At 42.3% G+C, this 540,825-nt stretch overlaps 3 protein-coding genes and 2 long non-coding RNA genes across 15 annotated transcripts; 1 reads left to right on the forward strand and 4 right to left on the reverse strand.

The window, feature by feature from the left end:
* Positions 1-71,354: 71,354 nt before the first annotated feature.
* Positions 71,355-78,071, reverse strand: LOC122462065. The gene is made up of 3 exons (XR_006284406.1): positions 78,012-78,071; positions 77,566-77,667; positions 71,355-72,635 (listed from the first exon to the last, which is right to left on the reverse strand). It is a non-coding gene; the product is annotated as an uncharacterized LOC122462065 (long non-coding RNA).
* Positions 78,072-117,366: 39,295 nt separating this feature from the next.
* Positions 117,367-172,509, reverse strand: LOC102941912 (protein FAM169B). Of its 9 annotated transcripts, none has more exons than XR_005227142.1 (10): positions 172,386-172,509; positions 154,715-154,848; positions 151,040-151,139; positions 144,190-144,275; positions 142,237-142,411; positions 129,842-130,024; positions 126,648-126,776; positions 122,299-122,402; positions 120,897-121,492; positions 117,367-117,450 (listed from the first exon to the last, which is right to left on the reverse strand). XR_005227142.1 is itself a non-coding variant. In XM_037911289.2 (10 exons), exons 4-10 carry the CDS (start codon positions 151,116-151,118, stop codon positions 121,268-121,270), a joined length of 981 nt encoding a protein of 326 aa, XP_037767217.1. In that variant the 5' UTR covers positions 151,119-151,139; positions 154,715-154,848; positions 168,256-168,330; positions 172,091-172,141; the 3' UTR covers positions 121,093-121,267. The 9 variants fall into 9 exon arrangements, 8 of the variants coding, with proteins under 8 accessions (XP_037767217.1, XP_037767214.1, XP_043380025.1 ...); XM_037911289.2 differs by lacking the exons at positions 117,367-117,450; positions 172,386-172,509 and adding exons at positions 168,256-168,330; positions 172,091-172,141 and having other exon boundaries at positions 121,093-121,492; XM_037911286.1 differs by lacking the exon at positions 117,367-117,450 and having other exon boundaries at positions 121,093-121,492; positions 142,237-142,300.
* A 4,543-nt stretch (positions 172,510-177,052) lies between these two features.
* Positions 177,053-205,123, forward strand: PGPEP1L (pyroglutamyl-peptidase I like). The gene is made up of 5 exons (XM_037911088.2): positions 177,053-177,702; positions 180,277-180,329; positions 192,671-192,787; positions 195,234-195,463; positions 203,963-205,123. The coding sequence occupies exons 1-5, from the start codon at positions 177,669-177,671 to the stop codon at positions 203,970-203,972; spliced, it is 444 nt and encodes a 147-aa protein (XP_037767016.2). The 5' UTR covers positions 177,053-177,668; the 3' UTR covers positions 203,973-205,123.
* On the reverse strand, positions 199,358-477,870 carry IGF1R (insulin like growth factor 1 receptor). 3 transcript variants are annotated; one of them, XM_007053524.4, is made up of 21 exons: positions 476,414-477,870; positions 440,568-441,113; positions 265,373-265,685; positions 261,844-261,989; positions 260,075-260,219; positions 250,300-250,514; positions 248,106-248,232; positions 245,304-245,542; positions 243,101-243,268; positions 242,681-242,885; positions 237,106-237,392; positions 235,294-235,430; positions 233,682-233,841; positions 232,430-232,535; positions 230,950-231,020; positions 225,887-226,116; positions 225,410-225,520; positions 222,196-222,355; positions 220,663-220,792; positions 214,879-215,013; positions 199,358-206,989 (listed from the first exon to the last, which is right to left on the reverse strand). In XM_007053524.4, exons 1-21 carry the CDS (start codon positions 476,505-476,507, stop codon positions 206,623-206,625), a joined length of 4,092 nt encoding a protein of 1,363 aa, XP_007053586.2. In that variant the 5' UTR covers positions 476,508-477,870; the 3' UTR covers positions 199,358-206,622. The 3 variants fall into 3 exon arrangements, with proteins under 3 accessions (XP_007053586.2, XP_037766685.1, XP_037766686.1); XM_037910757.1 differs by lacking the exon at positions 476,414-477,870 and adding an exon at positions 438,919-439,025 and having other exon boundaries at positions 440,568-440,693; XM_037910758.1 differs by lacking the exon at positions 476,414-477,870 and adding an exon at positions 438,919-439,028 and having other exon boundaries at positions 440,568-440,693.
* On the reverse strand, positions 421,052-432,236 carry LOC122462193. The gene is made up of 3 exons (XR_006284602.1): positions 432,226-432,236; positions 425,457-425,462; positions 421,052-421,697 (listed from the first exon to the last, which is right to left on the reverse strand). It is a non-coding gene; the product is annotated as an uncharacterized LOC122462193 (long non-coding RNA).
* Positions 477,871-540,825: the final 62,955 nt, after the last annotated feature.

A 540,825-nucleotide genomic window follows, 5' to 3' on the forward strand; every position in this document is an offset into this window, starting at 1 on the left:
TGCTGTCCAGAGTGGTCACAATGGAGCACTCTGGGATAGCTCCTGGAGGCCAATACCGTCGATTTGCGTCCGCACTACCCCAAATTCGACCCAGCAAGGTCGATTTTAGCGCTACTCCCCTCATCAGGGAGGAGTACAGAAGTCGATTTTAAGAGCCCTTTAGGTCGACAGAACGGGGTTGGTTGTGTGGACGCAGTCATTTTTAAATCGACCTAACATGGCTAAATTCGACCTAACCCCGTAGTGTAGACCACGGCAAAGAGTGTTAATAGGCACAGGAATGTAATCCCTAGTCACCAGATGTCCCTCCTAAGAGCAGTGAAGTTTATCTGAAGGTTCTCTTTTTATTAAATGACCACAAATGAACCTTGAAAGGTTTGGGTCTAGTCTGGCTGTTTCTGTCTGATTTAGCTTTGTTATGAGTATAATCAAACAATAATTTTTGAAGGGGAAAACAGCACAGCTTGATACTAATTGATAACATAGCTAATTTGAATTGGTTTATACTTATACCCATGTCCATCCACTGTGTGATTAGCTGGTTAATTGCATGGAGCAAGCATGAAAGAAGTGCCACATGTGATCTCATTGGTTAAATATTCTAAAGGGACTTTTTGAAGCTATGTAAATAAATTTATACAAAAAAATGTCATGATGGAAGAGAATTTTACATTGTCCTTTGTATTCAAAATTATTCCATTTTGGGAACCACTCACTCAAGGGCCTGCAGTATGTCATTTCCCAATGCTATCAATCTTTTATGCTTCAGGATGCAAGCGGATAACCAGCTGGAGTCAGGACAAAATGTCTATCGGGGTATAGAATTAGTTGCATTTGGGGAGGAAAATATGAGGGGAGTTGTGTCACTGTCTGAAGAAGCCAGCATTGGCCACTGTCAAAGAGAGGGTACCAGCAGTCTCTTTTCATACGGCAAGTCCTTGGTTTTTGCTCTTCCTAATAAATACAGAGGGCCAGTCTGCCAGACTACTGGAAAAACCCATGTAGGAGACAGGGCAGGTTACTCAAAAGTCCCACTCCACCCCATCCCCACCCACCTACACTCATATGAAGAACATTTCAAACTCATCCTTCTGTCAGTAGGGGATCAAGGATGAGATATTTTCCCTTATCCCCAAGACTTGGCCCCTTAAATCCACAACTCTCCACAACTCACACAGGCTTCAGGGACTTTTGGAGGTCAGGGCTATCAGAGCAATCACAAATGTTTCCTGTTTCCCCTGACCCAGCTTCCATGGTAGCATGATTCTTACAGGAAATAGGCTCCCCTGCTCACTACTGTGCCCCAAACACTGCCCAGGGAGTGGGAAGTGACTCACATCATGGAGCAGGAGAGGGATTAAAAGTGCTGCCAGGAGTAGCATAGTTTATGCCGTTTATTTCCCACTGGTGACTTGGAGGTGGGGCGGTGGTGTGGGGAAGAACACAAGGTCACAGAGAGCAGGCATCCCCGCAGCCTTGTTCTTTCCTCTTCACGGGGTCTGCTTCCTGACAGGAACTCATGGGGGACTCGGAGAACTCTGAGGATAATGTTGCAGTGATAGAAGGAAACAGTCTGGCCCAGAGTTATTGCCAAAGGATTGTGAAAATATAGGAAGAATTTAGCATGTGGTCTTCACTGGTGAATGGAGCTGGTCTGACACAGAGAGGGTAAGAATGTAGAAGAATGTAGGACTGAGACCTCCTATTTCTTCTATAGGCACTAGACCTGCCTTCGCAGTGGCTCTAGGAGTGGCTGTCAGAGGTTAGGCCCGCCTCACTCACTTGGACCGTGGATTAACGCAGCACTCTTGCCCTGATATTTTGCACAGCCCTACATGTAACTGTAAGTGTAACACTCTCAGGACTAACTTCCCATCTCTGTTACCTCACTGTAACTGCCAAGTAACATGCTTGACTTGAGCAGAATTACTCTGGATTTACAGTGGTATAGTTCACAGCAGAAGCTGCCCCTAAAAGAAGGAAGGGAGGTAGATACACACTGAAGAACATAACTCCTACCTAGCACTCTTCTTGAGAAAACACTTTATGTAACTGTCCTGTGGGAGAAAAACAGATTTTTCAGTATTTTGTCACTTCGGGTATTCCTCCCTTTGAATAGTTCAGTGCTAAAGAGCCTACAGGAACTTGGAGAAAGGATATTAATTTGTTTTCCACCTTTCCCTGGGAGAATTCTAAGCCTATAGAACTGATGAATTAGCGCTGTCTACCCAACTCCCATACTCATTCAGGCCAGCGACACATCTTTGTTTTTGGTTCCTCAGATGAGCAAAAGCTTGTAGAGTCTGAGGGAATTCCAGAACTGCTATGCCAGCCAGTAAGGTCTTCGGCAGACTGCTTTTCATTAGCCAGCTGGAAAAGAAAAGGCCCCTTTTAGCAGGTCCCCATAGGCTAACTCATATTGAAAATAGTTTGCTCTTACCATTTTTAGATACAGGGTTTCAAATGATGAATGAAGAAGAATATCCTTGAGGGTTTGGTTTTTATTATGATTTATTTATATATTTTAAGTCCTCACAGTGACTTTGAAATCTTTGAAACTCCAGGACTGGGATAACTGTTACTTCCCTGCACTTTCCCTAATGTTTCCCTTATGCATGGGACCCAATGCACATTGCAAAAGTAAAATACACACTAGTTTGTAGTAATGAAAGGGAAGATTTAGAACACTTGTGTTATTAAAGTAATTAGATAGCAAGCTTTTTGGGGCAGGGGCTGTCACTTGGTTCTGTGTTTGTACAACATCTAACACAATGGGGTCCTGGTCCATGACTGAGGTTCCTAGACACTATATTAATACAAACAATAAATATTAATAACATGAAAGATGCAAAGATTTTCCTATATTCAAGGAGTTTCCTTTGCGGGGGAGGGAGATCTTCTTTGTTTGTGTGTTTGAATTAGTAGAGCAGTAGTTTTCAACCTTTTTTTCATTTGCAAACCCATAAAACATTTTGAATGGAGGTGCAGATCCCTTTGGAAATCTTAGACAGCCTGCGGACCCCCCCCAGAGGTCCATGGACAACAGGCTGAAAACCACTGTTCTATGGTAATGACCACCTTTTGTGGACCCCTGAGACATAGTCCACGGACCACAGGTTGAAAAAACTGTAGTGGAGCATTCTTGAAATTCCTGTGAAATGTTTGGAGAAGGTTTGGTGCTGCTCAGAAAATGTTTATATAAGAATTCATCCAAAATTTGTGCTCTTTTGATGTAAATGTCAGTAAACTTTTGACCAGTTCTAGTTATTTCCCTGCCAGACTTGAATCAGGATGAGTAAAAAGTAGAGCTGGTTGAAATTTCCCACTTTTTGAGTTTTCGACTACTTTTTTTGTTGTTTTTAAAAATATGTTATTTTGAATTAAATTTTTTTAAAAAAATTGGGGGGTTGACCAGTTAGTCAAAATGGTTCAACGATAAAAAATATTGATGAAATGTTGATATTTTTCAAACTTTTGAAATTTTTCAGTACAATCTCTGAAAAATTCCCTCCCACATTTTGTTTACTGATTTTTCAACCAGCTCTAGTTAAAGGTAAAATCTCACTGCTAATAAATTAGAGGAAATGTTCCAGTTAAGGGGCAGATTTTGGCATCTTACATCACAAATACTGTACTTTGATTAGAAAATTCAATTTCCCCCATTAGATTTTGTATTTATTTTCAGTAGTACGAGTAACCATGTCTGGGTTTTGTTTACTGATTTTTAAAAGTATAACTGGGTTCTGAAAAGAATTAGAGAAGTTCATGGAAGAGAGGTCCATCAATGGGTATTAACCAAGATGCTCAGGGATGCAATCCCATGCTCTGGGTGTCCCTAAACCTCCAACTGCCAGGAGCTGGGACTGGATGACAGGGGATGGATCGCTTGAAATTGTCCTGTTCTGTTCATTCCCTCTGAAGCATCTGGCAGGAGCCACTGTCAGAAAACAGGATATTGGTTTAGATCAGGGATTGGCAACCTTTGGCCCATCAGGGAAAGCCGCTGGCAGGCTGGGACAGTTTGTTTACCTGCAGCGTCCACAGGTTTGGCTGATCGCAGCTCCCACTGGCCGCAGTTCGCCGTTCCAGGCCAATGGGGGCTGCAAGAAGCGGCAGCCAGCACATTCCTCAGTGTAATAGGTGTAGAGCCTACAGGATGTTTAGGCCATAGGATTTCTAAGGGTTAACAATGCACTCAAGACAGTCCTGGATTTTGGCCCTCATCTTCTTGCTTGGCACCTGGAAAGAGGAGGGATCCACCTCACCCAAGAACCAGAGGAGAGTGTCCCCACTGCCGCCCTTCTGATCTCAGAGGGACCAAAAGGAGACATCCTGCCTAATCAGCTATGGCCTGAACTGACAATAATTGTCATCTTCCACTCCTAACCATGAGAGAACTTCTTTCTTTTCATTTTTCCCTCTTCACATGTCTTTCTGGGTTTGTCTGGGGAAATTAATATGACAAAGCTAGCATCTCTGTGAGTGAGTTGAAAATGTCTTGTTAATATTTCCACTGTTTGAGAAGGCTTAAAAGGGAAAATAAGGTATTTCCCTAATAATTTAAGTTAATACTAGACCTACATCATGAGTGTGATCATTCAGGGGCTAAGCCTTCAAATATGGAACTTCTTCCACCCCAAGTTTAGCACTAGCTATGGATTAGACTAAGTAGCATCCAATTAATCCGTTATACCGATGCAAACATTTATCCCAACTCACTACTTTGGCTGCTGACTGTGCAGCAAACTCAAATATTAAGTTAAACACCAAAAGAACTCCCCCACTTTAAAAAAAAATCAAAAACAAAACTTTACATCCCTCAGAAAGCAACAGAGACATTTCCAGGGCTTGAAAAATATTCCTGACAATTTTTATTTCCTTGGCTAGGGCTGTGGTAATTGATCTGCTCTATTATTTTTCCCCTTTCATCCTCTCTTGTATTTAAATATGTCCTTCATATTTCTGGGGGGTTTTCCAACCTGTATCTCCAGTATTACATTATTTTTTATCATCTCTCTATTCCTCAAGTGTGAAAAGGGTGTTCTGTTCTCTAATATTAATTTCTCTTTTTTATTCTCCAAGTGCTTTCTTTCCCTTCTCTAACAGCCCCTAATATGCACCTCCATTCGATTTTACTTACCCAGCTTGAAACCCTCTCATTCTAATTACCTTTTCAGTTTTCTTCTATTTCTCCCTTGAGATGTCTCAATTAGTGTACTTTTTCTTACTGCCTGTCACCTCTGTGCTACAAGGTGGGTCTAACTCCAACTTAAACCATGCAGAAAATAAATGAGGAGCTGTTCCTGGCGGCCCTGCTGAAGGTGGTGTTACTTTACAAACTAGTGCACCTTTAATAGATGATAAATGGACAGAAAAGTGGCCTTGTTAATGCAGCAGCCCTTGATTTGGTTGACGTGCTGTGTTCTTTCATTACTCAAAGATACAGAAAAGCCAAGCTATGTTAAGTCCAGGGTGATGTACTTCCATACAAAGAGAGTGAGTAGAGGCTAATTAACATAGCTGTGGTCAAAGCCTGAAATTAAGTCCCATCTTTAACAACCAGAGCTAAAAATGTCATTTGTCTTGCCTGTAATTACATTTATAGGTAATTATGCTAGCAGAATAACAGCAAGCAAAATGAATCTAGAGGTGGGTTTTTCCTCCTCCACCCCCCTTTCTTTCCATAGCATAACTCTATGTTCTATTTCTGTCAAAGAGGCCTGAGTAAAAATACAGGGGACAGCCAGAGTACATTTATTTGATTAAAATATGCACAATCATATTGAAATTCATACAGAGCTTTCAGAACCTGAGGAGTAAATTCTCCCTCTACACAGTTGCACAAGGGAAAGAAGAATACCCACCGTCCCCTTAAGGCTTCACCAGGACATTTAAGGAACGGTACCTGTTCATCAGGATGAAGGACAGTCTTGTGATTAAAAGCCCTGGACTGGCACTCAAGAAGTCCAGGGTCAGTATTAGGTAGAGCTGAAACTCAACAGTTGCCAACTTTTGAGGTTTTGACCTAATTTTTCATTGAAATTTAGATTTTCAGTTTAAAAAAAACCACCCTGAAAATGTTCACACCATTTTTTAAATAAAAAAATGTCCAGATACATGAGTGGCCATCATTTTTGACAAACATGCTGATGAAATTTCAACATTTAAAAATATACATATTATTTTTAATCTCTGAAAATGTTGACCATCTGTAGTGTGGGGCTCTGTTTATCATAGGTACTGATCTGGGCCTCGTCACCATGGTACCTGAACACCTCAGAAACTTTAATAGATTTATCCTTACAAAACTCCTGTGAGGTCGGGAAGTACTATTACAGGAATTATTTGACGGAAGTCCTGTGCAGGTGGTCAGCGTAGATGATCACAGTGGTCCCTTCTGGTTTTAGAATCTATGAATTTATCCCCATTTTACAGATGGGGAACAGAGGTACAGGGATGTTAAGTGACCTACCCAACATCACACAGGAAGTTTGGGGTGTTGTGGGAAAATGAACCCCAATCTCCAAAGTCCTAGATTAGCACCTAAGCCACTGGACCAATCTTCCCTGTGGCTCTGCCATAGACTTCTTATGTGAGTTTGGGCAAGTCACATAATCTACCCTTTACCTTGGTTTCTCGTCTGTGAAATGGCCATAATAATACTTCTTTTCTCTCACCCTTTGTCTTGTCAATTTAGATTGCAAGCAGGGATTGCGTTTTACTATGTGTCTAGCAAAATAGAAACTCAGTTTCAATTGCATCTTTTAAATGTTCCCAAAATACAGATAAATAACACTGGTAAAAAAAAGTATTAACATTATCAAAAGCATTTTGGTAAAATTAAAGTTGAGGCACCAATTTATTAAAGCCAAGGAAATGCAACGTTAAAGCTGGTGTTCACTGTCCTTAACTCTTCCCTTTGTTCCTAGGTTTTGCAGTATGCACTAAACAATATTTATCATGCATTAACTGGAGATTCTGCCTAAGAATAAATGAGCCAGATTATGGGTGGAATATTGGCCAGTCTTAACTTTGAGTCACCTGAATTTTGTCAACCTGACACATAATGTTCTTGAGTGAAACTGATTGTATCTATGTTCATTTTCTTTTTTAATTTAACAATAAATGGAAGTGTTCTTCATGGGTCTGTACAAGTTGGCGGGATGACCTCTAAAGTCTGCCCTAGAGGAGTTCTATTTAATCTGCTGTGCAGGTGGACCTGAGCCATGAATTTTGGATCTAGATCCAAATTTTCCTAAAGTTTGGGAATATTTTGATCCAATACAGTAGAACCTCAGAGTTACAAACACCAGAGTTATGAACTGACCAGTCAACCACACACCTCATTTGGAACCGGAAGTACGCAATCAGGCAGCAGCAGAGATGGAGGGGGCAGGGAGGGGAAGCAAATACAGTACACTGTTAAACAAACAACTAAATAAATAAAGGAAAAGCAGCATTTTTCTTCTGCATAATAAAGTTTCGAAGCCGTATTAAGTCAATGTTCAGTTGTAAACTTTTGAAAGAACCACCATAATGTTTTGTTCAGAGTTAGGAACATTTCAGAGTTATGAACAACCTCCATTCCCAAGGGATTCGGAACTCGGAGGTTCTACTGTATTTAGTTTGACGCTTGGAGGCGGAGCTGAATCCAAACATTTCCCAAAGCATTTAAAGAGCGTTGGAATTGGGAATTTAGTTCAAGCCCATCTGTTGTGATATGATCGATTTAACAAGCAGAGAAAAAGTTATTATTTACCCAGTATCCATCACACTTTCATTTATGACTTTATCAAAATGCATAGGGTCCAGTTCTGCTCTTGCTCAAACCCGTGTAAATCCAGAGTAAGTCCACCCGCTTCACTGAAGTTACTGCAGGTTTACATTACTGTAACTGAGAGCAGAATTTGGCCCATACACAGATGGATGGATACTGATAATGTATGAAGTTGTTCTAGTGAGTCAATCAGTGAAACTCTTCCATCAGAAAAAAGAAAAGGAGGACTCGTGGCCCCTAGAGACTAACAAATGTATTTGAGCTTAAGCTTTCGTGAGCTACAGCTCACTTCATCGGATGCATACATTCATGTATGCATCCGATGAAGTGAGCTGTAGCTCACAAAAGCTTATGCTCAGATAAATTTTGTTAGTCTCTAAGGTGCCACAAGTCCTCCTTTTCTTTTTGCGGATACAGACTAACACGGCTGCTACTCTGAAATCTTCCATCAGAGTCACTACTGAGACAATATCCCAGAATGGTGCTTGGGCTCACTGTATTGCTGGAGTCTTATACATGAAATGTGAAACAAAAGCTTAGCTATTTGCATTCTAACACTTATGTATCTGTAATTAAATTATTATCCCACCAAGATATAAATCTGTTAGTGTATTGGAGCAAAATGGCTGCCATGGCTATATCACAGAGGTGGCTGCATTTCTCTGGAGAATGAAGCAATCCCTGTACAAGACATTCTGAAAAGCACTTTGAAGTCCTTCGACATAAAAGGTTCCATAGGGATTGTTATTAATAAAGAGCTCCAATTATTGTGCATGAAAAATTAAAGAAACATTTCCATAGGGACCAACATTTTGGACATATATTAGTTATATAGTTTATTTAGCTAGTACATTTCTCTAAATAATTTTGACACTTTAGTTTTCTACTACTTTGGAGCCATGGATTTCCAAGTGATGTATAGCATTCACATACTGTAGGCATCTGGAATGTTTCTAAACCATGAATTATTGGGGCTGCCCCCAATAAAGTCATAAGTCTATAGTGTAAATGCACATGAAAGCGCTTTCTTTTGATCAAATAGACTTCAATGCCTTCTTTGAAACTATTACTATTACAATTGATCATGTAAATCCTGCTTAATTTGTGAATTATTGACCCAAGAGCCCATAATAGCTCAGAAGAAGCCATTACAGTCTATTGCATGGCATGCCTCCCGTGCATGAACACGAAGGGGCATACTCTCCCTTCAAGCCACAACCTTACTGAAGGGCAACTATACTGTGCAACCCACAGTCTAACAGCTCTGCCATTAAAAACACCATTCCAAAATTCTAGTCCAGATTATGGAATGACAACTCATAGCAGTACTAACCCATAGATGAAATTCACCCTTTTTCTGAAGGGACCGCTCTGCTTGGAGTAACAAAGGAGCTCAGTCTCCATGGCTTCGAGAAAAATCAAAATTTTTCTTTCAAAAGATGTCAGCATCGTTGGAACTTAGTTTGTCCAGTTTTCTTCCAAAATTAAATATCGGCAAAACGCCAAGGGAGTTGACTGATGTGATTGCAGAGCTATTGGCCATTATCTTTGAAAACTCATGGCAATCAGGGGAGGTCCCAGACAATTGGAAAAAGGCAAATATAGTACCCATCTTTAAAAAAGGGAAGGATAATCCACAGAACTGCTGACCGGTCAGTCACACCTCAGTCCCCGGAAAAATTATGGAGCAGGTCCTCAAGGAATCCATTTTGAAGCACTTGGAGGAGAGGAAGGTGATCATTAACAGTCATCATGGATTTACCAAGGGAAAGTCATGCCTGACCAACCTGATTGCCTTCTATAATGAAATAACTGGCTCTGTGGATATGGGGAAAGTGGCGGACGTGATATACCTTGACTTTAGCAAAGCTTTTGATACGGTCTCCCACAGTATTCTTGCCAGCAAGTTAAAGATGTATGGATTGGATGAATGGACTATAAGATGGATAGAAAGCTGGCTAGATTGTCGGGCTCAATGGGTACTGATCAACGGCTTGATGTCTAGTTGGCAGCCAGTATCAAGCGGAGTGCCCCAGGGGTCAGTCCTGGGGCCAGTTTTGTTCAACATCTTCATTAATGATCTGGATGAGGGGATGGATTGCACCCTCAGCAAGTTCGCGGATGACTCTAAGACTGGGGGGAGAGGTAGATATGCTGGAGGGTCCAGAGTGACCTAGACAAATTGGAGGATTGGGCCAAAAGAAATCTGATGAGGTTCAACAAGGACAAGTGCAGAGTCCTGCACTTAGGACAGAAGAGTCCCATGCACTGCTACAGGCTGGAGACCAACTGGCTAAGTGGAAATTCTGCAGAAAAGGATCTGGGGATTACAGTAGATGAGAAGCTGGATATGAGTCAACAGTGTGCCCTTGTTGCCAAGAAGGCTAACAGCATATTGGGCTGCATTATTAGGAACGTTGCCAGCAGATCGAGGGAAGTGATTATTCCCCTCTATTTGGCACTGGAGAGGCCACATCTGGAGTATTGCATCCAGTTTTGGGCCCCCCACTACAGAAATTATATGGACAAATTGGAGAGAGTCCAGTGGAGGGCAACGAAAATGATTAGGGGGCTGGGGCACATGACTTATGAAGAGAGGCTGAGGAAACTGGGCTTATTTATGCAGAAGAGAAGAGTGAGGGGGGGATTTGATAGCAGCCTTCCACTACCTGAAGGGGGATTCCAAAGAGGATGGAGCTTGGCTGTTCTCAGTGGTGGCAGATGACAGAACAAAGAGCAATGGTCTCAATTTGCAGTGGGGGAGGTCTAGATTGGATATTAGGAAAAACTATTTCACTAGCAGGGTGGTGAAGCACTGGAATGGGTTACCTAGGGAGGTGGTGGAATCTCCATCCTTAGAGGTTTTTAAGGCCTGGCTTGACAAAGCCCTGGCTGGGATGATTTAGTTAGAGTTGGTCCTGCTTTTAGCAGGGGGTTGGACTAGATTACCTCCTGAGTTCTTTTCCAACCATAATCTTCTATGATTCTATGAAAATCTATCCTATTTCATTAGCATGTCCATTTAGACAAAAATGCATATTCCAGCAAAATATGATTCTGTTGAAATTTCTCCAAGCAGTTTTAGTGCCAATCGGGACTACTTATGGCCATGCTTTTGGTAATGTCCACTGGAAATTGATCGGAGACCCCCTAAACACATTTCACATAGGCCATTAGATTCTAGCAACTTTAATTCATTACCAGCCTCTGTGGAATTTGAGTTGATGACCTAGATGTGGGAAAATTTTAAAAACACCAGGCCAATGAGGTTATACAGGGGGTGAATTTAATTAATTAAACAATTGATGTCACAGGAGGGGGGAAAAAAACACGTGTAACTTTTGTAAATTTTGCATCCTGAGGGTCAAAGCCTTTCACTCTGCACAATCCCTAAATAAATGGACTTTGCCCTAGCGGTTCATTAGAGCTTGAAGAATAGAATCTTCCTGCAGGTTCTGGAGAACATATGCAGCACCTCAGATACCACCACTTCCTCCCATGGACTGCGGTGATAACAGCATAAGAACTGATATAGACCAGACTATCTACAGCCATTACATTCTCCCCACTCCACTAACCCAGTGGATCTGTGTATTTACAGACCCAAGAGACAGACACACCCCTAAAGTCACAAATGCGGATAGTAGCATAAATGTCTCCCTTGTAAAAGGCGGAAAATTTTCCAGCTTATCTCCACTGAAAAAAAGCAACAGCTGGTTTCACATGAAGGATATAACTGCAAACACCTGTCCACACGTATTATTAAGCCCAGTAGAATTATACAGTTCTTTATAACTTGGACTACAAAGGGTTCACATTAACTTAACCCAATGCAAAAATATTGCATTGACATCAGTTCTATCCAGTATATTTTCTGTATCCTTGTGGCTGAACATCTTCAGTAGCTATAAGCAGCAATAACGTTCCAAAGACATGGGTCCTGCAGCTTCTGGGGTCTCCTAGGTAACTCTCTCTGCACAGGAGTAGTAACAAGTTTCATTTCATATGGGCCAGAATACCCTTCTGTTGTTTTCAAGGGATATGTTGAACTCCCTCTAGAAGCCAATGGATGTGCCGCATGTGCAAGGCATGCAGAGCACACAACAGAAAGCCATGCTGGGGCTACGTGATCTGCAGCAAACAGACATTAACTCTGACACAGAGCCAGATTCTGCTTGCCCAGGGAGTTACGTGCTCAGCAGAAAACCTGGGGGACTAGTTGAAACCCAAGGTAGAAGTATTCCACCCCAATTTTGGCTCTCACCCCACCCCCAGCGACTCACCTACAAAGAGGCTTCTCTGCAGCCCCTCCAAGAGAGGAGCCCTGGAGGAGTTCCTGGCTGGGGTCCATGGACAGGGGCATTGTGTTCCTGGCTGTGCACAGTCACCCTATATGCCAGCAATAGCAACTATGTATCTGCCTCCTGAAAGATTATTCCTGGCAGGAATGGGAATAATTTGCAAGAGGGAGGCGTGTTTAAGGCTGCCACTAGCCAGAATGTGACAGAGTCATAGGGGAAATCCTTAAACTGCTCAGCTCCCTCAATTTCCATTGAAACCAAAGGGATGGAGGATGCGCCCAACAGGTGCTCAGCACCTCACAGGATCAAGCCCATTAACTTCTGCTTTGATTTCAGTGCTAAACTTGAGCGTGAAAGGAAAACAGGACTGGGCCATGAGAGCCATATTTGCCCCATTATGTCAGCCCATTCTGTCACTTTCACTCTGCTGCCAACAAGGGAGAAACAAGTTTTCAAACCGTCTGATCAGAAAATAAAAATGCTTTGCATTATTAAAAAGAAAAGGAGTACTTGTGGCACCTTAGAGACTAACCAATTTATTTGAGCATAAGCTTTCGTGAGCTACAGCTCACTTCCGATGAAGTGAGCTGTAGCTCACGAAAGCTTATGCTCAAATAAATTGGTTAGTCTCTAAGGTGCCACAAGTACTCCTTTTCTTTTTGCGAATACAGACTAACATGACTGTTACTCTGAAACCTTTGTATTATTAAACCATCATGGTTCCCGGCCCCTGTGGAGTGTGGCTAGCAACTGGCACTTATTCCTCAGTATCACAGTGATCGTCTTTGTCCCTGACATGTTTCAACAAACATTGCAGTGTAAAAATGTTGCCATCGCACTGAACGTTCATTAGTAACTTCTCTCAGTACACAAGGCAAATCTATTCTCTCACTGGTGCCTGCAGTCGTTATTAAGGATATTCTGTCCCTACATAATCAATTTCCTCCTGGGATCTCACATTGATCTGGATACACTGAACAACCAGCATTGCAATACCTCGTTACACCCAATATTGCAGAGGGGTAAGCTGAGTCAGAGACATTAAGCCCACAGTCACACAGCATGTGAGTGTCGGTGCTGAGAAGAGAATGTAGGAGACCGGATTCCCACCTTTCGGCACAGAATCACACTCCCTCACTGGACTGCCGTTAGCTTGCCTGAAAATTACCTGCATCGCTCCCCTGTCTATGGAAGGGACAGTACGCGCCATGGTGTTTAAGCAGACATGGCAATGGGATTCATAGGACCCAAGTGTGCAATCGTTTAGGGAGGACTTACAATGAAATCAGTGGGACGACATGAGTGAGGAAGGGTGAAGCAGCACCCGCCACACCTTAAAGATCAGAACTCAGGAGGTCAGGCTAGATCGGGGTGGGCAAACTTTTTGGCCAGAGGGCCACATCGAGGGTGCAAAATGGTATGGAGGGCCGGATAGGTAAGGCTGTGCCTCCCCAAACAGGCTGGCCCCCACCCCCTATCCACCCCCTGACTGCCCCCCTCAGAACCCCTGACCCCTCCAACCCCCCCGCCAGCTCCTTGTCCCCTGAGTGCCCTGATCCCTATCCACATCCCCACCCCCTGACAGGCCCCCAGGACCCCCGACCCATCCACCCCCCCACACTCCTTGTCCCCTGTCCACCCCTTCCCAGGACCCCCATCCCTAACTTCCCCCCCAGGTCCCCACCCCCTATCCAACCCCCCCTACTCCCTGTCTCCTGACCAGCTCCCCCGAACCTCCACCCCATCCAACTGCCCCCTGTCCCCTGACTGCCCCCTGGGACCTCCTGCCCCTTATCCAACCACCTCGTCCCCCCGCTCTCTTATGTTGCCCCTCAGAGCGGCAGGACAGACTTATTTGAAAGCCTGGGAGGTGGGTGGGTGCTGCCCACGCAGCAGTGTAACTGCAGGGGAGGGGGGACAGCGGGGGAGGGGCTGGGAGTGAGCCTCCCCGGCAGGGAGCTCAGGGGCCAGGCAGGACAGTCCCACAAGCCGGATGTGGCCCGCGGGCTGTAGTTTGCCCACCTCTGGGCTAGATAATCACAAGTGTCCTTTCTGACTTAAAAATCTACGAAAAATCAAGAAAGGTGACATTTTTCTGAATGCCCTCAACTCCCACTTGAAGTCAAAGGGTGGAGGATGCTCCCAGTGCGTGTCAGATTTAAGCCCATTAATGCTACTTTGGTTTCAGTGGCAACTTTGAGCGAAGGAGCTCTTCTCCTACATGGAAACATTCTTAATTCAGCCCCACAAAACTCCTTCAGTGGGAGCTAATGTATCTGAACTGCTTTGCTATTCTTGCTTCTTTTGGAGCGAATCTCAGTCTTTGCAAAGCTGCGCACACCAATGCAGCTGGCCCTGCAATGCCGTTTGTGGCAGCTCCAAATGCTTACAGTTTATGTAAAGCATGGAGCCAGCATGATAAGATCTAATTACCAAGTGAATCAGTAAAAAAATAAATAAATAAATAAATAAATAAACCAGCTGCAAGGTTTGCAGAAATGTCTTCGAGTGCAGAGTAAATGGCCACAATTGATAGCGTTATTGCACAGGCCTCCCGAGGGCACACACTGCATCAGCTGAGTCCTACCCAAAAATCACTAGCAACAGTTGTTGTTTCCTCCATTCCCTCAAATGAAAAGAGCAGGAAAATGACCCTGCAAACAGCCATTTAATATTCTCAGGCACAGGAACTGCAATTATCAGCAGCAGCGACAACAAACCCCGCTGTAATGTGCTCATGGTTAATCAGTTCAGTTGATCACTGTTTATTAAATAAAAACCTGCTTTCCAAACAGGTTTTCTTCCCTAAATGGCTGGTTGTTGGGCCTTTAAAAAAAAAAAAAAGATGCTTTTGGAAAAAATCAGGAGATTAATTAGAGCTTTTAATTTAAATCCAAATGAAGGGGAATGCTCGGAACATATAGTGCATTTAAGAAAGATTAGCTCAGGGGTAGCTTTGGAAAGATTAGCCCCTCCCTGGAAGGTCTGCATTGAATCTGATTGGTGCCTATTTTAAAGGCTTTCATCCCATGTTAGCAACAGCCAGTTTATTTATCTGAGTCAGAGGCAGTCGTGACCAGGTCAGCTCAGGATATCAGGAAGCGGGCCGTTGATCATGCAGATTATGGGGCATGCTTTATTCAAATCAGTGCTGTTCAATTGATCAGCCTCACTGTGCCCCTTTAGAGACTGGGCTGGAAATCAATGACTCCTAGGCTGCTGGAGATAACTGAGCATAGAGGATTTTTTTGTTATCTCCCTGCACAGAATAATGATCTTGCACAGGGCTGACTGCTTTCAATGTAAGCCGAATACATGCTGCACATTCAATAAAAGATTGATACCCGGCTAGGGCATGTGCAAACTCCCCAAGCCTACTCTTACCAATGTATTTCAACCCTGCTCCACTGTGCACTCACGCCATGCAAGAGCTAGCCTTGCCCCACAGCTGCTCCAAGGCCTGTGCTAGTATTTTTGATGCACTCTTGGGATTTAATTGAGACCACTGAACTCATGTCACTTGGAATTTATGATACATTTGAGCCCAGGCTTCTGGAGGGGAAAACCAGGCTATTTCCAGTAGATTAGCTGACTTCAATAGGAAGTTCAAATCTGATGTCCTGTGACCCTGCAACTGAATGAAAACTAACGATTCCCAGTTATTCCAATTATTTCTGTCTAGCTTCATGCAATGCTTGCACTACTCTGGCATCCAGCCTCAATGCAGGTGCCTGCCCTAACAGGAGGAGAAAGGTGAAGAGCTATCACTGCTGTGAAACCCATCTCACAGAATATTAGAACCCCCCAGCAAAACTGAGTCGCTAATGACATGATTCCATAGAGAATAAGTCTATAGCTGAGTGACGGGCATATTCCAACCCTCCCATAAGAAAATGTAAGGCTTCCACAGAGATCAATAAAAGGCTCATAAAATCCAAATGGAATTTACAGGGAATTTTAAAAATACAAAGTCTACAAATCCTTTGTGAAGTGCTAGAGCTGAGTAGTTTGATATATTACGGGAAAAGTTGCATGTGAACGTTGGGCTGGATGGCTGACCAATTCTGAAGCCAACAACATCAAAAAGGACTAAGCAGAAAGCAGCAGAAACAGCCCTAGTTTGATGTGTTTGAGAGAAAAGGGATGATTACAGAATGAAACCGACTCCTTTCCATGCAGGTTCCATAGTCAGTGAGTTTAGCACGCAGATGTCTAGTGGCTGTGTTAAATCCTTCTTTACCCCTGGGCTCGTCAAACAGCATCAACTCAATTAATTCCTGACCATTCTGATAGCATAACCGACAGGTGCTTTCAGGAGGGACAAAGAGAGATGCAGATGGGGCTGCGAAGGGGGATACTGTCTATAACTAAGCTCTGTCGATTTGCTAAGAGTTACAGGGTTTGCATCTGAAACATTTGGTTTGAGTCACGCACTTTATGAATCACATCATCTAATTTTTTGGGAAGAAATTGGCACTGTGAAGTTTTGATAAGAGCGATATTGCATCAAAGAAGTTAATAATTAGGTACAAATTTTGCATGTAGTTCAGCAATTTATACGGATTAGCAGCAGCTGACCTTCCCAACGCCCGTAAATGACAATCTCCCATCCCTGGTCACAGAGTGACCTCTAGTGTTAAAAAGAATGATACAATCCCTCTGTCGTCCTGGAGAACAGATTCAAGTGTCCTTAACCTTCATATTGAGTGCTTCAAAATCCTCTTTTGTTGCTTTTTTACTTGACAAGAAAAATCCTCCAGCCCGAAGATCATTATCAAATCTCTGAAGCTGGTGAAAGAGCCTAGCTGCAGAGACCGACTTCTTTCAGATTTGGAGTTTGCAAGAGTTCTCACTGGCAGAGAATATTTCCACTTCTGTTTATGCAGATGAATTCTAACAAGAAACTCTTTCATGCTACCCAGGACAAGAGAGTGCTCTAGTGGTCACAGCAGAGGCAGGTGAGTCAGGCCAGCTCATCAGCTGGAGTAAATTGGCACTGCTCTATTGATTTCAAGTGAGATCCTGTTTGTTTAGACCAGTTAAGGATCCGGCCCTTGGGTTCTAGCTCCAGCTCAGTCCATGATGTGCACTGTGATTGCTGAACAAAATGTAGATGGCACTTTTGAACAAATAGCCCTCACCCTCTCTCTGCCTCAATTTTCCCATCTGTAAAGTGAGACTAACAACTGTTATTAACCTGCCTCGCAGGTTGTTGGAAGAGCTAATGAATGAATATTTGTAGAGATCTTTGAGAATCTTTGATGAAAGCTACCTTGGAAGTGCAAAGGAAGACGAGCTGAACCAACCCCGGTTGAGAATTGACTCTGTGGTTCTAGAGACTCTAGGTGTTTCTAAGAAGATACATAGACATTGTGGTTGATCATTTTAACCCATTCAGTGCCATTCTCTAAAGCCTGTTTCTTTGAGCTTTCCGGCCCATTTCTGCAGACCCCAAAAAACCCAGGATGTTCAATTTAGTTTTGGATCAGCACAAGTTGTTCCAATCAAACCAACCCCCCGCCACGCAAATCTGTTGTGGTAAATGCATCGCTACTCTCTGCTGTAGGGGAGTGCATGCTGAAGGTGAACATCAATCATCAGACAACTCTGACAATCATATCTGAGGCCAGAGATACTTTCTTCCTGCCGCCTGCTTGTCCTTGGGATTCCGAGCAGCAGTGCAGCTGAGGAGAGTGGGAGGGAGAGTTCAAAGTCCAATACAATGTGTATTCCTGGCATCACCTCTGGTGACGATCGCTCTTTAGTGATGTCAATGGCCATCCAGAAAGGACACCCACAGGGAAGGAGACGGATTCTATAATACAAGTGGTTCTGCTGGCCAGCCCTGCAGCTCCACAGCCCTGAGTTTCAGGTTACAGACATGTGAAAAGGAGCACAGGGATCTCATCTCTGCAGATCACATATGCCCAGCTATACTTTTTTTAAAAAATTTTCACATGAAATGCACTAAAATGAACCAAACCTAACTGATCAGAAACCCCTGTCAACCCAAATGGGGTCATGCTCCCAAGGTCATTTTAATAAGGTCCATGTAAGTGAGGTTCCACCAGGTCTTACTGAGCTGACCAGCAATCAGTGACAAAGACCCAGATTTTAAAAGATATTTGGCGCTGCTGCACTCTGCATTGCAACACTTAGCGAGTTAAGAAGATAAATCTCATTTGCAAAAGAGACTGAGGCATTTAGGAGCCAAAATTACACTGACAGCCGATGCAGTGCTGTTGTAGCCATGTTGATCCCAGGATATTAGAGAAACGAGGTGGGTGAGGTAATATGTTTCATTGGACCAACTTCTTTGGTGAGAGAGACAAGGTTTAGAACTTACACAGAGCTGTTCTTCAGGTCTGGGGGGGTGGGGGGGGGGGGAAGACGTCTTGTCTCTCACACCAACAGAAATTGGCCCAATAAAAGATATTACCTCATCCATCTCGTCTCTCTAGTTGACAGCCAATGGCTGTCTAACTGCCTAAATCTCTTATGAAAATGAGGTATAGGTTCCGAAATCAGTTAGGCATTGATACACTGAGGATAGCAATGCTTAAATAGCTTTAAACAGCTGTGCTGAAGTCCTTAAGTACCTACAGACTTCATATCTACCCAAAAGCGAAGGTATCAGAACTGCATGATTGGAGTCTGTGGCTCAGGGGCCAGCCTGCAGAGCTTGCAGCCTGATTATCCAATGTTTGTAGGTGCACTATAAGACCTTCACATACTATTCTGTGCTATTTAGTTACCACAGCTAAACCACCTTGTGTTGGAATGAACGGTAGTCTGTTGTCACAAGAGGAACAGGACTGGAGTAGCAAGGGTGCAAGTCATGAGTGAGGTGCATTGGCACAGTTGTGTAGGATGAGCTTGTGAAGGACCTGGCTGAACAATGCCTGCCTCAACTCAGTGCTACTAGGTCCCACAGTTCCATGAGAATTAAAATATAGTCATAATGATTTAAAAAAATAAAGGGTAGGAACAAATTTATGGAAGGGGGGGGATCAGGAAGGTCATGCAAGGGGGAGGGGAGAGGAGGCTAAAGGACAGCAAGAGTAGGAAAGGAGAGGAAAAGTAAAAGGGGAAGTGCAGAGGAAAAGAAAGAGAGGAAGTTCGCATGGAATAGGAAAGGAGCAAGGAGGGGATGGGAACATCAACAGGACATTTGTAGATTTAAAAACATTGTATGATGAATTGTGATAATCCATGTGTTTCTAAAACACAAATCTCCAGAGCATCTTGGGCAGCACATTTAACTCTTTGCAATGATCTGATTCCTTAATTAGACCATCTCTCCCACTCTACTCTCAGAGCTTCTCCTAACCACCCATCCACACCCACTCCCAACCTTGTTTTCAAATCTCCCTTCCTTCTCTGTTCCAGGATTCATTCATAGCTCCCCTGCTACCTCACAACTGCACCTCTGCCATGCCAATTCTTCCCACACGCCCATGCCATTTACAAAGCTTCTTATCACACTCCTCTGCTGCTGTACGTAACACACTCCTCCTAACACCAAGGTAGCCCATCTTCCAATGTTTTTCTCTCTCTACCACCAACCATCACGAACCAGTTGGCTGACTGAGGATTTGAGAGACTGCTCACTCAACCATGTCCTCACCAGGTAACCTTAGATGGGCAGTAAGATGATGTGAAGTTGGTCTTCAAAGCTTTCTGATTCATAAAAAAATTGATCTGCTAAGTTAAAAATTGCTTAGGCTTGATTCCTTCCGCCCAGGGTCAAATAGGCACGTACTCCTTGGTTCCTCTCCCCACAAGCAAATCTAATGAAAATGTTAACTATATAATACATATACAAAGTGGAGAATCCAATTGAGCATCTCAAAGCACTTTACGAACATAAAGGATGTTGGCCTCACCACACTCTGAAAAGCAGTGTGTCCTAGTGGATAAGTCATTGGACTGGTACTTACAATTGGTTGGAAATTCCTTGACAGAAGGTTTTTCCATCGGAGAATGCCAATGTCTTGAAATTGAAATGTTTCATGGAGACAGGCACAATGATATTGCGAGTTCCCAGGCTTGCACCTGGTCAGCAGCCCAGGCTTCCAGGATCTGCAGCTTCAGGCCCACACAATAGGCAGATAGCTCGGAGCCATGACTCCATACGTTTTCCTGAAGAATTTTGAATTTTGGGGGGTTTGTTCCAAATCGAAACAAAATCAAATTTCAGAGTATCAGAATCTTCCACTAAGCAGAATTACCTTTCTCTGCACAGCTTTAGTACTATTCCCAGCCCTGCAACTAGCCTGTTTGGTGACCTTCAACAAGTCTCTTCACCTTCTCTGCCTCAGTTTCCCCATCTGTAAAATGAGGATTATGATACTGATCTCTGTTGTAAAGCACTTTGAGATCTACTGATGAAAAAGTCTATATGAGAGCTAGGTATTAATTATGGTGATGATGATCAGCCCCTGTTTACAGCTGGGGAATGAGAAGCCCAGAAAAGATATCTGTTGGAATGTTTTTCTCTTCTCTCCAAGACATAGGATGAAGTTAATCCCGGAAAAAGTCTTAACATTCCAGCTGCAACAAACATGACAGCTAACTGCTCTTCATTTAGGTTCTTTTACTAATTCTTCATCTTACACAAGCCAAGGGTTAGCTGAAAATAAATCCCTTTTAAATGTTCTCTGAAATTTCTAATTAATTTTCCATATCAATAAAATATAACCATTCCATTGATATTGGAGGATGGACTGTATCTTATTGCTGGAGCTATTGCTATAGCCATTGCTGCTCTTATTGCTGGAGATATTACGATAGCCATTAGCTGCAACTTCATTTCAATTAATATCATTCATAAGGAGGACACTGTTCATAGGACCGGAACACCTCATTAGTCATGAGTTACATATTTGGAACTGTTCCCTCCTTTAGCTTAGAGTTGAAGTTGTCTTTGACTTTGTCTAAAGTTCAAGGTAGGCCTATTAACATTGTCCCTAATTCAGAAAGGTACTTATCTACATGGTTAACTTTAAGCACAGACTCTAGGACGATTTCCAGGCTTAAAGTTAGGCCAGGGCTTAAATACCTTGCTGAATTGGGACCAGTATGATGATTGTGTTGTTCCACACCTGATTTTTTTTTTTAATCTTCGTCAAACTTAAGACAAAAGCTTTGGGCCAAATTTGTATGGGAGGGAGGGTAGCCTGGGAGGAATTTGTCCTGTTACCCGATTCAGGGCTAATGCAGCATTTCACTACTCCGTTGGGTTAAGCACATCACAGGATGCTGCTTCTTTCTTTAGCATTTCTAGAGCCTTCAATTTTGGCTACTTTCTCTTCTCTCTTGCTCACCCTTATTGTAAACAGAGTTAAGAAACATCATAAATTCTGAGTGGCACTATACTTTAATCAACTGTTAGGCTTTTGCTTTCCCCAAAGCAATTTTAGGCCATGTTATGTATTTCTGCGTGTGAGCTAAGGGGATTTTGCATAAGTTCGGATGATAAATTAAATTTAAAAAAAAATTAAAATGATAATTTCCCCACTGAAGAATTGAAGAGACAGGTGCCTATTTTCAGCAAGGAAAGCTTGGAAATCCACCAGTACCTGACATAATGGTTTTTCCAGCCAAAATGAAGACATGAGCTGGTATGGCATGAGCTATAGTGTTGGCAATCTTGTAGGCCATGTTTATTACTTATCAAGTTACCAATGCACAGAGCCAGCCAAGTGGAGCAGCGCATCACACTGATACACATGGCTCCCTAGGTCAATGGGAAGTTTTGGAACTCTTGTTCTCCAGCCAGGATGGACAGAATGCCATTGGTTGGAGAAAGAAGACTAACCTCTGCTGTGCAAAACCCACCTACTTCCTCGTCTCTGAATTGCAAATGCCTTGAAAGGAACCCCTGTTCACCGGCTAAAGACATGATGCTCCTTTAATAGACCTTAATGTGGAATGCGGGTTCCAATATAAGAAGAGTTAAGGAAATGGTTATTCAGGATACAATGCATTTTTGTATGGCACAATGATTTTAGAGCTTGATCCAATGCCCATGGAAATAATTAACAGTGTTTCCATCTCATAGACTCAGACTCATAGACTTTAAGGTCAGAAGGGACCATTATAATCATCTAGTCTGACCTCCTGCACAACGCAGGCCACAGAATCTCACCCACCCAATCCTGTAACAAACCCCTGACCTATGTCTGAGCTATTGAAGTCTTCAACTCGTGGTTTAAAGACTTCAAGGTGCAGAGAATCCTCCAGCAAGTGACCCGTGCCCCACACTGCAGAGGAAGGCGAAAAACCCCTAGGGCCTCTACCAATCTGCCCTGGAGGAAAATTCCTTCCCGACCCCAAATATGGCGATCAGCTAAACCCTGAGCATGTGGGCAAGACTCACCAGCCAGACACGCAGTAAAGAATTCTCTGTAGTAACTCAGATCCCACCCTATATAGGGTCCCATCACAGGCCATTGGGCATATTTACTGCTAATAGTCAAAGATGAATTAATTGCCAAAATTAAGCTATCCCATCATACCATCCCCTCCATAAACGTATCAAGCTTAGTCTTGAAGCCAGATATGTCTTTTGCCTTCACTGCTCCGCTTGGAAGGCTATTCCAGAACTTCACTCCTCTGATGGTTATAAACCATCTAGTTCAGTGGGTATTGGATTGGGCATTTAATACACAGTGAGCCAGATACACTGGGGATGAATCTGTCTCCAGTGGAGTTACACTAGGAATGAATCTGGCTTACAATCATCCAACTTTTTAGAAAGAGTCAACTGGACATTACAAAGGGAAAGCAAAGTTGATAGCAGTTGAAATTCAGTGCTGAAAAGTGAAAGCTAATGCGCACTGGGAAGAATAACAAACCTCTCGTACGTGCTGGGTCCTACATGAGGTGCAACAAGGCCAGGAAAGAGACGGAGGTGTCATTGTGGAAAGCTTCTATGGTAGAAAATGTGAAGGTTCAAGGTAAGCCCACAAGGAAAACTCAGACACCAACTAACTAGATAGATGTTAATGGCCCCTGCAACAGCTAGAAGTTCAGTCAACTAAGAGAGTTACAGAACTCCAGTCACAAGAAGCTAACCCAGCTGGTGGTTTTGTGAAAAATACATTCTACAGATTGCAAGGCACTTCACTTATTTATGATTACATGAGACAGAAGAGGCTGGTATAGTTAAAAAAAACAACACACAGTTTGGGCCATATTCATCAGTCACCTAAGCAGGTGAATATCACTACTGAAGTCCCTTATGTTAGGGGTTAATTTGGCTCATTGTCTCCTTTGATTTTTGCCATGGGAAGCCCCATAGAAAATACTAGAACTGGTTCAAAAACAGAAAATATTTTTGGAGATATTTTAAATTATTATTTCCCCTCTTTTTTGCTGAAATTTCATTTTCTGAACTTTTCTGAACTTCCTGGTGTGGATAAAATGGGACCAAGAACTGCGATTTTCCAGACAAAATATTTTTTTCAGTCAAAAAATGTAGATTCAGGTTGACTGAAACATTCTGTGAATTCACATCAAAACCACCATAAAAAACTCTCTCAAAATGTTTTGTTTTGATATTTCTAAGCAAAACGGTTCAATTTTTCAATTCAAAAAAACATTTTCATTCCAAAGTTTAGTTCAATTTTATCTTTAAAAAATTAAATGTTTAATTTGGGGTCAAATAAAATATTCCCTTCAATCCCAGACTTTTTTATTATTTTTGTACACTTTTTCACTTTTAAAAATGCTTGGAATTATTTGGGCTTCAGGTTGACATTAAACAAATTTTTTTATTTTATTTTATTTTTCAGTTAAACCACCAAATAAAAAAAAAAATCAGTTATTTATGCAGCTCTCCTCAGAACTGCACCACACCAGGCTTGGCCTTCCATTTTAGATACAATTTGAGGCTTTGCAACATTAAAACCTCTAGTATTGACCATGCTGTTTCTAATTCTTAAAGCAACATGGGGAAGTGAGTAAAGAGGTGCTGGGAAAAGTCCACATCAGTGTAGTATCAGGGGGTAGCCGTGTTAGTCTGGCAGTATATTTATTAATATATATTTATTAATATATAATAATATAATAATAATAAGGTAATAAATATACTGCTAGTGTGATTTGAATACCCACTTCGTCAGATGCATGTCATGACATGCATACGAAAGCTTATACTCCAATAAGTCTGTTAGTCTATAAGGTGCCACAGGACTCTTTGCCACACATCAGTGAAGACATTTTTAAAATGTTCATATTAGTAATAGGAACGGGCTGGTCCAATACTCAAGATTCTACATCTTCTAATACATTGATTGGAGAAAAGGAGTTCAGAGCTATTCAGAATCAAAACCCAGAATCAGATCCAGATTTGGAGAGTAGCCCCTTATCTTGAACCAGAACCCCAGATCAAAGCAGCCCCAAACTTTGAGGAGTTTGAAATTTGAATCTGACTTCTGCAGCTTGAGACACTTTCTAATGATCAACCTAGTCTTGTATCTGAAATATTTCTGATTTTTTTCTTGAATATGCAAAATTCTGAATAGATTAGGATACTTCCTACATTTGTCCTGGATGTTGGTCTGGAATATTTTGTAACATTGGTTTATACCATATCAAAGTACCCGTGTGTGACTTTGTTGAGAGACAGAAGGACTGGAGAAATTGAAAAGTGGTTACTGGCCACAGTTTACGCTAAGAAAAATTTAAAATAAGAACAAGAAACTCGTTCTACTGCAATTAGATAAAGCAGTATATATCGCATTGCTCAAATATCACATATGCTAGCAGGGCAGCAGTGCAGAAGGGTCTGGAACACCTCCCCTCTTTGTCTTCATTAACTTATACTTTGGGCTGCGTGATCCCGCCGGTGTGCTGTGAAGAGGAATGTGCAAGCTTGAAAGGGCTCAGCTGGAACTGCAACCCAGTTCTGCCATACAATGGCTCAATTCGCTTTAAATAAAATAAACCCTTCCTTGCCGCAAGGACTGAGTAACTTGCAGTTTTCCCCTGCCTCCAGATTAATATAGCAAGGTTGGCACAATGATAGAACACTTAGCAGGATATGAAGACGTGTTGAATTCAAGTAGGTCTTCATACCTCTTGCAGTAGCCGGCCTTTTGGTTAGTAGAAGAGGGGCCTAGAATATAGCCAGGGAAGACAGCAAAACTATAGAAACCTCACCACAAAGCCCTTTACACAGAAATCTTAGAGAAAGTAGAGGGCCTCCAAACCCAGAAATGTCTATTGATTAGAGAGGGCCACAAACTTCAGATCAGGATCCCGATTTCAAAGATCCTCGACATTTGGAAGGGTTCAGTTCCAGAGTCAGTTCATTACAGAAATAGGTGCCAGCGGCAAAACACTGATCCAGATGTTGGTTCAGATTCCGAAGCTACCTAAAGTTCAAGGTTGCTGAGATCGGGTCTGTTTCTAGTAAGAATTTCTATGATGCAAAACATACAGATGCAAGAAGATTTCAGAGGTACAAACAAGCTCAACACGTCAAGCAGCTCCCTTGTTATACTTAATTAGTAACACTGGGTTAGTAAATCCTAGAGAATAATTTATTTGATGAATTTCACCTCTTTTTTCCGGTGTGAATTGTCTATGAACAGCTCATGATTTTCTTAATTTTTTATTTTAAAATTTTGCTGAATAATTTCTATAAATGATTCTTGCATATGAGCCGTTACTTGTGATTATTTGACGTTCAGAATCTGAGCTGTGGTGGATGGTTTTGATTGGGCTCATGGGTCACCTCTTTGATTGGATGAAATGTAGCTCTTACAATCAGATTCCTGGCACAGATACTTATGACGATGACTTCAGAATTCACTTCCTGTGAACATTCTCCAATATTTGTTTTTTTCCCCAAACTCTCCAGCCAATAAACTTGTTCGTTAGAACATTCACAGCAATTTAACCTACAGGAGCATGTACACCACTACAGCAAATTTGTTTTACATTTCAACGTAATGTTTGCAGAAACATTTTTGAAGTGTCATATTCATCCAGCCCTAGTCATTAGTTTAATACTTTGCAAAAAGAGTATACATGCACTGGCTCACATTCTACATCTCATGATTCTGGGCTGCTCCAGAGGCTGAAATGCCCTCCTGTATAACTCAGGGAGCCCCCAGGGCTGCTCTAATTTATGGCATTCTCCCCAGTGCTGCATATGACTACACCTGCCCCCTCTCACATACCTCCCTTATGCTATAGCTTTCCCAATGCATTTCCTGTGCCAGGGGAAATTCTTCCCCAGCCCTTGCAAGTTGTTTACAGCCTCTATACTGGGGGAGCTCTACACTGGGGGAGCAGGCAACCATTCGCCTTTTACTATTTAAAATCCCTTCCTGGGGTATGCTTTCTTGGTAAATGTAAACGATAAATAATACCACAACAAACTTAATCTTAAATGTTCTCCCTAAGTGTGGCTGCTCCTAAAGTTTCCCTGCAGGATCTCTCTGTCCCAGACTTTTGTTCTTAACCTTCTTATATTCTCGCTGGACCTAATTGGCCCCACCTGCTAATAAGACTCAGCAGTAATTGCTCTGCAGGTGGACTTCAAGCACCTGCTAACAAGATAATCTAGCCAGAGAAGTCTGCATCCCTAGGCAAGATCCTTGAGTCTGCAACCCTGTAATGTATGCACAAGGAAATAACAGCAAGGAAGGGAAGGTCTTCCTTCCAATGTTTGCCATTTCAGTCTGGATGTGATGAGTCTTTGATATCAAGTGCTTCAGCATCTTGTAGTAATGCCATGACCAGAACAAAGGATTCTGGGGCACTTTGGGGAATTAAATGTCCAGTATCTGAGCAGAAACAGGGGCATCCCTTTGAAAGGAAAAATGAGACAAATAGGGCACAGGATGGAAGCTAGATGAGCTTCTTCAGTTCTGATCCGTTGAAAATGAAAAATAATGGGAAGCTCAGACGTCTCTGAGCTTCAAAAATGGCTCAGTAAAAGTTCTGTGCAATATTTTGGGTTGGTCTTTTTTAAAAAAAAAAAAAATTGAAACTTTGCTCACTCATCCCTCCTGGCAAGCCTCTCCCCACCCCTGCCATCTTTCCAGTTTCTTTTAAAGGCCTCAGCTATAAAGGGGATGTGTGAGGCGATCATAGTTAACACATTTGCTATTTTGAGAGAGGGGAGAAAAAGATATCATCAGAGGGCCAGATTCACTCTTAATGGTGCCGGGAGGGGTAAGCCACACCTCCCTGCACCAACCTGCCCACCGTGCTTCCCACCATAACCACCACCTGCATTTAGAGGGTATTCACCCCATGAGGGAGCTGGCATCACCTGGCCCTTTCTTGGGGTTCCAGCCTTGGTGTCCTAGCCATACTGTTCCCTGTCTAGCATTGGACATTCTGGAGGCTGTACTGGCCTCTTTAGGATCCTCTGCCAAGGGGAGGTTGCAGCTGCTTTGCTGGCTGATAGTCCACTCTGGGGCATTGTACCTGAGTATTACTCTAGCACTGAGCTGAATCTAGCCCATAGTTTGGTGGTTTGAGCATAGGACCGAGAACACTGAACTAAAGAATTGCAATCAGGCCTCCTTCCTGTTCTATGGTCTTGGCGACGACACTTAAGCTCCCCGTGCCTCATTTTCCCCCGCCTGTACAATAGGAATAATTTTATTTACCTACCTCTCTGCGGGAGGGAAGAGGGACGCTGAGATTATTTAATATTTACGTGATAATTTAAAAATTAAAAGCAACAGTATTAGGAACGAATACTTTAGCAACAGAAAAAGAGTAGCTGTTGGATCTAAACACAGCCGCTTTTTATTGCTCGCCAGTTTCCGTTCTGTCTGTTTATCCATATAAGGGGTTTTTTAGTATAAGAGCATACAACTGGCAGGGTAATTCAGAGAACAAATTATACCAGATCCCCATAGAGACAGAAGACATCCCTAGGAGGCATTTGGGTTACATAATCAATTCATAGAGTGTACACACACACAAAATAATGTTGCCGTGGAACCCTACAGCCATTATTAATATGAAGGCAAGCATTCCGTATGCATTATTTCTGAAATTTCTCAAGTCCTCCCGCACTAGAATGTTGAATTATTTAACACCACCACTAAGAAGTAGGGCTGTGGTATAAAGGGGAAAAAAAGAAACATTACCTGTATCTGAGCAAATCAGATTTTGTTTCATAGTCAATTGCTCACAAAGAAAGTTTATAGCCCTGCTTTGACCTTACCCAGAGCTGCAATTTTCCATCTCACAGGGTGACAAAACTAAGTTGAAACATACATCTGAATACACTGACAGCAGTTTGACCCTGGCTTTAGTTAAACTGATTTTTATATCTAAAGACAACAATCATTTTTAATGTCGTCAGCGGTAATACAGGGGGACAACTGTGAGAGAAATGTCACAACATGGGGTGCTATGGACTGGAAAGAGCAGCTCCTTGATGGGGTCCTCTGGTCTCTGCTGTGCCCCTGGTAAAATGATCTAAGTGATTCTGGCCCACTGCCACAAGTCGCCTTCGCTGCTATAATGCGCAGGGAAATGTGTTCCAGCATTATGATCATGTCACTGGCATTAGTAACAGTACAGAGCTAAAAACTCACCCATCTTAAACGCAGTGGGTAAGAGAGTGCATAATTCCTTTAATTATTAAGCATAAGTGAGCCATCCTTGGCTTCCCAAAGCCAGTTTAAACTGGACTGTGCCCTTCCCATTCTCACTTGCCATTTGACGCTGTGTACTTTTTTGGTCTTTCCTTTCTCTCTTTCCCGTTCTTTCTCTTATTTTTTTTTCCTGGATTTCCAAGCTGTCCGATTATGGTGATGGTAAACAGCTGGAGTGCAATCTGACTGGCACTGACAGCTATCCTCCCTAACTGTTTACTTTTCAGTCAACACTGAGCCCTGGCTCCAATAATGCCAAGTCATCCTCCTGTACTCAAGCACCCACAAGAGATCAGTTTGTTAAGCCTTTTGCACCTTAGATCAGAGCTGAAAGCCTGCAACGCTCAATACAAGATAGGAAGAACAAGCAGACTGTGGGGAACTGCATGCAGGAGGTGGACAAGAAACAGCATCTAGGAATGTATTAAGTCATTCAGGAAATAAATACTGGGGATCAGTGGAAGAACAATTACTCCAGTAACACAGCAAACAGATGCACAGGGGATATTTGCTTCTACAGCACATGCATTAAGCATGGAATGATACAGGGAAGATTGTCCAGGGAAAGGAAAAGACCAGATTTACATTTTTAGACTATAGCTGAAAGATCTCTTTAAAAATCTGATCAGGTATTATGATGAAAGAACAGAAATTTCATAGAGGAGAGCCAGATTTGCAAGGTACAGGAAGCTGAAATTAGAATAGAGGTGGGCCTAAATCTTGACATTCAGACAGAGAATTAGACTCACATCTGAATCTACCCTCAGTTCAGGAATATTCAGCGGGTTGGGCCTGGGTCTAGAATTAAGCCTGAAATAGAGTTCGGCAAAATATTTTCACTGAAACTCTTTCCAGTGAAAAATACAGATTCAGGGAATGCCAAAACATTGCATGAATTCATGCTGACTTTTTTGGATCAAAATGACTTTTCATTTCAAATTGTCCTTTAATTCTATTTAAAAAACAAAATTAAAAAAAAGTTTTTAAAAAATTCTTGAAATCAAAAATGGACTGTTTAGTTGTGGGTCACACAATATATTTCATTCAGCCAAAAGGACGGTGTTTTCAATTTGCTGAAAATTTCAAAAAACTTAATTTTCAGTTCAACCCAAAACACTTTATTTTATTTTTCAGAGTTGCCAACATACATGGTGGGTCAAAATATTGCTGGGGGGGGGGGGGGGGAGAGGGAGGACCATGCGTGGAGATCACTAGGCAGAGGGGAGGCTCGGGCGTGGGGAGGGAATGTGGATGTGGAGAGGGAGCCCATCCTGCCCTTACCCAACAATGGCAGAGTTCCTGTTCCCACTGGCTCCAGCCTGCCACATCATCACATGATGTGCTCATCCCCATGCAGAGGGGCCCTCCCCTGCAACTGCCTACCCCACTGTCTTCCTTGCCCTGACCACCATGGCATCACGATATGATGCATGCGTCTGTGCTCAGACAGGGCCCTCCACCCTGCCCCCTTCCTGGCCCTGGTGTCGCCAGGTGTGAGGCTTCTCCTGCCGCCAAACTGGGCACAACCTTGGAGTGGCTCAGCCAAAACTGGTCAGCTGGTAGATAGATTGGGGGGATCTAGAACTCCTTCAGCCCTATATATCTAGCCTATGATTGCCAGCAAACCAAAAATTCCATTATTTGGCCAGCTCTAGACTGAAACACTGAGCTACATAAATTATTATTATTATTTGTCTTTGTGTTATCGTAGCCCCTAGGAATCCCAGTCGTGGACCTGGATGCCCTGGAAAGGAATGGACACTGAATTGATAACCAATATTTACATCTTTGGACCACTCCAAAGGGGACACGTTCCACAGGGAAAGTGGGTATTTTACTGCATATCTTCATTGGCACTGACTGGAACGGTAGGAATAAAAATACTTATTATAAGCTAGTACTTATGTTCAGAATCCAGTCACATTTCAGTTAAAAGTACCCAAATAATAGCAACACTGCTTCCTTTTTCTGGGCAAATACAAATGATTGGTAAATGTCAGATCAGCTGTTCAAATCCGTCTCCTCACCCACAAATTTCCAGCCCTTTGCCAAGCACTGGCCTGTGGATTTGGCTGTAAATGGAGACATGACAGGAATAGGTTCCATCCCCCTCAATTGTCCCTCATGCTCAGGGCCATGGCCATCGCTCATTGTCGCCCCAGAGTTCCCCATGTTTCCACACCAGTTCGGTGCCTCTCCCCTCACTTTTTTTGTTGACAATTATTTCACAGGCGGTTCACAATTTTCTGTGGTGATTCCAAAGACACGGTGGCAGCACGGCATATTCTCACCCAGCCTGTAGCAGACACCAGGCCCCACAAGACACATGAGCAAGGAAACTTTACACTGGCAAGCTCTCTGCCAATTATACCTTTCCTCGCCCAACTCCCAGATCACTCCTCCTGCCTGTCTTTCTCAGTCCCATCTTCCCTCATTGTTCTATCCCAATCTTTTTAACCCCTTTTGCTGTGTGTCCATCCTACCGCAAACCTACACCACTGGCCATTTCCTCCAGGTAAAGGGTCATCTTTCGGCACTTTTGAACCACCAGGTGGCACCACAGCAACAGTCATTAGCTCCCACTCGTTCTGTTTGGTGTAGCCTGCACCATCGCCCATGTAAGACCTGTAGCTACCCGTGCACTGCGTTCTTCACAGGCTTCTTGTACCCACACCTGCCCTTTAGAAGCCCATGCCAAGGGGTCAGACCTAGCATCTTTTACCACCTCTATTTCAGCCCTTTCACCACGGCCTGACAAGTATCAGGACCTAGCCGGAAGAGGCTCAGGGTGTGCTGCTGGAGAATCCTGAAAACATGAAGGCGAGAGCTTCTGACACACATAACACAGAAGGCCCAGTTTAGAATAGAAATAAGCAGAGGATTCATCTGTTACCATCACTCAGCTGGATGTTGTCCTGGGCAGTAGGGGGTTGTAGGGGCACCAGCAGTGCTGTGGGTTGGTTTTTGCTATTCAGATCTCTTCAGTTCAGCCACTAGGTTAGCTCAGCTGCCACTGAAAACAATTGCTTGTAATATACACATCCCATTTCTTGGAGAGCCCCGTAGCTGGCAGGGTATAAACTCTCCTCTGCCAGCTGCCAGTTGGGGTAGACCGTTTCTATTTGCCATCCAAATACACATCCGGGTGTTGGAAACCAGCTTGCTAGTTGCTGGCATATTCCATAGTTTCCGTTAGGGGTAAAGGCCTGATCTTGAATGCCTGGTGTATGCTTTTATGGCACGTTCACTAAATTAGACCAATGGAGAGAAGATTAACATGACCCTGCACAAGATTCCCATTGACATGAATAGTAAATAGGAGCACTTAGCACCTAGCAGGATCTGCCCCTTTGACCACAACTTTGCAGAGTTCTCTTCTTAGGTAGATCCTTGGCTGCAGCTTAGCACAAAGGAGAGGAGAAGGGCTGGGGCAAAGGTGACACCATTTTTATGTTCCTGGGGCCAGACGGATCTCTGGCACAATTCAGAGCAGAGGAAGGCTGCTGTAAATTATGCCCTGCTCTGTTCACAGGTAAAGAGATGATTTTCCTAACTGGCAGCATAGGTAGAAGTTGTAATGTGACTAGAGCTCTGGGCTTAGGTATTTTTATTGTGATGCAGTGTTGTGAGATGATAAAAAAGCAGAGTGCTGTCTACAATACAGTTTACACTTGGAAGGTGCATTGGTGGACACCAACAGTGAATGTCAAGTGCCATTTTTCCAGTGTAGATGCACAGTGAAAGTAAAGCAAAAGCAAAGTGTCCTTTGTTTCCCCTACTTCATCACTACTAATAAAGCGTTTGCAAGGCAAATTATGCCCTATTTAAACCTACAAGCTCCCATTGTCTACTAATCATGCTTGCAGTTATACCTATGCAGCTCAATTGTCTTCTGATTATATCCTGTGATACATCTGCTCAACCTTCCTGAATGAAAGTGGGGTTGCCCCGGCACATGTGTGGAAAGCATCACACACATTATGGATGCTACTGTAAAACAAATAGTAAATAATAATAGCAGTGATAACTGAGGGCCTGAATCAGCTTGCAGAATTTCAACCAGTGCATGAAAAAGAAGGAACCCAGATAACTTTCAGATCATACAAAGGCTTGCAAGATTGTCAATTATCTTTTTACTCAATTTAACACAGAGTTATTCAGAGACAAGAATCAGGGGGCTCAACAATTTTTACAGCCCTCTTTGAGATCAGAACTGCACTTCAAGATATTCCTTTGTATTTTTGATTCCAGGCACACCTTCCTTTTATTGATCTACTGCATGGATGGAATGAAGCTGGCATACCCGCAGTGCAATCCCACAAGTATAGCATGATGCTCCATCAGACATTGGCCACCTACCCATTGTCATGTACCCTGTATTTGTCACTCACCAAATCAATCCCATGCTGTTCAGCACATTTAGGAACCCAGGCTAATAAATCATTTAAGTGCCTATCACTTCCCAGATGGTAAGTGCAGTTCAATGCAGGTAATTATAAAAAAAATTACTTTTGGAGCAAAAAAGTCAAAACATGGGAATATCCATCTAATAGAAAAGCCCTGCAAAGAGATTTGGGAGTTCTAATAATTCTGAGGAGCAGGTTAAAGGTCTGAGTGCCTGACAGTGGATTTTCCTTCTGACTGACTAAATCGATCCTCTCCTCGCGTAACAGCTCTGGGCCCCTGTATCTAGTGATTTCAGGACTCGAATGCTGCACCATGGGGAAGCAGCGCACTGAGCATACTTTTCTAGCTGTAATGTGTTGCAGAAAAACAACAATGTCAGTTACCAAGAGCATCAGGAGAGGGAAATGTGCAGGGGTAAAAGCCAGGTTTGGTAAAAGTCAAAGTGAGAGTTGAGCTCTAACAAAAATGGCTGGTTCAAAGTGTATGCATAAAGTTCCCCAGCCCCCCAGTCCCTTCACACACATTTTCTTTTTACCTCTTAGATTTTAACAGTGTTTTGTTAATTCCACAAAAGAAATATCATTAAAATGGCCTGAATGAGTGATTCAACTCAAGAAAGATGAATTCACATCGAAACAGGTGCAGAAAAGAGGCACTAGGATGATGCTAGGACAGCTTAACTTGTTTAGTTTGGCCAAATGAAAGCTGAGAGGGGATCTGATTGTGTTCCATGAATATATAGGGGGGTAAACATCGGGGAGGGAGACAGACAATGGTGGCAGAAGAACAAACAGGTATAAACTGACCATGAATATGCGTTGAGGCTGGAAATTAGAAGAAGGTTTCTAACCATCAGGGGAGGGAGGTTCTGGAACAGCCTCCCAGTACAAGTAATGGGGGCAAACAACCTCACCAGTTTTATGATGGCCATTGTTATGTTTCTGAACAGGGTTATATGACAGGGTTGCCTGTGATAGCAGGGGACTGGACTCAGTGACCCAGGAGGTCCCTTCCACTCCTATGTCCCTCTCCATCAACTTGTAATTTACATCAATCTTCCCAAATCTCTCACTGCCCACATGCCAGTACCTAACTCATTAGTTATTGGATTTTATGCTACAACAAAAAGGGTGCATCTCCCAGCCAACGTCAACGGAAGATGCACTTACACAGGGCCAAACTTTCTGCCCTCTCAGGTGTAGGAGGCTCTAAACACTGTGAAACCTCCACAGTCCTACAGCACAAGGGGCTAGAGGAAGCTGAGAGCAGGACGCACCATCCCTGCACACTGTGGAATTCTGATCCATGGGCTAGCAAGCCAAATGTAGTAGGAAGTGCACAGGGACCACAGCTGCTACTGCATCCCATGGGCATAATAGAGGCAGAAAAACAAGAGTTCCCAGCCTCTCTGCACTAAGCCACCAGCCCCTCATATATAAAGTGTACAAGCTCCAGGCTAAGGGGAAGAAGCAGTCTTTGCATGGGGAAGGGGCATCCTTTACCAAATACAGAGGAAAAGGGACATACTCCTTTCCCCTCCCCAACGAAGACGTACTCTAGTACTTATTCATGCAGGTAACAATATAAACACCACCCACTTAACCACACGTACTAGATAGTATTTAGAAATCATGTATAAGGAAGTTTCCCAAATAGCATTTTTAGCCATGGTTTTCAAACCATCCTCTTTGCCTCTTTCATAGGTCATTCAGACAATGCCGCAGAGCTAGCTATTGATTGTTACCAAAAATTAGTTCTCTTTCAATTATCCAAAGACTACTGAAATATAGCACTAAATCCCCAGATACTTACTTTTTACTCAACATACTAATATTATATGAATGATTCATATAAAGTAAGAACTGACTCGAGAATTCATCCAGAGCTTAAACAAAATGCAGGTCAAAGATCTGAAGAAGTTTGATTACCATTTTTCTTCATTAGCCAGACAAGAAGCGGAAGCCGGTGCAACTTACTGAGTAGATACCAAATGTTAGTTTCCAAAGCCCGCCTGTTTCCATGCTGAGGCACTCCGCAGTTAGTTTCATGTAAGGCTTGCATAAGCATTCAGAATTTTTGGTGCTTATCTCAACCAGATCTCTGACCCTTCAGAAGTTTCTCATCATTATCCTGACCCCGTGACATCATTTTAACTATCAGAGTGGTATTGATTTGTTTGTGCAAGCTGTTAGGTAAATACAAGGGCCTAGGTCTCATCATAAAAGCTTTGAGAGTAAAGATAACATTGTTGAATGGAAGTATAAGTCAAACAAACATGAGTGCATTCCTAGGTACCCTTAGGTTGTAATGTAAGGCACAGATACAAAGACCTAGTGAGAAATCCACAGCTTGGAAAATCTTAGGAAACTAAATATATGGACAAAATAAAGAGGTAGTTGAACTAGCACAACCATTGGCTGTTAGCGTTTCAGTAGGATCTCATTGATGGCCAATCAGAAAAGCTTCCTTATAGTGAAGAGTTCTCATGTCAGCCTAGCCATATTGCATGCTCTGTAAAACAGAAAAAGAGAAGAGTTGTACTTGTGAAATTTCTGACCCAACTAGAAGCCTGAAATACTGACAGGTTTCAGAGTAACAGCCGTGTTAGTCTGTATTCGCAAAAAGAAAAGGAGTACTTGTGGCACCTTAGAGTGAGTTTGTGTGTGTGTGTGTGTGTGTTTGGGGGGGGGGTGAGAACCTGTATTTGTGCTGGAAACGGCACACCTTGATTTTCATGCACGTTGTAAGGAGAGTGGTCACTTTGGATAGGCTATTACCAGCAGGAGAGTGAGTTTGTGTGTGTGGTTTTTGGAGGGGGGTGAGGAGGTGAGGGAACCTGGATTTCTGCAGGAAATGGCCCACCTTGATTATCATACACATTGTGAAGAGAGTGGTCACTTTGGATGGGCTATTACCAGCAAGAGAGTGAAATACTGACTATCCCACAAAGGACCTTGTAATGACAAGTTTTCTGCACACTTTTGTAGATTCAAGAGATTTTTGCCTAAGGTCATTCCAGTTTTTGAGTAGGCATCCAAACCAAATCACTGAGCCCTTGGAGAGGCATTCACCATGGTTTAGCATAAAGTTCTGTGATTTCATAAGTGCCTAAAGGTCTCCCGTTTAGTTTCACTAACGTCATCAAATAAACCAGTATGTCAGCTAGCTAACCCTGAACTCTCACTCCCTCTCCTTCTTTGACAGCAACTTCAATTTAATTAGCCCCTTATCATGCTGAGACATCTCAAGGCACTTTATGAAAGATGTACAGTCATACCGTCTGCAGTGCCAAGGTAACAAATGAAATCAGGCAAGGTAAAACAAGAAAAGCCTCAATTTAGATTTATAGAGCAAAAGAGCGACAAAGGACAAAATGGACCAGACCCTCCGCTGGTGCAAATCAAGGGCTGTCTTCAGTGAAGCTCTCTGATTTCCACCAGATGAGGATCTGTCCCCATAGCTTTAAAGAGATTGTAGGCTTCGCTATCACAGGTGACATTATTAATTCATATTTTCACTAGTTAGACACTTAAATACATAGCTAAGGAAGGGAATCTGAAAACAGAGTTTTTATATCATTGTTTTGTAAGTCTTGGCTTCCTGCCCTCATTTAAACTCAGATCAGGGGACAATCAGTAAGGGAATACTGTATGTGTGCAGTAAAAATAATTAAAAAGCCCTTTAATTACTCTTATTGAATGTCTCGCCTGTAGGTCAAAAAGTAGCACAGTTCAAGCCCCACAGCAGGAGATGGGATTCTACCCAGTGCTGCATCATATTAGTGGGGTTGTCATCAGACGGACCTTCCTTCAGATGAGTATTAAACAGGGGTCCGATCTACACCTCTCACGACTGTCCAGGTGGATGTTAAAGATCCCATGACACTTTTCACAGAGTGCCAGGGATAACCCCAGCGTATTGGCCAACATTCCCCTACTCAGTAAAGCCATGTCCCAGGCTGTGAACAATTACCAAGCACAAAACAGTTGCTGAGTTTCTCTAAAGCATCATTATTAAGCTCCACTCTGGGAAAAATCCTGAAGTCCTTACTCAGCTTTTACCCCAGCAAAACTCTCACGGAAGTCAAAGGGAAAGGCCTTTCTTTACCAGAATCTGATGATAAAAGCCCCATTTCAGGAACAAATCCCTGTTCAAGACAGCATTAAGAACATGCTTTACTTTACACATTGATACCCATGGAAAGTAAATTTAATTAATATAATGGAACTTAAGCATAGATATTTAAAGTTATGAATGTGCAAAAGTGCTTTTCTAAATTGGAGCTTTGAGATACCTTTGATAGACAGACTGACCGCCAGATATACATTCTATTTTATTTTCTAAACCCCACTGCAAAAAAGAAATCAAGAACCCAGATATCTTCCCGATGCACAACAATGAATCAAATACATTATTTTTGCAGTGTTGTTGCATTCATGTTGGTCCCAGGATATTAGAGACATAAGGTAGGCGAGATAATATCTTTTATTGAACCTACTTCTATTTGTGGAAGGTAAAATCTTTCAAGCTACACAGGGCAGGTCTGAGGAAGGAAATGTCAGGCACTCTGATTTCCTTCCCTAGAAGAACTCTGTGTGTTCAAAAGCTTGTACTGTCCTCCAACAGAAGTTGGTCCAATAAAAGATATTATCTCACCTACTTTGTTGTTCTCAAATAAATTATACGTTTGAAAAACCTTACAAGAAAGAAAGGCTGTACATCTTAGAAAAGAGATGACCAAGCAGAGATATGACAGAGGTCTATAAAATCATTAGTATGCAGAAAATAAATAAGGAAGTATTATTTTCCACTTCACATAACACAAAAACTAGGTATCACCCGATAAAATGAATAGGCAGCAGGTTTAAAACAAACAAAAGGAAGCACTTCTTTGATCAGTGCACAGTTAACCTGTGGAAGTTGTTGCCATGGGATGTTGTGAAGGACAAAAATATAACTGGGTTCAAAAAGAGACTTAGATAAGTTCATGGAGGATAGGTCCATCAATGGCTATTAGCCAAGATGCTCAAGGATGCAACCCCATGCTCTGCGTGCCCCTAAACCTCCAACTGCCATAAGCTGGGACTGGACAATAGGGGATGGATCACTCAAAATTCCCCTGTTCAGTTCATTCCCTCTGAAACATCTGGCACAGGACACTGTCAAAAGACAGGATATTGAGCTACATTGAACCATTGGTCTGACCCAATATGGCCGTTCTTATGAAGAAAGAAAGAAAGAAAGAAAGAAAGAAAGAAAGAAAGAAAGAAAGAAAGAATAAATCTAGCTTAATCTGGTTTCTTCTGAGCAGCGAAGGGGCAGAGATCACAGAGTATTGGATAAGCTTTGAGGCCAACAGGCAAATAGCAGATAAAAAGATGTAAACAAGAATATATATATGTTATAAATAAAACTGAAATGTACTACTGGTCCAAAACAAGTTGTATTTTTGACTGACGTTCATTGGTCAGGTTCACAGGTCTGCTCTGAAAACCGGATTTCTCACTCTGAAATGCATTCACAGCTTCTGATGAGATCCAAAACCTCTTGGTATGGTGATGTACAGAAATATATGGACACAATTTCACATTATTTCTTTATCTCCATGTTGGCTTTTGTTCCCATGATGCACTATATCCCTAAACCTAAAGTGTATTTTAGATCAGAAAGATTTGCTGACCTGTCAATTTTCAAAATATTAATCAAGTCTTTTTTTGTAAGACGGTGGGGTGAAGGTGGGGGGGAACCAAATTTGAAGGACTTGTCAAAACTCATGATAAATCATGAAGTGAACAGAAAGTGCCTTGACAATAAGACAGATATTTCATGCCATGTGTCATCAAATAAATACTATAAACCAAGTGGAAACTTCAAAATTTCCTCACAGCGTTGTATCCAGGGATCCTTGGCAATTCACCACACCCCTCTGCACCATATTTGCCTCATCTGTAAAATGGAATTACTGATGTTTACCCACCCCGCTTTGTGATCTGTACATGGAACAGTCTGAACAAGTGCTAATTATCACCATTATCTTTATCCACTCTGGACGATACATTATGACAACCATTACAATTATGCTTGTATTATCTGCATTAATGCAGCACATAAAGGTACCAACCATGATTGGGCCACATTGTGCTTGGCATTATACAGACACATAATAAGAGACATGAGCCTTGCAGACCTATCAAGTGACTACAATCAAAATGGACAACAGCTGCATTATTATTCCCATTTTATATATAAGGAACTGAAGGCACTGGAAGAGCCAGGAATTGAACTCTGACAACCTGCGTCACACTCCAATGCCTTAACCATAACCCCATCAGACCAAGATTAAAATAGCACCCCCACCATAGTAACATGAAGGGGCAGGTTGAACTGACACACAGAAATTGGCAAAAAGATTAGGCTGGTTGAAATTTCTCTGCTGAATCTGTTTTTTGATAGAAAATTGGGTTTTCAACTAACTAGCGGTTTTCACTAAAACTGTCTTCTTTCAGCTGAACATTTCAGTAGTTCATTGAAACAAAGCATTTCATTTTTTGACCAAAATATTTCAAGTTTTGATCACTCAAAGAAAAGTGAGAATGCAAAATTTCAAAGCAAAAGGGGAAAATTTGTTTTTGTCAAATTATTCCACAGAAACAAAACCCAATTTCTGACCAGCTCTATAAAATATCTAATGGGAAATCTAATCCATTCCTGGAGGGTCAGTACAAGATTTTCTTAACAGTTCATTGCCCACAGCTTCATCCAATCAAGTCTTAAATGAACCAAGTGGTAGATCTTCCACTACTGTCCGGCAAGAGATTACACCACATCCTAAAAATCTCTGTTCAAAAAATGCCGTCTGCTTAATTTTATCGCATTACTCCTAGTTATGGTCCACCACTACATTTCCTGATCTTGTTAAATCTTTCCCATGTCAGTGGCGGCTTGATGGGTCTTTTAATGTTATGTTTGTCATCTTTGTAACAAGAGTCTGATCTGAAGATCCTGCATTCTGGTGACAACTGGTTCAGCATTTTGGTTGATAAGTGACTATCCTGGCCCCAACTCAGCCTATAGTATTATGTGGTCAAAGACCTAGGAGAAAGCAGTCAACGGGTGGAACAGATCATTGAAGGAAACAAAGCAGTAAGAATAGGAGCACCTCCCAATGTATTTAAGTTGCAGATTTCCTTGCAATTCAGTAATTAAAGATCAAACCTCCTGCCTTGTAGTGGGGGGAGGGGACTCTGGGAACTTGTTTGGCTGACTGGCTGAAGGTACAAATGCTTGAGGTCCATAAGGATGCGAGCCAGCCAATCAGGCTATATCTGAGGGGTAAATATAATCATACTCGTTCACAATATTTATCTAATTTTTAAATATTTATTAATTATTATTATTTATATTGCAGTCGAATCTAAGAGACCCCAACTGAGACTGGGTACCCATTGTCTCTACCCACTGTAGAGACATAATCAGAGGCGGTCCCTATGCTGAAGATCTTACAGTCTAAATAGAGAGACAGGCAAAAGGGGAGGTGGAGGGAAAGAGAGGTGCAGTAACTTGCCTGAGTTCATATAGCAATGACAGAACCCAGATTTCACAAATCCCTATCCAGTGCCCTGTCCATTTCTTGTGTGAGCTGCTTACACCTTAGCTCCATGATAATGGCTACACAGGATACGGGATGACCATTCCCAAGGAACCGAGGGCTCAACAAGTCAGACAAGAAACGGGGTGAGTGCAGGAAACAGCGATGCGGACGGTCTGGCCTAGCAGTTGGAGCAGTGGCAGTCAGGCCTGCAGGTTGGTGCGGAAGTTAGAGCTGGAGTCAGGAGTCAAGCTGGAGTCAGAACAAAGCGAGAGTAGACCTGGGAGCCAGGCTGGAGCAAGACTAGGAACAAGGCTGGAGCAAACTAAGGCCTGTGGAGTCTGTGAGCACTGTCAGGCAGGGGAGAGTTCCATGTCATGAAGTGACACTGGGCAGACAGAGCTGTTTCTCCTGTGAGGCTTGTATACCTGCTCTGGGAGTCACTAAACCAGCTTCTGGCTTGTGGATTGGCTACCTTTTGTCTCATCCTACAACAATAGGACTCTCCCGTCAGCATAATTACCACACCTCCACAAGAGGCAGAAGCTATGTCGGCGGGAGAGCGTCTTACATTAGATCAATGTAAGCAGTAGCGTAGACCTGCCCTGATTCATCCCCTCTCTCATTCAGCAAGTTAAGTTTATTACTGTATTGACTCCTTAACATATTTGGTCCCTAATGCCAGCCTTGATCAGTTACGCTAGTCAGAGAAATGCCCAGATAAATGTGTTCTTGTTCAGTACATCACCGCTGAGTCTAACTTTCATCTCCTACTAGTAAAACAAACTGATCTGATTACCTATAAAAACTTTGGGGCTTTTGGATCAGTTTTAATTTATTAACACTACCCAGGGCTGCTCCATTGTTGGCACAGTTTTCAAAATTCAACACTCGTTTTTTCTTTTAAATGTTCCAAGGTTCAACATTTAAACAGACGTCGTATCGTTTTTGGATAGTTTCTTGTGTTTGTCAGCCCAAGGTCAGAGTTTGGATGAATGCCTTATTAGCTTAAGGGTTTCTAACAAGTAGCATTGGGGCTGGGGATTCCATTAGCAGCAGGCAAGCTGGAGAGTCCTTTAATGGTTAGGACATTACTAGGGATCAAATTGTATTTGCTTGCCATGGAATGAACACTCCCACAGGAAAATTAAACTAGGGCACGTCATCCACATTCTGGGGATGCACTGGCAGCAAAAAAATAACATTGTGCCAGTCACAGGCTTTTCACTTTTACAACATTTTGCATGCAAAGGGCTGGAACTGAGAGAAATGTTTGAATTTTTTTTTTTTAATGTTACACCTGGACTTCAAAAGCTGAATAAGGTTAACCCAGCACCTAGTACACCTAGGCTGCAGATGTTTCGTTATCAGGGTCAAGGCTGTCAGTGCATCCAATTCAAACAACTGTTCTCAGTACTAGAGAAACAAGGTGCGGAAGGTCATATCTTTTAGTGGACCAACTTCTGTTGGTGAGAGAGAGAAATAAAAGATACTACCTCACCCACCTTGCCTCTCCAATATCCTGGGACCAACTCAGCTACAACACTGTTCTCAGTACTGTCAGCCCAAGCTCCGCTCCAGGACTTCTGCTGATGCTGTAATTGCAGCTTTTCCCTGCCTCTTCCCACTGCCTCTATGTGATTTATGGAGGAAAATCCAATGGGGCGGGGGAGGGGGTCACATTTACATCACTGACACAGCACACTCTTGAAAAGAAGCGTGCTTTTTCGGTGCAGTGATTGATTGGGAGCCTGGAGCTATTAGGATGTCCTTATGGCTAAAGCCCAGGTCCAGAAGGTCCTATTCCCACCTTTGCCATAGGTTTCCTGTGCAACCTTGGGCAGTTCTTTTAACATACCTTTGACTTCATTTCCCCACCTGTTAAACAAGAGAAACATTAATTACCAATCTCTCAAGAGTATTCTATCTACCTACCTTAGGGATCAAGGCACTGTTGTGTGAGGATGAACTCATTAATGTCCGTGAAATCCTTTGGGATCTCTGGAGGATGGAAGGTGCTAGGTAATAATAATGAAAACTATTATTATTCTTTCTACATTCCCTTTGTTGTGTTCGGCATCCTAAAAGACCTGACATGGGCGGGTACAGATTAATGTGGAGGGATAGGATCGTTTAATCATAAAAATAAAATAAAACAAAAAGATCCCTAGACTTTAAGGCCAAAAGGGACCATTAAGATCATCTAGTCTGACCCCCTGCATAACACCATCCACAGAATTTCAGCCAGTAATTCCTGTCTAAAGCTCTAAACTAAGATAGCAATAGGGTATTTCTGTAGAGTGAGGATTTTTGGCATAACCCACGGATGTTTTTATTTACTCAATGCACTTGACAGCTGCATAACTTCATCCAGTGCTTTGATGAAGCATGGTAGTGGATGGCCAAGTGCCTCACTTTTTGGCTCAGATATAATAGTGGTTGACTGTTACTGAGCGCCTCCTATTCTTTCAGGTAGGAACCACCATTTAGAAAGGGACAGATTCATCAACCGTGCTCACCGCACCTGCTGCCTCACTCCCTGCTTGCTCCCTTTGATTTAACTAGCACTCTCTGAGGACTAAGGTACTGCTCATGGTAAATATAGGAATCTGAATTTGCCCCTTAATGAATACATTGCTTTGTTTCAAATAAAAGGACAGGTTAAGTGCCATTTTTAAGGGCATCGTTAAGGCACTGTTAGTTTGTTTCAGCTAATACTATTCTTTCCCAGTCCAGATTCATTAGACTAACAAGTAGTGATGAGCACAGGTGCTGTGCTTAGTTTACAGTCACCTCTGTGAATATCAACTTTCTCCCCGGCCAAAGACTCTTTCATTAGAGAGCCTGGGGATTTTCCCTTCAGAGCACATCAATGGCATTTGTGAGTCACCGGACTCCGAGCTGAACTGTGCAAGGCACTCTCTCCTCCAGAGACCCTGCTTCAGGTGTTACACGTTCCTCCACGGCCCTCCAGCTGGGAGGAATTTGAAAGGTTCAGAGGTCTGCTGCACCTAATTGCCAAACACTCGGATCTTAGCTGACCAGATACAATCTTTATCACTTGTCCTGTCATGTCAGAGATTTCCACTGAATAACTTGAGTTCCTGTAGAAACAGTACTTTTTTCCTCCAAACAAGGAGGACATTTAAAGGACCAGGATGCTAGGAACTTTTTGAGATCTCCCCTAGAGTTATCACCTGTAACTATTTGCCCTGGCCATTGCTCTGCCATGATGTGACAATGCTCTATGGACCCTGAAAATAATTTTGAGACTAAGGTCTTGCAAGCTAATGGGACTGCCCAATGCATATTGGGATGCTCTATTAAAAAACTGAATGAGAAAAACCTACTCTTCTTTATTATTCCTCTCCTCCTCTATTCCATCTGAATTTACCTACCTCTTCCCCTGACCCTTAACTCCTGCCAATGTACTGCCCTCAACAGTTCCCTATTCCAAATAGATTTCCTGACTCCCCTGTCCCAAGAGGTCACTTAGTCTACCCAGGACCCAAAACCCCCTTATTATTTAATTATATTTCATCAGGACTTCTCAGAGTCCAGAGTCACCAACTAGAAGGATCATACCAACTGACTTTCTCCTCTCCCACCTTCTAACCCAGAGGTGGGCAAACTACGGCCTGCGGGCTACAGCCGGCCCACGGGACCGTCCTGCCTGGCCCCTGAGCTCCCGGCCGGGGAGGCTAGCCCCCAGCCCCTCCCGTGCAGCGACGTCGCCATGCCGCCAGCGCTCTGACCCACCGCTCCTGCCAGGCAGCACGGGTGGCGTGGCTGGCTCCAGCGGGGCTGCGAGCTCCTGCTGCTCTGAGCAGCATGGTAAGGGGGCAGAGAGCGGGGGGTTGAATAAGGGGCAGGGGATCCCCAGGGGCAGTCAGGGGACAGGGAGCAGGGGGCGGTTGGATGGGGCAGAGGTTCTGGGGGGGGGGCAGTCAGGGGATGGGGAGCAGGGGGGGTTGGATGGGAGTGGGGTCCTGGGGGGTCTCTCAGGGGTCAGGGGTGTGGATAGGGATCGGTGGGGGGCATTCAGGGGACAGGGAGCAGGGGGGGTTGGATGGGGGTGGGGTTCCCTGGGGGGTGGTTAGGGGCAGGGGGTCCCAGGAGGGGACAGTCAGGGAACAAGGAGCAGAGGGTTTGGATGGGTCGGGGGTTCTAAGGGGGGCAGTCAGGGGGCGGGAAGTGGGACGGGGTGGATAGGGGGCAGGGGCCAGGCTGTTTGGGGAGACACAGCCTTCCCTACCCAGCCCTCCATACAGTTTCACAACCCTGATGTGGACCTCAGGCCAAAAAGTTTGCCCACCCCTGTTCTAACCACAATGAAGCCAAGGCACTTGTACTATTTGACAAGATCACACACCATAGCAGAAATCACAAGAGCCCAAAATGGATTTCAGTAAACAAAGGCAGGCTGTTGGGTGTTCGGGAGAGAGAAGGGAGACTAATCCAAACCGGACTCCTAGTAGGAGAAGAGTCCACTCACTGTGGGTTGACTGGAAGCTATTACAAGCCCCCACAGAAACGCTATTAGATGAGATGAGTGAAGGGCACTCATCAGACAATTAAAATGCATAGGTAGAGAAGAAAGGAATGTATGAGTCCCATTAGTTCCCACTCCATCCTCCTCCTCCCAAACCTTCTCATTCACATTCAGGAAGATAATTCAATTAAAGTAATTAGTAGGTGAAATTTTCTGTAGAAATTGGCCATTTTCTCCCCATCCGTACAGAAGACTGCAACTGCAGGTCAGACTTATCTGTGGTTCCATCACTGACTTTCTCTCTCAGACACACACAGTATTTTCATGTAACAAAGTAGAGGGTTCGTGATTAAAATAGCAGGACACAGCGTAGTACTGTACATCGCTAGTAAAGTCAAGTCAGGTTATCCAAGACTTTGTATGCTTAGTTAAATAGCAGGGACCGTACTGAGCCTGGAGCTAAACAGTCTTGAAGTCGTGGGAGGATAACTTGTAGCCTCTATCACAATAGTTTAATGAACTTCAAAAAAAAAACAAAAACCCACATTAGCTCCAGAGATGTGCTAAATTATTGGTTCCTGAACACGCCAAAGATTTGAAGATTCCAAATATATATGTTCTAGGCCCTTTGAGGTACATTTTCATTGTGGGATGTGGGGATTGAGGTTATTATTCACATAACTCCCATTAATGACCACAGCAAGAAGATGCGTGCACTCAATTATGAGTGTAGTCTTCTGTGAATGGGTGCCTTTGAGCTGAGAGCTGCATACTCCATTTCGTAGTAAGTCAGTGATATACAGTATAGGTGGGAAAGCTATGGCAGCAACACAGGGCACTAGTCAGAATGGCTTTGTGGGCCAGAACAAAGGATTTTTCCCTACTGGTACCAAACTTTCGGTCCACAAAGTCTGCCTCCAGTTTCAGAACACGCGTCACCTTCAGAAATTCTGCTTTCATTTAAAAAAAGAATTCTGTCTCCAGCCTTCATGGTTATGAACATAATGATTAAAAAACATGACACGCTGCAGTATTTTCTGCTTGAGTCTAAAGAAAGTTTGATCTACCCCATTCTTCATAACTCGTTAACTCTGACACCCATTACTCTGAAGAGGCCTCCACTGATGCTGCCCTACCGTGGAAGACTCACTGGTATCACCCTGCCATGACTCTGATAGAGTGGTGTGAGCAGGGGCCTACACACATATTGGGTCCTCAGGTTGGTGGGGGCGCCTTCTCCTGGGTAGACCCCAAACCGCTAAAGGCAGAGAGTGGTATCTAGGAAGGGGGAAGACACAGGAGGTCATATTAGACCATCATAATGGACCCTTTTTGCCTGAAAATCTATGAATTTTAGGCTGCCCAAAGTGGCTTCTGTGCGATGACTCCTGCAGGTATGGGGTAGGACTTCAGCACAGGGTGACCACCTTTTCAGATGCAAAAACAGAAGACATATAGAAGCCCTGCCCCCTCTGTGGCCCCACCCCCTGCTCCTCCTCTTCCCCCTGAGGCCCTGCCCCGGGGCCAGGTCCGAATTCCAAGCCAGGCCAGGTAAGAGCTGCCTAGGGAACCCAAGCCACTGTGGGGAGCCCCAAATGCTCCACCTGCCCTGGGCAGGGGGCCAGGTTGCCCAAAATCAGCCCCCAGCCCATGTCCCTGCCCCCTGGGCGTTCCACCCAGGACAGGTAGAGGGTCCAGGGCTCTGCACAGCTGCCCAGGCTCCCTGGGCAGCTCTTACTACTGCCCGGATCAAACTTCCATCCTGGCCAGGGGGTAAGGTCTCGGGGGGAAGAGGAGAAGCATGGGCTGGGACCTCGTGGCAAGGGAGGGCAAAGGCCCACGTTAGCCCCGCCTGCCTCGCCCCCCACCAGAGAGAAGCTGGCTCCGGCCCTGAGCCTTGGGTAAGCACAGAGCAGTACCACAGGGAATCTGGGACAAATGCTACCCCGGAGCCATTCAGGCCAGGACCAGGACTTGAAATGTACATTTCAGGACTGTCCCACCCAATTAGGGATGCGTGGTCACCCTACCTCAGCACCGGGCCAAGGCTATAGGGGGACCTAAATGGGAGTGTGCCTGGAGCCCTGAATTGCCTTATTCTGGCTCTGATTTGAGGTGTGTGGACCCCAGTGCTTGGTACAGGCCCACTTCCACTCATCTCAAGCCTGATATTGGGTACCCCTGATCCTTGCATGAATCACTAACAATACATATTATTAGCGACCATTAAATGATTCAGACTTTGATGTTCAAATCCAGCCAAAGCATTTGACTCTGAGACAGTGAGATCCATAGGCTGACTGAGCTTTTTAAATGGGACAGTGTAATTAATAAATAAACAAAGGACAGGCTGATGGGTTTCCAGAGATATGTAACTTGACATAACACACAGTAATGTGAAAAGCTGGGAAGTCTGAAGGAGAAGCGGTTTCCATTCGGGCTAGGTACTAAAGCCAAATTAAGGCAATCTTGGGCCCTTGGTACACACCCCATGGATTCCCAATGGCCACTCCTCCATGCTGTGGTCCAGACCCATGTGGCCCCACCCATCACTTCACCTCCCTATTACGCCCCCCCTCCTTAGAATGGGGGTAGATTTCAGCGTTAAGGTGCATTAAGCAGTTGACATTTCTCAGACGCACCTTTAGCTCAAAGCCAGAGGTCTGTGCATTGTGCTGAAGGTCCCAAATTCTAATCCTGAGGTAGGGAAGTTACAGCAACACAAGGTTTATACCTGCTTTCCCACCTGTGACATTCTCCTGGCTAGACCATATCAATGGATAGGGAAAGTTAACTAGTCAGGTACAATGATTACAAAAGCTGGGTCTGGGAACGGTGGCTTTCCTGAGCTCGTACTATCCAGCACAGGCACATGTAGCTTTGTGATCCTCCAGAACACCTCCTCACATGGAGTACGTACCATTCCTGTTAAATGGGAACCACCGACTTGGGCTGATGTTTTATTCTTCTTGAAGCTAAATCGGGAGTTTAGCAGCCTTTGGGGAATAGGTAAAGTGTTCTCAGATCACATAGGCCATCCCTACCATATTTTCAATAATATCATTGGCAATTATTTACAGCCAAGACTCAGCATGGTTTGTGATTGCACGTACACAGCTGGCACCATTATCTTATACGAAGAGTGGCTCCAGGGATCAGAGCCTTGGGTACAAGGCACACTGCATATTTGGTGTCACAGCAGGAGTCTGATACTAAGAAGTCTGAGGCTCCTCACTGTGACACCCCTGGAGTGCAGTTTTCTTTTCAAAAGGTTCTCCCCATAGCAAGGTGAGCCCATCAGCTTTTGCATCGAAATCTGGAGGGGATGAAGGAGTCCTGCAGCTGGTAATATAGTCCCTAATAGCTGTTATACCATTTTGATTTATTTTAATGGTGATTTTAAGGAGTACAGAAAAGGAACTTCCTGAGGAACAAAGAACCAAGGAGCTCTAGGGTAGTCTTTGTGCCCTATTAATAGAAACCAGAAAGGACTATAAGTGGGAGGATACATGGACTCATGGGTGGGAAAAAAGGCATAAAAAAAGAGTTGCAGGAGGGTTGCCACCCACTAGGATTTGCATCCTGCCAATAAAATGTGCAAGCATTGCATTCTGTGTCCGGGTGAAACCAACATTTTGGATGTTTTTAGCCGAGGGCAATGCTGGGAGGAGGAAGGGGAGTAGAAAGCAAACTTTTGAAAACACACAAAAGCTTGATTGCTTAGTCTCATTTTATCTATACATGTTCAACAAATCCTGAAAGGTGCTCAGAGGCCATGGTGATGAGCATGGTATAAAAACTTTAGGAGAGAGAGACAGAGAGAGAGATAATCCTACTGCTAGTGCAGAGGATGGATTAGGTTGGCATTTTTGAAAGTCACAACCCCTTTCAGGAAAATTAAACCAATCACAAATAAACCTGCTTGGACCCTGTCATGTTAGCAAGGCAGCATGGGAGAAATTTGCACGGCCCCATTCTGCATCCCTTTTCCCCCAGTGGTCTTGCACTTCCCTACCCCCACCATGAGTACAACCCATATTTTGCAAAACACTGTATTAGGTGAACCCTAATTGCCTTCCATTCCAATTGTTTCTGGTCCTGGAATTAACACAGACATATTTCCATTTAATAATTAGCAATTAAAAGAGCAATAACAACTGGTTTGTAACACAAGTTTTAACAATGAAGCAAAAACCAATAAACCCAACCAACTCCACGCTCTTGTTTATCACATCCATATGAAAATCTGACCCGAATTTCACATCATTCATGCTGTAACTGGAGATTAGTTCGCAAAGTTTATAAAGAAGAGATGAGCACAAGGTGTCACATTTGCCCTGCAGGTGCCCAGCTGAGCTAGAATCTGTTCCTGTCCATCTGCCCAGTGCTTTTGCTATATATGACAGACAAGGCTGAAAGATTAAGGATCAGCTTACCCTTTTTATGGTAGGTAATTCTGGTTGAGATCATCTGGAGTGAACAGTATCAAGGTTTTAGAAACCTATACCATACACACAAACCTATAGGCATGGCACCCCCCACGAGGCTTCCGAAGGAGAATAGCAAGATGGCAAAACAATTCTGCAATTGGCTGGGCTTTGTCATTCATGACTCAGAATGAGTCTTGGTTTCTGAGGTTAATTCTGCTTTAAGTTTCAAAGCAGCATTAGAATTAGTGATAGGTTAAGCCTAAAGGTTCAGAGCCGTGCTTCAGTTCAGACAGGTATCAAAATGGTGGACCGTTTAGCTAACTTTTGGAGCTCTTCTCTGCCGCTCCCCAATTCTCTCTTTCCCCCTGGTACCACTCCCCTAAACAGATCCCAGTTCTCCCCTACCTTTAATGATCTGCAGGTGGTGGGTTTGTCAGGAGACCCATAACTCTGTCTGCTCCATCCAGCAACTCCTCTTTGTGGGGAGGCTGTGTAGCTACATCCTGCATGTGGTGAAACTCCTGTTGAGAGGAAGTTGTGGGCCCCATTGTCTCATCTCAAGGCAGTTTGTCTACTGGAGACAAAGATCACTAGAAGGACCAGCTGGGCCTGGTGACAGGATCCAGCAGACCCTTTCCTGAGCCCACTTCTGCTGCTCCATTTAAGTCTCACACTGCTCCGATGCTTTTCTTTTGAATGCATCTCTTCATGCTGCGTGTGCCTCAGAAGCAAGGTCAATCTCTCAAGGCCAGAGCTCTCCCCCCAGATCAGAGTGACCTCCCAAGTCCTGCCATGATCAGAACATATTGCAGAATCTGCCTCTTTGTTCAGATTTTCCCTCCATAAAAGCCTACCTATGGTCCTTATCTGGTCCCCATTACCATAGTACAGTGGTTCTCAAACTTTTGTACTGGTGACCCCTTTCAAACAGCAAGCCTATGAGTGCAGCGCCCCCTTATAAATTAAAACACTTTTTAAAATATCTAACACCATTATAAATGCTGGATGAAAAGCAGGGTTTGGGGTGGAGGCTGACAGCTCGCGACCCCCCATGTAATAACCTTGCAAACCCCTGAGGGGTCCCAGCCCCCAGTTTGAGAACCCCTGCCATAGTATCTGAGCAGCTGACAATTTTTAATCCACACAACACCCTGGGGAGGTAGTGAAATATTATCATCACCATTTTAAATATGAGGAGCCGAGGTATAGCAAGGCTAAGTGACTTGCTAAAGGTCCCACAGGGAGTCTGCGACAGCAGGGAATTGAACTCAGGTCTCCCAAATTGCAGGCCCTTAACCTCTGGAATATCCTTCCTCTCTCCTGGCCGTATTCTCCTGGACAACAGGATCCAAGGCCTGTGTGGACGTAAGTCATTATGAACCTTAGTTTTGGCAACTATGTTTTGTGTTCCGTGACCAGAAGTCTCACCTCGGTAATTCTTGCTTCTTTCCCTCTGTAGTTGAGGGCCATTAGACCCTATTAAATCACTGCCCAAGCGTAACATATGCAAGAGAAACTTCAATTTGAGAAAAACCCAGCCCCTTCCAGTTGGATCACAAGGAGACCACCTTGCGGGTCACTTGGTATAGCTGCTATGGGCTATGAGAGACCTTATTTTAGCTCTATTGACGTGACGGTCTCTCTCTCTCCCATGCATAGGGAAAGAGAAGCCATTAGATGGGAACTCCTCTAAGTTAACTAGCATGCGCTCTGAGTACCTGGCCACTTGTTGGCAGCCACAATACTGAAAGCACCACTAGCTTAATCGATAGTCAGCCATGTTTTATCAGAGTACTGTCTGGAGAATGTGGTTGCTTGCTCTATATAGTTCAAGAGAACATAAATGGATCATTTAATGAATTAAGGGCCAAATTTTCAAAGCAGCTTCTAAATTTGCACAAACAAAACTGCAAGTCCAAATATCTGTCAAGCAATTTTGCATGACCAAATCATTTAAAAAAAACTACCATAAACTTGAACAGAGGCCATAATGTAGTCACTAATGCAGCAATATTGACGATCAGCAGCCAAACAAACTATAACATCTCTCTCTACAGCTCTCTTTAGCTTATGATTAAATAAAAAGACTGTGTTGTACATTTTGATAATGATCATCCCACACAGTCACAACAGCACAGCCCGGTTTTCTATAAACACTTGTGTGTGTGAAGGTGCCAGACTCAGAATTTAAAGGTAGGAACCACATACTGGGATTGGTTAAGCAAGACAAACCTTCAAATTATATTTAGTAAAAATTTACAAGAGGAAACAGCCACAGTAAAACTAGGATTCTAGTCCCACGTGCTGTCCACATACATAATCTCTGGCTTTTTTACTTACTGCTTGAAGAGACAGTACACGCCAAGTTTACCTTAATCTGGTTATAGTCATCCCTCTTTGCACAATAGTTATCCTAAAACCTCCACTTTAGAATACACCAACTTCGAAGATTTTATTTCTCACTGCTTTAGATGTGATTTCTTTTTAAAACTTTACCCGATCCTTCTTTTTAGTACTACAAAGACCCCTGCTCAAGGGACAGGGATTGTGGGAGAGGGGGTTACTACTGACAAGCTTGTCAACATTTGGAGGCTAAACAGAGCAATAGACAGAATAACAGCAATAAACCAGAGACGCAAAGCTGTGCCCTGCTCCCCAAACTAATAGGCCAAATAATGTATATTAAAGAGCAGTGGGGGAATCATTGTCTGAGCTAACACATCCACCGTTGCCATTATTTATCTAACTAGCTCCGTCCCTAGACATACCAAATGGAATGCAATGCCAATTGTAAGTATTATGTAGCCCTTCAGTGATGTGAAACACATAAGCTCTAAGGCATACAGTTTGGCTGAAGATTCCAGCTGGCAATGGTAGTTTTATTGTACTGTGAAAAGCATTAAAGTCCTCACATGCCCTGCTGATTATGGAATCTGAGAAACTTTCCTGTACCATTTGACAAGCACAAGTTGGAAATTAACACATGGCCTTTCCACCCCTGCCTCCCCAAAGCCTAATGAGAAAAATATTGGGGTTCTTCTGTCAAACTGCTAAAAAATCTGATGCCAAGTACCTCAACTTTCACTTGAGCACATGTAGAGCCCATTAATGGCAATGTTTGTCTTCCTAACTTTGCACATTTTCTGTCCCTTTATGACATGTTTATTGGTCTTGAAGGGGGAGGAGGGATAACATAGGAAACTGAGCTCCTCCATTTAGAGCTCACTCACCTATTGTGCATTGAGGCCACATTTAAGGCCATGCTGCACTCTGCATGGTGGCTGAATGGTATGAACAACTGAAACTATTAATTCCCACTCACATCTGATTCTCTGTAAGATCTGGACCAGTGGATCCAGGGTAGCTAAACATACAGCTTGGGCAATTAAACAGGTTACAGATTAATGTTATTTGGTCTGGATAAAAAAAAAGCCTGCATGGGGTTTGGGAGACTGGTACCTGGAGGATTGCAGCTTATTTGTGGAGCTCTAGCAGGAAACTGCTAATTATGACACCTGCACAACTCTCCTTGAATTGGACCCTTGGGATTTGCTGCCTTCTCTGTAGTCAGAAGTTAGCCAAAGCCTGTTGTTCTTAATCCACAACCATGGTTGTAAATGACAACAGAACAACCAACTGCGAGGCAGTTGAAAACTTGCTTAAAAATAGTACTGTATAATTTAAATACAGAGGTTTAGCTCCAAGTTTAAAACAATCTCAATGTAGAGGACAGCCCTTTAAAGGAGCCTTTATGCTTCAAGTTCAAACTGCTGTGAAGTCATCATTCATGAGCTGACCCATTCAAATGGCTTCCATTCCAGGTGGATATGTATGCAGCATCCATTAAATAATAAGGAAATTAGATGCAGGTCTCTCAATGTTATATAAATCAATTCAAGAAGTCTCACCTTCCACTTTGCATACTCGGTGAAATTCACTATGCATCCTTTAAGTCTAATTTTGAGGGTTATGGTGGGTGTTAAGTGGTGCATCAGGTTTGTATTGCTCTTCTGCAAGGGTACATTTCAACCTATATGCCGTAAGGACATTTTTAGAAGTGGTTTCCAGTACCTACATTGTTACGTGTTCCATGTTCTTCAGCACACAGCTTTCTCTCCAGCTTTTTGCCATGCAAAAGTTAGGATTTTGCCCAAGCAAACTGCATTTGAGTGTGCATCTCAGGAAAGATGTTTATTCAACATGCACTCTCAAAAGCAGAGGTTTGAAAAAATGGATGCACAAGTACGTGTGTACAAAACTGCACCCACAGAGTGAGAGGTCAGAGTGAGGCTCCTGTGACAATTAGCCCCTGAGCGCCATCTTGTAAGTGGTATGGGTGGACCAGCCGCAAAGCTGGGAAGCTCTCTTACCTGTACCACTTGTGAAACACGACTCACAATACAAAAGCTATCCTGAAGAACCACACGAGTCAATTAACTATTTTATAAAGAAAAATGCATATGCAAATTGAGGGCCCGAAGAAAGTGGCCAACACCACTGATACTAGCCTCAGGAGTTAAGCTCTTGTTCTGTTGGCAGCAGCACATCCAAAGTCCCACTCCCGGCTTCCAAGTTCAAGACTTTTCAGAAATTCTGAGGGATAGGACGTGAATAATTAAGATAATCCCAAACTCTTATGATACTTTTCATCCGCATATCTCAAAGTGCTTTGGAAATGAGGTCAGTATCATTAACCCCAGTTTAAAGATGGGGAAACTGAGGCACAAGTGAACTGTTCACCCAGCAGCAGAGCCAAGAAGAGAACCCCAATCTTCTGAGTCCCTGGCCAGTGTCCTTATCCACTAGACATGACCAAACTTCCCCCTATAATCCCATAATGCATTTTACCTGCAACCCCCTGCCTTGGTCTTCCTGAAAGAGTGATACCCAATAAACAAACAGTGTATACACTTCTTGTCATTATAGGACAGGGTTGACAGGAAGGGGGGGGTTAGCAAGCAGTTATACAGCTCAGTTGTAAAGTAGGGCAGGGATATTTCAAGACTGGGTGTTTTGAAGAACAACACGTTCCTTGTGAATGGATTTGTGATTCCCAGATGCTACAGATGGACAAAGCATTTTTTCAAGTTTGAAAAAATTGCAAAGATATCATATTTTGTTGTCACAACGAAGGTTTCCATGTCCCACACAAGAGATACCTAGAAACATTTGTTTGTAGAGCCAGGAACACTTTGTTTATTCCTAAAACTTAATTTTTCCCTCATTATTATTTGTATTGCTGTAGCTCCTAGGGGCATTGTGCTAGGTGCAGTACAAACACAAAACTAAAAGATGGGCCCAGCCCCACAGAGTTTACAATATAAGCTCTCCACCATTCTCACCCTCAGTTTCTTTACTAGGATGACCACACGTCCCAAAAAATATCAGGACCATCCCTATATTAGGGGCTTTGTCTTATATACACAACTATTACACACACCCCGGCCACCGCTGGAAAAAAAGTGTCCCTGTTTTTCACACTAGCGATCTGTTCACCTTATTCTCTACACACTTCAGCTCCCTTTCCCCTCAATACACACACAAAAAGGAACATTAACCCCATACCTCAGTCAATCCCATTACTCCCTCTCTCTCCTCTTGCTCAAGTGAGATTGAAATGGGCTTCTGCTACACAGTGTTGGAATAGGTGCATGGAAAGGAGGAGGGGGAAGTGGGGGGAGGCACACACCAAATCCCACATTAGCCTCACAAAGTAGCAATGGTAAGGGAGAGAATGGTGCACACAGTAATACAAAAAGTAGTTTTTGTGCCAGGCTCATCAGTGTGGCAGGGTAATAAGGTCAATGTGAAAACAACTGGAAGGCACATTCCCCAGTAAACATGTGCTGAGTGAAAACGGCCCGACCTTATGTTGTAGAATCCAAACCCATTGAGTCAATTGCCAGAAAACATGACATGACCTTTCAGATTCAGTGAGCATCAGTTCCAAGAGCAGGCTGCCGTGCTCTTTTCCATTTCACTGCTGCCCCCTGAGGGCCTCAAGTCACCGGAAATAATAGCTCACGCTCAAAATCTGCACTCCTTTAATGAAAAAAAAAAATACACATGGCATCCAGTTTGACCCTGGTGGCAGATTTTTTATATGCTTAGCTCAATTTCGTTAAACTTAACAACCTTGCTTTTTACACTGTTTATTTTATTTTTTACTTTTTTTTTTAAAAAAAAAAAAATCTTCCTAGAGATCAGATTTTTCCCACTGAAAACATTGTTTTGGTCAAGCGATGGCAAAAACAGAAGCATCTTGTACTTGTGAATGAGGGGAAAAAAAATTAATAACGGATGAGACTCTTAAACGAACCCAGCAAAGCTACACTGATCAGTATTTCTACGTATTTACTAGCCTGAGAAACACCGTTGAGAATATTTTAGGCCCTGATCTTGCAAACTCTCAAGACTTACTCACGTGATTATCCCCGTAGTGCTCAATGTGGCAATTGCTATGTGCTCAAGTCTTTGCGGGATCAGCCCTTAGATGTTACCTGTAATTCACAGTTTATTTTCTCTCCCATTGAACTTCCCTTCCCCCTTTAAATCCTCAGTTAAAAATTCTCTCTCTTTTATTACCTCTGTAACATATTTACGGCGCTGATTTGTAGTCAGTGTAGTCTGGATAGCATCATGCGAGCAAAACGTTTATGTTGGGGCTTGATCCTGAGGTTGACTTTTTTTACACTGTACAGGATTTCCCCCTCCCCGGTCAAAAACCAAAAGGAAGAAGCAAGGAGCTGAGCAGTCTGGAAATTGTATTTATTTTGACTAGAGCTGTGCCAACCTGCAGCATACAAATACTCAGTCAAAACTGTCTGCCATCTGTGTTTACTGTGGAAGAACAGCAACATCCAATGGCCAGTTAAATGCAGGTTAATTGCATGCGTGTATTGAATTCCCTAGAGAGCCAAGTACACAGTTAGTTCCCCTAGGGGAACCTGGTTCTGTTACATGGAGGAAATCAGAAAGAAAAAGAACAACAATACCAACTCACAGAAGAGTTGGATGCCTCTAAGCATGGAGGGAGTATTTTTAGGGAACAATAAGAATCTTTCACTGGCACTGGAGAAGTAAAGTGAACATACATTAATCAGGTACAAAAGATGGGTCAAGTTCAGCTCATCTCTGGTGCAAGTCTATTGAAATCTATGGAGTTGCAGGAGGGATACATTTGACCCAACAATCTTTAAATGTTTGCAAGCAACTTGTTGAAAAATTGTGCTTTCTTTAAAAAGAGAGACACTACCCAGGAAATGCCATTCTTTTACTAATCCTGGACAGACATTTTCTCATCATATTGATGTTTAGCATTTTATTTCTTCAAATTTATAAAAATATCGGGGCAAGATTTTCAAAAGTAACTAGAGATTTTGACAGGTTTCAGAGTAGCAGCCGTATTAGTCTGCATTCGCAAAAAGAAAAGGAGTACTTGTGGCACCTTAGAGACTAAAATTTATTTGAGCATAAGCTTTCGTGAGCTTTTTTTTTTTTTAATAAGAGATTTTGAGTGTCTCAATGTTCAGTGCCCAACTGGAGACACTTTAAAAAGAGCTGATTGACAGAGGGCAGGTGGCCAGCACTCTCAAAACCCTGAGGTGTCTCAGGTTAGGCAACCTGAAAGCGAGGCTCCCAAAATCTTTGGTCACTTTAGATAAATCTTGTTTTCTTTCCATACCTGCCCATCCTATCCCATCAATTAAAGCGCACAAAATAGCAGACTGCCCATAAATATCCACTCAACCCTTCCCCATCCCCTCAACCAAAACCTGAGAGGCTTTGTATTGTACTTGGGAAACGAGCAAATCTGGGCTCTGGCAGACCACGCTGAGCAGGGGAGCAAGTTCCAAAGTAGACACTCCTCAAGGAGACTGCCTGTCTGGCATTCCTATTGAGAGGGCTCGCCAGTGGCATGGACTGGGAAGAGAGGCCATCTCTCAGGGAACCAAATCCAAACCGCTTAGAGCTTTAAAACTAACAGCTTGCTGAAATACAGACATGCAGCCCTTACTAACTGAGGGCTAGGCTGAGCCTTTAGGCACAGCCCCCACTAAAGGCCAAAGGATAGGCTGCAGTGCCCCAGGTCTACTCCATGGTAGAAGGGTGACTCAGGTAGCCATGATGCCTCCCTAGGAAACCATTTTGCACTGGGAGAAGTAACTTACTACTGCCCTGACAAAGATGCAGCTTACTCCTTCCCCAACCTATCCAGCTAGCTCCACTGATTGGTCCATAGCAGAGGTGGAAACATGGCTCCATCCACTTTCTACCACTTGTTCAGGGGGAGCAGCAACTGTGAAGCCCCGGTGCTCTGCACCAGGCCCAAACGTAAAATCTAGGTACCCAGTGTAGACACAAGCAGGGCAAGGTCAATCCTTATCCCATCCCTGCTCCTTTCTATAGATGTATTAGGACAATTGGGATGTTCAGGAATCCCTCCAGGCCCAAGGTGCTTGAAAAATGATACAGTTCCCAACTGCCTTCTTCAGGGGCTTCTTCAGTGCCCACCCCCAGACTTCCTGTCTGGGATGCTAAGCCACGTAAAGGTTCTCTCCCCAATGTCACATCATCTTTTCCTGGCCAAAAATGTACAGCAACACAAACGACATTTATATAACACACACTTATATGTACAAATACCTAACACCAATCTACTAGCAAAACTTACTGACAACGTTCGACCAACCTGTGAAGTGCTTTGCACGATCACTCAGATTTGCAGGTCTCCCTTGAAATATCAGTGCTGTTGTCATCAGGAGGCAGTAAGTCCTGGCAGTGTAATACCAGGAGGACTCAGTTATCTAGACCTGTTGTGGCTGTTGCCTAACTCAGACCTTCTCAGGCAAAACAGCAAACTCAGCACCCCTTATCCACCTCCCTTCTGGAAGTTGGAAAAGGTGCCACCAATCCTCTCTCGTCCATCTGGGCTGATGACCTCACAAGTTAGATTGTGGATAATGGGGACTAGCAGTTATAGATCGAAAGCCAAACTTCACTGCAAATTTCTTAAACGCACGCTCACTAAACTGCAGCCCACTATCAGACATGACGATGTCAGATACATGTCAAGCAAAAATAGATTTGATGTGCACAAACCCGTTTCGCTGTAGCACCTTCTAGTAAAGCAATCCCATGGAGGTGAAAATAATAGTCTAGAATGAATACATAACTTTTTCCAGTCAATGTAAATAAATATATACCTACTTTGCTCTAGGGACCCAATTTTTCCTATGCCACCAACATGGGTTCCTTCGCTTGACTTGGCCCGTATTTTTGGCATATGCAACAAGCCTCAACAACGTTTTCAATGTCTCTGTTCACTTGAGAGTATAAAACATCTCCCAGCCTTTGCTTAGATTTTTCAGTCCCTAAATGAGCCTCATGTATTTTTTTAGGGCTGTCAAGTGATTAAAAAATTAATCTCGATTAATTGCACTGTTAATAATAGAATACTATTTATTTAAATATTTTTGGATGTTTTCTACATTTTCAAATATATTGATTTCAACTACAACACAGAATACAAAGTGTACAAAGCTCACTTTATATTTATTTTTATTACAAATATTTGCACTGTAAAAACAGAAATGGTATTTTTCAATTCATCTCATACAAGTACTGTAGTGCAATCTCTTTATTGTGAAAGTTGAACTTACAAATGTAGAATTATGTACAAAAAAAAATTCAAAAATAAAACAATGTAAAATGTTAGAGCCTGCAAGTCCACTCAGTCCTACTTCTTGGTCAGCCAATCGCTCAAACAAGTTTGTTTACATTTGCAGGAGATAATGCTGCCCACTTCTTGTTTACAATGTCACCTGAAAGTGAGAACAGGTGTTCTCATGGCACTATTGTAGCCAGTGTCGCAAGATATTTACGTGCCAGATGCACTAAAGATTCATAAGTCCCTTCATGCTTCAACCACCATTCCAGGGGACATGCGTCCATGCTGTTGACAGGGTCTGCTCGATAACAATCCAAAGCAGTTGGGATGGACGCATGTTCATTTTCATTATCTGAGTCAGATGCCACCAGCAGAAGGTTTGGTGGTTCGGGTTCTGTAGTTCCACAATGGAGTGTTGCTCTTTTAAGACTTCTGAAAGCATACTCCACACTTTGTGCCTCAGATTTTGGAAGGCACTTCAGATTTTTAAGCCTTGGGTCCAGTGTTGTAGCTATCTTTAGAAATCTCACATTGGTACCTTCTTTGTGTTTTGTGAAATCTGCAGTGAAAGTGTTCTTAAAATGAACATGTGCTGGATCATCTGAGACTGCTATAACATGAAATATATGGCAGAATACGGGTAAAACAGAGCAGGGGACATATAGTTCTCCCCCAAGGAGTTCAGTCACAAATTTAATTAACACATTTTTTAAAGAGCATCATCAGCATGGAAGCATGTCCTCTGGAATGGTGGCCGAAGCATGAAGGGGCATATGAATGTTTAGTATATCTGGCATGTAAATACCTTGCAATGCCAGCTACAAAAGTGCCATGCAAATGCCTGTTTTCACTTTTTGATAACATAGTAAACAAGAAGAGGGCAGAATTATCTCCTGTAACATAAACAAACATGTTTGTCTTAGTGATTGGCTGAACAAGAAGTAGGACTGAGTGGACTTGAAGGCTCTGAAGTTTTACATTGTTTTGTTTTTGAGTGCAGTTATGTAGCAAAAAATAAAATCTACATTTGTAACTTGCACTTTCACAACAAAGACTGCACTACCGTACTTGTATGAGGTGAGTTGAAAAATACTATTTCTTTTGTTTATCATTTTTACAGTGCAAATATTTGTAACAAAAAATAAAACACTCTGATTTCAATTACAACACAGAATACAATATATATGAAAATGTAGAAAAATATCCAAAATATGTAATAAATTTCAATTGGCATTCTATTGTTTAACAGTGCAATTAAAACTGTGATTAATTGAGATTAATTTTTTTAATCTTGATTAATTTTTGAGTAAATCACGTGAGTTAACTGTGATTAATCAGCAGCCCTAGGTTTTTTTAAAAATACATATTTTTCTGTAAAACCGTAGGGATCACCATCCTGGTGCCTTTAAACAACATCCCATTTAAGACTCAGAGCTCCCACCTGATTTGGTGATAGGAGCTGGGACATTGCTCTCCTGCCCTCCCTGGGCTAATAGCATTAATCGCTTTCTGCAAATTCATATCTGGAGCTGTTGCTCTGTCAATCACAGTCCAAATTTCTTCTGAGATCAGACAAGTTTGTTTTAATCAGATTGGTGTGTACAAAATCTAGCTCTGGACTTTGTTCCTCTGCACTTTTGTCAAATGCTGTAGAAAGTGTGTCTCCAACCACCAAATCTCTCCCCGGTTTGTGTTCAATTTGGAAATCACACATTTGTAACTGAAAAAATAATCTCAGTATTGTTGGGGAATGTTTGCCAGCCCCCTTTTGGCAATGGCAATAAGTGGTTTACCATCAGTTTCAGCAACCACAGGCTTCCCATAAATAAAGACTTTTTATACCCCTGGACTAAGGCCAAAGCCACCTTCTCCATTTGAGCATAGTGACACAGATTTTATTAACATCTGTGATGTATAAACCACTGGTCTCCAGTTTTGACCATACTGTGTAAGAAGACTGCACCAGTGCCCTCCTTGGAGGTGTCCATGGACAACCTCGTTTTGTACTTACTGTCATAGTACCTCAGGTTTGGGGTCTCTAATTAAGCCTTCAGTTTCTCAGATTCTTTATTACGATTTGATGCATGTTCATTGGACTTCTTTGCACAGTAGGACTGGCTCAGGTTGCTGATTTGGGTAGCCAGATTACACACAAATTTCCGTACATAATTCACCATTTGAGGAAATATTTGTCCACCCTCCTTGTCTGTAGTGGCAGGCATGTTGGTGATGGCCTCCACCTTACCATGAGCTACCTGTACCCATTGCTATATTTACTTGTCTCCCACGTATGTTATTTCCATTACACGGAATATATGTTTGTTGGTTTAGCTTTAGCCTAGCAGCTCTGGAGTTTTGTGTAGAAGTCCCTAGTCTCTTTTGCCAGGGACTCTGTTAGGTCCTGAAATTGTAAGACTGGCTTTTCAGCCTTAGCTCAGTCACAGACTCTTATACAGTTTCGCTTTATTTTTTACCCTCAGGTTAAAAGGATCTCTCTCCTATGCTTTATTTTTACATGGAGTGCAGTATGGGGAACTGTACATTTAAGTGCTTTAGATTTCCAAAAAGCAAGTCTGGAGAAGGGACACCGCAGAAGGCCATGTTCAGTTTTGCAGAGGCAGCTGGGAACTTGCAGATACAGAGTGAAGTGCTGTTTAAATCTCTTTGAGGTATTTTCCATATTTCCAGAGAGTTTCAGCTCTTGTTGAACATTTAGCTGCTCCATTCTTCCACTCGGGTTATTTTCTTTAAGTTCTATTTACTTCTGGTACAGGGAGATGATCAATAATCACTCAGGGCTCACGGTGCTTGAAAGAGCTTTATTCAGCGAGAGAGTTGCATAACAGAACATGGACTTCCACAGCATCTCTCCCCCCACTTCCTGTCTGGGATGCAAAACTGCTGCAAGATACAGTCCCCTATACCACAACAGTGAGGCCCTTTGAACTTGTAGCTTCATTTAACAAATTTTCTTCTTCCCTTCTTTATCACCATCGGCAACTCCACTATTCTCCCTGCTGCACAACTACACCAAAACTGTCACTAAAATCTGTCCATCCCCATACTAATGCCCGACAGACAAGCCCTGATCACCTCACACCTCTGGTACTGCAGCATCCTCCTCCCCCATCTCCTGCCCTAGCCTCCTTCAGTCCATTCATCCAAAGGGTTCCTTCAGAAATCATCTACCTTGCTTGCCACTGTGACCATATCAGACCCTTATTCATATCCTTTCCTTTGCTGGCTTCCTTTCCCCTTCCTTTACACAACAAATTCAAGCCCAATCTCTTCACAATCAGTGCCCTGCATAACTTAGCACGTGCCCGTCTCTCTCCACGCTCATCCTTGCTCTCTTCAGTTCTCTCATTAGCCAGCCCTTGTGTCTTTCTTCCACCCTCATATCTGGTTTTTGTTCTATGTATTCTCCTCCCTATGCCTGAAGCCTCCTCCTGACTCAGCCTGCTGTGGTCCATCATCTCCTCAAGTCCACTCTGAAAACAGTGGGTCTACCCTAGTCCCCCATCACTATGAAGCACTAAATATTAGCAATCACCATCCTCCATGGAACTAACATGACTCATACTGCACTTCTTCATTCCATCACCTGGTTTACTTACATCCCATCCCCCACAGGCTCCCATTCTGTTCAGATGACAAGCTCTTCCAATGTGGTATCATGTCTCCTTTTTGACTGGTAAGCACCCAGCACAGATTTGGTGCTGGATGGAATATAAATAATAACAGCAGTGACTTCATCTCCCTCTTCTTATACTTTGCTCCTCTGCCCTCCAACTCTCTTCATTTACAAATCACATCCTAAAACGTCTCTCTTTACTACAGCCTTTACAATGGCATATTTGCTCTTTCGGAGACAGTTCCTTAGCTGATATAAAACCAGAGTAGCTTTGTAGATATCAATGGCGCACAATTGGCTATATGAACTTCTATAGCGCTACATCAATTTATACTGAGAGAGAAACTGGCCCTAGAATTTAATAAATTCCTTTAGGTTTTCATCGCTATCTATTTTTTTTAAGTGGTAACAAGTTGATTATACAGAGTTTCATGTAAAAGACCCACCTCGCTCTTGGGGTTTCCAGTGACAGAATCTACTGCAGAAACACAAGTTTAAAAATAAGGTTTTCTTCGGAACAAAGGATTGGCAGAAGGTGTATGTTACACTGCTGCTTAAACTGCTATGTCAATGAGCTGAGTATTTCACCCCGAGACTGACACCAATTGGCCTGGTGCATGGTAGCCTGGTTAACCTGATGAATTAACATAGAGCTTGTCATCAACATATTTCCCATCACACTCTTCATATAGTCTCCCACACAAGACTGCAGAAACTCATTAATGGAGGCTACCCTCAGCAGCAAGAGCTACCTCACAGAGCAAGGTGCTGAAAGTCTGAGCTCCCACAGCTGATGACATTACAATATGCAAGGGACATTTAAGCAAGCTTACCCCCAGAGGAATGAGAAAAGCTAGCAGGCATGCTCAGCATGTGCAAAGTAAAAAAGCAACCTTCAGCAGGTGCAGGTCAGGCATATTTTGATAACAGTCCCCTTCAGCCATCACCAACCAGAAGTCAGCAAAAACTTATTTTAGAACTGCAAAAAAGACACCGAGCTAAAGCCTTTGGCTGAACAGTGTGTCGCTTAGGGAGAAGCTCATTAAAAATGCACAACTATTTTCTGAACGCAAAATGCAGACATGCACTTCCCCCTGTACAGCAAGAGCTTACTGAATTATAAGAACTGAGTGTAACGGGGATTTCAAGCTTGGTTATGCCAAATGGCTGGAACTCTCCAAGAGCAGGTAACAACTGGGGTGAGAAGGAAACGCTCTGACAGACCAAGAGACCACCGACTCTAGTGGAGTCACTCCTGGTTGTGACTGACCAGATAGATCGGAATCAGGCCATGGGAATCAAAGGGAACTATAGAAACGTACAGAGTTTTCTCAAAAAAAATACAACCAAAAAAACCCATTCTGCTATTAAACAGAGGACGGTCGTAGCTACGAAGTCCCTTCTTGTAGGCAAGGAATTACTGGCCCATATGCCTGATGGGTTTGGCACACTGTCCCCCTCATGCCCTCCCCTCCACACAAAAATTCAGATGCCTCCCCCACAGCCCAAAATACCAGTTCAAAAAAACTCTGTTATACCTCATCCCCCACAAGAAGAAAGAGAGAGAGAGAGAGTGTGAGCGCACTCACACACACGTGCATGTGGTGAATGAGAGAATACGTGAGCACACGTGTGTGTTGAAGGGTCCGTGGGCAGGTTAAGGAAAGACAGTTTACATTTTTTTAAAATTATTAAACATGAACGGGCCTGATTTCCCACTGCCCTGTACCTTACATGGTCATTCACAGCTGTACCAAAGCAAGTCCCAGGCCACTAACACAGCAGAATGGGGTAGCACTGTCCACCCACTTGGCACAGGGGTAAATGCTCACATGAGATACAGGGAACTGGGAAAATCAGGTCCTAAAGGCTTTGGCCTCCCCTTAGCTCTGCTCCATGTGTGGTAGGTTTGCTTGTAGCTAGTTTGAAAGGGAGATGTGGAAAAAGCCCCCCCTTTTGAGCCCCCACCCCAAACTTCCTGCACCGTTCAGCTAAAACAGAACCCTGATCCAGCTTCTGGTCTTGCAAAACAAAAACAAAAAAAGGAAACAGAAGAAACTCTAGACACATGCTCTAGACGCTAGATAAAAGTTCCTTTCCATAATTTGCTGATCAGATTCTTGGATATGCAATACTAACCTGTGACTAATAAGTAAGGCTATGTTTTAGTCACAGATATTTTTAGTAAGTCACGGACAGGTCACGGGCAGTAAACAAAAATTCACGGCCCGTGACCTATCCTTGACTATTACCATATACACCTGACTAAAATGGGGGGGGAGGGGCCCGGGGTGTGGCCTGGGGGCACCGCGGGTGCTCGGGGGGGGGGGGGGGGGGGGGGGGGGAGGGAGAGTTGGCAGAGCTGGGGCTGGCTCCCTACCCAGCTTATGAGCTCCACGTGCTGCCTCTGCTCTGCCCCAAGCCCCAATTCTGCAGCTCCCATTGTCCAGGAACCGCGGCCAATGGGAGCTGTGGTGGCGGTGCCTGTAGGCAGAGGCAGCCCGTGGAGCTAGGAGCTGAGGGAGGGGAGTTCCTGTCGCCCTTCCGGGAACCCCCGCACCAGGTAAGCACCGCCCCATACCCCAGCCCTGCCCTACACACACACACACACACACACACACACTCCTGCTGCTGTGGGGGGGGGGGGGGCGGGGGGGAGCAGAGACTGCCTCAAGCAGCTAGTGCAACTGACCGAGCTGCCTGAGCTGCTCAGGTGGCCCCCGGGCCAGACACATCAGCCGCTGCACAAGTCAGAGGTCACAGGAAGTCATGGAATCCATGACTTTGTGACCTCTGTGACAAACATGGAGCTTTACTAATAAGCCTTGATCCCATCAATGTGGTACTATGCTGTAGATTCAGCCACAGAAACTATCTAGAAGCCATTCAGCACAGTTCATGTAGGAATTAATTCACCTACTGTATTATTTACTAAAATGAAACTACATTATCCTTATCTGAACTCTAAGATTCAGAGTGGAGATATTTTAAAAAGAAAGACAGAACCAGAAACAAGTTCTACCCCCAAGTAGCAATGAACAAGCACAGTAAAGCACATGCAGAACTGAAGCTACCTACTAGATTTATCGTGGCCAAAAAAATCATTGTCTATCCTGACAAGAACTGCAAGAAGCAGCTATTTAGAAAGAAAGAAATTGAAGCTCTTTCACATACAGGCACACTGAAAAGTTGAGACACGGAGAACACCGTGTGAGATGACAGGGATGCACAGAAGGCTACCCCAATAGTGGAAATCAGTTCTAGAGGCTCTATCCATCTGAAAAGACAAGCAGATTCCCACACTGCAATAATAATTATTAGGTGCCTATCCATCAAGTGATGCCTTGGGTCCTTCATGCAGTTGGAATATAAAACAAATCAGGTTGCCATGCTCAGATTAAAACTCCTTTTTTATTGATTTTTGAAAGCAGCTATTGCAACACTAAGGTCAGTCTAAGGCAGTGGTTCTTAACCTGGGGTGCACGCACCCCTGGGGGCGTGAGATGACCTTTCTGAGGGTGCGAGAGAGGCCAGATTTTTTTAGAAGGTAAATCATCGAAAACACAAATTAAGCACAGGCACGTAAGTACAACTACTTTGTACCATCAAACCTATGTATTTATTAACATTACACATTTTTTAATGATTACTGTAATATACAAACAGGTTTACAGAACTGACCTACTTCAACGATTTTTGATAAGGGGTGCGAGAACATATTTTGAGAACCAAAGGGGTGCAGGCTTCAGTAAAGGTTAAGAATCACTGGTCTAAGGCCAGGAGCAAATGGGAGCAAAAGTCCATAGATCTGAAGCCACAGAGGCAAAGATATAGATAGTACCCTATTTGACTCCAAATACTCCTGGCTTTAAGAGTTAAGCCTGCAGATCACAGAGGGCAAGATGGTACGTAAGGAGTTAGAAGATCAGGAAGATATCTCGAACGCAGTCCATTAAATGCTTTAGATGTCAAGACCAACATTTTAAACTACTTTTATCAGCATCAAGTCTGCTATAGAGTGGTGTTTATTCTATTATCTTGTCAGCTGGTGGCTAAATATTCCTTGGAGTGGGCTGAGCTGTCCATTACGTTGTATTTTGTACTTTGATGATGAAAGATAATTTCTGTAAAAGCATAGCATTTCTGGATGGTTTTTAACACATCAAAAGTTTGTGTATCTGGCTTTTGCATCTAGCTTAATCATTCTCCAAGAGTTCTGAACTGGAGGGCTGGGGGATTGTTTTGGTTTTCTTTTTTCCCCTCCTCATATCTATCACTTTCTTTTACCCTCCCCAATCCCCCCCCCCTTTTTTTTTTTAAACACAGTGAGGAAAAAAGAGAGAGGAAGAAATGTGAAAGAAATTGGTGGTGGAGGGGAGGACAAAAGGACTTTTATTTTGCCCCCACACTTCCCCCCCCCCCCAATTATTTCCTGTGGGGAAACGTAATCAAAAGTGGGAATTTTCCTACTACTGTATTTTGAAATGAAAATTTATTTGAAATTTCAAAGAATTTACTGTTTTTAAAAACTTTATTAAAAACCAATTACTACAGTATTAAAAGTGTACCCAAAAAATGACATTTTTTCAGAAATAGATTCATTTTTGATTAAACATATTATAAAAAATAGTCATGGAAAATTAGGTACTGGGTCACTTGTAAATTTAAAATGTCGCAATCTCTTAAAATGTCATGATAGTTTTCAAATAACATTACAATCATATAAATGTTGGACATTTTACTTATTTTTGGGAAGACTTACTTGTTTGCAGAGAGTTTCTTATGCACCACGCACTACCTGCGCACACATCATCACCGTTTTGAATGTAATCACCTAACGAGACTGCTTTCCACACACTGTCAGTTTTGTTAATGCTGTGGAGACTCGAGTTGCGAGGGTTAAGCAACAAACCTTCATCCTGAAAAATGGATCATTTTGTAATAAGAAAAAAGTTCAGAAATACAGTCATCAAATCCATCTGAAAATGAAAATATGAGTGTAAGTACGTCATCTTGCAACAGAAAGTGCTAAACAGACAGACTTCTGCCTTGTCGACCTCATCTGAATCACCCACTAAAAAGTAAACCAAATCGTGGACAAGGCAGTATAGTGATGATTTTTTCGAAATACAGTTTCATCAATTGTGCTAACACAAACCAAGATCCAAAGTCCCATTGTGGTTTTTGCAGCGCGGTGCTTGCAACAAGCTTTTAAAACTGTCAAAGTTAAAAAGACATTTAGAAACCAAACATGGGGAACTCGTTGATAAGCCTCTTGAATATTTTCAAAGGAAGCAACGGGAATTAAAGTTATCAGTGCAAGTTGTTAGTCAGCCAACTACTTTGAATGATAAGGCACAAATTGCATCATATTTGGTTGCATAAGAGAAAATGACCCATACAGTTGCCAAAAAGCTTATTCTTCCAGCACCTCTGGATATGGTGCACACAAATTTTTGACGAAAAGTTTTCTGAAAAATTGAGAAGTATTCCTCTCAGTGATAACAACATCTCGTGATATTACAGAGCATTTGGAAGCCCAGCTTATTACTCAGTTACAGTCAGCCAGGGATTTTGCTATCCAACTTGATGAGAGTACTGATATTTCAAATTGTGCAATGTTGTTAGTTTATGTGAGGTATGTATGGCAAGATGACTTTAGGGAAGATTTGCTGTGTTGTCTGACTTTACCAACAAATACAACAGGAGCACAGATATTCAAAGCACTGCATGACTATGTAGTTGGAAAATACAAATTGGACTGGGCTAACTGAAAAGACGTTTACAAGACATGTTGCAGCAAATATGACAGGTAGAAATAACAGAGTTGGGGGCGGGGGGGGGAACGATGTTGTTTGGAATCACTGTTTAATTCACTGCAAAGCTTTGGTGTCCAAGGGTATTTCCCCAGATCTTATAGCAGTAATTGAAGGAAGTAGTGAAAATTGTTAATTTCATTAAAGGAAGCTCACTGAGCAGCAGGCTTTTTGAAGTGTTAGGCTCAGGAATGGGAGCAGAGCATATTCATTTACCATTTCACACTGGAGTCACAGGGCAGGGTGCTTACATGGTTGTACGAACTCAGGAATTAGAGTCACATATTTTTGGGGAGAGAAACAGTCTAACTTGACAAATTTGTTTGACGATGACAGTTGGTTAATAAAGTTGTCATATCTAGCTGACATTTTCTCAAATGTAAATGAACTGAATTTGAAGTTACAAGGAAGAGGCAATGATTTATTTCGACACTCTGAACAGATACAAGCATTCCAAAAGTCATTAGCACTGTGGCAAGCAGAACTGAAAAGTAATTGTCCGAGCTACAACATGTTCCCAACACTGTTACGACACACAGAGAACAGCATCAGTGAGGAAAAAGGGAATGAAATGAAGAGTGTCATACAGTTACATCTCGTTGCTCTGACAATTTTAGTCACTACTTCCCTGCAAAGGGGATTGAAAAGGAAAAGCATTGGGTGAAAGATCCTTCTGCTTTCGAAAAATCCTGAATCAATGATGCAGCTAAACTTGATGCCTGAGCAAGAAAAAGAGCTGCCGTAACTCACCTGTGACAGTGTAACCCACACACCTTCTGGGTGTGGTGTTCTGTCCCATTTAGTGGCACAGAGACCACTTAGAGAGAGACATAAAATGAGTCTGCTCTACAGCCTTAGCTAACAGACATAGGGCTTTAGCTCATGTGGTAGAGGCTGATGTACTAAGATCCAGAGGCCCCAGGTTCAATACCAACTACCGGGGTCTGTCAGCGTTACAACAGCACACTCAAAACATGCCACCACAAGTCATTCAATTTGTCATAGTTTTGGATAAGTGTTTTCAAAGAATATCCACTGTTAAGTAAGATTAGTATTCTGTTGTTACTACAGGTCACAGCTTACACGTGCGAAGTAGGATTTTCAACTTTGACAAGGCTAACAACAAGAGAAAGAAACCAACTCAACAGTTCATTTGATATGAGGGTAGCACTTTCAGCTTGTGATCCAGATTGGAACGAGATCATGAAAAACAAGCAGGCCCACCTGTTGCATTAACTAAATGAAACTCAACCTGATCGTCTTTTTTACTGTATTTAAAAATGTTTCACAAGTAACGATGTCTAATTTTAGTTATTACTTGAAGTGAAGTGGTTAAAGCTAGAATGTATTGCCCTTTATTGTGATTTTATGAAAACTCCAGTCAAAAGATATTGTTTTGGGTCATGGGGATAAGCATTTTTCTTCCACTGGGTCATGAGACAAAAAGTTTGAAAACCACTGCTTTATATACCCTTTAGGAGAGGCGTTGATCTCCACTTAAGGTGTGGAATGAAAGAGTAGGGCCTAAGAATTCTGCTAGGCGAAGGTACGGCATTCTGCAAAAACTTTAAAGTAATCAAGAAGTATCACATAAAGGCTAATACAATTCTGAAGGCAAATGCAGTCCTGTCCATATATGCACAAACTTCTTGTCAGTGGTTACAGGGCTAGCTGAACCTCTGACCTCTTTCTGGCCTCTCTGAGAGCACCCCATCAGGTGTTAGGCCTTTACCAGTCCTGGGGTGCAATTTCACAGCTCTTACAGAGAGGGGCTGTAGCCCAGGGCCTGATCAATCAACCGTTCTGACCCCGCATATCTGCCTGAGGTTGAGCACCTGTGGTTCCTCCCTTTGGGAGACCATGACTCAGGGTATAAAATGACCACACAGCCTTCTTAAAACCAAAGAAGGTTTATTTAGCAACGGGAATATCGCATTAGAGAAAAAAGGATTCTAAACAAACCAGTCTGCACTCAAGTCTCTCTCTCCTAAATTCTTAGACAGGTGCAGCTTCGTCAGACATCCCCCAGTAGGGTGCTGTGTCTCAGGTCTGGTCTACACTAGGGGGGAATCAATCTAAGATACACAACTTCAGCTATGAGATAAGCGTAGCTGAAGTCGACGTATGTTAGATCGACTTAGAATCACTTACATCATATCCTTGCAGCGCGGGATCAACGGCCGCCGCTCCCCCATCGACTCGGCTTCCACCTCTTGCCATGGTGGAGTTCCAGAGTCGACAGCAGAGCAATCTACACTAGACGCGATAAATCGATCCCTGATAGATCGATCACTACCCGCCGATCCGGCGGGTAGTGTAGACGTGGCCTCAGTTTGCTTCCCCTGCAACAACAGCCTCTCTTAAGAGTATGTTCCTTTTCATCCTGCCAGAGTTCCTCTGTTCTTATATGTCCATAGGCTTTTTTTCTGTCCTGGACAAAACCAACTAGCTCGCTAGATTAGCTGGAGACTGAGGCAACACATCAAAGCTAATGGTTTTGGCATCATCCCTTAACAGCTCTCAAGGGTTTACTGAAAGATGGCTACCTTGAGCCATTCTTTTCCTTCCTGCCTGTCTTCCAGTCATACAGTAAACATCCCAATAGCCAGACCCGCATACCACATTTGTAAATTATCACAGGGCCGCTCCAAAGCCATCACGGTTGAGTTAAGAAATAGTAACAAATGTTGGAACCACTTAGGTGATGTTATGGATCACAAACAGGTTACAAAATTTTGGTCAAAACTGGCCAAGTAATCAAAAACAAAATGTGCTGGGAATCTCCTGTTTGTGTTTTTCTTGATTTTTTTTAGGAATTTATTGAAGGACTCCCTAAAGTATGCTCAAAATCTCTGGCAGCCTAGTAATTGCTAAAAGGATTAGTCCGTAGAACCAGAAGGAGATTCATCTATAAATGTATTTTTGACAGATCTTGCAACAGCAGCCTCATACTAAACGGGCACATTTGTGATCGAAGATAACCTAGAATGACTTTAATGCAATATGGACCTTTTCTGAATTTCATCAGGAAAACATCTACAAACTCTGGAGAAAACTAATCGCGTCTCGTACTGCTGAGCATGGATTTAAAACCAACAGAGACCATCAATACAGTATTAAATATATCAGCGTATATGCTCGCAGAGGCTGGTATTTCTACTCCTAAACTTATACAACTGGTTCCCCATATTGAACCAAATTATGCCTTCTCCAACACAGAGCGAACAAAGTGGGGCATAAAAAGGAGAGGCGCACACCCCACAGCACACCCGCTTGGAGGGAGAATCTGCCACCCAGTGCTGGAGAGAGAACAGTCTGCTACTGCTTCCACCAGAAGTAACTCTTCAGAGGGGCATGCCTGAGTAGCCCCAGGGCGACACTTGGAGAAGTGCTGCTTATGTCTGCTACATAGATGTAAGCAAGGGGTACTTCCCTGTGCGCTCCCCTAGCGTTCAGGGACACTACTGCAGCTAGCCATGACTAGATTGCCCTAACTCAGTCATTATGGAGCTACACCTTGAAATTATCGTGCAGCTGAGTGCAGCACCCCCATTTATCAAGCGACATTGCAAAGGGCACTGTATGGTGGTGCTGACTATAATCTGCCAAGGGGAATTTAAGATGTAAAATGTGTAGGACCAGGTTACCCAAGAGGCTTCTTCTGTCCTTCAGGCAACATCAGCACCAGAGATACTTTATCTAGCAGCTCCCTGGTTTAAAAGTCCTATGGCTTTTCAGTCTGTTTCCATTGGGTACTTTGGAATTCACTTCCTGCCCTCGGTCTGCCGGAGCTAGACATGCTGCAAATCATTTGCGGTCAGGCACTTGGGGAGGGCTGGGCTAAGGTGGATAAATGTTCAGCTTTCGGCTTATGATGATAGGCCTGTAAGAACAGATTTAAAAATTTTATTAAAGCTCATGTTTAAAATCAAATTTACATAAGTTAAGAAGGAAGGGACTGTACATCTGGGGTCAGGCTTGAGTTATCAGAGGTTACAGGTATCGGTTACAAGGTTCACAAGATACATAGATAGCACATAACCAGCACAGACCCAGGTTGGGGTGCAGGAGTTTTTAAAGCGTCAGTGAATAAGTGATCTCGGGTATGCCACCCATAGAATGTATTTAGAGTCCAAGTCAGTGTTGGTGTAGCGAACAGGTACATGAGGGGGTGCATCCCTTGGTTCGGCAGGGAAGGAAGTGGGTTATTTCTCTGACCAGCAGTCTTGTTCACTCGTTCTAGTACTGACGGTGTCCCATGTTGTTCTCTGTGTCTCTGGACCACCTGATGGTGTCAGAGACCATGAGCGGTCTCATGAGCCGGGCATAGCGCCAACCGACTCCGCACAGACACTTCAGTTTTTTATTTCTTAGTATTGAGCATGTTAATTATGCTAAAGGGCCTAGAGGCTAGGATAGGTGCTTAAAAGTGAAGGGGAATAAAACAATGATATAAAATAAATCAACAGCTGGAGTATGATCAATATACAAACATTAGTTGGAAGGAAGATCACCTTCTGAGCCCTGTGAACTCCTGCCCCTCAGTAGAAGTTCCATACAAAAAACAAAACAAAAAAAAGGGTCAACAAGCAGCAATTTACCAAGAGATGCAATGTGGTCCAGTAGATAGGGTACTGGTGTCAGGGACTGAGCTGTCTGGCCTAGTGGTTAGAGCTGGGAACAGGAACCAGTAGACAAGCCAAGGGACAGAGCTGGAGTCAGATGCCAGACAAGGGAGCAGGCTGGAGCAGGAGAGGAACAAGGCAGAAGCAGGTCTGGAGGAAGACTGGGAACAAGGCCAGCACAGAAGAGATGACAAGTTATAGGCATAAGTACTAAGCAGCCAGCTACCAGCCACTGCTGCTGAGTTAAATGCAGACCTCTTGGCTCTTTGCAGCCAGGTAGGCTGGCCAATCAGGCAATTCTGCCACAGCCCAGCTGGGCTCATTAACTATTCTGAGGCAGCTAGCTCCAGGCTCAGTGGAGGGAACTCAAGCCCATAGATCCTGGCAAGTGGCCTGGGCCTCCAGAGGCATGGGTTCTATTCCTAGCTCTGCCGTGAACCTGTTCTATCACCTTACGCAAGTGCTTTGCCCCTCTGTTTTTCCTCCCACCCCTTTGTCTTTCTTGTCTATTTAGACTATGAGCTCTTCAGAGGAGGGCCTTGCCCTTGTAACGAGTTTGTACTGGGTGTTGCACACAACAGGCCCCCAAATAATAAATAAGAGAATTTCAAAAGCAGGAGGTCCCAACCCCATTCATTCACAGATTTCAAGACACATGCAAGCTTGATCGAACAGCTGCTGACCTGACACCGTTATTGGACTCTGTTGGCTTTTCTGCCGGTACTTAGGACAGCTAGGCAGGCAGTGAGCAGGCAGATGCAAGGGAAGCACCAGAAGGAATGATGGTTTTCGTACACGTCTAGTACAAATTAGTAGTAGTAGTAAATATTTATATCATGGTAGAACACATAGGGCTCACTCTGCATCAGGGCCCATTGTACAGACACAGAACAGAGACAATACCCGCTGAATGGCTTTCAGCCTAAAGACACAAATAAGGGTAGGGGACTTGGACCCAATATGTGGGCAAACGATAGGGTAGAGCACTGGCACAGATTTGTAACATGTATTGTAGTTCTTGGTTGGTGTAGTTTTTTAAATAACTGGGGTTACAGATAAGGAGGAAAGGAATAGGAAAAGGGAAAGAAAGTACTAAGTAACTTACAGCATTAGCAAAACTAATGCGACTCCCAAAGCTTTATGAGGAAGCAGAACAAGTGGGAAAGTACAATGCCTTGTCAAGCTGCTGTAACATCCACTGAGTGGAAATGCTCACTTCCAGGCACCCTTTTTTTTTTTTTTGGGCAAATAAAATGCTGCTGCTGAGTGAGGCCATCCCTCACCCACTTTTTCATCTCACGAAAATCATCCTCTATTTTAATCCTACATTTCTGCAGATCCCTAGATAAAATTGCTCTCAAGAGGCTATATTAAAGATGCACATTGTGGGTAATCCGAGGGGAAGGCCAGAAGCAGTAGCTCTGGAAGAAAAGTCTTCTCCCTCTCGCCTATTAAATCTAAGGGAACCTGTCACCAGGTAGATTTGGATAATAGAGAGTCTTGACATCTGCAGAGAACAAGGCAACATAATCCACAGGGAGTTAATTCACCGCTGTAAGTGTGGAAGCTTAAGCCAGAGGAAATGCAAATTGTTAGTCCCTGACTTGTAATGCCCACTGTTCTGTATTTCTGCTAGATGCATAACCAATTCTGGAGGCATGTTCTTGCTGACCAAAGAGTGAAACAGACCAACTAACTCACTTGCCTAAAAGAATGAACCTCAAAAACTTCCCTGATTAAAGTAACCAGAGTACCTAGACAGGCTTTTAAAAGGAGAGACACAAGGAGTTTTAATTCCACCAGAAGAAAGGGGGATCCGAGTTCCTTGACAATGAGTAGTTGCGTGAGTGCGTGTCTGTTATTTGGGACTCCTGAAAAGCACCAAGCAGGGATCGACAGAGCGGCGTTCAGTGGCTCTCTTCTTTTCCCTCTGTTGGTGTCCACAAGTCTGTTCATTTGCCCCAGCAGTACTTGCTTGTGCAGGGAGCCACCACCTGATCTTCTGTTGTACCTTATCTGCATTGTATTTCAGAATGCTGAGAGAGATAGTGAGTTGGTTCGGATCCCCTCCATCTGCTGCCAACACCTGGTATGTCTCTTGTGCATCAGATACCAATAAGGAAAACCCTTTGCTTCCCCAACATCTAGTTGGGAATCAGAGCGGATAAGCCAGAGGAAGTGTTGGTTGGTTAGGGGTGCATCTGGAATGGGTAGCAGAGTTGCTATGTGCCCAGCTGACCTCCACTGTGGAGAGAGGTTGCTGATTTATCACACTCTCTAATAGTCTTCAGACTAACAAGGGCCCAGATTGCAAGAACTAAAAAGCGTTTGTATCATGCTGTGCTTTTCTGTTCCCACTATTGATTGAGTGGTGACTGCATTTATCACCCGCTTTTCGGAGCCGAGGAGACCTGCAGCTCCCACTGTCTTGAAGTCATCGGTGCTTTCAAGCCGTAATCTAAGAACAGCTTTGAGACTAGCACTTAGAAGAGCATTGTGGGTGTGTCTGGCTTCCCACTTGGTTTCACCTCCTGTTCCGAGGATGCTGTCTGTACATGACAGAGTTACTTTCCTACGTTGTTGGCGAAGATACATGTACTGCGTATAATTGAAACACTGGATCTTCATGAACCTTTTCTACTATATACCCAGGAGTCAGTTATTTTCAAATCAAGGCTTAATAAACCATGTCTATTATTGCTTGTCCCCTGCCATTAGCATGCCGATCTTCTGTGTACAGCAGCACTTATTTACAACTGAGTCATGAATCAAACAACTTAAAAGCTGTTTTCCAGCTTATCCTTCAGTTCCCTACTGACAACCTTGGCAAAAAGAGAATTTAGTCATTGCCACGGTTGTTGTTCCCAGCCATGGTTCAGCAGCTACACTGAATGCTGGACTAAGGGATGAGGGTCAGGAGCAATAAAATATTTCCTCCTGGTTTGAGACAGGATAGTAGTGGCCAGGAGCTGTCTGGCTCATGGGACAGTCAGAAGAGAATTATTAGGCTGTATGACCAACTCTCTCACCCAGATGTCTGAAGTACCTTTGACCTTAATTTCACAAAAGACCCCTTTGTCCATGGCTTTCATTTTCCCAGCTATCACAGGAGTGTCACATGGCTGTTTAAGTGGAAGAGAGCATGAGTATTTCTAGAGATAAAACAAAAAGGGAAAACTGCATTTCTCAACACTGGAAGCACTGAATCAACCTTTAGTTCTGGCTAAACCTGGCGATGGAGGATCTAGATTTGCAGCCTATTGTGCAAACTCATTTTTACAAACCTCACTCTGTGAGGCTTTCTGTGGTTCGAGGCCTGCCTCTCACCTTATGCAACATCACAGCAGCTATTCCCACTGAGGCACTTCTGCTTCCAGTCCCTAGATTCAGTAGTCTAGGCTGCAGATACGAGCCTTTGCCCCGGAATTTACTTCACCTCGGCAGTCTATTGAAGTCCAATCTGTTGACCTTCAGACTATGGTTCAAGAACTTCTGTTTTCAAAGACTTTTGCCTAAGTGAGCAAGGGTATTTCAGCTCAGATCTGGGGGTCCCATCTTGGCCCTCGATATGGCCCCTTCTCATCACTCCATTGAAACAAAGGGCCTATAAAACTGCCCTAAATTGGCAACTGATTATTTCCTCAGCCTGGGGGAATCCCCAAGTAGATTAAAGCTGGGGGAGCCAGCCTTACATCCGCTTTTCTTGAGCCCCTCTATAGGTGGTGTATCAGGAGTATGCCTTGCAGAGAGACTTTGAGCAGCTTTGAGGCTGTTCTAACTTCCGCTGGGAGCCAAACTGACTCCAGCTGCCCCAGAAATCAGGGAAGAACAGAGATGGCATGCAGTTACATTTGCTCCCCTTCCTCAGGTTCTGCACTGAGCAGAGTTACACCAAAAAGCTGGGCGGCCCTGGATATGGAGCACGGGGGGGAAGTCTTCTTTGTTAGCATTGTTTTTCATTAACATGCTTTCTATTGTGATTTGGAATTCCTGTACCTGTGCTCAGAGAGGCTTCCAAATATCTCAGAACAAATAAATGAGACTTATTTATTTGGTTTCTTAGTGCATAATCAAAGCATGCATTTCCTCATGCAGTTACTATAGGTCCAAAATGTAAGAATAAGGTACATCTGGCTTGCTATAAAATGTGCTAATTTGTTTTACTACATGTAATGGGGTCATACTCACCTCTCACGACTGCCCCCTGGCCAAGTGCGTGTGCCTGCACTCTCTCTCTCTGTTTGTGGTGGCTCTTCAGTGACTCAGCCCTCCGGCCAGGCCATACAGAGTCTGACCGTGAGATAAAAGCAACGTAAACCCCTTTTGGGATACAAGTCCAACAGGGGCCTCTCACAGTGCCCCCTGTAATGTCCCATCCTCTCAGGGCCTTTCTGGCCCCAGCTCTTCAGCTGGGCCACTACAGTTCAGTTCCCCTTCTGGGGTGCCTCAAAGTCCAGGCCACTTTCCCAGTGACTGGGGGTCAGGGGAGGACCCAGGCCCGCCCTCTACTCTGGGTCCCAGCCCAGGGACCCTGTAGATAGCAGCCAACCGCAATATCCCTTTAAATAAACTGTGTTGTTGCTATAATTCCCTGGGCCACTTCCCCATGGCTCCCACACATTCTTCACCTTAACCTCAGGGCCTTGCCCTTGTGGAGTCCCAGCAACCAGCCTGGAGCATCATCCACTCTCCTCTATCTCTAGCAAGGAACTGAACTCACCTCACCATGGCCCTGCAGCTCCTCTTATAGTGACCTGCTGGGCCCTGATTGGCTGATTCCCACACAGCCTCTCTAGGCAGCTTGGAGAACCTCTCTACTGCCCTTTTGTGGGGCAGGATGTAGCAGGACCACAAGGCCTCCAGCAGGGGGGCTCAGGGCGTAATCTACCCATCACACTACAGTAAATCCTACAGTTTTCTGCTAACAAAGACAAAGAACAGATTACAGTTTTGATATGACAAGTTTCTACAAGTGATGTTTCTTGTATTGCATGTCCAAGACGGGTCTGCTGCACTGCTCATTACCCCTCTCTCCTCTGAATAATACTAGTGTCATAAGAATCATAAATGCCCTCTGTCATTCTGCAGAATGGAGCAAGAGCAGCACACAGTAAGATGGACCTAGCCTGGCCAATGGTCGTTCACCACCTAGGTTTATATCAGCATACAAGAAGGCTGCAAGGCATTCCTAGCAGTGTTTAATATTCTGAGTAGCTCTTTGGTGGCAGACAGGAAAGAAGCAAAAAGGGGGACTAAAACAAAAGAAAGGAGCTAAGCGGATAATTGAACGGATACGGAGGCCGAAGACTTTCCTACCTTACTCCCAGAAATTTTCATGGAAGCCTCAAGAATAGGATTTTAATGCTCGCAAAGGAGTCACACATTTTCCTCACTAGTTGTTCTCTCCTGACAAAGTGATTGAAGTGCTAGCCTCATGCAACTGGAAGAGAAATGAAGCACACACACACATATATATATATATACACATATACATATATATAATTTTAATAATCTTCTACAATGATGCCCGACTGCACCTTGTATACCGGCACATTAGTTAGTTACTTCCAGAAAACTGAGATGTAAGGTTTGCTGTGTGGGTGTAAGTGAAGTAGACGGGAGTAGCAAGTTTAAAAGAGACAGGGGGGAAAAAATCCAAGAACTCAACCAAGAAGCTGTCTGGAAAAGTCAGAGTGAAGCTCTAAATACAGTAGGTGGATGATTCACTAATGAATGGAAGGCGCATTTTGACAGCTTGGGCTGCCATCCAAGCTCATTTGTTTCCAAGCCTTCAGTTTGCCAACTGAAGAGGCTGAGAAATAATAGGCCCCAAACAAATATTTCTAAGGAAGCACAATGCCCATTATCACTGAAGGAGAAAGTATCTGCACATTTCAAAGAGGAAAAAAAATTTTGAGAGCTGCCAACTTTGGCCAGTTCCAAACGACACAGGAAGGAGCTGTTAAAATTCAGTAAAAGAAAGAAGCAGAGTACTGTTAAAGAAATTCAAACTAGATGCCATCATAAATAAATAAATAAAATAGAAGTAATAAGTGAAGGATGTTTATTTCGCAGAGAGATGATTTGATGGTCGACTCTGCTACAGACTCAGCCTCTGAGCTGAAAAGCAGTTTGCGTGGTGGTAGAACATGAAAAGCAAGTGGGATAATGAGAAGCAGTGCATAATAAAGCAAACAACAATAAATAAAACGATGCACAGCTAATCTCTCATTGACCTCCTCATATTGACAAACCTATCAGCTAAACTGGTCCTGGGTTCAATTTTCCATCTTTACTATAGACTTCCTGTCTGACCTTGAGTAAGTCACTTAGACCCAGATCCTCAAAGGTATTTAGAAGTTAAGTGCCTAACTACCTTTGCAGTTCTAATCGGGCCTTAGTCTGTCTGTGCATCTGTTCCCCACCTTCTGTCTGTATGTCGTATTTCTCTCTCCTAAACTTGTCTAGTTCAGTTGTAAGTTCTTTAGGGCAGTAACTGCCTCTTACTATCTATATCAGCTGAGTGCCTAACACAACAGTACCTTGCTGCTGGGTTGGGGGCTCCAGGTGCTACTGTAAAACAAAGTAATAAGGAATAAAGGGTGCTTGCCCAGCTGTAATGCAGGGTAGAGTTTTTGCCCTCCAGTTCTGAAAGATATTTTGGGTCATGGTTTTAATTTATGGGAATACACAAACAAAAAGGCAACTGTCATTTATAGGGAGGCTTCCTTGTTATAAATCCTTTCCCCCAGCAAATAGCACTAGGAGTTGTTTCAAAAGTAAATCCCAGCTCGCTTTTGCCAATATCTTGTCTTGCTTGGAGTCCTATTCAGCAAAATATTGGTGTTACATGGCTATGGTCACACTGGGTGTCACTATAATTCAGGAGCTGGATTGTCCTCCTTCCCCATACCCACTGCAAGCCAGCCCTGAGCACAAAAGCACGACGTCTCCTCAGTTCCCTACCGTGACCACATAATGAATACTACTATGCTGGAAGCAATCTGCAGTGCTATCGTAGTATGCAGCACAGGGTGCCACCGGGTGTCAGTCCCAGAGCTAAAGGGCGAACATGCACTAGCAGCAAGAAGTGTGTTTCCAGCTCTGTTGCTGCACAAGAGCAAACTGCCCACCCCCAAAAGATGCCAAGACAGGATTTGGGGAGGATGCAGGAAATGGGCCATCTGGCCACCTCCAAAGAGCTGGGATGGGGAATCAGAGCAGCTAGCCTCCCACTAAAGAAGCTGGAGGGGAGATTATAGGAAGCTACCTAGAAGAGAAATAAAAGGGAATCTGGACTCTTTGAAGGAAGGGGGTCCTGTCAGAGGGCAGGAGGGTCTCATACTGATCCTGGTCATCTTTGAGGTTCTCAAACTTTGTCAAGGTTTAAATTCTCATTCACTTATCAATATTGGATGCATTTATCAATGAATAATGACAACTGAAATGTAGCTGCAGTGCTCGGCATGCAGCATGATTTGGGGAGCTGCTGATAAACTGACCTGATATGCTTTGCAATCATGGGTGCAGTTTGAGGGGCAGGAGGGGCATTGCCCCCCACAACTGCAAGCCTTGGGCAGGCTTTTCCCCTACATGTGCTGCCCTGTTGGCCTGACTGGAGCTCCCCCTGCCCCCCAGTATTGAAGTCAGACTACACCTATGTTTACAATGTTCATTTCAATTCCTTCCTCATACACTTAAGGGATTACAGTATGAAGTAAGATGCATTTAAATATTATTTACTTTGCAGTACTTCAATAGCACCTTCCATCCAAGGATCTCAAAGTGCTTTACAAACATTAATTAATTAAGCTTCCTTAGGAGATAAGTTGGTGCCATCATCTCATTTTAAAGACAGGGAACCTGAAGCGCAGAGTATGATTGTTCAGCCCAACTCACACTGGTGAATATTCACATGAGTAATCTTGCTGACACCACTACGACTAGTTGTGTGAGAAAGGGTTGGATCTTAGTGCACTGAGCCTCTGCTGGCTGAACTAAAACACCCAGCTCTCTTAACCAAAACTGTAGCAGGTTCAATCTCTAAATGGCCTAGCCATGACCAGAGGAAGACAGAGCCACACCATGTGGGTATGGCTTACAATTAAGTGACTTGCCCAAGTCAGTAGCAGAGATATCACAGAGAAATAGAATCCAGGACTCCTCACTTCCAAGGTTATGGCTCAGCCATCTTTCCTCCACGAGCTATAACTTTTCAAGGTAAATTCATTAGGGCAAGGAGAGAGAAAGAACAGAATGTGACTTGCATATCCCACTGGGAAATCATCTTTTAACTTGAGCACATGCATCTCAGCTGGAATCTCTGAGGAAGAATAAATAGGGAACCGACCCAATGGCTTTTCTGCAGTCACTTTTCTCATTCCAATGGGGCTATAAGAATTTAGATGGGCTCAGAGTAAAAAGCAAGCTTAAAAAACAAAGTGGCTGTCTTATACCAATAAAATAAAAACCAGCAGGCTCTTATTAAAGGGGATAAGGCAAAATGCCACATTTATTGTGAATGCAGAAAGAATCATAGTAAGCAGTTAGTTATAGCTATAACATTCCATTCAATTTCATACTTATTCACACATTCATTCATACACACACACAGAGGTTCTGCAAGGTTGTTATTACAGTTACCAGTCCTGAATGTAGCTTGAGTTTGTGGCTTGGGTTCGTAGCTTGTGGCGGCTAACTGGCCAGGAAAGCCGGGCACAAGGAAGAGCTGGGTCTCTGCTGGGCATGCACCAATGCCCTTCCATGTTGGCATCAGAATGTTACCCTCCAAAGTCTTCCATCTCACCCATCCTTTTTGTAGGCTTTAGTTTGAATCCAGAGTCTATAGGTCTTGCTGTGTCACGCTGCCTCTGGGTTCGGTGTGATTGATCACCTGTCAATTGCAGACATGATTTTCAGCCTTGGACCTGGCTTTGATGTTTCTTCAATTGTACTTTTGTTCTTTTCTTTTGAGGGTGGACTCCTCTTACTTTGTCAGGGCCGTTGTCTGCATCTTCAGCCGTTGGGTGTTTACACTTTATTTCATCAGGACAGGCTGGGGCTGGAGGTTGATTCCATCATCCATACATACCTCATTCACACATCTAAACTAAACTAATAAGATTACAGCAGGGTTTTGCAAAAATGAAGGTTGCAGCAAGCTTTTACAAAATGGAGTGAGCATTTTAAAACGGAGTTGGAGAAGTTACAATATAGACAAGTATAATGAATGACAACCAGTGAGCAGAAGTTGAAACAGTGTAAGTTTCAGCAATTTAAGCAGCAATTGGATTGAAAGTGAAACTCAATTAGCCAGTTATTGGGGTACCTGGTTTTATGAATGAATGCAGTTTCATTCATAAAACTTTACTTATGAAGTTATATTAATAAAGTGAAAAATTAAAAACAATTCCATTGATCAGTTCTACAGCTGAAGATGGTCAAACTGAGCTGCCAGCAGACATCATTGCTGGAAAGCTGAGATGCCATTTAAATAACATGGCTGGGCTGTGATCTTACAATGAACTAGATTTCTTTTTGGTGTGGGGAAGTTGGAACCGAGCCAGACTGCAAGTGAGTCCACACGAGCGACAACATGAGGAGAAAGAAAGGGGTTGGAAGTCTATGAAGACGACACACTACCTCCTACTCTCTCCAACAAATGGCAGATATTGCCATATCTTTAATACGCCTACTAGAAATGCTACTTGAAATAGGTAAAAGCATTAGGACAGTAGCTACGGCAGCAATAAGCATTTTCCTTAGAAGACTTGCCAGTTTCCCAGGAAGTGCTGGTTTTGTAAAGTTGGCTGAATTTAGGAAGGGTTACTCCCCGATAGAAAAGGTTGTTTCTTAGTCTCTTTAGTGCAACTCCTGCTTTATTACCTCTTTTTTCTGTCATTTTATACTTGACCTGCAATTTTTAAGTGACATAAACAAGAACAACCTTATCTTCAAATTACAAGCACCTTGCAACAAGACCCATTTTTAAATCTGAAGTAGTTTTAGGTGTTTGTATCAAATTAAATCAAGAACCTTATATTAATGGATTTATATTGATTCCTGCTGCCTAAATTTCCAGTGACTAGAAAGTTGAACAACAAAGATTATATTTTCTATGTCTAATAATTTTATACACACACAAACTTTTTATATGTATGTAAAAATGGACATTGCCTCAAAGCGAGTGCATTCCAGTGGAGAATTCAGTCCCTTTAGTAAGTAGTCTTAGAGATGTATCTTTGATGGTATTCTGATCCCCTATGCATGTTTTGATATCACTTTTTATCTTGGATTTTAAACTCTTCAACGCAGGAGCTGTGTGTTTGTACAGCGCAAACACAATTTTGCCCCAACCAGGATGCTACTGAAATAGAATTATTAATGTTTCTGGGAACAGGGCTGTTCTTATGAATTTCACAGGCTGCATCGTTCATGATGTTCCATTACTTAAAAAACAAAAAGTATTTTAAGAAATTGACATGTCTGAAAAATACTGATAAGGCAGGAGGTTGAGCTGATAGATGAGCATTAACCTGACTCACTTAACCAGCTTAATATTTGTAAATTTTGACATAATTACTGATTTCCTCAACAGATTTAAAGTTTAAGTTTATCATCACATTAATCCAATTTCATGCCTAGAACAGAGCAAGCACAACAGAATGTCTTTTGTAACCTTCTGATATCATTAATTATTGCTACATTGGGAGTTACCGCATGGAACAAACAGGTTTTTAAATAGAAATCATTTGTCTCTCAGCAGGGAGACTCAACAGTTTTATTTCCTTCAACTCAAAGCCATATTCGAATAATCTAGTTTCATGGTGATCCTCCCTTGATGACCCCCAAGTCAATGGTGAAATCCCATCTATTTTGTCCCTGGATTGGTCCAATTTGCCACCTGTAGTGGGAGGTGTCTATTTCCTCTCCTAATTGTGCAGGAAGGGTTTTCAACATGTTAAGGTCATTCTTTCCTCAAGATCTGGGCATTTGGTCAGGCTTCCTGGTGATTTTCTGCAAAAGGAAATCCCCTAACTCATTTAAAAAAATAGATTAATTGACCAGTTCAGAAACAAGCTGCCCCAGGACCCAATAAACTTTACAAAGAATACATTCCAATTACGACTGGGCTCAGCATGATCCCGATAAGTAAGCCAGCATTCCCAGGCATTAAGATGCTTTTTTCCTACTTTTACGCCATTACCTTAACTCTTTCCCATCAGTTATGGATTGACTAGCAGTTGGCGTTTTCCATTCAACTCCCCTTACCATGATCCAGTGGGTTAAATGAAGCTGACCGATGGTCTACTGATCTTTTCCTACCTCTGGCTTGGCTCTGGCATAGGGGTCAGCCACACTTTCCCTTCTACAACACCCAGTCCGCAGTCAGAAAAAAGAAGCCAGATCTCAGGCTGGGAGATGGAAGAGGGAAAGTGATCTTCTCACAGCAGAAACATCTGTTGGAGCAGTTTGCTGCCAGAGTGTAGCTGCAGGTCCCTTCACTATGTGAGAGGGTTGGAGGGATGCGGGAGTCCTTGGGTAACAAGCATAATTGCAAAAGCAGGAGAAGAAAATAAGAGGCAAGTATCAACCAAGGGGGACAAAGAGAGAGGCTTTTGGCTACTACCAAGACTATTATTATTATTTGCATTGCTCCAGGGCCCCATTGTGGTACGCACTGTACAAATATCTAACAAAGACACAGTCGCTGCTCTAAAGCCCCACGGTGCGTAGCACTATACTATAGACCATTGTCTTGAAAAGATTCTTATTGAATGTCAGAATGTGTTTCATAAATTAGGGTTTGCTTTTATTCTACCCAAACTGCCAGGGCCTGACCCCACAAAGCCTTATGCATGCAAAGTCTTTGCTCAGGCAAGCTTGTTCATCTGAAAATGTTAAATGCATGAATAAATATTTACACTAAGTACAAGAAAGATTTCTCGTTTGCAATCATAGCACTGGAACAGTTTAGTCATCAGACTGGTCATTCACATGCATTTTCACACCCACCGTGTAACTGCTGCAACTGTAAGCGCACATGCCTTTGTAAGGAGAATATTCTTGACAATGTACACCTAGATCTACTTCTGCCAAGATCTAGAATATTGTTTTGATACATTTATTACACCCAGCCTACACTACATTTCTTAGAGGGACAGGGGACAGGAATAGCTGTAATTATTGTTGTCAATCAAAGCTTCTCTCAAGTCTTCGGCTTTACTGTTCCAATAACTCATTTTTACCGGTGGCAAATGTCTCCAACAAACACCAGAGCCTAATTTGTAGTTTGGTTCCCTTGTCATTTTCTGAGTCATCTTGGTGGAACGCTGTGAGGCAAAAGATTAGTTGGCGGGGGGTGGGAGTTTATCTTCACTTTGTTTGCATCTAAGGGCTGTTAAGAAGTTTGGTATGACATTTAGTTTCAATAATAAAAGATATTACCTCCCCCACCTTGTCTCTCAATTAGTTTCAATAGCACAGATATATCCAAGGCACATTGCAGGTACCTGAGGTGCAACGAAATACAAGATTTTTAATACAAAGAGAATGTACAATATATTGTTCCAAATTCAGCCCAGCGCAAGCAGGTGCAACTATTATTGGGGTCATCGGAATTTCAGTTGCTTACCCCAGTGCTGAATTTACCCCTAGAAGAGTAAATTCTTCATCAGCAACAGGGGGCTTAGATTCTGATTACACATACACTGGTGTAAATCAGAAGCAATTCCACAGACAACGTTGCAAAACCGAAGATAAGAATCAGCCCTCTGACAGTGAAGTCACCCCGCCCTAAAGACAAACATGATGCAATGTTGATAAATTATGCAGATTTATAGGTAATTGACAGTTTCTTCATCAGACTCTTAATCGGGTGTCACGAAAAGGTGCTAATGTAATTAGGGATGAGATATGGATTAAGAGGAAAATATCACAACCTGACTCTTATTATAAGACAGTCCTTACTCTATAGTCGCCAGCAAACTGCTCCACGCTTCTGGTAGCATGACATTTGCTAAAGCAGAAGTCTCTTCATAACTCTCTGTAGTACGATACAGCACACTGCCATAGCTGCTCTTCAAAAGGCCATATTTATCCCCTGGGAAATATAGCTGTATTAATATGACATTTTGTCACAAATTAATCTTAAATGGGGGTAATATTTCTGACACAGCACTGAAACTGGCACTAAAGGCAGTCCAGGTGGTTAAACTGGCAATATCCTGTAGCACACTAGACTCCCCCTGGATAATACTGTGCTATGGGAGAATTACCAGTGTACCAGGGCTCCATGTATGGGAAGCACCACACAAAAATATTTAAACTACAGACATACAGGTTTCCTTGCTCTCCCAGTCATATCTTATTATTTGTATTATGATAGTGCCTAGGACCCCAACTGAGATCAGGCTTCCATCATGCGAGATGCTGTACAAACAAAGAATAAAAGGACAGTCCTACTTTGAAAAGTTTATAAATTAAATGGACAAGACAGACAATTGATACCTCAGGTGCTATGATGATGGGCTTCAGGACAGGAACCTAGATAGATCATTTTTAATCTGTTGAAAAACTAATTTTTCATACAGCACTATGAAAAAAGCTATATATTTTTATATACCATTGGACCAGTGTATTTTAAGTACTATTGGACAAATCCAAGGACGACTAAAGCAATTCCTACTCCTTCCCCTTCTGCTGTGGAAGACAACTAACACTGGCTTTGCACACTCATGATTGCCACACCAAATAAGATAACACTACCTTCCCTTTTATAACCATTTCCCAACCCATTTGCACCCACCATGTAACCTACACTGTCATAAAACTCTGGTGAATTTACACCAGGGGTGAATTTAGCCTACTCTATCCATTTCATCCCTGCAGATTTCACAGATCAGATACTCTCCTGACGTAACTGGCAGTAGTGCCCAAGTAATGTGTTATTGGCACCTCCACACAAGCCTTAACTCTTCCTCACCATTTGCATATGTCCTCATTGTTTTGCTCTCCCATCTTACTTGGTTCAGTCACTACTACAAATTCCTAATCTCTATCTGCTGACAATCCTAAATTCCCTTCTGAATGCAGAAGATAGGCTGCAACACCAACCATCAGCCATAAGGTGACATATGTATGCAAGAATGAAATCTGCACTCTTCTGATCCGATTAATATCCATCTTCCGGATGTGCCATAATACCGTGGTCCAGCCACTCATGGTCGTTAAAGATCTCATGGCACTTTTTTGCAAGAGTAGTGGGTATTATTAATTCCAGGATCCTGGCCAAATTCCAGTTTGGGTAATTACATTCTGCCTCACTAAAATTCCCCCTGCAGTTTGAATTGGAGAACTTATATCCTTCACTTCCTCTTCTAACAACTGCGGCGTAGTGTCGCTGGTGCTGAATTGCCAACACATTACATCCCAGAGGTGGCTGTATTTCAGGGGTGGGTGAGCTGAGCCTGTACGTATACATTCCGTAAAATGCCTTGGGACCCATTAGACAGAAGTGCACAACATGTGACCTGCACAGCCATAAAACATGGCCCCAATCTCAATGTAAAAACTGCAGACCCAGAGCAACGCTGATCAGCTGCAGGATTTTATTTCTGGTGAATGCAGCCAAGATGAAATTTCTATTAATCTCTCAAGGAAGAATTAAATATTGCCACTGCACCCAACCCCCACACACTGGACAAATGGGTTTTGTGGGTGAAAATGTTATCCCCTGCTCAAGCAGGTGTTAGAATCCATCACCTGTGAGCATGAAAGTATTAATGGGAAACTACATCAGTACATGTATGTGAATGTCTGTGTGTAGACACCAAGTAATATGCTCAAATTAAGCTGGATCTGAAAATCAGGCCTTTATATTTCTTTATATATCAGATTGGTTCTTCCATTGGACACTGACTTTTGCTCACTTTGTGTGTCAGGAAGGATCTCCTGGAAATGGATGGCTTTATACAAGTGCCTCTAACTAAGACCCAACAAAAGAAGAATAATTAATTGTAAACACTGGAAAATATTGAGTGTTTTGGTTTTAGCTGAGCGTGGTTTTTTTGACTACATAATCAATTAAATGTTTATTTACTCTGCTGAAATGGCTACTCCTGCTACCTACTGAGGATTTTGTCAAGGCTAAGAAAGGAGCTAGGAATGAAATGCATCTGTTGACAAATCACAAGAAAATTATACAATAATGGCTGTCAGCCTGGAGTTTGATCCAATCCTTTGCATTCACAGGCATTATGCTATTTGGATACTAGGCTAGATGTTATTTTAGCCTGCTGGCCGGGGAAGAAGCGTAGACACACAACATGGGGTGAGAGATGGCTGAAGAACTTGGTCCAGGTGAGAAAACAGCTTCCCCATATTATGTCTCTCCTCTGGTTTAAAGGCAGCTCTGACTGATTTTTGTAACAGGAAAGATATTAGAAAAAGCTGAGTCTTGAATTCTAAATTATGATAGATGGAGAGACTACCCATCATGCTACTATACAGTTTTACTTTTGAAGACCGCTCCCACCACCTTCTTAGGCCATGATCTGAGAGTTACTGAACTAAATAGCCCAAAACTCCCTGTCTGAATTTCCTCCCTGGTTTAGTGTAATAAGAAAGCAGATATACTGTAAGTTCTATTACTCCAGGCAATTACAGAGGATCCTATTTAATCTCCGTTGATTAGAGCTGCTGTTCTTTGATTCAGTAATGTTTGGTTCAAATCCCATTATGGGAACATTCCTCACAATCACTGGGCATAACTTTTAAGCAGCCCTGTTTGGAAAAGCCTGATGCTTGTGTTTTAGGAGTTAAAATAAACGAATGCAAAACTAGGGACCTGTTGCTTTGCTGCCACTTTATTATTCTCTTCTCTTTGCGCCAACCATCACATCAACTGGAAAGTTGGACACAAGATATCAGTATCTTCTGTTTGTGTATCACTTCCCATATCAAAGGCTCCCGCTGCATTTTATGACCATAGATGCCTCCAGCCATCACCTGACCAACCATAGAAACACAGCCAAATCACCACAGCAGTGTCGGACAGGAAGTGAAAAAGATCCCTGTATCCAACTGAGGCTGCCATGGGGCATTTAGACAGACAGAACTCATGGACCTGGATCAAGACTCTGAGGCTAACACCTCTATTGTTTTGCAAAAGGTGCTATAAGGGCACGGAGCCTGGTAGCCTACGAGTTTAGGCTATATCATACCAGATAAATCTAGTGGCCTATTTAGCCTTGTATCCAGTTAACAGCGCAAAAAAAAAAAAATGGAGTCAGCCATCTGGCAGAGCAAAAGAGCCACCTAGAATAGGAACATCAGGTTTCCAGGCATGGGAGAGAAGTCTGAAGTTCTCATTTCAGCAAAACCCCTGAACTGGGTCTACCAGTAGAAAAGCAGAAGAAGCTGTGCAAAACCAATATATTCCTGAATGAATCAGTGCAGCTAGTCACCCAGATGCTTTTCTAGAAAAAGCCAATGGCATTTTTAAGGCCTCTCTCATTAATATCAATATATGCTTTAAAATATATCTTAATATTGGTTTAAGATAATTTTTTAAAAAGAAATCTGACTTCCCTTGTGCCCTGCTTTTGTAGCTTAAAGCATGGGGGAGGTCAAAAAAAATATAGGTCAATGAAAATAATATTGCAACAAGAAATTAATTGCAAAGAATGTTTAATATGACAGGGGACTACATAAAACCCTATTATATTTCTTCACTACTCTACTCAGTAGTCAGTACTATTGCTATATTCAAAGGCCAGGGCAATCTCCCAGGGTAAATTGCTACATTAGTTTGACATTTCTGGCTCCAATTAACCTTACATTTGAGATATTTTAGGAGGGTTTTTTTTACTGTTTTTAATTGCAATAAGGTTACGTTTTTCTATTAGAGTTTCAATTGCTTATATATACTGGCACAATATAGATGCAGATCCCTATTTAAACACATCCCAGGTAAGAGAATTTGGTCCGGCAGCTTACCTAGCTGTAACCAAAAGGTGCACAGAGGACTCTGACCAGTTCTTAAAAGGATTTACACCAGGTTAGAAGATACTGAGCCAGACTGCGCTGTCAGCAGAGGCCCAGATCTTCAGCTGGTGTAAACTGGCACTGCTCTGCTGAAGCCAACACAGCCCAATTGAGGATATGGCCCAATTATAGGAATGTGTATCGGAATAGGGTCTTTTGAGCCTAAACACATCAGCCCTGCAGTGATGGAGGCCATATCCAGTGAGTGGATAGGTGAATGAGAGAAAGGTGAGCAGGATTTGGCTCTCTCAGGCTGGTAGTCACACTATGTCATTTTGGGGGTTCACCCAGACAAACAAGGGGTTGTGTCCCTTCCTGTCCTGTAACCGTAGGTGCCTTCAGGCTGTGCAGCTTAGTCTCAGAGCCGTGACACCAGCAGTCTGCCCACAACACAAAGGTCTCTCACCCTGAGCTTCCACCAGCCCAGTTATTCCTTCTAGGGTGACCCCAACAACCTGTCTAGTCCCAAGTCTCCCCAAAGCCGTTTCCCTATTGGGGTTCTCTTATCTTACCAAGTTTGCTGCCTTCCAAAAGTCAGTGCACACAACAGTTTAGCTCAGCTGGGGTATATATAGGATTGCCAACCCTCCTGGATTGTCCTGGCGTCTCCAGAAATTAGAAATTAATCTTTAATTAAAGATTATGTCATGCGATGAAACCTCCAGGAATATGTCCAACCAAGATCAGCAACCCTAAGTAAATACTCCACCTTGATACACAGCTCTGAGGTGGTTTGTTGTAAAACTAAAATCGAGTTTATTAATGAAGAACCTAGACGTAAGTGATTTCAAGCAGCAATGAAAGAACTACAAAAGGGTTACAAATAACACAAACACAACATGCTTTCTAGCATCTAAAACTTAATGCTAGCAAAATATAGCTTCACCTGACATCATTTCTTACTCACACCAAGTTGGCAGCATTCTCCAGCCAGTTTAGCAGGAGGACCCATCTTTCATAGGTACATCTTTGTCAGATGATGGCTCCCGCAAAGTCTTTCAGCCGTTCCATGTATCCCCAAGTTTACCTTGTCTTCGAAGTCAGGAAGCCTTCCTTGGGGCTCAGCTTTCTGGGTCCCCCAGGGAGCCAACGCCATGTTCATTTTTCAGGCTCCTGTGATTTATAATGCAAGTGATCTTCCTGCAATCTCTGATGCAAATAAATAGTCCATTAGCCCCAGCCCTGGCCACCCTTGGCTCAATTTGCAATTGAGCCAAAGAGGTGTTTGCCTTTCTCCTTTGTCTAAAAAAAAAAAAAAAAAAGTTTTGCCTCCTTTGCGTGTTGACAGACTCCAAGACATAATATTGGAGAATAGCTATAATTTCTCCTACAACATTGTTACATGCATTTTACAGTGAGAGTACTGGCTAGCGTGTCATTAGTTTTCAGATTATATCTTATAAAACATCTTTTAAATAGATATCATGACAACAGTGTGCAAGATGCACTCAGCTGGTCAGATCAGCTGAGATTTACTGTTACATACCAGGGAGCCCCTTGCCATCTCACACTGGAGTGCTTTTAGGGTCACACATGCTAACCACAAGGTGAGGAGGCTATATCTCCTACTAGACATGACATCAAACAATGCCCACAGTCCTCCTAACTAGGAGAGCACAGGACCAGGTTCTCCCTGAGGATAGCAAACAGGGAGTATGCTCATGCTAACACCAGACAAACATGAACAGGTGGTATCCCTGAGTCACAGACATCCAAAATGGAAGAAGTCTACAAGTGGTGTGAGTTCCAGTTAACCATGTCCACAGCTGCTCAGCTCACCAGGTCAGTGTCAACCCAAAGCCGTGAGGAAGTCTTAATGACTTCATTCAGGAAATTCTTCTCCGTGTCTGCTAAGCTGTATAAACTTGTAGTGAACAGTGTTATCAATGAAATGTATCTTTTTCCTGTTTGTAAGTTGTCTGCTTCCCCAAACATTCCTGCCCTCAAGTCTTTTCAGTACAATATTCGCAGAAAGCAAATACAGATGTATCTTCAATTTATTTATTTAGTAATTTTAAAATACAAATATTTGCAGTATTCACCCAGCTCTAATATTAAGGGAATAAAATTACCACCGCATAAAGCAATACAAAATACTGTGTAAACACAAGGGGCCAAGACAGGGTTGGCAAGAAAATCAAAATTTAGGATCTCCTGGACTTTTCTACATGTAAAAGCTCCACTATACCATAGGGAAAGGTTGTACTCTCCTCTAACTGAAGTCAGTGATCATTCCAGTAATTTCAATGCGAGCTGAATCAGGCAAATACTTAAGAACAACAATAAAAAACAATTAGCCCAAGAGCTTCTTTGACATAATAAAAATTCCCTGATGCATCCAATTTAAATCAATGGCAAAATGCCCAGTGGGACCTGGGAGTGGCAATTGATCCTTTTGATGGCAATTGTACTTTTTATTAGTATATAAGGGAGAGATGAAATACACCTGGTCGGCAACTTATCCCACTATTTGAATGAAATGGTTTTGGACATCTACAGTACGAGAAGAGAACTTTCTAGCCACGATTTTCAAAAATGGGTCTTTAAAGCTCATTTAACAAGTGGCCTGGTTTTCAAAAGTGATGACCACCATGCAGTAGCCACTGAAATAAATGGCAGCTGTTGGGTGCTCAGCATTTTTGAAAATCAGGATACTTCTCTAGGTCGTCAATTTAAAAAAAAATCTTTGACATTACAATGTTACTTACATTCTACATGTGAGTCTTTCATTCCTATGCTGAGATCCTGGCTGGCACCCGATTGCAGAAGTAAGTAACGTAAAGAGATTACTGAACCAGAGAAAAAGCTTGACCAAGCCCTGGCTGGGATGATTTGATTGGGGATTGGTCCTGCTTTGAGCAGGGGGTTGGACTAGATGACCTCCTGAGGTCCGTTCCAACCCTGATATTCTATGATTCTATGAAAAAGCTGATGTTTGAAACTTGGTGTCTGCGCAAGTCTGACAAAGTGTCTTTGAAGATGTATGCAGACTTACAGCAGGATTAAAGGAATTTCGGCTCAAGTTACTTACAACAATTGACTCTTGCTCGCTTCCTCAATCTCAATACCACAGGATCAAAGAATTTTCAACTTCAGAATCGGTGAGCTGTTTTGGAAAAGCCTTCCCAGAATTTAATTACAAAGCTGATTGTATCTGGTGCTTTTGGCCCCACCAAGCCAACCAAGTATATTATAGTGAGGATACTCCTAGTTCCAAACCTAAAGGAGACAGAGGTTGGACTGAGATCCTTTACTGTGCATAACCTGATGTGCACTCTAACTAACCTCTTATCACCCACCATCCTACCTGCCAAGATATGGATGGGTTTTGAGGGTTGTTAAACTAAGGATTAGCTCCAACACACTGTATATACCTGTTCACCACGAACTGAGACCAACAGAGCGCTGACTGTTATGTAATCTTGTGCCAATTTGCATTGTATGAGCGTCTTTCCATCCACCTGGAGGTTACCAGCGTATCATTTATTTATCGAGCTGCCTAAAAATTACCTTTAGAAATATAAACGCTAATTTGACTGTAAAAAAGTTGCATCAATGCAGAGATTTAGATCTGGGGTTTTCTACGTTAATTAATGCAAAATAAACTGTTCTATTTTTCAGTAGCGAAGGATCAAGGATCACCTTTTCCACAATTAAAACTCTGAATTTTTAATATTATCTTCCCTGCACAAGATTCAGACATCAGGAAACACCTCTCTGAGCATTAATTGCCCACAATAATATAGCTGTCTGTCTGTATGATCTATGAAACCTTTGATGTTTAAATTGATCCCAGTATACTGGAGAGAGCTTCTGCAAAACTGATTTCCTTGCCTTTACTTTAGCTCGGTTCATTCAAAGGGCAAAGTATCTAAGCGTTCAGCTTTTGACCCTACTAGCAAATATTTAATGTATGAATTAAACTGGACAGGGCTTTGCCAGAAGCTCTCTTCATGTTTTATTTCTGAAGCTATTTTTATCAACATTTAATCGTTTAAATGCAAGGAAATAAAGACATCTCTGACAAACTGTGTTTATTGAGCTAAATACCATCAAGGAAAGCCCTTTTATTTTTTTATAATGGGTTCAGCGCACTTTGCATCTCTGGCTTTATTCTGAAAAGCAACATTATAATCTGAGGGGATGATACAATTGCTAATATTATCACTAAACAAATACACAAGTGAATGGACACAGGAGGCAAAGCGACAAAGATGGATGGATAAGCTGAAAACGGCCTTTAGTAGCCTCACAGGAAATAATACAGTGGTGAGCATCTGCATTTGGTCTCCTGCCCTTTCTCTATATATTTACAAGGGACGAGCCTGTGAAAACCAGTGCCAGGTGAACAACAGCTAAGCACCTGCTTAAAGGTCAAACAAGCAGCAACAAAGCAAAAATTAAAAGGGAAGCACCTATTTTCATTCCCTCACCTGCCCACCCAGAGGAGATATTAGTGAGGAGTCCATAGGGAGTCAGCTGCCTTAAACATCGTGCAAGGTAATGAGGACCTGTGGGCAGGACAGTAGGAGAGGGGTAAGAGCAAACAGTCAAGAGATGGAGGGCACAGCAACAGAAGGGAGAATAAGAAGAGCAGGCCATGGGCAGCGGGAAAAGGGCATTAGGAAGTGGTGCAACCATGTAATTACCCAGTGGAAAGGAAAGCCAAAGGTCAGTATCATGCTGGTGGGAGGGCAGCAGGAATGTATTAGTAGCCCAACCCCTTGTCGACACAATGTACCCACGCTGCTTGGGATGAATTCTGCAGAGCAAGCTGCTGGATCCTGCAGAACCTTTACCTCCACTCTGCAAATTGCAGTATCCTCTTTCACAATGGACCACAACGCTTTGTTATAGGTTCCATGATGTTCACTTCCTTTTGAAGGAGAAAGTAGAGCTTCCTAAGTCATATGACAGCAGCTGGAAGGAAAGGCACCCTTCAAATTGCTAAATAGCGCTAACCCGACATATGAACAATGGGCAGAATGCCCACCCTGACATGTGCGCTAAAGGCAGCTAGGCGTTTCCAGCCTATTTGCAAATATTTCATCTAAACACAGACCCCTAATTGATCATACTGGACCCAAAGCTTCTGCCGTCACGCTGATTATACCCATGGAGGAAGGTATGACACAACATGAATAATATAAGTCGAGCAGACTCAAAGAAGTTTTTTAGTAGTAGTAAGCAGTTACCTAGAGGTGAAACACTTTGTAGAACAGTGCCTCCCTCCCCCTCCCCCCCCCATGGTTTAATAGACTGGTTGAGACCTCACATGATTGTCCTTCAAGATTATCCAAAGGGATTTAAGCATCTCAAAGGGAAGAGAAAAAATGCTGAAAGTCAACAAGGCTACACTGGTGACCCAGAGTGGCTGGGACTGGACAAAAATTGATCCGTGAGGTACTGATGGTCAAATTCACATATGGGTCCAACTCCATTGACTGTGTCCAGCCTAGTACATTAGCCTCAGTGAACTGGTCATGTTCCTTCCAACCTTATAGCTTATTAAAGACCTTGCACCCAATTATTAATTTATTATTAATTATTATTATTATAACAGCAATTGAAAGTGTGCCAGGAGCTTCTCAAAGCAGATAAAAGGCAAGATCCCTTCCTCAGGGAGTTTCCAAACCAATTTCAGACATGGACAGTCAATAAGATTACGAAGGTCACTCAATGCAGCCAGTACACAGCATGATGGAGATCAGTGGACAGAATGAAGTCTTACTGATGAGACGATCTGGCCCCTGCCTAGTTAAAGACTACGCAACCAACTATCTAACGGACAGACTCTGTCCACCATCTACTCTTTGCCTATAGTGACAACAGCTCTATTACCCAATCCAAGTTCTTGTCAGAAGTCTATTGCCAGGATCTAGTTGTAAGAGCTGTAGGCAGGAAGCTGAAAAGAAGGACATCCAGGTGTGTCTAATCACTGAGTAAGATTTGTACTTGCAATTTGAAATGGAAATGGCTCTGCAGTGGAGTTACTATAAAACCACACTTTATTTTGAAGGAGGAGATTGATATGCCAAATCTACACCACATTTGAGAGGCAGCACGATCTAACGGATAAAGCACACGTTTTGGCATCAGGACCGTTGGGTTTTAATCTTGGCACTGCCACTGGATAAGCTTGGGCAAATCTCTGAATCTCTCTCTGTGCCTCAATTGCCTTGGTCTATAAAGTGGGGCTAGAAATACTTCTCTCTGTCTCAGGGGATTTGTGAGGTTTGACTAACATTTGCAAAGCAGATTGGGATCATGGGATGGAGGACTCTATAGAAGTGTTAAGTATTATTGCAGGATGGGAAAAGTGGCAAAAATTGTACCAACAGTTGGGGGCCTTCAGCCTCTTTATTTGGGCTTCCTGATATGGCAGTATCTGAACATCTGGGACCCATTTAATTTAACTCCGTTCCATAATATACTGCCAAAACCTCATCTGACCTTCAGACATCCCCTGGAGCAGCCGGGTCTGACCATACTCTATAAGCACCTCTTTTCATATACATTGAAAAGGTGAGCAATATTTATTGGTTCAATCAGGGCCAACGGCTAGCATTATGCAAATTTCAAGGGTTATTGGAAGTTAATTTAGTTTAAGCATGTAATGGCTTTATAATTAGTCACAGTGTTCCCACTCTTGTACTGATAAAAATCACACTTAGAATGAAAAAAAAAATGAAGGGAATTTACCGGCCAATTGATATGAAACAGGAACAAACTACATGAGTGGCTGTGGTGGGGGGAGGAGGGGCAGGAGGAGTAGGTTGTATGCTGGCTAAATGCACTCACTGTTTTAGCGCACTGAACTTCTGCCTTCAAGTGGAGTGACCTAGAGTCCCAGCTGGGGACTTGCTCGAAGAGTAAGGACAGCAGTAAGTTTCTGAATGTTAGTCATGCTGACTTGGTGGTATTTCTCACAGGCAATGAGATGGATGGTCACCCCCTGGGGAAAGGAAACTTCAGAGTTTTTCCATATCAGTGAAGCCAGGTGCACTTAGCTGATTCAAAAGTGAGCAAAGGCCAACGAATATATATATCCCGACATACAGCACTTTGCTAATGCCAGAGACTACTGTAGCCATGGGTTTTACCAGGGAAGGCAACTCCTGGTAGCTAAAGGACAGCAGGGCAGGTGCTTGGAACTTGATTCTGATACCTAGTTAAAAAAAAAAAAAAGTCTCCAATGAAATAAATGGGACCCAGACAGAGAAAGCCAGGCAGATTCAGACCAGGTAGATGGAACTCCTTTGACTTCAATGAAGTTACACCAGTGATGCCTCTGGCCCACTGAGTCTTCCACTTCTGAGTTCAGTGCACTGACAAATAACCACCAGGATCGCACATAGGGTGACCAGATGTCCTGATTTTATAGGGACAGTCCCGATTTTGGGGGCTTTTTCTTATATAGGCACCTATTACCCCCAGCCCCCGTCCTGATTTTTTACACATGCTATCTGGTCTCCCTAATCACACAGCACCTCAGAGGGTGAAAATGCATTTGTGGCAATGGGGCAATGAGGGGTCAGATGAACTCATACATTATATATACAATTGCCTGGATGAGATTATGTATCATTGTCTTCTACTTCCTGTTGCCCTAGGACAGTGGTATACAGAGGTCTTCCAGGGGTATGTCAACTCACCTAGATATTTGCCTTGTTTTACAACAGGCTACATAAAAAGCACTAGTGAAGGAATACAAACTAAAATTTCACACAGTGATTTGTTTGTACTCCTCTATCTACTATACACTGAAATGTAAGTACAATATTTATATTCCAATTGATTTTATAATTATATGGTAAAAATGAGAACATCAGCAATTTTGCAGTAATAGTGAGCTGTGATGCTTTTGTATTTTTATGTCTGATTTTGTAATCAAGTAGATGTTAAGTGAGGGAAACTTGAGGTACTCAAGACAAATCAGCCTCCAGAAAGGGGTACAGTAGTCTGCAAAGATTGAGAGCCACTGGTCTAGCACATCCTTAGAATGGAGATGTATCATGGATACATGATAATGGATAATGTAGGTGAAATAAATGCAATATGTAGTGGAATCAGTTTGCAGCGTGCTTAGATATAGGGGAATTCTCTTTATAGTGAAGTAGAATGAAAGTCAGTCCCACGTTTTTTCATTGCATTGTAATGTGTCTGTCAGCAAATCTCAGGGAAAAATCCTGGTCCCAGCCCACAGCCAGAGTATCCACAGAAAGGGGGAAGAGAGAGACGGAATGGACACCCTTCCTCCAAAACTGGGAATCTATGCAGTTGCAGACCGCAAGGCCTGTCTCTCCTTCAGCCTGCCTCCAGAAGCCCCTGTCTACTGGTGTAGAAAGATCTCCCATCATAGAGCAGCACTCTATAGTATGCAGTGGATGCAAACATGGTCACATGTTCCTAGAATCTTGCCCGCCAGTCCCACAGCAATTCCACTGCATCCAGGACATTCCATCTTCCAGGGTTTTCCCCAAAGTGAAGTTGATCTAGGTAGGTGGGTGGGTGAGGAGAGAATTACCCTCATTTTAAGTCCCATTGTGAAGCTGTTTAGCATTTATACCTAAATGGCCACTGAAGACAAAACATTATCAAAGGGTCATGTGAAGGGATGGTAACACCTCTTAGCCTTGTATGATCAGTGTCCTCACAGGCCCTGTATACGCAGGGTATTGTATTGTATTGTGCAAAGGAGTTGTCCAAGGCCACTCAGCAAGTCAATGCAGAGCCAAGATCAGAACTCAGGATTTCCTTCCTGACTCCCCTCCTGCCCTAGGTCCTCCTCAACCCATGCTTCCTCCCCGCAATCCCATGACATGGGTGAGGGGACTGCTGGGAAGTCAGAATGTTTTAATGGCTCCACTTTGTCCCTCATCAATTATTTCAGGGGGATTTTGTTCCTTTTACTTTTGGAACTTAGTCAAAACCCAATTCCCTCAGTTCTGAACATGCCTCAGACCTCTGGGGAAGTTCAGATCCTGACCTTTACAGCTGCCTGAATATCTGCACTTGGCCAAAAGAAACTTCGGATCCAATCGGCCCTGAACTTTGGCCCTGGATCTCTCCTATGTGGGCTTGAGCCCATCCTTAGAAATGAGCAGTACGGAGCAAAGAATCTGGAGGCAGTTGGGGTTGCCAATGTTTGAAGGTGAACACTCCTTTGTGCAGATAACACTACACCTAGACACTCAGAGGAGTGGGCAGCTTTTGCTTTCCTAAAGCACCTTTCTGCAATATATATATATATATATATATATATAAAATAATGGTCATGGCCGTAAAATGGGCACAGATGAAAGACCAAAAACTACAGAGAACTATCCAGAGCAGAAGCTGAGGGGAGTTGGGGTGCCCCTCAGCTCTGGTGACTGAAAATTACCCCTCACATATTGTGATGACTGGGGTATCCATTGCCTTCCTCCTTCCTGCTCATTGTTAGTAGAGACACAAAGATGTTTTCAGCCCAGACTAGGACTAACATCCAACCCTCTATGCTTTTTTTAAACTCTATGAGAGAGCACACGTCCCCCTCTGTTATGCCTCCTTGAACCATGCCACACTCTGCCGACCCAATTGAGAACTGCTGGGGCACCTCTGCCCAGAACCCCTCAACCTAGTGTGCAGCAGACATGAGGTTATCAGTGGAGAGCCCTCACTTCTGGAATTCTCTCCCCCAACTGGTCTGATAGAGCCCGGAGTCCATTGACCTTTGATTACATATCTACTTAGATCTTTGCTTGAGGGCTGTGAATCAGAGGTAGCTTAGCAGCTTAGGCTTCAATCCCACAAAGACGTACACATGCTTAACTTTAAGCACATCCATAGCCTTATTGAAACCAATGGGATTATTGACATGTGTATAAGTCTTTGGAAGAATCGAGGCTTTAATCAGTGGAGCAGGAGCCCATGTGTGTTCACGCTGGCCAGTGACTTGAAGTCTGACAACCCTGTGGCCACTTGTCACTGTGCTGCATACTGCATTATATATATATAATTATATATATAAAATATATATAATGGCTACAGTGTGCATTATATATATAATGCCTTGCTGGCTTATGCTCTCAATATTCCTAAAGGTGTTATCTCACTGAGCCTTCCCAAAATTAAGGGCCTGGACTTGTGAAAGTCACTCTTAAATGATGAGTCCACTAATGTAGGCAACCATTGGATTTTTTCATTGTTAATCACAGTGGTATCTATAGTATTCTTGCCCTATCCCGACAGCCATAAATAATACCAGCTCAATACTTAATGACGACTTATTTATTATTTATTTGATGATTTATGTAGAGCCTATGGCCTTCACAACCATAATGATAACGATTCTAAAAGCAGACACAACATGAAAAGGAGGTGCATAAATAATTAAAAGCATCTCTCCCTTCCTGAAAGAGAGCCGTGGAGCAGTGTGTTTTTCTTTCTTTAGTTCTCCTGCAAGTAAAAGGGCAAAGTGACACTGGTTAAATCTAGCCTTAGCAAGGGGATGAGAATAAATAATAATAATAATAATAATCAGAGCTATAGTAGCTCCTATCTAGGATTTTAATGGATGCATCGCAAAGAACAGGAAAGATCACAATTCCTATTTTACAGATGGGGACACTAAGGCACAAAGAGGGAGAGTGGCGGCCAAGCCAGGAATAGAACCAAGTCTCCTGAATCCCAGTCCAGTGATCTATCCACTAGGCCACATATGGTTCCATGCCTCCCTTTGTTGCAAATGTGCAATACCCAGAGGATACATAGCTGTACTATAAGTTCCCTCACGGCAGCAGTTGGAGACCCAGGATGATTTGTTTTTTCTTGTTGGTTGCTGATGGGGCAAAACCACCAGCAGCTCCGTAGCACCAGCTGGGGATAGGATCAAGCACCCAGTAGGCAGGAAGGGACAGTATACATCTACAATTAGTCCTCCCCAAAATTCTCAGCAGGCAGGCAAAGGAGTGTGCTTCCATGATCCCCCCTTGGAGACAGACAGGCAATGTGCCCCAAAGAGCTGGCTGTCAGAGCTGTGTTCATTAACCGTGTGTGATGCACCAGGGAGAGGTGCAGGAATGAGATTTTTGCTGGCCATGCAGACAGGCCCATCACACGTCAATGGGCCTGTGTTCGCCAGATAGTAGGTTTGCCCAGCTTGCATCCCTGAGCACCACGTGTCATATCAAAGTAGGCCCCTCCTGAAATCTGACCCTCTTTCTCCAGTCCTATTCCTCATACTGCAAGCTAAGGGAGCTGCTGAGGATGAGCATCCCACCAAAAAAACACACAGCCAGTTGGGTGCCGAAGGAGAGCAGATTCAGAGCCTGTAGGAGCTTCCCATTTGAGCCCTGATCTGCCAGCTCCTTCCCATTGGGTAGGGCTGAATCCGTCACTAGGTGGGCCAGAGAGGTCAGTAGGATTTGGGCCTGTGTGAGCAGGGCACAGGGCCTGCCTACGAGTGATGTACTATCGTTCCCTATTTCAGCAAAAAGGAGGTTGGAGTCAAACTTAATCAGGGTCAGATTCCAGGAGTAATTTACCCCTTCCTGTTCATATGCTGGTAACATATGTAACAGGGTCTCTGTTACTGGACAGAAGCAAACCTGAATTAAATTATATAGCTCCAGACACTGATTTCCCAGGACTCAGTCAGTTTTCTCTCTCTTCTTTCCTTTTGCTCTTCCCGGCCTGTACTTTTTACCTAAACCTGAGTGCACCTTTCAGTCACTTTCAGCAACTGACTTTTTCTCTCCTCTTCATCTCATGCCCTTTCCCTTCCCCCTCTTCTCCTTCAGATTTTCCCTTTCAAGATTTCCTCTCTTCTTTTCCCCTCACCATCAATCCCTTTATTCCCTTCTCCTGTCCAGTCCCCTCACAGCTGCTCTCAACTCCTACTCCTTCCTTGGTCCTGGCCCCTCATAGTTCCAAATTCCTGTCTCCAGTCCCCAGCTGGCCCCTCCAGGTTTTCCCACCTCACCCAATTAATTAGCAATTTTCCAAACCAATTCTGGCCTCTGCAACTAGACAAATACTTGGCAGTTGAAGTTACTCACAGTACCAGTGGGTAATTGAGCATAGTTGTAACTGGGTTATTGCTAAACTAACTGATGTCTATGCAATACCAAAAATCTCATGACAAGAAGAACAGTGTGTCCCAGGGTGCCTTACGATTCAAACACAATAAAGACAGTGGGAAACATTTTCAGATTTTGATTTTAAAAATTGAAACAGATACAAACTTTCTAAATGTAAAGCAGAAGCAGATTCCCCAGTGACGGCACATAAACACATACTAAAATCTCAGTCTCCAAATGTTTCCAGAGGCATATTAAGGGGAAAACAAATACATCAACAGCCCTAGATTAGTCTAAATAGAATAGTTGGGGCAGCAAAAAATAAAACAAAACCCTAAAGATGATCTGGACTGTTACTAAGAACCATAAAAGCAAACAGAAGTGCTTCAGAATCAACACTGGTAAGCAACGAAGGAAATACGAAACTGGATTGACATGATAGAGACAGCTACAGCCAGTGAGCACGACAGCCGCATTTCTGAATGCTCCGCTTACGAACACATACTGCAGAGCTTTCACAGAAAGGCAATACAGAATGCATGATCTTGGGTGGGAATATCTAAAGTATTCATAGGAATTGCCATACTGGCAACACCCATCTAGTCAAGTATCCTATCACTGGCAGCACTCAGTGTTGTTCTAACTCTTCTCCCACTGAGAATTTTTCCTTTGACTTCAATGGAAGCAAAGATAGGCCAGTGTTAGCACATTTGAAAACCCCACCCTATGTATTCAAGGCACTGGACAGATTCAGGAGATCTAGGTTCAAATTACAACTCTACCACAGACTCCCTGTGGACTTGGGCAAGTCATTTAGCCTCTATGAGCTCAGTTTCCCATCTGCAGAAATGGGGATATAATCGTGTCCCCCTGCTCTCACCCTTTGTCTATTTTCTCTTTTTAGGTTGTAAGATCTTCAGGGCAGGGACTGCCGCTCAATATGGGTTTGTACGGTGGCTAGCACAATGGACCCCTGAAGAAGATGAAGACAACAAAGACAAAGAAGAAACAGCCAGATTCCAAATTGCTAAGTTCAACCAATCAGGAAGGCTAAACATACCATGTGGTCTATGCATCCAATCAAAACAGCTTGAATTTAAAATATCAAATTCTCAAAGAACTGCTCACGACAAAATCTGCAAACCAAGAATTATTGGCAGAAATTATTTGGGGAATGATTCCAAAAAGGTGATCCATGTGAGAAAGCCTGTTTGAAGACATACTGAGAATGCAAAAAGATATGACATTTGCCTGAAATAATTCCTGACAAACTGACAAGCCCTCCTCTTTACTCACACAAATACGGAATAAATGGCATGCCTTGTGGCTGAGAATTACTCCACATATGAGCAGGTGTGTGTGTGTGGGGGGGGGGGTAGGGGTTGGAGCGCTAGATACAGAGAAAGAAGTGCAGCCTTCCTGGCTGAAGAGGGTCAGTTGCAATGACTTCCAGTGGTAAACCAAAATCTGGCACCTGATTAAATATGAATAAGCTGTCAGGGTCAAAAATCTTTGCCTCTTCCAGACTCAATCACTATTCAGCTCCACTTTTTAAGAGCTATTCAACTGGAACTACTGTTTCCTGTCTCTTTCCTCTTCCCCCCCACCCCACGCACCTTGTGAATGTTGATCAAATGATTAAATATTGTAAATGGCACCCTCCCCCCAGTGATGGGTAGCCAAATGATATTTTTCTCTCCTCCAGGGTAACTTGTATACATATTGCTATTTTTAGTGATCAACATGACTTGCATGGAAGAAAAAGAATGACTGGGAAAGTGTGGTGGGTTAGCAAATCTCAGCCATGTTTTCTGTAGGTTAGTATTATTGATTACTGACACCTAAGGGCCTGACACATAATCAATAGACCTGATGACCCACATATGTGACATGGCCTGTAGGGGCTTCAGAAACAAGAACGAAACATGGCAGCTCCAACTGAAGCTTTTCGTACAACTTTTTTTTTTTTTTTTGTAAGCAAAGCCATTTCTACTCAAATTACTGTCAGGGCGCAAACTGGTATCAGAGGGGTTTGTTCGTTCCCCCCCCGCAACTGGAAGACCGGAGCATCAATAATTGTCAGTGAAAAGCTTTGGGGGGAAAAAATCTAGCTATGCACTACTGTTCAAGGAACCGTGAAACCCAGGGGCCAGCTACTCAAAAGGAGACTTTAGCCAGCCAAAAGAAAAAGAATTTTGGCATATGATTCTAATTAGAGAAGGCCGAGAGGTATCTCACTTACATACAATTAATTGTCTGAGGCCATCTGTATGTTACTGGCCTGTCCCCTTAGCCCAGGAAGGTGGGAAACTGATTCATGCTCTTTACTCAGGGCTTCAACTTTATTTCTTTCACATAAAATTAGTACAACACATCCATCATCTTTTCTCTCAAACTTGGGGTCTTCTGCAGGGGCTGTCTATTCTACAGGACATTTGCCTGAGAGTCACCCTGTTCCAGGAGTCAGACTGCTTCCTGTACCTCTCCACTTTGGCCCAGCAACTTCCTGCTCCTGGCAGCTCTCCATCCCAAGTGAGCCACTTACTGGCTTTTATGATCACCTGATCAGCCTCAGCTGGGAGGTAGCTGATCCATCACAGGTGAGGCTGGGCCCAGCTCTCCTTAGAAGGCCAGGCAGCGTGTAGCAACTCATCTTTCTGTGGTATGACAGCACAGAAGGTATCACTCCCTGAAAGCAGAAGTTTGGCCTCAGCAAGGTGCAGTAGCCTCTGCCCTGCTATCTGGTTATCTACTGTACTGCACTTTCTCATGTGTCTGAGGAGGTCTCTCATTGGTATCCGTGCATGCTACAACGTCACTTTATTTGCTGAGAAAGGCCTCACAGTTAACTTCTCGGACACGGAATTCCTTCCACTCCACAGTGTGGGGGTTACCAAGGTCTCAGGCTTCTCCATAGAAAAAGCCTTCGGAACTCATTGCTTCAGCATTGTCTAGCTCCTATATGTGTTGATTACTGGGTAAGATTAATAGGTCTCAAGAGCAATTTTCGAGTGTGTTGAGTTCCTGGACATCAGCATCCTTTCTCACTGCCACCTTACCGCCTGGAACCTTTCCTCCTCCTTGCAGTTCACCATCTTGTCTTCTCCTCAGGTATATTTTTTTCCTCAGCTCTGTTAGCTTCTAGATTTGTGGAATCTCAGCCTTTCATGGTTAGGACTTCGACATTTTGGACTTCAGTTCAAGATCAAACTCCAAGGTTCTCTCTCGATTTTCACATGCTGCTTCATTTCCACTCACATTTTTTCCAGTTTACCCTGAAGGATGTAGCCAATTGCCAATTACCTCTTCAGTGCACTAACAGGGTACTTACTGGGATACAGTCACTTTCTGTAAACCCTAGACACTGCATTTTTTTAAAGGAATTTCTCAATTTTAAGGCAGGCCATTACAGGAAGTATCTTCAGCTCTCTCGCTAACACACAGAGTCTGGTATGTACACATGTCGTGTGATAGTCTCAGCACAGAGATCAAATGAGCACAGGCCTTGGGCTAGCCTTGCATTGCTAGATTTGCTTTGCTGGACCAGGGCCAGAGTCTTCAGCACCTTGGGAGACAGACCCCCTCAGGCAGGCAAAAGCAAACTCCGTGCCCAACGGTAGTAAGTTAATGTTCTAGCAGGGTAGCAAATGCTGGCCAGAGCAGCACTGACCTCTGTGGGTGTCAAGAACACACTTTGTACAGCAGCAGCTGTTGTTGCCACCTTCCTGCTAGCCACACGCCCTGATTTCAAAGCTCCAAGACCACGCTGTTCATATGGTGGGGCTTTCTGAGGCTCTGGGGGAACATGCTTCCCAGCTGCCTTTCCTCTCCATTTGCACTTTTTTAGAGCTTTTCCATACGTGAGCTTCCCCCACCATGCTGGGCAGGAGAGGTTCTGGCCCCAAACCGTACAGGCTTTTGTTGCTCATTCCAAATCACAAAGAGCAAACCATGCATTTAATGCGGAACCAAAGAACTGCCAGAGATAGCAGATACCCAATGTATAAACTATCTACAGACACCACGACTTTGCAGAAATTAATTGTTAAACTAAATGCCCTGTGATAGCACCTAATCTTGAGACAGCAGCCAGTGCAAGACAATTGAAAGGCTGTTGACAAGTCCCTCCATGGCCCAGGTCTCAATGCCAGCTTTTGTGTAATGCTGGAAATATTTCAGTTCTAATAAAATCTTTACCAACATGAGGGAAGTTGTTATTAGGTCAGTCAAGCATGTGTTCTCTAGTACATGTAAAGCACTGCAGTGTGTATTGTAATGGGTGAATGCAGTTGACGATGGGGCTGGAAATTATGTCTTGACTCTGAAAAACCTGACCTGGTGACCCTGGAGCTGTACCGTATGTGCCCACCATAACTTCTGCATTGGTGGTTGAAGCACTTGTGGCATTTTTCAGAAGAGGAGGGATGCTAAACTCCTGTGTGCTGGCCAAAGATGGGTAATTTCACTCTGTCCATCTACAGTTTTCTCTGAACTTTTAACTGGATACAATATTTTACTGCACTGTCTAAAATTATTGTATGTTACTGTTATGAGCTGTTCCACAGCTGCTCTGTTTCACCCCAAAGGGGGCTACATTTGAATGACTGAGACAAGTCTATTATTTTTGGTCTGTAAAGCCCTTGGAATCCGTCAGGATGCAATATACCACACCCCGTATATATATCTGTCAAAGGGCAACCTCGCTTGGAGTGCCCTCTTGTGGCAGACCATGGCATGACATGCCCGCTCAGGTCACCCAATAATTTCACTTCAGACTTTCTTGTCTCAATACCAGTCCTCCTGGGGGCTGGTTAATTAGAACAACACAGTCCAAACAGTCCATAACAAAAGTCCCAAACATTAGTCCGTTTCTCACCCCAAGCAAGCAGACATTAAAATTAAAGACAACTCACCCCTTGGTGCCCCACATACCACACACTGGGAGCTTTGACCATGCTGGGACACTCTGTCAGCCCTCCCCTCAAGCCAGCTCCTCCAGCTCTGGAGCAGTCAGCAGATAAGCTCTTTTAGAGCTCCGCTGCCTTCAGCTCCTTCCAACTTTTGGCTCTGGCTCTCCAGCATAGAGCCAACAGGCACCTCCCTCTGCTGCTCCTTCTGCCTTCAGCACTCTCCAGCTCTGGGTCACTGGCTTAGGAACACCAGCCAGCAAACCGTTCTTGCTGCTCCCCGACCTTCAGCCCTCTCACACGAATCACCTTCTGCTTCCTTTCTTCCCTGGTAGCTCCACGGACCCAACGGCAGGAGGAGAAGTAGGCCTCCCATTAGCTCCTGACAACGTCAGAAGGCCGCCCAGGCCAAATTTAAGTGAGTGGCGTTGTGACTCCATGTGCCAGAACACAACACCAATTGCCCAGAGTTCGCCTGGATGGCCCCCTGTCATGACAGACGCCCACCAATGCCCAATTTGAGTGGCACTGTGACCTGGCACACATGGTCGCAATGCCCCTCAAATTGGGGTGGCCAGGCAGGGAACCTGGGCACCCTCCTTAGCAAAATTCTGGTTGCGTCCCTGGGCAGCTCTGAACTGCTCTTCCTGACTGAACGGTCTGCTCTGACTCACTGGGGCTCCCTCTTACCGGGTCATTCCCTGAGCCTTCCTGGCCCCCAGGTGCTGCCCTGCCCTCTTAATTGGCCAAATTGAAGCATCTGCTCTGGCACATGGGAGCTGGACGGACCTACTCCATTTACTGGGGCCAGCCGGCCTCTGACAGTATTATATATAGGTATATTTATTATACACACATGCCTTCACTCATGCATACGTCCCTCTCCTCCCCTTCCCTCCCCTCCCCCCCAACATCTGCCGCCTTTTCTGTCTGCCCTTAGACTGCAAGTTCCTTGGGAAAGACCATCCATTCCTAAATGGCTAGAAAATACGTAGCACGTTGCGGGTACTACTGTAAACAAATTTTAAAAAAATAATGCTTTAGGACATTGCTATACATCTTACGAAGATTTCTTCTTTCAGAGGTATCCAGCATTGCAAGCCTTCTGCACCAGATCTGGCCCGCTGCTGTCATTTCAGTGGTGGAACATCTGTTCTCCACTCCAGCTGGAGAAAATTCTGCATTATTTTAGTTTTCTGCTTCACCAAGTTATGCCACTTGGGGCAGCACAGGCTGGATGAAGTGATGGGGGATGGAATAATCTTCCTGCTATCTATTTAATGCCCCCAGGAATTTTCCTTCAGCCACTAAAGCTATTAAAAATCACCATGGCCCTTTCTATGAACAATCATAGGGTCTGAATAGAGAGTAGCTATTTATAGATAAGTCATTCGGCGTTTGTGGTCTAACACCACTCTATGCTGCTTTCCAGAACTCACTGTATAAACTATTTCACTGTATAGGGTGGATTTCTGGGACACTACTCTTAGTGCCAGAGAAAAATTTGGAGATATATAGCATATACCCACAAAAGCAGCTACATGCCATCCATTTTGTTTGGATGACACAGTCAGCTGCCACAGCATATTGAATTTTCATACATTGCTGACCCTAGATGTCATTTTCATTCTGAAATCCTTGTCCACCTGCTCAGCTTTATAGCGCATCACACCACAGCACATTTAGCCCGCTAAGACCTGGTAACCACATAATTAATCTTAGCTATTTGTAAAGCACTCCTTGCCATGCTGTCTAGGCACACCGACCGGGATCTGTCTGAATGCAAAAGTGTGAAAGAAGAGGACACGCTAACTGTGAACTCTATGGAAAGCAATGGTCGGAACTTTTTCCATCATGTTAGGAACCAAACTGATGGACAGAGCTGGTCAGAAAAGAGATTTTCCATCCTGTGAAAAATTTTCAAGACTTCAAAGGGGAAAAAAAGCATCCCAAATTAGGACAAAAAAACAAAATTTCAAAAATGAAATTTCAGGTCAGCCAAAACATTTCATTTTGATTTCAGTCTTTTTTTTTTTTTTTAAACTATAAACTAAAGTAAAATTTAAAAACAAAAAATCAAAATTTTTCATTCAGAAAATATTAAAATGGGATGTTTGGACATTTCTTTTTCTTCTGAATATATATGTTTTCACCCATTGCTGACACAATCAAAGGGAGAAAACACTAAGAGAGATCATAATTGAATCCAAACTGGTGATCTTGCTTCCAGGACTCATGTGGTACCTTACTCGATGCTACAGAAGTTACACTGGATCCAGTCTATAACTCCGGATGCTACAATATTACCAAACAGTCAAATGCTCATTTTATAGGCCGGGGTGCAGGATTAGGCCATGCAGTTTGGGTGCTCAGGTTTTCAAATTTAGCTCCTCATACCATCATCAAAGCAGCTTTGGATTCAAAATGTAATTTCATATTATTTCACTTCTGGAATTTTTAATACACCGTGTAAAGTGAAAAATACTTCTGGAAGCTGAGGGGAAAAGTTCATGGCCCCTTTTTCTAAGGTGAAGATTCATTAGCAGAGGGAACACTAGAGCAAAGTGCAATATTGCCATCTATTGCTCATCCAGGAAAACGCTGGCTCTTCACATTTAACTGCAGATGAGATCAATGTTTCAGGACAAGGAATCTTTTAATCATAATGAAAATGTGATCTTGACTGATCTGAGGTCACATTACATTAATACAGTCTTCAAAGCTTTTTTAATAATACAATTAATTATTGTTGCCATACCATTAAGAGAATTAAAGACCGAAAAGCTTAAGGGGTATTGACCTATTCAGTTTCAGTTTTAAAAATAACCTCAAAGCAACATTGACTTTTTCCCCCCAGTTCTTAAACTCCCAGATACATAATTCTTTGATGTGTTGTTCTGCCTGTGTGCTTGGATATTACAGTTTTAGTAAAGATTTGGGATAAGCCAGCTGAGGGGATCTCCTTTCTGATTAGCTTCCCCTTTTTCTCTTGTGAACTGGGAGGTTAGGCTAGGACAGCTTCTACTTCAATGAGGAGAACACAACATTAATTAGGAAGGTCCAATCACAGTTTGTTGCAGAGACACTTACTTTCATTCTTGTGCTTCACAGAAGCACAGTGGCCTACTAATCCACCGCCCTGGATTCCCCAAATCCCAGGGTCTCATTCTTTTCCTTAACCTACTAGCTATTTAAAGCTTTGCAGCCTCTTTGCAAACAACTGGAAATCTTAAAGGACTTTAATAAAGTCTGGGATATTTCCAGACTTACTCTTGTCTTCAGAGATCTTGTTCTTTCTGCACAAGTGACCCAGCAGCCATTGATCCTAAATGGCATTCCTTAACTGGGAGGGGGGGTAGGCGGTGCAAATTGGTCCTAAGTGTTACTGCACTAGCCTTTCAACCCTGCAAACCTGGGTTCAAGCCAGTTCTTCATCCCAAGTGTGAGGAGTGTGGTGGTTGCTCCCTTGACATCCCCCCAACCATCTCCACACAGTGTGGCACAGTTCACAACCATCAGTAGTTTGAGGTCAAAAGCTGGAATTTCAGGCCTGATGTGCATTGGCAAGGCTGGGGGGTGTAGCATGGCATGGCATCTGCCTGCAGTGTAGCCAGTTTTAGCCAGTGTAAGCTCCAACATTCATTAAAATCTTTTATGTTTAGAAGGACTGGCATTTTTCCATCAACAGAGCTGCATTGAGGCTTTTGATGCATTACATGTACAGACTGGCAGCCCTGTAAATAAGGATAAGTGAATACATGGTAAGGAATTTTGAATCGATGGCAGATATTGGCAGGGCTTCATATGGAAAAGTAGAGATAGTTCAGGCTCACAGCTGCTCCTGGATCCGACTCTTACTCCTGGGAGAGTTCTGCGCCAAAAACTTAAAAATTCCGCAAAATTCTGCATTTTTTATTTGTCAAAATAACACAATATAATCACAGTGGTTTCAGTTATTTAGGTCATTTATTTAACTACAATACAATGGATGGATAATGGGAGTGGGGAGCATTGGAGGAAATCCCCTACCCTCCTTGCCTAATCGTAATGTAGCTAGGTTTGACCCTTTATTTCTAGTTATTAGTCAACAAATATATGCATCCATATGCTCAGTTTTACATCAGAGCCAACTGAAGAGCAAGTGAGGGCTGGGGAATCAAACTCACAACTTATAGTGGCTACTGACCATCTCCAGAGAGGTCAGTAGCAAACAGTTCATGGAGTACATTTTGATAAGAAATTTTTTCAGTCCAAAAGTTTAGACCAGTTCTAATCACTAAAGCACCCTAAGTATTTATAAGGCCATACTGTCAACTCTGGCCATGTAAAGGAGCCTTAAAACTTTTACACCTGTTTTATGCTCCTGGGTGAATTCACAAAGACAATGGGAAGAATTCATTAAGCAGGCAGGCTGCTACATTCTGCTCTGCCTGAGGGGACAACCTGCGCCACACCTATCTCCTTAGACACACCCTGAAGCCCTGTCCCTCTATGCTGAGCATGCCCCAATAGTGAGCGAGAGGAACAGAGTCTGTGTGTGTGACTCTCTCTCATGCACAACTGCCCACTACTTCACATGCCCCCAGTGGTGATTTACGTCTCTATTGGCTGCTCCAGGCACCCAAACCAGCCTGTGCTGCCAGGGAGGGGCACATGACTGCTCTTGCAGCTTCCCTTTGCTCCCCCGTCAGAAGTCATTTTTCTGCAGGAAAGCAAAGAAATCTGAAGGGGACATGAATTCTGCGCACGCATAGTGATGCAGAATTCCCCCAGGAGTAGACTCTGAACGCAGTACAAAGTGATGGAAGCAGAAGCAGGTGTGAGAAAGGCAGATGAAACCAAGGGACCATGAAAAATCTATAACAATAAAACAAGTCTCAGCTCATGTCCTCACTAAATCACCTTATTGTCCAGGGTTTGGATTCATCTTTGGGATTTGGCAAAGTCACTTGTTTCTGATCTGAGTCACACAGATCCACTGTTCTGTGTACATACTCTAGTATCAAACCTACAGAACAAGGGGTGGTGTTACACTGGAGGCCTTGAGCGACAGCACTGGCTTCCTCCATGCATTTCCAGGAACGATGCCTTTTTCCCCTGACCAGTGTTGGAATTACAGGTTCCCTCAGTTGTCCAATGGGGCAGTATTGACTTTTTTGAATTCTGTATTTGTACAGTGCCTAGCACAATGGGATCCTAGAATATAACTAGGGCTACTAGGTGCTTTAATAAAACACAAAACAAACAACAATTATGTCCCCTTCAGACCCGACTGCTGAGAGAGAAGAGGAAAAATTACCTCCCTCACTCTCATCTCAGAGCGAGAGAGATATTGGCCCAGCTTCTGAGTGACTAAGTCAGCACAAGCCTGTGGAGAGGCAAAATCATGGAGGCCCAAGAGACCATTGCATTGCTTGTGCCTAATTCTAGCTCTGTCTTTGGTACAACTCCATTTTCCCATACATCAACATTCTCTTCCAAGGCGGCAATATTACCCCATGGGCCCCAGCTTGTAAATAGAGAGCCTCACTTGGAAAAGGCAGCGGCATCCGTCTACTGGAGGCCAAAAGTTCTTGGCCTTCCTCCTGTCTCCAGCATGGCAGCAGTGTACAATGCAATCCATTCGACTTCCTCCAAGAATATTTCCTACCTGTAGGTACTAGTGTCTTTGATGACTTAACTGCTCAGGCAGGACATGCTAAATATCATCGCTTACAGATGCTTCTGATGTCTACGGGGAGCAGGATCCCTTCCTGACCTTTTCTCTTGCTATTTTGATAGTTTTGTTCGGTATTTCTCAGAGCTACTCCTCACCATTCCATACACACAAAGGAGGTCAAACAAGCAGAAGTGGCTTGTGCCAAAGGCTTCAGCCTCCTCCAAGCAAAGCATGAAAATGAAAATATTTGTGCTTGTGACATGCAGCAAAGAAAGACAATACAAGCCTTTCACTCCAATTGATTTACCCACCAGCCATCTACACAAACTAGGATAAAAGCAGCATTTCAGCCTATATTACAGCAGCTGGGCTCTGCAGGCAGCACAAGAGCTTTAAAAGCAATTGAACCGGCCCCAGAATCTTGTGGGGTGGGGTGGAATTGGGAGGCTATTTCATATTGTGCAGTTTGGAGACTGAATTTGCTTTAGATGCTTCTGGGTTAAGATGCTCGGCTCTTTTGGTTACCAAGATAAAGAATTAAATGAAATAACTTGGAAAATTAGCCAGTCTAGATCATTGTTAGGAAGATGTATTTCTCCCCTCATTCCCCCATCGTTCCCTGCAGTGAGCTTTATGGACTTGTCGGGCATCCGTATTCTCCAAAGGCAACAAATTCCGTTAAGTGGAGGTCAGTCCAGCTGACCAGAGGCATGCTCATTCCCTCCAGGTCACCAAACGTGAACATAGCGTGATACAAAGGGATTGAGCTATTAATTTTCAAATCAAATCACACTGGCAGTATATTTATTTACCTTAAAATATATTTACAGCATCAGATGTTATGATCCCGTCAAATGCAACATTTCTCAGCCAGGGTGATCCACTCAGGCAGAAAAAAAAGTTCAACTTTGTCTATGCACCAAAAGGATGGGAGAAAAGAATCTTTCTCAATGAAGATTATTGATCTTCTAAAAATGATACCTTCACATTAAATTAAAACCAGAAGAGATGGTTTGAAATAAGCTCACAACAGAAAAGTCAATAGAACAATGACAAAGGCTAAGGCAAACAAGTAATTAAACTGGGACTTTAGCATTAAATTGCAAAACAAGTGAAAACTAACAGAGAGACTTGGAATGGAATTGTAGTTTTGTCTTTAGTGCATTAAATTATGTTGCATGGTCTGTAACAGCAAAAGTATAAGGGACAAAATAAGTCAATAGCAAACAATTAATTTTAGCCGGCAGCATTCTTATTTACACAGCTCAGTGTTGCGTTTGCTGAAAAGGATTTTCTACTTGGAAATATTCATTCCTTCTCTATTCGCAGCATCGTCAATATGTAAATCTTGGCAGCAATCCTGTTAGGCAGACAAAGCTTGAAACTCTCTTTTCCTTCTTCATCCATAGCAAAGGACACCAAAAGATGTGATTTCATGGCTTTATATTTAAACCATACCAATTTGGTTATTGAGCTAACTGATCTGGTTTTCTTTTGGAACACACCTTACCTAGGAAAATGGGTCAGCACAAATCAATCACAATTAAAGAAGACACTCCATTCTAAGTACAATATTGTACCTTTTATTTAGGAAGTAGCACAAGTTGAAGGTGCAATGTTAGTCTCTGGTCCAGGTTCACCACTGACTCGACATGGGACACCTTGGGGGTGTCAACTCTCTGAGTCAACTGACCCATATGAAAAATGGGTAAAGTATTTGCTGAACTCACGGGAGCTCAGTTCATGCTTCTAAATCTCTAAGATCCTTCTATAACAAGGGCAACAAGAGCACAAAGAATTATTCATTTTGGAATGTCCGCCTTAAATATTTGAAGATAGTTGGGGAGGGGGATGTAATAATCAACAGTCAATACATCCACCAGAACACTGAAGTTTCACTATTCATCCATTTAATTATATCATTCTGGTTACATAATATGTTTTTTCTTCCTGATAGGATGGATACAAAAGAGGTTTAGTTGCAAAGGAAAAAATGTCATCAAAAGACCCATGTGTGCAAAGATGCTTTCTCAAACAGAATTCGGATTCATAGCATGTGAGGGTAGTAACTATATTAAAGCAAATCGAACAACATTATTTTTATGACTTCTGAAGCGAAGGTTGAGGTGAGCAGAGAAGGATCAGAAACAGATATAATACTAAGGTCACTTGTCAACCATATTAGACTACCAAACAGGTGAGAACTTTAGAGAGAGTAGACATGAGGCTCCAAAATATATTTTGTATCTCTCAATATCATCCACTGGTAGGCCTGAAAAAACTGTGAAGGGAACGGTTATGAAAAACTTCAAACCAGGCTTCCTTCTGTAGGGCATAGTCCAATTATATTTTGTATTCAATCTGCCTCCGTTACTTTACCTTAGGTTCATAGACATTGAAAGGATAAGTCTGTTCATGGTCAAAAGACAAACTCAATAGCTATAACAATCAAATTAGTAAATATGGAGACAGCCTCTTTTGTACCCTATTCATTCCTTCCCTGTTCCAGTAATGCTGCTAAAAAGTTAGGTAAAACAGTCATGTTTGCATTCTTGGCACTGTCATGTACAGGTCATGATAGGCACTGTTGAATTTTTAAGCTGTACAATGCTGCCATCTTGTGGTAATACTAAATAAAACACTGGCACAGAGCCAGATTTAATGTATACTAACTGTGACAACCCTGGCCATAGAAGTAATGCACGGGAAATGGTTTATAGCTCCAAATTTCTTGGCATCCTGTTCAAACTCTACAGTGCATGCTCATCATTAAGACAACTGGGGATCTGTGTTATAAAGATACTGTGGGTATCACATCTTAGCTCACACTACCCCAATAGGATACAGTCCTCTATCCTGGAAAGCCGTGATACTGAAAAGGATGTAGTGGTCCTGGGGAATAACCAGCTGATCGTGAGCTTCCAGTGCAATACCATAGCTAAGAGGAATAAAGTAATTCTTGGATGTATAAACAAGGGAATATCAAGAAGGAGTGGGATTGCCTCAGTCTATGGCATTAGTGAGAGCATTTCTGGAATAGTGTGTCCATTTCTAGTGCCCACACTTTGAAAAGGATATTGAAAACTGGAAAGGGTTCAGAAAAGAGCTACAAGTGATTTGACGTCTGGAAAACCTGCCTTCCAGTGACAGACCCAAGATGCTCCATTTATTTCGCTTATCAAAGAGAAAGGAAAGAGGTGACTTGATGACAGGTTGTAGTGGTTTGAGCATTGGCCTGCTAAACCCAGGGTTGTGAGTTCAATCCTTGAGGGGGCCATCTGGGGCAAAAATTGGGGATTGGTCCTGCTTTGAGCAGGGGGTTGGACTAGATGACCTCCTGAGGTCCCTTCCAACCCTGATATTCTAGGATTCTAGGATTCTGAGTACCTACAGGGAGAGACAAAATCCGATAGTATAGGGTTCTAATCTAGCCAAAAAGGCATAACATGATCCATCACTGGAAGCGGAGCCCAGATAAATTCAAACTGGAAATAAGGTGCACATTTTTAAAAGTGAAGGCAATTAACCATTAGAGCAACTTACCTTGGAAGGTGGTGCATTCTCCATCACTTTAAGGCCTTAAATCAAGACTGGATGTCTTTCTAAAAGACATGCTCTATTTCAACCAGAAGTTATGGGCTCTATGCAGAAATCACCGGGTGGAAGTCTCTGTCCTGTGTTATGCAGGAGGTCAGACTAGATGATCATAGTGGTCTTCTCTGGCTTTAGAATCTATGATCTACATTTCAGACTCTTGATTTTGTTGGCATCCACCATGGGTATCTACCTAGATGACTCTGCTAATGCATATTTCAGAGGTTAGCTCTTTTATTTCTGGGTGAATTTTTAGCCCCAATGTTCTTAAGGACTAGCAGGAGGCAAATCCAGGGCAAATTTCACCTCAAATCTGCCAACGGTCCTGCCCTCACACACACGGCCCTTTCTTTCCTCTCTCCCCTAACCAGAAGCACTAATTGTGTTGTGATTATGAAGATGTGGACACCATTAGCGGTAGTCTAGTGGCCAAGATGAACCTCAAAAGGTTTGAATGATTAAACCAACTTCCAACCACTACCAAAGTGTTCTCTCTCTAAACCATTCAGCTGTCCCTCATACAAAATGTTTTATTCCTGAGTGAAAGGTAAGGTTTGTGCTGGATGTTCTGTTATGAGAGGAAAGGGTTTTTTTCCCCTTAAAGGCACTGAGATGGGACGCAGGAGATGCGGATTCTGTTTCTGCCACAGAAAGCATGTGTGACTTCACGTAAACGCTCTATGCCACAATTCAATAGCTGTAAAATAGAAATACTATTCCCCTACCTTTTTGAAATGTTGTGAAGATAAATCCATTACTGCATATGATGTGCTCAGACACTAGAGTAATGAGTACCGTACAAAACCTATAATTAAACAAAAATTAGTTCAGTCCCATCGCTAGTTGAGATTATCAAACTCTTTGCATGTGTGATTGACAACAGAGCTCAACAAAGGGGTCCAAAAATGAAAGACTGGCACATTAACCTAATGCAGCACGTAAGGCTTTTATACAAAAACAGTTAAGGCTAGCCAAGAATCAATTGCAGGTCTGAACTTCTAATAAATGCATCAGATACCTTAATGCACACAAAGGAGGTTTGTACTCAAACTGGGACATCCTTTAAGTCAGCTGTCCTAAAAAGACTCCTTTTATAGTCGGTTCCACATCTCCTGTATTATTATTTATTGAGAGAGAGACAGAGCACGCACATGATGTGGAGGGGGAAGCCTACTTCCTTTTGTAGCATTTGTCATTGAGACAAATGCAGCCTGCAGCATGGCACCTTTGATTCTGCTAACTTAGAACACCCAGCTGTGATGCTCTATTGGGTGTAAATAATGGGCTAGTTTCCAGCTTCCTTTGTTTTCAATGTTTGTGTTTGGCCTCCTCCATTTGATGGGAAGGGCAGATGAGCCAAAAATGGGACCTCCTTAAATCACACAATCAGGAGGGGAATTGTTACTCATGGTTAGCTGGCATTTTGTCTGTGGGTAGAGAAACTGCAGTGAGTTTACTAGTTTTGGGGCAGTTGCTGGTCTGTCAACATGCAGAGAACTCTGTCCCATCACAGTTTAACCTTGGCTCACCTTTAGGATATGCCCATTATCTCATTATGCATTTCTCCTGAACGGTGTATTATTTGGAAAATAAAGGGCTCAATCAGCAGAAGCAGAGGAAGAAAATCCTTTCACATTTGAAAAAACCCATCAAGGTACAACAGCTAGGAAACCAGCATGTGGATCATTGGGCACCAAAGAGGGAGAACAGAAATTCAACCTGGATATACTGACAACTTGATAGGTTTCAGAGTAGCAGCCGTGTTAGTCTGTATCCGCAAAAAGAAAAGGAGTACTTGCGGCACTTTAGAGACTAACAAATGTATTTGAGCATAAGCTTTCATGAGCTACAGCTCACTTCATCGGATGCATGCAGTGGAAAATACAGTGGGGAGATTTTATATACACCGAGAAGATGAAACAATGGGTGTTACCATACACACTGTAATTAGAGTGATCAGGTAAGGTGAGCTGTTACCAACAGGAGAGAAAAAAAACCTTTTGTAGTGATAATCAAGGTGGGGCATTTCCAGCAGTTGACAAGAACAGTAGGAGGGGAAGTAAACAAGGGGAAATAATTTTACTTTGTGTAATGACACATCAACTCCCAGTCTTTATTCAAGCCTAATTTAATGGTGTCCCGTTTGCAAATTAATTCCAATTCAGCAGTCTCTCGTTGGAGTCTGTTTTTGAAGTTTTTTTGTTAAAGAATTGCCACTTTTAGGTCTGTAATTGAGTGACCAGAGAGATTGAAGCGTTCTCCGACTGGTTTTTGAATGTTATAATTCTTGACGTCTGATTTGTGTCCATTTATTCTTTTACATAGAGACTGTCCGGTTTGGCCAATGTACATGGCAGAGGGGCATTGCTGGCACATGATGGCATATATCACGTTGGTAGATATGCAGGTGAACGAGCCTCTGATAGTGTGGCTGATGTGATTAGGCCCTATGATGGTGTCCCCTGAATAGATATGTGGACACAGTTGGCAACGGGCTTTGTTGCAAGGATAGGTTCCTGGGTTAGTGGTCTTGTTGTGTGGTGTGTGGTTGCAGGTGAGTATTTGCTTCAGGTTGGCGGGCTGTCTGTAAGCAAGGTCTGGCCTATCTCCCAAGATCTGAGAGAGTCCTGGGTCATCCTTCAGGACAGGTTGTAGATCCTTGATGATGCGCTGGAGAGGTTTTAGTTGGGGGCTGAAGGTGATGGCTCGTGGCGTTCATATCTATGACAGCAAACTCAGCTGTCATAGTGGACTAAACTGAAACATGGGATCAGCGGTCATGAAGATTACAGCTGCCTTTATTTTCTATTATGCCTTGGGCCAGCTATCATCCAACAGTTGATACAATGTTTTATAAAAGATGCCAGATGTACCCTACTTAGATAGAGAGAAACTAAGATGCCATGGATAAGGGCACTGTTTCCCAAGCGAATCCCCATTTCATACACTCATTGCACTGGGCCAGCCTATCCTCTACAGATCAGCCACATATGGATGGGCCAATCTTACTCTCTGAGACAGGCTAGCTTTGTCAGAGGTTGCTAATCATGTCTGCATCAGAATTATGGCTGGTTCAGTGATCAATGTTTCACCTCTCATGGCAAAATTAACATAATTTCCGATTACAGCACCAGTAGATAACTCCCTCTTTTGTAGAAGATGCCCAGAAAAGGTTGATTTCAATGGCACTGAAGTGCATTCTTGAACATGGATCGATGTAAATACATGCTTAAGTGATAAGTTAAATCAGAGTCTATGGGTGAAATCCACCCTTTCCTACACAAAACCAGTGACAGGGCTTCATGTGGGGACCTATGGAGGGTGTGAAAGGGAAAGAATTCTCCTCTGCAATCTGTGGACATGGTACAGTGCAGCCCCTCTATGAATCCTGCATCAGTCCATAGACTGGAATAGATTCCTCTGCCCCCTCCATGACCCCTATGAGGGGACTGTAGGCCACAGGATCTGTGTATATGTGGCCCCAGACCCTACCCCAGGCTCACCACTGCTCCCCTTGCCTCTTGAGGATAGTTCAGAGCTCCCTCCATGGCACCCAGGGATCACAGAAGCACAGAGAGCCGTGAGCAGGCTTCTTTGCACTGGGGTAAATTTTACCCTCAGAGAAGATTAGATCCATGACAATTGTTGAAAACCTTTAAGTGTCCAACCTTTAATGCAACATCCACTGTGGTGACATGGAACCTGGTGCATCCATTTGGTGCTGCAGTGGAGGCTGGTTGTAAGGGTAGAATGAAGCACTGCCTTGCATTGATTTGTGTATTATAAATAAAGCGTTCCCGATACATCAGTAAGTCAAGCTAGAACAGCACCACACTGACTTTACCCTGTGAGGGAGAGACTGAAAGGTGAGGGGTTTTTTTTTAACCACACTGTAACTTTTGCAAGCTGGCGAGACACATTATCAATATATTTTCTTTTATTGTAAAGCATTAGGAACTGGTCCACATGAAATACAATACGTGAGATAAGCAATCCACACAAAGTTCCTGCAACTGTGCCTTAAATTATATACACAATGGGATCTCAGTGTCTCGACTTAAAGGCAATTTACGGCCTGTCTGTACCAAACTTCTGCATTAATGTAGACCATGGGGTTTTTTTGTCCCCCATCCCCCGTCCACTTCGTAGCTTAAGGAAGATCTTTCAGCTGAGCTTTTCCAGCAGAAAGAATTTCCAGCTCAACTGTTCTTTTTGAAAGGAAGGTTACAGAGCCATCATTCTGATACCAACCTGTGTTGCGGTATCTCCCTTGCATAATACAGGAAGTTGTTTCCATAGAAATATCTTCTTACATCAGTATCTACAAGTCACCTAATTCCTCCTTTCTAGACATCTTACACGATCCATTAAAATCTTTCCAAAGCAGGGAAATAACTAGGCTCGACTACTATTTAATTTCTTGGAAGGAAACAAAAGAAAAGAACAATTAAAAGAACAATAGTTTATTTTTATTTTTTTTAAAAGATTCTGAATATTTGCCTTGCAAAACCCTTGTAACTAATCTGGAGAAATCTCAGTGTGGTTAGAGATTATGACTATTTTAGTCTATTATTTTAGCCTTTTATGACGGCACAGTGGATCTTGCTCCTTGAGTGAGGGAATTAAGGCATCATTCGGAGATGCTTAGCAGTCTTGTCTTCCAGCAGGCCCATAGTCCTTGCTCTTTTCCTAGATCCCTTACATTGCCGCGTATCAGCTGTACCTTGACTAAAGTCCTCCTCCTTGGGAATTTGCAGGTGTAATGTCCTTGCTTCTCCTGCTGTGTTACCTTTGTCATCTCTGGCTTCTTGTGCCACTTTCCTAATATCAGGAATGCATTCGCCTCCCTGAAATTAGAACCAAGACACAAGGATCATCCTGGTGTTATGAAAGGTACATATATACTGTGTAAAAACTATGATGTGACCCTAATCCGAGATGCCCTTAGAAACAAAAGGGACCCCAAAACATAGCCATTTTGTTTGTATATAATAGATTCCTGATGCTCTGCACAAGTACTCAGAACTGTCTGTATTAAGAAAACAACAAACTGATTTAGTTCAAGTAATCGTTGGGTGGCAACCTAAAGGGGAGGAGTAAACACAATAACCATGGTTCTTAATTTTACTCTGTTTTGTTTCTGCCCCTCTCCTTATTTATTATTTGATGAGCTTCATTATTTTGATTTGTTTCCTTGAGCATATTTTATTGTGCTTATGGAGAACTGGTGCATTCAAATTGCCAAGATCATTTTAGGCCACGATCCTGCAATGAAGTGTGTGGGGGCAGACGCCCAATGTAAGCAATTAAAAAGAGGGCGTTCTAATTGCAAAGTACTATGCAACCACTCTACCTACTATGTATGCAGGTCAGTTGAGAAAGCCAGTACAGACCTGCTGTTGTAGCATTCCAGCTTTGTTATAGTTCCTATACCTCAGTGAGGAGCAAAGTAAAAACTTTCACATATGATGGTCATTTCATCACCTAGCCCCCAGAGCAATTACAGATTAGCCATATAAATCAATGGCCCAGTGATAGAAGATCATCCATGGTTATTTGTGTCACACTCTCCTATTTAGGCTCCCTAACTCACTAAGTAGGGGGAAAATGTTTATGAAAAAGAGGATCATAAAATGATAAACTAATCACGTACCTCATTCATCGGGCCTGCATCTAAGCATATGGGTTCATCATCCTGAGCTCCCTCTACATGACAGCCTCCTTCCTCCTCTGAAGCAGTCTGACTAACTGTGTTTTCTGAGGGCAAGATCACAATGAAAGAATGTTGGCACAACTTCCATAGCAACAGTTTTATCAAAAAAATACCTACCAGATGCTGTCCTCGTACAATTTCAGTCCCGCTCCTCCAATTCTGACAATTAACCACGCAGCCCAGTAACAAAAAAAAAAACCTTGTGCAATAGGTGGCAATGCCACAAAAGACAAATGCATAGGTTTGGTCAGAAGAACCCCATTTTCTGATAGCCACTTGCACCTGAAATATTTGCAGGTCCATCTATCTGAATGTGCAGAAAACCCACACCTGGCATTTTCACACACAAAATTTTCTGCTTGTAAATATCACATCATCTACCTGCAAACAGATGCATCTGTTCGTGCTATAGATGCAATTTGAACAGTTAGCCCTCAGTTTTCACACCTGCACTTCTTGCCAGGTATAAATTACATCTGAAAAAGTTTTTAATTATACTTGCCATTTCTGAGCCTCCACTATCTTGACATAAAGGGTCCTCATGTGCAACAACAGCATGTCAGGCTAATTTTGGGGTGACTGTAAACTTCCATCCTTTCTGATTATTTCAGAAGAATTGTAATGGTTGAGACTGAAGCACGGCGTCTAATATTTCCAGTGCCCAACAAATTAGCTCTGACTGACTCTGATTTTCTGACTATTAATTGGGGTAAAATGAGTGCAGAGAGACCAGAAAAATAAATTATTAACACTGCCCTTAAGCTGTCCCTATCCTATTCCCAGATAGCGTTAAAAATCTCAGGACGTTCCTCCATCGGCACGTGAATGTCTGCACTAAAATGTCATTGAAAACCTTTCTAGCCTTAGGTTGAAAGTTTGTTCCGCTAAATGGAATCCATTTCTCAGACAGTTCACTGGTCTGTAAGTTGCCTGTTAGACAATAAATGTCTAACTTTGTCTAAATGTCTAAATTTCATGATTCCCATAAAGCCTGGAAAGCAGTTATTTCCCACGGAATCTGCTTTTCTTTTCACTTGCAGTCAGGGCTGGTGCAAGGATGTTTTGCGCCTTAGGCGAAACTTCCACCTTGCGCCCCCCCCCCCCAGCCCTGCGGCAGCTCCGCGCCCCCCCCACCCTGAGGCGCCCCCCCGCGGCAGCTCCGCGCCCCCCCCCACCCTGAGGCGCCCCCCCCCGCGGCAGCTCCCCGCCCCCCCCACCCTGAGGCGCCCCCCCCCCGCGGCAGCTCCCCGCCACCCCCTCTCTCGCACCCTCCCCTCGGCCCGGGGAGCCGTGCGGCAACTCCCCACTGCCCCCTCCCTTGGCCTGGGGAGCCGTGCAGCAGCTCCCACTACCCCCTCCCTCGGCCCGGGGAGCCGCATGCTGCAGCTCCCCGCCCCAGCTCACCTCTGCTCTGCCTCCTCCCCGAGCACACCGCCGCTTCTCCCGCCTCCCAGGCTTGCGGCGCCAATCAGCTGTTTGGCGCGCAAGCCTGGGAGGGAGAGAAGCAGAGTGGGGCAGCGTGCTCAGGGGAGGAGGCGCAGCAGAGGTGAGCTGGGGCGGGGTGCAGTTCTCCTGTACACCGCTCCCCCCCCCCCCCCGTTACTTGCTGCAGGCGACCCTCCCTGCGCCCCCCGCCCCAGCTCACCTCCGCTCCACCGCCTCCCCAGAGCTTGCTTTTGGCCGCCCCCAACCACTTGGCGCCCTAGGCGACCGCCTAGTTCGCTTAGTGGTTGCACCGGCCCTGCTTGCAGTGCCGCTGTAGCCATATTGGTCCCAGGATATTAGAGAGACAAGATGGGGGAGGTTCTATCTTTTATTGGAATCACTTCTGTTGGTGACAGAGACAAGCTTTGGAGCTTATCCAGAGCTCCTCTTTAGGACCTGGACCAATAAAAGACAGTACCTCCCCCACCTTATCTTTTCACATTCACTTTATTTTTGTAGACCTTACATACTTTCACTCAGTTACTCTAGAACTGCTCATTTCAGTGCCTGATTGGTTCAGCAAGTAGAAGCCTCGCTGCATATTCATCTTAAATTATTTTCACATTTCAGCCAGCCTCTGCAGGCAAATGCTGCTGCTTCTCTGTTACTGGAACTATTTGATATAAATTAACCTTGGCTGATTTTTCAACAACAATTAAGTGAAAATTTCCAGTTCCATGTATGATGCACCAAGGAACTTTCTTTTTATCGCTATACACTGATAAAAATTCAACAAACATGTTGAAAAGAACATATCCATCTAGGTTTCCCTTCTAACACATATCTACAAATGTGTGCATACCCAAATCTACGAACCATTTCTGGTTCATCCGTGCTGCCACTAGATGCCGCTCTATATCCTTGCAAAATTAAAATTCTGATCTCAGGTTTGTTTGAACCTTTCTGGAACACATATTTCTGTAAAAGCCCTACAACATTATATGACAAGAATTTATTCCTGACTCTGAAAAACTACATAGTATGCAGCAGAAGAGCTGCACAGTTACAGCTATTAAATAGCTTTCTTCTACAGTGCCTAGTACTGTGGAACGGGGGCAGAAGGGTTGTTCAAGATGCCCAGAACAGGATGGGGAGCTCACTAATCTTGGTGGCTGTTGTCATATGTACCAACATTATTTGGTGATGCTGAACTACACTGCCTCGTGCTGGCGGGATGCAGCAAGGGGGAAGAGGACACAGAAGAATTAGATCCGAAAGACATTCATGTCCTCAAATAAGCCTACAGAGATCCAAGCAAACATCTGGGTGCAGAGTTGCGTAAAGGCACACCTCAAGAGCTCCATTCTATGACGTATCATTCGCCTCCCTTTTCTCCTGCAAAAGCATGGTGCTAGTAACTTAGACTCCAATTCCAGTCTCCCTTAGCAGGGACGGAGTCTGGGGAACCATGGGGTGGGGGTAGGGGGAGAGATCTTCCTGTAGAGGAGATGGATGAGGTGCACCTGAGCTGGGAGGAGCTGCTGCTTATTCTACTACTAGCAGAAAGCATGATGCCCCATAAAATTCTTTTGCTGCTACCTCACCAGTCAAGAGGTGGAGTGCTGTGGGATCAGCACTTCTTCCAAGCTCAGTGAAAGTTGGGGAAGTTGTCCCTCTCTTTGTAGTAGGTACTATCTGTCCCATGCTCCCCTTTACATTAACTCCTGTACATGTAATCTACCATGCACTGGGAGATACACACATATGCTATACACACACACACACACTCTCTCTCATAGATTTTATATATAATATAAATATATACGTATATCTAATACATATATTACAAACACCTTGTTGTTTTAAACATTCCATTTCTATGGTAGTTGGAAGTTCCACTGAAGATGGTAAAGTTAAAGCCAACTCAGCACATTCACCCTCTAGGAAAGAGATCGCTGACGAGCTATAAGCTATAAGCTGAGAATCTTTTTAAAAAGCATATTTTACTATTTGTTGCCAAGCTAACTTATTTCTGTCATTTTCCACTATGGAGATATAGCACATTACAGCTCAGAGGTTATAGAAGAGGGACACATATATGTTTTATACTCTTTCTCTACAGCCTCCACAAATACAAGTATCTCCCCTAAATCCTTTTCTTATTATACAAACAAATAAACCCATCTCTATGGACCATATATGGTGCTAACCTCACTGGGCTAACTGTTGCCCTGGTATAATGCACTGCAATAGGAGTTCCATCCTCTTACACCGAGGGCTACTGACAAAATGCAGCCCTGGAGTCTCTGTAAGTTGATTTCATTACTTCAGAATCTCTAATCCTGGCCCTGTTTACTAGATATTTTGGCCCTCTCTTGAGGATTACCAAGTACTGTGCTGTACAATAAGGAACACAGATTTTTTCCCCTTCAATTGAACACAAAGGAAGGAGGAACCTTCAAGTTTATGTCATAGAATGGCACGAAAATTGCCTCTGAACAGTGAATTCAGTAACTCTCATCCCCACTGCTCTAGAAATTTTTCTAGTTGCCTTTCAATGCACCTGTGCTTTTTTTTTTTTTTTTTTTTTTTTTTTTTTTAACATACTAGAGCTGAGATACCTGCTTTGGGGTCTAACCATAGACTTTTTGCACACATACCACCCACCCCGATAGCTGAGAGGTACCTGTCACTTCTGAGTCAGATAAAAAGACAACGTGCTGAACGGCATGCTTAGCACTTTCCCCATGTGCTGCCAATGAGAGGAAGCAGCATTTTGTCATCATTAAGGAAGCGTAGCTTTTAACTGTGAAGTTTAAATAACTGAACATGACAAGGAGAAGTCCGTACAGTTTGTAACTCACTTTCTGAAAGGGCAGTTTCCAGCTGAATCTTTAACCAGATACTAACACGCTGGCTCCAGTCCCCTGGTGCTTCCACCTCCCACAGTCGATCCTGCTCCTCTGGATGGGTCTGCAAGAATTTCTGGCAAACTGAACAGGAAAACCAAGTGCGGGGCGTGGAGGGGGGAGAGAGAGACGGGGAAGCATTAGTGAGTTAAGAGTCAGCTGGTGGCACCAAGCGTGAGCCCTCAGGATGTTCTCTCAGAGACCTATTTTTTACTTAGAGGTGTGGTTTTTGGGTGTTTTCTCTCTCTTTCCACCCTTCATTCTCTCTCTCTCTCTGCTAAGCCTCTCGCACAGCCATGGCATGGAGTCTGAGTACTTATACCTGGCTGGAGGAACCCTGTATGTTGAACATCTGTTCAAGGCTACTGAAGTTTCTTAACCAACAACGGGATAATATTCAGAATCTGCCCTGAGCTAACAAAAAAAATAGATGCAGGCTGAATTAAGTCTCCCACTCTGCTCCTTTCTTACCCTATAGTGCATAGATATGGCAGGAGCCTATTTAAAACATTGGCTAAGTGGTCACTGCCTGGGGGTTTATAATGGAAATCCATGTTATCACATTCATAATCTTCTCACTGAGGATAAATAAAGAGTTTTGCTCATTTCTGCCTTACAGAAAGAGAGTACTTTAAGAGGCAGACGACAGGTGTTTATTAACAGGCACGCAATATCTCCCTTTTCTCCTTTAAAGTCCCTTTTTGAAATGCACTGCTTCACAGAGCCTTAATAAATCTTATCCCTCTCTGCAGTGAATTGTTATCAAATGAGACCATTGAAAACAATAACTCATGCAACCAAAATTAGTGCTTGAACCTCACTGGTCATATGTTGCATATTGGGCTCAAGACCACAGGCTCTTTTGAGCAGGGACCATATCGCTAAAGTATTCAGCACAGAACTGGAGGTATACAAACAATAAACAAAGTATGTATACCAAGTGTGGCTTGCAGAATCATAGTGAGCATCAATTAGCAGGACTGTCTTGGGAAGAAATTAATGATAGCCCTGTCCCTCTCTCTAACGTGAGACTACTTTTTGGTGAGCATTCAGGGGCTTTTACTTATTGGGGTGAGTGAGGAAAGCCTGAAACAGGAGGAGCTGACAGAGACAACAGATGTAGCTAAGGTAAAGGTATAACTTTCATGAGAAACCTTGGTCCTATTAGTATTCCAGACGTATTCTGTAGACAAAGAACATTCACATAATTTGGATAAGCATTCAAATTTAGGGCTGTTTATTCATATCAAACCCAAACCTGTCTCCTTTGGAGGTTTTCCTCATTGCTAGTTGCAGAGCCAAAGTGACGAAACTGCCAACAGGATTTATGCTATTAGTGTATCCCTTTAGGAGTGATGAAGTGTTGCATTTCTGAACTGTTCTGTAAATTAAACAGGGATTTTTAAACCTCTGTCAACCACCTTTCCATGAGGTCCTGCTCATGTCTCCTGACTCAAGTTTTAAGATGATAATCCCTGATCACTCCATGATACATTCTGTCCCTGCATCCTAAGTAGTTCATCATACCATGGAGAGAGTTTGGAAAGCTCACTTATCTTTAATGTTTAACTGGATTTGGTAGTTTTCATTTTTTTTTATTCTTGTAAGTAAACATCTGCCTCATAATGAGTAGATCATTGTCATTAATTTTACTTCAGGATAAAAGCTAAATCGATTTCTTCAGCAAGAAACTCTGGGAGTGATAAGTACAGTGACAGCAAAATATTCAGTTCATGGCTTTATTGCTCCTTTTTAGACTTGTACAGCAGAGAGTGGTAATATTATATAAGAAATGCTAGTGAGAACTGCCCACATTTAGTGGAAGGATATTTAGAGGGCACTGGGTTGCAGTCCTCAGTCTAATGCAGAAGAATTTATACTTACTTCAATAAGGCCAGTATTTCACCCTTGGCATTTAATATTTATGTTTACAGTGAGATCCAGAGATCCCAGTCAGGATCAGGGATCGATTGTGGTAGGCACTCTACAAACACAAGCAAAGACAGAGTCCTGGCCCTGAACCTGAGCCCCAAACCTACCAGAGATGAAAAGCTAACTCTTAGGATGTACCACTAGTGTTTATAAACAAATCTCAAAATGCAGCATGTATAAACCATACAACACATGCCATCAGGGAAACTGTTTTTGTTCGATGGAGAAAAATAATTTCATCTGTATTACTTCTTCCTGTATTAAGAGGACACAGTATCTTCGATAGAGTTGTGGGAAAAGGGAGAGATGTGAATGTATAATATACATGACTATCTATGCATTAGCTGTGCATGGTGTATACATTTCAGATAAACAGAACAGTGTATGGCTATGTGTGTTGAGGGACAGAGAGAGACGAGGGGGAATAAAGGTTTTATTGGTATTAATTAGGGATGACTGTAAAGCCATGAGTGGCTAACACAGATATCCCAAACAAGTTGCAGTAAGACCCCCATGTTACACCACATCATCAGGTATTTGATTTAAGCCACATATTTAACAAAGAAGTATTTTATACATGTTTTAGAGATTTTAAAAATCATTTTATTGTAAGGACTATTTTATTTAAGCTTCCACCTGAAACTCCAGGCTTGCTTGCGTTACCACGAATCCAACTGTACAGCCACGGAGTGAAAATTATAACTAATTTTAAAAATATATTGTGACTGTTCAAAAGCCGCTCAGAGATTTGGAATGAAAGAAGTAGTTCTGACAAGTTGGATTAGGGGGCACGGGTCAGGTGTGGTGCCTGACAAATGCAATTTATCACAAAAGTATAAGGATCACAGATGTGGCATGTGTATGGTGTGTGCATATGGACATCCACACAATTTCTTCTTTTTCTTTCCTGTCAAACAGCAAGTTGATCATTCATTCTTTGATTCCAAAGCCATTACTCCATTTCTTGGAGATAATTATATAAGAGTGTAAATACCAAACTACCATTCTATCACTCAATATCTTATAAGAACACAGGATTTCCTCCCCACAGGAAGCTACATGTGTCTCTAGAAAGATTGCATGCCAAGGACATTATTTTTGTGTTCACTCCAATGCATTGAACTCTCCTGCAGCCAAGAAGCCGCTTCCAATATTTTTGTGAAATGCATAAATTATACATGACCTTTTACCTAATGTTTCCACATCAAGTGTTTTACCTTGGTACATGTCAGCAGAAATAGGGAAGCTGATCCCCAAGGCATCTTCGGTCCCAAAAGATTGACAGAAATCATGCAGAATTTTCATCCCTAGGCCGCACCTTCTGTATTTTCTCCGGACAAATACAGTATCCAGAACTGGGAGCAGGTAGCATTGACAGGAGTTAACATCACACAGGCTTCCTGGGAGTACACAGTAAAATAGCTCACTCTTATAACCAATAAATGAAAAGATAAACCACTCTCCAAGCCAATAAACAGTAATAATTGTGGCAGGAGGGGCATTAACTTTATTTTACATAGAAGGGAAGTGGGTGTGGCATTCTACAGAGAAAAAAGTTTGAACTCAGATCGAGGAGGTGTCGGATAGAACCCCGGGAATGCCAAGTTCAGGGAGAAATTTTAGACTCAGGTTTATGTTTCCTTGCCAACAAAGCCAAACCCCAGTACAAAGATGGAGACAGATACTAACTAAGGGCCTGTGTGCTGCTGAGGCTAAAACAGTGACTCAAGCCTAGCGTCCTGCCTACTGGACCAAACCACTTCTCACTAAAACGGTCAGAAAGTATTAGAGCTTGCCCCAGCACTTCAAACCTTTACTCTGCAGTCATCACCCAGGCTAAACGCCCTCTGCCGTCAAGAGGAGTTATGGTTGAGTACAGACATGCAGAGTCCAAAATTACAATGTTCATATCAATTAACTAAGGGCCTCATTCTGCAAGAATTACATGAGTAGTTCTTTGTATATTATGCACAGAAGTTCAAAATGCCATAAGAAGTCGAACCCAAAAGAATAGGAAAACATAAGCATTCAATCATGAAATAACTTATGTTGAGATCAATCTGTTATCTAGCGACTTTGTAGAATAAAAGCACTACAAATGTTTCCTCCTGATTGATTTGTATTTAATCATTTATGAAATGCCCACTGCTGTAGTGCCTGGACTCATACAGATTAAATACAACTGAAAATCCATAGAATCATACAAATTAGAGGCCTTTTAGTAGGTCTGCTTGACAATTTTCCATCAAACCTTTCTCCTCTGCCCTGCCCCGCCCCCAACATTTTCATGACAGCATCTTCTTTTCTATTTTTTTTCTTTTTTTGTCAGAAAACTGAAAAGTTTTTAGTTTTTGATGAAAAGTCAAAATATTTTGTTGAAAATTTCGATGAAAACAAAACATTTTCATTTAAATTTTGCACGAGAGGGGAAAAACATTTTCTTGCCAGCTTTCCCGGTTAATCTAGTGCTCTCATAGTTAGTTTGTGCCCTACTACACATTTACCAGTGTAACATCCAACTTCGTTTTAAACGGCTCAAGTCATGAATCTTCTACCACTTCTCTTGGGAGTCTCTTTCACAGCATAATAGAACTAATTGTCAGGAGGCTTTTCCTGATATTCAAATTAAGCTTCCTTTCTTTCAGTGTGACCATTTTCTTCTAGCCACCTCCTGCTTGTTATCTTAAATAAGGGCCTGCTTCTGCTCCTGTTGATTTCAACTGGAGTTTTGCTACTAACGCCAACAGAAGTCAGGTCTGACTTTAATTCCTCTCCTAACTTGGACTCCAAATTCAGCACGACACATATGCATGTGCTTAAATCACAATAAAATCAATGAGACTTGAGAAAGTGCTTGACTTCCCAAGTGCTTTATTGAATACAGACAGGTTTCAGAGTAACAGCCGTGTTAGTCTGTATTCGCAGAAAGAAAAGGAGTACTTGTGGCACCTTAGAGACTAACCAATTTATTTGAGCATAAGCTTTCGTGAGCTACAGCTCACTTCATCGGATGCATACTGTGGAAAGTGTAGAAGATCTTTTTATATACACACAAAGCATGAAAAAAACACCTCCTCCCACCCCACTCTCCTGCTGGTAATAGCTTATCTAAAGTGATCACTCTCCTTACAATGTGTATGATAATCAAGTTGGGCCATTTCCAGCACAAATCCAGGTTTTCTCACCCCCCCTCACACACACACAAACCCACTCTCCTGCACGGGCTGAAATTGTGGAAAAGCAGCATCACTTGCCCCGTAACCTCAGCAGTGCGGAACACAATGCCATCCACAGCCTCAGAAACAACTCTGACATCATAATCAAAAAGGCTGACAAAGGAGGTGCTGTTGTCATCATGAATAGGTCGGAATATGAACAAGAGGCTGTTCGGCAGCTCTCCAACACCACTTTCTACAAGCCATTACCCTCTGATTCCACTGAGAGTTACCAAAAGAAACTACAGCATTTGCTCAAGAAACTCCCTGAAAAAGCACAAGATCAAATCCGCACAGACACACCCCTGGAACCCCGACCTGGGATATTCTATCTACTACCCAAGATCCATAAACCTGGAAACCTTGGGCGCCCCATCATCTCAGGCATTGGCACCCTGACAGCAGGATTGTCTAGCTATGTAGACTCCCTCCTCAGGCCCTACACTACCAGCCCTCCCAGCTACCTTCGAGACACCACTGACTTCCTGAGGAAACTACAATCCATCGGTGATCTTCCTGATAACACCATCCTGGCCACTATGGATGTAGAAGCCCTCTACACCAACATTCCACACAAAGATGGACTACAAGCCGTCAAGAACACTATCCCCGATAATGTCACAGCTAACCTGGTGGCTGAACTTTGTGACTTTGTCCTTACCCATAACTATTTTACATTTGGGGACAATGTATACCTTCAGATCAGCGGCACTGCTATGGGTACCCGCATGGCCCCACAGTATGCCAACATTTTTATGGCTGACTTAGAACAACGCTTCCTCAGCTCTCGTCCTCTAACGCCCCTACTCTACTTGCGCTATATTGATGACATCTTCATCATCTGGACCCATGGAAAAGAAGCCCTTGAGGAATTCCACCATGATTTCAACAATTTCCAACCCACCATCAACCTCAGCCTGGTCCAGTCCACACAAGAGATCCACTTCCTGGACACTACAGTGCTCATAAACGATGGTCACATAAACATCACCCTATACCGGAAACCTACTGACTGCTATTCCTACCTACATGCCTCCAGCTTTCACCCTGACCACACCACCCGATCCATCGTCTACAGCCAAGCTCTTCGATACAACCGCATTTGCTCCAACCCCTCAGACAGAGACAAACACCTACAAGATCTCTATCAAGCATTCTTACAACTACAATACCCACCTGCGGAAGTGAAGAAACAGATTGATAGAGCCAGAAGAGTTCCCAGAAGTCACCTACTACAGGACAGGCCTAACAAAGAAAATAACAGAACGCCACTAGCCGTCACCTTCAGCCCCCAACTAAAACCCCTCCAACGCATTATTAAGGATCTACAACCTATCCTGAAGGATGACCCAACACTCTCACAAACCTTGGGAGACAGGCCAGTCCTTGCCTACAGACAACCCCCCAACCTGAAGCAAATACTCACCAGCAACCACATACCACACAACAGAACCACTAACCCAGGAACCTATCCTTGCAACAAAACCCCTTGCCAACTGTGTCCACATATCTATTCAGGGGACACCATCATAGGGCCTAATAACATCAGCCACACTATCAGAGGCTCGTTCACCTGCACATCCACCAATGTGATATATGCCATCATGTGCCAGCAATGCCCCTCCGCCATGTACATTGGTCAAACTGGACAGTCTCTACGTAAAAGAATAAATGGACACAAATCAGATGTCAAGAATTATAACATTCATAAACCAGTCGGAGAACACTTCAATCTCTCTGGTCACGCAATTACAGACATGAAGGTCGCTATCTTACAACAAAAAAACTTCAAATCCAGACTCCAGCGAGAAACTGTTGAATTGGAATTCATTTGCAAATTGGATACAATTAACTTAGGCTTGAATAGAGACTGGGAGTGGCTAAGTCATTATGCAAGGTAACCTATTTCCCCTTGTTTTTTCCTACCCCCCCCCCCAGACATTCTTGTTAAACCCTGGATTTGTGCTGGAAATGGCCCACCTTGATTATCATACACATTGTAAGGAGAGTGGTCACTTTAGATAAGCTATTACCAGCAGGAGAGTGGGTTTGTGTGTGTGGGTGGGGGAGGAGGGGTTGAGAAAACCTGGATTTGTGCTGGAAATGGCCCAACTTGATTATCAGACACATTGTAAGGAGAGTGATCGCTTTAGATAAGCTATTACCAGCAGGAGAGTGGGGTGGGAGGAGGTATTTTTTCATGCTTTGTGTGTATATAAAAAGATCTTCTACACTTTCCACAGTATGCATCCGATGAAGTGAGCTGTAGCTCACGAAAGCTTATGCTCAGATAAATTGGTTAGTCTCTAAGGTGCCACAAGTACTCCTTTTCTTTTTGTGAATACAGACAGTTTGTTTTGGTGTTTACAAATATTTGTAACACTTCCCTGGTAGTTATCCTTTCTTCCTAGGCCAATCCCTCCATCTCCCTAATCATTTTTGTTGCTGTTCTCTGAAATTCATTCAGTTTGTTCCATTAAGTTAATCAAAATTTTCCTGGGAATAAAGTGCCCAGATATTAATGCAGTTATTCACATGCAGTTGTACATTAAATCAAAATGACCACAATAGGTTGTATAAACAACCCTCCTCCCTGTACCACCACAACCAGCCATAAATAATCCAGCCATGGTCTATAATCAAGTCAAGCCCAAAAATATACATCTCAGATCGGACTCTGAACACTGGCAGTTTCAGCAGGACAAAGTGACTTTAATGCTTCCATAGCTGAGACTTTTGTTTTTAATGGTGAGCATACCCAATGTAATGTACATGCATCTATTGGCCAGAATGTCAGACTTACTCAAGTATATATGATTATGTCAGCTCTGCCCTGCAAAATATATATATATTACTAACTGCCAGCCAGTAGAAGCAGCAGCAGCAGAGAGGGGGTAAAATGGGGTCCCACTGGGGCCACCCCCTCACCAGCAGCCCCCTGGAGCCAGAACTTGCAGGGGAGACACACAAACACACCGGGGGGAAATGAGGACTCGGATGGTGACTATCCCCAACATGTGGTGTAGGGAGAAGCTGCAGAGGAGCTACCCAGACACTCCAGCCAGCAGGTGCTGCTGCAGAAGCAGCCAAAGCAGGGGCCTTCCAACATTCAGAGAACTTTCTATAGTTTTGACTTGACTTTCTCTGTCCTGTGATGATCACCTGTTTGGTCCAACCTTTCCCCTCCCTCCCAGTCTTTTCCTCTCCGCTTCACTCCAAATCTGCCCCTCAATAAGCTCTTCTCCTCTGCCCAGACCCCCTCAGCCCTCTTCCTCTTCCCTTCACCCTCTCCTTTCACTTTTCTTTTAAGAGCTCATCCCCTCTTAAATCCACTCCCAAAAAATCGTGGCACTAATATGACATTTGCTACTTGTGTGTTCTGCCTCTTCCCCCAGCTTGTCTCTGTCCTGTCTCTAGATCGTAAACCCTTCAGGGCAGAGACTGTCTAATATTCTGTGTCTGTACAGTGCCTAGCACTGTGGGGCCCACTCTTGATTGGTCCTTAAGCACTACCATAATAATAACTGCAAAGAAAACCCCTCCTTTAGCTGGGAGACATCTGTGATTTTGGAACAGAAAGTCCTAAGTTCTTGGCCTAATACTGCACATGCGTGGTTTAACTGGCAATCACGAAGTCCCTACATGTGCATCGATGTATTGCAGCATGTATTTTTTCTCCTCCATTACAAGGGCAGTCCAAGCATTCAAACATTCTAGAATCCTGGTCTCTGAAGCACTACAATGGCAGCAGTTTTAGGTGGTTGCAGTTCCCCTTTCCTACTCAAAAGAATAGAGCAGATGGGCAGAATTAAGAAAAGTATGATGCACCTATGTGAGCCAAGAACCTGAGCACACCCTCGCCTTATTGTGGGCTGGCAGCACACCAAAGGCGTTAGACTCGGACAGTGTTCGTTCTGAGGAGCTGACGAACTTTTCATCACAAAATCTACAGCTTCTTTGAGTATTGTAGGATTAGTTTCAGGCCCTTCAACCCTAATATTGTCCCTCGGAGAGACTTTTGGCATCTCACGTTATTTGTCTCTTACAAATCCCTGAAATCAGATTGAGAGATTGATGTGTAGCCGTCCTAATGGACAGGAGCTGGCTGATCAATTTCTGCGCTCTTAATTTTGTGCTTAAGGAAGACAGACATTTGTAAAGTGTAAGGTTATCATAAACAGACTAATCATGAAGACACTCTCTCCTTTTACCCTGAGCAAACACATGAGAAGAAGCCACCGCCCACAGACTTTGGGGTGAAGTGAATTTTGCCTCCAGGGTCCTTTCTAATAGTGGAGCAGGGTCCTAATAAGCTATTGGTGGGCTTGAGTTGAGGTTCCTGTGCACTGTTGGCTTGGACCCTTTTTTCATTGCTCAGCCATATAAAAAGACTGAGTTTTGGGGTGAGGGAAGAGACAAAGGAAATTAGGGCATTGGCAGGGGAGATGGAAGTATTTATGCAGTCTGCCCTTTCAAAGCCTTTGATCTGTTTGGTTAGGTCATGAGTGCCAAATGACCAACTTATGAGCCAGCACAATGGTAAACAGCAATTACCAAGGCAGGAAAGCAGACAGCCATTAGCATTCCCAAACATCCACAAACCAGGAAAAACCCAACCCTGTCCCCACATCTAAGGGGCCCAAAGAAAACAAGGTTGTGCATACTGACTGCATCCCTGCTGAACAAGTTGGCTTTGCACACACAAGTTCACACAGGCCTTCTGCAGGATCAATGCTTATGTAAAGGGTGGGGACTATTTCTGCTGAACAGAACCCAATGTCAACCCGTTGTGTGATGTGAAAAGGGGAGCAAAGGTTCTGGCTTCAATAAAATTAAATGAACACATGTCTTGGCTGGTATGTGTTCATTTTATTTTTTTTTTATTTTATTAAAGCTAGAACCTTCAAACTGGTTCAAATATGCACATTAAAAATATTATTGCTAGAAAAGAGTGGGGAAGGGGAACAATTATCCAAAACCAAATTTTTTGCTAGGTGTTAGGCAGGTTAACTTTTTGTTCTGATCTCACTTTATGGACAGAAAATGTATGTGATCAATGGAAAACACATACATAGTATCCCCATATCTAATTCAAGGGGGAAATATCTAAAAGACCAAGTCTACAGAGGTTCGTGTGAAAAAGGCTGAAATGGACTTCATCCCACCATGTGGGCAAACACTTCTGGTGTCTGATTTATATTAAATAAAGCCTAGCATCCCTTTTGAAGCACTTCAGTAAAATTACTACTAAGCGCTTTTACCATTTTTACAAATATTTACTAATCAGTCCTCATAACAGCCCATTAAGTTGCCATTAGGTCAATTTAGCTAATGAGAAAACAAGGGCTGAGACAGTACCTACATCTCCAATTTTATCAATCGTCAGTGGTTCCCAAAATGTGATTCACAGAGTTCTTGCTGGAGTTCTGTGGGGAGTCAGCGGGAAATACTGCTGATTCAACTCCGTGTCTCACAGCTCTTTCTCTCTCAGCCCCAGTATGTTTTTTTACTATTGGTTTGATGGCTGAATTGCTAAAGCTGCCCTCCTCAAGTCTCATACCATGGAGGTCCCAGAGGAAGAGAAAGATACTTAAGACTAAGAAAAGTATGATGCACCTATGTGAGCCAAGAACCTGAGCACACCCTCGCCTTATTGTGGGCTGGCAGCACACCAGAGGCATTAGACTCTGGCAATGTTCGTTCTGGGGAGCTGACGAACTTTTCATCACAAAATCTACAGCTTCTTCGAGTATTGTGGGATCAGTTTCAGGCCCTTCAACCCTGATATTGTCCCTCGGAGAGATTACCACAATACAAATATTAAACAACAAAAGCTAAAGGAACTTCTCTACTTGTAGTTAACCCAAAGACTAAGACACTTTTGTTTAATAGCATATTGTGGCTTTCTGCATCAACTGTTCTTTGCATTATATAATAATAAAATATTATATAGCTCTTTCATTAGTAGATGGGAAAACACTTTACAAATGAAGTCAGTAGCATTATTCCCATTTTACATGTGGGGAAACTGAGGCACAGAGCAGTGACGTGACTTGCCCAGTCACAGAGCATGCCAGCGGCAGAGCCAGGAATAGAACCCAGGTCTCCTGATTCCTAGTCTAGTGTTCTGTCCACTAGGACATACTGCCTCCTCATGAATCTTTAACACTCTCCCAATTATTTTGCACTCAAGTGAAGGCAGTAAGATCCAGCTTCAAATATTACCAAATCTAAGCAAACTGAAAACATTTCATGGAATTATATGCGTCTAGTATTATAGTCATTGATCCATAAAAAAACAGGTTTTTAACAAATGTAGAGCATACCATGAAAATCCTGAAAGAAAAATGACAAAGAAACAAGCCACTTTGGTTCTCCACACCAAAGTGGCTCCATGGGAAGATCTTTGTTTCGTCTCCTGCAAAATATTCTAACTGTTATGGTTGCCATCTGCAAAATAGGGTGTGCAGACTAAAGCAAGGCAGTTTCAGAATTTAGAGGACAGGAAGCAATGTTCTTTTCTATTTTAAGTAGGGTTTGAACTCCTTAACTGCCAGTATGGAGAGCAGAGTTTGGAAGTCACGGACATAGATCAAATTGAAGGCGTTTGTCCTGGTGTAACGCTGATAGACCCTGGTCGTCGGCAGGCAGGATTGAACCGTGGACCTCTGGAGCTTAGTGCATGAACCTCTACCGCAAGAGCTAAAAGCCAACTCCCTGTTAACTAAGGCTGTACAGCAGACTCATTTAACTCTCTCTAAGTGGTCTCAGTGCCACTAGATGGGACACAACACCACACCAAGAAGGTGTGTGGGTTACATTGGCACGCAACGAAGTGTCTCATCAACATGTTAGTGCCTTATGTCATGTCCCGTCAATCGCCAGAGTACCCAGTGATAAATGCCACGTGCCTCCCACTAAACAGAAATAGGCACATACCGCAGAGGTTAGGTTGGTGAGCTGTGCAGTTGTGAATATAACAAGTCTAAGGCTCATAAAAGATGACAGGTTCAAGGTCTTGGAAAATGAAGTCTTGTGTTTATCCATTCAACAGATGCAGCATGGTCAGTATCAGTAGACATTTCCTCACATTGCCTTGCCAATATGTCTCAAATCTGACCTGAAGGAACTGTCTCTAGGAGCAACATAGGTGTTCAGTCCCCCTTCCCTTTCTCCTGAGACTATCAAAAGAGATCCCAATAAGTGCAAGCTATGATGTGCATGTATATCTATTAAGAACAGGACTATCACCAAACTCAGGCCACCTAGGAGTTGGTGGATGGGAACGACTTTCAGATATCGCCAGCCTGAGCTAAACTTGAGTCAGTGACTTCCATGTGAAAATCTGACTTGGTCAAAGATATGCTGTAAGTCTGCAGCAAAGACAGGAAGAGACTCCTCCCATCCATATATCCAGCCACCAGACATGTGCTTTTAACTGTCCATTCCCTACAAATGTAGTTCTGCCTTATTTAGCTCCGCTGAACCATGGTTTCTGACCTTGTCATAGTCTAGCTAATGGAAGGTTCACAGATGAGACACACAGAGAGATGAGAACAGAATGAGCAGGAGAGTCTAAATTACTTAGTGGAGGGCAAAGAGCAGTGGATAAGGGCCAAGTTGTTGTAGAGAGAGGAAATGCAGTTGGGATCACCTGGCAGGGCCGTGAAACAAATTGCCAATTTTTCATGGGGCCAGGAGCTATGGAAGGAGATCTGGCAATATGGAATTTCCTACACAGAGAATACTTGATATATAACGTATAATACTCAGGGCAGCAACAGAAGAAACTAGCACCATGTAAATAGTATTAAAAAGGAATTCAAATTTTTTGAGGAATACCACTTCCAAAGAAGCGTGAAGAACTAGCTGGGCTTGTTTGGGCCTAATAAATCCGGAATCCCTTTGTAGGTGGTTTATCGTAAGAGACAGAGTATCAGATCAATACGAGCATGTTTAGTATGATACAATTACAGAACCCCAGAGAGTGAGATTTCACAATGCACACAGCAAGTGAGCTTTACATGATAAGCAAAGAGGGAAGTGAACAATCACAGTTTCAAGCTTCCCCAAAAGACCTTGGAAAATGACTGTAGTAATTATGACACGGACCAAAAACAAACAAATGCTGCTGCCCAAAGAGGAAAATACTGGCAACAAGATCCAGATGGACTTTAAGCATTTGTATTTAATGTGAACCAAAATGTGACTCCCAGTTACCCAGAAACAGATTCAGGTTGTCTGATATTCCACCCACAGCAGACTACTGTGAAAACTTATTTTACTAAGCATGAATCATTACAAACCAAATGTCTCCCTCCAAAAGCTTTGCTCCAAAATATTTATGGACTTAAAAGGGAAACGTACAGTTGTAACTGAAGTGTTTGCAAATTATAAAACAGCTCAACACAGTGTATTTATAGACATATCCAGGATTCCTTAATCATTGCCTGAGATGTGATTCACCACTGATAGCATACAGAAGAGCCAACTACACCTCAGAGTGTGGGGAGGAGTTCACCACTGCAGAAGGCAGAACTTCTCCTAGTGCTTCATCCCTTAGAAGGGCTACCAGGGGACGGCAACTTTAATCTATTGTCTGGAATCCACAGCAAGCCTGATTCCGCCACCTCCACAGCCTTCACCTCCTGCTTTTGGGACCGTGCTGATTGATGGCCTTGAAGCAACCGAATTCACGTCCAGAAAGAGGTTCCGTCACCAATTTCTCTGTACCTATTTTGCAACTTCATTTGAGCACCAAAACCCAAAAATCTCCTGAAATAGTCTTTAGGAATTTTAGTGTTGGTGCACTTTAACTTGGGGCCAGTAACTGACCCAGAGACACATTCTACTGTAAATGTGGAGTCATTCCAGTGAGACATTCTCCACACTGTTCTTTTCTGGCACCAATTTAGTCACTGTTGTGGCTTATCCTGGTACAAATATCCACAGTGTAGCTATCTTGAAATCAATGCAATGGCTCTGGACTTATACCAGACTTATCAATTCATAGATTTTTTTCAGCCCACAAAGGACTGTCTGATCTAGTCTGACATCCTGTCTACCAGAGACAATTGAATTTCACCCAGTAACTGAGCCTAATAACATGTGTTTGACTAAAGACTATCCTCCAGAGAGGCACCCAGTCTTGATCTGAAGACATTCAGAAATATAGAATCCACCACTTCCTTGGTACTTTGTTCCAGTGGTTTAAAATCTGTACCTAATATTAATTTGTTTAGCTTTAACTTCCAGCCACTGGTTTTTGTTATCTCTCTCTCTCCTAGATTAAAGAGCCCTTTAACCATTAGTACCCAGATATTTTCTCCTTATGAAAGTACTTCTACCCTGTGATCAAGTCCCATCTTGATCTTCTTTTTGTTAAACTAAACAGATGGAGATTTTAAGTTTCTCACTGCATGGCATTTTTTGCTGACCTTGAATCATTTTTGTGGTTCTTTTCCTCATCCACCACAAGGGAGCAAGGGAGATTTAGGTTAAATATTGGGGAAAATGTTCTATCAGCGTAGTTAAGCTCTGAAATAGACTTCCAAGAGAGGTTGTGGAATCCCCATCATTGCAGGTTAAGAACAGGTTAGACAAACACCTGTCAGGCACAGTCTAGGTTTACTTGGCCCTGCCTCAGAGCTTGGGGCTGGACTTGATGACTTCTTGAAGTCCCTTCCAGCCTTACATTTCTCTGATTCTGTTTTCCACTTCCTTTTTAGAATATGAACACCAGAACTGGCTACCGTATTCTGACCTCCCTACTTCGGGTCTCCATCTCCTCAGGGAGGCTCTGACATGCAGCAGCCTATCTCAGTACTGTAGCAGGGTGAAGCCCCTTAAGGACTTGGAGGGCCTCGGGTTAGCCAACCCTGATTATTAAATAGGCACACCTGGATTGGATCCAGTAATTCCCCATAAAAGGCAGAAGGTGGCTTTAGTGAAAGGGGAAGCTCGGGAGATTACAGGAACTACGAAAGGCTGCTGCTGCAGAGATGACCTTGATACAAAGGGGTTTGGCAGCCAAAGCTAGAAACCGGAGGTTCTCACCAGATAGGGTTTGGGTGTGGTCTGCCAAAGCAGGAAAGCCAGGAAGGAGGATGAATTGGACACTGCTGGAATTTGAATAGGTGCAGCTTTCCAAACAGTCCAGATCACACAGTGTAACCTAGAATAGAATTTGGACCCATTGTGTTTTAATGGAAGTAATATGAATGGCTTCCAAATTCTATGAGGGTTAGTTTCTCCGATTCATTCTCTGCAATGGTATGCAGGTGACTTCTATCTAAAAATTTAAATGGGAGCATAGGATTATTTACGTTAAGGGGCGGGGGAAACTACATTTTTGGCAATATGGAACTGATGGGAATATTTCTCTGACATAAGCTTACCTTTCATTTTGACTGTGTAAAAGGCAACAGCATCTCCTTTCCTCCAGAATATTTTGGCAGACTCCTGGGCGGAATGAGATACAAAGAATGTATCATTAGCTGAACTCCTTTCTAACATTCCAAAAATAATGTAGTTGAGAACAAAGAGGACAATCCTTTCTCCAAATGTTTGGACCTTTGAGAAAAAATAAACAGAGAAAAGAAAAATGAGGAGACTTCAGGGATTTTGCCTTCCAAAGAAAGTTTTATTTTTTAAGAGGGTGGTGTATGTGTCCCACTCGCTTGGGGCAAAAATGCCTCATAAACCAGTTCACATCATAGAATGGTAGGGCTTGAAGGGACATCAAGAAGTCATCAAGTCCAGCCCCCCGCTGAGGCAGGACCAAGTAAACCAGTCCAACCAGTTCTTAAAAACCTTCAATGATGGGGATTCCACAACCTCCCTTGGAAACTCATTCCATAGCTTAACTACCCTTATAGTAGAGATTTTCCTAATAGCTAACCTAACACTCCCCTGCTTCAGATTAAGTCCATTACTTCTTGTTCCCACTTCAGTGGCCACGGAGAATAACTGATCACTACCCTCTTCACAACAGCCCTTAAAGTATCTGTTATTAGGTTCCCCCCTTCAGTCTTCTTTTCTCAAGACTAAACATGGTATAAGAAGAAGTAATAATAATTGCCCTGAGATATCACCCTCCATTTAAAAAGCTTGCCAATGCCCCTGCAGAGTACACTTTCACAGATGAGAAAACTGAGGCACAAGGAGGTGAAGTGATTTGCCCATGGTCACAGTGAACCAGTGGCTTAGCTGGAGATAGAACTGGGGTGTCCTGGACTATCCACAATCGAAAGTGTACTAAAAGGAGAATACCTATGCCACCCTGTCCCTATTGACCGAAATGTGTCAATATTGCATGTCACAGTAAACAACATATACCTGAGACAAAATTACCCAAAACATGTTAAAAGGGATCGAGGAGCCAAAATACGTTTTTCATCCTCCATTGCTAAAGAAGAAGCTTGAGAAACAGCTGTGTAGAGCCAGTTCTACTGTCCAAAAGCCTACCTGCAGACTCCTGGGTGGAATGAGATACAAAGAATGTATCTTTGTATGGGTTTACTCCCCAAACCTCCCCCGTTAGTTCCCTATGCAAAAGCTATTAAATCAGGCTGCCTATGGGGAGGGATGAATTAAACCCTGCATGATTAAAAATGTCACAGAATCAGGGAAAGAATGGCACAAGAAAGGAGGTAGGAAGCACCCAACTGGGAGACAGAGGGGTGGGTGGGAAATGGGAATAAAGAAAGACAAACTTGTTTGCCACATGGCAATGCAAATCCTACATACACTAAGCAACTGACTTCTTAGCAGCTGTGAACAGATTAAATTAAAAGTCGGTAACATCTCTCCATCTATTCTCCCAAAACAGTATTGTTGCATCAGACCAAAGGTATTTAGTTGAAGAAAGAACAAAATAAAAAATCCACCATTAAATGAGAACAGTTCAATAAAATAAATACAATCTAAAAAACATAAGGCAGAAAGCTTTGTAAATGGCTAGATAAGACACTGTGCCATAGGGTAAGAAGACTGATCTTCACAACAGATGGTCAATCAAGCAGCACTAATGTGTAGGGTTATTGTTAATGCAATAATTCAGTTTATCGGATTGCTTTTTTACCTGCTAAAGGGGGCAACCTTGAAAAAAATGGAGAGAGAGAGAGAGAGAGAGAGAATAACCAACAGATGAACCATGAATAGGACATGGAAAATTAATATTTATTCAGGAAGTTGGGGTGGCACTGGACAGTAGGGAGACCAGGCCCACAAAGAGTATACAATATAAAGCACAAAAGATATATAATAAGATGAAAGACAAATCCAAACACACAGAGCACTGTACGGTCATCACAGCTGGAATGCTTCACAACAAAGGCATTTGTCTGTACCTGTATAAGCCCTTCTCTAGAGGAATCAGCAGTCTTCACTATATCTTCAATGGGCCACCAGGACTGGTTAAGGTAAATTGCCAAAACTAAAAGAAGAAACGGGGACACATTAACTCAAAATAGTTGCTGCAAAGACCACTGTCCGGCAAATTCACTGGTGAGAGTAAAAGGAAGATAAACATTTGGAAAGCTGGTTGCCTGAAGTTAGATACCTACATAAAAGTTGCCTGATTTTTCAGTAGGAAACTGAATGTAGGTTTCAAATCTAGGCTAGCGCCCTAACCACTGGATCATCAGTAAGGCTGCAAGTTTGTCACAGAAATCACGGATTCTGACCTCCATGACTTCTGTAGCGGCCAGCACGCCTGGCTCAGGGCAGTGCACCAGTTGCACTGACAACTGCTGGGGCAATCTCGGGCCCCTGTGCCCTCCCTCCACCCTCAGCAGCAAAGTTTGGGTGTGGGAGGGGGCAGAGGATTGGGGCACCGGATGGGGTGATGCAGGCTCTGGGCGGTACTTACCTGGGGGACCCCCCAGAAGCGGCAACATCTCCCTCGCTCAGCTGCTAGGCGGAGGTGTGGCCAGGCAGCTCTGCGTGTTGTCTCTGCCCAGGACACCGCCCCCGCAGCTCCCATAGTCCAGGAACGGCGGCCAAAGGGAGCTGCACAGGCGGTGCCTGCAGGCGGAGGCAGCGTGCAGAGCTGCCGGGTCACACCTCCGCCTAGGATGGAACTGAGCAAGGGGAGATGTCGCCAGTTCCGGGAAGCCCCCCAGGTAAGTGCTGCCCAGAGCCTGCCTCACCCCGTCCCTTGCCCCAACTCCCCGCCCCCTCCCTACATCCAAACTGAGTTGTCTGCTGCTGTTGCTGCTGGGGGAGAGGAGGGCCGCGCGGAGCCAGGTAGGGAACCTGCAGGTCCTGCCAACCCTGCCCTGCCAGCACCAGCGGGGGTCCCGGGCCCTAAGCTGCACTGGTTTCCACCCCCCCGGACCCGCCCTCCCACAGCACCTCCAGGGCCCTGGTGAAGCCCCCTCCCCCAAATTTTAGTCATGGGTAATTTTACTACAAGTCATGGACAGGTCATGGGCCGTGAATTTTTGTTTACTGCCCGTGACCTGAAAATTACCTGTGACTAAAACGTAGCCTTAATCATCATGTCCCAAATCATCCTACCAGGGACAAGCACCAGGGAGTGAAGAACCATCCACACAATCAAGGACAAATTTACAGTGAAAAGGCTTTAATGTGAGTGTTATCATTTACCTGTTTTAGCCCCGGGTTATACAAATGTTTCTAATGTGCATAGGTTAGTTTCTTTTTTTTGCTTCAAGCTTTACTAGCTCCCAGTGGGCTTTGAGTCCAGGGTTATTGCTTAGTTAACCTATATTTTGAATAAATTATTAAGGTACATGCCAAAACGTGTTACACTTTGTGCCTTGAGTTTAACAAGAAAGGAGCAACTGCAGATGCCTGTTTATAACACCAGCTCCAATTAATTAAATATTAATTGCACTTACTGGCATAGAGGTTTCATACACTTTCTATGATGGATTCAATCTGTTCCCTCAATCCCTTCACCCCACTTTCCAGTGCAAGCAGCACTGCTCCATTACATATCCATGAAACATGCAACTACCAAAGAAAGCAGAGTCAGACAAAGGGATATAATGGGCCAAACATTGACTTCATCGGCAGCTGCATGAGGTTAACCCCAAAAGGGATTTGGCATGAAACCTATACCCCCACCCTCACCCCTCACACTAAACACACAGTGTGATGATCAGAAAAGCGTGAAAAAACTTTGATGAAATTAGGGAGGTGCATAAACACATTGCGAGGAACTACTTGACTTTTATGGAACATTTACTGTGCTATTCAATAATTTAAGGGGCTGCGGGGTGGAATACACTAGTTGACATAGCAACTGTCACATCATATTACTTGGGCTAGTTTGTATACACAGATGCCTTCCTTAAAGAAAAACACTTCCCCAAATTCTATGCGAATGTATGTACTTTCTTCTAAAATTATCATTTTTAAAGTAGGTTTCAGAGTAGTAGCCGTGTTAGTCTGTATTCGCAAAAAGAAAAGGAGTACTAGTGGCACCTTAGAGACCAACCAATTTATTTGAGCATAAGCTTTCGTGAGCTACAGCTCACTTCATTCATGCATCCGATGAAGTGAGCTGTAGCTCACGAAAGCTTATGCTCAAATAAATTGGCTAGTCTCTAAGGTGCCACTAGTACTCCTTTTCATTTTTAAAGTAAACATCCAGTTCACAGTTTAACCTATGGATGTTTCCACACACTCTCAATCTCATCTTGCAAACAATTTTGTGGAAACCATTTTGAATACAGGTAAGTTTCAGAAGATCAAGTTCTCCTTGATCTCATCCTTTCCCTGTTTTATAGCTCTTCCCAAAACTGACATTTGATGAGTAGAGGACAAAAGGGATGATCAGACATTCCACTACCGGATCTATGGTTCATGGAAAGTGGAGAGTATGTGAAATATCAGACCCACCAGCATTTTTTTCTTTTGTTGCTGTTGCAGATATTGGGCAGGATTCTGCTTAACAACGTTCAGCTGAACAAGGCCTAAAAAAGCAGTGACCGTGATTGTGTAACCTCTTCTATTGATTAGCAAGGAGAAGAAGAATTTTTCCCCACACACAGGCCTGCATTTAATTTTCACCTCCTACTGTACTCTGGCCAAATGTTGCTACATTCTTCTACAAGTCTTTCCATTTTATCTCTTTGAATCAGATGCCCAATCAGCACCCAAATACAGAGAAAAGCAAGAAAATTCAAGCAACATCCAGCATGGGGTTTCTTTTTCCCCACTCCTCCCCTGAATCAGAACTCAAACATACATTTCTGAGACCCCAGGGAAGCAGGGACTCCAATCTAATTTGAAGCCAACACTACTGTTTTTTTTAAAAGAGGCATCTTTGCACTGTTTATTACAATATCTGAGCTAGACATTCCACAGCTCTTGCCATTATTGTTCTATTTATTCCTGGAAATATTTTGGTGTTTTATGGTGTGCACAGGACTTCAAGATACCTGCCATTCATTTTTGTCATACTGCCACTTTGAACAAGAAAGGTGACTCAGTGGCTTAGGGTGCTCGGTTGGGATTTGGGAGAGCAGGGTTCTGTTCCGCACACTTCCTGTGTGACCTGTGGCAAGTCTTTTAGTCTCTCTCTGCCTCCATTCTCAGTAAGCTAAGTCTAACAGTACTTCTCTACCTCACAAGGGTGCTCTCACGGTTAATATATTAAAGATAGTGAGGTGCTGAGATACTAGTAATGGGGACCAGATAAATACCAGGAATAGATTCCCTGCAACCAGATTATGTTTTCCCACTACAATTAATTTTTTTCTCAGTGATATGTTGTGACTATCCTATGATAAATGTTCTGTGGCATCTACAATTACTAGAAATCATGCTCACTGAAAAATATTTCCAGCAGGGACAGCACATTGAGTATTTAGAAATATACACAATAGTGTGTTTGTTAATTTAGGGTTGTAAAGATATTAAATCACCCATACGATGCTCTAGTAGCCCTTGCAACACAATTTACATTCTCAGAAAAATGTTCATGGTAACACACAGCCCATCATAAACAAACAAACATCTCCAACCCAAATAAAGACCGAGAGTGACGTTCTGTGGAACAGCAACCCAAATATTTCTCTCCACCGCATACCATCCACTTCAGATCTTGTTTAGACATAGAGATTGGAATCTAAATCCCTGCACCCTGTCACATATCATTACCATACTGTAATAATATTAAAGACTAAGGGAAACTTCAGAGTGATGTCAAATGTATGGCATTTAGCAAAGCTGACTATGAAGTACACTGAAAGGCTAACTATTTAGGCTGAATGTTACGAAACGGTCATGGCTCATTCAAATCAAACCACTCAAATGATCATATGAATATAAAACACAATAATGAAATAAGCACTAAACTTTGCATTTATTAAAACACCAATTTACAAAAAATGGACATGTGGGGTTATGGCAGTTAAAACATGGGGTTTTAAACATGTGGGGTTATGGCAGGTTTTATATCCGGAGAAATCAAAAGCTGACAAAAATAATCTGCTACCTGGAAAAGCATTTGGAAAATAACAGTTAAAATGCTTCTGTATACAAGAAAGGATCTACAGGGTGACTTCACAGAGCTTATGGATATGTATTATAGTGCATCCTTTATAAAGAAAAAAATAAAGTTTGGTATAAATAGGAAACATTTTTAAAATATATCGAGGTTTGCCATGTGTTTTCAGTATGTAAACCACAGAGAGAGAACGTCAAGTAAAGTCCTATTAAATTCATATTTAAAGGGTACTATTAAAAACCAGATTATGTAGCCCTTACTTAAATGAGCAGTCTTGTTGATCCCAGTGGAACTACAGGATCAGACCCAAGGTTTGCAAGAATCTTATAGAATCAACTCCCACACATGAGATTTAAAGTCCTCCTGCTGCTTACTAAACAGAGAAGTCCCTATTCTGCTAAGTTTAAGCATTTATTGTAAATAACTATTTGGAAGTTTAGTCTCCAGAACTCATGTGTTTGACGTGGTGATAGACCTTGTTTCTTTGTGTACACAGATCTCATTAATTCATAGTGTTTCTATTACTACTTGACTATGTTGCTAAATATTCATGCTGTATGCACTCTATTTCTTCCACCTGTATATAGTCAATGATTCTTCATGATCCCTTTTTAGATGTTGTTATGCATTATTATACCTATGCATCCCCCTTCCTGAACAAATCAATCTGCCTCATCACTGTTCTCAGTTACTCCCATTTGAAGTCAAGTTGATAGAGATGCACAACTGCAATTACACTCAGAATTTGGCCTGCAGTAGGTAGAGGGTTCCCGCCCCCCCCGTAAATGGTATCAGTGTTGATATTCCATTAATGCAAATGTTAATACTGATGTGTAAACCACTGTCAGGAAATGATCTGTAGCTTTAAAGGAACCATAAAGTTCTTTGGCTGTGTCTGTGTGCCAGGAAGTTTCTCTCCTTCTTCTGACTGAATTACAGCCAGTTAGTGAATTATCAGTCCAGCATGGGAGAGCACATGGAATGGGAGGCTGTTCTGAAGTACAATGTAAAACCAGCCGCAGGTGAGTTTAATCTATTTTTTGTTCATGTGAAAAGACTTCCAGGTTCCAGTTGTTTAGCTGCGATGGGGTCTGAGTCAGCCAACTGAACCAGTGTGTGATAACAGAGCACAGTATAAAGTTCACGTTTTAACATAGCATAGGACAGTTATCTGACACATTACGGACTGGACCCAGAACTCCAGCTTGTCTTTCTTTGTAATATTTCTTATAACAATAATATTGGCTGCAAATCTCTTCTACTGAAAATGTATAGCTTATACCTTCAGAAATAAAAGGCACTTTGAATTGCAGTGGTGTTTTTAGTTTATTGCTGTATTGTGGGAGAAGAGGGACTAAGAGATAGAGTCCAAAGCACAGATCGTAGAATGGTGTGAGTTCCAAACAGAGTTTGGAGTGAGCAAAAGACACCTTATTTTAACATTTTCTGACTTCCTGATACATATTATACCCTTATACATATATATTAAAGAAGGGTTAAATAAAAGTTTGCCTCCCCAGATAGGACTTGAACCCTTGTGGATCTTAGACAGTTGGGAGAAGCTTATCCACTGGGGGCAGTATTTAATACATTGGCCTGGAGTACATGACAGTTTCTTTCTAGTAGCTTCTCCCAAGACTATATAACCTCCTGTTTTCCAGCAGCTCAAAGAGCTCTTTTAGTTCAAGCAGTAGAAGCTTGTGCTTTTGGTGCTAAATGACTTGGATTCAATCCCTGCTGAAGACTATGGCATCATAGCTTGCAATTTATTTTCAGTGTTGTAAATCCCAGACAGGGTTCTGGCCACACAGTCTATTGACTGATGGAGTTAAACAGAAAGAAACCAGGATATGTGTAGGAACACACACACTGTGTAGAGCAGTGATCCTTGATGGGTGGACAAAAAAACTAAGATGCAATCATAACCCAAATCTCTAGGACCTGGTGATAACCCAGCCAATGACTTGTGGAATAGAAATGCCAGTAAGCACACATTTCTACGAATAATAACTGCAATGATGTCCATTTAAGGTCACCATATGGCTGTAATAAGAAAAACTCCAGCATTACTAGTAGTAAGTAGTGCATAGACTGGCACAGAGTATAAAGCAGACTGCTGGAGATCTGCCAATAAAATGAGTTTAATTCAGTTCCTGACTGCACGTCTGGATTTACCTCTCACAAGGCAGCCCTGAAAAATGGGCCAATTAAACCTAGAACTGAGGAGGTGGCTACCACAAAGGAAAAATACAAAATACAGGAATGTTAGTAAGCTACAATCTATCATAACATATCAGAATTTTTTGCACTTCTATATGTCCTATCTTTCAAAAATATCAAAGCTCAAGCCAAACATTAATTAATTAAGTTTCACAACATCCCTGTGAGACAGAAATGTATGATTATCCCCACTGTACAAACGCAGAGAGAGAGGAAGAGAGATTTACCCAAGGCTAGTCTTCTAATCAGCAGCTGAACTGGGAACAGAACCCAGAGACCTGACTGCCAATCTCCAGCTCTAGCTACTAGACTGCCTGCACAGATGGCCTTTTAAAACATTTGCTTTACATATTAGCTAAATCTACTTCATGTTCAAAACATGGCATGGAGTTAAAGTACTGTTGTTCTAGAAATCTGCTTACATCCATTGGGCATTGTTTAAGACAGACAAAAAGTATAATCATTCCATTTTCAAAATATATTGACACGAATCTCACCTCTTTCTTTATCCTGTGGATCTGTTAACACCAAAATTTTATATTTTGGGTCTTCTCGGTACACAGGAAGGAAACACATACAGGAATCTTCAAGTTTAACCTAAAAACAGGCATTTAGCTGTTTTAAGCTGTAGAGCTGGCAAAAAAGCATTTCAATTATCAGAAGCACATACAGAAGCACTAAACGTAAGCAAGGTGGACTATTCAAAGTAACAACTTGCACCTGGAAACAGCGTTCACCATTTCATCAATGTCAGAACACTAGGGTCAGGTATATTTGTTCCTCCACTGAGCTACTGAGGAAATGTAACGCTGCATACAGCATATGACCTTCCTGAGAAATCTTAGTATCTTCTCTTGATTAGATCTCTTTCTTTGCATGCTGCAAATACATCATCACTGACATCACAGTGGCACCTGTGAGCACCTCCTCAAGTAAAAGTCAGGTGCTGTTTTTATGACAAATCCTACTGTTTTGATTTGCGAGTTAATTTAGCACTCATGAAAGTGAGAGATAAGCAGCACAAGCACGAATCTGGCATAGCTGGACCAGCTTTCCCTGCACAGAACTCTGCCAATGCACTTCCACCCTGACCTGCAATAATCCTCTTGAGCAAAAACTGCCAACCATGACACGCTGTACAGTGGTCTGAGTAAAGGGGATGACAACAATCTAATATGCATTAAAGAACTAGATGGCCCATTAGCCCCATCACCTGAGACAGGTTTTAACTTAGGTCTACAGAAGCAAAAGGCTCAGGGACTAGTCAGACTAAATAGGGATTAGTCCATCACAGCAATCTTCATCCCTAAATTTTTAGGTGTACGTTTTCCCAGAGTAGGGGTAATAGAGGTTGTTAGCTCAGATATCTGCGGTCTTCTTGGAGGGAGATAAATTCTTATCTTTTGATTTATTTTTGATGTATAAAATATCAGAATTCATTGAAGTATTTATTACAGTTTATAGGAAACAGCTAGAAAATTCTTGTTACTTATGCCCTTTGGTAATTGTATTGTTCTGCATGTGCAGATTAGACAAAAACAAAATTAAATACAAAATTAAGTCTGAAGTTATATGTAAGGTCTCACTACAAGCCATAAAATCAAGATACTTCAGACTTGAAGACAAAACTCCATTCTTTAGCTCTAGCTATTGTGGATACGCAGCATTGCTTAGTGTTCTAAGCCCCCCGCCCCCCAACTGAACACCAGATGGGCTGGTAACATGGCATCCCTGCATGACAGGTTAAGCTAAGGACAGTGTAACAGCCCTTTTGTATTTATCCTTACAGACGGTTATGATCTTGGTCCACTAGAGGGCATTAAAAGAATACTATAAGACGAGTCACCCCTACTTCTCAGACAATATGAAAGTTACCCCACCCACATGAACTGACTTTTTCTAGAAATGACTATAAAATATTTTCCAAAACTGTTTAGAAGCCACCATATTCCACACAAACCGTTATTTCAACTGAGTGGCATTGCTTCAGCACTGTGTAATGATATAAACACAGCTGGTCCAACAGAAACTTTCATTGCATAGAAAAGGGCCCACGTACTGAAAGGTTTCATACAACGACTGAAGTTAGAAATGAAAAAGACCTATCTAGTCATATCCTGCCCATCTCTCGGCCAATGCAGGATTGGTCCCTGCAGCTCTATCACTGAAGAGTTTTTATTCAGTCTGTAAACCATTTCTGATCAGAGCTGGTGTGAAAGAGCACATATTAGAAAATTTCATTGTGTTTATTGCTGACTCACAATAGAAAGAGTCAGCGGCACTGCTATGGGTACCCGCATGGCCCCACAGTATGCCAACATTTTTATGGCTGACTTAGAACAACGCTTCCTCAGCTCTCGTCCCTTAACGCCCCTACTCTACTTATTGATGAAATCTTCATCATCTGGACCCATGGAAAAGAAGCCCTTGAGGAATTCCACCATGATTTCAACAATTTCCAACCCACCATCAACCTCAGCCTGGACCAGTCCACACAAGAGATCCACTTCCTGGACACTATGGTGCTAATAAGCAATGGTCACATAAACACTACCCTATACCGGAAACCTACTGACCGCTATGCTTACCTACATGCCTCCAGCTTTCATCCAGACCACACCACACGATCCATTGTCTACAGCCAAGCTCTACGATACAACCGCATTTGCTCCAACCCTTCAGACACAGACAAACACCTACAAGATCTCTATCAAGCATTCTTACAACTACAATACCCACCTGCTGAAATGAAGAAACAGATTGACAGAGCCAGAAGAGTACCCAGAAGTCACCTACTACAAAGAAAATAACAAAACGCCACTAACCATCACCTTCAGCCCCCAACTAAAACCTCTCCAAGGCATCATGAAAGATCTACAACCTATCCTGAAGGACGACCCATCACTCTCACAGATCTTGGAGACAGGCCAGTCCTTGCTTACAGACAGCCCCCCAACCTGAAGCAAATACTCACCAGCAACCACACACCACACAACAAAACCACTAACCCAGGAACCTATCCTTGCAACAAAGCCCCTTGCCAACTGTGTCCTCATATCTATTCAGGGGACATCATCATAGGGCCTAATCACATTAGCCACACTATCAGAGGCTCATTCACCTGCACATCTACCAATGTGACATATGCCATCATGTGCCAGCAATGCCCCTCTGCCATGTACATTGGTCAAACTGGACAGTCTCTACGTAAAAGAATAAATGGACACAAATCAGACGTCAAGAATTATAACATTCAAAAACCAGTCGGAGAACACTTCAATCTCTCTGGTCACTTGATTACAGACCTAAAAGTGGCAATTCTTCAACAAAAAAACTTCAAACACAGACTCCAACGAGAGACTGCTGAATTGGAATTAATTTGCAAACTGGATACAATTAACTTAGGCTTGAATAAAGACTGGGAGTGGATGGGTCATTACACAAAGTAAAACTATTTCCCCATGTTTATTCCCCCCCCCCCCCCAACACACTGTTCCTCAGACGTTCTTGTCAACTGCTGGAAATGCCCCACCTTGATTATTACTACAAAAGGTTCCCCCCCACACCCCTCCTGCTGGTAATAGCTCACCTTACCTGATCACTCTTGTTACAGTGTGTATGGTAACACCCATTGTTTCATGTTCTCTGTGTATATAAAATCTCCCCACTGTATTTTCCATTGCATGCATCCAATGAAGTGAGCTGTAGCTCACGAAAGCTTATGTTCAAATAAATTTGTTAGTCTCTAAGGTGCCACAAGTACCCCTGTTCTTTTTAATAGAAAGAACAAATCTCTACAACAGTAAGGAAATTCACTGCATCATTTAAACTAGCCTGAACAGCACAAGACGGGCCAAGAGCTGAAGATTTTGGATCCAGTCCTAGACATCCTCCAAATTCAATCCCAATATGGAGGTAAGGTCCAGACACAAAATTCAGAATTGGACTTCAAATTTTGGTGGTTTTCAGATCTAGTCTTTTGATTTGAGTTTATCTCTAGTCTATGAGGGTAAAATATTTACAAACTGATTGATTGAATCTGAAACTTTAAGTGATTTTTATCCTTGCCACACTAACCTAGATATATTCAAACAGATTCTGGCCACTGCACCTGAAATTGCCTTTCATCGATATCTAAATACACTTTCTACTTGGGAATGTAATTATATTACCTTCTCTTCACCAGGAATGGAAAAAAACTCAGGAGATGATGAAGCTTGCTGCAAAAGTTTTTCATAGTAGGCCTCAGCTGCTTCTTGGATAACCTCAGGATTACTTGCTAAAATATCTACTGGATAAAGGTGTCCTATGGATAAAATAATACACAAGGTCATTTCTTTTGTAATGAAAGTAGCTACATACATTGTAAAACCCTGAACCTGCAAAAGGATCTGCGTGGATGGACCCTTATGCACCCCAATAGCCTTTTGTAGAATCACGGCCTAAAATGGTAAGAGAATAAAATTGCATCTATCTTCTGATGTTATTTAAGCTCATTTTTGCAGAACAGAACCATGGCAGTATCAGCCCACATTTGCTGCCTTTCAGCTCAACAGGGACTTTGTTAAATGTCTGCAGATAATTCAGCCTCCTGCTCAACTTAGAGCGGGAGAGCACAGATCAAAGTGATTTTCTTAAAAATGCAGCCCCTGATTGTTAATGCTTATCTAAAAATAAAACAGGGGGAAATACCTCCTTGGTGCTTTTGCCATTTTTGGAAGGCCTTTTACAAGTCAGTCTGTGGTCTACTGTGTACAATTACAGCACCACTCTCTCTTTCTGTAGAGTCATTTCTATTGGTCATATTCATAATGATGAATATAATCCAGAGAAAAAGTAAAATATTTACTCTCAGAGGCATTCCCATAATAATTACTATCTTTTTATGCAATATATTTTAACTCATGGGCCTCACTGCTGCAAGATATTACTTAAAAACATAGGTTAGTAGTATACAACCAATATATATGAATAAGAATATTAATTTTCACACCATCTTAGATGCCAATTATTACAAGGGATATAAAATTCCACACATCAAGGTGTTAACCCACTGCCTGCAGGGGATCAGGAAACAATTGCTCCCCTTTATAATATAGTATAATTAACTAGATCCATTGGGCAATTCTTGGAGACTGAATATCCTGTGAGATGGATCAGCAGTTTTATGAAGTCTCCCACCACGACAGGGCAATATTCCCAGGTTAAGGGGCTCACCATTGACTAACTCCATCTGCAACTGCTGCAACCCAAAATGAATATAAAAAACAGTTCCACCACGAAGCTACGTTTAGGGGAAGTGGGTCTTAGCCTTGAATCCCCCTTCTTTTTGACAATGATATGCTCCCATATGGCAGTTCCCATTTAGGAGGATAAAGTGAAATAACAATTACATAGTTAGTAAGAAAGCATACACTAAGGAATGTGTGGAAGGATGGTCTAGTAGTTAGAACACTGGCCTGAGATTTGGGCAACCTGGGTTCAATTCCCTGCTCTGGCAAAGACTTGCTGAGTGACCTTGGACAAGGCACTGAGGTCTTGTCTACCACCCTGGAGCAAACATTCACCTGTGGTTTTTTAGTAAAATGCCTCGCAACCAATTCATATGTCAAACTAACTGGTCATTTGTTGTAAATTGGCTCACCCACTTTGAAAGTAGGTTAGTTCACTTCAGGATGAGTTAGTGCAGAAAAAGGTGTGTGTGGACACATCTGTCTTTCAGCGTAACTTCTGCCTCTGGCAGTCCTCCCACTGCTATCCCACACTACATTGCTTCACACCTGGATCTACTTGTGTCTTTGTGTGCCTGCTACTACTCTGGGATCATGTTGATCAGATGTCACCTTCCTATTTAAATACTGACGTGTAGCTAGAAGTGACCCATTTGCAATTGTACATGCCTGGCGTCTTGTACCCTTCTCAGCATTACAGCAGCCATGCCTCATGCATCCGCATGGATTCCCTTGAGATCTGGAGAGATATGTTGGTCCAGTACCTCCTGAAGAGTAGCCACCAGAGTGCCAAGCTACACAACATATAGCAAAGCAAATGATGGGAGGGATCACTCCCAAGATAAGTTTCAATGCCGCAACAAAGAAAAGGAGCTTTAGAAGAGTTCTTTAAAAGAACTTTAAAAACTTTAAAAAAAAACAACAACCCTGTGTGGATGCACTGATTCAGAGGGAAGCAGATTGTGTCCACCCACCTGGCTTTAATTATTTTGGATAAATTAATCCACAAAAGCGTACGTGCAAAAACACAGTCCGCAAAAAAACCCCGGTGTAGACAAGCATAAGAACGACGATACTAGGTCAAACCAAACATCCATCTTGCCCAGTATCCTGTCTTCCAACAGTGGCCAATGCCAGGTGCCACAAAGGAAATGAACAGAACAGGCAACCACCACGTGATCCATCCCCTGCTGTCCACTCCCAGCTTCCGGCAAACAGAGGCAAGGGACACCATTCCTGCCCATTCTTGGCTAATAGCCATTGATGGACCTATCCTCCATGAACTTATCTAGTTCTTTTTTGAACCCTGTTCTAGTCCTGGCCTACACATCATCCCCTGGCAAGAAGTTCCACAGGTTGACTGTGCATTGTGTGGCCTCAGGTCCTCCTCTTCAAACATGAGGATAAATATATTACCAATTGTTAGGCCAGGGCCACCTCTAGGTTTTTTGCCGCCCCAAGCTCCGAGAGCGCAACTGCCCAAGCAAAAAAAAAAAAAGGGGGGGGGGGAGAGTAGGGGGGGTGGCTGGAATGCCGCCCAAGCAAAAAAATAAAAGGCAGGAACGCCGCCCCTTGAATTGTGCCGCCCCAAGCATGTGCTTGCTTTGCTGGTGCCTAGAGCCATTCCTGTGTTAGGAAATCAAATACTACCCTAATGGGGACTATATAAGTATGATAGACAGAAATAATGTTTTCCCTATAAAAATAAGAACATAGGATCTGATGTCTCAGATCAAACTATTAGTCCATCAAGTCCAGTATCCTGACTCTGGCAGTGGTCAATAATCAATTTCTTAAAAATAATGTAAGAAACAAAAACCCATAATTCATTGATGTTCATTGCTATACAAGGGTGGTTAAAAACTCACTCCTGGCCTTTGCAAGCGATCAGCTTACATCCTGAAGTTTGATAGCAGTGCTATGTAGTCAGAATGCTGAACAGTAAATCTCTAAAGGCTGATGTGTAAATGTATTTTGTCACGTTTGTACCTAAGAAACAAAGGAAGATGCTCTCCAACATTGTGAAGTCAATTCACATTATAAAAATCCTAACCAGCAATTTGCAGAAAGAAGGCTTGCTGTAGTGGGCTCCCACATATGTACTTTGCAATAACAATCCATATAAGGAAAACAGGACATGTAGTATGTTAAAAACAAAATGAAGGATTATTATTAAATGCTCTGGTAAGTTATTTTTAAATACAGGAATGTCCTGTATGATTGTTTTCAATTACTTTTAAAAAAAATCTGTACATAAGGATTTAATTTTACCGGATGTGTGCTGACGACACATAAAGCAAGATATTGGGCCTTCCAAAATATGCAGCTGATAAACACAGCACTCACAATGCTATATCCTGCTACTTAATAAATAAACATGATTTTGCCTTCTTCCTCACAGAGAAAACACCTAGTATCTTTAAGTTACACTACCTTTTCCAGTACCTAGTAGGTCTGTATTGTAAGTTAAAAGTGATCATTTGGAGAGTTACGTAATCAAATAATGACACAAGCCAAAAATGGAAGCATTAAGTACCAATGCTGGTCAACATCTTATCATTACAGCCCTCTAGATGAGTCCCTTTTTTCCCCCTCAAATAAATAATTTGTTCAGTTAGTCTGTTCAACTCCCTCTTCGCTTTAGGTTGCAATTTTCAAAAGCACCAGCGGGAATCAGTACATGTTCCTCTGAAAGTCAACGGGACTTGTGCCCTTAACTCACTTAGGCACTTCCGAAAATCCCATCTTAAAAGTTTGGAAGTCTAGTTGCCACATGCAGGTAGAGGAGAAGCCATCGGGTTAGTTTGGGTTTTCACTTTAACCTCTGCGAGCCTCAATCTTCCCAGGGGTGTAATGGTGGGGGAAATCACACTTACCCTCCTTTATAAAGTACTTTCAAATGCACAAATGTAAAAGAGCTGCATAGTCCTAAGTCTTATTATTATTAATAATAATTATTATTATGCATTTTATTCACAGCAAATAATTACTGCTGGCTAAAGTAAGAGGAAGCAATCAAGATTTTAAAAATCTAATCGCCAGTTTCAGAAGAGTCTAACTTTGCTGCTTTCCTTTTAAAGCAATGTTTTCCTGTGGATGCCTTGGGCTTGAGGCCCCTTTCGGCAGCTCAGGAGACTGAGATCTTTAAGTTCCAAGGACAGCTTTATAAAACAAATTTAAATTACAGGATTTCATGACAGAATTTGATCCTATGCAGCAGCAGCAACAACAAAAGAGTACACTGTGCTAACCAAAGCTGAATGTTTTTTAAACAGGCAATGCACACAAAGGGTTACCAGCCAAAGGGGAAAAAAAGAGTCATAAAAAGGGGGCCTCCCGGCTGCAGCCACAGAGGAGGTACCATATAACCATAAGGAGAGTAAATTTAGAACGGGAGGCCTACTGCATTAGAGGGATTCCAGACATTCCAGCCTTAGCAATTCTGCAGAGCTGAAAGGGGCTGCCATCTTAAATAGCCAAAGCTGGTAAACAAGGTCATGACATCACATAGATTCTACAACAACAGTATCAACAAGAGCTTACAGGTAGGTATCAGCCTTGACCTTTTACATGGCAACTGCGCTTTTTTGCTTCCTTTAAAAAAAAGGGGGGAAATAAAAAAATATAGATAATCTTTTGATTACAAAGATATAAAGCTATATTGGCATTCAGATTTTTGTTTTGAGCATACATGGCTACTTTGGAAACAAATAGACAAAGCCACATTTTAAACTAAAAACAAAAAAGTGGTAATTTCATTTTGTTGCACTTTTTTGTTCTCATAAAAAAGTCTGAGCCGGCTTCCCAGCTGGTGTAAATCACTGTGTCTCCGCTCCCGTCAGTGAAGCGCCACTGATTCACACCAGCTGAGGATTTGATCCTTAAAATGAAAAGTAATAGTTAGACATGAATATAAAGCAAGCAGGCACTGCATAAGCTTCTCACATACTGCTCTGGCAATGCTCCTTAAAACCTGACATGCAGCACTCCTTGTTACTGCTGCCTGGAATCCCATATAGCTCTGCCAAATAACCTAAACTATCCTGGTTTCAGAGTAGCAGCCGTGTTAGTCTGTATTCGCAAAAAGAAAAGGAGTACTTGTGGCACCTTAGAGACTAACAAATTTATTTGAGCATAAGCTTTCGTGAGCTACAGCAGCCGATGAAGTGAGCTGTAGCTCACGAAAGCTTATGCTCAAATAAATTTGTTAGTCTCTAAGGTGCCACAAGTCCTCCTTTTCTTTTTGCTAAACTATCCTGTTTCAGTCTTGAACCCCAAATTCACCTCAGTTCTTTCCTGCAGCACCCCTCCTCCCAATACATACCCCTGCTATTCCCGCTTTGGTTTTTTCCAGAACAGAAATAGTTAACTGTGCTGAATTATGTGGTAGTTTTGTGAAGTGAACAAATACCTCTCTCTTGGAGGGAAAACTGCAGCTAAACTCACTTCACCTGGGATCTAAAACAGATCATAACATAGGTTTCTAGATGGGAAATAACAACATGCGTAAGGTCTATTTTTAAAGCCATAGCTCTAGTCACTTATAGGATGGGAGATTATTTTTCATCTTGAACTAAAATTGTGATGTTTTGTACATTAAACACAGACCTCATCACTATTGAACCAAAAAGAATTTCACTGCATGGGTTGAAGTAAGCAGGAAATAGTTTTCCGTAGCCAAAATAATTTATTCTTCTCAGCACAACAGAAAACACATGGTGCACCCTCATGTATGTGAAATTCCACAAATGAAACTATAAGTAGTTATTATACTGAAGGTAAACCAAATCCCCCCAATCAATACAACGGTTATAAGGATTCAGTCTAACTTGCACAATCAGAGAAAAGTGATGGCAACATTATGCAACTTAATCCTGATTCCTAGCACAGATAATTTAAATAGTAATTTTATATTATTTATAACCCCATCATATGAAGATAATGTTGCAGCAGTATTAAACCACCCTTTTCAAGAGCTCTTTAATTACTCTAGTTTATTCAGTTTACGGGATCTCATGTTTTTATACACTAATTTTGTTAATTCATCACTGCATAGTTACTAATTACTCTGCCGATTAGCTGGATCTTTCTGTTACAAAAACTGATGCTAGTTTAATCTAAAAGTTAGTACATATTGTCAATATCACCTTTTTCTGCATGAGCATTAATCCAATATATCTTTTAACTATCACATAAAAAACACCTGCCTTATCTTCAGTTAGAGCAATCTATTACTGTATCCACAACCTGGTTTCCTTAACAAGTTGGTAATAGAATTGTTTCAGCTTCAGACATATCAAAGAGCTAATTAAGATACCTTAAATACTAATCGTACTCCTAAGAAAGCTTTATTTGTTGAATGGCGCACTTCAAGCATTATACCTGTTTGATGCAGTAGTATTTCAGAAGACTGTTTGTTGCAGTATAATTGAAAAGCAAAAAAACACCAGCCTTAATGTAGATAAAGAATTAAAAATCAGTGTACTGTACTAAGTTTCAGAGTAACAGCCATGTTAGTCTGTATTCGCAAAAAGAAAAGGAGTACTTGTGGCACCTTAGAGACTAACCAATTTATTTGAGCATGAAAATATGGAACGCTTCACGAATTTGGATGACACGCAAATTCGTGAAGTGTTCCATATTTTCATGCTCAAATAAATTGGTTAGTCCCTACGGTGCCACAAGTACTTCTTGTACTGTACTAAGTAATTAATCATGTCCCCTGTGATTGCTGTTACTCCTTCCGCAAACAGGTTGTAGAGAACTATACTATATGCATTTATTAAGAACTGCACAATTAAAAAGTGCCCTTAGTAATCAAGGAACGTTTACATTACTGAGAGTAAAAACTATCAATATGTGAACGTACGCACACACACTCCAATATCATTCATTTTCTCTCACACATACACATGAAAGAGAAAAGCTTGAACATGTGAGTCTTAACAGCTCAGAAACGAAAAGCAAATAAAAAGAACCCAACATTTATTATTTTTTAAAACTTACAATTTTTAAGACAGTATCATTCGGGGGGGGGGGGGGCGGGGGGGGCTAACTCATTTTTGAACACTTGGGGATGGCAATACAGTAGAACCTCAGAGTTACGAACACCAGAAGTTGCGAACTGACCAGTCAATCACACACCTCATTTGGAACCAGAAGTACACAATCAGCAGCAGAGACAAATAAAAAAAGCAAATACAGTACAGTACTGTGTTAAATGTAAACTACTAAAAAAAGGGAAAGTTTAAAAAAAAGATTTGACAAGGTAAGGAAACTGTTTCTGTGCTTGTTTTATTTAAATTAAGATGGTTAAAAGCAGCATTTTTCTTCTGAACAGTAAAGTTTCAAAGCTGTATGAAGTCAATGTTCAGTTGTAAACTTTTGAAAGAAGAACCATAACATTTTGTTCAGAGTTACAATCTCTATTCCTGAGGTGTTCGTAACTCTGAGGTTCTACTGTGTTGCTTTCAAAAAAAGGGGGTGGAGTCTTATTTTTATGCTAATGTGACCAGCAATAAACAATCAGGGTGAGATATATGCAGAAATCCACAATATACAGGAGATTTATTTTAAGTTTCCCTGTCAGTATCAGGAGTCCTTATATCCTTGGGCATAAAAGTATTTTAAACTTATTGTTCTTAACACAAACCACTTTCCAGCTTCATTCTCTTTTCTTGTGAACTAATCATTTGTCCAGGTATCTGTGATGGTCAAATATGCACATAAATTTAGGTGAACTGACACAGAAAAGATTATGTACATCACATTAATATTTAAGAGGGAATAGTCCTGTGATTAGAACAGGGGACTGGGAATCAGGACATCAGGGTTCTATTCCTGACACTGGCTGGATGTGTGACCTCAGCCAATCGTTTAAATGCCTATTGCCTATAGTTTAAATGCATGTAATACCTACCTCATTACAGGCTAATCTATTAATGTCTGTAGAACACTTGCAGATCTTTGGATTAAAAGTGCTATATACAAAGGCATAGGAGTACAGTAATATTAATATATACTATAAAGAGCCCTCTTCCCTCCCCTCTATAGACTGTCATATCTATACTATATGCAGTGTTATTGTAGCCACCCACTTGTCTCTCTCTAATATCCATACTGTGGCTGCAATAATGGGACCATTCCTAGGTTCTAGAGAGAGTGACTTTTTTGCTCTTCTAAACGATGCACATATGAATACTGTGCCTTGCCGTTAACCTCTCACAGGAGCAGAAGCACTGTGTTTAAACAGCAGCACTCGGTACCAAGTACCAAGTCTTATTCATTGCTTTAATTGAGCTTGAACAGTTCTAAGCATGTGGTTATCATTAGGCTACCATATTTGTTTAACCTTTCAAAGGAAGGAAGAGGTCCTTGGCATGTTACCGGGAGTACATGCAGAACCTGACTCTCATATCCTGAATTTAATTGAGCAAGTACATGTCAAAAAACTAAGTTCTAGTGTAAATGAAACCTCCAGTAACACCGTAACAATGAGCAATAGAGCTGGTGGATAAATACTGTGGTGTGATATCTGTCCAACATGGCATGGCAGCCCTTAACCACATGCTGTACATCATTAACAGGAACAGTGTTCTTTCACACTGCGTTACTTTTCACCCATTTGTCACAGGATAACCTGGGAACTTACAGAAAAAATGTTTATTGGTTTTAATGGATTTTTATGTAATACCATCCCTGTACTATTTTCCATTAGCATTTTGACAATGAAGAGTACTCCAGGAGGGCAAACAAAATATGAGTTTCTGTCTAAAAGGCATTGCTCTGTGAAAATCAGTAAGTGAAAGTGCTCTGGCAGTAAATAATTATAATCCAATTTCTGATTAAGTAGCTGGACGGTTTAAATAGATGAGTTCTATTTAAGCAACTGCCCCCATTGTACCAGTTCAACAAATGGACTACAGATAAGGGTTATGCATCCCAAACACAGGAGGCTATGGTATCAGGGAGCCCATTCATGTTCAAAGGATTTTGCTACTGCCTAGAAAGATTATGCCTAGCAGAGGTGCAAATGGACATAGGCAAAGGATAGATGGACCTGATCCGTGAGGTGCTACGCACCTTCAATTCTCATTGATTTCAGTGGAATCTGAGTGCACTCAGCACCTCACAGAATCGGGCCCTGTATATCAAGCATTTTATTTCCTAGAATTTAGAAGAGTGATCAGAAGCTTGTGAAATAGAATTAATATTTAATCAATTTTAATTCAAACTAACTATTTTTTCCTCCTTTGTAAGAAAAACTGCATCTACAACAACATATTTACTCCTGAGTTTCATAGTATTTTAAATTTAAATATTAAACTCTAGGAATCTGGGTATAAAATGATAGGACTAAGACAGGAGCTTATTCGATCTTAAAGTTAACTTGCACTGTCCCAGCCCCCTGTAGGTTTTACCATGAAGATTCCAGCTGCATCTATTTTTCTTCAAACCATTCTTTGCAGCAGTGCTACATTTAAAAAAGAAAAACACAAAAACCACACCCAACTCACAGCACAAATCGAAATCCATTTGTGTAAGCATGCTACCTCCTGTCATATCACATAAAACCCAACATCTGACCTGACAAGCTTTGTACAAAGTTCCACTCTGAAGTAATTGAAAAAGGCTGAAGTATTATGCCTCGGAAAACAGGATTTATAAATAAAAATGTTGACACACCCTTAAACTATGAAAGTGTTACCACATACAGCTATAGTGTAGCAGCAAAGAGTGACTGAACATTTCACTCTCTTTGCAAAGAGTTTAGAGACGTAAGATGGAGAGCGGGGGCAGGCCTGAAAAGAAGTAGCATCCAAGGTAGTAACTAACAAGCATTTTTTCTCCCTCACACCAGACTTACAGCAGTGAAACTCCATTGACTTCTGTGGGACTAGCCCCTGTGACGCTGGCAAACCAGCTCTTGCCAAGGCTTTAGGCCTCAGCTGAGCACTGACAAATTCACTTCTGGAAAGCAGTCCGTTTCACCTGGGTGTTAGTATGGTTAAGATGGGTATTGGACTTATAACCATATGTTTAGACTCTATGAAATGCTTGTAAATTGCTGCATGCATTAATCTCACTTATAATATCTATATCACATGCTATAATATTTAAGTTTTTGCTTTATAACTGTAAAAAATGTTTCCCCTGAAACTGTCAACCTGTCAGAAAGGATTATCTCCTGCTCGTTAAGAAGGCTATCAAAACTAAATGGGTCATTGTGAGACATCATAAAATAAAGTCTTTGTTAATTGCCCTTTCACACCCATGAAGAAGCTATGTGCAAAAGAGATTGTCCCGTCAGCTTGAATTCTGGAAGAAGAAAATAAAGATAGTGAACAGGAAAATTTGTCATCTCTTTTGCTGTTTGGACTCTCACAGAGCCAGAGCCACTAAACAGAAGCAGAGATCCCCAGGGTCAACCTGGGTTAGCCCTAAACAGAGCCTGCACTAGGCAGAAGCAGACTAAGCAATTGCTTAGGGCCCCAAGCAGCTCAAGGGGGCTCCCATTCACTTTTTATTATTATTAAGGCTAGGAGTCAGTCACAGATTCAGTGATTTTACGTGACCTCCACGACTTCAGCCCCGGGTGGCAGGGCTCTGGCTGTCAGTGTTGGGGGAGAGGGGAAAAAATATTCCTGTTTAGGGCCCCCAATGGGCTAGCAACAACTCTGGTCCTAAAAGACATTCAGTGCTGACAGATTGCTACAACTCTGTCACCTTTTGCAACCATCAACTGTAACTCATTTGTGTATATATGTTTGCCGGCTTTAACATGTAAATAACTCTCTCGTTTCTTTTTCCTCATTAATAAATCCATAGTTATGTTACTATAGGATTGGCTACCTGCATTGTCTTTGGTATGAGATCTGAGATACAAATTGGCCGGGGGCAGGACCAGCTCTAGGTTTTTTGCTGCCCCAAGTAAAAAATTTGCCATCCCAAGCTCCGAGAGCGCAACTGCCCAAGCAAAAAAAAAGGTGGCCGGAATGCCGCCCCTTGAAATGTGCCGTCCCAAGCACATGCTTGGTTTGCTGGTGCCTAGAGCCAGCCCTGACTGGGAGTAAGTGACTGGTTTCTTGGGACTGAAAACAACCTGAATCTTTTGTGATCTTTGGTGGATAACAACCAACTATCACTAAGTCCCACTTGCCTGGGTGGCAACATAGCTTAGAATGCCCAAGGTGATTGTCTGTAACTCCATCATAAGACTGTTATAGCTCTTCAAATTTGTTACTGAGTTGGTCAAATCTTATTGTGGAACATACAACCATTTAGGGGTGTCTGCCCTGCTTTTTGACACTCTGACCTGAGGTTGGTATTCACATTCGTGAACTGCTCCAGACAGGGTGACACCCTCAATATACCCCTATATAAGCACAGTGAGAATTGGGTCCTTAATATCTACTGCCTCCCACAGAGCCCAGGAATGTGTGGAAAATTCTCAGGGCCATACTCTTATCTCAGTTACACTCCTGAAGTAAAGGGTGGTACTCCAAATGTACAATGGTGTTCGTGGTGTCTGGCTCTCAGAGTATAAACTAAAAAAGGGATGGGTGGGGTGAGTTGGGAAACAATGGAATGTATAGCTGAAAGATTTTCTGGACAGAGAGGATGAGAGAGGCTCAGTCCTTTATCGTCACAGACAGAGAAGACAGATGGAAGAAAGAAAGGAGGCTGAAGGACAAAACCTACACCTGAAGAGACAAGAAAAAGACAAATCCTCCCATAGTGATGAAAAGGAAAAAGCTGGGAGACAGGAATTGACATCTGAGTTTGGAAAGCAGTCCAGTTTGGAGATGCTTTTGTCCATAGGGGAGATGCTAGAAAGATCCCCACTCAAAAATATTTGAAAAAAACAAAAACAAAAAATACCAATCCATATTTTAAAGCCACGTAGCATTTAAAATTACTGCAGGGCCACCCTTCCCTGCTTGCTAGCTGAGATTGGGGCTAGCAGTTGACATTACATTCAATGCAGTTCCTCATTACTATCATTATTCATACAGTGCCATGGAGCAATACAGATACGAAAGAGGCAATAAGCCGGATTTTCAGTGGTACCAAGCAATCTCAACTCCCCAGTCATTTCAGCTGAGTGGTGGATGCTCAGACCCTTTGAAAAATCAGGCTTAACACATCCCTGGTTCAAAGAATTTATAATCGAATGCCTCGATCATGGAAGTTACCAAATACCTCATAGGTGGTGTTGAACACCCTCCACTCCAAATTACTCGCAAGAATCAATCTTTAAACTAGATTCCTTTCAAAATTAAAATGCATTTAATTTGAGCAGGAGAGAGAAGGAAAAGAAACATTCTTCCCCAATGTTTTTCCATGCCTTACAGTCATCTGGACATTTTGATGCTGTCAATTTTTATTATATGAAAGTGAATACCTGTGCTACCTATATCATAGCTCTCTGAGCCTGTCCTGAATTTCTTGCTTCAATGAACAGCTGCACGTAGTAGAATGAAATGTGTAAATATCTCTATTGTTTTCCTGTGCTTTTGTGTCAGCTGTTCGACGTCTTTGAAACTGCGCCAAAACCACCACAGTATTTTTTTTTTTTTTAAAGGGGCTGGTGGGAATGGTTTCGCTCTGTGCTGTCTGTGCACTTGACATCAAATATGAGGTTCTTTAAATTTGGTTTCCACAGACTCATCTAAAAGGACCACTTCTGGTGGTTAAAAATGCAAAAGGTTTTGATTGTAGTGCCTTGACAAACAGCCAAAGATCTGATGTGGGGAAAAAACACAGCAAGATAGTTATGACCAGAATGGAAAAAACAAGGAAAAACACATGGCTTGATTTCAGAGCAGAAAATTGACTTAGGCTTTGCATAAACGACAGCATACCTCCAAGCTTGCTGATCTCCAGTCTGCCTTGAAAAAGAGAACATACAGTCTAAAAGCAGAGCCTATTAAAGGCATAATGTTTCTAAACAGCATCTGTTACGTACTAATAAGCATTACTTAAAGGACACAGGCCTTAAATTGCTACCAAACGTGCACTTATCTGAAACTGCTGCAAGGCAATCTTTACAAAAACATCACATGACACCAAGGGAATCTGAATGATACAAAATGGAATTTTTATTTAATTTGACTTGATGTTGTAACACAGCAAAAAACATGGAGGCATTCTCTGAGATTTTGTGAAGCTGTTTGTAGAACTTCACAGGAATGAATTACAAGTAAGAATTATGTCTGTGGAGCTGTTTGCCATCTGTTGTCAGTAATACTGCAAAGACCAGTCACCAGACTTCAGTTTCAAAGGTTAAAAATGCAACATTTTTAAGCATCCGTTGACCTCTTGGTAACTGAGCGGGAGACTGTGTACTTTGGATATGTGTGACCCAAGGGGCTGCCAGTCACTTTGCAAAGGCAACACAAAGCACTGTGTGTTGCCACAGAAAAAGCTCAGGAACCTCTTAGTTTTGCCACTGTTAGCGGATGTGGAAAATTCATACTGACCTGGTTTCTAACACATCTGATGTTGCAAATACAGATCTGGAGCTTTAAAATTCCACCTGTCCTGCAGCAAATCTCCTGCACAGGAAGGTAAACTCTATTGATTAACATGGATTTCATGAAAAAAAAATCTTTCTGCAGGACAGGTGTAATTTTAAGGCTCCTTTACTGTAACTGTTAAACTAGTTACACAGATTAGTCATTTAGTAACTATCACTAAGGCCCCAGAATTATATGCTGTATTACCCACAAAAATGTCCTTCCCAGAGCCTATGGTACGTGCAAACCTCAGGGCTCCTTGAAGAAAAAAAGAAAAGAAAAAAAACTACATTAGAGCAGACTGTATTTAAAATAATTAGCTGAAGTTCCAGGTGAGCAGCTGGCTCATTTCTCAATGTTAGGGTTGGCACAGGATCTACACAAAGGGCAAATAGGTTTAATTTTAGATGGACAGGCCTGCAAGCCTTATTATTCACACAAACAACCTTTATTGTCACTTGAAGTCAATGGGATTATTTTGGGAGTAAGAGTTGCAAGATCAGACAGCAAGAACACTTAAAGTTGTAGCATCTCAGTCATAGAGCAATGTAAGATCAAAAAACACAGCATGAGAAAGCAAAGCTAAAGGCTGGCTCCAATACATTCAGAGACTTCATTTTTATTGCACCACTTGCCAATTGCTGCTGAATTTTTTTTTAAGCTCAAGGATGTGCAGTCAAAGAAATAAGACAGAACTGTAACAATAGCTAGAAACACTAAAATCTTTTCTTGAAGAGAGAGGGGATTGGGGTGGGGTGAGGAAAGAACCATGCAAAACACATGACTTGGAGCAATACAAAATGAAGCGGGGGAAATGTTTACAAAACCTAAAGTGCTTGGCAGCACAAGATTTGTCTGGACAAGGAACACCAAGTTGCATTCATCTGGAGATATTTCATTTAAAAGCATCAGCAGAGTAGCGAGTCTTCCAAAAAAGCCAATATCATCATTACAAATGTTTGACTTTCATAAGTGGCTGATAGGAGAAAAAAATAGGGTAATCTGATTTCAGCACATTTAGACACGAGCATTAGAACTAATGAACATCATCATAATTATTTTACTGAAGGGGATGAAGTAGGTGCTTTAGACAAATGGCAGCAACTTAAAATGTGTTTCAGAAGATAAATTCCCTTTCTCTCCATTTACCTGTTAGCTTGACAAATTAAGAAAGCACAGTGCAGAGACAGAGCATGAGAGAAAGCAGTGCAAAAGTTAACCGAGGTGATGCAATCGGCCCTTATCCAAGGGAGTGCATGAACAGAGCTTCTTGGAAATGCTCCTAGTCAAATATAAACCAAGAACACTATTCACTCAAGACTCTCTTGGAGATCCACTACTGAGCATGCACAAAGGCCCACCTATCTCAAAATCATATCCATTACCAAGCATCAAATGCTAGATTGATTATTGTTTCGCTTACAGCTATAGATCTAAATTAGTGTCTATTTTAGGGCAAAAGAAACTTGCCACACATATCAGCATTATTTTTTTTTCCATTCTCTCTGTCAGCCTCTGCTGGGGAGAGAGACTCTTTTGGCTGCTACTAGAAATATTTGTAATTAATTTTTGCTTATTTTTTTTCAAATTTCCAAACATTACTTTACAACAAATATTTCTACTTCTTCCGTTATTTGTCATTCCATTCACCAGCGATTAACAAAGGATAAACTCTGCAACAATATGCAGGAAAGGCTCCATATATCTCCATTCCATATCATACTAATCGAATTAGCTACTGTCTTGTGGCCAAGAGACAACGTAGTTACTACTCTGTTCTCCATTATTCTTGATTCCTTTACTTCCTCTTAAAGCAAAAGTGAAGTTTTGATTGGAGGATTATAGCACTGTCTTTAGCTTGAGACTCAAACCTTGGAATTATGATTTGAAGATTTTTTTATATATATTGTGTTCCCTCTGTTCCTCTTTACTGTCTCTCCTGTGTTCATTTACTAAACCACAGTACCACTATATTCATTCATAGGGCTATAAACACACTAAAGGACCAGGTGTGTGAAGGAAGTGGTGCTATTTTGACAGTGCTATTTTTCTGACTGTAACTGCTTTCTAATCCAAAACCCCATTGCAGTAAAGGGAAGTCTTCCCATTTACTTCCATGGATTTTGAATCAGGCTGTAAGACCAGAAAAAATTACCACCTTTGGACCCAGAAAAAGTCTCATGGGAACTTTGCAATAAAAACCAAGGACACCTAGAGTCAAACTGTGACTGCACAGGAACTGAGCGAAATTTCCTAGGCACGCACAAACTTGTTGCTGTGTGTTTTGGTAATTTATAGAAAACCTGAAGTCAGATCTTTAAATCTAGCTAGATGCTGCCAATCAAGTGGTCAACCCGGTAATACCGTACAAAATACACACACTATTGAAAAACAGCATCCTTAATAAACAGCATGTCTGGCGTGATAACTTATGTAGGGACCAGCAGACTTCTGTGGAAGTGGCTGGTTAACATGATGCTGGAAGTTAATCTTGGTCCTCTTCCAGCCAGCTCAGCTCAGAGCAGATTGTGAGAGGCAGTCACTCACAAAGCCCCACCAGAGGGATTTGTTGTGGCTGGGTAGTGCCCAGAAGTTCAATATTGTTTCAGGTCCAGCCTGGTAGCATCATTAAAGCTCAGTCTAGGAGCCTGCCTGGGAACGGGGGGGAAGGGACAGCAATGCCAGGGAGCAAGGTGAGGGCAGAGGTGGGGCACCGAAAGAAGCAGGGATAAGACCAGGAGAATATAAGTGGGCATTGGAAAAAGGAGTAGGAAAGAAGGAGGTATAAGGCAGAAAAGGACACAGGAGAGCAAAGGGCCTTTGTACCCACAGGAGAGGCAGTGCCAGGGCTGGAGGAAGGGAGTGCAGTGCTGTGCGGGTAGGCAATGCCAGGGCTGGAGAAAAGGAGGCAGTGCCATGCAGGATGGATGGGCAGTGCCAGGACTGGGGAAGAGGGGCAGGGCCATGCGGGGGGCAGGGCCAGGCTGAAGGAAAGGGGACAGTGCTCTGCAGGGGGACAGTGCAAGGACTGAAGGAAGGGGGGCAGTGCCATGCCAGGGGGGCAGTGCCAGGGCAGGAGGAAAGGAGGCAGTGCCACACTGAAGGAAAGGGGGCAGTGCCAGGGCAGGAGGAAGGGGGAAGAGCCGTGCGGGGGGGCACCGTCAGGGGTAAGGGAGCAGTGGGGGAGGGAGGGCAGAGCCATGCGGAGAGCAGGGGCGGTCACTGTCAGGAGCAGGGGAGCAGTGGGGGAGGGGGACAGTGCCGAGGGGGGGCAGGGGCAGGGGAGCAATGGGGGAAGGGGGAGCAGTGCCACACGGGGGGTGGGCACTGTCGGGGGCAGGGGAGCAGTGCCGGAGGAGGAGCAGTGCCGTGCGGGGCGGTGGGCAGGGGGTGGGCACTGTCAGGAGCGGGGGGCAGTACCGTGCGGGGGGTGGGGGCACTGTCGGGGGCAGGGGAGCAGTGGGGGAGGGGAGGCAGTGCCGTGCGGGGTGGGGGGCGGGTGGTCACTGTCGGGGGCAGGGGAGCAGTGCCGTGGGGGGAGCGGGGGGGTCACTGTCGGGGGGAGGGGAGCAGTGGGGGAGAAGGGGCAGTGCCGTGCGGGGGTCACTGTCGGGGGCAGGGGAGCAGTGGGGGAGGGGGGGGGCAGTGCCTTGCGGGGGTCACTGTCGGGGGCAGGGGAGCAGTGGGGGAGGGAGGGGCAATGCTGTGCAGGGTGGGGGGGCAGGACGGGAGCGGGGGGGCGGTGCCGTGCGGGGGCAGAGAAGCTGTGAGGGGCGGGCGGGCGCGGGCTCCCTCTTACCGGCCGCGGCTCTTCCTGTTTCCTCAGCTTCCATCACTTCCTCCGAGCCGGCCTCCTCCGCTCCAGCCGGGCCCTCCCGGAACAGCCCTGGGGCCCGCTGCCCACGCGCGGCTCCGGCCCCTGCCCGCCCCCCCTGCGGCCCAGCACAGAGCGGCCCTCCGACCTCCTCTCCCCACCCTCCCGGCCCGGCTCTGGCCCCCGCCTCCTCCTCCCCAACCCCACCGCGAACAGCTTCCCCAGTAGAGACTGAGAGACCCACCCCAGCATAGCCAAGGAGCCGGGGGTAGACACGCACCTTGGATACCGGGTGTCAGGCGACCACCACTGAGCCATGAACAGCACCTAAATTCCCATGTGACTCGACCCCCTGAAAGGGGCAGGTTTAATTTTGAATTTTTCTTCATTTGCCCCAGTTGAAATTTTCCAAAATCAACATGGATTTGTTAAAGGGGCCAAGCTAATCCAATTCTGTGTTTTTAAACAAAAAAAGTTCTGTTCCAAATTTTGTCCAGCTCTACATTTTAGATAAACGGAAAGGTTTAATTAATTCCAATTTATTAACCGTTTTAAAAGTTAGACGTAGCACCTGCCAACATCAAGCAATAAAAAAAAAAGTTGAGCGATACTCGAGAAGTAAAAAGTGAACATATATTTCCTAATGATGGACCTAGTTCACTTCCTGTTACCTTCAACAGAAAAAAGACTCAGGTCCTGGAAGTTCTTCTATGCAGTCAGAATGGTATTACAGAGAATATGCTCTTTTTCCATGCGACAGTTCAAGATTTTCTTTTACACTTCTCAAACAAACGCATAGTCAAATCTTCAAGGCAAAAACCAGCCAAAGCTTTCATAGCTGAGCTGCTTTTTACCTCAAGATGAATGCCAGCTCAATTGTATTTGTGTAGAGCAATAGAAGAAAGAGTCAGTGGTTAACTGAGTCAGCCATGTGTGTGATTTGGGTATGTATTGCTACAGATGCGTATACATACATGGAAGTGTAAATCTCAAGGCTATGATGAGACGTCCATTAGGTGTTAGGGAGTAACCTTAGCTTCAGCTGACAAAGTTTTAAGGGGAGAAAGGTTCCAATGCTGAAAAATCATCTACAAAAATGGCCTAATTAGATTTATGAAATCACCAAATCTTCCATTTCTGTGTATGATGCCTATACTGTATTTGTATGTATATTATAGTTAAATACTGCAACACTCCTATAAATGTATATACAGGCATATACCACCAGATGGTATGAGCAGTTAATGAAGTTAATAAAAACTGAAATTTTAATAAACCGTTATAGGACTGCCAATTTAATGAAACCTTAACGTTCTTTTAACATGCACAAATACATGAAATCACGAGCCTCAACAATTTTATTAATTCATTCTCAGAAATCAGCAGCCTCTTATCAGAGTCATCAAAAGAGACTAATTTGTGAAACTGGTGAAGACAAGTCTGAGCTGAAGTGTCCTGGGTTTTAGTGCATGTATCCAGTGTACCTTCCATGAAAGATTACAAAACAGTGAAAATACACATAGATGACCTGTTCTCTGCTATATGTACTGTAGATATCCGTTACCTATATCATGAACATTGTAAAGAATAGCATGTAGATCTTGAGCATGCCCAGTCAATTGTTATTTCAGCATGCATAGAGGTTATACTGAACAAGTTGAACAACACTTAGAACATCTGTAAGAATAAACATTAGCATTTCATGGCTTCAAAGCACAGTACAACTAGTCCTCAGTGCACACCTACAAGGTAGATATTATCCCAGATGTAGAGTAGTTATGTGATTTACCATAGAGCAAGTTAAATAGACTATATTGCCCGGTAGAACATTTATGCTGGAATTTCAAGAGAGGTTTCAGAGATCATCTTTATTAAGCTTAGAGAACTGATGAAAAACTTTTTAAAACTTGCATAACTTTGTATGATCCTGACTAGAAGACCGGTATGTTGTATTTACGTGCAGAATATCATAGGGAAAAGTTTTACTAACTGGTTATACTGAGAAATTATACCAGTAAAGAATTACACCAGTAAAGTAGATGGTCCACATACCTAAAAGATGACATACATAACATCAGGGTCAGTTCACTGAAGTCAATGGGAAATTTTGGCTCATTTAGGACTGCAAGGACCCCACTCCACATCAGCTATATATTATTCTTCAGACCTGTAAGTTTCTGGGTGAATATTGTGCAACATGTTGCACATTCAGGAATATCACTAAATAAATGTTTAGCTTTAGCACATAGATTAATTGATATATTCCAAGGCCAGAAGGAACTATTGTGATCATCTAACCTGCCCTCCTGTATAACACAGGCCAGGGAACTTCCCCAGAATTATTCCTAAAGCAGATCTTTTAGAAAAACTTTCAATTTTGATTTTAAAATTGTTGGTGCTGAAGAATCCACCACAACCCTTGGTAAATTGTTCCAATGGTTAATTACTCTAATTGTTAAAAATGTACATCTTATTTTCAGTCTGAATTTGTCTAGTTTCAACTTTCAGCCACTGGATCATGTTATATCTTTTTCTGCTAGATTGAAGAGCCCATTATTAAATATTTGACCCCCCATGTAGGTAAGTCACCCCTTAAGAAAGAGAAGGTTAAGCTAAATAGATTGAGCTTCTTGAGTCTATAACTATATGGCATGTTTTCTAATCTTTTAATCATCCCCTTGGCTGTTCTCTGAACCCTTGCCAGTTTATCAACACCTTCTTGAATACTGGACACAGTACTCCAGCAGTAGTCACACCGGTGCCAAATACAGAGGTAAAATAACTCCCTACTCCTATTCCAAGATTCCCCTTGTAGTGCAGTGGCGGTTGTTCCTCCCGCTGTGGGTCGGAAGGAGGCCCACACCTTCTCACTACATCACCGGGATTACTGTCAAATATCAGGGGGAATTAGAAAACTAGTTGCTCTCAGGGGCACCAAACAATCTGTGGGCACTAGCCCTCAGGTGGGGACAGAGCTAATGAGCAGTCTGCAACAAGAGTCTGCGTGCTCAGGCACTGAGGCAGGGCGGAGCTGACAAGCTGTCTATAGTCTCAGGCCCCGAGTCAGGGCAGAGCAATTAAGCAGACGGTGGGCTCTGACCTTCAAGCAGGGCAAAACTCCCAAGAAGACTATGGGCTCTGGCCCTCAGGCAGGGGCAGAGCAATCAAGCAACCTGTTGTTCTAGCACTGGCAGATGGCAGACAATGCAGGCCCTTTGACCTGTGGTGGGGAGGTGGCATAGGGGTACCTGGACCCATCTGATTCACCAGGTCCCAGCCCAGGGCCCTACGAGTGGTGAAGTGTTCGGCCACTGGGTCAGCGAGGATTCCAGCCACAACACACTGACCTGGATACTGGCAGCAATGCAGCCTGACTGTAGTCAGCTGTCCCTGGGCTTCTTCCTTCCCTTGGCGTGTACCGGGATCCCAGGGTTGTCCTCCATCTCACCAGGATATATGGCAGAGTGGTAGTCCCAGCAGCGCCTCGATGTCTGCAGTGGTTGGTGGCTCTGCAAGACTGGGTGAGTCGTCGGGGCAGCAGAGGCCCTCCTCGGTGTCCCACTCCAGTAGGGTGACCAGCTGTCTGGTTTTCAAACACCCAGTCAAAAAGGGACCCTGGCAGCTCCGGTCAGCACCGCCGACTGGGCCGTTAAAAGCCTGGTCAGCAGTGCTAAGGCAGGCTGTTCTGTACCTGTCTTGGGGCACCGCGCTGCGCCCCGGAAGCGGCCAGGAGGTCCAGCTCCTAGGTGGGGGTCCCATGGGGCTCCGCACACTACCCAACTAGCACCGGCTCCTCACTCCCATTGGCCAGGAACTGGTCAATGGGAACTGCGGTGGGGCGGTGCCTGCGAGCAAGAGCAGCGCGTGCCATGGACTTTCCTGTCCCTGCTTCCTGCTTTTCTGTCCTGCTTCCGGAGCGCAGCACAGAGGCAGGACAGGCAGGCAACCTGCCTTAGCCCCGCTGCGCTGCAGACCGAGAGCCGCCCACGGTAAGCCTGTGCCTCAGTCCTGACCCCCCGCCCCAGTCCTGAGCCCCTTCCTGCACTCCAAACCCCTCATCCCCAGCCCCAGCCCCCACCCCAGAGCCTGCATCCCCAGCCCAGAGCCCATACCCCCTCCTCCACCTCAAACCTTAGCTCCCCCAAAACCGGAGCCCCCTCCTGCACCCCAGAGCCCACACCCCCCGAACCGCAACCCCCTGCCCCAGCCCAGTGAAAGTGAGGGTGGGTGGGGGAGAGCAAGCCATTGAGGGGGAATGCAGTGAGTGGGGGAAGGGCCTCAGGGAAGGCGCGGAGCTAGGGTGTTTGGTTTTGTGCGATTAGAAAGTTGGCAACCGTATGCTCCAACACTGGCGGTCCAGGGAGAAGCGTCTGTCTCCCTCAGCAGCTCCCCTGCAGGCTCGATCTCCTCCTGGGTCAGGGCGCTGCCTGGCTCAGCAGCAGCGACAGAGGCCTGCAGCGAGCCAGGCACATCTGTCTCTTTCCCTGGCTGGGCTCTAACTGAGCTGGAGGTTCCACCTCTTGTACTTCCTGTCCCACTTCTCAACTTCTGGTGGGAGGGGCGAGTCCGGCCTGACTCCATCTACCTGGGCACAGAGAGTGCTTTGGAGGGAGACCACACCTCCTCACTACACCCCCGTTTATGCTTCCAAGAATTGCATTAACACTTTTGGCCACTGTGTCACACAACTCATGTTCAGCTGATGATGCATCATGACCCCAAAATCTTTTTCAATCACTGCTTCTCAGAATACATGTCCCCATACTGTAAGTATGGCCTACATTTCTTTGTTGCTAGATGTACGCATTTACCCATATAGTTTGCTTGCATCCAGATTACCACACACAGAATTCATCTATTCAATATTTATTTTAAAATATGTAAGGAACTCAGAATCAAGTTAGATTAGCTAGATAGTCAAATAATTATTCTGATGCTATAGTGAGGAGTAGGTATCTATAAATTTATGTGGGTTTTTGCAAACAAAACATTTAAGTCAATGAGAAAGAAAATTTAAGTCGGGTGGAAATGGATAGATATGTATTTGTAGATAGTCATTCTGCTTAATTAAGGGGAGAAAAACCCAGTGGATTACAACTGTGCTATAAATAACTTGTAACAAGTATACAGGCAACAACTTAGTCCAATTAGTTTGTATGTGAGCATTTTTCTGATCTAAAATGTAGCTGAACATTTTATGAAAATGTTTTTCAGCCTCTTCTTTGTTTCTTAAACACAGTTAAGACTTCTAAAAAAAAGAAAAAGAGAGAAAAGATAAAGCAAACTTCAGGCAGTACTGGTCAGACCTCCGTCTAAACAGAGACATAATAATTTATACTTTGAAAGGAGTTATGTGATTCCCAAATCATCTCCGTCACATGAATCCAAACTTGTCTCAGTCTGATGAAGTCTCTTTCACTGTCCAATAGGAACCTGCATGTTTCAGAATGGATTGGGGGAAAAGGGTGTTCCAAATCAGGCAGATTAGTACAGATGTATGAATTACAATACTGTTGTTTAGAACTGAAAGACTACCAGAGTTCACGTTCTGGGGCTATGTTTCATGGATTCAAATTCCAACACTGTGGTTGTGACTGGTAAGTTTTTTATTTTATTATTATTTTTTTTTAATTTGCTTCCTCTTTTAGCCAGACATGGAATGAACACATGCCTGATCTTTGTCATAAACAGTTCCCTGGAGGGAAATACAGTAGCAACTGGTCACAGTAACAATTCCAAATGGAAAATAACTCACTGCTGTGCCTTCCTAAGAAAATCAGATGTATATCTGCCTCTTTATTGCCATCCAGTTTCGTTAGTTGTTCCCTTTCTCTCTCTTTTTAAAAAGAAATCTTTGACATCTTCTCCTGTCAGTTGGGTAGCTGTCGGCAGTGTAAACTGTCGGCACTATAAACTAATGTTAGATGAACCTGACCCAAAAGGAGTTCTGAAGCAGTAAAACTAGGTTGCATCACGCCGGCACATAATCAGGGTCTAGAATTAGAACAACACGTGGCAAATTTCAGGGTCTCAGTTTCACGGCAAGGTAAGAGAAAAATCACAAAAGGAACAGCAGCCTCATCACTGCTAAACTAGACCATTAAAATTAAATATACCAAATAAGCACACCTGAGCATGCAGGTCAAGGCATCAGATTTGAAAGTTTTCTTGCTAGCTATAGGTAATCCTGAATCACAACTGCAGACCCACCAACTAGAGAGGTTTTTGAGCTTTAAAAGGTTAAAACTCTTAAGAAATGCTGCTACCCACTGTAGCTTGACATGTGAGTTGCTGGATAATTTTCCACTATAGGGCATCTGAGGACGTAGGGATGAGGCTGAAGCTACATCAACATATTTGCCCATGATGAGCTCCTAGTTAGCTTTTCCCCTTACATGGTCTTTTAGGCAGAGACTCCTCCACTTGTTGAAATAGCTTTAGAACGACGTGTCTGTTAGACGCACAGGTGCCACTTAGAGGTAATAATAGAGAATTATCATAGCATGCCTCAATCCCATTTTTCACCTGCTTGTAATATAAACTTGCAGGCACTGCTCACAGCTTTATTATCAACTACCTAATAATATTTCATCCAATTTGATTTTTATGTTGGCTTAACTATTTCAGTACAGTAAGGCCTTCTTACAGTGATTTCTTTTCATAAAACAGCTTTACCCGAAGCAATAGTTCTTTCTGACCAGAGCTGTAATTTACATATTGCATTGTGAGTGAGTTCAGAACTTACATTTTACTATAAACAGAGTTTCACTCTGACTTGGTCCCACTATATTCTTCACTGGAAGTGAAGTGGAACAAGCATGGAATGATCTATATTTCCTTTTTGGGAAGAAAGGGGGTCCTTTATTCCCCCCTCCCCACACACACACGACAGTGAAGCCTGTGAACCTCATTGCCACAAGTTATCGTTGAGATCAAAAGTTTAGTATGATTTTTAAAAAAGTATTAGATATTTGTAGGAAGAAAAGGAAAAAAGGAAGAAAAATAAAAAAGAAAGGGAAAAGGAAAAGACAAATATTATAAGCAATTTAAGGTAGGTGTACCAAGTAGGTGGCCTAAAAAAATCTGTGTTTTTTTAAACAGGGTCACTGCAGCCTTTATACTATAGCTAAGGCTGTATAGTTTCCATAGAAGTAACATACTTTTTTTAGGGACGAAAACAGCAAATTTTATGCACTTCTGTGATATTTTATTACATTTTTGATACTCTTTCTTTCATTGGGGTTTGTTTATTTAAAAAACAATGCACTTTAAAAAATGGGGATTAAAATAGCTTTACAGGCTTATCTGTATTAGTTGTTGCACTGACCAGGATCTAAGACATTGCCTACAATCCACAAGTGCATACTATCTGATTGATTTGGGATGAGGATGCAGAGAATGGGATGAGTAGAGCTAGTGGGGAATTTTCCAAATAACTGTTTTTCCTGACAAAATGCCTTTTCAACCAAAATGAAAAGTGGTCATTTTTTCATTTTTGATGAAAAAATTTTAAACAAAAATCAATTTCTCTTTTTTCAAAATACTGTCCATTCATCTCAATGGGCAACCCCTTTCACCTTCTCACTTTTTTCCCCACCTTTTCCACATGGAAAAAAGATAAGTGAGAGAAAGTGGGGGAGGTTTTACCTACCAAAACAACGCAATTTTTGCAAACCATTTAAAAGAAAATTGATTAAAACATGATCGTGAAACATACTTTACCTTTTTTAATGAGCTCTAGCGATGAGGATTCTGTAGTGATAGTAAATGGAACAGAACACAATTTGATTTCAACACCTTTTCCTCTAAAACTATTTCAAATCACTTGACACTGATGTAGTAGGTAATGATGGGGCTGAATCTCCTATTGTGTGAGTAGCTCTATTGGCTCCAACATATCCACTGACTTCAATTACACTAGCCACCTAAGAAGGAATTACTTAGTAAACATTGCAAGATCAGGTCCTAAGTGGATGCATGTGTTCTCTGTAAAACAATAGAATTCCCGAAAGTATTATAAAGGCTGTGTCCATCCGGTCGACTCAGTCCACAACCAAGAATATCAAGGTCAAAAAGAACAAGTATATGAGTGCATATAGGTTGGGCATATAATTCAACTCATGGTAATTAGAGTTCAAGCATAGTTTAATAGCACTTCTCTTTGGTTTCAGGCTTTGGTTCCTTTCGACAACACCTTGTTAACTCTAGCTGGGAAGCAGTGAAGGTAAGAACTGAAGAGGTTTTTCATGCAGGTCCACTTAGGAAACAAGAAAGGGGGATGCTTTGACTGTAACTTTGTTCCTTCCATTGTTTGTCCGTAGCCCAAAGCTGGTTCTATTGTAATACGCTCTCAAAAAAAAAAAAGGGGGGGGGGGAGCAGAGGAAAAAGCAGAAACTGCTGAATGAGTAAAAGATGAAAATGTAGGTATTATTCATAATGCTTAATTTTGCTTTGAGGTTTTTAAATCTGCCTTTTAAGTAATAGCCTGGCCTTGAAGAATTTAAAAACTGGACATATTTTTGCTATGGTGCCAGAACACCACCTTCCAGCATCAAAGAAAATGCAAAGGCAATACATTCGTTATATTAAATGAACTGAACTAAAATTGTATATTTACACACATGCTGCATATATACACACAACCACCTTAATTATAGAAATTGGAAAATAATCACTTTACTACAACAATCCCTGATAATCTGTGGAGGATCCTCATTACCCACCGTCGTGTCAGATAGCTATGAGCAAAGATCATGCAGTGTCCCTTGGCTCCAACTGTGCCTTTTTGTTCAACTTTGCCTTCCCACTTTCAGTTGTTACCAGCTTCCACTGCTAATACTGAAAAACAAGATTATTCAGATATGGGTTTTCCCATTGCTGGACTCTATCTGTAACAAAAACATCCCTGAATTCCACCTTGCTACAGCCAAGGAAGATGAGCTTTGGAAACTCCTTTTTGCTCCCCAACCACATGGGAGATCTGAACACATGTCTCGGAGACCCAGATTTGATCATTTCATCAATCTACTGCAGGTGTTAAAAAAAAAAAAAAAAGGTGGTTTTCAATTAATATTTGGAGGAGTCCACATTTCCTGGCAAGCACCATTTCCCCAAATCAGGTAAATTTCTAATTACATTTCAGAAGAATAACTTAAAAGGCTCATCTGGTGTTAAACCAAGCCAAATCCAGGCGGGAGTTTACCTCACTTCCTCAAATCTGATTTAAGGTTGTTGCACTCAGACATAAGGGGAGGCTGAACTTGACATATTTCAGAAGCGGGCACTTGGCTAACTGTAAAACAACAGCCCATTCCATAATATTTGAAAACTGCAGTATTGCAGCAGCAGGTTTTATATGATTTATTAGTTGGGTATTTTAGTACCATAGCACTCTCAAAAAGGTTAAAGGCTGCCATAAGTATTTCTGAGCAGCAGGAGCAGCTACAGATTTCTGCTGAGTGTGTGTACGCGTCATCTCTGTTCAGGACCATTTCCAGCAATTTGTAACACACAAAATGGCTGCTGCAGCTTTCAACACACAACCCCACCCCAATTCCACTTTCTCTCCTTGGGCATTTATTTGTACAATTAATCTAAGAGAAAGTCTTTCACACAAGCTGTATCAACGTACTTTGCTGAGTCACATGGACAGACAGGACTGCAAAGTAGAAAAAAGATTATGAAAATGAGATTTGAAGTGAGATGGAGAATGGATGAGGTGGAGGGATTGAGGGGGGAAAAACAGGTTCCAGATGATAGTAGAAAAGCAGAAGATGCAGAGAATAATGGTGAGAGTACACAGCAGGGCTGAGAGGAGCCCAGGGAAAGATGAACAGAGGTGGTGGTCATGGTCTGCTAGGATGGCTGAAACATGTCCATAAAGAAAACAAGAAAAAGAGAAAGATAGGTGCAAAATTCATCTGGACCATTGAATACACAAGGAGCCAATACAGGAACAGCAGAAGACAGACGTTAGTGCACCATAATAACCGTACTTGGTGATGATGCAGTGTCCACTGCTACAAGATTACATCCTTTATGCAAGCTGTAATGATAGCTATTGAAGATTTGACTTTAATTAAATTGAAGTGCAGTAAAGCCAAGATTACTGAGATACTCCCGGTTGGCAAATTTTCCCCAGGATCAAACCAGAAACCAACTCCTCTAGGAATACAGTTGACTTCAATGAATGTATACAGGAGAGAGTAGGGGATGGGGACACAGATCAACACTGGAGGGGGATCTTAGCGTTTGGAAGAAGAAATCCATTAGGTATTCAGTGAAGTGATGAGAAGGTAGGTAATCCAATCCGTGTAGGCTACTAAAAGCAGAACAAACACTTCTATTGTACCTTTCAGTACCCCAAGCATATCAGGAGGCCTATAAGTTATCCCAACCCGAGCTTGACATACACCCCAAACCACAAATATTTATCACTTGACAATACGCTTGGTCATCACCAACTGATTTCCATTGGTCCTAATTTTAGACACAGTATCATCTTATGCTGGTTGAAAATAAAACACGTTCTTTATCTGCAAGCAGAACAGCCTAATGCCAGAACACGCTGATGAAACAAGTTTTTGTAACATGTCATGTGCCTTCTGTGCCAGGAAATTATGTAACGATAGCTAAAACATTCTATAATTAAAAATACGTACGTCACAGTGCACAGGGATCAAATCCCCTTCTCTCGGCTCCAACACCCAGTATGTGGGATTAGTTTCTGCTTGTGTTGGAGATACTGCCTTGGTTTCTGATTCCATTGTGGTGCAAGGAAGCAAAATCCAGATGATGGAGAGAACAGAAAAACAGGAAGAGCCTGGAACTTTGGTAGACCAGTGGGTTGTTCTGGCTGGCCTGCACTTAAATAGCAATATGGGGCCAAATCCCACTTGCCTTGGTCAGACGAGTAGTCCTGGGGTCTTCAGGAGGCCTACACACACAAGCTAAAGTCAGCAGAATTTGGCATGTACATTTGGTTGGTCTGAGCTCCTGCTACTCCTTACACAATCCTCCACATTCCTCTTCTAGACCCACCGCCACCAAGGACTGACATTACAGGCACCCTCCTTCTAGTCAAGGAGAACTGGGCCAAATCCTGCTCTCCTTATTTACACTGAAAACCTGTTGAAGACCATGGGAATTTGACAGGAATTTGACTGGAATAAGGCAGGATTTGGCCCTCCATGTGGAGCTTTTCAGCCGCGATTCTAAGTTGACTGCGGGTCTGTGTGTGGATCTCTAAGTGATGCAAGGCAATCCTACCACCCCAGAGGACCAACCATTAACACACCCAGGTTCAATATAAAAAGGACTGTATAGTAGTAGTAGCTTTACTGACCACATCCATTCAGGCTGGCTGTCTATCTAGAACTAGTTGGCACTCCCCTAAACACTCTCACCATGAGAGCTTGTGTAAAAAGTCCGAATAACGTGGCAGTCCCAGCAGGGCAGCCACTTGCCACCGATCTGTAGGTCAGAGTTCAGCTTGCTCCCCAGTTCCTGCAGGAGCACGGCAGCAATCACAGAACCAAAAAGCATCGATGCAGTTTCACCCTCAGTACTCTTCAGCATGGAGGATTATAGGCAGATTCCTCTCATCCTGGGAACAAAGACTTCTCTCCCTTGAGCCAGACCTTTCCTCTTAAAATCCTGCTTCCAGCTGCCAGGCATTCCCTCTCAGGTTGGCAGCTTCAAACCTCTCTCCTCAGGGAGTGGCAGGTACTTTGCTCTTCCACATACGATTACTGAACCCTTCTTGCTAGCTGTAGGATATACTCCCCCATCCCAACCTCATGGATCCATTGAGAGCAGTCTTTCCTTCTGTTATTTCAAAGCATTAGTCAGGCACACAAATGTGGGGAGGGTCATCATTTGGAGGACAGTGCCTCTGTTTTCAGTGACTAGGCTGAATTCCCCTTTTTTGCCATCCTGAGAAGCCAGAACACAAGAATGAACGAGCCAGTCTAGGTCCATGACTGCTACCAGGCTCTGAACTCATTCATACTGTCCTGGAAAGAGACACCCCACACCCCACCCAGGAAAGGAGCAGTGAAGGTAAGTCCTCCAGGCCTGCCTAGAAAGGCTGCAAGGAAGCAGCCAATCAGAGCACAGCAGGCACAGTTAAAAGGCGTGCAGGGCTTGAGCTAGTCAGTTCCGGGCTGGGACCAGAGGAGTAAGAAAGGGTGCTTCTTGCTTGATGCTGGAGCTCCAGGGAAAACCAGAAGTTGGGTTCTGGTGGCATTGGCATTTGGTGAGGGAGAAGAGGAGTTCGGAATGTCAGCCCTGAGATAAGGGTGAAGAGGAAGGGGCTACATGGGAAGCAGCCCAGGGAATGCCGCAGCAGCAACTATTAAAGAAAGCAGCAGGTGGTTGCTATTTGTAGGGTCCCTGGAGTTGGGACCTGGTGTCCCCTCTCCCGGCTGCTGGGGAAGCAGCTTAAGCCCAAGGGATAAGACTCAGTATTAAAGGCCTGAGAAAGGGGGTAGAATTTATACAGAACACCAGAGAACTGCTGAGGACAAAGTCATCAGGGAGAAAGTCCTGGGGGCAATGCTCTGTACCAGTACAGGCATGGACTTAAAGCAAGCCCAGAAGGTACTGAGGTCTGAGCCCAGAGACAAGGCTAAAGACATTAACAAGGGCACAGGGACAGGACTTTTTACCCTGGAAGTGGTTCCTTCCTAGGTTGAGCCACTGAAGACCCGCCTGACAAGGGCAACAGCCAACAGAGGGGGCCGGGAGCAGAGAGAAGGGGCAGGTTTGCACTCAGCTGTCAGGAGGCGCTCACGAGACATCTAAAAGGATTTTGCTTTCCTAGTTGGTAAAACACTGCATTTGATTGCCTATTTTGTGATATAAATAAAATACACATAGCATGTGACGAATACCTGCCATGTTTGCATTAGCATGAGTTCACATCTCAGCCCAAGAAGATACACACGCAAGGCATCCATCAACATTACTGGGAGTTGCAACCCTAGATGTCCCAGTCTTCAGAAAATACACCGCTTTAGTACTTAGGGGAAAGGACAAATCAAAAGGAAGTGAAGATATAAGTGGTTCTATCAATTCAGGGTCACTGAGAAATGCTTTAAAGTTTTTACTAAACACAGGGCCTGGCACGGTTGACTAGTGCTGGAAAGACTGAGCTTTCCTTTTAAAAACCTGTCTTTGTAAAGTCTTCCATGGCTCTTATAACTCCAGTCACCTGAAATACCCTCTTAAAATATGCATGAAAGTGCAGCAGCAACTTTTAGCTCTTGAAACGTGGAGCATAATTCTCACTTTATGGGAAAGCAACACACACAATATATTTACCTCAGATCAGCTGGCAAATTACAGTCAGTGATTGCAGAGAGATACGGTGGGTGAGGTACTATCTTTGATTGGACCAGACCTGAAGAAGAGCTCTGTGAAAGCTCAGAAAGCTTGTTTCTTTCACCAACTGAAGTTGGTCCAATCAAAGATAGGACCTCACTCAACTTGTCTCTCTAATATCTTGGGACCAGCATGACTACAAAAACACTGCAGTCAGTGATTGACAGGTTGGCTGCTCAGTGTCATTCACAGTTCCCTCAGAATCACAAATGACTTGAATTATTTACTTCATACTATAGACCCACCTAGTCCCCTCCACCTGACCCTGTTTCAAACTCTCCTTCAAACAAGGTCAGGTGTCTGCCACGTGACAACAGCCAATAACCAAATCAGGGGAATGCACAATCAAGATCAGTGTCCCAACTAGATAACAGGACTCAAGCCTAAACAGAGTGGCAAAACTCAGCATAATTAGTCTCTTATGATTGCATGAAAAGGGAAATTGTCAACTATTTCTAAAAGCCAGTTTTTCTAGCGGTGGCTGAGACACAGACCTCAAGCCCTGTTCTTTACTCGGCTATTGAATCTGTGATTTTAGGAAATTTGTCATTTAACCTCTCTGACTCACTTTAACCAGCAGTGAAGAGACTGTTATTTTATCTACCTCAGAAGGTTTTTGTGGCGCTTAATTAATGTTTTTAAAGTGCTTTGAAATCCTTCAGTGAATGGGTACAGAGAATTTAAAGCTATTTTTAAAGGGTTTTTAATTTAAATTTTTCAGGTTTCCTTTATTTATAAAACATTCTGAGGAGCTGAAAGTATATCTGCAGCCCTTTAAAAAGCTCTTTTTACATTTATTTACATGTTTGGTAAACATATATTTTAATTCCCTTATTCTACCCCAGCACAATACACCGCATGTGCAAAAGCGCCAGCATGATTCTGTGCCTAATCTGCGTGAACAATTACTTTAAAATGTGTGTGAAATCATGGTAACTGACTGCATGAAAATGCAGTTGCGTATCTGTCTAGGTACTGTTACCCCCTTTTGACCTGAGCAGTTAGCCAATATTTGGAGTTTTGTGGGTTGTTTCCATTAGAAGTTGATGATGGAGTCCTGTTTCCTTAAACACAATAGGACTCAAACAGGAGGGAAATTTTTTTGTTCATGGTTCCAAGCCTCTTTCCAGCCAGTCCTCTGCCCCAAAATTTCCCTTCTCTTCAGGCTATGTTTCCAGGGTGTCTCTTGGTGTCTGCTTGGCCTCTCTCTGCCTGTTCTCTGGCTGCTACTTAGAGACACACACCATCAAACAATACCCAGCAAAACCTTTCATCCACAGAGCTCACTCTTTGGCCAGCCTTGCATGTGGCTTGTGTATTGTTTCAACTAACTTACTCCAAAAAAGGACCTTAACAGCTTCTTCCATTTATTTTGAATGAAGGGATATTACACCCACCAGCTTCACCACGTCACACCCAACCTCCATCATAACAGTATGTATTTGGTCCTCATCACTATAATATTAATGTGACCCATAATATTTAATTGATTGTCTTCATAGTAACCCTGTAGAGTAAGGAAGTATCATTCCCATTTTACAGGCAGGGAACTGAGGCAGAGGACAGGTTAAGTGACTTGTCCACTGTTACATAGGTAGCCTGTGGCAGAATCAAGAATTGAACCTAGTAACTTAACCTCTAGACTGTCCTGTCTCCCTCTTTGACTATTTGTATGCTTACATTGTTGCCAGTTTTGTGCACAGAAATGCATGCACGTCGTTGAGAAAAATCTAGTCCATGTCACCAGGAATTGGCCCAATTCTGGGAACCATATTGTACACGGCTTACAATATTGCTTTTGGCCTTGTCTGAACATAAATTTGTACTGGTTTAAACGAACTGTTTTTGTTAAACTGGTGCAAACATTTGTGTAGGTACTTGTATTCCAGATTAAAAGTGGCTTATTTTGGTTCATTTTAAGCCTGTTTCTAGTTGATTTACAGTAAACTATGCCTGGTTTAAACCAAAATAAGAGTGTCCACATTGCCCTTTCACTAAGTCCGTTAAAAAGTCACAACTTCAGTTAAAGTACTGCAACTTGTCATATAGACAAGCCCTTAGTAAACAGGTAGCCCTACAAATTGGTACCTTGTTTGCTCAATGACTAGTGTCCTCCTAAAAAAAAAGTCAGTATCTGGAGGATAACACCTCAGCACGTCCTTCTCTATTTGAAAACAGATTGAATTTGAGGAATAAACTGCTAGGAGAGCACCCTGTGAATATTTAATTATGTAAGAACTTCTGGGTATTCCAAATTATGGTCCATGACAGTATCAGGTGGTTTCTAAAGCTCAAGGTACCTGCTAACCCAGAAGCTGACCCATTTTATAATTGCTACACCTGAGCTCACATGTTCTTCCTAGATTACTATTGTCTCCATTCTTATAGCGTGGTGTTTCATAGGACAGTCAGCACTCTGGCAAGTTTGGGCCATGCTCCCCGGGATCATTAATCACACAGCACCCTACCAAACACTGCTCCTCACTCTTTGGAGGAGCTCCCCATGAACATCCACAAACTTCATTATCCTCCTCCTAAGCCCTCCTTAAAACGCTCCTTTGTGGTAATGCCTACAAAAACTTGAAAACAGTTAAGCCGTTGGTGTGCAGCTACCACAGCTTATCATGCTGACCAGTAGCGTCTCGTTGTTTCCTTGTACTCCCTGTCAGTATCCATTTGTGGTTTCTTGTCTTATACTGAGATGTAAGCTCTTTGAGGCAGGGGCAGTCTTTTTATTCTGTGTTTGGACAATGCCTAGCATAACGGAGGCCATGGTCCACGATTAGGGCTATAAGGAACTATAGTAATACAGAAATAGGCCACGTCTATACTACAAACTTTGGTCAACACAAGTTACATTGGCGTACAGCCACCAAAGTTGGAATGCTTGTGTCAGTGCAAAGTGCAGTGCACCCTGGGTAGTATCAGAGTGTCACATGCTGCCATCTGGCACAATGCTTTTGGGGAAATTTTCCCAATGTGTTGTGGGATAGAAACGACCCAGGGATCTCTGGGAGCTAGGGGTCAAGTTCCCAGCATGCAACTTCTCCATCCCCTAATACCATCCATATCCCATAATATCTGCATTTAAAAAAAAAATACCACAAACCATGGGACAAATTTCAGTGTCCACCATCTCTGACAGAAGCACGGAGTCCTCAGAGCTCTGCACTATTCTCATAAACATTGGAAGTACAGGACACGATTCTCCCGTATTTGCAGACTTACAGGAAGTACCACATCAACGGGGGACATGGCAATTTATTCGATGAGAATTTGCTGACACAGTGAAAAACAATTCAAGGTTGTTGGTGGTGTTCATGGACGCCGGTGGTACTTCTGGGCCTGTGAAATGGGCACCGACTGGTGGGATTGCATTGTAATGCAGGTATGGGGTGACTAGCAGTGGCTGCAGAACCTCTGGATGCCTAGCCCAGCCCTCCAGGGACACGAGAAAGAAAAGTTGCACTGACAGCAGAAAAGCGAGTGCCAATCACACTGTGGAAGCCTGCAGTGCCAGATTGCTACTGGTCAGTGGGAAACAATTTTGGAACTTTGGGGCCATTGCCATGCAAGTGAGTAGGGCCATTGATTGTCTCCCGCTGTGCATGACTGTGACTCTCTGCAATGTGCAAGATGTTGCGGATGATTTCCACCTATGGAGACCCCAACCGTGGTGTGGTGACTGACGGCACGCATACCCCTATTTTGACACCTGCCTGCCTTGCCATAGAATACATCAACCGAAAGGGCTATTTTTGTACAGATATGCAAGTGTTGGTGGATTACTGGGGATGCTTCACTGCTATCAGAATGAGCTTGTCAGAGAAGGTGAATGATATGTGCACCTTTAACAGCAGAGGACTTTTCAGAAATCTGCAAGCAGAGACATTCTTTCCTGAGTGGTGGATTACCTTTGGCAATATTGAAATGCCAATAGTGATTCCGGGACCCAGCCTATCCCTTGCGCCCCTGGCTCATGAAGCCATTCACTGGCCACCTCAACAACACAAGGAAAGATTCCACTCACGGCTCAGCAGGCGCAGAATGACTCTTGAATGTGCTTTTGCTAGATTTAACCATTGTAAGGAAAAACGCATGCAGACGCTTACCTGAGGTCCCTTCCCCTTCACTGGGCTCATCCGTGCTCACCTGGAGGGACTGGCTAGACTGGGGCAGTCTCAAACAGGTCCTGGCTCGTGATATGGCTGGAGCCTCCTGCCGTGTCTCTTCCTCCACCTCACTGTTCACAGCAGGAGTCTCTGTCTGGGGCTCCTCAGAGGTATCCACGGTGCTGTGCTGAGGGTGTCTCCACCAAGTAGGACGTGCAGTTTGTTGTAATAGTGGCTGGTCTCTGGCTCAGCACGAGATCGATCGGTCTCCCTGGCCTGGTGGTACGCCTAGCCAAGTTCCTTTGCTTTCACGCAGCACTGTTGCTGATCCCTGTCATGCCCCTTTGCCTGCCTCCCCCACGCAATCTGCTCATAGATGTCCTCGTTACTATGGCTGGTCCATAGCTGCACCTGCACAGCTTCCTCTCACCACAGGCCCAGGAGATCCAATACCTCCTATCTACTCCTGGGGCAGGATTGCATGGAGCCAGCATGGTTGGCTGAACGGTTACACAGAAAAAGGAAGAGGGGCTAGGTGTGCTTGCCACTCTGGGCAATCAGGAAAAGGCATTTTAAAAACAAGCAGGAGGTTTGAAAGGAGGCGTGGGGACAGCTTCCAGTCTCCATGACTCCAGGGCAGTGGAGTTTACAACTGAGACCAGTGCGGTTAATGTTGCAGGGAATGTGGCATTCTGGGACAGCTGCTGGAGGACTGTTGGGGTCGACACAGGTCATACAACGCCTACACTAGCACTGCACTAACCTCATTAGGTTGACCATGGCTCCGCACCGTTTGAGGAGGTGGTTTTATTGCATTGCCATGACAGGATGTGTACGTCATCCAGAGAAATTTGAGCGTAGAATCATGCACAGATAGGTTGACGAAAAGCGGCTTACGTCAACCTAAATCTGTAATGTAGATCAGCCCAAATAAAAATAATAATATTAAATTATTTAGGATCTAACAGAGATTGTATCTTCCTTTCTGTCCCTGATGCAGCCTTCAGCACTTTGCGGCTAATCAGAATTCCTCCTGTATAAACTACGGGCCAAATTCACCCCTGCGTGTGTCGCCATTGATAGAGATGGGCAATACCAGGAATGAATTTGGCCTAGTCAGTTACAATTCAAACTCAGAGTTCAAGAGGTGAATGACAGCAGCAGCTTTAACGTTTATTTTTGGTCCCTATGTCCTACAGAGAAGTTACAATCAGTCACATTACCAAGGCCTTGCAGTTAAAAGAGGAAAAAATCTCATTAAATATTCAAACTAAATATGCTTTAAAATATAAAATGCTAATCGTAAATTGGCTCGGGTTTTATGTTTTTGGAAGCAGAGACACAGCACTGCATTCTTAAGCAAAGATGATGCAACGGCCTCTCAAAGACTGTCAGTGCCCAGAGGAAAAAAGGCTGGCAGTGTTCTCCAAATGTGTTTACTTCCCCACAGGCATTGTTTCCTTGCTCGTGTCACATAGTTTATTGAGCACAGCTAATCAATGTTTCCGCTGACAAGAAAATTGGAACAGTTTATTTAGGAAGCCAGTGTTCAAGGGCAAATTTCCCAGTCCACAGAGTTTAGACCTGGGCTCCTTCCATGCAAGCGTCCCTAGTGAGAAACAGGTCCGCTTTCCCTTAAAGGCACCCGGGATGTGCTCCTTCCCCAGTACACACCTACTTTCCCACCAGACCCTTCCCTAACACACACCAGATTCCTTCTGCAGATGCCTGCTTCCCACAGCAGATCTACCTCATGGCTTACCAACCACTCCCCTGCTCCCTTGCCCTTAAGCCCTACTGTCCTGACCAGAATCCCCCCATGATTCATCCGTTAACCATTGGAACAACTTACCAAGGATCATGGTGGACTCTCCAGCAGTGGCAATTTTTAAATCAAGATTGATGTTTTGCTAAAATACATGCTTCTGCTTCCAACAGGAATTAATTCAGGGAAGTCCTATGGCCTGCGTAGTACAGGAAGTCAGACTGGATAATCATAAAGGTCCCTTCCGCCCTTATAACCTATGAATCCTTATGAATCTTCTGGATGCCCCTTTCAGTGATGATTCCCTCATTTTGTCTTCTGAGGGTGGTTGGCTCGTCCCTCCTCCAATCTGGCTTTTTAGATGGTGGCATTATTTATCCCACCCCAAACCCAGAGCAAGAAACCAAATTCTTCAGGGAAAGCATGGGGGTTCATGTCTTTTATAGGCAAAGCAAGAGGAGAATCCCATCCCAGTAAGTAGCATTTCCCTGTATTGAGGAACCCCCTAGGGCAGCTAGGCAGATGTTCCACAGTACAGGGAAAACTTGTCCATTACAGCTGGGGTTCCTTGCACTGATGAAATCACCAAGCCTGAAATAAGTAATCAAACAATAAATATGGCCACCTCTCACAGCCTATTTGATTACAACTCCCTGCTGTTAATAAAATGAAGCTGCATATAAACCAGGGATATTTCCCACTGTCAACCCTTTTCCTTGTCAAGAGTGTGGAAATTCCTCTTTGTCCAAAGCACCTAAAACTAGAATGAGCCCTAGAAAACAGCATAAGGGTGCATGCTGCCTTGGCAGAAATTGAACTAGGTATCCTCATGGAAATTTTCTATGATGCATGTCTCAGCAGAAGTGTAAGTTTGGCTCTTGAGTCCTTTGACAGGACAGTGTTAGTTATATCAAGGTTTATAAAACATTTTTCATAAGGTGGACATCTTGAGAGAGACACTGTCTCACGGACAACTTTCCTAGCATTGATTGTGTGAACCATCTCCCTTCCCCCTGATAATCAAACATCTCTTTGGCAAAAAAGCAATGGCTTACCTGAAAAAGTGATGACAGGAAAATATTTGACATATTTTAGCTTCTTTTAAAGTGATTTAGCCACTGGAAACAAGGAGAAAAACTAACAACATGTGACCAGCCATCTCTATGGACTATTTGGAAACTGCTAGGGTAGCTATGTTGCATTGCAATGTACTCTCTGAATTGGACTGAAGTCTGATTTTTCACATCACCCTTTGAGACAATCTAATGCTTTTACAAGCCTGTGTTGCTTCTTTCTACATACAGGAGATGTCCAAGTTAGGCCTTGGTGAAAACATAGACCTACACATCATGCAACTGCCAGTGGCTTACCGAAAAGCAAAGGAGCTTGTCTGCAAGATATGGGGGACTCTTCAACCACTAGTGAGTGATCATTATATAGTTGAATTCTTTCGGTTAAATTAAAATTGAACCAAATAATACAGTCTCTGTTCAGAAGGTGGATATAGCTTGTGCACTAGATATAGTCAGAAAATAATCAGGATAGAAAAGGAGGATAGAACTCCTGAGTGTGTGCCGAGAAGTAGGGTAGATGGACCAGAGAAACCTATTCGAACGTTAAAAATCTCTCCCTCTTTTCAGCACACAAAACAAAGGGTAATATCTTTCAACCACCTTAAGTGATAGTGAGCAATGGAATGTAAGTTTGTCCCTCTCAGAGGGACAAAATGGACAATCAGGTCTTTGAAGGACAATGCTGTGGAGTGTTTTCATAGTACAGCCACCAAGAATGTTAGTGCCAATGATTCTCTATATTTTTCATTCTGTGAACCACTTCATCAGAGACAGAGCCCTTACATGATCTCACTTTCTTCTCCCAACCTCCTACTGAGTGAAACAATATGAGAATCATTCTGTGGACCATCACCAAAGACTTCATGAGCCACTGGTGATCTACACCACTGGAAATAGTGATGCTTATAACCTTCATGAGGAGGGCCTTTCCCAAAAGAAGTCATTCAGTTGCTAGAATGGCTCCTGGCAGCTCTTAACAAGGATCTGATGGAGAGGGAAAGGGCAATTAGACAATCACCCAAAAGTTAGCCAGACCATGGATGGACTCAATGCCTGTTTATGAGGAGTGTGAACTGTAACAGAGGTAGCTGAATGTGTGAACAAAGCCAATGTAGCTCTGGGCAAAGAGCAAAAGGGGTGAAATGCTGGACTCTGTGACAGTAACTAAATTAAGCTCAGAAAAACAAACATGGAAAAATACATGGGGAGATTTTGGATGCACATCTGAGAAAGCATGGGTGTTGGAGGAATATTTCTCTCCTGTATCTAGTGTAGATGGGGTGGTGCAGAGATACAGAACTCCTTTGGTTCCTTCACAGCAATCAGATGACAGCTGAAGGAGCCCTTTACGTGCCAAACAAACATCTATAGTACCCAGTCATCTATCTAGGTTCTTAGATGACGCTCATCATCAGGGCACAAGTGTGTAGCCTTCTAAGATAGGATGACTGCTAACCATTTACTCACTACATATCAGTGTAAGAAATCTACCACATGAATGTTTAAGAAGTTTAAAAGGAACAGCTATTATTCAAGAGGTGAATGTACGCTCCTTAGATACATTTTGGGCAACTGTTCAATATGGTTTTTACTGAATCCCCATAAAAAAAAATCTTCCTCTTATAAAAGGAAACGAGATCAACACAGAATGTCAGGCTTTTTAACAATGTTTTTGTGGAATAAATTTGAATCAGTTGTATACATATCACCGCTAGGAAAAAATATTTACACTTTTTAAAAAAAAATTTAGAAAACAAAAAATAGTTCATTATTGAATCTTGGGGTATTACATGGACTGGTAAAGTTGTAATTTTTTTTATAGTTATGAAATGTCTATTTTACCACACTAAGGCACGTTCCTTTCAGTAGGCAAATTTTTAAACCAGGAGCACTTAATGAGAATTAGGAACATAAATAACTTCTGCCTAATAGAGATGCATTTATCTGGTATCAAGTGATTAAATGGAACTTAGATATAATGATGAGCATGGTATAAAATATATATGGTGCTTAACTATAAAATAAATAGTCCTGACCTACAACCCATTGATAAACACAGATTTGGGGCTAAATCTTGCAATCCTTGTACATCCAAAACTTTTTATTTAATGAAGTTTTGGGTGTGCAAGAAACTCAGGATTTAAGCTCTAAAAGAAGAAATATAGCTGAAGTACAGGAAGTATCTCTTATTGCAGCATTTTCATCCAATAGAGTATTTGTCATTTTAAAATGAGGCTTTTAAAAAAATTCTTCTTTGCTTAACTGGGAAAACTACTTATTTGGAATAAGAAGCTGCTGACTTTGATAGCTTGATTAAGAGGATTCTTTGTCCTGAGGGCAACATCATCTAGAGTGGGTCTTTAAAATCTCCCCAAAAGTGTTACACAATGTGTATGTCAGACAGGATTGGGGAGGTGCAGTTTAAAGTATCAACTAAAGCTTTATGATGAAAATTGGTGCAACTTAATGCACATACTAATGAGGGAATAGTTTAGCTTTTAACAATGGCGCTATATCCAGAACAGTGGAAAGAACCGCTGTAAGTTACAAAAGAATGCTGCATGTATCCTTGTGCTGGATTCCTGATCTGGCTAGATAAAACAAACAAAAGTCCAATTTTGTTCTACATTACAAAGGGTTATCTAAGTTTTCTGTAAAGAGGAGCTATAAGCAAGACACTCCACCTTGGAGCTGGTATTTCATAAACTGCTTGGCGCTATTGCACTGGATGTTTTTAAAAACAGGTCTGTCATTTTCATTTCCTGTTATTCACTCTGGTGGGGGCAAAAAACAGCTTACTGTTCACATTGGACTCGCTTCATCCTCCAAAGCGATCATCATCCTTGAACAGTGTGGGAAGAACAAAGGCTACAAAGAGATGGATGTTTGTGGTTTTTGCCCAGAAGATGGCTGTTGTCTGTTAGATGGCCCAGAAAGGATTGAGTCTACAATTAATATGAAAACTCTCTGGAAAAACATTTCGGTGGAAGGGATTGATGTCATCTTTTCCAGAGATGCAGGAAGGTAAACACATTATTAGTGGGAGAGGAAATTAAAGCAGCTCATTTCACCTTCAAGAATCATTACAAGGACTTGCTCCCCCACCAATACATATATCTACTTAAAGTTAACAGTCACAGGCGTGAAAAGGACACGAGGGACTGAAAATTTAGACTGAAGATTTGCACAAAAAGTAAGGCCAATAGAAATGTTTCCTTAAATTTGTAAATTCCAGTAGAAACGATTTTTAAAACAAAATATGACAGTGACTCAAATTTTTCAGCACTGTGCAAGATAATGAGAAAGTGATTCTGACTAGCCACTGACTTCAATCCACTTTCATTGTCCAAACGGAGCGAGAGAAGCACAAAAGGTGAACGAGCAGCCTTCAGAGTAAACAAATTCATTTTGAAACTTTTTTTCTTTAAAAAAAAGGTGTCTATGGCAACTAACAATTTTTTTAATGTGATTCTTTAACCAATCTTTAAAACAACAAAAACCAGGATTCTTGAAGGTCAAAATTAGTTTGTTTTTATTTTCAGACTGTTTGGGTCTCGGAGTGATGTGATATAAGAAAAGGGAAGAATTTATCCAGCAAGTATCTTACACATACAACATTTTTTGAAATTGTGCTACTTTTATGTAGGGGGGCGGGAAGTGGGGCTATAGAGAGAGAGAGAGAGAGAGAGAGAGAGAGAGAGAGAGAGAGAGAGAGAGTGTGTGTGTGTGTGTGTGTGTGTGTGTGTGTGTACACACACACACACAGTTGGGTAATTTTCCAATCTAATTTAGTTTATGAGATCTCACAAAACAACGCATGTATAAGGATTTTTATTTTGCAGTAGCTATTGAGTGGATGTCCATCAAATCAAGCCAACACTCAAGGGATGTTTGTTTCTCAACTGTTTTGGGGTTTTTTTAAATTTCCATTTTTTCTAATACAAAGCACATAAACCAAATCTGGCTTAACTGCTTAAACTGTGTTTAATTAAATAGAAGTTTAGCTTTCCTTAATTCTGCTTTTTTTTTTTAAATGTCATAGGTACATCTGTGATTATACCTATTATACCTCTCTGTATTATGGTAATGGAAGAGCAGCTTTTATACATGTGCCGCCATTATCCAAATTGGTAACAGCAGACTTTCTAGGAAGAGCACTACAAATAATTATCTTAGAGATGTTAAAGCAGTGTGGGGAAAAGAATGAATAAAAAGGATGGTTTACAGAAAACAAGGCAAGTTTCTCAGAATACAGTAAAATTATTTTACCTTCCTCTGAGGCAACCCTTAAGATTTAAAAAAAAAAAAAACCCAAAAATTACATAGCATGGGAGGGGGGAATTAAAATATGTTCTAAAATCCTACAATAACTTTACTTTAGCCATTTTTTCATTACATAAAAAACTTGAAAGTAAAACAAATTACAAACAAAGGAAGAAATGTAAACAATCTTTTAGGGGAACACCAGTGATTGGTGATTTATCTTGCTAATGGTAACAAATTTACTTCTGATTTAGGATACAAGGAAAAGTCTCAAGAAAATGGTATTTAAAAGGCTACCTTGCCCAAACCCCAAAGACTTGGGAAATGAAATGTCAAGATACAAAGTGCTTTAAAAAGCACGTTGAAAGTTTGTTCCTGGTGTCAGATATGCAGATAGACTTCGTACAGCTTACATAAAAAAACTGAGGTGATGTGCATGATTACAACCATACAAAATTACAACTTCATATACACACAAGGGAGAATTTTTCCCCTGAAGCCCAGAAGAATAGATCAGCCATACAAAAGCTCTCATTTGTGGATGAAAATCACACGCAATGCTCCCATCTTGTGGACCTTTAAAATCACCGCCTCCCCCCCCCACCACACACACACGCACAGCAGTTTACCTTTATGTGCCAAACTACTGTCCCCTCCTCAAAAACTCACAAAGCTTTTCAGCAGTGACCCTTGCATTTGCTTTCAGGATGCATTAGCAGGAACCACCTTTGAAAGGCTTAGTCAGTGTGTTTTTAGGGAGAGAGCTGTCTTTTGGCACAAAGGAGATGGTATCACTTCCTGCTGGTATTGTGTGCCTGCGCATCAAAGCAGACTCTAAACTTCTTCTGATGAATTAGGGATTACAACCGAAAATGGATTTTTCCAATTTGGCAACAACAACCACCACCGTTATTAAACTGGATTTCAATCACAAGAAAAGAACACTTACCCTATGCTCTAGGTGTCCCTGCTGTAAATGAAAAAGGCAATCCTTATACACAGTATAGCATGGGGGAAGAGATTTTGAGGTCAGATGGTCCCAGGCCATTCAGGGCTTTATAGATCAAAACCCAACAGCTTACATTCCCACAGGAAGGGCAACTCATGGAGCACCAGGGCTGCATGCGTTGTCATGGCAGACAATCCCATTTAAAAAGCAAGCTGCTGCATTCCACTCTAGTTTCAGCTTCTGGATGGATTTAAAGGGGTCATTTCTCAAGACAAGCATTGCTGGAATCCAGTTTCACACCAGATCATGGTAAGACGATCTGCACGCAAGAGGAAAGAATGACCTCTTAGCCACATGGATGGAAAGAGGAGTCTTGGTCATTGCTGCCGTTAGATCATCAAAAGCAGCTGGAAATCAAAGCAGATCCCTTGGTAACCAACAGTGACATGCTTTCAGCCAAATCCTTTCACTGCTCTCATCCATGTCTCACTCACAGCCAAACACGTTAAAATACACTTCCATACCACACTCTCTGGACTGGACGGGACAGAGGCATGAAGTAGGGTGTCACTGTTGCACTCAAAGCAGCTCAGCCCATATTCTCCTTGGTAACCTCACGAATGGCTTCACATACATGCTGAATAAGAGGGGAGACCAACCAGCCATGACATACCCTTCAAGAAACAGCCATTGGGGCAGGAGAGGAATCACCCAACTGGACCCTCTGGGATTTCTCCAAAGAAAAGATATAGAAACAACCTAAAAGCAGGCCAGCCCTCTCAGCCGGTACCATATCAACACCTCCTCAGTGACAAAGACAGCAGATAGATGTATCAGCACAGAGAGCTGATGTTTATCCAACTCCAAGCTATGATTATCATGCCATTAAATGCAGTGTCTGTGTTGTAAACCCTGAATTACAAGGGTCAAATGAGTCAAAAGCATGAAGATACCAACAGCTGTCTTGCCATAACCTTTTTCATAGTCTTAGTAGAAAATGCACTTAGGTACTGGTTGATAATTAGACTGCCAGTGTCTAGAGATGGCTTTGAGCAGTGGCTGAACATATGCTTCCTTCAAAGAAATCAGCATCTTGCCTCCTTCAAAGGAGCCTACAACCTCCACAAATAAAGGACTCAAAGTCTTTTGGGGCTTCAACAATCAAGCTCAGTGACGCTGTCTGGAACTCGAACAGGGAAGGCCTAGCACTTAGACGCTAAACCAGGGATCGGCAACTTTTGGCATGAGGCCTGGGACGGTTTGTTTAGCAGCAGCGACCGCAGGTTCAGCCAATCGCAGATCCCACTGCCGCGGTTCACTGTTCCAGGCCAACGGGGGTTGTGCGAAGCGGCGCAGGCCGAGGGATGCATTGGCCGCCCTTCCCACAGACCCCATTGGCCTGGAATGGTGAACTGCGGCAAGGGAGCCGCAATCGGCCGAACCTGCAGGTAAACAAACCGTCCCGGCCCACCAGTGGATTTCCCTGGCGGGCTGCATGCCAAAGGTTGCCGATGCCTGCACTAAACAGATGTGATACCTTAAATAAAAATAAAATAAAATAAAATATAATAAAATAAACCCCACCAGAAAAACTGTAGGGGGCAGGCTATCAAATGTAGGAGAGGTGGAATTTTTAGTTTTCTGGGACTATACTTTCTTTGCTTAAGTTTGGGCTAGCAAATAACAAAAATCAGAAGACAGACAAATGCATACAGAATTCTTTTATTTAACTTAAATCATGTAGTACTGTAACTACTAGAAAAAAGCAGAGTAAGAGAAACTAAAGGAGCCTTAGCTTCAGCCATTCAAAATAGACAAAGTTTCCTTTTTTTCATAATGTAAAGAATCCGGAGTATATCGCAATAACAGGAATAAATTCTTACAACAGAATATACAAAAACATTTTGAAATTTTTTATCATCTACTGATTCATTTTAATATAAACACAGGAATTTCTTTAGGAATAATTTATACACAGCAAGTCTTTTTTAATGTAATAAATTGGCCATGTTATTACTGTTTTAATTTTTTTTTTTAAAAAAGCTTTTTTAAACAAGAAAACTTGATAAATGTTGTATTTGCAAATGCATCAGTTCCATAGCGCTTTCTAGTTTTGTTTTTGTCCCAGAGGTAGACAAACTCTGGCCAATCCTTTCAACTCAAACCTCACTGGTTTAGAAAACAGAAAGATAATTCTCAAAGGCATCTAAACCATCCATAACCTTCAAAAGGTAGGGGAGGGGAAATGTTCAGTCTAATTTGGGGGGAGAAGGGGAAAGAAAGATCTTCGGTATTCTTACTTAAATAAAAATAAATAGGGACCCTTCCTTGTTCATCTCAACAAAGTTCTAATGATGCTAGATATCTACATAACTTGTATAGGCTGCACAAAACCATCGGATTTGAAGTGATAAGAAATCTGTAAACATAGTTTTCTTTTATTCAATGATAACTTTGAAAACTGCCTTTCATCATGCTGTCTATTACGCAGTCACATCCTTCAACCCTGGCAACAATAAGAAAAACCGGTACTGAATAACACAACTAAGACTGCTTAGCAGCAATACCTATTCTGTTTCCGTAACCAATGAGGTTCTTTCAATCCATTAACTGCACTATACAGTAAAGTGAAATGACCAGTTAAGATGATCCCACCCAAACCAGAGGGTTCTGGAAGACCAGGATACTGAAGATACAGAACATTTTCCCAAACTCTTTATTTAATTTATTTACTGCACACTGGGACACAAAGCTTGGGGGGAAAGGGATGAACCATGAGTTGGACAAGTTAATGATCCTTTTTGGCATATTGTAAAGCTAGCTAGTAAACTGGTACCATCAAAAAAAAACCCTGATCATATACAAACATACACACACACACACACGGACACAGGAAAGTGCCTTTAAATTATTTTATAGGCATTTATAAACTACAAACATTTTATAAAATTATTCTATGTATTATTCTTCCATGTACTTACAAAATGCAATGAAACATTTAATTAGTTCTTGTAAACCAGATCTTCGTCAACTGACTACCCGTAATCTACTGGACTTAAAAGCCCTATTGAAAATGCTAATGGATTACTAATTAACATAATGCATACAAAAAAGATGACCATTCGCACATGCACACGTACTATCGATAGTCATATGGTACTTGCAAAACACACTGACTGAGAGTTGATGCACAGCAATTCATATTGACCAATGACCTCTGTAAACCTCCTGGTAATGAATTTACCTCCACAGCTGGGAAATTAAGAGGTTTATTTACAAGTACCAAATGATTAGAATGATGATGCCTGAGCCTTGATGCTGTCCCACATACCAAGCTCTGGAACGATCGCAAACTTCTGCCAAGCCCCGTGCCTGTGTGAATATGTATTTCCATCCTTTGTTCTCATCTCTCCTCACGACCATTCTCAATTCCAGCTGACCCGGTTGAGTTTCTTAAAAGCACAAACAAGTAATTTAAATGCCTTTACTCAGAACCACTGGTCTTCTGGACCGAGGGACTCGCTGAGCCCCTGACTACCCACAGTTCTGTATCTTCAGCACCTCTGGCAATTAATGTTTAATCTACATCATCCTTTATTTGTAATTACTGTTTGCATCAACTACATAGAGTAGACCTGCAATATCTGGCTTTCACTGGTTAATAAGGAGTGGATCTCTTGCACTTTCCCCCATTGTTGCTTAGCCCAGTGATTAAATACATTGTTGACAAACAAAATAAAAAGAGTAACAGAAGAAAGTGTTACTTCTACTACTGGAATGAAAAGGGTTTTTAAAATATACATATATGTATACCAACAACAGGAGCGTCATTCATTTAGGCTTGGGTTGTACTTAACACCCCTCAGCAGTTCCCAGAGGATCTAATAGCAGTTCCATCTGGTGACCAGTCATCCTGGGCAAACTGGGCTTTTTATTGACACCAACAGGAGCATCAGTGCAAACACATCTAGAGTCATACATCACTTAGAACCAGCTTTAAAGAACGGAGGCATCACACCGAGAAAGAGGCTTGGTGGAACATGTGCTGGCCTCAAGTTTTGCATCATACTCGGCTTCTGTGTCTAGTCTATTACCCCAACAAAAAGAATATCATATTTAGTATCAAGCATGTGATACTTCTGTATTTATACAATAGTCACCTTCCTCTGCAACCAAACCACCTTCTGTACCACTGAAAGATTTAATGATGACAAAGTCAGATGAGAAGAATGGCCCACATACTTAAACTTTCTTGCTCCCTTAGTGATGCCAGTTTGTTACTGATATCTTGGTACCGTTTGTCAGAACGCTTGTTTTGTGGATTGGGTGGGTTTTTGTTTTTTTAATCAATCATGCTCAGAAATGGGATTACTACAGTTTTAGTCAAACACAGCAGAAGTTCTAAATTCTCCATATCAGCAAGCCAGTGGTCTCTCAGGAAAAGGAAGCATAATTCGCCATTTTATGCCAATATCAAGCCGTTAATTCTCCATTGTTCACATACACAATGTTATTTACTGTTAAAGGGAGATCTGCATGAAAAACCCAGGCAGATAAAGCTATTCAGAATGCACAAAAAACAACAACAAAATGCTGTAGAAACCAACATGGAATTAGGCTAGAATTGTGAGCAGAGAATAGAATGGTACTTGCGAAGGTGGTTTGGTCCAAGAGAACTGACTTTGTCATCACATGTGCATACTTCGTTTAGTCACATGACTGCCTCTCATTTAAGTGCTTTTGAAATGTTTATCACGATGGGGTACTATATTGTTAGTGTTTTTTCCTAATATATTTTTTAAACCACCTATATAACAATTAAAAAAAAAACCCAAAAACATTAACTTGGACAGTTTTAACAAAACCCTCATAGCCAGCTGAAAGATCTGAGGATCTCCAGTTGTGGAAATCAGTATGTGCAAGAGAGAGGAGCAGTCACTACACCAAAAGGTCACTGTCAAATTAGGGAAATTAAAAAACAAAAAGGAAACCCAGTCAATCTGAAATGTTGTTGGCTTTTTCTGGTGTTAGGGAGAAACGCTCCCTCCAAAGACAAACTCTGTCGTACTTAACCGCACCACTGTATAGTCAAGAGGCCATGTACATCTCAAAGTATCCAAGCGCCACATTATTCAGATACCACAGCTAACACCTGCATGAACAGCTGCCAGAATCAGAAAAAAAGAGAAACCTTATACATTGTGTTAATGGCGGGCTTGTGTTATGTTAGTACTGTATGCTTGTAAACCAGGTAAGCACTGTCAGAGGGAAGTCAGAATTTGACGGCTGGTCCATCAGAATCCAGAGTGATGAAGTATGTGTAGGGAGGGGGTTGGGAGGGACTGGATTTCTCCTGGCACATTCAAATTTCCCATTTAACATGTAGTTTTGAGCAATCAGGGCTCTTGCCAAACAGAAGTAGCAAATGTAAAGACCCCACGTTGTCAACGCAGTCTAGTGTTATCAGGTAGCCTGTGATATTTTTGCCCTGTTTGACTTGGTCAAGACAGCAATGCTACTGCTGTATGCTCCAAGTTCCTTTTAGGTGCTGATTCAGTCAAATGTCCTTTTGGTGCTTGTGGCATCTGAGAAAAACTGGCAAGAATGACTTAGCCCCACTCTTAAGGATTAACCAAAAGGCCGTTTATTTCATTTTAACAACCCTGGACTTTCAAATATGGTAAACAATTGGCTTCCATAATGAATTTGATCAAATACCATCATTCAATCCCCCTACAGCTGTCAGCTCTCTCCCAGCTCAGCAGAACATACAGCGATTTGCTGAACTGTGACTGGCAACGTCAGGGCATTTCACAGCTTCCGAGACTCCTTGAAGAATGGTGGTCTTAGGTCAAACGATTCTCAGGTGTGTCTCCTCCCCTCCCCACAACATAAATCTTAAAAATGCTACCAAAAAAGGGCAAACTGCTATAAAATAACATGAGAACCCTCTGAAGTGACCCTTTGGGAAAAGTAGCGACCGCTTCTCTCCAAAACCTAGAGTATGTGGTTTGTAGAGTGAGTGAGAAGTTACCAGTATCAACGGCATTTCTATCGGCTGCTGAGAAATGTGAGATGTATTTTTTTTATATATACACATATAAAAAAATAAGAGTGAGGTAGATAAATGTTTGAAAAAAATCAAAAACTGTCCCCCTGTCATACTTGAAAACCCTTATCTCAGTATTTAAATTTATTATGGGGCATCTCTACAGTGATTTAAACTGATATCACAAAAATAAATAAAAAAATCCTACATAGAATACCTTCTTAATTAACTTGTTTTTTTTTTTTTTGTCTTTTCTTTAAAGGGAAAAATAACTATGGGACAGAGGCAAGAGAAGATAGTGGGACCTAAAACTACACAAGCAAAAAGCACTACAAACATTTTTTTTTTTAATCTCCAGTCACAACGAGCAATCAGTATATTTTAATTCTTTGTTCTTACTCAAAAAAAGTTAACATTTCCATCCCAGAACAACCTCTTTACTGCCATCATTTGGTTGGATCAGTGCTAAACAAGGGGTTAGATGCTATAACTAACTTTAGATGAGCAACTGTTATGGCTCCTTTATTTTAGACTTACATCATGGCCCCCACCACACCCTCCTTAAACCCTGCCTCCTTGCCCACCACATTCAGAAAGCTTCCTCTGCCAAACAAGCAAGCTACTATTCTCTTTTGTGCTGAAGTTTGGTCTATGGTCTGAGCAACAAGCTTGTATTTGTACACGTTTCCACAGCTGCTGCATTTAACTGTTTGCTAGCAAACCTGGTGGCCCCCACCCACTTGAGGGCACACTCATCCTCCCTGCATGATCTCCACAGCATGCTATCATCGAGGTTGCTGGCAAATCGGGGGAGGAGGGGGATGGGATCTTGAACAAGGTGCAGCCCAGAAATGTGGCCTTTCAACATCTTCTAATGAGAAGACCTAGTAGCTGAGGTCTGCTAGATCAGAGCGTTGAATGGCCATCTACATAAAAACGCCTGGCACGGACAGCTCAACTGATGTAGACTAGACACAGCTGTTGTTCATGGGATGGAAGGGTTAAAATATTCATTTTAAAAAATAGAGACCCAAAAGCCTGGTGTCCGCTGTTGTACCCAACAATTAAAAAAATATATATATATGCGTGTGTCACAACCAAAATAAGAGGCAAAGGAAGGAGTGGGGTCCGACTCTTGTACAATGATGAATAGGAACACTGAACAAGAATGTACTCAATAGGTAACCTTTTTTTTTCTGACCTGAGTTTGTATCGTGCCTTGCACTGTAACAGACTCGCGTGCTGCATGGGCAGAGGTTAGCGGAGGGAGGGAGGGTGTGGTTAAAACCACCACTACCACAGCACCACTGGAGTGCTACTGGTTAATTACCCCTTCTCCCCCAGTCCCTTCAACAGCTCTGTATCCCACACAGCCAAGATGTTGTAAAACAACTAATGGGGAAAAAAAAAAAAAAGGAGGAAATGTATTTATAAAAAGCCATTACACAGTTCATGGCAAATCATGTTACAGGGATCAATTACTAGGAAGAAGGAAGTAAAAGTTACACACTATAGTACAAAGCATAAGAAATTTGTTGGAGTGGGGGGAAGGGAAGGAGGGCAGACCTGAAGGTTTTCATAGATTAAATCCACAAAGATAAAGAACAAAAAAAATAGCAGCTTTTTTCTGTACAGACATATAGATGAGTATCTGAACCGTAAAAAAGTTATAAAAGTGACACAAAAGACAATGTGTATGCAAATGATCCATGGTCTAACATAGAACTGCAAGACCCTTCAAGAAGTCTTAACCCTTCGAGAAGTCTAATAACAGAGAGAAAAGGTCAACAAAGCGTCGTATACTTGAATCCGTTACCGCTTTTTTGTCTTCTCCAATTTTTGTTTCGACACGTGTTTTCCTGCTAGCCTGAGAAGGAGGGCAGGCTGCAATGATGGAGATCCCTTCCGGTTCATTTCAGGCTGGTTTGCTGTTTTTGGCGTGCGGTCGACTTTTTGCACGAAGTATATATAGAGTGTACGAGAGAGAGAGACAGAGTGTGTGTATGTGTGTGTGATATTTGGCTCACCACTGCCAGTTTTGTCCAGAATTCTTGGTGGGGGAGGGTGGGTGGGGGGAGGGCTGTTTCTAAACCCTGCCCCCCTTTCCTCTCCATCATGAGAAAACAAATCACGTTTTGTCCAGTTGAAAAAAAGATCTAGACAATCTGATTTTTTTAAAATACCAGTGTATGATTGAATGGAGTGTATTGGTCAGTATCTCTTTTAAATGGAGCAGTTGATTACTGTGCTCCTTCCAAGCCTACAAAAACAAACACCCCCCCCCACCCCACGAAACAAAACCACCACCACCCCAAAAAAGTTCAGTTTTTTGGCAAAATTTGGCAGCGTTGAAAATGGTAACAACCTTGGATGAATGATGGCCCTTTTTTAATTCTTTTATGTGTTCCTAAAAAGGTTAGAGTAACATTAAAAATCCAGTCTTTTTTTCTTTTCTTCTTTCTGTCTTTATAAAGACCTACAGTGTTAAGCAGGTGCTTGCAAGGGCTAACAGGGAGCCACCTGGCCTGCAATTTCTTTGATCTGATAAAAGTGCTGTATGGTTGAACTTGCACGCAGATATGTTTCCCATTATGAAGCAGAAAGAAAGAGAGAGAGAGAGAGAGAGAAAGAGAAGAGACACATCAGATCTCAAGTTTTCTGTTGCTATTAAGTGTTAACATTAGAGTTTTAAAAGGCTGACTGTGTGCCCCACTGAACGGAGTCCTTTACTGAAATAAACATCTGCTTGCATATTGAACAAAGAAAAACTAACGTGTTTACTGAAAAGAGGATTCTCCCATGTGCAGCTATGGCAGTTCTGAAGATCCACTGAGGTACAGTAGGCTTTTGAATATATTTTCTTTTCTTTCTTTCTTCCCCCAATGTGTGTGTGTGTGTTTGTGAGATTCTGGGTTTTAAGGATCAGCAGGCCGAAGACTGGGGCAAAGGTAAGGCCCGTTCGTTCTTGCGTCCCCCGTTCATGTGTGCGTACGGCTGTCTCTCCTCAAAGCTGGCCCGCAGCACCACCACGCCTGGGCCGTTCTCAGCTTTATGTCCTGAGTGCTTGTCAGTGGGTTGGAGGGTGGAGGAGGGATCTAAAGGAATGCTCTCCATGTTTTCAGTCTCCAGATCGAGTTCCTCGGTGTCTGGAGGCTTGTTCTCTTCACTGTAGAAGAAGGAGACCTCTTTGAATCCTGGATCCAGCTCATCCTTAATGCTGCTGATTATTTCCAGGAAGGAGGGCCTCATCTTGGGGTTGTACTGCCAGCACATCCGCATCAACTCAAACCTGGAATGAAAAAAGGAAAAAAAAACCCACCATAAAAACAAAAAAATCCTAGCAAAATAATACGCATATGCAATTTGATATATTTACATAAGTCCTTTCTGAACCCTGAAATACACTCCATTCTGACTTTTCACACTGCAGCCACACAATGCTTCTACATCCTGCCATTACACAGGTTCCATTGCTTAATTGCACTGAACAAAAGTATTCATAATATGAAATACAACACCAAGAGTACAAGTCTCCTAAAACCAGAAATACCCTCGGTGGAGTTACAACCTGGCTCCCCCCCGCCCCAGTTTCGAATTGACAAGTTTGAATATGCTATAGGATACAGGAGCGATTCAGGCAGATTATTTGCACCAAAGTTATGAAGAACATAGTTTACTAAATTGTAAAGGCCAGAAAGGACCACTGTAATTGTCTAGTCTGCCCTCCTGAACACCACAGGCCACTGACATGTCAGCCAGTAATTCCTGCATAGAGTCCAATAAATGATGATTGAATTAGAGCATATATTTAGAGAAACATTCAATCCTGATTAAAGGAAGAATGAGGAAGAAATCACCTAAAATGGACAGAGAAGCTAAACAGACTGACGTCTTTTTGCAGGACGTCTTTACGTCTTTCACTGCACAGTGTTTTCCCAAATATGCACTCCTTTTTGCAGTGCTTATCTGAATCGTCTCCAATTTTTCAATACTTTTTGTACGTTATGGACACCAGTAGCACTCTCATCAATACCATATATCACCTCTCCACCTCTACTCAACGTTCTCCTGTTTCATTCAAAGACGGCTGGTCCTCTTTGCCACAACATCACACAGAGATCACATTCAGTCAATTAACTACTTCGACTAGTTGGTACTTTTCAGAGTCAACGCTTTCTCACATATAATCCCCTGTCTCGTAAGTCTGGCCTTCAATAAAAAAAAAAAAGAAAAAAGAAAAAGAAAAACCATACCATGTCAAACTCCTGGAAAGCAAAAAGGTGACACCATGTTTTCTGAGAGAGAGAACCATCACCTTGAATGCCTTGTAAATTTGAATGTTGCAACCCAGTTTGCTTTAAACTCTCAATTGATTTTTACTTTTAGCCAGCGATGCAGTAATATTTTACAGCTCACCTGTTTTAATACATCTGTGACAGCATCCCACACTGGCAAAACAAAACCACAGGATGCAACAGCAACACACGTATAATGAAAATAGCATTTTTTTATGACATTGCAAGACTGGATATTCCTCTCAGATCAGTCTGCACTTTGAATGCAACACAACTCAGTATTTCGCCCTCACAGATCACCCATCTCCTTGCAACACTCAAACATGCACTCATGCAAAATTAAGGTCTACCCTAATGGATTACAGAATTTATAGATAGCCCCCAATGGTTTGGGGGTGACTACTCATACTAATACCAACATAGATTTCAACTATGCTCATTAAACAGCCTAAGCCTCTTAAAACAAGACTATCCTCAGAGATCTGACTTATTTAAATAAAACTTTAGACTTGTAACATGGATTTTCCCAGATCATATAGTCAGCATTCTATTCCCCAAATTATGTTGTCTATAGGCTTTGATCAATATGTAAAACATCCCCAAGTTAATGAAGGATTAAAGAGAAATAAATCAGATGTCCAAGAAGGCATTTAACCCTCTGCAAGCTTGGTTCACACCTACTCCTGACAAAAGCAAGTAAAATCAAATTGAAATGCCTGTAAAAGTGTTCCCTGTTATATAGGTTCAATATCAGAGTCATCTGGGCTAAGGAGAATCCACTTTTGAAATACATTACCAAAGTAACTATTTCCGAGGAAATACATTTTGATTTTTAAAGAGACAAACACTGTTGAGTTAAAAAAGCCTCACCACTGACTCTGGCTCCTTCATGCCAGAGCAGCATAAACAGGCTCTTAAACCCCCACATCTGGGCAGGGACTACTTCCCAGCATGGACACTACGGAAGACAGTCAGAGGGTGCGTCCCGAGGAACCCCTCACAAGCAGCATGCTGGAGGTGGGAGGGTATATTGAGATGTGACCACAGCAAACAGTACTGTGGAGATTCCAGACAGTGCTGCGGCCCATAGGACAGCCCAGGGAGGCTCCATAATTTAGAAGGGCCCCAACGTTTGTCTAACTTATGCTAGGATGTTCTCCGGTCTCCAGAGCAGCCCAGGATTGGGACAGTACAAAGGTGACTTAAAGCCACTGTAATCCTCAATACCCCAGTAACTCTAATTAACCCCAATGGAAGAATTTCCAGCATCCAGTTTACTTTTCACAATTTACTGTTTATTTTTTGCAGTATATTCTGCATGCAAGGAAAACAGACTAGCTAGTTTCACTTTCTAGTTCTCATGCACTCACTCATGTCTTCACCCAGGATTTTCTGCACTATTACCTTCAAAGTCATGGGTACATACTTCCAAAAAGAAACAAAATCAACACTCAGTAAATCTGCTTCTTGTCAGCAAGGAAGAGAGACAGAATTATTGTTATTTTTACTTGTGGGAGGCACTGATACTACGGAGAAAAGAAACAGATAAGCGAGATAGCATGCTGCCATGTTTGGGGGGAATGTTTAAATCCAAACAAAAATGATCTTCACTGAAATGTTTCTTTCAGCTACAAACACATTTCTGTTGGGTACAATTTGATATTATCAAGAACAAAAATCAACTACCTGATTATGACCGTTTAACATGTAAAGACTAAAAGTAATCTAGAAAAACAATCTGTAGCACGAAAAATCAAATAAACTGCTAGCCGCTGCATCACAACGTACATGTATACGTACAAAAACGTTTTTTTTTATTTTTAAAACCTTTATATTTAGATTGAAGTCAACCTATAAAAATGTGTCTTCCCCTCCCTACAAAAGAAGAGAAAGTCTGTGACACACACACTATCTATATCTAGACACACACACACACAAATATATAAAATCCATTTCTGATACTTCATTGCTGTTTTCTCTCCGGCTGACTGCTATGTTCCTGAATAGAAGCATCAGCTGGGGCCAAGAACACTGGATATTCACTGGCTCAGAGCCCTGCGGCCTAGGGGCAATGCTAAGGAGATGCCACAAGCAGTGAAGTAATCCATGTGACATCAGCACAAACAAGAACATGTGATGTTTCTTTTAAGCCATTCCAGAATCAAAAACCTTAAGAGTACTTCCCATAAAAGGAAGGGTTTTTTTTTCTTTTCTTCTTTTTTACTCTGTGGGATTGGAGGCCTTGTTTACACCATCTCAATAAGAAAACTTTCCAGTAGACAATTGGAAGAATTTACGGACGGATAAAACTCTCTTTTTATTTTAAAATACCTGAGGGATGGCAAGCCAGACCTGGGAAATTACAGCAATCACCAAGCAGCAGAATATTGAGTGTCCTTGAAATGAATTTTCCACTTTCTACTTACACAGAAATGCAGCAAAAGTCATTGTACTTTCTGCACTGGGGCATTAAATAGATAAATTGCTAGAAAAGCCATATTCCTTTTTAATATTTTGAGCGACTACGAGAGACCATAATTAACTCAATATATATTTGTAATATGCATCAGAGTTGATTCCTTACAACTGGGTCTCATGACAGCTAGGAACTTAGAAGGAAGAGTAAGGGCTGTTACTATCTTGCTGCCCACTACATCCGCTAAAAAGCAGGAATGACCTCTGTATTTGTCTTAAGCGGTGCACGCGGTAGCTCCTGGCTTTAAAATGAGCCGTAACCACAGACAAAGCAAAAATCAGAACTGTTTAAACTGGCTGGTAATCTAAGCTACAGATGAGGGAAGCCAGTGTTCAAAGCATTCTTGCTTCAAACACAGAATTCTCCCTCCTGCCTCAACTAAACTAACTTTTAAAATCCCAGCGGGAACACACTAGGAGCTTTAACAGTAACAAAATTCCTTGATGTACACAGTTGCAGTGTGACGCGCAGCGCACTGCTATTACAACTGCAGTATATAAGATGCTACTTACGTGGCAAAAGGAGGAAAAGCAGCAACACATCTCCTAGGTTATTACTGATGTCCAGCTCCCGTGTCCTATTGTATGGTCAAATGTGTGACATTATGGAAAATATACCTTCACCCTCATACCCAAACAAGTACAACCACCTAAAAATGTCATTTCTTTGGCACTTAGTTCCTTTTCAAATACTTTCCACTTCTCTGAACGCTAATGCAACTGCCTAATGCCACCCAACAAGGTCTGTCTTTGAATGGGCACAAGGGAAAACCCCACTGCAAAATAAAATTTGTCACATTCTTCAAGTGTCCTTTCTTTCTGATCCATCTAGAAGTTAATGACTCTCTACTGATAGAAGGTAGCAAAGCACAGCAACATACAAGCATAACATCCACACAAGATGGAACCTCAGAACCTTTGACACTGCAGTGTGTGTGGCGGGGGTGGGGGGGTCTAAGAGAAATAGCCCTGAGCATTGCTCACATGTACTGCTGTGTTTCCGTAATCTGGATAGTTAATGTAGTAGATTATTAACCAGCGAGGGTCGTGGTGGTTTTTCCTGTGTAGCATTTTACCCTCTCCATCCTTTGGGGGGAGCTTTTGTACTACACTGTGCTCCAATTTACCCCAAAGGGTAAACATGTAGGTTGCCTCCTCAGACATCAGCCACCCACCATTTTATTTTAGCTGCTTTCAAAACAGACACATTTGGAGAAGGAGGCCCCACGGCTACAAAGGTGTGTCTTGCGGTACATTTATACTGCCTCATTCCTAGCTCCCCTTCCGGGCTTGCCATGTACACTATGCTAAGCGCAAGAAGTGTACTGACTTTCCTGCAGCAAACTGACTTAGCTTCCTGGACACCTTGAACTGAATATTAAAATACCTTCCATCGACAGGCAGACCGAATTACGGTTGATGCATCTCTGTGGTGGCTGCACTCTAACAATTCCCAGTGGGGCTGACGTGCCAGGGGAACACAATGCTTTGCAAGAAAAACCTTCCAGTCTTAAGGGTCAAAACCAGAGAGAAAAACATCATCACACTTATCCCCCTCCACCAAAAAAAGGAACTTCCCACATTTGATATAGGTCTTCATAGAATGTTTGCCAACAATTGCCTTGCATAAACGGAGGATGTGCAATGAGAGTAGCACCGAATTCCAGGGCCATCTGTGCCTTAGAACAATGCCCAGAAATGTACTTTCCAAGGATTTTCTTCTTCCTGACATACCCATTGATGACCAGAAACAGGCTATACAGCAGTGGTTCTCAAACTTTTGTATTGGTGACCCCTTTCACACAGTAAGCCTTTGAGTGCACCTCTCCTTATAAATGAAAACACTTTTTTATATTTAACACTATTATAAATACTGTAGGCGAAGCAGGGTTTGGGGGTGGAGGCTGACAGCTCGCAACCCCCCACCTAATAACCTCACAACCCCCTGAGGGTCATGACCCCCAGTTTGAGAACCCCTGATATACAGGGAGGAATAAAGGTGGGGGAAGAGAGATCTCTGCATACTGACCACTGCTGTGTGTGTACCCATAGAGATATAAAAGGAAGAGCTCACTAATTGGAGTGGTTGTGGTCAGGCTTGTGGAGAGAAATTTGGGGCTCCAGTACATCATATTCACTGGGACCCTACCCTCTCCCATTTCGCTTTATTTACACAGATGTTAAAAGACATTTTGGGAGCCCCTCCGACCACAGGGCTGATGTACCACTGTCCTCTCTTTCCTCCCCACTCATCAGCCCTGGCTGTGATCCCCAGACGTTGTTTGGTGATACAGTTTTACAACATCTCACGTTGATGGGCTGCCGTGTAGGCAAGAGAGGGGATGTGAAGAACTGGCTCAGCAAGGAGTTAGCAACTCTGAATAGGCTCACTGACAGCCAAGCAAATGTCTGCGTGTAGAGCTGAGTTAGGGCACATCTCTGGTGCTTTCACGTGGATTTGACCAGAATGGGGAGTCTGTTGAACAGGGCAGGCTGCGAGGGAGGGTGGGGCAAGTCACTGAAGCTTCAAGAGTTAAAAGCACTTTTAATTTTCTGCCTCTTAGAAGATGCAGAGGCACTTTATGCACAATCCAATCTATGAAGCATCACTCACCCATCCGTCCCTGCCAGGGGACGGAAGGGGAGAACTGGCAGGATAGATTCTATTTTCCCTCTCCCCCTGGAGAAGAGGAGGTGTCAGTTGGAGGGATGGGGGGAGAGATTTTCCCACCACAGTATATTTAAGCCCGCCTCATTGCGCTGGGGGGGATAGAATAGATAACCTATTATGGTCCCTTCCAGCCCTATGCTTCTATAATTTCTATTCATATGCCAGGTTAATGAGGAATTTCTAAAGCTAAATCCCTTGCCAAGTTCATTCCCATTGTACAACTTGCTTTCCTAGGGCTGCCTGAAACAAGATCACCTTACCTAGGTCCCTCCACATGCCCAGCCCCTGCTGTATAATTCCCATAATGTCAAGCATAATTTCAAAGCCATCTGACTGCCAGAAATTCTCCACAGAATCATGGAAGGGAAAGAATGTGAGATGGGGGCGTCATATGGCAGTCAGACCTCCTCCTTCCACTGCCCACGGCCCATCCTCCTTCAACAACAAAACACTGACTGTCATCTGAAACCAAAGCAAGTCCTCCAGCCAGAGGCTCTTTTCCTAAGAATCCCAAGCAGCTGATGCCCTTAAGTGATTGCATCCCTTCCGTGGGCCTCCAACAAATTTCAATAACTGCAAGACGCAGCATTTCCTGCCAGAAAGCTAGTTTGGGAAGCATATCAAAGTAGTAAAAGACTGAACAACTGAAACTACTGTACACAAAACCCAGCAGAAGTATTTTAACAATGTAAAGCGAAAGGCTGAAGCCTGTTGTAGCTGTAGACACTCTGGAGCAATGAGACTTGATTAAACACTGATAATAGGACTGGATAAAGCTATTTGGACATTTCTTTCTCTTTATGCTTACAGGAAAGGCAATTGTGAAGGGAGGAGAAAATGTTGACCTCAATGCAATGAGTGCTATCAACTGTGGTAATAGGTCCAGAGCTGCTCTGGGAAGAAGAATTATTGCATTATTTTATCTGCATGCTGAATTAGGAAGCTTGGATTCCAAAGGGTTAATTCACAATTTATTTCAGCCGCCCCAAACTCCTGCTTTTCTCTTTTTATATCCAACCACATTATTTTAAATCAAACAGAAAAGTTTAAGAAAGACGACTCGGATAATCTCCCCAAACAGAAACATTTATTTTACACAATTTATATTTCCTGGGATATAGAAAACAAGCGTTTTTTAGCAGCTTATTTGAGAACCTAAGTTTAGCTAATGTGGGATTCTTACTACTAGCAAAGTTACTTTAAGGCACATGTTCAGTTTACAGGGACAGTTCAAATAGAAACTAGCACTGCTAGAGCATTTTAACAATCCTTCATTCTGCCTTTATAGTTGCTTATTTGGATTTAGATGGGAGAAAAGAGAGGAGAAAGGAGGTTACATAGAAGGGACATGTTAAATATACTTGGCTCAAAACAGATGTAGCACTGCAGCTCTTGGAGGAGGAGGTCAGAACGAGGCTGATCCCATGAGTAAGACAGAGCCCATGCTGTAAGAGAGACTGTTGATGCTTCCAACAGTTATACCACAACATCAATGAATTAAAAACAGTCCGGTCAGCTCACAAGAGTATGAACGTGCTCTCTCAACTGCCACCAGACTCAAGCCCATAATTATTTTATCTAACGCTCTCATTAGAACATTATCTATATGTCAGTGTTCCACTATAGTAATAGTTGGATTTACCTTCGTAACTCAGCATCACAGTTTAAAGAGGACATCAGAGGAGTGCACCGCAATCAAGCCCAAAGTGAAAAATAAAGATGACAGGAGATACTTACAGCATATCAGGACAGTTGTCTGGTTTCTCCAATAAGCCTCCCTCCATCACGAAGCGAAGAACTTGCTCGTTGGACATGCCTTGGTATGGTTGCTCTGCTAATGTTGCAATTTCCCAAAGGACAACACCAAAGGACCTAGAAAACAATTACAACTTAAAAAGCGTTAAGCAAACAAGCAAGATTTTGGTTTAGACTATGGCGGGCTGTCTTCTTCAAAAACCCTCACCAACTTGACTGCTCAGGATACTGGTAACACGATAAGAAAACTTTCATTGCTAAGCCACCATTATAACTCTGAGTTGGTGGTGACCAAGAGCTGTTGACATCGGTTAGCTACGTGGCAGCCCAATGTTAATGAGTTGGGGGTCTCCGTCTAGGCTCTCTGTCAACAAAAACCAGCACTGTTCTTGACTCTAACTGGCAGCCTAGCTGCTTTGTCCATTCTTCTCTCCACAGGTGCACCTTCCAAATTCAGGTATGAGGGGCATTTGTGGGAGTGGGTGGAGTGGAGAGAGCAGTGAAGAGAGCTGCTCACGTCCAGTTTCTGTGTTTAGTTTTAGTCCAGCAGACAGCCCTTCACTAAACTCATTATAAAAAAAACCCTTAAAATCATGTAACTCTTTAAGCCTAAGAATTACACTTGAATATAAAATGCTGCGGTGACAGATGAGGCTGAGCCTGAAAGGCCCCTGAAATGATGAGTGTAACCCTGACAGGTTTAAAAAAAAAAAAAAAAAAACAAACAAACAAACAAAAAACGGAAAACTACTCATGTGACATTAATTCTCTCACATATTCAGGTACTTTTAGCAAATGGGGATAGAAAGGGAGCTCAGGAAGACAAGCATGCAGGAGCATAGCCCTCATCTGAGGGCAGCTGCTTTTTTCCCTTCATTTTGTCTGAGTTTTTCCCAGTTCAGCCATGACATGGCTACCTATTAAAATGTAAGCCTGCAAATGCCATATGGTTTGTTCTCCATATAAATATCTGCTTGTGGCACAGGAATACTTTTCGGTGAATACTGGTTTCTCGATTTGTCACTCTGCTTTAGGTTCTCCCACATGCCAACTTACAGACGCAATGCAAACATCAAGACATATCTGAGACATGACAGCATCTAATGCAACTCGCTTGCTTTTAATCATATAGGAGGCAAAAATTTACATCTTTCCGGGCCTCTTGCACCAAGAGCCAACGCTGTGCTACTAAGATCGGTTTCGAACATTTAAACCCTCTTGGGAAGCTCAACTGTCATTTTGCAAGACACAGGGTACCTATGTACATATCTGCAAAAGAACAGTAGGAGAAAGGTGCTGATCTAGTAGCCTGAGCTGTTCATTAGGTAATAGAGACAAGTATAATTATGATTTAAAAGCACTTGTGAAAAATGTCCTGTTTCTTTTCCATGACAAGCTTACATAGAACTAAGCAGCTCCTTCATGTAATTAAAGATAAAACTTAACATTTTAAATGGCCTGATGCACCTACAGAAATTTTCTTAAAACATCTGTTTTGTAAACTAACATTAGATCAAGATGTACAATAATATCAACAATCTCTGCAGGAATGAAGAGTCATCTCATTTACACACTGTTGAGCAGCAAAGAAGAACAATTCTATGCTTTCAAAATCAGATCCTTGTTTTCACCACTACTGCACCCAGCCCAACTTACTGGGCTGTGTGCTAGTAGTTAGGTTTGTGTTGTGAAAACAAGAGTTCAATATTATTAGCCAGTTATGGTAGAGTGCTTTTACATCTCAGGTTATCCACTATATCTAAAATGGGTTCCTGTTTAAACCAGAAATGACAAAAGGGTTTTGCAACTATGTAGTTACACATGGAACAAAATAAAATAAAAATCTCTGCTCCACTTTTTGGTGCCTGACTGCTATTCTGATAGCCACAGGAAAGGGGCTACTGAGTTTATTTCCTGAGTGCTATTTACACCCTAGAGATTACATTGCAAGGAACAAATCTGCATTGCTTCTTTAAAATAGTTTAGCAGATCTAACAGAAATTGTAAATGGCAAAGATCTATCATACAGAAAGACTTTGTGGCTCTGGTTCCCAAAAGATATTGCATTAATTTTAAGATCTTAGCCCCCTCCTTGCCGCCCAACAAAAAGTCTTCCCTAGTTACCTCATTCCTCAGTCTTTAAGAACAATAAAAAAGTGAATTACCAAACTAAACCCTCGCCCTTCAAACCCTCCAGACACACTTTTACAGTTTGCCATTTCACCTGACAGCTTATAAATCCTGATGTCTGGACATCTGCAGTTTTCTCATTTTGACATTTGGCTTCTAAAAATGGCATCCAAGAATGTGGAACCTGATGTCACAATCGTCTCAGTATTTCTATTTTGTGAAGCAAGGAAAATAACCACAAAAAAGAGCCAAACACTATTGTTTGCATGAAGCAACTTCAAAGCCTGAACACTGAAAAGGAGAGTCAGGTGATTTTCCTGATATCAGGAGGTCTTTAATGTATAGCGTCTGGTCTGTTCTATATGCTATTTAAAACAGACTGGAATGGCGGTTTTACTCACAAGCAGATCAAATAACAAGACACTGAGTATTTCATGACAGTGATAAGTTGGGCTTCAGTGCTTTTGAGATGTTCAAAAGTTTAAATCTTTTGAATTTAAGGATTTTGGGTATGTGTGGTTGAATGTGAGGGTATGAAATATACTCTGATTATTGATACACATGTACACAGACACACACTATATTCCCCATATTTAACCTTTACTTCATACCTTGACAATTACACCTGCAAAGGAGGATTTAGAAAAATGTTTTAGTTGTTTCTAGCATTAGACATTAAATAATCCTAAAGGAAATATTTTAGAAGGGTAATAAGTATTCACAGAATCATAGGACAGGAAGGGACCTCAAGAGGTCATCTAGTCCAGTCCCTTGCAATCATGGCAGGACTAAGTATTTATCTATACATCCCTGATGGTGTTTGTCTAACCTGCTCTTAAAAAATCTTCAATGATGGAAATTCCACAACCTCCATAGGTGATTTATTCTGGTGCTTAACCACCCTGACAGTTAGGAAGTTTTTCCTAATGTCCTACCTAAACCGTCCTTGCTGCAATTTAAGCCCATTGCTTCTTATCCTGTCTTCAAAGGTTAAGGAGAACAATTTTTCTCCCTCCTCCTTGTAACAACCTTTTATATACTTGAAAACTGTTATGTCCCCTCTCAGTCTTCTCTTCTCCAGACTAAACAAACCAATTTTTTTCAGCATGCCCTCATAGGTCATGTTTTCTAGACCTTTAATCATTTTTGTTGCTCTTCTCTGGACTTTCTCCAGTTCGTCCAGATCTTTCCTAAAATGTGGTGCCCAAAGGTGATGAACTATTCCCCAAAGGTCATTTTTTTCTCTGGGTGAGTGTTATAATTTTTACACTGAATACGGAGTTACAGAAAAGTATATGTAGTCAGCTCCCAAAAATTCTTTCCAAGGAAACAAAGATCTATTTCTCAATGCTTCTGGAATTGGAAGCTATGCATTCTGAAATATGCTCATTCACATAAACATCATGCCTGAATATTTCTAAGCTCTAAAGTTCCTCTTGTAAGAGCCGTAGTATAGTAGCATACAACTGACAATTTCTATTTTTACAAGCAGAAGTCTGTTATGCCAAAGAAATAATCTTTTTTAAGGTTAGTCTTTTCCAGCCTTGTCTTTGGTGATTTGCTTTCCCGCTCCGCCCCTTCTTTTGCAGCTGCTGCTAAGATACCTATGTTTTGGGATTACATGGTTGTGCCACTGTTGAAGTGAAGTAGTGTTAGTTTAACCTTGCTTTGGATTGAGTAATGGATTATATAGCTCTATATAGAGTATTCTCCCTCTGCTCCTCACAACACTGCCGTGGTAAAGAATCACACACTTGTTTCATGCCACTGATGTTTAAATGGCAGAAGTGGCTGCATTTTAACCACTCAAAACTTTCTGAAGTGGTATTTCTAAGGACATGGATATGTGGCAGAGTTAGATACACATACAAAAGCACACCTCGGCCAAAGTTTACATGTACTGGATCACTAATTTACTTCTGATGATTAAATTCATGCCTTGTCTAGAATTTTTGTCTGTCATTTGGGTTTTGTTCAAGCACTATGCAGTTTAAGTGGTAGTTTTAAAGAGAAAAGCTAAGCAAGTGGAATGAGCTGGATCATTTACCATGGTGTAAGAACTGACGAACTACAGTCAGTCCTTGATGTAAGTGACAGCTGAGGACCACTGGCAGATTACAAATTATTGGTTGGCAATAAGAATGGGTCAAAATCATGTTGCTCTGCTCTTCAATCTGGACCATCTCAATTCCAGATGGTTCAGTGTATTTAGGTTTTTTGGATGATATATTAACTGAAGTTCTGTCTTCTCTGTGAGGACTTCACTGGTCCCAAAATACTTTTTTTTTTTTTTTTTGGTAATAAAGGGGGGGGGGGAAGATTGCTAGCAATCCACTCCTTTGTCATGTTAGCTGGTTGTCACCCAGAGGAGGCTGTTTTCAGTGGTGCTATTTATGTACCTAAGTTGTAACGAAAGGTGCTATAGGAATCCAACTATTGCTGCATGTACAATAACACCACGTGGCTAAAATGGGAAATTTAACTTCTACAGTGATTGCTTTTCCCTAGAGTAGTTAGAGGGTTTGGCTGGATTCAGTCTGTGTCATTTCTAAGCAACACACATTTTCATAGGTTGAAGGGTTAGCAGCTTTATAAAGAAGTTCTGAACTATGCCAAAAACACCCTCTTGCTTTCCTTTGTCATAACTTCAATTACAAAACTTTCACTCAAAGTTGATGCTGTGTAGAACTACAATCCACTGACTGCAAAACATCCAAGCTGTTTAAAAATCATATAGTTTACTACTTAAATAATTTTTCTACTGACTTCCAGGCATTTGGAGGCAATCAGCTGCCAATTCTGCAACACACCAGCAGTAAAACCTCTTGCTAGGAAGGCAGAGCAACCAAGACAGACTTAGAAATGTAGGTTTGCCAGTACATATTAATCTCTTGCCAATCCCTCCATTTACTTTCAGAAGCTGGGCACCTATCCTCAAACCTTTGAGAAGGAAAAAAAAGTAGTTCCCAGAGTATTTTTTTCTAAAAGGCATATTTTGATATTTCCTGTACAGCTCTATTATTAACTTCATGGCATGGCTATTATGCAATAATTTTTTCTTTAAAGGATCTTGTAGTATTGGAGTGAAACAGTGTGCAAAGAATAAGTCAGTGCATTCTAGCTTCTGTACCTCCTAGGTAAGAAAACTGTCTTACGTACACAGAAGAATTTGATAAGAATCAGGTCAAAGAATCTGAGTGTACATTTGACACCTTTTGATGCTTTTCTCAGAGGAGGAGGACTGGAAATGACAAGTTGCTTTTCTGGGTAAGTGTAGTCAACAAGCCATAGATTTTTGCTATGATGGTTGATTCCCTATCCCTGAAGGAAGCACGTATCCTCTCCAAACTCTGACTATACCTTCAGTCTCAGTCAGACACCTTCAGCTCCCGAGGATTTTAATGGGAGCCATGCATGCATCTGAGAATAGAATATGGCATAAAGGATTTCGGAAGGACACTTTGCAGTGGGGACAGCGTAAAGCAGAGTGACTCATGGTCAGTAAAATTGGGGGGGGGGGAAATGGGGGAGCAGGGCCTTTGAAGACTTAGTAAACTGTAGGTGTTGGTTTTATCCATAAAAAACAGGCCAAAAGAAGAGTAGATAAACTGTTTTTAAAAGGCCCTGTTTTGTTACCAGACATCTGAATGTGTTGTGAAGACTCCATCCTTCAGTGACTCTGGGGACATCCAACGCACGGGAAGCAAACCTTTCCCTCCTTTCCGATAGTAATCTGTCTCGTAGATATCTCTGGTCATGCCAAAATCTGGAACGTAGGGAATAAAACGCATGTGTCTACAGGCCAGGATAATTAACATGTCCCAAAGAACCTGCCCAACCGAGAATCACTGCTTCAGCGCAAAGTATTTGTGATTTGTCAGCATAATGGTTTACTTCATCAGAGATATACTGCATATATATGTACCTGGTCTCCCAGGGTTTGGTCTCACTTTCACTGAAATCAAAAGGAATCTTCCCACTGACTTCTCTGGGAAGAGAACTGGATCACGAGTAGGTTTGAATGATTGCATTTATGGGCGTTCTAGAACTGGTCTAGCAGCAGTACTGTCGGGTCAGCGCTGGCATTGCCTAGTTCAATGAAGACAAGAACAGTTCCTGCCTACTCTAGGGACAGCTCTGGCCAGTGCCTTCAGGTTATCACGTTCAGCACAAATTCACACCCAAGATAAAATAAGCAAAATTATTTTTTCAATATATCTACACAATGACACACTAGGCTCTTTGTACACTGAACTTGGATTCTTTTCCTCTAAAAATCTCAGAAGAAACGTGCACTTTTTACCATAGCACTTTGCGCTGGTACCTTTTATCTCATGATTGCAAATGGTTTTTATTTTTAGAGATAAGCCCACCCGCTCCCAAAGCTAATTCAATTTCCTTTCATAGCTTCTATTTCAGATCTCATGGAAGACTATGCTGTTTCTTCCCAGAAAGCTCAAATAGGTAAGCGTTGAACTCGGACCAAATCCCTGACAGTGAAAACTCAGATGGACTTAACTATAAGCACATTTAAGTGTTTGCACAACTCGGGCCTAACACTGTCCATCTGCCTTGTGCTTAACTCTGCCAAACTAAATTCCAGAAAATATTTTGTTTTTATTTTGTTATTAATCACCACATCCAAAATGTTTGGCTCTGGATAAGCAGGTTTAACCCAATAATTTTTATTTGGTTTGTGGGTTAATCCAAACTAAAGTGATTTGATGATAATTGAGCTATTATCGTTAAACAACAGCCCTTGCTGTTGAAATTGCAAGGCGAAGGTGCAATTCACTTCACCAACAAGCTCAAAACACGTGGGCTTTATCAGAGTGAAGTGCAGACAGGGGAGGGGAGAATTTCTCAACACTGGGCCATACTCTTGGCTGTTACAGCAGTGTCGGGCTGGGAAGAGTGGCTGCTGCTCCTTCTTGCTCTTTGCACAGTCTGTCACAATGGGCACAAACGAGGTTGTTTCAATTCAGTGCTGAGAGCTCCCTGGCCTGGAACTGTAGTGAGTCCTCAGATGGAACATATTCATCCCCCAGAATCAAATATTTGACTTAGTAACAATTTAAGGAAATTAAGGTGCTTTTTTCAATGCTGACTGTAGGATTATACTTCCGTTTCATCTGAGTTTAAGGAAGAAAAAAGGAAAGAAAAAAGCACCTCCAATTTTTACAGTGAAGTCTTCAGCCACCATGCAATTCCTTGCAGCGAGATCCCTGTGCACAAATTTGTTAGCGTTGAGGTATGCCATGCCGTCAGCAATCTCTCCTGCCATCTGAATCATCTTCTTCAGAGTTGGAGGAGACTGGCCTGGGTTATTCTGAGCAAGAATAAGTAGGTAGAAGTGAGAGGCAGAAATTGTTTCTCCTTCAAAAACTGCAACATGCATTTCTTAATCAGATTATCAGAAGTCAGTCTGAAATGACACCAGGACCAGTCTGAACAAAAACTTATGATTATGAAGACCATACCATCTGCTTAGTGGGAAACTCATGTCTTTTTTCTCCACCCACATAAAGCTTGGTTACAATTAGCTCCTGTATAGTAACACATTCTATTTTGGGGAATACAAACAAGTTTTGCTTTAAACTGGTCATTTTTGCTATTAAAGTTCTCCTAAAAGTTTTAAGAAATAACCTTCTCACATTACTTCAGAATTGTATACTGAGTGTGCTACTATCAGCACAAACAAAACAGAAAATGTTACAAGATACTGTAAAATTATTTCTCCTGACATCGAGTGACGTGACGCCTCTTGAATTACTTATATACTCCTGCAAAAGGGGGAAAAAAAGCCCTTTAGATAATTTTCGTAAAATAGATTTACTCATGATCATCAATTAAAGGTATATGCAGCTTTTACTACCACTGCTATTAGCTGTATTACGCTGGAGGGCAACATCTGAGATGGCTGCACATACCTCAGCACATCACACTGTGGCTTAACATCTGCCAGTGCAAATTTGACTAAGACTTATACCTCCGGCTACAGGATAAGCAGTGTTGGATAGTGGGTTGAGCAGGAAAGTAGAAGGCAGAACTCCTGAGCAGATCAAATCACTAAACTTTCACTGTGTGTGTGTGTTTGGAGGCAAGGGGGGCGGGGGGGGGGGGGGGGGATGCAGAGAGGGAAGGAGTTAATGATACTTATCTATAGTTGATGGTGTTTCAGGTTTATGATCATTGTTCAGCACTTTCAAAATATGTGTTAAATGTTTATTATTTTGAGTCTCTCCACTCCTTCTCTGGGAACCCTTCCAAGTTCCCCAATTCCTAAATGCAACGGATCTCACAGCAAAGGACCCACAGGGATGGATCTAAGGAAACCTGGAAAAATTCATCCATCTGAAGGTATGCAATTATTATACTTTACTGACAGCAAGGACCAATGTAAGCTGGGACCCTCTGTGGAAGGGCCATGACTGTGTGGTGAAATCAGTGGCTCAAGAACCTATGGTAGTCAGTCAGGAAGGAGCCAATCCACTGCATGTATCCAGAACAAAGAGTTAAGTATGAGAAGCACTGTAAGATACAGTAACTCCTCGCTTATCAACATCCTGGTTAACGTTGTTTCGTTGCTGATCTATTAGAAAACATACTCATTTAAAGTTGCACGATGGTTGCTTATAATGTTGTTTGGCCATGGGGGCTAGGAACCAGGGTCGGCTGACAGCCCCCCATCAGCTCCCCTACACCGCCTCCCGCCCACCAGAAGCCCTGTGAATCAGCAACTTCCCCTCTCTGTCCCAGCGCCTCCTGCTCGCAGCAATCACTTTTCAAGGAGGGAGGGGAGGGGGGGGACAATAAGTCAGCATGCAGGAGAGAAAAACAGACTAAACAGTACTCCTTTTGAGTAATTCTCTTGTTTATAATATCACTGCTCCCTGTCTCCAAAGTCTATTGAATTTCATTACCTTTGCTCTTGATAAGCTCCTCACTATGACCCAGGACCTGCACCTTTACAAAACAGCCTTGGCCTCACTGCTGAGAAACTAGCCCAATCCTTATGTAATCCATATTCCCGTTAAATGACGGGGTACAGAAAAGTGATTTTCAGCAACCTGCCTTTTGTTTCATAAAATGCCCTTCATTTTACACCTAAGTTTCATTCACACGAACCAGGTGTTCGCTCTCTGTTGCTGTAAATTATTTACATCACAGAAAAGTGCTGAGCCCATTTTATACATGGCCAACATTAATTTGAGCAGGAAGTGGCCTATAACATTATTTCCTAACCTTTTGGGCCCTGTAATGTACGTGAGTGATTTTATCTATTAAACTGACAGGGCTGAATATTAAACATCCTGTGCATGACTAAATATTTGTGTTTATTGCAAAGTGCTCATTCATAATTTATGTCAAAACCAAAGGGGCACCATGTAGGGCTTCATCCAAGAGCAATTACCCCCTTCTCATGCAGCTTTTCAATGATTGTCCTGTTTTGCAGCTTTTTCAAGAGTCAGATTAGGCAAAAAAAAGATGCAATTCAAACCTGAAAAACAGGCATTCAGTGACAGAGGTGGGACATAAGCGTACTATGGCACACATTATTCTACCGTCCCTGTGAAAAATGCTCTTTTGGCATAAGGAGCAGCAGATCACAGAACCGCTGGAGTTTCATAAACAGAGCTCAAAGAGAAAAAAAGATAATTGCGAGACAGAAGATAAATGTCATTCTGTATATAAGTATTTAACTCCTTAAATGCACGGGTCGGACACAGGGAAGTGAGCAAAGAGGGACAAGAACTCAGAGAAGGTTCTGAAGAGCCCGGGGCATGAACACCCCGGAAAAGACAGCAGTGAAATGATGAAGCTGATTGCTCAGTTACTGGGCTCCTATTATAGCTAGTAGTGAAGGTTAGCTGCCAGCAGGGCAAGTAAACTATGCACGACACTTAGTTCACAGATTAAAAAGAAAAAAGAACAAGGAAAATTACGGGACACAATGAAGATACCAGTTGGCTTTAACACGAGGAGTGAACTAGAGCTAGTCCTGCATTTCTGCAATGGTCTCCTTTTAGATAATATGTAATTTAACAAAGACAGGGCCACAACCTTTAAAATAAAGGGGGTGGAGGAAATAAGATATGATTAAAGTGAGACACACAAAAAGGTCTGCAGAAACCTGCTAACCTATGCATCAGAAACCTTGGGTATTGCGTACTAAAGCACAGACCAGTGAGGCTCTGCAGCTGTGCAAAGCTAGTGCAGATAACTGGGCCAATGTGCATGAGGAAGGTTTACATCAGAAACCACTAACAAGGACAGCTGCTCCAAACAAGACAGGAGACTGACAGCATGGGCAAGTTTGGGGTGTTGAACTCATTACCTTTTCTTGCAAGTGGAGGAAAAATACCCCAACCCATACACGCACCTCTGTGTCCGGCCGCAGAGATCTCAGATAACTCTTGAGATCCCCGCGTGTCATGAGCTCCATGATAACCAGTGTTGGTTGGCCTTGCGAGACAACTCCAAGCAGCCGCACCTGAAAGAGAAAAGTTAAGATTATCCAGCAAATATGGCTGATTATTACTGGGGAAATTATTAACCAATTAAAAGCCTGGTTATTATCTAGGAGTGGCCCCAGTCTGGAACTAACACTCACAAATCTTGGGAAGAGTTTGGAAAAGATTTTGATCCAAACTCTGTGGCAGCCGCCATCCCTATGAACGCATTATCACGACGCACATTGTGAGAGCCGTGTGACAAGGATGCACTTTCCTTTAGCATGCTGCTTTAGGTGGTCTTGAATCTTGGTATCATGGAGTCAATCAAGCCTGGCACTCGATACCATCATACCAGTAACTATGGTTACGTTAAGGGAAGCTGTGCTCAATTTCAAGCAACTTACCACATGATGACAATTGAACTCCTTCATGACTGAGGCCTCGTTTAAGAACTCTATCCGTTCACGCATGCTTGCAGACTCATTGACAGTTTTGATGGCCACTCTAGTTTCTGGCTCGTCCTTCACCACTCCCTTAGCTATTCCCTCGTAAACCATTCCAAAGGAGCCCTGCCCAAGCTCCCGGCACATGGTGATCTTCTCACGGGGCACTTCCCATTCATCCGGAACATACACTAGAGTTAAAGAGAAAAGCCAATGACATTCCACTCACAGTTGTGCCAATAGGGAGAAGACTTGTGGCTTCAAGATAAAAAAACCCAACCCCTCCCCCCGCCCCCCCCAAAAAAACAAAAAACCAAAAATGAATTGTGAGTAGCAAAAAGCACACAGCATGAGGACATAAGCATCAAGCTACACACACAACTGTTTCCATGGTCTTTCCAGACAGTCTACCTACCTTAGGTTTTTACATAGCACCTAGAGACTCAGGATTTTTTTCTCCCCTCTCTGCAGAAACCCCAGCCATAGCAGTCAAAGGAACAAACTACAATCCCAAACGTCAGTGCTTTATGTTGCCATCATGACTACCAAGATAGCTCTCTTGAGATGACCTTTAGCAGAGGCCGTCAACTTCATGGCAATTTCAGTTCTATCTAGGATTGTGATTATTGGATTGTTCCCAGCCTAAGGCATATACAAATCTTAAAGGATGGTGACTGTGGTGGAGAAAAGGAAGCATAACTATGGCTCTAGCATAACGGAAAATGATGAGGGAACAACTATGTGCAAACTCAGTATACAAAACATGAGTTGCAAAGCCAACCACGGTGCGTAGAAGCATGGTGCAGCAGGCTTTTTCTGGCAACTTTTCCTTTTCGATTCCTCCATGCAGCACCAAACAACATGCATACTTTCAACTCCGCGTCTGGAGATGCATCCTCTATCGGGGATTGATTTTATAACCACAGGGGAATGGACTAACAGGCTGTTTATACCACTTCTGATCACTCACACCCAAAGCCTATTGCTCCCACAAAGACAGGACTTGTGCAGTAGTGACCCTTTGATAGGAGGCACACAGGAGACCTCACTGCTGGGAGGGATTATTGCTACAGGCAAGAAAACATCTGAGCTAGGATTGGTCCTGCTGCAGCCGCCTGTCAATCACCGAGGGAGGATGCAGAACAGCCACCAGCTCTGGACTGGTGCAATTAATGAATGCTAACAGACCTTTAAAATGGTGCTACTGTAACAAGCAGCAGAGAAGAAGAAGGGAGACAGCTGCCTCCCTTGCAGAAATTGTTAGCTTTCGGGAACTTTCAGCTCTTGTAGACAGATTAAAGCACACTGTCTGGCTTGACCCTAAAGAGGGGAGTTAATGTCTCAAGCTGGCACTTTTGAAGTCCTGTTCTCCTCCTTCACTACTAACAAGAACTTCGCAAATATTTAATCTATACAGCATGCACACACACATTGCTTTGATTGTAGAAAAATCTAATTCTAGATATTTTTAACAGATTAATTCTGGGTCACTGGATAATCATTAAAGGCTCTCCAGTATGTGCAACACCCAAGCAGGTGCTAAAAGAGTCATGGTCTAGCCCCACTCACCTGAGGACTTATTGAAAGTTAAATTCTGAGTTGAGATTTGCTATAAGTGTATGGTGTAATGTGCAGTAAAAATCTGGCTCTAAGGCCACTCAAACTCATTTCATATGCCACCCCCAAAGCCCTTTCCTTTTCTATTCTTTGCTTCTTGAGGATTCTGAAATTCAGAAGTGATTGTGCACTAGTTACCCTAAATTAAAACTCCACTTAGCTACAAGCTTTAATCACTGAACAGTCAGCTTTAATTCTCACTACTCCTTTGACTGAATGCAACTTCATCGGCATTTCCCTGCTCGGGATTTTCAGGATATTCCAAGTACGGTGAAGCACCAGGAAGTTTTCACAATCACTGAACAAGCTCATCATTCCTCCTTAAATGTGAAATCCAACAGTCAGCAGTAAATCGAGTTCTTGCAGGAGGGTGTGTCCAAAATATACTTCAAACTTAACAGCCTAGAGCTACAGAAATCTTTTTTCTTTTTTTTAACTGGCTCACTCAAGTTCTATGAAAATCTTGGTGGGGTTTCTTGGGGGTGGTTGCACTACTTACAGCTGCAAATATTTCACTTGAAACAAATGTAACTTAAATCCGAAGCAGGACTTCTCCATTTATTTATTTGTTTTGAAGTCAGGAAGGGCAGTCACTAGGATGCCCCTTCTTCTAGCCTCTCCCTATATTTAAAAGATGAGGTCCTCAGCCCCCTAACTGCAGGCCATATACATAACATAAAGGGGACAGAGGGAGCCCTAAAAGCCCAACACAGTATCTGACTTTGGGGCAAGGACTGTATCTCACGGTGTGATGGCACAGTGCTTAGCACAATGGGGTCCTGATCTCAGCTGGGGTTTTTAGGTGCTACCAGAATACAACTATCTATCTATATTTCGAGATGAGAATTTAAGAACAGTTACAAGTATATAAAATCAAGTTGAAATTAGCATTAAAGAATTGTTTCATCAGCTAGAGAACAACCCTCCTTTATATTACAGGATATGAACACAAAGGGATATAGATTATGTTAAACATGTGTACTTCTTTCCACATACAATTTCCACCCGTGAAGTGTCTGATGGCCCACAGCACTGTTTACCTGCATCTTCAAATGTGCAAATTCTTTTGACTGTCTTACTCTTCTACAAATTAGGAGGGCCAGTAGCTTAATAAGGAGTAATCGCAACTAGTTTTAGTATTTAGATTTGTTTTAAAATGTCAGAAGCTTATACAGCAGTATCACTTGCCCCATAACCTCAGCCGCGCAAAACACAATGCCATCCACAGCCTCAGAAACAACTCTGATATCATAATCAAAAAGGCTGACAAAGGAGGTGCTGTCGTCATCATGAATAGGTCGGAATATGAACAAGAGGCTGCTAGGCAGCTCTCCAACACAACTTTCTACAAGCCATTACCCTCTGATCCCACTGAGGGTTACCAAAAGAAACTACACCATTTGCTCAAGAAAGGCCCTGAAAAAGCACAAGAACAAATCCGCACAGACACACCCCTAGAACCCCAACCAGGGGTATTCTGTCTGCTACCCAAGATCCATAAACCTGGAAATCCTGGAAGCCCCATCATCTCAGGCATTGGTACACTGACAGCATGATTGTCTGGCTATGTAGACTTCCTCCTCAGGCCCTACGCTATCAGCACTCCCAGCTATCTTAGAGACACCGCTGATTTCCTGAGAAAACTACAATCCATCTGTGATCTTCCTGAAAACACCATCCGAGCCACTATGGATGTAGAAACCCTCTACACCAACATTCCACACAAAGATGGACTACAAGCCGTCAGGAACAGTATCCCCAATAATGTCACGGCAAACCTGGTGGCTGAACTTTGTGACTTCGTCCTCACCCATAACTATTTCACATTTGGGGACAATGTATACCTTCAAATCAGTGGCACTGATATGGGTACCTGCATGGCCCCACAGTATGTCAACATTTTTATGGCTGACTTAGAACAACGCTTCCTCAGCTCTCGGCCCCTAATGCCCCTACTCTACTTGCACTACATTGATGACATCATCTTCATCTGGAGCTATGGAAAAGAAGCCCTTGAGGAATTCCACCATGATTTCAACAATTTCCATCCCACCATCAACCTCAGCCTGGACCAGTCCACACAAGAGGTTCACTTCCTGGACACTACGGTGCTAATAAGCGATGGTCACATAAACACCACCCTATACCATACCCCACGCTATGCTTACCTACATGCCTCCAGCTTTCATCCAGACCAGACCACACGATCCATTGTCTACAGCCAAGCTCTACGATACAACCGCATTTGCTCCAACCCCTCAGACAGAGACAAACACCTACAAGATCTCTATCAAGCATTCTTACAACTACAATACCCACCTGCTGAAATGAAGAAACAGATTGACAGAGCCAGAAGAGTACCCAGAAGTTACCTACTACAGGACGGGTCCAACAAAGAAAATAACAGAACGCCACTAGCCATCACCTTCAGCCCCCAACTAAAACCTCTCCAACGCATCATCAAGGATCTACAACCTATCCTGAAGGATGACCCATCACTCTCACAGATCTTGGGAGATGGGCAGAGAACACTTCAATCTCTTTGGTCACTCGATTACAGACCTAAAAGTAGCAATTCTTCAACAAAATAATTCAAAAACAGACTCCAATGAGAGACTGCTGAATTGGAATTAATTTGCAAACTGGACACCATTAACTTAGGCTTGAATAAAGACTGGGAGTGGATATGTCATTACACAAAGTAAAACTATTTCCCCACCCCACACTGTTCCTCACATGTTCTTGTCAAGTGCTGGAAATGGCCCACCTTGATTATTACTACAAAAGGTTTTTTCCAGCCCTGATCTCCTGCTGGTAATAGCTCACCTTACCTGATCACTCTCGTTACAGTGTATATGGTAACACCCATTGTTTCATGTTCTCTGTGTATATAAATCTCCCCACTGTATTTTCCACTGCATGCATCCAATGAAGTGAGCTGTAGCTCACGAAAGCTTATGCTCAAATAAATGTGTTAGTCTCTAAGGTGCCGCAAGTCCCCCTTTTCTTTTTGCGGATACAGACTAACACGGCTGCTACTCTGAAACCTATCAAAGACAGGTTTTCATGAACTAATTTTTCATTTCAGTTAAAATAACTAAACAGTAACACTAGACAAGTGGATGAGAATCCAAACGTGAAACTGTTCTGTCTAGTTTGGCTGACTGAGCAAATTGCAAGAAGACACACAACTTTTAAAAACTACTGTTTCAGTTGATTAACTGTGGTTGCATTATACATTCCCACTGACAGACTCTCGATATGTGAGTAATACAGGTAAAGCAAGCAGAGTTTTAGGTTGATTGTGTCCTATTATATCTCTGCATCTTTCAAAATGGGGCTTGACCTGATCTCACACAACAGAATATATTAAAGTAAAAGCATCAGAAGCTCCAGGCCACACTTACCATCAGAAGCACTGAAGTACTCAGGGTTCACAGAAGCATAAAGCACTCCATTGCCTAGTCGGTCACTATTCCTGTCAAAACACAAGTTGTATTTTTTTTCATCCTTAAAAACACAACTAACATTTCCAATCCTCCTTTTCCTTGGCTTTTCCCCTATTTGCTCCACCACGTGTCCTGTTGCTTCTTAAATGTGGCACGTGGAGGGGTTTTCAGATGAGATGAGAGAGGAACTGACTTCATTGATCTAACAGAGTTCTTGTTCTACCTGCTGCATATGCCAACACACGCCACACCAACTAAGAAAATGGCCTGAACAGTCTTCCTGGGAGACTCCCCCAGTTCCGTTCCAGTCCTCTTTATACCATATCTGCACCACAGAAGAATGAATATGAAACATTTTAATGTGCTAGGTTGTCAGCAACCTATTTTATGGTCCAGTACTGGCAGATTTATAAACTATCATCAAGGCTATGCAAAGGTGACCAAACATTTCATTCCCTGGGCTGGAGCAGGCTTGGGATGAGCTGGCAAGGTTTGTACGAGATAAAGGTCGGGTGAGAGAGGGGTGTCAATCAGCAAACCTATAAGGCCAGAATAAACAGTGCCAGTAAAAACTATCTATCTGGTACAGATAGAGATTTGGCAGATGCTATGTGTAAAGTCACTGTAAACAGTAGTTATTGGGAGTTTTTTCAGTAAGTACAGGCAGTCCTTGACTTTACAACATTTGATTTATGACGAATGGCACTTACAACGTTTCTGAATTGACACCCTGATTCGATGTACCTGATTCGATGGACAATTGGTTTAGACTTTATGACGTTCGGTCCCGCAATAGAGTGGATTGCGGTTCCGAGTTACGACTTTTTGACTTAAGACACAATTGTAAGGAATCAATTGTGTTGAAAGTCCGAGGACTACCTCTATATCTGAGGTGGGAGAAGGGATTAACGTAAATCTCTACATGCAAAAACAGCCAAAGCTTATTTAAACGTTGGTGCAAATTCTAAATTTTCCTTTTCTTCATTAAAAAAAGTTCAGCAATTGTGAAGAGGCTACCAAGATGCGAAATACCAAGTATGTTCACTTGGATTGACTACAATCTGTCCAGCAAATAAGGTTTTGTGGTTTCCAAAGTGATTCAAATTGTTGGCTAAACCTCTGGTCTATAAGGTTCTATGTTTGCTATCATTGTCCCAATGGAGATACGTTCCCAAAAGACCATCCCTCCCCATTTCCCTCCCCTCAAGCTCAGCATGGTAATGAAAAGCCTCTCCACAACTCCCTCAGCAGACAGATGCTCATTAGTAACTCAAAACATCATCTCCCGATAAGAGAAAAATCTGCTTTAGTTTATACTGTGTGGGCCTCCAAACACCACTTTGGTTTCAAATTCAAATTTTCCCTGTGGGCATTGAGTTCAAAATGAACATTTCCTCCCACAGTTTAGTCTCCCTCATGAGTGTATGCAAGATCTCACCTCTTTTTGTTAAAGACATACAGCATTATTAGCAACCCTCCAATGATCAGCAGCACTGCAATGGGGAGCACAATTATCAAGTGCAGGAAATTCCCATAGTCTGCCGCTGAAATAGACAAGAAAACAAAATTCTTACGTTGCTATAGAATTTCTACCACCATGAGAGTTTTCCGCCTACACAATACATTGCCATACTGCAAAATCAGAAAATTCCGTTTTTTTGTCTGAAGTGTAGAAATTTCTTCAAGAAGACTCCCTAACAATAAATGACTAGAGAACCCGAAACCTGAGAAAGAGGACAGCATTAATATTGTAAAAGAGCAGCATTCTGTTTAATTGAGTTTTGGTTTGACTACGTATGTTTATGGTCTGATGTTGTTCTTTAAATGATTAATGCACACGTATCCTTTTAAATCTATATATACACATCTATATGTAAAGACAGCATGCACACAAATATTTTGTTGCTCTAATTTCACCTCAAAATTCTATCAAAATTTGTTTTATTACAAATGGGAGAAGAGGACACATGGGTATTTTTCCTGGATATATTGAGGGTAATAAATGTATCGGCTTTGCAAATAAGCAGAAACAAAAATAAGATGTGCAGATGTAGGAGAACAAGATGAGATGTCTATGGTAGCCTTAAAGCACTGGGTGGAATCTGTGTATGGAGTTCATTGTTTACTGATTTGTTTCTGTGTAAAACAATTCCATCATTTCCAGTGTCACTACCCCGTCTTGCGTCAACATGTTGATCTTTTGTCAAAATGCCACTTGAGTTCCACAGTAGGAAAAAAACAGCTAAAAATGAAATTGTAACGACGCTCCATGCAAATAAACTTAGCTTCTTGTATCACATTAATGCATACCATAGATATTCCATATTGACACGAGTTCCAGATTCCAATTCATAATACTGCTGTATGGTTATTCCTAGCAGTACATTTTCACCCAAGATTAGTATACCACAGGGACAACATTTACTATTATTAAATGTGTTTCTACAGATACACTAACCTATACATATATATACACGCGCAAAACAGAACAGGACCTAGCCTCAAAAGGTACTTTTCATTCATAAGCACTTTCCAATGAAGAGAATGCAGAACAGCTCCAAAGAAACATGCACAACTGAGGATGTTCAAAGTCCCAGTCATGCATGCAAACAACTGGAATATGTGAGATAATTGAGGAAGTAAGCTAGAAACCACAGATAATTTGACGCAACCTATAAAATTCCTCTTACGTTTGGGTTGTACATAGAAAGACACTGGTTCAGTCCATGATCCATTTCCAGCTAGAGAGGTGGCCTGAACTCTGGCAGAATAGTTCCCAGGGTTTAGATGAGTTAGTTTGGCTCCTCCAAACTTCCTGTATTCCTGTCTAGAAACACATTCCCGTTTCTCCTGAAAGAAGAAGAAAGGCTTGTACTACATGTAAATATTTTTATACTTGTAACTGTCAGGAACTCAATAAGGTCACAGATTTTGCTGGGCTTTGCATTGCACATTCATGATTTAAGCTTGTTTCTTCAACTAAAATCAGAACAGTTCTCCCTTTGTGCCATTTAAGCATATTTGGAATCCAACAATGGTAAAAGTAAGTTAAACAAGGGAGGGATTGTAACATATTGGCTAGAAATAGAGACTGAGAGTCGGGATTCCTTGTTTCTATTTCAAGTACCGCCACAGTTGCTGGACAAATCACTTAAATCTTCACCCATCTGTAAATTGGGCATAATACTTAGAAATTGTCTCAGAGGTACGTTGCAAGACTCAATATCTACAAATCCTTGGATGAAAGCTGCTGCTAACAGCACTATTAAAATAAAGGGAAAACTTGTTGCTATACGACTGCCCTTACAAATTTGCTTATTTTGCTTTAGCAAATAGCTAATAGTTACATTAGTATTTGCAGTTCTCTATTTTTCCACCAATACTGACCACTGTGCTGTATTCATACTACACCTCTACCCTGATATAATGCTGTCCTCGGGGGCCAAAAAAATCTTACTGCGTTGTAGGTGAAATCGCGTTATTTTGAACTTGCTTTGATCCACCGGAGCACACAGCCCCCCCCCCCCACCCCCCGAACACTGCTTTACCCACCTTATATCCGAATTCGCGTTATATCAGAATTCGCGTTATATCGGGGTAGAGGTGTATATAGTATTAAAATCTGTTCATAACTGTATCAAAGTCTACCTTAAACAGCAAAGCACCTTTATTTCTTTAAAAAAATATTCAGCTTAACAGGAGAACTAAAAAGGGGGAAATTTGGGAGGAATACAAAATTTAGTTGTATTTTAAATATTAAATCCTAAAGGTCCTTTTTATTTTCTTTAAAAAGCGTGATCTCATTAATAAAGCATTTCCTGGGCACATGGATCCCTAAGCACTCTAAAAACTTTACACAAACAAAAATCACCCTCCCACCTAGAAAATGTGGGCTCACCCAGAATGAAATCAAGTAATTTTTTTTAACAATGCACACCAAGGCTTAATAACGTAGGAGATGAATTTAGCATGGGCACTGGAGGGTAATGGCTCTGAGTCTTGTGAAAAGTAGCACATGAGCTTCAATAACCACACGTGCCCAGGACCTCAACTTTAAGTCACTTATACCGTATTAAGCCATTCAATAAATACTGATTCAAAAAACAAAACAAAACAAAAGACTACTGTATTCACACCAGGGTTATCTCAATGGGACTTCCATCCAAATATTTGACTCAATCTGTCCCTCTACAGCTTGTCAGAGTTGACCAGACCACAGGTAGGAAGGACCAACTACATGTGAGATTAGTTCCAACAGAACCCCTCGCCCCTCAAACAAACATGTCTTTGGTCAATCCTCACCTCTCCATGCTGCCCATATTTGATTTCATACATCAGTATTAATCCATTCGGGCTTACAGGTTCTGACCACTTCAGATAGATGGCATTATCTTCTTTGCCTTCCCACATTACTGTTCCTGGAATGTTATCTGCTCCTTCTACAAAATAATTACAGGAGTTGATGTAGCACAAACAGCATTGCAGCCTGTCTGAATTTGAGACAATTGCTGGGACAAGACAGGTGAAGATATTAAAAAACAAAATTCCTAACTACTCCATAGGAGCCAGAACAGCACAATAAATATTGTTCAAACCCCCAGAGAGCAAGGAGTAAGCACTTGAAGGCTTGTTGGAGAGATTAGTATTGCCTGAACAATATTGTTACAGCTGATGCAGTGCGCAGGCCTAAAAACATCAGGATACAATAAGTAAGTGATCTAATACAAAGTACAGGCTGAAGAATTTAGTATATTAGTGACGGTTCTTTCTTCAGACCTCCACAGTACTCCCCAGGCTAGTGAGTGAAAGTCATGCTGATCTAATGGCTGTAGAAGGCCCGACGTAGCAGCAGTAGGTGTTGCATCTCTGCAGAGCTACTTGCAGAATAGCGTCCACGTCACAGGATGCACAGACAGAGGCTTGCCAGAAAAACAGACACAGGTTGGCATCTGCACGCAGGTCAAAACTGGCTCCATTATCACAGCATGTGGGTGGTCAGTGTAGGGACAGTATCTGCAGCATGTGCAGACACAACTTATGATGGAGAGACATCAGTGCTCTTTGCCTTATCCCCAGCGCATTTGGTTGTGGAAATTATTCAGCAGGCTGCCTGGGGACTATCAATACTGGTCCAGTCAAACAATATACGTACTAGGTTCAAAAGCCCACATGATCACAAAGGCCCTCAATTCTGCGAATTCACAGGCTAAGAATTTGGGAATGTTTGTTTCCTTTCCCCGATCTCATGGATTTCCCTACTTACTTGAAATAAACAATACCTCTGCATTGTACAGACAATGGCTGGCTCTGGATCATGATAGCATATCCTTCCAGAAAGCAAAACCACTACCATTTTGCATCAAAAAGAAACCAGACATCTGCTGGAGTTAGGACTGAATATGGGTTTATACTGAAATCAGGTCTTTTCTTCTCAGTAGATGAGCAATCTGTATAAGCTCAAGACTTACTACAGTGATTGCAAACAGTTGTGAGAGTACCCAGTACTCCACATTTGAGATAGGCTAGTTGTTTGTGATTGTCCATGAAAAGTGACACAATACTTTTTCCATTCCCAGATTGGAGGAGTGCACTAGCATTCCATGGCAGAGGAAACATTTTGTTTTCACAGCAACCACGCACACAAGTAAAACTCAAACATTTGTGACCAGGCCAAAGTGAATTGATTAGAAACTGCGAACAAATATCCATGGACTACAGCATGTCAGGAAAGGCACACTCAACCCTCCTGCATCAGGGTGTCTGAGGAGTTCAGGAAACCATTCCCACTCCCTCCCTGCACGTGTGGACAGATTTGCAGAGTTATCTGGGCAGACAATGGGGATTATTTACCCTCCTCTGCAGCAGCGAACAGTGCCATAGGCTGGAAGGCTGGACCCTGGAGTTTAAGGACTAATAGAAGGTGTTGATCCAGTAAGATAACATTTTACATAACTCTCACATTTAAAAAATATGTTTATTTTTTGCATTAAAAAATCCTTTAAAAAAACCTATTATTTTATATTTGGTTTTCAAAGCTTTGTCTCCCTGTGTGTATCTAAGACACGTTACCACCCAGAAAATGAAATATAAAGTTTGAAACTCTGGAGATCGTACCTGCAGGCATGGTTCTTGCAAAAACAAAGTTGGAAGCACTGCAGCCAAGTGTCTCTGCTTCATGATTGCAGCTGTGAATATCAATACGGTAAAGAGTAAAAGGCTGGAGGTGGGAGATGAGCGTCCTTTCCCGGCCCTCTACTTTGCTCTCATAGAATGGATATTCCATCTCACTCTCCTCCACATCAGACACATTGGCAAAATGATCTGGCACCGTTGTGTTCTTGTTCCTACTGGCAAGAGTGGTGTTTGCGATTCGGAACACATCCCTGCGCTTCCGGTCCGGTCTACAGAGAACAAAGGGCAATATATGGAAACAAGTCGTTTTAATGTATTAAGCTTCTCAATTGACCGTCAGGGAAGGCAAGTGAAAACTGTGAGTCAGAAAATACGTATGTAATCATTTTACAGATAGACAGAGCCTCTAACTTCCACTGTGCAAGCCTCACTGAGGCCAATGTCTTGAATGGCAAAAATGTGCCCAAGGTTGTTACATAAGCGAACTGGATCCATATTTAATGATGGTGATGCTGAAGCCTGCTTTAGAGGCTCAAAATAAAATCAGATGGTACAGGTTTAAACGTCAACTAAAAACTGTGAAAGACAACAGCTGTTCCCGTACGGACATCATTTCCCTGCCATTTCTCAAACCTATCTGTCATGAGGCCTCTAACTGACCAACCTTATGATCAGAGAAAAATCAGCACCATCTAGTGCAGGTGTGTACTGAAATGAGGCCACTAAGTAGCTTGGCAAATCAGCAGCCCAACAAGCATCTCAGTACAGAATGAGAGCCAACATTAACCAGTGTATACTAGTGGCTTGATTTTCTTGCATTGTTCTGTGTTTTACTAGCAACAGTCAGTCACCGGACATGTTTGGCTTTTGAGAGAAGTCTGTTAACAGCGTCTTCATTTTGTAAGGGAAGTGGTGGGCAAAGGAGCACGAGCATTTTATTAGCACAGTAGAGGACATATAAAATGATCTAGAAAATAGTATGTACATGCCTCAGAAAAGGGAGCTTTTTAATTTGGTCTGTAAAGTTGCATGTGCACCTATGGAACTATGGAAATAAAACAAACATTTGTAGTAATCTAGGTATTGAATTAAAAAACAAGTCATCTACAGCAATGATCCTGCAGGTTGTTGTTTCACGTTTTAGAACTGACAGTGCAGACAGGCCTTTTTGTCAGTACAGTTGCTAACATGGAATCAAGGTGTACACGATAGAATGAATCTAGCTACCACACATCACTGTTACACATCAGAGGTGTCACGTGTTCTTAAGTTTGGGATTTGGGTGTTTGTTCTACACAGGAACGCAGACCACATAAACAGGATGACCGCTTCCAGATCCTCCAATCCTAATCAATCAAGTGTTCTTGAGTTAGAGCTGAATTAACCGAACACTGAAGGAGTAAGGTGGCAGGGAGAGAAATCAGGGAAGAATCTACACCAGAAATATTTCCTTCATTGTACCTCATCTCACATTATACCACTTACACAATGATCGTCTATTACTAGGCCAGTGCTGGGTCTATTAAATTACTACAGTGAGGCAATGATTTCAACACATTCCCGATCAAGGAGTGGACATTAAAGTGGAAAAAGTGCCCTGTCAACTAGGAAACAGATTGGAGAAGTAGCTCACTATGAAATAAATAGTCTTAGAACATTCAGCCATATCAAAGAGTTCATCGGAGCTGCGAGCCAGACAACTAACTGTGGGCACACTGGGTTTTGAAACATATTGGTAGAGGTTGGATGAAATTTTTAAGGAGTTCACTAAGGCCAAGCTTACAAGCTGACAGCAGCCCCTGTAAGAGCACTCGTGTAGCCGCATAACAGCTCTTGCGTCAACATAATAAAACCAGCTCAACGAGCACTTATGCCGGCAAAACTTATTTCGCTCGGCAAGTGTTCTTTTCACACCCCTGAGCAACAAAATTTTGCCGACACAAGTGCTACTGTAGACATGCCTTAGATTCTCCCAAATCCTAACGAATCTCAGGTTGCATAAATGTGACTCACACAAGGCAGGCAAACCACAGCAGAAGTATCAACTAATAAATATGAAGACGAAGAAAGGACTACCTGTGTTATCAAGCAACATGCCCCATGCGATTAACTCAACTCAGGGCTTGTCTATACGACCAAAGGCACACTGGGGTGCAAATCTACCTCGCACTAGCCTGCCACGTGCTAAATTGATGCATGGACACTGCTGCCGTGCTCTAGAAATTCCCTAGTATGCTCTGACCTACTCCCATTTCAAAACTGAGTAGATCACAGCACACCAGGAAACTCTTAGCGCGAAGTGGCAGCTGGCGCCACATGGTGACGTAATGCATGGCAGGCTGGTGCACGGTAGATTTACATCCCAGCTTGCTGTGAACGAAGGGTTGGTAGAGACAAGTTCTGAGTAAGTTTACAGCAGGAAATGGGAGAATTTCATAGCAAACAGCAGCACACACACCTTCTCTTTTACAACAAGTATCACTGGAGAAGTCACTAGGCCTGTTTGCTGTGCTTTAGTAGAGTCATCATTCATCCCCTTACTCCACTGTAGAGAATAAACCTTTGGACCAGCATAAAAGAACAAGGATGCCCACTTCTGAATTAGAGGACATTTGCGCTTGTGACAAAAAGCAGTGAGATTCACAGGAGCCAACTTTTGTCAGTGCCAGTGGGTGCTCGCGCCTCCCCCCAGCCCCTGTCCCAACTCCGCCCTCCCTGCCCCTATTGGATCCCTCTCCAAATCTCCGCCCTGGCCCCGCCTCCTCCCCCAAGCACGCAGCATTCCCCCTCCCTCCCAGGCTTGCCGCTCAAAACAACTGTTTTGCAGCGCAAGCGCTGGGAGGGAGGGGGGAAAAGCAGGACCCAGCGGCGGACTCAGGGGAGAAGGCGGAGCGGAGGCAGAGGTGAGCTGGGGGGGGAAGTGGCAAGGGGGGAGCTGCTGGTAGGTGCAGAGCACACACCAATTTTTCCCCATGGATGCTCCAGCCCCGGAGCACCCATGGAGTCAGAGCCTATGGTGAGACTGGAAAGAAAAATCAACTGCAAAGTCATGTGTTGATGCAAGAGCACATCCTGGCAACCAAACAACCAGAAGGAGTGACCTTACCTACCACCACGTTTACAGGATGTGTTAAGATTCGCTCTTTGAAAGTCTCTGAAAAATTTAAAGCAGAGTCCTACATTTACTTTGAAAAAGATAGAATAAAAATACAGAACGCGTGGGTGAAAAAATACAGTCACGTTAGGGAAAGACAGAGATCCACATATTAACCACAAGACAAACATAACTAAAATACTGAGGGATTTGACATCAATGACTTTCTGTCACACAGCTGCTGACTTTGCTGGAAAACCCAAATGAGGAAAAAATTAGTACCCAAGAAATTAGACAGCCAAAAATAAAGGAAAGTCTTGGGGGAAAAGGCAAGTAAATCCATCTATTTTATGACATAGGGAGAAGGGGATAAACAATGAGAAAATAAAATCACTGTAAAGAAAAAGTAGATCTTTAAAAGAAATGGATGTGTCAGTGCAAAATCTAATTACCTTCTTAGGGCGTGTCTACACTACTGTCATTACAGCAGAACAATGTTACAGCTGTGCCACTGTAGTGCCATAGCATAGGCGCTTCCTAAATCGATGGAAGGGGTTTTTCCATCGATGTAGGTCATCCACTTCTCCAAGAAGCGGTAGGTAGCTAGGTCAATGGAAGAATCCTTCTGTCAACATAGCCATATCTACCCTGGGATTATGTTGACCTGCCTACGGTGCTAAACATCGTAGCTATGTTAATTTAATTTTTAAGTGGAGACCAGGTCTCTGACTATGTGCTAATTGTAGAGTTACAGTTTCTCAGATAGTGAGTGTTACTCGGTTACCACAAGAGAGCAAAAGGAAAGCTGCAGACTAAAGATTCTTGCAGTGCTGTAAACGCAGCCCCAACAGCAATAAAAATTATCTTGTCTCGGCCCAACCCTTCCTGCTGCAATGCTGTACACTTGGGATGTTTAGAAATCACAAACAGGTCAGGGCAGGAGGATGTAACGACACAGATGTATTGGTTTTTAAGCAGCCTGAAAACCGCATGGTCAGATCCTTTGATTTACATGCTGTGTTTCTTTCATAACATCCCAAAGACAAGCAAGACCCTGGTAAAAAGCTAGAAACATAATACACTTCTAATGAGGCTTGTGTTGACACATGAATTAACTTCCCCCCTCAGGGAAAGAAAAGAAAAAAAAAATAGACATCCGCAAGTAAGAAGTTGCTCAGATTTGTCCTATGGAAAAATCTCACCAGGTCATAATCTCACATTTCCCTGACATTCAGACTTCTTAAAAGTCACTTAACTAACTCAGCTATTTACAAGTCTTGTATCTTATCTGATCCTGCTGTTAAATCACTGAAAAGAAAAATATACCCATTATGAAAGCAAGCTGGGGGGGGGGGGGGGGGGAGAGGGGGAAGACTGTAAAACATTCAAAGCATTCTTTATGAACTGCTCCCATTTAAGTCTTAAAACAGTGTAATGTTGATCGTTAATTTGGCTCCTGACCCACTCAGGTCTGAGTGTCACTGCCTTACACAGTCTAAGAATGTCTTAAACAAGAGTTTTACAAGTTAAGTTTGAGAACAGAAAAATTTTCTTTATCATTCAGTCTTATTTTTTCACGAAGACCATACCTGAACACTTTCTCAAGCCCCATTTAATGCCAACTCCACCTACTCCTCACTAGCCAGGAGAGACAATGAGACTACATGCCCGATCAAAGCTGAAAGCTGATTGCTTACATAATAGTGTTACAGCCACACACAGTATGCTGGCCTTGTGATCCAATTATCTTAAGTAAAAACAGCTTACAAAAGAGGTAAATTAGAAACTCAAGCATCACAACCATGGATGAATTCAATAATACCTGCTCCATGATGCCATATAAAATGGATCTTAATGGATATGTTTCTACTTAACATGGAAACAGCACCCTTTATCATGAAACAATGTGTACATTTAATTCTTGGTTACAGTCAAAGCCCAGGAAACCAAAACACACTCCTTAATTAGTGCAGAGACATGAATTAGAAAGCACAACCATTTCAAATTTTGCAAGGCCTCAATATTCCTTTAATTTCCAAACCAGATACATCTTCAAGATGAGTTACCTATGCATTTAAAAGGCCATTTAGAGAAAAAAAAAAAACTTGTTTGAAGCCAGTTCTCTGCCGTGGGTTGATCATCCTTGAAACCATTACAGGTGAAGAACTCTTACATGACCTTTGATTCCACAAAGGAGCAAACACAACAAAGGTCCTTGAACAATGTAGGTAAGGACTATTATGATTAGTTAAAACAGGGAGAGCACGGGCTAAAAATCAGTGAAGAAAAGAAGCTGTGAAATAGAAAGACTGCAGATCACCTCTCCCCGTACATGAGGCAGTGTTTATGTGCTTACGGTTCCATTAAAAAAATGCTTTCATGTTTATATACCAAGGGCCCCAGGAAATATCAATCACTGCTAGTCCCTACCTGTAAAGACAGCAAAGATCCAACTTCTATTACCTGGGCACAAAGATGGAGTTATGAAGGAAGTTCTCAAAGACTTTCCGGTACTCTGCCTCCTCCTTCTCCGCTTGCTTCTCTGCCTCCGTCTTAGGGCAAGCACAACAAGGTCCTTTCTCTCCCCCACTCCCCTCTGGCTTGGTGGGTTCGGTAGCTTCTTCTGTATCAATGGTCCCATCAGCATATCTCCGAATTGGGACTTTATCTTTAAAAGAAAAGAACAGACGTTGAGGTTTTTTCCCTTACTGCCAGTGGACGCATTAACAATCCATGTTCACCCTTCCCCCTGTACTGGCTGTTATTCACAGAAACGTCAGAGAATAGGTAGCTGCAGCTGCATTTGCTGGTCATGTGAATAATGAGGACGGACAGGTATGAATCTCAGGCATTTTAACACATAACTGCTGTCAGCTCCCTTACCTTTGGAGCAGTAGTTATGTCGGTAAAGATAACTGTCCTGAGGCTGCTGCTGCCACCGTACAATATAGTATGACAGGTTGCCATTGGGGAGAGAGGGTGGATTCCATTTCACTATTAGCTGAGAGGAGGCATTAGATGCTGAAATAACATCCAGTGGGATAGATGGCACTGGGGGGGGAAAAGGAACAGGGGAAAAAAAATAGGCATTTTTACACACAACTCATATTGAAATATAAAAAGCTGAGCAACAATGCTTTAATTAACTGCTTTGTACATCACTCTGAAAAACAGCTCGTCCCACCTCAAGGGAACCAAGAATGCTTCTGACACCCCTTGGCTAACAGATGTGAACGTTTTAAAAGCCACCACCCTACAGCAGTGATCTGATGTACACAACAACTTTCCTTAATGTCGAAGGGCCAAGTTTTGCAATCCTTAAAATAACAACGCTCCCATTACTTTCCAAAGGGAATATTGCTTGAATAATGACCACAGAACTTGGCCTGAAGTCTGTAACCATGCCCTGGTATCCTATTTAAAGACATTCTGATTTCCTTACTCCATGTAATCCAGAAAGGTTCAATTTATGTACTAGCACTGTCCCATATTTTTTAGTTGCTGCTTTCTGAATAAAAGCAATTGTTTACGCGAAGAACATTAAGAATGCCATAATCTGAGGTTTCATATGGAAAATTATGACTGGCATTATGCGGAGAGAGAAATTTAGGGGGGTGGAGTAAACAAACCACAGCAACAAACCCTGCAGCAAACCTGTGTGATGAATTTCCATACGAAATAACATCCAAAAACATACAAGGACATTTACTGAGAGGTCTGATGAGAATGATGTTCTAACTGGACTTCCCACCTCTAAATACACTGGATATTTTACAGAGTTTACACAGTCTTGGACAGGCAAATCCCACTGAGCACAATTTTGAATTATTTGACTTAATTCTCTCCTTGTTTGATTGACACCCTGAAAATAAACACATCTTGTATTTTTGCTATTATGCTATATGAACAATGGTGGCTGGTCTCAGCTAGCATCTGTCTAGAATGCATTGGAAAAAAACTCAAAATATATAGGGTGGGTTTCCTCCTGAATTTGAGCAAACAAAAAGTTGAGTTGTCTCACTCAGCATTGCCAGAGACTTGTTGAATTCAAGGTTGAAAAACATGTCACTCTCTCAAACTTCTCTCTCTCACCGTCACACATTTCAATGGAAAAATGGTGAAAGAGGCTTTTTATAGGTAGTGCAAGAGCCCTTTTCACCAATGCAGCAGCAGCATCTTGGGGATCTCTACAGCTTAAGGTCTCCAATGCTTGCTCCAAGGCAAAATTATATTGCATGCACTAGAAAACCAAGACCTTTAAAATAAGAGCAAAATCCCAACTGCTTTAGAAGATATAGGGCAAAAAAGACACTTCAAATCCTGTAACAGTGCACGTAGGGTACACACACTTAAAATAGAACAATCTGGAACACAGCTGAGACGAACAGGTAAACATGACCTGATGTTCAGTGCCTTCCAAAAGCCAAACATTTAAAAACAACGTGCTTGTAGATCTCAAAATTATGGTCTATTGAAAAGGCAGCCGACACTTAAAAGTAAAAGCCAGTTTTTATCTATATCTATGTAGGTTATTACACTATGCACCTCACTGTAGTACCAGGGTACCTGAGCTTCTCCCATCTCTTGTTTCAGAAATTACCTTATCAAGCAGTTTGGTTTTTTTAATAATTTATCTTTGATGCCAGGCTATTTAAATGCCCCACTCATTTTGGAAGCTATTGTGGTCAAAAGATGGAGCTGAATCCAACATGTTCACCTGGTGTTGTGTTGTAATGATCAGTACTATGACTTCAAGGCAAGTACACAACTGTGAAAAACAGACACCCTGTGTTCCTCTCTGTATAGCTGACAAACAGACCCTTGTCTGCCCTCTCATTGCAATGTTTTCTGGGAGGATTATTACAAATGACCTTAACTGAGACTGCAATATATTTAAACTGCACTGGGCCCCTCTAATGGATTTCCTGAGTATCAAGCATTTAAAAGTTGTTCATGTTTTCCAATGCACTTAGTTTTTTCCACAGTCCAGGGCTAATAAATTACACATGCAGCTTTAAAGACCCATCTGAGTGGGTGAAAGCCCAGCCTGTGATACCTTTGCAGTTCCATGCATCACAGGCCTTACCTGCAGCATTGGTGCGTATGTAGACTATTTCACTCTTTGCTCCATGGATGTGGTGATTTTCCATCATTGTGAGAGTAACAGCCTTGACATAAATGGCATATTGAGTCCAAGGTTTCAGTCCTTGCAGTAAAATCCCAGGGTTGTTCTCTTTGTTTGGGGGCAGATCAACATCCACCATGTTCCAGCTATTAGAACCACAAGCATCTTGCCCATCATACTCTGTCACATTCTTGAATGGTCTGAAATATTAAAAGGAAATGACACAGATTGTACTTTTACTTCCTCTTAAAAACACTCGAACTTTTATGGGAGAATCTCACATCAGCCTTTGTCCAATGAAACTAATAAAAAAAGTTTATTTGCTTTTTATTGAAGAATAAAAGAGAATTCCAAAGCCTAGATTTGTCTTTTATTTCCAACTGCTATAAAACTAGGAGTTCGGATTTAGCTGCAGGATTTAGCCTCTGTAGTTACTGAGATGTCAGGAATCCAGGGAAATAGGTACTCATGGCTTACTTTCCCTTCCCACAAAAGGAAAGCTGTTGGATAATTTATCAGTGTGAACAATCATCTTCAATTCAACTACTTCCTGCCAAAGGAGAGATAATGTTTAACTGTTGTCAGCAAGTGAAACAGAAACAGACTTTCAGGGATAGGTCAATAAGCATTGGAGAGAAGAAGCCTGCTGGGATATTAATTTATTATTTATAGAGCTCTATAAGGGTCCCTAGCATTATACAACGGGTAGACTGTGCCAAACAAATAACCCCTTCCCCATATAATGGAATAATAAAAGGTCCTTATTTCTCCTTATATAAACACAATGAACCATAAAACAATAAAAAAATGCTAGTTTGTTATTATCTTGTGGTAGTGGTAATAAACCAAAAGAACCAATCACATTCACATGTAGAAAGAAAAGGAGTACTTGTGGCACCTTAGAGACTAACCAATTTATTTGAACATGAGCTTTCGTGAGCTACAGCTCACTTCATCGGATGCATACTGCTGCATCCGAAAGCTCATGCTCAAATAAATTGGTTAGTCTCTAAGGTGCCACAAGTACTCCTTTTCTTTTTGCGAATACAGACTAACACGGCTATTACTCTGAAACCTGTCATTCACATGTAGGTGCAGAAGGAAACTCCTTGTACTCAATATAAATGCGTTTGGTTACATAGCTGTAGATTAATGTGTCAATTAAAATGTAAACAAGACTTGTTCTAAGGACACTGACTCTCAGTTGCCCTATCTTACTTTCAAAAGCAGACAGTGAAATGTTTCTGACTTTATATTCACAGGTAATCTGGGCACAAATTCAACAGATGTGACTCAGAATAATTACAGACAATGGTTGAACGTTAGCCGCAAGAACCCAGATTTCGCTACACTTTGACTAGTAGCTCAGTAGCATACTGGCTGCTTTAGTTCTTGACATTATAGGCAAACAACCACATTTGGACCTGTAATTTGTACATTTGATTGATTTTAAATTCTATTATTGGTACAACTATATACCAAGGTATTACTTTTCCTTAATGGCTATTTAGCATGGACATGTCAATAGTGAAGGCATACCATGTTACAGACTCATATTGTGGTATTAATAGAATTCCTGCTTCATTTGCTCACAACTCAGCTCCAGGATGTTGAAGCAATCAGCCTGCTCACCGTGCTGTGTGTGTGCCTGTTACATCTCTCTCTTCTCAAATCAAAATCTCAATGCAGCTGACTGATTTAATATGTTTCCGGTTGGAAGTGTTTCTTGCTCACTCTAACTATTACTTCCACAGAGATGTAGAACAGCTCTGGACAGCAGAGAGAAAACCTGGTCTGAGATTAGAGATAGAATGGAGTAGGGAAAGGACTACAAAAAGGTAGGGTTAGACCCTTGAAGGGTGGTGGTTGTACCAAGAATTGCTAGTCAGTGTGGACACTGGCAATAGGTCCTCTTTAGAAAAGCTGCTTAGTGACAGATGAAATGGGAACACGGGTCAGAAAAATACTTGAATATGAAGGAGAAAGAGAAATGAGCCCAAGTCACCGTTTGGATCCAAACACTTCGCAAAACACTGGAGCACAGGGGGATGGAGAGCATGTGTTCGTTCGGATTTCAGTTCTGGTTCAGGCCCATCTCCAATACAAAGGGGTTTGGTATGTGTGCATGTGGGGGGAGTGAGAAAGGATCTAACAAAGTCAGATCTAACAGATCCTAACAAAGTCAGTTCTCTGCTGCATCCTACCGCATTCCACCATCAGCAAACGCTGCAGCACTCTGTCCAGCCTAGAGAACCTAAATTACCCAGAGCCCAATTAGTTACAATACTGAAGCTCCAAACCAGACCTTCAAACTCTCTCTCCAATCCATGCTGCTGCCTAGCCAATGTCATGGCTGGGAGGAGAAAGAGCTAACTGGCATACAAGCACACATATTATTTGGAGATTCCAATAAACACAGAAATGCACCCAGAAAATAGGCGAGCATTTTATATCACTTGGGATTTTTTTAATTTGAAATTTTGGAGGGATGTGGGGGTGGAAGAGACAGAAAACAGGTCCTAAACACCTCTACGTTAACAGGCACTTTGGTCTAGTACATAGTATCAAAACAGAACCTTGCAAGAAAGGAGCACTCGAGAACAAAGTGAGTACACTGCTCAGAATAAGTATTGCCCAAGGGACTTTGCTGACTCACTTTATTCTTTATTCAGCCAATAAACACAACGGTCAAGAGAGAAACCCTACCCACTGTGCCTGTTATTTCCTGAATGACATAATTAGTCTCAGAACACGTATACTCACGCCTCTTTGTAGTAAACAGTGAAGCTAATAAGATCTCTGTAATCTGGAGGGCGATACCGCTCCCAGGTGAGCTTAATCCGGTTCTTCAGGGTGGTGTTGGAGACAAAATTCAGAATGTGGCTTTCGCCTAAAGCATAAACAAATGACAGTCAGTAACCATGGCAAAATTAGTTCAATTCACAACTTTGTTACTGGGTTTTGTTGTGTTTCTTAAAACTGTGTGCCTCTGTATTATCTAGTTTAGAGGTCTCGATAGCACTCATCACCACTGTACAGCAGGAACCTACTAGTTGCTACATATGTTCTATTTATTCCAAAGCACTTAGTGAGCGTTCAGTAACTTTAGGATACATGGAAACACGTAAATTTACTTCTTAAAAATAAAACATTTTAAAGTGTGTGGTTAGAACGCTGGGAAAAGGTGCTCAGGATTCTCTCTGTGAATGGAAGTCCTGCTCATCTACAGGACCAGTACAGTTAGCACTACAAGTTTCCACCTTCTATTTTGCTTATAAATTTAAGCACTGAGTTTAAGTGAGCACTCTCTAGGGTAAAAGGAAAGATCAGCTTTTATGGCCCATGCAGTCCCTGGCAACTGCAGTAGTGTTTTTTGCATTCCTATTCATTAGGCGCTGGACTGAGAACTATTAAACTCATTTCATATACAGCACAGCCATTTGATGGCAGCACTTTCCAGTCACTATACTACACTGGGCTGGATTTGAACCAGCAACTTAGAGATGAATAGCCATCCAGTCCTGAAACAAAACTGTTTTAAAAACGTAATTCTTGGACTGAGAACTTGTGTGTTAAGTGTCAACTGTGAGTGAGTTTTAACATCTTAGTAGAACTCTCTGAAAAATAAAGAGGTTTTCACCCTCATGTACGCTGGCACTAATGGTGCTAATATCTTTTCAAAGGCAATTTAGCTTTTGTTAATTCTCTCCTTTTTTCCCTTTTGAGAGTCAGAAAGCTTTTTGTAATAGTTTTAAGGAACAGGCAGTGGCTGGCACTGGCCTCATGGTAGTAGGGACTGGCTGTGCATCTGTAACTCCTCCAGAACTGTGAGCACTCAGTCTATTGAATGTAAGCACACTCCTTCCTTTGCACAACAAGGATCTGCACCATCTGCATTTATGCATCATGCCTAAAGAGACACTCAGCAGTGTATGTGTCCTAGTTTTGTAAACACTGTCCAGCACAAGGGGGTTTTACTTATAAACATGATATGCTTTAATTTACTCATTTCCAAGAACACCACGAACAACCTAACAGACAAAACATGTCATCAGCTGTAGGGGTCTTGGGGCAAAGCCAGGCCTGTAAGCCCTCTTTTCTTTGCAATCCTTAAAGGACAGATGGGATTTTAAACTTGTAAATCTTGAATAGGTTTTGAAGATCGTGCCCTTTGTGAATATGCTTCTGCACGGCCCAAAAACACAAACGCATTGTAACTCTGAAATATTGTAGAACTAACCGGAAATATTTCTCTCAAGTTATTCTCTGTTTGACACGGAAACAAATCACAGCAGATTTATTCTAATGAATATTTCTAGCAACTGACAAGCAGCAATCCACACCAGCAGAGGCCAGCCAGAAGTATGAAAATAAAACAACCTGTTTTGCACTAAAATAAACAGGCACTGAAACAAAATTGCGCAGTCTCCTCAATACCAGGAAACTAAACAGACATTCCCCTCTCCCCCCTAATATTTATGATGTCATCGATCTGTCTTGCAAAGGACGTGGTGGAAGCTCCATCCCTGAAGATTTTAAAAACCAGATTATACCACAAATAAGGAAAAAAGATTACTTTGTGAAATATTGCGGTGTGGCAAAGCAATGGAATTGGGCATTCTCAAATTCTTTTGTAATGTGGACATTTTAAATTGTGTTCCCGTAGCGACAGCAATCATTGTCAAAATCGGTATTATGAAAACAATGCATTTTCTTCATCAGTGTAATTTAGCCAGCTGGGAATAGTCATCCATATGTGACCAGCCAGCTCTGCAGACCACCAGTAGACCATGGACCGCAGTTTGGGAACCCCTGAATTAAAATGGACAATGTGTCTTTTAATCGCTAACTTCTCCATTCTGTGTTCTTCAATAGGATCGTGGGGTGATTGTCCTTATTTTTAGAGCTTGTATACGGCCTCACTCCTATTTAATTCCACTTCTGAACTTTGACTTACAAGAGGCTCTCTCCCCATTGTTTCTTGGATTTATATCTCCTTTACTCTGCCGTCCCTTGGTTCCTGACACATCCTCCATGCGGTAAATCTCAGACACACACAGTTTGGGATTAAACGCAAAGTACATTTTCCCCTCTTTGATCGTCAGGTTGTGGTGGTTCCAGTCCCACAGCTGTTGCAGATTCTGGTTGTCCAGCACATAGAAAGAATAATTCCTACAAAGAGATTTTAAAAGGCAAAGTTAGTTTTACCAGCAGCTCGTGGGTAGTTCCTGGCCAAACTAGCTGAACACAAGGGCAATTCCTATTGACATGAACTGATTACACCTGCCCAGTCGCTCTGCCTCCAAAGAGGAGAGCAAATGCTTCTTCCCCCTAGGAAGTGAGTTTCCCTTGAATTTTTCCACAGGGAAGAGGGGAAACGGCTGCAACATGGACTTCCAGATTGCCACTGGTTGTAGGCTTCCCTTACTCCAACTCCAGTGTGGGTTTGACAATGAAGTTTGTATGGAAGATGCTATACAAAATACAATGGTACAGTATTTTATTCCTGTCCCACTCCTTGACACACAACATTCAATACATGTCTCTTTGAAAGAGATCTCTATAATGTATTTTCCACCTTAACTGCTAATGAGATTTGACAGCCTTGCATATTGTATAGCAGAAAACGTGTGCCGTACTTTAAGTCATCAAGGTAAGATGGAAAGGTAGAGAATGTGGCATCCTTTCTTGTGTTACTAAATTGTGTTACATGAGCTGAATGAGTTTTCTTTGCCTGGAAGACAGTGTGTTGTAATTTATCTGTTGGTCCAATAAAAGTTATCACATATGCTCTACCAAGTACTCTGCCTCTCGTACACTACTGTCTGGGAATAAATGGTCACACTCATGTCACTCTTGCTCTGAGCACAGCACAAACCTTCACTGCTTTAAAGCTCTGAACCATCACAATCTGACCACCTGCTGCAGCCACTTTCTAACAGACAATGGGGGTCTATTCTCTCAGTGCACGAGTGGAGTTACATGCACACCTTAACTTTGATGAATACCGATGCAAGTTACTTGTGTGAATTCCACGCCAGGCTGAAATGGCAAGGTGGGAACTTCAAGTGTCCATGGCAGAACCATTTTCATTTTGAGGTTGGGAAAGCTTTTGACACGGTCTCCCACAGTATTCTTGCCAGCAAGTTAAAGAAGTATGGGCTGGATGAATGGACTATAAGGTGGATAGAAAGTTGGCTAGATTGTCGGGCTCAACGGGTAGTGATCAATGGCTCCATGTCTAGTTGGCAGCCGGTATGAAGTGGAGTGCCCCAAGGGTCAGTCCTCGGGCCGGTTTTGTTCAATATCTTCATAAATGATCTGGAGGCTGGTGTGGATTGCACCCTCAGCAAGTTTGCAGATGACACTAAACTGGGAGGAGAAGTACATACGCTGGAGGGTAGGGATAGGATACAGAGGGACCTAGACAAATTAGAGGATTGGGCCAAAAGAAATCTGATGAGGTTCAACAAGGACAAGTGCAGAGTGCACCGCTACAGTCTAGGGACCGAACGGCTCGGCAGAAGTTCTGCAGAAAAGGACCTAGGGGTTACAGTGGACGAGAAGCTGGATATGAGTCAACAGTGTGCCCTTTTTGCCAAGAAGGCCAATGGCATTTTGGGATGTATATGTAGGGGCATTGCCAGCAGATCGGGGGAAGTGATCATTCCCCTCCATTCGACATTGGTGAGGCCTCATCTGGAGTACTGTGTCCAGTTTTGGGCCCCACACTACAAGAAGGATGTGGAAAAATTGGAAAGAGTCCAGCAGAGAGCAACAAAAATGATTAGGGGACTGGAACACATGACTTATGAGGAGAGGCTGAGGGAACTGGGATTGTTTAGTCTGCGGAAGAGAAGAATGAGGGGGGATTTGATAACTGCTTTCAACTACCTGAAAGGGGGTTCCAAAGAGGATGGATCGAGACTGTTCTCAGTGGTAGCAGGTGACAGAACAAGGAGTAATGGTCTCAAGTTGCAGTGGGGGAGCTTTAGGTTGGATATTAGGAAAAACTTTTTCACTAGGAGGGCGGTGAAACACTGGAATGCGTTACCTAGGGAGGTGGTGGAATCTCCTTCCTTAGATATTTTTAAGGTCAGGCTTGACCAAGCCCTGGCTGGGATGATTTAGTTGGGGATTGGTCCTGCTTTAAGCAGGGGGTTGGACTAGATGACCTCCTGAGGTCCCTTCCAACCCAGATATTCTATTCTATGATTCTATGAAAGGAAAGGACTGGAGAGGGAATTAAGGGCATATCTAAATGATTATTGTAATATTAGGGAAATTTGCACCCATGTTAACTACACTGATGTAAACCCCGAATATAAAGACACTACACCCTTGTGTTTTGTGCAGGCCCTCTTTGTTTTGCACTGGTGTGTCCCTATCAATGGAGTCAAAATTTATTTTTTCTCAACACATTATGCAACATCAATTACGAGTTTCTGCAGGATAGTAACAGACTAACCATGGGTTTGATAGCAAATCAACACCATCATTTATAGTTTTCCTTCAGTATTGTTTCCTCCCATGTTACACAACAATGACACCTCAGAATACCCAATGAATCATCCACGACAATGGAATCGTTTGTTAATGGGGCTGCAAGCTCTTTGGGACAGGATTGCAGTTCTCTCTTGTGTTTTCTTCTTAGTGCCAAGTGCTGAGTGCTCTTACAGTGCTATATAAAAACAAGAACAGCCTGCTCCTCCTACTTCCAAGTGTCCCCAAATACCTAGTACTTTATTTCGAACAAACCAAATACACCTGACACTGCTTTGGGTTGAGCAAAGTGAGTACAACTGCTTTCTGTTGACTAATACAGTTTAACTCACCCATATGCTCCATCTTCAAGTCATACTAAATATATTTTGCCAAGAGAACATCTTTTCCAAGCATTACGCAAAACTGCACTTGGAGTTCACCATACGTACTGAGAGCCTGTGGATGGTTCAGACACTATTCTCTTTGCAGTCAGTGAGCAAAAACTATGCTTGCAACTTCCTGAACCTCTTTAATGAGATGAAACATGCATTATCAATAGTCATGTGAATAAATGATGGCAGATGAGGTTGTTTTTTTAAGACAGACCTAAAGCAGGACTCAAATTAGATGCAGCTAGTACAATAAAGCACCTTCAAGGTTATTACAACAGGTTTTAACACAAGAGGTTTAATTGAAAATCTCCTATCACTTTGGGTTTAAAATACCAGAGACTTGACTAAATTTTCAAGACAATCAAGTGACTGGACAAAGTCAAGCATTCTTGTTCGTACTTTAGATTACTGCAAAGAGGTCAAGAAACAGTTGGGACTAGCTGTTAAAACAAGTATGTTAAAACCATTTGCACAAGTCTGAGTAGCAGTTTAAGGCAAACGAGTTCTACGGGTTTATATATACACTGCAAGTATAAATTAGTAGAAGCTATTCTGGCACCATCTGAGGCAGCAGGGAAACCACATTTGGAATATTGTGTACAAGTCCAGTCACAGGACAGGTAAACCATTGCAGAAATGGAAAAGATGCTGAAGAGGGCAAAAAGCACACTCAGGGTTCTGGAGATACAAGTTATAAGTAACGATTATATCAGACTTTGGCCTTTACAGCTGTGGAGGAGGGGCGGTGGAGGGGGGAAAGAAAACGTCAGGATGCCAAGGAAGATAGCACGGAAAGAATAAAAGAATCTCAACAGGAAAACAAACTTCTGCCAATCAGCTATTGAGATAGAAACTAACCGAAAGAGAAGAGGTTGGGGCCTGAAGGAGGGCAGTCTAAACCAATGAGCAGAAGCCGCCTGTGGACCTTCAAGGCCCAGTTTTTGTGGCAGGACTGAAAGAACGTGAACAGATGTTCATATCCCCTGCAGCACCCACATGGTAGTGTCATCACACAGCTGATGTGCAACCTTAAATCACAGGACACACTGATAACTGGGCAACTACTGGCTGAGTTTTTAAAAAACATCACGTTTTACATATTTATGTAGCTCCTGGGACTTTCACAGTGCTACATACATCTGCACTGAAATTTATAATGGTCCCTGTAACAAAAACGTAGCAGTAATTCTGCTGATCATTACTGGGCATCCCCCGCCTTCCTTTTTAGGATGATCTGAAAGGAAAGGATCGAGCCACAGTTCATTCTGGGAGAGGCAAAAACCCAGGTCAGCCTATTGCTAAGAGAGGGCAATGTGCAATTCAGAATGACCAGGAAAGGGAAGTGACCTCTACGGGATAGGAACAGGGACTAGCAGACAAAGGGCCAGTGCAGTGAGTGTGAGCAGCAGGCTCAAGCCAGCAGTCTGGGAGTTGACTGCAGAGGGAAGACAAGGCAACAGAATCTGACCAGCAGAGGCCAGAAGAGAAGCCCCCTGGGAAGGCCCAGAGAAGAAGGTACTCCAACTACCAGGGCTAGGATGGGCAAAAAGCTCTTTAGCCCACTAATCACAGCCAATGAGGGAGAGAAGGGAACAAGGGATGGGAGGAGGTTCACACTGTATCTCGTCAGCGTCACAACTGCCCCCACAGAGCGGGCCAATCACTTTATCCCTTGAGGGAAAAGTTGCTTATAACCATTACCAGGAGAGCAGAATAATCCTTAGAAAATTTTTGGTTTGCTTTTTAAAAAAAGACTGGGGAGCATTTTGAGGTGAGGACTGTCTTTTAATGTGACACGAGAGAGCGAGCACGTGCGAGCTTGGAGGGCGTGTGTCTCTGCGTCCATATAGTGCCTGCCCACTTGGGCCCAGATCCCTGACCAGGGGTTTTAGGCACCATCGCAATAGAAATATTGCAAAACAAATAAGCAAACAAATTAGGGAATGGCGTATAAAAGGCACCATCAGAAGACAGACATTTTTAAACTGGTTTACAAGCCATTCAAATTTAAATCAAACTCTCCCATTATTTTAGAATATTTCCCCCAACAAGCCACGGCATAACAAAACTTTTGAAATCAGCAAATAACCAATATAACAACAATTCTGGTACCTTCTCCTTTATTTCTACAGTATCTGCCTGATGGGACTTTCAAACAGAAAAATGGGGTTTATAATCAAATCACCAACAGGCCCTTCATTATGCAGCACGGCTATAAATCCGTACACTGTAGATGGGCTAGAAGCAGCTCTACCAAGAACTGAGTCTCTGTTGGGAAATTCATACGGGAAGAAACTAGAGATATTGCTTTATTGTGTTTAATTTAAAGTGTGGGTTTGGATGTAATGTGCCATGACACGACTTTACCCATGGCCGTCTTTGGGGTGTTTTGCTCTCCCCTAACTAGCAGGGGAATCAGTGGGGCACTTGAGCCCATATGTAAATTCAGCCTGTCATGCCCCATTCTCTACCTCCCTTTTGAAGGGTCACTTATTGGTAGAAGTCTCTGAGAAGGCATCAGTTTCTTCATAACGTCTCTTTAAACTAAAACAAAGAGGAGAAACAACCCCTATAGGAGCCTTTTTTTTTTTTTTCTGTGCCACAGCTTTACCACTGACCTGTAAATAGTAGTAACTTCTAGAAATACCCCTTCTTCCATGGCATGAATGTATTTTGATGCAGTGCAATGGGCCAGGCGGTTTCATTTTGAAGTTTAATATAACGTTAAGTGGTAAATGCAACTTTCACCTCTAGATGACTGTTGCCAGTTCAGCTAACCTGGCACTGATTGAAAGTTACCTAATGGCTGTTCAGCAGTCTAAGAAAAATGAACTGGGAGGGTCTTAGTGTCCATTTCTAAGCTGACAGGAGTCTACAAGCCACCATTGCAACTGGCACCCTTGATTGCAGCTTTAGGAGAAAAAAGGCCAGAGTCAAAAAAAGGAGATTGCGCTGCTCACCCCCTCATCCCCACAGGAGAAAGATAAACGACACTGGAAGTGCACCAGGCTGGGCTCCCAACAAAAACCCCAGGGACCAGGTTCCCCCTGAACTCAGCACAGGGCTCTCCGCTGAGATAACCTGTGCCAATTTATGTAGTTAGTCCTGTAGCTCAAGCTGAAGGTTCAGGGTTCAAACTCTACTAATGAGGCAGGATGGGGGAGCTGTTACAGTTGCCCATAGAATTTATTTTTACCTTTGAAATGACGTACAAAAAACTATGATCAAATAATCTTACTTAAGTTGGAAAGCCAAACTCTGAAAAGTAAGGAAATAATTTCAGTTGCCTGTGTAACCTTAATTCAGTCCCTTGGACATAAATAGTATGACACAGTCTTTAATGACATGGTCACATACAATTTTGTCCACAGGACCCTGTCTCATTCAGTGCACAGGATCGACAGTGCTAAGGGAATGAATCAGGGCAGTGTCGCATACGAAACCATTTGTAGGACTTTTTCTTCATTTGTGGCAGAAGCTGGAAGGTGTGTACCTACTGTAGTGCCAGGAGACAGCAGGTGTAAGCCCACCCATAGCTAACAGCCTTCCCCTTCACCAAGAGGGAGTGGCTATTGAACCCAGGCCACAAGTAATTGTGGGGGACAACAAATGAAAAAACAGGGGCAGGTGTGAAAGTCAGAAGGTGAAAATCAGGTGATCAGATGGGGACACTGAACAGAGAACCCCCAACAGCACCCACTGTTCCTCAAAGGCATCTAAAGAGTCAGTGGACTCAGAAGAACTCTGCTAGGAGGTGTGACTGGACAAGGAATAGAAATAAGTCCCTGCTTTTGCAGAGTACCCTCCCCGCAATCCAACTTCCTCCTTCTGGTTTGATGGAGGGCCATCTTGGCCAGCTCCAGAAGGAGGTTGAAGGGGAGGTCCTGCAACTTTGTGCAGCCATGGGAAGGGGGTACCAATACCAGGAAGTGCAGAGAAAACTGCAGCCAGAATCTCAGTAAGAGGTTCTGGAAGAGGGATTGTAACCTGACGCACCCTACCTAGATGTGTACCAGGGTCTCCCTCTAGCTGCAAAGACGACAAATGTTGGGGCAGTTTGTGAACTGTGCCAGGTACATGCCTGTGCTCCTCGCTCCATGAAGGAACTGCCAACTAATATACCCAAAAGGTCGGGGGACCAGAGTGGATTATAGACTGTCCTACCAGCATTCCTTGCCCTCCTGAGGTGGCAACAGGTCCAGCTACCTGGTGTCGGGGCAGGTCACAAGGATGAGGAAGTGGATGGTGTGAAGCATGAGCGCATACAGATGTTTCCTGGGCATGGTTCAGAGGTGGACCAGCTGGATGGCATTCAGATGAGTTAGTCTGCATGACTGGGGCAGTCAAGGAGGTGCATGGGGCAGGAGCCCGATAACAAGTCCAGAGGGCTTGGGAGTGAGAGGGAGGCAGGGAGCACCGTCCTACAGGACCTGCTCTGGAAGGTGTGCAGTGAAAGTGGCAGAGGACAAAAGGATGATCTGTTGGTTAAGGCACATGAATGCCATAATGGAGAACTTGGTTCTAACCCTGTCTCAGTCAGAGGCTTCCTATTTGATTGACACCATAAATTTTGACAGGTGGCCACTAACTGTGCATTCCTCATCTTCTAACTTCGGAGATCGAATCCTGGCTCTGCTACAGATTCACTATGTTCTCTCAGGCAAGTCTGTTTCAGTTTCCCCATTTGTTATAGGTGAATAATAAAGCTCATATCGTGCAGCAAGAGGGAAATTCACTGTTTATGAGGCCCTCAGATACTAGGGTGACAGGCACCCTTAGAGAAAAAACTATGAGGAAATGAATAATTGCAAGCTCTGAATGATGATGAGGGGAAAAGTCAGGATTTACAAATTGAATGACAAGGATCAAAATTTGAACAGCTGCCCTTTTTTCCTCAGCACCACGCACAGAATGAGGGAGGGGGGGAAAAAAAGAGTCTGTGGTCACATAATTAAAGAATGTATCATAATGCATCTTACCTCAGCACAAGGGGGCCAAATTAAGGCTGCACAGGCAACCATGAAAGCGAGGAAACAATAAAAGGGCTTCACTTTGCAACCTTAATGTTCTTTCAATATAATTTTTTGTATGTATTATATGCAGTGCTGGCAGCGACTGCTATAGTCAGGGCAGTCTAACAATTCCCATTTTAAAACCCTATTTTCAGTTTCTTTTAACGTTGCCCAAATAGCTGTTTGGGCTGAAATTTTCATGCAGGGTTGTCTGCCGTAAGCTGAATATTTCTGAACAATTATCTTTCAGATTGCGACAGGGCCCCAAATGTGTAAGTACTTTCTAAACAGAGGAAGACCGTTCCTGACCCAAGCAGCATGTAATTGCACTAATTCCTTAGCGTGGATCAGTTTTGCTTCCCACATGCACCCCTATTTTCCTCTCCTCTAAGTTGCACTGTTTGTTTTTCCATTGTGGAATCAGGCAGAGAGAATTAATAAAACCTGAATCATAGCACTGATGCTTCTTTCCTATCAGTTATGCTTGCTGACATACGAGATTCCATAAACACAATTACTCCTGAACTTGCTTACTAAAAGAAAGCAAAAACAAATTTATAATTGGAGTATCTGCTTGAGTATGCCACATCATAAGTATCTGAAAGAGCCTTGTTCTAGGCAAAGTGACAAGCCTCTTGGATTTGCAATTAGAAACATGTTTTTCCAAAGAGCCAAATGTTCTTACTGAAAAAGACAGCGTGCTTTTCAAGTGTAGAATGAAGAGCTGCCCTTTAACTTGCTCTGTCAGATGGTGGAATTTTAAGAATTTAAGACTGACCAAAAAGTAGCCTGAGAAAGAGAGGGAGGTTGTGAAGAATCCCTTATGCTGTAACTTTATCCTGTCAGGGCAGATAAATCAGAGACACACCACCTTTCCCATGACCTTCCCACTACCTTCTCCTAAATGATTTTCCAAAATCCTTATTTTACTGGATCTCTCATTAGCGAGGAAGGCTCAATTTCTTCTCCAGAGTGTTGTTCTGAACTTGGGAAGTTACTTAATTTGGGGAGAGAAAGGGAGTGCAGCAATTTCCCAGAGGAACATCATCCCACCTAAGCATCTCAAACTAAAGTTTTGCAGGAGCTAAACCTATCTCTGCTCTTTCAGCACCTACCTTCGGGGTGAGGATGGGAGGTGGTGTTTCAGATAGTAATTGCAGGATGTGCTATTAAAAGCATATTACACAGAATATTACAGAATTAATATTAACAGAATTAGGAAAAATCCACAATGTTTATCAGCAAACATTTCAGTGGCTCATGATTACTTTATAGGCTCATATTTTGTTTCTCTGGCTCTAGATAAGGAGAATTAGTTTCATGTGAGTATTTTGAGGCTAGCTCACTTATGAGCAGTTTCCTGCTACACAAGCTAGTTTCAGCCGCACTCCCTTATCTTGCAGTTAGTGACCTGTTATCTTCTTCCAACTGACATTCCATAGACCTCTCTTAAGGATACAACACTAAAACTGCAATGCCAAAAGAGCAATGACTTCTGAAGATGTTCATTTCTGAATGCACTTGAGCATCAAAAAACAGAACATGTCTAATATAACAGAAAATGATGCTTACTAACGTACATCTCCCTAAAAAAATCTCTCTACAAGAGAAAGCAGATAGCATAAATATATCTTTAAAATCTTCATCCCACTACTTGCTTGCAAGAGGATCAAATGAATGATTGTACAATGGTTGCTCAGTAGGAGACAAATACTGCATATTAGTGGAGGTGAAGACTAAATAAATGGTAACAAAATATTCATGGTAAGACTTATTTTCCATGGCTTTCTGCTAAAGCAAAGCTGCCTCTACAAATATTAGTTCATTGTATTTGAACACTTACCCGTCCAACTGTTCCTCTCCCAAAATATATCGCAGATTCTTCAAGAAAGAGAGGGAGACTAGTGCATGGGAATGGCGGATCTTCACATACCCAGTTACTGTTTCTATCAGACCCATAAAATTCTCCAGCTCAGAAGCAATATTGTCTACATTAAAGAAAAGGAAATTATAGTTCATACATGTTTATCTCAGCATTTTGTTCAATGCATGGTTAGCATATCAGAATAAATATTTATTACATTCACTGCTTTTGCAAACAAAATCAAGATTCATCTTGCTGGAGACCAGCACGTATCATTATTTACCTATACAGGCAGACAGGTGGAGCACAAAACAAGGCACTATCAGAACTCCATTTATAACTTTCTTACTGATATGCTTTCCTTTGCATGAATATTCCACACGAGTGCCAATACCAAATTCAGAGCTTTCAACAGCCAACCTTTTGGCAAGACTGAAAAGACTCATGTGCAGTTGTAAATTTAGGCATCTGTGAAACTGCAACTGCTGTTACTCTCTGTGACAGAGGTAAAGCTCATTCATTAGATCAGGCTGAAATGATCAACTGAAGAGCATGGCATCAGACTGGAGGTTAAGAGAAGCCCCACAGAGATATAGTATTATTCTCAACTAACAGCAAGGACACTAATCTCCAAAGCACAGGACTGTCACTGGCAATTTAAAAAACAGAGTAGATATAACTACATCATTTAAGCAGCCATTGCTCCTGGAATGCTGAAGGAATGAAGGTAAAGCCATAACATCCTCATGGAATTAGGCTGACTCAGAGTCAGGTTTTCTACAGCTTGTATAATAGTTACAAGGGTCGTTGTGTAGGAGGCACTCTCCAAAATGGGCAAGGACCGTGGAAGCCGGGTGTTTGCTCCTTGTGCAGGACACTAACGTTTAATTAAGCTCTGTGTGCACAGCTGTACAGCCTGGATATCATGTGGCCAGTTAATCACCTGAAATAACTTGGGAGGGTGTAGATTAGGAATACTCTTCAATTCTTTGAGATAATATCTAAGCATTAAACTAGACACAACTTGCGTCACTGCGTCACAGGAATAAAATCAATTACTTTAGAGAGTGGGTGAGCTGAATGGGTTAACTTAAACAAAAGTTCTTCAGACCATCTCCCTGCAAAAGTTAAGATTCTACTTAAACATGTGAAACACATAATTAAAACAATTCACATACAACTGTTTCCAACCCCCTTGGTTATTAGGAGCAACCCTGGTATTCATAGGCAATTCAATCTATCTAGCACAGGCACAAAAATTCAAGGCACTCCACCCCACACACTCCTTTGAATGCATAGGGAGGTATATTTCAAACCACCAAGTTTACAATGGTTTTTAAAGCCCAGCATCCGTTGGAATTTTCCCAGCTGATGAATCACTGCTTTGACAAATCGTATCCAGAGTTCATTTACGTTAGGACATGTACCAGATATGACCAACACAGTAATAACGAGTGTTGGGCAGAGCAGTGTTAGAACTTAAACAGGGGTTTTCATTATCTCATGCACGAGGAGGAGAGCTTTGCCACTGGCTGAATACCTGGTCTACAGACATGCCAGAGAATGCCGCCATGTTGAGGATTCCAGCAGAAATCCTTAACGCAGCAGGAGCGCCATTAAAAAGCAAACAATCCTCTTGAAGACCCTGCTTAAGGTTTTTTTTTGTGTGTGTATTGATACACTTGAAGAGCAAATCGAAAGTTAAAGGACCCTCACAGAAGACTCCACTCAGGAGGAACGTTACTTACTCCCACGGCGGATGTTAATAAGCAGATTCCCCTTGAGGACGGTGCATCCCTGCAACATCTGTGCTGATGTGACAGAATCAATGGTCTTTGTTTTCTCTTCCTCACAGATTTTTGGACAAGGCCCTTCGCAGGGGCTGCAGAACATACTGTTGAGAAGGAAGGGAGACCAGAAATAAACAAAAACACATGGTTCTCAATCCACAACAGACTGCTGCTGCTGCATTGTTTGGAAAGCAAGAACTTCTCTATCTGCAACCTAACAAAACACAAATCTCTCAAACTGGGAGGAAAGCTGCCATTTTTCAGAAGAGACCCAGCAGAGAAGCAAATATTTCATGCACCCAGGACTCCATGGGTTCTATGAGCAGACATGACCCTCATATATAAGGGCCCTAGGGAAAATGGTTATTAGAGAAATCTCCTAATGAGGTTATTGTCCTAATAAAATGGTGTCACAATTTGTATTTTAAAGGTGGTATCAAAGGACTGGAAAAATTGCTGTAAGGTGCAACTGAGCACAAAACAGAAACCTCAATCTCACCACTCTATCAGTTGCATAGAATATGCTATTCCTAGTCACTTCCCGTCCTAAACTGTTGTGTAGTGTTAATTCTACAAGCCCCATGGCTAGCTGTTAAATTGCTGCCATATTTCACCATCCTGGTAGCTGCAATAGAGCGGTGAGCAACAGGACTCCCCACACACAGTCTGTAAATCAGGTTATGAAATGCTGTGGGACCCCTCTGGATGAAGGGCATTCTAAGTGCAAGTCATTATTGCTGCATTCCTACACTTAGTACAGCGTAACTGAAGGACAAATGTTCAAGAATACAGATAAAGTCATTGCCCTCTCTCAGACACTGGTGGCTCTCTAAGAAATTCTCTAGCGATCATCTCTGCTAACGAAATTAGGCTGGAGTTTTCACAGGAGCCTAAGGTGGTAAGCCTCCGGTACCTGACTCTCTTAGGCACCTTTGGAAAACTCAAACCTCAGCTGCATATGTAAGAGCTAAAAAGAGAGAGAGAATTCCACAGTGACCACCTACTCCAGCCCAGACCTGCTGAAATAGCTCAGTAGTAAAACTGGGGCGAGGGCGGGAATGTGAGCACTTACATGAATTCTCCTCCACCCCTTCTCACCAAAGTTTCAAGTTCAGGTCTAGCAAACAGGAACCAAAAAAAGGAGAGCTCTATCATAGGCGCTATCCCTCTACTAACCTCAATATGTACGAATGAGCTGCCACCACTGTGACACTATGGGATTGTTCTTCCTTCCAGATAAAATATAACCATCATTCCTTTGTTTTATTTCACCACTTTTCCATCTTGCATTTGTACTGGTGGTTTTTAACTTATATTCACATTATACCTTTTTTTTTTTTTTGGGGGGGGGGGGGGGGGGGGAAGGGGAGAACAGACGACAAGCAAAGGGAAAAAGAAAAGGATACTTGTGGCACCTTAGAGACTAACAAATTTATTACAGCATAAGCTTTCATGATCTACAGCTCAACCCCAGCTCTGAAAAGGAAGGCCATTGACAGCACACTGGTAAACATGGATTTGTTATTTGTTAACTAAAGGGTAACTGAACCCACTTTCTTCTTCAGCTTGGAGAAACATGTGCACTGATGTAATGGAAGAAAGGAGCTTTCATTTCTTAGTCATGAGCTCCTATTTCAAATGCTACAGAATAATGTGCTTAAGAGCTGAAGACATGCAAGAGGCATTCAACTAAGGGTACAAAGAATGCTAGAAACACCTCATTTGCAACTGTTGGTTAATACCAGCTCTGGGAAACTGGGGGACAAAACATTCACTGGCCTTGAGTTATGCCTTTCCGCCTTTGCAGCTGAACACAAAACTATGATAAGATAAGCTGTGTCTATACTGTTTTATGAGAGTGTTTTTAAACAGCCGCTACTAGAAGCTCAGGCCAGACAACAGGGAAACAGTTTCTCAGGTAAACATCTGGCTTCAAGCTAGCAAAGAGTAATGCTGTTTGCATCTAAATGGGAACTGGAAATTTTCCTAGGAAGATGTTTGTTTGGACGATACTCTCTCGTTCTCTAGCTTTATAAAGCAAATAGTGGAGATTTCCACCCCTTGAACAAAACTAACCTGCACAAATAAAGGTAAAACTATGATACAGACCATTTATATGGAGACATTTTTCAACACAGTACTAAGAATTCCTCTATATTAGCAATTGCTAGGAAATAACTGTTCTTAGTGCCATTGGGTGGGCAACTAAGATTGTTGCCTTGCTCACTGGCAAAGTGAGCATACCAACAACATATCTACCACTCCAAGTTCTTTAAATTCCAGGAATATGACTAACAAAAATCAGAGTAATATTCCTGTAAAAAAACAGTTCCCCACAACAGTCAGTCAGTCAAAAATACCAAATTCACGGCCATGAAAAACATGTCAAGGACTGTGAAATCAGACCTCCCCTATGAAATCTAGCTAGTGGAGGGGAGAAGACAGGGTAGGGCTGGGTGCGCCCCAGCTAGGGTCTCTACCATGCACTGAGATCCAGCTGCTAGTCCTGGCCGTGCTGGAGAGGGACGGGATTTCCTCTTCCCCGCATGGTCGCTCTTGGGGCGAGCTCAGAGGTTCCCGGAGCTGGGGATGTGTCTCATCTCCCCCGTGCTGCTGGGAGTGCCCCAGCCAGGGGCTCCTAGCTGCTCGTCCCGGCTGAGCTGGGGAGGGACAGGACCTTCCTCCTCCCCTGCACAGCTGCTTTGGGAAGAGGGGGCGGGGGGGCAATCAGATCCACCTTTGGCTATCTCCCCCAGCTGCAGGAAGCTCAGCTCTGGAGGCAGCAGAAAAGTGAGTGTGGCGATGCTGCAACCCCCAATAACAGCTTTGCAACCCCAACGATCCCCTTTTGGGTTGGGACCCCCACGGTTACATCATCATGAAACTGCAAATGTAAACATCTGAAAATGTGAAACTGACTAATTTAAAATTCTGGGGCCATAAAATTGACCAAAATGGACCGTGAATTTGGTAGGGCCCTAGTCATAAAATAGCATGGCAGCTACTATATTACTTCTCTGAACTGAGGTAGTGTTGGCATTTTCCAGGAAAAACATGGTGAACCAGAAAATGCAGAGACCTAAAGGCTGCAATGAACGTGACTGTACATAAGAGACGTGCACAGAAAAGTCAGAATGTCAGTGAACAACCAGTTAACATGAGAAACAAAACTACTTTTACAATCTGCTCTGTGTGGCAATGCTCTCCAAGAGCAGAATCTCCTTTCCGTTGATAAATGGCATCTCTTCAACATCTCCATCCCGCCCACCTTATTGCCATTTTCACTGGGCTATTGTCTAGTTTAAAGGCCTCATCCTCATGGTGTTGACCATAGTATCTCCACTGATACCAGCGGGAGACCAAGATTCTCAGCACCACCTGGGATCAGGCCCTTAGACAGTTAATGCCACGGAACTGGGGGATTATCTTTCTAAAACCACGCAGGGAATTATATGAATAATAATGCAAGCTTGTGTATTCCCTTTACCTTTGGCTCCCGTTGCGTATGAATCCAGAAGGACATTCTGCCATGCACTCGTCATTGTGGATCACAAACTTCTCATAGTCACTTATCTCTGTAGCAGGGACTTTGGAACAGAAGTCTCTAGTTACGCAGCGCCAGCCTTCAAACTTGTAGGTGTTCGGTGGGCAGGTGGGCACGCAGATTCCTTCGTAGTAATAATTGCGGCAGGCCACACAAGCCGTGTTGTTGTCGGGCGCAGTGCAGCTCCCCAAGCACTCGGGATGGCAACATTCATTTTGGTCTGTGCAAGCCCGTTTGCCACAAGCGCTGGGGCACACTGCAAAGAAAGAGTAAGGGAAGACTGAACAACTGGCCTTTTAAAAATATAGAGAGATTAAAAGCAGCAATGTAAACACTCTGTGAGCTCATATCCCCTTGGGTCTAGAGCAACCCTTGAAAACTTTGACACTTGGGAGGCTGGCAAAGTAAATTTCATTTTCTCAGAGTTTTCAAGTCGCCTGGAGATATCTTTCTCCCAGATTTACATTAAAATATGAGCCAGTGAAGTAATGAGCAAAACTGTTGAAAGCAATGTCAACATAAGGATAACAGAAACAACTGAGGACTGGAACCCATTTGATAGCCCTGGTATTATGGTTACATTTTTGAGTGCTGACTTATTGTTTTTGAGAGGGTTTTTTGTCTTTCCAATTTGTATTTCAAACTGGTCTTTTATTGGCAACAAAAAAGCTCCCTTTAAACAACTTAATTACATTCGTACAATAATGCACTGCGATACTGCAGCACTCATGGCTAGGTTGACCCCACTGTAGCATCCCTATGTTGCTTATGTATGCAGAATTGGATTTAATAAAGTACAGATGCTACACATCATATATGGTGGACTCACAGACTTCTTATTTTTCCCCTGAAGAGAGTACACTTCCACCCTATTAACAAATATCGGACTAGTAGGACATAAATTCGCGAAAAGCATATTTATTTAAAAACTCATTAATCTGCAGGTGTGGGCACTGGGTTTGGAAAAAATGAACGAAGAGCAGGATCTTCAAGAGACAGCCTTACTATTGTTACATCAAAAGAAGCAGCAGCATTTATATTTATGTAACAACAACACTTTGATTACAATGTTTTATGGCCTTTAAGCCAGGCTAGCTACATGCCAGAGGCTCTGTAAACAAACACAAGATAGGAAATCTGGTTTTCATTAGGTAACTGTTTTCCATGTTCTAACTTAGCTAAAAAACAGTATCAGGAACAGCAGCATAAAACAAAAGTTTCAGTAGTAGGACTGCAGTGGAGCCCAAGCAAATCAACACAAGAAAGTTTAACCAAACTACATGACTAGAAAGAGTACAACCAGACACGCAGAGAACACTGTACGTGACAAGGATGCAGCATCCACTCAACAATAGATACGGAGAAATTCCCAAGATGATGTACCAGATTCTACTCCATCCTGTATATTTCTCTTTTCCCCTCCCTCAAATCTGCTGCACATTCTGCTCGGGTGTAAATTAAACTACAGTTTATTTAGGAAGAGAAAACTACATTCAACCCGTGCAGGATAGTTCAGAATTTATTTTTTCCTAGAGCTTTGCACACAACATGATCTGTGAAACTTTATCTGCAAATTTTCAGCTTACAAATAAAGATGTTTTACCATATTGAAAAATGTCTGAACCCAAGAGGTGATCTCACTCTTCGATCGTATGTACTTTGGGATAAGAGGCCATGTTTTCCAACGTGTTTGTACAGAACCCACCACAATAGAGCCCAATCACAACTGGAGCCACTGGGCACAACTATAATATAAATAACAAACAACAATACAAAATAAAAATTTGTTGCACAACCCCTCACTTATTTCTTCAGGATTTAGACACTGTATGCCAAGCCTTGGCTATGACGGAATATGTACTGTCAGCTTTAATGTACGGTTCTACTCTGAAAAGTTTATCTGTAATAATGGCATTGTGGAATCCCATGTTTATACTCTCAATGGTCTCTGCATGAACTATGCTCGAGTTTACAGATTCCCCCCCCCAATTGCCAGATCTAAACATTTAGCCTGGGATCCAAGGGCCAAGCTGGGTTCTTTCTAGTTCATGAATTAGCAGCAGGAATACTGATTCTTCAGGGAAAATTCTGTCCTCACTTATTACCAGTGCAACCTCGGGGCCTGTCCACACTGGCACTTTACAGCGCTGCAACTTTCTCGCTCAGGGGTGTGAAAAAACACCTCCCCTGAGTGCAGCAAGTTTCAGCCCTGTAAAGTGCCCGTACAGACAATGCACCATCACTGGGAGCTGCCCCCTCCCCACGCCCTGGAGGTGGGGTTTTTTAAGAGCACTGGGAGAGCTCTCTCCCAGCGCTCTGCCGCAACCACACAAGCCACATTAAAGCACTGCCGCGGCAGCGCTTCAGTGTTGCCAGTGTAGACTAGCCCCCTCGTCTTCAAGTTATGCCCTCTGTGATACCCATTGCTTTCAATGGGTTTCCAAAGGAGAAACGAATGGGAACTTAGTAAACTTGCTGTTGACGCTCAGCACCAGACAGAGCTCTCGCCTGCACAATGGCTCTGCAGTGCTAACAGGAATAAAACACAGTAAGAATGTATTTTAGTCGCTACGCAGGCAGGTAGGACTCAAGACATAAAGAGAGAGGTGTCATTTTTACAGTCACTTTTCAAAGTTAAAAAAAAAAAAAAGACTTCAGTACAAACATCATTGGTATTTATAATGAAAATGCTGATGGGGTCTTCACTGCAGGGGAGCTTGTGGACACCACCACCATTAGCATAAGAAAGCTGACTATGAATGTCTCAATGGAAGGTACTCCTTAAAATGGCATTTCAATTCTGCCTAAATTACACTGTAAAAGGGAACTTCGATTCTGTATATGCAATATTTCTGACTCCAGACCAAAATGTATCCCACAATAGATTCCTCTTAAAAGAAAGGACAGCGATGAAGAGACCATTATTGATAAATGATGCAAAACCTTTTAATACACCCAAATATGTATTTTCTGCAGGAAAGACAAATAAAATAATTGCCTTACACTAAAAGGTAAAAACAAGAAATAAAAAAAATTACTACTTGTGTACACTGACTGTAGATGAATGATATATAGTAGAACTCAGGGTTACGAACCCCTTGGGAATGGAGGTTGTTCAGAACTCTGAAATGTTCGTAACTCTGAACAAAATGTTATGGTTGTTCTTTCAAAAGTTTACAACTGAACAGTGACTTAACACAGCTTTGAAACTTTACTATGTAGAAGAAACATGCTACTTTCCTTTTTTTTTTCTTTTTTTCTTTTTTTTTTAGTAGCTTATGTTTAACACAGCACTATACTGTATTTGCTTCCCCCCACCCAATCGCTGCTGCTGCCTGATTGCGTACTTTTAGTTCCAAAGGAGGTGTGTGGTTGACTGGTCAGTTCATAACTCTGAGGTACTACTGTAACTTGAACAAGGATAAAAGCCTGTGGTTTCTGGAGTGGTGTAAATGCAACACCGATGCCAGCCTTGTTTGAGACTGCTGTAAACTGTGCCTCATTTTAATGTATAAAAATATTAAGAATATTCAGGATTATTGAGGGAGTTCTTGAAAAACCCCAGGCCATATGGCTCATCAGCAGATGGAATGCTGTTCAGCGTGGGTGCCAAAACTTAGATTTAGTGTGTTAACTAGATTTCCAGTTCACAATCCTGCTAAGAAAAAACGCCTCCATGACCAAGGTTCATGATTAGATTTATCAAAGCAGAGCCACGTGATTTTTGTTCTTAATTGGACAGAGACATTTACCAAAAACAAAGGCTGTTGCATAAACAGTGCAGATAAATATAGTATAAAGAGGTCTAAATTATTTCACTCCAGGGGAAGGACCTTCTCATTTCCTCAATTCTTTTGTCATTCATGGATAAACTGGCACATGAACAGGATTCCCCTCACATCTCATAGCTGATCCACCAAACCTTATCAATGAAGGCGATAGTTGAAGCATGCAAAACCACACAAATGTACAAGACAAAGATGTAAACAGTAACACGGGTATACAAAGCTGTGTTATACTATTTTTTATTCTGACAGTGTTTGTTAAAAAGTTGGTTTTGTTTAAAAAGCAAGTTTTTCAAACTTAACATGACTGGGAAGAAAAATATAGTAAAACGTTAACTAAAATTACAAGTTTTTTAAGACCAATTTGTCAGATGGCCAGAAAGCTACGATTCCATAACCAAGAGGGCAACTTTGGCTAAAAGCCCATCCTAATTCAGTGGTTAAAAGAATGCAGCAATTAGAAACAAAAAAATACAATTGGGGGAAAAGAAGGAAAGGGATAGCATTAAATATTAATTGATGAGAGAATCTAAAGACATCAGGGAAAAATCCATGGCTGGCAGGATGAAGGACAATAAAAAAAGAGGGTTTGTTTGTTTGTTTTTTTAAAGTATATTGGGAACAAAAGCTGTAGCAATGTAGGGTGACCAGATGTCCCGATTTTATAGGGACAGTCCTGATATTTGCGGCTTTTTCTTATATAGGTGCCTATTACCCCCTCCCCAATCCCGATTTTTCACCCTTGCTATCTGGTCACCCTATAGCAGTGTTTCCCAAACTTGGGACGCCGCTTGTTCAGTCCCTCGGCCCACACTGCTTCCCGCAGCCCGCATTGGCCGGGCACAGCGAACCGCGGCCAGTGGGAGCCGCGATCAGCCGAACCTGCGGACACAGCAGGTAAACAAACCGGCCTGGCCCGCCAGGGGCTTATGCTGACTGGCTGCGTGCCAAAAATTGCTGATCCCTGGTATAGTCCCACCAGTAGCTGGAGATGGCAAAATTGTTGTTAATGATACATAAAAGGAAGAGATGTTCCATAAATATTTGTGTTTTGTATTTGGAAAAAGGGAGGAGGAAATACTTGGATCACATGAGGATGAAGTGCTTTCCAGTCCATTAGTAACTAAGGAGAACATAAACAACATCTGCTAAATATAAGCACTGTTAAATCAGCAGTCCTGGACACTTGCACACAAGATTACTAAAAGAGTTGGCTAAGGAGAATTCTGGCCAGCTGATATTAATTTATAATAAATATTGGAATACCAGGGAAATTAAAGATGATGGGAAAAGGGCTAATGTTGTGCCAATATTTAAAAAGACCACCAGGAGGCTGGTTGAAATAAATAGCCTGAAATCAACAATGGGCAAAATAATGGAAAAGCTGATCCAGGATTCAATTGATAAGGAATTAAAGAACACAAGTATAATGTCAGTCAAAATGATTTTATGGAAAACAGGCCTTGGCAAACAAACCTGATTTAATTCTTTGATGAGATTACAAGTTTAGTTGATAAATGTAACTGTGTATATGTCATATACTCAAAAATTTAGGGGTCACAGTAGACAAACAAATGAACATGAGCTCCTAGTGTGGTGCTGTGGCAAAACAAACTAGTGGGATCCTTGAATGTAGAAACAAGGGTAGTGAGGAAAAGTAAGGAGGTGATTTTACCTTTGTATACAGCACTGGAGAGACCAATACTGTTTACAGTTCTGGTGTCCATATTTTAAAAGGGGATGTGGAAAAATTCAAGAGGATACAGAACAGAGTCACAAAAATTATCTGAGGTCTGGAGAAAATGACTCAATGAGAGAGAAAGAGCTCAATCTCTGCTGAGCTTATCCAGAAAACGACGGCGAGATTATTTGATTAGAGTGAATAACTGCCTTCATGGGAAGGAAAATACTGGGCACTAAACAGCTCTTTAATCTAGCAGAGAAAGGCATAACATGAACCACTGGGCTGGAAGTGAGAGCCAGACAATATCACATTAGGAATAAGGCACTAATTTTAACACTGATTAACTACTGGAACAAACTACCAAGGGAAGTGGTGGATTCACTGTCTCTTGATGTCTTCAGATCAAAACTGGATGACTTTCTGGAAGACATGCTGGAACCAAATACAAGTTACTAGGCTCAATGCAGTGGTAACTGGGTGAAATTTAATGGTCTGTGATATGCAGGAGATCAGACTAGATGTTCTAATGTTCCCTTCAGGCCTCTGAGAAGTACTTGAGTGATGCATTAATTTATTGTCAGCCACTTAATTGGGGTCCCTAGTGTCCAACCTCCTGTAATAGGTTTTGTTTTAAATCATGACACCTGTTAACAGCCAGCCACCCTCCTCCTCCTCAACTCTGAAAAGAATTCTGCAACCAATATACCTGCTGTGTGAACTGCTAAGCAGCCAGCACACTTCCCAAAATTGGAAAGCTTTGGAAGAGAAAGCCAATCTACTCCCAAAAAATGTCATTCAATACAGAACTTTGGTATAGAACAAAAGAGAAAGAATCACAGTAAATGTTTACTTCTCCTAGCCTTTCCCTTTCACTCAAAGAAATTTGAGAGAAAAGGCATTTCCAAGTCAACAAAATACATGAGTTTTTCTAAAATACTGTCTCGTCAGTCTGATCACTATGCATACAACATGGAATTGACACCACTCAATTTAAAGTTACTTGTTCTGTGAACAACTTCTATTTACACATATTGGGGAATTACTTTACAGAAAGCCAAGATAAGTTATAAAACATTCTGATTTGAGGATTCACCACTCCCAACCAACCCCCCCCCCCCCCCAAAAAAAAAAAAAAACACAAATGAAAAAAACCAGACAGATGCAAGGCTGGAAAAATCCTCAAGACACACAGCTTAGCACACTACTCTTATTTAAAAAAAAAAAAAATTAACGCAGCTCCTTTTTGGATTGTTTAGCTTTTTAAAAGTAGCAGTAAGTTCTCCGACATCCAATATCTCAAGCTTTTTGAAGTGTACACTAAGCTAAAGCTCTCAGAGATCACTTTCTGAGAGTTCTGACATCATGGCTGTTTTACAGTTTGGACAGACTAAGTGTTCTTATCATTTCCAAGACGCCATGACTTCAGCACTGCTGAAATAGAGTAATCGGGTGAATAAACAGCCAGTCACAGGGAGTGAAAATGCAGCAAGTGGAGGAAGACTGCTTGGCAAATGCAGGCCCTAGCCTCTGCCAAGGCTGGCGTCATGCCAGCTGCACGCAGGACAGCAGAAGGTTGCCAAGTGTAGGATAAGTATTTTTTTTAAAGATTCTTTCTCTCCTTGTAAAATGATATTCAATCCTTCCTTTCTTTTCTCTCTCCCTTTTTTTTTTTTTTAAATCCATCCAAGTAAGAACAAGAATGTAGTTTTGAACAGGGACTGAGGAGGAAAGAACATTTTATCCCAGGCAACCGTTGTAAAGATTAGCTGTCAAAATCTATCAATCAAGACAGAAAGGCAGGTAGTTTTTGAATGTTAATTTCTATAAATGACAGGGTTTAAAAAAAAAAAAAACACCCCAGCATTAACTTTAGAGAGCGTTTCAAAGAAAAACTGGCTTTTAAATGTAGCAAAGAGAGCACTCGGGAGACATTCATGCCTTTTACCTGGTGTGGTGATAGCTAACCAGAGATGACAGGGACGTTACCCAGAAAACCCACTTCCAGCGATTCACAACCAGGGCCGAATCTCAAATCTAGCATGTAAATAAGTCGATATACTCATTATATACAAGCAATAACGTGTTCCAGCACAAAACCATGGGTACAGCATCTCCAGAAGAGGGAACATTTTTGCTTTAAATAGCTATGCAAGAGCATGATCTGGTTACAGCAACACACTTTTTGCCTTGTTAATTTTTTTTCCCTTCACCAAAGTGACTAAACCAGACACTTGTCTCAGGAAAAATCCACAGACAGGGAAGTGTCACAACACCAGGCACCCATATGCTGAACAGATTCCTTTCCTTTCTGGTAAGTAAGGCACAATTCAACACTGTCTGAAATTACCTGCCAAGGTCTATTTAAAGGTTTCTCTCAAAACCATGCTGTTGCAATGAATTATGAGTGATTACCTCCTCCCTCTTCAAATCCCCAGTTTGCATACAACCGTCTCCACTTGCAAAATATTTGGAACGGTCCATACAAACTCTAGGCCAAGTAGTAAGATGAGGGCATTCAGTCTACAGCCTGTGAGTTATATTTGACTCAACTTCATTCCACTGAGAACCATATGTTTCCGTGTTTATGTTCTAGTTGTTACCAGCCTGATTTTATCCTACAAACCTTTTTAAGGATTTTCAGACTATTCTGAAGTTGTCCCAGGCAGCACCTTCCTCCTCCTGCACCAGTTCCATTTCAGTACAATTACATCCAGTCGCCTTCTGTGCAAGGTAGTTTTGTCAGAGTTATAATGTGCCCTATGACCTGAATAAAGCGTGTATATGCATGGAAACATCCCAAATCCCCACAAATTATCAACTTGTGAGCAGAAGCAGTCTGAAATAAGCACGCATTTACATTCCCTTTAAAAGCAGTATTTTTTTAAAAAATCAAATATTCAACAACAGTAAGCATGCTGGAAAGTTGAACACCCTTTATGGCCAACAGCAAAACCATATTAAAAATTATTTGGATTGCCCCATAGCCTAATGGAAGTGCTCAGATCCAATTATAGATTCCAGTTTCTCTTTCCCTATATAATAGAAGTGGAAGAGGAACTGGATATAGGGTTTAAAAAAGTCTAGCATCACTCAACAATAAGATTTTTTCTTTAAAAGAGCTCTAAGTTCTCCCTTTGACTACAAGTACAATATGGCAGCCATGAATCGAGGCCAATGGTGTGGAGAGGAAATGTGCATTACCTGGAATTCCATTCATTAGCATAAACATCTTGCCAGAACTGCTGCAAAGATACGTGCACCACCCTGCACAATGTCACCAATGTCACTCATAGTTCTCCTACATGATATTATCTTCCCTTCCCCTCTCAGAGTAGCTTTTAGTAATAAGATAACTTCAAAGGGGTGTAGTCATCAGATAATCATGCCTTTGAGTAATCGGAGGCTGTTTGCTATGGCTCATAATCCCACAAAAGTACAAATGCCTCACAAAAACAATATCCTTCATCTTGCCTAAAAATAAAGGACAGTTAGCTCTGGGGGAAAAAAAAAAAAAAGATTCTTTCAATTAAACATAGATTTCCACTAGCGGAATGACTGTGATGACTCTGTTAGCTTGCTTTTCTAGCAGACTCTCTAGTTCCTCACCACAAACCCACATCAAACCTGCTACATGGGAAAGACATCAGGCTTCCAAGCTACAGTAAGAAACGACACGTGCCTGTTAATCCCATTTTATTTTGTCTGAGTGACCAGAATATTCAGGCACACTAGCTGGCATAATAAACCTACCAATCCCTGGGGAATCCCGCAAGTGAGGCGTTCGGAGTTGTTACGAAGTTCCAGGAGCAGTATGGCAACTCAGCTCATATTTACAAATTGAAACGAACTGAAATCTAAGTGATGAAAATAGCTATTACACGACAGTCAGAAGAAACCAGTATGTAGCACAGTTGCTCAATTTCCCCCAATTATGTTGTATCCAGTGACCACCTTGGTACAAACAAGACTTAACAATGAAAACAGGCAGCATGAGTTGCATTCTCTTTCAAAATAGTTTATGTTGCCCAATAAGTAGGGTGACCAGACAGCAAGTGTGAAAAATCAGGACGGTGGGGGGGTAATAGGCTTCTGTATAAGAAAAAGCCTCAAATATCGGGACTGTCCGTATAAAATCGGGACATCTGGTCACCCTACCAATAAGGCTCACAATGGCATGCATATGAGAGAGAGAGGAAAAAAAACTAGTCACCTCCCATGCCAGAACAAATCAGTACCCACACAAACTGAACCAAGGCACATATGCAAGCATATACTGGGTTTCCTGGCCAATTCTACTCTATCTACAATACAGGGAAACAAGTTATTTGGGAATGTTTTATGTTGACTGCTACACTGCTCTATACACATTTCCTCCACAAGGAAGAGTGAAATTTCCTACTGAAAAGGTGAGCCAGAACACTAATCAAGACATCAGCATGGATGAAAACAGGACTTTGCACAAAGAGAAATCAACACTTATCCTCAGGGAAAGCTGCTCACAATTCGATTTAAAATCTACTAACACCCCTAAATAAACACCTGAAATTCCAGAAATGACTCAGGAACTGTGGACTCGGAATGGGTGGCTAACTCCCAGATACACCACAGACATGCCCAAACAGTGCAAGGGAAAAAAATGACTACAGCAAAACATCTCTAAACTGAACTAAACAAGCTGAAGGGTTCATGAGGAAAAAAGGATATCATTTATTGGGATCCAAGCTGCAAGCAATATATATTTGTGGGGTTCTACTTTTTTGAAGTAAAGATTTGTCTGACTTTCTTTCAAATGCTGCAGGTGGCAAGAGACACACTATTTCATGAATATATAGCAAGCGAACAGAATATAAATCAGTCACCAGCTGGCAAAATCCCAGCTGGAGAGAGGATACCACTCTCATTCCAGATTTATTTTAAAGGAGGAAGAGGGCTTTGATAACATTATCAAACTGACCTAAATTATGTAGTTCTTTTGATGCTAGAAAGAAAAAAAAAGAAATGTTATATTGTAGAGAAAAGGTCACCAACTCTGAGACATTCTCTACTGCTTTCATTTCAGAGCATTCACTACATGCATGAACAGGAGTAAGATACGCTAATGGACTTAATCTTTATGGAACTAAGTGACATAAATGAAGTTTGATACAATTTAGAAAGTGACAGATTTCCTCTGGGGGGAAAAACCAGGAATAATGCCAACTACTGTATAAGAGAGAGAACTTTCAATAAAACTACAAGTGTATATACACCATGAGGGTGTATATGTTACAAAGATTTTATTGTCATGCAGCTGAGAGAGCCACATTGATAACAGCACTCCTGTTCATTTGGTGGGTGACGAGGAATAAGGACAATAGAGAGTAGCAGAAAATAATAGCAGTCAAAGTTGTTTTAGGTCCCACCGACAGAGCAATTTTTTTTTTAAACCTGGCCACTCGTTTGACTAGTGGAACAGCAGGGTTAAAAGCTGGCTTGATATCTCAGAGTTACCAAATAAGTTGTCTTCAAAATGAGATGCAAGATGTGAAAGACCCAGAGAGAATATCAAGGAGAGAGAGAGAGTTTGTTTTCCTAAATTTAATTATAAATTGCTACTGGTTTGTAAGGAGAGAAGTACATTTTCAGCTATAAATCATCCAAGTGATGCAGACGTAACTGATATACAAACTCATGTGAGCTTTTACAACACTTAAGGAGAAAAGAATGTACCAAATAACATGGACATGTATAGAAAATATTTCCCCTTAATTGCAAGAAATGGGAAGAACGGTGACCGTATCTTATGAGAAATAGAAGGCTGAATTCTTGATAATCATGAAGAACGACGTAAGAGTGGCCATACTGGGTCAGACCAATGGTCCATCTAGCCCACTATCCTACTTTCTGACAGCAGTCAGTGACAAATGCTTCAGAGGGAATGAACAGAACCGAGTAATTATCAAATGATCTATCCCCTGTTGTCCAGTTCCAGCTTCTGGCAGGCACAGAAAGATAGAGCTATTTCTTGAATGAGTTGGGGAATAATTTTCTGTTCTCAATCTTGCTTCCATTATAAATATAGACAAAGAAGAAAATCACCCTGTGTTCACAAGACCTTCAAGCAATCTGAATACAACATGCTGATAGTTTCTTCATTCTTTTTTAATATAAATTCACTGGCATAGTTGACAGAAAGAAGAGGAGGGAGAAAACTGTTGAAATTCTATCATCAGAATGAGTATATTCTCACACACTAAATTGATGTGGATTGAACTGGTCCAGAAGGAGAAAGGACAAGGCTGAATTTCCTCCTCAGACTTAATGCCAATCTTCTAACTTTATGGTCCTTAACTGTGGCTGTTTGAGTTGTTTAAGCAGGGTCTGTTTTTTCATCCTACAAAACTAAAAAAAAAACTGTCTGGAGTGGCTCAGTACCATGAGTGCCTGCTTGCCTAAGGGCAGATACCCCAAACTGGTGGTATGTTCTATAATTAGATTTCACCAACCCAGTATCAAATGTGAACTCCTGAATCACTATATCAGTTTTACCACACAGTTACAAACAGTCCGCTGAGACTCTCCAGTCTATCCTACCACCCAGGCAAGACAGACTTAGTAATAATTGTCACTTCCACCAAAAATCTCAAAATATTCAGGTTGCTTCCAGTCCCAGGAGACCAGTCACTTACCCCAGGTCAATCAGTCTTACATCAAAGACAACACCTATAGTCAGTTCCGTAATAAACTAGAACAAAGAACTAAAAGTTATTTGCAGGTTAAAGCAAGCAAACATATACACACCAATGAGTTGCCATCTAAATGCTAAGAGTGACAGAGTTGCAGTGATCTGTCAATTTGAAATGTCTTTCAGGGCAAACCCAGGGTTGACTCTGGGGGATCTCTTGCTTCAATTTAGACTCTCTGGCCCTGTGAGAGTTCAAATAGATGAAAAATTTTCTTGTAAAAGATAAAACAGGTCACATTTAGTCTTCAAGTCCATGAGATGAGCTCCTTTGCACATAGCATTTCCAAGGCTTGACAGGGCCATTCACCAATTCTTTGCGTTGCAATGTTCTTTAACAGCCCCTTTAATCTAGGTATGCCTCCTCTGGGGAGTGGAGAAGGGGGTGGTAGAAGGGATGACAATTCCCGTTCCTGGGTTCACCAGTACAGAGCAAACATTTTCAAAGTTTAACGCAAAAATTACATATTTTCCTATAGCATGGAATACAGACATTGCAAGTGAGATTAATGCATGCAGCAACTTACAAGACTTTCATAGAGTCTAAACACTAAATACATTTTTATAAGACTAATTCCTATTTTGAACAAAACTAACAGGTCAGGTGGTTTGGTTTCCAGCTACGAATTTATCAGTTCTTAGTTAACACCTATGGCCTTGGCCAGAGCTGGCACTTGATTTACCAGCATCACAGCATCAAAAGAACAAGATGGCCGGAATGCCTATCATTTGGAGCAGGGAGCCTATTTGCACATCCTGAACAGAGCTTTCATCCCTGATAAAAAACATTGGACTAAGAAAGCAAGTGTTTCAATTTGCATGCATCCTTGAGAGACTTCTCTGATAGATTCTCACCCACTCCGAATAACTCCCACTGAAAAGAGCATTAATGATTATAAAGATGTGTGTTTGTTCACATCTTTGATTTCTCTCCAGCGTTCTCTGATATACATGCCCTTTAGGCCCCAGAGAAGGTAGTTATGGCTAGGATTATTCAGTATATTATCATTTGCAGCCAATCTGGCTAATAAATGAAAGCAGCTCAAATTGTATTGTGAATTTTAATTTGCTTAGACAATCAAGATTCTAGATTTAAGGAATTGGCTTGGATTCTGGTATCCCGTCTTGAATGTTTCCCACAAAAGATTTCTGATTCTGGTTCTGAGTGGCATGTGAAATCTGCAAGCAATACATACTTATCCCACTCCAACAGCACAAAATACTTCAAGGGAAAAATAAGAAGTCATTTGGGATCCCTCTGATCTCCACCATTCCAAAAAGGTATTAGACTAGAGCTGGTAGAAAAATTTCTGCCAAAACTGTTTTGACGAAAAATTGGGTTATAGACAAAATTAAGTTTTTCACAAAAGAGGCGGCTTTCCAAGGAAAATTTCAATATTTTCTCAAAATACTGAAGTATTGTTATTCAAAATACTGTCTCACTGCCTCAAGGGAGTTATAATGTGGGTGCCTTATGCACCTATTCTCCTTTTTTGGGATGGGAACTCCAGGTGGACTACATCTCCCATAATGCACCATGGTCAGTGATCGTATGGCATGCCTCCCTCCCTTCACCTGAAGGGGAGAAATTGATGTATCATGAGAGATTTAGCCTGGCCAGAGAGGAGAATGGGCATATAAAGCCCCTGAACTACAACTTCCATGAAGCACCGTGGTGTTGTTATTTATGAAAATATTTCAGTTTATGATATTTCACCAAAATATAAACATTTCTCTGTGGATTTTTTTTCTTTGACAAAAATGAAAAAAGTTGGTCAAAATTTTTCACAGTAAAAATCTTACTTTCCAACTAGCTCTAAATACCACCTCAAAACTGGAGCTGCCTTTGCTGGGTGTGGGGGAGCACTTCATCTTTTTGCTGCTGACCCCGTCTATCATATTGAAGGAATGGTCTCTACTGAAAGAGAGGTCAAAATCATGGAAGACTAGAAAAGCTAGGCAGGAGATGTGGTGGAAATACAAGATAGGCCTCAACTTGTCCCCTGATCTAACCACTAGATAACACTGCCTCATTCAGGGGCTATATTTAGACAGCTGCATCTGTAGAAATTTCTTATCTATACAGGATAAAAGCACTGCAGATCTTCTGCACTGCTGATTACACAATTAAATATAATGAAGAAGGATGCCACCCTTTTCTATTGCCACCACCCAGAAGATGCAAGTGTGGATAATATAGTCACACTTAATATATAATACACAAACTACGTATGCACGCACACACCCCCGTTAGGTATATATTGCATCTTACTACGTACATCCACATACATATGCTTTTGAGGAAACGAAGAGGGGGAAAAAACATTTCTACTGTGATTTTAAAATCATAGCATTGTTTCTGGCTTCCTAAATCCCTTCCTGTATTGAAGATTCACCACCAGATTAGGGAGAGCCAGACAGAATTTTTGATGGCAAACGAAGAACAGTTAAGCTGTATCTGACAGGAAATCTACTCTGCAGCACAGCTAATGCAGCAATGCTCAGTGGCTGCTGTGAGGCCAGCAAAGACATCAGATGGTGTTTACAAAAGAAAAGAAAAAGGAATTTGTATTTTGAAAGTTGATACTTACGTTAAAAAAAAAAAGCCGTTTTCCTCTGTTTTCAAGCAAGAGCTTCATGCTTGTCATTTTCCCTCCAGTACCTTTTTTGTTAGATCGAGTCGCACTGACATAAACATATAAAAATAAAGTTCCTTATACCATCCATGGCAGATACTTACATGGATGGTCTCAAAAAAGAATATTCTTTTCACATACTAAAAAAATTATACAGAGTTATTTTAAATTCAGATCTGTTTGTATATTCCTTATAAGTTTATAAAACTCTCACTGTCCTTCCATGACTAACGAAAGTGGAATTGAGAGAGTATTCTATATTTATAACTCGTCTGGTTGCTCATGCTTATGGCCCTATTTCCACTCACTGTTACTGTACACAGAGCTATGTGAGGTATTGTGGGTTCCCAAACTTCACTGATTTCCTAACAAGGCAGGCCTGTGTCCCGGAGGAACAAACTGGGGGCTGTTTCGTCCAAGTGGAGTTCAAATTCAGAGGGAGAGGCCCTGAGTTTTGTGGGTTTGGCAGCTCCTCTTAAAACTGGTATTAGAGACCATTTCTGGGCAATTACATGCCTAACTGGTGTTGGACTATGTATCAATGCTACTGATACATCATCTACAGTACAGACACATTTACAACCCAACACTGTACAGCTGTTGCTACACACTTCACCTTTTCATATTTATTTTAGCAGAGCAGCTTCAATGCTTCATCAAGCAGATTTCTCAGTGAGTGAAATTTCACAAACACCAAAGCACTGGATACAACCAAAAGTGGCTTTAAAAGAGTATGAAAGATTCACAGGCCTTTCAAAACACAACACAGAACTTACATGGCCCTCATCACCATAGCATCTGGGCTCCTCACAGTTTATGAATTTTTAACCCTCAACGTACCCCTGTAAAATAGGGAAGTATTATCCTCATTTTACACATGAGAAACTAAGGCAAGGTAGATTGCCCAAAGTCACACAGGAAGTCGTCTGTGGCTGAGCTGGGAACTAAATTCACATCTTGAGTCCCAGCACACTGTTCTATACATTAGACCAGTGGTTGAAAACCTTTTTTCATTTGTGGACCTCTAGAAAATATAAAATGAAGGTTCGGACCCCCTTGGAAATCTATTGTCTGTATATATAGCTGAATTCTGTTTGGTCAGTTTTCAGTCCAAGTCTTCTGCGAACCCCTTACACATAGTTCACGAACCACAGGGTGAGAACCTCTGCATTAGACCATCTTTCCTAGTAGTTGAAAGCTAAGGGGATTGTGTAGTTATCAATATTGTAATAATCCCTTCCTCCTTTTATTACTCTCGAGGAAATTCTGTAATTCTGCACTTGCGCAGTGGCAATGTCCCCTGCAGAATAATTGATTCTGATGGGGAGGTGAAGGGAAGCTGCAATTACATCTTTGGCTCACCAGGAGCTGATGTGGCGCTGGCAGAGGGGGCACCTTCTCACCAGCTGGAGAAGTCAGAAATGGAGAGGGAGGGGACAGAGGCTGCCTTCCTCACAGCTCCCAATCCCCAGGGCCAGGTGAGGAGGGACAGAATAGGGGGGGAAGGGTGGATAGATCGGGGCACACGAGGCTGCTGGGGGTGGGGTCACACAGACTGGGGTTCAGAAGGGCTAGTGGGGGGGACAGACGGCAGTGGGGGAACAGGAGCTACTGGGGTGATAACATTGAGCCATGGGCTGAATGGGAGTGGGGGTCCATGTTCCCTGTAAACTGCGTGGTTGGGCAGCCGCCCAGAAGAGATTCAAGTGCCATGCAGTTGATTGGCAGAGCACATTGCCCGGCTCCATGCAGTTGATTGGCAGAGCCGGGCACATTGCTCCTGCAGCTGCTCCCGGGACCCTCCTGCTGGCTGTGTAGAGCGCGGGTGGGTGGGTGGGTGGGGGGGATAAAGAGGGGAAAGGAGAGTGCTGATATCATGGTGTCGCCCTCCCCCAGCCCCTGTACCCCAACTCCACAGAGCAGGGTAGAGGGGACAGAACTTGCAGCTGCTCTGAGGTCTGAACATGCCTTCGGGTGAAGGAGTGCCTTAAAGAGACAGTGTACGGTCTCTCAGAGACTTCCCCGGCAGCTAGCACACAATCTCTCTCTCACACACACACTGGTTACTTCTTCACATATATTGCAATGCACATATATTCTCTGTAATTTTATTCTTTCAAAGTGTGTTATTTTAGTTTTTTGACTGGTCTATACATTTCATAATTTTCATTTCTCTCTTACACTTAAATTTAATTCTTTGAACACTGAGTTCTAAAATGCTTAATTGTCCTGGCTGGAGCAATTATCCCTATGGTAACTTTTTAAATTATATATATCATATGTAGGTTTTTTGTTTCTACTGGTGGCGCACAGCCGCACATTACCTTGGTACACATAACAAAATTTATTCCGCACATGGGTGGAAAAAATTAGAGGGAACATTGATGGGGGTGCAGGGACACATGCAGACAGAGGCAGATGTTCCTGACTGAATGGGAGAGGGTTAGGGTTAGCCAATCCCTCCTCCTTTCCCCCCCAAAACCTGTTCCATACTTCTCCCACCCACACCCAACAACCCCCCAGGTTCCCTCCCAAGCTCCTTCCCAGAAATTACTTCCCTCTCCCTCAACTCCTCCATTACCCAACTCCCCCAAGCCTTTGCACTGCTTCTGAGGGGTGCGGGAAATACATTTCTTCATTGTAGTTTAAACAAATTATTAAAGTTCTATATCAATCAATATGCCTAGTAATGATTTGTCTAGAAACATTTCCTGAATCTTTTTTGTTGTCTGTATTGTTACAGACACACTTGCTGAGAGGTATTTTGAAATAAATTACCAAAATAATTGAAACTGGAGTGATATTATGTTATTTTGACAAATAAAATATGCAGAATTTTAAAATATTATGTGCAGAATTTTTAATTTTTTGGCACAGAATTCCCCCAGGAGTGTTTTATGCTGGTGCATTTTAAGACGCCGGTATACAAAGGGATTCCACTACTGCCTCCTCATAACTCCTTAAAATGGTCTAATCTTACAGGAGGATCCTACTATGGACACCATAATGAGATAAAATATCATCACTTACACCAAGGACTAGCATTCCCATTCTGCTGCAGTAAGTAACAAAACTAGAACAACTATTTTTACCAGGTTTCCAAGGCCAATATAAAGTCACCCTGAAACAGCGTGACAACTAGGTTGTGCTGTCATATTGGAATGAAATGGCAGTTCAGTGGAGAACACCACTGCAACACAAAATGGAAAACAAGGAGAGGAAGCTTGGCAAACATTTTTCTTTTTCTAAACCAGAGTCTGGCGCTCTAGCCTGGGCATGAGAACTAAGGCAATTTCCACAAAAAGTCCACAATGTAAAGCAGTCCGTTTGCACTCCAGTTCAAACTATTTTATTTAGGAGTCAACAAGTTTAACATATCATGAGAATTGTAAGTTTTGGATGCTTAGGACAGAGTCTAAATGCTCCTACCCAGTAACAGAAATTATGATCAGTAAAGTAACAAAGACGTTAAAACAAGAAATGCATTGTCTACACAAATCATGGACTAAGTTTCCATTTAGTAAACATAAAATCTTCCTTCAGATGCCTTATCCCGAAGTCACAAAACATATATATTGAATGTTTTAGAACTCCTTTCTAAAAAGGAAAAAAAAATTAAAAAGATGTAGAGCAACATAGGTGGATTTGGATACTAAGCCGAAGCAGCTGCTATCTTCAAAGTTCAACAGAGCATCCTAAAGCATTGCCTTTAAAACACAAGCTGTTAGAAGAGGTGTTGCTGTGAATTGGCATAAACCATCCCACTTGGTTTGTTTGTGTTTTACATGCACTCAGAACAAGTACTAGCAAGCGACAGAAAACCAGAACATGTTTTGCAAACAATTATAACATCCTGAAATAAAAGGCAAGGACTGAAGTCATCATTTGTTAATTGCCACCATGGTCATACTTGTTCTATACTGCTTGTAAATTCAATTCTCATCATGAAGATGCAAAAGGGAAACACCCAGCTCATCTTCCCTTTCATCCTAGGATCAGGGTCATTGCTCCAAGTATACAGTCATACAGCAGATTTTCTATGTACACAGAAGCAGGATGTTTTACCATTTTTTTTTCCAGTGTGAGGGTGTAGGTGTTTTGTTTTTATTTTATTTTATTTTTTTAAATTGTGTTTTACTTAACAACAAAGCTGCCAAGGTAACAAGCATCTCTCATGCGTCACGTGCTCGTAAGAAAAATTAGTCCTTTCCACCATTTACACAATAAAGTTACTGGCTTAATTCTGCTTTCTATCGCTTTGCACATGTCTGTATACAAGACAAACTTTTTAAAAGCTATTAAAGAAGTCACCTCCCATTCAGCAAGAAGAAAACCTAAAATTATCCCAGGGGGCTCGAGTGCTATTCACTTTGAGAGAACTGATAAAACATATTTGGAAGTATTTTCCCTTCTATCCAAATAAGGGAGGAAGGAAATGTTAAAAAGTCTCTTTGATGAGTTGAGCATAGCAAGGTGTCGCATATCTTTTTAAAATTGTGAAGTAATAGACTCCGGGGGGGGGGGGGGGGGGGGGGAGGGGGGGGGGGAGGAGGAGAGGGACTCACGCACACTGTATAATATTTTTGAACTGTGCTGTAAAACTCCAAGCTTTGGGACTGTTTTCCAGACAAGCTTTCCAATTTAACCTACATACTTCCAGGTTTTTGGTTTTTTTAAAGTAACATTTTGGTGAACATATTTCACGTTTAGCAGAGGTAAGGGGTATCGAGAATGAGGGAAGAGGTGATATCCACCTTTCATCTAAACTATACAGAAAGATAATCACCAAATTATGTAACCAGTAGTTACAGTTAGCACAGGCTGCATGCAGGGTTTGTACATGGCTTTGTTTGCCCTAGAAATTACTAAACTTACAGGTTTCAGAGTAACAGCCGCGTTAGTCTGTATTCGCAAAAAGAAAAGGAGTACTTGCGGCACCTTAGAGACTAACCAATTTATTTGAGCATAAGCTTTCGTGAGCTACAGCTCACTTCACCTACAAACACCTGCACACCTGAAACACTGCCAAGAAATGCAAATCTCAGGCATTATCGTTTTAGTTCCCAACCATATTGCAGTAAACATTGTGACAATTCAAATCCCTCCCAATCATGGTTCACATTCAGCCAACAGATTGCAGATGCCCTTGGTTACAGAGGTCAAGTTATTAAAGGCATACTTCTCAATCTATGCAGTGTTCTTCCTACTAAAATATTCAGCCTCTTCCATCCTCTGTCAATATATTCAGAGAATACATCAAGTATGCAAACTGTGATAATAAATATTTTCTACACTGTAAGAAATAAAGCTGATCCAAATTAAGTTAATGCAGTCCAAGCACTGTATCAGGGGTGGCCAATCTGCACCTGAGAAAGAGCCAGAATTTACCAGTGTGCATTGCCAGAGAGCCACAGTAACACAGCAGCAGCCCCCCATCAGCTCTATCCCCCATCCCACCCGCAGTGTCTCCCCTTCACCAGCAGCACCGCCAATCAGCACCTAACCCTCCATCCCTGTGCCTCCCACCCGCCACGATCAGCTGTTTTGTGGTGTGCAGGAGGCTTGGAGGGGGAAGGGAGGAGGAGCAGCAAGGGCGTGGCAGACTCAGGGGAAAGGGCAGGGGCCTTGGGGGAAGGAGTGAAGTGGGGCTGGGGCAGAGCCAGGGGTTGAGCAGTGAGCACCCCGTAGCACATTGGAAACTTGGCGCCTGTAGATCCAGCCCCAGAGTTGGTGCCTATGCAAGGAGCTGCATATTAACCTCTGAAGAGCCACAGGTCGGCCACCCCTGCACTACATATTCTTGGCTATTAAGGGTCTAGTGGTATTGTCCCACAGGAAGACATACAGATGAGAGAGTATCTGTCACCTTGGCCCGTAAGTCCATCTGTCTGGAAAAACAGCTAAGTGACTTGTTTTTGGAAGCAAGTAGGTCTCGTCCAGGGGTGGGCAAACTTTTTGGCCCGAGGGCCACACTGGGGTGCGAAACTCTATGGAGGGCCGGGTAGGGAAGGCTGTGCGTTCCCAAACTGCCTGGCCCCTGCCCCCTATCCACCCCCTCCCACTTCCCGCCCCCCTGACTGCTCCCCTCAGAACGCCCGACCCATCCAACCCCCCCCCCCCCCGCTCCTTGTCCCCTGACCGTCCCCTCCCAGGACCCGCACCCCAACCGCTCCCCCGGGACCCCACCCCCAATCCAAGCCCCCTGCTGCCTGTCCCCTGACTGCCCCCATCCCTATCCACACCCCTGCCCCCTGACAGGCCCCCGGGACTCCCATGCCAATCCAACCCCCCTGTTCCCTGTCCCCTGACCGCCCCCCACCCCCAGAACCTCTGCCCCATCCAACCATCCCCTGTCCTGACTGCTCTCCAGGACCCCCTGCCCCTTATCCAACCCTCCCACTCCCCACCCCCTTACCATGCCGCCGTGCTGCCTGGCAGGAGCAGCGGGCCAGAGTGCTGGTGGCACAGCGAGGTGAGGCTGCAGGGGAGTGGGGACAGCAGGGGAGTGGCCGGGAGCTCAAGGGCTGGGCAGCACAGTCCCGTGGGCCGGATGTGGCCCATGGGCCATAGTTTGCCCACCTCTGGTCTAGTCTATATAGGCCTAGCTATGTCATGAGATCATGTAATACCAACACACAGCACAGGAAGCCTGTGGACATTTTCACTATTAAAATCCCTTTTTTCCCTTCCAAGGCTCGTAGCAGGTAAGATGCTGCTTAGTGTAAAAAACTGAACCGTGAATTCCTGGATTGATAGAGGCCTTGTGTCCATATACCACACAGGTCACTCGATTAAGTAGAATCGGTTTAAAAACTATTAGTTAAAGCAGTACAAATACCTGGCCGGACAAATCGGTTTAAAAATCACACCTCTGCCTAAGTACAAGTGTGTGTGTAAACCAGGGCTGAACTTTGGTAGAAGAGTAATGAAAGGAAAGGGGTTGAATTCTTTGCATACCCTCTTTGCTAGTAGGGCCTCAAAAAACAAAAAAGCCAGAAAAAAAGGAAATATTCCAAGATCATCCCCTCTTTGGAACGACAACACACACCCAAAGCTATAAGCATTAAATTGGATAGGAATAAGATAGCTGATTTTGCCTGTAGTCAAATATAGCAAAGTATCATTTAAATTGCAAATTACATAGCAACAGATTTCTGCACAAAGTTCAAGGGCTTTCTTTTTAAGCAGTTTGTTTTTATAAATTAGAGACGACATTTCAGGGGAGATGGAGAAGAGCTGCTATTGTCAATACATATTCAGCTCAAATACCTCCCAGATTAGTTTGATGCATTTTGTCTACACATCAGAGAAAAAAACGGGTTGTTAAATGATGACCAAAAAACCCAAAAAGATGAAAAAAAACCACCCGACTCTTATGAGAAGGTCCCCAAAGAAGTAGGTTCATTGGTGTCACGTTAGTGCAGGAGGATTAACTGTTCCAAAAGGATCTCAGAACTGGGAATTGTCTCACCTTTCTGCTTTCCACCCACCACCCACCCCCATCTTCCCTCCTGCACAAGGGGAACTTTTAATCCATTGACAGTGTTACTGTGAAGCTTCTAAAAAAAATCTTTTAAACCGATGTTTCCTCCTTCAAAACTTCTGTTCCTTTCTTTTCATTTTTAAGAACACGCTCTTGCTAGTATCAGCCTCTTGGCCCTGACTCCTCCAAATTAAACTTCATTGAAAGCTTAAAGATGGGAAAATATATACTTTGCATTTATACAGTGCCTTTTAATCAGCAGTTCTCAAAATGCTTTCTGAAGCATAAAATCTAAAGTGGGAATTTTTATGCCAATTTTGAAACAGGGGAAATTAAGGCAACAAGAGGATCAGTTATCCAAGGTTACTCTGAATCAGCGACAGAGCTGGGAATAGAAGAGCTCGATTGTCTTGATACCCAGTCCCCTGTTATCATTACCTGAGACTCCTGCTTCCCCCAAAATACATTTGATATAAACTGAATGTTTTCGTGCTCCTCCTTCTTAAGAGCCAAATTACAGACCATTGTATAGTATTACCGAATACTACTCAGGGGACCCGCGGGTCTGAACACTTACCCAGCTGGCAGTACATACGTGACAAAAAGAGGGCAAAGCAAAAGCCAGATTTTTTTTAAATGAGTTTTAAAAACTAGGCTGGTTTGGGTTGGGGATGTACGTTTGAGTGTCAGTGGTTCTTACCAGCAACTGCAGATGAACAGACTCATTAAGACTTCAAGAATGTATAAAATCAATCCCCTGAAACCTAAAATCAACCAGATCCAATCTCAGGAAGGCAGCTGTGATAAAAAACACATTCCGTTCAAACCCAATTGTGATGAAGATTATTCCAATTTTAAATGATCAAAACAGTTACTGTCTTTGACGCAGAACAAATACATCTTCACGACTGAAGGAAGTGATGAGGCTCACCTGACCAGATATAGCAGGCCCTGAACCAGTGACCTTACTGTGAAAAATCATGATGAATGTATGCGAGTCAGAGCTGGATTAATTTAATGTAAGAGTTAGCTTGGAAGGAGGACTATGAAATGCATCAGTGAAAAGGAAACACTACTTAGTTCTATACACTGGAGAACTTTAGGCTTTTCGTGATAAGGAAGTGCATATCTAATAGATTTATCTTTCAACAAAGTCCTCAATAATGTATTTTGAAGAGCCAGAGACCCCTAGAATCAAACAATCTCTCTCTCTCGCTCTCTCTTTTTTTTTTTTTTTTTTTTTTTTTAAGTAATTTGGCACATGAACCTTTGGCTACTGTCTAAACACTGTACCGAAATTTGAAACACAATTTTGTTTCTTACCCTTTACTACAGATCCACACAGACTATTGACCAAGCAAATGTCAACGCTTTAAAATTCTGTTGAATATTTAGAACTCAGTCACAGGTCGGTAATTATTTGTAAACAAAGAATAATGCCATTAATATGCTTCTTTATTAATGTTGAGAGAAACCTGTTCATCCGCCTTTTTGCTTCTTATATACTCACCAGCATGAGCAAATGGTTTGTGATTGTTTCTTTTTTGGGGTGGGGAGGATTTAGTCAGTTTGGGACACACAGGATTTCCATTCTGTCTTGCTGGCCTTCACCCCCCAGCCCTCATCCATCCTCCAAAGTACATATTGCTCCCACTAGACAGTCATACTGTTTATTCATTTGCAGGCTTTTCTTTGGCAATCATCACAGTACCTGAGTCGCTCTCAAACGTTGGTGAATTAATCTTTGGCATTCCCAAGAGGTGGGGATGTAGTATCAACATTTCCCCGATGAGGTAACAGACACACAGATGTAAAGTGACTTGCCCACGGCCACATAGCAGAGCTTTGGCAGAACTGGGAACAGAACCCAGATATCTGGAGACTCAGTGGAAGGTCTTCTTCTCAAGACCATCCCTTTCTCCCAGGGGCCAGCAAAAAAAGGACAACATGGTTTAGAAAAAAGAAAAGGAGTACTTGTGGCACCTTAGAGACTAACAAATTTATTTGGTGCTTAGAGAACAAGCAGGTCACTGTGTTGTTCAGCAGTAAAATACTTCTGAGGCAGAGAAAATATTTTAAAAAGCACTAGATGCTCTTGGTGCAATAGATAACAAAACATTCAAAAGGCTCAACACAAGAAAAACCTGGCAGTGACCACTCAAGACTGAATTTCTTTTAAATGTAGCAATTCAAAATAGGATCTTCTGCCACCTAGCATGCTAAGGTTCAGAAATCGCCTCCTCCATCACTCCCCATTCTCCAGACCCTGCACTGGCTCCTCATTCCTCCCATCATATCAAATTCAAACTCACCCTCCTTTCCAGGTTTCAGAGTAGCAGCCGTGTTAGTCTGTATTCACAAAAAGAAAAGAAGTACTTGTGGCACCTTAGAGACTAACAAATTTAATTGAGCATAAGCTTTCGTGAACTACAGCTCACTTCATCGGATGCATTTCCAGGATTCTCCTTTTCATACACTACACTCTGCCAGTTCTACCACCTCCCACATCCCTTAATTCTTGCGTCCCACAAGCACCCCCAGTCTTTTCCCACAGTCCCCTCCTGGCCTGGATTATCTTCTTCTGCAACTTCAAACCCTTCCTTGCCACAAGCCCTCAGAACAAAGATCTGCTAAATTATTCCCTATAAACTGGTGGGGGGGGGGGGGAGAGGGGGAAGGGGAGAGATTAAAGGAATTAACATGAGCATTACATCTTTGCGAGGAGTCCTATAATCTCTCAGGATCCCACAGTCAGGAGCTGGGCTGGGAGCAGAGTTGCAGCTCGAGTTGGGAACCAGGGCCACAGTCAGGGGCTGGAGCTGAGCTGGGACCGTGTTTGGGGCTGGAGCCGGGGCTGCAGCAGATCTGGGGGCAGAGCGCGGCTGGGTGGTGCTTCTGCCCTCCCCCCCCCGCCCCCAGGGGCTGGCCTGGGCCCCACAGCGTATCCCCGAATGTTCCTGAGTGTGCCCTCCTGGGGGGTGGGGGCACAGAGGGGCTCAGTTTGGGGACCATTGCTTTGGCTGTACAATATAGTAGTGTCCATTGACATAGCAAGCTACTGGGGACAGGGGGTGGTTTTATTCTGTTTCGGTGAAGTGCCCAAAACAGTTTGGGTGATTCATTCACACGACTATATTTTTATATCTATCTATACACACACACACACACACACATATAATAAATAAGAACAGAGCATCATTAAATTATTATTAATAGTAGCAGTCTGGATAAACAGCATAAATGCAGAATTCAGACAAGCTCTCATCTGGCTTCTGTACTTTTAGGTTGTGGTTAATTCGATAAAATAGCACTACTGACGTTCAGCAACAGCTTCCAAAAAAACTACAAAACAGATTCCAATGGCTGAAGCTGCATTAAAGACAAAGGCTACAAATGAAATTTATTTAGGAGAAAAGTATGATCTCATGACCCATGGTATGTCCTCACCGAGGAAGTACAGAATATGGGCTCTCAAAGATGGTAATGCATTCGAATTTTCAATGTCCGCATAAGTAAATCAACAGGCTCAACACAAGAGAAATCTAGTAGTGATTAAACTTCAAACAAAATGCTTTTGAAATATAACAAAAGGTAAACAGAATGTTCCAGTGAACAACCTACCATCCAGTGTGCTAGACTTTCACTGATTATAGTGAGAAAAACCAAGCAGCGAACACTTTTTCTATCAAAAGTCAGTTCTCTTAAAATGTCTATATTTGTTAAGTATGAAAAATTTACAGAACGACTCCTTTGAAATCCAGAGTATGTACACCATTCTATGTGCATCAAAAAATTCTCTAATATCACACTCAGGACTAACACTATTGACATGCTTCGTAGTTTATTTAATCCCAAACTGAAAATCAGATGCATTTTAGTCAGCTCTGTCTGCTTACACAAACTTCGGGATAGAGTCAACAACCCTTGTCTATTCCAGGCCAAATAACTTACTGGAGCACACACCCCAACCCTCCCCTTTTTCATAGTATGAACAAGACACAGGATGTATTTAAGTCTAGACCAAACGGAAAAGTTTCAATATGGAAATATAAAAAGTGATGCATTGTTCCAGTCACTGTTCACTCCTAAAATGCTAACATCAACATCAACTGATGGCAACTGACAGAGGAGTTCCAAAGGGATAGTGTTGCTGCTTTTGTATTCCTGCGCACTGAGCATTGAAGGTCTGAGAGACCACATGACAGTTGTTTATGAGTCTGGAGTGAAGTCACATGACGTGTCCTCCTCCTCCTCCCTCCACACACACACAGACTCACTGCCTCACCAACACAAACAGCACTGACCTGCTTACCACACCAGGCAGAAGGAGACACACTGTCTTGGCACATCTTTCAGGGTGCCTTGAGAGGATTTTGAGGCACCGAACTACCACACGGTATCAGAACTTAATAGAAATCTCTTCTTTAAAACTCTGCACACACATTACATTCTATTAAACATGTATAATAATAATTTTAAAAGGAAGATCAGTATTGGCAATTTTAAAACATGACTATCAATTTGAGATTTAATTTGTTTACATCTAGAAAAATCAGAGTAAAATGCTTTTGCCTACACAAAGTCACTCGCTTAAGATAAAGCAGAGATGTAGCAGATATGTAAATTTTAAAAACATATACATGCAGTTTAACAAATTTGAAAAAGACTCCTAACATATCTCCAGCACTACTCCTTACGTATAGATTTCCCTTTATAAAAATCCATAAAGGGTGATTTCAAGCTATTTAATTGCATCACACGTCAATACCTCTCCTTACATATGGAACCTCTTCTCTGAACTGTAAAGCTGCTATTATTTATTGTAGCCTCACCCTTGTTGCTATGTTGCTTATATTAGATTGCGAGCTTTTGGGGACAGGAATGTGACTTTCTATGGACTTGCACAAATCCCAGCATGTGGTGGCACTACTTGGACACAACAACAAGAAGTACAGGTAAAGTGATTTTATTTCTTAACACACTGGTTCTTTATGCTAACATTTCAGAGAAACAGACACAAATTGTATAAAGGGTAGGGGTATGTCTACACTACAGAGACTATACCGACATCTCGCCGTTGCTGTGCTTGCATAAATCAGGAGTGTAGATACAGTCTAAACTGACAGAAGGGGTCTTTACATCAGTGTAGGAATACAACCTCCTTAAATGAAGATAGCTATGTTGACAGAAGCATTCCTCCACCGAGGTAGCTGTGTCTACATGCGGGTCAGGTTGGCATAGCTAACTAAGTCAGGGGTGTAATTTTTTTCACATCTTTGACCCATGAAGATAAGCCAACATAATTTTCAAGTGTAGCCCAAACCTTAATAGGGTCAGTTTTAACCCACTGTTTTCACTTCGCTGTCATTGAACTCTTACACCTACCTACTCGTAATATCATTGCTTTGTGTTTTTCTCTGAAAGCTATCAAGTTAGTGCCAGTGAAGGTTGTGTACTATGCCATTTTTATCATAATAAAAGCTTTCAGCACAGAGCGCATGTGCTACAACAAAGAATAAAAATGTCTGTTTCTGTTACGGAAAAAGGAAAACATGCTGAATTAAACAAAGACAGATGTACAATTGTACATCATACACACTGAGGCAAGGGATTTTACCACAAGGGGTACACACTTGATCTCATCCTTCCATTTTGTGTATTTAAGAAAGAAGGTGGTGTAATGGGTTTCCATTCAGAGTGTTCTCAGTGATAATCTGAGACACACTTATTAAAAACTGTTCTGATCTGTAAAAATAATTAAATACCACACGGTATTGCTGTTTCTGGGGTCTGTTTTAATCAATATTCTACAAAACTAAACAAACTCCTAAAGTATTCCATGCAAAGATAAATATTTTCCATAAATTAAATGCTTTTAGACTTTCACCTTCATAATCCACTCAACACGTACTCTGTTCCAATTCCAAAAGTTTACACTCTAACAACATTTTTGTCTCATATTCATAAAATTCTTGATAAGGGCATAGCAGGAAGCCCCATAAGCAACCTTGAACTGTCTCAAACACAGGACTCAACCGTAACAAAAGAATTCAGTGGTATCCTCTATATTTTAAACAATGCTATTGTTACAGGCATTTATCACAGTGCTTTCTTAATTCATCTGATTTTCTTGCTTTATTTATTGTCAACACTGATCTTAGAAGTCTAGACAGAACAAAAAGATCCATTAGTTTGCCTCTGACATCCACCACAGCACATTCCTGCTATATGTTTGGTAGAAGCAAGCCTTGGGGAGGAGACAAGGAGAAAACAGAAAAAAAGTGCAGATCTGCAGTCATCTAGATAAATGCTGCACTGGGCATAAGACTGGGTTCAGAAAAATAGCTGCTGGTTATTTGCGCTAACTTTGCCTGTATTTTAACACAGCTGCTTAAGTTTAATGACATCTGAGAATTTTTGTAGTTAGCAATGTGCTGTATATCATTAGTAAGTGTTCTAAACCATATAGTAGCACACGTATTCAGGGGTTGTGAATGGATTTTGGGTGTGGATATTTTTTTTTTTAAATGTATTTGTGTGCACATGCGTGCATTCAGAATTTGAACAACAGAAAACTAATCTAAATCTCCTACTTTTATTGGCAGCAAGATCTCCATTTCCAGCAGCTCAACTAATGGGCCTAGCTTCAGTAGTAGCTGGTGGAAGGAAGAAATTAAAAATTCACACAAAGGCATTTTCAAATGATAAAAATCACATAAAAATCAGAGCTGCAATAGAGATTCTAGTATAGATGTAAAAAATCTTCAGTCCTCACAAGTCATGACCAGATTTTACCTTTGCTTTATTCCCTGCACTGAATGCTACCTTTCAATCAGACACCATCAAACCACCCTGTTCCTGGCCCTGTCATTTGTTATGAAGGACTCTGACCTACAAAGGTCTATTGTCCTGAGCTATGATTTTTTTTTCTTGTTACAGTCAGTCGATATCAAATAAATTCAGAGGGACATTATAACAAGTTGAGATCTGATCCTCTTTACAATTAATAGCTGTAAACATACCTATCTCCAAAACAAAGACTCATATTGACTGAAAAATCTGTCATTAATGATCTGAACAGCACATCACATCCAGGAATCTGGGCATGCTAGCTAGACTAAGGAATGCAGATGCACAAGACACATTGCCCCACTGCTCCCCCTGCCTCCTTTGTGCTAGAAAGCCAGAAGGGGACTGAGATGGAAGAGAATTCAGTGCCTGAGAAGCCGGAATTTGTTTTCTTTAGGTTGGCTCAGCTCACCTACTGGGATTTGATGTCTAGTCTGGGCAGTTGGTAGTTCTTCCTTAATGACTGTGGTGATCACATGTAAAAAAACTTAAGGATGCAGGTGACATTTTGGACCCTCCTTAAGAATGTCTCCATAGAAGAAGGGAATATTTACATTTCTCAAACGAAAGCAGCTGTTTAATCTAACCTATTCTCTTAATTCCAGTTTCCAAAATCCCAATCTGTTCCCTACTAGATGGGAATCCTATTTGAAAGCAATGCCAAAAGATGCTATGCAGCACCACAGAAAAAGGAGCATGTTTCCAGAGTACAATGCCTTCGGCGGTCTGTAGGAAATGGCTGAAGAGAAAATCCAGGCACTACATAATAGAGTACGAAATTTGGCAGGGGAAAAATGATTAGGTATATTGTCATACCAGTGTTGAAAGAATGTACTACAGAACACTCAACTTCGTTGAGGTGCAGAATTTCAGGTTAAAGAAAAGAGCAAGTTATAAAATATATTTCTGTTTATTGGAAACCTTCATTTTTTTAATGTAAACATCTCCATGGTATTTTGTGAATACAAACAGAACCATGCAAGCACATGAGAAGCAGGAGGTGAAACTCATTATAAAAGGCAAGTCAGTCTGTTTTATTTGTCCAAGCTAAGTAAAATGCTGAAAAAAAAAAGTGAAAAAACAAGCATGACTAATGAAAAATAAATTAAATAATAATACATTATTAAACTAGTAAAAATTTGTATTACAAGCAAGGATTACAAATATGTATTTTCAGTAGCGCCCATTTAATGTCTTTCAAAAGCAAAATTAAAGCCTGGATTTGGAACCAGGATATTTATCAGTTGTTTCATTCTCTTCTATATACTCTGCCCCTTTCCATGAACAGTATATCTTCTTCCACAATCAATATAAAGCTATCGCAAACTTACAAAAGCACCATCAGTATATGCACTGAACAACACATGACCACACTTATGGGCTCTTAAAAAAAATAAATAAGGATAGTCTCAAAAAACAGAAGGAATGTCTGTTTCTCTCATTTAGTTCACAAAGCTTTGCAAAGACGACAAAAAATGTTGACCCTTATGGAAAGTTAGCACTGTGTGCAAAATTAAGAAGTAAATAAAAATACTAATTTCTACCCTATTGATTCTGCAACAACGTTCAGCTCTTATCTTGGCTACACATTTTACCGCGTGACTTCAACTGTGGGTTTTTTTTAACATATTGTTAAAAATCGCTTTAAGAGGGGAGGTTAATCATTGTTGAGTCACCTTGTATACAATTTTCCACGCGTTTTTAAAAGAGCTTTTCAAAATATACTACTAGAAGATAATCATTCCAAGGTGTAAACCATAACATATCTCTTTGGCCTGTTCTTTCTAGAGCATAGCCTGTTTTGCTTCTTGTTACTTCACATATTCAGAAACTTTTTATTGCCCTGGCTCAGAATCAAGCCAGTACAATTCATTTCTGACAGAAAAAGCATTTCAGAGTCACTAGTAAACTGGCAGCCTGCATTATTCAAGGTATCATTTTGCACTTTAATTCAGAAAATTAGCTAAGTACATCTGGTCCCAGAAATAAGTGTGTTTGTGACAAGGTAAGATTTTTTTCCTCACACTCTTTCCAACCAGAACATTTTTTTCTTGACGTGCGATTTTGCTGCATATCATTTAGATGAGATGTTATTCCAAAAGAAACAGGAGGCACAATAAAGGAGCCACAGTGGACAAATGAGTTTGGGGAAAGCTAATACGGGGGTATGGACAATAAGTGACATTTGGGAGTATTCCCTCTTGCCCATCAAAAGACCAATCACACATTCATGGCTGGAATTTAGAAAGATCCCTATGTGAGTAGCTAGATCTTATCAGCCATCACTTTTTCTGCCTTTCCACACTGGAACAGGATAGAATTATTTATACAAGGGATTTCAAATAACTCTGGCTTTCACTGCTTTTTTCCTTTAGCCAAAAATGTATCCTATCGTTTTGGAACAATGAAGTATTCTAAAAATCTAACAAAACAGCAACAAAGCTTTACTGAATTTGTTTAAGGAACATTTAAATAAAATGGGGGTAAACGAAGTCCAATTACTGGACAAGTAGGTGACCTGAAACATCGCAAAAAGGATTAGCAATGCCAATTATTATTTCTGTCTCAAATAATTTTAAATGACTAATAGCTAGGGTCAACAAAATGAATAAGTTTCACAACTAACTCAATTTTGTTCCTTTCCTAGGGGGTTTTAGTTCCGAAAGCCCTTGGTACATTATATGCACTTGCTTTTATCACAATACCCCCACTGGACTTTCAGTTTATTATCTAAACGTTTTGTCTTATTCCTGCTTCTTAGCTACCTGAATTTATCAGGGACACATTTGAAGAGCTATAGCCATCTACCTTTGCCAGTGGCCTGCTCAGGAGCTGCTAAGGGATCCACACTGATTGCTCCTAAATCGCTGCGCCATCAAGTCAACTCTGCAAATCTGCCAGGTACACCAGTCTCTGCCAGTCATTAAATCAAAGTTAGATACATACAATGGCCAGAGAGGCCATTAGAAAAATACTGGCAGATTACATAGCCATGCCCTACAGCATTAATTACCAAACATTCAAATCATTGGCTTTTAATTAGGAAACTGACCTACTGATCAGTGACTCTTCACCCTGTCATAAAAGGAAGATATTTGTAAATTAACCAATCTGGCATGCAAGATAAATATATCCAAGTACAGAAGTAGGGACCAACCACAGCACAGAAAGCGCCACCTAAAAAAAAAATCCTATCTGTGCAATGCACCATGTTATGTCAGCTTTGCTTCCTACTTTGAGTCTCGCAGCAAACACAGAAGCCTCCAATACTGCAGGGATTCCATTCCATGTAAAACTCCACTCCACGTATTCCAGGCAGCCTTGTCACAAATAATTCATGTCCACTACTCCTCTATCACGCTGAATACGAGCACATTGTGCTACTGGAAATGGGAAACCTGATTCGGGTCACAGCAAAAGGTAGAAAAACACTTTTTAACACAAAGCTGCCCTATTTTCTCCCAATGCTCCCCAATCTCAAACTTACAACTTTAGTGGAGACAAACAAAAGGCTTTGCCTCTACAGAGAAGAAGAACAGAACATAATACTTCCCCCACCCACAAAACAAAAAAAGCGTTATGCACATTTCAGCAGCCATGCCTGTCCTACCTCCTTTATTAATATAAAATTAGTACCATCCTATTCAAGTACTCCCCTTGTTAGTATAATTTGAGATGAACAGATGATAGCACATACAAATTGTGTACATTAGCTCCGAGAACTAGCAGAGCCACACAAAGGGCAACAACAACAAAAAACCCTCCTCGCCCTCCACCCAGGTCTTCGCCTTTAAGGAAAGCCACAATCACCCTGGTGCGCTTTCTTAAAGGGCAACTAAGACAGCTCCTGTATTAATGAGGGTAAATCAGCTTTAGAAAACCTGTAACAAAAATATGATTAAAACCAAAAAGGTCTTGAAAGGGTTTCAACTGTTTAGTCCTCTTAAAATTAAATGCTGGCACAGAACTCTTGGTTCAGTGGAGGGTGCATTTCTCTATTCCCCCGTCACCTTTATAAATCTATTTATTTATTTAACAGGATATACCATCCTGTTGTTTACAGGAAAGGATAACCTCTCCGCAGCCTGGTTAACAACTGTGTTCCTAATACTACTACTGCATCTTGCTGGGATGCCCATTTGACTGACAAGCCCATAAGCCAGTCATGTAGCAAAGCTAAGCATAAAGGTGGAATTTCAAAAGGAACCAATTGGGTGGCATGAAGGGAGGTTCCAGATGATTGGCATGTTATTCAGAGTAGAAAGTAGTAAACAACCTCTGTGTTGGCTGAAGAAAGAGGTATATCCGAAGAGGGCATGTCCCTTTACCTTGCTCAGGCTGGAGTTTTACAAGACAAAATCAATGAGAACCTTTCACAGTGGAGTAAAAACAAAAACAAAAAACGCAAACACAAATGAGCCTATATTTCAAAAATGCTGCTTACATAGCAAAGGTTTAAAAATATCAAAGTCATATGTTCCTCCAGAAGGCTTTTATAAGTCACTTTAAATATAAAGCATTTTTGTAGCTGCTCTGAATTTTCTAGACTGAAAATGTTTCATCTGTACTTTCTGCATTTAGGTTTATATGAAACCAGGATTCCCCCCTTTTCAACAGAGATTTTTGTTTTTTTCAATATCAATTTTAAAAGAGAGGGACATAACTGTGATGATTAGGGAAGAATTTAAGTGTTGAAACTGGCATTATTTCCTCATATATAGAAACCATCCAGCAAAAAGTGGAAGTTTTGGTATTTAGCTTAATAACATATGGCCAAAGACAACGGGGAGGAAAATTAGCAGTTCAGCTGTCAATATCAGAGGATTAAAATGATGTTTCTGATCACATTATGTTTCTAATTGTGTGATGCCACATGAGCAGAGACACAGAAAATGTAGGGCTTAGACTAAGATCTAAGGCAATCCTAACCAGGATGGGAGCATTAGTTTGGCTGCTTTCTGGAGGATAAATTATTGCTGAAGATGTTTACACAATGTAGCTTCAAGAGTCTGAAAGGTTGCTTTCAAGAGGCCCTGCCCCAGATTTAAGGGCATGCAAGCAAAGACTGTGTGGGGAGACAGCTAGGCAGGATATACTGAAACAGCAGCTCAGTTTCATCTTCTTCTGTGTTTCAAATTCAGGTTTCTATTTTTGGCAAGTCCAGAGCTGTGTTTTTGCTGTAACTAGCTAGCTTTGAAACCATTCAGACTTTTCTAGGTACGATGGACTCCAGATCATGTTTAAAAGTGATTTATATTATATGATAATGTAAAAATAAAAAAAGGGCAGCTGCCCAGTATCCATAGGAGAAATTCCGAAAAGCAAACCCATGGGTTAAGAATCCCACTGGCCCTTTGCTATTGCTACCTTTTGAACCCTGGCATCAGGCAGCAAAAGTTTTCCACAAATACACAAAGGCACAAACCCTGGCTACTTTGAAGTCAATTGCTTTGGTTAACACAGAACTCCAACAGGACCAGGATTCAGCCCTCAAATTAATATTTCAAGTACCTCTCTTTTCAGTGGACAATAGCACTTCTTAATTTTTATCACATTTATAATAACTTGGCTTTCACCGTTGTCACTAAGCATCATACATTTAAAAAAAATCTGAAATTAACAAATTTTAAGAACAAAAACCAAATCTAAACCAAATGTGCCCCCAATATCCTCTATATGCACCCTCTCAAACAAAAACCTAAGTAAACAGGTAGGCTCTATATCAGAGATCGGCAACCTTTGGCCTGTGGCCCGCCAGGGTAAGCCCCCCTGGCGGGCCGGGCCAGGCCAGTTTACCTGCTGCGTCCAGAGCTTCAGCCGATCACAGCTCCCGGCCAATGGGGGCTGCAGGAAGCAGGATGGGCCGAGGGACATGCTGGCCGCCGCTTCCCACAGCCCCCATTGGCCTTGAGCGGCGAACCACAGCCAGTGGAAGCCACGATCGGCCGAACCTGCGGACGCGGTAGGTAAACTGGCCCGACCCGCCAAGGGGCTTACCCTGGCTGGCCACATGCCAAAGGCTGCCGATCCCTGCTCTATACCATGCCTGGAGGGTCTGACAGACACATGAGGAAAATAAACTCCAGTTGATTCCCCACCCCATACCTCCATGAGGGGCAGGAGAGATGGAGACAGACACACATAAAGGTCTCAGGATGCAAAGATACAAACTATTAGGATAAATATATAAAATAGAACAGTGATCTTTGATAAAACCGAAATGCATCCATAAGCAAGCAGGAAGTCAGCCTGGTCTTTGGAGAACTGGCATACTGTGCTCTCCACCAAAGCCCGAATCCAAAGTACCTGCCTAACTTTAAGCACACAAAGAGTCCCACCTACTTCAATGGACAGACTCATGTGCTTCATTCAGCTAGGTACTGAAGCACCTGCCTACCCCGGAGGCCTGGCCAAGTGAGTTATTGTATTTCTTTACTAGCTGCTGCTTCAAAGCAGACTTTAATGGCAGCCCTACGTGGAGTACACGGCAACAATCCTATATGGAGAAAGAAACTTCCGGGTCAGGATACGACCTTTTTTTTTTTTTTTTTTTTTTTTAAAAACAAAACAAAACAAAACAAAAAAGGTTCCCTGCACCCCCCGCAAAAAAAAAAAATCCTAAAAGGCGGTAGGCAAAAAACAAAAGAGCTTCCTGAAGACAGTATGGTATTTCAGCTGTCAAATCCTTCCAAACACAATTCCAGCCCTCGCCTGGCTCCTAAGACATTGACCTTGGCTTTCTGAAATATAACCTTCCCTTCCATAAAGCTAAAGGCAGTTAGTTGTCTCAACAGAATCTGTGAGAGGAGCGCAATAGCTTTTTGAGGCCAGGAAGAGGTCACATGATGCAGAATCCTTCACAAAGTCAATCATTTGTGGGGACTGACACTGTCTTGTGTAGTGAAATGCTATCTGTACAGAGTCACAGAACAGTAATATCACATAGAATAGCATAGTGTGCATGCCAAGAGCACTTTTTTAGAGCTACCCCACACATACCTTATACTAAACACTGTGCTTTTCCCCTGCCTCTCACTGGCCCAGAGAATGACTCACTTTTTTCCAGCTAGCCAAATGGGAGGCCATTTCTCCTTGATGTAGCAAGGACTAAGACAGTCATGGAGGGACTGTCATGGAGAGACTACATCAGGGGTGGCCAACCTGTGGTTCTGGAGCCACATGCGGCCCTTCAGAAGTTAATATGTGGTTCCTTGTATAGGCACCGACTTCGGGGCTGGAGCTACAGGCTCCAACTTTCCAATGTGCCAGGGGGCGCTCACTGCCTCTGGCTCTGCCACAGGCCCTGCCACCCCTTCCCGCCCCCTCCCCTGCGTCTGCAGTGCCCTCGCTCCTCCCCCTCCCCTCCCCCAGAGCCTCCTGCACAATCAGGAAACAGCTGATCAGGAGATGCAGGGAAGGAGGAGGCGGCGCTGATTGGCAGGGCTGCCAGTGGGTAGGAGGCTCTGAGAGCTGATGGGGGGGCTGCTGACGTATTACTGTGGCTCTTTGGCAATGTACATTGGTAAATTCTGGCTCCTTCTCAGGCTCAGGATGGCCACCCCTGGACTACATTCAATCCAAAAGAAAGGAGTGCCTCCTGGTGCACAATAGCTTAGCTACCTATGAAAGGTAACTTGCACCGTTAGCGAAAGTGAAGGGGGAGCGGTTTGGTTTCTTTCTTATGCTTCTTTATAATGTCAAATGAAGGTCTGAAGCTTTTCAAAAGGTTTTCTGGCTTGTTTTTTTTCTTAACCACATCATCAGGTCTTTCCTGGTTTTACTGGAGGCCTAGCTGGGGGTCCATGAGTTGAGCATTGGGATTAATTAAAACAAGGGAGATACTGACTCTCCTCCCACATATTTCAGTCGCAGGAGAGCACTGCTGGGTTGGGGAGTGGGAGCAGGCTGATCCCTAAAGATCACACAGAGAGCCCAATCGAAACAATGAGTGGAGTGGAGCACCCGAAATGGAGTTTTTACCCTGCATTTCTGCTTCTCCACCATTGCAGTGGCCACATAGCTCGGGAGGGGCCACATCCAGGGCCTCTGGCCAGCTAAGAGCTGAGAAGTGCAGGGAAGAAAAAACATCTCCTCCCAGACTGGCACTCCGCACAAAGGATTGCCCTAAGAGAGAGATTAGAAGGTGGGGTTTGTTTGTTTTAAATGCAGCCACTCTGAGCAGGAGGCCTGTTGCAGCTGCCTGCAGCAGCTACAAGCAGAAGAGAACTGACATAACCCAAGAAGGTGGCTACTCCCATCTTACCCTGATTGACAGGTCTGGTTCTGCTGCTCAGCAAGCTGCAACAAGAGAAGATCCACTATAGGGGATCTATGCACCCTTCCCTTGAACAGAAGAAAATCACCTTCTAAGGTATTTAAAAAAAAAAAGAAAGCCATGAAACCACCCCCTCAAAAGAAGACTCAAAATTTAGACTCAAAAGAGTTGAGATTTTTTTTTTTTTTTTTTGTCTGCTTGGTAACCTTGAGCAAGTCACGTCCATCCTCTGTGCCTCAGTTTCCCCATCTGCAATATGGGGACAATAATACTGAACTCCTTTGTAAAGTGCTTTGCGATCTACAGATGAAAAGGGCTAGGTCAGAGCCACTCCCTCTAAGATACATTGCTGAGGGTCTACAAAACGAATCACTTCCTGTGTCACACAGGCTGAAAGGTAGTGGCCACAGTAGTGAATGGTACACACAAAATATGTTGGGTACTTCCATTTACCTCTCTCGTCATTACAAAAACAAGTGGACAGTAAAGGAAATGGAAATAAATTAAGAAGTGATAAAAAGAAAAATATTTCCAATTCCAATGCAGAGACAGCTCATGGAACTCAGTGCCACAAGATATCATAAAAGCAAGGAGATTAGGAGGACTCGATGAGAACATACAGGATTTACATTAAGAATTTTAAAAAGTTTTTAAGTCATGCTGCAAAATTCTAGAGTCCAATCTCTGACTAAAAACTGGTGTTGTAAGGCACTCTACCAGATAGGTTTCAGAGTAGCAGCCGTGTTAGTCTGTATCCACAAAAAGAAAAGGAGTACTTGTGGCACCTTAGAGACCAACCAATTTATTTGAGCATAAGCTTTCATGAGCTACTGCTCACTTCATCGGAGGCATGCATCCGATGAAGTGAGCTGTAGCTCACGAAAGCTTATGCTCAAATAAATTTGTTAGTCTCTAAGGTGCCACAAGTACTCCTTTTCTTTCTACCAGATAGGACACTAGACTACAAGAGCCTCTGGTCTGAATTACTACACAATTCCTATCTCCTACAATGCCAGGCTTCACAGGTGAAACTGGAGAAAAGGGAGATCTCAGGAATCCGCTATGGATATGGATCACCACAGCAAGCATACACCTCTTCTTTTTTGCTTCAAGGAAGAGGAAAATTCAAATACTGCTATTTTGGCTACTATAATGTGATCTGTATTTTGAAAATCCAATTTACTACCAAATCTCACTGGAAGCAATTATTGTACATTGAGTCAAATTCCAGTCCTTATACCCACAAACCTTTAATGGAAGTACCTGTAGAACGTGGCCCAATAGCTATAAAGATTCTGTAGTTGAATTTAACTGTCTTCCCACTTCCTCAGTAGCAAAGGCAAGCAAAATGACAATTAAACTGAAAAGCCTAATGTGGGAAAAATCCTCCAATGCAATAATAAATAATGACTGCAAAATGGATGATATAGTAACTGCACTCATTTAAACAGAGTCACAGGGCCTGAAATCACCAAGATGCCTACATGTGTTATTCCTGCCACATCTATAACCAATGCAACAACAAAGAGGCTGCCCTGTACACAAACAGATGGCCTCATAAAACTCATTCACCAAAAGTGAGGACTTTATATGCAGTGCTATAGGATATGGACACTTCTGTAAACAGTTCCAAAGAAATCCGACACCTTTGCTGAAAGGATGGAATACACACCACACACAGAGAGGGAAGTTTATCAGATGTGTACAGACAGGTACGCTGTTAGGTAACAGAGGTACACAGGCTTATCTCTAGGATTTGGGTGGGGAATGGGAGAAAGCGTGCCAACCTGTACCACATTGTTGACATTATGCTGCTTTCACTGCTGATCCTACTTTAAACAAAAAGTCACACACACAGTTTGTTTGTATTCTGAAGAAACGGTGTTTACAGCATCTTCTTGTAAAGGACATCCTGTTCTGTATCCCTGCGAGAAAAAGATGGTGGGATGGATTGTTTTTGTTTTGTTTAAGAGCAACTATGTTCGATGCAACTTTAAGTCTGAAATTTAAATCCCTAAAGAACCTAAGTAATTTCAAGTATGGTGCCCATGAAGTTTATTGATCCTCTTGCATCCCAAAGTCTTTTGCATTAAGCAGGGTACTATAGCTCTACACCTACATATCCATAAGCGTTAAAGTTAACACTATCTAGTAATAAAAAAATCTACAGGCACAAGATGGTAAAGTGACTGAGAATCAGTTTTGAATTTTACAACTTTAATGCAATGTTTTAACCTTAATTTTGCATTAAAGGGCTGTACTTTTTGCATTCAAATTAAATAACAAAAACAAGTAATGTGCTAGTGTGTTCCTTTGAATGTGTGTCTTCAGGAATTGCAGTGATGCCATTATGGCTCCAAATGAAACAAAAAACCAAACATTTAAACATCTTGCCATTGAAATAACTGTGCATTTTCACTCAATCGATATGCAGATGTGTGTACATCTAACATACACATATCAAAGGAAACCGCACTCAAATCACAATTAAAATAAAACGTAAATGGGCAACATTTCACATCTCCGGATACTTTTTCTGCATGCTTTGTACCCAATAAATATGACATTCATTCCTTACAGAAAGCTACATATAAAAAAGTACGGAAAACGTAACAAATCTTACGGTTGCACATTATTTTTTCTCTGTTTTCAATTGACAGGGCATCATAAATTTAGAAGTCATTTCTTGGAAAATTGTTTATTTACTATACTTAAAAGCAACATTAAGGATTAATGCATCAAAGTGAGAAAAAATACAAGGAAAATTCTTTTTCGTCAGTGTTTATTTTGCGAAGAATAAGTTTCACAGTTTCCCTGATATAATCAGGTTTGCCTATTTGTGAGTATTTTAAAGAGCAAAGGGAAGAGAAACTGATGTATGAAACATCAGGAAAATAAATGTGATTGTAAAAATCACAATTGACAGATACTGAGGTAGGTAAAGTACCCAAAACTACTCTTTTTAAGCATGACTAATTTCAAGTAGATTTTGCCTCTATTTAACTCAAAAAGGGATAAAAGAGTGGTTTCTTCAAACTTAGCAAAAAAACCAATTATCTTCTAGACTGAAAAACAAGCACAAGAAATTCAGACCAAAATGAGTTATAAAAGTGACTAAAAACAGCCCATAGAACACAAAAGTGCCTTTTCTACCATGAGCCATATCCTCAGGTAGTATAAACTGGTGTAACTCCACTCAAGTCAATGAATGAGGATCTGGCCAAACAAATACAGTATAGCTCCCCGAAACACAGAAGAAAGTTAACCCTTAAGAATCTTTGAAGTTTCACTGAGAAATGAAATTGATATTCATTCTTATAGTAACTGAAATACCTATAAAATATCCATATTTGTTACTAAATAAACACTTAAATGCCACTGTAGTTACTTGAATTTAAAGATGATGTTCTCGCATTACTCACGCAATGCTACAGTAAACAAATTTGTATATAAGTTGAGGTCTGTGCTTAAGTAGGACATGCAGAATTTGGCGTTAAATGTAATGGAGACAATGTCTCCCCTGAAAAAAGGTGGATTTTACTACAGGAGGTTAACTAACATGCACTACCTATCCCTCTCTAAAAATCTTAGTGGAGAGAAGGCACCTGTAGCTTTTATGAAAAGATGGACCATGGACAGGTCATAACACAGTGCTGATGTCGCCTAGCTGCCTTCTGGTAAAAACTACAGGTGCCTTCTCTCCACTAAGTTCTAGAGAAGGACAATTAATACACATTAGCTATCCTGCAGCAAAAACACACCTTCTTTGGAGACTGGCTTGAGCCCAATGGCATAAGCATCTGCTTTGAAAGCTAGAGGTCCCAGTTCGTGTTACAGTCAAGACTTCTCTCCATAGTTAATTTCCAAGATGCATACATTCAGTTAGTTTGAAACGAATCCTATACACAGATTTCACCCCACTCTACAGTCAATTTCAAATCAGTGCTCTTAATCAATCTTCACAAAGAGTTTAGTTAAACCAAAGAATGATCTATAGTCTTTTCACCTAAGAATTAATTGAATTGTCTCATTAGACTGACCTCCTACTTGGTAAGGCAACTTCTATCCTTTCATGTGCTGTGTATTTATACCTGCTACTGTATTTTCCACTCCATGCATCTGATGAAGTGGGTTCTAGCTTATGCCCAAATAAGCTTATGCCCAAATAAATCTGTTAGTCTCTAAGTGCCACAAGGATTCCTCGTTGTTTATATAGACTACTGAAGATCTAATTTCTACACTGCTAGAAGGATCTTCTCTTGTTACTAAATTACTTGTGTAGCTATACAGTGGTCATAAAGGCGAGAGATTATCGACTTTAGTCACAGATTACTCCAAATGAGAGAACAGATGAGTATTGGCTGTTGCATTCAAGTGAGTGCTCATTTCTAGCTTAGCAGGACTCATTAAAGGTGCTGGAATAGTTAGAATACCAAGGCAAAATCCTGCCACTCACAAGAGTTAAATATTTTACATAATGGAAAAGGGTTTCATTTATCTTGTTGTTTTAGAGCCTCCGAGACTCAAACTATGTTTGGGTTTCTTAACACTTAAAGTTTAAAATAAAAATTGCCTTGACAATGTTCTTATATCCCTTTAATGTCTGAAATTTATCAAATATAAAGAATGACCGATATGGCAACGTGGGCACTTCATTCTTCACCTTCCCTTTACAAAAATATATATTTATATGAAAGGGGGAGGGGGAAGGGAAGGGCACAAGTCAGGACCAATTTTTGGCTAGTTTGTCTTCAAACTGGCTAACTTTTAAAAATATATATATATAATACTTAACAATAAAGACACCATTTCTGTATCTCTTGTTTCCTGATGTCATCTGAGGCAAAGCTCTAGATTACTGGGGGGAAATGACTTCTGAACAAAATATACTGAAATAAAGCAACCATCTTAACTCCGTACCAACCCACTAAGCCAGTGTATCTACTCTGAACCTCAAATTCAGGAAATTTATTTCTAATTTAACACAACTTTGTTATTTTGCATTGTACTGAATAAACCAAAGGTGACATCATTGAAGATAACCTTCTTTAAAAATTGCTAGCTACCTAAAAGAGCTACAAGGAAGAGGCAATCTCACACACCAGGCGCAATTAGAAACCTTGTGAAACTTACCAGCTCAACAGCCTGATGACTGACATGTTTCTGATCAAGACAAACCCTTCTGAAACTCCTTACCACTACAAAAATTGCACACAGAAGATTCTTTGATGTCGAAGGTTCTCACTAATTAATATGTCCTGTCACCCCCACCCCATTCCAGCTGTAAACATAACCAAAACTTTAAAAACAATCGTGTCTCCAGTGATTGCTTCAGATCAACATTTTGAAATTGCCTCCCACGCACCAACTCCCAAAAAACAACACAGTAGCAGGTAATCCAAGATTTTTTTTTAAAGAAGAGTTGCTAATATAATAGCTGGACAGTATGAAAAATAAACAGGACACTATCTGATGAACGTAGAATTTTGGTAATACTTTTATGATTCCTATGCATGCCTCAGTTTCCCTCTGGGCTGTGTATTGCTATGCACTGAATATAATGGGAAGGGATGAGGTGTTGGACTCCCGTAGCTGTCTGGTTGGAGACCAGTGACATTAACAAATTGATTGAAGTCTACACTTGTGAATGGAAGATCCAGAAGAAAGAATGGACATCCCAATTTTCAGGATATTTATACCTAGTGATCAACAGTGAAGAGGAAGGAGATTTTTCCCCACCTCTCTGCAAAGAAGTAGAACAAAGCCCCCGAGCTGGAGGACAAAGGGAAAAGGTGCGTAGCTGTGTTATGAGTGGATCCCACCAAGAGACAGGTCCTCAGCCTCTGACCTGGGACAAAGGAACAGGGGTAGACAGAAGAAGCACAGATGGTTCCTACACCAGCATGGCTCAAGGGAGCCCTGGGGTTGGGCCAGTCTCAGCTATGTCTTGACTTCTGTTTCTCTCTGATAATTTAAAGACTTTCAGATTCTGTATGCCGGGTGACCAACAAATTATTTCCTTTTCTTGAAAAGGCTACCTAGGTCACTGCAGATACTGAGAGCACTGCACCCTGAAGGTGTTGGAAAAAGTCTCCTTCAGGAGTCTGGCTTGGCAGGATTCACTACAGGGAGACACAGAGATAGACAGGGATGGCTGGCACCTGAAAGCCCAGTTTTGGAGTCATGGAGGCTATGGGCCTGCCCCTATGGAACTGTGTGGATCCTTGTGGGTCCGGCATGCTAAAGGGATCACTCCCAAGAAACTGGTTACAGGCTGTAACTGAGCAAGAACATTTCTTCCTGCAGTAATGCCTCAGGGTGTGCCATCAATGTAGAATTAGCCTCAGCTCCTACTTGGGTGTTGCTCCTAATACCCCTCCTGTTCCCACAGAAGACGTTCTCACTCGAGTTCAGTGATGCTTTCAACCTAGGCTAGTTGGCTCGGTTGGTGTATGGCTTGGAGCTCAGGTGCCAGTTTCACTTTGGCTGGTAACGCACCAACTTTGTAGTGAGGACAAGTGCTAGTAGTCCTCCAATACCTTCCTACAACTCACTAAGTAAGAATCAGAGCAGCTCAGCTTGCTTCAGCATGAAAGAACGATGGGATATGCCAACCGAAGTCCAAGCAACACACACAGAGGAGTGCACCATCAGTGAGTATGCCTTTGCAGTGTGGCTGTTTTCAACCCAGGCACTGATCACACTGGCTAACTGCAGTGAAGACTTATCCTCCTGCCCGTAGCCCATTCGAATCAGAATCTACTATGATGGTAGGGTTCCCCATCATTTTAGTACAATGACACTACCTTGCTCCCAAGCATCTCCTAGCACCACTAAAACACAGTTGGAGCAAGCAACTGATGTGAAAAATTTTACACTTGAGATTCAAGTGTTCCATTGTAGCCCCTATAGTTACCTCTTCCCGGGGTTCTTAGTGCTAGGCATTAAACTTTAAAGTTTAAAGTGATCAAGCTGAAATTGCTTCAGCTCTGACTTTTTCAAAACAGCAGGCTAGATAAATTAATAGCTAAGCCCAATCTAAGAGAACCCAAAAATCCAGGTCCCAGGAGCAAATGGCTAGAATATACATTTGCTGGAAAGCTCAGTCATCATCAGTTATGCAGCCCTCCATGCTCTGCGACTCCTAATGAAATTACTCTAGCAACTTCTACATCTGGCAGTAAAAATATAAAACTGGCTGCTTTGCAATGCTTACACTTTTTAATCTTACTGCTCTGTACTCTAACCTCAAGCAGTAAGAGATCCCCTTTGTTGCAGTTACACATCCAAAGCAGTACTTCTATAACAAGGACTTCTACCTGGAGTGGTTTGGTAAACCAGTCAAAAAGTGGAAAATATCAGCATGAAGGTTATGACGGCATCTCCTCAGTTATCTCCGAACTAACATCTGTACTGAAAAACGAACTTGTTTGTTAGAGCAGTCAGGCTAGATGATAGCGTCCCTGAGCTGAATCACAGTATTCAGTGCCCAATACGCTGTGGGCTGTCCTAATTTTCCATAATCTTCAAGGTTACACATTCTCTCTATTCAGGAAGCCCCTCCCTACTCATAAAATAGGATGATTTATACTACAGAAAGATTTCATGGAATCATATTTTTGTGATCTTTCAGAGATTAGAGTTTTAATTCTTCTGGAATTCCTTCCCTGCACAGTTAAACTATTTTACCACATTCCTATGCATCAAGAACGCATCACATTATACAATCTGTAATTTTAATAATCATAGCTCCAAATACTGGTTTTGTCTATTTTTAAACTCAACTCCAGCCAATATTGCTGTTTGGTCACATTTGATAAATGTTTTTATTTACCATGGATAAAGAGAATTATCTAACGACACTTACAAAGAGCCATAAATTGATTTCTGACTAATGTTTAATCAAAAACAAACAGACCCATCTGTGGAAAAAAAGGGGAGGGAACAGAAAGCCCTATTCATGGGAATTTCTTCAGTGTTAGCTTTGCCTAGTTTAGATAATGATAATGGGTCTTTCCTTTCCTGCTATTATGACAATGCAGTACTGTTGACAGAGCACTTAACTATAGCCAGAGTTAATTTCCTCTGGGAACCACTATTTTAAAACATGATTATTTACTTTAAAATAATAAAGATTCCACTGTGGAAGAAGAGGAGTAAGCATTTTAAATCTCAACTGCCCACAAAAATTAGAAGCATCAATAAAAAAGTCTTTCCTTTCCCCATTTAAGACAAGTGCCCCTATAATATCAGTGTGACTGGGAGGAAAATATCTTTTACATATTGCTGATTCCCATTCATTGACATCACTCTTCTGGTAAGTTACAACATGAAAAACTAGGTTGCATGTGGATGCTAAAGTTAAAAAAAAAAAAGAGCACTGCTCAAATTCATATTGATAAGAGATGTCACATTTTCTACCTTGATATATAAGTTGGGGAGAGTCGGAATAGGGGCAAATCAAAGACACCCAAAGCAAACAGTCAATGTTAGAGATTAACACAGCACAACAAGAAATCAAAACCATGGAAAAACAGAATTCTTCTACTTCTCTTAACAATAATTAATATACATGTCCCTGTTTACCTGTAGCTCTGAGTAAAATCTCAATTACTCTTTTGCTGGGCAGACATTTTGTGCATCAGCAACTACCATCCTGGTGGGCTAGAAACTGGTCAGCACATGCACAGCAAGTGCAAAGGAGAAAAAATATTAAGGATATTTTGAGGAATCTAGAATTACTAGATATGCTAAGATGTGTTTAACAAGTTAATGGGCAAAGCATGACTGCTTTACTACCTTAAAGGCTGTGAGCTCTGTATAACACTCAATGTGAGACACAAATGATGGAGGGATGGAAGGGCACTTTAACCTTTTCTAAATTTCTCCTTTCTCATTTTAATTTGTGTAACTCCACAACAGCAGAACTGAGCTTCTTCAAAATTTTACACACACACACACACACACACACACACACCTACCTCTCTGCCAAGTGTAAATATGGAGTAATTTTTATGACAATTAAAACCCCCTGTGACAAAGCTCTGTCTTTGCCTCTGTGGGTCCTGCATTTCCTGGCGGATTTCGCTAGCCTCAGAGGCTCACTGTGACGCTCCACGTAACCCTTCTCTCTCTAGAAACAAGGGTCACAGTCTACTGAGCCATTTTCATCATAAGCCAGTGAGGGACGTGAGGAGAAGTTATCCTTCCTTGCACAGTCTCTGTCCCTTTAGAAACATGACATGTACAATTCCCTGGCCTACTTCCCCAACAGCAGCCCTCACTTCCTCAAGCTCCACTTCACCCTTACCTCAGGGCCTCCTTCCTTGTGCCTGACATGGTGTGTACTACTCAGTCTCTCCAACAGCGCAACTTCCTCCCACAGCTCCTGACATACACACCCACCTGACTAACTGGGAAGCTTTTAACTAGTTTCAGCCAGCCCCTGATTGGCTTCAGGTGTCCCAATCAACCTAGCATTCTCCCTGCCTTCTGAAAAGTTTTTAATTGGCCCCAGGTGTCTTAATTGACCTGGAGCAGCTTCCACTTCACTTATCCTGGTACCAGGGATTTGTTTAGCCTGGAGCTAATATATCTATCACCCACTAGTTTTCTATAGCCATCTGGCCTTGCCCCGTCACACACCTCAATAAGAAATGTATATGAAGGAAGGAGCAAAACAATTTTAACTATAGCTCTATTAACATGCTGCTGTAATGAATACTTCTTTTAAAAAAATCAGTGTATTTGAAATTATTATTATTGTTCTGGAACGCACACAAAAACTGGCCTGAAGAACAAGGATCTTTGTCTCTTGCTGCCAGAAGAAACAGCACTGCCTGAAGCCTGTTTCTGCCTTCAACTGACAGTTTTGATTCTGGCTTTAGAAAAATAACTCCATGTTCTATAAACTGGGGGGGGGGGGGGGGGGGGCGAGCACCCCACAAACAAATACTGTTAACACATAAATGACATCATCCTTTTATAATTGTAACACTACAGCTCATTGTCCTTCAGGAAAAACAAGCACCTCCAACTGCCCAAGTTCAGGTAAACAAAGGAAGATTGTTACACCATCGGGTAGTTTGTTTTTGTACATATTCCTCTTGCTCCTCCTCCAAGTCCCACAACTGGAATTTCAGCCAATCCATGGCTCATTTGCTGCCCAAGGTCTTGACTCTCCATTAAACAGATTCTTCTCCTTTCCCTTCCCTCCAGCCACAGTAAAATTATTAATGGAAAAAGTTTCCTCTGATTACAGTGCGAAGAAAAAAAATGTAAAGATGGAAGGCAGAAAGACTGTGTGTACATCATGGAATTCTGAGCCTCCTTTGTACACATGAATTTTCGTTTGGTTTCCCAGACTACTTTGCACCCCACTGCCCCTTTTATGCAAGAGAAGTGATCAGCAGGAAGGTATGTGCTGCAGCATGTATGGCATTTCCTAAGAAGGTCATTTTAGGCACTACACTGGGGCACTTCCTATTTAAGGAGTCTGACCTACTCCTCTGAATATTCAAGGGGGGGAAGGACCATGGCCCTCTTATTCAGGCACTAAAATGGCCTAAAAGTGAGAGCATCCACCTTGTGAAAGAGGGCATGTCCAGACACACTCTTCTGAGCACACAGTCAGCTCAAGTTAATAAAGCAAACATGTGGAGGTAAGCGTGCGTATGTGTTTACGTGTGGGGGAAAGTATGTTTTATTTCCATTTCCAAGGTGGGAGAACAATTTTACTATTATTTACATGCTCTGTGTCACTGGCACCAGGTGCCAAAGAAAAGAAGCAGCTCATCTTTCCCCTTTGAGAAAAAAAACTACTATAGCAATGACCACAAAGTACTAGTCCAATATTAGAAGCGGGACATTTGGCCTCTACACCATTCCAGTCATTTGTTTGCTTCTGTATGTTAAAGAGCCCAGCCCACCAACCATTTGCTAAACAAAATGAAAACGCTGCTTTAGAAAAAAAAAAAATGGTAAGTATTTCAAGAATTTTCTCATGAGCTGCCAAGTCTCAATCTGTCCCTCGCATGGCTCTACCATTGCAAGCAGGGCAACATCTGTTGGCTGTGGGATGAACAAGAATAGGAAATGCATGATATTTTGTTTCTTTGAAACAACTGCAAACACAGCTCAACATAAAATTCACATTTGTACTAACCTCAGCATATGTCTGGTTTATAACTTTCCAGTACAGGGTCGGGAATTACTATTTCTGATAAGCCTGTGGCGACTAGATAGAAACTCCTTGCTCTTTCACAGTAAAATCAGAAATCCATGCTTGATAATCAAGTCTTACAGCATACGTTCCCCTTTGCCATAAAAGTTGGTACTTCCCAAATCACTGTTTTCATTAATATTGTTATAGTGCATATAAGGATCATAACAGTCATACTGGGTCAGACCAATGGTCCATCTAGCCCAGTATCCTGTCTTCTCACAGTGGCTGCTGCCAGATGCTTCAGAGGGAGAGACTAGAACAGGGCAATTTATGGAGTGATCCATCCCGATGTCCAGTCCCAGCTTCTGGCACTCAGAGGTTCAGGGACACCCAGAGCGTGGAGTTGCATCCCTGACCATCTGGGCTAATAGCCATTGATAGACCTTTCCTCCAGGAACTTATCTAATATTCTTTTTTGAACCCAGTTATACTTTTGGCTTTCACAACATCTGGCAATGAATTCCACAGGTTGAATTGTGTTGTGTTCCACAGGTTGAATTGTGTTGAATATGTTGTGTGAAGTACTTCCTTAAGTTTGTTTTAAACCTGCTGCCTATTAATTTCATTGGGTGTCCCCTGGTTTTTGGATTACGTAAAGGGGTAAATAACACTTCCTTATTCACTTTCTCCACACCAGTCATGATTTTATAGACCTTTATCATACCTCCTCTCAGTCATCTCTTTACCAAGCTGAGGAGTCCCAGTCTTGTTAATCTCTCCTCACATGGGAGCTGTTTCATACCCTTAATCATTTTTGTTGCGCTCCTGTGTACCTTTTACAATTCTAAAGTATCTTTTTTGAGGTAGGGCAACCAGGACTGCACGCAGTATTCAAGGTGTGGGCATACCACGGATTTATATAGTGGCATTATGATATTTTCTATCCCTTTCCTTAAGGTTCCTAATATTTAGCTTTTCTGACTGCTGCTACACACTGAGCAGATGTTTTCAGAGAAACTATCCAGGATGATTCCAAGATCTCTTTCTTGAGTGGTAACAGCTTATTTAGATCACATCATTTTGTATGTATGGCTAGGATTATGTTTTCCAATGTAAATTACTTTGCATTTATCAACAGTGAATTTCATCTGCCATTTTCTTGCCCAGTCACGTAGTTTTGTGAGATCCCATTGTAACTCTTCACAGTCTGCTTTGAATTTTATATTATCTGCAAACTGTCACCTCACTGTTTATCCCTTTTTCTAGATCATTTATGAATATGTTGAACAGCAGCGGTTCCCAGTACAGATCCCTGGGAGACCCTGCAATTTACCTTTCTCCACTGTGAAAACTGACCATTTATTCCTACCCTTTGTTTTCTTTTAACCAGTTACTGACCCATGAGAGGACTCTCCCTTTTATCCAGGACTCCTTACTTTGCTTAAGAGCCTTTGCTGAGGGACTCTGTCCAAGGCCTTCAGAAAGTGCAAGAACACTATATGCACTGGATCACCCTTGTACATGTTCGCTGTCCTCCCTCAAAGAAATCTAATAGATTGGTGGGGCATGATTTCCCTTTACAAAAGCCATGTTGACTCTTCCCCAACATATCATGATCATCTATGTCTGATCATTCTTTTCTTTACTATAGTTTCAACCAATTTTCCTGGTATAGAAGTTAGGCTTACTGGCCAGCAATTGCCAGGATCATCTCTGGAATCTTTTTTTTTTTTTTTTTTTTTGCAATCAGTGTTACATGAGCTATCCACCAGTCATCTGGTACAGAGGCTGATTTAAGCAATAGATTACATACCACAGTTAGTATTTCTGCAATTTCATATCTGAGTTCCTTCAGAACTCTTGGGTAAACCCCCATCTGTTCCTGATAACTTAATCAGTTTTCTCCAAAATCTCCTCTACTGACATCTCAACCTGGGACAGCTCCATCACCTAAAAAGAATGGCCTCAGGTGTGGGAATCTGACCCATCTTCTGCAGTGAAGACCAATGCAAAGAATTCATTTAGCTTCTCTGCAATACTTGTGTCTTCCTTGGATGCTTTTTTAGCACCTCAATCATCCACTTTAAATTTTATTTAAAGAAAAGGTAAAAGAATCACCTCTGTAAAATCAAGATGGTAAATACTTTACAGGGTAATCAGATTCAAAACAGAGAATCCCTCTAGGCAAAACCTTAAGTTACAAAAAGACACAAACAGGAATATACATTCCCTCCTGCACCACTTATTTTACAAGCCATTAAACAAAAGAAAATCCAATGCATTTTCTAGCTAGATTACTTACTAACTTTACAGGAGTTGTAAGGCTTGCATTCCTGATCTGTTCCCGGCAAAAGCATCACACAGACAGACAGAACCCTTTGTTTCCGCCACCCTCCCTCCAGCTTTGAAACAATCTTGTCCCCTCATTGGCCATTTGGGTGAGGTGCCAGTGGGGTTACCTTAGCTTCTTAACCCCTTACAGGTAAAAGATTTTGCCTCTGGCCAGGAGGGAATTTATAGCACTGTATACAGAAAGGTGGGTACCCTTCCCTTTATATTTATGACAGTGTGCTTACCATATCTACCCCTTGCAAAAGTGCCATACAGTCTTCAGTAGCCACAATTTGTCCAGGCCTTGGTTATACGTCTCACCTGAGGATACCACAAAAGCCCCTGAGCACCAAACTTGGACACTGGAGTTATCCTGTTCTCAGACAAAACTATTCAAGTAATCCAGAGCCACCCTGTGCAGCACATGAGATTCTAGATTCTTATCCACACAGCAGACAGCTCTCAGTTTAGGATATCCAGTAAGAACCAGAACTTAAATTATTATGAGAGAAAGGTAATTTCTTTCTGGATAACAAACGCAATTGATCTCGATAGGCAGATGTAAAATTTCAGATTCAAAAAAATCAACCATCTTTTGTTGTCTAATAGCTTTCAGGACATTAACACTACTTCATTCATCTGGGTATTGAATATGTACAAAAACGGCTTTCCTGGTACTAAACAACAACTTTTAATACTTCACTGCTTATAGCAGAGACCCCGAATCTTTGAGGAACTAAGCTCTCAAGACAAGATGCCCTCTCTACGAGCACTCAAGGCAAGGCAACCTTTTCCCCCACCCTCAGTAATGCCAGGAAATTCAATAAGGAAACAAACCTTTTAGAAAGAAGCATGATGCTCCATTTCCCCTGCCAAGACACAGTGAGTAGAAGAAGGCAATTCCAGTCAGAGATAAAGAGGTGACTGGAAGGAAGGAGGAAGTCACTTGGCCACTGACTGATCTCTGCTGCCTGTCACTCCAAGTAAGAGGCACCATCAGTCCAAAATGGTGGGCTTTGAAGATACCGCTAGCATTACCAGCCAAACAGTCTCACACACCCACTGGTGTTTCTCAGGGGAAACAGCAAACAGCTCTTCCTGCCACCTCCGGTTCTCTCTCTCAATCTGCTCTATCTAGGCAATATTTTCTCCAGCAGTGCTTAGACACTGAAACTAGAAGTTCTTGACTACTGAACTCGGAGAAAGTGGTTCCAGCTAAAAAAAACACAACAGCAATGCAACAAGCATGAACATGCAGCAGGTTTAACCCAAGTGCATTCCAAATGTAGGGATTAGTTTTTTAAAATGAAGAAAAAAAGACAGTTGTGTTTGAAAGAACACCAATGTTGTTTAATTCTCACTTTAAAGAGGACTGCTAATATTTCCGCTCACTCCCTCTGGACTTCATGTTTAAAGACAAATATTTTGTTTATAGTTAACAATGCACAGCCAACTTATCTGTCTCACAATGCTTCCTGGGAGTTCACTGAAGCAATCTTTAGGCTTCCACAGGTTGCTCCATGCTAAAGTTAGATAACCAGGGTACATCCATGGGAGCCTTAGTATTACAAAATAAAAGAGCCAACAATACCTCTTTCCTACGATAAGGCATTTATGATGCGGAGTTACCATTAGGCTATGTCTACACTGCGCACCTTACAACAGCGCAGCTGCGCTGGTTCACAGAACTCTCCTGATGACAAAATAAAACCACCCCCAATGAGGGCAGTAGCTTCGGCGGCAGAAGAGCGTCTCCTGCCAATGAAGCGCTTTTTCGTTGTTAACAGTTCTGTCGTCCGGGGGATGTTTTTTTCACACCCCAAGAGACAAAAGTGTTAACGATGGAAGTGCAGCGTAGACATGTCTTACTTCTTCACCACGTTAAAAAAGGTCTTGTTGAGGCTGGTAGACCTAAAATTAGCCTCACAAACTTTGTTTTCTTTTGCGGATGTGAACAACCCTCAGCTCCACCCACCCCTTTGTGCACATGGGTATTGAAATGTATAAGAAAGCTGCTTTCCTGGTACCTCCTAGAGCTGGATGCTTATTTCCAGCGTCCCCTATTGCTCATAAGAGAGCAGGCAGAGCAGCAAGACACCATAGCTACGGCTACACTGTCACTTACGTTGGTATAACTTGTGTCACTCAGGGGTGTCAATAAGCCATCCCTGAGCGACGTAAGTTACACTGATGTAAGCGCTGGTGTGGACAGAGCTATGTCAACCAGAGAGCTTCTCCCACCAACATAGCTACCGATGTTCGTTGGGGGTGGCTTCATTAAATTGATGGGAGGGCGCTTTCCCATTGGCTTACCGCAGCTCCACTAGAGAACTGCAGCTGCACCACTGTAAGCTCTCTGGTGTAGCCAGAGCTGGTGGCAATCCCAATGAAACCCAACCATTGGCTTTACTGCCTTTGGGTCAGTTACCCAACAGAGACTGGGTTTTTGCTTTATTGCAGACCATTCATTTCAGAAACAGATGGGGATGATTTCCTGGAACAGAACAATAGAACAAAAAAACAAACAAACCAACAAAAAAAAAAAACGAACAGGCTAAAGTGAAATTTTGGAATGGTCAACTTTGATTCTGCCTCTTGCACAGTTCAAAACTAAGGCATTTTTAAGCAAGTCCAATGTGCATTAGCTCAGGACCGAGACTGACAAGCCCTCCCCCATTTACTTTTTGCAATGTTTGAAATATATGAAACTTTATGTGTAAGAAAAATATATAAACACATGCATCTCATCTATAGATCTGAAAACACATCATAAAACATAGGTGTTGTTTTACAGCGGGGAAACTGAGGCATCAGAAGATGAAGTGACTTGCATGAGGTCCCACAGAAAGTCAGTGACAGTCAAGAATGTAACCCAGTTCTCCTAACCCTCAATCCTGTTCCCTGGGACACAGCTGGCCCTCTACCCCTCTCCAAAAGGCTCTATAATACAAAACAATAGATGCCATTCAGCTTTATAGCCTCATCTTAAAAATACAGATGCTGGAGAAAATACAGATGGTAAAAGCTACAAGGACCAAAGCGCTGTCTCTTACAGACATTCAGTTAGCAAGAGTTTAGCTGAAATGCATTCCCTTCTCTACTTCAGAAAGGGTGGTCTCCTGGTTAGTGCACTCGACTGGAACTCTGGAGAAGTGGGCTTACTTGCCTGCTCTGCCGCAGACTTCCTCTGTGACCATAAGCAAATCATTTAGCCTGTGTGTCAATTTTGCCATCTGTAAAATGGGTATAATAATCCTTCCTTTTCCTGACCTGGCTATTTAAAACTATATTTTTGGGGGCAGGCAAGGACTGTTTCTCATTATGGGTGTGTTCAGCATCTAGCATAAAGGAGCCCTGATCTCCACTGGGCCTTTTAGATGCAACTGTAATACAAACAATAATCAAAGTAATAAATACTTCAGTGTTTGAGTTGTGAGCAGAATATCTGGGTGCTTGTTTTGCTGAATACCTTTCTATTAGGCTAGAAGACCTTTTTTTTTTTTTAAGCTGCAAGTGAAGACTTCCCAGCATACATTATTCTGGAGAACCATTTATTTCCACCATTCAAGAAAAGAATCCTGCCCATCATCATCAGTAGCACGTTAACAGGAGCTGTCTTCTACACCTACTTCTTGACGCAAGAATGCACTGGCAGCAGCTGCATCAACAGGAAAACCTCCCTCTTGCCTTAATTTTAACAGAACACAAACTTGAAAATCTTACCATCTCTTGTGGCAATCTGAAAATCCGAATAATTGCCAGTTAGGGAAGGATAAAGCCAACATCTCATCCTCTTGGAACTCCCACTTTAAGAGCAGACCCATAATGAAAAGGCAGCACAGGTTTACAAAAGTTGAGTCCTACACTACACAGCAACCTGGTACGCTGGCAGTATACTGGACATCATGTCAAAACTGTGGTCACAGCTAGTTTCCAGGTGTCAACACGCCAGGTGAAAAGGTTGTTCACTGGATTAAATAATTTGCCCTCTTAGCAGAAGGAACACTCACAGGAAATCTGTAGCCCTATTTTGCTCCACACCGCAATCTGGAAGTTCACTTGATGAAATGAACAACCCACAGAAAAAACACACATTTCAAAATGTTCTTCCACACGAAAAAAAGTTTTAATCAAGCGCTGATATTTCTAAGCCTGCTAACGGCAGCATCTTGATGTAAAAGGACATGATTCATTCTGTCAGCTAAGTTGTACAATAGCCCAAGTTCGCCAGTTCCCTTCTTGTTTTAGTACTTATTTCAACACCCGTAGAAAACCAGAGAATAACAGTTTTCATCAAAATGTACCTATAATACAAGCCCACAAATTGCTTCACCCACTGAAATGCAACCATCGCTGGGTGGAGCAGAAAAGTTTAATGGTGCAGGATAAGAATAAGCATCAGTAATAGACTGGGAAATGAAGAACACCATCTCTGTCTGAACTGGGTCAGAATTTGGGCAGGACACTCAAGATTAAACCTCTAACTCTTTAAATAAATTTCCCTAAAAGTTTAGTGACATAACATAGCAGGATTCTAAGTTTTAATTTTCATCCAAAAGAATCATAGAATCATACAATATTAGGGCTGGAAGAGACCTCAGGAGGTCATCTAGTCCAATCCCTTGCTCAAAGCAGGACCAACACGAACTAAATCATCCCAGCCAGGACTTTGTCAAGCTGGGCCTTAAAAACCTTTAAGGATGGAGATTCCACCACCTCCTTCAGGAACCCATTCCAGTGCTTCACCACCCTCCTAGTGAAATAGTGTTTCCTGATATCCAGCCTAGACCTCCCCGACTGCAACTTGAGACCATTACTCCTTGTTCTGTCATCTGCCACCACGGAGAACAGACGAGTGCCATCCTCTTTGGAATCCCCCTTCAGGTAGTTGGAGGCTGCTATCAAATCCCCCCTCACTCTTCTCTTCTGCAGACTAAATAACCCCAGTTCCCTCAGCCTCTCCTCATAAGTCATGTGCCCCAACCCCCTAATCATTTTCATTGCCTTCCGCTGGACTCTCTCCAATTTGTCCACATCCCTTCTGTAGTGGGGGGCTCAAAACTGGATGCAATACTCCAGGTGTGGCCTCACCAGTGCCAAATAGAGGGGAATAATCAATTCCCTCAATCTACTAGCAATGCTCCTACTAATACAGCCCAATATGACATTGGCCTTCTTGGCAACAAGGGCATACTGCTGACTCATATCCAGCTTCTCGTCCACTGTCACCCCTAGGTCCTTTTCTGCAGAATTGCTGCTTAGCCAGTCCATCCCCAGCCTGCAGTGGTGTGTGGGATTCTTCCTTCCTAAGTGCAGGACTCTGTACTTGTCCTTGTTGAACCTCATCAGATTTCTTTTGGGCCAATCCTCCAATTTGTCTAGGTCACTCTGGACCCTATCCCTACCCTCCAGCGTATCAACCTCTCCCCCCAGCTTAGTGCCATCTGTGAACTTGCTGAGGGTGCAATTAATCCCATCATCCAGATCATTAATAAGAGAATTCAAGCAGGGAATACAGGAGGTATTTGAGGGGAGTCAGGTTTTTGTCAAAGCTGCAGAAGACTCACCCAGAGTCAAGTCTTGCAACAGGGAAGAAAGTTATACTGCTCTATAATGCAATATAAATATTTAGGAGGGAAAGATGGGAGGATTACTGTTAAAAACTTCATGAAAACAACAATATTCGCTGATTATATTTCATGGCCAAGCACTGATTTCAGACAAACTGACACAAAACTCTCTCAAAACTTCAATGCTGATAACCCTTTAATGTGTGTGTTATCATGTAGCCCTCAATATCTTGGAAAGTAATTAAAGTATCTCACAGACAGAGTGAAAGGCACCAGTCCCTAAAAAGGTGTTTATTCATGGAGATGCTCACAAAGGATACATCTACACACTGCCGTGGGGGGTGAGCCTGGGCAGACAGACTCACACTAGCAGGGCTTCAGCTAGCATATGCTAATAGCAGCATGGACATAGTGGCTCAGGCCAGAGCTCGGGCTCTCAAGACTAGGGGCTCAGGTGGGCTTGAGAGCGCAAGCTGCAGCCTGAGTCACAATGTCCACACTGCTAGCATGAGTCTCTCTCCCCGGGCTGGGAGGCTCCCTCCCCATCGCCATATAGACGTACCCAAAGTGGGGCTGATCCACAACCCATGGAAGTCAATGGGCATCTTTCCAGAGAGTTCAATGAGCTCTCGATCAAATCAGAACTGGGCAGACTGAATCTGGAGCGAGAGGCGGCATGGAAATCAGGGGCACATAAGTGAAGATCAGCTACCGGAAGGGAGAAATTGATCAAAATGTCTTGTTACTTCACATACCTGACCTTTGTATGAATATCCAGTCAATACTGGCCCCCTTCTCACTTCTGTAAGATGAATGACTGACCTTACTTTCTATGCTAGATAGTCTCCATAGGAGACCTATTGTCAAATCTCACTTCTAAAGCAACCCTCCTTGCACACCTCCATGAAAACAAATGCTGAGGAGAGACAAAAGCCTCCGAAACCACATGGATCCTGCTCTTTGACTTCTAGCTTTCGGAATATCCTGCTCTTTGACTTCTAGCTTTCGGAATCATGCTTAACTACAGTTATAATTTATAAGCGGTCTGCTTCAGTAACTATGATTCCATACTTAGGTTCATTTAAGGACCCTAATTGTTTATTTTGGCTGCAACTGGCAACCATGTTTATGAAAAACTGGTTAAGCTTTTGGCACCAAATTCTTTTAAAAAAGAACCTCAGCCTTTGAAATAGTGCCTTTTTAAAATATGTTTTTCTACCTTGAGGCTCTGCATCTTCTCTTCAGAGGGGTAATTCATTGCTGCCTCTCATTATACCATCGTTATGTGTCTTTGTGTTCCCATTAATAACCTATTTCTTGCAGACGTTTATAACATGAGCTAGAAGATTTTGTCTAGGCTGACAATTGGCATATAGAAGATCTCAGCGAGCATAGGGGTCCGTAATATAAATGTGTTTTATAAAATTTCAAGAAAAAACTGCTTAGCCAAATGGTGGGCTTCAAGAGTGCAAAAAAATTTTTAAAAAGGAGTAATTTAATATGGGGGCAGCTCAACTGACTTGATGGCAAAAAGAAAAGTAGTACTTGTGGTGGAGGATAACCCCTAATGTTTCTCTCAAACTCCCCAGCAACTATCTAGGTGCCTCACCATGACTGGCATCCTTCTAGCTGAACACTATACAAGACTCCGGATCCAGTCAAAACCAGTCCCTACCTGGCTAGTGAGATGGCTGCTGACAAGTCCCTTCACAAGTCTGAGAGCAGTTCCTGAGCAGCAGCATGTGCAGCTCTCATCTGACTTAGAAATAAGGGGCCACGTCCAAGAATAAGCATTAGACCTTCATTTACCACACCGCAACTTTTGTGTTCAAGCTAATTCAAAACCTGGACTGTCTGCTTCTAGTATTTGGAGAGAGGACAAATCCTTAACATTTGTTGATTAACATAAAAGAGAGTTCTCTGCATGCTCAGTAGTTTTCAGATGGTTTTGTTTTTTTTAAACGACACAATATTCACCATCTTTTATGGAGAGTTGGAGACTAGAACTTGTTTTAGTGGCAGACGAAGAAAGCATTACAAAGACACTTTCAAGGCCAACCTCCAGTTTTGCAGTGTTGACCTCAGCACTTGGGAGCTCTTAGCCCATCACAAGACCCGATGGGGGCAGCTCTGACACCTCCAACTGACAGATTTCGACAGCTTGCAACCAAGGAGAGACACATGAGGAATAAAGCTAAAAGCAGCACACATTCATTTATAACTGTCTTCAACTGTGGCACTTGCAAACAGAGCTGCAGGTCCAAAATCGGTCTTTGGTTTCATCTCAGTAGCCATAATAAGTGATTGTAGCTCATCTGTCAAACTCGACAGGAGACTCCCTCATTCACTAAACAGTTTCTAATTTGAAAAGACCCATTACAAACAAATGGAAATATCTTTACAGGTTTTTGAGCCAAGTAATAATTTGAATTACTAATATTAAGAATTCACATTTTTACAAACTTACATCAAGAATTTACATGGAACTGAATTTACATGGCTCATGGACGTGAATCTTTATTTATTTTCATATAAAAAGTGATTACTTATTTACTTAATCAATAACAGTGGCGGAATGGCCTAATGGCTAAAGTCAGGATTCCTAGCTCAATGACTTCCTATAACACATTGGTCAAGTCATAACCTATGTGCTTATGTTTCCCCTAATATGAAACAGAAATAAAACCTTACCTAACACATACACATGTGTTGAGACACTAATTAATTGGTTGCAAACAGCTGTGACGTCCTCTAATAAAGGTGCTACTTAAATGCAAGCTATTTGCAAGTGTATGATTATTTGATACTCACATAAATACAATGTAAATAAACTGTGCTATAAAATAGATTCTGTCCCAAATAAGAGCTGACAAATCTACCAAACATAGTAAATTTAACTCAACACAAGATGGAACAAAAACAGGCCCCCTGTCTGGACTACATTTCCCAGGATGCACCAGCCTTCCCACTTGCTGAGTAACCCAGATGCCCCTGGGAGACCCATCGTCACAATGCATCATAGGAGATTTAGTCCAGGTGAGGAACCCCTGCCTATAGAGAAGAATGAGGGCATGAGGCATCTGAACTACAAATCTCATGATGCACTGGGGGTAGCATTTTCAAAATTGAAATGTTCATCTTTCAGCTAGAAGTTTTCAGTTTATAATCAAAATCTTTACAGGTTTTCATGTGTTCCATTTTTCAGTGAAAAGTTGGTATTTTCTGTGAAAAGCTGACACTTTGCAAAAAGTTTCATTTAGCTGAAAGTCCAATTTTCCATTGAAAAACAATTTTGATAGAAACTTTTTAGCCAATCGTAGTCATGAATCTTAGGGTAGATCTTATGCTGCAAGAGAAGGGGTGATTGTAGCATGGGTAGGCTCATCCATGCTAGCATTAATCTAGCTAACACTAGTGTTAATAATAATAGAAACAATAATAGTGTAGACGTGGCAGCACAGGCTTCAATATGGACTACCAACCAGCAATTTGAGATTGAGTGTCCATTCAGAACCAAAATTCAAAGGCCGACTACACTCAAATAAGTAGGGCCTTCAATTCTCAACACACTGGTGAATAAGTTCCAATGTCTGACTGTTGAATGTGAGCATTTTAGCTTTTGACTAGGGTAGGTGTCTGTGAGCAGCACATTACTCAATGACCACCATTATGGATTGAATTCTGGTGCTGAACTCCACAGACACAGTTCTCAGGCTCATTATACTATGCCACAGAGAATCTCACAAGAGACAGAAATCGACAAAGATCTTCTACTGTAAAATTAAAATGATGCACACTGAACACTGAAAGGTGAAAATGGTCTGCAAATAATTTGTAAACACAATAAATGGACTTTACAATGGATTGCGTACCTTGGAATATTTGTCAAGGTAACAGAGTTGTGGTAGTGCTCATTCTGTTTAGTCTTGATTCCAATTTTAAGCAGGCTGTGCAAGTTATTGCATTAATATTACACCTATATACACATATATCAACCTCTATCCAGATATACATACACAGTGCCATACATGTGTGAGGTACATTATAAAACACTCCTAGAATGTAGGAATCCCTACATTCAATTTTTTAGTAAGCCACTCACCTGCCTGACAATGTTACAAATTCACGCATCCCTCTTTTACGGAAAAATCATCCTAGCTAAAAGACTTTAGAAAACTGCTACTCAGAGAGGTACGTGGCTTAGTGGCTCTTGCTTAAGGTAAATCCAGGATACAACTTTACCGTAAGAAATATTATTTTCAAAAAATGAAGCATCTTTTCATGATACGATGATCTCTTAAAAACAACAATTAAGAAAAACGGGGGGGGGGAGAATCAGGTTCCACACGCTAATCTTTTGTAACTGAGTTTACAACTTGCTGATTTTAACTGCAGTGCTACTAATGAGATCCCCTCTGTATTGATATGTATTGACAGCTTTCTTTTGCCTTTTTTCTTCATTTATTTTCAAGTATAATTCACAAATAAGGTGTAAGTGAAGCAGCAGCACTGAGCTTCTAACAGGGCAGTTGTCATCTCTGGTCCATTTGAAATGATTCTGGTCTCTGAAACATTCACATTCAGGAAGAAATTTCCAGTGGGCTAATACCAATATAGCTGCCCTCTTAAGGTCAGAACTAGTACATGTTAAAAGATGTAACAGCCACAGAATGTTCCAAAACAGCAAGCAGTCCTCAAGAGCTACGATTTTTTTGGGTCAAACAATATTTTTTAGATTCTACATAGCAAAACACACATGATAAACAGAAATTTTAAAAAAACATGAATTAAAGCAATCACCACCCCTCTACAGGCAAACACCCTTCAAGTTCATCAACATGCGATACGGTGGCTTGCAAAATATGCATTTAAAATAAACAGACTCCGTTTACCATCTTCGTTGAAGAATACAGTTTAATTATCTATTTGCATAGCACCTGCAGAACAGAAAGAGAAAAAAAATTTCTGGAAACAGCAGCTCTCACCCAAGTAAAGCAAAACAGTGACTGTAAAACACACTACCCTGTGTCACTGAGCAACATGGGACTGCAGCCGGGAACCTTCAAACAGGTGGCAAACACGGGACTGAACTGTGGACAATATGATCAGCCTATATAGTTGTCTATACATTGTTCACTCTTTTCATAGTGCGAGTTGAAGCAACCAGAACTTAACCCGAGACCATGGGGCCCTTCCAGAGAACAGTTATGCCCTAAGGTAAGACAAAGTTTAGGAGAGAGAAAACATTTGAGCAATCTTGTGGCACTCAGCCAATTCACCCAGTGACTGGATAATTGTCAGCTGTGCCACTCTTCTGTGGAAATGTCTGCAAGTGGTGTCACTGCAGCTTATAACCCAAAGAGAAACGGGAGAGAGAAGGAAGTAAAACAAAAACATAAAAAATGGGGACAGCTAAAATATATTGCAAGCCATTTGGGCTGCTCACTCCATGAGCGTCACATCAGAAAGGACTATCCAGAAACTAAGTCCAACTTCAGAATACAGCTTTGATTGAATTCCTAGCATTTAAAACTAAGGCCCATGCAACATGTTAAAGGTGCTGATAAAACACACAGGGTGGCCAAAACTTCCATGTCACCTTAGGCCAACATTCCCCTCTTGAGTGCGTAATATTAGACTCCTAAACCTGCTTTTAGGCACCAAAATAAAAGTGGCCCAATTTTCAGATGAGCTGAGTCCCACCACCTCCCCACACTCATTGCCATTAAAATCTTCTTAGGGATCATTTTCCTGTTAACTATAAGTATAACTGAAGAGGAGGCACAAGTAAGTATGATGACCTGGCAAAAGGAAGAGTCTCTACTGAGCAATTTTAACAGCCCACGTTGGTGCTAGTTCTACCACAGGACAAACCATTGCTTCACTAGTCAATGGGTTTAACTACAGAAACTACACAAGGCCACGTAACAAGTTAGCGTTAGGAAAATCAGCATTAGTAACAGCTCAGAATTGCTGATGCACGAACCAAAAAATCCCAGATCTATTATCAGTGTTCTTGTCATGTTCTCTAATTCATACTGTTCACATAGGCAACAAAGGAACATAAAACAACTGTTTTAATAAGCCTTAACAGGTTTATGCCACAGAAGTATACTAGGGTTTTGACAGTTTTTCTTAGCAAGCGGTTTATCTGTAATGTAAGATTATTATTCGGCATTTTGAAAATGATATCATAGCCTAATTGGATATGCTAATGCAAAATGCAGCCAAAAAAGTAATGATGTACATTACTAAGTTATCCTAGTCGGGAAACACAGGTTGTGCATTTTAATAGCGTATCTCTAAACTCCTGCAACTACTCTCTTTGCAAGTCAAGTCAGACTTATTTTTTCCCCATTTATCACAAATTCCCTTTTCCCTAGGTTAGAGAAATATATTCAAGGCCCCGCATGACACTCAAGTAACTGATAATGTACAGACTTAATTTGGTAGCTTTGTGCCTGTCAAGAGAACTGGCTAACACTGCAAGTGTTAACACTGCTTTTTATTTTTAAATTCCTATTGGTCACAAAATCATTTTTTCTTCCAATACTCACTAGAAGCCAAATGAAGGCTCAACAAAACTCCCATGCGTGACTTCAGCATTCCTTGCTTCTAACTTCAACACTCTCCAAAACAATCTTTGCTATAATTAAGTGGGACGTTTTCCAGCGCATTCAAAGGTGACCTTGAGTCCTCGTGTACCAACCCAGGCTTGATATTTGCAGGACTTCTAGAAAATTTTAGGCATAAGCTCAAAACATTAAGATGTCTAGTCTTTAGCTGTTCTCCTAAAATCTGTAACTCTTCATGTTGTTTAAGAAACAGATAACCTTAAATATGTATACATAATACTTGAGATACTATCTACCTGTTTTAAACTTAATATGGGATTTTCTTTGGGAATTTTTTATTTTACAGATAGCAAAATCCTTTGGGACACACTGTATGAAAGATGTCACAAAGAGTTTGCAGTAATCTTCGTTTATTTCTTAATTCACATATTCCAATAGCAATTTGTAATGAGTACATGTTTGCAAGAGCATGTAAAGTTACCACTTCTGTTGCCCACACATATACTTTTTTGTGTGTGAGGAAGCTCAAATCTGATTTGGCTTCTTGTTGCTTCATTGCTTGAGGAGGTAAACCCAACATCTTGGTAGTCAACTGCTGCTGCTAAGAGCAGGAAATACCATTAACATTTTAAAGCTAATGACTGCATTCTGGTGGATCTCTCCTCTCCACCTCATCACTTCACATGACTGGTTTCACATACTGTGTGTTCATTTAATTTTTAGCCTCACTTTGGAAGGAAAATCTGTGTTGTGTGTATTTACACCCACACACACCCACATGCATATATATCTTCGGATGTTTTAAACACTTGAGATATCCTGTCAGCTGTAAAATAGGGTACTACTTTCTACCTTTGGCACAGTGGTTGTCAAACAACCAAGAGGAGGTGAAGTGTTTACAAAAACATTACCCACTTTCCTGCTCAGCATTTTATTTGTATATATGTATATTTGTCATTGGCAAACAATGGCAAATTTATTAAAATGACTATAAATACACTACTGAAATCTTAAGTCTTCCCACAGCACAGTTAAGGACACTGGAGATCTCCAAACACCTGGCTGCAAAAAACAGAAAAAATGCAAAGGATGCCTCCTGATTTATAGCTCCAGTGTGGCTTCTTAATACAGTTAGCTTTAGTTGTTCCAAACATTTTTAGAATTCTGAGTCCTTCAGAGATGAATTACAGTTGCTGCATCTTTCACTGAACCTCACAAAGATCTTTTTGCTTTCAAGAAAATAATTACTGAACATTATATCATTTTTATATTGCATTATGAAGACAAAAACCTTTGAATCGCGACACTGATGGCTCTTAGAGTTACCAATAGAATATGCAACCAGTTCTACCGCTGAGTTTCCTGTTTGCAGCAAATCAAATGTATGCTCCAACTGTCAACAGGGACATGGCCTTTCAGCCTGTGACATTTCTTTTTTTTTTTTGGGGGGGGGGGGGGGGGAAACATTTTTCTTTTAAGAAATTAAACTAGCACGCTAACTTCAATAACCTTTGAATGAATTAAACATTGACTGCGTTGTACCTGACTTCTACCCCAATGGTAATTTTAAGAATCGCAGAATGTAAAACTCTTTACATCACAAAGAGAAAATAACCAAGACTATTTTGTGCTGAATTTTCTTGTCTGGTCTACAAGGACTAAAATGTGACCTCTCAGCTCTTTGTGACAAATTCCACTAAAGCCAGTCCAACAGTTTTAAATGGTCTGGATTGAAGCATCTTATCTCTCTCTCAAATGCGGTATGGTCTAAATTTGCAGTCACTTGAAATTTCTTCTTCCTCTGAGGGACCCAAATGAGGGCAAAGGAGAACAGAAAGAGAGAGAGTTTAAATGAGTCAGTCAAAAGCCTTGAAACTGGGCTACAACTACAAGGAATCATCTTTCCCTGAATACAGTCAGATGTTTCACTGTGATCCAAGCATCTCTGTAGACCACTCAGTGCCCTCAAAAAGTACAAATAAATTAACTTACTTTCTGTAACTATGGGTTTTCACCACCTATTCATCAGATTTCTCCTCCTAATTCTTAGTCTGGATATGAAAAAAGAATTGCACAGACCACAAGCTCAGCAATTGCTCCTCAGTAAGCAATGGTTGTTTTTAACTCCTGAGGACAGAACGCAAATGAACTATGCGCTCAAACCATCTTTGTAGGGGGAGTTAACTTCTGAGAGGTTTGTCCTTTATCTCCTCCTACAATAGGATGATAAAAAAAACTCACTTGTCTGGGTCACTATACGAAAGGGGTGATGAAACACACCTTCTTTAAAAAAAATTAAAAAATGAAGCGGTACACCATGAAGGGAAAGGTCTGTTGAAGATAGGCTCATGTGCTACTCCCTAAAAAACCATTTTGGACATGTGCCTCTTTCCTTCCTAGAGTCAGTCACGCCATCTCACAGTAGGCTTCCATCAGAATATCTTTGTTTGAACCTCCTCAACTAATTCAGTATAGGATCATACATAATTTAATCCTGTCTAAAATACACGTGTAGCATCTTGGTTTTGGACATCAGCCAGACACCCATAATTCTTCTGGCCTGACATGTCATCTCATCTGATCCATCACCAGAAAACAGTTCATTCAGCCTTCAGTGGGTTGACCTGCTACTACAATCACCCTGGTTAGATGCAGAGTTTAAATGTCATCAACCAAGAAAAGAGAGGGCAGCAGGGGTGGGAACAAATACACATCTAACAGAGGGGGTCTCTGCACGCTGTTGCTGCCAATCTGAGCAGTCTGCTAAACAAGAGTTATTTAAGGAACAGGAAAACAGATCTAAATTTAATTTATCCAATGAGGATAAAAAGAACAAATAAGAAAATGAAAGGTTAGATTCTCATACATGTCATAAAGGAAACACGTATACAGACTGACACCCCACTCAAGGCACAGAGCTTTACAGCATGTCCTCTAGAAAAATCTTAGTCTGCTCTTAATATGTTTGAAAAGCAACATTCACAAGTAGCTGTAACGGTTGCCACACTATTTTTTTTGAAATGTTCTCCGAGAGGTTAACAACTCATTAACAGAAAAATGCATCATCCCTTTTTCAATGTGCATCAAAGTCTCATATAATAAACTTCAAAAAGCCTGATCCCTAGCAGCTGCCATCTGATTGGATGAGCAAGAGAGGGACAATTTAAGCGGTTACTCTTGTTCTGTGGGCATATGAAGTGGCTGCCAGGCATGTGACATCAACTCTGCTAATTGGCTGGAAGTGACATCATTTTATTATTCATCTTTGTGCTTGCATTTCAGCTTCCCCCTTTCAGGGACCTCCAGACCTCACACAGCTTAGCCAAGGCAGTTTAGAAGAGCAAGGAAGCATGTCTCAAGCAGCAACATCAAAGATATGGGAGGCGCATTCCCTATCTTGGGATTTTTATTAAACAAAGAATGAATAAAATGGAAGGGCCTGATGTTTCCCTTTTTAAATGGTGTTTGTGAGATGGGGAAAGAGGATACTGCTGGTAAGGTAAACCAAACGAAGTCAGCGCTTCACTGCAACTCAGCAACGGTTAAAGTAAAAACCTAGAAAGTTTGTTTTTAAAAAAGACCTGAAGACTGGAAAATGGAAACCATATGGAATATAACAATGAGACTCAGTTAACAAAGCTCACATACACACAAAATTACATATATGTATATACACAGACACCAATACAACACATATATAGAAGTGCACCGGCAGGGCAAATTCCTTCAATAAATACTTCATTCTGAGTAACTGAATACCCCGTGCTTTTGCTAAAGTAGGAACAGATCTAACATGATCTTACGTCCTCTAGTTTCCCCTTAATAACCACATGGCTGGCTTTTGTTCTAACTTGACTGAGTGTTTTGCTTTTTGCCAAGTCTCACACTAAGTTTGTAAATCTATAGCTTGATACAAAAAGAACATTTTTTGTTAGTTTCCTTAGCAATTTCCTAATGAAGCACAAAATGGAGATAGCTCAATATTCCCCCAACCCCCCCGGGGGAAAAAAAATCACCTTATATTCCAGCACATATTAATATACAAGAAAATGTCTGAAAATTTACACTCTATTGAAAAAACTGCTTCTTGTCTCACTCCATATATCTTCTACATTATATTATTTAGCACTAATATGCATACCAAAGTGTGTGTGTGTGTGTGTGTGTGTGTGTGTGTGTGTGTGTGTGAGAGAGAGAGAGAGAGAGAGAGAGATTTTCATGTATATAAAAATATAGACCAATAGGAGAGAAGATCAGAGGCTCAAATAAGCACAAAATATGAACCCAAGCCCAGCAGGAACTGTCTACCAAAATTCTAGCATACTCATCCTTTAATATATCGAAATGCAGATACCAAGGGTAAAATCTCAAAATGTTGTATGAATGATTCACACACAAAACCAATTAAGCAAATACAATCTGTGCACACAAAAACAATTCCTGTAATTACACAATGGATTTTCTGCATACATCTCCAGCACAATGCACTGAAAAACGTAACTCACATAAACCATACAATCCATCTAAGAACCACAAAACAGTGAAACACTAAAGGATGATCATTCCAGTAGTCTTGTGCACACATTCTCCTGTCTCATTTCCATGTATAAAGAGAGCCTGGCATCTTGTTATGCAAGTATACAACTTCCAGACAGACAGCGTTGCTATCTTAATGTATGCTACAGAGAAAAACATTCTGAGAGGTGCTTTCGTACATAAAAGGACAAGTTCTATAAGCTACCACAAACCCAAGCCAATTATAAACTCTAGCAGTCACCTTACTTCACATGGTAATACCAGTGTGATTGTCCATTTGCAAGGTGTGACACCTTTTTATGGTCTTCTATACTAATGGATCAAAAGCATTTAAAAACTCTTTCGTAAAACAGTACATTAGTCATACGACATTACACACAACTGCTTTTTATATAACTGCTTTTTAGCCTACAGCTTTCTGCACATTTTACCAAGGTGGGTAACAGGACTATCATCTTCTTTTTAAACATAGGAAAATTGAATGACATCCGATGAAGTGAGCTGTAGGTCATGAAAGCTTATGCTCAAATAAATTGGTTAGTCTCTAAGGTGCCACAAGTCCTTTTTTTTTTTTGCGAATACAGACTAACACGGCTGTTACTCTGAAACCTATCGTGTTTAAGTGACAGTCACCAACAGAATAGGTGGAATGAACTCTCCTGCTGATCCCCAGTGCCCCTATTGCAACCAGTAGACCAAAGATGTGCAAAAGAAAAGCTAGTGAAAATATCATAAGCAAAAGCTGAAGTGTGGTTTTATCTTGGTTAGTTTGTGTGGTTTGGGACATGCTAGCTAACAATGGACATTTTCTGCCAAACATGTGCTCTGTAACTAAAATTTCCCCACTGTTATGCAAGAAGTTGATTTAGAAAGCAAAGCTTTCCCTCATCCGTGCATGCTAATGGAAGTTACTAGTGTAAACCCCACATACATTAGCAGCAGCACAGATCTCCAAGTTTAAACAATTTAGTCTCCTACATCAGGTAGGATACAGATGCTGGAAAGCATATATGCTTTCTCTCCTCCATCATCACAAAGGATAGTACACGTCTTTATAACATAGTAGCTAACTTTCTGCTTTATTGAGCTTTTCCTGACCTCAGTAGACAGGGCTGACATTCTTAAAGGATTTAATAATTTTATTAAGATGATGTTGAAGTAAAAAGAAAACGGTACAGAGCTGAAGCACAGAAGTTTCTGGTTATCAGGGAATAAGGTACAGATTATCAAGGGGTCTGAAATTCGGTTTAGGAACGGGTAGCGTAAGGAATACATAATCTGCAATCTCCCCGATTGGGGGTAAAAGGTTAACAGGTCAAAGTACAGACATTGAGGTATGGGGGTATGTTGTTCATATAATGGCTATGTTCAGGTGTGGAGTGGATACGATGATGAGGATGGATTTACCCTCATTTGGTGAGATTTAATGTTCAGTGAGTTTATGGTTCCAGTTCATATGGTCCAATGGAAAAAGTCTCTCTGTCCCTTTCCCATAGTTGATGCACGATTTAAACATTACCTTTTCCTTCACCCCTGGTATACTTGCCAGCACCTCGTTAACATATTACAATAAGTCTGACACACAAGGTATAATCCTGCCCCTAAACTTAAACCATTCCTCACCCATCTGTGCATCTGCTTTATTTTTTTCCCCTCCACCAAGCTACCAGAAGCGACTCCAACAGCATCCAATTCTGTTACAGGCCTCTCTGCAATAGGGCCACATCTAGCACTACTACAAAAACCTGGACCACCTGAAAAACAGTATGGTTGCTCTGGATGCAGTCACACTCGCTCCCAAATAGACATTTAAATTGCCTCAACTCTGAGGAGGAGGTAGCTCACAGCTCCTTCCATCTGTTTAGGAAAATGGTACCTCTATCAGGACTCTCTCTGGAGTCAGAGGTATTGCGAGCACAGTTTCCAGCACCACCCATCATGGTTTCCAAAGAGAAATCCATAACCTGCCTTAGTTCTACAGGCCCAAGGAGCAGAAGTCTTAAAAAATATTTCCTAATCCACCACAAACCCTCCACAGCTGTGCTAAAAGTTGCCACAAGGGGAGAGCCCAGAACATGTTTGCCTTCCCTCTGGTATCACCATTTTTTACTGCTAAACTTAAAGTCCCAACCTGCTCATATGTAACGACAAAACTAGCACTGTCCACCACAGGTGTATGAAGTGTTACCCACCCAATTACTGTTAAGCCAATTGCAGGAACACATATACTCATCAGGAATCACAATAAGGTCCCGCAGAGACAACTGCCATTCTCTTACCCAGAATCACTCTCACAGATTAGAGGTGACAACTGTCTTGGAGACATTTCCAGACCCACTTGCAAAACAGAAGTGTCCTAAGGAGTTGTTGAGTGGGAGCAGCGGGGGAAAAATTAGAATTATACAGGAAAAACCTTTCTACAACTGAACGAGTGAACTACCTTGAATAGTTGAGAAAAATCCTGAGCAAGTTTCTATTGTAAACCAACCTATTGTAACCTGCTGATAGCACACAATAATAGATCAATCATGCTGGAATCTACAGTGAGACTTATGGGAAAGATTGGAATAAGAGTTAATTTTTTTTTAAAAGCTAACACTAGTTAAAGAAATGCACCATACAAATCTCGCAGAACTGGACCCTAACCAGATCCCAGAGACAGCTCATGAAGCACCTTTGTTAATGGTGACACGAGGTGTTTAACAAATATTTTTCATTGCACGAATATTAATGCAGCACAAATTAAGGTGTGTGGGGGTGAGAGAGATGAAAAGGAGACTGGGTTCCCTGCATCATTAACAAAAGGGAAGTGATTAGAAATAACAACAGGAGAGGTAAAACCAGCTTCTCGACTCCCTTCCCACCTCCTACAAAAACATCAAATATTTTCTTCCATAAATAATTGCAATAGGATGCTGTAGTTTTTTCCCAAACAAACAATAGCCGGATTGTGTAATGTTTTGCCATAGGCACAGCCCTAGGAGTGGGGGACACAAAGACTGGCTTTCAGAGCTTGGGGCCTCTCACTACTGAGCCCTGGGCATTGTTTTCCCCCTCTCCAGTCCTGAAACAGCTTTCCCCCCCCCTCTCTTTCAGCTGTAACTTTAAAGCAGCAGCAACTGGAGGCTCCTGCTATGGAAAAAAAAATTAGCTTTTGTTGCAGACCTCACACAGTTCACAATTTCATAACTCACCAGCAGGGGGGCCCTTGCTCAAATGTAAAAAGTCGGAGGGGGGGGTAATTTTATTTGGCGATTTTGAATCATAACTAGCTTTTTAATATGCTCCTGCTTCTATAATCTTTTTATCAACATAGTATGAAGATATCAACTTCGGATATCTTCATACTATGTTCTGAATTAAATCATTGCCATCAGAATTAGTACAGTCTCTCTCAGCGAAACTAATTTCTTCCCCCCCCCACCCCACCCCACCCCCTTTTAAAGACAAAACCTGTTTCAAGACAAATCACCATAGGCTACAAAATCGTTCCCTTTACAGAAGGGTTTAAAAAAAAAACAATGAAAAAAGGTCTTCTTGCACCTCATAAAGTGTTTTGAAATAATCCCTCATCTGAGTTGGGAAATTGGAAAGCTGTAATTCACCTCTACTCATTCACCTTCCTCCATGTCAGGAATCAGAAAACAATCTGCCTGAGCAACATCAAAGACATCAGTGTTCACTAGCAACTAAACCGCCATTAAAGGCATTCCATGCAGCTTTGCTCACATCCTATTAGTGACGACCTCAAGTCAAACTATTGCTCTATCCATATTGGGGCCAAAAGTAAAACATTTCTTCCACCCACACCATTCACCTGTTTACAACTCCTTGTAAATTACATAAAAAATACTATGTTAAGAGAATGTCATGGTTGCAGTAATAAACACTCAAGCCAGAAAATGACCAAGTAACACATGTAACCTTAACTCTGCCCGGTTTGGGAGTAAAGTATTTAAAAAAGTTTTTAAATACATTATTAACCACCACCTCAGACACACCTTAGTATCATACAATATTTTTTCTACAATCTAACATGCACAGTTCGCATATGACAGCACTATGCATACTCTGTAAACCAAACAATGCATGCAAGCCATCTGTGTAAAAACTATACAGTGAAAAATTGTTCTTATAAAACACACAGCAGCTTAAATACAGCCAAGGAATATTGCCAAAATGAGCTAGTGTATCTAGCCCACCCAAACGTACAGCTATGCAAGCTTTGAGATTAATTGCATCAGTCCCTGGAAATCACCAAAAATGGCTGCAGTGGGCATGTATGTGAAGGTAAATTATCTCAAACTGCCTCATCCTCTGAGAATTGCACCTAAGGAAAAACCCACCATGATGGTTAAAGAGAAAATGCATAAAAGACAGGCTCTGTCAAAATTATTTAAGTTGAGAGAATTTCTCTCATAAAATGTCTACGGTGATCAAGATACTCAAGATCATCATGATACTGAAAAAAGTATATTAAGCACGAAAAAAATATGCCAAGATGCTATAGGTTTGTATTTAAGGTTGTAGGAAAAAATGTAGCAGGTTATATCATATGTGATCACGCAATTGAAGACTACTCTAATGATGCACATGCACAATGGGAATGCAAAACACCCGTGACATTGTTATAACCTGACCGGATTGTATAACAGTACAATATAATGCCCTCAAAGCACTTTTGGCTTTAAAATTGTCTTTTTTTTTTTTTTTAAATTCCTTATTATGGAACTACTCTGACATTACGAGCATGCTGTATGTAGAATACCTGATGAGGTTCAAAAGGAGTATCTTCCTTTCCTAAAACTATAGGACTTATCCAGCTTTTTCCTCACAACACAGACACAGCAAAGAGAGCATTTTCTCCTGTGGATCCATGACTCAATCACTGATACGCAAGTACTCTGGGCAGAGATGTATTTCTCATGGCCTACTGCTCACTTCGAGTTTAGTGTTGCCATTGCAAAAAGTTCACAGAGCACACACTAAGTAGATCCCATGCCTTAAACAATTTTCATCAGAAAATTTTTAGAAAGTCTTCTCCATGAGCGCTATTTTCATATCAAATTCCAACTTTCCAACAATTAGATGTTTCTAGGGTAGAACTTTTTAAAAAAATCTCAATCTCTTCTTTTATAAATAAAGAGGAACTGGATAAACGGTAAGCCAATTACCCTACTTTTGGGGTACTGAAAACACAACTTATACATCTTAGGGTTTTCTATAGCACCCATCAACATAGTATCTAAGCACTTCCCAGATATGTTAGATCCACAGTTGGGTACATAAAGAACATAAGACCACTGGGTCAGACCAAAGGTCCATCTAGCCCAGTATCCCATCTTCCAACAGTGGCCAACGCTTCAGAGCGAATGAACAGAACCATCAAGTGATCCATCTCCTGTCACCCATTCACAGCTTCTGGCCAAAAGAGGCTAGGGACGCCATCCTGCATATCCTGGCTAATAGCCGTTGATGGACCTATCCTCCATGAACTTATCTAGTTCTTTTTTGAACCCAGTTATAGTCTTGGCCTTAACAACATCCTCTGGCAAAGAGCTCCACAGGTTGACTGTACATTGTGTGAAGAAATACTTCCTTTTGTTTGTTTTAAACCTGCTGCCTATTAATTTCATTTGGTGACCTCTAGTTCTTGTGTTATGAGAAGGAACAAATAACTCTTCCTTATTTACTTTCCCCACAACAGTCACCACATAGAGAACCTAATTGAGTGTTCTACTCTTCTCTCTTCCCTGGTTACAGGAGGTTTTGCTTGCGGCTGTTTTCTGTTTCAGTTTTTTGGCTCTATCACTCATTCCAGTGACAGTGAAAAAGCTTTATGAAAAGCTCTTAAAGGTAGTCAAATTCAGAATTCATCTGAACTCCTCCAGAAGTTCATTCGCCAATCAAATAACTTCATCCAGGAACACCTTCTTCTGTTACAGATTATGCCCTGGGCTTTGTAAACTATATAACCCTAGAGAAGCAAAATTGGTATTGAGAGAATCCTGGGTGTAATCACTGAAACAGCTGATTTCTGACTTAAGAGCTTTGAAGATCAGGACCTAGGGAGCAGTGAACTGGCAACAGAAACAAAATGGGAGCCAAGGGGACAGTACCTGAAGGGTGACATTTCTATGGCAGGACATCTTATTGTACCTAAGGGTGGCCATGTTATGCACACGATGGAATCTTTGCACTGCTGTCATATACAGTGAATTACAGGAATTCAGACTGGAGGTGACAAATGCATGGATCACTGTGCCCAATTATGAGGCCAGGGCAAAATTTCCTTGAGATGGCACATTTTCCTGTTGATGCTGCCTCATTACCTAGGATGAGCAATGACCCAGCTGTTAATTATTAAAGTCCAATAAATTCAGCAATACTGTGTCCTGTTTAAATACTGTAAATTAAAGTGGCTTTACTAAAACATACAATGATCTCAATTTTGTGAGTTAAGTCATTATTAAATAATAGGACTTACTGCTGCAAATAATCCTACATAACAAAATGCCTTCACAGGTGATGGAAGTATTAAAAGAATAGAAATTGACTTCATACAGTACTTTCTATGCCTCCGGGTATCTCTAAGCAATTTATAAAAGTATTGAATATATTCCCCAAAGTCCTTTGGATCACTGGGGCCTTTTGAACGATCAAGAATTTCAACAGTGCATGGTTATGACTTCATAATTGAAGAAAGGCATGCAAATGAACTGGAAACCACTATGCTTCGGTCAAAACTCCAGTAATACAACCCCCATTGCTGTGCCCATATGAGCATTGTGTAGCATAAGAGAATTTTAGGTCAGTCACTTACCCTGGAGCGGTGTAAATTTAGATGATTCTGTAGCTTGTGTGCGTCTCCTACAAAGTAACTGCAAATGCAAACTCTGTGTGCTCTATGCAGCCGTGGACATAACAGTTTGCTCGATTTGAATTTTCGGCCAGGAATCTGGGATTAACTCCTGTTCACAGGACAAGACAACATCTTTTAACTTCCTGCTGAACACCATCCAGTGAATGGTGGATGGGACTTTTGTTGAGTACCACAGCTAAAGAATAGCACCAATGATCGTGTCATGCCACCTAATACTGCAATATTAGAAGCGAACTGAAATCTAAGTCCCAATTTGAGGCTTGAACAAAAGGACCTTCTGTGATAACTTAAAGCAGATCTCATTATCTGCACTAATAGTTGGATTAACTGATTCTTAGTTTTGCAACAATTCCTGTTGCGTTTCCAAAAAAAATTATTTTCATTAGGAATGTATTTATCACAAAGCACAACAGAAATGGCCAAATGACAGTTAATTACCCTATACATTATTCAAATTCTTCTACAGGCTGCAAGTAAAACCACATTTGATATTCTTTTTTGGCTTGTGTGCAGTTCTGCTCTGCCTATTTTCTGTATAATGAATCAACCTACCACATGTAAACTCCTGATTTCCACTAGACTTTTCAAGGAATTGTTCGTATCATAAGAACAAGATTTCTCAATATTCCCAATCCCATTTCTAAACCTAAAAGACTCAGATAAGAATCTAAACATTTGCAATGCTTATCTGTTAGTTGCTTTTCTGCTGATTTTTTCTTTGATCTTTTGTATGTCTCTGACATGCATATTTGTCTAAACTTTGGAGGGGTTACAATTCCTAGCATAGACATTAAGGGTAGAATCACCTTATGGTCTAAATTTTTTTGTGGACGGTGGAGGCGGGAGGGAGATTTTAAACATGATCGTTGTTTTTCTTCTGCAACTTCATTTTGAGTTTGATGAGCTAAGCACTAATCTGTTGGCATGCTCCAATTCTTGAGATCTTGTGCGATGAGCTAGACATTTGCCATGTCAAGATATTTCTCACCGTTTCCTGTTAAGTACAGTATCTTACAGTTGCATTCTTTGATCTGATAACTTTATCTTTCTTCATGGTATTGACATTCCAACTACTCACCACATTTCCCTTTATTAGCTTCCTTCCAGCTTACTCAAAAGTTTCCAATCACAAGATAAGATATTTAGACAGAAAAGGCTTAGGATCATGTATTTTGGCTTAACGGAATTTGCAAATCCTGCTTTGTAATGCAAGTTACTATTTCTCACAATAACTAGGTGCCCTTCTCAAAGCCAGATACCTAACTAATAATTAAAAGAGACTTCAAATGCAAGTGCAGCAATTCTTGTCAAGCTACTATGCAAGCTTGACAACCTAAGTCTTTAGATCAATTTAAGGCCCAAATATATGGCGCCATCTGATTATGGGTAGAAAGTTGTATGCTCTGTCTTTATAATAAGGTAAGGGGTAAGATTCAATAGCTTCTTCAAAACATCTCCTAATGGCAGCCCACACAGCAGTTACGTAGGCCAAACATATTGGCTTCCCACTCACAGAAAAGCTACTAGATAGGAACAGAAAGCAAAACTGTTATAATCGGAACACAAAGTACTCAGCTATCATCATATAATCACCTTCATTTTGAGGATGCATATAAAATACTTAATGATCAAACCTGTGGAAAGAAGTATACCGCTCTTCATGCATGCAGGCGGGCGCACACCAATAATCTCTTTTCAAACCTCTCATAAAACAGTACTCTGAAATGACAATTTAATTAGAAACATGACAACAGCTCTACAGCCATAAGAACCTGTAAATTTTGAGAGGAATTGCTTATCCTAAAATGAATTAAATCCCATGCCTTTTATGTGCTTAACACCCTTAAAAATACTCTAACACATAGTCTGGTCTGTTTAACAAAGTACTATTACTCATACTCCTCTGAATCTCAGGGGCAGAGCATTTTACATCAACAACAACAAAAAAGTACAGAAACTGCAAAGCATCAGCAAAACCTCCCCCCACCCCCACACAATTCAAGTTAAATACACTGAGGGGTCTCCAGGATGACAACCCATGTTTGGAATTCTCTGCCCTTGCAGAATCGACCTTACAGAATTCACTAACATATTGACCATTACTAGGACATCAAAATAGTCTCCATGTATAAATGGGACTAAGTGCTAAACCGCTGGGATCGCCGTTCACTTGCAGAGATGGTCAAATCTGGGGGCACGGTAGGTGTGTGCATTTCGGCAGGAGGCCTTGCTTCTTGCTACATCATCATATTTGGGGCACCCATCAAGTACCACAAAAGAGTTGGAATTAAATGGGCATGTCCCCCATGATCAGTGTTCTGTTTTTGAGGGGGTGGGCACTGGTGGATCTCAGTGCTTCCTGCGTTTTGTTCCTCTTTCTATGACTCTACTGCCTGAGTGTCATTGGCAAACCAAATCACACTAGCTGTATATCAAAGACGGGATTACGAGAGCGCGCCTTATATAAAATAAAAAGGGTGTCATGTACAAGGAAGACTTCCCAGAAAAATGTTTGTCCCTATGAGTCAACATATTACCCTACAGCTAGCTTTCCCCCTTCACGATTTTCAAGAAGAAAATTCTAAGAGGATTTACAGAGTAAAAGATAAGGGCCAGAGGGAAGATAACAGATGGTGATGGAGGGAAAACAGCATGCAGTACTTGATGCAGTACACTCAGTATTATAGTGCAGTCAAAAAAAAAACCACCCTAACTTCTACGTTCACATTGCTCGGTTTCCAACTGATGAGCATTAAGGCCTGCAAGGGCTCATGCCTTAAAACCTATTATGGCTTCTATTCATGGGCCTTTATTAGAGCACCCATAGCCCTATTACCTAGTCACTGGTGTCTAGGTATCTACTCTCTACTACAGAGACAGAAAGCTCCCCATGCACACAGCGTAGGGGGTACTTTCTAGCTACCGCAACCTTAAACTGGTCTTGAAGAAATAAATCATTGAGATGAAACCAGGTGATAATAGCTGAAGATCTGCATCAGGTGGATGTTAAATGCTGACTGTGCTACAGTCTAAGCTTCTCTCTCCTTCCTTTCCCCTCCCACAGCTGCCCCAGAGATGCACCCACAGCCAATATCTACTATATCTTAATGCCTATCCTCTTCCAGATGAAGCTGCAAAACCCCTCCTGCTCGGATTTGGGTGCTTTATCTTTTCCTAGAACGCTCATCCATTTGGAAACAAAACAGCTGGGAAGCAGGCAGCCTTGTGAGAGCATTTCCCCTGAACCAGGCCTCTCTGACAGGCAGGGCCATGTGAAGACTGACCATTGAGCAGCTCTTCCAGGCCGCCCAGCTGGGCTCCACAGCACGCAGGGCACAGTTATTGCGCTGGGAAAGTGTCAGGTTTAACTCAAACCCTCTCGCACAAAAGGTAATGGAATGTCTTTAAAAATCAGTTTAAGACCCCAAAAATCAGTCGCATAAAATGTACAAACATCCGGTATTGGCAGGTCTTTTCATTTAGTGCACCCTAGCAGATTTTAGCACACTGTATTTCTTGTAAAATAGCAGATGATATTCTCTACAATCTTTTCTAAGGTAGTGTATCTTATGGCACGAACATCAATACAGCTCCATTGGTGGGAGCACGAGTGTAGACCAGATGCTGGCATTTTTACGAACTATACTCAGTGAAGGGCTAAACAACAGTGGCAAACACTGGAAGCAAATCTACACAAGTGTTCCCACAACCGGTAGCATCAGTGGTGGAGCAAAAGTGGAAGTCTTCCCCGAACAATGCTCGTGTAGCCACAGCCTAACAAACTGCACTAGTGCAAGGAATGCAACTCCTGTACTGATGTAGGTTCCAGCACCACCACAGTTGCAGAACAAACAGAAGAACTCTGAGTCTTGGCCTTGGGCAGCTAAAATCCTTCCACAGTTGAGCTTTGAATTGGCAGCGCTGCCAGAAAAAACACAGACACACAAAACATGAAGGACAGGGCAGATACACAATTGATGCTACTTGTTTCAGCAAAAATCTATTCCCATTTTAAGATTTTTACAGGAGGACTCCTTGAAGGCTACACACTAGCAAGGATGTAAGTACACAACATGAGGAATACCTATAATCCCAAGCACTTCACAAACATTTCCCTTCCTAGCACACCTGTGAGCCTGGGAAGTCCCTTCACCCCAGCCACACCTCCCATTTTACACGGTTGGAGCACAGGGAGATTAAGGTAGCACAGTGACATATTAGCAGAGTGAGGATTATACCTTTTTCCTGACTCCCAGTTTTGACCTCTAAAATGTGCTCGCTCCCAAAAAACACTCCTCTACCCTTATGGACCAGGCAACCAACCAAACAATTAAAAATGCAGAATGTTGCTAACATATTGGGAGACCAGAGAATTCTTGAGGTGAGATTCAGGAACACACAGAGAGAAAGACAGCCCTCCTCTGCCGTCTTAGTAAGAGAGCAGGATCATGTAACACAGGGGTTCTCAAAACTGGGGGTTGTGACCCCTCAGAGAGTCACAAGGTTACGAGCTGTCAGCCTCCACCCCAAACCCGGCTTCACTGCCAGCATTTATAATAGTGTTAAATATTTTTCAAGTGTTTTTAATTTATATGGGGGGGGGGGGGGGGGGGGCACACTCAGAGGCTTGCTGTGTGAAAGACGTCACCAATACAAAAGTTTGAGAACCATTGATGTAATACTATGAAATATTTCAGTGCCTAGGGAAAACTAATGCGATATTTTGATGTGTCTGTTTCGGTCTGAATCACAAAGGTCATGTTTTTCCCCTTTGCCTTCATTTTTACTAGCCCGTATGAAAACTGCCAAAGCTTCGCTGTTTAGACAAGGGTCGCCCGTCTCCTCCTACCCTTCCCCATTTAATCCTGCAGTGAAGTCAAATGGCAGCAAGTTGTGAAGTCATCAGCAAAGGATTACGATAACTTGGACAAACTAATGGGAGACAGGGAGGGAAACTCAAATTAATCAAAACAGATGGTTTCCAATCACAAGCGAGGAGATCTCCAGAAAGTGGCCAAGGTTTTAATGCATTTATTTAAATGCTCTCCTTTCTCATTCACACATTCTTCTCCCCAGTGTCAAACATACAGGCAGGAAAATGTCCAAAAACACCAATGGTAATATGACCTGTTTATCCCTCTGACGAAGTTCTCATGTTCTCTGCTTAAATTGACCGGACCAGCACCTCTAATTTCCTCTTATTGTGAACATCCTGTTCGTGGCCATTTCAAAAAGTAATCTAGGCTACCTGGTGAAAGTATCGTCCAGATTGCTCTGATGGATCAATTTCTCAAATAAAACAATCCACTGAACACACTGCTATTTATATCTCAATACTTTTCCGTTTTGACCAGCTGTACCTATGCATGCAGTGCTAGCATAAGCCACAGCTGTATTACTGCAGCCCGTTATTGAGAACAGTACATTTTTAATTACCTCCTAGCCAGATTCCAGCATGCAGAGAAAAAGAAAGGGGGGTGGGGGGGGAAGAACCAGCAGGAGACCACTTTTTTCCACTGTGTTCCAGTCAATGCCAATTAAAAACTTCCTGCAGTAGCTCAGAACCAACTAAAAACTAGATCAAGAAAATATACCATCATGCAGTCTCCTTTTATTTATCATTCCCAGACTGCTCAGCTGTAGTTACAGAAGTCCTGCACTGACACACAAACAAGTGAGGGCAACTCCTATATCAAAACTCAAACGTTTGTAAGTAAAAGAAAACAGATTCAGATAAGTGTTCTTTATGGACAAAAACAACTAAACCTTGAAGCATTGCAAAGTCGTCCTGTACATTATGACAGGAATGAAATCTCGAGTTGAATGCACAGGGCCAAGATTCGAGAGATCTGAAGTTTTATATCCAACTCTTCCACTAACACACTGACCTTGGTCAAGTCCCTTAAGCCCATGTTTTTAGAAAACTGCACACACAAATGTACGCATGCACAGTCCCACAAACACAGAGCATACAGAAAACCTGGTGTGTGCAAGCCAAGGATTTGCATGCTTTTGCGCACACACAAACAACTCTAACCTGTACAAAGACAGTGCTTTGCACACTTAACTTGTGCTTGCACAAGTTGTATATGCAGGTTTTAAAAGGCTGGCCTTAGCCTCTCTGCGCCTGTTTTCCCATCTGTAAAATGAGGATAATCAGTTAGGCCGATTTACTATACAGAGATGTTGTTAAGTTTAATTAATTTTTGTAATATTCTACGAGAGCTACTCAGATGAAAGGTGCCAAACAACTGCAAAGGTTTATTTTAACATGGGCCTAGCTCATGCTGATCCAAAGATTAAAAAGGGTCATGTTTTTCCTTTTAATGTTCACAATAGAATGTTTTCAGACACACCACAAATATTTATTTGGGGGGAGTGGGGAAGGCGGAATAACCACAACACCAAATAGTATTTCTGTCCTAAACATAGTATCATTAGCAAAGGTCAGGGGTTCACTACTGTTTGGGGTCTGGGGTTTTGTTTTTGAATAATAGAGGAAACTACAAGGGAATTTCCCTTCCCTTCAGTTCAGTTTCATTAAATAACTTATAAAACCACCGAAGAGCATGTTTGAAACAGCAACACCATGGAAACATCCCCTCCCCTCCCCAAGTGCTAATGCCTGATGCTCAATAATCCCCAGAGGTGGAGGGAGAAGTTTTATTAGTAGAGAGCTCAGCGTTAGAGGGCAACCACTGTGGAGTGCCTGGAGCTAAACCTCTGAACGTACTGGTTGGTTAAGTGTGTGTGGCTTTGATTCATGTAGAGTTTAGAGTCAACTTATTTAATCTCCATAGTGAGAGCTACCTAATAGACTGCAAGGAGAGGGTTTTGTTTTGTTTTTTGTAGATTTACTTATTTCATTTAGATTTATAAGGCTGCCCATTAGCCTATCTTTGCACATGTACAAAAAATAACTGTGAAGCACAAGTTTACAACTAGGCACAATGCCAAAGACAACTCACAAACCATCTATTCCCCAAACAATATCTCCAAACACAGGGTGACAGGGGATGGATCACTTGATAATTACCTGTTCTGTTCCTTTCCTCTGAGGCACCTGGCATTGGCCACTGTCGGAGGACAGGATACTGGGCTAGATGGACCTTTGGTCTGACCCAGTATGGCCATTCTTATGTTCTTACATCTCAAATCCGGACCAATAGCTCCAGAATCAAGGACACCTGGTCCACTGAACTTGCTGAGACAGCAAACCCATAATATTTAAACCAGTGGGCTTGTTAACTCAAGGGACTCCAATGATTATACAAGGAGAGAATCACGCAAGGAGAGAAGATGGTCTCTAAAGTAGGCAGGATCCAAGCCACTCAGAGATTGATCGGTCACAGCCAGTATCTTAAACTCCACCCAGAAAACTGGGAAATACACTAAAACATTTAGCGCAACACCTGTAGGAGCCCATGCTCACACACACCCCACTTCGGGTCACACACAGCCCTCCATTCTACATTTATATGGTGGCAAGTAAGAATTTATCTATGACTCCCAACTACATTTCTCAAACTATGCTGGAAACTCAAAGGTCTGTCCTGTTCTGATGCTCAAAAGCAGAGGACAGGTTTACTGCCAGCTCCTATTTCAAAGTACTAGTTATGGCCATCACAGCTGGGTATATATACTCCAAATGCATAAGCTGTCGCATGAAAAACTGGTTTCTGTTGACCGACTAGTTTATCTGGACATTGTTCCTCAATCAGAAAACATCAGTGCAACCTGCAAAGTATTTTTTAGCAACCTGATGTCTCATTCCAGTCCCTATTAACCAGCCTTTCATAGCCCACAAATCTCTCCAAAACCATCTCAATTAGTTCACCATAAGGCAGGGGTTCTCAAACTGGGGGTTGGGACCACTCTGGGGATCGCAAGGTTATTACATGGGGGGTAGCAAGCTGTCAGCCTCCACCCCAAACCCTGTTTTGCCTCCAGAATTTATAATGGTGTTAAATATATAAAAATGTGTTTTTAATTTATATGGGGGGGGGGGGTGTCACACTCAGAGGCTTGCTATGTGAAAGGGGTCACCAGTATAAAAGTTTGAGAACCAGGCTTTACCATACCGACTAGGAGTTACAATAGAACCTCTGTTACGAACACCTCGAGAATGGAAGTTGTTCGTAACTCTTAGATGTTCCTAAATCTGAACAAAATGTTATGGTTGTTCTTTCAAAAGTTTAAAACTGAACATTGACTTAATATAGCTTTGAAACTTTACTGTGCAGAAGAAAAATGCTGTGTTCCTTTTATTTTTTTAATAGTTTATGTTTAACATCGTACTGTACTTGCTTTTTTGGGGGGGGGGGGCGGGAGGGGGGTGTCTCTGCTGCTGCCTGATTGCGTACTTCTGGTTCCCAATGGGGTGTGCGGTTGACTGGTCAGTTTGTAACTCTGGTGTCTGTAACTCTGAGGTTCTACTGTATGTCTAAATTAGTGGATGACTCACAAAGAAGCCCTTAACTCTGATATTGCAGGAAGAATATGGATCTATGCTAGAGAACTAGACCCGTTAGTTTTATATTGTTAGAGGTTATTTGGTTTTTAACCTTTGTACATGTGATTGGAATTATTTTTCCAACTCTCAAATGCAATTAATGAATAAACTAGAGCTCTGAAGAACGTAACAAAACAAGACAGTAATGTCCACAGGCAAAATCCAGTGCATCTAACACAGTGGTTCTCAACCTATTTACGAGTGTGGGCCACATATGCAGCTCTCTGTGTTATATGGGCCGCATCAACACAATATATCTACTACCTGTATGTCCCTGAGGATATCACATGGGCTGCAGCTGCGTGCTGATTAGGTCGCAGGTTGAGAACCACTGATCTAATTGAGAACACCAATTCTCTTGAAACAGCTACAGAATCACTTTACACACATCTGAAGAAATGCCAGAAAAGGCTACAAAAATAATTTGGCCAGGATTTTCCTAAAGCTTAGAAAACTGCCATTTTCAGCAGTGGAAAATGAAGACTTCACCTTCCCAGCCAAACTCTCATGCAATTTCTTTTTCCCTGTTCAAAGTAGATTGCCATAAACATCTGGGAGTTACTCACGATCTGACTCCACTGACCACTAAGTCTGGAATTTAGTTCCAGACAGCAAATATCCATGGAGTAAAATAAATGTTTCTAAGCTTGATAAAATGGCATTTTATTCTGAAACATTTTATGTAGGAAACTACAAGATGCCCATTACCCAAGTCAACTCACTTTCATTGAATCAAATTCTCAAAACATACATGAATCACCAAATCTGTGTGGAAAATCCTTCCCAGTTCTCTACTCACATACCTAGTGCCTCACGCATTCATATAAGCTGCCAGGGTTTGCTTCAAGCCATGTTCAGTAGTTTTCATTCTACTCTAAGCATCTGCTAGTTGGAGACTTACTAGTGTCCACTCTTAATAGGTCTTTCCCATTTTTAGATCCCATGGACTACTAGGTGGTAATAATGCTGTACTATCCATTCAGAGTAATGTCATTTCTTGGTCTACCTGACAATAAACCGGATATGCAAACACCCCGTCTCCCAGATGACCACAATTCCAACCCCGGCCAAGCAACCAGGTAGACATCCTTCATTTAGCCTTATTTTAAACAATCTTAGTCAAAGAAACCCCACCACTGATCTCTAGGTTGTTTAAAATAGTGAAATTAAATTTTTCGTTTTAAATACAATTTAAAAAACCCAGGAATCATTAGCTGATAAGTTTAGGGGTCTTTTCTCCATCTCTCAGGGCCAAACAAGTAAGTGACTGAAGGTGGAAAAGGTTAATAGAACTCACGTCTACACTGGGAACACTTGCCTAAATATGCTTTTTTTGCACTATATATTCCCCATTTCATGTCAGCTCTTCCAAGTACGCATACACACTGTTTATAGAGTACAGATGCAAAATGATGCTCTACACTGAGACACACCAAGAGATAGGAAAGACAGCAGATGGATGGTACCTTTTACTGGATCAGAGAAAGAAATTTACTCCCCTTCCCCAGAGACAGCAGCAGACCACAAGGATTGTAACATGTACTCTTACATCCAGACATTTCCTGCTTTGAAAACGTGAGGCTGAGGAGTCTTCAAACATGCAGACATAAAACGTGTTAATTTTTTTAAATAAATCAGTTATCCTGCATGTCCTTATCTAAAAAGGGGATGCTGCACTGGGTTTAAAGAGCTTATTGTTAGTAATTAGGTTTCTAGTCCTATGCAGTCACCACTGTTAGAGCTCAAACAAGCAGCTTTAACTGGGCTGTCCATCTCTTTGTGTGTTTGTTTTGATAGAGGCTCAATTATGCTCAGGACAATGGCCTGTCTCTTCATTTTGCTGTGAATAGGAAGCGAGGGTGCCATTGTCACAGGGCTTCAATTCAGTTACAACAACAAAGGGGTCTGAAGTGCCACAAATAATGGGCTACCTAAAGTAGCTGGAAAGGAGAAGGATGGGGACTTTGCAATAGCCACAGTCCTCCCTCCCTCCCTCCACCCACCCCAATTCCTCAAACTAGAAGGAGGAGGCTCGGTTTAACAAGAACTATGTCAGAGGCTCCTGCTGCAATGAAAATTTAAGGCACAGAGAACACTACTGTTGACAGTGCTATAGGTGGCATGGAGGGGAGGAGTGTTGTGAAGTCCATAATTTTAGCTCAGCTTCATAACTGGGGAATTGGGGGGAAGAAGTTGGCGGGGGGTGGTGAGCCAGGGCAATTTTAAAACCAGGAGTTCTGTCAGGTCTCCTCTCTCCCTCACTGCACACATTTTAACTTGGAGGGTGGCAGCAAAGTGAGGCCGCAGCAACCGCACTCAGAAGAGAGCACAGAATGCAGTTTGATTTTGAAAAATAAAAGAATGTGATAATGCTTTAAAATAAAGCATCAATTATACTCAGATTACGACCAGTGAATGAAACCTAGTACCAGACTGTTATTGTAACCGAAATCCCCTCCTCCCCTTTCTGGTGCCTCATTCATAAATGGCTGCTCAGGAACTCAGCTGCAGAAACAGGAGAGACAGAGTGTATGGTGGGTTTTGTTTTGTTTTTAAAGGGGGTGGCCTTGGGGGAATCAGGGTGAAAAAAACACCCACATTTTATTCCTTTTCCACAGTCAGCTCCTCCCCCTCTAAGTCCCCTCCTCCGAACTTATTGCTCAACCTCATGGTGTTTCAGAAAAACTGAGTCTTTTGCAAGCTTGTTTACCAAGAGGGGTTTTAACTCTGACGCCCAGCAATCTGAGGTGCCTGCATGTCATTCGAGAGGAATTCTGAAGGCTGGGTTTCATGCAGTACCTCTCCAGCCAGCCTTACTTTTCACAGATTGCCTTTGTCCTTCCTCTGGGGTCACGCATTCACGGGTTAGAGAAGCAGAAAAGTATCAGATTTAAAGAAGAACAGCAACAGTCTCAAATTATGTTTGCTTAAGAGCAATAAAATTAATCTGCTTCCCCTAACCTGTCATATACATTACTACGTAGGTAAATCTGTTGGTATATATGTTTTGTGTTGTTGTTTATATCCCAGCTTTCCTTCAGAAGGTATTGTATGACTTCGAAATAGACGTATTTGTACTAGCACGTCACGGGCGCAGCCTTGCATTTTGTTTGTAGGTACAAGTGGGAACTAACTTTTCCAAAATCTGTTATTTAAAAAAAGTGTGTGTGTCAGTCAGGGAAGAAGAGGAGACATGGAACAATCCCCTTGCGTTATTAGTGCCCTATTTACAAGTCACATTACAGTTAACATGGAAAAATCAAAATGTACTTTAACATTTAATCCACAAAAGTTTTTAAACTAACTACGGAAATTAAATCCGTAGGAGCCAAGGGCTGACCAATAGATGACAAAAGATCTCATTTAATTATAAACCAAAAACTATCAGAAGTAGAACTTTGTTCCCAACATTATAAAGTTACTCAAATTTTTAACTGTACCTCCCAGCTGAGAACAAGCAGGTAGGAAGTTGCTTTAAAAAAATCATAAAAACTGTAATCTCTTTTGAAACCATTTCTGAAACTATGAATTCAAATGTAATGAATTTTTTTCCCTATCTGCTTAGCTCAGTAATCATTACCTTGAAGATGACGCTTCTTTCCCATCTTCCCCAGAAGCTGGAGTAATTTGAAATTTTAAGCAGAGATTACAGCATCACTCTCCTCCTACCTTGCTAAATATAATTTTTTTTTCCAAAAAAGCTCTGAGCATTAGGAACATGCAGATAAGGAAGGTCATTTGACCCTTTCAAGAGTACAGAAAGGAAAGACATCCTCAATTCCTGAACCCACTCAGATTACATCATTTAACAAAAAGAATCTAACCATGTTTATACTAGTAGAAAGATCATCTGGACACACTGCTCCAAGCCCAGTCGTGTCTTTATAATGCAAATAATTATTTCCCAAGTCCAGAGGTTGCAGCTCTTGAACTGATATACCTATCACACTAACAGCCACTTTGTGGGCAGTATTTCATTCAAGCCGTATTTTAGAAGACTGCTACCTATCAATGTGTCTATGCAACATCACCATTCTTTCCAGATTAAACAGAGTCTATAGCTATGATCCATCATTTCATGAGTATTCTAAGGCAAGAGGTGCCGTTTTTAAATCCTAGTCAGGTACCCTTTCTTGCATTTGACCAACCTCTCCATGGAGTTGTCAAAGGCAGACAGTGGAATTGTTTATATACTAATAGAGAGAAGACTGGTTTATCTTTATATCTGTCGGCCTCTACATCAGACACAAAGAGCAGCACTAAACATCAGAGATGGCTGGCTAGAAGATTCACTGCCTGAGATCCCTTGCTAGCTGTCCAAAACTTGCTGCATGGTGACCGTGAAGAAGTCACAACATCCGCGCCTCATACCACTCTCTGAATAATGGATGCAATACTACCTGATTGGAAGGATTTCAGTACTCTTCATCCAAGGATTTTAAGAGTACTGTACAAACATTAGCTATGTAAAGTTAAACTCAAAATAATAGTCATTCATCCCCCCTTTATGTAATCTATTTTAGACCCTGATCAAACATCAGTAGATTTTGGTGAGAAAAGCTATGTGTGTGCATCACCTCCATCTGACGCATTCTTTAACATACACATACATACCCCAGGGGACAACGTGATCACTAAAGTATGGAAAAGCTAGGCTTCTAAACTCAGCAGCTTCTCTCTGAAACAGATTCCATGTTTCTTGAGGCAATTTTTCATTAGCAGCTTACAACGTAACAGCGCCCGTGCTGATGACAAATGTTAGTCCTGCTTTCGTTCATACGTAGATTTGATCTCCCTCAAATTTTACACTCACAATTACACTTGGTCAGTCAGGACTTCTGACCCACAAGTCTGGCACCAGACCTGATCTGAAAATAGACATGTTTTCGTGTGTTTGTGAAATACTTCGGTTTCTATTTTTCCATCAACATGGTGTTTCTATCAATATTTTCTGACCAGCACTAGTTAACAAAAACAGCGTGGGGAAGCACAAAAACATACTGAGGCAAGGATTGTCTGTACAGGATCTAGGCATAGGCACCACCTCCCTGGGTGCTCCGCAGCTGGAACACCCATGGAAAAAAAAGAGTGGGTAGGAAGAGGCAGGGGGAGGGGGCAGGAAGAGGCTGGGTGGGAGTAGGGGTTTGGGGGAAGGGGAGGAGTGGGGGTGGGGCCAGACATGGGAGCAGGGGTTGAGCATGCATGGTTCTGAGCAACTCGGCACCTGTATACCATCTATGTCCTATACAGTCCTGAGCACTTCACTTAAGTAATGATTGAAAGGGTACGTAACCAAGTGACAAAGCCACATATAGTCACATCTTCCCCATTAAGTTGCTTCGAGGAGAACGGGGGATGGGCATTGCTTCAAAATTTTCTTAGCTACTTGCTTTCTTCCCTCCTCGATATATTACCTGGTTATTTCACAAGAAACAAGAGACTGATTTGTCTAGACTGAATTTTCAGTTTGGCTAAGACACACTGAACAGTGAAGCTGCCTGAATGCACAAAGCAGCATGCCTCAAAAGCCAATCTTTTGTTGACAGACTATACAATATAAAAATCTAAAAGAATAAAAATCTTATCACTACTTCTTAACAAACAGACAAAGCAGTGTCACTCTTTATACCCACAACAACTATTTTTATTGGGAACAACTAAACCAGTCTGAACAGTCTTCCTTGTGGTACTTCACAGTACATTGGTTTTGCGTTTTTTGTTATAAGGCAGGTGACTGTTAAACTTCTGGTTATCTTTATGTGGCCCTATATAAGGCTCTATTTTAAATGAAGCCTTCAATAACTTGAGACCAACCTAATAAAGAAAAGCAAGCAATTTATTTCCTGACTCTTAAATTGATGTCCTAAAATTAATTCCCAGACTGGGGGGATTGTATTAGAAAGAGGGGAAAAATTAGTCTCTGGCAAGTAGACCAAGAGATAAATGATAAATTATATAAATCTAGTACTTTGTTCATATTACAATAACTTTTTATCATTAAACCATTAGACAAAACATTAGTTACCTCTACTATGTTCTGGTCTTAACTATTCAAGAACAGATCAAATGCATTAACAATTTTGCCTATCATTAATTAAAAATGGAGCTTTTTTTCTAGGTTCACAGATTAGTAGTGACTGACCTTGTTCTATGATAGCTGTGCAACGAGCAATGCAAAATAACTGCACTCTAGGTCCCATGAAAACTCATCCTCAGGAAATAGTGTCTTACTACAGGAAGCCTTGCCTCAGAAATCTCAACAGCACACTGAGGCCCAGAACAATTTGAGGATGGAATTAAAATAACCCTTTCAACCTTGAACCAGTGACTTTAAAAGGAGGTAGAGGATTCACCTTCCGTACAGGGAAGCTTCCCATCCACTTCTTTCCCTGATCTATTGAGAAAAATTCTATCTAGTTCCTTCCTGACACACTAAATAAGCTATTTTCAGAAAGCTCATAGCCAATATTTTCCATTAGCTGCTCAGCACCTTAAGCTCCCATTGAAACCAATGACAGTAGCAGGTGCCCAGCACCTTTGAAGCACTACCCCTTGTTTGGATGTCTCAGACATCATGACTGAGCATTAGATGTTCACATGTGAAAGTTCTAACCCAAATTTAATAGCAAGAATTACCACCCACCTACCTGTAAAGTACCTTCTATTCCCCAACATACACTTTGATTTTCTTTTTAAAGTGACATTCTGTGAAGTCTACTTCAGTGCTGGCGCGGGGGGAGGAATAATTTGTGTCTAACTATGAAAACCCACACATTTTTCTTAATGTCTTTCAGTTCAAAGTCTATTGTGTAGTCTGAAAATAGGCGTTTTACCAGCAGATAGCAAACTTCATACAACTTCCTCCCAGTTAACACTGCTTAATAAATATCTTGCAACTTTATCATGATCAAGATCTCATACGACACCAGCAGGATGAAACAATACATACTACGTATCCGTAAGTCTGCCTGCCCAACACAACTGGAGTTTTCAGTCACACTGGGTTTCATCTCAGGTCAGCTTGTCCAAAAGGAACTAATGCAAAGCCTATACCTGGCATTTTGAAAACAAACTAACTCAACATGAAACAGTATATGGCTTTGGGGGAAGGTGTTTTCCATCTTACTATGATTAGAGGGCTTAACAAGTCTTCTTCCATTTAGACTCCAGTGTAAATTACTGGCTGAAGTTAGAAATATGGATCAGCTTTGAAGCAACAGGTGGTTTGCTGACACAAGAACTGTGCATAACAATTTCATTTGTAAATATTGAACAATGAAGGAAGCAGGTGACATCTATATTAACGCTCCCTGCCAACATAGTAACATATTAGCTTAAAATGGTCAGCATTCAGAAAACTAGACCTTGTCTAGAGGGTGCTTTGTGGTATAATTTTACAAAATCACCTACTGTGCTTCTAAAAACAGCCAGTAAAATCAGCTACTACATAGCCATCCACAAGCCAGAAGAGAGACCTTAAATGGTAGCTGAAACCATAATATAAATAGGTTCTTATAACACAGAAGGAGCTCATCAGTACAACTGTTGCATACAGAAGACCAAAATTTGTTTCTTGTATATCACACCCTCACTAACATTCCTTAATTTAGAGGAAGGACAGTACAAGCTAGAAAGTTCTAGGTTAGGAAAAAGCACAAATCCTTCCCAGCAAATTATATGAGCCTGAGGAAATGAAGGACAGGAGATGGATTCCTAGAACCAGGTCATTGGGGGAGAGCTCAAAAATGTGTAAAGTCATTACTGTTCAAAAACTATGTACAATAGCTCATTAAACAAGTACTATCCTAATCTGGATTTTAGAAATATTAGCCTCAACTCAAGTTTCAGTTTTACAGAGAGATGAAAATTAGTATTGCAACTCTTACTCAGATACTTCTCATTTGTGATATACTCAGAGTTATAATCCATTATCTTAAGCTACAAAAATTAATCAATTGAAACCATGCTCACTGTTCACTCATCTGTTTTCTGTACAGCGAACAGAACATTTTTGGCAGCCTAGACAAGAGGAAAATCTACTCATGATGAACTTACAAAGGAAGAGATGCACCACTCTGTCAGTAAATCTTATGTCTGAGCTACATTTAGCAACAGAAAAATGCAAGACCTCAATCCTTTCTGAAAGGCTCGCCTTGTCATTGTTTTCCTCTGCACTTATTCGGATTTGCATGAGAATGATAATTTTGTTTAGGTTTCATAGTGTTTTGCTGACAGCATTTTGTAGGTGTCTAAATGTATTTTAAAATACAAAGCTGAAGCCTTGAAGTTTCAACATGAATCAAAGGCAAAGATTTCATAACAAAAAATGAGTTAAAAAAAACACACCTTTGCTGCTCCAACAAACATCATGACAAATTAGCCAGACACAAGTGTCCATGATTTAGTGCTCTAACCCTTCCCTCACCTACCAATCGATATGATTTTTTTCTTGTAGTGCCTACCACCATTATATTTCTTCATTGTACAAGTAAATCAGATCAAAAGCCCTCATTTGTCAAATGAAAGGGATTTGGGATGTGTCAGTCACTGGCTGGCACCTATCAGTCTCACTTAACCACTCCACTTCATACTGGAGTAACAGAGCACATCCATAAAGAGGTAAGCATGCATTTATATACAAGTAGCAGCTTGCAAAACTGCCTGTAAATGATGTTTGGTTCTAGTCAGCCACTCACGTTCCAGGGATCCAGTGCGGAGACTGATTTCAGTGGAAGTATTCATGAGCTTAAAGTTAAGCATGTGCTTAAGTGATCTGCTAGACACAGGCCCAAATTCACATATACTTTATTAAACCAACTTTATTTAAAGGAATGTTTTAAATTTTAACTGGATTATGGTAGTAATGAGATTTCAACCCTAATGCCAAAAGATTTAAGTTTCTGGACCTAAGATATTCTCTAATGTCACTCAGAGATCTCTTTAACATCATTACATTCCCTGCTCACTTTACAGAGTAATTCTAACTACACTTAAACTCCCAGCAGAAGTTCCTAAGGCATCCCCTTTTCTTCTGTGCCGCCCTTATGGAATGCCCTCAACAATGTTCCCCCCATGCCATTATCTTCTCATTTTACAAATTCCTTAGAGACTCCTTGCATGTCGACCACAACAGGTCACTCAACAATGGTATACATTTACATTGTGAGAGTGTGTGTACATTTAACTTACATACATTTCTGCAGAGCCACCAAGATTTACATGTGCCCGCATTGGTACCATGTTGGGGTCATTTCCTCCTCTTGCCTCACCCCTTCTCCTTACTACCATTTTGTTACCCCGACTTGCCAGGTCAGGTCTGCTATCCAACTGAAAGCTGCACAGAGCAGAGATCCTATTTTTTTTTATCTGACCTGGGAAGTGCCGAGCAAACTTCTGGTTGTTGTACAAACAAGTAATAATCCTAGTTTTGTCCCATCCTGTCAGCTCCAGCAAGGATAAATATGTCCAGAGGGCACTCGCTTGCTCTAAGAAACTGAGGCGTCCCCTCCCTTTCATTCCGAATAGCCTCCTCCACCAAAAACCCTGCTCAGACCCACTCAGCTACCACAATTGCAACCCTCTCTACAACCAAGAGGGTAGACGCCTTGGTTTCCTCTTCCCATCCAATTAGGGGTCGAGAAAGCTCACGGGATGCTGCCCCACCCCCGCTCATCAGAACCAGCTCAAAGGCCATGGACAGAGCTCGGAACAAATCCCTCTCCAGGAGACAGTCAGCAAAAAACAGAACTGCTGGCCTAGTGGTTAATACGCATTTCATTTAAATGAAGTATTGAGAGAGTGAGGGTTTTGACTTCCCATACAGCTTTAAATCAAGTGCTCTGTATCCCTCCTCTTCCCACACATAGGCAGGGTGGAAACAGACCACCCCTCTCCTCCCCCTTGCGAGGTGCCTCACTGACATGCTCGCTGAGACTAGGTTACAGTGCCTGGAGCAGCTTGAAACAGACCCAGGGCCTCATCAAGGCGGGAGAAAAGAGGCACCAAGTTACCCTCTCTAGTCTCCACTTTGAAAAGCATATATACCCTGTGCCTCCCCGTCGCTTCGCTTATTAGTTGGCTACAAACGCTGCCTTATTTTTTTTTGTTTTGTTTTGTCACCTCTGTCGCATAACTACAAAGAAACCACTTGGCTATAAATCACACCCAGGAATTAAAAAGAAACACACCAATTATTTTTTTAGTCCAGGGCATGCAAACATTGTGTGTGTTCTGTTACAAATACATAACACCCTCACTTGGAGACGTACTGTGAGAGAGATTCTTCATCAGTCATCTAAAGCAGAGCTTGCACCTTTGGCTTTCAAGATTAAACAAGCACCCTATTTAGAGCTTCACAAAAATGGTAATTCTGAGAAGATAGAACCACCATTTTACCAATGCTTTTTAATAGATTCTTGCATAAAAAGACAGCCCTTGCAAAAAAAAAAAAAAGTGGAAGCAAGCCAGAGGCTGTACAATAAACAGAGCTCATCGAAACCTCTTCTCTTAAGCATGCAACAAACTGTATTGTAAATAGCATATTAAAATTATTTTAAAGAAATTACAGTTGATCGCCAAATGAACCTCTACAGCACTTTCTAGTGGATATCAAAGCATTTTATAAATATTAGACCACAAAATACCTCTCTAAGGCAGGAATTCTCAATTTTACAGACGGGACAACAGATGTGACATGCTGTGTAACCTCAAACAATTCAAGCGTCAGGGAGTTAGGAATAGAACCCACAGATCCTCCCCTCCTTCCAGTCCTGTGCATTAACCATCATGTCTTCAAGGATGGTGGACATGACAAGAACAGTCAGAGTGGGTGGGAGACAGCAGAATCCTCCTCAACCGTGGAAGAGAAGATTAAAGGGCAAACACAACATTTCCATGTAATTCTTTGTAAGCTGGCTCTTCCAAGCCTAAAGATTTGGGACCTACAGTATGAAAATCCCCCTTTGATTTGTATAAATGTTCTCTGCTACACAGAATTCTATGGAATCGTATCATACACATGTCCTGGACACAACTGAACTTTAAACTTGACCCTGTGTTATCTGGACCAGTTCACCCCCAAACTCAGCAGTTGGTTTTTTTAATACAAATTCTTTGGGGGGCGGGGGGCAGCCACTATTATTTCTTTTGTTTGTACAGCATCTAGTACATTGTGGGAGCCACTGGAAACAACTTTTTTTTTAATATATTTGCTTTTATTTTTGGGGTCCTATCAATCCCTTGTTCTGTCTCTTATCCACCAAAATATAGCCCAAAATACACTATTCCTTTTACATTGTTCAACCTGCACAGGTATCTACATGTCTGTGCACCCCTCACCCACTTTCCACCACCCAGCCAGCCTGTTAAAGAGACATCTCCGATTGCGGCAGCTGTTGGAGAACACACTGCCACTAGTTAGAGCCAGACTCAGATCTGTTTATGGAAGGGGCCAGCAACCAAACAGGAGGCACAGGCTGTTGCTACAGGGCCGCCACTCAAGGAAGATTTGTGCTGGATAATTTGTCATTTTGCCCTTGCAAGACAATGAGACACTATGTCAGGCTGCGATAAGACCTCCATTTGGCCAGATATACTCAGCTGCTTAGCCACATTAAATACCTTATTTCAACAATCCAAGTTCTGCTAGATGCCACTAATGCAAGATTGTGAGGAATTCCTCCTCCTTCCTTAATTGTGGTTAACCATTTTCCTCAGGCAAAACACAATATTGGAGGACAGTTGATTTGTTTAAAAATATATCTCTCTATCTCTCTCTATATCTTGCCCAACTGACCTATTAGTATGAACATGAGTATTTTCCAAAACCATATTCAAAGTTAACAAGCTCCACTAACGTTGCTACAGTTAAGAATTTCCATTTTTAACCCTATTTTAAGATGTTTGTTGCTCAGCCACGTGAGGACTTGCTTTGGGCTGGAAGTTGTTCTGCAAAGTCTTGGCCCAAAAGCATTTTTCCACCCAAAATCTTTGGTTTAAATCAGATATGCCATTTTTAAGTTAGAAGAGTGCAAACACAGGAGGGGAGTGTGTGTGTGTGTGTGTGAGATGTGTAATGTGTTTTCTGCTTAAATCACCTGTGAGGTTTTTGTTTTAATGCATATTACAGGCCATTAACTCAACGCAGAATAGTATCCACTCCTAATTTTTAAAAATCAATTAAAAGATAGTGGCTCTTTTAAAGAGATTACCATACCATATGGAGTAAAGACCCTGATTATAAACCATTTTCAGTACTTCGGCACCAATGAGTAAGTGATGGATGCAGAATAAGCCACACATGCCAACTATCATTCCTCTACAAAACATGTTTTTCTTCTTTATCCCTTCCCAAAGCTTTCAATGGCTTTAAAAGGGTGTCCCTACTTTTCCTCTCCAAATGTGTCTTTCAGAAGACAGAAGTATGGAAACTTGCACTGCATTTTTTTAATCTTATGGTGAGGGCTCGGTATACATATGGGAGATATAAACTGTATTTAACATTGCATTTGTTAGAAGCAACAATGACAAGATTTTTTGACCCAAGGAAGGTAGTGAATGGCATTCACTTCAAACTCTATTCTGTACATGACATTATAGTTTTTCTACACAGGATTTCAAATATTTATGCCACTCTTCCTTTAAGATTTCTCTTACCTTGCATTCAAATACCTCCTTTTGTATCAAATTAAGTCAACTTGGCCACTAATGTTTGCTAATGCTGCCTTTTATATAAAGTGTTTCATTACTTACATTTTAATGATTAAAGTTACAACAATACCATATTATGTACCCCAGGACACAATTTAACATAAACTTAATAGAAATGTGTAACCTTTACCTCTTCCATCCAAGAAGCAAAAATAAAGATGCTTCCCATGCATCTATTACACACGGTATAAGCAGTGGCCAAGATTCTGGTAAGTAATGCAAAAACATGGAGAATGGTCAAACTGATCATAAAAGGTATTTTATTCCTGTTAATTCTATTTGCCACAGAAACAATACACGCTACTTATCAGTAGGATGAAAAACATATGATAAAACCATGAATTTTACACCTTCTCCTCTTATTATTTGTATTATGGTCGCACCTAAGAGCCCTAGTCATGGGCTGTCATAGATGCTGTACAGATAGAACTGTCCCTGCCCCCAAAAGACATTACCATCTTAGTATAAGACCAGGGATGACAGATGGATACAGATAGAAGGGGGAATACAAGGAAACAGTGAGACAACATACATCAGCATGATGGCCAGTGGTCTCAGAACAACCTTAGCCTAGCAGCTTTTTTGTAGGCCTCAAGAAAATGAGACAGTTTTGAGATGAATAATGCACTAGTTTTGTGGATGGTTATGTGGAGCTGCTCCCAAGCATGTGAGGGGCCACAAGGGAGAAAGCATGAACATGCCTGCTGAAAAACTGAAGAAGTGGATGGAGGCTGGGGCATCAGGGGCCAATCAGAGGCGGGAGCTGACATACTGATAGTGAATGAGAGGTAGGTAGGGTGGGGGACAGGCTGTGAAGGGCCTTGACAGTAAAGACTAGTAGTTCATATCTGATGTCGTAGGTAGGGAAGGGGGAGCCAGCAGAGGGCTGACGTGGTCAAAGCGACAGACTAAGAAATGGTCTTTGCAGAACAGATATGCGTGAGGCAAAACTGCATTTGTTCACACTAGAGAAAAGGGTGTTGAAGCAACTGAGACACAAGATGATGACAGCTTGGATGAGAGCTTTAGCTGGGTAGATGGCTAAGAAAGGCTATATCTTCAAGATGTTATGCAGAAAGTATTAGCAAGATTTAGACATAGCCTAGATGTGAAGACCTAGAGAGAGGTCAGAGTGAAAGAGGACACCCAGGTTACAGGCCTGAGCGACAGACAAGATGGCCGAGGTAACAAGAGGTAAGGGGAGGGAAGGATTAAGATCTCTGTTTTAACTCTGCTTATAGAACTGATGGCTAAATGTCCACAAGGAAATTTAGAGAGACAGGCTGAGATCTCAGTTTGGCCTGGAAGACATGGGTAAATCCAAGTCTCATCAGCACAGAGATGGTAGCTGAATGTGTGTCTGTGCATGAGATTACCCAGTGTTAAGATGTAGAGGGAGAAGAGACATCCAAGGACAGTCTCTATGCGCCCTCCACAAAACCAGGAGAAGGCACAGTCATGGCAGTCAAGGAGGACAAAACTTCTAGAAGAGGGGCATAGTCGATGATGTGAAAGAGAAAGAGGATACAATGCTGGTTCCTAGCCTTGTGTAGGAAGAGATCATTACAGACTTTGGTTTTGCATTACAGAGCCATTTCAGTGGACTGCAAGGCACAACAGCCATACTGGAGAGGGTCTAGGGTAGAACAAGAGGAGAGGAACTCCAGACAGAGATTACAGACTGTGCATTCAACAAGCTTAGAGATGACAGGGAGATGGAGCTGTAATTGGAATCAAGACAAGTGGGATCAAGGGTGGTGCCTTTTTTGGTTTTTGTTTTATTAAGATTGGAGAGATAATGCATGCTTGTGCTGTGAGGGGATAAAATTTCCCAAATAGTTTAAAAATATTAGCCAACACGTTTAAACTAACATGCTTTTAACCACTAGTGTAGACACTGATTAAAATCGTCAAAGACATGCAAGCTGGTTGTGATCAACCCCAGGGACCCAAAAGATCTTGCTAACGGGGGAAATTTATAAATTATAAATGTGCTTGCAAATATCTACACAACCAGTCACATATATTTATACCTATATGCAAAGTCCAGGCCAGCACAGTTTCAACTCTAGACAACGAAAGGTGATTCCTGAAGGAAGGGAAGCAGGAGGGCTTCGTTATTGATTTAGTGATAGGCACCCTACTGCCCCCACATAAACACCATCTGATGTTTATCAAGTGAAAAGTTAACAGAGTTCCCAACACAGGCATTCTCTGTTACCACATGGCAAGGTGTTACAAACTCTGCATTTTGAAATTTCAACTTTATAAAGTGTGCATTTAAGCTATTTTGCTTCATCTAATTGCACAATCTATTTAAAAATCTCCACAAAGGTTTATACAAGAAATATTAACACTTTCCTAACCACTTATTTCTGCTTCCAATAAAAGGTGATTCCCCATTATTGTATAACTTCCCTGAGGACTGCAGACTTTTACTCAGAAAAATACATCAATTTAAACCTTTTTGGTATTTTCATCAGTCTCAAGACAAGGTTAACTGTACCACTCTGACTTCCTGAACAATGAAGAAAACACAGTTCATATCAGACTAACCAACAAAAGTAAGGTTATTCAGACTTTACCAAAACACTGTAACCGTCATGGATGGAGGGGGAAGCGGGGGAGGAGAAGAGGGGGGATTCTTGGACCACTGTCTAGACTGTTGTCAGCTGAAACAATGCATTTTTGAGGATTTACTGGCAAGTAATGACTCTTGACCTCTGGTGAAACAAAAGTTTCACATGCTACCTTTTTAAAAATTATTATTTTTAACTTCAAAGCTATGGGAACTCAAAAGCCTTAAATATACTGTAGTTGAGAATGCCCCCAACTCCTTAGATCTAGTAGTGACCCTCAGGTCATCACCGTAAGCTAGTGAATTTCTATTAATTTTTTCTTCTTTTCCTACTAATATAGAACAAAGTAAACATTTGTGTTGCGTATTAACTAATTACAACCTATTTGCCAGTAGCAGTAATATTTTTACAATTAGTTTTAAAACGAATGGAGTATAAAACACTTTCCCAAATACAATGTAACCCTCTACACCTCTCAAAAAGAGGATAAACCATGTAGGTGTCTTATAGAAAAGACCACTACCCAAGACAGAAAAATCAGACATAAGAGAGAAAAGCTAAAGTAAATATCTGAAAGGAAATTATGTCATTTCTAAGATGTTCTCTCAAAGAGACAGGCTGATTATTTAATCTGCAATGTAAATTATCAACAGATTTGTTTCCGTGTCATATCCTGACCTGGTAGGTTATGTATCTGTGGAAATCATCAAAATTTAAGCTCTCACCTAAAAAAGTTTCTAGCACTTATGGCTGCAAAAAGATAACTTTCCACATACAATCCGAGTAGAAAGCCTACATACAGAGCTGCAGTCCTTCTGCTTCTAAAAGCCAACCTGTAGGTAGCAGTGAAACTCAAGTGATCAGATCAGTTTCATTCTGCTTCAGGTCGGGAAAGCTATGATCACTGGCAGGCACTGAAGCTATTGATAGGAGGGAAGAGGTACCAAAAACTCAGCAGCCGGGAGGCTCACGGGTGGAATCATGAAGTCCTAGAGACCTCACCTATCCCTGTGGCCTGGAGGCTGAAGGAATTCAAAGGGATCAGATAACCTCCTAGTCAGTGGCCGACAGGAAGATCCAGAAACTGCAATCTGTTAAGAATTGCAGCACTCTCCTCTTTCCCCCAACATTTGGAGGGAAGGGGCTTTTCACCTGGGCACTGCCTCATCTTCCATATCCATCTGTAGTCTTCTGGCTACCAGAAGTTTGGTAAGATTTCCAAGCTCAATTCATGGGTACCTATAGGTAGGGAGTGAGAGACAGAGGGGATAACTTGGGGGGGAAGAGAGAGAGAGAGAGGAGAAAGCAAGCAAAGGCAGAAACACTCTCAAACCAAGAGGGATTGGGCAGAGAGTGCTTTTTTTCCCCTAGGAGGAGGGCAGAATTTGCAGCAAACATGTTCCTAGAAACCATGGAGGAAACCAAGAGGATTTCCCAAGGAAACACCCAAATGGCTTTCAGGGAAATATTCAAGGAAGCAATGAAGATGGTTCCCAAACAGATTTAGTAGCTAAGAAAGGTTCATTAGCTGGGAGAGAATGGAAAGGGAGGGGCAAGGTGCAGGTGGACTTGCATTGGAAACCCCTTTCCCACCAAGAAGCAGCAGAGAACCCATGTCCCATGGGAGAGTTGCTGTCCCCCTTCAAAGATGCTTAGAGAGCAGGTTTTGGTCTTTCACAGCCATAGATGCCTCTTCAGCAGACTATGCACAAATGCACAAAACAAAAACTTTAACAAGAGAAAAATAACCTTGGGTAGTCTATTACCATAGCACTAGGTACTACTGGTCACAATAGCAGGTAAAACATTTTCAGACAAGAGTGCAGTTTTCTAAGCTGATGTGATGTCTGTAAATCTCCCCTATTTCCCTAACTGAAATTCAAGTCTGTGATTTAGGTTATTTTGTGGCTCATTTGCTATCTGTAGTGTCTGTCTACTCCTCCGCAGAGCTCCAGCACCAGAGACAAAAATACAAAATTCAGATGTAGCTTGTGATTAAAGTCATCAGGTATGCTTCCAAGCCCCAGCAACTGTTAGCTCCCACTGCTGCTCTGACAAATGTTTTGAAATGGCACATTGACATATTTCGGAAAAGCGTTGCAGCCATTCACATGTTCAGAAAAAGCTCTCTGCCACCAGATGGGAAAACTACCCACTAAGAACATTTTCACATGCACACGCACCTAAATGGAACTGGATGACTACATTTATTCAGACTGGGGGACGGGAGGCATTATCCAGGCAGATCCTTGCAAGACATTAGGAAGAGCCTATCGAAAAACTGAACTTTCAAAACCTGAGACTCTGTTGAAGCAAAAAAGTTTCATAAGCTCCTTTATTCAGCATTGAGTGACCCATCTCCACATGATTTGATATTGTTCACATACTGTACATACACTAGCAAACTATTAAAAAGGCCAGTCAGACCAGAACTAAGTCAGGCTATTTGTTTTTCATAGGAGATTTCTTACAGGGTTATGTACAAAATCAACCCCTAGACACAAACATGACATCTGTTTAGCAAACATACTTTTCAACAAACTAGATACTGTCCGTTCTCCCCAAGGTTGGTTTAGGGGGTGTGGGACCTGGGAGGGGATTCACTTCAGATTAAGTTTACCTTCATACAAACAAAAGTGACATTTTGGAGAGACTTGGAGACCCTATGATTCACATTCTATCTGGGAGGTTTAAAGGGCTCTTTAAAAATAAATAGTAATTATAAATGCGCAGGAGCTAATGAACAGGGATGTGAAATACAACTCAACACAGCTCATCATGCAAAACAAACAACTAATGGCTGTTCAGAGAACACACACTCTCCTTTCATTCCCCATTTCAAGAGCTTAAGTGAAATCATCACAATAACAAATCCAATATGAGTCAAGAGCACATTTAAGAGAGGTATAATTAGCCATAATTGAACAAAAAGTCTTGGCCTGATAAAGGCTAGAAGCAGAGGCAGATCCTTGTAATGTTTTTAAGTGAACAACCATTATAAAAATCGTCCATTCATAAAGACCTCAGGAAGAGCTGTGTGTAGCTCAAAAGCGTGTCTCTTTCACCAACAGAAGAAGCTAGTCCAATAAAAGATACTACCTCACCCATCTTGTCATTCTTAAAACAAAGAGAGAGAGAAAGAGAGAGAGAGAGACGTGTCAGTTTTCGGCAACATTTAATTCAACTTGAGGTTTGCCTAGACCCAGGTGATAAGAAAATATTACTTAATACATTACTTGCAGCCAATTAGTTTATTATTTTGGAAGTCACCTTTAATCACCAACTAAAAATAGTTGGTATATTTCTGAAATCATAACTAAACTTACAAACTAAGAGAAAAGCATAGCTTTAAATTCAGTCAGGTAAAATTAGAAGACATCAAAGATATACAGATTGGTTGCCCATATACTTATTGGTTGCCCATGAACTTCTTATGTTGCTGAATACACACACACTCACTCACACTCCCCCTGTGGGAGGTGGGAGAGGGTCTTAACTTTTACTGACAGGTTTCAGAGTAGCTGCCGTGTTAGTCTGTATTCGCAAAAAGAAAAGGAGGACTTGTGGCACCTTAGAGACTAACAAATTTATCTGAGCATAAGCTTTCGTGAGCTACAGCTCACTTCATCGGATGCATCCGATGAAGTGAGCTGTAGCTCAAGAAAGCTTATGCTCAAATAAATTCGTTAGTCTCTAAGGTGCCACAAGTCCTCCTTTTCTTTTAACTTTTAGTATGGCCATAAAGCAAACCAGAATTCTTGAAGAGATGGACAAATCTTAAAAGTCAGCTGGAGCTACTGAGCCGACTAGACTACCAGCAGGAAGTAGTCATTACAGAAATCAGATTCTGTAGAGCAGAAGAGTTGAATAAAATAAAAGCAATACGCAAGCCACCTGTTGTGCACATTATTGTAAAACAAGGAAATAAGAATGTTCAAAAATCTACAAAAAGGTTACAAAGAACTTATATTACCATTATTGTATTATCAAAATTATACCAGGAGTAATAGTGACTACCGTAGTTAAAAGTGATGTAAGAATTACAGGGGAGATTTTCCAAAGCACAAAAAGCAGTTAGGCACTCAACTCCCAGTGAAAGCCAGTGTGCACCCATTTCTGTCTTAGAAAATCTCCCCCCGGACATGCTAACTGCTCCTTCCAGTTCTTTATAAGTTTTCAAAAGCTGGCAACATATGCAGTATTTTTTAAAATTCTTATATACTTACAGTACAAAAGTTTGTCTGTCGTGATGGTTCAGCATATATTTGGTGACTTTTTTATAATCTCTCTTCTAAGTTAGCTGCCATGCAACTTCTCTGAAACCCAGCAAGACAGACTTCCTTAGGCAAACATCAGATGAGACATTTATCTGTGAAGTTAACTTAGTTCCAACAAATTTTCACCATCAGTTAAAGTTTTCCTGTTTTATGTTATACAAGAATGTTTTACTATATAACTTTCATGTAAGTGACAAATGGACTACACAGCCTTCAGAATAATAATACACAGCACTGGCATGCATATCTAAAACTGCAAAAGAAGCATGGAGAAAACTGAGAAATACTCGCTCAATAAGGAAGAGAGCTATGGTTATGTGTACAAAATATTCCTGACATGAGTTCTCAGCTATGAAACGGAACATTTTCTTAACATTTTTTGGTACATAATACATCAATGCTAGCTTTTGTTAATATGCTACATACATGTTTTGAGGGGTTTTTTTTTTTTGTATATTAGTGTTTATAATAAAAAACCAAAAAGGAACTGGCCTTTTAATTTACATCCAAATGTATAATGATTTTAAAGAAAAACAAATATCCGCTGCATCCATTTTAACTGCTGAGACAGCAACCCCTGTGTTTTTAAGTTCATCTTTCTAAAAAGATTAGAAATTAGGGAAACACTCTTCCTTGTTTGTCAGGACAGAAAGCCTCCAAACATCTAATGGTAAATCTATGATTAAAACATGTTTGAAAAATGCAATACCCCTTAACTTGTCATGGAAAAAATTTCCTAGTATCCTATAAAACAACACCTACCAAGAAACTTATCTAGATAGAGGATCTGCCAATAAAAATTGGTTAATGTTTTGTATTAAACAGAGTTTCTTACTTCTGTTAACATCAAATGATGCTACCAATGTTAAAACAAAATGCAAACATCCCATATTATTAGTCAAACAAATTATTGTGCTCATTTCAGAGGTAACTGGGTGAAATTTAATGGTCTAGATAAACAGGAGATCAGACTATCTAATGATCCCTTCTGGCCTTAAACTCTATGAATCTATGAAAGATTAAACAAGTTAATTTCAGTTGAAATGCTGGCAGTTTTAAATCCTACCTCCAGCTCTGCACACTGGTATAATCTACGTGCAAGAAGAGAGTGAAGTACATGGCATCAACACAATCCAGTTATAAAATGAAAAAATCTATATCATCACATTTTGTTAAAAAATAAATGGTTCCTGCCCATGCTCATGGGCATTTTGATGAACCTTGGAGGAGCTGCGTGGGCCTGTTTTTCACAGATAGAAGTCAGGAGGAACTCAGTGGCTTGCACAAAACCCCTGTAAAACAGACAAGTTTTCTGTCCATCCTATCTCCCCACCAGTGCATAACAGGATACGTCTACCTGGCAAAAAGACAAAAACACTCATCCTAGACACCTACTCAAATTCTGTAAACAGCAATTATGACACTCCCACAGCTTCCCATGCTTGCCTTAAAAGCCAGTGTCCTTTTTACAATACTTTCGTATTGTAGGATCAAGTCCATTCAACACACACACACACACACACACACACACACCCACCCCCCACCTCAGCTGGATGACCCAGGATTCTCAGAACATGGTACTGCAGTGACACGTCATACATGCTTTACACTATTATTGATTATGCCTTTATTTTTTACACTGATGCATTACCATACGTAACATGAGTATCTCTCCAGAAAACAGTGTCATCCCCCTGCCACCCAACTCCCTCATTCTGAACCTTTTCCTCTGACAAACCACACATCCTATATGACTCCTGTCTCCATCACCTCACCACAACTATACTCTAATACTTCATATACTAAGGGGGCTCCCTGAAAGCACCCAGTGTATGCTAAAGGTAAACGACATCCGAAGGTGGAAATTCCATTATTACCCTCTAAGATTCCGATATATTGCCCAGTTAGACTAGTTGTCACCGCTGGAGCATGCATGTGGGAAAAGTAAAGATTTAGCAAAGAACAGGGAGGCAGTCAAGAATCTGGGTTCTATTTCAAAGCTTTGCCAATGACTGACACCTTGAACAAGTCACTTAAATCTATCTGCACCTTTATGTTCCCTACTGGATTCTGCTTTAAATAGTTTTAAGATCCTCACTTGATGCGCAAAGTATTATTTTGCCAAAAGATAAGTACATGCCTTTACAATGGGATACATTTATTACATGTTAACTAAAATTCTCAGTATATAGTAGATTTTTTTTTCTGTTAGATTAAGCTGATTTGTCGTCCACCCTCCATAAGATTCAAATATGCAGAGGACATCAAAATACGGTATTAAATTCTTGTATGGAACTCTTGTGTGTTAAGAATGGCGATTTATAATGAAATTCTTTACCTATGTTACTTGTAGCAGATCATTACAGCTAAAACTTGAAATACATTTTGTGCTCTTTTCATTGCTTATACTTTCAGTTGGCCTTTCAGTAAGACTGGGCAAAAAAAATACACTGGGTCAGTTTCACTTTCCAATTGCAATGCTCTTGCAGGGGAGTATGTAAACTGAAAAAGTTTTAAATTAAAAAAACTAATGAAAAACATTTCTATACATATTAGGGGGGTTACTACCACTGCTCTGGGGCGGGGGGAGGTGTATGTTTTGGTTTTGAACCTCACACATCTCGACCAGAAATGCAAGGCAAGGGCAAGCAGTATTTTTCCACTAAAAGGAACCTCCACGATTTCAAAAGCAAACCTCAGAGCTTTCAATAAGAGAAAAATATTACTTAGAAATCAAGTTAAACATGGGGAAATATTAAGCACGGGCTCTCTCTCTCTCCCACTTAAATTGTAATTTTTTTCCCCCCAAATTTGGGTTGATAAAGGCAGTGAAGTCACGTGAAAAAAGGAATTTGCTATTTCAGTACCACCAGACTATGCAAATTAGAACTAAATTAAATGTAACTAATTTCATTACAGGCATAATGGCCAAATAAGAAACAGAATTAACAAAATTTAAACATCTTTGTTGAACACAGTTTTTTGTTTTGTCTCATTTTTGAACAAGCCTCTAGAGTTCTCATTTGTTTTCAAGTTTTTTTTTTTTTTTTTAATCTCAACTACAGAAAATACTGGAATCCTACAAGGAAGCAGCTGAGCACAAGCCTGTGATCATGTATGGAAGGCAAAGGTTGCCCTGTACTTTTCCTAGGTTCATCTGATGTTTCGGACAAGGTTCCTTTATTCACTAAATTTGCATGGCGAGACAGCTTCACTCCTGGATTATTTTCTATTTTCAGGTAGCAAAGCTGATCCTGAACCAACTGCACTATATCACACCTATCTATAGCACATACCAGGTGTCAATTAATTTTAATCCCAAATCCTCCTTCCCCTCCATTATCCCCAAACCAACACCAACTACCTTATTAAAAAGCACAACTCCCTAAAAAAAAGCACAGCTCCCTACTGCAGGTCCCTTCTCTCTGCACATACCAAACAGTTGGACACAGCCGGCATTTGCAGAATAGCCATAAAGGATGCTGTAGTTCCATCTTCACTTTCCCTCTCCCTTCATAGCTAGAAGAGATTTGGCCTCAAGTAGTAATGCCTTTTGTTTATGCAGGATTTACACAAGCTGATGTGAGCCCAAAACTAGACAGAGAGCAGTTAACAGAATTATTGTAGAAGATTATTGTGCTTTTTTTGTTGTTGTTGTTTAAATGTGCCTCCATTTCGAAGCAGCAAGCCACCTATATCGTCCTCACAAAATAATCAACTCCTTTGTAGCTTTTTTTTTTAAATTGATATGATAGTACTGCTAGCAACAAATATCAATTGAAGCCAAAAGACAACAGCTTGTTTTACTGGTATCAGATTACAGAGTTTGTAATTGAGCCACACAACAAACAAAAGTTCCTTACTCTTCCCACCACCACCCTGTTTCCCACTTCCAACAGTTTTCCCCAACGGAAAATAAAAGGCAGAATAATGTATTTATTTGCCAAGTTAACTGCCAATGTCTACCACTATATACAGAAGACCTGGCTCCATGTTCCTAGCCCATGCTCACAACACACAACCTTCAAAAACACAGACAGGATCAAATTAGCAAAAGAGACTTATGCAATGTAAGATCAGGCCTCTATCTTCCTCATTTAGATATGCAGTATGTATGCAAAGCCAAAAGTATAAGCTTAGTAAAATATATTATTGATTTTGGCTACTCTTAAATGAACGTTTTCACAGAAAGTATTTTAATTCTAGTGTCAAAGCTTGGTTCAAAGAGATTTCTTTTAAGATACACAGTATAGAATATTTTCTTCTCTGTAGTTAAGTGGTGCAAGAGAAATAAGATACACAGTGGAGAAAATCTTGTTTATGGAAGGTTTTATTGTGAAGCAAGTTCAGTAGCTAAGTGTGTTATTGACTAGCAATGGAATGTCATTCCTCCTGCATTTCAACAGTGGTCTGATTTCCAGTATTGATTACGAAGGAGTTGTAAAGTGAGACATCAGCTCTGCATCTCAAGTTCTCAGACTCTGAAAAAACGTGCAATTTAAACTTCAAGCTTCAGAAACTTTAGTTGGTAATAAAGACTAAACGGGGGGGAAAAGGTAGAAAAGACCATGCACAACAAGAATTTCTGAATTCAGTGCCACACTAAGTTAAAATCTGATCCACGGCAGATGTACCCTGGGATAGTAAAAAGTACGGGTGATTGAAAAAAAAAAGGGGGGAACTCAAACATTTCAAGATTTCCCCCCTCCCACATACTGCAGGAAAATTCAGAAGATTTTGACTAGGTTTAATAATCTTTTATAGTCATAACTTTCATCCCAACAAATCCTAAAATGTTTCGTGAGCTGAATACACATTACTGAAATACAGCTACACACTTAGGCTGGAAAGGTACATCATCCGTCCGGCTCTCAGAATGCAGCAAAATAGCAGGAGAAACAAATGTCACCAAGGAAAACAACTGTTCTGTTTTTAAAAAATTCTGTGGGACTTAACATCCACACTGAATAGACAGGTCCCTGGCTTTCAAGGTTTTAACCAAAAGTGAGTACTATATAGTATGTATCAATTTACCTACTTCGGCAAGAGAAACCTGTGGCTTCCAAGAGTCTACGTTCCAACCTGATATCTTAATTACATCTGCTCATCTGAGTTTAAATATATTCTTGATTTTAAAAAAAGTCAGGAAAAACAAAAGAATAAAGAGAAGGTGGGTGAGAAATAGCTTCAGTCTCCAAAAAAAAAACCATGCCCAGCGCTTTCACACACCATACTATACAGACCCTATAATAAAATGAACGAGGGGACCAAGTTATTCACTTGGAGGGGAAAAGAGGTGTATCAAGAGCTAATGGAATCAGCTGGGGACTGCTAGCCCTCCGGCTGAATTATTTTTTTTTTTTAAATAAACAGAAAACCTTAGCAACTCTTAGGCAGTGTCTGCACTAGCTTTTTCCTTAGTTTCCCTACTGGTTTAGCACATACCAATGGTAGCAGGTCTCCAAGCAGCTGCCAATGTTTTTAAGCACTGTGTCCCATAAACCAGCTAAAATCTGAAAGCCTGTTAGCACCTCGTCTAGACTACCCTTCCCTCCATTGCTGTGAACAGAATTGTGCCGGGGTAGCAACAGTGGCAAAAAACGAACAAAGCAACTCTCAAAAACAAAAAAAACAGCTCTTGGGAAAGACGGCATCCCCTACTGCCTCCTGAAAAAGCAAGATCCCAGCTGCCTGGTCCTCACCACGCTCTTCAACCAGTGCAAGCGATTCTGCCGGACTCCCAGCTCCTTGAAGAAGGCCATTATGGTACTGGTGTAGAAGAAGGGCGAGCGGGATGACCCCAGCAACTGGAGGCCCATCTCCCTCCGCTCCACGATGTACAAGCTCTATGCCAGCTGCCTGGCGTCGAGGATCACAGAGTGGTCAGTGAGTGGGGGTGAAGCTCCATCCAGAAAGGCTTCGTGTCCTGCTATGAACACAACTTTGTCCTCCAAACCACCATCGAAACGGCCAGAAGGGAGCGGAGGCAGTGAATGGTAGCATGGCTCAACCTGGCTAACACCTTTGGGTCCATGCCCCACCACCACATCTTTGCCACGCTCCAGGAGTTTGGGATGCCAGAGAACTTCCTTCGTGTGATCCGAGAGGTGTACGAGGGATGCAGCACCACCAGTCGCTCAGTCGAAGGGGAGACCGCCGAGATCCCGATCAGAGTTAAGCAGGGCTGTCCTCTCAGCCCCATCATCTTTAACCTCACCATGGAGCCGTTGCTACGAGCCATCTCCAATGGCACAGGTGGCTTCAACCTCCATGAGGAGAGCGTAGCATCCTGGCTTATGCAGATGACCTGGTCCTGACCGCGGACGACCCAGAGAGCCTCCAAGGTATGCTAGATTCCACCAATAGAGCTACCGACTGGATGGGGCTCCGCTTCAATGCAAAGAAGTGTGCAACTCTCCACATCGACAGCAGCAAAAGGGACTCGGTGCAGACAACGGGGTTCCAGATCCAGGGCGAGCCTGTCATCCCCCTGGCAGAGGGGCAGGCCTACCAGCACCTTGGCACACCGACGGGTTTCCGTGTCCGGCAGACACCCGAGGACACCATCCAGGAAATCTTGCAGGACACCGCCAAGATCGACGCCTCCCTGCTAGCACCGTGGCAGAAGATAAACGCCCTGAACACCTTCCTGATCCCCCGCATCTCGTTCGTCCTAAGGGGATCCGCCGTGGCAAAGGTACCCCTCAACAAGGCAGACAAGATCGTCCGGCAGCTGGTGAAGAAGTGGCTGTTCCTTCCCCAGAGAGAGTCAGCAACGAGCTGGTCTACATCGCCCACAGGAATAGCAGTGCCAACGCCCCCCTCATGGGTGACCTGTGTGACGTCGCGGTGATCACCCACGCCTTCCACCTGCTGACGTGTCCCGACGCCATGGTAAGGAACATCGCAGCCAACGCCCTCCATGATGCAACAAGGCAGCGGATTGGCAGAGCCCCCTCCAACCAAGACAACGCCACCTTCCTGAGCCGTTCCCTGGATGGCAAATTCAGATGGGATGGGCGCGACATCACTTCACTGTGGTCCCGCGCTCGCAATGCCACACGTCACCTGGGGAAACGCATCGGCTGCCGCTGGGAGTGGTGCAAGGAGCACCAGGAGCTGGGAGTCCTGGTGCCGCAGATCAGGTCCAACGACAACACCATCGTCACCCTGAGCACCAGGGGCATGCTGGAGAGGACCCTGAAGGCAGCCATCCACTCATTGTACATGGAAACCCTGAAGCGTAAACCAGACCAGGTAAAGCCTTCGAACTGATGAGCAAGTGGGACGCCACCAACCACTTCCTCGCCAGGGGCGGCTTCACCCATTTCGCCAACTGGCAGTTTATCCACCGTGCTCGGCTCAACTGCATCCCACTCAACGGAGCCGCGACAAGCGTTGCAAGAAGCGTTGCAACTCCAACGAGACCCTGCCCCACGTCCTGTGCAGCTGCAAGCCCCACTCCAGAGCCTGGCAGCTGCGCCACAATGGCATCCAGAACTGCCTGGTGAAAGCCATTGCACCACGCCTGGGGGAGGTCGCCGTGAACTGCACCATCCCCGGTACTGATAGCCAGTTGCGACCTGACGTGGTAGTCACCAACGAGGCCCAGAAAAAGATCATCCTCATCAACATCACCGTCTCCTTTGAGAACAGGACCCCAGCCTTCTGAGAAGCCCGAGCTCATAAGCTGGAAAAATACACCCCTCTGGCCGACACCCTGAGTGCGAAGGGCTACGAGGTGCAGATGGATGTCCTGATCGTCGGAGCCCTGAGCACTTGGGACCCCTGCAATGAGCGTGTGCTGCGGACCTGTGGGATCGGTCGACGCTACGCATGGCTCATGCGGCACCTCGTGGTCTCGGACACCATCCGATGGTCCAGAGACATCTACATCGAACATATCACCGGCCACTGACAGTACCAGGAGGTGTGAGCCGGTACGACATCGTGCATCAACTATGAGAAAGGGACCGAGACACTTTTTCCATTGGACCAAATAACTGGAAACAAACTCACTGAACATTAAATCTCACCAAATGAAGGTAAATTCATCCTTATCATCATATCCACTCATTATACTCCACACCTGAACACAGCCATTATATGAACAAACATACCCACATATCTCAATGTCTGTACTTTGACCTGTTAACCTTTTACTCCCAATCAGGGAGATTGCAGATTATGTATTCCTTATGCCACCCATTCCTAAACCGAACTTTGCACCCCTTGATAATCGGTACCTTATTCCCTGATGACCAGAAACTTCTAAGCTTAAACTCTGTACCGTTTTCTTTTTATTTCAACATCATCTTAAATAAAATTATTAAATTGCCCTGCCCTAGCCAAATCCCCTGCACTCTGGCAGGATCTATTCTATATACTTATTTCTAAAAGAGTGGTGACAAGTCTAGAAATTGGAACATTAGTTCAGATAAAAACATCATCATCTTGTAGTCTTAAAAAAATAAGTTTGGTTAACTTTTCTTTTTAGGTTTCAGAGTAGCAGCCGTGTTAGTCTGTATCCGCAAAAAGAACAGGAGTACTTGTGGCACCTTAGAGACTAACAAATTTATTTGAGCATAACCTTTTGTGGGCAATAGCCCACTTCATCGGATGCATAGAATGGAACATTAGATAGATAGATCATGAAACGGTGGAAGTAGCCATACCAACTGTAAGAGGCTAATTAATTAAGATGAGCTATTATCAGCAGGAGAAAAAAACTTCTGTAGTGATAATCAAGATGACCCATTTAGACAGCTGACAAGAAGGTGTGAGAATACTTAACATGGGGAAATAGATTCTCTGAGACTGGGAGTGGCTGGGTCATTACAGACATTGAATCTTGATTATCACTCCTGCTGATAATAGCTCATCTTAATTAATTAGCCTCTTACAGTTGGAATGGCTACTTCCACCTTTGCATGTTCTCTGTATGTATGTATATGTATCTTCTTATTATATGTTCCATTCTATGCATCCGATGAAGTGGGCTGTACCCCACAAAAGCTTATGCTCAAATAAATTTGTTAGCGCCACAAGTACTCCTGTTCTTTTTAGAACCATTTCCACACACACTGTGCTTCACGCAGGATCAGAGGCTATACAGAACAGTGAGCCTGGTGAATAGAGCACTAGACTGGGACTTGGGAGACGTGGCTCTGCCACTGGTCTGTTGGGTAACCTTGGGCAAGTCACATCCCATCAGTGCCTCAGTTTCCCCATCTGTAAAATGGGGATAATGATACTGACCTCCTTTGTAAAGCCCTTTCAGCTCTACTGATGAAAAGAGCTAGGTATTACTACTACTAGACAGTAACTCCTCACTTAACATCCTCCCGCTTAACGTTGTTTCAAAGTTACACCGTTGCTCAATTAGGGAACGTGTTTGTTTAAAGTTGTGCAATGCTGCCTCATTTGGCTGCCTGTCCACTGCTTGCAAGAGTTTATGGAAGAACAGCGACTTGACAAGGGAGCATTGCACAAGTTGCTCTTCTCCGCCTCCTCCGCCTCCCTCCCAGTGCTTCCCCCACTCAAAACAGCTGTTTGGTGGTGCTTAGGACTTTCTGGGAGAGAAGGGGAGGAGCGGGGAAGCACTGCATCTCCACTCCTCCCCCACCCTCCCAGAAAATCCTAAGCACCGCCAAACAGCTGTTTGGCAGCAGGGAAGCGCTGGAAGGGAGGGGGAAGAGCAGGGAAACGCCACATCTCCGCTCCTCCCCCTCCCACCCAGAAAGTCCTACGCACAACCAAACAGCTGTTTGGCAGTGCTTAGGACTTTCTGGGAGGGAGGCAGGGGGGAGAAGGAGCGGGGATGCGGTGTGCTCCAGAGAGGAGGTGGAGTGGGGGTGGGAAAGAGGTGGGCCTGGAGTGGAGCGGGGACAGGAAGAGGCGGGCCTGGAGCATCCCCCAGCAAAGTCAGCGCCTGTTCTTCTCCGAGCAAGCTGCCACTGCTGCTGCGAGGGTGCTTCCTAGCGTCCTTGCCTGCAGCGGGCTGTGCCTATGCGGGGTAAGCCAGGGGCACTTCGCAACCACAGTACAGTACAGTATATAATGCCTTTTGTCTGCCCCAAAAAAAATTTCCTTGGAACATAACCCCCCGCATTTACATTAAATCTTATGGGAAAATTGGATTATTTTAGCATCGTTTCACTTAAAGTTGCATTTTTCAGGAACATAACTACAACGTTAAGTGATGAGTTACTGTACTTACAGAACATGCTGTGAAAAGAACTTCACAGAAGTTCCAACCAAATTTTTAGACCAAGTGGTATGATATGTAGACAGGTGGATATTCAAACCCAAGCTTTTGGGAGGCTTAGTTAGCAGAAGTCTACCTTCTGAATGTACCCACTGGCAAGTTCACTCAACTCTGTTGGCAAAACAGATTATTAGTAGAACAGTTTGACAGCGAAAGTTCTCCCCTAATTTTCAATTTAAATTTTCCTTCCTACAGTTTACAACCATTACCAGGTTGGATATCAGCCCCACATCAGCTAAAGTTAAGGTAATTGAGGATTTAAGAGCTAAATTGAAGGAATTCCTGGAATTTCTATTCTGACAACATTCTTCTAGAAGGATTAACCCCCCCACCCCCAGTCAAGGATCTGACTTCAGAGCTAAAGCTAAAACTCTGTTCTTATTCTACCCCCTATTGTGTTCAAGCACTGTAGCACAAATGGTTTGTAAGACCACCACATTTCAAAGTCCTCAGGTATCTAGAGTAGAAGATAGAGTTTCAGCCTTAATTCTTAACTCCCTTGCATTCAAAGTGGGTCTTTCATTTTTCTCTCTGTGTGTTAGTTTCTTGTGTTCTTTGTCTGGTTGTTGTCTGTTTTTATAAAATCTTGACACTTAAGAAAAAACACTATTAATTTAGGCTTAAATAGAGACGGGGAGTGGCTAAGTCATTATGCAAGGTAGCCTATTTCCCCTTGTTTTTTCCTCCCCGCCCCCCCCCCCAAGACGTTCTGGTTAAACTTGGATTTATGCTGGAAATGGCCCACCTTGATTGTCATGCACATTGTGGGGAGAGTGGTCAGTTTGGAGGAGCTACTGCCAGCAGGAGAGTGAGTTTGTGTGTGTATGGGGGTGGGGGGGTGAGAAAACCTGAATTTGTGCTGGAAATGGCCCACCTTGATTATCATGCACATTGTGGGGAGAGTGGTCACTTTGGATAAGCTATTACCAGCAGGAGAGAGAGTTTGTGTGTGTGGTTTTTGGAGGGGGGTGAGGGGGTGAGAGAACCTGGATTGGTGCAGGAAATGGCCCACCCTGATTATCATACACATTGTGAAGACAGTGGTCACTTTGGATGGGCTATTACCAGCAGGAGAGTGAGTTTGGGGCGCGGGGGGGGGGGGGGGGGGGGAGGGTGAGAAAACCTGGATTTGTGCTGGAAATGGCCCAACTTGATGATCACTTTAGATAAGCTATTACCAGCAGGAGAGTGGGGTGGGAGGAGGTATTGTTTCATGGTGTCTGTGTATATAATGTCTTCTGCAGTTTCCACAGTATGCATCCGATGAAGTGAGCTGTAGCTCACGAAAGCTCATGCTCAAATAAATTGGTTAGTCTCTAAGGTGCCACAAGTACTCCTTTTCTTTCTGGGATCTTGTCACTGTACTTTGAAATAAGTTTGGTTTAGACACCTTTAGTTACTGACAAAGGTGCCATTTTCAAAAAAAACCTTTAACGTAAGATTTTTAGAGAGAGTCAAATACATGGATTTCTGGGTAAAAAAATAATTCTTTGTCTCACCTAGTGACATTTTCACTCCAAAGGAGATAACTAAAATCAGACTTTATGGGAGATGCAGATCACCATTTTCTTCATTTTGTAAAGTGCAAATATGGGGCCACACCATGACAATTTAGAAGCAGAAGTCACCAACGAATGTCTTGGGGCACAATATGGTCCATGGTGAGTAAAAAGTATTGGTTTTAGGGGTTTCGTTTTGTTTTTTTCCATTCCAAATCTATTGGGAGACTCACATCCTCCCGGTCAAACATGGCTTTCATGGAGGCCAAAGTATTACTTGGAAAAATGTAAACTACTTCCAAGAAAGAACCTTGAATCCTTATGAATTCACCTCACCCTCTTCTGGCAACTCCCACTCTCCATAGCAGACAACCACTTGTTTTTCCTCTACAAAAAGAAAAGGAGTACTTGTGGCACCTTCGAGACTAACCAATTTATTTGAGCATAAGCTTTCGTGAGCTACAGCTCACTTCATCGGATGCATACTGTGGAAACTGCAGAAGACATTATATACACAGAGACCATGAAACAATACCTCCTCCCACCCCACTCTCCTGCTGGTAATAGCTTATCTAAAGCGAGCACTCTCCTTACAATGTGTATGATAATCAAGTTGGGCCATTTCCAGCACAAATCCAGGTTTTCTCACCCTCCGCTCCGCCCCCCCCCCCCCACAAACTCACTCTCCTGCTGCTAATAGCCGATCCAAAGTGACCACTCTCTTTACAATGTGTATGATAATCAAGTTGGGCCATTTCCAGCACAAATCCAGGTTTTCTCACCCCCCTCCCCCCCGCCCTCCAAAAACCACACACACAAACTCACTCTCCTGCTGGTAATAGCTCATCCAAACTGACCACTCTCCTTACAATGTGTCCGATAATCAAGGTGGGCCATTTCCAGCATAAATCCAAGTTTAACCAGAACGTCTTGGGGGGGGGGGGGGGGGGGGTAGGAAAAAACAAGGGGAAATAGGTTACCTTGCATAATGACTTAGCCACTCCCAGTCTCTATTTAAGCCTAAATTAATAGTATCCAATTTGCAAATGAATTCCAATTCAGCAGTTTCTCGCTGGACTCTGGATTTGAAGTTTTTTTGTTGTAAGATAGTGACCTTCATATCTGTAATTGCGTGACCAGAGAGATTGAAGTGTTCTCCCACTGGTTTATGAATGTTATAATTCTTGACATCTGATTTGTGTCCATTTATTCTTTTACGTAGAGACTGTCCAGTTTGACCAATGTACATGGCAGAGGGGCATTGCTGGCACATGATGGCATATATCACATTGGTGGATGTGCAGGTGAACGAGCCTCTGATAGTGTGGCTGATGTTATTAGGCCCTGTGATGGTGTCCCCTGAATAGATATGTGGACACAGTTGGCAAGGGGTTTTGTTGCAAGGATAGGTTCCTGGGTTAGTGGTTCTGTTGTGTGGTATGTGGTTGTTGGTGAGTATTTGCTTCAGGATGGTGGGCTGTCTGTAGGCAAGGACTGGCCTGTCTCCCAAGATTTGTGAGAGTGTTGGGTCATCCTTCAGGATAGGTTGTAGATCCTTGATAATGCGTTGGAGGGGTTTTAGTTGGGGGCTGAAGGTGACGGCTAGTGGCGTTCTGTTATTTTCTTTGTTAGGCTTGTCCTGTAGTAGGTGACTTCTGGGAACTCTTCTGGCTCTATCAATCTATTACCAGCAGGAGAGTGGGGTGGGAGGAGATATTGTTTCATGGTCTCTGTGTATATAATGTCTTCTGCAGTTTCCACAGTATGCATCCGATGAAGTGAGCTGTAGCTCACGAAAGCTTATGCTCAAATAAACTGGTTAGTCTCTAAGGTGCCACAAGTACTCCTTTTCTTTTTGCGAATACAGACTAACACGACTGTTACTCTGAAACTTTTCCTCTACAGTAAGTAAGGCTCTGCTGCTTCAGGGGGTTTCACTGCTCAAGGCAAAATAGAAAATGTACATACACCCCACGCAGTCACTCACAAACAGTCATTAAACTTTTGCTGCCCAAGGCAATTGTCCACCTCACCCATAAGGGTGAGGCTGGCCTAGTTCTCAGAGTAAAGAAGTAGTTCCCCTTAGCTTTTAGCATATGCTATTTCTTACCCACAGAAGAGAGTGTATTCAGTAGCAACAGAAAGAGAGTTAAGGAATTTCGAATGAAACTTGTTCTAAGTTTAACTGAAAGTCAGTAAGTGCTTAGCAGTCTGAGTCCTAAATCACCTTTGAAGATGGGACTTAAACACTTTTGAAAATTTCACCTAAAGCCTTCTGTGTACAAAAGCATGGACTCACTCTCTCCCCCCAAGTACCCCAGGTACATGGGACACCACAATAAAAAAGGGAAAGAAAACACAACATTGAAAGAGGGATTCCCTCCCCCCAAAAGCCAGAGAGTTGACAGCCCACCAAACCTTATGTCCTAACAAGTAGTTTTTGGTTGTTTTTTTTTAAAAAAGTTATTTCTGTAAAACTTCAAACTTTGAAGAGGTAAGGGAGAGGAGTTTATCTCTCAGATCTTACTTAGCAAACAGAGGTAGCCGTTAGAATCAGACCAATTTTCCATTGATAGTTAACCCTCACTACTACATTGTTCGGAGGAAAACAATATCCCTATTGGATGGCAAGTATTTCAGAGAGGTTATTCAATCTGCATGCACTACCCATCTCTGCAAGAACCGTGTCCAGAAGTTGAAACTGACAACTTGATTTTCTTCCCACTCAAATGCAACTATGTAATCTCTGCTCCTAATAAACACATATGCACACTGATGGAAATGTGCATTAGTAATATTTACAATGGTAAAGACTCCCGTTACATTACAGTTTCATTAGGGTATTACTCTTTAACCAGATGTTTTATATTCTTTTTGGTAATATTCTAGTATTTCTAAACCAAGCTGCATCAGTTTATGATTATTTTTTCCAATGCTTTGATATTTTGGAAACTTCCAAAATGGGGGTGCATATGGTGTTTTAGTAACAGTAGTATTTTTATGTACTTCTCTTCTCCTAAGTGCTATAGAAACCCTAATTAATCTTAGCACACCTGTGAGGTATTTTCAGCAAACATCACTCCCATTTTACAGATAGGAAAACAGACTGCAAAGTAAAACAGTAAGGTTAAATGACTCATCTAAGGTCAGAAACAATCAATCATCTAGCTCAAATTAAATTGGGATTTCCTAGCTTCCATCCCTGTACTTGAACCACTAGACCACACTGCTTCTACAAACAGTACTTGCAGCAGCTACACCTGCTTTCATGAGTTTTTATCTCCCTTTTCCCTCTTACAAATAGTTTGTTGCACTTGCCTCTGCACAACTGCTCTGTGTCATGCAGTTCAATTAACAGCAGCAACCAATTCTACAGCAGCCAATGATGCTGATGAATTTCCATGTCTTCTTTAGAAAAAGCTTCTCTTTAGTCTTATAGTTGAGCCTAAAATCTCTCCAATGGGGAGAGAGAGAGATACTATTTTCTCATGAATAGTCCTGTATTATGTATCTTAATTTTTCCTGTGGATTTCTTCCATTTAACAGGAAAGAAACACCCCAGTAATTAAGAAATAAAATCACTGTGTAATCAGAAGCCCTACCAAGTAATGAAAAGCTAATCACACTGTAGGAAAAGGTGTTGTTTGATGGCAGAAAGAGTGCTAAATATGCCAACTGAATATCTATTTATTTCTAATACAGCAGCAACAAGACAACACAGATACATAGTGTCAAGCATTCACATCAACACGGTTTAGTTTTCAAGACTACACACACACACAGACAAAAAACACAAAATACCCAGAGAACTGGGAATGGAAACGTCCTCAGGTCTCTTTAAAAAAATGTTTCATACAAAACGTAACATTTGTAAAAACACATTCCTGAGAGTCAGGAAATAGGTCTCTCATGGCAAAGTTATTGTTTGAATAGGGGCATCTCTATTGCACTGCAAAGTAGTAGATGGTTGAGATCCTGATCTAGTTCATAACCAACCTGTTGCCTTTAAACTGTAAATGCTTCGCACTTAGAGGAAGACTCTTCTTCATGGGAATATTATCCCCATTTTAAAGAGGGGGAAATGAGGACACACAAATGAGCAGTGACATGTCCAAATACACAGTTTCAGGCCATAACAGACCACCAGATCATCCAGTCTGTCCTCTTGTATGTCATGGGCCACCAACCCCTCCCAACACCCACACACTAAACCGAACAGCCAAAATGATACCAAGGTATTATAGCCGACAGGAGACTAGACTATGAGAACAGGAGGGACTGAGGTGCACCAGTGTTTCAGGCCCCCCACAATGGCGGAGAAATAATTAAGTGAGATATATAATTAAGTGAGGTTCCGAAGGAGAAGTATTTCCAAAGACCGAAAAGACACCATTTAATGCTGTTCAAAGGAATTAACTGCAGTTGCCACCAGGCAAAACTGAAAATGAATTTTCAGTCCAAATTTTGAAAAGTAGCATAAAGGGATCTTGCCAACATTTAACCAGGCTCCAACTTCTAATGAAAATCCAGAAGAACAAAACAAAACCATTCATTGTGTTCATAGTGCTTCTGTCTATACAGTTGTGCAAGACAAAGAAGGAAAGAAGGAGAAAGAGCCAGCGCTGCAGTGCTCAGCACAACATGACAACATATTCAACTCAGCTTTCCTATTCGCTACTGAGACAAGAAGCCAGCATCCGCTGAATAGAGCGTCTGAAAATGTCAAACCCTGCTACCAAATGAAATCTGGCCTCCTTCTGTTGACTGGAGGGGCCTTTAATTAACTCTATAAATACAGCATAAATAACAGCTAAAAAGAGTAACGTCCGATGAAGTGAGCTGTAGCTCACGAAAGCTTATGCTCAAATAAATTTGTTAGTCTCTAAGGTGCCACAAGTACTCCTTTTCTTTTCGCGGATACAGACTAACAAGGCTGCTACTCTGAAACCTTGAGTTATAGATTATGTCTATCCTGAATCATCATCCTGAATCCCTTAGCTTCATAAATTAGTAGGGAGTTTTTTGGGTGGAGAGTGGGGAAGACCACCACCAAAAGAAATGTACAGATATTTGTAACTGAAAAGAACAATGCAAGTGTCTCTGTGGATAAATCACATTAATACATATCAAAGTGTCATCATTAAACATGAGCAACACATGGAAGTGTTAATTGCCTTTTGTGCATTTATTTTTCTTCTGAATATCTTAAATGAGCATGCATAGACACATACGCAAATACAGTAAGTACTTTATGTCTTGAAAAAAAGAAATGTTATTTGCAGGCAGAAACATGACAAATACCTCATCAAGAATGTCTCAAGGGATGTACAAGTTTTTCTACACTTAATAGGATGTTTTGGGGCTAATCTCTGAGAAAGACACACTTAAGGATACAGACAGATAAGGAGGCTGCCAATTCTTGCTTCACAGCTGACATTTTAATTCTTTTGTTCTTTGGGCAAAACAGAGAAGCATCAAGGTAACTACTGTTCTTCAATATTGTGCAATGAGAGATGTACGTGGGGGAGGTATCTTCAAGTCCTTGCTCAGAAAGAAGAATTGTTAAAGCTATATAAAGGTAAAAATATTACCAAAGAAAGCTGGTGACTCACGCACTGAACTAAAGCAGCTGTGGAGAATTCAGTAGGCCAAAGAAACTTACAGGTGCACTAGGAAGGAGTTGGTGAACTAGATAGTAGAAATACAGTGACTTAAAATCTCCTTGTTACTACTTTTTGAACTTGCAAGGAGGTGGTAATCCATAAACTTTCTGTTACACACTATGGCACCTAAAAAGCTTCCATAGTCTAGAACTCAACCTTGAGTGATCTAAGAGGTCATCTGTAACGTACACACATTTCTTCTCTGGAGGGCTTTTTTGCTTATTACATTTTTTAAACCCCAAAACACTCACCTTTAACTAACATTTCAATCAATTCACTAGTTCAATAACCTTCCTCAAGTCCATCTTTTGGAGTTGCTCACACACCCTTCCAAAAAGCCAGCTTTTCTTTTTCTTGTTGAATCTTGGTCCAGGCAACTTCCTGCTGATTACTGTGGTTAAATGTTTGACCCTGCCAGGAGTGGGGTTCACAGTAAACAAAATCATAGTTTGTCAAGTGGAGCAGAATCCACAAACAAGCATCTCACACTAGCAAGAGTTTTTCCCCTTGGGAGTTTTAGCAGGAAAAGAGAAGGAAGTCATGCTGTGTGAAGTCTGTGTATTACTGTGAAATGGATTATTTACAAAACAGAAGTTAAAACACATAATGATACCAGGCAAGGAAGGAGCTCGGTTATCAGTTCTATTCCCCAGAGCCCAGTATATGTTTTTCGTTCTGTTCCACAACCCCACCCCCACCAGAAAAAACTCTAATGTAATAACAAACTTTAAACAAAGTAACTACTAATGCATTTCCACAAAGCAATGCTGTCTAAGTGGAGAAAGTTCCCATAAAAAACGTTTAGTTTCTCAGGAGATGAAAGATGAGTTGTTTCATTTTTTGTATGTATACAAACTGTCAAGTGGTACAAGTTCACTGGTAAATAATGTGCATTATTTATTACAGATAACAGTAGGAAATCTGTAGCACTTATAAAGACCATTATGATGCCATTAAAAAGATTTCGTGTTCAGTTTTCAAGGCGACGGGCACAGAGCCATAGCTACAATAATTATTATATTTATCACTATATAAACTAACCTTAATGCTTCATTAAAACAGAGGAAAATGATAGCACTGAGCTCTTGGCAACAGCTGACAGCCTTACACAGCTAGATGGGGATTCTCAATTTGCAGCTACTTTCTGTAGCCACTGGACTGCTCAGGTAGATTTGTCTTTTGGTAAGAAGATACAGTAAAAATCAGTGATTAACCTTCCGTAACGGTTGTTCTTCGACAAGTGTTGCTCATGTCCATTCCACGCTAGGTGGGTGCACGCTGCATGCACTGCTGCTGGAGATATTTCCCTTAGTGGTATTTATTGGTCCTATTCTAGTGTCCTCTGGGGTCATGCACTTATGCACCACTATAAGGGGCGCCACCGGCCCACACCCTCTCCGTTCCTTCTTGCCAGTGACTGCAACAGAGGGGTAGGAGGGTGGGTCATGAAATGGACATGAGCACATCTCCAAGAACAACAGTTACGGAAGGTTAGCAACCGTTTTTCCTTCATGTCCATTCCATGCTAGGTGACTCACAAGCAGCACCCCAGGAGCTGGGCTCGGAGTTCACGGATGGGCTGATTGCAACACTGCCCTTCCAAAACTGGCATCGTCTCGAGCCTGTTGGGTGATGGCATAGTGGTACGCAAAGGTACGCGCCGAAGACCAGATTGCAGCTCTGCGGATGTCCTGGATTGGGATCTGCGCAAGGAACGCAACTAACGAAGTCTGCGCTCTTGTGAAATGAGCCATGATGGAGGCAGAACATTTGTTTGCTCGTTCTGAATACTGGCGGTTATCCATGACAACATCCTTCAGGTTGCCACAGGTAGCCCTCTCATCCTTTCTACTATTGCTACAAAGTGTGGTGTGGATTTGCAGAAGGCTTTAGTTCTCTCAATATAAAAGGCATGGGGCAAGACTAACATACAACAAATGAAGCCGTCGTCCCTCAGAGTTCTCCTGAGGTTCCGGGAAGACTACAGGTAGAAATATGACCTGGTTGTTACGGAATTGTGACACCATCTTTGTCAGGAAGGCCAGGTGGGGGCACCACCGGACTTTGTCCAACTTGTAAGGTGGTTCAGACGTAAGGACCCTGATCTCAGAGACCCTTCTGGCCAAGGTGATTGGAGAGAGGGAGCAGGATGCTAATGGCTCGGGGCGGGAGTGGGAGGAGGATTTTGACAGGACCAGGTTTAAGTCTCATGATGGAGGTTGGTTCGCAAACCTGAGGATAGAGTCCTTCCAAGCCCTTGAGAGTGGATCATTAGTTCATTGGAGAACACTGATCTGCCGTTCACTAAGGGGACGGAAGGCTGAGATGTCTGCCAGATGAACCTTAATAAATCTGCTGTTATAGGTGGAGCAAACAGTCCAATATAGACTGAAGGGGAGATCGAGAGGGAGAGAGATTATGTTTGGAAGCCCAACAAGTGAAACGTTTCCACTTGGCCAAGTAAGCTGTCCTCGTGGAAAGCTTTCTGCTACCTAGCAAGACCTGCCAAACTTGTTTAGATAAGGCCTGTTCTTCAGGATTCAGCCACGCAGCATCCCTGCTATTAAGTGCAGGGAGACAAGGTTTGGGTGAAGTAACCGGCCATGGTCTTGGGAAATCAGGTCCAGAGGGAGTGGAGCTGCCACCGAAAGGTCCAGGAGCGCGCCGAACCAATGCTGGCATTGCCACGCCAGTGCTATCAGGGTAACTTTTGCTTGTACCGTTTGATTTTTAGAACCGCACTGTGAATCAAGGCGTACAGTAGGTGGCCTGCCCATGTGTCGGAGGTGTCGGAGAGGGAGCCTGGGCTGTACCCATGCAGTGAACTGATGGCATTTCCTGTTTTCCCTGGTGGTGAACACGTTCACCTGGGGAGGCCCTCACTTTTGGAAGATAAATCTGGTGACCTCTGGGTGAAGGGACCACTCGTGGTCAAAAGGAGAACGATCTGCTGCGGTGCTCCACCAACACATTCCTGACTCCTGGGAGACGTGACGCCTCGAGAGGGAGAGAGGGTCTCACACAGAAGTCCCATACACGGATAGCCTCCTGACACAGGGCAGAAGATCAAGCCCCTCCTTGCTTGTTGATATAGAACATGGGCCCAGTATTGTCTGTCAGGACTTGTACCAGCTTGCCTGAGATCTGGGGCAGGAACACTTGACATATTAAGTGCACCACCCTGAGCTCCCTTATGTTTACGTGCAGGGAGAGTTCTTCCTGGGACCAGAGGTTGAGGAGGTGGGCAACCCGCCCTAGGTCTGATACATCCGAGACTAAGAATACCAATGGCTGTGGGGTAACCCAGGCCAGCCCCATCATTACCGACCTTGGATCTTTCCACCAGTATAGGGAGGCAAAGACCAGGGGAGGGACCGGGAGCACTGAGTCCAAGTGGTGTCTGCTGGGGAAGTAAACTGACACTAGCCACAACTGGAGGGCTCTAAGGTGAAGCCTTGTGTATTGAACTATGTAAGTATAAGCCGCCATGCTACCCGGTAGCTTGAGGCACACCTGAGCGACCATGATTGGGTGTGCCATGATCTTGGATATCAGGTCTGACATGGTCTAGAAACGGACCTCAGACAGGAAGGCCCTAGCTTGGGTCGAGTCAAACACTGTCCCAATAAATTCTGTTCTCTGAACCAGAACAAGAGTTGACTTCTGCTCCTTTATCATCAGGCCCAGAACCCTGAAGGTGGCTTGCTGTTCTATATTTGAGCCTGGGACCAGCCTTTGATCAGCCAGTCGTCAAGGTACACCTCGCCGCGTAAGGAAGGCTGCTACAACCACCATACATTTCATGAAAACACACAGGGCTTCCAATAGGCTGAAAGGGAGGGTGGTGAACTGGAAGTGGCATTAACCCACTATAAACCTGAGAAATCTTTTGTGGCCATGGAAAATAGGAATATGAAAGTATACATCCTTTAAGTCAAGGGTAGCGTACAGGGAGGGTCCAGGGAGGGAATGATAGAGGCTAGGGAGACCACGCGGAATGTTATAATCACAAAAGCTTATGCTCAAATAAATTTGTTAGTCTCTAAGGTGCCACATGCGGAATCTGTTCTTCATGTGGAACCTGTTTCCTTCAATATCTATTGAGAATACGCAAGTCCAAGATGGGCCGGAGGCCCCCTTTGGCCTTTGGGATTAGGAAATACCAGGAGTAGAACCACTTCCCTCTCAAGTCTTGAGAAACTTCCTCCACAACCCCCATACATAAGAGGTACTGCATCTCCTGGAAGAGGAGTTGTTTTTGAGAAGGGTCCCTAAAGAGGGACAGGGTGGAGGGGATTGGAGAGAAGGGTGGATAGAAACTGCAGGGGATAACTGACTGTGTTCAGGACCCAAAGGTCTGATGTTATGAATGACCATGCTGGACTAAAGAGCAACATATGGTCCAAAAATAAAAGGAGAGGTGGATTTGAAACAGTGACTGGTACCACACCCTCCGACGCACCTTCAAAAGGCCTGCGTGGGCTACCAGAGTACCTCTAAGACCCCAACCGGGAGGCTGGGGTGGGCAGAAGTGGTTGGTGCCATTTAGAAGCCCTCCCTTTTTCTTTTGTAGGGCTCCTGTCTTGGAGCTACTGAGGAGGCTGCTGGGGCCTGAAGTGCTTTCTGGAAGCAGATGGAGCATACAGGCCTAAGGATGGTAGAGTGGCCCTCGAGTCCTTCAGTCCATGAAGTCCCGTGTCTGTCTGCTCCGAGAAAAGAAAGGAGCCTTCAAAGAGGAGGTCCTGGATGGACTATCAGGCTTGTGGGGAAGACCAGAGGACTGGAGCCAGGAACAGCACCTCATGGTGACCAGGGAGGCCATTGTCTGGGCCACTGAGACAACAGCATCCAGAGCCACCTGGAGAGAGGTCGTGGCCAAGTTCTTACCCTCTTCCAAGAGGGCCATGAACTCCTATCTTGACTGTTGGGGCAGGGAGCCTGAATTTATTCAGGGAGTCCCATAGATTAAAATTATTTCTCTTCAGCAAAGCTTGCTGGTTGCAGACATGCAGTTGGAGGCTACCCATGGAATAAACCTTTCTTTCGAAAACGTCCAGTTTCTTGGAGTCTTTCTATTTCGGGATAGCACTTAACTGGCCCTCCCTGTCCCTTTCATTCACTGAAGACACCACCAAGGACCCAGGAAGAGAGTGGGGCAAGGTGCAAGTACAGGTATTCGAACCCGCCTACCAGCTCATAATACTTCTCCGCTCTCTGAAGTGGGGCCAGAGAAGGCGTTTGCCACAGGGCCTTAACTGGTCCCATCATGGCCTCACTGATGGGCAGGGCCACCGTGGATGGAGCTGCTAAATAAGACTGTGCAAAGTCTCTTTAATAGCCTCGATTTCCAGGCCCAGGTTTGTGGCGACTCACTTCAAAATGTCCTGATGGACCCTGAAATCATCCAGTAGCTGAAGGTTACTGGGACCCAGAACTGACTCATCTGGGGAGGACAAGGAGGAGCTTGCACCAAAGGAGGGTCTCCTTCTTCTTCCTCTACCTTGACTATGTCCAGGGGAGGCATCTCCTGGATGTCGGTACAGAGGTTGGGGTCTCACGCCAAGTGGAAAGGAACAGTAGCCCGTCCATATTTCAGCGTAGGAGCTGTGGGAGGAAGGACCCGGTACCAGGGGAAAAACCCCAGGGTTCCAGTAGGGCCACTGTGACCTGTGGGCCAGGTGCCCACCAGAGGACTGGCGCTAAAGCTCAGTGGAGCATAGGCTGGATACCGATGATAGGCTTTTGGCAGTACATAAAGCTTCCCTTCGGAGTCCAAAGAGGATTCTTCTCTAGCTGACCACAATGGAGTGGTATCCACTTCCACCTCCATACAGTGCTGGGTTCTGGGGACCGGTGGCGTATTAGAGATCGGGATGCTGGGATCAGGTAGAGCTTGCCCCTAGATGGTGTCGGGGGACCTGGTGCCAGGAAAGTGCCCGACACACCCTGTTCCCTCCTGCTTCCGGGCACCAGAGCTGGTAGGTGCACCATTGGGGTTGGCAAGACCAGAAGAGAAAGGTCCCTAGCAGCCTGAAAAGCCTTCAGTGTCAACGGTACCATCAGTCTGCTGGCACCACGGTGGCTTCCTGGTGTCGGCGGAGGGTCTCACACAAGACTCAAGACCCTTGGCAGAGTTGACAGTGTCGACAGCTCTGGGGTAGAAGAGTGACCACCCTCCCAGCACAGGTCTCACTGAACTTCCTTCTCCCTGCTTGTCTCTTTTGCACCAGTGAGTGCCCTCTCTCAGTGCGCTGCTTCTTAGGTTTCTTCCTCGACACCGGAGACAGAATGGTGCTGGGAAGAGCTTGATGCCGGGGGAGCGCTTCACACCAATGCCGAAGTACTCAACGCTGAATCGAAGTGTCTCGGCTCTGAGACAGATCTTCTGGCAGCTTCCATGAGGATAGCCTTCAGTCTGACATCCCTGTCTTTTTTGGTGTGGGGTCTCAAGTCCCGACAGATCTGGCACTTATCCTTCACATGAGTTTCGCCCAGGCCCTTTGAGCCACTGGAGTGCAAGTTCCTCTACGATAGGAACTTTTTACACTAACTATATACACTGAAACTACTTGAAACTATATGCACTACATTATGATAACTAAGAATGTAAAAAAAGTCCAAAAACCACTAGGAAGAAGTCTTGATGAAGCAAGAAGGGTCATTCCAGCAACCGTCACGGGTGGTAAGAAGGACCTGAGAGGGTGTGGGACCAGCGGCACCCCTTATACCGGTGCATAAGTGTGCAGCTCCAGAGGGAACTAGAGCCGCCCAATGGATACCACTAAGGGAAAAATCTCCAGCAATGGTGCACACGGCATGCACACACCTAGCACGGAATAGACATGAGCAAGCACCTGAAGAAGGTAAACCACAGCTGGACCTCAAGTCACAGCAAATGTCCTAAAAATATTGACTGACTGTCTTAAACCTCCATAATAAGATTCTATCTAATTATCTAAAATGTGAGGAAGGTTGTAGGAATTTATTACTCCAGTACCAACAACGTAAACTGTACTTCATACCATATAGACATTAAATGGCCCTGAACGTACCATAGTGAAGGGTTTAAAAACTAGTATGATAAATGTGGAAAGCCACAGCTTCCTGGTATTTACTTGGACTAGCAATTTTGGAGGGGCATGCAACTGCTGCTACAAGCTAAGCTGCAATAATGTCTATATATGATCTGAGTCATGCAGACCACTTCTAACACAAAAGTCCATTTCAATAGTTTTCCACATGAACTAAGGGCCTTTGAAATATCTCCAACTTGTATCATCGTGCTGCATCTGAAAAGCAGACTGTGATGGTTCAAACCCATAACAGTCACAGAAAAAATTGCAGGTCCAAACCTTTCCCCTCACATTTGCAAGTGTAATTAGGGCTGCTCAAAATACAGTGAACATTTTTCATGAAAGTTTTCAACACTATTACAACTCCTTTGTCTTCAACAGGAGATGCTTGTGAATGTCAAAGAAGAAAAATCCCACCTGTAGAGGACAGATTCTGCTAAATGCTCAGCACTGGCCTCACTCTGCCCTCAATGTATAAAGCACAAGGACTGCCTCAAAGGGTACTGCTTATGAAAATCTGCCTTCCAAGTCAAATACTTATCTGCATTTTCTGAGCACAGAATATGCACACAAGCAGGTTTTATTAACTGAGAAAAAAATTAGACTCTGAAGAATTAATCAGATCTGAATTTCCTTATCAGTCTCATATGATTAAAAAGAGAAATGGAGTAGAGTGAAAGAAAACAGCTAACGCTGGAGCTATGCATTTGCTAGTATGTCTTACTCCATCACCACAGAAGGCATCATCCTACAAAAAGCTTGGGACCCTCCATTGACATTAATGGAAGTAAGATGTTCAGTAAGAAAGATGTTTGGGGGAGGGATAGCTCAGTGGTTTGAGCACTGGCCTGCAAAACCCAGGGTTGTGAGTTCAATCCCTGAGGGGGCCATTTGGGATCTGGGGCAAAAATTGGGGATTGGTCCTGCTTTGAGCAGGGGGTTGGACTAGATGACCTCCTGATGTCCCTTCCAACCCTGATATTCTATGATTACTCTCAGAATCAGACCCCAGAAAATAATGCAAAGTTGGAAGGGCAAAAACTTATTTTTCCCCCTACAAATATAAAATGTTAATTTTGCAAACTCTGGTGACAGCTATCAGCCCTTCGAAAGATGAGTTATAACATGGAAAATTCTACATCAGTGAGGTTACCCACTGGACAAAGTCAAACTACCGGTATCAACTACTGTGATTTTATTTATATCCAACATGAGCTTCAAGTATACAGTAGAAGCTCAGAGTTACGAACACCTGCAGAATGCAAAAAGAAAAGGAGTACGTGTGGCCCCTTAGAGACTAACCAATTTATTTGAGCATAAGCGCCGATGAAGTGAGCTGTAGCTCACGAAAGCTTATGCTCAAATAAATTGGTTAGTCTCTAAGGGGCCACACGTACTCCTTTTCTTTTTGCGAATACAGACTAACACGGCTGTTACTCTGAAACCTACAGAATGGAGGTTGTTCGTAACTCAAATGTAAACATTATGGTGGTTCTTTCAAAAGTTTATAACTGAACATGAACTTAATACAGCTTTGAAACTTTACTATGCAGAAGAAAAATGCTGCTTTTAACTACCTTAAATGAAACAAGCACAGAAAGTTTCATTAACTTGTCAAAAAATTCTGTCTAACTTTCCCTTTATTTTTGTTAGTAGTTTACGTTTAAACATAATACTGTACTGTATTTGCTTTTTTTTTTTTTTTTTTTGGGGGGGGGGGGTCTCTGCTGCTGTCTGATTGCGTACTTCCAGTTCCAAATGAGGTGTGTGGTTGAGTTCTTAACTCTGACGTTCTACTGTATATGGTCTTTTTGTTAGTCCATATAAAAGTTACAGTATTGAGAGGTGAAGCGTGGACATATTGGGTACCGGTTCCTAGAGGTTTAGGCACTATCAGGTAAGCCTCCTTTAGAATGCAAGCAAAAAACAAAAAGAGACCTCTGTACTGTGGAAAGCTTACGCCCAAATAAATTTGTTAATCTCTAAAGTGCCACAAGTACTCCTTGTTCTTTTTGCTAATACAGACTAACAGAACTACCACTCTGAAACCTGTCAAATTCCGAAGGCTTTCAATCAACCTTGACCAGCTCTAAATTCTTAAGGCAGGAAAGCAGCAAGGGGGTGATAAGCACTCCAACCCACCCATCCCCTAAAAACATTACACAGTAAGCACTGAGTAGTTAACCTTATCTGCTGTATCAGAAGAGAGAGATAGCCGGAAATCTCTGGTCTCACATGGACCACCCTCGCTATCAGAGAATGGAAAGTTAATGTGAATTCTACATAGGCTATTCAAAGTGGGAGCTATGCTACCAAACATCCATCCAGCTGACAAAGAGACTAGAGACATGTTTTTGTTTTGAGGGTTTTTTTGGGGGTGGGGTGGGGGGAGGTTAGATGTGGGGAATAGAGACAGATTTTTTCTTGTGAAAGAAAAGCAATGGCAAAGGTTAAAGTAACTAGCCTGCAACACCCAACAAATAAGCTAAAAACAAGGCTCTCAAACAAACTTGACAGCTCTGTTTTTTTATATGCAAGCCAGACCTTACTGCTCTATAGGCAGCAGAATGAAAGCATCCTCAACCAGCCCTGGCTATTATCAGCCATCAGAACAGGTTACTTAAACAGAACTTTTTGCTTCCTCACTCCCAATACTTGCAGATTATTTCATTGTCAAATAATTTCGTGTACACAGCCCTTTACGTACACAGGCTGAACTGCACAAGGATGGATTTTCATCTCCTACTGCATGTGACCTGCAACACCTGGAGCAGGTGTGAGGCTTCAAGGGAAGTGCTAAAAAGGGAGAGCCCAGCTCAGTTGCTGGCTTCCTGGGAGGGGCAGCAGACTTTGAGCTCCCACTGTGGAAGAGAATTGTGGCTGGGGCCAGGAACAGGGGAAGACAGATGCCCATCTGGACCTTCCCTGAGGGAAGGGAAAAGTTTACATTTCTTTGTAAAAAGAACAGGAGTACTTGGGGCACCATAGAGACTAACAAATTTATTTGAGCATAAGCTTTCATGGGCTACAGCCCACTTCATCAGATGCATAGAATGGAACATAGAGTAAGAAGATATACATACACATACAGAGAACATGAAAAAGTGGAGTAAGAGGCTAATTAGTTAAGATAGAATACCTCATCTTAATTAATTAGCCTCTTACAGAGAACATGAAAAAGTGGAGTATGTGTATATATATATCTTCTTACTCTATGTTCCATTCTATGCATCCGATGAAGTGGGCTGCAACCCACGAAAGCTTATGCTCAAATAAATTTGTTCATCTCTAAGGTGCCACAAGTACTCCTGTTCTTTTTGCCGATACAGACTAACACAGCTGCTACTCTGAAACATTTCTTTGTGTTTATTTTGGACTGTTGGATACCCCAGAAAGGGGCTGATCTAGCCAGAGGACTAAATCATCTCAACCCAGAAAGGGGGAGGGAGGTACCTTTTGTAGTGATAATCAAGGTGGGCCATTTCCAGCAGTTGACAAGAACGTCTGAGGAACAGTGGGACGTGGGGAATAAACATGGGGAAATAGTTTTACTTTGTGTAATGACACATCCACTCCCAGTCTTTATTCAAGCCTAAGTTCACTGTATCCAGTTTGCAAATTAATTCCAATTCAGCAGTCTCTCGTTGGAGTCTGTTTTTGAAGTTTTTTTGTTGAAGAATTGCCACTTTTAGGTCTGTAATCGAGTGACCAGAGAGATTGAAGTGTTCTCCGACTGGTTTTTGAACGTTATAATTCTTGATGTCTGATTTGTGTCCATTTATTCTTTTATGTAGAGACTGTCCGGTTTGGCCAATGTACATGGCAGAGGGGCATTGCTGGCACATGATGGCATATATCACATTGGTAGATGTGCAGGTGAACGAGCCTCTGATAATGTGGCTGTTGTGATTAGGCCCTATGATGGTGTCCCCTGAATAGATATGTGGCACAGTTGGCAATGGGCTTTGTTGCAAGGATAGGTTCCTGAGTTAGTGGTTCTGTTGTGTGGTGTGTGGTTGCTGGTGAGTATTTGCTTCAGGTTGGGGGGCTGTCTGTAAGAAAGAACTGGCCCGTCTCCCGAGATCTGTGAGAGTAATGGGTCATCCTTCAGGATAGCTGTAGATCCTTGATGATGCGTTGGAGAGGTTTTAGTTGGGGGCTAAAGGTGATGGCTAGTGCCATTCTGTTATTTTCTTTGTTGGGCCTGTCCTGTAGTAGGTGACTTCTGGGTACTTTTCTGGCTCTGTCAATCTGTTTCTTCACTTCAGCAGGTGAGTACTGTAGTTGTAAGAATGCTCGATAGAGATCTTGTAGGTGTTTGCCTCTGTCTGAAGGGTTGAAGCAAATGTGGTTGTATCGTAGAGCTTGGCTGTAGACAGTGGATCATGTGGTGTGGTCTGGTCTGGATGAAAGCTGGTAAGCATAGCGGTCAATAGGTTTCCAGTATTGGGTGGTGTTTATGTGACCATCACTTATTAGCACCGTAGTGTCCAGGAAGTGGATCTCTTGTGTCGACTGGTCCAGGCTGAGGTTGATGGTGGGATGGAAATTGTTGAAATCATGGTGGAATTCCTCAAGGGCTTCTTTTCCATGGCTCCAGATAAAGATGATGTCATCAGTGTAGTGCAAGTAGAGTAGGGGCGTAAAGGGCCGAGAGCTGAGGAAGCGCTGTTCTAAGTCAGCCATAAAAATGTTGACATACTGTGGGGCCATGCGGGTACCCATAGCAGTGCCACTGATTTGAAGATATACATTGTCCCCAAATGTGAAATATTTATGGGTGAGGACAAAGTCACAAAGTTCAGCCACCAGGTTTGCCGTGACATTATCGGGAATACTGGTCCTGACGACTTGTAGTCCATCTTTGTGTGGAATGTTGGTGTAGAGGGCTTCTACATCCATAGTGTCCAGGATGGTGTTTTCAGGAAGATCACCGATGGATTGTAGTTTCCTCAGGAAGTTAGTGGTGTCTCGAAGATAGCTGGGAGTGCTGGTAGCGTAGGGCCTGAGGAGGGAGTCTACATAGCCAGACAATCCTGCTGTCAGGGTGCCAATGCCTGAGATGATGGGGCATCCAGGATTTTTCTCAACCCAGAGGGTACTGGAGTCAGGGTGAGTCAGTGTAAGACCCACCCAAAGAGAAACAAAAGGAAGAACCACTGCCATATATAACCAGGCCATAAGAGGCTGCACATCCACAGATGAGATGCCTATACGGCCTCATTACACTTGTTTTTAGCAAGCGTTATATGTGATCCATACTTTCACAAAACTCTACGTTCATGGAGTTTTACATTTACCCAAAAAAAAAAAAAAGCCAAAAAGCAGGAAAAAATACAACATTTCATTAAAGGAGAGAAAGCTTGTAGAAGTACTGCAGTCAGCCCTAATTTCTAACCCACCTGGCAAAATAGGAGAAGGCATTTTGTGACAAACTGGTGTTACAATAATACTGTAAAAGGAGAACAGAAGCAGGAAAAGAAAAGCTTGGAAATGGGGCCAGAGCTAATTTAACTGACTCTCAACACAAACTGACAGAGCAATGTGTTGCAATGACACCCACCCCTGCTGGCTACATTAAAGGGATAAATTTTAACTCTCAGTACAACCAATTGCTGCCCCAGTGCTAATGCTAAGCAATTTGGAAAATCTATCAGGGGTTTTCTTGGAATCACCACACATCACACTGACTGGACTTCAGGAATGATCATGATATTCTACTTCCAGACAAACATGACATTTCTACAGTGATAATGCCTGGATTTACTTTGGTTAATAGATGAACATTTTACAGTTAAGTGTAATATGTCTACATATTTAATTTTTCTGCTAGGCACAACTGTTATTGACTTTCACATTATGAAGTCTTCTCGTCTGATGGGTGCTTGTTATATTGTCATTTAAGATATTGTCATTTAAGATTCACAATCCTTAAAACATTTAGTGGCAAACAGGACCACGCGAGGAAGAAGAGATGTATAAGGCACTACTAATGATTAACAAAGAAATCCATGCTAAGCTGATTTGGGGTATTTGTTTAAAAGAACAGGGCCGACATCCCCTAAGCATGGTTGCTTTCTGCGGTGAGATAATATCTTTTATTGGACCAACTTCTGATGGCAAGAGATCCAACAGGAGCAGAGGTATGGTTATTTCTATAGCACCTCACCATGAAGGTTCCAAAAGCTCGTCACAACTATGCACACAGATCGCCGCTATGGGCTCGTCTACACTACAGGTTATGTCGGCATAACTAGTGTCACTCAGGGATGTGAATAAGCCACCCCTTGAGCGACATCAGTTATACTCATCTCAGTGCCAGACAGGGCCTCATGCAAGCAAAGCAAAATACATGCACTCAATGTATTTCAGAAGGAAGAAGGGTTACATCAACCCTGCGAGTATGACAACCCTTAGTACCACAGGTGGAAAGTGTTTCAAAGCTGATCATTAAAGTGAGAAGGAAATTGATACACAGATGCTGCTAAGGTAAAGGGGTGTGTTTGTTTATTTATTTAAATTAATTTTTTTTAAAACATGACACATCCTTGAGGGAGGAGAGAAATTCATGTCTTTGGTAAGAATGCAGCTGTCCAGGTAAACTGAAATAATAAACTCTTGTTTCTGACTAACAAAGAACCATAATTATGGTCTCTCTCTCCCCCTCTCTCTCTGCCACCTCCATTTTATGTTAGTACCACGTACAATACAAGTGTGGCAGCCCTGAGAAAGCCTATTTTGTTGAAGTTTTTTCCAGAACTATTAAGGGACTAAACGGATATTAAATCTCTTTACCCTAGCACTGCTGGAAAACCTAGCTTGAATATTCTTGACAGAAAAACACTTCAACTGCATTGTTTTCCTAAGGTAGAAATGTCACCATGACCTGAGTTCACCGTATCTCTGGTGCAGAACCCATATGCACTAAAAATATGTTTCCCACTGTTAAGCAGGCTATCACTGTGTCCCGCTCAATGTCTAGCTGCTGGTCATGATACAGCTTTACTGACACATACAAAACACAGGCATTGTGATTCCTCCTACCCCCGCGCGCACACAATATTGCAGAGAAGTAGGGAAACAATCTTCAACTTTGTATTTAACAGAAGCCGCAGGTTTCGAAATGGCAAGGAAGTCCAAAGTAATCAATTAGAGCGATTCTGTTGAAAAACTGCTCCTACACTCATAAACATGGGCAAATGGGGGAAGGGGAAAAGCTACTTGGTTCAAACCATCCTAAAAATGCATTAGTAGCTGCATCTGACTGGTTCATAATCTCACCTTGTAAATCTGGGGCAGAGGAAAGCATGGTTTTTCAGTAGTCAGAACAAGCAGTAAGGGAATTGTGTATTTCCTGGCCAGGCTGGTGGCAAGCAGCACAGAATGCTGCAATACAGCACATCTAGGTTTTGCAGTGACTTTGTGTCTCACTGCCTGTGATGTGGGGAGCTCAGGCATGCTTTTCAACGTCTTCAGGGACAGCAAGGAGAAATAAGGGATGGCAAAAACAGCTGACAGCCACTGGCAGTACCAGCTCACCCCATCGCTCAAACTAACTAAACTTGCAGGAAGGATACAACGCTGCACCTACAGAAAGATAAAAGGATGAGCAGATTTATTCTCACAACTGGTGCAGAAAAAATGAATGAGAGAAACCACCATTACAAACAAGGAATATGCTACCCAAGGATTGCCATGTCCTTTTAAAGATCTAAAAAAACCCCAACAACTAGGAGATATGGAACTATCCATCATGTGGATGAAGGTAAAAAATGGAGCTCACATCTCTGCCTACTTATACTTAAACTACGAGCATGCCCTAAAACAGAGACCACAACACTGCTAACATATATTTATTTTAGGAAGATTCAGTATTAATCCTATACTGGAAGACAAATTGAAGGTGACCTATCCAGCAGAGAGCACCAGTAGAAATGACCCTAGAAGTCCTTAACACTTACTGTCTTTGTTTTAGACTCGCTCCTTTTTAATACAAGTATGGATCGAGCAGGAAATACAACAGCAGCCTTCAGGTTCCATAGGCTAATCCCATTATGGACTCCAACCCTGAGTTCAAAGTGCTCCTTAGGGAGCAGAAGGATCACACAGACTGCTTGTGCACTCTGAAAACTACAAAAAGGATCTGTATTTAGAAGGGGCGTGGGATCCATTATTTTCACTAACAAATATTTGAGAATCCATTGCATAGTCAACTATTTTGGAGGTTCTTCTGCACCAAGACAAACATGGTTTGCCTAATGAAACAGGACCTTACAATCACAGACTTCCCTTTCTCTGACAAAAGCATAGCGCTCCCATTGTTTTGGGGTTTTTTTGTTTTTAAAAACCCATATGAACAGGCCAAACTTTCTTTTGCTTCAAAGCAAAGAAACTGCAGTTTACATGTACAAGAGCAAGTATTTGAGCTGTGCTGTATGGCCGAAAGAATGGGTGTGTTCTGTGACCCAAGAGTTGTTATGGTTAATTCTCAGAGTTAATGATGGGTGTGAGACTAATCCCAAGTGAACAGCTGAGAAGACGGGCAAACTCATCTAAACAAGACAACTTTCCAGGTTACATAACCTTGTTGTTTCAATTGTTTGCCCAATTAGTTACATAGCACTTAGCTCATGTGAAACAGGAACACCCAGACATAAACTAGTCACTTCTTATAAAAAGAGTCCATTGATGCAAATAAACTGTGTAAACTCCATTACCCCAATCGGGGGGGGCGGGGGGGGGCGCCTAGACTAGAACTCTTAACTCTTCAGCTATGGCACAGCACAGGCAGAAAGCAGTTGAAACACCAACCTACTGCTGCACTTGGGGATGGAGGTAAAATGGGGCCTAGTCAGGCCAACCTCCTACCCTCAGCACTCCGCAGAGAAGACTTCCTCCTTGGGGCATTAGGACCCATATAGCATCCTTCCTCCCCCTTCTCCCTCCCAGGCAGATCACCTTTGGGGGTAAGTCTTCACTGTAGAGTTAACCCAGGTGATCAGCACGTGGGTCTGCCTAGCCCAGGTGTAAGGAGCCACACTGCCAAGCCATACTTGGGTTACCATGTCCTTATGGGCACTGCAGTCCCCAATGTGTGTTGCTAGGACTCCTGGTGGCATGTCCCAGACCCACAGTTTTATGCTGCAGCAAGCTAAGCTGCTCCGTAATTCTTTCCCAGTGAACTGTCTCTCTTTCTGGGCACATGGAGGGGACCTGTGGGAAGGCACTCGAGGTTTATCAGCACTGAAGTAGTTTAACCCGAGTCCTCATTGCAAAGCAGCTAAGTACCAGCCCCAAAGAAAGCTTAAGCCTACACACCAGGATGGGCCAAGCCAGCCCGAGACTGAAAGCACCTAACTCGGGTGAGAGGACTGTGTTTGAACAGGAGCTGCGTGAGGGGCAACACCCAAGTAAAGAGCCCAAACTCTGCAGCTAACTGAAGCTGGCAGAGCAGTTGAAGGAGCAGTTTAAGCATGGACTGATGGAAGACATCGATGATACCCAACTGTTCTAGGGTTGCCAATTTTGGTTGGATGTATTTCTGGAGATTTAATCACATGACATGATCTTTAATTAAAGATTAACCTTTAATTCCTGTAGACTCCAGGCCAATCCTGGGGAGTTGGCAACCCTAACTGTTCTCTGCAGTTTTCACTCAGAACATACCATCCCCTGTGCTGACTGGCCTTTTGTTTCAACCTCCCACTCCTGACCTCCCTCCCCCATGGTCTCTCCAACCCCTCCATTCCTTTCCCTATCCAGCTAGCTAATCCCTTCCTAACATAACTCCACCAAAAGGATTTAAAATAAAACAATTTAACAGGACATTTGCTACTACTTATTTGTTAACTCTGCTTGCATGTTCCACCCTGTCTCTCCTTTGTCTAGTAAATTCTTCAGGACAGGGATTGTCTCTCACTCTGTTTGTACAGGGCTTGGTACAATGGGACCCCTTTCTCAAATGGGTCACAGGCACTGCTGTAATAAAAAAAGACCTCAGCCCACTTGTACCAAAGCTCTCTTCATGTGCCCACCTCTTAGTTGCCTTTTTGTGGCTGGCCCAGAGTGGCTACAGTTGGCGTGACCATGCATTTCATACTTAGCTAGGGTAAAGAGTCCTTTTGAGTTATTGTGTGTCTCCATTAAATCCCCAGGGCGGGAAGGCAGCATTAAAATGCCCCACACCTCAGAACAGAGCTTTCCAACAAATTTAAAGAACACTGTGGGTAACCTGCAGTCTCCCCAGAACTCCCAGGTTAAAAAAAGGCTCTGGTCAGCAAGAGGCTCACACAATAGTTTAAAACTAGTATAAGGACTAGGGTTGACAACCCTCCAAGACTGTCCTGGAATCTCCAGAAATTAAAGATTAATCTTTAATTGAAGATTATGTCACGTGATGAAACCTCCAGGAATACGTCCAACCAACACTGGAACCCTACTAAGGACCAGCACAAAATTGAGCTCAGGACACCAAAATGGAACTTTTCACAGCAGAATTAGAAGCCCAGTTTAGTCAAATTAGATGAAGAAGTGGTGAGTCTTATCACAGAGATGTAGAGATGGCTGTTAAGGACGTAGGACTCTTAAGAGGTTGCAAATCACACCGCAAGCCGGAACATAACAATTGAGGAATTACCTCCTTAATATTTGTAAAGAATCTAAATGCTGCACACAGCAACTTTTAAAGCACATACAGGAATGATGCTTATAGAAAAAAAATGTTTTAAAAGGTTTCGGGAGAGGTTTAACATACAAAACCATGGTGGCACTGACAAATACATAGGCCAAACTCTCATGGAAATAATTACCACTGTTGTCAACAAAACTTTTGTCTTTCACAGGTGCTTTAAAAAGCCCTCCTCCCCGTGAAAGACAAAAGTTTTGCCGACGCAAGTGGCGGTGTGAATGAGGCTTTGCGAAAGCTAACGCGGCTCACAGGGCTGGAAGTATTTTGTCAGCAAAAGTGCCAACAAAATACCAACAGAGAGCGTTCACACACACTGACTTTTAGCAACAAGGCTGCGTCGACACAGCCTTGTCGCTAAAAACTGTGTAGTGTAGACAAACCCTCTGCTATGCACCAGTCTTTAAGGATTTTATTTGCGGGGGGGGGGGGGGGGGGGGGGGAATCTACAGTTGATAAGAATTTTTATAATGATAGACATATTTCAGGCTTCGAACACTAAAGAAATATTTTAAACGTATATTATTTCAGTAACAGCAATCCAAAAAAAATGGCTTGGATTTTTATTTATATTTTATTTGTAACAATTGATTACCTTACCATATGTTCACAACACTAGCTTCTGCCAGCAATACGGATACTTCTAGAGGGATGGGACAACATGTCATACAAAGGAAAACAAAAATGGAGAAGTAACAGAAAGGAGTCAGTTATCTAAACAAGTTAAAGCCTCAAATATACTCAGGGAGTGGTTGCATCAAGGGGATTGGCCATGTGGAATTTCGCTCCTCTTTCCCCTTATCTCCCTGGAAGCATTCTATCCCAGCTATCACTGCAGATAGTCCTTGGTAAAGAGACCTTTCTCACATTTCACTCTGAAGGTGGTAAGATGCAGGCTATGTCCCCTATCTCACAGAATGGATTTCCATAGCTAAGGGCTGCCAAGAAATTCCTCTCACCCATAGACAGCTTTGCCCTAGGCTCTGTCCGCTTCAGAGTCCCTGAATATAGCTGTTATCCTGGAATGCAGATTGAAATGGTCTCCAAGATAACCAGGACCCGAGCCCACTGAGTGCTTTGCAGATTACAACTAGGAACTTGAAATGAATCTGACAGCATATAGGAAGCAGGATTAGTATGTGGGTTTATAATAGGACACGGGGCCTTTTATTTCTAGGTCACTAGTTCAAATCTGACCCAAGATGGTAGTGACTGGATGTCACCATCTGACATCTGTTCCGTAGACTGCAAGAAATGGAGTTAGTGAGTTTCAATCTCATTCCTATCCAAAAAATCACCATACCTGGCCAAACCTTACACCACAAAAAACATCAACAGCCCTTCCATCGGTCTCAGGGCTTGTCTACACTGGCAACATTAAAGTGTTTAAGCACTTTAATGTGGCTTAAGTAGTCACGAGACAGAGCTGGGAGAGAGCTCTTCCAGCACTCTAAAAATACCACCTCCACGAGGGGGGCAGCTCCCAGCGTTGGTGCACTGTGTATATTAGCACGTTACAGGGCTGAAACTGGCTGCGCTTAGAGGGAGTGTTTTTTCACACCCCTGAGCGAGAAAGCTGCAGCGCTGTTAAGTGCCAGTGTAGACAAGATCTCAGAAAAGCCTAAGATGGAATGGATCGTGGAGACCATGGGACTTCCTCAAACCTAGAGGGGGCCCCTAAAGTTCAGGGTTCAGGCACAGGTAGGTCACGGATCAGAAGTCCACAGTGAAATAAGTTAAGCAACAGGAACTACGCTGTTCAAAATACAGAAAGCCATCTTGAAGTTAGATTCTGTGCACCCGCCCCCTGCCCCGCTTAATCAGGGGTGCTGGAAAATTTTTACAGTGGGGGTGCTGAGAGCTATCGAACCAAAAACTGTAAACCCTGTATGTAATGGAAACTACTTCAAGCCAGGGGGGTGCAGCAGTACCCCTAGTTCCAGCACCTATGCCCCCAATGATCAGTAGCTAAACTTCACCGTGAGGACAGTGTCAATGTCCCAGGCACTACCCCTTCCTCAAAGTGTAACTGGAACTGCAGTGGGGAGGAAGGAAACCAGCAAAACCCACAATCAGATCTGGCGCTAGGCATAAGCACACTAAGCAATTGCTTAGGCCTCTATTAATTATTAGTATGTGTTGTGTGGGTGGACCCCAAAAATATTCCTGCTTAGGTCTCCCAAAGGGCTAGCACCGGCACTGCCCAAAATGGACGTCTCAATGACATGTAAGAACTGGAATTAGGGCAAACTGGAATTAGTGACCACCTGGCTTTGCATTTTCCTTGAGGTGGCTACTCATTCCTTAAAATCAAAAAAAGTAAGACCCCTTGAGAAATCTCTTCACATTCAAGATAGTTTTGGTGTCTACTACAGTAGACAATTTCCACAGACTTCTCAGAAACCAACTTCTTAAAAAAAAATAACAATGGGGACCAAACCTACATCCTGAACTTGAAGAACACACCTAGTAAAGCATAAGAAGCAAGCACTGGATTGATCCATACATAGCTACGGACCTAGATCTTCCTGGACTAGATGGGTTCTTCTTCTGAGACATACAAAGGGAAACGAACAGGAAAACCCCATACGGTCAGAACTCAGCTACCTCTGCAGACTCCACAACATGGAGAAGGCTGGATTTAGAACCCAATAATTTTCTAAGGTTGGACAACTCTAAGGTTGAGTTTACAACCTAAAAAAAAACCAAAACCCACCCTTGCCACTCTTGTTAGCAACTACCTCAGATCATAAAGAGATGAAGGTGCAGAAGATCTTCCCCTGCTGGAGATGGAAATGAGTTGAACACAGGCAACAGGAAACTGAAGAGTGTTCTGGTCCAAAAAGATTTTAGTCTCCACCTGCTGGATGTGAAGAGAATATCCAACAGATCCAGATTATACTTATTTTCTGCAATAATCTCTATAATTCTTAGGGCCAAAAGGTGACCCTATACAGTTTAGGGAGTAGAACACACACAGAAAGAAAGAAAACCATCTCAGGTGACAGGAGAGAATGGACAGAGAACCAGCGAAGTGGAAAACCCAATCAAATGGCTAGCATGTGCTCACACCCACGCTCGCCAATTTATGACACATTAAGATCAGCTTTCAGAGTAGCAGCCATGTTAGTCTGCATTCGCAAAAAAGAAAAGGAGTACTTGTGGCATCTTAACGACTAACAGATTTAAGCTTTGGTGAGCTTCATCCGATGAAGTGAGCTGCAGCTCACAAAAGCTTATGCTCAAATGAATTGGTTAGTCTCTAAGGTGCCACAAGTACTCCTTTTCTTATTGAGATCAGTAGCAGTCATCTGACATCTGTAAAAGGCATGGTATTCTGTCCCAGGCTGATAAGCTCGTAAGGCATCCCACCTTTTCCTACAATGATCCACCGCATACCAGAAAAGAATACACTACACTGTCCCTTGTGACTGTTAGGGAAGGTGCTGATAACTCCATGAGATTCTAGGTTATGCTGTTAGAAAGCCATCTCCTTTATTAACATAACTCCACTAAAACATTCAGAAAAAGCATGGAGGACAAGTGAGAAAGTTGTTGTATCTAACCTTGCATGATATTAAAAATGTCCAAGCAGAAAACATGACAATAGTAAACTAGTTCATATTAGAGGGGCACAATCAATTTGTAATCAGATAATTAACTCAAAATATTGGGTGAAAGTACTTTCAAGTACTATTTCTGCCAATGTTTGTGATCTTGCAATCTTTTTCTCCCTATTTTGTATTCCTTTCCTCCCTGCTGTGTTAAAAGCCCACAAATTCAGGAGGAACTACATGACTGACTATATAGGGGAAACAGTGAAACTGACCATGTACAGGAGTGCTATCCAACAAAAGTAAACAGATCTGAAAAACAAAGAAATCATTTTTCATTCTCTCCATTTTATTAACCCTCTGAATTAACTGTAATGATAGTAGCCAAAAATACTCAAGACAGAGGAACAAGTTTTAAGTTGATGGTGCTCTTTTAAACTCTGGTTATAAACTCACAAACCATATTAAAATTAAAGGCTTAGGACTAGGGCACAAATCTGAAGTAGGTTGCTGGCTCTCGCCCCACACTTCACACAAGTACTGTATTTAGACAGTCTTTCTTAAACCTAGTCAGTTTACAGAACTCCACAAAATGATTTAACAGTGACCTGAGATTTTAAACATTATTAAAGATCGCTTTTTCAAAATCTTGGCTTTGGAAGGCTTTTTGGCCTGAAAACGGGTCTCACTTGAGCTCTGCTGGACAGGATGTTCTCATAATACGTTACACAAATCTCTAAATGGGGGCTTCCCAGTTTACTGAACAAGGCACTCTCACTCCTGCCCTGTAAAATGAAAACCTGGCTCTCAGCAGGGGAGGGAAGGGAGGAGGCCTTTCCTAAATCTCTGCCTTTGCCCACAATTAGAAAACAGTGCAAAGCTGATGTGTTTTCATGTCTGCCTGCCAAGCCTACTGTGTACGGGATAGCCCAGAGAGCACATCACTCTGACAGAAGCTATAACCTGGAGTGTAACTTACTCGAATAAGGCTACCTTATCCTGGCTTCCAGGCGTGCCAAGATGCATGCAGTTTTATAATCCTTAAAATGGTCAACGCTGACGATTGTGTTTTATAAAGAGTTAAATGTGACCTCAGTGCTGGAGAAGACATAAAGGAAGATACAGTCCCAGTCCAAAAAAACTTACCAATGTAACAGAAAAGTCAGACATGAAACACAGACTCCCAAAGGATATTGCTCATAATTTTTAAACCTAGAAAGCTCACAGACCAGCTTGCTATTTCTGCACTAGTGTGCATTAGCATGTGGGTACCTTTTTCATGCATCTCTCGTCCAAGTCTATGCAACATCATGAGCTTCCTAAACTTTTGAACGCTGAGCTCTCCTTCATCAAAGTGAGACCATGTAGTCCACGCAGACGTTATTTACACATCTTCCTCACCCGACTGGGTAGTCCTTTACCCACTTCAAGGGACCTACATTTTGGGAAACGTTCAAGTAGATGTGCCCAATATGACACTTCATCTCCTGTCTCTCACACAGTGATGAGCAGTGACAAAGGGCTTGCAGACACAAACACTTACTTTGCAAACTCAGACTTAAATCTATCCTGCATTAACATGTGGCAAGCTAAGTGTCCATTTCCCTGCTTTCCTGAGTGTGCTTTGATCTACTCCCGTTCCTAAGGGCTTGTCTACACTGCAAAGTTGTGACAAAACTTTTGTCTTTCACAGTACTTAAAAAAGCGCCCTCCTACCCCTACCCTCAACCCCATGACAGACAAAAGTTTTGCCAACGCAAGTGGCAGTGCGAACAGGGCTTTGTCAGTAGGAGTGCTCTCCTGAAAAAGTGCAGACAAAATACCGCAAAAGAGCATTTACATAGGCTGACTTTTAGCGACAAGGTTGTGTCGACACAGCCTTGTCACTAAAAGCTGCGTGGTGTAGACAAGCCCTATGTGTCTGTGTAGATCAGCCCATCGTTAACAATAATGACATTTCAGGTGTCATCATTAGCATTTGAAAGTTTTCTTCCCACCCATACCATAACTAAAAATAAAAAGCATAGACTCTGGAGAACAAATGAGAGGCCTGTCTGTGTCCCACACTTGGGAAATCACTAGCATATAGGGATAGATCCACACTGCAGTTGGGAGCAAGTCTAACACAGATAGTTAAGCTCACACTAGCCAGGCTTGAGCCAGCAGACTAGAAATAGCAGCATAAACACTTCTTCTGCAGTTTCCACAGTATGCATCCGATGAAGTGAGCTGTAGCTCACGAAAGCTCATGCTCAAATAAATTGGTTAGTCTCTAAGGTGCCACAAGTACTCCTTTTCTTTTTGCGAATACAGACTAACACGGCTGTTACTCTGAAGCATAAACACTGGCTCATGAGGAGCTCAGGCTCTCAAGCGTCAGGGGTTGGGTCTGCCCAGGCCGCAACGTGCATACTGCTTGAGCCTTATAAACAGAAATCTGTCTACCCTGGGTTGGAGGCTCGCTCCCAGCTGCAGCGTAGACATACCCTATGATTTATCTGACAGCTGCAGCAATGCACATCAGATCCAACTGATAAGTGCAATTATGGATTGTGCATGTCTTCTCTTTATATGTATGCATAAAGGCATAAATATACCTTAATGTATAAGTAACCTAGGATTCCATGGACTATTCCAGTTTGTTTATCCCTCGCCCCACGGTATCAGTGAAACTGTTACACAGCTATTACCGTCCCAAATCCAAGGTCATCAAAGATGTCACACTAGGTTCCTCACTCTGTTGCCTTTTAATGTGGTTTTACAAATAAGCACAGCTGCTTGTCACTAATGCATAACAGTTAAAATTGTTAAAGATGGTGTCCATTGCTGGCATTAGATTAAATCCAAGACTGAACAAAGGACCACCAAACAAACACAATAATCCCAGTTTACACTTTATAAGGACATCACATTAAAGTGAATTTTAGGATTCCCATTATTGTCATAAAGCAGGAGACAACAGAGTGGGTTTATTTACCAAAGAGACTGAGGTGTCCCCTTCAGAGCTCTTACAACTTCTTAGGTAAACTGGCACTTAAGACCTCCCACAAATGTATATAGAGGAATTCTGAAAGGCATTTTTATCCCATTAACTATGGACTGTACTTTAATGCAAATAAGCATTCAGGGTAATAATGTGTTTTCATAATTAGTTCAGTCTTGCTTCTATAAAGAGACATGCTGGTATGATACAAACAAATGCTCAAAGTCCCAATCACTAATGAAACTCAGCCTTTTTGATGAAATTATCTTGAGAAATTAATTCTGAAGAATCATTAAATGTGTGATCTCTTTTCAGGCAGTCACAAAGTAGATGGAGAGAAACAGACACTATTTCAGTGTATCAGAAGAGATTAAACCATTTTTCCTTCATATCTGCTCTTTAAAAATTTGCCGAATCAGGACCTAAGCTAACAAGCATGTAACTTTATGCATGTGGGTATCCCTGCTGAATTCAGTGTGTAAGTGTTAGCAGAATTAGGAATCTATTTGTAATCAAGAGTGTATACATGTTCATGATTTGTCTTCTTGGATTTCTCGGTCTCTGTTCTACCTATGGATGCCATATGTTGAGAGAATAAATTACATAACAAGTTTGTGTGTTGCCTACAAGAAAATTTAGTAGTTTTCCAAAATGATTTTTAAAATATCTTTTTCTGGTTGATGAAGCTGGCCTACTTGGAGTGCTGTCCCTATTCTCAGATTTAACACGGACTTTTATAGGTGTGGTCACTAAAAAGGCAACTGAATCCATACAGCTGCTGGAGCATGCTTGTCTGTGATTATGCTGCAACACAGCACAGAATTAAGGAATTTATTTTGTGGTGGGTGTGGCAAAGCTGAAGGGGGAAAAATGTGACTCCGCATTGTTTTTTTAATAGCTCACCAACTAAAGAAATTAACTTGTTCTTATATTTTATTTGTGCAATTGGAAAGAAATATAGAAGAGGAATTTTAATGTACACTGTAGTCAGATGAATCCAGAAAGAAACACTTATGTGCTTTACAGATGAAGCTGCACAAAAAAGATTCTTTTAACTCATAAGAAATATTTTAGGAATACTTCCATTTCTTCTAAACAAAAAATTGCCAGATTATGTAAATCCAATTCCTAAAATATTTCATTGTCTGATGCAATTTTCTTTTCTCGTAGGTTTAAAATTCAACTAGTTCATGGCATTTTTGCATATAAGCTAAAACACGTTCACTTATTTTTGAAAAAAAAAACATGAAAGCATTTGTGTGATTTCCACCATTTTAAGAGTTCAACTACGTAAATTCATGAGAGATTCAAAGCAATATTCTGTGGAGGGAGAGTTTTAACATGATCCCATGTATAACTATCCTCTCTCTGTTAAATAATATTTTCTGTGATGTAGGGAATATTTTTTTCTTGCAAAGCTATCATTATTCTGAGACTAATTTCTACTTTCAGAACAGCACTGGGCTCAACAAAATACTTAATAGACAGACTGATCAGAGGAATAATCTTACATTCATAAAATACTTTTCCTCTCAAAAGATCCCATTGAGCTTTATAAAGTATATCTCCACTGTCATAAATATAAAGGGAAGGGTAAACACCTTTAAATCCCTCCTGGCCAGAGGAAAAACCCTTTCACCTGCAAAGGGTTAAGAAGCTAGGATAACCTCGCTGGCACCTGACCAAAATGACCAATGAGGAAACAAGACGGTTTCAAAGCGGGGAGGGGGGTTCTGTCTGTGTGATGCTTTTGCCGGGAACAGAAAAGGAATGGAGTCTTAGAACTTAGTAAGTAATCTAGCTAGATATGCGTTTGATTCTGTTTTGTTTAAATGGCTGATAAAATAAGCTGTGCTGAATGGAATGTAAATTCCTGTTTTTGTGTCTTTTTGTAACTTAAGGTTTTGCCTAGAGGGATTCTCTTATGTTTTGATTATCTGATGTTTGATTATCTGATTGATTATTTGATGTTCTGATTATCCTGTAAGGTATTTACCATCCTGACTTTACAGAGGTGATTCTTTTACTTTTTCTTCAATTAAAGTTCTTCTTTTAAGAACCTGATTGCTTTTTCATTGTTCTTAAGATCCAAGGGTTTGGGTCTGTGTTCACCTATGCAAATTGGTAAGGACTATTATCAAGCCTTCCCCAGGAAAGGGGGTGTAGGGTTTGGGAGGATTTTGGGGGTGGGGGGGAAAGTTTCCAAGCGGGCTCTTTCCCTGTTATATATTTGTTAGACACTTGGTGGAGGCAGCAATAAAGTCCAAGGGCAAAAGGTAAAATGGTTTGTACCTTGGAGAAATTTTAACTTAAGCTGGTAAAAATAAGCTTAGGGGGGTTTTCATGCAGGTCCCCACATCTGTACCCTAGAGTTCAGAGTGGGGAAGGAACCTTGACATGGTGAAAGGGTTTTTCCTCTGGCTAGGAGGGATTTAAAGGTGTTTACCCTTCCCTTTATATTTATGACATCCACGCTTTTCCTTCACCCAGTTCTGGGGTGGAACACAGCAGCTGTTTAACAGTGATAAACACTGCACTACAATTTAGGTTAGGAAGGGAAGACAAATACTGTATTAAACGGAAAATGCAGAAGTATTTAGATTGGATAATTACATACTTGATCAGAATTTACCTAGAGTTTTACTGAATGCAAGAGTAGGGGTATAAAGTCCCAAATCATTCTTTGCTAGCAGTCAAGACGTAAATTTATAGCTTAGTCAAAAGAGCTTCTAATGCAGGGGTTCTCCAACTGGGGGTCGGGACCCCTCAGGAGGTTGCGAGGTTATTATGTGGGGCATTGTGAGCTGTCAGCCTCCACCCCAAACCCTGCTTTGCCTCCAGCATTTATAATGGTGTTAAATATATCAAAAAGTGGCTTTAATTTATAAGGGGGTGTCGCACTCAGAGGCTTGCTCTGTGAAAGGCGTCAATAGTACAAAAGTTTGAGAACCACTGTTCTAACAGCAACCTGTCCTATGCTATGCTCGAGCATTGACAACTGATGAAAGACTGAATTTTAATCAGATACCATTTCCTCTAACATTTAAGTTTCCTTTGGAGTTTTCCCTTCCAGCACTGACTAGGCTTGACCCTGCAAGATCTGACAAGATCACAGCCCAAGGTAGTAAGCCAGCAGACCCAGAAGCACCAATTTGCCTATGGCATAAGTAAAATTTTAATGCAAACTTTATTGCCTAACACATCTCAGAGTATGAGCCTTGCAACACTATGCAAATTTTTAAAGGGCATTTTTCTTTTGGCAAACAGAAAGGGAATTTAGTAGTTCTATGCACAATTCTGTAAGTATCAGAAGGGTCGTCGTGTTAGTCTGGATCTGTAAAAGTGGCAAAGAGTCCTGTGGCACCTTATAGGCTAACAGACGTATTGGAGCATAAGCGTTCGTGGGTGTATACCCACTTCGTCGGATGCATGTAGTGGAAATTTCCAGAGGCAGGTATAAAGATGAAAGCAAGAATCAGGCTAGGGATAGCGAGGTTAGTTCAATCAGGGAGGATGAGGCCCTCTTCTAGCAGTTGAGGTATGAACACCAAGGGAGGACAAACTGCTTTTGTAGTTGGTTAGCCAACTACAAAAGCAGTTTCTCTAGCCAACTACAAAAGCAGTTTCTCCTCCCTTGGTGTTCACACCTCAACTGCTAGAAGAGGGCCTCATCCTCCCTGACTGAGCTAACCTCGCTATTCCTAGCCTGATTCTTGCTTGCATCTTTATACCTGCCTCTGGAAATTTCCACTACATGCATCCGACGAAGTGGGTATACACCCACGAACGCTTATGCTCCAATACATCTGTTAGTCTATAAGGTGCCACAGGACTCTTTGCCGCTTTTACAGTTCTGTAAGTAAGTGTTGCCCAAAGCAGACGTTTGCAATGTTAGGTGTTGCTCATGTATGAATTTTGAGCTATGCAATTTAGGTAAGGAAAAACAATTGTAAAAACAGAGGGGGAGTTTTCTGTGAAGTTCAGGCACTCTTTTCTCGGTTAACACCATAGCCTTAATTATGCCTGAAAACAGCACACACCTACGAAAAGACGACCTCCAATGGTTTGCGCTAAGAACAGTTACTCAAGTTGGCCTGATTTTGCTGAAGTATAATTTGCGTTGCTCTACTCCACTAACCAACCCTGAAAAATAAACATTTTAATGGTATTTTCAAAGTTTATGGGGTAAATTCTCCCATGGCCAATCTTCACTCAGCACAACACAAAGGAAGAGCCATCAGAGACTAGTTGCAGCTCTGGATCCTGCACCATCTAGCCCCAGAATAAGGTGGATCAGTCACAGGTAAAGAGAGAATTCAGTACATATGGGTTAGTCAACACAGGAGTGTCAAACAACGTGAGAACAGCATCGCTATTGCCTCCTCCTTGCTAGACCAGTGGTTCTCAAACTTTTGTATTGGTGACCCCTTTCGCAAAGGAAACCACCACCCCTGTTATAAATTAAAAACACTTTTTATTTTTAACACTATTATAAATGCTGTCAGCAAAGCAGGCTTTGGGGGTGGAGACTGACACCTTGTGACCCCCCACGTAATAACCTCGCAACCCCCTCCAGGGTCACAACCCCCAGTCTGAGAAAACTCTGCGCTGTATACACCAAATCAGTTCTGTTTGCCTCCCAGGAGCTGATGTAAACAAATCCAAATAAGCAGAAAAGCAGAAGTGTTTTCGCACACCACACTGATCAGAATTCTGCTGGCCACACGGATTTGTTGCATGGTCTAAATCAGGCTCTGTCTGAAAGTAAACGAAGAGATGAGGATCAGACAGAAGATAATAATCCAGGCAAAAGCAACAGTCATTACCACCATGAAAACCGAGAAATGGAGACAGAGGAAATAGACTGCTTAGTGATCCATCCAGCTCACACAGAAAAGGACCTTTAGAAATGAGGCATTACAAATTATGACTTAGGTCTCTGAAAATAATTTTGCTTCTGCAAAAGTAACCTGACTGAGTCCATCTCTTCCTGTCAGTGCAGTGCATACGCAGGATTCCTTGCGGGATTTATCTGAAACACAAACTTCAGAATTAAAAGGTTACTGCACCCTTTTTTCTTCTTCTAGTTTCAACAAGTGAAATGCTTACTATACACAAACTTTGGCCAATTACTAACTATGACAAGTGAGCAAATGAGTAAAGAAAACAAAATCCTGCCAGCTTCTCAGCGTTCTGGCCTCCTTTTCCTTTGTGGGGAAAAAAAAAAGGTTGCTTTATCTTAAAATCAATAGTCACTGAAGCTTCACCTGAGAAAGAGCAAGGGCAACAACTTGCACAAAAGTCAATCTCCCCGTGGTATCAAGTTGACAAAACATGGTCTATGGTTAAACCAGGAGACGGGAAGTCTTTAGATTCCTGGATTCTCCTCCAAGCTCTACCACGGACATAAACAAGTCATTTATTGCTTCTGTGCCTCAGTTTCCCATTACACAGATGAGGATTTACAGTAGTCTGAGTCTTAAACTAACCACCTACAAAGTTAAAATGGTGAAAAACCTAGCAGGTCACTCAATCCAGTGCAGGATTGTACCCTACAGTGCATTTATTGATGTTAACCAGCCTAGTTTTAAATGCACCAAGCATTTCAGTTTCCCCCTTTTCCCCAGGGAGATTATTCCCTAGCCAAATACATCTCCAGAATCATTTATTATCTGTTTCACTTCATTTCAAACTACATTCTCCCTTTCCAGTTTCTGCCTTTAATACTTGTAAAATCCTTTGATATTCTCTGACCAATGGCCCTATACAAGTACCAAGTATTATCCTCAGCAGCACACAAGAACTCTCCCACTCTTCCATTTTCTCCTACCAGGACACTCAAACTTGAAATTTACAACTAGCAAACCAGTTATCCTCAGTCTCACAATACCAAGGGAGAATGCCCAGTCTGAAGACCTCTCTTCTGTGACCAATAACCAAAGGTTTGATTTATTATACCAGAGGTGGCCAAACCGTGGCTATTTTACAGTTGAAGTGTGACTTGCTGAGCCCCTCCTGCCCTCCCTCCCACACACACACTCATTCCACCTACCAGACTGGGTCAGGGGAGCTCGGGACCTCTGCCTTGCAGGGGGGTAGTGGGATAGGGGCTTCTGCCCAGCAAGGACAGGGAACTAGGGGCCTCCCGAGATGCTGAAGCCCCAACTCCCAGGAGGTGTGCCCTGGCTCTCGAACTTCTGAAGATTGTTATATGCAGTTTGGCAGGTCAGTAAGTTTGGCCAACCCAGTGTTATGCCAAAACAGCTTTGGGTTCTTCTAGGCTCTAGAGAATAACCATTCTGCCTTGGAGAATCTCCTTATTGGTATTTCATAACTTCCTTGACACCTGGAGTCAAATTAAGAGCCACCAATCTCTGGATGCAGAGATCCAAATTCCTGAGCAGAAAGGGTTAAACAAAAGCAATGGTTCTTGCTCCTCTTGTTGAAAATGTAAACAGATACCACAATAAGAAAGTTAATACTTAATACTGAGCCTTACATGATAATTAACTGGTGTACCTAATGCACCAGCCCTGCTGATTTCATTTAAATCAATTAATGCCTTTCCTGGGCCATCTGTCTGAAGTGGCATCTCTGGTCATCCACATCAGAACAGTCACAGACACGGATACTGTAGGACTACGGCAGGGCTGACGACACATTTAACTCTCAAGGAGCATCTGTAAATGAACCAAACCAAGCAGCACGCAATGCAGTACAAACAAGCTCCTCTTAGCTTTTGTCGACATAGAATCTGGTCATTTCTCCCACTCCAGGACATATGCTCTCTTCTGTAGGACTGCCGTGCTTGTACACTCAGTACGAGTGCATCTTTGCCTAGTTCAGGTCAGTTAACAGGAGATCGATGGCTTTTAGGCCACTCTGTATAATAACTTGGGAATTCAAGTGAAATCTCAGTACAACTTCGAGTGATGACTTTTTAACACGTCTATTCCATTTTGGACCGGGGCGGGCCCGAATACGTACTTTAAATGTCCAAGAAAAACTTGAGGAAAGTTCACTCTCCCGCTCCCCCAAAAAACCCTCACTTTAAAAAAAACAAAACAAAACAAAAACAAAAAAAACAGATAATTTACTCCACCTCACAGAGCATTCAATTCCAAATTCACTTTACTTGTATGGTGGAGGGGTTCTACAGATGACATCAAACAAGTCAATTTCCAATTCATAATCAATTCATGAATGAATTACAAAACCCCCAGAGGCTTCCCTTATTATCAACCTTTTAGGACAGTCAGAGTTCAGTTCCTACAATGTTTCATTCATGTTGCTAAATTGACAATATTAACCTCTCTTGCTGAGATGCATTAAAAAAAAAATCTGGCTTCCCAGAGCAAATGTAATTAGTTTACATTAGTTACTTCACCAGCAGCAGTGACAGAGCAAAGCAAAATAACAGGATATGGATTAATATAATCAGAATATTATCTAAATGGAATACTTTCCTTCCTTCATGCCAAACCCCATGCACCCTGTCTTCCTGCATCTATCTGCTCATCCACCTAAACAACAGAGAAAACCAAGATATTATTTCACATCTCTTCTTTTCTTCTTGCCTCCCAGCTGATAAACCATCTCAAAAATTTGGGGGGGGGGGGGAAGACTGAGGAAGAGAGGGAGGGAGATCTGTATTTTCCTGCAGGCTCTAAATACACAACTGAGAGATTTAAACCTCCTTCGCTTTCTGTGCAGTATTTACTCTCTAAGCCATACCTTCTAAGGAACACCAGCATACCCCTTTATATTGGTATATTTCCCATATGAACCGCACCAATGGAGTTTAGCACAGTAAAGTACCACCTCACATGCCATCAGTCTGCTGTATTAAAGCCTCACAGGGGTTGCATATTAATATAATTGTGCAAGTAAATCTGAAATTCAAAACGAAAGCATCGCTCATTTCTCTCTCTAGGTATTTCTATTACCTTCATAAGCGCCTCAAACATGAATGGTTTCATCACCACAACACTCATGGTTGAGTAACAACCCTATTCTACAGAGGGGGAACTGAGGCACAGAGATTAAGTGACTGTCTCATAAATGAAGTGTGGGAGAGAGCCATAAACTGCACCAAATCCAACATGTTCAGCACCAAAACCATTGTATCAGCTGCCAATAGTACGTTCTGCAACTCAGTATACCAGCCTGCATGCACCAGTATCACGTTCTCTCAAAATCTAAGCATAAGGGAAAAATTAATGGCAGACTCACTGCATCACAGCCTTAAGATTAAACAGCCTGTGTATTTTCTAATGTTACTGAAAAGGAACATACCTGTTTTAAAATTATTTGAAGAACTAAGATTTGGTTACAAATTATGATCACTAAATCAAGGACTACATAAATTCTAAGCACATTCAGAAACATTTAAACACATGAAATATTGAACAAATTGACCATATTTCAATCATCGCCAGTGTTTTATCATACAAAAGAATACGGATATGAAAAATGTCTATACATGTATTTAAAGCGGTTAGGTATGAGTCATTTCTTCAAGTTAATATTTTTCTTCCCTCACCCAAAGAAAAATACCTGAACGACGTATTCAAGAAAACACTGGATTAATAAAGCCTTGCCAAAACACTGATTAAAGCCTGAACGTATACCCAACTTGTTTGGATAGAGGACTTCAGTCTCCAGGACCCCCAGTCACGGACTTGTCATTTTGTGTTCATAAATTTTCAAAGTCGAAAAAAAATAAAAATCAAATTGTTCTTTGGAGCAGACCATGTAAGTGTCTTTCAAAGCTAATGACTTTCTCAGTAATGAACTTGGGTTTTGCACTTCTTTTAAGAACTTAGACAAAAAAACTGTTCCTGCTTTTTTTTTCTTATACAGATTGCAAGACAAGATCTAGTAAAGCAAGAGACACAGCAAACTTACACAGCAAAGTACAATAAACCCTGAGGTTCACTGTGCCAATGCAGCTTTAACAATATCAATATCATCAAGAATGCTTCCAGTAAAATTTAGATTAAAATCACACTACCAAAAATAAAATCCATTATTCTCCTTCCAAATCACCTCTAAAAATTATTCACAGCATGGACTAATCCATATCATGTGAGAGGCATTAGAAAATAATTACATTTATTTATTGTCTTTTTTGTTCTTGAAGGAAACGTGCCTCTAGGCCATGGGCAACAAAATATTTTCCCTCGGTATTAAACCAACACTCTTTTTCTGTGCTTGTTGTTAGGGGAAGAGAAAAACAAAAGACAGCCTGGGGTTACACAAGGCCTTTCTTGTGCCTCCACAAAACAATCAGAAATCTGTGGACATTTTCCCCACCCAAGCAATAACAGTCAAAAACACTATTCAGATATTGTCAAAACATGGAGGGTAAAACAAGATGTCATGACAACATAAAAGTACACACATGGTGACCATAAAGAAGAGGGAGAAGAGACAAAGCCCTGGCTGGGATGATTTAGTTGGGATTGGTCCTGCTCTGGGCAGGGGGTTGGACTGGATGACCTCCAGAGGTCCCTTCCAACTCTGATATTCTATGATTCTATGATTTCTTAAAGTCAACTGTATCTTCATGTTGCTTGTGAAGAAGTGAAGTTAGTTTTCAATCCAAAAATTCTCTGTAGTAGGGAGAAATTTACCCATATGCAGAGAATCTGCACAAAGCGCTCTGTACCCAGTGGGCTGGTACACTCACCACAGGGCTTAAGATCAGCTGAGACATCCATTCTGGTTCTAAATAGATCAGCAGGAAGAACAAAAGGGGAAAGAGAGGAGGACTCACGGCTGCTTATTCCAGCCCATAGGAAGCAGCAGAAGTGCTTACTGCCTGACCCACACGTTGGGGCAGAGAATCTATGGTCATGCGGTCCACAAACAAAGCTTAATTAATTATTCAGGGTGATGGAGTGAGCAGCTCAGAACAGGAAAGTTTGTGAAGACTGCTCCACACTGGATCATGATCTCTCAATGCTTCCAAGATAGACCAACAACATTCAGACCCGGGTTAAAGGACTTGTATCACATTCCACCGGGAAGTCAACATTGGTTCCAATGGGAGCTCAATGAGGCCAAACTTAATAGTTAACTAGCCATTTTTAAAAATAGTCAGCTACAATAATTGAAGACTCCTGCCTTGCAGCTTTAAACTGGTATACTAGGACCAGTCCAACTAGCACTGAAGCAAGATCAGGTTTAAGTACTGTGACAGGGTCGGACCAGATGGCTATAGGAGAGTAATAGAAGGCAGATAGATTAGCCCCAGGCTAAGTAGGTCCCTTTTCTCTGGGTAAGGTAACAGGGAAGGTTCCAGAACAATCAGGAACCTTCTGGAGACAATTAAGACAGGCTGATTAGAACACCTGCAGCCAATCAAGAAGCTTCTAGAATCAATTAAGGCAGGCTAATCAGGGCACCTGGGTTTTAAAAAGGAGCTCACTTCAGTTTGTGGTGTGCATGTGCGGAGCTGGGAGCAAGAGGCACTAGGAGCTGAGAGTGAGAACGCCGACTGTTGGAGGACTGAGGAGTACAAGCATTATCAGACACCAGGAGGAAGGTCCTATGGTGAGGATAAAGACGGTGTTGGGAGGAGACCACTGGGAAGCAGCCCAGGGAGTTGTAGCTGTTGCACAGCTGTTCCAGGAGGCACTCTAGACAGCTGCATTCCACAGGGCCTTGGGCTGGAACCCGGAGTAGAGGGCAGGGCCGGGTTCCCCCCAAATCCTCCCAAATCCTGGTCAGACACAGGAGTCGTCGACCTGGACTGTGAATTCAGGAAAACGGCCAAGCTGAGGGCTGCCATGAAGCTCCAAGGCAAGCAAGACCCACCAAGGTAGAGCAGGAACTTTGTCACAGTACCTGGATTCACTGAAGAGGGCATCAGTAGCTCCACTCTAATAGGTGAAGTTGGAGTTACTCTTATAAATCATAAAGCCCTATTTTGGGTGGGTAGCCCTGAGATTTAATCATGTGGAAGCTGGGTATATGAACAGTCGTGTCATGTGTATATTTTGGTCCCCTTCAAAATAAATTTTAAAGCAAAAAAAAAAAACCAAACTGATTTACACACAAATTTGGTTCAAGTTTGTTTATTTTTTCATCTTTGTTTTTGCTATACCACCCAGTGTTTGCACTTGAAGGTTACTGAAGAAAACATTCTGGCCTCGGTTTTAAAAAGTAAGTAGTGCTTTGGGCATCTAACTCTAGATTTTCAGAGGGCCGGTGCTCAGAACTTTTTAAAAAATCAGGAGCCTTTATGGTATCTCAAAGATAGGCATCTAAAAAACACAAGTCACTGAAAATCCAGGTGTCTTTTTTCCTTTTCTTTTTTTTTTTTTAAAACCACCACCTGCATTCAGGAAGATCTGAGCCTACAGCCTCTGGCAAATTCATACCTCACTGTCATCATGCAGTAAGCCATCACAGTGTCATAACATAAGGATCCTACTGTGATGTCAGATAAAAGTGACCAAATGGCTTCAAGGAAAGCAATGCTATTATGGCAACAGGATGAGGAAAACCACTGCAAGTCAAGGTTAATGGCACAGGAGGTTTCGAAATCAAGTAGTGGTGCATTTAATCTTCACTTAATTCAACTTCGGTATCTAAGCATTACGTCAGGCAGTTCCCAAAGACATTGAGCAATGTTACAAAGTACTTCAGATAAACTGTTTATTTTGCCACTGCTGGCCTAGCGTGTGGCTGGATACCATTTTACAATGCATTTGTAAAGGAACACCCTGCGTGCATAGTATCACCAAGGTTACTCTGTGTTATGGGGTCAGATACTGTCTATTGTACCTAGAAACTGTAGTGTGACATGAACAACAACTGCTTTGGAGGACTTGTATCAACTAAATTCAATCAACTAAACAATAACATTACGAGTTATGTCTCAGTTGGAGCTTTATTTGAAGTAGGGTGAGGTTGTTTGTGTACCATTCTAGTTCAATTGGCTACCAAACATTTTACTGCTTGAAGCATCCTCCATTACGGTAGGGACTGTGTGCGCGCATGCACACAGAAGCATAAAGACACATTTAATATAGCAGCAGAGACTCATTTCAGGGTAGTTTCTCCAATTGTCATTTTGGTCAGCTCCTGTCACTACCTGAAGCATCAAGCAAAAGCCAGACATACAAACTAACTGTGCATCATCATCATTTCCACCTTCGGGCCAAAACTCTAAATAAAAACACGGAAGTATGCTGGAATGACCTATTTAAAAATTATCTAACCCTTCAGGAGTGAAGCATTCTGAACTATTCCTCACCCAGCCTGGATGAGTCCAAAAGCTCTGAACACACAGCAGTTGCAAATAAACCAATGGCTGAATGATGTACATGTTCTACAATGCATGTTATAAAACAGAACATCTGCTCCAGTGACTCATGCATATTTTCTATAGGATTGCTAATTCTTTTGCATGTTATATTAAAAATAGTGAAAAAACATGTCAGTACAGACCTTCCAAAGGAAATGGACGCAGAACACAAACTTTGGAAATGCCTGTGTCTTTGCCACAGACAAGCCCCTCCAATGTATCTAAAAGCCACCTTGAACACATGCTTCCCCCATACAACTAAAAGCAACTTGTCCCAGGAGTCATGGAGAGAAGACAGTGTCAGACAAACAGGTTTGCAGATATTACAAGTCAACTCTGTAGTCTTAAAGGAACAGATAAATCAGTGGCATTCAGAATGGCTTGCTAAACTACGGTGCATAGTCCTTGTCTAAGTGGTTCATTACTTGCTTCTGGGATGCCCCACTAACAGTCACATCTGCAGAGGAAGAAACCAAAAAAGACATCTTATGAATATTATCATATTTACCATATACTTTATATAGCATTTTACACTGTGCAACACTGAAGCAAGCAAGCACTACCATCCCGTCAACATAATTAAACCGTCCCCAACACACGGCGGTAGCTATGTTGGATGGAGAGAGTCTCCCGCTGACACAGAAGTGCGGGTGTGAACAGCGCTGTCAGTGTACCAGTGGGGTGCTTTTTTCATATCCCTGAGCGACACATTTTACCGACTAAAGTGCTAGTGTAGACATCACTTAAACCACCCATTTTCAACCACAAGCAGGTTTCAGGCGCTCCGCCAAGCAGGGCCAATGTTGGACTCGCTGAGGCCCAGGGCAGAAAGCTGATGCACCGCTGTGCAAGGCTGAAGCCCAGGGCCCTGAACCCTGCCACCTGGGGCTGAAGCTGAAGCCTGAGCAACTTAGCTTTGTGGGGCCCCTTGTGGCCTGGAGCACCAGGCAACTGCCCTGCTTGCTACGCCCTAACGCCGGCCCTGGCTTTTATATTAAGGAAAAGGTGTGGTGTCCCTGGTGGGCTGTGGTGTTCCAGATGCAACCAGTCAGAAGATCGCACCTCCTATCCTACACACCTGGCCACAGTGACCCACACACTTGTGAGTTCCACTCTAGAGCACTGCAATTCATTAGATCTAGAAATAAACCCACGCTGCCCCGAAAGAACTCCAGCTGCTAACACAAGGCAGCGGGTCACCAGGAGATGCTCTGCACTCTGTGCTGGCTCCCCACAGCATACAGAGTACAGTGCAAGGTCTCTGACCTGACATTTAACCCCTCCATAGTACTGTCCCCGAGAGATCCATGACCCATGGTAACCTCCCATGAAAGCTACATTCCACCAGAACAATGAAGTTGTCAGCCATCAGGGAAAGCTCTAAGGTGCAGGATATACAGCCTTTACGGGAGCCTGGACAATGAAACTCACCTTCACAAGAGCTAAGAATGACCAAAGACCTCATCACTTTCCCAATTAAATGCAAAACACATTTCTTCACCTATCGGATACAACCATTCACTCACACAAGCCGAACAAAAGCCCTGTACACTTAAGTTATTTCTTCTGCAGGCTGGGGAGTAGGAGAGAAAGAGAGATGGTTATTATTTCTATATTTAAATACTTGGGAGGTACTGCGATACTGCACTACCTGGGAAGATAGATAATTCTGTAGGTGCTACAGTACAATGAGATCCTGAGCTCCATCTGGCACAAGCAGACACATTCAAAATAGCAAAACAGAGGAGCTCAAAGGGAGCAATTATAAAAACAGCTTCCTACGTGTTAATTGTTTCCTGTGAGCCAGGTTTGTCAGTGCAGACAGCAATGTGGGGTGCTGCTGTATGCCAACCCAGGGCCTGGCAGACATTCATAGCAAAGATTTTTTTTAAACCTTTGGAGCCTCACAGTGGGTGGGGTACAGTTATTCCCACAGTTTATTTCTGCCTCAAGCAAAACTGGTGCCATTCTGACTGCTCCCTCACAAAGAGTGGTGTCCACTGCAGGTTTGCCAAAGCATCCATTTTAACAAGGGCCCCAATCCTGCTGACTTCACTCTCACAAAGCTGCTGCTGAAAGGATTTGCTTCGGACAGCTCCAGAGCCTCTGGCACTGCTCATGAGTTTGCCAAACAGAAGCAGACAGCGTGAAAGAGACGAGGCTCATGTCACTCTCAACGTTAGGACTGTGTCAAGGAGCAGGGATGGGGGCTATACATTTATCAGATGCCTGTTCGGCAGAGGCCAACGTGAAAGATGGAGCTCCTAAAAAGTATTCAGAGCCAGCACCTTGTAGAAATCCAAGCTCCCTCCTCCTCCTCCCAGCAGCTAGAGGAATATAAGGAAAGCACAAGGAGCTGCCCCAGACATGCTGGAAGAAAACCCCCTCCATTTTGCTTCAGTCTTTAACAAGTGTCTCCCACGTTCTCCAAACCCTGCTTAAGGCTTCTATGTTTAAACTGGCATAGCACACATGGTTTCTAGCATCGCTGGGAACTTAGAAGAATAAATGAGGAGGATGACACTACAAAATGGCAGTGGCTATCATCCAGGCCCTTACTCGTGATGTATTCTGAATGCAGGAGGGCACTAGCACACAGGTCAGGCTGACTAATCCATTAGCATAGCATCCGAAGCCAACATTTTTGATGCTCCAATAAACTGTTTACTGAACTACACTTCCAGTAAACAAATAACTTCTCTTGAAAAATTTGCACAAAGTCCCACACCACTTATGGTAACTAGTAAGTCAAGGGTTCTCTCACCATGTTTTTCCCTAGGCCAGTTTCAGCTGTAAATGTATTCAGTAGGTAGATTTGAAACACACAAACACGAGCGTGAAATACACAGATACTGAACCCAAGATGTCAGATCTGCCCAAGTGACACCTTACCAGAAGCCCAAAGCTCATAACACAATGAAGCAGGCTGAAACTGCTCTTTAATACTGAGCCACACCATATGCAGACTACTGTTCCCATCATGCAATGCTCCATACAGATTCAGGTAACCTTGCACTCTAATGGAAATAGAGAACTATATCCTGAGACCTGTAGTCTCCACAAACTTCACTGGCCCTGCAAGTAGCATCTCTGTGCCAAACATTTTCACTGCATTTCCCAGGCTGCTGAGAATACCTATTTGTTAAGGCATAGGAGGGAGGGAGGGGGAAATCCTAGCCCTGAAAAAAAAGGTTTAAGAGACCAATTTTCTACTGGGATGATCACCGGTTTCAAAAAGCACTATGTTAAAGCAAACCTGGGAACCCTTTATGAATACCAGCAGGGTCCACATGAACCAACAAGTTAGTGCTCGTTAGCAATCACACCCTGGTAGAGTGCATTACCCCACCATGTAGACAAGCTCTCAGGGTAACAACTGGCATTATGTGTTCACTTGCCCGTAGATTCTGCTTCTGCCACCTGATCCTTCTCCAGTTCTTAAAAGAGCTGGATGATCTTCTCCACATACAGACTTGTCTAAGTGCCTTTACCCTGATTTGGATAAATGAACTCCAGGAATCAAAGGGAGCCCGCTCCCTCTCTGTCCTCTGTGATGCTATCAAAGGCATCACTTGAAGCTATATGTGGTTAACAAAGTCCAGGTGGACACCTGTCCACAGGAAACTGGACACACATCGGCAAGCTCATTTCACACAGTGCACAGAAGAGACACCCAGACAGTAACAACTTTCAGTGCCTACCAGCCAGACTCTGAGATGACAACCCCTGAATTCCTGTCAAATCCTACAATACACTTTAGAGAGTCCTACAAACCAGAATTTCAGACAGCACTGCATATTTTTGGCTTCGAGTCACAACTCCTCCATTCTGTGAGTTAACAGGTGAAGCAGAGAGCTTGTAACTAACCACTTTCAATCCCTCCAAGGGGAAAGCTATCCCAAAATAAAGGATACCACCAGCACCACCTCCGACGACAGAGTAACTCCTCAGTAATCAATACACAGTGTGTATGAGATAGAGTAGCATGAAGACAGATTTTTGAAAGGGGGGGGGGGGGGGAAGAGGACCCGTTGAACAGCTGGCTTTATTTTGAAAAAAGCTATTAGATTTTCTTTTTAACCCTACAAATCAAACCATCTTTGGAGCATTTTCAAGTTACTTAAATCTTTCAGCTTACTGCACATCTCAGGAACATGGCTATGGTAGATTTTTGGAGCGCTTCAGAAATGAGTCGGATGAGCTCTCAACTCTTGCACACATCAACACACACCTGGGAACGAGAAAGCTATCAGAGACGAGTCTTCAGATTGACATGCTGACAGCCTTTAAGTGATATGAAAAAAGCAAGAGGAAAAAAAAAATTTAAACTTTGTGACTGCCACAAAAACAATTTCAAACCATGGGACAAGGAACTGATTTTTCTTCTTTTTTTTTTTTGGTACCTCAACACCCTCTCACCACACCCGTATCCTGACCTATTTGAACTATACTTAAAAGCTCAATCTGAGTGCTCAGTGATACATAACTTCCATTTTAGTGAAACAATCCATCTGCTCCATGTGACTCAGAGCCTGCTTTAAGAATGCAATACTGTTTAGGCCAACGGTTGCACCGCACAAAGTGTTTTGTTCACATGCATTCCTTTGGGATGACAGAGCCTATCCACGGGGCCCGTAACGGTTGGGGCCTGTGGTTTTTTTTCCCCCTCATCCGCTCAATGCTGCAGTGACTAAGCTGACAAAAATTCCTAGCCAATTATAAACCCACTTAAAGAGACAGGCAATCCCCCTGCAAACTTCTCCTGCCATCCTATACAAGAAGCTTCTATACACAGAAAAACATCTCCTCTTAAGATCTGCACTTATATAAAAGAGATTTTCTGCACACTCAACACTTCAACGTGCTTATTAAGCTCCATCATTTCCCCAAACCACAACCTTTAGTCATTTTAAAGTTTATGTCTGGTCACCCAACCGGTGGGAGGTGGGGAGAACAGGCAGTTTCTCATCTCAGTTACACCCATGAAAAACTGGAGTAAGTCCCAAGTGAAATAGAAATTAGAGGAATCTTGGAGACTGACAGAGTGCAATAGCTATAGCAGCACTTAAGAAGGGAAACATCTAAGTCTGCCCTTGAAAGACTGGATGAACTGTATATTCTGCACTAAGAAAAAACCGGAAAGGTCATTTCGCTTGCAACACAAGATGAAGATTTGCTCAGCTTTGTGAGAAGAGGACAATGGCAGCTGAGCCACCTGAAAGCGTGGGCTGAACTTTAAGTGGAGACAAAGCAAACGACTAAGAAGTCTCCTGAATCACAAACAGATTTTTACAAAGGCTCAAAGACCCGTATTACTCCAAATTTTAAAAAACACAAAACTCTTGATTAAGAATCATAAAGCCATGTTCCTGGATGCACCATAATTACTTTCTCAAGGGCTATACAAACCTAGTTAATAATTAGTCAAGGGGAGGCAGAATGAAGCTTTGGGGGCGGTAACTGTAAATTCACTCTGCCCAATAAAAAGAAAATGAAGAAATAGGAAAGAAGACCATGCAGCCACCTCACATGCTTAAAACCTCAAAGTGGGCAAACTATTTGCTGATTAATTTTTAGAGCCCCTCTGATAAAACTTGTAAATTTTTTCCAACACTGAAAACTAAAAGGGGAGTGGGAAAAATATTTTACTATTGCACTGGGCTCTGATTTGCTTCAATACAACATGCAACCCAACAACCTGTGTTAATGGACTATTACCAGACCATCTATCCATTACAAGTTAATTCTCGGAGCCCTACAAAGACTTAACAAGAAGGATGTGTCACTATGAGATGGAAGGCTAAAACAAAGGTTGTTTCATCACTGATCAACAACAAAAACCATTGCTCACTACATGAAAAAAGTTAATGAAAATGCACAAGGCCAAGGACAACTCATACCTAAATAACTGTACGTGGGGGGAAGTGAAACAAAGAAGGAAGGAAAGTAATTGCAGTTATTCAAGTCCCAGAAACCTCACATTCTATCCAGGGCTTAATTTATCAAAGTTGGCTTTTTTTTTTTTTTTTTTTAAATTTGAGGTCACAAATGTTTTTAAGAGAATCACAGAAAATTCTCGGCAGGAGCTGCGCCTGTGCTGTCCCTGCGACATTTGCAAAACACAGCTTTCCTCTGGTTCTACACTTGACATTTCCCTGACATTTTCCCTGTAAACCCCCTTGGCCATTCCTCATTCCCAGTTCTTTTGCAAATTTACCATAAAATTAAAAAGACTTACACTGTATGTTGCTAGCTTTCTAGTGCAATCGTCAATTCTATTATCAAACACTTGTCTGATATGTTTCTGATGAAGTGAGCTGTAGCTCACGAAAGCTTATGCTCTAATAAATGTTAGTCTCTAAGGTGCCACAAGTCCTCCTTTTGTTGGATATGTGTCAGTGAAGCCTGAAGTCCACATTATGCAGATTAAATATCTATATACTTGAATATCTGATCTTCAGCTAATTCCACAGATTTGACATCGCACTAAGCTACACAAGAGGTAAGAAACCTCTCCAAACACTTGACGTATCCTCCCCAAGCTCTTCTAGCATGAAAGCAAGCTCTCGAGAACAAGAACTCAACAAGTACCACAAGTAAAACCAAGCATTAAATTTTTGGAAAATAACCAATGCTAGTCAGTCTCACATTATCAAGTAGATTTCTGAAGCACCAATCTCTTAAATCTCTTTGGAAACATTTTGGCAGTGTTGTAAAGCTTAAAAATATTTAATTTATGTATTAAACTTGGAAAGACAGATTGGCAGTATTTCTAATTATTTATGTGGTGTCGTTTTTTGTTTGTTTGTTTTACTCACTCCTCAATAATCCTTTTATATTATCTGGTGCAAACACAGACAGGGACTTTGTTGCCCTTTCATCAGCAAATGTCAGCGGCAGATGTACTAGGAATTAAAATATGTACAATTGTAAAACTGGGGATGAAAACCTGCCACAAAAACATCTGCAGTTTTCAATTATATTTTTATGGTAGCTTTTTGGAGAGGGGAGGTGGTTTGGTGTGGTGTGGGAGATACTCAGAGAAAATTTCTGTTCCAGTGGCAATAAATAAATATAATAAAATAAAAATTTCCTGAGGAAAAGGCCTGAAATAATGAAGCACAGACATAATATTGATCTGGAGGATCCTGCTGTGTAACGACTAGCCCAGTGGGACCAGGCTTCTATCACAGTGTGTTCTTTTTCACTGCATGTACAACCTGCTTTCACGTAAAGCAAGGAAAATCCCATTTACACTTTCCAGCCAGAGCATGTTTGTTGCAAGGTAAATTAACTGTAGAGCTGTCAATCCCATTTCTTCCTAATCAGAACTGTAATTTCTATCTCTCTCCAGATGCCAGAGTCTACACCTCTACCACTGGGAACACACAGGCAAATACATTTAGCAGTAATGTTTATAATTTGCACTACGCGACTTTCACTCGAACCAGGGTTTATGTATTATTGTACATGTACTGTGTATTGTATTAATCTATTCTTTAAAAAAAAAAGGGGGGGGGGGAGATCTGGTTTAAAAAGAGGCTACCAAAAGGCATAACACAGAGACTAACAGTAAGAAATTTTGAGTTCCATTCCCAGCTCTTTCACTCACTTGCCTACGTGGCCTTGGAGAAGTGACTTAACCTCTTTGTGCCGCAGTATATCTATCCATAAGATGAGGATAAACAAACACTTACCTCTTGGGGAGGGACAGGGATACTCAATCTGCCTATATAGTGCATCCTTTGGAGATTTTTGATTTTAAAAGGAACAGAATAAACTAAATTTCTTAGATGGGGTTGATTCATTTCTTAACTCTGGTTTCTTCACTTTACAGTTTTATCTTTTATGCCAACAAAAGGGCCAATGATCCAAATAAAAAACGCATTTCTACTAAATTGCATACCTTTGTCGCACACTAACCTCCCCTGAAAAGCACTATTTATTATCCCACAGACTAGAAATTTCATCGCATGAAACTCCAACAAAATAACAGTCTTCTCTAAAACACTGCAATTATCCCTGTGCCAAAACAAACTCACAAGCCAAGAAGGACCTCGCACTGCCCACCGCTCACTAGGATACAAACAACATTTTTGGGAAGTTACAATACTCTTATCAGGTTATGGCATCTTGTTACAGCACAACAAAAAATAGTAAATATAAGTAGGTTTAATTTTACCTATTTTCTCAGATGACAAATCACCACTACAGTAATTAACTACAGACTGTCCTGAATGGTTCTGCAGTTATTCCCACCTACTAATTAAATATGCTCTCACAGCCTTATAATAAAAATTCTGGGAAACCTTTGGCTAATGAGCATGCTTTTCAGGAGGGGAGGGAAAGTCATGAAGAAAATTCATTCAGAATAATTTAAACAACAAATGCTAACGAAATGCCTAAAGACACAGCTTCTTTCGGTTCAGATTTTGCAAGTCTTCCCCTATTTACTCGAAAAGTGACCCTGTTGCAGGGACACACCAACTGGGCCTTTTTGCAACTGGTTTTCTACCATCCTGCTCATTCATTTAATAAGAGGACATATCTATGAGAAAGTCAGCATCCTAATCAACAGAGTCCAGGTCCTCTGTAAAGGGTGGTTATTTTCAGGTTCAGAAAACCATCTTAATACGGCAGGATTGAACCTACATGTGCTAGATTCACAAATTACTTCAAATTGGATTTTCTTGTTAAAAACCAAGCTTTTTAAAACATGTTTTGCTGTTGCTGACATGGCTTGTTTCCACTGCATTCAGGGTCCCTAAAAAGCAAAAAACTTGAAAGAAAACATATGCAGTTGCCATTTATAATAAATCCAAATGATCTGATTCAGCATCTCCAGCTCCAAACAAGTCCTTCCCTCTCTGCTCATGGCTGCATAGTTCAAACATTCAATATTTCTAGAGGACAAAGAACACGCACTGAATATTCCTCGGAGAGCGGGAAGGCAGAAATGAGAGAGACACAGGAGATCCAGAGTAGCAGCCGTGTTAGTCTGCATCCACAAAAAGAAAAAGAGTACTTGTGGCTCTAAGGTGCCACAAGTACTCCTTTTCTTTTTACAGGAGATCCAGGCACCTGGTTCACTCCACCCACCCTGCTGAATCCACAGAGCTGGTGTCAACCGGTGATGTGTGCCCCTGAACTCCAGGAAGCCATGCTGAACGACACCAGCAGACTAGCAGGCCCTTCAAGAGTGTTTAAATCTTTTGGGCTCTGTGCAAACAGGAGCAGATTCCAAACATTTTCAAAAATACATCATGTTATTTTCTTTGTACGTTTAGTGATTTTAATAGAAGTGATCTCCAGGCCACTTCCCCCTCCCCCCACCAACACAGTTAGGCTGATACAAAAAGCTCCATTTTCACTAAAAATATTTTGTCCTCAGCAGCCATCTGCTTAACTATCAGCTTCATAGGCCTCAACTGTTACCACCTTCACTTTCAACAGCATTCACTCTCTCACACACTGGGGCAAGAAGTTTTCCATGTTTGTCTTGTGCAGTGTTGTAGATACACTGATATGCCTACATAAACACATTTTTTCATCTCAAGTCAGTCTTCACACCCAACTACATTACCACACGTAAAGAACTGTGGAGACAGCATACGTCCAAGTGAAGTCAGTAGATCTACACTTGCTTATGCCAATGGCAAAGTTAGCTTCAAGGTCTCACTTACCGTGCAAACTTCAACAGACGCGCTGCAATGTTATTTGCAGAAGCAGGGCTCCTTTTTTGTTTTATAATCGGAAACAGTACATCCCTCTCACTTACCTACCATAATTTACTCTCTTACAAGGTCTTCCATAGCAATCTAGACACTCAGCTTTCATGTCCTCCCATTCCACCTAGACAGCACATGGGATGGTTTTCAGCTAAGCCATTTCCCTTTAAGGACAGATTAAAGGCTGGCCAACTGATAATAAAGAAAGCACGAGTTGTTTGTGACAGCTAGACCCGAAGTTCCCCAACCGGGTCTAAGGCTGAGTTGAGTCTTAACAATGGAGAACTCCAAATATTTGTGGGCTAAATTCTGCCCATGGTGGCACGTGCACAACTCCCACTGGTTTCAATGGGAATTCCACATACTTATCAGAGGGCAGGATCTAGCCAGAAGGTGTCTCCATATAAGAAGTTCTGCAAACCACATGGAAGGATCATGTATTAACTACATAACCTTGTGACGGAAGGGCACATCATTCGCCACCTCCCTTAAAGAGCTTCTGCCATTGCAAGCTGAGACATACAATGCCTAAACTGGTCTCTAATGATTTTTGGCACTTCCTTCCCATTGCATGGGAAAGCTTCCCTGCTTGATTTTTTTTTTTTTATAGCCCCAACAGAAAATACCTCAAATGTACTAGTTGAGTTTCTTCAGCAAACCACACACAGGGAGGAGACAGTGACTGAGGCGTACTAACCTTCCAAGTAGCTTTAAGAGTTGCATATTTTCAGTTTATGGAAATACATAAAGGTCAAGCAGTTGAGACCATGAACCTCCATGCTGACTCCTCAACTAAAGGAGCATAAAGCCAAAGCATAAGGATTATTTGACAGATCTTAAACTGGAGTGCCTTGAGATTGAGAGTTGAGAGAGAACTGGTTAATTCGCAATGCTGGATTCCTGGGCTAGCATGCAGCTATCAAGATTATTCAGGAGAACTGGAGTTTTGCAATTCATGATTCTCCAAGATTCAGTATTTCTTGGGCTTAACAGCAGACTAGAATGGCCACCTGATAAAACTTCCATACACTTAAGGTGCAAGTCAAACTGCTGGTCATGTCTGCAGACTATCTGCATTGAGCGGTTATTCACTGCGTTCGAGTCCACAGAGTTTTGGTCATTTCTGCTGTAATAACAAGGGCCTTGGTGACAAGATGCATGGCTGCTCCCAATGTATGTCATCTCACGCGGTTGTAAAATGCCCATATATTAGCCTGGATACTTCAGAAGATGAAACCTGCCAGAGGGCATAAACGGAAATGAGCAAACAGAATGAAGTCCAGGAATGAAGCCTTGCGTATCGCTAGTACCAGTGCTATGTTGCTGCTTCTCTTCAAGAAAGATGGTCTTGTGCTTAAAGGCACAAGACTGAGTTGGGAGAAAAGAGATCCTGCAAGGTTTCTGTGTGAGCTAGGGCAAGTCACGAACACCCAGAGTCTCCGTTCTCAGTGTAAAACTGGACTGACACTTAACCTACTTCTCAGGGGTGCCATGAGGCTAAATTAATTAACGCTCATAAAGCACATTGAGATCCGTCAATGGAAAGACACTATAAAAGTGAAATGTATGATCACAAGAGGTCTGCTAGGAAGCTATCAGCTGCTGTTTCACCTGAAAACAAAATGTTCAGATAGCTGAAAGAAGGCAGGAAGACTCCATCCGCCCTTCCATGGCGTCTCCACTGTGAAGGGTAAGGTGAAGAAAGTACGGCTTTCTACTGAAATCTCTCTTCTCCCAGGGACAAAGTATTGCATGCTTTATTGTTCTTCTGAGCCATGGAAGAAACAGCCACCTGATTCCCTAAGTTGATAAGATACATTAAGCTCTCTGGTGCAGTTTACCAGGGCCAGCCATTCTCTCTCACTGAACTGTTTAATGAAGCAAGTGTAGCAGGAAGTTTCTGTACCACTTGGATGTGTCTCAAATTAAGCAAGATCTGTTGCATTAGAAAAGCAATGTCTCCTGACAATGCCTGCTTTCCCGAGATCCTGTCTACAGCAGAGGTTAGTGGCAGGAGCCAAGCTCTGGATCCCCTGAGGCCTTTTAACACCTTATCCACCTTGACAGCTGGTGACAAAATGCCATGACGTGGCAGGGGGTGAGGAGTCATGAGTCATTTCAAATGGTGTTACAAAGGCAAGCTTTGTCCTGGCTGATTCATATGTCAATCCCATATACTCACTGCTGTCTACAGTGATCATGCAAAGAAGGGGGAAAAAAAAAAATCTTCAGAACAAAGAACGTGCTCATAAGACATTGCCCCAAGTGCTTTTACCTCTGCATTTTGGAAGAAGGAATCAGGTGAGAAGGATGCCAAGAGCCTCCATATCCTCACCTAGACGTCTTCTGCTTCAGTTAGTTTCCTCAAAAAGCCCAATGCTAAAGCCCTCTAGACACACAAAGAATGCTGTCTTTGAGAGGCCCAGGGCTCACCATCAAGGGGTTTTTCCCTGCTGGAGACAGAATATAAACCTTTTCACCCAGGGCATTCAGGACAACTGTCCATCTGCAGTTCTGGGCCTAGGAAGAAGTCACCTGAAATTCCAGTCCATGGGTTGCGTCTGCTAGATTCAAGGATATATAACCAACATCTGGACTAGTACAAATGAGAAACATTGGTTTGTTTTGAACAAAACAGAATGACTTTAACTGATCTGAGCGCTGGACAGTTTAACAATGGTTAACCTGCTTTCAGTGTTGGACAAATCATAAATGAACGTGGCGCTCCCTTGAAAATGTCACCATTGCGTTTATATGATGCTATCCTTTACCATCTCCTGTAAATTTGCCGTTGTTTAACCCATCCCTCACAACAGCTGCTGGCAACAATCCAAACACTTCTATTCAGAAAGGCAACACCACTGTCTGTGATTCTGCTGCCAGAAGGAGACGTGCATGCAGCACGCTAGCACCCTTCATCTCAGACCACAACTATGTGTACAGAGAGACAAGACTAAGCCCAACACTGCACAGTGTGAGAGCTGTAAAGGGAAGGAGCTAAGGGCATTAAAAGTAGGAGTGTGCACTAGATAGACCAGCCAGGGGCTACAGAACTGACAAAGAAGTCAAAGAAACTTTGCACTGAAGCTTTTAAAAAGTTGGACATTTTCTGCAGCTTACAGATCGTCAAAATGTCAGTGTTACTCTGCCTCTTTAAAACACAGAACTGCTACCCGGTCTCCCTCCTCTCTTCACCATTGTTCCCATGCAAGTTATATCAAAGGAAGCAAAGGCCTGTTCCTTTGTTTGTGGCAAGAAAGAAGAGGAAACAGAAACTGACTTCTGCTCAATGACAAAATTAAACAGAAGCCAGCCTGCTGAAAGAACTAAACGTTCCCACACCACATTTACCCATTGATTTGATATCCTTTAATGGAAGCTCTAAATAAGGACAGAAGTACTTAATACATGCTCCCTACTATACAGCTAGAACCAACATAAAAGGGTAAGCAATTAAATGAATGTAAGACTATGTACAGCATTTCCATAGTTCAATTTAGCATTATTATGGCATGCAATGGGAATGTCAATGTTTGTCATCTTCATCCTACAAAAAATTACATAAAAAGAAGAATACAAACTCACCAGAAAAATATTGTAGCCCTCCTGCCTTTATCTGGAGAAAAAATGCAGGTTAAAGACCGAGGCCCAGGTTTTTAAATGGTATTTAGGTGTTCTCCATGCAGCACTGGAAGGCTAAGTAACACGGGAGCCTGAGTCTCATTTTTACAGGGGACTTAGGCACTTCAGAGCTCACTTTTCAAAAATGAATATCAGGCTCCTAAGTCACTTAGGCCTTGCAGTGCTGAGCGGAGAAACACCTGAATAGTTTTAAAAACCTGGGCCCTAGCTTCTAGTCTTTTTTACATCCTCTCTCTCCAGATTAGGAGTTCATTGCCAGTGTGTTCAAACAATCAAGTAGGATAAACAGGAAGCTCCCTTTTAAACAATCGAACATGTATACTTCCTTTGTTTTTCCTTCAGAAAGGACAGTGGTTCTCTTCTAGATGGATTGCTGGCAAATTTAGAGTCTTCTTCCTTGCAACCCCTGACATGTTACAATTAACAAAAACAACATGTTCCAAGTTTCTGGCTCTTTATTAATTAGAACTTTGGTTCACATACTTAGCTGTGGCATTTCCTTTTCTGCTCTCCACCCTAGCATCACTTCTCCCATTTCCACATGAGGACCTGAGCTTCAACAATTATTCTTACGATTCCTTTCTACTACCTCTTCACTGATTTGATCTCCTTGAGCCTTACGGTGATATTGTGACAATGTAAATATGGCACCATCTTTTTCAACAGATCTACCTCTGATGTGGATTCAGAGTCAGAACTTCTAACTTCAAGGAAAATAAACACCAGCCTTTCGTGCTCTGTTTCATCCTCTGGTTTGCACTCAGAAGCTAACACAGGCAAAAGGGAGTGAAATTAAAGAGATGGAGAGGGTCTCACTAAACTGGGTGACTAGGTGACAAAATGGCAGATGAAATTCAGTATTGGTAAGTGCAAAAGTAATGCACATTGGAAAAAACAATCCCAACCGTACATACAAAATGATGGGGTCTAATTTAGCTGCTCCCACTCATGAAAGATCTTGGAGCCACTGTGGATAGCTCCCTGAAAACATCCGCTCAACGTGCAGTGCCAGACAAAGAGCTAACAATGTTAGGAACCATTAGGAAAGGAATAGATAAAAATGAAAATATAATGTCACTATATAAATCCATGGTACATCCACACCTTGAATACTGCATGCAGGTCTGGGCACCCCATCTCAAAATATATAGCATTGGAATATGTACAGAGACGGGCAACAAAAATTATTAGGTGGATGGAACAGCTTCCATGTGAGGAGAGATTAGAGACTGGGACTGTTCAACTAAGGAAAGAGATGACTAAGGGGGTGGGGTATGACAGAGGTCTATAAAATCATGCACGGGTGTGGAAAAGTGAATAAGGCAGTATTATTTACCCCTTCACATAACACAAGAACTAGGGTCACCCAATGAAATTAACAGGCAGCTTGTTTAAAACAAACCAAAGGAAGGACTTCTTCACCCAAGGCACGATCAAGCTGTGGAACTTGTTGCCATGGGATGCTGTGAATGTCAAAAGCATACCGGTGTTCAAAAAATAATTTAATTTCCTGGAGAACAGGTCCATCAATGGCTATTAGCCAAGATGGTCAGGGATGAAACCACATGCTCCAAGTGTCCCTAAACCTCCGTCTGCCAGAAGCTGGGACTGGATAAGAGGACACGGATCACTTGAAATTGCCCTGTTTTGTTCATTCCCTCTGAAGCATCTGGCTCCAGCCACCACTGGAAAACATGATACCGGGCTAGATGGAGCATTGATCTGACCCAGTATGGCCATTCTTACGTTCTTTTGAACGAGGTTTAAAACAAAACAAAAAATAAAACAAAACCACATTCCAAAGCCAGGAAAGGCAATGAGGTTGCACAGGAATCACCAAGGATATAATCTAAAGACAATTAAGTGGTTTCACTGAAGACGTAATTTGGCCATACAGAACCATTATTATTGGTGGTAATACATAAGAAGGAACAAACCAAGCCTGACTCCCTGATTCAGACTGAATTATGCAGACCTAACAGCTGGGGATTTTTATTTTATTTATTTAAATTAAACTGACTATTTTCTACAAAAAATACTGAGAGAAACAAAGCCCTACAATGCTATTTGTAAAGCATTTTTATTTTTGAGGGGTGGGGGGAGTAGAACTGCATGGCAAGATGTCTAAATTCTCATCTGAGTGGATCTGTCAAGATATTCAAAATACTGAGGGATTCAGCTTCCCCAGTGGAGGTCCCAGCTTCAATGCTCTATAGATTTTTCCAACTCTCTTTTGTACAGAAACTTCTCTCACATTCTGATATTGACCATCACTACTTTAACTCAAGCCAAGATTGCAGGTAAAATTTGGGGACTTCTCCTCCCAGTGATTATTGCCTATAATTAAGTCCTACAGATAGGCTCAGCGCAGCCTTCTGAAGTTTACAGGATAAACTCAAAAAGCCTACAGTACAATTGTGGTGATTTGAGTAAACTATGAGTTTGTTTGCCCTATTTGTAAAAGTGCAAAGAGACAGAGTTCTGCCGTTTGTTTTTGTCTATACCTGCTATCAGAAGAGATAAACGGTGCCATAGCAGATAAGAACAAGACTGCAAACAGACACACAAGTACAACTTCATTGCAAGCCAGCATATCAATTCTCTCATTGACTATTTAAAACTTCCGACTACATTACAAACACTGACTTATTAACAGAAAAAAATTCCTTAACATATATTAACTACACTTAGTAGAAGATCACGGAGGGTGGGAGGGAAAGGAGACAAAAACATAATACCAAAAGAGATTCCAGTCTGTAGCTTGAGTCCTGCAAACACTTACAGATGTGTATAATTTTACTCACATGAGCAATCCCATTGAACTCACAACGGGACTCCTCATGCAAGTCAAGTTAAGCATACGTTTAAGGCATGGATGGGCAACCTTTGGCACGCAGCCCGCCAGTGTCAGCCCCCTGGTGGGCCGGGCCGGTTTGTTTACCTGTCACGTCCGCAGGTTCGGCCAATCGCGGCCAGTGGGAGCTGCGATCAGCCGAACCTGCAGACACAGAAGGCAAACAAAGCGGCCTGGCCCGCCAGGGGGCTTACCCTGGCGGGCCACGGGCCAAAGGTTGCCGATCCCTGGTCTAAGGGTACACTGCAGATGGAAGCAAGCCTGGGCAGACAGACTTGTGCTACCAAGGGCTTGTAAGATAAGCACAAAAAGAATAGCTGTGTGGACATTGGGGCACTGGTGGAGTCTGGGCTAGCCACTGGAGCTCAAGCCTACCCTGCCCCATGGGTCCAAGCTCAGTGGGCTAGCCCACGCCTCCGCCGGTGCTGCAACGAACAGCCATTTTTAACACAGTAGCACGAGCCCACCCAACACAAGTCTCTCTATCAAGGCTGGGAGGCTCGCTACCAGCTTCAGTATAGACATTCACCATGTGTTTGCAGGATAGCATCTTTGTTAACCTCCCCTCTAACGGCCCCACACAGAGTCCTTGTGGGCTTCAAGAAGGTTAAAATGGAACTTCTCTTTGTCCACTATTATGTACAGCTGTAAAACTGACCAACTGGATCCCAACGTTCCAGGAGCTCAGAATCTTTCATCTTTTCACTGCCAGTGGATGCACTCCACGCACAGCGTTCCACTTGCAAGGATAACAGGGTTCCAAGACTGCTGAAAAAAATGTCTCCAGTTAGTCCATTTTACCATTATGCCACGGGGAGAAGTGTGAAAAGGGATGGGGGTGGGGGGTGGGGAGAAGCTTCCACAGACATTCAAAAGGATGGTGGATTGTAGTTCCTTTAACAACCGGGATTTAAAATACAACCTGAAGTGACCTCCTGTTGCTGCGGTCCATTCACCAGCAATAACCACACAGCTCTGTTTCTCGACAGATTCGTCTTTCCTTGTGAGTACTGAGAATACTTCTCATACGCCTGACTTCTGCATGACTCATTTTTAAATCATAAATTATGTACATAACTGATAATTACATAAAAATGAGAGCGCAACCTATGAAATAAATAGGCAGCTGGTTTAAAACAAACCAAAGAAAGGACTTCTTCACACAATGCACATTCAACCTTCGGAATTCGGCATGCTGTAGGATGGAAACTCCCTTATTGGCTGTTACTGAAGATTTTAATAAGTACAACTAGCCACCAGTCAATGTCATACTGTGATGCTGCAAGTATGGAAACAGAAATCATGATACTATGGACTACTCCTGGCTCATCTAGAAGTGGTTCTGTCAATACAGAGCTACAGGGAAATAGATGCAATTTATTTTTCCCCTTCCCAGAGGAGTTAGCTAAGGTGAGGATTTGTCTGAAATGTTTGTCTAGTTATACATTACAGACCAAACATCTTTAAAGATAATTATACTAATTATTAATAGTACTGTACCAGCCATCTTTGACAATGACTGTACCCCTCAATAACAATAAAAAAAAAATCAGGAGGAATTCTCTCTCTTCAAAAAGTAGCTTTTTAAAAATAAGGGCTTATGAAGCCAAGGTTTTCCAACATTCCTATCAAGTGGATTTTACCAACAGGAATACGTGTCTCAAATTATTTAAAGTAGAGAAAATTTCAGACAGTTATGTAAAGTCTTAATAAAGACCTTCAGTGGTGAAACTTATTTATACAGGACCCTGGAGGCCATCAAAATGCAAATTCTGATGGAAAGCTTAGGGCCCTGTCCAAAGCCCACTGAAAGCAATGGGGTGCTTTGGTCCTGAGCACAAGTACCTCCCCACAGCCATCATCTGCAAACTGATTATAAGAAATGAACATTCAGACAAATCTGTTACAGAACAGTTCTCATTAAGCAGTGTTTGAGGAATGCACTTCCACTCAGGAACCCAGCAACACTTCTGATTCAACTAGTTATCCTGCCGAAGCCAGCTGCTGCAAAGAAGCTATTCTTGCCTCCAGTTTTATTGACCCACTTATCACCCTTGAATCACAATTTCTTTCAAATGTGAAAAATTAAATATTCACTATGGAAACAGCTAAAGAGTTGGCCATGGGGTTACATGAAATACTCCTGATTGGAGAAGACACTAACTTCAGTGGTACCCAGCAGGACCAAAACAAAGCTTATATGAAACGGCAGAATTAAGCCACTTTAATAAATTTAGCTATTTATTTTAGGAAGAGGCACACACAAAAAAAGTTGCATTTGAATTTGGCAATCTATTCAACTCTTACTTTTCTGGCAGTGGTTGGTGGTCCAGCAGCGGTAGTTGTACTCATTGTTAATGGAGGTCTTCTCACACAATGGCTTCTCTTCCATCGTCCCTGGACACAAGTCCCCACACTCCTTTGGAGGTTTATTCCCAACTATGTAGTTGTTGGACACTGCATCTAGGATCAGAGACCAGTCCACTGTGGAGAGGTAACACAGGTCAGAGTTTTTTTCAATCCGGATGGCCCCTCGGGTGATGTTCCTCAGATTGTAAAGCCCAATTTCTTTGAGATTAGTCATCTCAAAGATAACCAGGGCATAGTTGTAGAAGAGGTTCCTCCCGCGAATGACCGTGAGGTTGGGAAAGAGATCACTGAGGCTCTCTAAGCCTGCCACACGGAACAGCAGCAAGTAGTCGGTGATAACTGTGAGCTTTGGGAAGCGGAAGCTGCGGTAGTCCTCTGCCTTGGAGATCAACAGAATCTGGAGGAAACCCTCAATTACCGTGCAGTTCTCTAAGCGCTTCAGCTCATGGATATCATTGCGAATGTCGACATTTGGCCCACAAACTGAAAACACAAGAGAAAAAAAAGAAATCCTTAATCAACTTAAAACAAGTTTTTAAACTTTAAAACAAAATTAAGACAAATTAAATTGAAACAGCTCTGACTGAACATTTGGTCTGCCATAAAATTTTAACTCCACAATTAAACTGTAATTTTTAAAGAATAAGCACATAATTTGGGCCTACTATCGAATATACCACTTTCATTTTCTCTCATTTAACTGATCAGTGTTAATATTACATGCAAAAGAAGAGCGCTAGAAGCACACATGTTCTGCAGTGGGTACAAAACTGATGCTTTCTTATGGCTGCTGCAAGCAAGCCTGGATTTTACCATGGAATAAAAACAGAATGCACAGTGCTTCAATTAATTCAACAAAACAGGTCATAACTTTTAGAGGTGATCTTTTAAGTGGTGATAGGCTGAGATTTCAGTCACATGATTCCCAGTGAGTTTAATGAGAGGACTACACCTAAAAAAATATATACATATATATAAAAATCTTTAACCCTTAGGTTACTAAATTAAAGCTGAGAAGAAACTAAAGCACTGGAGAACACAGTAATTTGGCTTCAACCCTCTAAATCCCCAAACCACTCAACACCAAAACCTACTCTACTTTCCCAGATTCTCACGCCAACTTGGCCCCCACACCAGAACATAAAAGATCAGTAACATTACAACTATACAGAATGCTACTCAGCACTTCCTGTTCTGCAAGCATTAGGAAAAGAAAGTGTTCTGACTTCTTTCTAATTCAGAGAGTTCCTGTTCGCATGCACTCCAGTGAACCAAGTTTCACTAATTCTGGCACAAACCCACAGTGGAGTTCCTGAAGCCCTAAGAAAAACAGGATAAACAACAGACTTATTTACAAGAATACTTATTTGAGTCATAATGAGGAATTTCCCTTGAAAACACTAGATTGAACCCAATGTATTCTCATGAAGTCAGCTGTCAATAGGACATGAAAATCCAATATATGGGGAAACAGCTTCATAACCAACTTAAGTTGTCTGACTTTTCACATCTGGAGAGAAAATGCACACAAAAGGAAAAAGAAGCTTGACAGAAAAAGCCCTCTATTATGTCAATGCCACAATAATCACTCAAAATAGACTGGAACATACTTTTTTGAAAGATTGTATTAATAAATACAAGAATTACCTACATAAGCAGTTCTCTATAAATATAAAACAAAGATGCATGGTCTTCTCTAGGGAACAAGAAACCACCTAAAAACCACAAAGCGCAAGGATAAGAGCTCAAGAGTCAGTTGTTCTTGAACTTGCTGACAACACTGATCTTTGAGGTATTTGGTGGAAGAAATGAAATGGAAAAAGGATGCCCTAATATGGACAATACAAATCAGGCATTGTGAGCTAAAGGAAGAAAAATGACAATTTGTTTAAAGCAAGCTTACCCGTGGATCTAGTTGGATGGGGAGACTGTGTGTCTTGTTTTATGCATATTGAACTTAATTACTTTACCACCAACTTTCTCTGAGAAGATAGTGTGGTTTAAACCATAGCAGCCTGAATATCCAACAAGAATTTAAAGGTAGTTAACATCCCAAGGGATCAGCTGGAGTTAGTGTACGCATTATAGACAAAGAGGAAAAATATAAACTTTACTCTTTGGGGAGTACAGGAAGATAGCAGGAGAGGATAGTCTGGTCAGAAACTGATGTTTCATGGGCAAATCATCATCTACTATCACTTCTGTACTACCCAGACACACAAATAAATTGCAAACTGAAGGCTGCAATGATTTTGAGGTGAATTACCACATTGGAGGCATACATAAGCAAGAAAACTTGTTCCATGAGCCTGTAAAAAAAAAAAAAAAATCTAGGATACCAGTGAGAAACACTTGGACTTTTGGAGAACCAGCACGAGAAAAGCACCTTCTATCTTACTACACACTACTGTCTGTCTAAAGCATATCTACGGTCCTGCCGAGACCGAGTGCCATGGTATTAGCTGACAGAAGGAAAAGGTGGGGAAGAGGAGGAGCAAAGGTTGATGAAGCTGGCACCACCCACATTCAGAAGCCAGACTACAAGAGTTAAAGAAATCCAATCCATAAAACCTGTGATAAAAGCTGTAAAGGGCGGGGAGAAATCTGTCAGAGGAATTCTAGGATGTCTGAGCGTGCAAATGAATCAAGGTTTCTAGCACTGTATGTCGTTCAGGATTTGGATGAGCAGACAGACTGGCACCTACAATTGCCAGCTTAGAAAGGTCTCTCCAGGCAAACATTAAAATCGTGTGAAATGGAACAACTGCAATTAGAGCAATAGAGAAAGACTTGGCTTTGGGTCTGACCCTGAATTTCATTCTTAGAAACCAAAATTCCCCAGTACTGGGGGCTAGGGCGATGAACTCAATTGAGTGTTCAATTCTCTGTTCCTTCACAATCCTGATATACTGATTTTTAAATCATACATCTCAATGATTAGGCTTTCATGCTTACTGGTCATTCTTCTACAAGTCTCTCCACCACCACCACCTATCCCTCAGCTCCATTTTCAATCTAGTCCCTTTTTTCCCTTTCACTGCGATTCAGTCTCTGAGATCTGCTCTTCATCCATTGTCTCTGCTTGGTTAAGACCCATCAAGTCTGACAAGCCTCCATGGGAACACCATTCCTCTCCTTCTGAACTTGTGAGGGAAAGCCACAATACAGCACAACAAAAGATCAATAGCATGGCCTTACAATGCAGTTTATGAGGTAACTAGGTGAAATGTAATGGCCTGTGACACACAGGATGTCAGATTAGATTGCTTACGTGTGAGTGTGCCACTGACATATCTTAATTTAAGAACTGGCTTTTTTTAGTTGGTTATCTAATAAGTTATATGTTTTGTAGAACTAATAATGAAGATAATGAAAATCACAGAGCACCAACTATGAACCGGGGAAAACACCTTGTTTCATATTACACCTGGCAAATTCTACCTTTCCTAGGTAAAGAGGAAATGTCTCCAAGTTCAGGGGATAAATGAAAAAAGACCTTTTTATTTATTTAAGTTTGGCCACTGTTTTGCTTTGCGGTCTCATTTCTTTTAGAAGTTCACATCGTCCATGAAAGTTAGTTACTCCATAACGCATCATCTTTTCCTCACTTTTGTTCACTGTCCTGAAAGGGATTTTATGAAAAACAAATTAATCTGAGATAAAAGACTACTACAGTTTCAATTTGGCCATGTTGTGTTTTCTTTGGACGACATTTAGGGACTGTGTGTTTAGATTTACAATATAAACTGGTCTCTCAAATGGACAGAAAACACACTACAATGTCCTTTATAAATTTTTATATGCAGCAGTGTATGGTTTCTTTATGTGTTCACTACTAGATATTTTTAATTCGCCTAGAGTAACATATTTTGCGTCCAATACAGTTAAAGTATTTCCTCAAATTCAGATGTAAAGTTTGCCACAATGCATGCAACTAACCCACTGTACTGCTGTAAAACAGTTAATAATGCATGGCCTGTTAATATTGCTCCATTAAAAATATAGCTATTCCTTTTAGTAGACTATTATAACAACCAGTATAGTTTACTGATAAGGTGACACATTCATTTTCCTCCAGCTGCTTCCAACTTTCCAAACTTGTCTCCCCTATTGCTGCAATTTCTCATGCTTATTCTCAACAGAGGGGTCAATTCTGAGAAGGCAATTTTTTAATTAAACAGTTAGGGTGATTAACCATGGGAACTACCTACCAAGAGAAGTTTCTCCATCTCTTTATTGTCCAGGTCAAAACTGGATGTCTTTCCGAAGAGATGCTTTAGCCAAACTCACGTTAGTGGGCTCAACACAGAGGTAACTAGGTGAAATGTAATGGCCTGAGACATACAGGATGTCAGATTAGATGATCTAATGGTCCCTTCTGGCCTTAAAAAAATGTATGAATAAGTTTGATAAAATCCACTTGGTGGTTTTGTAAGATATTCAAGCATGAAAATAAGGATTTTTCCCCCCCAATTACATTTCTGCCTCTTTATGATGGGTTTGGGACGGGGGGGGGCAGGAATCAAGTAACTTGTGTCTACTTATTCACAGAACTTCAAAACTTTCTATGGTCTTGGAACATCAGCAAAGCAACAAATCTAATCACATTCCAAGCAGTCATCTTTCCTAATATTAATCATCCGTTTAGAAGATAAAAACAATCTTGAACAGATAAGCCAGTTAAAATCTCCAAATTGCATATATTTAGAAGTAACTGTTATTTAAATATAATTTTTAGCAATCATGGAGTCAGTCGTTCCACAATGGCTATTTTGTGAAGTGGGTTTTTGTCTTACTTTTGCATCATTTCTTGCCTTCCGTGAAACAGGAGACTTTGAAATCTTATTATAACCCCTCTTCATACACATCTGCCAAACAGTTATTTAAATCAACAAATCAATTATGATTTAATGGCTTTGCCTCTTGGTAAAGGGCAAGAAGAGACTCAAAACAAGATGAAAGCAACAGCCTCCATGCAAAATGGCCATCTCCATGGGGCAAATCAGCATGAACCTTGCTGTTCAGTACTTGGGTCTACATTGCCTCCACGTTTCTGGTAACTTATTTATTCAAGTTTAAGAACTAAAGGGCATGACCCACAGCTCAAACACATTCACTGTTTTTATGTAAGAGACTGTTACCTCAAAGCAACCTGAAATCAGTTCATCACTGCCTGGCTTTCACTTCCAAATTTTGTATTTCTTCCAGTTACTCCATTTAGAAAGTGTTTAAAGGAACCCAGTGTTTTTCAAAACATACAATTCCTTTCATTTTAAATCCCATTTGTCAGTGGCTTTAGCTTTAATTTTATTAAATCGAAGACGTACTACACACAAAATAGTCTTGGTGATCCCCCAGATGATATTAATGGTCACCACACCTTTAAGAGCTTCTCCTGTCGCTCTGCTGAATGGGAAAAGAGGTTCTTTGAGGCTGCAGAACCCTGAGTGCAAAGCTCCTTTTATCAAGCAAAAGACCTGCTTGAACCCAAAAGACACTGTGATGAGCAGGTTCTCTCTAGCCACACGGGTAGATAATACTTAGTCCTGCCATGAGCGCAGGAGACTGGACTAGATGACCTCTAGAGGTCCCTTCCAGTCCTACAATTCTATGATTCTATTAGAGCTGAATCTGAGGATAGAGGCTCACTTATGTCCAGTGAACTAAGCAGTAATCTGGAAATCAACTCCCCATTTGTATTTCTCCTGTTTTGTGTACCAATGGGTCAATACAGAGGGAGGCAAGACTCTCATTCTCAGAGGCCCAAGGATTTCCCCCCATTCTTCCCCTTTAACTTCTCTCTTGCCAAGGCCCTGCATTACCTCAGTGTCCCACACTTCCTACAGAGGACTCAAACAGCCTGATAAAAATGATTCATTTTGGCCACATCAGATCAGGGAGTCTCCCCCGGGTACTTCAGATACAATTTTAAGGGGTACTTTGGATAGGATGCCGGAAAAAGTGCTGGACACCGAGCACAGAAAAATATCCAAGCCTCATAAGGTGTACCAACCTGGGAATCAATGTTGTCACCATCCCTTGAGGATGAGGAAGGGAGAAACAGCTTGTGTGCCAAAGAGCTCGGATGCTTTGCAGGAGTAGGAAAGGCATGGGCCACCCAATCCCTTGCCCCCACTGAAACCTGGCACATGCTGGTAGCAAACAGAATAAATCCTCCAGCTAGTAACCTGCTGCATGACTTCTACAGAGTGGACGTTATCCTGTTTTACCAACAGCTGTTCCAGTGCTGCTCAGAAAGACAAAGAATGGGTCAAAGAAAACCCAGGTCCATTTGTTCAATTTTAAGTGAGAACCTACCCACCACACAACAGCAGCCAAAACAAAGTCTCACTGGGCCAAATATGGCCAATCCTGAGCGCGCTCCCCTTAAATAAGTGAGGAGAGTCTTTCTATACAACTATTATTAAGGCTGCGTGTCAGTCACGGATTCCATTACTTTCCGTGACCTCTGTGACTTCTGCAGAGGCCAGTGCTGGCTCAGGGGCTGCCTGACTTGGGCAGCGCCTAGGCCAGCAGCAGCAGTTGGGGTGGGTGGGAGGGGGCTCAGGGCTGGAGCAGGGGGTTGAGTGCAGGGTGGCACTTACTGGGGGCCCAGCATGTCTTTGCAGCTCCTTGGTGGAGGGACCGGGGGCTCCATGCGCTGCCCGCGCACACAAGCGCCGCCCCTGCTGCTCCCATTGGTTGCGGTTCCCAGCTAATGGGAGCTGCAGAGCCAGCGCTTGTGGTGGGAGCAGTGCGCAGCACCCCTAGGCCGCTTCCCCCTCTAGGAGCTGCAGGGACACAGAGCCAGGTAGAGAGCCTGCCAGCCCTGTCCCCCACCCCCAGCACCAGCGGGGGTCCCGGACCACACACTGCTGCACGCCTCCCACCCAGAGCACCCACAGCCCCCCCGCCCAACTTTTAATTAGGGGTATATAGTAAAAGTCATGGACAGGACATGGGCCGTGAATTTTTGTTTGTGGCCCATGACGTTTACTAAAAATACCTGTGACTAAAACATAGCCTTAACTATTACTCGCATTCAGCTAGCATATGATGCTTCTGAATATGGTGCTGTTGTTCTCCTCCCAAACTCCACTAATAAAGACGATTAGATAAGATCATCCTTCAGTAAGGTCAACACAGAGCCATGTGTCCATCTGGGAGATCAGCACAACTTCTAAACAGTGTTTTGTTGTTTATTCCCTATGAAGCCACTTCCTTCTCATCACGTGTTTTCAGCTTAAATCCATGGGAGGTCCTTATTAAGGAATTTGGTCTAGAGCAGCACATTTGCTGTCCAGCAGTGCCTACGCCTCGGATTTACAGCATTCATAAAATCAGACATTTCCAAAACTCCCATCTCTCTTTCACAGCAACGAAAGAAATGCTTACCATGTATGACAGATTTGGAGCTGCCCTGTCATAACTTATGAATACTGTATGTCAGCCTTGACATTTGGGATGTTTACTGTATGACTACACTGGGTAAACTCAATAGATGGCTGTCTGGAAAAACAGGAAAGAAGGAAAAGAATGCCTCAATATAGCCATCCCTAAGCAAACACTAAAGAGCTGTTAAGAGACAATGTCAGAACTATTAGCACTGATGATTTTGCCTCAGTCTCCGGCCAACCTACGCAACTCTTTTTCAGCAAACAGAAAAAAGCCCACAAACCACATAACAAAAGAACTCTGGCAGGATTAAAAGGGACAAATTACAGAGAATCCATACTTGTTGCAGGGTACCAGACTGAAGCTACATCTGCCCTAGAGCCACTACAATGGCACTGCTGAGGCTGTGATGCTCTAGCACCACAGCGTAAACACTTCCTACATCAACAGAAAGTGTTTTCCCACCTATGTAGTTAATCCACTTCCGCAAGAGGCGGCAGCTAAGTCAAAGGAAGAATTCTTCTGTCCATCAACTGCGTCTATATAGGGGGTTGGGTTGACCTAACCATGGCACTCAGGGAGCAACATTTTTCACAGCCCTGAGCAACGCGGCTAGGCCAATCTAATTTTTAAGTGTAGAGCAGCCCTGAGACAAAAAAGCCTGCTGGGGGTATCTGTAGAAGCTACACTGGTTTTAAGAAGGCTGTCTGGTCACTGTATACCACTGGTCACAGACTTCCAAAGAGAAAACAGTAAGTTCTTGAACTCAGTTGGACCTACATGGTAGGAGTACTTGACATAGCCCAGGGCTGGTCTACAGTACCTTTGTGTAAGAGTGGGAGAATTGTGGAATTTCACCCAAGCAGAGGTAAAGGCCACAGGCTCGACTCCTGAATGCTCTCAGAGATCCCAGATAAGGGGCAGCCAGCTCTGTAATCGTGATGCCTTTTAAAACTGTCAAAAAGCTACCTGCACCGTCATACTGCCTACTGCAGATATCTGAAGGATGCATGCTGTGGGCAGTGGAAGTTAATTGCAGAATTCATAGAAATCAGCGACTGTAGACATCCTTTATAGTCCATCCCCTGATAACACAGGACTCTTCCACAAAGTATATTCTTGTGTTTTGTCCTGCTAAGAGAGAGACTCTCAGTCTGGAAAAAAAATGAACCACTTTTCACTTCTGTTGAAGTTTTATTTGTTTGTTTTAATTAATTTAAACTTCAGGTTCTCAGGCACCAAACACAATGCTGCCATGTTTGGTTTGCAAACACTGCAAGGGAACATTTAAACCCAAACAAACAAACGGTTTTCATTTGAAGTTAAATCATTAAACTATTCCTGTTTATATTTAGGGGCTTGTTTTGCACTTAACGAGTCAATATCTGGGGACAAAGCTAACAAATGGTGATCTTTTAGATGACTTTAGAGACTGGAGACTATTGTGCAATCTAAGATCTCATAGCTAGGAAATACTGCCTGATGAATTTTTGTTTGGTTTATTACACTCCTTACTTCTAGTACCACCTTATACAATTATTCTTCTGCTTTGGTGGGAAAAGGAAGCGTAACGAAAAGGACCATCCACAGAGTTAAAGTGAACAGGATTCCCCTATCCTCTATGTACTTAACGATGACTGACATTCTCCCTACATCATCCGTTAGCCAAACTACGTATTTTGTTTTAGCCTTATAGCTTTTCTGTATACGTCCTACAAAAGGTCCATCCTGTTACTCAGGCGCCCAGAATCATGCATTACACTCACCAAAGCCTCAGAGAAGGACACTAATTTCACCCAGGTTACAAAGCCTCTGCATACCTACCTTTAAACTGATTTGACTTTATTATTCTAACTCATTGTAAGTGCAATTGAATATTGTGTCCATGATCAACCAAAACTTTCTCTTGGCATTGCTGGTTTCTTTATAACGCCCTTTCATTCAACTCCCCCAAAAGCACACGCACACACACACACTTTAAGTGAAAAGGAGTACTTGTGGCACCTTAGAGACTAACCAATTTATTTGAGCATAAGCTTTCGTGAGCCACAGCTCACTTCATCGGATGCATAAAAGTGGAAAATGCAGTGAGGATATTTTTATACACACAGACCATGAAAAAATGGGTGTTTATCACTTCAAAAGGTTTTCTCTCCCCCCACCCCACTCTCCTGCTGGTAATAGCTTATCTAAAGTGATCACTCTCCTTACAATGTGTATGATAATCAAGGTGGGCCATTTCCAGCACAAATCCAGGTTTTCTCTCCCCCCACTCCACTCTCCTTTTCTAAAGGGATCATAGAAAGCTCATGCTCAAATAAATTGGTTAGTCTCTAAGGTGCCACAAGTACTCCTTTTCTTTTTGAGAATACAGACTAACACGGCTGCTACTCTGAAACCTCTCCTTACAAGGTGTATGATAGCAGACCTTTTTCAGGTTAACTATTCCTGTCTGTCCTTTTGGGGGTGAGGGCAGGTGGGGCACAGGGACAGCAGGAAGGCACTAGTGCACAATCCACATTTGCGTCGTTTAGCCTGTGTACTCACTGCAGAGGTGGTGAGTTACTAGCCCAAGTGAAAGCAACACCCAGGCTTTAAGTCTATACCGAAGGAGGGGTCAGCTATCTTGGGTTTAAAGCACCCAACTCAGGTGAGAGGGTTGTGTGTGAACAGGAGGAGGGTTATAGGCAAGACCAAGTAAGAGCCTAGGTTAGCTCTACAGTTAAGATATACCCTGTGCTGCATCACTTTTGAAGTTACAGACATGGTTAACTTAACCAGATCATAAAAAAGGGGCAGAATCCAAACATATGAAGAAACTTTCTTGTACAGAAAAAGTAAGCAAATGCTTAATTCCTGGGATGTGAATCCAGTTCTCTTTTTGCAGGAAAGAAGGAAAATGTGTCAGCCTTTGTGCTGTTTCTTAACCCACGGGATCACTTGCCTGACAGCACCAAAAAAAAAAAATAATAATAAAAAAAAGTCACTCTATGGAAGACACAATACACAAGTGAGTAGGTGGCATATTATGATCAGTAACTATGAGAGCAAAACTGTGATAATGATGTTTAAGCTCTATGCTACTAGTTGTAGTCTAATGCCTGCTAAAGCAAAAGTGTAAGACTGAAAATTACAAGCTCTTTATAACAGAATTTATGTTTCACAATCTGTGATGACAATAGAGCTCAACAGAAATTGTCTCTCTAGGGGACCTCTCTTCACCTTAAAAAAAGGTCGTGTGTACAGTTTTATTTTATTTTTTTATTTTTTTTAAACAGTTGTCTACACATCCAAGTGACTCAGCAACTGGCTGACAGCAACCTACAGCACATACAATTAAGTTGCACGGGTAAGGTAGCCAACTCTCGCAAGATGAAAATCATCTCAGCATGTGGTTGGGCTCAGCAGCTCACATTTATGGCCACTATACAACGCTTTTAGCTGCCTACTACCGCCCGCTGCCTCAGAGTGTTTTAAATCTACATCTGCCAACTCGTCCAGACTATTTTGACTTCATTAAAAGAAAACTGCCAGCACAGTACCATCATACACAACTGCACTGAGTTTCCAATGATCAGAAACAGAACTCAATAAAAAGTCAATGGGAAATTATATTTATATATCCCCCACAGTAATCTATAAATGACCGACAGTCCCACTGTGATTTACCTTAACAATACATAGGACTTGACCACTAAACCTTCGCTATCTATCCTGCCCTAAAGAAACAGATTGTTTTTCCTTTTCTGTGGTAATGTTTGGTTAAAACAAACTGAACTAAAACTTCCATTAATCCCAACGTCCACAAGGCTGGAGTTTTAAAAGAAAAGTCAAACAAAGTATCTGACTACACAGGAAAGAAAGGTGCTAGTTTCAGATCAAGTTAGCTTAACAAGACTGGAAAGTCCCTTTCACACCCCTGTAGACACACTGAAACACCTTTAAAATCCCATGAGTGGATCATATTGTCGCCTGTTCTCCCACACAGGTTACAACATGACCAATCAATTCAACTGAAAAGGTGGTTAACTGATAAAACAGTGTCTACATTAAGTGTTAAAGGGACTTTCCAATCATGTTTAATTTGACTGAGCTAATCAGACTGAAAACCAAGTACCTTCTTCTCTCTTGGACAGGGCAAAACATGTGGATAGCTACAAGAAGAAAGACAATGTGACTGATAATTTAGGCCACAGGTAGTCAACAGGTGAACTGCAGGCCAAATCCGGACTGCCAGATGCTTCTGAATGAACTGCAAAATCTTTTTATATACTTATTGTTATTGCGGTGTGAAAACTATTTCTCTGACTTCTGGCTCCTGACTATACCTTGACCAAGAAATTTGGACCTTGCCAAAAAATTAAGTGACTACCCTGATTTAGACCTTGTCCACACAGGAGAGTTATACCAAGCAATAAGGTAGAGTGTGAATTTAAACCAATGAAGTCACACTAATGCAGGGATCGGCAACCTTTGGCACACGGCCCGCCAGGGTAAGCCCCCTGGCTGGCCGGGTCGGTTTGTTTACCCGCTGCATCCGCAGGTTCGGCTGATCGCGGCTCCCACTAGCAGCGGTTCACCGTTCTTAGCCAATGGGAGCTGCGGGAAGCGGTGGCCAGCACATCCCTTGGCCTGCGCCGCTTCCCAAAGCCCCATTGGCCTGAAGCAGCAAACCGCGGCCAGTGGGTGCCGTGATCGGCTGAACCTGTGGATGCGTCAGATAAACAAACCAGCCGGGCCCACCAGGGGGCTTACCTGGCAGGCCATGTGCCAAAGGCTGCCAATCCCTGCACTAATGTAACTCCCCATGGGATAACTCTTTTTGCAGTGTAAAAATGCGTTTTCTGTTTAGCTTATGTCACTTTGGAAGGGGTTTAAACTAAGCCAAGAAAAGGGGCTCATAAAGAGACCATATGGGGAGTTATACCTGCATAATTATTTCAGTGTAACTGGTAAAACCTTCCTGTGTAGACCAGCCCTTACCGTCTCCTATGCCAGTTAAGATGAATGGGGCTACAAAGAGACAGAACCTACACAGGCAGAGTGCAACAGGATGCAAGTACTTCTACACAGAGCACTCATTTTTTCAAACATGAGGTAAAGAGGACAGGCAAACACAAACATCCTGGAGTTTTATCAACTGCAAAAAAAACCCTGAGTTTTACTATCCGCAAGAGAGCTTTCAATCAGCAACTTAGGCCTCTCACTGTACACCCCTAACAATCATCTTAAATCAATTATTCTACTCTGCAGCTTTTCCCCCCCTTAAGTAAGAATTTGTAGGAAAAAATGTTTGTATGAAAACTAGGATACGTACCTCACTGAAGCAGTGAAATGGTCTTCCCCAAGTAGCTTAAGTATACTTGGTTTCTACATTTTAGCTTGTACGATCATCGGCTTGGGGACTGTCTTCTATTGCAGTGGTTCTCAAAGCCAGTCCGCCGCTCATTCAGGTAAACCCTCTAGCGTGTCGGACCGGTTTGTTTACCTGCCGCGTCCACAGGTTCGGCCGATCGCAGCTTCCCCTGGCCGCGGTTCACCGCTCCAGCCCAATGGGGGCTGCGGGAAGCGGCACAGGCCAAGGGACATGCTGGCCACCCTTCCCACTGCCCCCATTGGCCTGGAGCTGCAAACCGCGGCCAGTGGGAGCCGCGATCGGCCGAACCTGCGCACGCGGCAGGTAAATAAACCGGTCCGGCACGCCAGGGGCTTTCCCTGCACGAGCGGTGGACCGGCTTTGAGAACCACTGTTCTATTGTGTTTATACCTTGCCTAACAGAGCGGAGCCTCCAATCCCTGATGCAGCCTTTAGACTCTAGCAGAACATTCAATGAATAGGTGCATGTTTGCATTTCTGATCAGTGAAACGATTAGCTTACTATTCAACAAAACATGTAGGATCTATATTGTTTGGCAGCTGCAAATGCTTCTACTAAAAGTGTGTCAGAATATTTTATTAGTCGAGAAAATCTCCTACACCTTTAACTCGATGTGGGAAGGGTGATGTCAGGAGCGAAACACACACAGTCCCTTCTGCAACCTAAGCAGATGTCTCTGAAGAGAACGGGGTGCAAAGTGCATGCCCAACAAAGTGCAAAGAGAACGGGGCTGTCACAGGTGCATGCCCAACAGATCCACAGGAGGAGACGTCAGGCTCAGCGAGTCAGTGTCCTGCAGAGCAGTGTGACTGTGACAGTCAGCTCAGCAGAGATTTTATCCATCCTGCTCGCCTTCTTCAGACCCAACATAGGGGGAAGCTATAACCACCCACGTAGCACAGCCAAGCTTCCCAGATCACCTGGGAAACTCCCAGCTTCAGGCACTCCTTTCTGATCTCCCAGCACCTGCACTAGGAGAGCAGGGGAGTCATTCTGGGCCACGCCTCTGTTTTGGGTAATGGCGGACTGCAGCCAAGAAAAGACCATATTAGGAATCTATCCTCGCCTACTGCAGTTCCAGCTGCTCCAATTAATGGAGGCTGAGAACAACAGAAACGAATGGGAAGCATTTTTAAAAACAAGTAACTGCTAGCAGTACTGATGAGGGGAAAGAGAACTCCATTTGCATCACTGGATAATTGTGCTTTAATTTTAGGTATTTGATTGGGGGGGGGGGGGATCAGCTTAACATGAACTGAATTGAACTTCTGTACATTGAACCAGAATTATCTTGAGCTGATAATCAAGGTGGGCCATTTCCAGCAGTTGACAAGAACAGCGGGGGGGGGGGGGGGAAATAAACATGGGGAAATAGTTTTACTTTGTGTAATGACACATCCACTCCCAGTCTTTATTCAAGCCTAAGTTAATTGTATCCAGTTTGCAAATTAATTCCAATTCAGCAGTCTCTTGTTGGAGTCAGCCACACTATCAGAGGCTCGTTCACCTGCACATCTACCAATGTGATATATGCCATCATGTGCCAGCAATGCCCCTTTGCCATGTACATTGGCCAAACTGGACAGTCTCTACGTAAAAGAATAAATGGACACAAATCAGACGTCAAGAATTATAACATTCAAAAACCAGTCGGAGAACACTTCAGTCTCTTTGGTCACTCGATTACAGACCTAAAAGTGGCAATTCAACAAAAAAACTTCAAAAACAGACTCCAACGAAAGACTGAATTGGAGTTAATTTGCAAAGTGGATACAATTAACTTAGGCTTGAATAAAGACTGGGAGTGGATGTGTCATTACACAAAGTAAAACTATTTCCCCTTGTTTACTTCCCCTCCTACTGTTCTTGTCAACTGCTGGAAATGGCCCACCTTGATTATCACTACAAAAGGTGTCTGCCCCCTCCCGCTCCCGCTGGTAACAGATCACCTTTCCTGATCACTCCTGTTACAGTCTGTATGGTAACACCCATTATTTCATGTTCTCCGTGTATATAAAATCTCCCCACTATATTTTCCACTGTATGCATCTGATGATGTGAGCTGTAGCTCACGAAAGCTTATGCTCTAATAAGTTTGTTAGTCTCTAAGGTGCCACAAGTACTCCTTTTCTTTTTGCAGATACAGACTAACACGGCTGCTACTCTGAAACCTAGAATTATCTTGGGCACAGAGGCTTCCCAAAGACCAATCATCTAGAGGCTTTCAAAGCAATTCATACAGTTGTCAAAGACTAAACTGGGAAGGCAAGCTCTGAAAAGAGCATATGTTTGTCTTGAACAACAGGTAACCTAAATTTAACTACAATCCACAGTCCCACCGAACAAAATGCTGCGGGTGCAGTTTTTGCCAAGCACCAATGACATGCTTGACTTTATACAAGACAGTGAAGACAGGTTCTGCCCCAAAAAGTTGATAATAGAAAAGGCTTGGGGAACCTTTAAGAGCTTTGTTTCTGGGATTTCGTGTGTTGTGGTGGTGGTGGTGGAGGAGGATGGGGGGGGGAGGGGTGTTTTCTGTTTTGTTTTTTTTAAAACAGCATTTTGACCAGCATGGTTTGTCATTTGGGGGCTTGTGGAAATAAGAAGTTTCCACGAAGGATTTGAATGAAAAGAGGTGGGGGAGGTACCTGGTGAACTTGAAAATTAAGGACACCCCAAGCATACAAGTCAGCATGAAAGGAGGCAAGAATGCAAGACCACGGGGCAAGTGTGAAGGGAATGGCAAAGCAGGCTTCCTTTAGAGTGAAGGTAGGGTTATGAGAGGTGTGCACAAAGATGCAGACATGGATGTAACTGTACAGAATCTTGAAAGAGAAAATGAGAATAATGAATTTGATACCCAAAATATAAAAGGAGTTCATTTATCGGATGACCACCAATAATCTGAGTTTTATTGCATCCTCTATTTGATACAAGCAGGGGTAAAAAGGGACACACTTTCTCACACTAATTTGCATTCTTCAAACAGCCACATCAAAAACATTGGGAAAAAAAATAGAGTATAATTCACAGAGCCTCCTCTTCAACATATCCAAAGAGTTGTAAGAGAAACAGTTCAGAATGGATTTATATGCTACCCCAGCTATTCAAATTCCTGGCACCTGGTAATTCTCACAAAAAAGCTAAATAAGAACAATTCAAGACCATGGAAAGGAGTTTAGTTCACGCAATAATCCAAAACATCTTCTTAAGAATTCCCCTGAAAGCCCTTAACAAATGCCTAAACTTCCAAAATCTATTCCCCAAAGCCTCAAGCTAGAGCAACAGGAAGTACAGCTTTTTTCTCTTCAATGGATGCTTTTAAATAAGGGAAAAAAGTCAATCAGCATTAGACCCATTACAAATCCTGAAAAAGCTGCAGATTCAGGAAGTGGGGGTTGGGGAAGGGTTTGAACCTCCAAAGGTCAGCTTGAAAATCCTGCCTACTTTATTCAGTAAGCAGAAAGGGTCAGGAATTTCAGAAACGCTAGGTATTTTGCATTATTTTCTGAAACTTTATGGGGAGGGGGGAGGGCGGGTGCAAAGGGGAAGGCTGTAATTAACCTTGATGCTCCAGGGTATTTTCTGGAGGATATGCACTGTATTCCTTTCTGAGCATGCAAGGCAGCTTTCCATTCTTTTACATACTGATGGCTTATCACTGGCCATGGGCGCGATTAGAATTATTTTTGAGCAGCAGAAACATGGTGGGCTGCAGATTTTCCATGGATATACAAAAAATTTTAAAATATTCCATTCCTCTCACATTGTTTTTTCCTCCACCAACATCGAACAGCAAAACATAGCTAAGATAATGTGCATCATCAAAGAGCATCCTGCTGGTTATGAAAAACACTAATTACTCTAGAATTTATGAAAGCGCCACTAAGGAAAGGTCCATCATACGAATGGAAAACTGGCTATGCTGCAGTTTTAAAGGTGTTTTTTTTTTAAATATATAAAGTAATTTACACATTTGATTGGTTTAACCAAGTGTCATTCCATTTCAACGTAGCAATATCGGTCTCACAAGTGTCAAGATACCAACATGAAGCTCTACATATTCATGGTGGATTCTGCAAAGGAGCTTGGAGAACATCAATAGCCAAATGACAGTAAACCTCTTTCTTGATGCCTGCAGGATGCTCCGCCTTATGGTTGAGGAATGGCAACTAAATTCCAAACTCTCACCATCCCAAAGGAACTTATGTCTGGGGTATTTAGGCCTCTCTAGGAACTAGTACCCTTTCCATGAAATTCCATTGTACTTCAACTATGCGACTGAGTATGTTCCATTTGATCCACTTTTTCTTGAGCAAAGGAGCTTTTCTGGACGAGGAAGCTGGACATCTGGTATTTAAGAAACCTGGGAGTTTTTTCCTGTCATGTCTACAAATTCTGAAAGCCAAGCTCTCCTCTCAGGCAGTGAGATCAACCATTTCCTTTCCCCCTCTCATTTTCTGTAGTCCTAAAAAAGACGGGTGCGGAAGGTAATGCATATATTTTCCTCTTATAGCTACTTGGCTCTTCTGAAACAGCAGACTACGGTCTTCAGATTACCTGATGACACAAAAGGTGCCCTGTTTGTGGTCAGAACTGGGCAGTTACAAGATAGAATGCAGATTCCACTCCGCCCGGTTGATCGCATTCCTGCCTCACAAAACTGCTGAGATATCAGTCTTCCCCCTTACGCCAGGGGTTCTCAACCTCTCTCTTTCTGAGGCCTCTTCCCCCCTCCAACATACTATAAAAACTCCAAGACCCAGCAGAGGAGTGGGGGGCACCTCAGGACTCCTGGCTTCAGCCATCAAGTGGGGGGGGTCTCAGGGCTTTAGCCCTGTGGACTGCCAGTGCTCTGGGTGGAGGGCTCAGGGTTTCTGCCCCACTGGGACACCAGGGCTCAGGGTTTGAGACCCAGCAGGGGGATGCCATGGCCCGGGGCTTCAGCCCTGTGACTCCATTCCTGGTGTCAGCCCTGTGGGGGCGCCGGGGCTCAGGGCGTCAAGCTTCAGCTCCACCTGAGCTCAGGGCACCCGGCTTCAGCCCTGCAGCTCCGCTCCACCAATGCTCCGAGGGGAGAGCAGGGGCTTGAGGCTCCCTGCAGCTCTGTTCCCACTTTCAGCATCACGGGGGTGCTGTGGCTCAGGGGGCCCTGCTTCAGCCACAAGGCCCCACAGCCCCCTGAAACCAGCTTGCAGCCCCCCAAGGGGCCACGGACCCCTGGTTGAGAACCACTGCTTCATGCAGCAACCCCTGGCTTGTGCCACGTGCCACTCTGTTCAGATTAGTAGGCACTCCTTCTTCTAGAATATCCTGCATCCAGCTCCTCCTGCCTTTTTGACATATGCTATCACGGTCGTATTCTTCACTGCGAATAGCTCTTCTTTGTGGCGGAGCCAAAGGGACTCCCTGCTTGCCTTCACCTCCAGTAAGTTTAAGTTTCATTGCTTCTCAAACACAGATCTCCCCAGCCTGGTATCTCAGGTCCTCACCGGTTCTACAAGGGAATGGTCCTCTGAAGCATTTTCTTCTTGTCTCTTTTTTTTGCTAACTGCCATTTCAATGAGTTTGAAAAATTCTGGGAAAGCTGGATCTTGGTCAAGGGGTGCAGGAGATAGTTATGGGGCAGAGAAAGCAGTACATGCACAGATTTGTCCTACGGAACCTTGCCCAGCAGAGAAAGTCTGTGCAAGTTACTAGCATCTCGTCATGAACCTACTGGGGAGTGAACTTAATTAACATCCTCATCTTGAGCCACTTCAAGACGCCTTCATATATTCAGAAGCAAAATCAGAACACAAGATTCCTCCCCCCGCCACTTCAATTTTATGCAGGTCACGTTTAAATAACCATAACCGTGTTTTTATTCTGTAGGTCTCAACGCATTGTTAACCCCATTTCATAGACAGGGAAGAGGTACAGAAACACCAAGTTACTTGCCCAAGGTCTCATCTGAAGTCAATGGCACAGTCAAGAACAGAACTCAAGCCTCTGGAGTTCTATCAACAAGACCACACTGCCTCCCACATGCACTTTTCTCCAGTCTCACCATCAGAATACAAGTCAGCTACGCAGAGACAGCTACTATAATGCAAGAGAGCAGGTGGAGCTGGCAGGAGATGGCACACAGGGAAGCAGGCTGATCTGGAGAAGAGACCTTGCAAGTTAAGAGGGAAGTGCAAGTCTGTCCTGAAGAAAAGGGGAAGCTGGATTTTAGGTAACCAGGAATGGGAGAATATTATCCCTTCAGTCTTTTAAGCAGCAAGTGGCCTGTTATAGAAGAAACTTAAATTCTTCGTATTTTCCTGGTTGATAAAGAGCCCTAATTACCAATGTATTTGTGAGGGTATTTTTAAATAAAACCTTACTAAATAAACTAGCTACCCACACGTGTTTTGTCACAAGCAAACACTCTGTTCATTTTGGTACCAGAGTCAGTAGCAGCACCAAACTACTTGGAATACAATCACTTCCATATTCCATTCCAGTCTGCCCTTCTTCACTGCTCCCCAACCCAAAGCCCTCAGTCAGGCTTGGCTTTCACAGGAAGTGAGTCACTATCATGTTGGTGAATCACAATTCAACTTGAGTGAGCCTAAAATTCAGCTGTGAAGAGCAACAAATGAGCGTGACAGCAAGGTCAGATCTAAATTGTAAGTCTGACTTATACACAATTAACACTCCCTTGCCCACTGTTCTGAATTTGCTTAGGAAGTGGTGCATATTTAAGCTCTCTGAATTCTAACTATGCTTGGGGGCTTTTTTGGAGGAGAATGAACAATTGTAAAACTATATCTTCCTTTCAATCTATTAACTTTACAGGAAAGAGTATGACTGGGCTACTGTCTACTATCTAAAATCTTTCTATATAAGCCCACACTTTAGGCTCTCAGTACTTCCCAGGTAAATTTAATATATACACTCCAAGGCCCAAAGCAATTCATGGAATTTTCTGCCCTTCCCTGGGTATGAAAAGGCGCTGACCAGGTTATTACATTTCTCTACTCCTTGTGTATCCTCCACGCCAAAAAGGGAGAAGGCAAATTTGCATGAAATATAGACAATAATATATCAATACACACTATAAAACATTCACGCTGATGAAGTAATATTGGGGCTCATAAGCTCTGAAGGACAGCATGATTACACAAACTCAAACACATTCTATCAGTGGTGCATGCAGAAGAAAAGGCTGTTATGTATAACAGATGGAACCGGTTGTGCTCATAAGAATTATACATGGAACCAGTAGCCCCACCTACAGTTAAGGGTGCCTAACATTTTCCATTGTTAGACCCTGCTTTCAGTTGCTTATAACTTTGCCAAATTTTAACTACCCAGGCTGAAGTTTTCCATGCCATGAAAGTAGAGATTCTCCCCCCCGATGCTGGCACCCAGGCTTTCCAAAGCACCGGGGGGTGCTCGACCCGTGGCTGACCCAGGCCCCGTCCCCACTCCACCCCATCCCACCCCTTCCCCCGAGCGCCCCACGTCCTCGCTCCTCCCTTCCCCCCCCCCAGCCTCCTGTACACCACGAACCAGCTGTTTGCAACGGGCAGGAGGCATGGGGAGGGAGGGGGGAAGCACTGATTCGCTGGGCCCGCCAGCGGGAGGCACTAGGGGGGTGGGGGGGAGCTGATAGGGAGGTTGCTGGTGGGCGCTCAGCACCCACCATTTTTTTCCCATGGGTGCTCCAGCCCCGGAAAACCCATGGAGTCAGCACCTATGCACCCAGGCAGTGTGAAGAAGAAAGAAGCTGACTGACTTGAATGTAGAGCCAGGTGAATAGCTGATTATTTGGTTTGTTGGCAGTTCCAAAAACTGAACCAAAAATTTGGTTCATACCAAACCTAGAAATTCCAGTGAATCAAAGAAGTTGACAAAAAATTAATTCTTAGTCAAATGAAACCACTGTGTTTATTAAAATCAAAGCAAAGGAAAGGAGGCGCTAGAATCACAAAATGGCTGGAGAATGACCACAAAGTGGTGATGTCTCCCTTATAGCGGTTAGGGCACTCCCCAGGTTCAATTCTCCCCTCCTCTGCCTGATGTGGAGAAGGGATCTGAACTTGGCATGTGGTGTGACCCACTGCCCGGTGGTCCAGACAGTCTGAAGCAAGTCCCTCATTCTCTCCTGTTGAAGCTGTTCCTCTATGTATAAAGTACCCAAATACTCACTGCTACAATGCTACAAGGAAAATGCATCTATAAGCCCAGTGGCAAGGACACTCACCTGCCATTTGGAAGACAAATTCAAATCCCTTCTCCACATCAGGCAGAAGAGTGAACTGAATCCAGGTCTCCCACATCCCAGGTGAGTGCCCTAACCACCGGACTAAAGATTACAAGGCCGGCACCACCACCAACTTCTCTTCCAGCCATTCTGTGAATGGTGCCTATGTCCCCCCCCCGAAAAAAAAAAATACAACTTTTGGCCAAAAATCACTCAGGAAATTCTTATCAAAATTGCGAACAGTTTTGGGCCAGCCACAATTGAATTTTTGGGTGAATACACAATTTGTCCAAAAAAAGTCATTCAGCACTACCTGAATGCCACACAGGACTCAATTCTATCCCTGCCTCTGCCACCGAGCTCCTGTGTGTTGCTGGGCAAGTCACTTGCACCAAACTTTTCACAAGTGGTCACTAATTGTGCGTTACTCATTTTCTGGGTTTTGAACTTGAGACATGCAAGGTGTTATTTGCAGAAGTTCTGAGCAGTCCCAGCTGCAACTGACTTTAATGGAAACTGTGCTCTGAAGATATAAAATGCTTCAGGTGACCATAGGCCCCGCTTTGGCCGGAACAGTCCTTTTTTTAAGCCCTGTCCCAGCCGTCCCGACTATTTTGGCAAAACCGAACATTTCTCCCGTTTACTCTTACCAACTGATCATCAGTTGGCAAGAACCAGAGCAAACTAGACTAATGCCAGTTTTGCAAAAAAGGGGTGCAACCCCTAGCAGGGTGCAGAAGAACATGCAGGGGGAAGGGCGAAACACCACCAATCCTGCGCAGAAAGGAGGGCTCGAGAGAGCGGTTCAGGCCGGACTGCCCCTGCATGGGTGGGGCAGGATGGGCGCATGGAGGTCCTCGGGCTGGTCCCATGCAGTGTTCCATTTTTCCTTTGGGAAGATATGGTCACCCTAAAAACACTATAAAATTATAAGCACTCTGAAAAAGTCAGGCCCCAAGTGTTGAAAATTAGGCACCCAAAATTAGCAGCCATCTGATAATGTAAGCGTTAATCTCTGCCAGTCAGTTCCTCTTCTGTAAAATGGGGTGTTATAAAGAAACTCAATGTCTTTGAATCACTTAGATCAGTGGTTCTCAAACATTTTTCCTGCAGGACCTCATTTTTGGATATATTGCTTCCAGCAACCCCAGGCAGCACTGAGGACGCCATTTTGCTTTACAAAATGACATCCTCCTCACAGCATGACCTTGCACATAAGGTGCATGCGAGGTCACACTGTGCAGAGAATGTCGTTTTGTAAAATGTCATCCTCTGCACACTCAGGACTGCTGCAATGCAACCCCACTTGGGGTCACGACCCACAATTTGGGTACTGTTGACTTGATACTCCAATGATGAGTGTCACAGAAGCCTATAAGGACATTAATTCTGTATCCCAGATTTAGCTGTTGTGCAGTGAATAAGGCCTCAGGCCACCCAATGAATGACTAGCATAAAAAAATATTTAATAGTTATACGTTCTGTGAGAATCATCATTCTCGCACAGTAAATGAGACAGGTATCCTATTGGGAAAAAAACAACGTGTGGTGATGTAATTAAAGACTATCATAAGCACAAGGAGACCGCATTAAGGTTGCACAAACGACCTTAATTCTAGCATTTCCTAACTTGTGTGCTTGACTTGGCAACCTTAACATTCTTTTAGTGTGGGGGGGATTGTTTGTTTGTTTTTTGTTTGTTGTTTTTTAAAGAATTATATAGACTGTCTTCTCAGTCAGTCAGTTAACAACCAAGACTTCCCCCACACCAAGTCTCAGGTTTGCTAAGAACAAAGTTTTGCACACATCTTGGAATGCCTAGTAATACCTTGCTTCACAGTAAAAAAAAAAAAAAAAAATTTTTCCTCCAGGTTAAAAAAGTCATCCAATGAGTTTAATACATTTTAAAAACGTTAAGTCACTTACACCCCTACAAGGTCAGCAATTATTCCTATTTTACAAATTGGAAGTTACAATGCAAATGCATGCAAGAAAATACATTTCTTCACAACCCCTGCATGCCATCAGCTTCTGAAGCATGATATTTGACCACCCCCCATTTTAGCATGCATGACTACCAATATTGTTGTCCAATCCCCTTTTTTTTTTAAATTCAGCTATAATATTTAACTTGAGACTTTTCTATCCCACTAGTGGACAGACAGATGCTAATACACTGATGACGACAACATCTTGCTATGTTGTTTTATTTGCTGTTCAAAAAAAACCAAAAACAACAAGCCCACAATTTATAACTGTCAAAGTAGTATTAAAACAGGACCAAATCCACAGAGAGATAACAAATGTGAATGCAACTGTGCAGCATTGCAACATAACATCAGATTCAAACATTCCAAGTGTCTGTCTCTCACGCACACTGCAATGTGCTGTGGACAATTTCAAAATATTGTCACTGATGTTAAATAGATGAACACCAATAACGCCTCAGACAATGTTGGCCCACCCACTGAAATTAGTTACACATGTTGTTGGGTTTGGGCTTGGGCTTTTTTTTTTGTTAAAATGTTGGAAACCTTTTTTGCCAGGTTAACCAATCCTGACTTTAGTCTACTTGGCATTTCTAAAGCATTGCCAATAATATATAGCTCCATTCAGAACACTACAAAAACTGTTAATAGCTACAGACGCTTACACATGATCTTACCAGACTCCTCAGAGGTAAGCATTTAGTCTAACTGCAAAACGGACTGTCTGAAATGAAAATGCATCTGTAACAGAGAAAGTCACCCAAAAACTACTGCCCCAACAATGTAGCGAAGGTACCTTTTTCTGTCTTGATGCTTTCTGGTTTGTGATTTTTTTCACATATTGTTCAGAGATGAAAGAATTGAGAACAGAGAGTGCATCTGTTGTCATCACAATTTAACCGCAGTCCATGTATTTATACAGCATACCCTCCAAAATAACACTGCATCTGTTAAGATGACAGTATTTTTCCACAGGAGCTCTGCTGTGTTGCAGAGCAAGTCTGACATTGTTGCTTTTGAAGTGCTCATTGTGATCCACCCCAAATTCCTTTATAATCTTCCTCAAACGTACTGAATTGTAAAGCTGTTGCTCTCTTGGTATGGCTTGGAAACAATAAAATGTTAACACATCTGATTAGTGGGCAGTTGGCACTAAAAGTCTTCTACTGAGAATGCAACATGTTTATTTAAACAATGAGCCACCAGGAAACAAGAATCTCATTTCTTGATACATACAAAATAAAAGCATACAAAGCCAGAACTCTCCTGCATAGCTTTACATCAGACACTTTCACAGACCCATCTTCAATAGAAACACTGCAATTCTCCCATTGTCAGGGCATTTCTCTGCATTTCTGTTACAGCTGCAAGATAGCTCACTAATGAACCATCTTTAAGAGAATATTTGTGCACTTCTACAGAACACCTGGACTTAAAACTGTTAAGGTGGACAGAACCTCAGGTTTTAACCGTGATTCTAGCGATTTAGTGCAGGCCTAAAAGACGGGAGTAGGGTGGAGTATTTTATAAGCCTCCTTTATAAGAATTGGTATGAATAAGGAGGTTTATACATTTATTAAACCTTCCTTGCTGTGGTGAAAATTCAAACAGCATTTTGCTAGCACATGAAAGACAATGAAACTGGACAGAACCAAATGAGTTTTTTTTACCCAGTTTCTGTCCAGAAGCTTAGGTCACTCCCAGATTCACAACCCAAGCTGGCTCAAAATCCTCCCCTTGCCTTCAAACAAACCAAGGCCAACTCTCAGTTTTGCGACCCGACAAAACCAGACGAATTTCTCCCAATTTTGGCATTTCGCTAGGGAAGTTCATGCATCAATAACCTCCATCCTGGGTCTAGCCCACAGATGGACTACAGGAAAAGATGATCAGCCCATTAATAGAAAATTCCCCTCTGCTGAGTTCTCCAGGGAATACCAAAGGGTAGGCTTTAAGCCAGGGGCGGGCAAACTTTTTGGCCTGAGGGCCACATCAGGTTTCCGAAATTGTATGGAAGGCCAGTTAGGGGAGGTTGTGCCTCCCCAAACTGCCAGGCATGGCCCGGCCCCCGCCCCTTATCCAATCCCCCCTGCTTCTCCCCCCCACCCCCCGGATGGCTCCCCTGGGACTCCTGCCCCATCTACCCCTCCCTGTCCCCTGACCACCCCCAGACCCTCTGTCCCTACTGCCCCCCACCACCCCATCCAACCCTCCCTCTCCTTCCTGACTGCCCCCCGCGGGACCCCTCCCCCATTCAACCCCCCTGTTCCCCACTCTCTGACCACCTCGACCTCTATCCACGCCCCTGACCACCAACTCAAACTCCCCTGCCCTCTATCCACCCCCCCCCCCCCCCGCTCCCTGCCCCCTTACCGCGTTGCTGGAGCACTGGTGGCTGCCGGCGCTACAGCCGTGCCGCCCAGCTGGAGCCAGCCACTCCACCGCGCAGCACAGAGCACTGGGTCAGGCCACGGCTCTGCAACTGCGCTGCCCGGCAAGAGCTCACAACCCCAGCCAGCAGCGCAGTGAGCTGAGGCTGCGGGAGAGGGGGAACAGCAGGGGAGGGGATGGGGGCTAGCCTCCCGGGCTAGGTGCTCAGAGGCTGGGAAGAGGGGCCCGCGGGCCATAGTTTGCCAACCTCTGCTTTAAGTTCTAGCTACTAGGGATAGGATTGGCAGTCCACCTGGCCTTTGGCACTTTCCTCTGTGCTGGCTTACAGGGCTTCCCTCTGTCCAACCTCAGTACCTCACGAAAGGGAGAGAAAGAAGAAAGTACACAAACACACTAACAGCAAATGACATCTGCCTCTGACACTGCTGGGAGGCCCCTTTCCTCAGTTTCTCCTGGGAGACTGGATATTGCAAGGAAGCAATTAAAAAAAAAAAAAAAGCAGCAATGTTCAGAAAAAAATTCTCAGCCACCAGAAACTGAGGGGGGGAAATTTAACTACAAACTAATACAGAACCACAGGCTGCTTCCACCTGCTAGAAACCGGAAACAACTGGAGAACAGCCAAAAATTCTCCTGGTCAAGAGGAGGGATATCATCAAAATTCTGGAAGACTCCCATCTGCTGGAAAGGAGAATGACACTGAGGTACCTGACTGGGTAGGAGTGCACTGAAGAATGTTCTGCTCCTAAACTGGGTTTCTGGTAGTAAAGTAGAATCTTCTGCTAAAATCTACAAATCAAAAAAGTCTCCCTCTGCATCCTCTTAACCAAAGTGGCATTTGGGGAATGGATCTAATCCCAATGGAAATTTAGGTACATTAGGCAATGATGTGTATTTAACTATGGGTCAACATTTGGGGGAAACAGTAGGGGGGAAATGCCACATCCAGTGATCAAGAGAGAAAACAGAGTAGTCCACTGATTTCAAACAAGGTATTTCCAAACCATCCCTCTTTCAACAGCATAATGGAGGTGACACTGTGATTCCTACCAGGCTCATGTCCCCAGACCCTGTTTGGGGATGCCAAGTTTCTTCCATGAGTCGGGATTCCTAACTGAAACCACACAACCCCAGCACCATGTCCTTCGGGCATCTAGAAGGCCCTCCCCATTTCCATAACATCTCCTGGCTATTTTGTGGTCAGGGGTTGCCACACCATTTCCATCTCTTCCTCCCTATAAATAGCTTTCCCAAAGTGAAACTGATTTGATTCTTGCCAGTTTCATCGCTGCTGGTTGGTTTCTGAATAGCTAAAATGAAACAGATTAGAACAGTGTTAATTTCAAAGTATCCCTAATAAAGAAATAATGAGGCGCCTGTCCCTACATGCCACAAAAACAGCACTGAATCAGATCATGTTTGGGAAAGTTGTTTTTGATACCACAAGTGCCAGAAACAAGCCCTCTGCCCTTTTTTAATCAGAAGTTTAAATTCCGTAGACACACCTATCACCTGTTCCTACTATCACTAATGAGGAGACTTAAGCCCTATATCAGGGTCCATCCAAGTTTCAGCAGGGTCTAGAACAGGGTGGGCAAACTTTTTGGCCTGAGGGCCACATCTGGGTATAGAAATTGTATGGCGGGCCATGAATATTCACAAAATTGGGGGGGGGGGCTCCAGCTGGGGGTGCAGGAGGGTGCTCTGGGCTGGGACCGAGGGCAGGAGGGGATCAGGGCTGGGGCAGGGAGGCAGGCTCCAGGCGGCGCTTACCTCAAGCAGCTCCCAGAACCAGCAGCATGTCCCCGCCTCTGGCTCCTATGCAGAGGCACAGCCAGGTAGTGCATGCTGCCCCGTCACTTGGGGTGGGGGTAGTGCGCGGCACCCCCTGGCTGCCCCTACGTGTAGGAGCCGGTGTTGGGACATGCCACTGCTTCCAGGAGTTGTATAGAGTGGGGCAAGCCCCCAACCCTGCTCCCCGGCAGGAGCTTGAGGGACGAATTAAAACATCTGGAGGGCCAGATGCAGCCGCTTGGCCGTAGTTTGCCCACTCCAGTCTAGAAGTTAACTAGATGTAATGGTCTACCATACATATGAGAAAACAGATGTTTTACCAACAAGATGATATCACAAAACACAGCAACACAAACTAACAAGGAACACACAGAATTAAGGTAACAAAGCTACCTCCACAATACCTTATCACAACACAGAGCTACTGAGATATCCTGCTGCTCCTGCACATTGTTCTATGTACAGCACCCCCATTCACACTTAATTAACGTTTTCCAATATGGTTTGTGTATGACTAATTTTAATCATGTGTTGAGCCTGAGCTCATTACCCTGTCTGATACTTTGCCCTTTACAAGTAAAGTGTCGAAATAGAACAAATCTTGAATATAACAATGAAAACATACTTCATACTCTCTGCTAATTCCAACTTGCATGCCCACCAGTTATACCTGGTATATTACAATAGCATCTGAAACAAACAATACTTAGAAAAATGCATCATCTTTGCTCTAATTTATGGATGCTCTCTCATTATAAAACCATTTGTTTTAAAACTGTCATATTTTTGTAATATAGTATCATGAAAAATTTAAAAAGTAATTTGTATAAACCTAGCTTATAAACTTAACAGCAGGTATAGTACATCCGATTCAAACAGACTGTGCTGATACAGTTTGAATTCCAAGGGACAAGGGGATACTTGGGACTATTTCAGATCATGCTCTGAACACTTCCAGCACCTGAACTTCAAAAACCCTCCCTTGTTTCTGAAAACATTGGAGTATTTGCTTAAGCATGAAAAGATCAGAAGTTACACAAACTTCCATTTAATAACTAAATTATTCAAATAATGGAAGGTGTGGTTGGAGAAAATCAGGCAAGTCAGCACAACACCAATTAAAGGAAAAACACAGTCACACATTTATCTCCAGAATTAGAAGAGCCCCTTATATGATCTATATGCTTCCACAGTTTGACACACACATTTTTTCCTTCTTTCCAAAATAAAGTAGTACAGTATCCCAAGAATTTTTTTAAAAAACCCTAAGAGAGAGTGCTCTGATCAGAGCGGATATTCACACTTCTAAGTAAACAGAGCTATCTTTATAGCATGTAATGGCACCAATAACAGCTTTGCAGATAACACACTCCCTGACCTGTCACAGAGCTATTTCAATAAAAAAATATTCATTTTGTCTGCATCATGTGGGAGATGAACTCATCCAAAAACAAGTTTTTTTTTTACAAAACTAAACTATTACCAGCATTAATTCCTGCAGTAACAAAAAAATAGATAAGACATAAAGACAATGTCTTTAGTAGTACTTATTTCATCTGCAGTTACAGCACAGAAATATAACAGCAGCTTATGTTAATTCTCTGATGGAAAAGAGCTTCGCCCTATTTTGTAGAAAGCATGCACCTTTATTCAAAGAAGTCTGAACAATACAGTGTCTATAAATGTGGTACTTAAAACACAAACTTGTCGGCAAAGAAAAATGTTAACCAGTTTATTCCTCTAATTAAAGAAATAAGTTATTTTAAAATGTGTAGTAAAATTATACCATGTTCCTGCAAGACAGTATTTTTGCAGCACTTTCAAAGCTTATTTATCCCTGCATTTCTGCTCAAGTATGATCATACTGCATCAATCAGGGGTAAGGGGCTTACTGGGTGGATGTGTGAAAAATTCATAGATATTAAACATGCTGGAAGTCTTCAACAAAACTAGCCTGAAAGTCACGGAGACACAATGATGCATACTGATGTACTTAATGTCAAGCCAAACAAGAAAGGCACTATCAGTTGTTAATAACAGGGTAGTTTGATCTTTTTAAAAAATCAAAACAGTTACTATTTAGATTAATATCAAGGCTTGAACATTAGGATTTCTTAACAGTTTTGCCAAAAGCAAACTGATATGTTCTCTTTTGTAAATATACCTATAAAATACAGATTATATATATATTTATGTCAATTTTTGCTTTCAGCATACTAACAAATTTTACATAGCCTTCTATTTGTACTCTAAAAGTTGCTTGCACCTTGTAGTTTAAGAAATTAATCACTGATTTAACTAAGATCTAGAGGGGTTGCTTAGATTTAGTATTTGTGAAGGTTAATTAAATCATCTGTAAAAGACTGAACAAAATCTAAACCACCACCACCAGCTTTTGGTAAGAGATTTATCTCCCTAATAAATCAATAAATTACCAAACTTTCCTTTTGAAAACCTTTACAAAAAATTACCCGCCCTGACTTGAACAACTTTTTAGTCTGTTTATGACTTTTGAGGAGTTGATAAATTTATAGTCCATTTGAAGAGAATACAAAATGTTCATTCATATTATACACCTATGTTGTTATTCATCTGCCTGTCTTCAAATTGTGCCCCAGACACTTTTCGATATACAGAATACATAGAACTATGAAATCTGTTCCGATCTTGAACTCAGATAGCACCTGCTGCAACTTGGCTAAGAAAACAGTATCAAAGCAAGTTAGCTAAAAACCACACATGTGCCTTCTTATGAACTATTGTTAGTTGATTTCTGCTTTTGTGCAATAAAAGGTTTTGGAAACTTCTTTTTTAAAAATGGTTCATAGTTCACAAAAAACAATCCAAGTAACCTACTACACACAAAGAAAGGCTGTCTACACACCTTAGAGTAATAAGAAAATTATTCATGTCAAACACAGCAAAACAGCAAAATCACTCCTTCCCTTCAAAATCATCATTGCATTCCAAGTGTTCTGTGAAACAGGAATTGTAACAGAAACTCTAAGGTTTCAGAGTAGCAGCCGTGTTAGTCTGTATTTGCAAAAAGAAAAGGAGTACTTGTGGCACCTTAGAGACTAACAAATTTATTTGAGCATAAGCTTTCGTAAGCTACAGCTCACTTCATCAGATGCAAGTGAGCTGTAGCTCATGAAAGCTTATGCTCAAATAAATTTGTTAGTCTCTAAGGTGCCACAAGTACTCCTTTTCTTTTTGAGAAACTAAGGTTTCACAGATAGTGATGAGACTAAGTCCAATCTTTGTTAGAAAGACCTGCAATAAACTGAAATCACGTACTTGCAAACAACTTTAACCATTGCTCAAAACACTTGAGATACAACTTACTACAATACAGCACAAGTCATTTTTTAAATTTAGGGATACAGAGTCATCACGTTTTTCAATACAAAATTGCACTTGCCACCGCTGAAATTTACAGTAAGCCAGCTGTTATTAGGTAAAACCATAAAGTGTTTCCAAATATGAGAGATGTATACTAAGATTAAAGTAAGATTATTTATTAAGGTTAATAAACCAACATTTAAGGGATGGTTTCAAAGGTCTGCACTGCTTCCTCAGTTTAGGTGACATCTTAATATTACAGGAAGAAGAGATAAAATTAATATCTCTAGCATCTTATTGATGAAATTCAACATTGTGTGACAAGGTACAGAGGAAATAGGTACAAACTAATTTCTATTTTTTGCTCAGTAAATTTATTACAGACTTTTTGGGGAATATTTTTTATTGCTTTAAATCATTTATTCAATTTAGTCTGTAAACTACCCTGATGCATACATCACACATGACCATCTAAACAGGTTAAAAGAAAGTTGTGTTTCATGAAAGACCATGCAGTGATCAAAAAGTGTAAAGAATAGTTTGTTTTCACACAGTATTTGTGCCTCCTAAAAAATGAAAGACCAGGAGGGGTCACTAGACAGTTTATACCATTTGTGAACAGGAAAAACTGCATACAATATAACTCATCATTTTAATCCATTAACTGTCTTCTCTCAACTCACCAAATGAAAACTTCCAATGACCACCAGTAAAATTGGAGTCTACTGAAGAAGCATAAAAAACAAAAGTTCTTAATTCATGCTAATATAGTTTTAAAATCACAATTACAACTTCAGTCCAATAATGTATATCCCTAAAAATACAGTATTGTATTTTAATCATTAAATCAAAGAGACAACCTTTTATTAAGCAGAAGAGTATATTCTTAAATGTAAATTTAGTAGAGCCAAAAAACAAACAAACAAAAAAACATTTGAAACCATTTAACTACACTGCAAGTAAAGCACATGGATCTAAACTAGCCATTTAACAGTGTAAAGGTTTCAGAGTAGCAGCCGTGTTAGTCTGTATCCGCAAAAAGAAAAGGAGTACTTGTGGCACCTTAGGGACTAACAAATTTATTTCGGCATAAGCTTTCGTGAAGTGAGCTGTAGCTCAACGAAAGCTTATGCTCAAATAAAGTTGCTAGTCTCTAAAGTGCCACAAGTACTCCTTTTCTTTTAAGAGTGTAAAGAAACTTAAAACTAGCAGGTTTTTCTTCTTGTGAAAACTTTAAACGTATAGGCTTTAAGGAAAGAAATCGAGTGTGCTGACAAAGGCAAAAACAAATTATTAGACTCACATTTCAGAGTCATTCTAACATTAGTTTTAACAAGGATTGAATGTTATTAGAATTGCATGTTCGACTTTCACTTGTTTATAGAATCCACACTATTCCTCCATTAACAAAAAACTAATTTCTTCTGTTTCACTCAAGCTAAAACCAGTTGATTTTATTCTTCACTTCAGCCTATTCTCCTCCTCCACTTCTAACAATATTTTTGTCATTCGTTATTTAGTCAAACTCTTTAGTTGGACTTCCTTTACTTTACAGGAAGAAAAAATTTTTCTCCCCCAAAATACTGGTTCTACAATTAAACCAGCTACTATGCATCCTCATTCCATAACAGTTCCCATCTTCTGTCCTTTTAACACATCCTGCTTCATATTAACACAACCACCACCATTTCCTAACCCTTTTAGCTAATGATTCATACACCCTTGTGTTCTGATTCTGGTATTAGAATGATTTAACATGTGCCTTTACACTTGTTGTTGGGGTTAGCATTGATTACCTCACTGTTTCTTCCGATGGACTCTAATCCTAATCATTTATTGATAACCTCTAAATATTCCCTCTCTCTCTTATTTCCAGTGTACCTGATTAACATTAATTCCTTTAAGACTGAAACATTTCATATTCAGTATCTAAATTGCCCAAAGAATTATGTAACTCACTCAACTATATACTCCTATCACCAAGCATATTAGGAGATACTGATGTTCATGCTACACACGTACACTGACTACATTCATAAGGATTTTTTTTACTATGCATCCTGAAATATGGATCTAAAGATACCAGCATGTACTATTGTTAATAAACATTTAAAACAAAGCGTAAGCTCTACATATGGGGTAATGCTCAAAGCCAAGATAAGCAGATTCATTGACATAGTCATGGGTCCAAAGTAGCATTACACCAGGTACCATACTAATGGTATTTTTATTCTGGGTGTCTAATATTTTAAGGCACCCCTTTCAGCTTTTTCCTTCCATTAATACCTCAGGTAAGGAAACAAAAGCCAAATTTCAATATGCTCAATACTGTGATCTTACACAGGAAAAAAAAAAAAAAAAAGGACATTCTGAGTTTAATGTGCATCTTAAACCTGCCTCAAGGTTTAAAGGGTCTCCCCCAACACCTGGCCATCTTACATACCACATGAGCTACCTCACCTGCATGCAAAGTTTCTCAGGAATGGATTTCTTTGCTCTTTTGACAAAACGTTGGTATACTGTGAACATCTTTTCCTTTTAAAGTACTTGCACTTTAAAGATTTTTTTTTTTTGGTCATTAAATCTCATCTCTTACTGATTTATTAAGTATTAAGAATTTTTTTTCTTCCTGTTGTAACTCCTGTGTACTCCTATTTAGGAATGCCTTGCTTGTTTGACCAGAAATGGAAGTGCCTTTTAGCTATGACATTATATATGAAAAACAAATAAAAATAAGATAAATTTTCCTTCCTCTACTGTGGGGAGAGGAAAGAATACAAAGTGATGCAAAACATCTGTCTGGGGGTCATTTTTTCCCCCAAATAGTAAAGTTCTTTCAGTAATAACTCATGAAAACAAAGGCTATTAAACTGCAAACTACAAAGTCAACGCAATTAGAGGCAGTATTCAGCTAAGACAAGCTTCTCCTCTTATTTTGTCATATTGAAATGCCTGGATCTTCCTCAAAATACAAGTATTTCATGTGAGATTTATTAACTGAGTCATTTTAGCTAGATGGTCCAAATACAAACATTTCAAAAGACTGAAAAATAAAATCCAATGTATTATTGTTGCCTCTGTTAAGAGAACGTTTCTCCTCTCAACCATTGCAGATGCTCTAGACTTGGTAAAAAATAATTTAAGAACATTGGTCCAATGTACTCTTAAACTGATGGAATAAAAGTTTAATTTTTTACACTTATTAATCATCTCTAAGGTGCCACAAGTACTCCTTTTCTTTTTGTGAATACAGACTAACAGGGCTGCTACTCTGAAACCTATTAATCATCGTTTACCTTGATTCTTCTAGCCACCAGCATACACCACCAACAACCAAAAATAGCAAGCTCTGGGGTTTTAGTTTTCAACCCTAAGGATTAATCTCCTCTCTGGAAAGCAATTCTAGCTAAAAGATTCGACTTATCCGAAAAAGAAAACTCTCCCAGCCCTTGCTGGCCCAAGCATTACAACATTAAAAGCCAAGTTGTGCCCTGACTTTTAAGGAGTTAATTGGCATTCACTGTCTAACGAAATACAATATTACTCAACATGCCTCACAGATTCCATCTACCCTAGCCTTGCCCGAAACATTTCTACAACTGGTTTAATTGCCGGTACATCCAAAGAACTTATTTTCCAACGTAAAACGACTACTTAGAGGTTTCCTTGTATGTGTTTCAGAGTAGCAGCCGTGTTAGTCTGTATCCGCAAAAAGAAAAGGAGTACTTGTGGCACCTTAAAGACTAACAAATTTATTTGAGCATAAGCTTTCGTGAGCTACAGCTCACTTCATCGGATGCATGTGTATGTGTTTGTTTCTTAAGTTTCAGGAATTCTTTCCTCATATTTTAATGGATGAAATGCACTCTCTTCTCTGCACACCTTTTCAAAAGTAAAAACTGGTTACATTCATCAATGGTTAGAGCGTTTTAAAAAGTTAAACCATTCAGCTAGTAGGAACGGATCTAGCATTAAGGAAACCTCCTGTCTACACAAACACAAAGACAAACAGAGGGAGATGGAGCACAATGTTAAAATGGTTGAAACAAAAAGGCCCATTTAACAACACCCCCAATCTTTTCTCCCCCCGCCAAAATGGGGGCAAAGTAACCCATAATTTTAGGGGCCAGCAATCCAAACTAACAAAACAGAAGAAAACTGATTATCTGCACCGATTAATATGCTGATCATTGCTATCTAGTCAATTTCAGCTCCCACCATCCCCACTCCCCTTCTATTTTCCCCTGCAACCAAAGGGGGCGGGCAGAGAATATAATCACAGGTTTGAAATGTACAAAAACAAAAGTCGGGGATTTTGCAACTCCCAAACAACACGGACAGACACTGCGATTCCGAAAAGATAAACAGCAGCAAGAATCCACACCAGACATCTTTATGCACTGGAGACTTAACCATTTGCAGAGCGTGCACACACACACACACACACACAGAACCACGTTATTCAACAAGGCAGAATTTAAACACACACAGAGAAGAAAACAACTCGTGCTCTTTTAAAAGAATCAACCGCAGAACTTCAGTTCTAGGTATAAAAACAGCTTCTAATTTGATTTCTTCATCTTTAAGTTTCTAATCCTTCCAATCATCAATACATTTGTGTTTCCCCACACATACACACACAAGTTGTACAGATCTATATAAAATATATATTAGATCGGTGATCTTTGTATGCTGACATATAGTCCTTTTACATCTGTGCATCCCAAGAAGAGGCTCCCACACTTTGCAAAACAAAAACAAAAAACACAACCTGCTTATCTACAGAAATCCTTCAATTAGAAGGTATTAAAACTGGATTTTAAAAAAAAGGCATCCAGTGATTAAAGTCAATGTTCCCTTCTAAACACTGGAAGCAAGTATTCCTGGGCCTTTCGATGTTTAATTGGCACTTTACAGTCTTGGGAGTTTAACATCGGCATACTGGGGGGAAATCTGGAGAGGCTTTAAGGAATGAACACAGTAGGTGAAAAGATTAGGGGGTTGGGGAGAAGCAATTGGAACTATTATCCTCAGACACGGGAAAGTGTCTAAACCCTGGTTACATTAAGGAATATCAAAGCCATCCACTCCAAGTGAGGAGAGAGAAAAAAGCAGCCTGAACTCAGGGTATTAAATGTGCTTAAAGAGCAGATTCAACCAGGGGAAAACACAAGCAGCCCCTGAAACTCAAAAGTCACCGCAGTGCAAAACAAGCGCCCCCCTCCCCCCGCCCCCATGTTAAACGAGACGCAAAATACTCACTTTCTCCATTTGTTGGCCACAGACAAAGTGTGGCAAAGAAGAGCAGAAACCCCCAGAATAAGGTCAGGGACCCTCCTCCAGCGCCAGACTTCATTCCTTTTTTTTTTAATTATGGACAAAATCCCCCTTTCCCAAAAAAAAAAAAAAAAGAAAAAGAAAAAAGTCCAAACCTCTCCCCCTCCACTCACACACAAGAACTATAAATTGGGAGGGTGGGGGGAGACCGAGGGAAGGAGGGGGAAATAACCTCCTCCTCCTCCCACACAAAAAACCACCCCTCTGGGTTTGAAAATTGGAAGGGGTTTTTTTTTTATTATTAATTATTATTATTATTTCCCTAGCTGCTGTTCTTCCGGAGGAAGCCACCCACGGCCAACAATGGAAACGCTGGGCTGGTGCTCCCCCAGAAAGGGCGAAGCAACGCTCCCCCCTCAGAGCTGCCTGCAGGGATACAATGTGCACAGAAGTAGCACGCACGAAGCACATTGGGGCTGGCGGTCTGTATCTTCAGCCTCCATTTTCAAACACCACACAGGCGCAGCAAACACACGCGCAAAAAAAAAAAAAAAAACAACCTGGATGGGAAAGAAGGGGGGGGGGGGGAATCCAAAGCAATCTTAGGAGGGAGGAGGAAATACAGCTTCCCGAGCCGGGAGATTATTCCCCTAAGCGCAGGCTGCTGCAAAGGGATGCCCCCCCTTGCAAGCTCCCCCCGACCCCAGGCAAAAACCAGTAAGTCCAGGGGGCTGAAGACCCTACAAATAATAATAAAAAAAAATGAATGAAAAGGCTTCCCCCTCTTCCTCCTCTCAGCGCGGCTGCCACCGGCTCCTTTCCCCCCGCCCCAAAAAAACAAAACAAAACAAAAAAATCCGGGACACACGCAAGGCGGCAGCGGGGAGAGCGGAGGAGCTCAGCACGCCTCCTCCTCTTGCGGCAGCGGCGGCTGCTCTCCGGCTCGCATCCCTGCTGGCTGCCGCTTCCCCATGGCACGAAAACCCAAACACAACTGAAGCCTGTGCGTGCGCGCTGCAAACCTGCCCCGCGCCTCGTCCAGCCCAACCCGCGGGGGAGGAGGAGGAGGAAGGGGGGGGCGGGTTGCTCGTAGCGGGGGAAAAGGGGGGGGGGATCCGGTTTGCTGAAGGTCAAAGCCCAGCAGCGTGTTTGCAGAGGGTCCGCAATTCCTCCCAGGGGGTGGGGAGGGGGGCGCCGGGTGGAAGGGGAGGCCCCGCCGCCCTGTATTGAAGTCGCTGGCCGCTCTTTGCAGGAGGGCTTGCACCGCGCGGCGGCTCGCTCTGCCCCTCTCGCCGCTGCTCCTCGCTCGCACGGTGCCGCGCTAATGCTGGTAAACAAGAGGCGGCCGATGCCGCTGCCGCACGGGCTCTGGGGGCGGGCGTGAGGGGGGGGGGGTCTCGCGCGCACGCACGCGCTCCCGGGCTCCTCGCGCTCAGCGGCGGCGGGGGCCCCGGAGCGGGCGCGCGGCAAAAAGAGGAGCGCGGGATCGCCGGCGCCGTCCGGAGCGGAGCCCAGGCGGCAGAGCCGCGGCGCGCGCCCCCCCCCCGCTGCAGCCCGTGGCCGTCCGCGCGCGCGCGCTGCTGCAGCCTTGCCCCAGTGCCCGGGTCTGCCGCGCCGGCCCCTCGAGGTCCGCCCCGTGCAAAATGCGAGTCGGGCGGCAGCTGCCCGCGCCCGGGTCTCCTGCGTCCAAATGCCGTGCGAGGAGGAACAGCACCGGGCCTGACTGGCACTGAGCTCCCTGGGCTGGTGGTTTTGTTTTTCAGAGGCTGCGAGCTTGTGCGTTGGAATCTGATTTTCTCGGGGGGGGCGGAGGCGAGGTTGGAGGGAAGTCCTCAGGGTCGCAAAGGAAACCTTCAAAACGGGAACAGAGTGTCAGCCCGAGGCATGGATGTCTTTGGGTCTGCCAGGCCGTCCAGCAGCCCTGCAGGCTCCCTCCTGCGTCCCAAAGCAATACCTGGCCCTCGCCCACGCCACATGCGTACGTACAAGATTGTCCCCTGAGATCAGTTCGAATGAGGGAGATTTGTAAAAGTACGTGAAAATGAAATGTCAAATGTCTCCCTGAAGCAAGTGGATTGCAAAAAAAAACCAAACAAATCTTTCAGCAATAGAAGGAAAATGCTTAAAAACTAGTCCTAAATTAAGGCATCCATGCCCCATTCAAGACAACCCTGTGGATTCTTACTCCCCTGCTTTGCTTTGCTCTCCTGCCATACCACCTACTTGCCTCTTACTGACACACAAAATGCCGGTAAAATTGAAAATAATCCCATTGTAAATGCAAAGACGATCCCCAGTTTCAGGACAGATCTCTCAAAAAGCTCCTTTTCTTTTTCTTGCAGCTGTTGCAAAAAAATTTGCATGCAGAAAAGACTTTTCTTTTAAGCTGCTAAAAAGTCAACATAAAAGCAGAAGGAGCTACGTCCTGCATAGGTTTGAGTCTTACATGCTTTATTTAATTTATTTATTTATTACATGTATACACTATTAAATGATTTCCACAGTGTTTGTGCATTCAAGAGGGTAGCTACCAAGCAGAGCTTGAAGTTCCTGGCTTGTGGGGGGTAGATGAGAAGACAAGAAAAGGGTTGGGGAAGCAACTGTTAAAATTGCTGGGCTCCCCTGAAACAAGAAACCAAGGAAGAATTTAGCCCCAAAGTAATACAGCACATTCATACACTGACAATTTCAATACAATTAATTAAAATACTGTAATGAATTGACTAGTCCATGTATAGGTTTATATCACTGCTCACTATTAGACAGAATGAGAACTAAATTGTATGCCATTGGCTGTACATTGATAAGAGTTAATGGATAGTCTCCTTTAAAATACTCCTGCGGGAATTCTGTGCCACTGTGCGTATGCAGAATTCATGTCCCCCGCAGATTTCTTTGCTTCCCTGCAGAAAAATGTCTTTCTGACAGGGAAGCAAAGGGAAGCTGCAAGAGCAGTCACGCACCACTCCCTAGCAGTGCAGGCACATCCTTTCAGGCACCTGGAGCAGCCAGCAGAGGTAAATCACCTCGGGGCTGGGGACACCCCAGCCACGGGCTCCTACTCTGAGCCAGAATCAGCTGGTAGTCCTGGCTGGGCTGGAGGCAGAAGAGGACGAGACGTCCTCTTCTCCTGCAAGGAGTGGCTGGGTCTGTATCAGACCCACCCCCAGAAATCTCCCCCAGATGCAGGAAGCTCAGCATCCTCTCCTGCTTTCTACCCCCATCACTCCTCAGCTGTGGGGGAGGGATCAATGTATGGGGAGCTGCTCCCCCATCCGCCCAACCCTATGCATCCAGATCTCCCATAGCCAGACACCCCTGCCAAGCCTAACCCCGTACATCTAGAATCCCTCTAGCCCTCCATACCTGAACCCCACCCCACTGAACCTCAACCCCTGCATCTGGAGACCCCCTGCAATCAGACCCCCTGCACCCAGACCACCCCCCACTGAGTTCCCTGCATTGAAATTACTGTATTGAAATTACACATAGATATAAAAGGTCGGTTATGTATCCAACATTCATTATTATTGTTTATTGTATTACCATAATGCCTAGTAGCCCTAGTCCTGGACCAGGACCCCATTGTGCTAGGTGATGTACAAACACAGAACAAAAAAGACAGCCCCTGCTCCGAACAGTTTACAATCTCAGTAATGTTAACTCTGTCATGTCCTGGTTCTTGAGGCTCTCTTAACATAGCTTTTTATGGAATTTCCAATAATCTTATAAAAGAAAAAAGACAAAAAGAAGCAGCTCTCCACTCTTCGAGACTTCACACCTCTGCTCACTTGCAACAAAGTGTATGCAGTGCTGTTGTAGCCATGTTGGTCCCAGGATATTAGAGAGACAAGATGGGTGAGGTAATACTTTTTATTGGACCCACTTCTGTTGGTGAGAGAGACAAAGACCTGAAGAAGAGCTCTGTGTGGCTTGAAAGCTTATCTCACACCAACAGAAGTGGGTCCAATAAAAGATATTACCTCATCCACCTTGCTTCTTTGCAATACATTGGCAATAATGCATGTAAGTTCCATAATTTGGAATGATTTGTCTAGATACCACCAGAACATCCTTGTCTTGTGAATTTGCTGCGGTTCACAGGAGGAAGCCCAAAACTCCAAAGAACCTTTCCCATGTTCTGTCCAGCTCCTAAGCTGTAGCAGGGAAGGGCTCCCTCCTGAAAGCTTTGCAAAATGTTCAACAGCCCTCATTACTCCTTCACACCTTGAATTATGCCTCACTCTGACAGTAGTCCCGTTTGTTACAATGGGAGGACTTGCAAAATAAAGTCACCCCCTCCCCGTGTTTACAATGAGCTTTATGCCTTCCCTCTTTCCACCTCTGGTTTATCGTCCCTGAGATGGACTGACCAATAGAAAGATACACCTAAACACACACACAAAAGCAGATTTAATCCTCTACAGTGTGCTGCAAAATACCATCACCCTATTTGCATCCTTACTAAAATGCCACTCAGGTGGAAAAATCAAGGGACTGTGGAGGTAGGGATGAAACAAGACAGTCAAAACACTCACAGACCCTGGTCTCTCACCCACATATATCTACCCTTGGCAAATATCCTAATACTCAGTCATATTTTAATTTTACAAGCAACCTTGCCACTGCTTTCTGGGGCCATGAATGAAGGGAGAGATGTTCAACTATTTTCGTCGCCTGCGCTCTAGTTCTCCACATAGGACTCACTAGCCTTTCTTTTGGCTTGTGTAGCACTTTCAAGGCAGGCTGACCTCTTTACCAGACTCTAACTAGTAGTAAACTTTCAAAGTATGACCTATCTGTATGACTGGCATAGGAAAACAGTGAGATTTATTCCCTCACTTTCTTCCTATCCCCTTCAGAATTTATCAGCTTCTCAGAGCCAGGCAGCAGGGTATGATTTAAGCCATATCTGCTTGAGGTGCTCTCACTGCAAGTGTCTCACTGCAGCTCACACACGCACAGCAAGGACCAATAACCCCTAACATTCTTGTATGCTCTGGCGGACACAGGTAGCGCACACGACAGCTAAGATTAGGTTCGACTTCCATTCTAAGCCATCCTTTCCAGTTGCTCAGAAATTAGCAGGCTGACATTTTTCAGACTCCACCTCAAGGTTAAATGTATAGGAAGTGTGAGCCAAATCAGTTCAACTGTTATGCCAGCAATGTGGTTGCCCATGCAGCCTTCATTCTGCCCCCTTATGCTTGGCTGCTGTACATTATATCGGCTGCCTCTAAGGATCTGTTCTAGTCGCTTGTGGTTGCCAGGGTATAGGGACATCCCAACCTGCTCCCTGCACCAAGGACCAGGAGAGGAGTAGTGCAAGAGTCACTTGAGCCCTGGAGTGAGGGGCAGAGGTTTATAAACACTGTCAGACAGAGGCAGACAGGTCACGTCCACAGTGCATGTGAGGGTGAGAAACCATCTGGATGACTTCTCCAGTGCTTTGCCTGCCAATGCAACAGAAATGCAACATTTCCACTCCTTCTGGCCTTTACACACCCACGTAAGGTGGCTCAGGACTGGGCTCTGTGATATATAATACAAACAGTAACAAGCCCCTGTGAAAGGAGAAGAGGGGAAATAATAGTGTTTATAGCCCTCATATCCTCCACCATCCAAACAAGAAATATTCCATTAAATGGAGTATTTAGGGGCAGCAGCTAAGCAGGAATAACTATAAAACCTAGGGTTCAATACTACTACTAATAATAACAATAATACAACAGCTTTTATAACCCGAGTTACAGACCTCAGCTCTCATATCCATAGCAACTGCAGCAAGTGGTACATGGAATATATTTAGAGATCCTCTGCACCTGTCTAAAATAGACGCGGCTAAATTATGTCAATGTACCTTTTGGCCATGTTATATGGGTCCCAGATGCACAGTGCATTCACACCTGGCTTTTGCAGTGCTGTGCAACAAGAATGTAGCTTTTGTACCAAACACCCATTTTCTCTTGTTTACCTTCCCTTTCATGTTTTTGACTGTGGAATGCTTGTCAAAAAGAAAACTCCAAGGTGAATCATGTACTTGGGGGAACAAGGTGAGTGATAGGTGCATGGGAACAGCTGCAATTTGCTTCAAGCAACTATCGTCTTCTCTGCTCCAGCATTGTTGCTGTCAAAATGTGGGTAACATTAACGCACTGAATTAATAAACGGTTGAAAGTAATTAGAACTGTATCCTGCGCTCCCTGAAGACAATAGCAAAACAGTCACGCTTTAAATTCAGGGTGCATTTATAAACAGCTTACAAAGGGTTAATAAATGACTGAGAGTTGCTTTAATACTCAATAGTTGTCGATTGTTATAGAATCCAGCAGGTCAATAGGCTGCTTATAACCATTTATAACACCACCCATTGATATGCTTATTTTCATTGATAACACATACTACTCTGCATGTCTGCAACTTGCTTATAACAGCAATCAATCCTGTATTATTAAACCTAATATACCCTTTATAAACTATGTATAAATCAGCTTTAATATAAAGTCTGACCAGCAAGATTCCCCCTGACTTCAATGAGAGAAGAATCAGACCTTCACCTTGTGTAAATGGAGAAAAAAGGCTTGTTGTATTCTGCTGTTAGTGTTCTCATCTATAAACCCTAACTACATATCAGTCTCATTGATCATCAGCCTCACGCTGAGACCAGTTTTGATCTCATTGAGGTCAATGTTATGAAGATACACAGCAATTATATCGAAGTTCTGCAATCATAAATAATAAAATAACAAGAAAACCACAACTTACTATATTGTGTTTTTATAGCAATTTTCACCTCTTTCAACGTGTTTACAATTAAGCCTCACAGCGCTTTTGTGAGGATAATAAATATTACCTCCATTTTGCACATGGAGAAACTGAGGCACAGCAATCAAGTGGCTCAAAGATTGCAAGCAAGGCAGAAGTAGCACTATTCTAGTTGTAGAATAGAACCTAAGAGGGTTTTTTTATTTGCTTGCCTGACATTGGGTATCAAAATAAAAGATAATTGCTTCAAATTTCTCTCCAAATTTACACTCTGCTCCTTTTATCCATAGACTCATAAACTTTAAGGCCAGAATGGACCATCATGATCCTCTGCACATTGCAGGCCACAGAACCTCACCCACACTCCTGTAATAGACCCCTAACCTCTGGCTGAGTTAGTGAAGTCCTCAAATCATGCTTTAAAAACGTCAAGCTACAGAGAATCCACCATTTACTCTAGTTTAAACCGTGCTATGGTGGAAGGCAAAAAAAACCCAGGGTCTCTGCCAATGTGATTCGGGGGGAAAATTCTTTCTTGACCCCAAATATTGTGATCAGTTAGACCCTGAGCATATGGGCAAGACCCACCAACCTGACACCTGGGCAGGAATGCTCCGCAGTAATTCAGAGCTCTCCCCATCTAGAGTCCCATCACTGGCAATTGGAGATATATATCAATTTATAACTTACCAAAACCAAAATTTGTTCAGGCGCTGGAGCTGCGGAAGAAGTTAAGGCTGTTGATTCTAATCCTGCAGTCCATATATAGATTTTGTCAAAAGGTTTTGTTAGAGAACAGGCTGAAGATTTTGACTCCTTATTTGAACTGTATTTTATGTAGATTTCTTGATGGAATAAAGAATTAAATTCCAAATTAAATGTAGATTTTTTTAAAGATTTATTTTGTACAGGTCAAGCCCTCAATTCTATGATACCCTGACACAGTATCGAGACATTCCTTTAAGACAAATGAAATCCAAATTAGCTGACATTTGGAAAAAAGAGAGTTGTGTCCAGATGGAATAAACTGCTAAGAATGATTAGACAGTAATTCCACACACTGGATTGGAGCAGGCAGTTTTTGACTTGGGTAAAACTCTCATTGACACAAAGGGACTGGATTTGCCTCAAACTTGAGCAGTGCAAACAAGGATAGGTCCACTGAAGTCAAAGGAATTACACCTATTGTAAAACTAGCATAAGAGGAGAATCAGGTGAAATCCTTCCTTTGGTTCCACCAGTGTAAATCCAGAAGGACTGCTGAAATCACGAGTGACTCTGAACATACATTGGAATAACTAAGAACAGAGTCTGGTGTAATGGGAGTTTTGACTGAGCATCCAGTGCAAGACTGGAAATTATTTTTTCAAGAAGATAGGGCAAAACATGCTCATTTAATTACGAAAAGTGGTATTACCAGCATGGGGAATGAGAATGTTTCCAGTCATTATTAAAGATAAATAAAAGGCAAATTCCCCGTAACTTCAAAGGGAATTTTGCCTCCTTAGGAACTACAGGATTTGGCCCTACGTGTTTTCAGAATAGATTGATTGATCTTCAGGTTTTAGACAAAACCTGTGAAACCCTCATGCGTGGTTGGATATACAATTAAAATGATACTGACAGTACTTTAAAGCAATTGGAATTTATTTCCAGTTGGTGTGGGAATGTACAAATATTAGCACATTCTGAAGGCTGGTTTTGAAAGGCCCTTCAAACTTGATAGGTGTTGACATCCATTTTCTCCCCATCGTTCCATGAGTGCGTGTGTGTGTGTGTGTGTGTGTGTGTACTGCACGACTACATCTATTAAAAATGGATTTTTCATACAGGTGTAATGGCAGCCAAAAAACTATTGGTCTAAAAGTGGAAGAGGCAGAAAGAAGGCGGTAATCACACGTGGGTTGAAAAATCAATTAAAGGCCACAGAGAAAAGAACATGATTAAAGATATGTGGAATTCTGTTAAATCCATAAATTGGATAATTGGAGGGAAGTTGTAGAGTTTAAACAGTCGTTCCCACATTATGTAGAGTGGGAGAGGTCCTTACATTCCATTAACAGACAGTTTTCCATTAATGTTTCAGTGAGATACAATGCTCTACTCACTTTCTTTGGTCAACCCATATGTCCAGGGGAGCATTCAGTGCATGGGGCAGTCACTGAGGGTTATTAAGGAAATATTTGTTGGTTTTAGAACTAATTTATTCTCACTGCTGGGCTCCCGGCAATTTATTCTATGCGGTTACACAACTGATTCAGCAATATAAAGTTCTCTCTCTTTTTTTTAAATGAGAGAGGCTTGAACCATAATGCTGAACCCAAATAGCCCTAAACTTTAGATCGTATGAAATGTTGGGATCTGGATCCAAAATTATTGCTGTGTGAGTCAACACAAGTTGAGTGTTGAGTTTTGTTTTCTTTGTGCGTGAGTGGTTGTGCACTGCACAAGAGCACATCATTATTTTTCCCTTATTGCAGTCTCATTTTTTACTCCATGCTGACATTCTTGACAAGCGATTTGTACGCTATTTACAAACAGCTTGTCAGGAATACAGGTGATATTTTATTGTGTGAACAAGGAGCTTCAGAAGAGAGAAATGACTCCTCAGAACTGGACCACATCTCTCAATTTTTTGAATCCTAATTACTGGGAAGTATAACCCTGATTGAGAAAATATCTCTCCCTTGTTTACATATGGATTCTGTGCATTATCTAACCACTGGGTATTCAACCCATGAGAATCAGTTCAGGCCACTGAAGTGTCGTCTGTCTTCCTTATGTGTTTCATCCTATCCTTGGAGACATTTGACAGTTAAAAACAGTCCAACATGGGTATCCACAGCATAAGAGCTGGTGGGACCAATCATCAAATAGCTGGAATGCAAGACAGTACATCCTTCTCTGTGACTTACACTTCGACTTCTATCCTCCACTTCTACAACTCATCAGATATTTTGGACAATTCAAAAACGTGTCCAATTATTTTGGATAAACCAACAAAAGCATTTCCCCTAATATCCACCTAATCTATATGCTCCCCATTTTCTTCCTTAGATGCTCTCAACAAAACGTTCCTCAGCTAGCACTGGTATTCATGCAGCAGGGTGGGATGAGACCGTACCTTCAGACATTGTGTGTGCTTCTGAATTTGTTTTTGGGAGGTACATTCTCATTTGCCTTGGAGGTCTCATACTGAATGTACTGGTCTTTCTGACATTGCTGGCAACAGGTCTATATTCCCATAAAACAAGTCAGAAGAAACCTTGGAAACAGAACCTTTGAGTTATCCGCAGAGAGGGCTAAATGCAGTTCTAGAGTCAGCAGGTGCAATTCCCATTGACTTCAGGGTGAATTCTGCCAGTTTATGCTGGAGCTGAATCTGGTCCACAGAATCTGGGATTTTTCCCCATTCATTCTCTCCAGTGAATTCAGGGAATGAACCACAACTTAGTGAAATTCTCCTAGTAAGAAAGGGATGCATCTGTCTTTTCAAGAGACTTTAGGAAAAATACACTAGCCTGGCAAAGTTGCTTTTGCTGTTGTACTTCAGTGGGTTTACCAAAAAGGTTCCTATTATCACACACTCTTCTCCTGCTTAAAGGGATTTTATGCACCTAAAAATCACTCATCTAAACATGTTTTTTTCTAGGTGTTCAGTGAAGCGTTCCCTTGACACTAATCAGTGCAGCAAGAAATGAATTTGACAATTACAAAATTACTTCTGATGCAAATCAGCTCTGACAAAGTCTTTCCTGGAGAGGTGGGTGATTTTTCCTGGAGAATTGCTCTGTCTAAAAATTCTCAAATTGCCTTAGATAATGTTATATCTAATAAAGAACCCAATGCAGGAAAACACTTAGGCATGTGCTTATGAACATCCCTTTTTAGGATAATACTTAAGTACATGCTCAAGTCCCACTACACTTAAGCCCATGCTTAAGTGCTGTCCTAAATAGGGGTGCTTTCCTTGACCAAGCCTAAATGTCTTTACCTCAGTATTTGCCTTGTTTATTATATTTGCTGTAGAGAATGTTAGATAGCAACATCTATTTATCTAAAGGCAAATTTAAGTCCAGGCGAGGGTGCAAGGCTCTGGTTCAGATTTGGCTGATTGCTGTTCCCAAGAGATTTCCACCATGTGGGGTCATAGTCTCATAATAACAGCTGTTCTCAAAAGAGCTTTTAATAGATTAAATTCTGAAAATTCTAATTAAACTGATAGATGGGTGGAGGGTGGGGAAATGATTGGCAACTTCCTCTGCCTTCTAATCTAGACCCATCAAGACAGATAGACAAGACAGACAGATCTGACTACTATTTAAGGGACAAAAATCAGTTGTCTAAAAAAAAAGCTCATTTTCTAATAAAGGTGAAGCAGAAGCTCTGGTTCTTCTAGTGTGACATCTTACTTGTCCATCTTTCAGAGTGTAAACTCGCAAGAGCTTGTGCTTTTTACAAGGCATATCTACAGAATTTCAGAAAAAAATTAATAATAACGGACTAGAGCCTTTGCTGGTATAAATACTTGCAGCTCCATTGAACTCCATGGAGCTATGGCAGTTTACATCCGGTGAGGTTCGGCTCACAGTGGTGGGATTTTCAGAATGTGCCTCAAGTGATTTAGAAGCACATATCCCATTGACTTTCAATGGAAAGTGTGCTTCTAAGTTGTTTAGGTGCTTTTGAAAATTCTGTCCTATTTCTTTAATAGGCAAACATACATATACATGCGTACAAGTACATTATTTCAAACTGTAACTCAAAATGGCTCAGGATATGTCTTGAAACTTCTCCCCTGGGCTGAGACCAAGAATGGATAGTTCCAGTCCAAAAAGCAATTTTGAATAAAATCAGGGGCTTATAACAGAAGTACCACTGACAGCCAAACTAGTTTCTCCTGCTCTCCCTTTCTTGGTTGTAACTTTTCTTTTGCGTCATCCCAAAAGGTTAGAAGACTAGTGCAGCAGGGTCTTTAATCACAGGTCAGACAAAATTGAACTGGAAACTTTGGGGAGATTTTTAAGTGGTTGCTTGAACCAGATGACTCTCAATTTACCAGTGGGATCCTTAGAGCAGGTTTCTGCTGTAGCATACCAACTTTATACTCTGAAGACAGAAACCCGTTTAAAGCAGATCAAGATAGTGTCCCCTTCTAGTCTTCTCTAGAGAGACATTTCAAAGGATTCAGTGGTGGTTTTGTGATGTAGGCACCATTAGGAACTAGACGGAAACCAGTCGACTCTTTTCTTTTAGATGGTAGAACAAACATATGGTAATGACATTTAATCCCAGACACCCTGGCCTGCACTCCGAGCAGTGACAGAGAGGACAGAGGCTCCATAAAAGATTCTGTATTAACCACTGGAACATCCAATCTCCAGAAAACACATTTTTGATTGATTAAAACATGTTTAAAGACCAGCAGCTTCTCAGGCAGCGAGGACAGAAGACACATTCAGACAGTGCCTAGAGAAAAAGTTTAAATAAGAACGCTCTCCTGAAGCCAGGGCACAACAGAATGCTGCTAGAAGATATGGGTCCATGAAGAAGACCTCTTTTAGTTAGTTTGACATAAAAACACTTTTTTTCTCTGTTGTTCCAATCACAGTGCATTCACTGCAAAACCAAAAGAGTTTCCACCTTAAACACATCCCTAGAGTGTCCATCACCAGAGACAATCAGGGTAATAAAGCACAACTGAGGCACCTCAAGATTTTATCTGGTCATGAACAGAGAAGGAAGATGCCCAGAGGAATGGCAGATTTCTGGAGAGCGTCATCGATCCTGAGAAGGAAGAGAAGGGGATCTTAATGTCTGCACTACACCATAACCTGGGACTTCCACTGAAGTTGTGGTGGCTGAGGATCCTCATGTCATCCCTTGTTTTTCAAGATTTCTACTGTTTCCACTGAGACAGCAACCACACTACAAAAATGGCATGGAAAATACTCTCCAGAAACAGGCTTCTGGGCAAACCCACAGTATAGTGAAATACACCTTCATGTGCTGCATAAATTAGGACACCACTGAAAAGCATTTGAGTCTCAGATTTTTATACCCCTGAAATATACTTTCCCCGTAAACTTGAGGCACATGAGTAATATATTCTCTCAGAAAAATGCAGAGCTTTTTGGTCTTCTATCCCATAGATGTAAAACGATCTTTGCTAATCAAGCATTCAGCAACTCTATGCCACAGGAGGCTTGCAACAAAGGTGACATCGCCTTCATGGACATTAGAAGAGGGAAAGAATTGACTGCCTTCAAGAGACCCGTACACAGAGATTTGCTGTTGACATGTGACGCAGCAATAGCGTACGTTTGCAGCCTGGATTTTGGGTATCCTGATCTGTATCGTTCATGGTTCTATCACATCCTGATATGTATCATTCATGATTCTATCACAATCTATGTCACAAATAGTGCTGGTGCCATAACTCTGAGCAGCCTTGGCATTTCTGACTGCATCTGTAATGTATACAGTAAATAAGCAGGTGTTGTGTGTGTGTGTGTGCGCGCACGTGCATCTCTGGACAGCATTTAAGGGCCAACTCTCTACTGGACTGACATACTTGGGTGGGGCCAAATGCAGTAGAAAGGGTGCTTTCCCCCCCGCTCTATAGTAGCTGGAAAACCCACATAAGGATAATCCACCCTACCCACCCACCCACACTGGATGAGATCTCCATGGGGCTCTCCACACTACAATGTAAATGAGGGAGGAGTAGGCTTGTTGAGGGCATAGCCAGTGGATAACTCATGGTGAGAACCAGCAGTACCAAACCCCATGTTGGAGGGGAGCCACAGGCCACATTCACCACTTCTCCAGGTCAGTTGTTACTTTATGTGCATCATCTGTGTGTATTCACAGGCTCTACAGCACATGTTGGGGGAAAAGGAATTGTGCTTCAGTGTAGTTCCTTCGGCTTTTGCTCTTACATTTAGGATTCAGCACTAAAACAAAATGTGTTTCCAATCCTCGTCTTGATAACACGAAAACTGCATCAGCGAGGATGACTTTTTACACCAGGAAACATTCGACTTTGGCCAAGATATTCCACCTCCCCCCATTGGCCTTTGTCTCTAATGGTTGTCCTCCCGTAAGAGAAGGTAGATATGTCAGGAACTCCCTCAGTCATTGAGCGGAGATTGCTTTTGAATATCCTTATTCAGCTCTGCCAACTCCTGCCAGTCTGCGAGCGGAGGAATCTCAGTCAGGTCTTGTGCATGGTAGCGTACAACACTAACCCTAACTCAAGAAGCTAGCAGGAAACATTTTCTGAATAAGACTTTGCATATCATGACCAAGGTTTTCAAAAGCAACTAGTGATTTTGGGTCCTTCATTTTTGGGGGCCCAACCTGAGGTGCCTTAAAGGGGCCTAGTGTTCAGAATCCAGGATGAGCAACAGGAGACCCAAATGCCTTGGTGCAAAGCCAACAACAGTTCTCTATGGCATACACAGATGTGATGTTCCCTACTGCACTGGAAAAGGAAAAACTTTTTTGTGTCCTGGACTGTGGGAAAGGGGAGCAGAATTTGTCCCACTCTTTCCATCTGTCACAGACAAATAAAGTGATGAAACCTAAGCTGTAGCTCCCTCTGCCTTCCAGGGAGAGCTATGGGAGGACGGTACCTGAAAGAAGCTTCCTAATCCTAGACAAGCCTTTGGGCAGTTGGTCTGTATTTGTGTCTCCTGAAATCAAGATTCCACACTGCAGATATCTATGAAGATGTCACAAAAAATACAGCAATAAATGAATTACAGATCATTGGTTTTTTCCCCATGCTCAAAGACAGGACAGAGCGCTTAGCCAGAACTGCTCATGCCATTTTTATGGGGTACTACTGTATTTATGAAAAATGGATTTTAAATGTCTCTCCTTGTTTTGGAAGAACTACTGAGCAAGAAGCAGTGCACCTGCAATTCATTCCTTATTTGCCTCCGTAAGCCACGTGTGGATGGCTGTGAAAGACCTACAGCACATGAATGAATGATCAACAGTAGCGTTTACACAATGCTGGACCACTCCAGGAGACTTGGATCCTTGTAATAAGTGGTTACACAAACACATGGATAAAGGCAAATGAAGCTTCTGATATACCAACTTTCATCCTTTTTTAAAACTGAGAACTTCTCATTTTCTTCTGGAGATCACTCTGCTCCTGGTTTTCTAGTGCCTTTAAACAATTTTTATTCTGTACAGATGTTCAGATCTCATGGTGATGGGCAGAGTGTAAGGAATTTGGCTGAAATAAAAAGGAGCATCTATTTTTTCCCCAGCTAGAGATATTCTATTCCTTCCCCAAAGTTATTAGTGCATAGATAATATGAACGTTCTCATTCCTACATTAAACTATGTTAGCCTACTGATAGATATTAGATAGATAGATATTAATTGTATAACATGAAGATGACAAATGATATTAGTTTTAAAAATCTGATAGATAAACTTAAGATTTGTCACTACAAACCCATGAAAACTCTCATCCATATGGATTAGGGCTTTTATGTTAGTGCCCCAAATAATCTGATTGGAGCTAGTCTGTTTTTAAATAAAAGGGGTATATTTAACTACATCAATCTGTTCAATTAAACTTTCAATTGTAAATTACTTTTAATCCTGTTTCTCGCTTTAGTTTATAATTTGACCTTCAGTACAGACTGGGGCTTTCTTTATTAGAGAATATTGAATGGTCTTGATATTTTACCCATACTTTCTTAATTATCCAAATCCAAATAATGTTCAGAAAGAAACAATAATATGAAGATGCTTGGGGATATATTGAGAGAGAGAGGGAGAGCCTTTAAAATCCACTCATCAGCAAAAGTGGGGGTCTGGTGAGAATCAGGAGCCGTGTCAACACTAGAAAACTTTGCAGTTATAGTTCACTACCGATGCAGCTTTGCTGGTGGTATCAAAGGTGGAGGCTACTGGAAGTCTTTACATTGGGCAGCTCTTTAGCTTTGCCAGTAGTAAACTCAACACAGCTGGGGTGAGTAGGTGGGCAAAGGCCACCTTTCTACTTCTCCAATCCTGGTCCATCTGAGGACAAAATAGCTCCCAACATTGGAGCTAAGAGCAACTAAAGTGCTGCTTTGAATTATGCCTGCTACAGCAGGTCCACACATTCTGTCACGGCCTCTCCCTGCCCCCTGTATACACTAAGGGCTCTATGCCACCCAAACTTTATAGATGCTTTGCAAAACAGCTGGAGCCAGAACTGAGAATCTGGCCCATTGATTTAAATGGGAACTGGATCAGGCCTTTGGACTGGTGTTTTTGAGAATGGTATTTGGCTCACTTGATCAAATGCCTTATGAGATCCAGTGGCCAAATCCTTAGTGGCTTAGCAATAGGTGTTGCAGGTGCTCAGCATTTCTCCGGCTTTAGCCCCAGTCAGATAACATCTACTGTGTTTTCTTCATCTACTACTCAGACAATGTTCTCTACCTACCTACCAGGTTGGCTTGGCATGGGCATGCTGCTTCTTACTTATCTCACAGTACTCAAGGGGATGATCTCCTCAGCAATTTCCACAGTATGCATCCGATGAAGTGAGCTGTAGCTCACGAAAGCTCATGCTCAAATAAATTGGTTAGTCTCTAAGGTGCCACAAGTACTCCTTTTCTTTCAGCTGGTATAAATTGTCACAGCTTCCTTGAAGTTAATTGTGTTTTACTGGGAATAGTTGACTTCAAGGGAGCTATGACAATTTACATCAGCTCAGAATCTCCCCCCATATATTTTATTAAAAAACAACAACGAATGATTTGTTCTGTTGATTCACTAGGAATTGAAGTTGGTCTTACCAACCAGTAATTGCCAGAATCACTCTCCTTTTATTCCTTGACGATTGTACAAAATATGCTTTTTCTCTGGCCTTCCAGTATCTCTCCAGTTCTTCCATGGTTTAAACACAATATATATTTGTCAATATCCTGTCAAAAGGCACAGTTGTATGTTTTAAAAATAATTTTCAAACATGATGGGTCTTTAACCAAATCCATCCTTCCTGCGAGGGAAGGTCTTACTAGAGACACAACATTCATCCTATATGATGAAAAACACACCAAAATAAAGCTTACTCAGTACATGTGGGAGGACTCACGGCTCTTCTTCTATAGTGAAGAGGCACGGGCAAATATTTTAATAACTTGAATGGTAGGATACCAGGGAAAATACGTTCTCAGCACCATACAGAAACCCTGATCGGAAAAAAACCGCACAGAGATACCACTAAAAAGGCAGCACTACTGCCATCATGTTATTTTCACAACAAGCCTTCTGCACTGCCTTATGCAACAGTAGCTTTCTTCACTCTCCTTTAATTCTATTCTTGTCTGCAACTGAGATTTGTAATTCAACCCAGGAAACCTTTTATTAATTTGCAGGAGCCCAGTGAGACAATATGCAATAATCTCCACTGATCTGAGTTATACCCAGGCAAACCCGCTCAGAAATACCAACAAGCTTTCCACATCATTACCCTTTTGGATGAGTTGTAAAACCTGGGTCCTTGGCTTGAGGTCAGTAAAAGTTCTGTGTCACTCGTTACAAAAGGAGAGTTTTGTAATCCAGGTAGCCCAGCTAAATTCAAATTGCATGATTACATTCTGCTTCGCTAAATTCCCTTGCAGTTTCAAAACATCAGATATTTTTCTTTTCTCATCTAGTGTTGATGTGCAGTGATTACAGGCTACTGCCGTTCACTGCAGAGGCAGCTGCATTTCAGTGAAGGCTGAAGTGATGCCTGTATGGTACAGATATTTTACAAATACCATGTGGTGCGAAAAGGATTATATTAATGTCAGTATGACAGCGACTTTCAAGTACCACTCACTGAAACTCCCTTGGTAAACTACCAGAGTCTCTACCATTAGCTGACACCTTGTCCATTGACTCCTGATTATGCAGGTAACAGGTTCCCAACCATCAGAATCTATGTGGGTGTCTCTAAGCAGTTTAGATGATAGGAATTTTACTTGATTTGAATGAGAGTTTAGCAGCATTAGAGAGACAAAGTGCACGAGTAAGTTAGTATCTTTTGTTAGTCCAGCTTTGCTGGTGAAAGAGACAAGCCTTTGAGCTACACAGAGCTCTTCTTCAGCTCTGTGTAGTGCAAAAGCTCGTCTCTTTCACAACAGAAGTTGGTCCAATAAAAGATATGACCTCACCCACCTTGTCGCTCTAATATCCTGGGACCAACTAGGCTACAACAACACTGCAGCAGTTTAATGAAATGAAATTAAAATAAATTAGCATCACATTTTAATTTAAAATACATAAAAATCCAAGCTAGGTAAAGAATACATCATATGCATAGTAGATCCCTTAACGACTGGGGACAAATTCCCCTGACCTTAGTTTAGCCAGTGTTAGACCCAAGCATTAAATACCCACCTGAAGTGGCAGTTTGCCATTAAGTTCAATGGGAGAAAGATCGAACCACGGCTTTAGGAGGGTGCACCCATATAACATGTTAACAGTAGGAGCTTTATCCCATAAAGGAGACAAGCTGTGGGATGAATTCCCACTCTGATGGGAGTATGACTTGGATAGCAACTACAAAGTCCCTGGAGAGCTTCTTCCACCTAACATTTGAGGCACGCCCCCATTGAAGATCATTAAATAATTCATCCATCCATACATAAATCAGAACTGTGTTTATGTAACACACCTGAGAAATTCAGAAGCCTGATTCTCCTCTCAACCTCCACCAATTTTACGCTCGTGTATCTCAGTTTATTTCAGGGGCGATACGCCTAATTTACACAAGTGTAAGCATCAGGAGAATCAGGTCCGGTGCATTCATACTAAATGATGCCGCCATTAGCATGAGAATGCAGCTGCAAACGAGAGATTTGAAGAAGACTCTGTAAATAGTTTCCTTGGTACTCTCTAGTTAAAATAGTACAATCTCTGGTGGGCTCTGCTCGGCTTCTGAATTTAGGGTATCGATATGCTTGATTAGAATGTTCAGAGTCAGCTCCAGGGAATGGGATGGAATTGTGAGCAATAATTTTTTTTTTTTTTAAATCTGGTGGGATCCTTCTTTGCTTATGTGAATTTGTTGTCCCTGGAGGTTCCTTTGCTGACCAGTAGAGCAGAACTTGATGGGCCAGGTACAACGGACGTTGTGCCTGCATAACCTATGGCTCAGTTTATGCCAATAGAAACATCATTCAGTCTTCTGGAAACAAAATAGATTGTAGTATATATGAGTCTTGTATACCCATATGGACAGGGGATTGGCACTGGACTAGCACACTGGAGACCCGGGGCAAATCACTTGCCCTCCCATCCTTTGTCTATCTTTCCTATTTAAATTGCAGGCTCTTTGGAGCAGGGGGCATCTCTTATTATGTGTTTGCATAGTGCCAAGGACTTTGGGCTGAAGGTTCTACTCTAATACAATAGCAGTAGGTGTGTGTGGATGTGATGTGATTTCATTTCTTACTTCCCTGGAAACTACCTGACACATACACCACTTTGAATAATGTTGCTCTGAATGTTTCTGTAGCTTTCCAAAAGGTTTACGTGCAAAATAAAGTTGTGCTTTTCTCCCCTTTTCTGTGTCCTTTCATTAGCATAATATATAAGATCATTCTTTAATACCCAAAAAGCACTTATTTAGGAGCAAGAGCCTGAATTCCTCACTTAACCAAAACTCTCAATGACTTCCCTGAGAATTTTTCCCAGTTCTAGGTGTTGTTAATGGGACCTGCACAAAAGTTGTAGCTTCATGCTGGAGCACGTGTATATGCTTGAAGTGTACATTTAAAGAAGAAAATAAAGTTTTCTTATTCCTCACACAAAGAACTATTGCAATAGAGTTCAATGGAAATTTTTGTCCTATATCAAAGTACAGGCTCAGGCCCTACTTCAGGAAATATGAGGGATATTTGTTAAAGCAGTAGAGTCATTTATTTTATATGTTGGTCACTGGTTTGATGTAATTATTAATTGATTATTCAATGAATTTAGATGATGTGCTTTATTATTTAATATGCCTTTTATATTTGCTTTCGTGTAACAATTTCAAGTGAATTAAATTTAACTTGCTTTAATATTGATTTTTTTTAAAAGTACAAAAGAACATTGTTTAAAGATAGCTACATGAACAATCTGAGGGATTTATGAGATTTTGCCAAGTCTGTTTGCTCATTTATGAACCGTGCATTCCCAAAGTTCTGAATGCTAAGTACACGGTGACGACAATGTTTGGAACTTACTTTAAAATAAAATTTAAAACAAAACCAAAAACAGAAAATTATGCTGCTGCTAATCAGCTTTGGGAAAACTACGGGATGATATGTAATTCGGATGGGGGTCTTATTCTGCCCTGGGTTTCCTGTGTTCTCAGTAATGACAATTTAATTGTTACTGCCTATATTTAAATGAATAAAAATATGATTTAAAAAATAATTAAAAGTCAGAATGCAGATTAATCAAAGCAGGCTGGAATCAATAGACCTGATTCTGATCTCACTTGATAGGATGCTGTCCATTTGAAATTTAGTAAATTCCCAAAATTAGTTGTTCTTCATAAATGGGGACATGAAAAGATTCAGGTACTACAGTTTCTCAAGGGTGAGTCCTCTTGCCAAGTTTCTGTGGCTTTAACAATAATATTTTTAAATAATTTTCTCTCCATTGTGGCCATGTGAAAGACCCACCAAACAACAAAGGGAAACTGTCTATTTGGTGGAAACAGTGAAACTCACTATACCGTGTACAAGTGCTATCACATGCACAAAGTAAACAAGCTGAAAAATCAGCAATCTGATTCAGTTTTCTGATCTCTTTCAGTTGGCAAAAACTTGGGTGTTACTTTTTACAATAGTAAAAAATCAGACCAAAGTGTAATGTTTAAATAGACAGCATCACTTTTAAACCAGCACAACTATTAACTTCGGTGGAATTACTTTTGATTCACACCAGTGATAGAAAGATCAGAATCTGGCTCAACTGTGTGAGAAAAAAGAGGAGTACTTGTGGAACCATAGAGACTAACAAATTTATTTGGGCATAAGCCCATGTGGGTTTTAGCCCACGAAAGCTTATGCCCAAATAAATTTGTTAGTCTCTAAGGTGCCACAAGTACTCCTCGTTTTTTTTGCTGATACAGACTAACACGGCTACCATTCTGAAACCTGTCATTGTGTGAGAAAGTTTCCTTTGTTGCCTGGATCTTTAGACAGCAAAATCAGTATTCTCCTATTTGCCCAGTCTTAGATGATTTCTTTATATTTGAGTTTGATGAGTTGTTGATAGCTAGGAACTTAGTATCATGTGAACCACGTACAGGAAGCTGCAAAGAACTGACTCATAGAGGTAGAATTGTGTATTTCAGAGGAATCGTTATGTTTATGAACACTTTATTATTTCAAAGGAGTTTTTACTCTAGCACGGGTGGTAAAGCTTCCCATTTAAATTTAGAGACATTTATTTTGGAAGAAATTAATTTCTTCTGTAAGTTTTTGATCACAGATTCTCTCAGTCATTTGTCTGCAAAACAAAAAGAACCAAAAGAGGTCTCCAGCTTTGTTTAACTTGAGAGGCAGCTAGATAATACTTGAACTTGATCATGCACATTCCCTTTGGAGGGACCACCCACATCCGATAGGAGCATTAAAGGCATGGAAATAATTTTCACTGTAGCTTGAGTGTGTCTGTCTTGAACAGGGAGCTCATAGCTAGAGGAGCTAATCAAAATTTTCAAACACTCAAAAAATAAAACCCAAACAACAAATCCTCACATTTCTTAGTGACTGAGTCCTTGCAAACATTATAATTTCTCTGTCAGCTTTATCTGTCTCAAGGATGAAAAACGAGGTCAGCCAGGTGCCAGCCTGTCCCAACTACTGTATTTACTGTTTGACAACTGATCAACAAGAAAGAACCAGATACGTGTCTCTCACAGCCACTGACTGTACATGTGTGCCTGCTGTATAGATCCTACATACTTCAGTTAAGAGCTAAAGATCCTGATCCAACCAAAAGAAAACTCCTTTCCAGGTTTTAGAGCTGTACATATTTTGCTCATGACATATGGACTATCTCAGAGTTCAGTAAAAAACTTGGGGTGGATTTTATTTAAAAAAAACCTGGATCTTAATTGAAAACCCCCATTCATCCAGAGCAAAGAGGAAAAAAACAGCTACAATGCCTGCAGGCAGCCTGTACTAAGCTATAAATAGCCATTGTTTATTTTACACCAATTTACTGCACTATACCACACAGCTTTTTTGTGTGTATATGCTATTACATTTTTGCTATTTACATTAATGATAGTGTAGTATAGATTATTGTGTTTGTTTTGCTTTGATAAATACCATTATTGTCTGATAAAATCGTCCAAGCTTGTATTCTAAGCTACAAGGAAATGAATGCAGTATTCTGGTAACAATGGAGTATACCAATTTTAATGCTAACTATAGTAACATGCTTAAAACAAAAGGGAAGGATTTTTGCTTTAGCAGTTTCAAAGCTTTTCTCCTAAGAGATAAAATGTAAATATGGTTGAGTTTTTTAATATTATTTTGTATTAGAGGGTATTGAGACAAGCTTCCAGGTTATGCATCTCCTTGACAAATTCATGCTAAACATGAATTCAGTAAGGAACTATAAATTTAAAATTATAAATTTCACTGAATGCTTTTCACACACCAAACTGGTGTTTCAGTCAATTAAGCAAATGGCTACAACTGTCAACTACAGCCCCTTTGGAACGAAGTATCATCCTAATGGGTGTTTTAAATTTAACCAATAAGTAAGGGAACCAAGTCTAAAAAAATAAAAGGTATTTCGTACGTTAATTTCTTGCTTCTGAGAACTAGTTTTTACAGGGTAGCTGTAGGGCTCGCTTTAAGCTGCCACTTACTGCAGTCAGTGGGAATTTTGCATGTGAACATGATTTGGCCCTTGATGTTTCAAATGCTATTAGAACCTGTACTGGGCATGCCTGAGGTCGAACTACTGCACCCCTGTCCATAAACAGTCGGTGGACTTTATATAACTATTCTATTCTAATATTACTGTTATGGGAAAACACAGTTATAAAACATATGCTATGAATTACAGAGCTGAGTGCTTGATAGAAACTCTCCATGAAATGGACTAAACATGGAGATTCTTCGTCTCAGTTACTTTGTTCCTGTCAGGTAGACAGGGCTGGGGGGCGGGATGTTGGGGTGAAAGAGAAAAGGGAGCTTTAAGCCACCTTTGCACTCCTGTGTTCTGGGTTGTGCAGGAGCTAGTCTGGCCCCTGGTGTAGTTAGGGTAACCCAGTGGCTGCTCTAACTTTTGCTTTGGTTCTCATGGCCCACCTACGGGCTCAGGGAAGCAGAGAATAGCCTCTGTACAATGCACTCCAGCCCCTGATCTTCCCCCTATGCCAGGGCAATTCTATGTGCAGGGGGTATTTTCAGGGGCCACTTCATGCAGCCAGAGTAGTGTAAAGAGACCTTAGTGTAGGACTAAAAGAAAAGGAGGACTTGTGGCACCTTAGAGACTAACCAATTTATTTGAGCATAAGCTTTCGTGAGCTACAGCTCACTTCATCGGACTAAGAATCAGGCCCAAAGAGCTGGTTACAACCATCACACAAGCGCCGATAACCATCTACCTAAGAACCAGTGTTATTATCACCCTTGGAGCTGCACCAGTTGCAAGTCCTGGGTCCCATTTTTGCCAGTACAGACAAAAACCTTTATGTTGCAGAGCAGCTGGGCAAAAGGAGGATCAGCAGCCAGGCCCACTTGAACTGCTGTGTGCTCAATACTGAGAACAATGAGGGCCACGTGACTGTAGGCTGATTGGCTTCCCAGCTGAGAGTACAGACCGTAAGCAGGTATGGGAGGAGACAGTGTGCTGAGGACGGGGCAGAGAGAGGAAGGGGGTCAGAGCTGGAACTGTCTTCTAGCTACAGGATTGGGCACAGTGATGTCTTAGCTGAGATTTTTTGCAAGTCCCTGCTTGTATGCAGTATTGTTGTTGATTTTGACACCTCTGATCACAATAAATAGGACTAGCGTTGGTATGGTAAATAAATTAGGCTGGGAAATAGCATGAGTCAATAGGGCTCTGCCCACACAGGGCTCACTGCGTAGGCCCTGATCCAGCATAGGCTTAAGTGCTTTGCAGAGCTGGGACAAAACCCCTGCGCTCTAACCCTAAGACTACTCTGCCTCAGAGTATGCACTTGCTTCACGTCATCATGGGAGCTTGCAAAGCCACTGGAAGTGTGTTAAGAATGATTGTATTAGCACAACTAGAAAGCACAGTGGCATTGAGCTCAGACCTTATCTTACTGTGTCTGCTTCGTTGCAGGGATCTGTTGTTATATATTACTTTTCGCTTGCTGCACAAGGGTCGTTTAACATATTTTGCTTCTTCACATATCGCTTTCATATACATATAATCAGTTAGAATCCATACTGTGTTATAGCATAGAACTCCCCACTTTCTCTACAGTCATTTCTCAGTGATAATAGGAGGGAAGGTGGCTTTTTAAGATTGGGGCATTAGCCCAATGAAATTGAAATTTGAAATCAGTCTTTGTGAGTCCAGTGGCCACACCACTTTTTAAATCCCTTTTCTGACAGCAGCACCCACAAGTGGTGACATCAGAAGGCCAGCTTTCCAGGAGCCTGGGGACTGCAGGGTATTTGTAAGAGCAACCCTCCCTGTCTTTCTGCCTGATTTATTTTTATTTTAGCTGAAAGAAACAAACAACATCTCTCTGTGAGAGAGCACCGTGTGTGTCTGTGTGTGCATCTGTGCTGCAACATGCTGCATCAACTCTTCCTCTCACAACAACAGCTGCCTCTGTAGACTAGGGTGCTCAGCAATTTAAAGATGCAGTATTGCAATAACAAACTTCAGCAGTAACATAGCAACCTCCACCACTGAAACCACGTTTGGGTGCCTGACATCTGTTTGTTGCAATCTTCTCTTGCCCCTTCCCACAAGATATTCTCCCCTCTCGTTAAGCCATGGTGAGCCCTGGTCAGTTATGAGATCATCCAGATGCCCTCGCGTTTGGCTCTGGGGAGGACAGCAATTATCAGGTGCACTCTCTTTTACACAAAAAGAAAAGGAGTACTTGTGACTAAGGTCAGTCTCTAAGGTGCCACAAGTCCTCCTTTTCTTTTTGCGAATACAGACTAACACGGCTGCTACTCTGAAACCTCTCTTTTACACTTTCTCCTTTTTAAAATTTCACTAATAAGCGATAATTTGGGCATCTTTCCTCACATATTGGAAGCATCACAGTGGCGTCTTGATCTCACTAAGGACCGTAAGCCCGTGGTGCATGGATCATGCAGAGCACTGTAGATTCTATATAGACAATAAGTAACAGAACACTTGCCATGTCTTTCCAAAATGAAGACGTAACTAGCCTGTGGATGGAGCAGCCATACTGCATGCGATGGGGTTCTGTGCAGTGTCTTCCTTTACCAGGAGGCTGTCATATCTGAGTCTTTTTAAGGGTGGAGCTGAATGCTACTGGGACCAGTTTACCCCTCCTGGAATGGTCTAAGTCCTTTCTGGAGTCCTGAGATCTTCTAATATGCACTTGCTTTACACACCTTACTGTTCAGGATTGGTATTTTGCACATTGCTCTTCTTACAAAGGAGGACTGGACAACACTCCATTCAGAGCTCATCAGTACTGCTCCTTAACTGGTTAGATCCTCAGTGCTCAGACACCATGGTGATGGGCACAATACCAGGAGACAGCGAGCACGAGAGAGCAGAATGAAATCCATATCTCCCAAATGGTAGCACAGAGCACTGTATTCCATTGTTAGAATGCTCTTTGTCTTGTTTATAACAGTAAAGTGCATGAGGAGCCAAGCATTTTAAGTTTGATATCGGAGGTATAGTTACAAAGAGGTGATTAAAATCAGGATTATGGATGAGGGGAGGAAATGTGCAGTAGTTACACATCTGAGTGTTAGAACACAGAACCTCCTAAAGAGCTGGGGGTGTCCCCTAGAGACAAGAGGCACATGGGAAACCTGAAGCCTTGTTACCATAGCAGTAGCAGCCTAAATGAAAACATACTAGGCAAATCCTAACCCCAGTGAAAACAAAGTGAATTTTGCCATTGACTCAATGAAGCCAGGATTTCACCTATTTTTTAAAAACAGAAGTGTAAGAAAAGTGTCTATTTAAAGACTGTGAAATTCCACACCCAACTATGATCTTACTAAAAATGCTTTCACACATTCAAATAAGTCTTTTCTTTCTTTCTCTTTTAAAATAATAGTACAGAATGCTCCTCTGCTCACTTGTAAAACGTCCCTGCGATGGTATTTATTTGTTTTTTAAATATGAATTCTATGCTGGGGAGATACAGATATTTAAATGGTTTGATCACAATGTTTTGTAGGTTTCAAAGTGCATCTGTCAATATTCGGCATTTTTGTGATTATAAAGAGACTGCAATTCCTGCCTAATTTAAAATATATATATAATTTATTTTACTAACCAGACAAACACAAGGGTCTAACCAAATTTTTATTAGAGGATTAAAAATAAAACAAAATACTAGATATACTCTTTTTATAACAGAATATGAATTGATCTCTATTTATCCACCAGGAGAATATAACTTAATTCATTTATAAATTCAATGCTGTAATCCTAAAAAGAATTACAAAATGCTAATCAACATAAACAATTGAGAAGGATGTCTAACAGGCAACTTACCTGTTCTTCTACTATGTAGTTCTTCAGATGTCTATTGGATTATTTAGATTATCTTGTTTATTTCTTGTCTGCAAAAAAATGATATTAAAAAAAGACTAAATACAACTGTAAATACAGAAACTTGCCTGCATGCTAAATTTGACATTTGTTGTAATCTGGCAAAGTATTTTCAACAAATATGTACGTTAATCAATAGGTGTGCTGTCCCAAAAGAAAGGTGTGTGAAGGAATGGAAACTCCTAGAGACAAATAGGGAAAATGTTCAGATAAGAAATTGAATATTGTAATTAGAGGAACAATTTTGCCATTGTCCAATGGAATTTTTTTTCTGTTTGTCTATACATTTTATGAAGAAGCGTCAAACAATTCCCAAGTAGTTCCCTGGTATCCATTATAGTCTCTCTGTCTTCAGGGGAAGCTATTTTCATAAAGGAACAATTGTTTTAAAAACATCTAAAACCAATAAATTTCTCAGTAAACTACTGCTTTTCACTGTTTTCAGTCAAACAGTAGATTTGTAGTTTCCTTTATTACCCAGGAAAGAAACCAAATGTATCTTTAAATGTTAGATTTTTTTTTTCCCTGTGAAGATTCACTAAAATGGAACAAAAGTTATATTCACTAATAGATTTCTTCAAAGTCTCTGGAAGCCTGTGTATTCCTCACATAGGCAAAAGCTTCCATCAAGCATAATGGGAGTTTTATCTGAATAAAAACAGGCCTGATTCCCTCTCATTTATACAAGTATAAATCTCACACCCACACCTTAAAATTCTGTATAATCTCAGAGTTTCTAACTGGTACCCACTCATGTTGCATTTTCAATCCCCATAGCTGTGTATGGGATGTCTCCAAAATTTATTGTTGTACTTCTTTACCTACCAAGGGAGTGGGTGAGAAAAGAAGGTTAAATCTCAATTTTGATAATGCACTGACTGAAGGTTGAGTTACTAAGATTTTTTTCCTGGGGTTGGATTCGTAACTCAAACTATGGATCCCAGATACTAATGTGTAGGAAAAATATCCTTGTTATATGTTCCTAGTTAAATCTGTGCAACTTCAGTGAATTTAATGAGAATACGTAAAGCAAAATCTGGTCCTCCATATAATGCAGTAGTATCTACCAGCAGAGTTTATAATACAAAAATCTGACACAGTTATTATAAACACACATTTTCCATTTCAATTCAGTTGGTCAAAGCTAGTACATATTCATGGTTCACATAAACCTTTGTATAATTCTAGAGCTGATCTTATAATTGAATCTGCTGGATCTATGGTGCTTCAGAAAGTGTCCCTGCTACTGGATCTAATATTTGCACTGAGAACCTACTTTGTGTATATCTGGTACAGCACCATTTCTTTCAGTGCTAATTGACTTATTTAAGTGAGAAATTTGTATTCAAATAAGAGGCTACCTTGTTTGGGACCAAATTCTGCAAGCACTTATTCTGTAAAATTTATTAATTAACAATTAATATTTGTATTATTTGCATTGCAATAGCACTCAGGAGCCCCAGTCATGGGCCAGGTCTCCATTGTGCTAGGCGCTGTACAGACACAGAACAGAAAGATGGTTCCTGCCCCAGAGAGTAATCTAAGTAATTCACACTGAATTCACATTGATTCCAGTGAGGTGCTTGGAGGACCGGGTCCTATATGCTGCCACATTCACTTGGCTAAGAATTTGAGATGGCAAAGCTACTGGTTCAGGTCAAATAAAAGCCAAAAACAAACTTTTGCTAGACACTCAAATAAATCCTTTTTTAAGGCTCAAAAATGTTCAGATAACTTTAAAAAAAAATAGTTTTCATTTAAAGCTGGTCAAAAACTTCCCATAATTTTTTTTAAATTGAAAATGTTTTTTTGATTAAACAGAATTTTTGGACGGAAAAAAGTTTGTTTTTTTGTGAAACCAGAAAACCAAACTTTTCCAATTTGAAACCAAATACTTTCAGTTTGGGCAATTATGGTTTTTTTGTTGAAAACCTGAAAACAGGAAAAAAATCATTTTCATCAACTTATTTCATGAGGGGAAAAATAATTTCCTGATCTAATTTTCTTGTTTACAAGTGGCTTCTGACTCTCCTTGTTGTAGCCAGGACCAAAAGCAGAAACACTGCCATTCAGTAAGAAAAGATTATTTCTATAGTTTTCCCACCAAATATTGTTTGCCTCAGAGATTTGGATCGTTCAGATAAAGGCCAGAGAAGCATCAGAACTTTTGGTTCTTTTTCCGAATTGAATCTTTTCCAGTCAGCTAACCCAGCTCTATTCAGTAAACGCATGGAGTTATATCTGTTGTGTTCATTCATATTTCACAGGCTAATATAAAAGCAGCAGAAAATTAGATGAGATCCCATTTCAAGTCAAATATTTCCATGAGATAAGTTCTGTTTATAACAGAAAAAAAGAGAACTGTGCTTTCTAAAGCCTAATTTAGACTCTATATCCAAAATATCAGTTCACAAAAAACCTTGGGAGATATAGACTTTTGCTTTGCAGTGTTCTAAATATTTTAAATTTGAAATGAAGGCATCTGGACAAATTCTGCCCTTGGTGACACGAGTGCTAATGTAATCAAATGAATATTCAAACCTTTATATTCCATATATCACAGGTGTTGTTCACTGAACAATGGATTTCTTTTCTCCTCCCCCCCGTCCCCCCATATTAAGTCCTTTTTAGAGTTGTCGCACATGTGGAAAGATCATTCTTCTGTCTTGCTCACAAAATTCAAAATTGTCCTGCAGAAAAAAAACATTCACCCCCCCCCCACCCCCGGCACTCCTGTGTTTTTGCAATTCTGTTCCAATAAGTTTCTATGATCGTTTCACTTACAGGGTGGGACTTCATTGTTTGGAATGTAGGAGCTAACTAGCACAGCATATGACCCTGTTCGTTAATAGAAGAAAAACAGAGAAAGGCAAAAAACAACCCTCATCTGGAATGGAGTCCCTGCAGTTAAACAGCAAGTGTATAAAGTAGCAACCACACCCAAGAATAAGGCATTTTTTCATACATACTATACTGTAGAATGTGTAACTCCTGTGACTGCGTGCAGAGCAGGCAGGAGAAAAGAGACTGAGCAAACATCTGCTGAGCAGCAAAGATGTGAAATCCAGCACTTTCCAGTTACACTGATGGAGTCGCAAGTTGAGACATTGCTGTCTGTCTGTCTGCAGCTGCTAAGTATGCACTCAGTAGCAAGCCCCAGATTCCATTAATTATAAAGAAGTCTGGCTGAAATGTAAAGATGTTTCAGCCCAGGGTAAACAGGAACCTAGTGGAGAAAATAACACTGACATAGAGTTGATTAATAGAGCTACAGAAGTATCATTGTACTTTGATAGTGATGAAGCGTTCAGCTGTATTTTGCTAGGTGCTGTACAAACACAGTCCCCACCCTGAAGAACTTAGATTTATATAGATAAAATAGACCAAGGATGGGAGAAAAGAAATATTCTCCCCATTTTACATACAGGGAATTGAGGCACAAATCGATTTGCATGTGACTCTCCTGACATCACACAGAAAGTATGTGGTGAAGCTAGAAATTACACCCAAATTGCCAAATCAAAGGCCAGGGCCTTAACCACAGGGCCGTCCTTCTACTTCAAATCTGAGTCTGCATTTCCTGCCCTCCGATTGAACTCAGTAAGTTTTCCAGGTGCACAAGGAATAGGACTTCCATAATTACAGAAACTGACGTTTTAAATAGTCTTAAAATGCTTTGCTCCCATCTTGCCAGACAACTCCCCATGTGCTGCCTGGAGCAATGAAACCTATTTTCTCCTCAGTGAAATCAGGCAATTTAGGATTATTTAAGATGTCTGCTAATGGCCTATAGTCCTGTTTTCTAACACAATGCCGTTTATTTGTCATTGGCTGAAGTCAATGAGAAAAGTGTAGCATGTCAAGGGATAAAATGATTCTCATTTGTGATCTGTATTTCTTCATGACACATTGGATATTAGAGGGACAAGCTCTTCTCTGTGGAGCCTGAAAGCTCATCTCTCTCACCCATAGAAGTTGGTCCAATAAAAGGTATTACTTTACCCATATCCTGGGATCAATATGGCTACAACAACACTGCAAACAACTCTGGACATTATACAGGTTTTTTTTAAAAGTACCTTTTAGGAAACTTAAGGAAGCTTGTGGAAAATAGCTATTACTCTAGCCAATATAACTAGTTATGCCATTAACCCACTGGGTCATTACCTGACAGTGAAATAAGTAAGAGCTATAATGGGAGGTTCACTACATTATTTTGCAGATATAGCTAATTAAAGAACATCTCATTTAATCCACCTGCTTCTGGAAAATAAGTAAATATAAGACAAGGTCTGATCTTGCTCCCAGTGAAGTCAGTGGGATATCTTCTTGGACATCACTGGAAACAGGACTGGACCCATACCGAAAAATAAGTTCTAGCTATGCCATGCCCTCTTGTAGAAAAGAAAGACATGTAATTACATGAGAATCTTAGCTTCTGCTTATCTTCCCCCCCCTTCCCTCCCCCCCCCAAGAAAAGGTAATTCTATAGCCCTCGTGATTGTTACGAAAAGCTTGGCAATGCAAATCCCAAAGGCTCAAACAGCAGAAGGCAAATAAAACAAACACCAAATTTATCATTTTTAAGACAAAGTCATGATTTTTGGGGGGACCTGACTCATATTTGTTGAATACTTACAGCTGGCAACTTTCCATACACCCCCAAGGAAGGTGTTCCTGGAAGAGGGGCCCCTTTCCAGATATTAAAAGGTGAGGAATCGCTGGAGTTCAAGGCTTTTCAGCACAAGTGAAATATTTTGAGCTGCTTCCTGTCCTCTTGAGGAACTCAGAGGACTGAGAAGAGCCTGCAAGACAGGGGCATTCTGCCAATTTAAGTGCGTGGCAGGTTACCAGGAACATAAAAATATTCTGCCAAGCTAGGTGGTATGTAAACGCCATTGGAGTGAGCTGTATTGTAACACAGAAAGGTAAATGGAAAAACTGGTCTGTCTCTTCAGGGGCCAGAAACAACAAGGCCTCCCTCAGCTAAAGGGTAACAGAAAGAAATGAGACACATCTCACTTCAGTCCTATTTAGAGTGGGACTAAATCTAGCCAAGCTCTAGACAGGAACCACCTTTCACTACTTAGTTTCGGTCTTCTTTCTAGAAACCCTCTCCCTGTTTTGAGTGAGTTCCCAGCATGCACAGCCCTCTTCTTGTGGGCTAAGAGGGAAAGAATTAATTTCACACAGCTGGTCCAGTCTTGTTAAACCACTCCCTCCAAATCTCTGTATTCAGGGACTGGCATCTTCAGTCCTCCCACTGGCCAGGTTAACTCCTTCCCTGCCAACTTTTAGGCAGATTCAGTACATCCCTTCCCATTAGTCCCTGGGATGAATTGGATGAGTAATGGATGAGTGACAATAAATCATTGTGACTGAGTCACAATCTGGCCCATCTGGGTTATTTAACAACTAGAGCACTGAGACCAAAGATGTCTTTGTTGTTATTTATTTGTATTGTGAGAGAACTTAGGAACACGAATGATGGACGAAGTCCCCATTGAGATCGGCGCCGTACAAACACAGAACAAAAAGACAGTCCCTGCCCCAAACAGCTTCCAATCTAAATATTTTTAAATTAAACAAAACTAAAAATTCAAATCAGGAGATTTTAAAAATTTCGAGTTCGAAGATTATTTGAAGAACAAAAACATTTTATGCAGGGCTATTTCACCCTGAAGCAGTCTAAAGATTTTTAAATCGAATACGGAGATTTTTTTTTTCCTTTTAGTCATTAAAACCTGTTTGGACTATGGAGACAATGTGGACATGAATGAAGATGAAGGCTTTTACATTTTTTTCATCCCTATCAAACCTTAAAAAGAATTGACAGAGTATTTGAAAATATTTTTAATACTTTTTCAACAACTAAATTTAGCTCAGTTTCAGCTAGTCCTGTCCCTTTCTTACAGCTAGAGTTGCCATGGCAATGCGATACAATTATTTATCGCCATGACAATCTGCTGTAGATGTTTTTAAATGCATTCTATTTTTATTGGCATTGTCATTTCTGCCAAAGGAGGTTAGACACCAATTTGGCGTGCTGAGAGAAAGTTATAATTTAATGTCGGGGATGGGAGGGTTCAGAGGATTCGGTTCAGTGACATCGTTGTGACCAAACTGTCACATTTTTTCAGTAATGTCCTGTTCCACTTCTGTTCAGTGAGAAAACAGGAACTGTGGTTCCCCCCACCCCCTTTTCCCTCCTGGAGCACATTCCATTCAATAATCTCAAAGGTCTTTAACAAACACGAATGAGTTATTCACAACTGTGAAATATTATTATCTGAGCGATAAAGAGAGGGAAGCTGAGGCCTGGATACATTAAGTGACTTACCTAAGGTCACACAAGAAGTCAGTAGTAGAGATGAGACCAGAGCCCAATTTTTTTCCTTCCCGGGCTCTAGCCACTGTGCCATGCTTCCTCTGCATACTGTGAGAACAATAGCACTGAAGGCACTTGTGTGATCCTTTGTCATGACCATTACAATTATTTTCCTTCAAGTTCAAAAGTGCTGTGTGTATTGGCTAGCTGGATACCCCAGGCCAGGGTCACTAGGACCTTTCTGCCCATGGTTTGGGGAAGGAGGAAAAGGCTAGAGACTGCATATTATACCCTATCCTGTGTTCTTTAATGACACTGCCATGCACCACATGGATAATCCTATGGGTGAAATCCTGGCTCAGTGAAGTCAACAGGACTTTCGCTATTTACTTCTGTGGGGCCAGGCTTTCACCCTGTGCATCTTAGTCACCTCATAACTACGGGTGGGATTGCTCAGTGGTTTGAGCATTGGCCTGCTAAACCCAGGGTTGTGAGTTCAATCCTTGAGGGGGCTGTTTAGTTGATCTGGGGCAAAAAATGGGGATTGGTCCTGCTTTGAGCAGGGGGTTGGGCTAGATGATCTCATGAGGTCCCTTCCAACCCTGATATTCTGTGATTCTGTGATAACTGGTAGATGAACTGACAGCAATGACCCAAATATACAGCTGTTGGGAGATTTGTGTTCGGTTTATTCTGTCTCAAGCTTTTTCAAACTGTGTCCTCAGTCCTAATGGGAAATGATTATTGTTGTCCACAATGCTAAAATATGAACAGCAGGCCCATTGCAACAGTCTGGGATAAAGTAGAGGCAGACATTGCTGATGAAGGGCTCATTACTTTATTAGTATAGAGCAGAGGTAGGCAACCTACGGCCCGCGTGCCAAAGGCAGGAAGCAAGCTGAGTTTCAGTGGCACTCACACTGCCCAGGTCCTGGCCACCAGTCCGGGGGGCTCTGCATTTTAATTTAATTTTAAATGAAGCTTCTTAAACATTTTAAAAACCTTATTTACTTTACATACAACAATAGTTTAGTGATATATTACAGGCTGATAGAAAGAGACCTTCTAAAAACGTTAAACTGTATTACTGGCTCACGAAACCGTAAATTAGAGTGAATAAATGAAGACTCGGCACACCACTTCTGAAAGGTTGCCGACCCCTGGTACAGAGGCTACGGGATAGACCTCCAGCCTAGTCTGCCTACCTACCTGTCTGTGTCAGCATTTCTAAATCACGTGTGACTACAAAACCTAGTCTAAGCCAAAGCCTGCCTGGCATAGCATGTGCATGGTGTGCCTGCAGCCATTACCACAGATACAATGTGCGGACACAGTTATGTAAGTGACAGAGCATGTCAGGATACCAGTTTATCCATAACAGGTACAGATGAAAATAGAGTATGCTTATTCCTAAATATATACCCCCCACATAATAAGGCATACATCACATAAACTTCGACATACCACACTGGGTGGGAATGAGATTGCTAAAATGTGTTAGTACTGTTTGTATGTGTGGCATCGGAGCAGAGAAGGGGATAGTAGACGTGAAACTGATTGACTGGTGCATCAAAATAATCCTCTGCTGGACTTGTAAGGAAATATGGTTAACAAATCCTAAAGAAGACTGGGAAAGAGCTCCCTTTGTGGCATTCTGGCTAATGAAAAGACCTTTTCATAATACTGCAATCAACTTCATGGGTCTGCTGGAGCAGTCTAATTGGGCTACAAATGGATCCCATTTATTGGAGATTATGTAACTCACCATCCAGACCTAGTCCCATACCAAGAATGTGGTTCAGGGGTCACATCTTTCTCCAGTGATATAATTCATGATCAAGGAACCTGTTTTTTGTTTCTTGTTTACATTTCAGATCATGAACAAGGTCTTTACAGATGTTACTAATCTGGAATAAACCATGTTCCCCCGTGAATGCAATAAAGATTAGGCAGAGGCAATTTGTGGTGGTGCGGAGTTCCAGAATATTGCTTCTTTTAATTTTTGTGCCAAGATACTACAGTGATTCTTGTAGATGGTGCTTAGATACTACAATACTTTAGAAATTCATAGACAGACTGGCTAAAGAAACATGTGGCTCATTTGTGGCTAGAAATGTATCCCAGCTTCTTATAAATGGGTGCGTCCTATCTGATCTGTACTACGGGAAATAGTGAAGAGTTTTTTTAGATAAGTGAAAGAACACCTGGATAAAATATTTCATACCATGCAGATGTGGAAAATGCTAGGTTACACATCCAAATGCTATCTACAGGCAGCTCAGACTGAGAGAGGATCATGGTATTATTTGAGTACCGAAGAAATTCATTTTTAAGAAGAGAGAAAATTGTTATGTTTACTAACAACTCTTTGGCCTTTTAAACTTCTCAAGCTCTGGACTGGAGACATGTGATTAACTGTCCACAAACAAATGACAACAATTGGTAAGATTTTGGGGGGAAAAGTTCACTCAGGTCAGGAGAAGGTTATACACAGAGACAGGTTGAATGTAGGACCAAGAAACATTTTGATGGACTTTCACCCAATATTCAGAGCTGAACCAAACATAAATAATTTTGAGGCTTGAAAATGTTTTTTACCTTTTAAAGAATTATTATAGATAGTAGTTTTTAAATTATAAATCAACACCATGTCCCAGTGCTAGCTCCCCACACATCCCAAATTCAGCAGAGTCTAACCGTGCAGGTAAACAGCATTGCTTAGCCCTGGTCTACGCTGGGGGGCGGGGGGGGGGGCGGAATTGATCTAAGTTATGCAACTTCAGCTACGTGAATAACATAGCTGAAGTCAACATACTTAGACCGACTTACTATGGTGTCTTCACTGTGGTGAGTCGACGGCTGCCACTCCCCCGTCGACTCTGCCTGCGTCTCTCGCAGCGGTGGAGTATAGGAGTCGACGGGAGAGCGCTCGGGGGTCGATTTATCACGTCTAATCTAGACACGATAAATCGACCCCCTCTGGATCGATCGCAGTCTGCCAATCCAGTGGGTAGCGTAGACATACCCTTAGATCCAGATTCTAACCCCCTTACTCATGCTGAGGGGTATGTTACATTGCAGAGTAATAGAGCACTCGGCATAAGGATGTCAGAATCTTGCTGTGACATAGTTCTCTCTTCTGGCCCAACAGGGCACTACTCACGCTGTTGTGGGGTCTTTGATGGTCAGTTGCCACCAGTCCAATGCAGTGGTGCTTAAGCCCTCGAGCTGATGCACACTGGAATCCCACCCCTTCCAGGGTATTAAAGTCTCAAAATAAAGGAATACTGTGAACTCAAAGACAGGGTCATCTGAGGAGTCTTCGGCAGGACCCCAACTCAGGGCTTATCTTCAGACAGACAGTCCTCTTGGACAGTCTTCCTGGGCTGGGTCATCTCATCCACCTGGAGGCTCATCCGGGCAGCTAGCTGTCTCACACACTGAGCTAAAATCAGGTTTCCCTCACCAAGAGAGAAGTAGCACTCTGCTCTCCTTCCTGATGAGCCCCAACCTGAGCTGGGCTTTTTCCTTAATGTCCATTTCCACCCCAGACATCTGATGCAAGTGTAGCAGGGTGAGGCCAATTGGGGCTACAGGCCCCCACTAACCCCCTCCTTGCCTGGCTGCCCCATCCCACTGACCCTTAACCATTAGTAGAAAAGTAGGAGACTATATTTCCAACTTCTGTATACCCAGGTCATCTTGGAAAGGGAAGAGCCGAACATCTGCATACAGAAAAAAGAAGGAAAATGTCCAATAGTAAGTAAACTGAGAATAACTTTTGAAAATAATCCCATGAGTGAGTTCCGTACTTTCTTTATATGTTAGGAGCTCTTATCAGGACAGGGTTGGCTTTTCAAAACAAACTGTGTGCTCTTTTTTGCTTCCTCCTTTTCGGCAATCATCCTTATTATTCTTTTATTTATTTATTGACAGTACAGCCATGCCTAGAGGCCTCAGTCAGGTCAGTGCTTCATTGTGCTAGGCATTGTATAATATCTTACAATCAAAATGCAAATGTAACAGGTGGATGAAACAAACAAACAAGAAAAGGGGTGGTACGGAATGAGGTAACAATCATCTGAGTCCAGTTTTGCACAGACTTGCTATGTGCACAGTTCGTGGGAGTGATAAAGCAGCGGGAATCACAGCACACCACCAGGCTAGATACTATCAGATACTACATAAGGATTTACTGAAATAAGAAATAAGGCCTATCCATTTAGGGTATGGTCATTCAGTCCCAAAATGCAAAATGTTCTTCAGACTGACGTCCACATACCACACTGGGTGAGAATGAGATTGCTGAGTAGGCCCACACCAAGAAGCACTAGAAAAAGCATGCAGAACATTCCTCAGACTGACTTCTAGACCAAAAATAATCAGGTCATCAATGTGTCCAAAGTGCTTCTCTGAAACAAACTTCCAAGGTTCATCCATGTGGGCTTATATTTTGCTTGATGATGGCCATAGGGAATAAGAGGTTAAATACAGAAATCAGCCACGATCACTTACTGAAAGTTAAATGGTGAAAGAATTAACAGAAAGAGCCAATACAATTTTGTTCTTTGAAAGGGCTGTTTGGTGGGATGCTCATTAGATTATACTGAAAAGCAATCTCTCTCCCATCAGACAGCAGCTGCATGGCATAACTAAGAAATTTTATTGCAAGGAAAAGACAGACGCATAGCCAAAGTCTGAGATGAGAACGATGGAGCTTTCCAGAGTTCACTGCAGTTGCACAGGTCCCTGGAAGGATGAGAACCAGTGCAGTTCTGAAGTACTTTTTTCTGACCCTAATAGATACAGAACAGAACTGAATTGAAGTAGGGGGTACTTAGCAACTGCAGGATCAAGCCTGAAAACAGTTTTCCAGTTTAATTCCTGCCAAATGCCATGAGGTAAATGTTCCTGGATGAGTTATGTTTTTGGAATCACTGTCTCTTGTTATAGTATCCTTTCTTTTTCAGCCAAGAAATGGATCACCTGGGGAGATGTTTTCCCAAATTTGCAGTGCTGCTGGACTGGGAACCTGCAGTTATTATTTCTGGATTATTGTTATTCGTTTATTTATTTGTAACACAGCAGTGGCTAGGGTCTGCAATAAGCATGAGGAGCTCATAGTGCTAGGTGCCGTACATACACAGACGAAGAGAAAGTCCCTCTCCTGAATTGCTTAGAGTCTAAAAAACAAAAAAGGAAAAAGGTGAAGAGGATACAACAACTAACAAGAAGATTGGGAACTGAGACACAGAGCGGTCAAGTGATCTGCCCATGGTCACTGAGGCAGCCTGTCGGGGAGCTCAGAACTGAACTCAGATCTCATGAGTCCCAGGATTTTCTAGACGATAAGTTTCTTCTCCTTTTTAATATTTTGATTGTTTTGGACAGACCATTCGCTGATGTGAAAGGGCAAAGTCCTGCTCATCTGGTCAGAAACATTATGGCATGAGAGATAGCCTACTGTAATAAAGTCCTGAGATATTCTTTGCAGAGACTAATGCACCAGATACACAGGGCGAGTGTTGGTTTTAGTACCAGTCTGTGAGGCTGCAGCAAACCTGATGATGTTTCCAAATTGTAAATCACTTCAAGGAGCAACCTGGGAGATGGAAAGCTCCATATTATTGTGTGGGGGATAAAACACTTTTAAATGCTAATTAATAGGGAGAAGATCCATCTTGCGCATTGACCACAAAGGTCTCCAGTGACTGCAGGAGGTAAAGGAGAGCAACACAGCATTTTACTTGTAATGCACTGTTTCATTTCACCTTGGAGATCAGCTCATTAATGGAGCTGGCACACGGGTAGTGAGACTGCTTTCCCGCAGTGGTGCTTAACCTGACTGCAAGGTGCTTAAGCTCAGACCAAAGCCATAGGAAACGTCCAGGGTGAATGTATGATAGAATCTCCCATTGATTGGCCGAGACTATGGGCCAAAACGGCCTGGCAGATTTAAACTGATCAGAAAATGGGTGAGTGAGGAATTAATGTAGTTTAGCTTCCGCTGAGGGGGCAGAATGAACATAAGGGGGTGGAAAGAGGAAGCAAGTAAAACAACTAATGTTGTAGGAGCAAGATAAAGCATGTCTGTATGTGAGCTGTGGGCTGTCTTCCGTTACGTACTCCTTATTAGCTGCTTTTCCTGCTATACCCTCATCTGCCTCTCTGGCTGGTCAGCCACATGCAGTGCCTCCCACTTGTCACCCGCTCCTCTTCTGGCCCCTCAGTTTGCACTCTCACTTTTATGCCAAAAAGGTGAAGGTTTCATGACATTACCATTTACTTCCATTGAAACCTGGCCATTCAAACCTGGTACGCCTTGGGCATGATCCCCCAGTGCCCTGGACCATTTACACCAGGGCAATGTGGGTATAAAATGCTACCAACTCAGAATAGTTATGTCTCACACTTTTACCAGTGTAAATGATTGCACGAGGTACAGGGCGCTGGAGAATCTAGCTTCCCATGTGTAATTGACACCACTGTTTATGTTGCTGCTGAGCGAGCTGTCTCACTCTCTATCTATAAAGTGCCTGTCACCTTGAAGTCTAAGTGTTACCAAATCCGCTTGTACCGGGTCTGGCTCTGACCTCATGTGTTTGTGCCCAGAGCGTGATTTCAATGGGGTGCAACTAGGGAGAGCTACAGTTGGGAACCAGTTCTGCTCTTCAAATGCAGGAGAGTTCTCAAATTGCCCAGTAGGACAATAGGGAAAAGTGGAATGGACACAGTATGGGCCACACTTCACCGCTCATCCATTTCCTTTGTAGCTGACCCTACTTTCTCCAGCTTTGCCTGGATTTGCTCTCTTTAGGGTCCTTTGAGCTCAGCTGTGCCTGGATCACAGAATGTCTCCATGTCCTATACAGAATGCATACTGAGATACAGATGACATGGTGGTAATTGTGGTCATCTTCCACCTCTGAACCAGAGCTCAGATTTCTGCCTGGGGCACCTATCACAAGTGAATTTGGTAGGTCTCAGACTATATCTCACCAAATGGATTTTCCTACCCTATTTCCAGACAAGCCTATGTGTTGAGCTCCTCCAGATCTTCTCCCCTTCCAAAGAACTGCATGTCCTCTAGATACATGGCTGCATGTGCAACACACATCAGCCAGCTTGGGGACACATAGCATGACCCCCACTCCTGCCATCCCTCAGGTCTTGTCACTACCACATTGCCTGTGGCTCCATCCCTGCAGTGCTGGGGCCCCTGGAGTCTGAGTTCCAAATGGCCTGATTCTGCTCTCTTTTAGACTGATGTAAATCAAAAGTGACTCCAATGAAGCAAATGGGCTTGCACCAGGTGTTAGAGCAGAATCAGGTCCAAGGATTCTGCCCAAATCCCACCCGTTACTCGAATTAAATAAAAATGGGCACAATAGTTGGCTGGTGCTGGGTGTTGGGCTGGCATAAGCAGCTGCTGCATTCTGCCCTGGGGTGGTTGCCTTCAGTGGCTGCACATTGGCTCAGTTGCACAGAGTCTGTAAAGTGCTTTTTGATCCCAGGATGAAAAGTGCTGTATAAATGTAACACTCATTCATTCATACACGAGTCTGTCCATCAATCCCAAGCGTTCAGTCTGCAGTTTGGTTATTTTCTGTGGTTAAGGGGAACCACACCAGGTTTAACACTATCTCAAAGTCTCTGTTGACTTTCTTTTACATTCTTTTTCAGGGCTATGTTTAGACTGTGATTTCCAATCTTCTTGACTAAGATTGTTTTAAAATGCAGCAGCGTCTATTAAACGCTCCCTGCGTTTCAGCCATAACAAACTACTGAAGAAAAACCTGGGGTGGGAAGGGCAGGATGTTGTGCATGTCAATATAATGTTTTTAAGCCTATACAGGATTGATTTGTTTTCACAATTTTGAAGAATATTCCCAGCTGAAATATACAAACATGGTGATAGGAGGGAGTGAAACCTACAGAAACAAATGAAAGGGCTACAGATTAATCAGGTAATTGCAATAAACTCACAGAGCATTTGTAAATGCAGCCTCTGTTTTTAAACACTTTGAACTAAATAACTGATCATGAAACAAACTGTCAGATGAATAGAAATCAGACATATGCTGCAGGGAAATCTAATGATTATTAGGTCAGTTAAATGAACAAACCAATTAAATTAATTTGTCTGCTGTGCGCCAATTTATGTCAGTGCGATAATAGAATGAAACCCTCCAAACAAACACCTGTTAGGGGAACAATGCACAGACAAATGCAGTGTGCACTGAAGGATTAAGCTGTCTCTCGGCACAGTTACAGGGGGAACTATTAGCAGGGAAGATAAGGAGGTTGATCTTGCAGAGCACAGGTATTGCACCTGTAAGTGACGAGCAGGGCAAGGAATTGAAGGAGAGTGCTACTTTGTGGACACCGGGTTCTTCCTGTCTAGACTAGGAAGCCAGATCTGCCCCAGCAAGAGTCACACATCCTGAAATGGCTCCTGCTGTTGTTGGTAGTACTAGTATTATCGTAGCATCCAGGAGCCCCAGTCACGGAGCAGGACCTCACTGTACTAGCTGCTGTACAAACAGCACAGAAAGACTGTCCCTGCTGCAAAGAGCTTCCAATCTACATACCAGACAACAGCCGGATACAGACAGACGGGGGAGTTAAAACATGGGACCAAGTGGTCAGCATGATCTCAGCGCACCAGCAGCCTAACCATTGTCAAGTGTTTGTGGGCCGCGTGGCAGAGGAGAGTTTTAAGGAGGGTTTTGAAGGAGAACGAGTTCGTTTTTGCAGATCTGTACGGGGAGTTTCTCCCGAGTGTGCTCTCCCTGTGTCTGTATGGAAGACTGTGTCAGTTGTCTTCTTTCTCTGGCCCCCCTGGACAGCCCACACTGTGGGTCAGGATTAGCATGATTTGAAAAACACGATATACGTCCTTCGAAAAACATTGAACGGAATCAACATTTATTTATCTCGTTGGATTCCTTATGAAATGAAACTGAAACGTCATTTGGTTGGGAGGTTTCAAAACCCTGAACATATCCCCTCCCTCTTTCATCCTCCTTCCTATCCTTCCCCCCACTGTGGAAGAGAGGGAAAAAGGCAGACAAAGGGAGGGAGGAAAGGGACCAAAAATGCCAAATCAATAATCATTGCAATTTTTCATTGACAAATTGGAACAGTTGAACCAAAATTTAATTTTTTTCTGCAAAAATATTGGTTTTGTCCAGAAAATCATTTTTAGTCGGACAACAAATTGTAGACGATCTGTAGTCAGGATGCACACAGGAAAGGGCTGGGTGAGGGACAGTGGGTGCTTATCAACCCTTCCCCTCCCATGCCCCTCAACTAACCCTGCAACAGTTCCTGAGGTTTTACCATGGAAGAACTCGAGCTCCGCTACAGGGTGCTGGCAAGGAGCCCTACATCTGGGGCCAAGGCAGAGAGTAAACCCTGCAATACTTCTGCTATGCCCCCTGCAGCAAGGGGAGCACAGAGTTTCTGGAGGAAAGGCCCCCTGCATCAATACTATTCACTGGGAGGAGAGGGCTTCTGTCTGCCCTTCATCCCCTCTGTGCTGCTGCAGCAGGCTCAGTGGAGTCAATTTTTCTTATTTGTACTTCAATAGTAACTAGAGGCCCCAAAGGGACTGGGACCCATTGTGCTAGGTGCTGTACAAACACACAGTGAGACACAATTTCTGCCTCAAAGACCTTACAGTAAACAGACAAGACAAAGCGGTGAGGGAGAACAGAGTGCAACAACTCTGGTCAGTGCTAGAGCCAGCAGGCTGAGTCTGAGGCCAGTGTCCTAACCACTAGTCTATGCTGCCTCTTCAACCATGAATCAGGGCCATCCTGTGGTGGGGAAACTTAGGCCCTGGGACTGCGAATCAGCCTCTTCCAGAGGGAAGTTCAGAAAGTTGGTGATCCGACCTCCATGTAGTAGTGTTGTGAGTGTAAATCCATATACTTCATATGCATTAAAATCTGAGCAATTACAAAACAGACACGGGTGGTTGTTTTTTTCCCCAGGTAAATCTTCCTTCTGCACTTTCCATTCATCATGAAGCATGTACTTTGCTCTACGGCTCTAATATCAGTCATCAGTTTTGACTGGTAGGTATAAAATAAGAAGAGAGAGTGAGTGAAAAAGACACAGCGAGAGAGATTACTAAAGCACAGTTTGTGGTATTCCAGTAACTGATGAGTGGAAAGTTCCCGGCAAGAACTAAATACACATTTTATCACAGGCTAATCTGGCTCAGCTCATGCATTTCTGCAGCAGAGTGATAGCTGATGGACTGCTGTCTTGTTGGCTAAAGGGGAACCTGTCTGGTACAGAAGGGTTCTGCAGTGTTTTCCCAGGAGATTGCAGTATAAACTTACTGATGCTTTTATAACAGATGCCCTTCAAGTAGGATTATAGGATACATACTGAATTTGTTGGGGGTCTACTAATTTGCGCACCTGACTCCTCATATGACTGTCTACTAAGTTTACAGAAGCGATTTCACAGTAATGTCAGATGCACATTATCAGATGCAGCTCTTAGTCATCTCTCAGTGACATCTGAGAGGACTAACTGTTTAGCGCTAGTAAAGAGCAGCATCAACAATAAAGAGGAATAGTAAATGATAGTTACATCTTGGGTATCCAATGTCAGCCCAAATTCAGGCATTGCTGCGTCAGACAAACAAGCAGCAGAAACGCCTGTCTCTCTGATTTTGGCCAGTACCAGCTGCTTCAGAGCAAGGTGCAAGTATCCCTGCAGTAGGCAGACATTGAACAACTGTCCCCCAGGGAAAGTTTCTCCCTAACTCCCTTTAGTTAGAGGTTGGCTCCAACCCTGGTGCTTGAGGGTTTATATCGCAAACTCTTGTTTATTTGGAATCATCACTATTATAATTCAGAATATCATTGTTTTCCATAGAAATGTCCAGTCCTTTTTTGAACCCTGCTAAGTTCTTACTAAATGATGTCATGTGGTAAAGAGTTCTGCAGACCATTGCCTTTTTATGGAAAAAAGGGTTTTCTCTGACGAGTTTTAAATTTGCTGCCTTTTGGTTTCACTGATTGTCTCTTGCTCTTGTAGCATAAGAAGGAGTGAACAGCAGCACCCTTGCTTCTGGTAAATGGAAACCTATGAAACAAAACCCCAGGGAGGAAAAGCAGAGCACTCCAGGAGGAAAGCACATGCTTTCCAGACCAGGTTCAACAGCAATGCTCTTTTGAATGCTGCATTTTTGTACACTTCCTACAAACCACGATACCTAATGTTAATTGACAGATTCATTAGCTTAAAATAAATCATGCTATATCATCCCTGCGTGAGATGCCAACCGACATATAATAATAACCCTTGGGTCTTCAATTGTGCCTCCCAAGTAAACTGCTCAAGGTGCTTTGCCCACAATAATGTATTTACCCCACGAGAGCCCCCCTCCGCACCCACACAGAGGTGACATGACTTGTGCAGGATAGAAGTAGAGCCAGGAATAGAACCCAGGTTTCTGTTTCCCATTGCTATGCTCTAACCATTACATGATGATCTGTATTGACTATACACATTTGGTACACACCATTTGTTTGATAAGCTGAATGTGTGTTTTTCTTCTGGTTTTATCCCAGGATGGCCTTGGGACAGAGCTGTACAGACTCAGTTCTTCTCCCCACATAACAGTGGATCTGTACCCTACCTGGAGCAGGCTCTCATCATAGTGCCTGGCTAGGTCCCATGGAGTTTTTAATTTCTTGCCAGCCTGATATCTTTGGTTGTACATTCCCTTGACTTGAAAATATGTGGAGGCATGAAACACTCAACCTCTCCTGCTCTACTACATGGTTGTTGGAAGGAGGATATTGGGGAAGGGCTGACCAAAGAGTAATGATCTCGGTGCCTTGGAGACAGAGAGAACCGCCTCTGGGAGGCAAACTGTCGCTGTCCATCTGGGAAGGGCGTCTTTTCTTGGCTTGACAGTAACACATGGTAGGAGTCTCTTTTATGTGACACCATAGCTCAAGACATGTGTGACCAACTAAAGGTTAAATGTGTAATAAATGCACAAAATATGGGTATTTTACAGCTGTTTGCTGCATTAATGCAGTGAGAGAGCTAGCTATGATTACAGACTACAAACATGAACCATTGTTGTGTGATGTGTGATGACATGAAGCCTGCCTGGAGAGTGAAACTGAATATTGATGGAAAATACTATTGATTTTAAAAGTGACTCAGGAGCAGATGGGATCATATTCTCAGAAGGGATTTAAATCACCGTCAATCCCTCTCAGAGTTGAAATCAGCCTTGATTAGCCCTGGAGGAATTCTGAACTGCAGGGGCCAGTTCAACACAGAAACAACTTACAAAGATGATAGGTTTGCATGTGATCAAGGGATCAAAGACCAACAACCTTCTCAGTCACAGCGTGGCAACCATGATGGGCTTAGTGAGAAAGATGGAAGAACTTGATGGAGGATTTGATCATATTGGACTTTTGAAAGGAGATCTAGTACAGATAAAATTAAGAGACACTGCTGGATCCCTACCAGACAGACCTTTTAAGAGATTAGCTGCAGATTTATGTGAATTCAAAGGACATCATTACCTGATAGCAGTGGACTATTTTCCAAGTGTATAGAAATAATGTACTTGAAAGACATAACATGTTGCCGAATTTAAATAATTCCAAATGAAATATGATTTTGATCATATTACTAGCAGCCCATGTTACTCACAAGCGGATGGAGAGGCTCAGAGAGCTATACAGGCATCCAAGAAAATCCAAGAAAATCCTACAACAGGAATATCCATTCCTTGCTCTTCTGTTTTACAGATCAACACAAATAGCAGCTACTGGATATAGTCCAGCACAACTCCTGATGGGAAGACAAATCAGAACTACTGTTCTGACTCTGGAAAAGAATCTATCTCCAGAGTGGCCAGACATGAAGAGAGGAGCCAAATCAGATCAAAAGGCAAAAAGAGATTATAAAACACTCCTACAGCAGATGTCACTCAAAGACCTGCCGGGTCTAGAACCTGGTGATCATGTTTGAGTCAAATTGGATGGAGAAAAAGGATGGACAGCTCCAGCTGTCGTACAGGAAAAAAAAAAAGAGTTTAGCATCCAGATCATATGCAATCGAGACCAACAAAGGATCAACATCTACAGTTTGTTCCTCAGAATGAACAATCAACAGAGCAAACTCTACAAATGGCAGATGCAGAACAAGAAGACAACTCAAAGATTCCAAACTGACCACAGCCAGTTGTTGCAACTAATGGACAGCCAGATGACCAAGTAGTTACACATTTGAGTCATGCAGTTAGAAACCAGTACAATTCAGAGACACGGAACAGACTGATACATACTGAACTTTAAAGATAACAGGATAGTGTAAATGTTGTAGATAGTAGGAAAGTGGAACTTAAATGGGGAGAGGTAATGAAATGCTAAACTGTGTTCTACTGTTCAGCCATTGTGTGTAACAGACCTTATTTAAGCTAACCTCAGCCATACCTGGCAGTACATTAAAGTGTCTTAACATAAACACATCTCGGGTATATTCCCGCAGAAGGAAGCTATGTAACCAGTCCATACCTGGTACAGAAGCCTGACCTGCTAGTAGGAGCCCTGCAACCTACTGCATACAAGGTGTACATGCCACTCCCCATTCCTCTGCCTGGAGCTGAGCATGAGGGCTAGAGGGTGGCAATGAAATATTGTCCCACATTGAGGAGATATGGAACTGCACTGCCCTAGTGTGAACACCAGGAGGCACTGTGCCTCAAGAGAGCTTGCCGGTGAACACACAGTGCACCAGCTGTCAGAAAGGGAGAGCACGATTCCCCTTTGCGGCTGGCCTGCTCTACCATTGCCCTCATTCCCCCTGGCATTCCTTTTGTGTGGCTTTCATCTAGCATGGGGCAATCCGTGCACTTAGGACAGCACTGGGACTGCAATTATGCCCAACTCTGTGCAAGGTGTGCAAAGAGGGGGACATGCCCTGCACACCCCACTCCAGGCCCCACCACAATCCAGCCCTGAGAGAACAAGAGGCCTACGTCCCAATTCTGATCTCACTTGCGCCAGTTTTCACTCTACTGACTCCAGTGCATTTGCACCTTATTTACATAGAACAGAATTGGACCCTCAGAGAGTGATTTTAATATCAAGGCATTGGGACACACTGGCCTAAATTCCATCCTTTGCACTGGTATAAATCCAGGGGAACTGCACTGAAGCCCATGAGTTACTCCAGATTTACACCATTGTAATGGAGAGCAGAATCTGACTCTATCCCACCTAAATCTCACAATGCTGCTTTCACAAAATTGCTACTCACAGCAAAACTGCCCTTTAAATGTTGCTCATTAGTGAGTAATCACTTTGACTATAGAAACGTCATCAAGTTAGTCTGGCTGTGAGCTCCCATTTATAAAACATTTGATCACGACTGGCCTGAATCCTGCCTCTAAAGTTTTTTAAATGTTCCCTAGTGACCCTCCTTCTCAGAGAATTTGGTCTCCCACCGTATAATCCCCATCCGGCAGCCTGTTTTCCAGATAATCCTTGTCACGCAGAAATTCTTGTTGGGAGTGGTCAACCTGAATGGTTACAGGCTGCCTGCCAAGGAATGAGTCGTGTATAACTTAAGACAAGGACCTACAAGCCCACAGGAGCCCAGAACAGGTGTTTTGATTCTGCCACTTGTGGAGGCATTGCAAAGCGTGGGCCGATGCAGGAGACACTGTAATTATCACTTGCAAATTTAAATCCCACAATTTTCAGGCGCGCTGGGATTTTTCACACTAATTCTTGTTTTCATGGACGTGGGGCTGGCAGACTAGCTTGGGAGCTCTATTGGAAATGTGCAGAACAATAACACTTCACCATGCTGTACATTTCCACAGCAATGTGCAGCCTTTAACGAACTAATCCCCAAAACACCTCTGCATGGCTATTATCCCCTTGTGACTAATGGGGAAACTAAAAGACTAAAAGAGACAGAGGGAGGTGAAGAAACTTGCCCGAGGCCCCACACAGTGAATCAGAGGTAGAGCTGAGATTAGAGCTCTGTAGTTCTTGCAGCCCATGCCTTGGACATGGGGCCTCTAAAAGGCATGGAAGTAAATACGACAAAAACGTTCCGATCCTGTGGGACTTCCCTCCTCAGTGCCTTCACTTTGACAAAGCACCAGACTGGGAATCTGGAGACTTGGGTCTCTGGCTTTGCCATTGAGCTGACATTCACAATGTTTAAGTGCCTCAGATCAGGCACCCAAAGCCAGAGACCGCTTTTGAAAAGATGGACCTTAACTCCTCTGGGCCTATTTCCCAAGCGGTACAACGAAGGTAAGAACAAGAATGTCTGACTTTACTTGTTAATGTTTATAAAGCATGTTGAGAGACTCAAATTAACAGTGCTTTAGAAGTGTAAAGTATTCTAATAAACACCTATTAGTATTCTAATAATATACAATATATACGTTGCTTCCCTGTATTTGTGTACGTGTGTGTGCGCGTGGCGTTCAGTGCACTCCACCCCTGAGGTGGCTGCATTTCCATGCTGCTGCTATGTAGAGACTCAGAGCCTGCTCTTCTTATTTATTCAAGCAGCCCTGTACACGTGACTGACTGGGAGGGAAGTGAGGCTGTGCACAAAAACATCTGTCTGAAAATACTGCAGGTGCCTTTGCTGTGTCCAGTTGAAAATTGGGTCCAAGGTGATACGCCCAAAGTCTGACAGCAAATCAGCGGTTGACCTGAAAAGAAAACTCAGGAGTTCTGAGAGCAAAGACCCTGCTCTAAACACTATACAAACTCTCCTGAGTTATCAATAGCTATAAACGTTTCCAGATTGGTTTGGGATTTTTCTTTTTAAAGGGAAAACCTGTAACATTGCCATCTGCTACAGCACATTCTTTAAACAGCATAAATGAGACAGCTACCGGTCATTTCCCTCCAAGGAAGCCTCTTCAGAGACCCGGAGCAAGTAGTTCTCTACAAAATGACTGCTGGAACCTCGGAGCGAATGTCCAGCTTGGTTCACACAGTGCCTTCCCCCCATGAAGTATGGGAACTTTGCAGGAGTGAATTCCCACAGACCATGTGACAACGTTACTTAGCCAAAGGTATAATTCAGAGACTGTATCTCAGTTTTCCTCACTGGAACCTCTTGCTGAGGCTCAGGTTGCCCTGGATTTGAAAGTCTGGCATTCACCCTCTTATCATAACATTTGGAGCCTGTGGGCTGTTTCTGGTGGAATAATTAATACACCTTCTTAAATAAAGGTTAAAGCAGGACCACCAGGAGCTTTAGTGCCACTGGGAAAGGCCTCTCCCTTTGTTGACATTCAAATTTTTCCTTAGCTGAAACATTGTATGCACTCCCTATAGTTGCCCTGACCCCCCGCACGGGTTCAGATGTTGGATGTGCTACCTGGTTTTGGCGGGTAAATGGCATTAAATCTGTCAAACAATATGTCTGAGCCGGGCCTGGCACATGGAGTGGTCAAGGTGCTGTCTGGGGCAATGGATTCAGTTGTATGGCTGTGGTTCACAGCAGCGGGAATGGTGTCATGCTTTTCACAGCCTGTACGCGCCTGGCCTGGCAAGGTTCTGAGCAGGCTCGTTAGGGGTGTGGTACAAGGACAGCTGAAATCAATCAGAGATTTGCCACCCACTTCAATTAGAGTGACCACCCATCCCGAACTGGGCAGGACAGTCCCGAAATGCAGAGTTCAAGTCCTGGTGCCGGACTGAATGACTCTGGGACAGCATCTGTCCCAGATTCTCTGCGACGCTGTTCCACACTTGCTCAACGCTCAAGGGCAGTGCCAGCTTCTTCCCAGTGCAGAGGCGCTGAAGTGGGCTTTAGCCCCCCTTGCCATGAGGCCCTGCCCCTACTCCTCCTCTTCCCCCAAGGCCCCGGGTTGGGGACATCAGCCTGGGGCTGTGCAGGTTCCGGGGCTCCCCACAATGGCCTGGGCTCCCTGGGTGTCTCTTACCGTGACCCAGCTCTGGCTTCTGGCCTGGCCAGGGGGTGGGACCTCAGGGGAAGAGGAGAAGCAGCGGGGGGGGGGGGGGGGGGGCGGGACTCCTACATGTGTCCCGCTTTTGCCTTTTGAAAAGGTGGCCACCCTATCTTCAGTAGTATCAGGATTGGCTCTAAGGCAGGATCTGGATCTTGTAGGGGACTCTGCTGACTGTGAGGCTGAAGGTTCCTGACTGTTTTGGGCCTACTCATGTGGGAAGAAGACAAGATCCCACCTGGTGGAGCTGGAAGGGGAGAGTCCATTGGCACAGGATAGAGAGCGAGAGCAGAAGGGGGAGTCTGCGTGGGAAGGCACCCCAAGGCTGTGGCAGATCCAGAATGTTGGTGGAAATTCATTTACCCTTAACGTCACCCTGCATCACTGAACAGTTCTGTGGGGAAGGCTAAGAGCGTGCAGACCTGGAAAGAATCCTGCAAAACACCATTTGGGGGACTCCTGTTTGACAACACATGCCTTAGCTGCGATTCCAGAGAGAACACACTGCAGAGCAGACCCTTCTCTGTCCATGAAGGACTGCCGGGGGTAGATAAGTGCCTGAGACAAAGCTTTGGGCAGCTTTAGCACCAGCATCTCAGACAGAAAAGAAACGGAAGAAATAATTTGCAGCTGAGTAATGTTGTCACACAAAGCTTTGCCTCAGGCACTTTTCTAGCCCTCCATCCTTTCTTGAGGTGATGGGGACGACCTGCTGACACGGGGTCCTCGCATATAGAGCTTTTCCCCTGTGTTCAAACTGTTTGCAATAGAGTTTTGTTCAGGAAACGTTCAGGTTTTTAAGTTCCTAAATGTAATCAATAAGCGTCGCCCACGAACAAGGCGCCTATGAAATCCACATTCAATATTTTTTTAAAAGAACTAAATAACAAGCAGCCAGGTAGGTTACAATACAGGATGTCAGATGCCAGGATGCTGTCAGGTTGAAAGCGGAGCTATTCAAAGGGACCTAAGGGAGCCAAATTTCTTTGTAACTCAATGGGAGGTCAGAGGGCAGCTCCCTCAGGCACCTTTGAAGATCCCTGCTTAGGAGGGCCACACCACAAACCTAAGTGTGATCACTGGGCTAATTTGTAGCTTACTGTACTGGTAAAAAGAAGCTGATAAACATACATGTGTGTGTGCCTCTGAGCGTCTCTAAACTCTCTCTAGAGGAGATGGAAAGTTAAGGATCTGGCTTCAAACTTTTACAAGAGCCAACGTTTTGGTTTGGCCTCATTACAGAGATAAGAGCCAGTTGGGAAGTTTGGATGTGATTTGAATTTGTTCAAAGTCCAGGATGTTTGTATCCAGGTCCAATCATGGACAGATAGATAGGATCAACTGTACTTGGCTCTGGACTTAGCTGCATCTGTGAGCTAAGCACACTGGGTCTGAGCCTCCTCTCACTGCAGTAACTCCATTGACTTCAGGGGAGTTTCTCCTGAGTCACACTGGTGTGTGTGAGAGCAGAATCAGACCTTCACTCCGAGGAGCCCCTGTTCCAATGGGTTTACCCTCTCTGTAAAACTAGTGCTTTGAAAGAGAGGAAGGAGCTCAGATTCACAGGCTCTTCCTCCCTAACTGCAAGAGTGTTTGCAGTTGTCCTTTATTTTTGTTTAGCTTCAGTGATTAAACCTTTGGGGCCCCTTTCTGCTTTGAGCTCCCAGGGCTTTGCAGTATCCCAGTGTTACTAATGCAAGGATCGTTTAAAAACAAAAATCACATGTCAAGTGGGTTTAGCTGGTCTTGAACCTGCTATCAGATTTCATTGTGCAAGACTTAATTATTCATTGAATAAGAGGGGGGGTGGGAGAGAGGGAAGAGAAGAGTTAAGAGCGAATGCTGGCAAGAATAAAGATATATATCATTAAATAAAAATGTGACCACCCATGATTACAAGTGTTGTAGTCCTCCTTTTAACAAGCACACACCGTGCTTTCATTAACCCGGGTTTGCCTGAATAGCAGACTGTCTCCCTCACTTCACAGTGATTTTCTAAAAAGCTGTCCCTAATGAAAAAGGCAGGGCCACCTACCATGAACTTTTCGCTATGACTTTATTCTTCAGCAGTGCTCAAGTGTAAATAAGCTTGTTTACCCCCATCAGAATGGTAACGATAATGAAGCCTTATTTGTTTCTCCACAGTGACAAAGTAATTTGCACGTTGCTGAACTGGAGAAAGGGAGAGAGAGAGAGAGAGAGAGAGAGAATGCAGTTATGCTTTTTAGTTTTTGTGTAGCCAAAGTTGCTGCAATCAGTATTTTCCTTTGCTTTTGATTGTGCTTGGTACAGAATAATCTTGTATCCTTGACTGATGGGTTGCCCTGAATTAGATTGTAGAGAATGGATTAGAAAAGTGAATTGCAAAAAAAAAAAAAAAAGAGACTAACAATAGTTATCAAAGACCTTACCAAGGAGTTAAACTAACCTATCTGGCTGATTAGTGTAAAAGGCATGGAGTCATTCTGAGGGACTCATGAGTCTGTGAAGAAACTGTATAGCACAGCACAACTTTCTGTTTGTTTAGCATCATCCGTAGGAACTTGTGTCCCATAACATTCTGATTCCCAGCAGGGAGGGAGAGCGCATTCAGGAGAAATGGGCATGGGAGGAATTTAAACAGGGGAAGAGAGTAGATGGGGTGGAGGGATACGGGAAGGCTGTTTTAGACAGCAGGCATTGCAGAGGAGAGGGCTCTTGTACCTTGCGTGGTGAGATTGCACAAGGGGGTTGCTGGTGCTGAGTAAGAAGAGGGAGTGGAGAGAGATGAGGCCTGTAAAATGAGTTGAGGTAAGACCAGGGTGACCTTAAAAAACAATCTGATTCTTTAAATAAATGGGTAACTGTTGTCGGTAGCTACCGGTGAGGTGCCCCACTCCGGTTCGATGATGATAACAGTCGGCTGCGTGCATGTTCCCTCTGTGTGCTGCCCCAGCTCTGTGCAAATAGCTAACACAGCAGACCCTGAGAGAACCCCCAAAAACCACAGACTCTAGTAAGGTACGAAGGAACCCGAGCCAGGTTTATTGTCAAACGAAGCACAGGAATAGTTCCCTATAGAGTCTACAGGGCATATTACGAATTTGTGCTCCCTGGCAATGGACACAGCTCAGTCAGAGGTGGGACACTCCACTGCCCCCTAGGCTGGACAAAGATGTGCGCTCCCGGGCCTATTTTTATACAGTTGCAGGACAGATTACTCATCACAGGTCAAACGAATCTATCCATCATGTTGTCCTTTTGACCCTGTCTTTAAGATGCACCTGCCTGTTCCTTGGTATGTCCGTGGCATGTTCTGATGCCATCTTGGTGCAAGTTCCTCTCATTAGCACTTATGTGTGTGTGCCCACGTGCTTCTAACAACCTTTTCTTGCCAACTTCTGTGAGTGGGACCTGCCTCTGGCTCACAGCCCAGCTTTGCTTAACATTGCCTGGAAGTACTTTGGTTCAGGCTTTACTTTGGTTCAGGCTCCAGGCCTCAGAATGGGCCTCTGATACAAGAGTTTATGTTTCAGGGCCTCCTCTTACTACAGTAACCAAGCACTGTTGTTTGAAAGTGGAGAGGAGGTGAAGTGACCCTGTTTCACTGTGAGACTTAGCCTGTGTTTGTTATCCAGTACCTCGTGGGGAACTTGGGTACACTCAGAAATTAATAATGTCCAAAAACCAGAGCTGGAGCTAACAAAAACAGCCAGTTCCAAACAAAAGACCCAGCCTGCAGGCTCTAAGAGGAACCCTGGAAGCAGCTGCAGATTCTTTCTCCAAAGGGGACAGGATGCAAAGGCAGTCAAGTCCCCATTATGTCTCGGCAGGGTGGCCATTACTTGAAGGAACAAAACATATTTGTATCATAGAAAAGTGCGTGTGTATTTTATTCTGTAAAGATACTGGACTGACTCCTGGTCTTGGATACACCAGTAGTCTCTGGAGCACATATGGATTTATGCCAGCTAAACTGGGAGCAGAATTTGGCCACACAGGGTCCAAGTCTAATCTCAGCTTCTGTGCACAATGCGTACAGTAGGCCAGATTCACAACTGATGGAAGTGGGTATAGCTGAGTTGAACTCAATAGAGTTGCACCTGTTGCTTCTAGTGCTGAAGTTGTCCCTGCAAAGGAGGACTCTGCTCGTTAACTAAGTCTGGAGAGCAGTTGGTAGCAACAGTGGTTTGGAAGTGCAGCATGTGCTTTCATTCCCGATCAAGCGGAGCTCAAGCATAGGAAATACAAGGTTTTGGTTTTCAGTTAAGAAGTCCATGTGTATCTATGTATTGATTTTGCATGCAGCACATTTGCATCTGGGCACCGGTTTTTGCATGCACATGTCCTCCCTCAGATGTACGCATGGCTAGATGTGTGGCTGGGCTGGAATATGTACATGCAAACATGAAATCAAAGTACTCAAAAAGTAGGTGCAGATGTAGTTGGACCTCAAGGTTAATAATATGGGCCATGGCTCTAGACCTGACAGTTGGTCTTCAGTTCACCCTCTTGTGCCAAGTACTTCAAGGACTCAATGAAGCATAAGTCATTATTACCCTATGTGCTGCTCTGTCTATGTACACACCAATGTGGGTTAAGGACATAGCGCTGTCCTTCGCTCGGAATTCTCTGGATTTTGTCAGTATAAATCAGACTCTTGAACTTGCCTGAACATGCTCTTTGTCTGGCGCTTGTTCCCGAAGTTATGATCAAACTTCTCTCCAGTGTCAAGCTGACTTTCTGGAGTCTCAGATGCATTTGCACAGAGTCAGTAACTCTGGAATAAAGCTACTTTCCACCAGGCATCACAAGCAAAAGGAGCTGTGAATAACAGTGCAAAAAGGAAGCAGTTAATCAGAAGTAATAACACTTTGCTCTTCTCTAGCACCTTCTTCCAGGACCTCAGTGTGCTTTTCAAACATTCGTGAACTAAGTCTCACAACAACCTTGGGCGGTAGGGGAGTGAAATGCAAGGTGGAACACAGTAGCTGTTTTAAACAGCGGAGCAATGCCACACAAGCTAGAAGCCTCCTTGAAATTGTTTCCATGGGGACCGAGCAGTAGCCCTTCTTGCTAAACATGACAGAGGTAGCATTAGCCTAGCCAAAGATATTGGGAAAGGTACAAGATTGCAGAACACCTGCCCAGGTGAAGAAGACACCAGGAAATGGGGGATACAGGGATCTCTTGGGGGACAAGCCTATGTGCTGAAGGAAGCATTTGTATAACAGTCTGCTTTCATTCTGAGACCAGCATGTTTTTCCAGGTTCCCTTGATTTTCCCCAGTTCATATGAACCAGGAACTCTGAGCAAAGCTCAGGAGCCATGAATGCATTCTCGTGGTTTAGCTTCACAATACCTTTGTGAACCAAACCCACAGCCCTGCTCTTACACAGGGACATGGAAGCTTTAATGACCTCACTTTCCCATCTCATCTGAGACAGCACATCATTCCCAGGTGCTGACTTCGTTGGGACTCAGTAGTAACAGTGTCACCAACCAAATCACCGTCACCATTCCATGCACTCCCTCGGGGAACCATCCCAGAACTGACCATTTCTATCCCTGCTAAGCTGAGAACTGGCTTGATTTACACCACAAGGAACCATCTGCAGCAGACTTCTGTGTTACATGGTTTAGGATGGCTGTGTTCTTACCCCATTAGAACAGCTGCATTTATGTTAAAAAATCTTAATGTCTACATGGCACCTCACCCTCCAGTCCAGCCGTCTGTCAGTCTGGCCAGAGACGTGATTTTCATGCATGCACATCATTTGAAGGTGGGGATCAGCTCTCTTTTCCTTTGTTGGTGCAGCACCCTGTGCAGCTCAGCAGGACTGCAGTCTGCGTCAGCTAAGCTGGCGGATCTCCAAGCTCCTGAGAAGGAGAAGTAGGCTCAGACGATCTGGTGATTACTCTTCGACTTCTAATGCGACAAACTACGCTGCCTGTCCCCACACACATACCCATAATAGGTTCAGAGACAATTTTAAGGGAAAACTGAGGATCACTGGTGATTTTACACTTTTATGATGACCTTAACATGGGAGTCATTGGTTCCAAGTCATCAAACTGCAAACAGGACTTGAAAACTGAGAAGGCAAAATGGTGGTCAGTTTGTTACTTTCCTTGAGAAGCAGAATCTTAGACCATTTGCCCATGGGCCAATCCTCAAGCTTTTTATTCAGGTTTTGGTTGACTCAATCAACCTTAATGAAATTGTATTTAAAATGACAAACCCAGTCTTGCATCATAACAAGGCCCATCTTTCAATTACTGAACCGAGGCTAGGCACAACGAGCACTAGTAAAGAAAAACAGGGCAGATACATTACTAGGAGTGAACGTAAAGCACATCATGAGAACTGAATGAGATCGATCGAAACTGCATAATCCTATTTAATTTGGGGGCTTTATTCTAGATTATTGAGTTATTTGTACTTTGGAGTCAATTGCAGTTAATAAGACAATGATTAAAAAGTAGCTATCTGGAAGACATTCCCTTTGCTAATTTTCCACTGAAGGCTTCTAGCAAGATAAATGCCCTGTACCCTTAATTCAGGTAAGCATCCCTATTCAGGGCAACACTTAAGCACATGCTTAAAGTTAAGCACAAACTTAAATACTGTCCTGAATCAGGGGCTTAGTATTCAAAGAAAAAAAGTTGTTATAATAATTATAACAGATGAAACTGACTTATCTCAATCCATTAATAAAAATATGTTGGAGGTGGAGAGGAAGGAACATTTATCTTTGCCCTCTGAAGCTCTGTTGCTTGAGCTTTTTACAATGAGTGAAAATACTCTTAACTCTACATCCCCTAGACACTCACTCCGGTCACCATTCTTTTAAAAGTTGGCAATAATTGTGTGGCTTGGAAAATTCATTTCTTTCCAGAGGAAGAAACTTGACACACATCTTCCATGTGAAAAGGACTGGGGTGCTCCCAGTGAGTAGACAGAACAATATGGGCTGGAAAGGCCTTTTTGAGGAATGTTCTACTGAAACAACGGGTCATAAAGCCACTGCTTGTCACTCGTTTGTCTATGCAAGGGCTGGTTCTAGTGCTGGTGACATGGAGTAGGCCTCTCTTCGTGTTCCTCCTTAGTCTGTCCTCATAGCTGCATCATTCCATTAACTAAGTACACCCCTTCTTGAGATGGTCAAGGCCCATTAGTTCATCAATTCTTCTTCTGTTCAGGGACAGGAATGATTCTTTCTCCACCCTTACCCCTAAATAACAGATGTTAAACTCTTGATCCTGGCCAAAAGATCTCATGGACAGAGACAAACAAGACATGAAGCCTACCATCAGAGGAGATGCGTATGCAGGGGAGCAGACCCTTTCCTTAACACTTCAGACTACTGAGAACTAGGATGAATAGAAAAGAAAAACAAACCCTGAAAAGTTGACCAAGCCTCCGACAGTCTTAGAATATTTAGAACAGGGGCGGGCAAACTTTTGGCCTGAGGGCCGCACCAAGTTTCCAAAATTGTATAGAGGGCTGGTTAGGGGAGGCTGTGCCCCCACCCCCTGGTGGCCCCCAGGACTCCTGCCCCATCCAACCCCCCCTGTTCCCTGACTGCCCCCTGGGACCCCTGCTCCATCCACCCCCCCGCCCCCGCTCTCTGTCCCCTGACCGCCCCCGGACCCCCCGCCGCCCCATCCAACCCCTCTTCCCCCGGACCCTCCACCCCTAACTGCCCCCTGCCGCCCCATCCAACCCCTCTCCTTCCTTACTCCCCCCCCCAGGACCCCTGCCCCATGCAAACACCGCTTCTCCCTGTCCCCTGACTGCCCCAGAACCCCCACCCCTGACTGCCCCCTGCTGCCCCATCCAACCCCTCCTCTCATTCCTGACTGCCCCCCTGGGACCTCTGCCCCATCCACCCCTCCTGCTCCCTGTCCCCTGACCGCCCCTGGAACCCCCACCCCTGACTGCCCCCCACTGCCCCATCCAACCCCCTCTCCTTCCCGACTGCCCCCCTGGGACCCTTCCCCCATTCAACCCCCCTGTTCCCCGCCCTCTGACTGCCCCGACCCCTCTCCACGTGCCCGGCCCCTGACCACCACCCCGACCCCCCCTGCTCCCTGCCCCCTTACGGCGCTGCCTGGAGCACCGGTGGCTGGCGGCACTACAGCTGCGCCGCCCGGCTGGAGCCAGCCGCACCACGCAGCACAGGGCACCGGGTCAGGCCGGGCTCTGCAGCTGCGCTGCCCCAGGAGCTCGCAGCCCCCCCAGCCCAGAGCATCGCGCTGGCGGCGCAGCGAGCGGAGGCTGTGGGGGAGGGGCCAGCGGGGGAGGGGCCGGGGGCGAGCCTCCCGGGCCAGGAGCTCAGGGGCCAGGCAGGAGGGTCCCGCGGGCCGGCTGTGGCCCACGTGCCATAGTTTGCCCACCTCTGACTTAGACCCACATTACAAAATCAAGCCCTGGTCACCGAGGTTCTTGGGCCGTATGTTCTAAGGATTGTTTTTAAGACGCAGTCTCACTGCTGTGAAAATGTGATTCGCAGCAACTCCGGTGTGTTTTCAGTCACTTCCCATGACTCAGATCACTTGTTTACTCTTCGCTGGAGGAAACAGGTGTAGTTCTCCTGAGCTCTTAACAGCCACTGCCACCTATTGGGTTAAGCCTGAGCTGCTTGAGTGCCGAGGCTTTCTCCGGTACACAATGTGGCCGTGCATTCTTTGCCAGAGGGCCATGGGCAGCGGAGAGCAAATGCTCTGCCTTCCTCCTGGCACCAGCCAGCGCACGCTCGCACTACTGGGATGGAGGGAGCCTGTGTGTCATCTGACTGTGGCACCTTGTTTCACTTGCCCCATGTAATGCCAAGGAGCAACGTTTTCCTGGACCAACTACATGATACTCTGGAGCAGCAACATCCTGAGAGAGGAACATCAGATCTCCCAGCCCTAACAATGAGGGTCCTTCAGATTTGGCAATGAGGGAGCAAAGCATGTCAGGCAACTCCAGAGCAGGATAGGGCAGCTTGACACAGAGGCCTCTGCATTCTAGGGGTTCCATTGCCAGCACTGCACAAGTACCCGAGTTGGTCCCGACCAAGGGCCACATGGGCAGCATGGTAGGAACCTGCAGGCTGCACAAAGAGCAGGCTTGAGCCAATCTCATTTTTAACCCGCAGGTCCAGTATAGGCTGCTTGGATCAAGAAGGAGCATTGCAAGTTAGGACCTGTCTGATCCATGCATTAGGCAGAGCCTGAACACTGAAGAGGGGCTTCCATGAAAGAAGGGAAGCTACCTGCCCCTGCCCTGATCCACCAGAGAAATGAATACTCTTTGTGACTCTTCCTACTGGCTTCTCACCTTACACTCTCCTGCTGCATGGGTGCTGGGCTGCAGCTACGCACTGCCTTTTTAGAGTTGCAACAAATCGTAGATAACTTTATGCCCTGTTTGGAAAGGGCAGTGTTTTGGATGATTTATTTGGCCAGTGTAGAGACATCTGTAAACCATACCATGGAACATGTAGGACAGAATCTATAGCACAGTTTAAATTAGTGCATGTCTCCAGAATAAAATCACAATCCCACTAATCAAGGAAAACATCACAGTAGATAAGAATCCTGCCAACAACTACTGTGCTTAAACATGGTTACAACTGTCATGATTCTAAACAAATATAGAGAGGGCTTTAGCTTGAAAGATACCGGTATTTCTGAAAGACAGCCTTTAATGGGCCTCTTGATCTTTATGGCTCTTAGCAATCAAGAATAAGAAAAAAAAAAAATCTAATAGTAGAAAGCTAAACAAAAACCTCTAGCAACACTCTGAGAAACCCACATGAAAGACTAAGTTACAGTGGATACCCTTTTGTACTGAACCTGGGACAGAAGTGTGAAATTTTACATACCACAGTGAAACATTCCACATTGCAATCACTCTCCTTTTTTTTTTTTAAAGCTGCTGCCAGAGAAACCAAGATACTTAAGTACATGTAACAAGGCTGTTTATACCTTAAAGTGTTTTATACAATAGGGAATTGCGATTGTAGCCGTAGAGTCAATGATAAACTTCATAATAGCCTTTTAGTGGAAATAATCCTTTTTTGCACGCAAGTTCCAGTGCTAGCATTTGAGTTAAGATGTAAAATAAAAGAGGTAGACAATGTTTATAATGCACTAGAAATGCTGCTTTTATATAAGGAGGTCATTTTTACTTTTTAAAAGTTGCAATCTCAGGTTAAATATCATTGGGGAAATCTTGGCCCCATTGAAGTCAATGCAAGTAATTTCCTTAACTATGTTGCTAACAATATCTTAGATTATTAAAAACCAGTGGGCTTTTAAAAATCTAATGTACTCATCACCATTCATTCTATTTGATTACTTTTTGTATTATGACAGGTTTCAGAGTAACAGCTGTGTTAGTCTGTATTTGCAAAAAGAAAAGGAGTACTTGTGGCACCTTAGAGACTAACCAATTTATTTGAGCATAAGCTTTCGTGAGCTACAGCTATAGCATCCGATGAAGTGAGCTGTAGCTCATGAAAGCTTATGCTCAAATAAATTGGTTAGTCTCTAAGGTGCCACAAGTACTCCTTTTCTTTTTGTATTATGTTCAGCTTGGACAGAAGAAAGATTGACTTCTGTTTGTAGTCAATTTAGCTGTATGGTTCTCATGCACTTGAACAATGATGAATGCTATTCTCTTTCTTTCAATCTCCAGAAAGGAAAAAAAAATATTAATATGAGGTGTTGCAAAAAAAATTATTTCCCTTTAAAATAACCAAAATGTTGGGTTTTAAACTATCTGATATTGACCTTTTAATGCAAAAGAAATGTTGATATCAAAAGGGAAGGTGTGTATTATATATTAAGCAAGGACAGTTGGATTTCCTTAATAAATGTTTATCTTTTATTTGAACACAAAGTTTCCAGGAGATTAGAGAATCAAACAACAGTATAACCAGCTTCCAGCCAGCTCAGAGACTACTCTTTCCTCAAGCCACACTTCTGCATAGCTCTGGCTCCAGACTAATTAAATTAAGAGAGATGCATCATAAAATATTAGTTGCAACAATATTTTGACTCTTTCTAGGCATTTCTAGATAATCCGGCCACATCAGCTCAAGCAGACTCCAATTGATCCTCCATGCATTAACTGTGAGCTAATTAACTCTCAATTACTGAATTAACACATTCTGAATCCAATGGCACTTATTGGAGGAGTATGGGTTTCTATCCTGAGGTCTAAATTACAATTTGGGGGAATTACAATCTATATGTCTAAATAATTCCTTCTGTTTGAATTAGATATATTTTTCATCACTTCCTCCCCTAACTGTTTTGCAGTAAAGCAGCTGTCATGTTCCACCCTAGAGGATGGTGAATTTCAATGGGGCATGAAGTTCTCTTTACATATCTTTTACCCACCTCACAGAGCTGTTCTGAGTCTTAATAGATTAAAATTTGGAATGCCCTATGGAAATGATCTAATGACAGTCAGCAAACAACAACTCAAATCCAAGCAGATTGAGGAATTCTTTCTTTCTGGTTCATTTAAAAAAATTAATTTGTTAGTGAACTTCTTGTTTTGGGGAAAGTGACACACTTGCAAAACTAAAAACCCTGTAACCGTTTTTCCTCCTGATCTGCACACAACTACATATGTTGCTAGACACAGAACATGAGTATATAAACAGAAAGAGGGTAAATACTGTGCTTCTGGTTAGTCACTACAGTAGCACCAAACATTTCAGGGCTATAATGTTACTGATTTTTCCCTCCTCCCTTCAAGTCTGTGTCACCCTCTCCAACTTAAATTCAAGTAGAGTAGTGAAGGGTAAGATTGTTACTTTAGAGAATAAATGGATTTTATTTTAGTCTAATGCAAAGACAAGGATAGGAAGGAACAGACAGCATGCAAATGAAAGTATAATGTAACAACCCCCCTTCCAACCACATGTAGCTTATAACATGCTTAGGCTCGGCAGAATTCATTTTTTTAAATGATTTAGATGGATAATATCAATGTTTATTTTTAAACCTTTTTTCCCCAATTTTTATCTAGTTACATTTTCACAGTTACACAAAATCTTTTTTAAGCTTTTAAAAATCTTTTAAAGCTTTTTTTAAAAAAACATTAATTTAAATTTTCACAGATTTTTAAATCTTTTAAAAGATTTTTAAAACTTTTTAAAAAAACATTTATTGATTTAAATTTTCACAGCTGTAGGAAATTATGTTAGGGTCAGGCAATAGGGGTGGAGGGGTCAGACAATAATTATTTAAAGACAGTAGCTGCTGAGATTCAAAAAGTTGAAGCTTTATAACCATTAATACACAAATTGTCTCCACCACATGTCAAAGTACACAAAGGAAATATCCTTAAATCAAAATCCAAGTTCTGCAGCTGCTTTTTTGTATTATTTTGATTTGTTTTTTACTTTTCCTATCTGTAAAATTTTATCATCAATGGAAATATCTTTTCATCAGTTTGTGCGTGTATGGTGAAATTGACGTTTACCAACATTTACCAATAAAACAATGAATCTTTCCAAGCCTAAGTATGCTTTATGTCTGTGAAGTAACAAATATTCATAATTTTTGTACTGTGTTAATCTCAGATCCCTTTATTACAATTAGGATAAACCCCAAATTTGTCTTGTCCAATTTTAGCATTTCAAACCTGCCGGAGACTGGCACTTCGAAAATGTTTATGTAAAGCCCCAAATTAATACTCTCCTGAGTAAAACGCACCATCTAGAGGTGGATATAGGACTTGCAAGTACCTCTTTAAATGGAGGAAAAGTTATATTGACAGAAGCAATAAATAACTCATGGAGAAAACTAAATGAAATCACTAATGGGGAAAAATAACATTAGCCACAACTTTAGGCTTCAGTTCTTTGGAATAACCATTTTATATGGAAAAAGAAAAGGAGTACTTGTGGCGCCTTAGAGACTAACAAATTTATTTGAGCGTAAGCTTTCGTGAGCTACAGCTCAATTCATCGGATGCAACCGACTAACACGGCTGCTACTCTGAAACCTGTCATTTTATATGGCTTTGTTAAAGAGTGCTTTTCTGCATCAAGACATAATCAGACCCACATATTTTATAGTCCTCTTTAAGAGAAAGCTGTGCAATTGTTTATGCTGTAGTAGTACATCCAAAGGCCACAATCATCTACAAAACTATCTGTTTAATCTCATGGTTTTAGTGCATATAAGGAAAACACAAATACCCTCTGCAGGAAAACAATCTTGCCTGGAGGGTAAAGATCAATTTATGATGTATGCAGACGATTGAGTTAAGTTACCTGCTGTTCTATTCCAAACTCTGCTGCAGATTCATTGTATACCTCTGAGCCAGTCACTTAAATATTTCAAAAGTGGCCTCTAATTTTGGGTGTCTCAGATTTCAGGCACCTGGCTTGGGACACCTGTGACCTGATGTTCAGAAATATTGAGCCCCCAAAACTTCAGCTGAAGTCAATGGGAGAGTGGTGGTTCAGCATATTTGGAAATGGTTGTCTACACCTGGGCACCTAAAATCCAGACACTCAGAATTAAGAGGCCACTTTGAAAATGTGGCCCTTAATCTCCTTGTTTCTTTAAAATGGGAATGTCTGATGAGGCTAATTTCAGTGATGTTTGCGAAGTGCACTGAGAACACTGATTAAATTCCCTCATTGGAATAAGGGGATAAAACCCATTTCTGAAAAGAGTTTTGAAATCCTGATGAGGAAGGCACTAAAGAAGCAGAGTCTACACCCACCCCATTACACATGAAAACCATTTTCTCCAGTGGTCTAAGCCACTTGTGTTACCTGGCATATTTCCTACAGCAAATAGAATTGCACTTCTTAATTAAGCATAAAATACAGTTTGTTGCCCACTTGTTCAGTAGGGCATTTACAAAAAATCTAAGGAAATCTCACCGCTGAACTAAAAATTGTTTTGCTGATTGTGATCAGCATTCCACTTAAACAGAAAAGTGTGACATGCATCTGTGCTCTCCCCCCAAAAAGGGAAGCAGCTACACAAGCCAGGGAATTTACTTATTAGAACAAAGGATTGCAGTGACTGCTGGCTAGTGTAGGGTGGCAAGGTGCAGGGATATCCCTCCACACAACTCCCAGGCTGAAAGCTAGGGGGGGCAGGGAGAGGGGTCATTAAAACATAAAACACGAACTTCTTTCCTTTCCCCACCCAACCTGCTTCCTCCCCAGGCAGCATGCTCCCTCCTAGCCCGCAGAGTGCCCCCTCCACCATGCCCCCCTTCCCCCTCCATGCCCCCTGCTGCCCTGCCCCCTCTGCCATGCCCCCTCACATCCCCCTCCATGCCCCCTGCTGCCCTGCCCCCCACAGCCCCTTCCAGGCCCCTTGCTGGCCCGGCCCCCTCTGCCTGCCCCCCACACCCCCTCCATGCCCCCTGCTGCCCTTCCCCCTCTGCCATGCCCCCCCTTCCATGCCCCCTGCTGGCCCTGCCCCCTCTGCCATGCCCCCCCTTCCATGCCCCCTGCTGGCCCTGCCCCCTCTGCCATGCCCCCCCACTCCCCTCCATGCCCCCTG

Source organism: Chelonia mydas, chromosome 10, assembly GCF_015237465.2.
Source record: "Chelonia mydas isolate rCheMyd1 chromosome 10, rCheMyd1.pri.v2, whole genome shotgun sequence".
Classification (NCBI taxonomy): Eukaryota; Metazoa; Chordata; order Testudines; family Cheloniidae; genus Chelonia; species Chelonia mydas.

Bases quoted from the DNA above. Each gene is read 5' to 3' on its own strand.
- LOC102941912 (XM_037911285.1), bottom strand. From the start codon at position 172,124: ATGGAAGCTGAGGAAACAGGAAGAGCCGCGGCCG. The intron at 151,140-154,714 runs GTAATATAATTA...GCCTGTTTTTAG, and splicing joins CCATTCCTGGTGAAGAGAAG to GTTAAACTTGAAGATTCCTG. The intron at 130,025-142,236 runs GTAAGCTTATGT...GTGTACTCCCAG, and splicing joins TTACACAGTCAAAATGAAAG to GAAGCCTGTGTGATGTTAAC.
- PGPEP1L (XM_037911088.2), top strand. From the start codon at position 177,669: ATGGATTCAAATTCCAACACTGTGGTTGTGACTG. The intron at 180,330-192,670 runs GTAAGAACTGAA...TTCTACATACAG, and splicing joins CTAGCTGGGAAGCAGTGAAG to GAGATGTCCAAGTTAGGCCT. The intron at 192,788-195,233 runs GTGAGTGATCAT...GGCAAAAAACAG, and splicing joins GGGGGACTCTTCAACCACTA to CTTACTGTTCACATTGGACT.
- IGF1R (XM_007053524.4), bottom strand. From the start codon at position 476,507: ATGAAGTCTGGCGCTGGAGGAGGGTCCCTGACCTTATTCTGGGGGTTT. The intron at 260,220-261,843 runs GTAAGTAACGTT...TCTTTAATGTAG, and splicing joins TATTAACATCCGCCGTGGGA to ACAATATTGCTTCTGAGCTG. The intron at 231,021-232,429 runs GTGAGATCTTGC...GTGTTTTGACAG, and splicing joins TATGTCTTTAACAAAAAGAG to GAATAGTGACCGACTAGGCA.